Source organism: Mesoplodon densirostris, chromosome 14 (assembly GCF_025265405.1).
Source record: "Mesoplodon densirostris isolate mMesDen1 chromosome 14, mMesDen1 primary haplotype, whole genome shotgun sequence".
Taxonomy (NCBI): Eukaryota; Metazoa; Chordata; class Mammalia; order Artiodactyla; family Ziphiidae; genus Mesoplodon; species Mesoplodon densirostris.
This window is the reverse complement of record NC_082674.1, coordinates 6,873,262-7,337,000: the sequence shown is the minus strand read 5'-3', so window position 1 is coordinate 7,337,000 and position 463,739 is coordinate 6,873,262. Positions and strand designations below refer to the sequence as shown.

At 46.8% G+C, this 463,739-nt stretch overlaps 6 protein-coding genes, 2 non-coding genes and 1 pseudogene across 13 annotated transcripts; 6 read left to right on the top strand and 3 right to left on the bottom strand.

Annotated features, from left to right (window-relative positions):
- Positions 1 to 100,674: 100,674 nt before the first annotated feature.
- Positions 100,675 to 134,237, top strand: YWHAQ (tyrosine 3-monooxygenase/tryptophan 5-monooxygenase activation protein theta). Its single transcript, XM_060117293.1, has 6 exons — positions 100,675 to 100,784; positions 101,212 to 101,569; positions 128,035 to 128,158; positions 130,430 to 130,593; positions 131,238 to 131,333; positions 133,160 to 134,237. The coding sequence occupies exons 2-6, from the start codon at positions 101,276 to 101,278 to the stop codon at positions 133,217 to 133,219; spliced, it is 738 nt and encodes a 245-aa protein (XP_059973276.1). The 5' UTR covers positions 100,675 to 100,784; positions 101,212 to 101,275; the 3' UTR covers positions 133,220 to 134,237.
- Positions 134,238 to 141,679: 7,442 nt separating this feature from the next.
- Positions 141,680 to 141,786, top strand: LOC132502234 (U6 spliceosomal RNA). The gene has a single exon (XR_009534429.1). It is a non-coding gene; the product is annotated as a U6 spliceosomal RNA (small nuclear RNA).
- A 10,644-nt stretch (positions 141,787 to 152,430) lies between these two features.
- Positions 152,431 to 208,026, top strand: ADAM17 (ADAM metallopeptidase domain 17). The gene is made up of 19 exons (XM_060117107.1): positions 152,431 to 152,709; positions 163,646 to 163,778; positions 172,511 to 172,641; positions 173,413 to 173,501; positions 175,487 to 175,655; positions 176,957 to 177,090; positions 179,088 to 179,177; positions 181,109 to 181,222; positions 184,498 to 184,642; positions 184,751 to 184,839; positions 187,328 to 187,480; positions 192,234 to 192,433; positions 193,427 to 193,530; positions 198,081 to 198,215; positions 199,574 to 199,704; positions 200,462 to 200,540; positions 201,290 to 201,378; positions 203,046 to 203,096; positions 206,258 to 208,026. The coding sequence occupies exons 1-19, from the start codon at positions 152,610 to 152,612 to the stop codon at positions 206,615 to 206,617; spliced, it is 2,496 nt and encodes an 831-aa protein (XP_059973090.1). The 5' UTR covers positions 152,431 to 152,609; the 3' UTR covers positions 206,618 to 208,026.
- Positions 167,109 to 168,326, top strand: LOC132501507 (ubiquitin-conjugating enzyme E2 Q1-like; annotated as a pseudogene).
- Positions 208,027 to 208,037: 11 nt separating the features above from the next.
- Positions 208,038 to 220,728, bottom strand: IAH1 (isoamyl acetate hydrolyzing esterase 1 (putative)). Of its 2 annotated transcripts, XM_060117108.1 has the most exons (6): positions 220,630 to 220,728; positions 218,675 to 218,727; positions 214,340 to 214,488; positions 211,928 to 212,089; positions 209,896 to 210,017; positions 208,038 to 208,543 (listed from the first exon to the last, which is right to left on the bottom strand). In XM_060117108.1, exons 1-6 carry the CDS (start codon positions 220,708 to 220,710, stop codon positions 208,334 to 208,336), a joined length of 777 nt encoding a protein of 258 aa, XP_059973091.1. In that variant the 5' UTR covers positions 220,711 to 220,728; the 3' UTR covers positions 208,038 to 208,333. The 2 variants fall into 2 exon arrangements, with proteins under 2 accessions (XP_059973091.1, XP_059973092.1); XM_060117109.1 differs by lacking the exon at positions 209,896 to 210,017.
- A 2,880-nt stretch (positions 220,729 to 223,608) lies between these two features.
- On the bottom strand, positions 223,609 to 266,596 carry CPSF3 (cleavage and polyadenylation specific factor 3). 2 transcript variants are annotated; one of them, XM_060117392.1, is made up of 18 exons: positions 266,415 to 266,596; positions 261,351 to 261,414; positions 260,115 to 260,212; positions 259,370 to 259,498; positions 257,935 to 258,112; positions 254,809 to 254,898; positions 253,362 to 253,512; positions 249,486 to 249,661; positions 248,321 to 248,479; positions 247,229 to 247,375; positions 244,357 to 244,509; positions 238,248 to 238,356; positions 236,990 to 237,088; positions 235,363 to 235,457; positions 233,689 to 233,776; positions 227,858 to 227,927; positions 225,559 to 225,655; positions 223,609 to 223,795 (listed from the first exon to the last, which is right to left on the bottom strand). In XM_060117392.1, exons 1-18 carry the CDS (start codon positions 266,462 to 266,464, stop codon positions 223,694 to 223,696), a joined length of 2,055 nt encoding a protein of 684 aa, XP_059973375.1. In that variant the 5' UTR covers positions 266,465 to 266,596; the 3' UTR covers positions 223,609 to 223,693. The 2 variants fall into 2 exon arrangements, with proteins under 2 accessions (XP_059973375.1, XP_059973376.1); XM_060117393.1 differs by lacking the exons at positions 260,115 to 260,212; positions 261,351 to 261,414; positions 266,415 to 266,596 and having other exon boundaries at positions 257,935 to 257,984; positions 259,370 to 259,421.
- A 75-nt stretch (positions 266,597 to 266,671) lies between these two features.
- ITGB1BP1 (integrin subunit beta 1 binding protein 1) lies at positions 266,672 to 279,274 on the top strand. Of its 2 annotated transcripts, none has more exons than XM_060117395.1 (7): positions 266,672 to 266,810; positions 271,487 to 271,591; positions 273,995 to 274,073; positions 275,359 to 275,495; positions 277,268 to 277,360; positions 277,921 to 278,070; positions 278,939 to 279,274. In XM_060117395.1, the coding sequence occupies exons 2-7, from the start codon at positions 271,520 to 271,522 to the stop codon at positions 278,951 to 278,953; spliced, it is 546 nt and encodes a 181-aa protein (XP_059973378.1). In that variant the 5' UTR covers positions 266,672 to 266,810; positions 271,487 to 271,519; the 3' UTR covers positions 278,954 to 279,274. The 2 variants fall into 2 exon arrangements, with proteins under 2 accessions (XP_059973378.1, XP_059973377.1); XM_060117394.1 differs by having other exon boundaries at positions 278,572 to 279,274.
- Positions 279,275 to 279,279: 5 nt separating this feature from the next.
- ASAP2 (ArfGAP with SH3 domain, ankyrin repeat and PH domain 2) lies at positions 279,280 to 436,256 on the bottom strand. 3 transcript variants are annotated; one of them, XM_060117389.1, is made up of 27 exons: positions 436,046 to 436,256; positions 382,514 to 382,586; positions 364,573 to 364,718; positions 348,916 to 348,990; positions 347,145 to 347,194; positions 344,765 to 344,894; positions 340,897 to 340,982; positions 334,765 to 334,840; positions 334,402 to 334,488; positions 325,916 to 326,019; positions 325,750 to 325,819; positions 320,272 to 320,359; positions 315,241 to 315,289; positions 314,997 to 315,163; positions 312,768 to 312,901; positions 304,403 to 304,497; positions 299,051 to 299,240; positions 297,447 to 297,532; positions 295,454 to 295,569; positions 294,381 to 294,448; positions 293,094 to 293,207; positions 290,634 to 290,886; positions 286,159 to 286,327; positions 284,552 to 284,601; positions 283,987 to 284,078; positions 283,423 to 283,545; positions 279,280 to 281,726 (listed from the first exon to the last, which is right to left on the bottom strand). In XM_060117389.1, the coding sequence occupies exons 1-27, from the start codon at positions 436,169 to 436,171 to the stop codon at positions 281,652 to 281,654; spliced, it is 2,892 nt and encodes a 963-aa protein (XP_059973372.1). In that variant the 5' UTR covers positions 436,172 to 436,256; the 3' UTR covers positions 279,280 to 281,651. The 3 variants fall into 3 exon arrangements, with proteins under 3 accessions (XP_059973372.1, XP_059973373.1, XP_059973374.1); XM_060117390.1 differs by having other exon boundaries at positions 283,987 to 284,057; XM_060117391.1 differs by lacking the exon at positions 436,046 to 436,256 and adding an exon at positions 411,993 to 412,074.
- Positions 436,257 to 451,917: 15,661 nt separating this feature from the next.
- On the top strand, positions 451,918 to 451,990 carry TRNAG-UCC (transfer RNA glycine (anticodon UCC)). The gene has a single exon. It is a non-coding gene; the product is annotated as a tRNA-Gly (tRNA).
- Positions 451,991 to 463,739: the final 11,749 nt, after the last annotated feature.

Here is a 463,739-nt window from a genome sequence, read left to right as displayed (position 1 = left end):
ACCAGACATGTGTGTGCCCAGGTGAAGGGCAAAGCAGTTGGGCCTCGTAGACCCGGCTTCAGGGCTCCTTTCTGCTAAGATCTGCTTATTTATAACCCAAAGGAAATTTGTCCTAAAAACAGGATTTCCGTGCTCGCTTGGCTAATTTTCTTTTTATACTCTATAAGGACTTCATGGGGAGAACCTTGCCATTGGAAGAGGTTATTTTTAACAGCAGTATTAGGCTGACACCCTAAAAATGGGATGTTACAGATCAGTAGGAAAACCCACGGACCTCACTGTCCAGAGGAGAAAAGGAAAGCCTCTCCAGGAGAGCCAATTGCCCAAAGTCTGTGTAATTTATTGGCAATGCAGGACTTGAACTTGGCTGGAGTCCTGGTTGCCTTTTAGGGGCTTGGCATTACTGCAGGTCTGGCTTGCTGACAGCGACGCTCTGTGGGTGCTGTCGTCCCAGGGGGTGGGCACAGGTTTGTTCGTGGCCTTTATTAGAGATGGAGGTATGTTCTGGGGGGTAGATCCTGAGTCATCTTCTGGGGACCCTATTGTCTTCCTCCCAACTCTCCCTCCCCTTGTCTCCCAACTGTCCACCACAGGCTGGAGGCCTGGAATCTCTAGGGTTTGGGCAGGGGACGGACTGAGTGAGGTGGGCAGGGTGGGGCTGGTGAACTGGCCATCTGTCCCCACTCGGCCTGCATGACATCTGGGGCTGGAGCTTTGTATCTGTTCCTTCTCCCCTCAGTCAGGATCCGAGGTCCGTTCTGCTCCCAAGGCCCCTCCTGGCCTTCCACAGTCTCCATATGCGCCCCTGGCGTCTGGCTGCACCCCTAGGTGGGAGGGGGAAGGCTTGACCTCTCCCCTCTGAGGTCTCCAGCTGGGCCTGAGGATTCAACTGACCTCAGACAGATTAACAGGAGAAAAGCATGCAGATTTTTACCTGTACATGGGGGCCCTACAGGAAAACAAAGGCCCAAAGACGTGGCAGAGCCTAAGTGCTTATATACTAGGTTGGATGAAGAAAGGAAACTGTGGACAAGGAACGAAAACATCTGGGGAGGCTACAGGAGAGAGTTAGTTCCACAAGGCCCGTCTGTACGGCATCCCCCCTGGCTTGACTCCCTGTCTCTGATGATGAGTGTTTCTTCCCCCTGAAACAGGGACCCCATTTTGATCTGCCGGCAACAGGGACGCCTTCTGCGGTTGGGGACGTGTGACGACCCACAAAGACCCCTTCCTGGGGGACACCTATTAGAATAGGCAGGAAAGTAGATTTCCCAACCGCCATCATGGTCTGCACCCCCGGGGAGAGCTGTGGACCCCGCTGTGGACCAAGGACAGGTGCTTGCTCCTGGTCACCCAGGCTACCAGCTGGGTTCCTCGATTTACTAAAATGCTCACCTGTTCGCTGTACTGACTCCCCGCCCCCCCCACCAGAGTGACCTTATGTGCGTGGTTGACTTTTCCATGACTTTCAGGATGCAACTCAGGCAGCATCCCCCCTGCAGGCAGCCTTGCTCTGAGCTAAGAGGAGATGTGCTACAGGGGAGGGGTGGGTGCAGAGAGCTGGGCTGAGGTTACTCCAAAGTCACACTTCAGATCCCATCCAACCCTTCATTGGGACTGTTTGGAGGGTCTCACTCTCACCACTTTCCAAGGCTGTCCTGCTCAGAACACCTTCCCCCTGCTTGTCCTGGAAAAATTCTGGTCTTTCTTCCAGAACCAGTAGCTGAGGAGCCATTTCCACGAAGTTGAGTTAGGTTCCAGTACTAGACAGAGGTCCTATTTTGGCTTTCCATCATGAGTCCTCCTTTCATGTAGAGTGGTCCCCAGTTCCTGCCTGCCTCCCACTGTGGGAGCAGGGAGACAGAGTTCCCCCTCTTCTGCCCCTGGCTGCAGGGCTCGCGCTGTGGTCCAGACCGTGACATCAGTGGTGGAGGTAACCATGCTGGGGCCCAGAGCCGGAGACCCAGGCTGTGACAGCAGCAGGGTCTGGCTAGGTGGTCACCACTACCTTTGGCTGATCTCACTGGGGCTCATTTGATTTCTGCCTCTGACTTTTAGCTTCCTATCTATTCTGTGAGCCTGCTACATCCTTAAAAAAGTAACAACAACAAAACAAAAAGCAAAAGCAAAAACAAAACAAAAGCCCTTGTTTGCTGAAGGCAGTCAGAACTGATTTCTGGTTTTGCAGCCAAGAGCCCTGATGGGTGGAGAATCCTGCCCGGAACTCTGGGATCCCGTGTGCTTCTCTGAGGTGGTTCATACATGCAATGCTTCAACAATAATAATGGCTGATTCCTCGAGCCCTTTCTGGGAACTGGGACCTTGACAAGAGTTCTCGCATCAGGTCTCGGGGGCCTAAGATCTACAGTGATGTCCGCGGGCTCTGATGGAGCAAGTGGAAACAGACCAGAATTACTGGAGGATTTCCCAGCACGACAGTGTGTAGTGACGCGCTGCCTGGGTGCCTAGATCCCCCCGTCTGAGTCCCAGGGCGAGAGTGCTCAGTCCCCAGCGGCCAGCAGGTCCAGTCCTGTCCCCAGGGCAGCCTGCATCTGTGGTGCCGAAGCAACGGCCAGGCATCCTTTGACATTTCTTCCATCGAGGAGTGGAGTCTGCATCCCCTCCTTGAATCTGGGCATGTGCTGGGACTGCTTGGCCATGGATCGCAGCAGGAGGAAAGTTGCCCAGGTGTCTGCGCTGAGCCTGGAGAAACCAGTGGCTTCTGTATGGCTCTCGTGGTGCCCTCTCTCCGGGAGCCCTGACCGCCCCATGAGAAGACCAGTCATCCTGGGTCAGCGTGGATGTGCTCAAAATAAGCAGTAGATATGGCTCAGGGCTGCGTCCTCTGTTTTTGTTTATGTCGCACTAAGTGTGTTGGCCCCTCCGGGGGAGCAGGGGGAGATAGGATGGGGTGTGTCAGGTGTCACAAAGGGCCTCAGCAGCCAGGCTCAGGCTTGGGGACTTATCCTATTGACAAGAATGAACCTGAGCAGTTTCTGAGCGGCGGGTTGGGAGTGATCCCCGTGGCTCTGAGTGGGAAGGTCACGGGGACGGGGCAGCAGGGGCCAGAAGGCAGGTGAGGCTGGTGGCCAGGAAGCCAGTTGGGGCTACTGGAGATTTGGGGACACCTCTGCGGATGAGACCGGGAAAGAGGCACCTCTTCCCCGAGCCGTGACGGGCTCAGCCATTCTCTTAGCCTGAAATCCTTCATCCTAGTGATTCCTGAAGTCCCCGATTCAGTGATTCTGAGAATTCATGATTCCTTGATCCCACGACATGAAATGCTCGTGTTTCCCCAGTTGTGTGATCTGGTGATTCACAGAACCTCTCCCCCGGCAACTCTAAAATTCTCTGATTCACACACTCTGCTGAATCAGCCCTTGCAGTTCCTGCCAACCCCTGGCCCATGGCTTCTCCTGGGAATTGAGGAAAGGCTGTTTGTTTCTGTCTTTTCTATTCAGACAGGTGTCGCTGGGGGGCCTCTACCTTCCTCTGAGGTGGCTGAGATGGGAATCGTGCAGGTGGGGAAGATCCCAGAGTCAGCTGGAATAATGCGGATTGTGTGACCCCCGTGTGCCCCGGGTACCTGAGTGCTGAGGCAGGAGCACAGCCCCACCTTCGGGGGGAACTGAGAGGTGCTCCTGACCCAGGGCCCGTCACCCACTCTGCTCATGCCCACCTGCTGGAGCAGCACCCCCAGGACTGTGGTCTCCCTGCAGAGCCCTCCAGAGACAAGCACCTGGGGTGGGGTCGCACCTTTTCTTAAGCCACAAGCTGGAGTCACCCACTGGCATCCATAATCACTGCAGTTGACAGTAGACTTGAGGACATGGGAGACAAGCAGAGTGGCCTGTGGATTTGGGTGACAGGGATTATGGGGGACAGGTGAGGGGTGCTAGTGGCAGGGCCACAGAAACGAGAAGCCTGGATCAGGGGACTCGGATAGGCCTGCTGGCCCTCAGGGCCCCCAGTGCCATGAGGTGGTCTTTATTCTTCTCCCCCTCCGCCAGCCTCTCGACATCAAATCCTGGAGATGAGGCCTCCATGCCAGGTTGTCGTGAGGCCCAGTCAGGGAAACAGGGAAAGCTGTTGCCGCTGCGTCTGGGACTCTTGCTGTCAGTTTCTAGTGGCTCTTTTCAGGGCCGTGCGTGGCCCTCTCTGCCAGCCAGGCCTCCCTGGCCCTCCGTGTGCACGAGTCTCCCTGCAAGTGGAGGCTGCTCTGAGATGGTATCAAGAGAAGGAGGTAGGGCCTCCCTGGTGGCGCAGTGGTTGAGAGTCCGCCTGCCGATGCAGGGGATACGGGTTCGTGCCCCGGTCTGGGAGGATCCCATATGCCGCGGAGCGGCTGGGCCCGTGAGCCATGGCCGCTGGGCCTGCGCGTCCGGAGCCTGTGCTCCGCAACGGGAGAGGCCACAGCAGTGAGAGGCCCGCATACCGCAAAAAGAAAAAAAAAAAAAAAAAAGAGAAGGAGGCAGTGTGGGAGGGAAGCCAGGCCACCTTTAATCCACATGCCCCTTCTGGTCCCTCCTTGGCCAGCCTTGGGGTTTGGGGAGATGCTCTGAGTTGGAGATGAAATGGGCCACAACCATGGTCACTGTTGGTTATGAAAAGGGGGGGAGACATGATCCAGCATGCATGCACGCATGTATCCATCCGTTCATCTGTCCATCCATTCATCCATTCATCTATCCATCCATTCTTCTATCCATTCAGTGATCCATTGATCCATTGATCCATCCATCCATCCATCCATCCATCCATCCATCCATCCACAATTTATTAAGTGCCTACCGTGTCTGAAAGAGTGCACCCCACCCCCATGGATGACTTTCTATGCCCCTATCCTGCTCTGTTAGTATTTATGCCTTTGTTCATCTGTTCACTGTCTTTCTCCCCCACTAGAATTTTAATTCCATGAAGACTTTGTCTTATTCACTGCATCCACACATCTAAAATCAAGCCTGGCACGTAATAGGCGCTTGAAAGCATTTCTTCAATGTATGAATTTAACCCCCATCCTGCGGCAACCCTGGGAATAGGTGTTATTATCCTTCATTTATAGATAAGGAAACAGGCCCAGAGAGGCCAAGTGACTTGCCCACGGTTTCATTACTAGTAAGTCGTGACCTGGGAGATGAAGCCAGGTTTCCAGAGCTGGGTCTAACCCTTCATACTGCTCCACGCTTCGTGAGGAGGGAGAGAAGGGCACAATGACTTCTCACCGGGCCACCGAGGGAGGCTCCCTGGAGCAGGGGGCCACGGGCAATGGAGGGTGGGACGTCCCCAGGCAGGGGAGTAGGTAAGGACAGCCAGCTGAGGAGACTTCTTTGGCCAAGGCCTGGGGGATAGGAGTGTGGAACTGGCCTCTGGGGTGAGGAGGGAGGCCTTGCAAGATCCAGCCAAAAGCCTGCCAGACGTCTCAGGAGCTAGAAGCAACCCTCCATCCCTGCTGGGGGCTCTCATTAGGTCATCGGTGCTGAGTCTGGCCTGTCCTTGTCAATCAACTGACAGCAAGACATGTCTCCAAACACCTCTCGCTGAAGGGGCCTTTCTCCCAGGTTGTGGGCTCAGGGGCACCTCTGCCATGCAAAGTGGGCTCCCCCTGGGCCCAGGAAAAGGGTCAGCTTAGCCAGGCCTGGGCAGACAGACAGCCGGCCTGGGAGCCCTGCTTACACTCTCCCTACCTGCTGGACAACACCTTCCCCGCCCTGGACCTCAGCATCCCCATCTGTAATCGAAATGGTTACTGCAGCCCTTTGTCACCTGTGATGCCGGTAACCTCACCCAAAGCTGACTCTCCTGTGCATCTTGCTGCAGGCGAGGTATCTTCTCATGTTAGGCCCCTCCTTTGATCATCAGTAACCCCATGAAAGAGGCAGGGCGGGGTCAGTTATCTCCATTTTCTCAGATGAAGGAACTAAGATCTGAGAGAGAGAAAGTCGTCGGCCCAAAGTCGCTGAGTCAGTGAGTGGCGTGTCCTGGTCTGGAATCCCAGCTCACCCCTCTACGACCACGAGGCCGGAGACTGCAGTCAGAATGGTGTCATGTTCTGATTCCGCTGGGGTCCCTGGCCAGGGTGTCCCTTTTTGAGTTCTCCTGTCACGCCACCCTCTGCCCACCCCCAGGGAAGAGGCAAAAGCCCCCCTAAGTACACCAGCAGTGACTCCCCTCCTCTGATCTAAACCCCACAGCCGCGTTTGGGCCGCCACACTGGAGGCTTCTGAACTGCCCAGTCACTGGGGCTGTCCTGCTGTTCCCACACTGCCCATCCCAGGGAGGAAAGCTCGGGCGAACTTACAACCTGACCTCATTTCCGGGAGAGATTTCTTTAACCCAGAGAAGCTAAGCCTAGCTGGCGCTGGGCATGGGGGCGTTCTCAGGTGGGGAAAGCAGCTTCTTGGGGCCAGACTGACTGCATCAGCAGTGGATTCTCGGGGTAGATGCAGGGGGACCACAACTCTGGCCCCTGGTGGACAAACACCAAGCCCTCGTGGAGGCCAAAGCCTTTGTTCCAGAACTCTGGGCTCATTACTTCCCTTTGCTAGGCCTCCCTGCCTACCAAGCGGGGTAATAACCCTTCCCCAGGCTGTCCAGATCCAACAGGACAGACGAGGCAGGGAGAGGGGGGAAGGGTGCGGGGTTCTAGGTGGCGACGCAGACCTAGATTTCCGCCCTGGTTTTGCCACTTACTAGCCTAGTGGCCTCGTGCAGGTTACTTAATAATAAATACTATTCACCTGCTAGGATTGTTTGGGGTCAGGGGGGTTAATTTGATAGAAAGCACTTGGAAGACTGCTGAGCTCCCCAGGGGGCTGCTGTGTTAGGGGTTATTGTGACAAGGTCCCAGCTGCCGAACAAGCAGAGAGATTAAGGCTCTGAACAGCGTGATGGTTCAGGGCTGGACAAAGGCTCAGGGCATGAAGCCCTTCGGAGATGCAGATGCTAAGGACGGGCTCTGGGTTGTAGGGGAGCAGAAGGAGCCAGGGCCAGATGGGGATGGCTTCTGGTTTGGGAGTTGACCTTGAGCTGTGGGTACCCTTTTGGGTAAGCTCCAGGGAGGGGACCAGACGTGACGGTCGTTGGATGAGCAGGGAAAATGCACAGTGACGGTAGCTGAGAGCCTCTGCAAGGCTGCCTGGGCCTGTGCGGAGGGCTGTATTCTGAGACATCGCCTTGGCTGGCTTCCCTGCAGGACGCTGGTCCTGGGGGAGCTGTGCTTTGTGAGGTAACAGAGGAACGAGGTGGGGGCTGTCGTGGGGCGGGGAGAGCCCCCCAAGTCTCTGAGACTCGAGAAGCCCCGAGATCCCCCAGGAGGAGAGTAGGCCTCCCCTCACCTGGTGCTCCCTCCCTCTGTGCCTCTCGGCCACCTGGTTCCCTGCCTTTTCTCTAAGGCCTGTCCCAGAGGGACAAACATGTCTGTAGGTTGTGGGCCCACTGTGTGTCAGGTCTGGACACGGAGACTGGACCACCGAGGACACAGACTTGCTGAATTCTCTCAACAGCTCTGAGAGGAGGTGTCATGACCCCCGTGTGCCCACGAGGAAGGGGAGCATTTGGGGGATGGGCATCTGGCCGTCGCCCGCTCTCCATGTCGCCCAGGGCCCTGGGGCTCTGGCCCAGCTCTCCCAGCAGGTCCTGTCCCCTCATGCAGCAGATCTGAGGACAGGTGGGGATGCTCAGGGTTTGTGGCCTGTCCAGGGGGTGGCTCCCACAGAACCCTTCAAAGGCCCTTGCTCTGGCCCCTGCTCCCGTGTGCTACTTTAAAAAAAAAATCTAGAATGAAAAAGAAGAAAGTTTCTATTTTTGATAAGACACCAACGAAATGAAGGCTTTTAAATTATTGAAATCCAGAAATAAATTATTTATTCAGGTCAGCCTTTCATTTCACGCACATTAACCCCACCAGCACACTGTCACGAATTTGCTGAGTGTCCTGGTAAGTCATTTACCCTCCAAGGACCTCGGTGTTCTCTTCTGTAGGATGGGTCAGGGGCCGGCAGGGGGCTGGGTTTCCCAGGTGCTGGAGGAGCCTGCCAGGAGCCAGAGCAGGCCTGTCTGTTCCCTTCACCTCTCTTCATCCTGCACCCTTGGCCTTCACGGTCAGACCTTCCCTGAGCAGCTCAGGTGGGTGGGAAGGGGAGGAGCTATTATTAATAATAATAGTACTGCGTGCCAGCTCTGCACAGTGGTTTACACATCCAACTTATTTATCCCACAACAACCCTCTAAGGTGGATAATATTACCATCTCCAGGTTACAGATGAGGAAATTGGGCACCGAGTAGTGAAGTGCCTTGCCCGATATCACCCAGCTTGGAAGTGGCACAGCTGGAGATCAAGGGCAGGCAGCCTGGTTTCCGCACTGACTGCTTCAGCACACGACCTCGCCTTGGGTGTGAGTGAGGCCCTCGGGAACCTCCTGAGATGACTCTTCTTGCAGGTGCCGTGCCTGTTCTCTCTGCCTTTGCACTTGCTGTTCCCTCTGCCTGGGGTGCCCTCCCTGCCCCAGGCCAGCAAAAATGTCGCCTCCTCCAGGAAGCCCTCCCAGCCTCCCTCTGTGCTTCCACAGCATTCTCCCACTTCCCTGTGAAAGCTCTTACCTGCCGAATCGTCCTCATTTACACACCTGTCTCCCCACCAGACTGTGGCCTTCTTGAGTTCAGGGACCGTGTTGGATGAATTTCCACAACCCCAGCACAGTGCCTGATGTAGACCAGTTGGTGGTGGTTGAATGAACGAGCGAGTGAGTGTCTGAAGGGATGTGACTCCCTTGCCCGTGGGGGAGGGTTGGGTGTTGCCTTACGGCCTGGCCCTGGGAAGACCCCAAAGTTTGCCATCCCCGGCATCCCTGAGATTGTTCTCCCACCGAGACTCAGCTTGGCGGAGAAGACATTGGGTTTCCATGACAACGGAGTTTTTTCTGCCCGAGCAAACATTTCCACAGAAATCCCAATAGATGCCAGTGGGTGCAGTGGGCACTGCCCCTCCTCCCACATCCTGCACCCCTCCTGCCTCCGCAGGGCTCGGAGCCCAGAGCCAGCCCTTCTCCTTCTGTGGGTTTCCACTGGGTTTCTCACAGCTGCCCTATTTGAAGCTGCTTGCCGCCGTGCCAGCTTCGCCCCACAGCCTCTCTGGGTGAGGAGGGGGAGCCCTGGCCCCAGGCTGTCAGCCCCACCACCCTCAGATGGGAAACCTCGGCCCAGGGCGGGGAAGCAGAGGGCTGCCACCCCCTGCCCTGGCTTTGCGCTGCCATCTGCAAGCCCCTCCTCCCCTCAGACATGGGCGCCTGCACCTCCCCCTCCCCCAGGGCCCTGGGGTCAGGGGGCCTCACAGGGCTCACCTGGCAGAAGCTGAGAGGCCTGAGAATTACGGGGTGTCCGGCCTCAGACCCTGCTGAGCACCAGACCCACTGCCCTGCGATCCCGGTTGAGCCTCTGCGGGTGGGGAGGAGGAATGGGGCAAGGGCACTTGGTGGTAGGAGCTCAGAGAGGCCCGTGGCTTTCCTGAGGACACGTGGCAGAGTGGCAGAGGCAGGATCCGAGCTCCGGTCTCTCTGGTGATGAGCCAGCCTCTGCCCACTCTCCGGCCAGGAGGGAGCCCACTTTCCCACCTGGAAACGGGGTAGACGCCTGGTGTGCATGTGGGGCAGCGGCTGGTCAGTGGAGGGTCCAGCCCGAGGACTGAGAGCTCGCTTGGCCCTGGAGACCACCAGGCCAGCAGAGGGGTGAAGTGACTTCGCCCAAGCTCACAAGTGGTGGCCCAGGGGACGGATATGGGACCTGTCAGACCCTGACCGCTTCCGTCTGTCCACGTCCCCCCCTGCACGGCTGTTTTCCCAAAGCCAGTGATTACCTCTCACTGCCAAGTCCCAGCTCTGCTCTCCCTGTGGGCTTTGCCTCAGCTGTGGACTCGGCACAACTGCTGGTGAGGGAAGAGGGCCAGGGGTGCGTGGCCCCGAGGCAGGGACCGAGGCCCCGTGGTCTGGCTTTGTGCAGCCAGCCGGAGGCCAGCTAACAAGTTCATCGTTTCGTGCCCAGGCCTGCCACGCGGGCAGCTGGTCCTACCATCCTGGATCACCTCAGCCCCCCACCGGACCCCAGGAGTCTGCCTCCCAGCCCTGACCCTCAGACGCCCGCCCTCCCTCCCTCCTGTAGTTGATGGATCTGTGCTTGGGCCTACGGTGTCCCGCCACCCACATGGAGCCGGCCTCCCAGCCTGGCATGTCCAGCTCTCATCACCATGGCGACACTCACCACCCCCACGCAGGACCACTGTGCTCAGCTAACCCGTGGCCTGTCCCCTGCCACTGGCCACCCATTTGGGTCGGGAGACACCCACACACCCGCTCAGGCCAAGACTCGGAGCTCACTCGTGTTCCTGCCTCCCCCACAGGCCAGAGTGACGGTGTGTGTGGGTGTGCACGTCCGACCTGGCAGGGGTGTGCACAGGCATATGTGTGCACACGTATAGGCGCAGGTGTGGAAAACACTGACAGCTCATCCGACTCTGGTCTGTGGGACTCGGGGGCCGCCGGCAACGCCTAATTGTGTGTCGTGGGTCCTCTGGGGGGGTAATCTCTGTCTGTGTGCCTGCACCTCATCAGGTTTGCGTGTCTGTCTGTCTGTCTGTGTTTGTGTCTCAGCCAGGGAGGGGAAGGGAATGTGTCAGAGATTCTGGACAACAGCTCCTTTCACTACATTTCTCCAACCGCTGGAGAAGGACACCCTCTCCTCTGGCCCGTTCTCCTAGGACGTTCAGGACCCAGCAGTGGCTGATGGGGGCGACCCACTTACCATCTTTGCTGGGTTCTCCCCTGGGGCCAACAGTTACACTGGACTTTGGCCCTTGGAATCCACATAATCTTCTCTAGAGGCACCACCTGATTCCATTTTCCTATGCAAAACACAGAAGCTGTAGAGAGGGGACCGGGCAGGACATTGGGAGAAGGGGCACGGAGTCTTGGTTCTGTGGACAGCTGGCCCCGTGACCTTGCGCAGGACACCGTGCCTCTGGGCCTGTTTCCCTGTCTGTTAATGAATTCTTGTGGACTTTCTATCTGGACCATCCAGAATTCCATCAGATGGCAACTGTCCCAATACATCTTTCTCTCGTCTTCATGACAGCCCTTGTGGGTCGCCTGTTATTAACCCTGGACGATAAGGAGGAAACTAAGCACAGAGGATGCTGGTGGGATGGGGGCCCAGCCGCATCACCCTGACCAGAGTCTTTGCGCTTTCTCTCACCCACTGCCCCCTGTGCTCTGCCCGCAGGTTCTAGGGCCAGGATGGGCCCTCTGTGCCACCTGCCACAGCACAGCCAGCCCCTCACGGGCACCAGGGCAAGGGGCTGCCACTGACAAAGGGCACCCACTGGCCCTGCTGGGAGACTCCACCTCACCCTCACTGTGGACAGGGCCAGATATCAAAGAGGGGAGTGTGGGAAGGCAAAGGAAAAAGGCAAAGGAAAAAGACAAAGCCGTCAGGCTGCCCTGCGCTGGTGAGTAATGACGCATCGAGTTCCGAGATCAACAGGCAGGGCTCGGCTCCAGGGCCGTGTGGGGATGAGCCTCAGAGCTGGAGCCGGCAGGCGGGAAGGGCTGGCGGGCACTGGGTCAGGTGGTGGAAGAAGGCCCCGGGCTCCGTGCAGGGCAGTAGGGCAAAGCGGTCACCGGACACTTGTTTAAATGTGAGTCCTGGTCCAGCCCGTCTGGGGTGGGGTCTGAGTTTCTGCATTTCTAACGAGGTTCCAGGTAATGCTGCTGCTGCTACCCATGGTCTGGGACCGCCTTTTGAGTGCCTGAGTGTGGGCTGAGAGGTCACACGAGCCGGGTTTGAACTTGGATCTGGCCCTAATTAGTTGTATGAGTGGACATGTGAGTTCCCAACTCAGCAGGCCTCCGTTTCCTCACCTATAACGTGGGGATCATAATAGTACCTGCTTCAGGGAGGGGGTGGTGAGGGTTCAGAAGTTAATCTGTGTTAATCTGTGTCAAAGCCCGCCAATGGTGCTTGGTGAGTGTGTATTATTCTACAAGGCCAGGCTGGAGAATGTGTGCTTTTCTGCTGTGGAGAGTGGGTCGCTGTTAAGTGTTAAGTGGGGAGTGACGTGACTGAAGTCTCACTGGAAAGACTTCCTCTGGGCGCTGCTGGGAGCTGAGCTGGAGGTGGCGGCCGGGCCTGGGGGAGCCGCGTGGGGCTCTCTCAGGAGGGGTGTGGGTGAGAGAGGAAACGGAGTCTGGAAATGGTGGATGGGAGGGACGGAAGGAGAGAAGGGGCAGGAAGGATGGACATTCCCGAGGCAGATCTAACCGGAGGTGGCCTGGTAGTTGGTGTTGCGGTGCTTGGGTTCTGCTGTGGCCGCTCACCACTTCCACTCCTCAGCCCGGCCCAGCTGACTATATTGACTATATATATATATATTTTTTTTTTCTTTTTTTGCGGTACGCGGGCCTCGCACTGCTGTGGCCTCTCCTGTTGCAGAGCACAGGCTCCGGATGCGCAGGCTCAGTGGCCATGGCTAACGGGCCCAGCCACTCCGCGGCATGTGGGATCTTCCCAGACCGGGGCACGAACCCATGTCCCCTGAATTGGCAGGCGGACTCTCAACCACTGTGCCACCAGGGAAGCCCTATATTTACTATATTGAGTATATTTGGGAGCACAGCAGGCAGAATTCTGAAAGAGGCCTGCCTGCTGGTTTTAGCCAGTCTGGACACTGTAACCTTGACTCCAGCTCTCGAGAAGAACGCCCCTGTGCAGAGGACTATCTGTAACAACACATTCGGGGGATTCTAGGGAATGACTGAACCAAGCTCCAGAAGGAAACATAAGAGTTTGTGCATGTGAGTATGAATATGTACACACATCAAGAGTATAACAGAGTGGGCCTTCCCTGGTGGCGCAGTGGTTAAGAATCCGCCTGCCAATGCAGGGGACACGGGTTTGAGCCCTGGTCCGGGAAGATCCCACATGCCACGGAACAACTGAGCCCGTGCACCACAACGACTGAGACTGCGCTCTAGAGCCCATGAGCCACAATTACTGGGCTTGCGTGCCATAACTACTGAAGCCTGTGCACCTAGAACCTGTGCTCCACAACAAGAGAAGCCACTGCAGTGAGAAGCCAGAGCACCGCAAGCAGGAGTAGCCCCCACTCGCCACAACTAGAGAAAGCCTGTGTGCAGCAACAAAGACCCAACACAGCCTAAATAAATAAATAAATAAATAAATTTAATTAAAAAAAAAAAAAGAGTACAACAGAGTGAATTTTGTTAGCAATTCCTGCTTTTTCCCTTCAAAAGAATTGAAGGCAACTGTAGCCAGTGTGGTGAAACAGGTGTTTTCTCTTCTACATGCAGCCCTGTTCTGATGTCCCACATTTTGTTGGTCCTGTCCTGGGGGTGTTTCATTCTCCATAAGTCTTGCGCCCCAGCTAGCCCACAGGGGCCTTTTGTGTGAATTAGGGAAGGGTGTCCCCTCTGGACAGATGCAGCCCCATGGGCACATAGTGTGGTGAGTGGAAGGCAGACTGGATTCTAGTCCCCAGTTGTCCCTCAGGTGGGCGCCCTTGTGCAGTGGACAACCTGCACAACTGTATGTGCCGTCTCTGCACACGGACCACACAAGCTGTTCAGGAAACGGACACTGTAGAACATTCTTTAGCTGTAGAAAATGCTTTATCTGGGCATCAAGCTCAGCCCTTTAGCCCAGGTTCTTTCTTCGGGTGATTTCTTCTGGGCCTAGGTCTCCCCTTGTTATTCTCTGCACCCTGCATCTGCTGGCTTTAGGCTTTAACTCAGGGAAAGGCTGCCTATTGCTGCAGCTCCCTGGGCTGCTCTTTGGGGTGAGGGCCCTGTGTCCACATTTTCTTTGTTGATGGTATTATCTCCCTAAGACAGGTGTTTAAAATTGCTTCGGGCTGGACCAATGATTCTTATGGGGGGGTCTACGCCGAAATGGCATTATTCTGCTGTGCAAGGCTGTGACTGCCTATTGTAACACCAGTACACATCCCCACCATTCAGAAGGGTTAGTCTGCACCTCATGCCAACGTCATGCCAGCCACAAAGGGAAACCTTTATTCTTTTCTCTAAACTTTCTATAATACCACAGAGCTTTTACAACATGAATTATTTTGACTAAACCAAACAAAACATAAAGAAATACCCTTTTGGGGTATGGTTGTTTAACCAGACGAGATCTACCTAACTGCACCAGAGTTGTCTAGAGCCAGACTGCCTGGGACCAAATCCTACTCTGCCACTTATTAGCGGTCACCTTGGAGAAGTCATTTAACCTCTCGGTGCCTCAGTTTCCTCATCCATAAAATGGGGATAATAATAGTACCTACTTCAAAGGCTTGTTGTGGGGACAAAGTGAGTATACGTAAAGCTCTTGAAACCACTCCAGGAACATGGTCAATGCTGTGGGCATGTTAGCTCTTGCTCTGGTGACCAGACCAAGAGGAGAAATTGGTCAAATGCCTTGTTGAAATCCTGATTCCGCCTCTCTCCAGCCTTCTCTGGTTTCCACACTCAGAATCAATTCCAGCGTCTTCTGGGTTTGTTTTACATTTTTTCTAGTGTCTCTATCAAAGCTCCCAGGACAGTGTCCATCACTCGGTGGTGCTAATGGTAGCCCACGTCCATTTGCCCAAATAGAAGCGCTCCCGGCAGTCAGGGACCCCCTCCTTCATTTTTGCATCCCTCATGGCAACAGAAAGCCTGGTACGAAGCCAATGCTTGATCAAGGACTGTCGGCGAGTCGGTGGCTTCATGACCAAGGGCATCCTTTCTCGTCTTCACCCCCCACTTCCCTCCTGGCACCAGCAGGTCCTCAACAATTTTGTTTGAATCGAACTGAATTTATTCTGGAAGCTTGAGACCACACATCCTCACTGAATGGGTGTCTTGGAAGCCCCGGAAGGTTATGGGATTTTTCCCCAAAGGGTGCAGTAAAATCCTGAAGGCGAAGTGGTCCTTCTGCCTTTCCAGATGGACCGAATGCGAGGTAGAGATGTGTCCAGGTGTCTTCCACCCACCGTAAGATGTTCCCAAGTAGTTGGCAGAGACGTTTCACATTTAGATTACCCTGCCGAGATACCCACTGCCCACCTTTCTGGAAGCATCTAGAGTTTCTCTCTGGTGCACTCTTCTTCTAAGTGATAATTCTAGAAACCCATTCCTTTGTCTTTGGCAATAACAACCCAATTCCCAGGACTCCAAATGGAAAATAACAGCCTTAATTTCCAGACTCCTGGGGGGAGGAAAAGCCAGACAGAATCCTCCCAGCTGTTAAGGTTCTGTCTGCATCAGGCCAAATGCATCAAGCCCAAATGACTACTTGAAGTGTTATTAGAATTCAGGTTGCTCCATCATCACAGTTCTCTCTGAGCTGGGAGGCTGGGAAAAAAATAAGGCAGATTGTGTGCCATGTGCAAAAGCTGGACCAGGGAGCCTCTGAGATTAATTACACCTGGTGAATCCAATGTCTGGGAGCCCCAGGGAAGTGCTATCTGGGGGAAGCATAAACCAGGCTCCCCAAAAGGAAGTAGAGATGAGCTCCATTCCACTGTGCAGACAGAATTAATGCTGCTTATCAAAGCCCTTCCTCATCAATATAAAGTTGGATTTCTATTCGTCACCAAGGGCCATCTGCCTAGATACAAATGGCCTTACCGAGCTGGATGATTTTAGTGCAACGTCTGATGGAGGTTGTGGGGAGCAGACAGCCCATGCCAGTAGATTTAACAAGCACTGGGGCTTTTTCCTTTGGCTCTGAGGCTAAGTTCATTATCCAAGGAACAAATGGAATATGAAGGCTGCATCAGCGCTGCCAGAGACCATAAGAAATTTGCTATGAAACAGAGTTGGTGCATTGTTCAGCTGTGCAGAGAAGAAACTTGGAAGCAGAGAAGGTAAAAACAAGGGTGGGAACCCAGTTACACGGCTCGCTCTGTGATTTTCTGCAAGCTCATGTTCACGTCTCTCACCACCTGGTGCTCAGCCAGAACACAGACTTCCTCAGTTTGCAAAGAGCCCTCTCTGACCCCCATTGCACAAAACCATCCGAATTAAGAAGCAACTCCCAACCAAAATGTCCAATTGTTTATTCTCACCTTCACTCTTTAAGCAACAAACAAGAACCACCTGACTTCTTCCTTTCTTAATTCATATGCCTCAAACTCAGTCAACTCAGTACCTTCTGAACTGCTTCTCTCTCCCGACTCTCCCAAACTCGCTGTCCCTCCTGTGTTCTCTCTTCCAAAGCCGGGACCCTCGGAGCCCTCATAAAACCCTCACTCACTCGGTCACTGCTTATCCATCCTGCCTGCACGGGAGGGTCACCTGGGTCCTTTCAGGAATTACCCGCGTCTCCTACACCACCCAGACCAATTCACTGAGACTGATTGCCGGGCCCAGGCGTCCAAACCCCTCCAGCTGACTCTCTACTTCTCTTTACTCGCCCATCCGGGCACCAGGTCATGTAGACCTTACCTCCTGGGCTTTTCTCCTCTCTACGTCCCCTCCCTCCCACCTCTGCCGTTCCTGTAGACAGTTTGCACTTTTCACCTGGATTATGACAATAGCATTCTAATCAGTCCCTCCCAACCCCAAGTCACACCTCTCTGCCGTCTCTCCTCTATTTGCTGCCAGAATGATTTTTCTCCAGTGCACAACAGATCTTGTCACTGCCTTTCTCTCCCTCCCTCCCTTCCCCCCATTTTCTAACCATCCACTATGATCAGGACCTCTTCTAGGTCTAGAGAATTATAGGGTGGAGCAAAAAGACATCTTAGTCTCTGCTTTCTTAGAGATTATATTAATATTTGCTCGGAGGAAATGCTAAGTATCAAACTATATCAGTAGGTTTTTTGTTTTTGTTTTTGTTTATTTTTGCTGTGCTGCGCAGCTTGCAGGATCTTAGTTCCTGGACCAGGGATCGAACCTGGGCCATGGCAGTGAAAGCACCGTGTCCTAACCACTGGACAGCCAGGGAATTCCCAGTAGTTGTTTAATAACAACTGTGTTGTTATAAAGCAGAAACTAACACACCATTGTAAAGCAATTATACTCCAATAAAGATGTTAAAAAAAAAAAACAAACCTGTGGTTCATACCTGGAAGAAGTAAGGGGTAATATGAGAATGTTTTCCCTGCTTAAAATCTCCCAGCAGCTCACATACAAGACTCCTGGCTGAGGGTTAAAGCTCAGCTGTTCCCATTCTTATGTGCTACTTAAGGGCCGTCTCACCAAACAGCCCCTTCTCTGAGTACACAGCGCTCTCGTGCCTGAGCCTCTCTCTGCTGCCTGGATTTCTTTCCTCCACTTCTCTTGTCCAACTCAGATGTCACCGCCTCCGGGAAGACTTCCCTGATACTCCCAGCATGGATTAGTCGTCCTTACTCTGTGCTTCCAGACCTCCTTCTGCCTTCCATTGTCCTTACACTTTCCCTATCACATTGGAGAGGTCTGTTACGTGTTATGTATCTGTCAGGGCCCCTGAACCACCATTGGACTGGGAGTGCCCCAGAACAGGACAGTCTTTTAACCGTGCTCCTAGCACAGGGCCTGAAACACATTCAGTGAATGAATGAATGCAAAATAAAGCTAACAGTATCTGATTAGCAGGAACACTGAGAAAATTCTAAGGAAAGGGGGAAATTTCTGTTTATTTATGTATTTATCTATCTATCTTTGAAACTTTACTGAAGCTCTGGAGATTGGGAGAGTGAGTCTCCTGGCCCCCTCTGCCTCTAACAGGAATGCTATAGTTGAACCCTGACAAGCTCTTAACCAGGATGTGAACTTAACATAACAGAAGGAAGTAGAAGTATCAGGCTGGAAAAACCCGAATGAACTTTTTGGCCAACCCAATAATACTCTAGTAATATTTGTGTCTTGGATCTCATATTACTACAAGTCATATTTATGATAAGTAAATAGAGTTATTAAAAATCAAATCCAATGTAAATACTTCAGAAGCCTTGCTCCCTGGTTTCAAAGCCCTGTTGATGTAAAGAAACCCCTAGAATAGGAGCCACACAGTCCCTTTATACTCACAGTCCCTGACACGAGGTTACCACGTTTGTGGGAGCAGTTTGTAAACCATGGGCACTAAACAAATGTCATTCATGAAATGCAATCCTAAAGCAAATAAGTAAGCACACCTCTTTTGCGTAATTACCCATGTTTAACCTTAGGAGTTGCTCACGGCCAGGAACACCCGTTGCCCTAACCCGCTGGCTAAGTCACCCAACCCCAGGTTCTGCCACGTGCAGCTACACCCCACCTCTGCAGCCGGTGGGCCTGACCTCAAAGAATTCTGATCAGGGGCTTCCCTGGTGGCGCGGTGGTTGGGAGTCCGCCTGCTGATGCAGGGGACGCGGGTTCGTGCCCCGGTCCGGGAAGATCCCACATGCCGTGGAGTGGCTGGGCCCGTGAGCCGTGGCCGCTGAGCCTGCGCGTCCGGAGACTGTGCTCCACAACGGGAGAGGCCACAACAGTGAGAAGCCTGCGTACCACAAAAAATAATAATAATAATAATAATAATAATAATAATTCTGATCAGGTCGCAGTGACACAATGTCCGTGAGAGGTAAATTGAGGATTATTTAACCAAACTAATATCTAGAGGTCAAGAGGGATAGGAGCCCAGTGGCCCAGCTGGTGTCACAGAGGCTGCTGAAGGGACACGGGACGTCAAAGGCGGGCCACCGAGGGAAGTGCTTCAGGTCTCCGTCTGTGTCTGGCTGGAGAACCTCAAATGTGGTCACGATGGACAAGGCACAGTCGTGCGGACCAGGCCAACCTGAGCGTGAGCCCCAGCTCCATCCCTCCGTCATGGACCAGCTCCATGGCCATGAGCAAGCCCTTGGGACTGGGCCTCCCTTTCCTCACCTGTGATAGGAGAGACTAATACCACCTACTTCCTGGGGCTACCTCGACAGGGAACAAGAGAATGGCCTGGAGGCCGGCCTCTCTGCGGGACCACGTCAAAGGTCCAGTCTTTCTGTCTGGTCCCTGAGAGATGAGGGCAGGGGAGGGCACTGGAAGGACAGCCACGGCTGAGGTGGGCGCTTTAATCACAGCTCTGCTTCTCACAGCCCGTTGAAACGAATCTGTGCTTATGGCCTTGGAGATTTCAGCTGCCCTCCCAGGTGGATGCTCCAAATCTATTTCTCATTGGACTGATTTAGGAGATGCTGCTAATGGGTCGCTATGGTTTCTTTATTTTCTTGTGACCGAGAACAAATTAACCCGGCTCAGGAAGAGTTCTTTCAATTATGTCCCAGCGAGAGAAAAAGTATGAGAAGGAGCCAGTGCTTGAAACGCGGAGGAGCTGGCCGACCTCAGAGGCAGCCTCGTGTCTTCAGGAGGATGGCCGGAAGAGCTATCGAACCCACTGCCAAACCCACGGATGCTGATGCAGCCCCTCCAGCCAGCCCGGTGTGGACCCACTTCCTGCACACCCCTCCCCAGGCCTCCCAGCCTCCCTTTCACGCATTCATTCAGGACCAGATACTGACTTAACGCTACTGTACCAAGAAAATAAATAGGGCGGGCTGGCCAGGGAATATGGGTGGGGGTGAAATCTTCAGTAGAGCTGTGAGGGAAGGCTGAGTTAGGAAGCGACAGCTGAGTGAAGGCCGGAGGGAGTGGGGACAGAGACAGGAACGGCTGTCTTTGATGAGGCCAAGTCCCTGGGAATGGCCTGGTGGAAGGGCCGCCCTTTCCTCCCTGACTGCTGAGGACTTAACATGTATTATCTCATTAAACCTGAGATCCTGTTGAAATCTCCATACCAAGGGGGAAGGGTGGGGGAAGGGATAAATTGGGAGATTGGGACTGACAAATACACACCACTCTATAGAAAAGAGCTAACTAATAAGAACCCACTGTATAGCACAGGGGACTCTACTCAATACTCCGTAATGACCTATATGGGAAAAGAATCTAAAAAAAGAGTGGCTATCTGTGTACGTATAACTGAAGCACTTTGCTGTACAGCAGAAATGAATACAACCTTGTAAATCAACCATACTCCAATAAAAATTAATTTTAAAAAGTAAAATCAATAAAATCTCCATTTCACAGGGGACGGTGATGGGGGACTAAAGCCCAGACAGAAGAGGAACCTGCTCAAGGTCGCCTACCCAGTACGGAGCAGGGCTGGGATTTGTCCACTTATACCCTTGGCACCGCACTGCCCCCGGAGCCTGGGGAAGACACACCTCCTGACTCCCCATGCCCGGATGCCGCACTTGGCAAAGACAGGAGCGGAAACCTCTTCTGGTTGAGGTTATCAGGGAAAGCTTGCTAGAGAAAGAGGCATGTGGGACAGGCCTTGCAGGCTGTGTAGGATTTCAGTGGTCAGGGATAAATGAGGTACAGGGAGAAGCGGACAAATGCACGAGAAAGGCCTGTGCGGGGCAGTGAATAAGCCCAGTAACGGGAGTCACAGGGGAGCTGAGCAGGGAAGCGGTGGGCCAGAGTGGGATGGGCTTGAGCGATGCAGACACGGCAGATCCGCTGTCGGTTCCGGTTCCGCATCTGGGTTTCGCTCACACGGCTGCCTGAGATATCTCGTGTCTGTGAACGGTGACAGCTCCCAAATTTCCACAGGAGGGTTGCCCTGGCCTCCACCTGCCCCTCAGCGCTGCCACTGTCTGCGGGGAGGGCTCTGTGCCCAGACTCTCCCTAAACAAGGGCGGGTTCCTCGCAGCATTCAGCGCCAGGCAGGCCGGGTTCAGAGGGGTCTGAGCGCCTGCGTGGGGTCCAGTTCCCCTCCTCTGCCTTCCTTCCCTCACTCCTTGTTGGGAGCTGGGGTGTGGACAGGTGTGTCGTGGCGCAGGTAACAGCAAAGGTAAAAAATAAAAGCCAGCTCTGTGTGGGCAAGTTGGGAAAAACGAGGAAGGTTAGAAAACGTGGTGTCCGGGGTCTGCACGGGGACCTGCTGAGGGCTGGGCGCAGCCTGGGTCCAGATTTCCTGAAGACGGAATTTTGGGGAGCAGGTGTGATCCTAGACTGATACCGTGGCGGGCAGTTCTGGGGGTGGATGGGGCTCAGGAGCAGCCCTGAGAAATGTAACTCATCTGTCTGTGCTTGAGGGGCGGTAGCAGACGAGAACCAGGAGTGGAAGAGAAGAGGGCCCTGGAAGCTCATCTCCAGTCGTCTGGCGTCGACACCATAGCCTTGTGCTGCCGTGGGCAGAAAACCTCTCGCTTTGATGAACGTGTCATGAAGTAATATTTTTTTTGTCTCCCATCCTGTATTAGTTTTCTAACACTGTGGTAACAAAGTACCACAAACTGGATGGCTTAGAACAACAGAAATTTATCATCTCATTTCCCCTTCTCATAAGGACACCAGTCATATTGGAATAGGGCCCATCCTACTGACCTCATCTTAACTAGTTACAGCTGTAATGACCCTGTCTCCAAATAAGGTCACATTCTGAGGAGCTAGGGGTTAGGACTTTGTATTCGTTTTCCAGAGCTGCCATAACAAAATACCACGACTGAAACAACAGACATTCATTTTCTCACAGTACCTGAGGCTGGAAATCTAAGATCAGGGTGTCGGCAGGTCCCGTTTCTCCAGAGGCCTCTCTCCTTGGCTTGCAGACAGCCGTCTTCTCCCTGTGTCCTCAAGTGGACTTTCTTCTGTCTTTGCATTCCTGGTGCCTCTGTGTGTCCTCATCTCCTCTTCTTATAAGGACACTGGATTGGATAAGGACCCACAGAAACAGCCTCATTTTAACTGAATCACCTCTTTAAAGGCCCTGTCTCCAAGTACAGTCACATTCTGGGGTACCAGGATTAGAGCTTCAGCATGAATTTTGGGGCACAATTCAGCTCATATCAGGCTTTAACGTATCTTTTGGGAAGGACACAGTTCAACCCATGACATATATCATGTAGCACGGTCTCTTTTTTCCTTCGAGCCTCCAACATTTTCTCAGCTCCCATTCTGTGCCAGGTCCTGTGCTAGATGCTGGGGATACACAGAGAGAAGCCAAGAACCAAAGTGCTGTCCTTCAGGAGCCCCCAGTTTGCAGGGGGAGGCAGACCGGTCATGATGGTGGCACGGGTGATAACCCCAAACTAGAGGACCAAAAGTAAGGGGCTATGAGAGCCCAGAGGGCCAAGCTAGCTCTACCTGGGTCAGGGAAGGGCTGGCTGGGAGTCAGGGCTGTGCCTGCAGATGCTCTGAAGCACCAGGGAGCCTGGTGCATTCCGGAAACTGCAGGTGGTGACATGATAGAGCACAGGGCGGGGAGCGTGGGGAGAGGAGTCCAAGCAGGTCCAGCTGTTGGGGTTTAATGGGTGACCGTAGGCCTGGGAGTGAGCTGGTCTGATCTGACAGGTGATCAGAGTGTTTGTTTGAATGAGGGAATGAACAGATGAATAAAGAAATGAAACCATTAGGCTCACAGACCGTGCTAGATATTACAGATAATTCAGAACAAATGAACACAACAGCCAGTCTCCCAGAGGCCAGGAAGGTTAAGTACTGTGCCCAAAGTCACCGTGCTAGGAGCGGGCAGAGCCGAACTATGAAACCCCACGGATGGGACCCTGCAGGCGGCCCTCTACGCGGTGCTACGTACACAGCCTTATTCTCCACCCAGATTCGTTTAAGACCAGCGCTTCACAAAAAGAGCCTGTGAAGCCTTGGTCCCCGCGCAGGGGTAAGGGCAGGGGGTCAGGAGGGGAGCGGGAATGCCTCTCTCCCGAGACAGTGCCACTCTGTGTGCTCGTGGCCTTGGGCTGGCCTCAGCTACCACTCTGACTCACAGCTGCTTCCTCGCTGTTGTTTCTAAATTGTGAGTCAAAGGCTTTTCTCTGGGGCCTTTTCAGGCTCCTGTGTGACCATCCATACTCAGCTTTCCTTCTTCCCCGCCTGGCACTCCTGCAGGAGCCCCTCCCGCCTGCCCTGAGCTCCCACAGTCCTCCTGGCAGAGCAGCGTGGCCCAGAGCTGCGGCTGCCGTGACCCCGTCAGCCTGGATGGCATCTCTGACAGGTTCTCCTGGCTAAAGCGTCTCTTCTGGCTCAGAAGGCTGCTTCTCTCCCTGCAGGAGTCTGCTCTGGTCTCCATGCCCACACCGTCTTTCTCTGAGCAGGGGATGCCCGGCATGACCTCCCACCCTGGCTCCCGGTCCCTCTAGATGGACATGCTCCTGTCTTTCCTGGGATCCGTTCTTCCATCCTGTGCCCACGTATCTTCATCACTCCCCAGCGGTCCTCCCCTATCCTCCAGCTTATAACTGGATCTAGCAAAGGAAAGGGGTTAGTATTTGTGGTAATTACACCTCACGTAGGCACGTGCTCTGGAGTTCATACATCTCAGGTGAGACTCACCGCAGTCCTGTTAGATTCATGGGCTCAGAGCGTCGTGCTCTGTGTGTGTGCACATGCGCCGAGCTCTGTGCGTGTGCACATGCACCGTGCTCTGTGTGTGTGCACACGTGAGCGGTAAAGAGTACTGATGTTCACTGAGCACCTACTGTGTACCAGGTGCCGTGCTAAGCCCTTTCCTCCAGGCATGTGTGTACATGGGGGCAGGTTCTAGCCTGAGCCAAGAGTGCCCTTGCTACTCAGAGCACACTTCAGAGACTAGAGAGGCAGCTCCAAGACGCACCTGTTTGGCAGGAGGGATTGAGGAACCCCTGGATCCTGAGGGAACCCCAACTAGGCGGGCAGGCTTGGCCCGGAACAGAACCCGGCCTTTGGGAAGGACTGACTCCAAGCCGGGGTGCAGTACAGCTGCACAGCATGGCCTCCAGCCCAGGCTTTGGGGGCTCAGGTGTGAACCCCGTGGACATAGTGACCTTGAGGAAGACCCAAACGTGCCATGGTCACTAACAGTTCTTCAGAGCCAGAGCCCATATTGCTTTGGTCCCCAGTAGAATGCCACAGAGGGCAGGGACACTGGCCACAGTGTGCCGACCACCCCAGAGGATGAGGCGCCGTCTGCCTCAGCACTGGGACCTCCCACCAGCAGCCCCAGATGGTGTCCAGAGGGGGCGGAGCCTCTGGGGGACGGGGAGGGGAGGAAAGGGTCCGAATGTGAGCCTCAGAGACAGGGGCTGGGAGACAGAGGAAGACTGGGCACCCAACATCACTGCGGGCAGCCCGAGTGGGCGCTGACAGATCTCCTCAAAGGGTCTTGAACGGTGTAGGGTGCGGGGGCTCTTACAAGCGTCAGGCAGCTGTGGTTTAGCACGCGGGGCCTGGCCCAACTGCCAGCTGGCTCATTTCCACAGCGGACCCAGGACACGGGCATCTTCCCTTCCACTAAGGCTGGGAGAGGCTCGGTCCCCTGTACAAGGTCACTGGTCTGACAGGTGGGCAAGCTGGGATTTGAACCATTTGGAGCCTTAAAGAGAAAGAGGAAATTCTTCTTTTTTTATTTTATTGGTGTATAGTTGATTTACAGTGTTGTATTAGTTGCTGCTGCACAGCAGAGTGCTTCAGTTATACACATACATATATCCACTCTTTTTTTGGATTCTTTTCCCATATAGGTCATTACAGAGTATTGAGTTCCCTGTGCTATACAGTAGGTCCTTATTAGTTATGTATTTTCTATAGAGTAGTGTGTCTATGTCAGTCCCAATCTCCCAGTTTATCCCTTCCCCCCGTTTTCCCCCCTCATAACCATAAGTTTGTTTTCTACATCAGTGACTCCAGCAATCCCACTCCTGGTCATGTATCAGGAGAAAACCATAATTCAAAAAGATACATGCATCCCAATGTTCACTGCAGCACTATTTACAATAGCCAGGACATGGAAGCCACCTAAATGTCCATCAACTGATGAATGGATAAAGAAGATGTGGTACATATACACAATGGAATATTACTCAGCCATAAAAAGGGAACAAAATAATGCCATCTGCAGCAATAAGGATGGACCCAGAGGCTGTCATACTGAGTGAAGTAAGTCAGACAAGGACAAATATCATATGATGTCGCTTATATGTGGAATCTAAAAAAAAATGGTACAAATGAACTTATTTACAAAACAGGAAGAAGAAATTCTTGAATAAACCGTCCTAGGCAAGGCTGAGGAGCAGGCAGACAGTCAGAGAGGAGAGAGGTCATCTCTCAGGGTCTGGCGTGTAAGCTGGGCCAGCCTTAGCAGCAAGTCCCCTCCGTCCTGAAGGGGAGCCCGCCGTGGTGTGCAGATTCCACGCTGCCATAGCTCCATCTGGGGTTGGACCTGTGAGAATCACGACGAGTGAATGAACAGACTTAGTGAGAATCCAGGCCCGTGCCAACTAAGCAGCATTTACTAAACAACCGTGTATCCCAGATGCTTCCCTTTTTTGTCTGTCTGCTTTTTTCACTGTGAAGTATCCGCTTCGTTGTCTCTTAAGACTTTTTTTCCGATACGTCCTTGTGGAGGTATAACTGACATCCACTGACCTGCACACATTCCGAGTGCACAATTGGACGAGTCTGACATATAAACACCCATGAAGCCATGAGCACCAAAATGTGCCTGTGCCTCTCCATCACCGGTCCCTCTCGTCCCTCCCCACCCCTCCATTTCCAGGTGGCCACTGGTCTTCTTTCTGCCACTAGACATTAGTTTGCATTTTCCAGAATTTCAAACAAATGGAATCGTGCAGCATATGCTCTTCTCTGGCGCTGACCAGGTGATGTCTGACTTTTTAAGGAACCGCCAAGCCGTTTTCCAAAGTGGCGGCACCATTTTCCTTTCCCGCCTGCGGTGTGGGAGGCTTCCAGATGCTCCACGTCCTCGTCAGCCCTCAGTCTTGTCCATCTCGGCGCCCCCGCAATGGGCATGAGGTGCACCGCCCGCATTTCTCCGGTGACCCGGGGGTCGGGGAAGATGCTCCGCTGTCATGGTCCGGCTTGACCCCGCGGCTGCCCTGTGGGCTGGGCGGGCTGACCCCGTCAGGCACAGAGGCACCTCCGGCTCCGCACCCGTGGTTGCCACAGCGGTTACGCGGCAGAGCCCCCTTCCTCCCTCTCGCTCAGCTTCTGTGCACGTCGTCCTGCGCCGGCACGTCGTCCTGCGCCGGCACGTCGTCCTGCGCCGGCACGTCGTCCTGCGCCGGCACGTCGTCCTGCGCCGGCACGTCGTCCTGCGCCGGCACGTCGTCCTGCGCCGGCACGTCGTCCTGCGCCGGCACGTCGTCCTGCGCCGGCACGTCGTCCTGCGCCGGCACGTCGTCCTGCGCCGGCACGTCGTCCTGCGCCGGCACGTCGTCCTGCGCCGGCACGTCCTCCGTGACCCCATGAACTCTGAGCCGCGCTAGGCCTCCAGTCAGGGCCGGAGCGAACGAGCTTCTGGAAGGGGTCCGTCTGCGGGGACGAGTCAGACAGGCTCCCCGCGACCCCGTCTGCAGGAGCAGCACACACGTCAGCACTTAGCACAGAGCCCGGCCGGCCGCCTCCCTCCGCGGAGAAGGGCTCCCTCGCCTCTGCGTTTCCGCACACTCCGCCGCTGGGCTCGCGAGCCAGGCCTCCTGGAGCTCAGGCAGCTGGGACATCTCCGAAGGCCGCGGGTCCGCAGGCGCGCGCGGCCCAGGCATCCTCGGGGTGTAGACAGGCCTCCTCAGACCCAGCTGGTGTCGGAGAAGGAACAGCCGTCAGCTGGGCCAAAGGCCCCTGAAGGTCTGAGGGAGATGCAGACAGTGGCTCGGGGAGGTGGGAGGAGAAGGCGCACGGCGCCTCTCCCCAGCCAGTGGCCTCCTACCTGCGGCGAGGGCTCAAGACGAAAGGCGAGAGGTGCCCATTTTAAATCAAATTCAGGCCTGGACCTTTGAAATTCCTGGACTGAGCCCATTTTATCAACTAAGAGCCACCAGAAAGGCCACAGGACTGGAGTGTTCAGAGGGGACCAGGGAGAAGGGGACTTAGGGAGGAGACGCTGCCTGGTGGTTTCGTCCCACGAGTCCAGCTCATGCGGCGCGTTGGTCAGCTTTGGTCTGAAGGAACAAGGCCAATCGAAGAGCTCCTGACAGGTGTGCCTTGGTCTCTTACCTGTGCGACTCGCCTGGCTGGTAAGTGGTGGAAGGATGTGACCCAGACCTGTCCACCTCAAAGCTCCCACGTGTGTCTGTCTGCCTCGGAGGGAAGCTTCCTGTCCAGTAAGAGGAGAAGGCCATGAATGCAGCTAAAATAAAGCAGGATTAAGTAAGTGCTACCATAAAACCCAGCCACCTGGAAGCTGCCCGAGGATAGAAGAGGAAGCCATGTCTGAGGGTGCTGGGGAAGAGTAGAAACCAGGGAAGGCTCCCCTGAGGAGGTGGCGTTTACACTGGGTCTGGAAGGGAGAACGTCAATAAGCAGAGAAAGGAAATAATTTTTCATGGGTTTTTTAAAAACTGTTTATTGATTGACTGATTGATTTTGGGCTGTGTTGGGTCTTTGTTGCTGTGCATGGGCTTTCTCTAGTTGCAGCGAGCGGGGGCTACTCTTCGTTGCGGTGTGTGGGCTTATTGCTGTGGCTTTTCTTGTTGTGGAGCACGAGCTCTAGGTGCACGGGCTTCAGTAGTTGCAGCCCGCGGGCTCAGTAGTTGTGGCTTGCGGGCTGTAGAGCACAGGCTCAGTATTTGTGGTGCACGGGCTTAGTTGCTCTGCAGCATGTGGGAATCTTCCCGGACCAGGGATTGAACCCGTGTCCCCTGCGTTGGCAGGCGGATTCTTATTTATTTGTTTGTTTGTTTATTTGTTTATGGCTGTGTTGGGTCTTCGTTTCTGTGCGAGGGCTTTCTCTAGTTGCGGCCAGCGGGGGCCACTCTTCATCACGGTGCGCGGGCCTCTGACTATCGCGGCCTCTCTTGTTGCGGAGCACAGGCTCCAGACGTGCAGGCTCAGTAGTTGTAGCTCACGGGCCTAGTTGCTCTGCGGCATGTGGGATCTTCCCAGACCAGGGTTCGAACCCGTGTCTCCTGCACTGGCAGGTAGATTCTCAACCACTGCACCACCAGGGAAATCCTTTCATGGGTTTTTAATTTACTTCTTCCAGTAACTCTCCCCTCATCCCCCTTTGATGGACTGTATTGGGAAGGAGCTCGAACAAAGCCGGGCCTTTTTCCTTATCTAGATTTTGCCATTTCACATGAAAAAACAAATCACCTCTAATTTTCCTCCCTGGGAAGCTTTCTTCTAAAACACTCATCCGTTCAACGGCTATTTATTAAGCACCAGCTACATACCAGGCACTAGTAACACTTCATGGTTTGGCCCACTTAACCTCGACAATCCTGTGAAGTGGGTACCAGTATTATTCCCATTTTACAGATGAGGAAGCTCAGGGACACAGAGATTAATTGCCCAAGGCTCCTGGTGAGTAACTGGCAGAGCTGGGATTTGGGCCCAGGTAGTTGGGCCCCTGAGTCTAAAAGCTGGACCATCACCCTCTATTGCCCTTTCTTTAATAGAAAACTCCGGGTGACTGGTCATCTGGAAAGGGGGAGAAAATGTGCCGCCACTATTCGGCTGGTCTCCCATAAGCTGACGCAACACTTCCCCATGTCTGAGGCGGCTCCTTCTGTGCAGCCACAATTAGCTTCATGGCTCCAGCCTGTGGTCAGAGCATCTGCTCCCACCACTTATGGGCCTAAATTGTCAGAAGAGGGAAAAACCATACCACAGGCGTGGGGCAAGGAAGGGCTGGTCTCTCCCTAGGCCCCAGGAGCCGCCTGCGGAGCTTGGGCTCCAGAAAGGCCTCTAGCACAGGCCAGCCTGACTTCCCCTGAGGGACCTGCAGGACCCAAGGGATGAATGAACCAAGACTCCCCATGGCCATCCTAACATGAGTGTAGCTGGTCATCTCAGCCTCCCGTGACCTCTCCCTGGCCTAGGTGCTCCACGGGGTCCTCCCAGCCCTAACCCCACATGCGCAATCAGTCGTCTGGCTTCTGCCACGCCCCCTGTGTGCTAACCTTCTGGCTCGCACCCCATCACCTGAGGCCCTCAGCATGTCTTACCTGAACAGCTGCAATAACTTACTAACCAGTTTTCCTGTCTCCAGGCCTGCGACCCCTTAAATCATCTTCCAGCTCCCAATTCACTTGTTAAAGTGAAACTCATTGTATTGCTTCCCCACCTCAAGAGCCTTTGGTGGCTCCCCAGTAACCTACTGAAATAAGCATTAACTGCTCAAGTTGGCAGTCAGGCTGGCACGCATCCATCCCAGGCCACCAGCTTTCACCAGCACAGAGGAAGTGAGAACAGCGTGCTGCAGGCTTAGGGGTCAAGTCCTAGCTCTAGCCCTTGCAAACAGGGCTACCTGGAGTAAGTCCCGTAAAGTCTTGGAACCTCACTTTCTTCATCTGTTAAGGGGAGATAGGAAACAACCTCCCAGACTTGCTAGGAGGAGTAAATGGGGAGATGCATGTAAGTGCTCAACACATGTTCCCTCCTTCCCTCTGTAGAGAGGTGTCCATCGGCTGAGCTGCCTCTGAAGCAGGGTGAGGACAAGGCAGGTGGATTTGGCCGGGGGAGATGAGTTCCGCTCTGCGCTTTCATATTTACGTAAAGAATTTCACAGGTTTTTTCCACAGTGAAATTAGATCCTGACACATATTCAGGGAACTCCCAGCAGGTGTTTCTCCAAGAACAGAGAGTGGCGCGGCGGGGGGGGGGGGGGGGGGGGGACACCTCCAGTCCATCAAGGCCGCAGGCGCTGAGTCACCAGCCCGGCCCAGACACAACCGGCACCATCAGGAAAAGCAAACAGTATCAAATCCATGAGAAGGCCATTTACTGAATTAGCGGGGGCAGGGAGCCCAAGCCTGTTCCTCTCCCAGCTTGGAAGGTCTGATTTGCCCAGGAAGACATGAATCGTGGAGGAGCCAGTGCAGATCCCCTGGCCTCAGCAGTCCTGCCCTTTCTGTGCCACGGGCCCCTTTAGTAGTCTGGTGACTGCCAGTATTATTTTTGAATGAATGAAATAAAATAAATAGGATTTAAAAGGAAACCAATTATATGGAAAGACAGTTGACAGAGAATGCGCAGTATGGTAGCATAGGAGTGTCATTAGGGAAACATTATATAACAGGATAGCAGCAGACGTCAGCCTTGGTTTGACTGTGTGATGATGCAGGTACCCTAGATTTGGAGCCGTCCATAACAGCTGTCATGCTATCTGAACATATCTGTGACTGCACTGGTGATAAAGACTAATCACTATTAAGTGCTTTGGTTTGTTGCCCACATGTATGATTGAAAGAAATGCCAGATTTCAGTTTGAGGTTAGGGAAATTACAGATGCATTTTTTCTGAGTAAGATTATAGAAAATACTGTGGCCTCTGTTCTCCTCTCTCTCCCCGTCTCGTGCACCTATACATACACAGATGTCTCACTCTGGGGGAGCCAGTTGTCCTGAGAGACTCTACGTGGAGTCTGGAGGTGCTCAGGAAGGAACTGAGGACTCCAGCCAATAGCCACTTGAGTGACCCTCTTGGAGGTGGGTCCTTGAACCCTTTCAAGGCTTTCGATGATGGCGGTCTGGCCAACAGCTTGACTGCAGCCTTGTGAGAGACCCTGAGCCAGAACCACCCAGCTCAGCCACTACCGGATTCCTGACCCTCAGAAACGGTGGGAGAGAATAAACTGTGGATCAATAGATAGTACATCAGCCTCTGATTTCTCACTACGCCGCCCGCAGCAGCCCTGAGCACTCAGGAGTGCCGGGCCACCATCCCTGTGTGCACCCAGCACATCCAGGCACAGGCAGACATTGCTAAGGACCTCTGGAAGTAACCGAGGACGAGCATCTTTGAGGGATGCTCGGGGGCCTCCAGGTGAAGGCAGACCAAAGAATACGATTTGCTACAGAACGGTGCTAGTGATCGTTTTTGGCAGGTGCTCTCTGGCCAGGGAGAATACGAATCTCACATCTGCTAAGTGCACTTCTCAGTGTAAATTCTCCCAAAGTTAAATATTATGAACTTCTAATAGGATCCAGGTTTATCTAATATTTATGGAGCACTTACTAAGTACCATGTACCTAATCCTTACAAAAGCCCTGTGAGGGATGGCTATTCATCTCACTTTTGGATGAAGAAACTGAGGGTCAGAGGTAAAGGAATTTGCCCAGTTTCAAAGCTAGTGAGTGATAGAAAAGGAATTCAACCCAAAGTCTTTGGATTCTAAGTGGCCTTTCCACCATACCACGCTGCTTCCCACAGGGCAGGAGGGGTCAGAGAGAGGGTGGGGACGTAGCATAGCTCTCCCCAAGGTGCGGGTAGAAGGACTCAGTTCTGGATTCATTAGGATCTCTACTGGCTCCCTCTTGAATCCTCTCTTCTGCTGCAGGAAAGAAGACAGGAAACTCACAGGTGCGTGGAGGCCCGTCCACAGTAGGCTGAGGGAGTGGTCCTGGAGATCACAGCAGGGGATCCCCAAACATTCAAAACATTTTTATTTATGTTAAAATAATACGTTCACATAGTTAAAAAATTCATACTGTATACCTTTTCCACTCCTGTCCTTCAACTAACTATTCCCCTTTCCCAGAGGCAACTAAGCAACCCAAGGTTTCTTGGGTGCTTGTATTAGTGTCCTCTTGCTGCTGTAACAAATTGCCACACATTTAGTGGCTCAAAATAACACAAATGTATTACCTTTTAGTTCTGTAGGTTGGAAGTCTGACACAGGTCTTACTGGCTAAAATCGAGATGTCATGCATTTTAATTTAAAACTTAAAAAGCAGTGTTGCACGTTCGAATGTGGTATATACCTAATTTTAACCTACTGAAAATGTGCAACCTATTAATTGCCCTGCTTCACGACCATCATTTATTTTTAAGGAAATAGGGTGCATAGCATATAACAAAAGTAACTATTGCTTTGTGAAAAAAAAAATCACAGCAGGGGGAAGGGTGGGATCCAGGAGGGAGCGTGGGATGCTGGTGTAGTGACGGGGATACAGTCAGATCCAGTGTGACTTCAGGCTTTCCAAGAGCCAGAGCTGACAGCACAGGGGCTGCCTTGGAGGAGGGGCTTCTGCCGGGGTGGGGAAAGGGAGGTGAGGGTCGCAGGGGGCGTCACCCTCCAGTGGGACAGGCTCCCCACATTTTGAGTATGGAGACCCTTTTGAGACATTTTATAACACTGTTTTACATCAAAGCCCCTCGTGATGATGATTGTGCGTTTAGTATCCATCATCTGAGAAAATGTGCAAGCATGAAAAGCCATTATAAATTTAGTAATGCCTTTAAAAAACTATCTTTTATTAAACACGACAGCTTCGACAGATGTGTTTAAAATAATAAGTACAGAGCCAGGCTTGGAAATACGCCAATCCCTCAAACGTGTCGTTCTCTCCCCTTGGGAAGAGACCCTGGTGGCAAACACATCTCCCACCGCTGGGTACCACCAGACCAGGAGCCACGCGTCTCGGTGCTGAAGTGCTGCCCCTTCCCTGGGTGGTCCAAGCCCGCCTCAGTTGCTCTGCAGTGCCGGACGCTCCTCCACGAGGGAGGTTGCCCCGGGAGAGCAGCTATTCCTGCAGCACATTTAAGGCTCCCAGGCAGCCCTCGACTAACTCAGGCCCCTGTGGATACCCTGCTCAGCCTGCCCAGCGGGAGAGGAAGCCCAGAGCCAGCTGGACTGGCCACCCGCTGCCATCTCCCTGACCCCCTCTTTCAGTGCTCGGTAGTGACTTCCCTGAGGCCCCTTTCAAGGCTGGCATCACTAACCTCTCCTGAGGTCCGCAGCTCAGAAGCACGTGTTCAAGGCCCCCAGGAAGAGGGGTGATCTGACTGACTGGAGAGATTTTAAAAATACTGGAAAGGCGGAGCCCCTTCTTTCTTTTTTAAATTTATTTATTATTTATTTTATTTATTTTTGGCTGCACTGGGTCTTCGTTGCTGCACGCGGGCTTTCTCTAGGTGCGGCAAGCGGGCGCTACTCTTCGTTGCAGTGCGTGGGCTTCTCACTGCGGTGACTTCTCTTGTTGCGGAGCACAGGCTCTAGGCACGCAGGCTTCAGTAGTTGTGGCTCACGGGCTCTAGAGCGCAGACTCAGTACTTGTGGTGCACGGGCTTAGTTGCTTCGCGGCATGTGGGATCTTCCCGGACCAGGGCTCGAACCCGTGTCCCCTGCATGGGCAGGCTTCTTCTTAACCACTACGCCACCAGTGAAATCCCAGAGCCCCTTCTTAAAAAGAATGCCCTGGCTTCACTTTGGCTCGATCCTAGAGAGACCACCATTAAATTGTCCATATTTGTGTATTCATTTTGCGGAAACCCAAATGCAAACACAGATGCCCACAGGGGAATTAAAACCTTAAATACTCACGGGTTGTGGAGCGTATCACCCTGGAATGCAAGGTTCCTGCTGGGGCAGGAACCATGTGTGAGTTGTCTTTGTATTTCCATGCCTGCCCCACAGCAAGGGCTCCGGACCTGTTGGATGGATGGATGGATGGATGGATGGATGGATGGATGGATGGATGGATGATGATGGTTGATGGATGGATGGATGGATGAACGAACAAGGAGTGAAAAATATACAAATAGAGGGGGGAGGAAAATCAAAGAAGTCTGTGTCCTTGCTTGTTTCTGGGAAAGAAGCACGCTGCTCCGGACCTCCCACCACGTTTGTGCCTGGACAGTGGGTCCCAGGACCTCCTCAATGGCGTCGGCCATCTGTGCAGAGAAACAGCTGCCTGGGCCCACAGGCCCGAATAGAGGTCAGGCTGCCTCCGCTTCCGGAGCACGCACCTCGCCTGGGGAGTGGTCCCAGAGGGCGTCTACAAATAGCAGAGCCGTGCAGGACAGGGAGAGGGAGCCCTGGGGTGAGATCAGGCCCCCCCTCCTTGGGAGGAAGGGACCTACGGGTCAGTGAGAGGGCTGGTCCCTTCCTGGGGCTGGGAGAGTCAAAGGTGCTGGCATTCCTAAGAGAATCAGAAAGCAGAAGAGCCGGTCTGTAAAAGCAGGGCCTGGGGCCACCGCTCCACAGCGGCTTTCTGGAATGGGAGCCGAGAGCCAGCGCAGGCTTATCTCTAATCTGCAGAACCAGGCTTGCAGATAAGGGAAACCTCACGCCAGGAGATGCCGCCCTCCCTGGCTGCACAGCCCCAGGAGGGAGCTGGGAGAGCCTCTCTTCCCCCTGCTGCTCCCCTGGGGCCTCCACCTACAAGCAGAGCGAACGTCATGTGAGGATTCCTCTGATTGTTCAACTGATGCAGTCGCTGCAAAGGGACAGCGAGAGCCGTCTGACAGGACCATGAATCTTTCAGTGCGGTCCGTCTACGACAGGAAAGGAGGCTTTCACTCCCAGGCCTGCCAGCCTGCCTGAGGATGCGCTGAGGATGCAGACCTGTTGGTCACCAAGGCCAACCAACTGGTTCCCTCTGAGTCTTAGTTTCCTTACTTGTAAAATGATAATAACCCCTTTCTCGTAAGATTATGATGAGAACAAGAAATAAGGTGGGTGTGTCCGGCCCACACGCCTCTGGCTCGCCGTCCCTGCCCACAAACCAGAAGCCAGCTTCATCCAGGTATCCCTGTGCTTCAGGAGAGGCGGTGCCCCTTCCCAGCTCAACAGCGTGGGTCCTGATGGGTCTAAGCCAGTTATGGCAAGCCCATTTCATCTCAGTGGGTAGTTTATGAATAGGCGTGTAATTTTATTCTGGCTAAGGGGCCAGGAGGGGAAGCATCTCGGGAAATTTGCGGATGTTTCCTTCATCTTAAAAAGAACCATAAGGAAGGGACTTGCTCTTTTGATGGCCTTTGGGTGTTGTTAAGTAAGGATGTGATACTGGGAGATGCTGCAGCCCTGTTGTAACGTAAAGGGATAATACTGAACAAAAAAGCCAAGAGGTTAAAGATGGCAGAGCACAAAGGTGAAAAGAACCCCGGGCCTTGGTGGCAAAGTTGAGCTGTTGAATTAACTGCCCTTGGCATGTTCCCACCCTGGGACATCTTGTTAAGTGAAAGAATCCTATCCTATGGTTCAATGCACAGTATAGTGGTGGTCCAGAGTGTAGGCTCGGAGCTAGACTGCCAAATCCAGGCTCTACCACTTATGACTTTTAGCATGCTTATCTCTCTCAGTCTTCTCATCTGTAAAATGGGCACGGAGATAATAACTATATCTACTTTACAAGATGGTTGCAGGATTAAAAGGGTTCATATGTTGGCCATTATTATTACAAGCCATTTGGAGTCTTTTCTGCTTTTTATAGCTGAAAGCATCCTGATATAGTCAGCGCCGAGCACTGAGTAGGTATCCAATCAGTAGAAGCTGTGTCCACTACTTACTAGATTGAAGGAATGTGTGCTTGTGTGTTTGTGTAAAAATGGCAAAAATGAACAAATGAGCTTCTCAAGGCACAAAGGCTGGCACTGGAGAGGCAGGGGGTTGAGTAAGGGGCAGCTCAGGAGCGACCTGTGAGGAGTAGCAGAGGACAGTCCTGTGCCTGCACCATGAGCAGGTGCTGCTGGCCAGGACTTGTTCCCTGTGCGTGAAGGCCAGGCAAGCTCAGACGGGAGCAGAGACCATCCCATAAGCAGATCCAGGCCTCTGTGGAACTGGGCTGGGGGGCAGGGATAGCCAGTGCTGAGCTGGAGCCAGAATAGGGAGTGAAGGCCCAAACAAAAAAGCCTTGGTTTCCAGTGAGAGAAATACTCTAGCATTGAAGTATGAGAAGGGATGTAAGGTGGACTAGAAGGGAAGCTGGGAGCAAAGAGGAAAGCTTCTGATTATGGGGGACACCCACCACCCCTGAATCAGAAGGAACTGAATACTGAAAAACTCCCCCAGTGACAGGAGCCACTGCGGTTGAGTCCCCAGTGGCCAGAAAGCCAGCAGGGGGGCCGTTATCTTGGACTTGGAGGAGGCTCCGCAGGACCACAGGAGAAGACAGTGCAACGCAAAAGACCTGTGCAGCGGCAGCCCGGGCCAGTCCTCAGCCCAGCGTGCGATTCAGGCCAGCCCTGGACTCAAGACTCACCCGCGTCCAAAGTCGCAGAGAGGTTTCTGGCAGACTCTTGGCTGTTCAAGGAGTCCCAGAGGTTCATATCTCTTCAAGGAGAAGGAGGAAAAATGTGACCCCGTCCCTGCTCTGCACCCTACGTTCCCCCACAGATCAATCGCTTTATAATGCACAAATACAGTAAACAGTGACCGACTCTGAAAGAGAAAAATGAAATTTCTTTAAATCCTTCTTTATTTCTGGCATTGGAAAGACTCAACCCAAGTGTGGTTAGTTAAGGAAACACTCTACTAACCTCTCTGGGAAGGACATAAAGAAGGTGGCGGCCCAGCAAGGCCTCCTGTGGACTGGGACTCATCCAGTGACAATCAGAAAATTTCAGAGAGTATGGAATTTAGGACCAGACTGTTCCTGAGTCATCCAGTTCAGCACCTTTGGCTGCCATGTGGGAAGAGGAGCCCCAGAGAAGTAAGCACCCCAGGAGCCCAAGCCACCTCGGGGGCATCTAGCCCAAGCGGCTCATTTTCCTAGCGGAGGTAACTGAAGCCCAGCAAGCTTCAAAGATTGACCTCAAGCAGCTCAGCAGCCTGGGGCAGAGGGTGACCAGGTCTCTGAGTCTGAGGCCCTTTCTTCTTTACATTCCTCCTCCCCAGTTCCTCACCTTCCTGTATTATTGAGAAATCAACCCACAAATGCCTGTCTCCTTCCCCATCCTATGCAGACAGTATTCCAGACTGTTACAACCTCGAATAACCACCCCTTCAGTTCCCCGAGTGAACATTTCCATTTTTTCAAAACTCTGCATTGAAGCAATGGTTTCACAACATCAGAATTATATGTTTTCAAGAGCAACTCCTGCAAAACATGCAATTTCGCGAAGAACATTGTTTGGCGCTTTAGCAATGACTCCCCTACCCGATTAGAAAAGCAGAGTTTGGCTCCAGGGCAAGTTGAGATTTTTAAACCTTCATGACAAATTTGCATAAACACTCTCTTTTAAAATGAAAATTGCAAAGGAAAGCCCAGGCTTCAGATGACAGGCTCTGCTGTAACGCAAGGTTCACTGAAACTCAGCTCTAATTTAAATGTTTCTCTTTCCAGAAGACGGGTTTGGAAGAGCCTTCCGGCTATACCAGACCCTGGCAGAGAAAAGGAGGCAGATTTTTGGAGCCAAAGCTGGTTCTTGACCAGCCGCAAGTCTCAGATTCAGTCTTAGACCCCCGACGGGCCTTGTGGGCCCCTGGAGCACAACCCAGCCAGTGATTTCTGGGCAAGGAAGAGCCCGAGGACTCACCTGGAGGGCTGCCTGGGGTGAAATGGGGGACATGGTGGCCGCTGACAAAGTAGCTCATGGTTTGAGCCTGTCCAGGAATGAACAGAGTTGGCAAAAGACAGGAGAAAGAGCACGTTCTTGGATTTTTGTGAACCTAAGTTCAAATTATTGGCTAAGGCCACCTTATTGATCTGTGACCCTGGAAAAGTCACTCGTCTTCCCTGAGGCCTCATTTAGCACCTCTTTCCAGTGGCACTAACAATACATGCTGTGGGCATGTTGTAATAACAGAGATCACAGAGACTTTGCCGTTGCGGGGAGTGGACAGCGTGATTCGGGGGAAAGTGGGGTGGCGAAAACTCTCAAAGACTAGAAATTAGTGAATTCAGCTATGGGGACACCAGAATTCCCAACCTGCTCATTATTTGACCTGAATTCTGTTCCAAACGTATATGAGTGTGATGTATTCCTCACTGGGCTTCGTAGCACCGTGATGAGGACCAGATGTTAGACTCTTTTTAGAGGGTCTCTGGAGGCAGGAGGGTAGCAGTGTCCTGAATTAGAAAGAGCGCTGAGCCGCGGGTCCAAAGAGCAGGTGTGACATCCACTCTGGTCTTAACAACTATGGCCTAGACCTTTCCCATCTCTGGGCTTCACGCCTACCTCTGGGGCTAGAACAGTGGTCCTCTATCCTGGCTGCACATTAGAACCACTTGGGGGGCTTTAAAAGAATATCAGTGCCCAGGCCTCATCCCCAGAGGCTCTGATTTATCTGGTCCAGGGTGGGGTGCAGGCAAGGGCATTCCCAGCTGATTCTAATGGGCAACCTGGATGGAGAACCCCGAGACCTCCATGCCTTCGAGGCCTCACTTTCTCTGATGCCCAGGAAAGATAAGATGTGGAGCACAGTGGAACAGGCCCCCCTGGGAGTAGACTTCAATACCATTGTCTTGCTGTGTGGCCTTGGGAAAATCACCCTCCCTCACTGGGCATCAGCTTGTCCCACCTGCAAAGTGGGGAGAGGGAAAAATTCAGTGCCAGTTTTAAATGATGTGAGGCTATGCGTCTGGCAGCTCTGTGATCCTGAGACCCAGACCCTCCACCACAATAGAGACTGTCGGGCCCCAGCTCAGTTTCCCTGGAAACCCAGGCCCAGAGGTTCCGAAGACCTGTGCTCTGTGAACTCCCGTTGATCTTTCCCTGAGCCTGGGAGAGACTCGAAGGGAAATTATGGATAGTGCCGCTGTAAACATTCTTGTGCCTGTCTTTTCATGAACATAGGAACGCATTTCTATCCATGAGTGGAACACCTAGGACGCAGGATATGCGTGGACGCAGCTTCAGAGGGAAAAGCCTCCTGAGAAGGCAGCATGTGAGTCAAGGAGGGGAGGGAGCTGCCCCTGTGATGTACGCGGAGGATGGTTCGGGGAGGAGCCGCCAGGGCAAGACCTGGGTCCTGGGAGCCTGGCCATGTGCCCAGGAACCACAAGATGGCCAGCGCCTGGAGGGAAGTGAAGGCAGAGGGCTGAGACGGAGGAGGGGCCCGGGTGACTCCAGGCTGCCAGCTGAGGTTAGCCTGGGGAGGAGACGGTGAGAGTGAGCTCAGCAGTGCTGCTCTGGGCAGGATATGCTGAGATGCCCATTAGACAGTCCAGTGCGGCGTCTGCGTACACTGCGGAAATAAGTCTGGAGTTTGTGAAAGGGGCTGGATCAAACAGTGCAGCACACGTACATGCTAATGGGAATAAAGCACTAGAGAGGAAAGGTTGATGCAGGTGACAGAGGAGAGGCTGGGATCTGGTGCACATCTGTACCTGAGAAGGAGCGTGGACAGGTCGTGGAATATGGCTGGCGGAGGAACTGATGGAGATTTGGAGGGAGGAGAGGGCTGAATTCATCACCAAGAGAGTGGAGGAGTGACTGGGTGGGGGAAACAGTGGGTTGCCAGGTAACTCAAGGATTTAGTGGTTGTGAATGGGGTTGTGTGTGATTCAAGTTTGGCGGTTGTAGATTACAGCTGTGATGACCGAGAGGTCATCATCACTGGTGACAAGGCTAGATTTTTTTTTTTTTTTTTTTTTGTGGTACGTGGCCCTCTCACTGTTGCGGCCTCTCCCGTTGTGGAGCACAGGCTCCGGATGTGCAGGCCCAGCGGCCATGGCTCATGGGCCCAGCCGCTCTGCGGCATGTGGGATCTTCCCGGACCGGGGCACGAACCCGTGTCCCCTGCATCGGCAGGCGGACTCTCAACCACTGCCCCACCAGGGAAGCCCCGACAAGGCTAGATTTTGACCATGGAAACGGGCTAAGGTAGGGTTCTTTCATTCAGCAAACATAGATTAAGCACCTTCTACAGGTGTAGACCCTGTGTAGACCTGTGCAGATTAAGCACCTGTGGAGCCCCTCGGTACTGAGTGGTGACTAAAATAGACACATCTATTTCCAAGTCCAGAATTTTCTGTCACATGAGTTTCCATTAATCACAGCCTGGCATTGTACTAACAACTACCATTTACTGAATGATTACCTCAAGCCAGGATCTAAGCTAAGAAAATGTCCATACTTTATCCAACTTAATTTTTACCCCAAAGAGTTTTCACTTCCAAAATGTTACGACTTGGGCATTTGACCTGGACTACTTAAAGCTGTTTCTAGTTTGCCCGTTTTTTGAAATAGAAGTGGGGTTGGATTAAAAAGTTGGTGGAGAAACCAACCACTTTCTACAGGTGGCCCCGGAGTGGAAGGACCTTTCACTGCAACGAGTTCTCATCCTGGAAGCTCCAGGCCCTTCATGATGCTGAACCAAGCTGGTCTCCCCACTTGCAAATTATTTTTTCTCTAGGAGTTTTTCACTGCAATGTCTTATTTCTGTTTCAACTCATAAACTTTGGGAAATGTCCTATATTTGAACCTGAAAAAGAAACCCAACTTTCTATTCTTCCTCTCTACTGAAGAGGAAAAAATAGGGGACACTAGTGAGCTGTGTGACTTTGGACAACCTCCCTACCGTCTCTGAATCGATTTTCTCTCACCTTTTCCCGGACTTGGCCTGGCCCTCTTTGCCCTTCTCCTATGCATAACTCTTCTACGCTTCCTGTTAGATCATCCCCATCAGCACACAGCATGTGCCGTCACCTCCCATATTATAATTTTAAACCCTATAAACAACAAAGACTGACTGTATAGCACAGGGAAATATATTCAATATCTTGTAATAACATATAATGGAAAAGAATCTGAAAAGGTATATATATATACACCGAATCACTTTGCTGCATACCTGAAACTAACACAAGATTGTAAATCAACTTTAATTTTAAAAAAAATCTCTCTGTAGCTTCCTTCTCACTCTCTAGTCCCCTTCAAGGCAAATGTCCAGAAGGTGTTGTCTAGGCAGGTGTTTCCACTTCCTAATCCTCTAATTCACTCTTTGGAGACCTTGCTTCCACACCAAGCCTGCTCTTGTTGAGGTCACCAGTGACCTTCACATTGACCCACCCAGTGGACAAGCCTCAGTCCTCTCCCACCTGAACACTCAGCCCCACTCGGCACAGTTGACTGACTTCCGGGGTGCCGCCCGCTTGGAGTTTCCCTCCTGCTCCTCGGGTCCAGGCCCCGTTTATTGGCTGGATCCTCCCCTCTCCTCTTCCTCTAGATATTGGGGTTCTTCAGATCTGGTCCCAGGCTCTCTTCTTTTATTCCTTTTCAACTCTCACCCTAGGTAACCTCATCAATTCTCATGTCTCAATTGTCATTTTTAGTTTTAATTTATTTTTTGGACTAGGTGATACACACAGTACGACATCTTTAAAGTACACAAGGCTTACAATGGAAAGAATGTGTCTCTCCCTTTCCTGCTGGCCACTTCCCAGAGGCGGCCACCACTCCTAATTTCCTGTGCATCCTTCCAGAGATGTCCTGTACTTTACAGACAAGTGTATATATTTCTCCCCATAAATAGTCCATGTTACACAAAGGTCCTGCGTGTGGTGGCCAGGAAAACGTGCCCACCAGTCTCCTGCTGCAGGGAGTATAGTTGGCTGACAGCCCAGCTGCTGCCCTCTGGATCCACTGCCTTTCTTCCCTGAGGCCTGGCTTCCTTCAGGGTATTTTCAGCTGGTGACTGCCAGCAGGGGCACCTAGGCAGGCCTGCTCCGTCCATGAGACAGGAAACTTCCCTGGACAGGCCGCTTCGACGTGGGAACTCCCCATTAGCCTGGTGGAGACTTTCTTGCCCTGAGCTGACATCAAGATGCTTCCTAACTTCTCACCCTCCTTCCTTCCTACTCTTCTCCCACAGGTGTGAGACCTGCACCCAGTCTGATGGCTGCCACCACCCCTACCTTCCCCTGATCCCTCCCCCAGTAAGTGTTTTGTGCTCTAATCCCATCTTGGAACTGGCTTCTAGTGGGACCAGAACTATCACATTGCTGAACTATCATATTTCTCCCTTAAAAATATTTTTAGAGAAATTTCCTTTTTTAGTATATATAGAGATTTCTCATTGTTTTCTCTGCTCCATCTTATTCTGTAACTTATTTAACCAGCCCCCTACCAATGGACACTGAAGTCGTTTCCAGTCATTTGCTAGCAGACAGTGCTGTGGTGAGCACCCTTGCGCACACATCACCTCCCCAGGTGCGAGTTCAGCTGGAGGATAAACATGCAGCGACAGTGGCAGGTCACACCCCAAGTGTGACAGGGGTGGCCAACTGACCTCCTTAGACGTGGGAACAAGTCACACTCTCAGAAATACAGGAGCTCGAAAACTTGGCCGCTCCCTCTGTGTCCTGGCATTCTCAAACGCTTTGATCTTTACCAACCTGAGAGATGAGAAATGGTATCCCTTGTAGTTTATTTTCCATTTCTCTTATCACAATGAAGGGACCTCTTTTCATATTTTTAAGGGCCATTTGTGTTTCCCTCTTGTGCAGCTGGTTGTTAGTAGCCCTTCCCTAATATCCTGTAGTTCGTTAGTCATTTTCTGAATGATCTGTAGACGTTTTTGTTGATTTATATTAGCATTTGCTCATTATGCCACTTGTTTAGCTATTTCTTTAACTGAAGTATAGTTGATTTACAATATTGTGGTGGTTTCAGGTGCACACTTGCTTACTTATTTGTTGTTTTGGGTGGGGTTTTTTTGCTATAACTAATAAAAACAGTGTCAATTTTACTGAAAGGTTCTTCCTTGATTTGCTCATGTGCATGATGAGGATGGGAGCGTGACTCGTTACCCACGTGGGCTCACGGGCCCCAGTCCAGGGGCACAAGCACCTCACCAGCCTCTGGGAAAAAATCCTTTTCTTTCTTTTGCTCCTCTAACCCCCACCCCCTTTGTTTTTTTTTTTTTTGTTCTTCTAACCCTCCCAACAGCTGGAAGCCAATTCCCTTTATTAAACTCCCTCTGAAGTGCCTAGAATGGTTTCTGCTAACCTGGGACTGGACTGGACGCCGACTGTCTTTGTCAGCTAGAGCTGCTGTAACAAAACATCTCAGAGACCAAGTGGCTTAAACAACAGAAAATTATTTCTCACAGTTCTGGAGCCTGGGAAGTCTGAGTTCAAGGTGCCATCCCAGGCAGGTTCTGGTGAGATCCCTCTTCCCGGCTTGCAGACAGTCACCTTCTCACTGTGTCCTCAGACGGTGGCGAGCCAGCGAGCTCCAGGCTTTCTCTTCCTATTGGAGCACTAATGCCATCCGAGGGCTCCACCCCCATGACCCCCGTCTATACCTAATTACCCCACCTCCATATATTATCACTTGGGGATTAAGGGTTCGACATACGAATTTGGGGATGGAGGCAAAAACATTCAGTCCATAGCGTTGACTGATACACTTAACTGAGAACAAAACGTGCTTTGTGATTTCCCCCGACTTCATCTACTTTGCACATGCTAGTCATACGGCCTAAGGTGCCCTTTCCCCTATTCTTTCCCAAGTGACTCATTCTAACCATTCAGCCCTTTAGCTGAAACGTCACCTCCTTTGAATGACCCGCCCTTATCCTACTATCTAGATAGATTTACCCCACAGACACATTCATCTGTACTCTTTATCCTGTGTTCTCCCTTCACTGTGCTTGTCACGATTTGTAATTATTTTGTTTCTTTATTTCCATGGCTCCCCACAACCCTACTAAACCATAAGGTGCTTGAGGGCAGAGTCTGCTTCATCATTGAAACTCCAAGGCCTAGAACAGTTCCTGACACAGGGTAGGTGCTAAATGAATAAATGACTAGAGGAAACGCTAAGGATGGTAGACATAAATTGAGATTGTGGATGTGGAGTGCTGTACGAACACAATATAATTTTGATATTGTTTTTAGCATAATTATTATTGGCCTTGTATTATTTCTTTCCACTCCTTCCACGGTTCCCTGGGCCCGATGACTGCTCTAAAGATTGGTGAAATTGGTCGGTTTTTTCCAGGAACTTCATTTTCTCGCATGCACACCTCTCAGGGCTGAGCTGGAGACGCAGCTTCCAGAGGTTACCATGACAATGGCTTGACAAGAGAGTCTGGTAGTTGCAGCCTCATGTCTGTGCTGGTGGAAAGGGCAGCTTTGGGTGACAAGGGCCTTGTCCATGGACTTTGGGGTAAGGGGGCAAGGGTGCTGCAATCTCCTCGGGGGAGCCTGTCCCCAAGCCTGTGGTCTCCACAGCTGGGTGTGTGTTTTTTTGAGAAATGGGAACAGAATACCTTTGCTTTAGCAATTGCTTTAGCAATTAGTGACTGATGAGAAAATACAGAAGGAAGCTAGAGACCTAGAATCAAATCACTTGACAGGCAAATAGTTACCGGGAGGGCAGGAGTCAGCCAGCTCCCTCAGCTAAATCTACCCCTACCTGTTTTTTTAAATTCAGTTAAAGATTATTTCAATTCTATAGTGCTTTACAATTTTCAAAAGCTTCACACACATGATTTCACATAATCCCATAATAATCCTTTTCCCCACTACCTCTATATTGCCCTTCCCCCCTCGGTAACCATTAGTTTGTTCTCTATATCTGTGATTCTGCTTCCTTTTTTTTAAAATTTATTTTTAGCTGTGTTGGGTCTTTGTTGCTGTGTGCAGGCTTTCTCTAGTTGGCGGCGAGCGGGGGCTACACTTCGTTGCGGTGCACAGGCATCTCATTGTGGTGGCTTCTCTTTGTTTCGGAGCACGGGCTCTAGGCACGCGGGCTTCAGTAGTTGTGGCACACAAGCTCAGTAGTTGTGGCTCACGGGCTCCAGAGCGCAGGCTCAGTAGTTGTGGCGCATGGGCTTAGCTGCTCCGCGGCATGTGGGATCTTCCCGGACCAGGGCTCGAACCTGTGTCCCCTGCATTGGCAGGCGGATTCTTAATCACTGCGGCACCAGGAAAGCCCTCTACTTCTTTCTTCTTTTATTCACTAGTTTGTTGTATTTTTTAGGTTCCACATAGCTGAGTAGTATTCCATTCTATATATATGTACCATATCTTCTTTATCCATTCATCTATGGTGGACACTTAGGTTGCTTCCGTACCTTAGCAATTATAAATAATGCTGCTGTGAACATTGGGGTGTATTATCTTTTCATACCTCTGCCTGTTTTTGTAAATAAAGTGTTATTGGAACTCAGCCACAACCATTTATTACATATGGTCTCTTTGCTGTTTTTATGCTACATGGAAGAGCTGAGTATTTGCAACAGAGACTTAATGGCCCACAAAGCCTAAAATATTTACTAACTGGCCATTTACAGGAAAAGTTTACCAACTCCTGGGTATGAAGTTTTTGAAGGTCGGGGGAGGAGAGAACCAGAGATAGTTTATATGGCCTTCTACAGGTGCTTGTGTTTTCTTTCTGAATGCTATTTTGCGGTGGATTCTTTAATACATTATCAAAGTTACTCTTCACAGCAGTTCCCTTTTACCTTTTAAAATTAGAGGAATAATTAGAGTTGCCAGGTGTCTTAGTTTGTTCTGGCTACTGTAATAAAATACCAAAGACTGAGTGGCTTACAAACAACAGAAATTTATTTCTCATAGTTCTGGAAGCTGGAAGTCCAAGATCAAGGTGTCAGCAGGTTTGATGTCCGATGAGGACTCACTTCTTGGTGCACAGATGGTTCCCTTTTGCCGTGTCCTCACTTGGCAGAAAGGGCAAGGAAGTCTCTTTCATAAGAGCACTAATGCCATTCACAAGGCTTCACCCTTATGATCTAATCCTCCCAAAGACCTCACCTAATACCGTCATCCTGAGGGTTAGGATTTCAACATACCAATATGGGGAGAGACACCAACATATAATCTACAGCACCAGAGTTAGCAAATATTGCATGGAACATACTTATTCTAAAAACACCTATTCATTGTTTACCTGAAATTCAAACTTAACTGGACGTCCCTTATTTTAGCTGGCTATTGATAACACACTCAAGATGACACAACCAGTAAGTGGAAAAGCCATTATTTCACCCAGGGCTTAAAGCTTTAAAAAATATGGATATGGGCAGACTGTGCTTAGAAGGCAGAACCAGAACTCCTGGGCCCACCACGAACAAGCTCTGACCAGGGGAGAGCCGTTTAACTCTCCAAGCCTCAGTGTGTCATACTCATAAAATGGGATAATAAACCCATCTTCCGTATCTCCCTGGTTAAGAATAATAGTAAACTTCTCTAGTCCTCTGAAGGATGACAGTGTAAGAGGGAAAACATCTGGGGGCCCCCAGAGGGGAAGTCTCTTGTCTTTCAGAAATACCTCCAATTCTCCAAAAACATCTGGAAAAAATTTCCCCAGAAACGTTCCCCAGAGCATTCTCCGTCTTCCAGATCTGCAGGGCTCAGCAAGGCATCTGCTAACCACGGAGGTGTGGACCTCATTGTTCCCTGATCGCTGTAGGATTCCTAAGTCGAGGTGCCCCTTGTGCGGGGGAGGTTGAAGTGACCCCTGACCTCAAGGTCGTCACAGCACTGACCCAGGGCCAGAGAGGAGTCAGATGCCAAGCCTCCCCCTGCGCCCCTCCCTCTGAGGGGGGAATGCGCTCTCTAGGGTGGAAATCCCTCAAGCTTGGCCTTGCCCGCTGCAGCTGAGCGCAGGGAACCCCGGTAGTGGTCGCTAGCGGGAACGAGTCCCTTGGGATTCTTCCTGGCAGAATCACCTGTGGAGTTTTCTTCCATTGGAATAAACCTGAGTCCCTTCGTGTGGCCTTCAAGGCCTCCATGGGATAGAAAATGTTATCCCCATTTTGAAGCTGGAGAAACGGATGCTCCGAGAGGCAAACGGACTTGCCCAATGTTTCCCGCTCGTGATGGGCACAGACAGGGCAGGCCGAGGTCCCCACACCCAGAGCTCAGCCTCCCAGAGGATCTAGGGCCCGGAAAACTCACATGTGCCAAACTGGTTCCCAGGGGGCCAGGGTGGGCTGCTTCGGACCTCCGGGAGCTGCAGAGCTCCTGGCGGCAGGACCATGTGTGATGGGTTCTAATGAGGCTGGTTTATTATTTTTTAAGTTTATTTTGGCCACGAGGCTTGTGGGGTCTTAGCTCCCCAACCAGGAATCGAACCTGTGCCCCCTCAGTGGACACGTGGAGTCCTAACCACTGGAGCACCAGGGAAGCCCCAAGGCTGGTTGAAATAGAGCGCCAGAGGGGTCCCACAGTCACCTCCCACACCTGGCAGGGAAGCATCTGGAAGCGCCCATTGCTGGTGAATCAGAGAGATGGCCCCTTTACCAAGTGCACATTGAGGGCGCACGTTGAGCTCAGGGGACACCAGCTTTGGAAGCAGGTGAACCCGAGTCCTTCCCCAGCTCCTCTGTTGCTGTGTCCAGCTGTTCCACCTTTGTGGCCACCTGACTGCTCCATGCTTCTAGTTAGGATCTAAGACAACGTGGAGGGAAACCACTCCGCCGACCAGGGACTCACAAACGCTTCTTTATTATAGAGATTTTACATGTTCGCTGCAGATAAACTACAAAAATAAGGATAACCAAAAAAAAAAACCACATAAAAGTCACACATAATCTCACACCGAGAGATTAACCATGTAACATGTTTGTGTATACCCGCTAGAATTGTGTGTGTGTGTGAGTGTGTACACTCTGGAATATCACTTTGGCTGGCACTTAAGTAACCCATCAAAAGAACATGAATCCCCCACCATTAGTTCTGTGGGTTATATCCAATCATTTACTCCAATAGCCAATGCTATTAGGGGTGAGCATTCTTGTAAATAAATCTTTGAGCATATTCTTAATTATTTAGTATATTCTCTTAGAAGTAAAGTTTCTGTGGCGAAATGTCCTTTTATGACTTTAATGTATATTTCCATATTTCTTACTTTTGGTTTTATATGCAAAACTGTATTTTCTTGTTATTTTTAATTTGCATTTCTTTTATCTCTAATGTGGTTAAGGTTTTATTTGAGTGCTCACTGGCCATTTACATTTCTTAGCCTGGACATTTTGTCCATTTTTCTATTAGAATATTTTTCCTGATTTATTTCTTTTTTAAGTGTTTTTTTTTTTTTTTTTTTTTTTGCGGTACACGGACCTCTCACTGTTGTGGCCTCTCCCGTTGCAGAGCACAGGCTCCGGACGCGCAGGCTCAGCAGCCATGGCTCACGGTCCCAGCCGCTCCGCGGCATGTGAGATCTTCCCGGACCGGGGCACGAACCCGTGTCCCCTGCATCGGCAGGCAGAGTCTCAACCACTGCGCCACCAGGGAAGGCCCGTTGTTGTTTATTAAAGGCTTCCAGGCAGGAAAGACAGGAGCGGAGCCGTGCATGAGGCAGGTTCAGACGACACTGACTGTTCCTGCAGACGCTCCTCACAGGCCTCTGGGAATATCATTAAGCACTTTCAAAAATAAATCCCCCTCCTCTTTCTGAAATGACCAAGATGACTTGCCAAGAAGGGCCCAGGCAGCAAGATGAAGAAAGCAGAACTGGAAATAGCAGGCGCAGAAGCACGTGCTCTGGGCAGCCAGGCTCCTGGCCGTGTCCCCATGTCCCTGTGGCTCTGTGGTCCTGAGCAGCGTCCTGGCCTCCCCAGTGTCACCTCCCACTTCGGGCTGGGTAGGAGGGTCACGCGTTTCTGGGGGACCAGTTCTCTTTCCAAAACTGCTGACTAATAAGGAGCATTTAAAATAAGAAGCCTGCTGCTTAAAACAAAGCTACAGCTGAATTTATTGAGCCCCTGCACCAGTCCCTGGATGTCCCCTGGGGAATCAGAGGGAGCAAAATAGAGCCCCTGCCCTTGAGAGGCCCCCAGGCAAGACGAGAGTCAATAACAAATACCGGACACCAGTGCCTGTGATGGGTCTAAGAGGAAGGGACACGTGGGAAGGAGCATCCGGAGCTGGGCAGTCAGAGGGCTAATAGCAGGCAGTAGACAAAGGGAGTAGGATGCAAGAACGCAGGTGTACCCCAGAGGTGCAGTCCTGCTGGAGGCTGCAGGGCAAGGCGGAAACAGGGGGCAGGATGTGGGTCTGGTGGGGCCGGTGGGACCAGAGGTCCAGGGCCTGAGCTCAGCAAGGACTTAGGCACCAGGGAACAACTTGAATGTAAAGCAGGGTCAGGTTTGCATTTCAGGACTATTGCACCAAGGGGCAGCGTGGGCTGGACCCAGGGGGCTGGGCAGGAGATGCTCACTCATCTTGCCCTCTCCATAGGCCTGGAGCTCCCCCAAAGGTAGGACAAGGCCTTTCCTGTTTCCTTGATACCAGGTCATACCCAATCACGGAGCAGGTGATGGATAAATATTTACTGAATAGACACATGAGTGACATGAGTGAATGCATCAAGTACACATTTAGACCAATATTTTCTAAAATAAATTCCCAAACCAGAAGATTAATTGCTCAAGGAGGGACAAACTTGCTAGTTATTTACTTAACTGCTAGTCTGGGCCGAGTCCTCACATACGGGATCTTGTCCAGTTTCACACAAGAACCCTCCCATCCCCACTTGACAAATGCAAAAACCGAGACTCAGAGAGTTTACTGTTTTGTCAGAGACCTTAAATGTCATGGCAGAGACAAAATTTGAAACCAGGTATTTTTATTATCAGGTCCACTGTTCTTTCTAACACAGAACGCACACCTGCATGTAGAAACATGTGTTCTGCATCTCCATTGTGTGGGCGGGAATGTGTGTGTTCACCAGCCATCCTCTGAGAGTTTCCGTTGAACCGCTGTGTAAATGGAGGTGGCTCAGCCCTGAGGGATTCACGGGAAGCCCCCGCCCGAGGTATCATCAGAGATAAAGCCAAACGCACATCCAGAGAACCCGGGCCGGCTTGGTTTGCTAGGAGCAGAGGCTGCTCGGCTGAGGGGAGCATGGATGCTCCAACGGTTGTCTGCAACTGCTTTTCAGCTGGAATGTTTTTAAATAAAGTGATTTGCCCTCTAAACATGCGTGTTTCCAACTAATCTCCTTTCTAAGCAGGACGTGTCATCACCGGGGATGACAAACCACAGCAACGTCCAAATGGAAGGGGTCACTCGGGCCCCTCTGGGCCACGCTGCAGGGCTGTCACGGCAGGAAGGTGGAGGCACTGCAGTGACAGGGTGGTGGCCGGAGTGGCCTCTGTGACGGGAACAAGCTTTTGTCTCTTAGGGACACAAAGCTCCTGCGAGCTTGAGGACAGACTTGAAGCCTTGCACGCTATCTGCCCTGGGTTCTCGGAGGCTTTCCAGAGAGCACCCTGTGGTGACATTGTCAGGGCCCCAAGTGGGGAAACTGAGGTAAGCTGTCACCCGGCACCTGGCCCAGAGCAGGCTCTGGCTCCTGAGAATCCTCCCCACGGCCCTGAAGTGGCTTTGGCCCCCTCATGCTACACAGGGGGGAGCTGAGACGCAGCAGGACCTGGTCACTCGCCCAAGGTCGTGCAAGAAGAAAGTGGCAGAGTCAGGACTCCAACAGGCTTAGCTGGGTCCCAGGTCCTGGCTTCTGGGCGTCGAGTTAAGAGGGCTAGGTCCATGCAATCCTGTGCCGAGTTCACCTGCAATATACTCACACTCCGTGGAGGGCCACAGTCTTATATCTCTTTTGCTCTCTGCTGTGTCTCAGTTTTCTAGAAACATTCCTGGCATATAGTAGGTGCTCAATAAGTCTTTATTGAATAAGTAACTGGTGGTTATCATTTTTCTTGTTCTTGTCATTTGGTGAAGAGTGTGGGAAGAGAGCTGATGAGGAAGGTGCTTGGTCTTTCAGAATTCCCAGAAGCGTGGGAAGAGGTGGACGCTGGGGGAGAAGGGGAGGCGGGGAGCATGAGCCTGGGCTTCCCGTTATCACATCACCCAAGCTGGAGTCACAGGCAGCAAGTCTGATCATGGTTCTCCTGCTGAAACCCCTTCGATGACTTCCTGTGGGCTCAGTGACGGCCCTTAGCACGGCACTCAAGGCCTCTGCAAATGCAGCTTTGCTGCCTCTCTACTCACACGTGAGCAGGAGCCACACGAGGTTACTCTCCTGTCTTCCAAACACAGGCACGCTCTTCTGGCTTTGCTCACTCTGTTCTCTACTTTGTGTCTGTCGGGTGAGCTCCTACTCATCCCTCAAGGCCCAGCTCAAATGTCCCCTTCTCTGCCACCTTTTCTGTCCTATCATGTACTGGTGCCTCCATGTCCCTCTGTTCCAGCCCCCATCCTACTATGTAGTAGCTATTTGCCTCTTTTGTCTCCCCATCACAGCCTCATTCATCCTCGTGATCACAGAGTATGGGTTCAGTGAGCGCCTCTTGAATAACTGGGTGGATAATGTTGTGATGGGAATGCCTGCGTGGCTGGGAGGGGGTGAGAAGGAGAGGAAGAAGGGGCCCCTTCCCAGTGGGAAGTGCTGTGATACACGTTGCTCAGATATTAGAAAATTTCGTGCACACCCTTTCCACTGCAGCTGCCAGCTGCCAAAGCCAACTCTTCAAGGTTTGAGTTATCGGATGGACCAGGCAAACCCAGGAGCAGAAATAGATGTTAAAGTGATTTACAGGCTGCAGAGACAGAGCCTGGGGGGAAAAGTTAAAGGATCCAGGATTGATTAGCCCAGGAAGGGGGAGCAGACGGGGTTCATCCTGCAGATAAGGAGCCTCCTTCACAGACGAGCTCGGCCCCTGGGGATGCAGCATTAAGGCTCCCCGGCAGACCAGCCTTCTCCCAGGGGCTGTGCCTTCTGCTGTACAGCTTCTCACCCTTCCCTCCTCCGCCCTCTGGGCCCTTCTAGCCTCTAAACGGGGCTGTGGAGGAAAGCATGAGGACACACTTTACACCCCGGCCACCACGTACCAACAGGACAAGCCACTTCACGTGCTGGCTCAGACACGTGCTCAGTAATGGTCAGTTTCTCCCTGTCTCCTCCCTCCTCACGACTCCACCCCCAGCCCACCTCTCCCTGCAGCTGAAGAGGCACGAGGGCAGCCTGTCTCCCCTCAGGCCAAGCCCCAGAGGCCATCGTTTCAGAGAAGAGGCGGAGAGGGCCAGGGCAGAGCGCACCGCAACACCCTCCTGGGCCCCCAGGCACCCAACACGCACCCACCTTCTCTCCATACACACACGTGCACACACACGCAGCATACGCACACGCGTGTGCACACGCACACACGTGCACACATGTACGCACACGTACGCGCATGTGCACATGTACGCACACATGTGCGCACGTACACACGCGCCCCTGCTGCTCCTCAACTCACCGAGCTCCCCCGTGACTCTCCTGTCTCCCATCTAGACCAGGAGCTCCCTGAGGGTAGGGACCATGTCTCGCTTTCTGTTTTCCCCATGCCTGGCATCCGACAGGCACCAGTACATGTTTGGTGAACAAATTAATGAGTGTGAGGGACGAGCATCTTTCTCCGTGGTGGTTGCGGTATTTGATGTGTTCTGTGGGATGAAAGATACATTAAAAACTTTTAGAAAAGAGCTGGAGAGTTCAGGAGGCAAGTGGAGGTCTCTGAATCTCATGGCCTTAGGGGTGGCGTCACGGAAAGAGGCTCTGGGTTTCTGGGGATGGAAATAAGGGTTTTTCTGCCTGCGTTATCCCCCTCCCCCCTCCCCAGCAGAAGAGCCAGCAGCCTAGGTCCCAAGCTTTGGAGGCCTTTGTTACAGGCCCCAGAGTTCTCTCCTCCCTGTCCTTTGTTTCCTAGTCTGCTGGAGGAGGGTGGAGAAAAGGGGGCCCCAGGGGCCAGGGAGGGGTGGGAGCCAGCGGGGGTCATAGGACTATAGGGTCCTGAACCTGCTTGAAGACCCTCGCCCTCAGAAGGGGGCACACAGGGAGGCTGGGCTCAGGGCCCAGGACGCCAGGCTGCAGGCTCAGAAGCAGTGGGGCCTCGGGCTGTGCTGTGCAGCTGGGCCAGTGGACATCTCAGCAGGAGCAGTGGGGATTTTGCACATTGCAGGGTAGGGGTGAGGGCCCAGGAGTAACTGACAGCGCATTTCTCCCAGCGTGGCAGGTGGGTTGAATTTGGTTTAGGAATACACACGCTCATAATCAAGCCTCACACAGGTCACCCACGATCCCCTCTCTTGAACAGACGGGAGGCTGGGTGTGGAACAGGACCCTCGCCTGGATGACAGCTAGAGAGAAGCAGGGTTTGTGTTTCTCCTCACTTTGCAGGCACATCCTCCCTGGCAGCAGGGCAAGCCCACATTCCCAACCTGATTCTGTCCAAACTTGAGACTTTCTCCTAGAAATGTCACCAAACTCCCCCTAGGATCACCCTCCCTGTCCTGCTCCAGGAGCCCAGGGCATCCCTGGAGGAGGTTTCCTGCCCACTCTTCTCTGATCCTCACCTGCTCCTGGAGCCCAGAGGTGGCAGGGGGTGGGTGGCATTCAGAAGAGCCCCTCCGGGCTTCCCTGGTGGCACAGTGGTTGGGAGTCTGCCTGCTAATGCAGGGGACACAGGTTCGGACCCTGGTCTGGGAGGATCCCACGTGCCGCGGAGCGACTGGGCCCGTGGGCCACGACTGCTGAGCCTGCGCGTCTGGAGCCTGTGCTCCGCAACAAGAGGCCGCGATAGTGAGAGGCCCGCGCACCACGATGAAGAGTGGCCCCCGCTTGCCACAACTAGAGAAAGCCCTCGCACAGAAACGAAGATGCAACACAGCAAAAATAAATAAATAATAAATTAATAAAAAACTCCTACCCCCAACATCTTAAAAAAGAAAAAAAAAAAAAAGAAGAGCCCTTCCACTTGTCTGAGGCTATGCAGGCTCTCAGCAGTGGGCCAGGACCTGACCCAGGTCTCCAGACTCCGAGGTCTGGCCCATCCTGCTGCCCTGGCCTCGACTGCTGGGCAGCTCAGGTTGCCCCAGAGAGACCAGTGAGCTGAGACATGGGATGGGGAGACTGGGGGACACTTGGCTTCCCAGCTCTGGGCGTCAACTGCTAGTTACACTTCCCACTGGTCTTTCCACTCCAGGCAGGCTGTCTGTGTCTGTGTCCCTGGTGGGAGAGGGTGTCAGTCAAAACGGGACGGTAAGCGGGGCTATGGGACCTTAACACATGGGTGTTGACAGTCAACCACCCAAATCCTCCCTGGAACTAGCTGCTCAGAACTCAGTGCCAAGAGCCATGGGTGGGTGGCACTCAGGAACCAGAGGTAATGGCCTCACCCCAGGCAGCTCCCTCACCCCAGTGAGCAAACCCACAGTATAAGAGCTTGTGTACATGTGACTCTGGCAGAAAGAGGCCAACCACAGCCTCTGAACTGGGTGTGGTGGGTGTTGGCGGCCCAGTGGTGGTGAGCGGTGGTGACAGGATGCCTCGTTTCCCTGGCAACCTAGTGGAGGCTGTTCCACAAATACCAGCCAGTGGCTGCTGCCGCTGGGCGGCCGGCCAGGAGGACTGAGATCTGAGATCCGAGTCTGCCCGGCTGCCACCAGGTGCAGGGGGGCCCTGGCCCCCTCCTCAGTGGCCGTCCTCTGTGGTTGGTTCTGCGTGTATTTATTTTGTCATTCAGCAAATCCCTTACATCTCTGCGTACCCATCTGCGCATCTTGGTACAGCCTCTGCCGGGAGTGTCCTTTCTCCTTTGACTGGTGAACTCCTCCTCCAGCCTCAATGTCCACTTCAAATAGCCCCTCGTATGGTCACATGACCACCCCGAGGTAAGCTCAGGACAGTCAGTGGAAAAGATAAGCTTTATTCAAAAGGCCTCAAGGAGGGTCTAGGCGATCAGATCAGGACAGAGGGAACAGGTCAGGTCAAGGACAGGACTTCGGGGTGAATAAACCGTTAAGACTCTACATCAACTGTCTTTAGAGGCATCGCAGAAGGAACACTACCTTGCCCTGACTGGGTGGCCTGGGACAAGCCCCTTTCCCTCTCCAAGCCCCAGGATCCCCTTTCCTAAAATGGGGACATCAGAGAAGGTAATGCTTAAAGGCACTCCCAGCGCTGACAACTTCATGAATCTGTGATTCTGGGGTGCCCTTTCCTCTCTCTCTGACGGTTACCTGTCTTCCTGGGGAGCTTACATCCTACGTGTCTGTCTCCCAGGCCGGCCTCTGTCCCTCTGGCCTCAGCCTGAGGCAGGGCTGTCTTTGCTAGGTTTTCTAGCGTGGGATCCACCGGCCGCTGTCCCCGGAGAGTCCCACAAGTCTCCCCAGTCTACCTGGGGTCTCTGCCACTTCCACCCTCACTCTTGCCAGGATTTTCTCAAGGATCTACAACAGCTCCTCACTTCCTTTTTTTCTCAGATTCTCTCCAAACTCTTTCCCCGGCCTCAAAAGGATCTTACTACTTGTGGGGTGGGAAAACCACCGTGTGGTTTAATGGTGTGAACTCCACGCTCTGAGGCCTCTGGACTTTGCTCACGTTACTGAAACCAGGCTTCCGGGAAAAGACGGCAGAAAGAACATCTAGTCTGACTCTCTCCCGAAACCTCACTAGGGCTGTGGTAAAGAGATCCATGTATGCACGCGCACGTACACACACGCACGCATGCACACGCCAGGAGAGCAGACCACAGCAACGTTTGAGAAGCTGGGAAGCAGGTGGAAGAATGGAACTGGCTTAGCAGATCCCAGAAAGTGAAGTGTCAAACCCACAGGGAAGAAAACTAAGAACTAGAGTTGTGCGTCTCGGAATTCTCAAGGAACTAGGAGTATCAGGAAACTTTAGAACTCGGAGTAAAGGCGTGGCTGAAATGAGAAGGATTAATCTAAAGGAGCCAAAGAAGGAGGTGGGTCCTGAGGTCCCCTCCATTCCTCACTAATGGGCAACTGCCCATTCCCACCCCAAGGGAAGACTGGAGATTTACACCCTGGAAAAGGGTAAAAAGTGACCCTTTGGATTGGAGGATATGGGGTCTCACCACAAACAGCGGGGTTAAGTTAATGTGGGAATTCTGAATGCTAAGGTCATACCCCCAGGCCCCCTGCCTGAAGCCTGGGGGCTAAGTCTTCACTCTGGGGGTGGAAGGGGGCCGCTGGAAATATCCTCTCTGGAGAAAGGAGCCCTGGTGAGCGTCTGTTCTCACTCGTGCATTCAGACCACACCACGACCCATCACCATGACATTTCAGATTACTGTGGCCCAAGAGAAGATCCTACCAGCTTCCAGAGAGGGGAAACAAGTCACATTGAAAAATCGAGGCACGATTTTGGGTTCTTACAGAGACCCTGGAAGCTAGACGACCTTTCAAACTTCAAGGGATAGTGACTTATGATCTAGAATCCTATAAACAGTGAAACACTTTGTCAGGTGAGAAGTTAGAACAAGGACGTTTCCAGACACGCAAGAACTCAAAATACTTGCCTTCAATAACTCTTCTCAGAAACCTCTAGAGAATGTGGTCCCTCAAAAGGAGTAACCCAAGAAAGAAGAGGCCACCGGACCCAGGAAACAGGTGTCCCGACACAGAAGAGCAGCAGAGGAAGCTCCTCTGCAGAAGCCAAGACAGAGGCCGGGCAACAGCTGAGCTTGGGACACGGGGTGGCAGGTCCTGATCAGGGCGGTGAGGAAGCGCTGGAGAGACGGGCTTCTCCAGGAAGATGAAACCGAGAGAGCCCCAGACACAACTGGATGTCTCGGGAAGACCCTTTGACAACTGGCAAAAAGCCTGGAGTGGGGGCTTCCCTGGTGGCGCAGTGGTTGAAGGTCCACCTGCCGATGCAGGGGATGTGGGTTCGTGCCCCGGTCCGGGAAGATCCCACGTGCCACGGAGCGGCTGGGCCTGTGAGCCATGGCCGCTGAGCCTGCGCGTCCGGAGCCTGTGCTCCGCAACGGGAGAGGCCACAGCGGTGAGAGGCCCGCGTACCGCAAAAAAAAAAAAAAAAAAGCCTGCAGTGGAATTGGTGATAAATACACGGAAAATCAGCCTATGAAACAACACGGTGATTAATTTCAGGGATACCAACACACTGTACAGAGAAGGAAAAGGAGTCATAGTTCACCACACTTTTTAACTATAGAAAGTGTTTCCATGGCTTAATAATATAAAGAGTGGCTGGATCTAAGCAAAATTGCATCACAGTTGAACAGGGACCAAGGGGTATGGGAAGGGCTCACACATCCCTGAGGAGCAGCGGGTGGGAAGTCAGGAGACAGTGTCCACGTGGAAAAATTAAACAGTGAGTATGCACGCGTGTATCTGAGACACAGAGGCCAGCCCAGATCCTCGGGGAACAAGATTGGGAGTGACCGCTTCAGGGCGGGAAACATGGGCAGGAGGGTCCGGGACTCCTGTCGTGTTTTCACAACCCACCATCTGGAGCACTGTGCCCCTTTAGTAGATGCAGCGCGTAAAACTGAAAGCACAGGGGAGCGCGCGGTGGCTGAGGCTCTTGGCTCTGGTGAGGTGAGCCCTGGACAGCGCGGAGGGGCACGTGCCGGTGCACTGGAATCTACTTTTGGAGCCTGAGTTGCCAAATCACAGGCTTCCTGAGGCAACCTACAGCGCAGAGGCCCAGAACCAGTGAGAATCCCAAAGCTTTTCAAGTCCCACCCTCAAGGACAATGACGGGAACGCAGCAGCAAGCAGTGGCAACTTTCCATCCTGGCCTCACCGTGGATGGTGGTCACCCACACCTGATGCAGCCCCAGGTCCCAACCCGCCCGGGCCTGGCACCCCTTGGGTGCTCTGAACGTTTGTTTGAATTCATGTCATGGACAAAATGTTGAGCTAAATTTGATCTCAAACCTGGTGTGTTGGGGGGAGGGTAGGGGGATGGCGTAAGTCTTTTTAAGGCCATCTTCAGGCTGTAAATAACAAAATAAATACACATGTGTGCTCTGGCCCCGGACTTACCGCTTCTGATCCTCACGTCCTCTAAGGTTGTATAAGGGAGGCTTTTTAATTTTTCTCTTTGCCCAGAAGGCAAAACTCAGAGTCTGGGAGGTTCAAGCATGAGCCCAAGACCACAGGGCTCCTTGTGGAGCCTGAGAAGATATTCTCAAACCCCCCCAGCTGTGCACGGGGCATTTTATTTATTTATTGCCTTTTCTTTCACCTTTAATTTCTGTTTCCATCGGGCCTCCCAGAACCCACAACAGGAAGGAGGGAGGCTGAGGCGTCCAGGCACTGGAGACGGTGCGTACAGACCCCAGTGGAGCCATCAGCTGGCCTGCCCAACTGCACCGTCTCTCCTCACACAATTCACCTGAGACGGGCTCAGGAAGCAGCTGAGGGAGGGGCTTCCTTTACACAGCCAGCCGGCATCAGATCTGGAGGGAGAGCAAGGGGATCCCATCCCGGGATCTGAACCCTCCAGGAGGGACGGAGCAGAGAGGAGGGTCAGGGGAAGCGGGAGCCGACGTGGATCAAGCCCTGGGTCTGGGTTAAGCTCTCCACCCAGGCTCTTGTTTAATTGTCACAACAATGTTATACATAGGAAACATTACCCCCATCTTCCAGATGAGGAAACCGAGGCCCAGAGGCTCCCGACAGGCCAAGCTCACCCAACTGGGAAGCGGGAGGTGGCACAGCAGGGCCCTTCCCACCTGCCCACACTGACAGACCAGACTGAGGTTGCCGGGAGTCAAAACTGCCACGTGGGGCCTGTCCTGGGTGTCGCGAGGCACACCTCAAACTGAAGAGGGATTGACTCAAGAGAGGGCGTTAGCTGGTGGCGGACCTGTGGGAGCTCGGTATTTTTAGTCATTTTGTCATACAGACCAGGATGGATAGATGGGAAACCACAGGGGCTGGCACAGGCCTCGGGGTGAAATCATGAGCCCAAAATAGGTGGAGCCGAAGCCCTCTGACGCCTGTCGTGGAGCCTCTGCACTGACAGGCCACACACACACTGGGTTCTTTTTTTATTTTTGTTTTTGTTTTTTGTGGAGGGCCCCAGACCTCTTTTAGAAGGTATTAACTCAAAGGATGTTTGAGCTGGCAGGAACCTTAGAGATTGCAGAGTCTGATCCCTCTCTCTGTGATTGGGGTCACTGAGGCTGGAGAACAGGGAAGTTTCATCTAACTGAGCGGCAGCATGGGGACCCATCCAGGCCCCTGGGCTGCATCCTCTCCCCCATGCCCCGCTGCCTCCGCACCAGCCTCCTGCCCTGGCTGCAACCCCATCTCAGGGGCGGGATGAGGCAGAGTGTGGAGCCTACAGCTGCCACACACGGAGTTAGAAGGCCCTGGGCTTGGGGACTGTGGACCCACCGCTTTCCGTTTTTTGTGATGCCCATTTCTCAGATCAGGATGTTGTGGTTTTTCATGAGATTCCAAGCATACAGCATGTAAACACGACTTCTGCTCCACCGACCTGGGGGTGTTTCTGGAAGGAAGGTGGTGTACAAGGTGGCGTAGGCATCCCTGCTGGAAGCCCCCAGTCCCTCCTTCCCCCGTCCTAGCAGAACCAGATGGTGTCAGGTACCCGCTCTCACGAGTGGTCAGCCCCCAGCACCATGGGCCTCAGGACAATGGTAGTGACCTCATTCCCCTGGCTGGTCACTGTTCAGCGTGGGCTTGTGACATAGTTCTGGCCAATAAAAGATGAAAGGAAGTCTGCAGGGGGCTTCCGGGGAAGGCTCCTCCATGATTAAAAGGGATAAAAAAGCACATGGGAAGGAACAGTCCCTGGACACTGTCATGAAAACGTGACAACTGAGTCCATTATAGCTTTACCGTGAGGGGCTCAACTTGAGGGCAAAAGACAGCAAAGTAGAGAGAGGAAATGAACTTGGGTCCTTGTGGCGGATCTTGCCTCTGACTGCTTGCCATGTGAGATCACAGACGCGTTTACCTTGGGGGCTTTTAACATTTGAAGCCCAGATCATACCAGGTGCTACCGATGAGTCCGAATAGAAGTACACGGTAATTTTATTTTTAATGCCAAGGCTGACTCAGGATTGGGATCTCCTTGTGACCCTTTCAAATGATGGTGCAACCTCATTAATCCAGCAGCTTCCCTCTTTTATTTGAACTTCCTGATGCAGCCTTTTAGCGTCTCACCTGCTCCCAGGGCCTACGTGTCGTGTTCAAGGTGTATCACTCTTAGATCATGAGGTCAGGCGTCATGACGATGCCAGAAGACATGGTGAGTGCGCTTTGCATAACCCAGCATTGCTGCTAGTCCTTGGCAGTGCTGGGCACCAGACTGGGGAAACCTGTTATCTGGTCCGTCCTGTGTGATCTCCTCTCCCCACCTCATGGTTCCAGCATCTTCCTCGTGTTCTCTCGCCATTCCTCACCTGGTACCTGCCCTCAGATGGTGGGCGGGATCGAATTCCGTGCAGGGGCTCAGAAGGCTCAATTCTGACTCTGCCACAAATTCTCTGGGGAGGAGCCATGTCTCCAGTCCGAGCCTCAGTTTCCTCACCTAAACCATGATGGGGTTGGGTTATAGCAAGTCCTGCTTCAACCAGGACAGCTCTGTTTATGCCTCTGGGTTTGATCTTATATCTGCCCCAAAAGATTTAAATTCACTGGATGAGATTACCTTTAAGGGTCCATCCAGATCTAATGTCATTTTCTACCCCACGTGGGAACAATCTAACGCAAAGGGTGCACCACAAGTATCCACAAGGCAGGGCAGGGGATGTGAACAAGTGAAGAGGGCCCAGTGCAGGCAATAGGGAACGGTGAGGACTGAGGTAAACGTATGAGCACAGACAGCTAAATGGACCGGCTGTATTTTAGTTGTTGCCTTGAGGGGGTTCATAATCAGGGCTCCCAGAGTTTGTGATTTTTCGAGAGAAACCAGAAATCTGAACTTCTATGGGAAATATTGGGGCTCAAGCCAAATGAAGGAAATCCAGCGTGTGGGCTACCAATTAGCGATCCTTCGTGTGCAGGGCGACTCCCAAGCAGGACTGTTGAGTCGAGGGATGAAATCGAAGTGTAATTGGAGTGACTGTTTACTCAGTGTCCCTTGAGTGCAAAGCCCTGGGCTCTGAGCTTCACGGGCAGCATCTCATTCCCTCCGCGCCACGACCTGCGACCTCTGGGGATGTTGCCAGAGTCTGCCTCCCACCCTGCCCCCTCCTCGTGAGTCAGTTTTGGCCCCTGTGAAGCCCTGCAGTTTGTCTGTCCCTCCCAGAGGCAGCCAGCTCTGAGCTTGTCCCTCAAACTGAACCCCGGAGTTTAATCTGGGAGAGGGCTGGAGTGGGGGCCTGTGAACATGGGGTGGAGGTGGTGCAGCAGTGGTAGGAGGGAAAGAGCGGTGACAACGCTGTCGGCGCCTGTATCGTCAAAGCAGGGGCCCAGCTGTCAATGGCCTTGACTGCACTCTTTGCCTGAAAGGCCCAGGTGAGTAGGTGTAGTTTGAAGGCAAGAAACTGGGAAGGGAAAAAAAAATCAACAGTTACTGAGCACCTCCTGTGTCCCAGGCCCTGTGCTTTATGTATGTTACTTCATTTAATCCTCACAACAGCTGATGAAGGTGATATCCCCATTTTACAGATGAGGAGACTGGGGCTCAGCGGGTGGAAAACATCAAATCCAGGCCAGAGGTCTGGTCCATTTAGCTCCAAAGCCTGTGCTTTCCACAGCACGAGCTGCCCTTCCACATCCCATCGCGGACGGGCGGTACGGTTAACTGGACTAACTACAGCGCCTGTCAAGACAGATCTTACTGTGCTTGGCTCTTCAGGGGCGCAGAACAGTGTGGCCTATTCCATGTGTCTGCCCACCAGGAGCAGCGAGGCCGCAGCGTACAGCCGCCCGCTTTCCTGGACAGTGTGTTTCTTCCTCCTGTTCTCGGCGACGACTGGCCCCAGCCCTGTTTGCTCCTGTCCTTCCTGGCTGGTCCCCCATGATCAAGCCGGGAAAGGCAGGTGGTTGGAACAGCAGCATGTGTGTGTGTTGAGCTTGTGACTGTAACTCTGGGTGAGTGTGTCTGTCTGTCTGTCTGTCTGTGTGTAGTTAAACCTGATGGGGAGGGGGTGAGATTAAAATGTGTATGTGTATTTATGTGGCTAGGTGCCAACTCTGCGTGTGTGTGTGTGTGTGTGTGTGTGAGAGAGAGAGAGAGAGAGAGAGCAAGAGAGAGAGAAACCTAAATTTGTGTGCATGTTTCTGTCTTTCTGTCCTTCTGTGTGGCAGTACGGCTGAATTTCAGCTCAGACCCCTGTCGCTGGAGCAGCAGCTCCCTCGAGCCAGCGTGAGAAGGTTGGCAGCCCTACCAGGCTCCTCATAGGACTCCTCCAAGATTAGCTGTCCATCTCCACTGCTCTCCTCCCAGATGGGTCCGGACAGGTCTGGATGAACATAAATGCTGAATCTCCTGTGGGCCACGTTTCTTCCATAAGATTCCCCTCTTGTCTGCTTTAATGAGCAGAGTGAGATCAGACTGAGGCCTCATTCAGGGGGCTCCCCTCTAAAACACAGTGCCCCGAGGCCGCCTGAGAGCCCCGTGCTCCTGGGACATCAGGGTCTTGGGAAGTCAGCAACACACTTCCTGGCAGGGATGGAGGTGCTCCTTAGGCCCTCCCCACTGTGGCCCCAGCCTGGAAAGACCCCCGTGCTCCATGGGCACGGATCCCAAGGGCCAGACATGACATTCCCCTCTGTCTCTCTCCCAGGTGTCACTAACTAAGGGACCCTGGAGCCAGTGCCTTTCCTGCTTTTGCCCTCATTTCTAACGACCCTCAAGTTGTACCTGTGACAGGGGCCCAGAGGCCCACCTTCTCAGTAGATTTCAAGCCCATTCCTTCCCAGGAAGCCCCTCAGGCCTGGGGAAGCATCTGGGGTGTGGAAGGAGTACTTGCCTTCACCTCCAGACCTGCCTCTGCACTCACTGGCTGGGGGTCTTTGGCCAGTGGGCTCCCCGAGCCCCTCTCCTCCCCTGAAGCAGAGGTTAGGTTCACGTCCACCTCAGCTGAGACAAACAGCTGAATTCTGTGCAGTGTAAACTCTTGGTGAAAGAACTTTGCCCAACTTTTTCTCTATCGTGTATGTGAAATACCTTTTGCTTTTTGTTGTCTGCACAAATTTCTTCTGGTTAAAGGTAATATATCCTTTTTCAGTGTTTACTTTCAACATTTCTGAACTCTTACGTTGTAGATGTAAATAGGATAGAGTGGAATTTTGTCTTTTATCCAGTCTCACAATCTTTAACAAGATTATTCAATCCCCTTTAACATAGTTTCTGATTTATTTCCGGTTAAATATAACATTTTTGTCATAATGGTATTGTAGTGCTATATTTTTAAGTCCTTCTCTGGTAAAGATACATCCTAAAATATTTATGAATAAAATGATGTGATGTCTGGGATCTGTTTTAAGAAGAAAAATGAGGGAGAGAAATGAAACTGGATTATTAAGTGTCGAGGATGATGGGTACATGAGGTCCATTACACTGTTATGTCTATTTTTGTACATTATTTAAATTTTTTATAATAAACTATTTTATTTAATCTGCCATCTTATTTTATAGTTTCTAACTGTCCTGCCTATTCTGTTTCCTTTTCTCTCATATCATGCCTTCCTTTAGATTGATTATTGTTTAGCATTCTACTTCTTTCCCCTTACTCATTTGGAAATTACACATTCTGTTTGAATCCATTGAGCGTTTACCTTTAAAATTACGACCTGCATTCCTAGCTTAGCCATATTTTTACTCTGATCCCTTCTCTTTTTTTTTTTTTTTTTTGCGGTACGCGGGCCTCTCACTGCTGTGGCCTCTCCCGTTGCGGAGCACAGGCTCCGGACGCGCAGGCTCAGCGGCCATGGCTCACGGGCCCAGTCGCTCCGCGGCGTGTGGGATCCTCCCGGACCGGGGCTTGAACCCATGTCCCCTGCATCGGCAGGCGGACTCTCAACCACTGCGCCACCAGGGAAGCCCTCTGCCCCCTCCTTTTAACTCCATTTACTTCTCTGTCGATTTACATGCAATTGTTGTCATGTATTTAAAACCCTACAGGACATTGTTTTCATTGCCAGATGCAGTCCGTGTTCCTTTAAGTTTATCCACATATTTACTAGTTTGTTCCTAGTATCTTCTTGCACTTCAGTCTTTCCAACTGGAGTTATCTTTCTCCTACCTGAAGTAGATTCTTTGGAATTTCCTGTAGTGTAGGGCTTTGTGTGACAGACTCTCTTAACTGTCCTTGCATGAAAACAATTTTATTCTTGAAAGATAGTTTGTTGAGTGTAAGATTTGAAGTTGGCAGTTATTTTCAGCATATTGAATTCCATTGTCTTCTGGCTTCTATTGTTGCTTCGAGAAGTCAGCCCTCAGTCCTAGTGTTGCTCATGTGAGTTTTCCCTCCCGCTGCGTTTCAGATGATCGCTCTTGGTGGTTTTTCTGAAGTTTCACAACGATATAGCTAAGTGTAGATTTCATTCTATTTTTCCAACATGAGATTCATTGTGATTCTAAAGTTTGTGGATTAATGTCTTTCTTTTATCAGTCGTGGAGATTTCTCAACCATTAGGTCTTCAAATATCACCTCTGCCACATTCTTTTTCTAGGATTCCAATTTTACATGTATGAGACTTTTCCACTCTTTCTCTTGCCTTTTCACCCTGAATTTTCCATCTTTCTGCTCTTTCGTGTTGCTCTCTGGAAAGCTTCTTCTAGCCTGTCTTAACAATTCATGAATATTCTCTTCAGTCATGTGCATTCTGCTACGGAACCCATTCTTATAGTTTTGTTTTGTTTTTTTAACCTGCGTTGGGTCTTCATTGCTGTGCACGGGCTTTCTCTCGTTGCGGCGAGCGGGGGCTGCTCTTCGTTGTGGTGCGCAGGCTTCTCATTGCAGTGGCTTTTGCATGGGCTCTAGGCATGCGGGCTTCAGTAGTTGTGGCTCGTGGGCTCTAGACCTCAGGCTCAGTAGTTGTGGCCCATGGGCTTAGTGGCTCCACGGCATGTGGGATCTTCCCGGACCAGGGCTTGAACTGTGTCCCCTGCATTGGCAGGCGGATTGTTAACCACTGTGCCACCAGGGAAGTCCCCATTCTTATAGTTTTAATTTCAATTACTGAATATATTTATTTCTATTTGGTTCTTTATCAAATTGGCTCCATGACTTTTGATAGTTTCCTATTCCCTGAAGATATTTTCAGGCCTGCCTTTATTTTGTTAAACATAGTCGGCATAGTTGCCTTGTAGTCCGGTTCTTGCACATGGAGCCTAGTTTCCTTGAAAGCCTGGTTCTCTAGGACTCTTCTAGTCATCGTATTTTAAAAATTACTTGTGGGAATAATTTGCCAACCATGATAAAGATACCTTCCCCCAGAGAGGATTTCCATTTGCTTTTCCCATACCTGGAAACATTACCAAGTTCAAGGCTTGAGAGTTTATGACCCAGGGGCTTTTCCACTTCCAGATTTTAACTCTGTGTCTCTCACCTCAAGAATCTGTCAAACTTGGGTTTTAAATTTCTGGGTTTAGCAAATGACCTTGGTGCAAAAACATCTTCAATTCAGGCTTAGCTCTCCAAATGAATGTTCCTTTCATTTTGGATATGGTTGTTCCTAGCTGTCTTGAAATCTCTTTAATGCTTTTATGAAGATGAATCTTAACCATATTTTTTTGGTTCCTTTCAGTAACAGAATTAACCCAGATAAGCTGCCAACCGTTCTGGAAATTAGAAGTGCTTTTGAATTTTAGACTCTAGATTCTAAATATTTATCCTAGAGCAGTGCTTCACAGACATTAATGTGCATACAAATTACCTGGAGATCTTCTTAAAATGTATACTTTGACCTAGTAGTCTGGGGTAGGGGATCTTGGACTGGCTTTTTTTTTTCTTTTTTTTTTTTTTGCGGTACGCAGGCCTCTCACTGCTGTGGCCTCTCCTGTTGCGGAGCACAGGCTCCGGATGCGCAGGCCCAGCGGCCATGGCTCACGGGCCCAGCCACTCCGCGGTATGTGGGATCCTCCTGGACCGGGGAACGAACCCGCATCCCCTGCATTGGCAGGCGGACTCTCAACCACTGCACCACCAGGGAAGCCCTGGACTGGCATTTTTAACAAGCTACAGAAAATGCTGATGCTGCTGGCCCATGGACCGCTACTCTGAGTAGCAAGGCTATAGAAAACGCTTTCCCAGAAAACACTGGGAATCTGTAAGTTCGTAAAGCAGAGCTTCTGAGTTTCCTAAATGCGTGTTATAAAATCAAGTGTCTCTACTCTCCTTCCTCCTTATCTGGAACTTATGGACTTAAATTTATACTTAATGTTAACAAACCTTTATCTGGTTTCTCAGGAGAGAGAAAATCAGGAGTATGTGTGTGTGTTGGATATTGAGGAGGGTCTGTCAGACATGGAGATAATTTGGATCTTTGGTCCTTGAATGACCTTGAGCTGCCTCTTCTGGCCAAAGCAGGGTCAAGTATAACAAGTAGCCTCCAGGTTTAAAAGCTCATTATCTACAGCAATAGTCTTCAAATTTTTTGGTCTCAAGACATCTTACTCTCTTAAAAATCATCAAAGAACCCATAGAGCTTTAAATTATGGAGGTTATATTTATCAATATTAATTCAATTGGAAATTAAAACTGATAAAGTTTTAAAATATCTCTTAATAAATTTTAAGTAATAGTTACCCATTACTGTGAAGGTAAATATGTTTTTAATGAAAAGTAATTGTGTATTTCAAACGAAAAAAATTTAGCGAGAAGAGTGACACTGTTTTATATTTATAGCTGGAGTTTTACACCATTCTGCATTCAATCAATTGTGATATATTGGTTTGGTTGAAGTATTTAAAGAATAGCTGGCTTCACAGTTACGTAGTTTGAAAAGAGGAAGATTTTAATGATCTTTTCCAGATAATTGTGGATATTCTTCTTCAACATTACATAAATTCTCAACAAGTGGTAGTTTCTTTTTTTTTTTTTACATCTTTATTGGAGTATAATTGCTTTACAATGGTGTGTTAGTTTCTGCTTTATAACAAAGTGAATCAGTTATACATATACATAGGTTCCCATGTCTCTTCCCTCTTGCATCTCCCTCCCTCCCACCCTCCCTATCCCACCCCCTAGGTGGTCACAAAGCACCAAGCTGATCTCCCTGTGCTATGCAGCTTCTTCCCACTAGCTAGCTATTTTACGTTTGGTAGTGTATGTATGTCCATGCCACTCTCTCACTTAGTTTCTTTTTTTTTTTTTAAGATGTTGGGGGTAGGAGTTTATTAATTAATTTATTTATTTTGGCTGTGTTGGGTCTTCGTTTCTGTGTGAGGGCTTTCTCTAATTGTGACAAGCGGGGGCCACTCTTCATCGCAGCGCGCGGGCCTCTCACTATCGCAGCCTCTCTTGTTGTGGAGCACAGGCTCCAGACGCGCAGGCTCAGTAGCTGTGGCTCACGGGCCCAGCCGCTCCGCGGCATGTGGGATCCTCCCAGACCAGGGCTCGAACCCGTGTCCCCTGCATTAGCAGGCAGATTCTCAACCACTGCGCCACCAGGGAAGCCCCTCTCACTTAGTTTCTTAAAGATAGCAACGTGGAATCTAAATCCATATCAATACAGTTTTTATACTCTGTTACATTAAAATCCATTATTCTGTCTTGTACTTCGAATGGATCTTTTATCTATGCGTGGTTTTGTAACAATGCATTTGTTGTTTGGAAAATATTGGTTTGTTGAGTTATACAGAGCTTCCAAATGTTGACACATTTCATCATATAATATTTAAAAAAAAAACCCACGTTAATCTTTAACCATATCTCATCAGTCTTTAAGTCCTGGGAGGCTGTCAGCTTAAGGCGGCAGATACAAATTTTCCAAATTCTAATTTCACTGGAAAACTTGAATCTTCTCATTGGCAACAAATACTGTCAGTTGCTTTCCTTGAAGTGACAGGCCACTTTGTTCATTTTTGTGGAAATGTTTGCCAAACATCCAAGTCAGAATAATCAATCATCCCTTGCCTATCAGTTGTTCTTTTCAAGTAAAAATGATGTTCCATGGAAAAGGCAGCCCATTCATCTTGCAGCTCCATCACACAAGTGCTTTTCTCCAGACGACCACCGCATTTCAGTATGCATAAAACTGCCTTACGATTATTTCCCTGTTCTTCCCACAGAATGCTAAAAGACCGTGTCTTTAAAGAGAGAGATTTAACAAAATGAATAATTTCTACTGCCACTTCAGGGACATTCTTAAGTGCAACTGGCTGCTTTTTTCCACTGGGAGTGCAAGGTGGTGAACAATGGCCACTAGAACAGTTTGGGGTCTCTGTCTGCTTTGATTCGTGCACCAGCAGATCACCCAGCATTGCTTTTGCATCCTCAGGGCAACTGTCAGCACAGAGAAAAAGGCAGAACATCTTAGTATTGGTATGACAAGACTTTTGATTTCAAGGACTCCCTGAAGGGTTTCAGATTTCCCTAGAGATTCAAGGACCACAATTTGAGAACCACTGATCTAAGATTTTTGTAAAAGATGGTTAATCCTACTGTAAAATATGCCATTAACAACATAGAAACAATGAAGTAGAACTGTATATTCTCACATGGAATTTTTTCCAAGTCAAATTTAATATGTAAAAATTAAAATTTAAAAAGCCATGGGATAATAGTATTTTATATACTACAGCATTATCGCATTATGTTAAAAAATATATACGTGGTCTATATGACACATATACCATACTGTTCGTAATTATAATTTGAAATTAGTAAATGATAAATAGTAATTAGTTATAGATGTATGATACATACCATACTGTTAGTCATATCTTCTGGGAAGCTTCAAGCTTTCATTGATATGCCTGTATTTGAATCTATTATAGTCACGTATTCACATGTTGCTTCTTTCCATGACTAAACAATTTTTTAAGATGAAAGGGGGGAAAAGAGCTCATTATCTCAGCTTAACACCTCCTCCCTTCAAGCCTTGAGTCTGGCAGGCCTCAGGAGGCAAACCAGCCCGATTCTCTGCTACAGCAGCTCTTTCCCAGGAAATCTTCCCACATTTGTTCCTTCAGGAGGATGAGGTGGCCCGGGGGTTGGGTGGCAGGTGCAGAGCTGGTCCCCCGGTAGTGTGATCCTGCCTGGAGGGCCTCTAAGAGGCCAGAGGGATGCAGCACTTTCTCTTTCAAGGTTTACAAACAGCCTGGCTTTTCTCACTTTGGAGAAGAAGGGAGCCATAGGGAGAGAACTGGGTGCTTTTTCCCCTTGTTGTTTAAAACATTTGCAGAATCTGTAGGGACAGAGGCAAGGTAACTCTCCAACCTTGACCTCCGACCTCTGACCTCCGACCTCCGGATGGCAGCAGGTGGCTCAGGGGTTGGCGGGAAAAGGCTGGACTGAACTATCTCCCTGGGGGTGGAGCCATGGGAGGCCCTGGAAGGAAATTTGCTCTACAGGTGGAGCCTGATGTCTGAAGGGGCCTCAGAGACCCCAGGTGCAGAGACAGACTGGGTCGAGGTCCTGACCCCACCCCTTCAAGATGGTGAGATCTCAGACCACTGACTTCATCTCCCTGACTCTCAGCTTCCTGATTGCTAAATGAGGATACAGTACTCTCAAACTCTGTTGGTGAATATAAAGGAGGTACTGTGTGGACAGCATCAAGCAGAGTCTGGCACATGGCAGACAGCCATTAACACATGAAGAATATGCACTAACATAACGTGGGGAGAGTCTCACTGGGGTCTTGTCGTAGACGGGCCACTTTGGGGGGAAGAGGCCGGAGGCTGGCAGGCAGGAGCAGGGCGATGCTGGCAGGCGCTGGGGCTCTCGGCGCAAGTCTGGGGTTGGGACACTGAGGAGCCCCCGTAGAGATGGAAAGACGAGTGGCTAGAGGGAACCAGAGCAGGAGGAAAGTCACCAGGAAAGAACCCGACGCAGGAAACCAGAGAGCTCGGCGGGCAGCCTGTCCTGGAAGTGGGCAGGCAGGGCTGCCCAGACTCTCCGAGTGCTGCCCTGGCCTCAGCATCTCCAGTGTGGCCATGAAGGCAGCAACGCAGCGTCCTTCCCCGTTCCCAGCCCTGAGCCCGGGGGCTGTAAGGAAGGCCAGAAGGAGGTGTCAGTGAAGGTCCACCTTGTGTCCACCCTGTGATGTCCCAGTCCCCACGTGCTGAGGCCTGGCTGTTGGGCCACAGCTCCCCAGACTCTCCCAGCCTCTGACCCAGACCGGCCCTAAGGCCTGGGCTGGCTTCTCCTTCCTGCTCAGGACCCTCACTGTATGTGGAGGGTATAAGTAATGAGTGCCACGGATGTTTGTTTATTCTTTCATTTATTCACTTTTTTGCTTTTTTTGGCCGTGCCGCACGGCATGTGGGATCTTAGCTCCCCAACCAGGGCTCGAACCCATGCCCCCTGCGTGGAAGCCCAGAGTCTCAACCACTGGACCTCCAGGGAAGTCCCTTATTCACTTCTTTTTAAGAAGTATATATTCTCAGAAGCTGGAAAAGATGAATAGATTTGACTACTGTATTTAGAAATTTGTGTGGCAAAGATAAACAATAAAGGAAGAAAGGAATAAAATACAATAATAAGAGATCTCAGAAAAAGGAAGGAAGAAAAATTAAACAACAAACTGAGGAAATTTTATAATATATATGAAAACAGACTAATTTCCTTAAAATATAAAAGACTTCTACAAATCAAGGTGAAAGTGAAAAATAAACAAATATGAAAATGGGCAAAGGACAGTGTAACTAAGCAGTTCATTACAAAAAAATTAAAATAATCAAACTACAAAAAAATACAACTTTACTCATAATTAAATTAGTGCCAGTCAGAACAGTGAATTATATTTTCCAGACCGATAAAAATCACAAAGGTTGATTATATTGTATGTCATGATGGTAAGAGTTTCTAGAAAAAGACACACACTGTACCTAGGAATTTAATACGTTGCCATCTTTTTGGAGAGCATTTGACAAATTCCAAATGCTTTTTCTATGTCCTAGCAGTTTCATTTCTAGAAATTTATCTTATAACTATCCCTGCACAAGAGCAGAAGAGTGCGTATTAAAAGGAAGACTATTCATGCTGCATCCTTTTAAATATCAAGGGAAAAAATTAACTTAAATATTCATGAACACAGGATTGTGTATACACTTTTCTACACTTACATTATGGTATGTTATGCTGCCGATAGAAAGACTGAGGTGGATCTATACACACTGACGTGGAAAGTTGTCTAAGATACATCAGTAAAGAGTGAGAAGCAAAGCCAGGGACGGAGTGCATCACATGACCGGCGGTGTACGCATCCGCTCACAGACTGTGCACCTTCACACCGTAAATACCCAGAAAGGCCTCTGAGGAGTAGGACTGAGAAGTGACAGGGAGCATTATTTATTTTTTGCTTTAGACCCTTCTGCAATGTTGGAATTATTTTAAAAACCAGTTTGAAATTGTTGCTGAGCACCAGTTCTGGACTTAGCACCATGTTAGACCCTGAAAAAACAGAGATGAAGGTCACACATGCTCACCTTGAGCAGCCCCACAGTTAGGACAGGAATGCAAACAGACAGGTTGGGTACAACGTTTTGAGAGTGACAGAGTGGGCACAGCCTTCTGTGGGGAGGAGAAGGGGTAACCCCGTTTTGGAGGAGCTGGTGTGTGGGCTGAGATCTGAAGGTCAGTGAGGGCAGGTGGACCCAGGCTGAAAGAAGAGCGCACACGGAAGCATGGAGCCCCGTGGGCAGGGTGCTGTGGCCGTGGGTGTGGTGAGAGGCATGGTTGTACAAGGGACCAGAGCACGTGGGGCTGGGGGACGTCGGCCCAGGGTGGGTAGCTGCCCACCTGCTTCACCAGGAGTTCTGAGGAAGGAGTCATTGAGGCTGCTCAAAGTGGAGGCCTCTTGGGGGAAGAAGTTTCTGGCTGCTTCTGGCACCTTCTAGGATTGTTGGAGCAAGATCCCAAACTCCATCTCTTTCTTGGTTGGGTTTTTTAAAGTCTTACTGTGATGGGGAGTGTGTGAAGGGCTGAGGAGAGAGAAGCCAGAAGTGGGGATCGGGTCATCTGAATTACTCCTTGAAGAGGACGTGTTTTCCCAGCTGACCTGGTGCTGCTGTAAAGTGAAAATTGCTGAGAGAGTGGGCTCCTGGGTGTGCTCATAACAGCTCCCGCAGGGGCCTAGCTGTGAAGGCTGATGAGCTCCTTCTTCTCCGCTGTCCAGGAGGCCCAGGGCCGTGTGGACCAGCCCCGTGACCGCTCGGACACGGAGGAAGGATCGGGGGCAGAAGAGCAGGTGACACGTTTGCAAACGCGTGATTCCTTTTCGTTAATCTCTGCCCGTGTTTCTGTCCAGGCTCACTGAGGGAATAAATCATGGGTGATGTCAGCAAGCCCAGGGATTCTGACTCCTGAGTCATCCTCAAGGGAATGGGGCATCTGGTTAATTGAATTCTGTGGCTGCATTTGAGTTACCACAGTAACATAGGATGGATGTTCCAGGGCTGAGAGCATTAAGACATTAAAAGAATGCACTTAACACTCCCGCTCCACAATGGGGAATCGGAGAACCCAAGGAAACCTGATAGCTGGCAAAGCCTGACTCATTGTAATGGGCATTGGTTTTCATTGCCCTGGATTCTGGGCCCCAGACCTAAGAGGTGCTGGAGTTTGGGCTGAATCAACCGCTTCACGCATGTCTTGGTTCGAAACCCTTCATTGACTCCCGAGTTATGATCGCCAGATTTAGCAAATAAAAATGCAGCATGCCCAGTTAAATTTGAATTTCAGATACCCAATTAATACTTTTTTAGTATAAGTATATCCATGCAAATATTATTTGCTGTTTATCTGAAATTCAAATTTAACTGGGCATCTTGTATTTTATCTGGCAAACCCTATCTCTCCATGGCTACAACTTCCAGCCCAAATTCTGGCATCCAGTTCTCAAGGATTTAGCCCCTTTCTAACTTTGCAACATCGCCTCCTACTCACCGTTCCCTTTCTTGCATCCAGTTTAGTTTGCGGACGAACTTAACTACCTTCTATGTGTGGCTTTGCCTTTTGCTTTCTTGCTCCTGGGCCTCTGTGAACGTAACCCCCTTCCCCCTCCATCTGAAATGCCATGTCTAGTGCGCCATCGCTGATCCCCGGTGGGGCAGAAACTCTCTCCTCTTTAAACGTCTTCGGTGTCTTTTTGAACGGGCTTCTGCAGGTGAGGAGGATGGCTTCTGGCTTTGTCTGTCTGCCTCCTCCTCCTTCTTCTGGGAAAGCACCCTTCCTTTTGAGAACTGCTCCGCCAGCTCCAACCCCTTGATTCCAGCAGGAATTTCCATGCTCTTAGTGACTTGATGGCCATAGATGATTAGGCCAAAAGTGGACACCTGATGTGAGCTGAGCCTATGAAATCCTTCCCTAGGCATTTTTATGCCTCATCTTTTCTGGCCCCCAGCCCAGGTCACACCTCAACACCTGTGCTCAACATTGAGCCAAGATCACCAGGGCTGTCAAGGATCTCATCAATTCACCTATAAGGATCTACCGTGCTAATTGGCCTACCGTGTAAGATCACCCACTTCCATGGGACCGTGGTGATAGAAGAGGCCCCAGTAGAATGGGATAAGCACTGCCCTGGGAATCCAGAGAGAGACCTGGGCTTTATTTGGAGCTCGGCTGCTAACTCCCTGCAAGACCAATCATCTCAACAGACTGCAAACTCCTTGAGAGTGAGACCTCGTCGTATTCTTCTCTGTAACCTCAGATGCACACACTTGGCAAGTGTTAGATAAATGGTAGACGGTGGTGGTGGTGATGCAGATGGCGACAATAACACAGCAAGTCGCTGCCTCTCCCTGGGCCTCAGGTTTCTTTACGAGGAAATTGGGGGATTGAATTTGATGGGCTTTAAGAGCACTTCCAGTCCAAGTAGTCTGTCACCACCAATGCCAATCCTAAACGACTCCGAGAAGTGCCTTACAACAGCGACCGAGCATTAAGCCAACGTCACAACTGCTGTCAAAGACAGAACCAGTTTACCTGTTAGGGCCCATACGCAAAGGGTCAACGTGTGCTCCAAGGTTTTATAAAAATGTGTGCAATCAGAAAAATGATGCTGACTCATGAAGATGACAAAATCAAAAATGCTGAACATTTCATTAAAGAATTATACCAACTGGTCATCCACCACTCGAGTTACAGAGTGATATAATTTTATTAAGTTTAAATTACAAGAATTAAATATCTTTAACACAACTCAAAATTAAATATTTAATGTGGTTCTGTGAAAGGCACCATCAAGAGAATGAGAACACAAGCCAGACTAGGAGAAATTATTGGCAAAAGACATATCTGATAAAGGGCTATTATCCAAAATATACAAAGAACGCTTAGAACTCAACAGTAAGAAAATGAACAATCCCATTAAAAAATTAGCAAAAGATCTGAACAGACATCTCACCAAAGAAGATGTCCAAATGGCAAATATTAGCATATGAAAAGATGCTCCACATCATGCATCATTAGGGAATTGCAAGTAAAAACAATGGTGAGGGACTTCCCTGGTGGCACAGGGTGGTCCCAATGCAGGGGGCCCGGGTTCGATCCCTGGTCAGGGAACCACATGCATGCTGTGACTAAGAGTTTGCATGCCACAATTAAGGAGCCCACTTGCTGCAGTTAAGACCCGGTGCAACCAAATAAATAAAACAATGGTGAGCTATCACAACACATTAAATAGAATGGCTAAAATCCAAAACACTGACAACACCAAATGTTGGCAAGGATATGAAACCACAAGAACTCTCATTCATTGCTGGTAGGAATGGAAAAACGGTATAGTCACTTTGGAAGACAGTTTGGTGGTTTCTTACAAAACTAAATATCCTTCTATCATATGATCCAGCAATCATGCTCTCATGCCCCTTGGTATTTACTCAAATGAGCTGAAAACTTACGTCCACACAAAAACATGCACACAGATGTTTATAGCAGCTTTATTCATAATTGCCAAAACTTGGAAGCAACCAAGATGTCTTTCAGTGGGTAAGTGGATAAATACACTGTGGTCCATCCAGACAATGGAATATTACTCAGCACTAAGAAGAAATGAGCTGTCAAGTCATGAAAAGACACGGAGGGAGACAAAATGCATATTCCTAAGTGAAAAAAGCCAATCTGAAAAGGCTACATACTGCATAATTTTCTATCTATATAACATACTGGGAAAGGCAAAACTGTGGAGACCGTAAAAAAAAAAAAAAGAAAATCAGGCCTTCCCTGGTGGCGCAGTGGTTGAGAGTCCACCTGCCGATGCAGGGGACGCGGGTTCGTGTTCCGGTCCGGGAAGATCCCACATGCCGCGGAGCAGCTGGGCCCGTGAGCCATGGCCGCTGAGCCTGCGCGTCCAGAGCCTGTGCTCCGCAACGGGAGAGGCCACGGCAGTGAGAAATCTGACATCGGGGAGTGGAAGGTGAAGTGGGAGCCAAAGTGTGGCTGGGGGGCTGCCTGTAGGAGGGGGTGTTATACAAAGCGGGGTGCCGCAGAAGCTGAGAGGAGGCTCAGAAGCCTTAGAAGGGGCTCAGAATACACTTTATTCATTCATTCATCCATTCATGAGCCTTGCAGCTCCTTCTGTAAAATAACAGCGTTCAACTTGAGAGTCTTCAGGACCATCCAAAGAGTCTGTGAAATATTCTGTTGGTGTTTTCTCGGCTGAATGAAACTCTACTTTTTAGGTAGAGTTAATATCTCCTTTTGTATTCATGAGTAAACAAAACCTTAGAGCGTTGAAGCCAGCAGGGCATAGCGTGCAAATTTGCTGATTGTAGTGTCAAATCTACACATTCTAAATCAGCACCTGCACCCAGGCCTCAGCTTCTGCCAACGGCCCCCAAGAAGGAACTGCCAGTCAGCAAACCAAATGCTCTGACGTGGGCTGGCATCAGCCCAAGGAGAGCAGATGCATGTCAGTCTTGAGCAGGGGCGGGGTGTGGCCCGTCCCAACAGACTTCACCTTCCCAGGCTCCCCTCCAGGAAAGGAAATAGCAGCCACAATATACCTTTGCCAGAACAATTTATACAGAGGTTTCTTGCACTTTAGACTTGGCGCTGGGATCTGAGAGTTCAGCTGCAGAAAACTGTGCCCACGCTATGGAATGAACTGTTCAGGTTCACCCCTTTACACGTGTCTCAGGACTCAGAAACATACATAAAAATAAAAACATCACTCCAGATATAAACTTACATCTACGTACACATGTAAAATAAAAACATCACTCCGGAGGGAGTCTGGAGTTACCGGCTCATTTCGCCCCACCAGATAGCACTTAAATCCCCACATGGGAGCATCTGTAGTCTGCCCTGGTTTTGGCCCAGAGAGCTTTTCTCATCACTCTCTTTGTGCTTGATCCATTCCAGCCCCACCAAGTCCATGCGGTTACAGTGCTCATTGGTGTCGACAGTGTTAACTGCGGAGGGGTCTCATTCTCTGTCCACCAAGTTTTACCCACCATCCCCTGATTCTGGATATTTCCATTTTTGTTCATTACTGTGGGACCCACGTGAGGCTGAAGTGCTGGTGGGGTCTGTCTCCAGGCACGCTCTCCTAATGGGAACAATCCTGAAAATCTTCCTCTAAAAATGGCTGTCACAGCTGCAGGGCTTGGGCAATGTTTCATTGACCTCTTTGTCACTAAGCAGGGAAAAGATTCATTCCAGAGCTGAATGGAAGACCTCCCTCATCCTTGGATTCTTCTTGTGTTCTGTTACCAAATGATCTCTTAGTTGGAACAGAGTTAAGCACTGTCCCCATTCTACTTCTTGCTCCCTAGGGTTTTGCAGTGTGGCGGTTTCACACCTGGATCACCTGGGGTATCCTCTCTGCAGTGACCCATGTGGTCCCAGCAAGAAACTCAAGACCCTGATTCAAATCTTCCCATGGAAGTCTCCTCCAGACCCCCAAACCCCACAATGACATATTTGGAGTCTTTTCTTTTTCACTCAGATGGGCATCTTATCCAAATGAAAAACAATTTCCTAAAGGGGCCAGTTAAATGAACAGATCAGACCATGTTTAAATAAGATTGGAGAATAAATTAGTTTTTGTCACTCATCAGTGGGTGGGGAGTGGAGGGTGGAGGGACTTCGGGAGAAAGACCGTATTCATTATGGAAAACATAAAAATTGCACTCACTTTGCACATTCAAGTGGTAGTGAGTTACGTTCTGTCCTACTCAAGTTGTGGACTAGATATCAGTCAAACAGAAGAGACAGAAAGCTATGGGACCGAATGAAATCTTGGAAATGGACATAGAGAGTTTGCATAGATCAGTAGAAGACTGAGACAACATCTTGAAAATGCCCTTGAATTGTATCAAGCAAACCCAATAATCCTGCAGAATTTGGTATCCTGTGCATATATCCTGTTACTGCTAAAGCCACAGTTAATTGAAACATCTGCCTTTCCATCTTACACAAAGCAGGGTACCTGTGCACATTTCCAACAGTGACTGGCACTTTGCAGTAATCAGCTCGCCATCACTAGAGCCAACAGTACCGATTGTGTGCCTCCACTGTCAGAGACCAGCCAGTAAGCTGAGGACAGGCCAGTACTTCACAACCTGTATCATTTCGCACCTTGAAGTTCCTGTGTCAAAAAGGCAGCATTTGGGGCTTCCCTGGTGGTGCAGTGGTTAAGAACCTGCCCGCCAGTACAGGGGACACAGGTGCGAGCCCTGGTCTGGGAAGATCCCACATGCCGCAGAGCAACTAAGCCCATGCGCCACAACTACTGAGCCTGCACTCTAGAGCGAAAACCCAACGTAGCCAAAAAAAAAAAAGATTCCGGGCTTTCACTGCTGTGGCCCAGGTTCAGTCCCCGGTCGGGGAATTGAGATCCTGCAAGCCACACGGCATGGACAAAAATTTTAAAAAAATAAAATAAAATAAAAATCACCCACAATTCTACCCTAGCCCAAAACAGCCCTTTTCCATTTTGCACACGACCTTACACACACACACACACACACACACACACTTATATACCCTTGTAATCAAATGTGCATACAATTTGGTATTCTCTTTTGTTTCATTAAGAGCGTATCAAAAGCATTTTCCCACATTTTCATAATGATTGTTAATACTGGCTACGAACAATTTCATCATGTGGCATACCATAATTTACACAATTTATGTTTTGGATTCAAAGCAGAAGCTGTGTCTTACCTACCCTGTAGCTACCGTGACACTCGGCCACAGTAGATCCTCAACAAATGTCTGTCAGAAAGCCTTGTGTCTGATCAATAATCAATAGTAGGACAACATCAGTGTTTATCTTGGCCTTTGTCAGCCTCCGGCATCATCCCATTGCTGCTCTGCTTACTGACACTGGGTCTCCTCCCTCAGCCCGCTTCTCACTGCTGAGGGGGGCTCAGAGGGGCACAGGCGGTGACTGGGCTTGCCTCAAATGCCCACCCAGATGCTGGCCAAAAGCAAGCCCAGGAGCAGGGACCACTGAGAGCCACCTGAAGTGGGAGGCGCCAGCTGCCACAGGGCTGTGGAATGTTCTGGGCCGTGCTGTTCTATGTTTAAAAGCAGCTGTACCAGTGACCCAGTTCCATGGTGTGGTCTCAGCCATGACTGTGGTCATTTCCCAGAGCTCTTCACTCCTGAGCATTTTCCACACCTGGTTCTGTGACCTCCTGGCAAATCTAAAAACTACTCAATATACTGTCAGTAAGTCTCTCTTCTACATCATTAGCCTGAGTCTGTTTCTGTTGTTTGCAGCTAAGCACCCTGTCTGGTTCAAGCCTCATTTTCTATTCCTACTGAAACCTGTCCAAGAAAGAATTAAAAATCTATTCCTACTGAGGCATAAAAATACTGGCTCTTGTTCATCCAAGGCTTTACTGCTTACGATATTCTTCTTTCGTTATGCACTCTCTCACTTGATTTAAGTCAAAGCATTCTAACATATGTTTTTATTATATCCAACTTAAAGATAAGAAAAACAGGTGGCTCAGTGACTGGCCCAGGGTCACACAGTGATTCATCAGGTCTTCTAACTCGAAACTCCACGTCTCTTCACTCATCAAGCCACTTCCCACCTGAACATCCTCCGCTTCAGGTATCTCAGACAGGAGAGAATAACGGGGGACCAGGAGAGGCAATACAGAAGGGGGAAGGCTTCTCAGAAGGAGAAATCATACCAAGCAGGTAGCGATTTGTGCCACCGAAGGGAAAGCGGTCCTGTGTGTCCACACTCTTCCGCACGCGCACACACGCACCCGCCCAGTGGACGGCTCCCCCCTGCTTTCCATTACAAGGTGCTAAGCCTCACAGGAATTGGTTAGCAGCCACCCAGCTGAGCAACGCACACCTCTGATGACCTTCTATTTTTGTGATACCAAGCGCTCCATCCATGAGGACTTTAAAAGGTACACACGCAGCAGAAATGACTCACACGTGGAGACTCTAGTGAGGTGAAGTGAGCCAAGCTCTGCTGCTTTGAGAGCTCTGTGCGAGGGGCAGCCAGACACGTCTCCTCCCACTAAATGAATAGTGTGCTACCTGCAGGCGGAGATATCGTCAGCTTTGGAAGGGCTTAGATACAAATCCAGGGAGGGTAGCTCCAAAATGGGTTACGGGAAACATGCGAGTAAGGCTCCTGAGTCTCTGAGGTGGAGTCCTAATGTTTTGAGGCACAAAATACTAGCAGGTCCCCCGCCTACACAATGCCAGTGACAGATGTGGTGCAACAAAGCACACAGCACCTCCTAAGAAGCTGACTCGCCAAAAAGAAGAAGATAAGGAACCTGAATCTAGCCAAGCCTGTAGAGGTAACCATCCCCTACAGGACATAAGGAGGTGTCTTAGTTCGGGACCCACCAGGAAAAGGGCCTGAGACAAGGATTTGGGTGGAGGTGGCTTGTTTGGCAGATGGTCTCAGGAAGAAGTGAAGGAATGAAGAACGTAAAACCTGGGAGAAAAGACAATGAAGTCTGTGTGTTACTAATAAAGGGTGGTTACCTTCCATTAATAAATTAATAACAAAGAACCAATGAAAGATGGATAACTGGGGACCCTCTGAGGAATTATCTAGAACATGCCTCAAAATAATCCCACCAGAGGGTGGGGAATTTATCTGTCACTGGTTAAGGGTTCCCAGAAATGTTAATTCTCCTCCTTGACCTCCCCTCCTCCACACGATGTTTGGGAGAAACCCAAGAGGCAGATAAGCAGAGTAACGGCTGCAGTGTTTCGTGTGGGACCACAATTATCATCATTTAAGCTTCACTGAAACCAGGCGGGTCCAAGCCACATGGCCCAGTGCATCACAAGCATCTGCTACCCCGGGATAAGGGAAAGTGCCAAGTGTCATGAGGTGCATGCAAAGCCACACCCAAAACGTGGGAGATGTCTGCAGGACCCATGACCTGGCTTCTACAAATAAACAGTCTTTTAAAAATAAATAAAAAGAGAGCCACTTAGAGATTAAAACAGACATAGGGACGTACCAATCCAATGCCACACATACTCTTTTAAGAATCCTTGAATTCCCTGGCGGTCCAGAGGTTAGGTCTCGGCGCTTTCATTGCCGACAGCGTGGGTTCAATCCCTGGTTGGGGAACTAAAATCTCGCCAGCCATGCGGCACAGTCAAAAAAAAAAAAAAAAAAAAAAGAATCCTCCTTTGAACAAAGCAACTCAAAAAACCTCTTTTGATACAAGGAAAATTGAGTCCGGTGTCAGTGTTAAGGTTATATTAAGAGATTATTGCTAATTTTGTTAGTTGCAAAAATGGCATGTAGGGCTTCCCTGGTGGCGCAGTGGTTGAGAGTCCGCCTGCCGATGCAGGGGACACGGGTTCGTGACCCGGTCCGGGAAGATCCCACATGCCGCGGAGCGGCTGGGCCCGTGAGCCATGGCCGCTGAGCCTGCGCGTCCGGAGCCTGTGCTCCGCAACGGGAGAGGCCACAACAGTGAGAGGCCTGCGTACCGCAAAAAAAAAAAAAAAAAAAAAGGCATGTAGTTGAATTTTTTTTTCTCTTAAAAAGTCCTTTCCTTTTCAAAATCTATACTAAAGTCTCTGTGGTTGAAATTACATGATGACTGAGGTTTGCTGTAAAATACTCTAGCAAAAAGTGTTGGTGGGAGTGTGGATGAAACAAGAATAGCAACATGATAATTGTTGAAGCTGGGTGATCGGTATATAGTGGTTAATATGCAATTTTCTCGTGTTTTGTGTAAAGAAAATGTCTATAAACTAGTGTTAAATTTGGAAAGAAAGAAAGCGGTAATAGGCTCAGGGAAGCATTGATCTATCCACTGCTCATTTACGGAGTAGCTTTTCTGCATGTCCAAAGTGACTGGAACAATCTCTACCCTGTATGAGTTCAAGAAAGCAAAGTGCTCAAACAGTGCATAATGCACATTCCGTAGTTCAGTGACAACACTGGACAACTGTAGGTGGTCACTTCACAGCAGTGATTAATTCACTTCCACAAAAGTAATTGTGAAATAATAATCAATATATGTATTAGTCTCTGTTCCCAGTTCCTGACATAGAGCTCCTAAGTCCCTTAGAATTTCCTGGAGCATCTTTTGTTCTAATGCGATGGCTCCGGGATAGCTTCAGGAAAGGGGTGCTCACCAGAAAGACCCAGCCATGGTTAGAAGCTTTCAGCCCTACCCCCTATCCTCCAGGGAGGGGAAAGGGACCAGGACTGAGCTAATAAATGATCATTCCTACATGGGGAGCGTCCATAAAAATCCCTAAACTATGGGATTCAGAGAGCTTCCAGGTTGGTGAACGCATCTATGTGTTGAGGGGGTGATGCACCCCAGCTCCACAGGGACAGAAGCTCCTGCACTTGGCACCCTTCCAGACCTTGCCGTATGTACCGCTCCTTCTATCTGTTCATCTGTATCCTTTATTATATAATAAATCACGTAAGTAAGTGTCTCTCTGAGTTCTGTGAGCTGTTAGAGCACATTATGGAACCTGAAGGGGGCTTATGGGGACCCCCAGCTTGTAGCAAAGTCACACGGAAGTGGGGCTACCTTGCTGTTGACCTCTGAAGTGGGAGCAGTCTTGTGATATTGAGCCCTTAACTTCTGGGGTCAGCGCTCCCTGCAGGAAGTTAGTGTCAGAACTGAACTGCATGACCCCGACTTGGTGTTCAGAAAGGTGGAGAATTTGTTGGTGACACATTTGGGGTCAGAAGTGTGGGTGTGAGTGTGGGTAGAGGGAAGAAGGGTTTCTTCTTTTAGTAATATTAACAGGAAGTCCTTGAGCAACTCTGGATTGAGTTGCTTTTCCCGCCACCGGGAAAAGACAGACAAGTTATGGGACGCCACCGCTTCCCCCAACTGGGATCCCATAACTGCCTGCAGTAAAACTTTCCTTCTAAAGCCCTGTTTGAAAAAAATCCTATCTGATTTCTGATTTTTAAGGTATCTGTACATTCTATTAGCTAATAAACTCAAACAGTATTATTTAGTGTTTTGAGAACTCCTAGAAAAAGTAGAACTGGGTGGTTAGAGGTTGAACAGAGAAAGAGCAGGTGGTGTTTTGGAAAAGCTTCACCAAGGAGGGGCTGTCACAAGCATGCTTAGTGGCACCTCAGTAAAAAAGCTTTTAAAAAGGGAAGTCACTGAGCACCCACTATGGATCTGACGGCCTTGTTAGCCTCTCTGGGTTCTGTCTAGGAACAGAAGGAGAAGGGGAAGTGAGGAGGAAGTGCGAGTTCAGGGGAAGGGGCTGGGGTGTGTGTGAGGGGTCCCCGCCCCTTTTCATAATCTGTATGAAAAGTCTGTTCTGTTCTGTTCTTGGGTGAACTCCTTAGTCCATAGAACTCTGAAAAACAAAGCATTTCACAGACACCCAATACAAGCAAGGAAAACATCTCCCATTGTCTTTTCAGTGATGTGCTCTTAAAAGGAAAACTGATATCCAACAAAGATTGGCCCCAAGCGCTGAATCTATGTGAAAGAACAAATGCTTAAAAAAAAAAAAAAAGGCTTTGTAAGCAGAATACAAACTTGTATGTTCACTGTGATGACCCGTGAGTATAAAATATGCTGCATATAGACAAAGGCTGGAAGGCAAATGTGAAAATTAAATCAGTCCTGTGGCCAAGGGGTGGTTTATTCTTCTTAAAATGTATTTAATATTTTTATCATATGTGCAATAACAAAAGACTTTGCTATTGTGTAAAGAAGTTCATAATGTGAAATACAAAAGCTGTTCACACAATAGTATAACCCAAGATGCAGCCGCTGGAGTCCCTGGGAGTATTGCTGCTTGGTTGACCATGTTTGACCTTGACCAGTCCTAGTGATGGTCACCATAGAGATAGACAGGAAGAGAGAGGGGAGGGAGAAGCCTCTTCACTGGGCAGTTTTGCCCATTGCTTGTTATTGTAACATTTTGAATGTAGACTGTTCCCTACGTCTCCATTTTTGCAGGGATTCCTCTTCAGAGCAGAATCAATTAAATTCTACAGAGTTCACTGAGCACCAACTAAGTGCTGGGCCCCAGGGGCACAAAGAATAGTAGGACAGGGTCTCTGCCCTGTGAGACCTCACACCCAGTTCAATCCTTGGCAGTTTCTGGAGGCTGTGGAGTGCAAAGTCACATGGTCTTCGTACACTCCTCTCCTCCCACAGCCTTCCCCTTTTGCCCCCCTAAAGGGAAGACTTCCAGAATTAGAGGCCCTCTCTCTGCATCTTGTCCATTGCACCTAGCAACCAGGCAATGCCAGGCACATGGTAGGCGCTCATTATATATTGGGTTGGCCAAAAAGTTCATTTGGGTTTTCCCATAAGATCTTACTTTCCCAAACAAACCCAAACAAACTTTCCAACCAACCCAATATTTATTGAACAACTTTCACCCCTGCCTCAAAGCTAACACCCGCTGACTGGCTGCGTGACCTTTGGGGAGTCTCTTGGACCCCGACGTGCATCACTCATTACAGCTCAATGATGAGATTGTGGGATCTGGGGTCTTATCCTTGTATTGCCAAGCCTGGAAAGATGAATTGCTGTTCCAGGGACTCAGCTGAGGCCTGCTGAATTGACTCACCTTGACTCATCCTTGGAGGAGGCTCAGCTCCTTGGTGGGCTTCTGTGGCACTGTCTCACCTACTCAGCCCCTTACAGATTACACGGGGACTGTTCAAAGAAGCCACTGCAGGAGCTTCGCCATGAATCCAAACTGCTCTGGCCGCCTCCCTTCCCTTGTTCCCTGTGTTTGTTCTCAGAATGTGCCTCCCTCCTGGGTGGACCAGAGAATGAAAAGAAGGCTGTCTCAGGGGCCCGAGGGAGAGCTGTCTTCCCAGGACATGGCCAGAGGGCAGCTGGTCATCAGGAAGCCTCTTTCAGAGAGAGATATTGATGATCAGCTCTAGTCTCTCTGTCTCTTAGAAGACAAACAGAAAATTTCAGACCTAAGCTACTCCAGAATTTAAAAACCACAGAGCCCAGAATGTACCTCCTAACTTGTCTCCAAATCTTGCTGAGTAATTCTCCAGGCATTTTTCCCCCCACTAGATGCAGAGAACTATTAGGAAATAAGGCTTGTATATTTTATTCTTATCCCTGGACTGTATCATCAGCTTCTGGAGAACAGGCACTGTGTTTTACTTACAACATTCCTGGCACTGGCCATAGCACTAATGCTCAGCGTTTGCTGCATATACTGAGCGCCCACAATGAACTGTGTACTGTGCAGAAAGGAAGAGTGGGTGGATGGACAGGAGGATGGGAGGATGGATGAGTGGGTGGATGGATGGGTGGACGGATATTTGAGTGGATGGATGGATGGATGGGTGGATGGATGGGTGGATGGGTGGATGGGTGGGTGGGTGGGTGGATGGGTGGATGGATATTTGGGTGGATGGATGGATGGATGGTTGGATGGATGGGTGGATGGGTGGATGGGTGGGTGGATGGGTGGATGGGTGGATGGGTGGGTGGATGGGTGGATGGGTGGATGGATGGGTGGATGGGTGGATGGGTGGTGGATGGCTAGTAAGGCACCATGTCGGGAAACAGATGCACAAATTAGGAAATCAAAGGACAGTTTAATTAACTATTTACAAAGTGGTGGGTAAGGGTTTAGGGCAATCAACAAAAGATGGATGCAGTTCCAGGGCAAAGGGAAAAAATGATTACCAGAACCTAGAGAGAGTAGCTGACAGGAGAGGAAGATGTGGTTTCCAGTAGAGGGAAGTAGCCAAACAAGGGAGCAGGCCAGAGACCTTGATCTCAGCTCCTCCTGATATGTTCTGGGTTGAATTATGTCCCCCTAAAAGATGTGTTGAAATCCTATCCCCCAGCACCTCAGAATGTGAACTTATTTGGAAATAAGGTCATTGCAGATGTAATTAATTAAGATGATGCCATACTGGATTAGGATGAGCCCTTAATCCAGTGTGACTGGTGTCTTTATAAGAGAGGAGAATGCCATGTGAAGACAAAGACACACAGGGAGAAGGTGGCCATGTGACAACAGAGGCAGAGACTGGAATGATGCACGTACAAGCCAAGGAACATCTAGCAGAAAGAAAGAAGGAGGGAAGGAAAGAGACAAGGCCTGGAGAATTACTCAGCAGCAGGCCTAGTCAGTTTTAGAGATGAGGAAGTTTAGGTTTGCAAGGAGTACCTATGCAAGGTCCCCCAGACAGTAGGTGGCAGAGCCAGAGCCAGAAACTCCTCTTGGCACAATCTACACCCCATTGCTCCCCAGTGTGGCACCCTGGGCCCAGGCTGAGTATGGGAAGATAGAATGTTCTCTCCCACGCATGTCACTGGCATGCTGGGTACAAGTGAGGCCAGCACCAAGAGGATGCCATCCACAGCATGTACTTGGCCTCCCAGATGTCTGGTGTCCCCATAAGTGTGATGGGTAGAGAGGAGGGCCTTCCGTAAAGCCCTCTCCAGAGCTCTGCAGGCCTCCAGCCCAGGACTCCTTGGGGCGAGGAAACTAGCCCTCCAGACAGCACCTCCAGTCACCGTTGGACCTGGCAGGGGAGGAAAGCCAGTGTGTATTTTACACTCTCAACACATCTCAATTCGAGCCATCCACATCTCAAGTGTTCATGTGGTTAGCGGGAACCATACTGGACATTGCCCCTCCATACCCCTTTCAAAAGTAAGGCTCAGAGGGCCTCCCTGGTGGCGCAGTGGTTGAGAGTCCGCCTGCCGATGCAGGGGATACAGGTTCGTGCCCCGGTCTGGGAGGATCCCATATGCCGCGGAGCGGCTGGGCCCGTGAGCCATGGCCACTGAGCCTGCGCATCCGGAGCCCGTGCTCCGCAACGGGAGAGGCCACAGCAGTGAGAGGCCCACACACCGCAAAAAAAAAAAAAAAAGTAAGGCTCAGAAAAGCAGGTAGCTTTCTCAAAGTCACACAGCTAGTAACTGGTAGAGTTGAGATTTGCATTTTGTCTGTCTGACACCAAACCTGGGCATTGCCTACTGCCCCACACAACTAGGATGCCTAAAAGTCAACATCTGAGACCAGTGCCAAGCGTCCCACATAGACTGGGCAGAGGTGCCCACTGACTTCTAGTTAAAAAGATGGCTCCTGGACTTCCCTGGTGACACAGTGGTTAAGAATCCACCTGCCAATGCAGGGGACACAGGTTCAAGCCCTGGTCTGGGAAGGTCCCACATGCTGCTGAGCTACTGATCCTGCGCTCTAGAGCCCATGAGCCACAACTACTGAGCCCACGTGCCACAACTACTGAAGCATGCGAGCCTAGAGCCTATGCTCTGCAACAAGAGAAGCCACTGCAATGAGAAGCCCATGCACCGCAACGAAGAGTAGCCCCTGCTCGCCTCAACTGGAGAAAGCCTGCATGCAGCAACGAAGACCCAACACAGCGAAAAATAAATAAATAAAATAAAATTATAGGAAAAAAAGAATTTCTGAGTTTAATTGTCTGCAATGAATACTTTTTGCTATAAAAAATTCCTGACATTAATATTTATTGAATACCTGCTATGTGCTGGGAGAGAGACAAACACTGTCCCTGCCCTTAAGTTAGGGAAATATCAAAGCATGTAGTGAACAGCGAACCTCTTCTTCAAGACACTAAAAGATGTAAGGACCTGAAAAGTAAGCTATATAGGGTGATATAGAACCTCAAGCCTCAGCCAAAGGACCTTCAGATCTGTGATGTTTAACCTCAGCAATTTTTTTTAAAGCACCTTAAAGATTTTTCCATCAACAAATATTTGATTCTGTAATCAATTGGTCAATTAGGTACATGTCCAGCCCTGTGGATCTTGCCAACAAAGCAAGTGATCTAAAACTAGACACCGTGAAAAGGAAGGCACGTGCCTCCCTCAGGCAGAGACAGCCTAGCCCGGTGGGAACAGACAAGGCTAAAGCCATTTCCTACTGGTGTGAGTTTCAAAGCTGCCTCCGACTCACGTCTTATCCACTGTCTCACCTGACAGTCTCTTCTCAATCAGCAGAGTTCACACTGGCCCCTGCTTTGTCCTGGATGCAGCCCCGCACCTACTCATGCACCGGCTATGCAGCCAGCACAGAGCTCAGGGTGTCCCGCAGTCCCTGTGGCCTGGCCACCCAGGGGAAAGCCTCATCACCCAAGGCTCTAGATAAGATTCTGTGCTCAGAACACACCTTTCAAAAGGGCACCAGGGGCTTCCCTGGTGGCACAGTGGTTGAGAGTCCTCCTGCCGATGCAGGGGACATGGGTTTGTGCCCCGGTCCGGGAAGATCCCACATGCCGTGGAGCGGCTGGGCCCGTGAACCATGGCCGCAGAGCCTGCGCGTCCGGAGCCTGTGCTCCGCAACAGGAGATTCCACAACAGTGAGAGGCCCGCGTAACGCAAAAAAAAAAAAAAAAAAAAAAAAAAAAAAGGCACCAGAAGGGGAGCTCCAAGAGCCGAGGAAGGCAGAGAGAGGCTGGCGTGCAGGCTCTGAGAAAGAACGGGAGATAGACGGCTGTGGTCCAAGAGACGGTAGAGCGAAGAGGGCTTGACTCCTGCACCTCCGGCGCTCCCACACCCGGCAGGAGATGAAACGTCTCAGCTGCTAAGGCAGACTTGGGCAGGGTGCCTGGAACCAGAGCAAGCTGGGAGAAGAAATGAGAAGCAGGGAGGATGAGGCGGGCAGAAGCATCACGTGCAATGTTTTTCCCGCAGAAAAGCTGAGGCTGAGCCTTCACAGAGGGACAAAGACCATGCAGGGAGCACACAAGTCCTTCCTTTCAGAACCACAAGGAATGGACAATTCCATCTCCCTCTAAGAGCTCCTGCAAAGCGCAGGGTTTCAGCCCTGAAAGAGGCCTCGGAGGAGATGCTGCTGACCATCATCATCACCATCAAGACCACAACAATAGCCGCGGAAACCCAGCACTTACTGTGGGGCAGACACTGCTGTGCTTTGTACAAATCAGCTCATTTAATCAACAACCACTTTACTGAAGAGGACACAGAGACGCAAAGAGGTTAAGTAAATTGCCCAGGGCCACACTGCTGGTGAATGGCAGAACTGGGCTGCAATCCAGGTTTTCTGAGATCCACTCCAGACCCTGTGTGTAGTCAGCTGTCCTTTGAAGGCAAGCTTCAGATCATTTTTCCTAGCACAGCAACTGTTCTGAATTGCCACTGCACATGTAATGACCACAAACTCCTCTCGTAAATTATTTCTCTTTAAGAAAATCGATCATAGCATGCAATGATCAAATCCATCCCAAAGTCACCTCACACATCCTACAGTAATGATATGGGGCTGTACTTTGCCATCTACATAGGCTGTAATTTTGAAATATTTGTGAGCCAATAGGATCAGAGGGTTATTTAAAAATCAGTTTTATAGGATTGTAAATCCTCTCTCTCTTCCTCACACAGGAAGGGGCGTGGAGGTCAACATAGAGAAAATAAAATAGAAAAAGGTGCCTAGGAGTAATCGACTCCACCATCTAATCAATATCTCTGAAATGTCTTCCCTGTCCGTCCACCACTATCGCCGTTGCCCCGGTTCAGCCTTCTCAGTTCTTCTGGAGTTTTCTGCCACCGCTTCCTACCTTAAGTCTTCTAAGCCATCCTTCATACTGTAGGCAGAGGGATCCTTCTAATTCCATTAGGTCATTCTCTTGCTTAAAAGTATCTGATGAGGGCCTCCCTGGTGGCGCAGTGGTTGAGAGTCCGCCTGCCGATGCAGGGGATACGGGTTCGTGCCCCGGTCCGGGAGGATCCCACATGCCGCGGAGCGGCTGGGCCCGTGAGCCATGGCCGCTGAGCCTGCGCGTCCGGAGCCTGTGCTCCGCAATGGGAGGGGCCACAACAGTGAGAGGCCCGCGTACCGCAAAAAAAAAAAAAAAGTATCTGATGATACAGACAGAAAGCAGATGGTGGTTGCCAGGGCGGGGGGAGGGGGAGGGGGAATGTGTAGTTGTAGTTTAACAGGCACAGAGTTTCAGTCTGGGAAGATCAGAAAGTTCTGGAGGGCTTCCCTGGTGGTGCAGTGGTTGAGAATCCGCCTGCCCATGCAGGGGACACGAGTTTGATCCCTGGTCCGGGAAGACCCACATACCTCAGAGCAAGCCTGTGCGCCACAACTACTGAGCCTACGTGCTGCAACTACTGAAGCCCATGAGCCTAGAGCCCGTACTCCTCAACAAGAGAAGCCACCGCAATGAGAAGCCCGTGCACCACAACAAAGAGTAGCCCCCGCTCGCCACAACTAGAGAAAGCCCACTGCAACAACGAAGACCCAATGCAGCCAAAAATAAATAAATAAAATAAATTTATGGAAAAAAAAAGAAGTCCAAAAGTTCTGGAGATGGATAGTGGCAACTGGTGCACAATGATGTGAATGTGCTTGATGCCATTGAAACTTACGTTGCAAAATGGTTAAAGTGGTCAATTTTATGTTACATATATAAATTACCAGAAAAATAAATAAATAAAAATAAAGATGATTCCTGGTGTCTCAGGATACAATACCCCTTCCTCAGAAAGATATTCAAGGATCCTCAGAATGTGGCTCCACTCTTCATTAGAAACCATATCCCCCCGCTTTCCGTGCCTGGGCCACACACACACCACGTCCCACCCATTCTGGTTCCCAGACACATCACAGCTTTTCACGATTCCTTGCCCCTGTCTATGCCTCTCTCTGGAGGACACTACTTCCTCCCACCCCCCGACGGCTGAGAACATCTTAATCTTTAAGACCCATTTAAACCAGGTCAGAAGGCTTCACACCCCCGCACCTGCACCAGCAATTACCTTCTTCCCTAAGGCACAGGCCCTGTCTTTGTCCCCTCGGTCTCCGCAGGGCCTCACAGACACTCAATAAATGTTTGTTAACTATTAAATGAATGAGATTTTTGTCTCCATCCTGGGGGAGATTTACAAGACATACATAAATGAAGCAATTCATTTCTAAAAAGTATGATGCAATCTAGAGGTGAAATAACATCTTGGACCAGAGAGGGATCTTTGTGGATCTGGGAGGAGGTCCAGTTTGAATGGAGACAAGCCTTCCAGGTAGGGGTGTCAATGACAGCAAAGCACCCTCCCTCTTTTTTCCAGAGAGAGTAAGATGAGAGCCAGGTTAAGGCTTTCCTCAGGCTCCAACTTTCACATGCCCCTTTCCCCCACCATAATGGCTTTTGCTTTTTTCCACCATGCAGACCCGAAGTTCAAGTATAATTGCAAGGGACATGGGCTATTTTGGGGCCGCCCAGCATCTGAAGCCCCTCCCTTTGAGGAATTCCTCACTTTATGAATCTTATTTGGGGGGGGTGGAGGATTATACACCTTTTTGGAAGGTGTATATTCCAGATACCTACCTCCTAGCTTGTCTTGTAGCAAGATATGGCACTTAACTCAGGCCTGGCCAGACACCCCTGACTCGGATTTTGAATCTAGAGCAAGTGACCCAAAGAAGCAGGGGTTGTTGTGGAGAATTCTTTCTGGGGGAAGTGGCAAAGCTTCTTTGGATTTCCATGAGGGTGGAGCCAATGCAGGCTCCAGGGTCCAGGGTCCAGTGCCCATGGAGTCAGAGCAGTAGGGACTCGTGTCTGGGGTGCAATGGAGGAAGCAACAGGAATCCCTCTGGTCGAGGTCTGCAGTGGGATTTTGGCCATGTTTCGGACTGCACGCTCTCTCCAGTGCCCACCCATCTTGGAGGCCTGGTTCGCCAGCCTTCCTCACAATTGGTAAGAAGTAGTGGTCTTATATTTAAGTCAATTAGAGTCAGTGTCTGTTACTTACAAATAAGGACTCATGTAGAAACTAACCTTGACCAAGCTGGTCTTCAGGAAGGGGAAAGGAAGCACACATTTTCTGAGCACCTACTAGCTAACGTGGCTAAACATGCTTTTATGTGTGGATCCTCTGAGGACCCTGAGGACCCCTGAGAGTGCAATGGGGCTGCCAAATCCCCGCCCCTTCATCATCATGTCCAGGCTGAGTTTCAGCATCAGCCCCCTAATCCCTGACCCTTCAGGGGCTGCCTGTGTGGCTAAAACTTTCGAAGACTCCAGACTGCCTACTTTGGTCCGGAGAGCTAAGTTCTTATTTCACCGACTTCCTGTATGTTTTTTCATCTCTCTTGTTCTAAATCCATTGGCTCAAGAGCGACAGGCTGCTGCCTTTTCCCCTTTATTTCAGGAAGCTTGCCCGACAGCTGTAGCAGCTGCTGCTACTGCATTCTGTTTGAACACATTTTGGCAATTCGGCTGCTGTACGATCCTTCAAAGGGGTCCTGGGCTCATCAGTCTGACTGGCATGTCTCTGAGTTTCAGAACTGGGAGCAGGGAGAGTGGCTGGGGATCATTTGCTCATTAACATTGATTAGAGCCCTGGCAAACCGTCCAGGCACCTCGCGGTGTATTAAAAGCCGAGCAGGGCAGCATCCGCTCCTTCCTTCCAGGGAGGGCTTTTGATGGAACAAGGTTTTATGTATTTTGTTTAGACGTAGGATGCCCCCAAATTTCTAACCTGGGCTTATCCTGGTTTAAGGAAATCCGGAAGAGAAATTGTCCAAATGAATCAGGGGGTTATTCATATTCAAAAGGGTCTTTCCTCTGCAAAGTTTCCTTCACTGGTTTCTCTTTATCAGCAGGTCTTCTGGTGCCACTGGGAGTTTGTTTACAGAGCTGGACAGGACTGAAGGGAAGGAGGACCATCAGAGGCTGCCTGGGGCTTCCAGCCCCTCCCAACTAGAGTGATGGGTGCCTCCAGCTGGGGCCGGACTCCAGCCAGAGCCTGTGCTGTAGCCTCCGTTCACCCTGTCCAGTGGCCAATGTGCACTTGCCCGTGACTCCTCCTTCCCTCCCTTGTTAATTTGTCCATTCGGTTGTCCACTTCTTGGTACCCAGTGTACGCACCAAGCACTCTGCTAGGCACTGGGGCTACCTGGGCAAGTCACAGAGACATAGCCCCGCCTTCCTGGTGCTTCAGCCCAGTGGGAAAGTGAGGTGCCATGCTTCCTGCTTGCGGAGTGCAGGGCAGGGGGAGCTCACCTAGCTGGGAGGGGAGGGGAGCCCAAGGACAGCCCCGAGAAGCTGTCATTCCTGCAGGCTCAGGACCTGAGAAGTTAGCCAGCTGAAGCTGTGAGGAAAGAGGGGGTGGCGGGGGCAAAGCTCCGAAGAGGCTGGAGCACAGGAGGAGGAGAGGGCCAACAGATCAGACAGGGGAGGCGCTGGGGTGAGATCACGGGGGGCTTATGGGTCACCTGAAGGATTTTGAGTTGATTCTATTTATCTAACAAACACATATATAGCACTGTTCAAAGCACCTTCCCAATATTAACTCACTGAATCCTCATAACAACCTACGAGGTAGGTAGTATTATTGTCATCATCCCCATTTTACTAGTGGAGAAAGTCAGGCACCGTGCACTTAGCTAACCTACCAGATCACCTACCTAGTGGGTACTGGGGCCAGGCCATCTGGCTTCTGAGTCCAGCCACTGTATTGAGCTTCAGTTAAATGAAGCTGAAGGGCTTTAAGCAGGAAAGTAAAGCAAAGGTGAGACTTGCGTTTTTTACAGGATCAGCCCTGCCGAAGGGGCCAGGAGGTTCATATAACCAGTCTCCCCAGCGCGGCCTGCGCTTGCTAAGCTGCCCGTCGGGCTGCGCTGGTTCTGAGGGGGTGGGGTAAAGAGGCACACAAGGGTCCACCTCCGAACTACAGATGCTGAGGCCCCCTCGGGGGGTCTGCATCCCGGCATTCTGTCCAGAGCCCCCTTCTCGGGGTTCAGCCCTGTCCAAAGCTGACTTGCGCACAGAGGGGAGCAGCTATGGCCTTTCTGCGCTTCCAGAGGCCTCCACTGGGGCGGCAGAAAGGTGGGTGCGCAGACCATCGTCCTCTCGGTGGCTCTCCCCTTCTACCACGATCCCTTTCTCCCTGTAGCCCTCTGACGCCTGACGTCTTCTGCAGCGGCCCTGGCCAACACTCACATCTCCCTGCTGTCCACTCCCATAGCACTTATTGTGAGAGCCACACAATCAGTCCTGTGTGCATTGTTCTCCGACTGTTTTGTGTTCATTCATCCATTCAACTGTCCTGAATTGTCTGCAGATGAGTCATAATTTGAGAGATGGCTAAAGATTTGTTGCTTTCTGTACCAAAACTTTAAAAAAAATCCAATCACTCTGGATATATGTGCATATATATATGCACACATACACATGTAGTATATAACAGACTTCAGCGACAGCAACAAAAAAATGAGAACAGAATGAACATTTTTTGTGGTAATCGAGGCACCTTTCTACGTACCTAGCCCTGCCTGAGACGTACGGGTCGTGTGCCCTTCCACTAAAAGAGGCCAGCCTCTTGGGCTTTCTCATTCACTTCTTGTAGGTTTGTCGTCTCCACCTGTCAACTGATTGCCTTGCACAGACCTTCCACGTAGACTAGATCCCAGGTCAGGCCATGGGGACAGGCCCGGGCTGGCCCCAGAGCCCCCTGCACTTCCTCTCCTCTGAATCATCTGGTGAGAAGGTGGAGTGGATTTCAGAGGGACTCCTAGGAGAAATTCTACTCCCGTTTTCTGAAGAGTTACTTCTAAACCGCTGTGGCTGAGAAGTCAGGTTGCTGAGCATCTGAGAACTGAAAAGCCAGGGAGACGTTCCCACCTCTCCCCTGAGCTGCAGGTTAGGTGCCCCACCTCCATGCTCTCCATCAGGCTCCTCGTAGGCACTGTGTCTTAATCATTTTTGGAATCCCCTAGGGCAGTGTCTGGCACATGGCAGACCCTTCAATATTTTGTTGAATGAACGAATAGGAAATTGAGCTGAGTCAGGGGTTGGGAGCTCGTTAGAGGGCCTCACACAGTCCTCCACGTGTGCGCATCAGTGCTGGACTTTAGGACGTTTTTCTGATGCTCAGAGACCTTCAGGGCCAACTTCAAGGTTCTTAGTGTGCTCGTCACAGCAGATGCAATTCTGTGTTAAGGGAATACCTGCGAAATATACAGCTCCGCTTTGTATGCTTTCCTCTATGAATTTACTATGATTCTAGTGATTTTATATATGGTTGGATACAAAGTAAGCACCCAGTGCAAATAATTGCTGGTATTGGAAATGTCCCCCCTTGATGGCCCAGATTCACTCTCAACACGAACCCTCACTGAATGTCTTCTATGAGTCAGAGTCACTAGGGACATGGAAAGCAGATGAAACTCTGCCCCCTGGAAGGTCACAGTCTAATGGGGGAGCTGGGAGAGGAGAGGAGAGACAGACATGTAATTAATAAAAGGGAACAGATAAAAGATGAGAAGGTACCCTCTCCCTGCAGAGACGCTGAGAGTAAAACAGAGACTTCCATATGAAAATAAAATCAGCAGCTGATTCACCAGCAGATATATACTTAGCCACCCATGAACCTCAGATAACTAAACACTGTTCCCAGACCAGCAGACACTGGAGTTTTCATCCTCCATTGCAGGTAGTGTAGAGTCTTGTTTATTGTTGTAGAAGAAGATTGAAATTAGACAGACTTGTTTTTGAATCTTAACTCCGTAACTTACCAATTTAGACTGGTAATTTAACCTCCCTGGGCATCAGTTTATTCACCCGTACACCTTTGTTGAGAGGACAGTAAGGATACAGATGAAGGAAGAAAACCCTAACCCTCAGGAAGCTCACAGTCTGGCAAAGGAGAGAGGTGAAACATATGTCACGGACACACACTTAAAGCTAGTAAAAGATACCAGATTTTTTGTTGAATGACAATATTAGTCAAGATTCTCCAGAGAAACAGAATAAGATATGTACATATAGGTATATATTATAAGATAATAATAAGATAGATATATAGAGAGATTTATTATAAGGAATTAGCAAGTCCAAAATTTGCAGAGTGGGCTTGCAGGGTGGGGATCTAGGAGAAACTATATTTCTGTTTGAGTCTGAAGGCTAACTGTTATAGACCCAGGGAGCGTTGATGTTGCAGATGAAGTCCGAGGCCGTCTGCTGGAGAATTGTCTCTTGCTCCAGGGAGACAATTCTTCTTGTTCTATTCAGGCCTTCAACTAATTGGAGGTGGCCCACCCACATTATAGAGGGCAATCTGCTTACTCAAAGTCCACCAATTTGGGCTTCCCTGGTGGCACAGTGGTTGAGAGTCCGCCTGTCGATGCAGGGGACGTGGGTTCGTGCCCCAGTCTGGGAAGATCCCACGTGCTGCAGAGCGGCTGGGCCCGCGAGCCATGGCTGCTGAGCCTGTGCGTCCGGAGCCTGTGCTCCGCAACGAGAGAGGCCACAACGGTGAGAAGCCCGCGTACAGCAAAAACAAAAGAAAAAAAAAAGTCCACCAATTTAACTGTTAATCTCTTCCCAGAACACCCTCACAGAAACATCTGGAATAATGTTTGATCACCAAGTTGACATGTAAAAGTAACCGTTGCGCTGAACAAAGCGAAGAATGTAATCTCATGCATGCAAAACCACATGCATACGTCCAAATGAAAAGCGCTATATCTAGAAGGAGGTCACCAAAATGCCAGCAGTGGTCCCCTTGCAGAGGCAGCCTCTCAGGTTCTTTTTTACTCTCCTGTTGTATATTTATGTATTGTTTCATTGTTTTAATATAATGTGCACTGTTACATTTTTATTCAACATTATCATCATCACCATTATCATTACAAAAGCAATCAAGCTTTTAAAAAAATACCCTACGGGGCTTCCCTGGTGGCATAGTGGTTGAGAATCCAGTTCGATCCCTGATCTGGGAAGATCCCACATGCCACGGAGCAACTAAGCCCATGCACCACAACTACTGAGCCCTCATGCTGCAACTACTGAAGCCTGCGCTCCTAGAGCCCATGCTCCGCAACAAGAGAAGCCACCACAATGAGAAGCCCATACACCACAACGAAGACCCAATGCAGCAAAATAAATAAATAAATAAATAAATATATATATATAAAAATACCCTACTAGCATAGAGGAAATGCTGGAGAAATGTCAGAATGCTTAAGCCTTTCCCCAGAAGCCCGGTGGACCAAAAGCTGGTTCACAATGCCTGAAATTCTACCAGTGAACTTTTTTTTGTTATTGTTTTTGGCCAGGCCTCATGGCTTGTGGGATCTTAGTTCCCCCACCAGGGATTGAATCCGGGCCCACAGCAGTGAAAGCGCTGAGTCCTAACCACTGGACTGCCAGGGAATTCCCCTACCAGTGAACTTTTATTCTTTCAATGTAAGAGCTTTCTTTCTCTTAAAATGCAAATCGTGGCAGAAGAAATATTGCTGGAAGACTTATCTGTTTTTTAATGATGGAATGATTTGATTAGATTTTTTTCCTGAGAACACACAGTGAGAGTTGGAAAACATTGTGTAGCCGACGGGTGTCCAGGAGGTGCCAGAAATGGGACACCCACGAGCACAGAGGGATGCCTCCAGATGGCAAGAATGAACCTCGCCAGCTGCAGGTCTGATGGGAGACTGAGTTCTACAGGCCTGACCCCGGCCCTAAGCCAGGAAATGTGTAGGAAGACCTTGCCTGACCAGACTCCTTTGATTTCCCCACCTGTCCTGGCTCTACCTGAGTCTCATTTAGCCCCTCCAGGTGGAGTGGAGAATGGGGGCAACTCTTCAACTACCCCTTCAACAGAAGTATTGATAATGATTATATGGAAATTTGCAGTGAAAAGTCCCACTCAAATGTTTGTTTGTCAATGAAATATCTGCCATATGGCAAGAGAGGAAGAAGTTCCTTTCCGATGACCCACTGCTCTTGGCAAATAAACCACTGAAACAATTTATCAGAGTAAACTCAACCAGAAGGACTCATTCATTCTGAAATATACACTGAATGTAGCCATTCTGCAGACCATTAACTCTGCTAATTACAACAGTGATTCAAGAGATAAACCTTCACTAACTTTTTTTTTTTTTTTTTTTTTTTTGCGGTATATGGGCCTCTCACTGTTGTGGGCTCTCCCGCTGCGGAGCACAGGCTCCAGAAGCGCAGGCTCAGAGGCCATGGCTCATGGGCCTAGCCGCTCCACGGCATGTGGGATCTTCCCGGACCGGGGCACGAACCCGCGTCCCCTGCATCGTCAGGCGGACTCTCAAGCACTGCGCCACCAGGGAAGCCCTTCACTAACTTTTTATGAGGCTCTGAGGCTCCTTGCAGCTGACAGGCATCTCCTTCCCTCCCCCTGCACTCTACCACCAAGCAGAGGGAAAAAGGGAGAAAAGAACCCTAATATTTATTGAATATATGCCCAGCATTTTCCTATGGGATAGCTCCACAATCCCTTTGGGGTAGGGATTATTTTTACAGGTTAGGAAACTGAGGTTCAGAGAAGATCACGGTGTTCAAGGTCAAACTGCAAATAAATAGCAGAGCTGGGACTGAGGATCTCCTGGCTTCAAGCTCAGTGTGCTCCCTCCTGCTCTTCTCTGGAAGCTTCTTCTCACCAAGTAATTTAGAAAAAATAACAAGAACATCAAACAAATAAAGTAAGAACTCAGTGCTTTCTTTCTTAGCTGTCTGTTCCCTAGAGTTCTTCCCAGCACGTTGAATGTGGATGTTTAACACATTTCATATTTACTGGGATGAAACTCCTAGAGAACAGAGACTAGTGTGATCTTTCCTGGAGTCCCTACAGCATCAAGCAAAGGTCTGGCAGAGCCGTTATACGGATGGGCTTTGGCACCCAGACTGCGTGCATCGGTGTACATCGAGGCTCTGCCACTCACTAGCTGTTTCACTCTGTGCACAATCCAAGGACTGTGCCTCAATTTCCTTATCTGTGAAATGGAGAAGGTGATCAGAATAGTACCTACTTCATAATGGCATTAAGCAGAATAAATGAGTTAATACTTGCAAGAGACTTAAAATGGTGTTTGACACACGTAATCACTTAGTAAGTGTTAGCTCTTTGTGTGTCCAGGGGCTTCAAGTCCCCAGAGCTTTTTAAAAAAGTTTTTAAAATAAATTTATTTATTTATTATTTATTTTTGGCTGTGTTGGGTCTTCGTTGCTGCATGCCAGCTTTCTCTAGTTGTGGCGAGCGGGGGCTACTCTTCGTTGCAGTGTGCAGCTTCTCATTGCTGTGGCTTCTCTTGCTGCGGAGCATGGGCTCTAGGCGCTTGGGCTTCAGTAGTTGTGGCACGTGGGCTCAGTAGTTGTGGCTCGAGGGCTCTAGAGCTCAGGCTCAGTAGCTGTGGCGCATGGGCTTAGTTGTTCCGCGGCATGTGGGATCGTCCCAGACCAAGGCTCGAACCCGTGTCCCCCGCATTGGCAGGCGGATTCTTAACCACTGCACCACCAGGGAAGTCCCAGTCCCCAGAGCTTTAATTTTCTCCAACTGAGTTCTTTCAGGTGCCGAGGACTTTAGATTTAACTAATCCCTCTAGTCCCTCATAAAATATAATTTCATAGTGTGCCATCGCTTCCGAGAAGTTTTTACCCATGATTCCAGATGTAACTATATGAGTTGGTGCTCCATAAATATCTGATGATTGGATGAAAGCAGAAGTTATAGAGACTGAGTTACAGGCAGCAGCAAAAACTTGCCCAAGGTCACCTGGGGAGATGGCAGTACAGCCCAGACTTTCTGACAAAGAATTAGTGTTCTTGCCCCTACCCTCCCTCCCTACCACAAAGGTTCTGTCCCCTGACCGTTCTGCTCAGGGGTCTCCATCCCCCACCCACCTGCACTGGTTTCTCCTCTTGCCTGAGCTGTCTCTAATTTCAGTAAGCTTGAAATTCACTGGTCATACAGAAAGCATTTTATCTGTCCTTGCACATGCAAATTCTTTCCATTGGGATTTCTTAGTGTCCAGCTCCACCCCAGCCCACACGGCCATAAACACTCATGTGTCTACAGCCTGGCCCCAGGGATTCCAGAAATAACAGCAGGGCCCTCCATTAGAACGCTGGAACATAGTAAGGCATTTCTGCATTAAGACACAAGCCCTTTCCAGTCCAGGCCTCTCCTGTCCGTCAAAGCACAAAGCAACCTTTACAAGTCAGGACAGGGAGGGGCAGCTGGGAGGGAGTGTAGATTTCTGGAGGGTCCGCACCTTCTCCTGCCGTCTCTCTGCTCTCAGATCTTCCATTCTAGAGAGTCTCCAGATCTGCTCCAGGCTCCACTTAGAATCTGAAATTCTTTCTTGGCTGTGTCATTCTTTGCCTTCAATGATCTATTCTCCCTTGGACATGCTGGAACTGGAATCATGGCAGTGTGAGCCCATATGGCACAAAGGCCACTTTCCAGACACCCAAGACAGCCACCTGATTTGGAGTCAGGCACTGGGGAAGTGCCAGGAAAGAAGGGAGTGGCTGGAGGGGAGTGCCCAGTTTAAGGAGAAAGGAAAAGGCTAGCAATGACCCTCAATAAAAGGCATGTAGGGCGATCATTCCCATTTCAGAAGGATGTTCACGAGTAGAAAGTCAGAAGTCAACATCTAGGGAGAGAAGTTTAGCTTTCCAAGTGTCCTCTCAAAAATAATATCAGAAGGGACTTACCTGGTGGTGCAGTGGTTAAGAATCCGCCTGTCAATGCAGGGGACACGGGTTGGAGCCCTGGTCTGGGAAGATCCCACATGCCACGAGGCAACTATGCCTGTGCACCACAATTACTGAGCCTGCGCTCTAGAGTCTGTGAGCCACAACTACTGAGTCCGTGTGCCACAACTACTGAAGCCCACGAGCCTAGAGCCCGTGCTCTGCCACAAGAGAAGCCACCGCAATGAGAAGCCCGCACACCGCAATGAAGAATAGCCCCTGCTCTCTGCAACTAGAGAAAGCCCGCGCACAGCAACGAAGACCCAACGCAGCCAAAAATAAATAAATAAATTTATTAAAAATATATATATACCAGAAGATTAAAAAAGCGTGTACGCATAAGACGACAATGATGTAAAAAATACGTATTTAGATGCATGACCTAGAAAGGCTGGAAAGAAATATAAAAACAGTTGCTTTTTCGGGGGTCGGGGGGAGGATTAAATGGGTGTTTTTCTCCAAATTATCCTTAAGGTCATTTCCCATTTTAAAGAAAATCATAATATCTGGCATTGCCAGAGACACCTGCCTGGACTTTTTTGGGTATTTTCCAAGGGAATTTCAGGTTTTAGGTGCCCGTCCGAAACCGAATTTATCTTGTAAAACGCATGCTTATGCCACTTTCTCCAGGAACTAATTCCTCTTTAATGGGGATGGGATTATTTCTAATTCGCGGTCCCCATCGCAACGTCATTAAAGGCTGAGTTCAGTGTATTGAGCTCCAGACCTTTGTCACGAATAGGAAGGTGGAGGAAAGGCAGGCGCTTGTGCAACAAAACAGCCGATGGTGTCACCCTCCCAGGCCGGACCTCACCAGGGCCGACGAGAGACGCAGCTGCATTAGCCCACAGGATGCAATGCACCATCAGCAACGGTGCTGCAGCAGGAGACCCGGCCACAGCAGGGGAGGTCATGGGAGCCTCCTGCTCCCGTGCCGCGCCCACGAGTGCCGGGGGTGGCAGGGAGGTTGAGGGGAGTTGGTAACAGCATCGCCATGGCAACAGTGACGTCCTTGTACCCTGGATCTAATTGGAGGAAACCCCGTGGCCGAAGCCGCAGCCTGCCGGCCAACCGAACTTGCCCAAGCCGACCCACCCTCCTAGCCTCCGCTTCCTCTCCTGCCCCGCCCCCTTCGCCCCCTTCCGCGCGCTCAGTCCTCATTGGCCAGAGGCGGGGAGGAAGGCGGGACTCTCGGGGACAGCTCAGCGCGCCATTGGGCGGGGGGAGCGAGGGCCGCCGCGCTGCGGCCCGCCTCCCGGCTCGGAGGTAGGCTGAGACGGGAGGGTCCTCGGCTAAAGCCAAAGGCGGATCAAAGTGGTGGGACTCGCGCCGCGGCCGCGGAGACGTGAAGGTGAGCGCTAGGGTCGCCCCCGGCCCTCCTCGGGTCGGGCCGGGCCCGAGAGTCCGGCGGGAGGCCAGCCCCGGGGAGCGGCTGGCCTCGACGCCGCTCTCCTCAGGGACGGCTCCGGCGGGAAGGAAGGTGGGGGCCAACGGCCGCTTCCATCTTGGGCCGGGCGGGCGCGGGAGCGGCCCTTCCTCCTCCTCCCCTTCCTCCTCCTCCTCCTCCTCCCCCCCGCCGCGGGCCGCTTCGGCTGGCGCCCCCGGGCCTCCCGGGCACCCCGCGAGGAGGATGGGCGGGGGAGGGAAATTCAACGGGGCCGCGCGTGCGGACACAGACAAAGGGGGCGGCGGGCGGGCGGGCGGGCTGCCGGGGCGGCGGGCGCATTGTCTGACGGCGCCGCCCCCGCCTTCTGCCCGCGACCCCGCCCCGCCCGCAGGCCCTCCGCACTCCTCCTCGGCATCCGGGTCGGTGCTCGCCCTCGCTGTCCTGTCCCCGGCCCCATGGAGAAGACGGAGCTGATCCAGAAGGCCAAGCTGGCCGAGCAGGCCGAGCGCTACGACGACATGGCCACCTGCATGAAGGCCGTGACGGAGCAGGGCGCCGAGCTGTCCAACGAGGAGCGCAACCTGCTCTCGGTGGCCTACAAGAACGTGGTCGGCGGCCGCAGGTCCGCCTGGAGGGTCATCTCGAGCATCGAGCAGAAGACCGACACCTCCGACAAGAAGCTGCAGCTGATTAAGGACTATCGGGAGAAAGTGGAGTCCGAACTGCGGTCCATCTGCACCACGGTCCTGGTGAGTCCGCGACCGTCCGGGCGGCGGGCGTCGAGGCGCCTTTGTGTGAGGCTCTCCGTGGGGAGTTCCCCGGGAACGGGAACGAAGTGGGGGCCGGGGCCTGCCTGACGCCCTGCCGACGCGTAGAGGGCTTGAGGAGGTCAGCCTTGGCTTCCTTAACGCGTTATTTCAGTTCTTGAGATGAAGAAGCTCCTTTTTCTTTTTTTTTTTTTCCTTTCTTTTTTTTTTCCGGTGGTAAGTATGTCTTTCCTAGGTGCTGCGTTGCTCCTCCACCAGATAAGTTTAAACATGAGAGTAGTTTTGTAGAAGGCTGACAATCGTTTTGCAGCGTCCTGAGGCGATCTGGGAACCCTTTAAACGTATTGAATCAGTTCGTAGGCTTCAGGCTTCCGTTGAAAGAAGGGGCGGGCGCCTTTTCCATAAAGATCACGTATGTAAGTCGGTTTTCCTCCCACATCCAGCAATGGAAATTTACTTCGAAAATCTGAATAGGTACCTCGTTTTTCAAGTAAGAGTATCTGTTGAGTTTTTCCTTGTTAAAAGCGGGGAAGGGGGAGAGTTTGGTAAATGTGAAAAAGGCACAGCTACATCAAAGGAATAAAATGTCCTGGGAAATTTCGGTGCTTGATACCATTTCTTCGCTGTTACATAGCTACACGTGAACCCCGAGGTGTTGAAATGGATTCAGGTCTGGTGTGGAGTAAGCGAGGAAAGCTTTCCAGGTTTTGAGCTGCCGGTCTTAGTTAGCTAGGGTGGCTTTGGGTGGAGTAGGGTGACCGCTGTATTCACGCTTATTGGTGAGAGAGAGCATTTTTAGCTTCGTCATTGTATGGATCTTTTGATCACTAAGATAAGTTTTTAAAATGTCAATACCAGCATTATATCCTGAGGTATTTTAAAGTGTTTTAATACTGCAAAGAGTCATTTCTACTAATAAAATATGAAATAGCCGCTGCGGTTGCCTCTTTTAAGTGCCACTTTTCCAAGGGGCCTACTGATTTTTGATGTGTTTGTTCCATGTTATGTTTTAGGTGGGCTTTGAAAGACAAACATGCTAGATTGGTGATTTTTCAAGAGGGAATAGAGGGGGAAATGCCTCTTGCTCTCCCAACCTTTGCTTCCTTGCCCTTGAGATTCGTGGGGCAGGAAAGTTTTTTCCTTTCACCTATTTTTCCAGTATAAATAACAAGTGACCTGAACGAAATCATGGCTGATGGAGATAACTGGTAAAGGGGCGAAGGAAGCAGTGCAGAGCATGTCTTAGAGGTGGAGAAAACTTCGAGATTATTTGCTTTATGTAGGCGAGATTTTATGTTCATCCATGTCTTAGGTTCCACTCCCTGCCTAGCATAGAGGAGACACTTAGGCTTTTGGAACTGAATTGCTTGTATTCAAAAAATTTGCCAGCTTGAAAGTGATGGTAGACTTCAGTGGCATATGGTAATGGTTATTGACAACATCCACTCTGTCATCGAGGAAGACTGTAAGAACTCCATATGTTAACGAGAAGCTTTTTTTTCTATGCATGTTTTACTTTGGGACACTCTCACAGCATATTTCAATCTCTTTGTTCTGTTATTGTTTTGCAGTGTTACTTACCCTGCAGCAATTCAGAATTACCACAGAATTTTTCCTGTTCTCTAGCAAGTTAGCTGGGAATATTTGTTTTATTTTGTGGCTCCTATAAATTTTAGTTTCTCTAATGGCATAAGTAGAGGAGACTTTGCTTAGTTGATAAGTGACTTGAAATAGAGACCAAATAGATCATTTCAGTAGGAGAGAACCCCTGAAATTAGGACAGGTTTTGTTTGTTTGTTTGTTCTGTTTTCTTCATATATACTAAGTGAAATAGAAGAGTTGATTCATCAGACACCAAGGAATAAATAAAATATTTTTATTAGTAGTGAAATGGCTTAAAAGACTAATTGTGACTTAACGGCCAACCTCCGAAAAAAGTCCTGAGGAAAGCCCATTGTCAAGTTGGCCGCTGTATTTGAGAGCTTAGCATGTGCAAGGCACTGTGCTAAAGCAGCATGGGGAAGAGCAATGCTGAAAACGGTAGATTTTGTCCTCCAGTAATTTATAATAAGGAGTGCATATGAGAAATCCCCAAATGTAAATAATATATAATTCCCGTAAGATGGTTATGAATAAAATGCTATGTAGTTTAAAGGAAACAGAAACCTCAGGAAAAGCTTTACAAAGAGGGGCTTTTGGAATGAGCATTGAGGGAGGGGGACCAAGGGGGCGGTGTCAATATTCCAAGCAGAAGAAGTATACAGGATGGGCCTTATTCATGGAAAAAGTTTTCTGTATGAGGATCAGAATATGTGCAGAGCTGGTGCAGGAGAAAAGCCTGTGAAAGAAGATAGGAACTATATAAGAGAATGTCAGAGGGAATTTTTCTCATTTGATTGACAGTGGGAAGACTGAAGATTTTCGAATGAGATGCAGGTGGCAGTATCTAGAATTCATGGTTTGGGTGCTAATTTCCGGTTTGTAATCTGAACTGATAGATAAGGAAGTGATAGACAAGTGAACAAGAATTTGAGAATTGGTAAATTAGTGATTTAATCAGGAGTCTATCAAATAATGGGGGAAGAAGAATGAAATCTAAAGTTGCTGAACATGAGCCAAAATTAGGTTTTCTCTCTTTTTTTCCCCTTTTTGGTGAACAAGAAGGAGAATTTAGTGTGGAGGAAGTGGATGACACTGACTTGTTATAGAAGGCTAATAAAAGAGTAACGTGGAGGGCTAGGCAAAATTTTGGTTTTAAATAGCAGAGATTCTCAGCTTCATCTTTCTATTTCATAGAGTAGGTTCAGGGTGGAATTATTTGGACTGTTTACTCGAAATGAACATGGCAGACAACTCTCAACCCTGTTGATAATCACTGTACTGAGAGAGGTTATTGAATTGCAGAGGCAGTAAAAAATGTTGAAATCCAAATATGTAATCTAAAGAGCAAAAGGAATTAACAAGACCCAAACAGCCAAGACCAGACTCTTCGTAGAATCTAAGAGAAGTTAAAGAGGAAGATATTACCAACTTATCTCTGTCTCTCAGTGTCATTTGTGAAACCAGAGGTTGGGCTAAAATTTCTAAGTCTGTTCCAATTCTGATACTCGGGGACTATAGAGTTATATGGTCCCAGTCATTCCACCTGTGCTCTGACTTCCAACTCTAAAATGACTAGTTTTTTATAGTCCAGGTTGAAGAAGAACATGTCCTTAATCATTTAAGAAATGTTGAAAAACTAACGACTTCAGTGAAATGTCTTTAGGAAGAGGGGATGCAGAAGTCATTGGTGATCCTAGTAAGCAGTGTTGAAAATAGCAAAGTTTAAGTGAAAAAGGTTAATACTGTAAGTTGTATGACAACCGGGCAGTGGTTAAAAACTTGAACAAGGTGTTTACGAGTCATTAAGAACTGGGGTGTGAGGTAAGGGTAATTGAAGAAATCAGAGGGCTCCACAAAGCACTTCTGGGACCTGAGAACAAATATCATGTACAAAGTTCATGACCTTGGAGTAAGAACAGGACACTTAGAGAATGTAGTTACAAGATAACCTCTGTCTCAGGCAACCCCATGTTATCCTTCTGTGTTAATGGTCTTTTTATTAGACTGTTTTCAGTAGGTTGCTTTAGTATAATGTATAAACGGTTTCAGGAGTTAAGGTCTATGTTGTGATTTTTTTTTTAAAGTAAGAATCATTTAAAATATATAGAAACTGAAATTTGTCTCTGGTGTGTAAAAGCCCTGTAATCTTAATTCCATAATGTGCTTGAATTTAGTTGTGTTCTGAATTAATCTCTTAATGAAAATATGTCTAGTGCTAGTTGTTATTTTGAAGTAAGACCAATATGTTGTTCTTGATAGTTAATGAGTCTTAATGTAATCTTTTTGACGTGATGGAAAAAGTATGGGCTCTGGAATCAAGACTGACTGTTTTTGGGTCATTGCTCCATAACCTTATAATTTTGTGACTGCAGGCAAGTTTCTCTCAGCCTCTGTTTCTTTATCTATAAACTGGTGATGATGGTTCTTGCCTTTATAGGCTTGTAGTTAAAATAATAGGTAATAACGGACATTTAATGGGCATTTACTATTATATACTAAGTACTGTTTTAAGCACTTGATATACTCACTGTGTTCCCATTAGTTAGGTTGATAGTATTATTTATGTTTTAAAGTTGAGAAAACGGGGGCATAAGGAAGTTAAGTAACCTGGTCAGTATCACAGAACTAGTGAGTGGTAGAGCAAGGATTTGAACCCAGGTAGTGTGACTCCAGATGAAAGTGTATGAAACACATTTGGCCCTAAATAACATAGTAGCTGACTAAAGATCACATTGTTTTGGGGAATTTGTACAGTTTAATAAATGTTTGTAAGTTCGGAGGGAGGGAGGATAGATCTGCGGTGGACGAAACTCACTTAGTCTATAATTTTGAAGCCCTCCTTATATCCAGGATATTGCAGTAAAATTTTTAAACTTGACTTTTGGATTTTTTGCATTTAGAGTGTAAGCTCCTTGAAGCTAAGAGTTGTTTCTGAAGAGTGAAATGGAATGGAATATTGTACATACAGGCATAGAAGTATAAGGTTTGATCAGTGGTTCTCAGCCAGGGTGAATTTACCCGCCATGGGACATTTGGCAAGTTCTGGAGATAGTTTTTGCTTGTCAAGGCTGGGGTGGGAGTGGGGAGGTGCTACTGATACACTGTGAGTAGAAACCTAAATGCTGCTAAGCATCACATAACGCATAGGAAAATCCCCCACCACAAAGAATTACCCAGCACAAATGTCAGTAATGACTGAGGTTGAGAAACTCTGGGTTAGGTTATAAATAAAACAAGCAGTATTAAGTTGTATTGAATTGTATCACACCTGTCCTTTAGATTCTTATTAATATATTGGCATCTTGTCAGAACCCTTTGTCTAGACTTCAGCTATTTTTTTTTCTTTGACACTCTTGTGTGTATGCTATTTAACTCTGCAGTTCACCTTTCTGGCACTTACTCACTTACTCAGTGGGTTCTGCATTTTCAAAGTTCCACCTCAGAGTTTACCTCCAAGGCCCTGAGCTTTTTTCTTTTAAAAAAAACTTGGGGGGCTTCCCTGGTGGCGCAGTGGTTGGGAGTCTGCCTGCCGATGCAGGGGACACGGGTTCGTGCCCCGGTCCGGGCCCCCCATGCCACGGAGCGGCTGGGCCCGTGAGCTATGGTCGCTGAGCCTGCGCGTCCAGAGCCTGTGCTTCTCAACGGGAGAGGCCACAACAATGAGAGGCCCGTGTACCGCAAAAAAAAAAAAAATTGGCACAGAGAAAAACGATCCAACTGAAATTATAGTGAAATCTGTTTAGGAAGAGGCAGTTAAAATTGATGAACAGGGCTTCCCTGGTGGCGCAGTGGTTGAGAGTCCGCCTGCCGATGCAGGGGACACAGGTTCGTGCCCCGGTCTGGGAAGATCCCACATGCCACGGAGCGGCTGGGCCCGTGAGCCATGGCCGCTGAGCCTGCGCGTCCGGAGCCTGTGCTCCACAGCGGGAGAGGCCACAACAGTGAGAGGCCCGCGTAACGCAAAAAAAATGGATGAACAGCAAATATTCCCCTCTCCTTCATAACTGCCATTAATAGTTTGGCATATGTGGTTCCAGACTTTCAAGCCTGTACTGTGTGTTTATTTGGATGTTGCATAATTATACTAATGCCCCACTGAACATTTAGGTTGTAAGCAAATTTTTCTCTTTTATAAACAACACTGGGAAGGACATCCTTGTTGCATGCTTTATGCTAGGATTTACTTAGGTTAAGTTTTGGGAAATGAAATTTCCAATCAGAAGATAACACATTTTTTTCCCCCCAGATAGCCCTCTGAAAAGATTTTATGTGTTTATACTGTCATCAGCTGTTGTTGAGAAAGGCCATTTCCCCTTACCCTCTCCAGCACAGACAGTTGTTTGAGGTTAACAAAAATCTAGTGACTGGAAGGGTTGAAATTTTACCTCCTTGTTCAGTTTTGGGTGTAATGAGGACTACCTTTGTTCTCATAAAGGGCCTGTTACCAGACTTTTTTTTTTTTTTTGAGTCTCATATACAGTTCCACTTATAAAATGATGCCATAGCATGGGATTAGTTAATTCAGGGTGCTTGACAGTTGGGAAATCTGCTTGATCATATTGATGTTTATTTATTCCTTTTTGATATTTATCAATACCAATTTTTGTATTTAGCACTAGTTCTTTCAGAGTAACAACGGAAAATATCTTTGTACCACTGACTTTCTAGGTATCAAGGAGGGATGTTAGAGAGGCATCATTTGAAAAGATGAGAAAAGAATAAAAACTATAGTTCATCCATTTCTACTTTAATTAAACTCTTAATCCATGGGTAAATCAACAATGAAGGTTCCTGAAATACTTCATGATAAATAATTTGACCAGATTCGAAAACATTGTTTGCATATTGAAGTGTTTAAAGACAAAATGATGCTGATACCTAGAACTTCAAAATAATGGGTGAGGGTTATAGATGAAACAAGTGTGTCTGTGAATTAATATAGTTGCAACTGGCTTTAATGGGAATTCATTATACTACTCTCTCTTCTCTTGTATATGTTTGCAGTTTTCCATAATTAAAGGGTTTTCACCCCTAGAAATTTTCCACTCTTACGTACTTACACAAGAGGAAAGACCTGTACAAGAATGACCATAGGGCCTCCCTGGTGGCGCAGTGGTTAAGAGTCCGCCTGCCGATGCAGGGGATACGGGTTCGTGCCCCGGTCTGGGAGGATCCCATATGCCGCAGAGCGGCTGGGCCCGTGAGCCATGGCCGCTGGGCCTGCGCATCCGGAGCCTGTGCTCCGCAACGGGAGAGGCCACAACAGTGAGAGGCCCGCATACCGCAAAAAAAAGAAAAAAAAGAAAAAAAAAAAAAAAAAAGAATGACCATAGCAGCTTTGTTCTAAGAGCAGAAAACTGAAAACAATCCATTAGTAGGAAAAAGGGTAAACTGAGGCATATTCATACAGTGGGGTACTATTCAGCTGTAAAAAGGAATGGACTACTGACGCATACTATAATGTAGATGAATTTCAAATACACGCTAAGTGTAAGAAGCTTTGCACAAAATAGTACATAATGTCATTCTATTTATATGAAATTCTAGAACAAGCAGAAGTAAGTAGTCTGTGGGTGAAAAATCAGAAGAGTGGTGACCTCTGGGGATGGAGGCAGGGACTGGCTCAAAGGGGCAGGAGAGAACTTTCTGTGGTGATTGTAATGTTCTTTGTGTTGATATGGATTTGCATTACACATGTATATGCATTTGTGGAAACTCAGCAAATATGCGCTTAACATTTGTTCATTTCATTGTATGTAAATTTTTGCTTCAAAACAAAATAAACTCTAGTTAGTGATATTCGTGTACTAATGTCTCAGTTTACACTAGAACTAGTAGAAATGGATGGATATTTGATAAAGCAGTTTGGTAAAAGGTTAATGGTAGGATCTGGGTGGTGGGTATATGGGTGCTCACTGTAATTGTTGGTTGCTGTATATTAGGGGTATAATATTCTACACGCTATGGTTGAATGCCTTTAATACCTATAGCAAAAAAAAAAAATAGTGAAACCCATGTCTTGTTGACCTCAAGATATGAGAACATGTCTCCTATCCACCTAGGAGATGGTCCTGATGGACTTGGCAACATAGCTTTTGTTTGCATTTGGAGGTGGATGCTTACTAGATTAATGGGGGTAAAGAATGCAGTGGAAGACTTACAGAACTGACCGGACTCTGGGGCAGTGGTTCTCAAGCTTCTCGGTCTTAGGATCCCCTTGCACATACTTGAAAATACTGTGGAACCTAAAAGGTTTTGGTTGTGTAGATTATATCTACAGATATTTACATTATTAGAAATTTAAACAGGATTTTATAATCCATTTTAGGATAATAAGTCCATTAGAAATTAACATTACTTGTGTTCTTTTTCAATTGTAGTAAAATATACATGATGCAGAATTTACCACTTTAAGCACATGCACGTCTATGGCACTAAGTAGATTCACACTGTTGTGCGGTTGTCACCACCTTTCCAGATATTTTTCATCTTCCCTAACTGAAGCTCTGTACCCATCAAACACTAACTCCCCATTCTCCCATCTCAGCAACCACCGTTTTGCTTTCTGTCTCTGAAATTGACAACTCTGGATACTTCGTGTAAGTATAATAACTTTTTTTTTTTTTTTTTTTTTGTGGTACGCGGGCCTCTCACCGCCGTGGCCTCTCCCGTTGCGGAGCACAGGCTCCGGACGCTCAGGCTCAGCGGCCATGGCTCACGGGCCCAGCCGCTCCGCGGCATGTGGGATCTTCCCGGACCAGGGCACGAACCCGCGTCCCCTGCATCAGCAGGCGGACCCTCAACCACTGCGCCACCAGGGAAGCCCTAACATTTTTTTAATAAAAAAATTGAATGAGAAAAGTGGCATTGCTTTATAATCTGTTGTAGTATCACGTCTCTTTTAGCTCTTGGAAAACTCCACTCATGAGAGAATGGCAGTGAAAAAGCAAATAGTACCTTAATACGTATTATGAAAATGGTTTGAGTTTGTGCCCTTCCCCATCCAGAAAGTTGGGGGGAGGGGTAGAAGTTCTGTGAACACATTTCAAAAATTGCTGCTCTGGGGGCATTCTGTGTGATTGAGCAGTTTCTGAGTAGTGGTCGTCATGTAGTGATGATTAAATTTGTAAAACCTTCCCCTCCCTTCCCATTGCCCAGTCCCTTTACCCCCCAAATTATTCTAGGAATATAGTTTTGGAGACCAGAAAAATCACAGACTTGATAATAAAGAAAAGTTTATTTTAGATATTGGGTAAGAAAGAGTCTCTGTTCATTCCTGAAAAACTAACTTGAGAACTAGTATGTTGGAATGGCTTCTGCTTCCTTATGTTGAGAATGGTAAAGTAAGGTTAATATGATGTCTCACTCCCCAGTACCCAACCCAAAGGCAGAGGTGGCATGAATGAAATACGTAGATAATGGGCTTTTGGATCTGGTTGCATTTAGGCTTGAAAGTTAGCTCTTGAAGATAGGAAGTCAGGTTAGTTGTTAGCCAGCATTGGTTGAAGCATTTCAGTGAAACTCGTCTTTCACGAAGATCTTGACTATCCATTTACATTTTTTCTATCCAGCTGAACAGTATTCCATGATTTCTTTGTCAGCTGGGCCTTTTGCTCTGGATGGATTTGGCGTGGGGTGGTGCTGAATACATGTTGTAAAATATTCTCAGTTTACTGACTGCCTTTGACCATTCTCGTGTATGTTTGCTGCAGGCTTTACTTAGAGAAATGGAGAAACAGTGGTGCAGGTGGTGAGACCATGACTATAAGGACTTCTGTAAATTTAATCTAAATGCTTATTCTTTTGTAAAAAATATTTTATTATTATTATTTTTTTTTTAATTTAGTTTTGGCTGCGCTGTGTCATTGTTGCTGCACGCGGGCTTTCTCGTTGCGGTGAGCGGGAGCTACTCTTTGTTGCGGTGTGCGGGCTTCTCATTGCGGTGGCTTCTCTTGTTGCGGAGCACGGGCTCCAGAGCGCAGGCTCAGTAGTTGTGGCGCAAGGGCTTAGCTGCTGCGCGGCATGTGGGATCTTCCAGACCAGGGCTCGAACCCGTGTCCCCTGCATTGGCAGGCGGATTCTTAACCACTGCACCACCAGGGAAGCCCTAAATGCTTTATTCTTAAAGGACAGCCTTAGATTGCTCTTTGTAAGTGCCGAGGTGACTGTGGGAGATAAGTGGGAAAGTACGTGAAACTACTTTAAAACCATAATGATACTAAATCAGACTTTCTGCTGTTACTCATCTAGAGTATTTAGTACTCCCATTTTCCTTCTTATTTTGCTCATTCCGCCAGACATGACTTGAACACAGCTCAGAAAGGTTTTGCTCTTTTAAAACTATAGTATTAGATAAATGTAACTAAACATATATCAATACATATTAGGTGTTCTAATCTTTCAGCCTGGTACTATTTCCAAGTATTTGGCAGTACACTTCTATACCTTCAGTGATTGTGTTGCTCTCTCAGGATTCTGCTGAACTAGTAAAGAGGTTAGAAAGATTATAGTAAGGGTTTACGCATCCTTTAATCAGAGAATACTCTAGATTATTTGGGGACTGATTGCAGAGACCAGGTATTTGATTCTTAAGGATGTCAGAAACTTAAAAAAGAGTTTGGAAGGATTGACTATCCCGTTAATATAGTTGTGCTATATGTAAGTTAATTTTTATGTAATTTAGCTTTTAATATATTTGAAAAAAATTATGCAGTATTTAAACATCGAGGGACTGACATTTGAAATGGGGAATGGTATATATTGAGGTGACTTTATGTTCCTGGACAAATTGAGATGGGAGTCTTTATCAAACTACCAATGGTCCCCTGGAAATTTTTATTTCCTCCTGACCTTTCCCACATCTACCAAGATACTTGGAGTAGAAAAAAACCTGAGAACCATATAATTAGAGAAGGGATCAAGAGAGTAGCAACTTCAAAAGATTAGGGGGCTTCCCTGGTGGCGCAGTGGTTGAGAGTCCGCCTGCCGATTCAGGGGACACGGGTTCGTGCCCCGGTCCGGGAAGATCCCACATGCCGCGGAGCGGCTGGGCCCGTGAGCCATGGCCGCTGAGCCTGCGCGTCAGGAGCCTGTGCTCCGCAACGGGAGAGGCCACAACAGTGAGAGGGCCGCGTACCGCAAAACAAAACAACAACAAAAAAAAGATTAGGGAAGGAGGTAGGGGAGAGTGCATTGGCCAGGCTCAATGACAAAATTTGTTAATTTTGATGAAATATGACTTATTTTTTTTTCTTAGGCTGCTTGTGCTTTTGTTGTAATATTTAGGAAACCATTACCTAATCCAAGGTTGTAAAGATTTATACCTGTGCTCTTATCTAAGACTTCTACCATTTTAGGTCTTACATTCAGACTTTCGGTCCATTTGGAGTTAATTTTTGCATGTGGTGTGAAGTGGGGCCCAACCGTCATTCTTTTCATGTGGCTACTCAAGTTGTCCCAGCACCATTTGTTGAAATATTCATGTATGCTTGATCAGAAATTCTCAACTTATGGGGAAAATAACAAGTGGCTTGGCATAAAAGCTCACTTAAGGAAAACTTGTGATTGCTCCATTCTTCATGCTCTAGCCAAATTGTTCACCCAAAGCCCTGCATATTTTGTTTCTGTCCCTCTACTCACTGCTTTTCTTGGTTGGAAGCCCTTCCTTCTCCCATTTCTATATGTTGAAATCACACCTATCCTACCAGATATAATTTAGGTGCCACTACACTTGTTATTATAGTCAGTTACAAATTACAGCCTATTAATACTTTCAGATCTGTTTCCTTCTACCCTCCTATGTGCAATTATGGGTGGATGAGACATGTGTTTACCTGCAAGGAAACTGAGCCATATTGATTTACTTAGTTACATAGCCAGTTAGCTGTGACCTCAAATTCAACTCTTCTAGAATAGTGTTCTTTCTGTTCCCTCTGCCTTTCATAGTAAAGCCTTCCTTTATAGACCCTATTCTTCTGAGATCATCTCATCTTTCTCTGGGTTCTCTCTTGTGTGTAAGTCGGGGAGAGTCAAGGCTTTATAAGTCTGTGCTCTTCAACTAGAGCAGCTTCCTTTTATCTCTTTTACTGTTTACTGGTATTGCTTAAAAAAGACTTAGGGCAGCAGGGAGAGAAAATAAACACTTCAAAAAAATTTGAAACCATTACCCTGTCAGATGGAGTCCAAGTTCCTTAACAGGACTTAGAAGACCTTCAAGCCTTTCCCTTTAGCTTCCTTTCTCACTAGTCACTCCTTCCCTCTGTGTTCCAGCCACATGGAATTATATGTTTCTCTCCTATATTCTGTACTTTCTTAGCTCTGCTCTTATTCTTTCCCCTATGTAAGCACGGGTTGTTATATTAATACAGTGTTTTGTTTTCCACCGTATAGTAATGAGACCCAATTCTGTATTGTCTGGAGTTTACAAGTGTCCTGAGTTCCTCTTGCGGCTGCATCTAAGTCAGATCAATATTGGTAAGCTGTAAGGGTATGTAAGAATAAAGACTTCGTCTATATTTTTTCTTCTGTATGCTCTTAAGCACTGCTTTATTTTTCAAGGTTATTTTTTGTGCTGTACCCAGTAGTTCAGTTGAATATAATCAGTAACCCATGTAAATTTAGGTGCAAATGCAGATAAATTTTTTTTTCTTTCTTTTTAAATTTTCTTCTCTTTATGCTCTGTAATAGATCTGGTAGACGAAAGGCTCAACTACAGGGTTGTATATAATTCAGCTGCAGAGGTAAATGTATGTGGCATGGGTTAGCCACAAATGGAAAAATTAGTCTGCAAATAATTGTGTAATTCCTATAATGTAGAAATGGCTTAATTCAATTTGTCATAGACTTACAAAAGACAAAGCTCATCTGAAAGTACACTGGTATCTTTGCTATTATCTATTTTTGGTAGTTTTCCTAGGATATAGCAAAACTTGACCCATATACTAAGCTAGCAAGGCAATTTTGACCTATTTTTAATTACTTGAACATATTTTCTTTTAGGTATCAGGATATCTGTCCAGTTGGATTACTTATGACCAAGCTAAGATTTGACTTCCTGTTCTGTTTGTTTTGTTTTCTTTTCCTTTTAGGGAACACTGTTGTTTTCTCACTATCATTTGTCATGTTTTACTTTGCAAATTGCAGTGGCTAACATAGTTTCTGGATACTAGTAAATTGCAAGTTCTCCAAGGGGAAGGAAGTATAGACATTGATGCTTGCCTTGGTTCTTCTGGTAGCACTGATCTGTAAGTGTTGGTAAATTGTGGTTGTTCATGTGTAATTGGTTTTAATGCAGATTTGACAGGTTTGGAAATCGGTATTAGTGTTGCCAGTGTGTGTATTAAACTGTCCTTCCAAACTTTTATATCCTGGCCAGAGGGTTGGGAACTTTGAACAGAAGGGATAACATTCGTATCTTGCTGTTGTGGCCACTCAGTATCTAGCTGCTAAAATGTGGAGATACAGCAGGTCAGACAAAGGACTGGACATTACATTTGTCTCTAAGAATATCTGAACTTGGCTCGGCTGCCTTGGGTGAAGTAAGGGGACAAAGACCGTGATTCTCTTTAATACTGACACATTGCAATTTGCACAAACCGTATTATTTGTCAGAGGCTAAACTCTTTCTGTTATGTGTCTTCACCGCTGCAGTCATAACAGCTCTGTAGCTGCGTTGGAAGATGGGACGAACATTCTTATACAAGAGAGCATTTTTATTGTTTTTAAGTGCTAATTGTTTAGGAGAGGAGAGGGGGGTGTACTGTGCTCACAAAAGGGCCCCTAAAAGGCACCACCGTGCCACAGTAGATGTTGATAGCAATAGTACTGTCATTGGTGATCATTTTGCCTGGGTCATGGTTGGTGGTGGCTAGACATCTTCTAGACCAGGAGAAAGAGTTTGGAAATAATTGGGGACAGGGACATAGATCAGAGCTTTTTCTCTTTTTGTTGAGAACTTTGAATTCTTTTTATCTGTTTCCTCCCCTTCCCCTTTGCCTGTTTATCTTCTGGGTTTTAGCTCCTTATTTCTTTTTGCCCACAGAAGTAATTAACCACTTGATTGCATGGACTACTCTGGCTTATTTTACTTTCACTGAAACTACAGTAGCACATATATCCCCTTGGATCTGAGGAATCCATATTAATTTCTTTGACCACGGTGGCAGTTCATCGTGTCACATTAGTTCCTATTAATTTTATTTTATTAATTTGACATGTATTTCAGGCAATGTTGGATTTTAGGTCTTTTGTTACTTTTAGAATCATATCTCAAAAGTTTTAACACTTTTTGTACAAGGTGGTTTTTAGTCTACACCCTTTCTCCCAGGAAGGCATGTTCACATTCATGAATGCTCCAGAGCTGTTTAAATTTTAGTAAATAGAAATTGGAGATGTGAGGAACTTGGTAACACTTTTTCACAGATTTCTGTCCCTCAGATCACGGTAAGGCAGAATTGTCTGTCTGTCTGTCAGGGTGCCAGATGAGTAACACAGTAGTGTACACTTATGGTCTAGGGTTTGTCTCCTTGGATTTAGGGCCTCCAAATCCACTTCGCTGGCACACTGAGGGGGAACTACAAGAGTTACAAGTCAGGCAGTCGTTGTCTAGCCGTGTTTATTGCTTGAAGGCAGATTTACTGGAGGAACCAAATGAGCATTAGAAGGTTGTTTGGTGAGCATAGAAACCAGCAAGAAGAGGCAGCAGTTGGATGATCTTAATGACTAGTTACTATCAGCACTGCTGCATCCAGCCTCGCTGTTGGAAGACTGTTCACAGACCCAAGTACCATCTTCTCTGAATAGTGCTGTAGATGCTAGCAGTGTTTGCTTTTTCATTAACCCCCCCCCCCATACTTGCTGTATTCCCATCACCTAGCAATGAGTGTTTTGCTTCTTGGCGCGCCACTTTAAGTATTGATATTCGGGAGGCACACCGTTGTTACTCCATGCTCTTCCTGCCGGTGCAGGAGTGGTAACAGTAGAAACAAGTGTGGATGTCAGTCGGTTGAGACAGTGCTTCCCAGCTCCTTTTGTCTTGTGGCACACAGAATAACCTTTTTTTTTAAATTTAATTTTATTTTTTTTGTGGTACGCGGGCCTCTCACTGCTGTGGCCTCTCCCGTTGCAGAGCACAGGCTCCAGATGCGCAGGCTCAGTGGCCATGGCTCACGGGCCCAGCCGCTCCGCGGCATGTGGGATCTTCCCGGACCGGGTCACAAACCCATGTCCCCTGCATCGGCAGGCAGACTCTCAACCACTGCGCCACCAGGGAAGCCCCAGGATAACCATATTTGTGTAACACACTCTGGGGCAAATGGATTTCTTCTCCAGCTTCATGCTGCTGGATGGCTGAGGGGATCAGTACCTCTTTATCACTTATATTAGTTGAAAGCTCTAGGTTTAGAGTCTAATCCTGAAGGACCATGAGTGCTAGGCTTTAAATTTATTCTTTAACAGCCATGGGGATTTTTTGAGCAGGGGATTAACGTGTCCAGAATTTATGGTTAATCTTGTAGTAGGATATAGAATGGATTAGAGAAAGAAGAAAGCCTAAAACCTGGTAGATCAGTTAGGTTATTGGATTAGTTGAAGTGAAATGATATGGTTAATTCTGGGTAATAGAAATAGAAATGAGACTGAAAGGATAGATCAGAATACTAGTACAGAGGTACAATCAGTCTTAACAACTGGTGGTAGGATGGGAAATGGGGAGTGAAAAGTCAAAGGTTGTGGTGATGAGGCTGGGTGGCTAGGAGGTAGGAGGATGGTGGGATAGTTAGTAGAAATAAGCAATATAAATATAGAAACAGGTTTGGAAATAAATTTGTTCCTGTTTAAGGCATATTGAGGTCTAGTGGCTATTCATATTTCAAAATGTATACGAATACTTAGCCGTGTCACACTATGGAGAAGTTGGGATTGTGGATGGGGTAGTGGCAGGGGTTGCATTACCTCCGTGAGTTTGTTGCAATTTATAGTATGACCTTTAGCCTTTTTGACTCAAACACACCAGAATTGAGCTATTTTTCGGGGATAGATCCACAATAATCAAGCTCGTGTGACTGATACATAAAACCAAGAATATTAGTTTCTTCATTTACAGTGAGGAATAACTAGCACAGAGATTGAAGTACGTGTGTTGGCGTCACCAGTAAGGTCTCACTCAGGAGGCAGGTAGACTCACATAGGAATCAAGTCATAATGCGGGAGTTGCTTAGTCAGTGTGGCATTATGACAAGAGAAGTGGATGGCTTTTCAGGTGTTTAATGGCCATCATCTCCAGGGTAGGGCATGGATGGATCAGTGGTTGTTTGACTGTGATTCACACTCCCCTAGACTATGCAGTTATCCCTTAGTATCCAAGGGGGAGTGATTCCAGAAGTCCCCAAGGATACCAAAATCTGCAAATGCTCAAGTCCCTTCCATAAAATGATGTAGTACAATGAATAGGGTTGGCCCTCCATGTAAGCAACTTCCTGATTATGACTGTATATTGGATCCTTTTCCTTCAGTGTCTGTAACCCTTTTCTGTTTCCATGCCTCTGAGCACTGTTCTTTCTGATTGACTCATCCTTATTTGTAAAGTAGATTTACTTTACATACTGTAGGATTAGAGTCAAGTCTTGCATTCCTATTAATTTGCTATACAAATATGTATATATATATGTATTATAGACAAAATAAAGTCTTTTCCTTCAGTGGTTTATAGTTAAGAGCAGGGAGATGTGTGTTCCCAAAGTATACTCTGTTTCTTCGAGAAGGTTTCCAAAGCCTTGACTTGGAAAAAATTACATCCACAGGCTTCGGTGACTATAAATATGGGGGACCAGGGGAGTGAGGCCAAAGAAGCATTAGGATAACACCCAGGTTTCTAACTAGGGCAACTGAGGGCTTTTCTTTCCCAAGACAGAAAATTGTGTAGGGGAGGAGAATCAACAGCAGATTGTATTAGGAAGGCAAATTTAATATGTTTTAGATGAGTAAAGTTTAAAGAGCCAGTGGCCCATCCAGCTGTCAATAAATATAAATAGGAGCACCTTGCCTGGTGCTTAAGAGAAAGACTTGTGTTGTGGTGCGTGGTGATGGAGGTTTGTGTACCAGGCAGTGTTCTGAGTAATTTGTATTGAGTCATTAAGTCTTCACATCAGGCTGCTGAGAAGTAGAGATTGTCATTGACTCTTTTTAATAGTAAACTGAGGTATGAGCTGCAAAAGTAAATTGCCCAGCCAGGTAAAGGGCAGATTTGTGAGTAATCAGCATGTAGATAATTGGCTGAAGTCCTGCCAATAAATATCTAAAATGAACCCACGTCTTGTCAGTTACCTTAAAAATGGATAGTGAGCTGTAGAGGTAGTTGAGATCCATGATTATTCTAATGAAACATTTCCTCCTAGTAGCAGATTGTATTTTCATAGTTAATTGTCAGATTTTTAGAAAGTATAGTCTCAAAAGCAGACACTTGTTGGATTAAAGAAGGGAGGAAAGGAGCACATTAACTATCCTTAAAAATTTAGTTAATCCTCTAAAAGAGGGTAGGAAAACACGTGTCCTTTACTAGCCAACTCAATCCTTTGCACATACTTAATATGAAAGAACTTTTGTCCTTTTAAATAATCTGAAATACTATGCTCTGCAAACATGAAGTATCACACATGTATTGTTATTCAGCATCTTGTAATACTTCTGTGTTGTTACAGTTTCGGAAGAGTTGTTTTCATAGATTATGACCAGAAATTTTCCAGTTACTCAGTATTGTAGTTGCTGTAAGTATTCTACTTGGTGACTTCTCTTTTATTCCATTACTTCTTCCTTTGCAACTCTAAAAAGGCTCTTCCAGTAAAGGTCTGAGTGGGAACTTCTGTCATTGTCTGGAAATGTCTTTGTTTTGCGCCTGCTTTTATGTGGTACTTTAATTGGTTTTGGAATTTTAGCTGACAGTTGTTTTTCTCCTCACTTTGAAGATACTTGATTGTTTTCTGTTGAAAAATCAACTGTCAGTCATACTGTTGTTTCTTCCTTTATAGGTAACGTGTCATTTCTCTGGTTGCTTTTAAGAATTTTCTTGTCTTTGACATTCTGCAATTTTGCCATGATGGTCTAGGTATGAATTTATTTTTATTTTATTTTGCTTGGGATTTAGTGTGCTTTTCCACTTTGAAGGTTATTTATATTCGTAACTGGGAGACTCTCAGCCATTCTCTCTACATAACATCTCTTCCTCATTCTTTCTTTTCTCCTGGAATTCCTGTTGCATATTACCTTAGACATCTCTTTCTATTTGCATCTTTTGACTGATCCACACTTGTTTCATCGTGTTAGTTCTGTGTTCTGTGGCGTTTCCTCATATATGCCTTCTGTTTCCTTTTTTTTTTTTTCTTTTAATTCTAAAAGCTCTCTCCCCCACCTCCAAGCTACTTTTTCTTAATTCATTGTATCCTGTTCTTTATCTGGACTTCTGTTTTGGGTTGTTTTAATCAAGAAAATTTTCAAACTTAACAAAAATAAAGAGAATGCTATAATAACCCCCCATGTACCGATTACCCTGCTCTAGCAATTGTGAATTTTGTTTTGTTTATATCCCCAACACACACACACCCATTATTTTGAAGCCAGTCCTGGGCATCATCCATTTAATCCATAAATATTAAAATATATATCTTTAAAGGATTCTTTAAAAGAGTCTTCAGACATTTTTAATATACTTGTGTTTTATTACACGGTGTTTCATTTTTTAAGCTCTTGGGTACTAACCATCTGTTTGTCTGCTGATCCCTCATTATGGTGGATCTGTCCTTTGATTAGTTTTGTTATTTTTAAAAATTCAGGTGTAGTTTTTCCTGTGGAACTTGTGTGTGTGTGCCTTGGATTATGGAAGTGGTTTTGATGATTTGTTGCTGCTGGGCACACTAAGCCTCGACCCACTTTTACACAGATTTTCAGCTCGTGGACTCACACATCATGTATGAAATAAAAATTGGAAGAGCACCTGCACAGAACATGCGTTTGGGTTTCAGTGTTTCATGGGAGATGACACCCACATCCACCCACACCCCCAAAAGCCCAGGAAATAGTTTTCTTGCTACTTCTCAGCAGTGATAGACACAGTTTTTCTAGGATCCTTTCCCCTTACACGTCATTGTGTTGTAAATTTTTACTTTTTTGCTCTAACTTCATTTCCTCTTCCTATCTAGCACTTGAATATCTCCCTTCCTTCCTTTGGGGCTTTGCTGTAATTTTTTCTTCTATTCTGTTTAGCATTTTGATTATTTTTAGAAGGGAAAGTCTGCTTGGTCTTACTGTATTGCCACAACCAGAAATCATGTTTCAACCCATCTATTTTAAGGTGAAGAGTCATGAATTTCTTAAATACTCCATACAAGAGTGAGTTAGAGGGGTGTGTGTGTGTGAGTGTGTGTGTGTGTTTTAATCTGATACACTGCTATTCAAGTAACATTTAATATGTGTTACTATTTCATCTGGTGAGGTAGACAATACCTAAAAACACATTCAGACTTGTATTTCAATTAAAAGTCTTCTGTTCGTGTGTTTGTGCTAAAATCGAAGAGTTACATTAACTTGTGCTTCTCACATTTGTCAGAAATGTTGGTAATATTAGATCTGATTTAATGTAACAGAAAAATATTAATAAATGCAGTTTTACTGCCAGAGTCTTTATTGTTTAATATTTATTTATTTAATTTACTTATTTACTTGGCTGCACCGGGTCTTAGTTGCAGCACGCGGGATCTTTAGTTGTGGCATGCACATGGGATCTAGTTCCCTGACCAGTGATCGAACCTGGGCCCCCCCCCCATTGGGAGCTCGGAGTCTTAACCACTGTGCCACCAGGGAAGTCCCAGACAGAATCTTTAAGTACATGAAGTTATATGAGATACATCTGGAAAATGGACTAATATCATTAACATATATCCGTACATATCAGTAAGGGAAAAAACTCACTGGGAAAATGGCAAAGGATATAAACATACTGTTTAAAGAAAACTGCAAATAAAACCATAGTAAGATGTTTTTCCTTATTAAATTGGAAAAGATAAAAAATGATAATACCTTGGGTTCAGAAGGATGTTGAGAAATTGGAACACTTACACATTGTTAATGGGGATGTAAATTGAAATTGCCCCGAGGAAGGACAGTTAAACATCTGTCTTCCAAGGATCAAATGTACATTTGGCACATTGTTGGAAATATCAACAGATTTGAAGCAACTTAAATGTTCACCAGAGGAAACTAAATAATTATGGCATGCCCATACAGTGGACATACATAATACTGTTCAGTGTTCTGTAGCATGAGGCAGTTATAAACATATGAATATGGAATGATCTCAGAGGGATTATTACATGGAAAAGGCAAGGTGTAGAACAATGAATGTAGTACGCTAACACGAGGGAGGGGGAACGTACGTGGATTTTAAATGTTTAAAATATCTGGAAGAACATACAAGAAACTGGTGATGATGGTTACCTTGGGAGGGGAAGAACTGGCTGGCTCAGGATCCAAGGAACGGAGAGAAACTTTATTTTTCACTTTTGAGTTTTAGGTGATAGACAGTATTACATATTATTTTAATGGAAACCAGAGTCTTATTGTGTGTGAAAAGAAGATACAAGTAGGGCCTCCCTGGTGGCGCAAGTGGTTGAGAGTCCGCCTGCCGATGCAGGGGATACGGGTTCGTGCCCCGGTCTGGGAGGATCCCATATGCCGCGGAGCGGCTGGGCCCTTGAGCCATGGCCGCTGAGCCTACGCGTCCAGAGCCTGTGCGTCCGGAGCCTGTGCTCCACAACGGGGGAGGCCACAACAGTGAGAGGCCCGCATACCGCAAAAAAAAAAAAAAAAAAAAAAGAAGATACAAGTAAGGGAAGAAGAATCCTGTGAGGTTGAATTTGAATTCTGGATATATCAGTATGAGATCATGATTTTTCAAAAAAAAAAAAGATTTGCTGAAGGAGTGAAACAGTGAGAACAATGGGGGAGATTTCTTTTTTCCTTTTTTAGAAATTTTAGAGTGGCAGTTAATTAACTATTGTACATTATTACTTTGATAAAAATAAAGAATTACAAAAACAATTCAAGAAAAGCCCTGTGCCATCTTAAACCCTATAATACATGTGAAATTCTCTTGCTGTTGCATCCATTTCAGTATGTTGCCGTGTCATGGTTAATGTTCATTTGACAAATAACGAATCTTACTCTGTGGTAGGCACTGTGCTAAATACTTAACATACGATATACAGAGTTTTGTGAATGAAAAATATTAAGGAAACATTTTCATCTAGAAGTTGCTCTGCTTAACAGGTTGTTCTTTTGATTTAATAACTTAGAATTAGCATAGATTATTAAAACTAGAAAAAGCATAGATTATTAAAACTAGAAAATATTTTGATTATTTTATAGAAGAAATTAAACTAAGGAACTTGCTCTAGATGGAGACTCTAGAACCAGATGTTTGGTCCAGCATTCATTCCACTGAGGTCCAATTGTGAAATTTGGTTCCTTTTTCTTTCTTTTTTTTTTTTTTTTTTTTTTGCGGTACGCGGACCTCCCTCTGTTGTGGCCTCTCCCGTTGCGGGGCACAGGCTCCAGACGCACAGGCTCAGCGGCCATGGCTCACGGACCCAGCCGCTCCGCAACATGTGGGATCTTCCCGGACCGGGGCACGAACCCGTGTCCCCTGCATCGGCAGGCGGACTCTCAACCACTGCGCCATCAGGGAAGCCCATGGTTCCTTTTTAAAATGTACTTTTGCTAGTTTGGAAAGTTTTTTTTCTACTTATTTCTTTTTGTTTTAAAAAGATTTTACTGTCTTCAGTGACTTTCTACCTGTTTGTGCAATTGTGCCTTTTCCTATGCCATGGGCTCTGTGCCTTGGAATGTTTTTTTCCTCCATGCTTTCTGCCTGTTTGTAAAATGCAATAAAATTTTCTGGATGAAATATGACTTCCTTCTTGAGTATTGAATTTTTCTTTGATTTTGGTCTCTTGGAGTTAAAACCTAATTAAGAGTTAGTTATTGTCTAGAGACTTTATTCTTCCTACATGTCAGTGGTTCTTTGTACTATATATAATACTTGAAGTTGGGATGTTAGAAAAATTTAGCTCTTAACCATTAGATAAATGTTCCATTTGTTGAATAGTTTATGTTACCCTATATACTATATTAATTCTTTTTTTCAATATAAATTTATGTATGTATGTATGTATGTCTGCGTTGGGTCCTCGTTGCTGCGCGCAGGCTTTCTCTAGTTGTCGTGAGCGGGGACTGTTCTTTGTTGAGGTGCGCAGGCTTCTCAATGCGGTGGCTTCTCTTGTTGCGGAGCATGGGCTCTAGGCACCTGGGCTTCAGTAGTTGTGGCACACGGGCTCAGTAGTTGTGGCTCACGGGCTCTAGAGCACAGGCTCAATAGTTGTGGCGCACAGGCTTAGTTGCTCCGCGGCATGTGGGATCTTCTGGGACCAGGGCTTGAATCCGTGTCCCCTGCATTGGCAGGCAGATTGTCAACCACTGCGCCACCAGGGAGGTCCCTATATTAATTCTTTTGTTTGCTTTACTAATTAAATAACTTAAGGCCAAAGCCTTATCTCTCATAGATATGCTCCATTATTTTATAGGGTAATGCTAAGAATACTAGCTTTATTTTCAGATTCTAGCCCCATTTAATTAATAATATGACTTTGTGTAAGTTTCTTGATGCCTGATGCCTAAGTGATTTTATTCACTTGTAAAATTATCATAATGGTTCTTATATGTAAATAATACATGCAAGAGCAGTTAGAGTAGGGCGTGGCACATATTGAACACTTAAGTATTTGTTGAATGAATAATCTTTTATGGTAACGTGTGCTGATTAAACAGATAAAAATATACAGATAGTGACTAGTATATGTGCCATAAAGTTAGAGATTGAACATGTTAATAGTTTTATTTAATGAATTTCAATAAGCTGATAGAGAGGAAATTGAAAATCCTTAGAACATTTTTTGTTTCCTGTTGATTATTTTGTTTGTATTTCAAGGCTCTTCATCAGTTACCTGCTCTCTTAAAAAGATCAGTTTGGAAAAAAAAATCAGTTTGGTATACAAAGAATAAGCTATATAATGAGGAAGAAGAGCAGCTTACTTTGTCTATAAAACAAATCACTTATAAATGAATTTAAGATAAAAGTATTAGTTTGTTGAATACAACACACGGACTATTACCACTGAAGGTAAATTAATTGTTTTGGAAAAGCTATGGAAGTGATGGTAGGATTATTGTATGTAAACATAATTCACTCCTAGAGATAGAGTTAGTACTGGAGTTGTGTTATTCTTCCTAACCTTTTCTCTAAGGTTTGGGGTTGAAGAGGAATAATTACTATACTAAATTTACATCACTGTTATTTCTCACAGTTTCATTTCTTGCATAGATCTTTACTGCTTTTATGATGTAATCCTTTTCATTGTTATTCCCATCCCATTTTTCTGAGATTAAGCTTATTCTCAGGTCCTTTAGCATCTCCTAAAACGACCTGTATAATAATAACTTGTATTTTTTCCTCTGACTTTGCTTGTATTTCAGTTTCTTTCATCTAGAATGTTTTGTTACTAGTGCATCTTGTAATTTTGGGTAGTAAGTGCACTGACTTCTTCACAGATCTCTCAGATTCTCAAAAAGGAATGTACTTCTTGCATTCTGCTTCTCAATCGGGTAACACTGAACACTGAAGGGAGCCCCAATCTTAGTTCTCCAAGCCTCCCAGGATCATAAAATTTGCTGGTTGAAGCGTTACAAAGGGGATCTCCTGCTTAATTGACAAGAATAATGTAAAGGGGGAATTAGTGGAGGAACTTTTAACTACATTAATGTTAAAAATTGATTCCCTTCCTCTCTCCTGACTTCTTATCAATGACCTTATCTGGGAAGATGTTCTTATTCCAGGGAGCCACTTGGCATTTTGGTTTTTACTCTCTGACCTGTATTGAGTCTTTTTTTTTTTTTTTTTTTTTTGGTACGCGGGCCTCTCACTGCTGTGGCCTCTCCCGTTGCGGAGCACAGGCTCCGGACGCGCAGGCTCAGCGGCCATGGCTCACGGGCCCAGCCACTCTGTGGCATGTGGGATCTTTCCGGACCGGGGCACGAAGCCGTGTTCCCTGCATCGGCAGGCGGGCTCTCAACCACTGCGCCACCAGGGAAGCCCAGAGTCTTTTTCATAATTTAATTTTTTTTAACAAAAAATTGTGCACCTAGGCTCTGTATACCTTAAGTATTTATAGCCTTTATTCTATGTGGTATTAATAATTAATAACTGGTATTGATATAATACCTGATACAGCCGTAAATCGTTTTGGTAAGACATGAAGCAGAATCCATTGTCTTTTAATTGGGCTAAAATCTACATCGCTACTACTGATAGCACATGGAAAGACAGAATTATTCTGTACCTGTTGTTTCCTTCACAGAGAGCTAGTGGCATCTGACAAAGAACCATGATACCTGGCTGAAACTCCAGGATGGAAGTAATGCACAAGTCACTTTATAAAAACCAACACTGTAAATCGTACGTAATGGCTATATGCAAACTAGTGATCAAAGTTAATAATTTTAGAAGGGAAAAGTTTACAGTTAGCTTATAAGTGGCTGTGTAAACTGATGCAATAGCTGTTTAGCAGCTTTCCAAATCCTTGGAAGACCAGTGTGCCAATAAGAGAGTCCTCATGGGCATTCCCACATCTGGCTCAAGTGACTAAGGGGGGGTGAGAGCTAGGATCACGTTCCTCTCCTCTCCCCAAGTCCTCGTTCTAGTCAGTCAGACTTTCCTCAGCCCCTGCTACCACATTTCTGCCACATTTTAATCATAAAGTACTAGGTCTTAAATGTTCCAAGTAGCTTTTTTTTTTTTTAAATTGTAAATACTGTCTTTACCAGAGCTGGCGCTGGCACTGTTCTGGAGATCCTCTGTGGGATCTCATCTTAACTGCCTGACTTACTTGCGAGAAAAAGAAAAGTGAGGGGCTCTTCATTTTACATTGTAGTTCGTTAGTTTGGATATAAGCCAGGGGTGTTGGTTCCCACAGTGTAAATACTGTGTTTGCATTATTTGATACTGCTTCTCAGAATCTACTCTTGTTTAAATTTTTTTTTTTAAGATAGAGATGACTGAGTCAGTTTGACGTTTAGAAGCTTAGTGAACATTTTTGTGGCTGTCTCACCATTGCCCCCCACTTCCTCCCCAAAAACCCCCTAAATTCAGGTGTTCCATAGAAATAGTTTTAAAATTGGAAGTCATCCATGATATGCAAAAATGGTATTAGAGGAAAAATTTAAAGTAGTATGATTTTGTAAGATTCTGGGAAAGAGTTTTTCTCAAGTTTATTTTAATAAATAACCATTAAAATTGTATTGGTGATGTTGAGCAGGAGAAATTCTTACAACATGATCCTTCAGTTCTTTTCCCACTTAAGAGTATGATGGTGCAGAAGCAGCATTTATTTTCATTTGACTTTAGTGTTTGGGTGTAGCCCAACTATTTCTTCCCTTCTTGGCCCAGCAGCTTTGCAGATGTAAGCCACACTTTTGATACTTGCCGCTTTTATAACGTATAAATTTCTGGGGCTTCATTAGGTAATTTTAGTGTAATACTAAGTTTAACTTCCCCTGAGCTTCAGACCCTTTTAAAATATATTTTTTTAACCTAAACATATTTTTCATTAAATTTAAGAATTTAAAATGCTTCTCTGTTTATTTTCTTTAAAATAATAAGCATATAATCATTGCATTTTGTTTAAGTTCTTTTTATTCAGATAAACAGCAAGAAAGCTCTTGAGTTAAAACTACATCTTCTAAACCATATTTTACTTCTTTAGCATCTATTTGTTGATTTTGCTCCCCCCAAATTTTATTCACCCTATTTCTTATTACAAAAAGATTTTTTAAATTACTTAGCATCAAGTAAAATTGATAATCCATGAAGGTGTCTATCATACTCATTTTTTTGTGACTTTTTAATACTCCTAGGCACACCTTGTACAAATACCTCAGTTTGAGAGGCACTAGCTCATTGGATCAAGTGGACATTTCTTGGTATGAAATGAAGGATAAAAGACATACTTAAATACTAACCCAATTTTTAAAAATAGTTGTCTTTGATAGACATGACTGTCACATTGCTAGGTAAGTTTTTAGACCACTTGCTCTCAACCCCTAGACTCACCCTTTTTTTGGATGAGCGCTGGTCGGCAGAGGACACTGAGTAGCCCTACCCTGGGACATAATGACTTACTTATTCTGTGATTATACTCTTCTTCATATTTGATGTCTTGAACATTTTATTTCCCCTCCCTAAAATGATTGCACATCCTCGTTTTCTAACTGCTGCATTCCTTCTGTTACTTCTTGACAAGGCAAATATCCCTTCCCCAGGGAAGCCTGTCTTTACAGTGATCATCACCAACAAAGCTAGACATTCCCTCTCTGTGCTTCCATAGCCCCTTATTCACATATCTGTACTGTTAACGGTATACTTACCTCTTATTAGACTGTGAACTCTTTGAGGGCAAGGACCTTATTTCCCCTCTGGTCAGATACAGTGCCTAGCACCTAGCAGGTATCAGGAAATGCTTGCTTCATTGAGTGGACGAGTGGACAGACAGGCTCTTTCTAATTAGTGTTTGATGTAATATAGCTCTACCATTAGAAATTATGACTTGCTATGACCCCAGAACATTCAACTAATGGCAACCACCTGACCCCTGGTCTCTAGCCATGCTTCCAGTCCAGGGTGGTATGGTGTGGAGTTACTATGGCAGTTATTTTTGCTAGTACCTAATGTTTTAACTTATTTCTTTCAGGAATTGTTGGATAAGTATTTAATAGCCAATGCAACTAATCCAGAGAGTAAGGTCTTCTATCTGAAGATGAAGGGAGATTACTTCCGGTACCTTGCTGAAGTTGCTTGTGGTGATGATCGGAAACGTAAGTGTATTTGGTTTATGGGTAAAGCTAAAGTATAAAAGAGAGGGAGGATAAATTTATAATGTTACCGTACGTTCTCAAAAATGAAAACATAGTTATGACTTTACATTATGTGCTCTTTATAAAAAATTAAACTCATAAACTCTCTGATTATAACCTGATAAGATAGTATTAAAAACAGGCTTAATCTTTTAGGCTTTAGAATTTGGTTCACCATATTTTCAGCCCCAGAGTTCTTTGCATATGCTTTGGGTGATTCTGTTGTGTCACATGGTCTTCAGCATCTTGTATCTTGAAACTTAAGATAACTGGAAATTACATATAGAGTAGAAACAGGACATTGTACTTTTTCTACTTGACGTATTAATTTATTAATTACTACCTATTTTGAGGGATCATAACACTGACGACTAATTACACAGAACCACATTTCTGAGGAGGAGAGGTGAGATGAGAGTGTTATTGCTGGTATATAATTTATCACAGAAAACACAGCTATGGGGAAAAGAGTAACCTGATTTCCCAACTTGATTGTAAAACAGTCAAAGTAAATTTATTAGCAGTGAACTCGGTCTCCTGGAGTATTGGTAGCTGAGTGTACAGTAGTATATTGTGCATGTGCCTGCTAGTCTGGGTAGAAGTATCACTTAAGGTCCATATTTTTTTTCCAATAAGTTTATTTTGTTCGTCATTTTTCCCTATCCAAAAAGGGCATGCCCCACAAACGGTTATTACAGCCTTCTCTTCCGCTCTCTCAGAGAGTTACTAAAAGTGAGTTTTAGCATCCCCAAAATTAGTGTAATTGAAGATAAAAAGAGAAAACTTTCGTGCCTTGCTGTAATAGAATCTGTATACTGGACTGTTGTGTTATCAATATATAATTTCTGTTGCCATAATGATAAGCAAAATTGAATGTGACAGATATTTGCACAGAACTGAACATTTAAACGTCAACTAGTCAAAGGGATATCTTTGGGAGATTGGGCCATAGCCCCAGCATTAATCTGATCTGACCCTTTCTGGCTCATTGGGATTTTCTCGTACTATACGTAGAACACTCCAGTAGTCTGGGATTTGTAAATAGTCTGTATTTACAAAGTCTAGATGCTGAGACGCTTTAGAACTCTCATTGGAATGCCTCCTTATGTGCAGGACACCAAGAGCTCCTTAGTTAAATGTGAGGGCCATACTAGCTATGTTTAGATCAGTGAATGTGCCACTGGAGAAGAAGAGGGAAAGGCACGTATTCGGGCTTTAAAGGGATAACTTGATTTCTGTTAGGTCAGTCCTTCGAGAGCTGTAATGGGCCCAATGGCCTCATTCAGAAAACCTAACCTCTTCAAAACATGATATAATCAGATTAGTGTTGGTAGTTCTTCCTGAACATTTTGTTCAGGAAGGTGACATTTTTATTAAGCCAGTAATCAAACTCTGGTCAGAGCAGATTTTGACCTATATACTACTGCTTTTATATTGCCTTTCACATAATACATCTTGATACCGAGGGTCAGTGTTATTTCTACAGATAAGTCACAAAAATAGAGATTTTGGTGGTGATGATCTTTGTAAAATGTTTCCACTATTGTGGGAAGGGATATTGCAGCTGATTTTTTTCAAGTTTTATTGAGATATTATTGACATATATCAAATTGTTTTTAATTGCTACATTTTCAGGTAATAAAATTAAAAGACATGAAAGAAGAAAAGTGTTTTAGCCCCAGAGATGGAAAAACCTGATATATTGTCTCATGGTTTTTTTATTAAGCTGATTATAAACAAGCAACATTATAAACTAGTTTTTTAATAGCCCAGTACAGGATAATGGTTTTGGTTTGCTACTGTGGTTTTATCTTTATTTTATTTATTTATTTATTTTTTGGCTGCGTTGGGTCTTTGTTGCTGCATGTGGGCTTTCTCTGGTGGCAGCAAAGGGGGGCTACTCTTCATTGCTGTGCGCAGCACAGTGGCTTCTCGTTGCGGAGATAGGGCTCTAGGCACCTGGGCTTCAGTAGCTGTGGCTTGCAGGCTTAGTTGGTCCCCGGCATGTGGGATCTTCCCTAACCAGGGCTCAAACCTGTGTCCCCTGCATTGGCAGGCGGATTCTTAACTACTGCGCCACCAGGGAAGTCCCCTGCTACTGTGGTTTTAAACGAAGGCTACAGAGAGAAGTCTGGCTCTACTGAGTTAGTAGCATATGTTAAAGGTATTACTGTATACTGTACGGATATTTTCAGTATCGTGCTTTTTTATTTCATTTTTTCCCCTTCACAGAAACGATAGATAATTCCCAAGGAGCTTACCAAGAGGCTTTTGATATAAGCAAGAAGGAGATGCAACCCACACACCCAATCCGCCTGGGGCTGGCTCTTAACTTTTCTGTATTTTACTATGAGATCCTTAATAACCCAGAACTTGCCTGCACACTGGCTAAAACGGTAAGATGTGTGTCCCAAAATACCCTCTTTAGGTTATTTGAGATAGCAAGCATGTTAATTTCTAGGTATTTTACTTGGATATCCAGGGATGATTTTTACATTTATTTGGATATCTCCTTTTTCTTACCATCATGACCACCTACCACTGTCCTTCTCAAGATCTTACTCTCCCAGCTATGGTTGTAAGCAGTAAGATCTGTCTAAAGAGCATATTGGTCAGAGTAATCAAAAAAGTATGAAAGAAATGTAAAGGATTGGAAAGTAATGCCTGCCAGGTCTGATCAGTAGAATCTCTGCATTCCTCAAAGTGTTTCAAAATGGAAGTGTTCCAAGGGGTTTTTGCAAATAAATACTAGTTCTTATTTGTAAAAAAATATATTGGGCATAGCTACTGTGCTGTCTGTCCTGTGAAAGAACTAAGAAATGCTTGTTTACTGATTAAGTACGTATAACTTTATAAGTTTTAGTCATCCTCAGAAATTCTTAAGCTGAGAATCCGAGGAAGTGATTTCATTGAGTTTTGTTTTAAGTGATAATAGAACATAAGTGGATGTTCATCTATTTTATAAAAATGGTTTGTGACTATAGAGTATCAGTTTGTGTCGATGTAAATATTATTTACTATGGATATTAATATTTGTCAGGCTTTTGATGAGGCCATTGCAGAACTTGATACACTGAATGAAGACTCATACAAAGACAGCACCCTCATCATGCAGTTGCTTAGAGACAACCTAACAGTGAGTTTTTCATTCTTTTAATTTTATTTCCTTTTCAGGAACAAAAGTATTAATATTTTATTCAGGCTCCCTGTGTTTTGGGGCAGCTATATTAGAGCTACACTTGCTCTTAGAACATGATTATATAAAAATTACATAAAAATATTAAATATGTATTAGTATTTTGTATAGGACAACTGTTCTTCGTAGGCATATTTTCAATTTGAACAGGCATTTTATCAGACCTTCCTGAGAAAGTACTAAGATTTTAGGAACTCATAATATTAACATTATTGACTCTATATTTGACTGGTATGAAGATGTTGATAAATTATGTTAATATAGAGAGTTTGTCTTTTTTCATTTGTTTTTTCTTTTGTTTTTCTCCCTACCTCTTGTATAGACAGGGGATGGAGGAAAAAGTAATGGTGAAAAAAATACAGGTTGAGCTTTACTTAGCTTCTTTTGTAGGTTCAAGTAAATTGGATATGTCAAAATCTTAGACAAAATGTGGAAGAAATATACCTTTTAATATAAATGTAGTTCTCCCCCCCACCCCAGTTTTGATGCTTTATCTTCTGCTAGATTAAAATAATTTTTTTTTATTTTTTATTTTTTTGCGGTATGCGGGCCTCTCACTGCTGTGGCCTCTCCCGTTGCAGAGCACAGGCTCCGGCCGCGCAGGCTTAGCGGCCATGGCTCACGGGCCCAGCCGTTCCGCGGCACGTGGGATCCTCCCAGACCGGGGCACGAACCCGTGTCCCCTGCATCAGCAGGCAGACTCTCAACCAATGCGCCACCAGGGAAGCCCATGTGGAGCTATCTTTTAACTAGTTCTGTTTTCTCTCTCCCAGAGACAGTTCTTTGGGGATATTTGTTTGTTTGTTTTTCTTTTAGTATCTTAATAATGACTTAAAGGTTAAGACTTCAGCTTTGCTAAAATTGCCACTAGTATCTTGGTGCTGGTCTAATAGAAATCCATTTTGTGAACTATTATTATGCATAGTCGACAAGTATTGACTATTCCCTTTTTCACTTCATTGTTCCATCCTAAAATTAGAGAGACTATAACATCCTACCTAATTCAAGAACCGTATCTACATATCTTCATGCACACATGCTGCTTCCCTGTAACTTAACATCGTTCACTCCTGTTTAACTCTTTGCAGCATACAAAGTAAGCCTGCTTCTTTTTCTATATGATAGCCCTTCAGGTACTTGGCAATGGGGACTTTGACCATGGTCCCTGCCCACCCCCCAAAAAAATTGTTTTGGCCTTATTAATCTCATAAATTATATTTTAGTAGTGCTTTTTTTTTTTTTTCCTTTTTGCGGTATGTGGGCCTCTCACTGCTGCGGCCTCTCCCGTTGCGGAGCACAGGCTCCGGATGCGCAGGCCCAGCGGCCATGGCTCACGGGCCCAGCCGCTCCGCGGCATATAGGATCCTCCCAGACCGGGGCACGAACCCGTATCCCCTGCATCGGCAGGCAGACTCTCAACCACTGCGCCACCAGGGAGGCCCAGTAGTGCTTTTAAAAAGAGCATTGGGCTGCCAGAAATTGAGAGAGCATTAAATTCTAAGGATGTTAGTTACCTTGTTCTTTTCTGAGATTATAGTAAGCTTTGAAAATGTACTCAAATAGCGTATATGTGTTTGTCATTTTGTAAATGCACAGTGAAAGGAATACAGGGGTACACTTTGGGAGGAGTTGATGAAATATAACTTCCAGTCTTAGTCATAATCTCTATTGTTTAATTTACTGCTCTAAGAATTACATTTTGATGCAATAATAAGACTTGAAATAATTGATCTAGAACTAGTAACTTAATATGATTTTTTTTCTAGTTATGGACCTCAGACAGTGCGGGAGAAGAATGTGACGCGGCAGAAGGTGCAGAGAACTAAGTGCACACAGGTGTCCTCCTCCTTCCCCACGAGAAACCTTGTTACTCATCTCCATTCCTTACTCCATTTGGATTTCCTATAGCAAAGAAACCCATTCATGTGTATGGAATCAACTGTTTATAGTCTTTTCACACCGCAGCTTTGGGAAAACTCCATTCCTTGATTTGTGTTTGTCTTGGCCTTTCTGGTGTGCAGTTACTGCTGTAGAAAAGTATTAATAGCTTCATTTCATATAAACATAAGTCACTTCCAAACACTTATGTAGAGGACTAAAAATGTATCTGGTATTGAAGTAATCTGAACCAGTTCTGCAAGTGACTGTGTTTTGTATTACTGTGAAGATCTGAAAATGTAGTTAATTACAATTTAAAGAGTGTTCTACATAACTTCTTAATTTCTACATTCCCTCCCTTACTCTTCTTCGGGGATTTTCTTTCAGTAAGCAACTTTTCCATCCTCTTCATATATTCCTTTTTGGTAGGAATCCAGAAGTATTAGATTGAATGGAAAAGCAGTTGACATTTTGAGGCTGGAGGTCACAAATTAAAATGCCTCCTGTATCATATATGATGGAGGTCTTGTGTATCTGTGACAACAGGGGGTTTCCTCATTCATTCTTCATTTGCTGCTGTTTAAGTTGACAACTTCCCTTCCCAATAAAAATTCACTCACACCTCCTGCCTTTGTAGTTGGTATTCACTTTACTATGTAATAGAAGTAGCATGTTGCTGCCAGAATACGAGCATTGCTTTTGGCAAATGAAAGTGCATGTCATTTCTTAATACACTAGAAAGGGGAAATAAAGTACACAAGTCCAAGTCTAAAACTTTAGTACTTTTCCATGCAGATTTGTGCACATGTGAGAGGGTGTCCAGTTTGTCTAGTGATTGTTAGAGAGTTGGACCACTATTGTATGTTGCTAATAATCATCGACTGTAGTCCCAAAAAGGCCTTGTGAAAATGTTATGCCCTATGTAACAACAGAGTAACATAAAATAAAATTACATTTTATAAACCATTTACTATGGCTTTGTAACAATTACATGCTCATATTTTAAGGAACAGGTGAATTTACTACTTTCTGAAGTTTATTGATACTTCCCTTTTATCTCATGTAAAATGGAGTAGTGGTACCCATTTTTCTGCATTGTGATACACTTGTCTAGGGATGCCTGGACCTGTATAAAATTGGACTACATTTCTTAAGAGTTAGTGTTTTACCTTAGATCAGTTTTGTGGACCCTCTCTTCCTTAGATGTAAATGATATTAGTTAACTGTTAAATGAAATAAAGTGGACATTTTAAAACTAGAAAAGTTAAAATTATGTGATTGTGAGTGCTTTGGCTGGTGTTAGAATTACGTTTCACTGGATATTCAAACAGAATGTCAGAGTTTAAGAGTACCTTGTTTTGTTTTCAGATAATTCTCTTTGTAAACACTCAGTTGTACCATTGGTGAGTTCAGAATAATTTTGGTTTTATAATATTGCCATGGCTGTTATACTAGCCTGTCTTAGTATTGGCCTGAGAATTTATTTTAAAGTCAGAAAATTATCTGAAAAATTAAGCTGTGTAGGATTATCCTTTTTCTCCTAAAAGTGTAACTATGAAACAGGGTTTTGTTTGCACTTGATTTGTTTTCTGAGGGGAAATGAAAAGACAGAATTGAATGGGACTTGCAGAAATTATCCTTTTAAATAAGATTAATAGAACTCTGGTCCGCCAAAATCTAAATCAGTAAGACAGTGCTTTTTAAATAAAAATTTCAATAAACATTGAAAGAACATTTTGAATTAGGAGAAAAAATTATCAGTCCTAACAAAGTTGTAAGTACTGAATAAAGTAATGACTACACTACTTTGGTGAGTTATGAAAGTAGCCTTCTTTCTTAAAGAGCAGATTAGTCCCAGGTTATCTCCTTGCTTTAGGAGAGGTGAGCATCTTTAAAAGCGGGCCCAGCCTGTGGTATTACCTCTTTTTGACTCTCATTTTGGGGCCTCCTTGTACTAGATGTAGAGGATATTTATAGAATACTGCTAAGAACTCAGTCGGGGTAGAGGGAGGGTTTAAACCCAGGTTTGAGCTTTCTAACTTTTGTAATTACTTTCTGAGATAGTTTAGAAATTTTAAATGTTACACCTATTTTGTAGTTAGAACTTTTTAATTGGCAGTTTTCCCCTTAAAATGTCATTTAGGTTTTAATAACTGAAAATAACAGGAGGGTGGATTGCATCCTAACACTGATTATCCAAAGTAGAAACATTAGGGATTTCTCTTGCAACATACAGTACATTCAGCCATGATTATTTGATCCGAGATTGGGAAAGAACAGTACCTTTTTTTGGACAGGATTGGTAGACTACAGTCATGTGTATAACTTTAAATATTTATTAGTAGAGACTCTGAGTTTTTTAAAAATCATGAAAAACACTAGGAAGCCCATTTAAAGTGTGTAAAAATTCTAATAGAGTAAAATATTTTGAGATCAGAATTCTAGTCACTTATATTTAAGTGGACTGATTTTTTTGTTTTGTTTTTGTGGAGTTGAGCCAAACATTCAAAAATATTTGAGGGCCTATTTTAAGCACAAACGTGACAATTTTTGTTAAATTATGAGCCTGAGTTTATTTGGACTGGTTATAGATAGGTGTCATCTGATACGTTTAGGAAGACTCACTTTAAACTGATTAAGACAGTTATGTTGTATGTTTTATTCTGCCGTATATCATCTTCCCTTGTATAATTTGTATTTCATCAGCTTTGCAAGAGGAGAGTTATCATTGTATATCATCTATATTACCATTGAATTTTGAGGCCATCACAATTAAGTACCAGTATAAACCACCTGCCACAATAACGTTTTTTTTTTTAACAGAAACCACTAATTTTTAAAAATTAATTAATTTATTTTTTGGCTGTGTTGGATCTTTGTTGCTGTGCGTGGGCTTTCTCTAGTTGCGGCGAGCAGGGGCTACTCTTTGTTGCGGTGTGCGGGCTTCTCATTGCGGTGGCTTCTCTTGTGGAGCACGGGCTCTAGGTGCGTGGGCTTCAGTAGTTGTGGCTCGCGGGCTCTAGAGCGCAGGCTCAGTAGTTGCAGCGCACGGGCTTAGTTGCTCCACGGCATGTGGGATCTTCCCGGACCAGGGATCGAACCCATGACCCCTGCATTGGCAGGCGGATTCTTAACCACTGCACCACCAGGGAAGTCCCCACAATAACGTTTTTGATGCATTCAGCAGGTGCTTAAGAAACCTGTGGTATGAATACCGGAAGATGAGTCCCAGACCATCACGAAATTCAGTTCACAGCAGACTTGCCATTTACTGGTTAGCCACAATTCACTTACAAAAGCCTTTAGACTTGATGCTTTAAAGGGAGTAATAATAAATAGTAAGTAATAATAAATACCCAGGGGGAGAAGCTGGAGACTGAACCATCTTCAGTTTAAAATTGGAACACCTTGAGCATGTCCATAAATGGTCTGGCCCTTCTGTTTTAGTTACAGGGAACCAGCATTGATTGAATTCATTTTGGTGCCTGGTCATGTATTAGGCACACACATTCATATTTAGTCATATTTAATCCTGTCAACTGCCCTGCCAAGTTAATTTCCCCTTGACTGATAGGACATCTGGTCAGAAAAACAATGAAGTTATTTGTCCAAAATGAATGTGTGTTAAGCGGCAGACCTGTAGTTTGAAATCAGATGCCAAAACCAAATTCATGTCTGGCACTGTTGCCAGCTGTGGGTGCTTCAGCTTGTTTACTATGGCTAGTAAATAGAATTATTTATCTTTTATTTTCTGTCATATTTGGAGGGTTGGTTTGTTTTTTTAACTCTTCCTCTACTTACCCTTAATCTGTCATTTTTGCCCTTGAGGAAAACCTTAAAAGCAGCTCGAGGTATATTAGGACATGCTGGACCTAACCCATGGTTACGGAGGCAAGTCCAAAAAAAATCAACTGAATTTCCCAAGGTCCCAGCTAATGTTTGACCTGCTAGACAAAATTAGACCAAAAAAAAAAAAAAAAAAAAACAGATGAAAATAGCTCCAGATTCTCAGTAATTCTCTGCTGCCTAAGTTGAAAAGAATTTTCAATGAAAATTATGTGTTCTTGCCACTCAGACTTAGAAAATGAAGGCTTTAATTTACATTTCTCTAGGAGCGTTTTTTAAAAGGTGTTAGCCCTCTAATGATTTTCAGAAAGTAAGGAAATAATGTTCATTACCAAGCATTTGTCAAATTTATGGTTCAGATACGTTCTTCATTTTGTATGTTTCACACTGAAGGCCCTTGTATTGTCAATGCTCATCGCATACCCAATACTTCAGTGTAGTGATAAGGCCATCGGCCAGGGTTCTAGCCCAAGTGCCCCACTGATAGCTGCATGTGATCTTGGGTCACCATATCGGGGGCCTGACTTACCCATCTTCACAGGTTCTCTTTTTAAGCATCTTCACAAATAAAACTCAGCGTCATAAAATTTTTGAGGTAGATTTTTTTCCTGATTTATGAATGAGAAAACTGAGGCACAGATGCTAATGATGTGTCCTAGGACTTGGGTCCTCATAGCTAAGTGAGTGGCGGTATCAGGATTCAAACCTGGGTAATCTACTTGAAAGTTGGTACTCTTGCTGCTGTGCTATGTTGCCTTTTTTTGGAGATTAAAGCAGTGACAGATCAGTGCTTTTTAAAAATTTCATTATGACCCATTAGTGGATAATGGAAACCTAATGGGTCACAGCCAGCTCTTTTATAATAGAAGTATATGGCATGGGAATTCCCTGGCGGTCCAGTGGTTAGGACTTGGTGCTTTCACTGCTGGGGCCCGGGTTCAGTCCCTGGTCGGGGAACTAAGATCCCACAAGCCGCACGGCATGGCCAAAAAAAAAAAATATGGCATGTTAATAGGGATAATAGTTTGTGAAATCATTTTCACTTTATGTGAACAGTGGCTTGTGATGTAAAATTGATTTCAAATGAGTTTAAGAGCCATTTGTTCTAGATGGACTTAGAGGTTTCTTTGCAGTTCATGTTCTAGGACTTAAGTTTCTAATTTCACTGTTGTGAATAGTATCAGAGTTGTGTTTTGTTTTGTTTTGCGTTACGCGGGCGTCTCACTGTTGTGGCCTCTCCCGTTGTGGAGCACAGGCTCTGGACGCGCAGGCTCAGCGGCCATGGCTCACGGGCCCAGCCGCTTCGCGGCATGTGGGATCCTCCCGTACTGGGGCACGAACCCGTGTCCCCTGCATCGACAGGCGGACTCTCAACCCCTGTGCCACCAGGGAAGCCCAGTATCAGAGTTTTTAATGGTGACAACGTTGAGTCCCTTCCACTTACAGCATTGTGTTAATGGCAACACTTTCTACTTTAGAATGTGCTGAGCAGTGAGTCCCTTAATGCCCTTTAGAAAAAAAGGAGACTCCCTCTTTTGAGGGCAATACTTTTATTCCACATTGCTTGAAGGATTATGTGAAGATTAATTCTTGTATCTTTTCTTTGTCCTCAGACACTGTTTTCTGCAGCATATCACAGCCTTTGGCCTAAGACCATCAAGGAAGTACTTAAATCTTAGAAGTATGGCAGAGTTAGGATTTACTCGGCTAGCAAAGAGGATTATTAAGGGCTTTCATGGGATATGAATTACTCAGTGGGTTTGAAACTGGGTTGAGTCCCAAGTAAAAATCAGTACAATAGGCCTTACTACTCTAGGCTCCTAAATTCTTTTATTTGAGCTGGAATACAGCTCTTTGAGGAGTATCTAAGGTTCTTACCCAAATGCCTATCAAAAGAGTCGTATTACTGTAATTTGAACTAAAGATTTAGGAATTTCGTTGCTAATTTAGACAAATGAAATTATATACTGTAGACTTACTTGTTTGAGATGAGATTTATTTGCCTATATACAAAAATCACCATTTTTCTTTCTGTGACAGCAGTTGACATTGTTGAAAACTAGAAAAGGTCTGCTTAAAAGTCAATTAAAATGTGACTTAGAGTGCAGCCTGGTTTTCTTTCCGCTACGGAAATGTAGGGGAACTAAACCCACTTAATGAGGCTCAGGTTAACCTCATTTCTGAGGACGTGTGTATGTGTGTACTAGAAGCTGGCATTTATTGAAAAAAACTCCTGCCCCTCACTCATCTCATGAGCGCCACTCCACAGCATCTGACTTGAATAACTCTGGACCCTGGAGGAGACCAGACTACTTGTTTTTAATCTTCTGCTGGCGTCACTCTGTTTTTTGCCCATTTGGAATTAGTGCTGAGCACTGTCTCCATCCTAGAGCCGTGGGTCTTCAGACACGGCCCTGCATTTCAGCCATTCTCCTTAACAGGTGGTGTTCTTTCAGCTGTTCTGGAACTTAGAACCTTGGAGCATTCAGTGGAAAGATTTCAGAAGACTCTTGTGTCCTGAGACTGGGGCAACACCACTCCTTTGGAGCTAGGAACGTAAATGGGACAAGATTACTTGTCTGTTCCTACAGCTGCGTGATGTGAGAGGCATGTGACCTAGCAGAGAAAGATCTAGCTTACACGATCATTCATGGATTCACTTACTCACTTGTTAAATATATTGAGTGCCTGTTATGAGCCAAGGACTATACTAGGTACTAGTACTTGCAGCTTTGCCACTTTTTTAGTTGTAGGCCTAATCTCTCTCAGCTTCAGTTTTCTTACCTATGAAAGAGACACCTGCCCGGCCTGTGAGCCAATATGTGGAAGTATTTCCAAGTGTAAATGGGTTGTGAGATATACGCATGTGGAATACTCAGTGAGTAGCAGGACAGAAACTTGGTAGGCCACCATGTGAGCTGACTAATGGCTCTGTGGGTCACCAGGGTCAAACTCGAGGCCCACTATTCCTGTTACAAGGTGGAGCACTTGAGTTCCTTCTGTTGTTCGTCTATCCTAGATGGTTGGTTCAGGGCAAAATAAAATGCAAATGAGCTTTCTTTCTTAAAGATAAGCTAGAGGGCTTCCCTGGTGGCGCAGTGGTTGAGAATCCACCTGCCAATGCAGGGGACGTGGGTTCAAGCCCTGGTCTGGGAAGATCCCACATGCCGTGGAGCAACTAAGCCCGTGCGCCACAACGACTGAGCCTGTGTGCCCTACAGCCGGTGCTCCGCAAGAAGAGAAGCCACCGCAGTGAGAAGCCCACACACCACAACAAAGAGTGGGCCCCACTCGCAGCAACTAGAGAAAGCCTGCGCTCAGCAACAAAGACCCAACACAGCCAAAAAAATAAGTAAGTGATGAAAACTCCTGATGGCTCTGGGGAGATAGTACTTCTTAGATAGAAATGAGTATACTAGTCTCTTTCTCCTTAGTTCTTTACAGGCTAAACTATTGGGTTGGCCAAACAGTTCATTCGAGTTTTTCTGTATGTTGTTACAGAAAAACCCAGATAAATTTTTGGCCAACCCAATAGAATAAGAGGTTGCAAACCCAAATTAGGCTGCCCTCCCTGTGTTTCTCTTCTTAAGAAGACTCTCAAGGGCAAATATCCCTGTACCTCTCCAGGAGCTAAGAGCTCTTAACTGTAAAAAGAGCACTGTACCCTCTCATTCTCTCACAATAGATGTCTCTTGAATTTTGCATTCTGTGCTCAACTTGACTACCCTGTTGTGGAGGCATTGGAGGTGACAACTGGTGAACGACGGGCCTTCCAGCTGTTCTCTTTGTGTATATTCTGCTGGGTGGATGGTCCTGTTGCTACCAACTGTTGGATTGCACACTCCTCTGTCAGATGATAGTCAGAAACTAGCCGGTCTCAGCCAGGGCCCATTTTCAGGAGTTGTCTAAAGAGTTACCGCCGTTTAGGCAGCAAAGCCATGGACTGGAGATCTGAGTCCTGGCCTATCATTCCTGCTATTAACTTGCTGTGGGACTTTGGGAAAATCAATGAACTTCTTTCTGTAAACTTCAGGAAGGCCTAGGGATTCTATGAAGATGGTTCAGGAGTACTTCACACCCAGTGCTCTCCTTTGATCTATTTTATACATTAAGTTTCTGCAAAAGATTTCTTTTGGAGCTAGAGTGCTACAGCTAAAAACAATAACAACCAAAAAAAGACTTGAAAACATCACCAAACTGGATGAAACACACATTCCCTTGTTTATTTAAAATTCACATCTTTGGGCCTCCCTGGTGGCGCAAGTGGTTGAGAGTCCGCCTGCCGATGCAGGGGATACGGGTTCGTGCCCCGGTCTGGGAGGATCCCATATGCCGCGGAGCGGCTGGGCCCGTGAGCCATGGCCGCTGAGCCTGCGCGTCCGGAGCCTGTGCTCCGCAACGGGGGAGGCCACAACAGTGAGAGGCCCGCATACCGGAAAAAAAATAAAATAAAATAAAATAAAATAAAATAAAATTCACATCTTTGACACTAACTGGAGTTTTTAATGGATGTCTACTTCGAAATTATTTCCAGAACAAGGCAGAATGTCAATAAATCTACAGTGCTCACTTCAGCCGCACATAGACTAAAATTGGAACGATACAGAGAAGTTTAGCATGGCCCCTGCGCAAGGATGACATGCAAATTCATGAAACATTCCATATTTTTGAGAGGGGGAAGGGTAAGCTGGGACGAAGTGGGAGAGTGGCATGGACATATATACACTACCAAATGTAAAATAGATAGCTAGTGGGAAGCAGCCGTATAGCACAGAGAGATCAGCTTGGTGCTTTGTGGCCACCTAGAGGGGCAGGATAGGGAGGGTGGGAGGGAGGGAGACGCAAGAGGGAAGAGAGATGGGGATGTATGTGTATGTATAGCTGATTCGCTTTGTTGTACAGCAGAAACTAACACACCATTGTAAAGCAATTATACTCCAATAAAGATGTTTAAAAAAATCATTACATAACCAGATAGTTGTAGTGATGAAATATCGAGGGCTGTACACGATACTAAAAATAAGCCAGCGTTGTAATTCTGCATCGACTTGTTTGATCTGTACTGCTTCAGAGTAAGCCAGTAAATAAATGGTAATGTCCCCCCAGGCAACTCTGTTACATTCAGGCTCTTCAGTGTGACTGGTCCCTCAGAAGCAGAGCACAGGACTGCACAGTGGCCACGCGGATCAGAATTAGGGAACCTCTGCTCTGGAGAGAGGCACCGCGGCATGGGGAGTTCTCCCTGATTTTCATGTATAATCTGAACAGCGTGGAAGCAAGAGTGCTTCTTTCTGTTGTCTAGATTCTAAGATGTTTTTATAAGTAGATCTCATTGATTGGGATCCTAGACCCTGACCTCTTAGCTCCCTGCAGGGATGTCATGGTCAGCTTGGAGACCACCCACTGCCCAACTCTGAGGACACCATTCGCATCAACTACAATGTAAGTGAGTGCTGTTCCCTTAAGGAGTCTGCAGACACCCCACACCTGATTGTACCTCCTTTTCCTAAGCCACAATGTGGGTAAACTGCGCTTTTATAGAAGAAGGACAAGCTCATTCCTAATCAGCTAGGACTCTCTAAGCCTAAGTTTGCTTATTTATGTAATAAATTTTTATTGAGCACCAACCCCCTCTGGCCCCAAGCCAACATCCCTCTGGAAAATTAACTGGCTATTTCAAAGGCATAAAAAGCACTCCACTAAGATTCTAACACTTTTCTTTCAGGGCCTGTCTACCCATGGCTTTGCTGCTGCTTTCAATCTCCTGTCTGATCTCTTGATCATCTTAAAATTCACAAGAGGCTCTCTGCCAGTGGGCAGGATAGGGGGAGAGGAGAGAGGGAAAGGAAGCCAGGCACACAGCTACTTGATAGTAGCTTTGGCAAGTAAACAAGGAGGTTAAATTGCTGGGTTAGGTCAAAAATGTGGGAGTTAACTTGTGGATTTTATTGTTCACCCTCAAGCAAGAATAAACTAGAATTTGCCAAAAAGCGAAGAGTGAATCATTCAAGACTGTTAACCAGTTATTTTATTTTCTGGGGACAGATTCATGAAATAAGATTCCTTGATTGGAGTCAGTCCCCATTCCCTATAGCAAGTTTTCTCCAAACAGTGCATCAGCCCAGGATGAGAAGAGCTTTCCCCCAACTAAGAACAGAAACAAAGAGCTTGGGGAGGGAGGAGCTGGAGTCCATACCTACCATGACCTGGCCTCAAGAATTCTTGGAGAAAATGGGAACAGCTGAAGAATAATGATTAAATCATGAGAGCTTTAATATTAAAAATTAGAATTAGGCAGGGAGAAGTAAAATAAACTGTAAATTTATTCTCTTCCCTGCTGGCGACCCTCTGGCAGACTGGCTTTGAAAGACCAAATGTATGCATAATGTATAGCTTTTCTGTTTTTTTCTTTCATCATTCAGTTGCCCCAACAAATTGCTTTAAAATGCTACAGTTATTTCCCTACATCTCTACCAGATAAAGACCAGCCTCTCTCATTTAACCCTATGAGGTAGGTACTTTACATTCCCTATTTTAAACGTAAGGGTAGGAGAGTTTCAGTGATGTGTCAAACAGATGGTACATTGTTCACATCCAGGCTGTTTTGGCTCCAAAGCCCATGCCCTTAGCATCTAAGCCATAGTGAGATCCTCAAAGAACAAAGCAGGATTGAGTGGTGAAAGTATAGATTACGGAATCACAAAAGATGAGACCTGGGTCCTGAACTAGATAACATTAGTCTTGTCCCCTCTCTGAGGAGGGCTGTCACGGCTGGAGATGACACAGTGCTTGGCAGAACCTGGGGTAATATTGACTATGTTGTTGAAACTTATCAAATCTACACGGAAGCTTCTCTGAGTTGGGCTTGTGTTAGGGGGTTGCCTGATTCTCAGGGCTTAGGACATGCTTTGTGTCCAATAAAAAAAAAAAAGTCTCCTAAAAGTCTATTGGTTAACAGGTCTCTGCCTACTCTTTATCAGTTACCACGGGATCTTCAAAAGGCGACAACTACAAAAAAACTGTGAAGGAGACCTGGAACCCACAAAGTCTCTTAAGATGGCCACTGAAGGATAGGTAGGTTTTTTGTTTTGTTTTGCTTTTTTTTTGCGGTACGCGGGCCTCTCACTGTTGTGGCCTCTCCCGCTGCGGAGCACAGGCTCCGGACGCGCAGGCTCAGCGGCCATGGCTCATGGGCCTAGCCGCTCCGCGGCATGTGGGATCCTCCCGGACCGGGGCATGAACCCGCGTCCCCTGCATCGGCAGGCAGACTCTCAACCACTGCGCCATCAGGGAAGCCCCGCTAGGTAGGTTTTTGATAGCTAGTAATATGTTCTGGGCAAGAGGAATTTCAGAAGAAAAGGTAGAAGGGGAGGAGATCTCAGGGTGTGTTCCATGAGCATGTATTAGTTTCTTAGGGCTGCTATAACAAATGATCACAGACTAGGTGGCTTAAAACAAGAGAATTTTAATATATTTATTTATTTTTTGCTGCGCCATGGGGCTTTTGAGGTTCGTTCCCCAACCAGGGAATCAAACCCTGGCCCCCTGCAGTGGAAGTGTGAGTCCTAACCACTGGACCACCAGGGAATTCCCCAAACAAGAGACATTTATTCTCTCACAGATCTGTAGGCTGGAAATCCAAAATCAAGGTGTCCGCAGAGCCGTTCTCCCTCTGAAGGCTCTCGGGAATAATCCTCCTTTGCGTCTTTTTGGCTCTGGTGGTCATGAGCAACCTTTGGCTTTTCCTCGGCTTGTGGCTGCATCACTCCAACTTCTGCCCGTGTCATCACATGGTGTCTCCCTGTGTGTGTACCTGTGTCACTTCTCCTCATAAGGACACTCACTGGTCATCGGATTTAGGGCCCACCCTAATCCAGTAGGACCTCACCTTAGCTTGATTATATCTACAAAGACTTTATTTCCTAATATGATCACATTCATGAATACACAGGGTTAGGACTTGAACATATCTTTTTTATGGGACACATCCACCCATTACAAGCTTTAAATTGTCTAATTTGTTTGGTTAATGAGAACAGCCTTCTGCACAGGACTGTGTTACTTGCTGTGGAAGGTAGCATAGTCCTTGCCTCAGGAACTTATGCTCTGGTGGAGAAAAACAAGATAGCATCAGTAGACAACAATGTGGGACAAACAGAGGATAGACTATAAAAGAAGCAAGAAACATGCCATGAGGAAGAGACATTTAGGCTGTGTTATCCAAGACAAGAAGAGATGTTGGTGGAGAGAAAACCAGAAGCAAGAAAGTCACTTCAGAGGCTGTTAGACTAGTACAGAGGAGAGATGAGTGAGGGACTGAGCTGGATAGTTTCCTTCAACACCAGTTAAGCATATTAACTGGTACTTCTCTACAGAGTAAAATATTTAGGAATAGTTTTATATGTCCTAAAGCGTAAAAAGCCAACGTGACTAAATGCAATATGGTATCCTGGGTTGACTCCTGGAACAGAAACTGTGCAGTCCTATTAGTGGTTATCAAGGGCCAGGAAAAAGGGGTAATGGAGAATGACTGCTTAATGTGTATGGGGTTTCCTTTTGGGGTGATTAAAACCTCCTGGAACTAGATAGTGGTGATGATTGTACAACACTGTGAATGTACTGAATGTCACTAACGATAAATTTTATGTTATATGTATTTTGTCACAATTTTTTAAAGACTACAAAAAGGCACATGCTGGGCTTCCCTGGTGGTGCAGTGGTTGGGGGTCCGCCTGCCGATGCAGGGGACGTAGGTTCGTGCCCCGGTCCCGGAGGATCCCACATGCCGCGGAGCGGCTGGGCCCGCGAGCCATGGCCGCGGAGCCTGTGTGTCCGGAGCCTGTGCTCCGCAACGGGAGAGGCCACAGCAGTGAGAGGCCCGCGTACAGCAAAAAAAAAAAAAAAAAAAGGCACATGCTTTAAAAAATTGTGAAATCTGATGTTATTTTTTTAGTTTTGACAAACATACCTTGATTATGTAAGATATTAACATTAGGGGAAGCTGTGAGTATTTGGGAACTCTGTACTATCTTGCAACTTTCCTGTACATCTAAAATTATTCCAAAATGAAAATTTTATTTTAAAAAATTAATAGGAAAAAATGCATGACACCAGCTTTTTTTAGACCAATACACATTGTATGTGTTTTTGTGTTTCTATGTACCTTTCATCTTTTAGGATATAAGTCCTTTGACATCAAAGGTATGATGTGGGTCTATTTGGTATTACTTTATTTCCAGCCTTATTGAGGTATAATTGACAAAAAATGTGTGTATATATATATATTTTTAATTGTGTATATTTAAGGTATACAATGTGTTGATGTTATATACCTATTCACTGTGAGATGATTATCACAATCAAGCTAGTTAACACATTCATAGTTACCATTTTTGTGTGTGTGGTGAGAACACTTAAGAAATACTGTCTGGGACTTCCCTGGTGGCACAGTGGTTAGGAATCTGCCTACCAGTGCAGGGGACATGGATTCGAGACGTAGTCTGGGAAGATCCCACATGCCATGTAGCAGCTAAGCCCGTGAGCCACAACTACTGAGCCTGCGCTCTAGAGCCCACGAGCCACAACTAATGAAGCCCGCATGCCTAGAGCCCGTGCTCCACAACAAGAGGAGCCAGCGCAATGAGAAGCCCACACACAGCAGTGAAGACCCAATGCAACCAAAAATAAATAAATAAATAAATAAATTTAAGAGAAAACGAATACTGTCTGAGCAAAGTTCAAGTATACAAAACAGTGTTCTTTTTTTTGTTGTTGTTGCGGTATGCAGGCCTCTCACTGTTGTGGCCTCACCTATCGTGGAGCACAGTCTCTGGACACACAGGCCCAGCGGCCACGGCTCACGGGCCTAGCCGCTCCGTGGCATGTGGGATCTTCCCGGACTGGGGCACGAACCCGTGTCCCCTGCATCGGCAGGCGGACTCTCAACCACTGCGCCACCAGGGAAGCCCCAAAACAGTGTTCTTTTTTTTTTCTTTTTTTTTTCTTTTTTTTGCGGTATGCGGGCCTCTCACTGTTGTGGCCTCCCCCGTTGCGGAGCACAGGCTCCGGATGCGCATGCCCAGCGGCCATGGCTCACGGGCCCAGCCGCTCCGCGGCATATGGGATCCTCCCAGACCGGGGCACGAACCCGTATCCCCTGCATCGGCAGGCGGACTCTCAACCACTGCGCCACCAGGGAGGCCCCAAAACAGTGTTCTTAAGTATAGTCACCATAGTGTACATTAGATCCGCACATTTTATAACTGAAAGTTTGTACCTTTGACCGATATCTCCCCATTCCCACCCCTCCCACCCCCAGATTCTGTCAACCACTGTTCTACTCTCTGCTTCTTTGAGTTTAACCTTTATAAGATTCTACATGTAAGTGAGATCATACTGTATTTACCTTTTTGTGTCTGACATATTTAGCATAATGTCCTTCAGTTTCATCCATGTTGTTGCAAATGGTAAGATGTCCTTCCTTTTTACGGCTGAGTAATCTCCCATTGTATGTACACACCACGTCTTCTCTATCCATTTATCTGCCAGTGGACACTTCAGTTGTTTCCACGTCTTGGCTATTGTGAATAACACTGCAGTGAACATGGGAGTGCAGTTATCTCTTTGAGATTCTGATTTCATTCACTTTGGAGGTATTAATCTTAAAATGCTAGTAGAGTTACCAGATTTTAAACATTCAACAACTGAGTTCTGTTTTTCTAAATAGGACGAAATGGAACAGGTTTTCAATTAAGGCCTCTGGCCACTGCAGAACTGGAGAGTAATTGGCTATTGCTTCCTCTCTGGGGCCTGTCAACCCAAGAGTAATGACTTTTGGCCATTTCAGACCTGAGGTAATTTCAAACCGGCACAAGTTTCCATTTTTTTCTCTTGATCCAATCTCTTCTCTGGGTTCAGTTATTCCTGTGGTTCAATTACTCTGAGATCTCTAGGGAGAGAGAAAGGGATTTAAGAAGGAAAAGAACACAGCTCCATGTTTTGTATGGCATACAGTATATAGGAGGTATGCTACCTCTGCTCACAACAGACAGATTAGCCGCTGCAAATATTGATAACTCTGTGATAAAGACAAAGATGCCTGATAAGAAAGAGACATAAAAAAGTGTGTGTGTATGTGAGAGAGAGAGAGAAAGAAACTGTTACTAAAATTTTAGAAAGGAACCTTCTTGAAATAACATTTTGAATGAAATGGCTGGTTTCCTTCTCTTTTTGAACTTGAGGGGAAATACTATTCCAGTTTCAAGAGGGCTGGTTATTTTTTTGCCTATTAAAAAATTCCCAAAGAATCATCTGTTTACCAGTGAGGATCCTCAAATATTCTGCTTTGCTCCGTGTGTGATGTATTTTTCATTTTTCTTTCTAAAAGGATCTGAAATACATTAAAATTTCTGAACTAAAATCCTGGAAGCTATAGTTCTTGGTACATGACTTTGTATATAGTCACATTCCAGTAAGAGCGGTCTATCGTCTAATGGAGATTTGTGGATTGACTCATACTTTTTAAGTTTTTTTTATTGAATTTGTTACAATATTGCTTCTTCTGTTTTATGTTTTGGTTTTTTGGCCGCAAGGCACGTGGGATCTTAGCTTCCGAACCAGAGATCGAACCCGCACCCCCTGCATTGGAAGTCTTAACCACTGGACCACCAGGGAAGTTTCGACTCATACTTTTTGAAGTGCTAACTTCACATAGATTTGTTTACTGGCAAAAAAGGATACAGATGTAGGAATAATTAGCATTTTAGAAATAGAGTGATGAAGAATCTATACATCTATAAGGACTGGTGGGATTGGTATAGGACAAATAGTGGATAATAAGAGAAACAGAGCTGGGACGACAAAAGAAAAAGCCCCCAAACTCAGCCAGAACTAGACAGCCATGTTGCTGATCATTTAGATGAAAGGTCTTACCAATGCGTATGTGGATCTGGTAGTTAACTCCAGAACCATAGGTGGCAACAGGTGTTTAATGATTGTAAATATTTTACTCTTTTTTTTTTTTTTTTTTTGCGGTACGCGGGCCTCTCACTGTTGTGGCCTCTCCCATTGCGGAGCACAGGTTCTGGACGCGCAGGCTCAGCGGCCACGGCTCACGGGCCCAGCCACTCCGCGGCATGTGGGATCCTCCCGGACAGGGGCACGAACCTATGTCCCCTGAATCGGCAGGCGGACTCTCAACCACTGTGCCACCAGGGAAGCCTATAAATATTTTACTCTTACATTCACTTGCAGTAAGTGAACTGTAAGTAATTCATTCTATAGCCTGGGATCAGCAAATCTCAAGTAATCTTTTACTTATCTTTATTAAATCCTAAATTAAAAGAACCACTTCTATTGTTAAGGAGAGGAACCCAGGATCCAGTTAACTTGTTCATGTGTTTTTCAAACAGACAATAGTGGCTGTATAACAAACTACCCTTAATTTCGGAGCTTGAAATAACCAGTATTTATTATCTCCCAGTTTCTGATGGTCAAAAACCAGGGAATGGCTTGGGTGGGCAGTTCTGGCTCAGGGTCTCTCCTGAGGCTGAAGTCAAGCTGTTGGGTTGGGGGACTGCATTTGTCTTAAAGGTTGCCCGGGGCTGGAGGATTCACTTCCAAGCTCAGGCATATAGTCTTTGGCAGGTCTCAGTTACTTGCTGGCTGTGGGCTGGTGACCTCTCTTCCTATGAAGCACTCCATAGTCTTCCTGAATGTTCTCATGACACAGAAGCTGGCTTTGACTAGTGAGTGATCCAAGAGAGAGCAAGCAAGTAAGAGAACACCCGAGATGGAAGACACAGTCTCTTACAACCTAACCTTGGAAGTGAAATACCATCGCTTCCTCTTTGCGCTACTGGCCACAGAGACCAACCTTGGACCAGTGTGGAAGGGGACGGACTCTACTAGGGAGTGAATATCAGGAAGCAGGGATCATTGGGGGGCCATCGGGGAGGCTGGCTACCACAGTGGCTATCAAATCTGTCAGGTATTTATATTCCATTGGGAAAATTTAAACCTAAGAGTTTTAATTTTGAATGTCAGTGTTGGGACTTCCCTGGTAGTGCAGTGGTTAAGAATCCCCCTGCCAACGTGGGTACACGGGTTCGAACCCTGGTCCGGGAAGATCCCACATGCCACAGAGCAACTAAGCCCGTGCGCCACAACTACTGAACCTGTGCTCTGGAGCCCGCGAGCCACAACTACTGAGCCTGCGTGCCGCAACTACTGAAGCCCGCACGCCTAGAGCCTGTGCTCCACAACAAGAGAAGCCACCGCAGTGAGAAGCCCGCACACCGCAATTAAGAGTAGCCCCCGCTTGCCACAATTAGAGACAGTCCGCGCGCAGCAATGAAGACCCAACGCAGCCAAAAATAAATAAGTAAAATTAAAAATAAATAAATGTCAGTGTTTACATTATGCTGGAAATTTCATCCTTTGCAACTACTTACATTTATGATGAAAAATGTTAAATGTATACAGGGAGTACATATTTTTTAAAAATTCTTTTGGGGATAAGAGTATAAAAGTTTGAAGACAGCTGGCTCAGACTACTAGTTCTATCCAATGTGTCCCTCTTATTATGTTCCTCTGGCTCTATATCTCCCCCACGTGGTGCTCTTATATCTTAAAGGCATGGACAATTTATAAATGAAAGATAAACCTCAAACTGGAAATCATCATTTGGGTCCTGATTTGTGAATGGGAAAAATTACTTGAAACCTTGACTGTCTCTGAAAATCTAGGACTTCTGGATATGAATAAGCAAATGAATCAGGAACTTTACTTTTTTAAAATGGCTTTTATTAAACAGATAGTGAAGGGCCGTCTACGAGCAAGGGACTATAGAAGAGCTGTGGGTGGAACACAGAAAGAGTATAATCTAGGATCTACTAAAGGTAGAAGCTGGAGAGCATGGTGTCTGGGTGCTCAGAAAGTAAGATGATATTCTCACTGTACAAAAAAAAATTGTCCACAACTGTCACGTTTTATGGGATACATCTTTTAAAAATTATGTACAATTTGCAGAGGTGAACCTCTGCTTACTTTTTGATTAGGAATGCCATCAATGTATATGTTTAATGAAGGCATTTTATACCTCAGATGAACACAACAGGTTCAGTTAAGCCCAAAATGCACAAAACCAGTAACTCTGGATAATAACTGTTGGGAAAAGATGCTGAGATTTTACTGAGGCATGCCACAGTGAACCTAAATTCAAACCATAGTTTGAGTATTTTATTAGGAGTAGCCGTAAAACTTGACCAGACAGGACTAATATTCTATCCCTAAGAGTTTTCGATTTCATAATGGAGACAAGGCTGTCCCGCTCACTCACGCTTAAGTGGAAAATGTGTTCTGTCGTACTTGCATAAACTTTAGTTGAACCAAAATAGCAATTCACGTCCAACGTTATTAGAATGTTTTATTCAGTACCATAAACACTCACTGGAGCTAAAATTATGCAAAGGATTGCAAAACAAAACACAAAGTGTCTTGGTAAATTTCCAGTCTAAGCTAAAGTGACCAAGCACAGAGTTGAGTTTCAAGAAGTTGGCTGGACCTCTCTAGAACCGGTACGGGCAGACGAGGAGTTAGGTTTGGGATTTAGTTTCTGGAAATGCTTGCAGACCCTCTACATACAGCGGGGCCAACAAGAAAATGGGCACCAAGGAAGCGCCTATTTATTTCCCCCCACAAAGCCTCTTCCGTTACAACGGACGGAGGCCTGAGACGCCCGGGTGGTACGACGCTGGGCCCCGAAAGCCAAGCTGCACCCCATTTGCGACTAGGAGGTTGGTCTCGCAGAAGCTGGCGCATGGACGCGGGGCCTCTGCTCCCGGGAGCCCGTCCTTCGTCCCAGGCACTCCGCTGCTGGGTCAGCACCCCGAGCCCACCGGCCCGGCGCTCCTCCTCGCCCACTCTGGACCCCACGGTGGTTTCCACAGCTAGGTAGTAAAAAGGGTAACAGGGATCCTGTCCAGACGTGGGTCGGACCGAGGCGAGGGAGGTGGCCGGGCGCGCGTTTGAGGGCCTCCTCGCGAGCTCCCGCTTCCCTCGCGGCGGTCACCCAGGGACAGAGGCGTGGCCCGAGGGGGTCGAGTCAGGACGTCGCGGGGCGCGTTAGAGGCTGCGCCGGCCGAGCCCCCGTGGGATGCAAGGGGGCGGGCGGAGAGGCGGCAAAATGGCGGCGCGCCGGCGCGGGCCGGCGGAGGCGAGGGACTCCCGGCATGCCGCGCGGCGCCCGGCTGTGGGCGGTGCGGGGGCTGGCGGCGGCCGGAAGCAGGCTGAGCCAGCCTCTCCGAGCGCTGCCTGCGCTTCCGGGAACCTGGAGCCCGGCTCTAGAGTTTTCCGGTAGGCGGCGCGGTAAGAGTAAGAGGCTGCAGGCGCCGGGCCGGGCGGATCCCCTTTTCTCCCAATGTGAGCAGCGTCCTGAGCTCCCGTCAGGCGAAGGCTGCCCAGAGAGGTGGAGCCGCTGGCCGGGCCGGGAACATGAGGCAGTGTGTCCTCTTCCTGAGCAGCTTGGTTCCTTTCGTGCTGGCGCCGCGACCGCCGGACGAGCCGGCGGGCTTCGGCTCCCCCCAGCGACTCGGTAAAGACCCTGCGGATCTGGCTTCGGCCGGCACCGGGTGCCTGGAGCGCGCAGCTTTCGGGGAAGAGCAGGGGAGCAGGATCTATCAGGTGTTTGGGGGCGGGGTATTGGACGACGGTGGCGCGTCCCTAAGTTTGCAGCGTAGCAAGGGGGTGTGGCTCTCAGAGTTCAGGAAAGAATGGAGATGGGCTTGTCTCGGGATGGGCAGGGATCCTGGAGGGGGCCTCCGGGAGTGACTGAGAGCCTGGGAGGGGTCTGCCCGCTGAGTTCGTGTTTGGGCGTGTGTTCCGGACAGAGGTGAGGCGGGGTGGTAGTGGCTCGTGTTCGGAGAGGGAGATGTGGTCCAGGTCCCTGCCCTTCTCGGGAGCAAATCTGTATTGTGTCCTTACCAAAGGCAGGGTTCTGGAGGAGGATAGGAAGGCCCCAGGCTGCACGGCTCTTCCTGGCTCTCCAAGGAAGCGAGCTAGGTTTTCTTCTGTAGGAGGTACTTAGGCGGTAATCTGGTTGGAAGGCGGTGCCTGGGGAACTCGTCTTGGAGTTGCTTTTTGCGAACATCTTAAGCGTGTTATTTAAATTGTAGCTTATGAGAGGTACTTAAACTTGCCGGGCCAGCTCGTAATGCCGCTACTGTGAATGCCTTCCTTGCCATTTGAAACAAAAATTATCAGGGACGACCAATTTGGTCAGTTTTGAAGCCAGAAAGTAGAGGGTCATGTGGATTTTCTAAAGAGCTTGGATTTGAAGGATGGACTAACATTGAGAGATGTGAAATTTGGTGGGAGTTAGTTTGTGTAAACGTATATGACCCCTGTTAGGGTCCTTTATCTGTTAAAAGTTAGCATGTAAGAGAGCTTGATTAATTAGTAACAAAGTATGAAACAGTATATTTTCCCAGTGTGAGAAGTTGTAGCCTCATTTTTCATGGTTGTTTTGGCCCCCACATTTCACCATGAATCCATATAGTATAGTATCGTGCAGATTGAGACACTGTGTAGATTTTCTTTATGGCCAATAAAAATTTTGCATTAGTTTACCTGGCAATTCTTTTTCCTTATTTAATGGACAAAAATTGTAATTGGTGGAGGGTATTAAAGGTGTTGTGTTCTCACCTGAACAACTGCTTTGTGGTTATCTCAAATTGCAATGGATTGCAGGTGATTAGTTTAAAGAAAGGCCAGGAAGAACCTGGTAGGAAGTGCTGAGATGTGATAAGTTAATACAAATTGAAGGAAAATGGTGAGTCAGGGGTGGTGAGGATGGAGGCATAGGGTAAGGATCCACTTCGTAAGGATAAACGTTAATGAAAAGAATAAACGTATTTTGAAATATTAAAGTTATATTTTTACCACTCTAACACAACTGTTTCACTTTTGTTATCATTCTCTTGTTCACAAGTGGAAAAATAAGTAGAACGAATCCTAGGAATGCACATAGTTTAGAAGAAAACCTTACTTTCTAGGTCAATTCTCAGCAGCATTCACAAATCGTAAGGGTTTTTTTTTTTCTTTGACCGTGTGTTTTCATTTGCAAAGTGCAGACCACTGGTGCCAGAAAAATGCATAGACTTACCATTTATTCACTGCATGTTTGAAGAACACATACTGTATGCAACTTTTATGTGTGGCATTGGAAATATAAAGATCAGACTATATTCATCTTCAAAAAGCTTTTGGTGTAGTAGAATAGAGACATCTAAACAGATAATTCTAGAACAATAGGAAGGAGAGTGAGAGAAGACATTATGGTGGGTATTATTTTCATCAGGGGTCACTGAACCTCTCCAGGGAAGGTTAGTGAAGGCTCCCTGAAGGAGGTGATGATATTGAGCCCAGGCTGTAAGGTTAAGTAGCTGAAGAGAGAAAATAAGGACAGTCCTGATGGAGGCACTTAGAGATTGTTAAAATTGAAATGAACCTTGGAGATCGTGTCTAGGTTTTTAAATAAAGCGGCAGGTGAGATGAGTCTCTGAAAGGTGTAGTGACTTGTCAGGTTCATTCAGTTATTGATAAATATATGGCTTGAGGGTATTTTTTCTTTTGAGGAATGACTTTTTTGTGTGTTTGTTTGATAGCTTTGGATGTAGCTTGTTGCTTAACTCTACCCTACCGTTTAGATTGAATTGGTCGAGGCCAATGAATAATTTCATAGTTAAAGAGCATGGTTTATTGTTTAATAGCCTTCTTGTCCTATAAATGTTACCATAACCCCATAACTGCAGTTCTAAATATTGATTAGGGATTTGACAACATTTTCTGAAGAATAAAAATGTATAATAGAATCTGGCTTTTGGAGTACTCCACAGGTCACCCAAAATGATTTCAGTTGAACTGTCGTGAATTGCATCATTTAGGAAATTTACAAGTCATTTGAGCTTAGTCATAGTGATATCTTGTTGCAGTTACAGCTGGGGCATATAAGTGTCACTGTGATTTCAAAAGAGTTTTCTCTGTGTTACTTTTAATAAAAGAATATAGTGGGTGGAAGGAAAAAAATGTAGGTCACAGATGAGGGATGAAAATTTGTATCTGAAACATATTTGAAATGTACCTTTAGGTAATTGGCATGGGGATTCTCCACATTGCCCTGCTCATTTCTCATTATTGAGGGCATCATTTTGCTCAGTATTTTGACATCTGACTTCATCTTTTGATGTTAATTTTGCTTACAGGCTGGATTCTTTTGAAACTAAAACACTTACCCACCCCACCTGCTTCAAGAGGAATTTAATGCAGTTCTCCTTTGTACTAGTCAGAGAGAGAAACTGTATTTCTAGAGTAGAACAAAGAGAAGAGTTAAGCAGAAAGTCATGGTGGGGAAACTGGAGAATTCCATTTGGCCTTCATGGGGTTTTCTAGAACATTAAGTGTAGGTGTCCTTCAAGGCCAAGTGTGGTTGAATTTTAGATCCTTCACCATTTTGTATTTGTGAGAGATGGTGAGTGTTTTCAGTTGGAAGTATACTTTGAGGAAAGTCAGAAAAAGATGGGTAGGGAGGGAGGGACAGGAAGAGGCTTCACAGAGGTTGGGAGGTGAAATGAAGTGCTTTTTCACTTTCATATCCCTTAACTTAGTCCTAAAATGAACCAAAGAGATGGGTATCTCCCTCCGCACATACCTCTTTTTCTTTTTTTCTCTCTTTTAATAAGAGTTGTAGGCTTTGACAAGTCTCACCTGTTGCCCTGGTTTCACTTACCATTTGACTGTTTGGATAACTAACAAATATGTGTCTCTGACCTAGACTTGTTCTCTGAAGCTCCACTCTCATGTATCCACCTCAGTGTTCACAGGTACCTCAAACATATGTCCAAAATTACTTACCTCTTTGTTTGATTAGAAGAATGTGTATAGGAGACAAGGTTTAATCTAGGAAAAGGCAGCAGCGCTGGAAAGTGTGGAAGTAATCTCATTGCTTTTGAGACCCGAATTTGCATCCATTTCAAGCTACAGAGCCTTATGGATCAATCCAGGGTTCTTTGGAGGTTCCCTTGGGCTGTGCTCACTTTCATTTTTGGCTCAGAGTTTCCATGTGACTGGTCTTGCTGGAAAGTCTTGGCCCAGGTTTAGTCCCAGCCCAGGTGAAGGGCTCTTGATGAGGAATTATTTGAGGCAGCTCACCCTCCAGCTTCCCTAACTGGTATAAACCCATAAAATTAGGTTTTTAGTTCCCAGGTTCTGGGGTCCACTGCCTAGCAAACAGCACTGTTCTTTTCTTATCCCTTAATCCCAAGGAGGGATTCACCCATACTTAGGGCTTGTTGCAGAGTGACCCGACCAGGCCTCCCCCTTGTCCTGCGTATTTTGGGGAGTATTGAAGAGCAGTCAGGTCTCACGTGCCTTCTGCACAAGCAGAATAAACACTTGACAGCAGCCCTGGCTTTATCTTTTCCACTTCTGACACCAGAAATGGGCGCATGACACTGTCATTTTGGGGGAACTCTTCATACTCTGTGCAGCAGAGCCGTGGAGAGTGAGCAGAGTGCTACAGGGATTCTGCATGACAACTGCAAGTTGAATTCCAGAAAGATGCAATTTATTGCAAAAAGAAAAGAGAAATTAAGTAAAAAGTTCACAGGTGTTCCCAGACTCTTCTAACACCTCATTATTTAAAAATCAGTTTTATCTTAAAAACTTGCCTTGGCTTGATGAATGAAGTAAGGGTATATTTTGTGTCGTTGTACCAAAAGTCAGTGGCCATATAAGCATATCCTGGAGACAGAACAGTTCAGGTATGAGAGAAGTGTAGAGTAAGAAGGTTTATCAGATCTATAGGCCACTCCATATCTGTATCCAGAAAGCCGGTTTGTTGCAGGCCTGAAGGTCCAGCTTCCTCTTTATTCTGTTTTTTTTAAAAGGGAACTTTATTTTATTTCTTTCTTTCTTTTTGGCTGCGTTGGGTCTTCGTTGCCGCACAGGCTTTCTCTCGCTGCAAGCGAGGGGCTACTCTTCGTTGTGGTGTGCGGGCTTCTCATTGTGGGGGCTTCTCATTGTGGTGGCTTCTCGTTGTGGAGCACGGGCTCTAGGCGTGCGGGTTTCAGTAGTTGTGGCTCGCAGGCTCAGTAGTTGTGGCGCACGGGCTTAGTTTCTCCGTGGCCTGTGGGATCTTCCCAGACCAGGGCGCGAACCTGTGTCCCCTGCATTGGCAGGCGGATTCTTAACCACTGCGCCACCAGGGAAGCCCTCTGTTTATTCTTTGAGAACATAAAAAAAGGAACAAAGTATCAGCAGCTTTTTAACCACTGATCTTACTCTTTCCCTGCTTAAAATCATTACGTGATTTATCAGTGACATAACTGCAAACATATGATGACTAAATGCAGAGAAGTTGTATGTAAATGAATAATTGCAAACTGTATATAAAGGAACAAGATACAGTGTAGAACTTCAGAATCTTTCAGCATCCACTTGTCCCCTTGTATCAACCTGCTAAAAAACCAAAATTCAACCGAGTAAATCTAAAGATCTAATTGGCTTTATTAGGTGATTTATGAATTGGGCAGCATCCCTTCTAGCAACTAGAGGGGCCCTCTGAGGGTTTGTACCAAATAGAAGGTTTTTATAGGAGTAAGGGTGGGGCAAGGGATCTGTTAGCGAAAGAAAAGAAAAGGATTGTTTTTAGGCCAGGACATCATCTTTTTTGGGGGAAGGGAACTGGCAGGGATTTTATCATATGGATAACCTCTTCTTCCTCTGGGGGATGGGGGGCCCCTACGACAGATTACCTCAGTAGTAGACAATTCCAAACTTGTTGGTTAAGATTACTTTTCTGGTGAAGGTCGAAACTACAGTTAGGTATTAAACCTAGGTTTGGTATCGTGGGCTTTAGCAAAAGTGGGCTTATGGTTTTTCTCTTCAACACATCCCTCCCCCAGACCTCCTCTTAGTTGTGTATTTTTTTAAATCTCAGTGAATGTGGTGCCACTGCCTACCCAGGTATCCAAGCCAGAAACCTGGGGTCTTCTAGTGATCTCCACCTGGATTGCTCAGCAGCTGACTAGCTGGTTTCCCAGACTCCAGTTTTGTCCTCCTCCAGCCCGTTCTGCACACTGCAGTTGTTGTTGAACCCAAGCTCATGTGCCTGACGCCCACTGAGGCCCAACAGATGGAAGTGTGCGAGTTTGGAGCAGAAGGTTTATTGGTTGGGAGGGCGCCGATGGAGAAGATGGGAGATGTAGGCTTGTCTCAGCTCCATCTTCCTGGCTGGCCATGGTTTTTAAAGGCAACGTTTGGGGTGAGGGTTGCAGGAGCATAGCTTTCTTCTGATTGGTTGGTGGTGAAGTAACAGGGTGGTTTTTCATGAGTCTTAATCATCAACTTTCTGGTTCCAACCGGTCTGGATTCTGTGTGCCTGTGGTCAGCTTGTAGTCACTATTCTCCAGTTGGGAGGAGGGGGCTGTCTTAGTTCCTGCAGAACAACTCAAAGATTTGTGTCAGATTGTTCTGTATATCCCTGGAGGAGGAATTAGGACTCTCTATTGTTTTTTGACCGTTTTCCCTTTGTTTCAGCCTTCCATCACTTCTCTAATTAGTAATTGCTTGAAGCTGCTCTTTGGTACTCAGGGAAGGTCTAAGAGACTAAAGCCTTTTCTACAAACCAGAAACGGGGGACAGAAGGGCTTTTGTAGGGACTTCCCTCGTGGACCAGTGGTTAAGAATCCGCCTTCCAATGCCGGGGACACGGGTTCGAGCCCTGGTCCGGGAAGATCCCACATGCTGCAGAGCAACTAAGCCCGTGCGCCACAACTACTCAGCCTGTGCTCTAGAGCCCGCGAGCCACAACTACTGAAGCCCGTGCGCCTAGAGCTCGTGCTCCGCAACAAGAGAAGCCACAGCAATGAGAAGCCCGCGCACCGCAACGAAGAGTAGCCCCCGCTCGCCGCAACTAGAGAAAGCCCGCGCGCAGCAACGAAGACCCAACGCAGCCTAAATAAATAAATAATATTTTTTTTTTTAATGAAAGGTTTTTTTTTAATCTGGGAGGGCCCTGAAGGGTCCTGCTTGGTTTCAGTCCCGCCTTTTCTTTGATACGCTTCAATCCTGAGGGCAACAGAGGTACGTCAAGAAAGAGAATAAAGTTTCAGATAGAGAGGCTAATCATAAACTTGGCAGGGGAACTTGGTTTTAGGGGCATTTGGTTTCACAGTCACGATGAAATTTCTAATTTATAGCTCTTGCCCTTATCCAAAGTCAAAAATCCTTAATTTAGTTCCACGACCCTCCATGACCAGACCTCCTCCTGCCTCTGCAGCCTCACAACCTCTTCATGTCCGCGGTGCCGTTCTGCACTCCAGCCTCACTGACTTGCTTTCAATTCTTTGAGTGTATTGTGTTCTGGATTTCTTGTGGACCTCAGCATAGGTATGCCCTCTGCTTAGAACCCTGTCCTTTCTTTTCGTTCTCTGGGCTGCTTCCTCATCCTTCCGGTAACTTCAGTGCTGTTTCCCTGGGAAAGCATCCTTGGCTTGCCAGGCAGGGGTCATGCTCCTGCTGTGTCCTGTAAATTCTTTCCACTTGCTCTCCCTTGGCTTGTGACACACTTTATAATGATTTTTTGTGTGATGCTCTTTCCCCCAAAGTCGCAATATTGGAAATGTATCTCTCCTTCTCTCCATTAATATCCCTAGTGCTTGGAAGGTAGGAGGTTTTCAATAACTTTTTGTTGAATAAGTGAATCGGTGGGGTCTGGTGGAAAGGGGAAAAGTATGTGCAGAATGTGTTTGCAAGAGAGGAGGGATGGGAGTGGGGGTGGAAGAGATTAAAAAAGCAGTGAATAAGGGTAGGGTCCCTAAGGAGGACCAGACAGAGGAGGCCAAGTGAGGGAAACTAACACGTGGCAGAGAAGAGCGGATAGCTTTGGGGAGGGGATCTTAACTAATACAGTACTCTAGTCTGACCTTTTGAATAGCGTCTGTTTTCTAATACGTGTTTGTAGCAGCCGAAATGAGAAAAGCTCAGTTGTTTAGGGTGATCGCTGGAGCAACTTGTAGGAAGCAAGGAAAGTGTCCTCATTGTAGAGCATGCTGGGCAGCCACTATGGCATTTCTAAACTGGAGAATGTGACCATACACTGAGCTGCTAAGGAAGGTAGTTTTTGTAGCATTGTCTAGTATCAACTGTCATAAACTCTACTGTAAGAAGTTAAGTGGTTTATACTTAAGATTTTTGGATATGGATAGGGGGGCAATATAAATTCTGTTGAAAAGGCTATAGAAAATTGGATTACCGATGGTTGGAATTTTGGAAGTAAAGTGCAGTGAAATACCGCGCACCTGAGAGGTTACCTGCAAGAGCAGGCACTCAGGGTGCTGGACAAAGAGCGCGTTTCCCATGCTGTTTGTAATGGCTCCCGGACGTCCAGTCTGAGACCTCTCGTTATTAACAGGGGTAAATTACCATTGAAACATATTAAGTATTTTAAAGTGCTTTAGCAAGCTGCATTTAAAAAGTGCTTATTAAAGAAAAATACCTAAAGATAACCAATGATGTTACTATCTTGCTCTTATTTTTTTTTCTAGCCCTATTTGTATACATAGTTAAGGTCATGCAGTATGAACAGTTTTTAAAATCTACCTTTGTTTATTTAATATTATAAGTGTTTCCTCATGTTCTTAAAACCTGTTGTTAACAGCATTTTAAATGATTGCAGGTTTTTTTTGGTCATTTGGGAATGCTATAACTTCTCTATCTGCCAGGTATTAATTTACTTCGTTTCCAGTTTTCTTAAAACTAATACAAGGCTGAACAGTGAACATCTTTGTGCTTAAAGGTTTTTTTCTTCACTTTATTTCCTTAGTTTAGCCTAGTTCAGTGGTTCTCAAACTGGAGTAGTGTGCATCAGCCTCACCTGGAAGGCATGTTAAGCACAGACGGCTGGCCCCTGCCCCTGGCATTTCCCACCGAGGAGCACTGGGGTGGGGAAACAAGTTCCAGGCGGTGATGGTTGTAGCGAGCGCTCTTCGAGAACAGCTGGCCTCCGTTGTTGGCGGTGAAACTGTAGAATTGAGGTTAAGTTTCTCAGTCAGTGGGAGTGATTACGATCTTGAATGAAACTGAGTCTGTGCACCAGCCTGTATCAGGGAAGTCCAAGAGCTAAAGGGTTGTATCAGCACTGAGAATTCGAGCAAACGAGTGCTGTTCTGTGCAAGGTTCTGTGCCAGGTGTTGTGAGGTAAGAATACCGTGATTTTAAAACAGAGCTCATTTTTGGCCATTTTACAGTCTTTTTGTGAGATAAGACAAATACAACTAAAAAATGCCAGAAGAAAGGTGTAAACAAAAAGCTTCAGAATTCAGAGGGAGGCATGGTCATGTTTGATTGACATGTCAAAAAGTTAGGAGGCCAAGAAGTGGAAGGTCCAGGAAGAGGTAGGCTATTTTTAAGCAGTTTCAAAAGTTGAAATCAATAAAGCTTGGGGTTTTCAGCCAGGCAGACCCCAGTTCAAATCCTAGTACTGTGCTTCATTAGCTTTGTGATATTATTCTCTCCGAGTCTGTTTCTTCATTTGTAAAATGGGGAAAATACCCCAAGATGTTTGTGTAGATAACATAGAACACCTAGTATGGTGTCTTGTGGGAAACAAAATACTCAAAAATTGTTGAATAAATGATGAGCTTCTTGAAGGTTTTTCATTGGTGCCTCAAAGCATTGTGATTAGCAAGGCCAAATCACCAATAAACGTCCATTGGCATAAAAGAGATTGATGCCTTCTGAAACAGCTTTCCTCTGGATTAAAATTAAAAGGAAATTTTTGTTAACAGAAAATGGGTGGTACCCAGCAAGTGTGAAATTTGCTACCACTTTAATCTTATCTTGAGTTAGAGCCTTGAAAGGACTTTGATTAAATTGCTTTAACCGTATAGTAGTGTGCCTCTTCACATTTGCTTGAGTATTACGTGACAGTGCGGCATCTTTCCTTCTTTGACCACTCTGTATAAATTGGCCCTTCCCACTGCCTCTCTGCTGTCCTGTTTTCATACCATGGCACTGACGTGGATTTTCTTGTGCATTGTCCGTCTCTCCCACTAAAATGAGTGCTGCTTTAGGCAAGGACTTGACTGTGTTGAGTGCTGTATCTCAGTACTTAGACCAGGGCCTGGCACACAGCAGTGAATGAACGGATGAAAGAGCCAATTGAGGATATTCAGGGGAAGAGGACGGAGAAAAGTATTGGGTGGATTCTTTCTTTTAAAAATGGTTTTGTGAGCATATTTAACTGCAGTAGTAACACACTTGTATTTTAAGCTCCTGCTGCTATATTTTGAGGACATTCTAAGTCCAGTGGAATGATTTTGAATACCATTGCTTCTCCAGTGATATTTGTTGAGAGAAAAGGAAAGCATCAGCTCAAATATTTTTAGACAGTTTTTACAGAGACTTAAGTCACCAAAATTGTCTTCCAAAAATCCTCCTGATTGTGGGAGAGACAGCTGAGTTGCTGTTGATAAAAAGTGACTTATGGGGGAAGCATATACTCTATAGTGTTTACTCTTGCTCTATACCAAATAGAAACTGATTCGTGCTTGTTCTATCTTTGGGGCAGTCCATCTTTGCTTTTCTTGGGTTCCAAGTCAGCCTGGTAAAATAATTAATGTTTTTCTTTTCCTAGGGATTGATTTGGTCTTACCACTTACACTTCCTGCTGTCTGGTGGATTGATATTCTGCTGTGTCTGTTGAGGGCAACAATGATAGGGATATTACCACTGCTTTGCTCTCTAATTTGGAATATGTGGTTTTTGTATAAAAGATTTTCTGCAAAAGATTTACTTTCCCAGTTTGGTTTCCTCAGGCCATTAATACATTTGTTGCTCTTTGTTACTGTACATTAACTGATAAGGAATTGCTGTAGCCCAAGTGGGCAGTGGGCAGGTCAAGTTGGCAGGCTTGATCTTAAAAATTCTAAACATACAAGCCAGAAATGCCTTGAATTTAGAAGTAAGTTCACTGCATACTGTGATACTCTGAGATATCAAAATTATTAGTATCTAACATGAACATGGACTCATGTTCACATTCCCCTGATTGTCACAGATATCTTTCCACAACTGATTTGCTTGACCTAGGATCCAAAATGGCTCACACACTGTGGCTTGCTTGCTGTATTCTTAAGTCCCTTCTGTCTCCACCCCTCCCTTCTTTCTCATGCCATTTGTTTCCTGGAGAAATTGGGTCATTTGTTTTGCAGGAATGCAACATTTTGGGTGTGGCTGATTACTTCCTAAAGTTGTTATTTAATTTGGCAACCTCTAATCCCTTTTTGTCTTAAAAATTGGTGTGTGTGTATGTGTGTGTGTGTGTTTATGTGTATGTGTGTTTGGTAAGAGTATTTCGTAGGTCGTGCTGGGGCATTACATCAGGAAGAGTTTGTTGTCTGACTCATTTTAATGATATTACAATTGATTAGTAGGTTTAGGTGTTAATAACCTTTTTACCTTTATTTCAGAAAAGCTGGATTCTTTGCTCTCAGACTACGATATCCTCTCTTTATCCAATATCCAACAGCACTCTGTAAGAAAAAGAGATCTACAGGCTTCAACACACTTAGAAACACTACTAACTTTTTCAGCCTTGAAAAGGTAATTTCAATTATTCATAGAATAATGTTGGAGCAATGAGGGACTTGGTTTGGTAAAAGCAGAAAAATTGGAGTGTCTAATTAAGTCTTAGAAAGTTACATTTTAAAGATTTGTAATACAATTATAGTCTGTCATGATTCTTATAATAGTGTATTGCTTATTCTAAAATTCATATAATGACTGTTTTTAAAAAAGTAAATATGTATTCCAAAGGAATTAATGATGGTATATTTATTTAGTTTTTGGAATTCTAACAAAGAATTTTAATTAATTGAATGATTATCATACTTTTGTGCTACTTTAGAATTGTCCACCTTATACTAAGTACTGTCTTAATTTTATATATGAAGACACTGAGGTTTAGAGATAAAGGATTTGTTTAGGACTCCACAACCTAGTGGTGAGCTGGATCTCTTTCCACATTGAATTGCTCTTATGTCATAGCACAAACTGATAGATGTGGTCTATTTGGGCATTAATTTTAATATCTCATGTTTTGCAGATGTAAGTGTGTTAGATAATAACAGGCCTCTTCCTAAAGTCTTTTTAGGGAGCTTTACTAATATCAAATAACAAACACTGGGAGCATATAAATGGGCTGACTTTTTCTTTATATATAGGGTAGACCTTCTCCAACACATATATAAAAGTAATATATGCACCTGATTTAAAAAACCACAGAGGGACTTCCCTTGTGGTCCAGTGGTTAAGACTCCACGCTTCCACTGCAGGAGGCACAGGTTTGATCCCTGGTCAGGGAACTAAGATCCCGCATGCTGTGCGGCGTGGCAAAAAAAAACCCCAAAAAACTCTAGAGGGTATGAGAAGTTTTTACTTCCCAGACCCAGCAAGTTTCCTGTATAAACTTCCAAAAGATTTTAATGCATATTTTTTGCATATAGATCTATATATATGTAGGTGATATAGATAACATAGATTTACCTCATTTTTAACAGCTGCATAAATATTCCTGTTGCGTAAAATTATGACAGTTTGTTGACTAGTACCGTACAGATGGATACTGTCTAATCAAAGTGATTTTTTTTCCTGTAACAAACAGTGCTCCAGTGAATATCTTTATAAATATACCCTATCCAGGTATTTTTATAGGATACATTCCTAAAAGGTGAATTACTGTACTGGATCAAGTGTATACATATTATAAATGTTTATTGATGTTGACATGTTTCCTCCTAAAGACATTAGACCAATTTCTTCTTCTGGCAACAGTGTGTGAGTTTACCTCTTTCTTTCTTTCTTTTTTTTTTTTTAAATGTCCTAGTAGAGGAGAACACTCTTTTTTTTTTTTTTTTTTTTTTAATGTTGAGCCTTCTTTTAATTTATTTATTTTTATTTTTGGCTGTGTTGGGTCTTTGTTTCTGTGCAAGGGCTTTCTCTAGTTGTGGCAAGCGGGGGCCACTCTTCATCGCGGTGCGCGGGCCTCTCACTGTCGCGGCCCCTCTTGTTGCAGAGCACAGGCTCCAGACGCGCAGGCTCAGTAGTTGTGGCTCATGGGCCTAGTTGCTCCGCGGCATGTGGGATCTTCCCAGACCAGGGCTCGAACCCGTGTCCCCTGCATTAGCAGGCAGATTCTCAACCACTGCGCCACCAGGGAAGCCCCTACCTTTTGTTATCCGTGCTAATACTAGGTTTTATCCACTTTTGACTTCTCTTGCTCTGAAAGGGGATGGTACCTCACAAATGTTTTGATTTTAATTTTGTGTAAAATTGATCATCTTTTCATGCGTTTATAAGGTATTTTTCTGTCTGCCTTTTCGTATCCATTTACCATTTTTCTATTGGGTTTATCCTTTGGGTTACTGAATTGTAGTCGTGCTTGGTATTAAGGAAATGACTCCATCATCACACGTGTTACTGATATTTTATGCAAATATTTTTACTGTATCTTTATTTTTCCTAGTTATTGCCATCATCCTTAGATGATTTTTGAATGATTTCTTTTTGTTGGATTTTATGCCAGAATATTGCAGTATAGGTTATCTAGCTTCACCTATAGCAAATTTGAGCAGAGTGGTGATATTAATAATAGCTATAGTTTATCAGGTATTTACTTCAGTAGGCACTTTACATATATTATCTCTAATTCTCACCATACTTTGCATAGAAGTCTTTGTTACTCCCTTTTTGAAGGCAAAGAAAAATTGAGGCTCAGAGAGGTTAGGTAAGTTGCCCAAAGTCACTCAGCTAGAAGGTGGAAGATAAAGGATTTGAACACAAGTCTGACTTCCAGACTTACTGTGTTATTTCTGCTATGCTGGTGAAGAGTTTGACGAAGGAGTGGAGACCTAGCAGCGAGAAACGAGTAGGAGCAAAGGAGGCCTGGAGAAGGCTTTAAAACGACAAGAACTCAAAGTTCAGTTTTCTGGGTTTCTTTTGAAGTTAGACTTGAGGTAGCCTGTAGGATCCTTACTCTAGGGTCAGACACTGCCATAGCCCAACATACTTCTCTTTCATGTTTCATAGATGCCATTGATTCGTTAAGGAAATGCTAAACAACATCTCCTTATCTTCCCTCTGTGTAAGGAAGCAGAGAAATTTATAATTTAAATTTTCATCTTAAATGTTTAACAGGAAATGTGTCTAACAATATATGAGAATTTTGTCCCGGGTACTTTAAAGTAGTTTATTTCACTTAACCCTCAAAACCATTCAGTTAGTAGTTGGCATTACTTCCACTTATAGATGAAGATAAATTAGGTTCAGAAGAGATCAAACAGCCAGTCGGTGGTGGAGGCGGGATTTGAGTCGGGTGTGTCAGAATCCAAAGCCTATACCCTTTCTTTTCTGTTATACTGTGTTATAGAAGCTTAAAAGAAAAAAAAAAAAAGGGATACTTGAAATGATCGAATTGTAGAGGGCTGAACTGCCTATATGAAGCCACTCATTATTGGATGGTGATGGTAAATGAGATGTTCTGTTTTTAGATGGTGGAGGAAAGCAGAATAATTTAAGATAACATTAAATTTTGATGTGATTATTAGTGGTTGAAAAAGCATGGAAACACTGAGAGATTGTATGATGAGTTAAAGACTAATCTTATGGGGAAAAAAAAGTTTGAAATTTACCCAGAAGTTACATTCCCTCTTTTTTATAAATCAAGAAATAGTATTACTATTAAAGTAATGAGGGCGGTGGCGGCGGAGGCCGGAGGCTCCCTGCTCGCCGACCCCAGAGCGGAGCGGAGGATGCAGCAACCGCAGCCGCAGGGGCAGCAGCCGGGGGGCCAGGGAGTGGCACCGGGGGCGGCCCGTGGGGGTGGGTCCGGGGCGGGGGCCCTGCCGAGTCCACCTTTCACCGCGGCCACGAGCGCTTCCGCCTTGCCAGCGCCTGCCTGGACGAGCTGAGCTGCGAGTTCCTGCTGGCTGGGGCCGGAGGGGCCGGGGTGAGGGGGCCGCGCCTGCACCGCATCTCCCCCCACGGGGCTTGGTGCCTGGGGATCCCGTCTGCATCCACTGCAACATCCCGGAGTTATACCCTGCTGTGCCCCCGTCTGGTCAGTGGAGTCCGATGACCCTAACTTGGCTGCTGATTACTATGAAATGGAAGAAAAAGAGCCAGCTGAGGGCAAGAAATCTGAAGATGACGGCATCGGAAAAGAAAACTTGGCTATACTAGAGAAAATTTAAAAGAACCTGAGGCAAGATTACTTAAATGGCTCGGTGCAGGCTACTGACCGGCTGACGAAGGAGCTCAGGGATATATACCCATCACAGAGTTTCAGAGGTGGAAACTATGCAGTCGAACTCGTGAATGACAGTCTGGATGATTGGAATGTCAGACTCCTCAAAGTTGACCAGTACAGCGCTTTGCACAACGATCTCCAGATCTTCAAGAGAAGAAAGGAGCTGACTTCTTTCTACTTAACGTTTCTTTTAAAGATAACTTTCCCTTTGACGCACCGTTTGTCAGGGTTGTGTCTCCAGTCCTCTCCTGGGGGTATGTTCTGGGCAGAGGTGCCATCTGCATGGAACTTCTCACCAAGGAGGGCTGGAGCAGTGCCTACTCAGTAGAGTCAGTGATCATGCAGATCAGTGCCACACTGGTGAAGGGAAAAGCACGAGTGCAGTTTGGAGCCAGCAAATCTCAATACAGCCTGACAAGAGTACAGGAGTCCTACAAGTCCTTGGTGCAGATCCACGAAGAAGACGGCTAGTACACACCCCCGAAGGAAGATGGCTAACCCGGGAGTGCCATCCCCTTCCTCCTTCCCTAGGCACCACTGGACCAATTACCTTTGAATGCTGTATTTGGATCTCACACTGCCTCTGTGGTTCCCTCCCTCATTTTTCCTGGACGTGATAGCTCTGCCTATTGCAGGACAATGATGACTATTCTAAATGCTAAGAAAACAAACAAACAAACAAACACAGAACTGAAACTCAAGACTGACTTACAGACCAACCAGCCACCTGGCTAGAGCCCTTGCTAGCAGGCATTCTTAAAAGAAACTTTTGAGCCTCATTATATTGCTGGAAACTCAGCTGTGCTCCAGCCTAGGGCCTCCCTACCTATGCTATGGTAAGGATTTTTAATTTATTTTCTCTTATTTCATGTACACTGCTTTTTTTGGTTACCGTGTGTGATGGGTGTGTATGAAAAAAAAGTATCTTTGGGAAAACAATTACAGTTAATTTGAAAAAAAATAATACAAATATTTTAATACTTTTTTGATAATGTTATAATTTTTTTGGAAAAAGTTATACATATATATCACTTATATGTGGAATCTAAAAATTAGTACAAACGAACTCACTTGCAAAACAGAAACAGACTCACAGACGTAGAAAACAAACTTATGGTTACCAAAGGGGAAGGGGGTGGATAAATTGGGATTATGGGATTTACAGAATGCACACTACTGTATATAAAATAAAAGATTTATGTGTATCACAGGGAACTATATTCAATATCTTATAATAAACTATAATGAAAAAGAATCGGGAAAAAAATATAGATGTATACATATATATATAGATATATAACTGAACCACTTTGCTGTGTACCTGAAACTAACACAATATTGTAAATAAACTATACTTCAATAAAAAAAGAAAAGAAATATACACAGGAACCTAGGAAGAGATGAATTCCCAGGCCTCAGGAGAAACAGAAACTGGAGGGTGTTTATGCCCCTTTGACCTGGTGGTCCACTGTGAAAATGACTGCTGTAGACTGTGTGTGTCCCCACAAATGCATCTGTTGAAATCTTAACCCCCAATGCAATGGTGTTAGGAGGCGGGGCCTCTGGGAGGTGATTAGGTCATGAGGGTGGAACCCTCATGAATGAGATTAGTGCCTTTTTAAAAGAGCCCACAGGGACTCTCCTGGTGGTCCAGTGGTTAAGATTCCACACTTCTACTGCAGGGGGTGTGGGTTCGATCCCCAGTCAGGGAGCTAAAATCCCATATGCCATGTGGCCAAAAAATAAAATAAAATAAAACATGAAATAAAAGAGGCCCCAGAGAGCTCCTTCATCCCTTCTGCCATGTGAGGACACAGTGAGAAGGTAGCTGTCTCTGAACAAGGAAGTGGGTTCTCACCAGACACTGAATCTGCCAGTACCCTGATCCTGGCCTTCCCAGCCTCCAGAACCACGTGAAATGAAATTCCGTTGTTACAAAACAAATAAACAAGCAAACAAAAAGTGAAATATCTCAAAATATTTGAAGAGGGCTAGAACTGATAAAGAAATGAAAGCAGGGACTTCCCTGGTGGCACAGTGGTTAAGAATCCATCTGCCAGTGCAGGGGACATGGGTTCAAGCCCTGGTCTGGGAAGATCCCATGTGCCGCAGAGCAATTAAGCCCGAGCACCACAACTACTGAGCCTGCGCTCTAGAGCCCATGAGCCACAACTATTGAAGCCCGCGCGCGCCCAGAGCCAATGCTCTGCAACAAGAGAAGCCACCGCAATGAGAAGCCTGTGCCCTGCAACGAAGAGTAGCCCCAGCTCGCCACAACTAGAGAAAGCCTGCATGTAGCCATGAAGACCCAATGTAGCCACAAAGAAAGGAGGGGGAAGGAAGGAGAGAGATATATACCCAGCTAAATGGACCATTAAAAATAGATATGATGGGGACTTCCCTGGTGGTCCAGTGGTTCAGAATCCACTTTCCAATTCAGGGGACACAGGTTTGATCCCTGGTCGGGGAACTAAGATCCCACATGCTGCGGGGCACCTGAGCCTGTGCACCACAACTACTGAGCCTGCGTGCTGCAACTAAGACCCAACGCAGCCAAAAATAAATAAATAAAACACTATAAAAAAAATAGATACGAGGTACAGACTTCCAGTTATAAAATACATGTTATGAGGATGTAATGATGTATAGCATGGTGACTATAGTTAATAATACTGTACTACACATTTGAAAGTTAGACCTTAAAAGAGTAGATCTTAAAAGTTCTCATCACAAGAAAAAAACCTGTAACTATGTGCGGTGATGGATGTTAACTAGACTTATTGTGGTGATCATTTTACAGTATATATCCAAAAAAAAAGATACGAAAATAATGTTAATTCAGACTGATTAACACCAGTTTGTAGTCACTGTAAATCCTTAAAAGTCAGAAAGATAGGGGCCTCCCTGGTGGCGCAGTGGTTGAGAGTCCGCCTGCCGATGCAGGGGACACGGGTTCGTGCCCCGATCCCGGAGGATCCCACATGCCGCGGAGCGGCTGGGCCCGCGAGCCATGGCCGCGGAGCCTGTGTGTCCGGAGCCTGTGCTCCGCAACGGGAGGGGCCACAGCAGTGAGAGGCCCGCGTACAGCAAAAAAAAAAAAAAAAAAAAAAAAGTCAGAAAGATAAATTGCTAAAGGAAGTCTGTAAGTACACGATTTCACATAATTTGGGAAGGATAAAGTAAAATATAAGTTCTGACTGACATATCCTTTTGGAGGTTTTATAGCTCAAAGGTGAAGATTGGAAACTCAAAAAACAGGAATTTTACCAACACTTTTCCTTACGACATAGAAGATTAATGTAGAAAATGAAGAGTGCAATTCTAGTGATTTTCCTGGAAAGAACATTAAGTAAAAATAGTATTGAGACTCCTAGAGAGTCTAAAACTAACTAATAAGGCATTTATAAGAGGGATGCTCTTTTTGGTTGTTGTTGTTGTTCTGTTTTTTTGCTTTTTTGTGTTTGTTTTTGGCCGTGCCACCCGGTTCGCAGGATCTTGGTTCCCCAACCAGGGATCGAAACCGCGCCCTCGGCAGCGAAAGCACAGAGTCCTAACCACTGGACCGCCAGGGAATTCCCAGGAGGGATGCTTTTCTTTTCAAAGTTCTCAGCGTAGCTGACGGGGAAAAAAATCATAACTGTGTTTGGGAAGGTGCGTTTTAAGGTAGCAGGAGAAAATGTTCCAAGGTTTTCTGAGATTATGTTCTATTGTGTTTCCTTCCCAATGACCATTAAAAAAAACCCACAAACAAACTGAAGTTACCTTGTTATGCTCAACAAGTTTAAAAAAAAAAAGTGTTGCCATGGAGATAGTCCCACTCTGGATTCTTCCTGGCAATTTCGATTCACCAAACCTGTAACATTTTATATTTTCAACACCATAGCTGACAAAATTAGTTCCTGTGGCTGAGATAAAAACCATACCTTTATCTTTGGTGTTCTTGGGTACATTGAAAGAATTTTGTAAATGATCATTGAAAATTCTTGCTCACCACGTCCAGTTTTTATGTCAGGAATGAAACTTGTACAAGAGAGTATTAAGCCAACTAAAGAACTGGAGTGTGTATTTTGCTATCTTTGTTGGATACCTGATACTTATTTTCCTCATGGTAATTGTGGATTACTTTTTTCAGGGTAAGTTCTCTTTAGAAGGAGAAAAGAAGCATGCTGCTTTTAAACATGGAAAGTAGCATATTTATTAATTTTGTGCAGCAGTAAGAGCAGCTGATTGCTGGAGGCACCGGAATGCAGGCGTTTGAAGTAAAAGCCAGGTTCAGTGTTCGGTTCCTCTGTTTACCAGCTGTGGAACCTCGAGCATGTTGATTAATCTCCAAGTCTCAGTTTTTACTGTGTGAGGTGGAGACAGCGTACAGAGCAGCTAGCACTGAGTAGGTGTTCAATGAAAGGTATCCAGTAATATCAGTCTTCCCTAAATTTTTTTTTTTTTTTTTTTTTTTTTTCCTTTTGCGGTATGCGGGCCTCTCACTGCTGTGGCCTCCCCCGTCGCGGAGCACAGGCTCCGGACGCGCAGGCTCCGGACGCGCAGGCTCAGAGGCCATGGCTCACGGGCCCAGCCGCTCCGCGGCACATGGGATCCTCCCAGACCGGGGCACGAACCCGCATCCCCTGCATCGGCAGGCGGACTCCCAACCACTTGCGCCACCAGGGAGGCCCTTCCCTAAATTTTTAAGATAAGCAGAACTCCAGCTTAAACTATCCATTTGTGTTTCTTTATTTTCCCGAGTCTCCAGAAAAGATGAATATATGAGCTCTTTGAATCTTTTTTCCTCCCACTTTTAGTTTCTTTTGGTCTGCCAAGTTCTTACAACTAAAGAAACTAGTCTGTTTTGTCTTTACTGGAGATAACAACACTCTAAGTACCTTATAACTAAGTAAAACAGTAGTTATAACTTGCATAGTACTTTGTTAATGTAAACTCAAGTGTCAACTTTTTTCTTAAGTAAGTTTAATTAAATGAAAATTAGGCCTCTGTTTTACGTGCTTAAAGTTCAGATACATTCTTTCTTTAGGTATTTTAAATTATACCTGACATCAAGTACTGAACGCTTTTCCCAAAATTTCAAAGTCGTGGTGGTAGATGGGAAAGATGAAAGCGAGTACCCCGTCAAATGGCAGGACTTCTTCAGTGGACATGTGGTTGGTTAGTAGGTGCTCATTTGTTTCCTTTGTGCTTGGGGGGTTAGGTGTCCACATTGAACTAGATTGTGTATTCTTTTTTGAGGGGAGGAAAAAGGGGCGTCAAAGAAGTGCTAAATCTGGAAGCAGAAACATTAAAACAGGAGGAAATGGGTATTATCCAGCATGTCATACTAACTGGCTGTTTTCATGATTACAACAGATTTCCTCTTAAGTCATACAAATTTAACCTCCTTTTGTCTTCAGGGAGGGATTGTCGACTTCCCTTATGAGATTGTAAACAGGGAAGATAGGAGATAAAATAATTGACTCTGTGATCCTATCATGTATTTATTTAAGAAAATATATTAAACAAGCAATTGCAGTTTACTTCTGGAAAATTTTCTGCAATATGAAAAAAATGGCACTAAAATACCCAAGTAGTACATTTCAAGACCTGTATATTCTGAATCATGCTTTCTGCCTCCTCTTTCTTACCCCAAAGTAGGTAAAGTTATTCCAGAAGAAAATCTACACTTTGTTTGTTTTGTTCTATAACACACTAGATAATTCTCATAAGAGGCTTCAGGGAAAGAGGCCGATTTCAAATGACTAGAGTTGTGGCTCCTCCTTAAGTGAGAAAACCCAGCTGCTATCTGGGCCTGTGTTTTTTACATCTCCACAGTGCCTGGGCACATTCCAGTCTGTAGAAGGGCTTGCTTGATTTTTATTGATAGTGCATAGTTTATTTTTTGATTTAAATATTTTTTAATAATGACTTTTTTTTTCTCTTAAGGTGAGCCTGACTCTAGGGTTCTAGCCCACATAGGAGATGATGATATTACAATAAGAATCAACACAGATGGGGCGGAATATAATATAGAGGTAAGTCTACATGTGCATTTTTTTTATCAGGAGCATATATCTCTGATGTTTAGAAAGCCATTATGCAGTTGTTTTAAGAAGAAAAGGGTCTTTATACTGAACTTCTCCTTGTATTTAAATTTTTTTTTAAACCAGAAAAATAGATGAGTAAAAATATATATATATATATATTTTATATATCTAAGATGCTGTCATAGGATGCACTCTGTATTTTTAAGTACAATAATTGAAAGTCACATGTGAGATGGATAATGGGAAGAGGAAACTCACTCATTTTTTCTTTATTCTTTCTCTAATAATCCTTCTCAAAGATGAAGGTGAAATCTTCTTTCCTAGATGCCCTGGAAATGCAAGATCTATAAAAGGTGATAGTTCATAGTCTTGAGAAGTTAAAAGAGGAAACTGTAGGAAACTCAGGCTCTGGCCATTCTTCCATTGAAATCCTAGCAGTAGAAACCAAGAGCAAACTGGCCACATTTGTGCGAGACACATGGCTGTATGTCAGATACTAGTCCAGAAAACAAAACGTTTGCTACAGATCTGTGGGTTGAAGTGTTTCTGCGTCTCTAGGAAAATGAGAATACTATGGAACATGGACACATATTCTCTGAGGTTGCCACAGAGGGAAACAGCTGGAGGATCCCACAGGGGATTTTTATGGCCAGGCTTGGAAGTGGCCTACATCACTTCCACCCACGTTCCAGAAACTCTTGTCTCTGACCTGCCTACAAAGGAGGCTGGGAAAGATAATCTGTTGTGCTCAGAAAGATAAAACTGTGTGGGGAATGCACAGCGTTGTTTCTGCCACAGTGCACAGGATTGCTTATTTCCTTAGGATCATCTATTAATTCTTAATCCAAAAGGGGTGCATTTAGGATCCAAGTTAATTTTGCTCAGATGCCTCACTTTTCCAAATATTTCCCTTTGGGACAGTTAGGAATTCTGTTTCCATCTGTATCTCTCGGTTTCACTGAGTACAAAAATGACCATAATTAACATTTCCCTGTGAGATGTTCACTTAAAAGTAAACTCATCAGGTTTATTGAAGTACTTTTGCATGAGATTAATAATTTTTAAATTGAAAAAGTGGTTTATTACTTAGAAGCCCACTCTCCCCCCACGCCCCAACCCTCCCAGCTCTAGGAAACCACTAATCTACTCTCCGTCTCTTCAGGTTTGTCTTTTGTGTCTCTTTAGATTTGCTTGGTCATTTCCATAAAAATGCAGTCACACAACATGTGGTCTTTTGTGTCTGGCTCCTTTCATTTCGAATGTTTTCAGTGTTCATTCATGTTATAGCACATGTCCGGTACACCATTTCTTTTTATTGCCAAATACTATTCCATTGTTTAGATATACCACATTTTGCTTATTCATTCATCAGTTGGACATTAGTGTTATTTCTACTTATGTTATGAATAATGCTGCTATGAACATTTTTGAAGAGGTTTTTATGTGAGCATATATTTTCATTGACTTGGGTGTATAATATACTAGGAATGGAATTGTTGGGTCATGTGGTAGCTCTGTTTTTAACCTTTTGAGGAGCTGCCAGACTGTTTTCCATAGTGGCTGCTCTTTACATTCTCACCATGTTACATTGACTGCATTTTATGTTCCGTATTCCATTCTCACCAGCAGTAGATGAGGGTTTCTCCACATCCTTGCCAATACTTGTTGTTATATGTCTTTTTGATTACAGCCATCCTAGTGGGTGTGAAGTGGTCTCCTTGAGGTTTTGATGTTAGTTTCTGTGGCGGATATGGAGATACATACACACATATACAGACACAGAATCTTTTCTGTATGAGCTCTCTGGTTCCGATGAGACCATTGTCCTTACAGAGAAGATCTTTGTTTTGACTAGTCAGTTTACTTAACCTGGAAATGAATGTTATCTAAAAATAGGGAAAGGATGTTGTAAGACTTGAATATTTAGGAATTTTTATATTTTCCATCTCAGTTATATTTGTTTTCTATTTTAGCCACTTTGGAGACTAATTAATGATACTAAAGACAAAAGAGTGTTAGTTTATAAATCTGAAGATATCAAGAATGTTTCACGTTTGCAGTCTCCAAAAGTGTGTGGTTATATAAAGGCGGATGATGAAGAGTTGCTTCCAAAAGGGCTGGTAGGCAGAGAGCCACCTGATGGTAAGACTAAAAAAAATATATTTCAAATAAGAAGCAAGCGTAACAGTTGTCTTCAGTAGGGGTGGTTGTTAATTGATAAAGAAAGAACATGATTATCAAGTAACTATAGTATTTGGCTTGAAAATAGTTTTGTTCAGAAATTTCTTGATTTTTTTGTCTGTAAGGATTGAAAACACTAGAAAATAATGATGGCAATAAAGATTGGACTTTAAAAAAGATTGGGGAAAGGGGAAATTGAATAATCTGAGGGAAAATATTTTCATTTGTAGGTATTTAGAAATGACAGAATAGTACTGTGAAAAAACAATCTTCAGATAAGTTTATAAGAAATTAGTTGGGGGCCTCCCTGGTGGCGCAAGTGGTTGAGAGTCCGCCTGCCGATGCAGGGGATACGGGTTCGTGCCCCGGTCTGGGAGGATCCCATATGCCGCGGAGCGGCTGGGCCCGTGGGCCATGGCCGCTGAGCCTGCGCGTCCGGAGCCTGCGCGTCCGGAGCCTGTGCTCCGCAGCGGGGGAGGCCACAGCAGTGAGAGGCCCGCATACCGCAAAAAAAAAAAAAAAAAAAAAAAAAAAAAAAAAAAAAAGAAATTAGTTGGTAGCAAGAGAGGTCTGTCCTGTTTAGAAAGAAGCAAATTATCAGTCTTGGGACAGATGAATTTAGAGTCATTTAAAGACCATCTACCCATCTCGGAGAAATTCTCTGTCCTCATTTTTGAAAACTTTAGAAAAATATGACTAGCATTTTAGTATATTACTCAATTCTTAAACAGTGTGATTATTTGATAAGAACAAATGACCTGTTGACACAAAATAATTTTTCAAAAAAAATTTTTTTTTTTTTGGCTGCCCTGCATGGCTTGTGGGATCTCAGTTCCCCGACCAGGGATTGAACCTGCACCCTCAGCAGTGAAAGTGCAGAGTCCTAACCACTGGACCGCCAGGGAATCCCCACTAATTTTTTAATGTTTGATTATCTGGATATTTTTACTGTTATTTGTGTTAATTTGTAGACTTCTTCTAGAAGAAAATGACACCTCATAGCCCAGCAATAGATAGGTGATTGTTTTATTCTGTTAAGTACTTTTGCACTTTTCCTTGGTTTTGAATTCTACAATTTGAAAACCTCATATTACTTTTCACTTTTTATCTTTCTCCAAATTGTTTTCCTGTTCAACATACCATTAAGGATACTGAGCTCAAATAATATTTGTTTCAAAAATACGGTAGATTTAAAATGTTACTATAAAAAACTCCTTGTTTTGATGAATTTTGATTTAATAGTGCATCCAAATTCATATTAGAGCTTGTTCATCGGGTGAAGAGAAGAGCTGACCCTAATCCCCTGAAGAACACGTGTAAATTATTGGTGGTAGCAGATCATCGCTTTTACAGATACATGGGCAGAGGGGAAGAGAGTACAACTACAAACTACTTGGTAAGTGTTTGATACTGGATGAGGTAATGGACAAAAAAGCTCACATAGGTAGGCAAATTCCATTTAAGAGAAGACTGCTATAATTTGAACGTAGTGAAATGAGATCTGTTTCAGATGCTCTGTGATTTCCTAGAATATTTGAGGGCTGTCACCTGAGGTTCTCACATTATTGTATAGAGATTCTAGTTTCAAATTTTTGAAACCCCATTTTGCCTTTCAACTAAGATTTTCTGCACATCAGAATTTTTATGCATATTATGTTTAGGGAAAGTTCATAACGTAGGCCTTCCTTCTTTATAGAACTGAACTCTGAAAACATCTCTGCTATAATGGCAGTGATCGTGTTGGTGACATGTATGGATGGGGGAAGAAAGTATTGATATTTGTATGAACTTGTGTGTATTATTTTTGCTTATATGTATATATCAGAGGAGTTGGTCAGTTTGGTTTATGTTGTACTGGTATAAAATAGCTAATTGTTGGACTGTAACTGGATGAACTAGATGGGACTTTTGTGGTCATAACTAACTACAGGGCGAAGATTTGAAGGCAGGATTACAGAAGTGTTGATGCTGGATTTTTAAGCATTTACTATTGTAATTTTAAAAGTCAAGGGAATCATATTTCATTGACATTTTTTTTGTCAGTATGACCTCATTCCTCGTGATAACTTGGCACTGACAGAAATGATGTTGAGGGAATAGAAGAGAATGCAGCTATTCATTCGTAGTGCAGAGCCCGGTGCAGCAAAGACGTCTTTCTCCTTGCCTTTCCCTTCCCTTCCCTGTCAAGTGAATTTATTACGAGGGTAGTGGGAGTCGTGTGTGAAGTCACTATAGTTCTGGTTCCTAAGTAAGAGAGTCCTTCTTGAAAAGCTTCTTTCTTAGTGTGGGTTTTGTATTAGGGGCTCTTAGTTTGCTTCTTTGTTCATTACACCAAGAATATGAATATAATGAGAGGTCTGGTGTTAAAAATTGCATTTCTTGGGCTTCCCTGGTGGTGCAGTGGTTGGGAGTCCGCCTGCCAGTGCAGGGGACACGGGTTCGTGCCCCAGTCCGGGAAGATCCCACAGGCCGCGGAGCGACTGGGCCTGTGAGCCATGGCCGCTGAGCCTGTGCGTCCAGAGCCTGTGCTCCGCAACGGGAGAGGCCACAACAGTGAGAGGCCCGTGTACCGCAAAAAAAAAAAAAAAAAAAAAAAAAAAATTGCATTTCTTGGTTTACAGTTAGTATAAGCAAAGAACAATTTCTTAGATGTATAATGTGCTTCACAGCTGCCAGAACAAACCTCATTTACCCAGTTTTTGAACAATAAAATCTTCTCTTTGAGGAGCAGATTGGTAATGAGTATTCTGTTCCTAATATATTCAGTAGTTTGAATTGTCCTTGGCTATTGTACTGTGGCTCCTCCCTCAGTAATCTCTACCTACCTTCCCAAATCAGAGGACAGGAGAAAGGAGGTGTGGTGAGACCTCATTCCTCTCTCTCTGTTTCTACCTGGTCCTTGGTGCTGAACTTTGCCCAGGGAGTGTCTGGTGTAGGGTTAGCAGTATCTGTCACTGTTCCTTACCTCTTTCTGAAGAAGATGTTTTTCTGAGGTACGTGGCAAGAGATAGAATGAACAGAGTACTTATTTTTTGGAATATTTTAGGTAAATTGATTGACTTTAACTTTCATTTCCGTAGTTGACTGGAATGGCAGTTTTTAAAAAGCTTGTTACTTGATATTTTGGTTCCCTGTGCAGTTGATTACCTGAAATTTGGGATGAACTGTACCACTGCTCTATTCTGGTAGCAACATTTTAAGTTTGAGGCTAGGAATAATTTCTTTATTAGCACTGTCACCGTAAAGCATTAACATCTTAATGCTAGTTTTTGTAATTGGTGCAACTTTCACAATGGTATTTTATCTGAACTGATTTTTTTTTTACTTATATTACATTGCAAAGAGTGGTAAAGATATACATAATGTCTTTCTCTCGCTTTTTTATACACACAGATAGAGCTAATTGACAGAGTTGATGACATCTATCGGAACACTTCATGGGACAATGCAGGTTTTAAAGGTTATGGAATACAGATAGAGCAGGTATTTATCAATGGATGTGGGTTATAATACTCAGCTAAGTTATGTGTTGTAAGTATTTGTCACTTGTTTTCACAACCCAGAAACTTATCTTCTACTTTACTGGTAGTTAAATATTCTGAAATGCCAGTGATTTTTATCTGATAAACTTAACAGTGTTTTGATATTATTTATAGATTATGAAATATTCTTTTCTTAGGCTTATTTTAGGCAGAAAGCCGCCGTATGCTGCTATGATCTCTCTTTTTTCTGAATTCATGGCCTTTTTATCCCCTGCCTTGCTTTAGTTTTCTATGATTATGCTTAATGTCTTTAGTTAGAATTCTAGCACGTATTGTTGAATGCTTAGAACATTTACTTAAAAATACTGTGTACATTTGCAAGGCATTTATACATACAGAACCATTAGATCTCTTTTCCCAAATATCTCCTGAGTTCTTATCTGTCAATAGAGTATGTCCAGCAATGATGTATTAATGTCATCCTAATTATATCACATAGTAAAAATTGTTCCAAATTGATAAGACTGATGAACAAGACTTCTGAAATCGGGTGTTGCTTCGGACAGACATTTTGACATGTAAATTCAGGAAATTATTTTCTCTATTTTTTCCAGGCTCTTTGTACTAAACTAGACATATTCTTACAGGTTCTGTAGTTTAGAATTTCGAGAATAAAAAGAAAAAAGCTTTTGAAATCATACTTATAAATGCTAAACTTTTATAGTACTTGTAGAAAACTAAGAGAATTATTTTCCCCTTTTCCATTCTTTTACTGTTTTGCATTTTCTTTTTTAAGTTATTATTTGAATAGGTAATATATACACGGTACAAAAGCCAGTGAAAAGTAAGTCTCCTCAACCTCTACCCATTGTCAAACCAGTTCCTTTCCCCAGAGACATCCGTGTCACTAGTTTCATCCATATCTTTCCAGAGATATCTTATGCATGTATAGCATGTGTTTGTATATGTGTGTATTTGACATATCCGTGGTATGTTGTACTCTTTTGCACCTTGCTTTTTCATTTCATGAATATGTTGGTGATTATTCCATTATGGTACAATAAAGGTGTCTCACTTGTTTAAAATAGCTGCATCATGTTTGAGTTTTAGGAGACCAATAAATAAAGCTCCTTTTTGCTTTAAAATTTGGAAACCATTGAAAAAATTAGGTGTGATAGGAGATTAAAAACCCCGTTTCTTTGAAGATGATAGGTGGGCTGGAGGCTGCGGTTTAGATATGCTGTCACAGTGGGCCCTCACCTAGTTCATCGCAGAATTGATCTTGATCACCCACCGCCAAAGCTGCAGAGCCGCCCCAGTGAGCTTACCACATGGTGGCGGAGCAGACCCCAGCATCCCCTCTGTAGGCAGATCTGGAAGAGATACCGGAAACAGTGAGCTGAGCATGGCTCTGTTCCTTTGCCACATTTTCCAACCTATATGTTTCATCTCCTTTGGAGAGAAACCTTTGTTTCTTTTTTAAAAAATTAGGATTAATATGGATTTGTACTGTGCGTGTAAGGAAAAGCCCTTATTTTCTGTGCTCTTACTCCTGTGGTGTGCGGCGCTGTACATCTTACTGTTCCGTATCTCTGAATCAGTGACTATAGTTGGAATAAATTATTTTAGGCTCATGGAACCTAGGTTTTCATTTTTTCCAACTAAATATAGAGGCAATAAACTTTCAGGAGTACATTTATAAATGTATGTCATTCTTTGACATATGTGTTTTCCATACCATTTGCTTCTCAGTTTGTTTTTAAATTAAACAGATACTAGAGCTGAAGAATTTTATGGAATTTTGACTCTAAAACTTTTTTTTTTAAAGAATGGTAGATGGTCTTTTTTTGAATAGCTGAAACAATGCAGTATTATTTCAGTCTTGTGACTTTCTTCTGAAGTGTTCTAAGTATTTTATCTCTTTAAGTATAGATTCGCATTCTCAAGTCTCCACAAGAGGTAAGACCTGGTGAAAGGCACTTCAATATGGCAAAAAATTACCCAAGTGAAGAAAAGGATGCTTGGGATGTGAAGATGCTGCTAGAGGTAGGTCGTGGAAACCTGAAAGTGATACTATTTAACACCATTTTCTGATTCCTAAAAACGTGGGTCATGTCTGTATTAATGAAGGGGCATCTTAGGAAAGGTGACTGAAAACCAGGGGCAGCCCACCCCAGCTGATCCAACAGTGACCTTATCCCCTGCAGCAGGGCAGACAGCAAGGTGGGCAGAACTGAAAGCGAAAAATGCTACAAAGCAATGCTTCTTAACCGTAATGTCTCTGCGAATCTAGTGAAGTAATAGGCCTGTAGAAAATAGAGGGATACCCAACTTACAGATTTTTTACACACCATTTTGTTAGTTCAGGTCTCTTTGAAACTTATCAGTAGATCTTTTAGGTCAGTAATTACCAAATGGTATGAAAATGTATTAGATGGTAGAAGTATAACTCGGAGATCTGAAAGTTCTCTATGGAAATTTAAAATTTCTGAGTTTTTATTCTGGTAACAAATTTAAAGATAACATAAACATTCTGTGTCATATGGATTCTTGCCTTGACAAGATATGATTTATCCTTTTTGTCACATGATCTCAGTTTCTGTCTGTGTGTCCTATTGCTTTGTTGTAAGATGACCGCCTGTGAAGTGATAGTGTTTATCTTTTACTGTGTTATTAATGTGTTAGTTTCCTGTGGCTGCTGTATCAAATCACTGCAAATTTGGCAGCTTAAAACAACATCTTTATTTATCTGATAGTTTCTAGGGTTGGACCAGGCACAGTGTGGCTTATCTGGGTTCTCTGGTTAGAGTCTCAACAAGGCCAAAGCGAAATCAAGTTTTCAAAGCTTGAATGGAATTAAAGGATATTATTAGGTTGAGATCCATAGAGTGCTGTATCTGTATAATACTCTGACATACCTTATCTAACGTAGGCCACTAGCCACTGGCGAGGTTGTTTGAGATAACACCATTACTCTTCTAAAGAGACTCAGCAAAGTGTATTAGTCTATTAGGGCTGCCAATAATAAAGCACCACAGAGTGGGCAGCTTAAACAATAGAATTTATCTTCTCACAGTTCTGGAGGCTGAAAGTCTGAGATCAAGGTGTTGGCAAGTTTAGCTTCTTCTGAGTTCTGTCTCCTTGGCTTGTAGGTGGCCGTCTTCTCTCTGTGTCCTCACATGGTCTTCCCTTTGTGTGTGTAAGGGCACCAGACATTTTGGATTCGGCCTATCTGCATGACCTCATTTTACCTCCATCACCTCTTTAAAGGAAGGCTCTGTCTCCAGATACAGTCACATTGTGAGCTGCTAGGACTTAGGACTTCGACCTATGAATTTTGGAGGCAGACACAATTCAGCCCATTAACAGCAAGGTTAAATGACTTGTCTGCGTTTAGTTACACAACTAGTGATGACAAAGCCAAAAGCAGGTGGCCAGATCTCCAGACACCTAGGACAGCTGAACGATCCCACCTCTGCTTTTCTGTGGGCCTCCAGACAACTCACACCAGGGGAGGAACAAAAGGGGATGACTTGCCTCTGCAGATGCTCCTCTCCAGTTCTCTTCCCTAAGGCTCCTAGGAGTGTCCCAGAGCCTAAGCCTATTATCATGGAACTTATCAAAATCCCTATGCGGCTAGGGAGACAGCTCCCGGGAACACCTCATTCCTTATACGGGGCTTTCCGACCACTCATTTTAAGCATTAAAAAAATCAGTCTTTTTAAGTTGGAGTCTCTGACTGTTATGGTAGAGGTTTTAAAAGTAACATGTGGACCCGTTCTGGGGAATTCCCTGGCGGTCCAGTGGTTCAGACTTGGCACTTTCACTGCCGGGACCCGCGTTCAGTCCCTGGTCTGGAACTGGCATCCTGCAGGCCGTGTGGTGTGGCCAAAAAATTAAAAAATGAAAAAAATAAAGTAATATGTGGACCCCTTTTAAGAAAAAAAAAAACCCAAAGCACCAGTGCTGACTTGAATGAATTTTTATCTTAATTTTAGTAACATAAAACTAGGTATATATGTTTTCCTATAAGTTTATAACTCCTATACATTGTAAAACCAAAGCAAACTTTAAAACCCCTACAAAACCAATAGAATCCTTGAAGTCCTTTAGAGGGATTTGTTTTGGTATGAGGTGCTGAGATCCCCTGGAAGAAGCATCAAAGCCCTGCGCCTTGCAGAATCAGAGCGTTCCTGGTGCTGAACTGCACATGTTCACATCAACCCTCCTAGTTCCGAAACGCTATAAAAAGCTCCAGGCTCTTTCCTTTTTGCACCCTCCCCATTGACAGTGTGCTTCTCATCTGTGTAGGTGAGTGAGAACCATAGGTAAGGAGCACTGTACCGCACGATTTTGTGATTGCTGGTGAAAAACTTCAATCCATCAAAGAAACAAATACTAATTTGAAAAGATACAGGCATCTCAATGTTCATAGCATTTTTTACAGTTACCAAGATATGGAAGCAGCCTGAGTGTCCATCAGTAGATGAATGGATAAAGAAGATGTGGCGTGTATACACACACACACACACACACACACACACACACACACACACACACACACACACACACACACACACACACACACACACACACACACACACACACACACACACACACACACACACACACACACACACACACACACACTGGAATACTACTCAGCCATAAAAAAGAATGAAACTTTGCCATCTGCAGCAACATGGATGGACTTGGAGGGTGTTATGCTAAGTGAAATAGTCAGAGAAAGACAAATACTATATGATATCACTTATATATTGAATCTAAAAAGTACAACAAGGGACTTCCCTGGCGATCCAGTGGTTAGGACTTGGCGCTCCCACTGCAGGGGTCACAGGTTCCATCCCTGATCGGGGAACTAACATCCCACATGCCGCCCAGTGCGGCCAAAAACCAAACAAACAAATAAATAAAAAATGCAACAAACTAGTGAATGTGGCAGAAAAGAAACAGACTCACAGAACAAATTAGTGGTTACCAGTTGGGGAGGTGGGAGGGGCAAATAGGGGTAGGGGATAAGAGGTGCAAACTGTTATGTGTAAGATAAGCTACAAGGATATATTGTACAGCATGGTGAATATAGTCTATTTTATAGTAACTATAAATGGAGTATAACCTTTAAAAATTGTGAATGACTATATCTGTAACTTATATAATATTGTCTGTCAACTACACTTCAATTAAAAAAATGTAAAAAAAATTGCAATCATAAAGTATGGTAGTATTCTGGAATATTAAGTTGACATATCTTTTAGTCTGATGTAACTTAATCTAATTAAGAGTACTTTGTTTTTTAAAAGCAATTTAGCTTTGATATAGCTGAAGAAGCATCTAAAGTCTGCCTAGCACATCTTTTCACCTACCAAGATTTTGATATGGGAACTCTTGGATTAGCTTATGTTGGTTCTCCCAGAGCAAACAGTCATGGAGGTGTTTGCCCAAAGGGTAAGTTTTCCATTTGTTGTATGAATATGTGGGGATAGCAAGGTGATTGGATTATGTTATAATTCTGTATTGAACAAGCCGTTTGTTTCTGTTTTCTTTTTCCTGTAGCTTATTATAGTCCAACTGGAAAGAAATATATCTATTTGAATAGTGGTTTGACCAGCACAAAAAATTATGGTAAAACCATCCTTACAAAGGTATGTTCTTTAATTTTTAAAAGTGTAGAATTTGACTTTATTGTAGTAGGACCTGAGCTATTACATATTTATTTAGGTATCTTTTTAAAAAGCTATACATACTATTTTTGTTTCTGCCTAAAAAGATGTATGCTTTTAGTGGGAAATATGAAAATAAAAAGTATAAAGAAGAAAATAATTGTTAGCTGTCAAATTTCTTTTGAGACAAGTCGGGATTATTGTTTTCCCTAAAGACATCCCTTCTGGAGCCCTTCATCTACAGCTCCTGTTAAAGGACTGCTATCCAAAATATATAAGGAATATACTAAAAACTCAGCAATAAAGAACTGAACAGCCCAACTTAAAAATTGGCCAGAGATCTTAATATACACCTCACCTCATCAAAGAAGATATACAGATGGCAAATAAGCATATGAAAAGATGCTCAACATTATATGCTGTTAGGGAATTGCAAATCAAAACAACAAGCAGATACCATTACACAACTATTAGAATGGCTAAAATCCAAAATACTGGTAACACCAAATGCTAGCGAGGATGTGGAGCAACATGAATTCTCAGACGTTGCTGGTGGGAATGCAGAATGGTGCAGCCACTTAGGAAGATGGTTTGGCAGTTTCTCATAAAAGTGAACTTACTCTGGTGTTACCATGGGATCCAGCAACCATATTCCTTAGCGTTCACTCAAAGGAGCCCTCACAAACACCTGCACACGGATGTTTATAACAGCTTTATTAGTAATTGCCAAGACTTGGAAGCAGCCAAGATGCCTTTCAGTAGGTGAATGGATAAACAAACTGTTATATCCGGACAATGCAATACTATTCAGCACTTAAAAAAAAGACAAAGAAAAAGAGCTATCAAGCCATAAAAAGACATGGAGGAACTGTAAATGTATATTACTAAGTAAAATAAACCAATCTGTTTGATTCCATCTATATGATATTCTGCAAAAGGCAAAACCACGGAGGCAGGAAAGGGATGAGTGGTTGCCAGTGGTTGCTTCCCCAGGTGGGGAGGGATGAATAGGTGGAGCACAGAGGATTTTTTCAGGTGTTGAAACTATTCTGTATACTTTAATGATGGAAATAAGACACCTGTTTGTCAAAACCCATAGAAAGTGCAACACAAAGAGTGAACCCTAATATAAATTATGGACTTGGGTTGATATAAAAAAAGTGAAATGGGATGAGAGAAGAAAAATATACTAAGCAGTTTTTGGAAACTTTTTAATTTCCAAAATTGTTTCTTATGGTACTCCTTTACCTTTTTGGTATCACAGCATCATCAGTGGTTTGATTTCATGACATGTTTTCCTTGGTCTTCCAGAATTTTTCTATTATAAGACACACAGAACAAAAAATAAATTGCTTCGATGTTTTTAAAGTGTCAGTCTGTTAGAGAATCCACTAATGAATTTTTCCAAAGCACAGTTTGGAATCACTTCTCCATATTGCACCTTTGGGATTTGAGTACTTTTTTGCTAAAAATGCAAAGTTTTCTTTACTACCATTTTAATATAAACACTTGGTAATCTTCAACACACTGGTTTCAGAATTGGGACTCTGTCTTTAAAAAAATTCCCATGTCTTGCAAAATACATACAAATTTTTTCAGATTCTATGGAGTGATTTTTTCCCCCCTCTTAGGAAAAAAATCAGTAAATAAATTTGTTATTTTTTTTTTTTTTTTTTTTTTGCGGTATGCGGGCCTCTCACTGCTGTGGCCTCCCCCGTTGCGGAGCACAGGCTCCGGACGCGCAGGCTCAGCGGCCATGGCTCACGGGCCCAGCCGCTCCGCGGCATATGGGATCCTCCCAGACCAGGGCACGAACCCGTATCCCCTGCATCGGCAGGCGGACTCTCAACCACTTGCGCCACCAGGGAGGCCCAAATTTGTTATTTTTTGCAGTTAAATACGGGAACATTTTTAGCTTTACTGGCCAAATTCATTGTAACATTCAGGTAGAAGTCCTCTGGTGATCTCATCAGTTCAGTGCAGCCCTTTAATTGGATTCTGAGAAATAAAATCCTCTAGGTCATTAAGATTGTCATTGGACATGAATTCAGTCACTGGAATAAGGGACATTGTTTTGTTGTTCTTCAGTTGTCTTATTTTCACCCCCCACCCCCACCCCGCAATAGTTAGATCTCAACAGGAGTGTGATTGGGGTGAGGGGCAGGAGGCTTGGATGATTGACTGTTAGCAATTTGGTTTACTGGTGCCAGGCAGTTTTTGGAATGGCCAATGTTTGGTGCCTCAGTAAGAGTGTTCCAGTATATCTTTTAAGTTATATTTTCTTACATTGATTTAAATTCATCCTTATACTACTACTTACAATATTAAATAAAATCCCATGAATCCTGTTTAATTTCTATAATTGTTAGAAGAAGTCATAGTCCAACATCTAAGACAGCAGGGCCCAACTGGCCAAAGCACTTGATGGTTAGGTATTAGGAAATAATGTTTTCTCTGCATGATCCTTCAGGAAGCTGACCTCGTTACAACTCATGAACTGGGGCACAATTTTGGAGCAGAACACGATCCAGATGGTCTAGCAGAATGTGCCCCAAATGAGGACCACGGAGGAAAGTATGTTATGTATCCCATAGCTGTGAGTGGTGACCATGAGAACAATAAGGTACGTATCTTTTGGAGCTTTTTTAATGTGGTTAGGAAAGAAAGAGGCTATGTTTAATTATAATGAGAGCTCAGAAGAGCTTTCCATTCTAGGGATGGAACTGCAGATTACAAAGTACCTTGAAACTTGGTTGTGTGTGTTAAGAGTGAAACATGGTCCATCTAAATCTGCTCGTCTGGACTGCTTGTTGTCAAAGATGATCATGTGTTGGTTTGGGCTGTGTGGAAAATTAATTATTTAATATAATGGCTTGCACTGGAGTCCTAGTTTGCAGGATCTGGTGGGCTCAGGCTTTCCATTAAAAATTTCCTTTCATTTCATTTACAGGTTTGTCATTCATATTAACCCTACACTGCTTCACAATTTGCACGTTTTAATAAACCTTTGCAAAAAAAATATGTAATTTGCCAGATGTCAGCGTCCTGTGGGTAGGGCCCTTCCTTGCCTCTCTGGTTACCGGCTGTCTCCAGTGCCTATTCAGGGTAGCTGGTACATAATAAATACTTGTCAGGTAAACAGAGGAACGATTTTTGAGGGTGTCTGGTGGGGTACACAGTACTCATTGACTTGGGACATGGTAAACAGCTTCAGAGACTCTCCTAAGAGTGGCTGTGACTAACTCGTAGAGCCTGAACTGCAGGTGTTCATAGATGTCTGTCTGGTCCTTCTTCCTTATACTTGAAGTTGAGCAGCAGGAGGCATCAAATACTGTGGTTTTGTGCTGACTTCAAGTGGGCTGGGGGCTGGGCTAACCATCTGCATCTCATCAGGAAGGAAGGTCAAGTTCTTTGTCCTGACTCCCCTTTTAAATAAAGCCTGACTAGGAGCTAGAGGGAAGGATTACTTTTGTGTTTCCCTGGCCCTGACCCTGCCTTTTAAAATTCTGGTCTCATGTTTTTTTGGTCATGTTTTTTGTTTGTTGCATCTTGTTTTCTTTGGCTGTTAGGTGTAAAGTCCATTCCTCTCTTTCTTTGCTTGTTATGCTTTATTTTTCCTTCACTGGACAACTTGTGCCTGAGGGACTACCTGTTTTGCCTGTTCTTCCATTGTATCACACACCCTATTGAATTTTTCTCCTTTTTTCAGAGGTTGTCTCTCTCTTTCTAGTGATGTACATTATAGTTCAGCCCTGTTCACTGGAAGGTTCTGTGATGGGGGAAACACTATCTGCTGTACCCAATATAGTAGTCACTAGCGCCATGTGGCCAGTAAGCACTTGAAATGTGGCTGGAGAGACCAAGGAACTGAATTTTAAATTCTGTTTTGTTTAAATTCAGTAGTGGTTGCCTGGGGCTGGAGGTGGGAATGGGCATTACCTGTAAAAGGATCTGAGGGACCTTACTGAGGTGATGAAATGTTCTAAAACTGATTTATGGTGATGGTTTCATCGCTTGGTAAAATTACTAGAAATCACTGAATTGTACAATTGAAACCGGTAAATGTTGTGATATGTAAAATATGCCTTAATAAAGCTGCAAAAAACCCAAACAACAACAACAAAAAACAGTGTGGGAACAGAGGGAAAGTGGTGAGGATATAGGTGAGTCACGAAGCCATGAGTTGATAATTGCTGAAGCTGGTGAAGGGCCATGTGAGCATTCATGAATCCGTTCTGTCCACTTTATAGATGCTTGAACGTTTCTGTAATAAAAAATGTGAAATATGTGGTGAGGAAAAAGAAATTTAAATAATCACGTATGGCTAGTGGCTGCCGTATTAGACAGTGCAGGTCTAGCTGTTAGTCACTGCTTCTTGGTCACGAGGATGGCGTCAGTACTTTGGGGTAAAATGTTTTACTTTGCAGACTGTTCAAGTGAGCATGCATGGTGCTAACTCATCCTGTTACAAGTTCTTTCTAAGTGAGACTTCTCCCATGGGCTCTTGGAACAGCCCTGTAAGAACTCGCTAATGAGAATGGAGGCTGGGCAGAGCCATTTATTTCTGGAGCTGCTAGTCTATCAGCGAAGAACACTTTATCCATTTATTTATTTTGTCCCAAGTGTATTTTCTTTAATAGTTTGGTTTACCCAAGTAGCAATCTCCTTGTAAAAAGATACTGAGCATCTTCTAGTCCACATTTTAATTCCTTAATTAAAATTAATTCCTTAAAATGTTTTTAATTAGGTAAAAAAGGCTCCAGGACAAAAATAAGGTGGTTCCTCGACCTAGAAAGACAGGACCTGGCACCTTACACCAGACAAGCCACTGAGAAGTATCAAGCCACGGGCTCTGCTGTGAGCAGACGGCATCAGGGATTGTAACCTCTTAGAGTTTATTGGTGGGAGGAGAAGGGGGTGTGGTAAGGATACAGAGAGAGGGCTCAGAGGTCTTCGGGGAGCGTGGAGGCAGCCAAAGCGAGAGTGAAGTGGTCACTTTTCCCTCAGCTCTGTCTGGGGGTCCAGCTGCTTGGGGGTGTGACTCTGATAAATTAGCAAAGAGATCTTCTTATTGGTTCCGTGTGAATTTGAATTCATAAGGACCTGGCCTCCCATAATGAACTGGTAGAATTGAGCTCATGAGTCCGCAGTGCTGGTGAATAAACGCAGCAAAATACTAACTGCCTGAGGTTTAGACTGAAATAACCAGGCCCCTTAAAAATGTCTTTACTATAAAAATTCATTGGAAGGGCCTTTAAAAAAAATCCAGTTAGTGTTTCTGTTTAGGGAGATGGGGTCTTCAGTGTCTTTCGGAGAGTAATCCTTTTGTATCTGCTTCAGTGGTCACAGTCACCTTTGGAGGGTTAAAAAGGAACATCAGGGCCTCCCTGGTGGCGCAAGTGGTTGAGAGTCCGCCTGCCGGTGCAGGGGATACGGGTTCGTGCCCTGGTCTGGGAGGATCCCATATGCCGCGGAGCGGCTGGGCCCGTGAGCCATGGCCGCTGGGCCTGCGCGTCCGGAGCCTGTGCTCCGCAGCGGGAGAGACCACAACAGTGAGAGGCCCGCGTACCGCAAAAAGAAAAAAAAAAAAAAAAAAAGGAACATCAATTCAGTTTTTTCTTCCCGTGTAGGGAAAACCCAGTTCTTCCCTTTTGTGTGTTTCTTCCTGTGTGTCTACTTTACTATTCTTAGAGCCCACTTCACTTCTGACCCTTCTGGTCACCAAATGTGGAGGTTTTTCTTTACACCAAGCTGTTTCCTGCAACGCCAGCTGGGTTTAACTCAGTTCTGACCCTCTCTTCCTGGAGATAGCATCAGATCCCAAAGGTTAAGGGCTCAGTCCCGTAAGAGTGCCCTGATGCTGCGTGCCCCGCCCCCCCATCCCCAGATGCCACTCACAAGCCCAGGTCATCGCCTGTGCTTCTAAGCAACTGGCTATAGATTGGAGGTTCCAATGACCCCCTCCTTGGGTTCAGTTAATTTCCTAGAGTGGCTCATAGAACTCAGGGAAACACGTTTGCCTGTTTATGATAAAAGGCTATGATCAAGGATACAGATGAGTATCCAGATGGAAGAGATGCACAGGGCGAGGTGTGTGGGAAGGGGCGTGGAGCTTCCCTGCCTCTGAGTGCACCCCTCTCCCAGCACCCCCATGTGTCCACCAACCCCTAAGCTCTCTGAACCCTGTACTTTTGGGATTTTATGGAGGCTTCCTCACATAGGCACGATCGGCCATTAGCTCCGTTTTAAGCGCTTGTCCCTTCGAGAGAGAATGGAAGGCGGGGCTGAAAATTCCAAGCTTCTCATGGTGGCTTGGTCATTTTGCTGACCAGCCCCCATCCAGGAGCCACCAAGGAGCCCACTCCAAGTCGGCTCATTACAACAAAAGACACTCCCATTTTGACCCAGGAAATTACAGAGGCTTCGGGAGCTCTGTGCCAGGAACTGGGGCCACAGACCAGTGTATATTTTATACTATTTCATAAGCGTCCTGTGCTCTCTGCTCCTCAGGGTCTCATGGCCCTTGTCTGGGTTGAAAGTGAAGCCATTTTAGCCATTTGCAAACTGTGGCGGCCCTACCTCTAGAAGTACCCACGCTGAGTTTTACCCGAGTCTTGTTCCGCTTTTCTTGATAATTTCAGATGGTTTGGGAAATGGACTCCGTTTTAGAGCTCCAGGTAAAAATGCCCAGATTTAGAAGGTCATTTTCATGTTTCTGTACACCAGGTGGGCAAGCTAGGGTTCAGGCTTCCTTTGAGATGCTGGTCAACCGGAGAAACTCAAAGAAACTTAAGATCTTGGGGACTCATGACAACGTTTAGGTAATAAATTGGAATTTAATTTTTAAATAGACTATATGTAATAACATGCCTCTTACTAAGCTCAACTATTTAAGCACTTTAAACATGGATCATTGATGTAAATATTCAGGGAAAGATGAAGAGGTAAACCAGAGCAGACCCTCTTTTGCAGGCCTGGATCGTTACATCTAGGAAGACGGCCGCCTGTGCCCCGTTTGCAGTGTCCCTGCAGCGGGGCCTGTGCCTGAGCCTGGGGTGGCTTAGAGTCTGGTGACTCTCTGCTCGTGCTGGACTGGCTGGGGTGTTTGGTCTCAGCATTCGTGTAGCTTACTTTCCTGTGAAGAATTTTATAGGCTCTTAACCACGTTCACATCACCTTTTTAGCATCTTGCAGAGGGCCATGACTCAATTCCATACAAATGACATTTAGAGGTGACAGGGAACCTGATATACCTTCAAGGTGGTTCTGATTGTGGCTTTTGTGTTGAAGTTTGTCCCTGGAAAAGAAGCACAAACACCACCTGGGAATGAATTTTTATGTTATTTTGGGTCCTATGTGGCCTCTTTTCTCTTAAGATGTTTTCAAACTGCAGTAAACAGTCCATCTATAAGACCATTGAAAGTAAGGCCCAGGAGTGTTTTCAAGAACGCAGCAACAAAGTGTGCGGGAACTCCAGGGTGGACGAGGGGGAGGAGTGTGACCCCGGCATCATGTACCTGAACAACGACACCTGCTGCAACAGTGACTGCACGCTGAGGCCGGGCGTCCAGTGCAGGTGAGGAGCGTGGCGTGGGGTGGAGCTGGGCACCTGACAAGGGTCCTCACAACAGTGGGCTGAAAGCGCGGGGCTCTAGACTCATCAGAGGGCCTGGCAAGCGTGTGTTTACCCCTTCTGCACGTTACAGCGAGAAAAATGTTTTCTGGAAAGCAGTGTGACATTGTATCACAAATCCTCCATCTCGCATCCTCTCTGCTGTAGTGATGCCATAGTACAAAGAATCTTTTCTAAGGAAACAGAGATGTACAAAGATGATCTGGCAGGGATGTTCATGGCTACATTCTTTTATAATAACAAAATATGGGAAACAATCAAAATGACAGTCCTGGGACATTAATTAATTATTGTGTATCTATACTGTAAATAGTGTTGAAGAATACTGTTTAATCCCAGAAACTGTGGAGGAAGCAGGTTACAAGTTAGAAGGTACTTATATTTCCATTTTTAACATCCAGTGCCTGGCTTAGAAGTAGGGGGGAAAACTTTAGTTTATGGTAACAGATTTAACGGTATACAGTGCATATTAACATTGTAAGTACTGATAGGGCTGACTAGTTGCTTGGCCACTGTTGCCTTGTGGGCTTCTTGTTTTTTGTTTTTTTAATTTTTTGGCTGTGCCACGTGGCATGTAGGATCTTAGTTCCCTGACCAGGGATCGAACCCATGTCCCCCTGTGTTGGGAGTGTGGAGTCTTAACCACTGGACCACCAGGGAAGTCCTTTTTTTTTTTAAATTACTGTATTAAGTTAATGAAAACCAAGGACACCAAGATGTTTTAAAGATAGGTCACCTTGGACCACTGTGCGGCGTGAGTCTGCGTCAAGAAGGGTAGATGGACCACGTGCAGGTGGTGCGAGCGCTAACCTGGGAGTCTGTGCAGGAGTGGGTGACCCAGCCAGGAGCCCCTGCGCTGCCACTTCAGGGCCCTGTGGCGTGACCGTAGTCTGTGCTGTTGACCTTTGACCTGGACTGTCTGCTCTTCCTCTGTAGTGATAGGAACAGTCCTTGCTGTAAAAACTGTCAGTTCGAGACGGCCCAGAAGAAGTGCCAAGAGGCTATTAATGCTACTTGCAAAGGCGTGTCTTACTGCACAGGTATGTCCTCCCGTTGGTTCTCTTGGAAGAATTTGCTCAAACGGGTATGTGTGTGTTGGAAAGCAAGATTGTGTTTCATTCAGATGAATATAGCCACCCCCCCTTTTTTTTTAACCTCATGTGCAGAGTTGAGTTGATCTCAGCACACTTGTCATTGGTCTGTGCAAGGCCCGTGATTATTTCTCTTCATTGTTTATTCCCTTTCATTCACTTCCATTCTCCTTCCCCTCATAGGCATCTGCTTTAACGTGTCTAATATTTGCCTAGATAGGTGTATATCCTTGAAAGATAGTGTGTTTATTTTCTGTATACGTGTGTTTTTAACGTGCCAAAATGATACTCTACCTTAGATCATTTTTTTAAAAACTCAATACCATGTTTTTACAACTCTGTTTTCTATTGCCCTGTATTTCTGTCTGTATCTGTATCTTTGTATCTAGTTCATTGTTTTGGGCACTTGCTGAGTGTTTAGTTTTGTGATTTACTATATTTTACTTACCTGTTCGCCAAGCAGTAGCTGCTTGGATTGCCTTTATCTCCTAATGCTGCAGATAGGACTACACCGAACACCCTTACACATCTACTTTGGGAGCTCTGAGAACTTGCTGAGTGCATATGGAGGAGTGGAATTGCTTAGTCGTGGAGGGAGGCTCTCCAGCGTTCTCTAGAGCAGCAGTAACGGGTTTTGTCAGTGCCACCGTCAGTGGTCCAGGTTCCTGTATTCTGATGTCCTTGCTGACACGCTGTATTATCTGGCTGTCTTATAGTTTTTGCTGGTCTGATGAGTATGAAGTGATTTCTTCTTATTTACATTTTTCTTGAACATCTCTTTACATTTGTTAGCTATTTAGACTTCTCCTTTTGTGAATAACTAGTTCATTTATTTGGTCCATTTTTAAAAATTGAATTTCATTTTTGCTATTATTGATTTGGAGGAGTTCTTTTATGATAATCCATTTGGTTTAAACATTGCATATGCCTTCCTCCTATCTGTTGTCCTTTTTGGAACTGAAATCTTTCACTTGAATCAAATCTGTCATTTTGTTTGTGTGTTTATTTTTTTGAGTTGTGGATAGTTATAAAGATATTTTCCACAGCTGCTTCTGTAGCTTCATAATTTTACCTTTTACATTTAGGACTTTATCTGGAGCTAATTTTGAGATTGTATTGATTATCAATATTACCTGTAGTTCTGTTAGTTGTTCCTTTAAAAAATCTCCAAGCTATATTATTAGGTACATGATTGGACATATTCTCTACATCTTCTTGATCTGCTTTTCCTTCATCAGTATGTAATGCTCCTTTTTGACCCTTGTGATTTCTTTTAACTTTTTAAAAAAATTTTTATTGGAGTATAGTTGATTTACAATGTTGTGTTAGTTACAGATGTACAGCAAAGTGAATCTGTTACACATATACTGTTTTAACTTAAATTGTTTAATATTCAGTCTGCTACCTGTTTGCTGTTGTTCTTGTTCCTGTTTGTCTGGTGTATCTATCCCATCTTGTATTTTTCTAATTTCTGTACCCTTTGGTTGCTTGGTTTGATTTTTGTAGCAGCTTCATTGAGATACAATTAACATATAATACCACCTGCCCATTTAAAGTGTAAGTTCAGTGGTTTCTAGTATACTCACATTTGTACATCCACCTACCAGTCAGTTTTCATCACCTCAAAAAGAAATCTGCACCCTTTAGCCACCATTTCGAGTCCCCTCATCATCCCACCTCCAGACAGCCACTAATCTACTTTCTGTCTCCATGGATTTGCCTAATCTGGATGTTTCATATAAATGGAATCATACAATATGTGGGCTTCTTTCCCTCAGAATAATGTTTTCAAGGTTTATCCATGTTGTAGCATGAATCAGTCCTTCATTTATTTTAATTGCTGAATAATATTCCATTGTATGGATATATCACATTTTTTTATTCATTCATCAATTGATGAATTTTGGATTGTTGCTGCTTTTTGGCTGCTGTGAATAACGATACTATGCAGATTTGTGTGCAAGTTTTTTTTTTTTTAATGAACCCACCCAATTTTTAATTAATTAATTAATTAAATTTTTGACTGCATTGGGTCTTTGTTGCTGTGCGTGGGCTTTCTCTAGTTGTGGTGAGCGGGGGCTACTCTTCGTTGTGGTGCGTGGGCTTCTCATTGTGGTGGCTTCTCTTGTTGCAGAGCACAGGCTCTAGGTGCACAGGCTTCAGTAGTTGTGGCACGTGGGCTCAGTAGTTGTGGCTTGTGGGCTCTGGAGCGCAGGCTCAGTAGTTGTGACGCACGGACTTAGTTGCTCCGCGGCATGTGGGATTCTTCCGGACCAGGGCTCGAACCCGTGTCCCCTGCACTGGCAGGCAGATAATTGACCACTGTGCCACCAGGGAAGTCCCCGTGTGCAAGTTTTTGTGTGGACTTATGTTTTTATTTCTCCTATATATATATCCTTTTGTTGAATTGCTGGGTCATTCGGTAACTCTGTTTAATCCTTTGAAGAACTGCCAGGCTGTTTTCCAAGTGGCTGTACCGTTTTACGTTCCCACCAGCATGTGTGAAGGTTCCAGTTTCTCCACATCCTCACCAACACTTGTTATTGTCTGTCTTTTTTTTTTTTGGCCGCACCACACGGCATGTGGGATCTCAGTTCCCCAACCAGGGATCAAACCCGTGCACTCTGCAGTGGAAGCGTGGAGTCCTAACCACTGTACTGTCAGGGAATTCCCCTGTCTTTTTGATTGTAGCCATCCTAGTGGATGCAAAGTTTTATCTCATTTTGATTTTTCCTTCGGCTTTTACACGTGCATTTCATAAGAAGATGTTACTCATGATTGTTAACATTCTGAGATCTGTCAGCATCACATTAGTTTGGCAAATGTCAAGAGCCTGAATATCTCAATCAGTCTTTAAAAAACACTTTCTAGCTGTGCTCAGTGTTTGTCTTTATTGTAATAATAGAAAGATGTTTTCTTTAAATAAGTGTAAGTAGAACAATTTGAAAAAAAGATATTCCTTTTCAAACAGCCTTTTTTGTTCCCTTGGTATTTTATACAAAGTAGCAGCAGCATCACCTGGGCTCTTGTTAGAAATGGAAATGCTTGGTCCGCTCCCGGGCCTCCTGCAACTGGCAGCTCTGGGGGCGGGGCCCAGCACGCTGCTGCAGCATCCACTGGCGGATCTTGACGCGTGCTCCACTTTGAGTACCGTGTTAAATAGGTGAGGCTGTGTTGTTAATTATTTTCCTGTGCGTTTCATACTCTGATTTTAATCTTTTAAGAACAGATATTCTAAAGCATTTTTTATGTCTCTGCTGAGGGCAGTATAACATACTAAAAATACGGTGACAATACAGAATATAAAACCTTCACTGAACTTGCTGTACTTTTTCCAGAGCTTGCTTTCAGTGGCAGTGAGTTTGCTCTAAGACAGTCTTGTTGGCACTCTGAATGCCCAGCACCCGTAACGGGTTTTATAAAACCAGAGGCAGAGGTAGCAGCCTAAGCAAGTGTCTCATATGTGTTAGGTAGTTAATGAAAGGCTGCTTTTGTAGGAAACAGGGCAGATTCCTTTAAGTTCACAGACCTTTGAGGCCGAATCTTTGGATTGGTTCCATTCCTCAGTTGGAAGGCCAGGCCCGTGGTGTTTCCATGCAGTAGTTTTTCGCTTCCCTTTTAGTGACTTTCAACTGCTTGTGCTTCTCATTTTCCAGAGTGAGTCATTCGTTCCGCCCTTTCTCTCGAATTTAACATCCTTGGTTGGCTTTTTTTTGTCCTTAAGAATCATTGACTCATTTAAGAAGTATTTGTGGCTTACCTACAGTGTGACAGGGATTGGACGTCACTGATTCATTAATAGTTTCGGTCCCTGCTCTTCTGGAGCTTACCAGTCTGGTGGTAAGAAACAGAAAATAACCACAGGTAATCGAATAGGTGTAAATTGTAAACCTCGTGCTGTGAAGGGGAGGACCCCGTGTGGTGATAGAGCACGGCGGGGGTGAGGGGCAGCCAGCTCGGGCAGGGTCCTCGGGGATGGCTGAGAACGGCTGAGAGAGGAGGTCTAGGAGAGGAAATCTGAAGGGTGAGAAGGAACCAGCCAGTCCTCCTGAAAGAGTGGAGACAAGAACATTGTGGGTACTGAGCGGCATACAGTCAGGTTCTGAGGTGAGAGAGAAATGGAGTACATGGGAGGGAGGCCGTTGGAGCGGGCGTGTGGCTTGGGGATTGTCGTGTGCCTTCCTAGGGAGTTTGCGTCTTAGTCAAGGGAGGGCACACAGGTGTCTTTTATTGGTGATAGTAGTAGAGATCTCTTTTGTATATACATTCTTTTGTATGTATGTTATGTTTCACAATATAAAGGTAAAAGCAGAATGCTTGGCACGTGTAAGTAGTGACGGAGGCGAGGCCGCAGGGGCCGAGTGGACACTGGGCGGGGCTCGGTGCTCGGTGCTCGGCGTGGCCAGGCCTTGGTGCTCCCCGGCTGCTGGGACACGGGCCGCCCTGTGGAACTGGGCCACGTGACTCAGGGCGGCCCGCGTGCCCTTTGCGTGCTGCAGGTAACAGCAGTGAGTGCCCCCCTCCCGGCGATGCTGCCGACGACACGGTGTGCTTGGATCTCGGCAAGTGTAAAGATGGCAAGTGCGTGCCCTTCTGCGAGCGGGAGCAGAGGCTGGAGTCCTGCGCGTGTAACGGTGAGCACGTGGCCCTGCCCATCCTTGCAGTGGGGCGAGGGCGGGAGCAGCGGGTGGTGTGCGCAGACGGACCGCTGCCTCCGGGTCCTGCTCCTTCCACGGTCGTCTCCGGGAGCCGTCCTGTCCGTCTGCCTCGTGGCTGCGTTTTCAGACCGTGAGGCCACTCGGCGGCGAGGCCAGAGGGGACTCCGGGAGGGCGGGCGGCTGGAGGTCCGTCCTCACTCCTGCTGGCCTCGAGCTCTGGTGCCGCTCAGGACCCACCCGGCACGGCCCAGGCCCGGGTCCCCCCTCTGTTGGGACGTCTGCTGGGCCAGCCGCCGCCGCCCCCTGCCAGACGCCTGGGGCAGGGGCCTCTTGGCCACGGCCTCTGGGACCCTTGTCCTCAGATTTCCACACTGTTTTTGGAACCCTTGGGTCTGAGGAAGGGTCTGAGGGACTGGCTGGGCTCTGAGCTCCCCGCCCTCCCTCAGAGTTCTGCTGCTTTCACAACAAAAATCCCAGAAGTCAGAACCCCTGGGATGGGCACTTACCATCCACACAGTGGAGCAAGCGGCTCTTCCAGGTGGAATAACGTGTAAATAAAGATAACACACAGTAAACGCCAGGTGATTTATTCAGTGAGCGGCAAGAGGCTTGGGGTGCCCTGGAAATACACATAGTAAATGCCCAGGAAATGCTTGATATATGAATGAATGAGGAAAAGGTTTTTGTTTTCCCTTTAAAGTGGTTTTGCTTGTTTTTGTGTTCTGGTTGATTTCAATTTTTCCTAAGAGGTCAAGTAAAGGTTGTCCCGAGTTATACGGCCCGTTGACCTTTTGGACATTCCTACACGTTTGTATGTGTGCCAAATACCCGCTGTGCTATCGGAGGTTGGTGTCCACAGAGGGGAGAGGTCGTGCTTAGGCTGCGGTGCCCCCGTCGCTGGTGGGTCACTCAGATCTGCACCCGAGGCCGGCAGTTCTGTCACAGTGGCTTGGCTCTCGCTGGAGCCTTGGCTTTCCAGAGTGTGCTGGAAACAGAAGCCAAGGATTGAAACCCGCAGTGTAATAACGTTGGGACGAAGGGAATCATTTAGCATTATGAAGGGTTTGAAGTAGAGAGAATAATCTGCCTTTTAATCTCTTAAAGGAAGCTTTTCCAGGTAAATCGTTTTTACCTTGCTTTACCTCTCTGAGGGCTGAGGAGCCTGAACTCAGGAGTTACTCTTTGGCGGGGGGAGGGGAGGGGAGGGGTGCGAAACCTGGATCATATTCGCTGTTGGAATAAAAACTGAGTGCGATTCCTTCCCTGCGGGAGCGGGGTCGGAGGGGGACAGGCAGGAGGAGAGCGCGTGTCTAAGAGGCTCTGCTCTGTTTCAGAAACCGACAACTCGTGCAAGGTGTGCTGCAGGGACCCCTCAGGCCGCTGCCTGCCCTACGTCGACGCCGAACAGAAGAACTTATTTTTGAGGAAGGGAAAGCCCTGTACAGTAGGATTTTGTGACATGAATGTGAGTATTTATTTATCTACAGCTTTTTCTCTAACAGCCAGATGTGGAGTTTTTATTTTGTAAATGCTGGGTTTTGCAAATGGAAGGGAATCAGAGCACGGATGCTGGCATGTCTACCCGTTGTCCTTGTGTGAGTCTAGTTACGTACTGTGCGTGTGACCTCGGAGGAGAGGACCAGGGGCTCTCAGGACACTGGGCAGGACCTGGGGGACTTTGTGGTAAAGTTGAGTTTGAGGCAGGGAGTCCTACTTACTTGGTTTTCAGGGCTAATTATAAAAGTCACTAATGCTGCAGGATTGCAAACTCTGATTTTGAAATGGGTGCCGAGTGGGCAGGAAAGACCTACGGGCAGCTTGACTCGCCTAAGTCAGACCCTTCTGCTGTCCACAGAAACACGATTTTATTCCTGCACTGTCACGGGGAGGGCTTAAGGGGCTCGAGAGGCTTCTCTGGCAGTGTGTGTGTGAGATCAGTGCAGTCCTTACTGGAATTGGCCCATCTTTAACAAACTGGTTTTCTTGAGTTTTGTCTTCTGGTAACTCTAAGTTCACTTATAAAAATGGACTGACGGTGGAGTGTCAGTGACAGAGAATGCTGCCTTCTTAGGTACCCATCCCAGTGCGTCAGAGATGGCTCTCCTGGCCGTTTGGTTTCAGTGGAGCCCTTTTCGTGTTAATTACGTGTTTGACTTGAAGGAAGCCATGTTCCTTCTAAATGCATGGCCGCTGGGGTAATGCCGGGTGCTTTCTGTTCATAGGGCAAATGTGAGAAGCGAGTGCAGGATGTCATTGAGCGGTTCTGGGAGTTCATTGACAAGCTGAGCATCAATACTTTCGGTACGTGGTTTCCCCAGGTGGGTGGTTGCTTGGAACTGAGCTGATTTCACTGATGACGTTAGAAAAGTGTGGTTTCAGACTGACAGGCCCTAATCGTGCAATAGAAGATGGAAATAGTTACTGCTTTTGTTCTGAAACGACTTTGTTGGCTAAAAAAAAAGTGGACACATTATAGGTCTGCCCCTGTGTAGCGTGAATGCACAAATTTTCAGACAAGGGAAGTAAAAATACTGGCTTCTTTACTAAAAAATGAACATGTGACAGCATAAGTGTCCTTCAGTCCTATAGATTGTAAAGCTGAATCCTGCTTGATATGAGTCATTTATTTAAAAGTGGGCCTCAGACTTTGCAGAAGCAAGGATGCTCTGTGTCTCATAATTTAGGGTTTAGTCACAAAAACAATAGTACCCAGACAGCATCAGCGTTGTCTTCGCAAGCATCGTTGCTAGTAGGAGCCTCCTCCAGGATGAGTCCCCTGCACTGTCCCTCCGGGGACTGTGTGGGCCCTCCTGTGATGTGATCTGTTCTCCACAAGCACATGGGGCCATTCTGGGGAGAGCTCCCGTGTAGGGGGGGGGACGGCTGGGTGTAGAGCAGGTGGCACAGAAACGCTTCTCGGTACCAGCCCAGTTGTTATATCCCGCCAGCAGTCTGTGCTGTTTGACACGTGACAATACTCTAAGAATGTTGCGTTTTCAATTTCTAAAGTACTTGGTCAAGACAAATTCACTGTTTGGAATTGTTCACAGGGAAGTTTTTAGCAGACAACATCGTAGGTTCCGTCCTGGTTTTCTCCTTGATATTTTGGATTCCTTTCAGCATTCTGGTCCATTGTGTGGTAAGTCACCAGTTTTTAAGTAATAACATTTTATTAAAATTTTGAGCAACTCGAACCATGTTAGCTTTGGAAAAGATAAAAATTTGTTCTTAGAAAAATCTGACCTGCTGTTTCCATTGACATTTTTGGTGCTATCCCTGGGAAAGCATTTTTTGTAAAATTAACTAATGGTCTCTTAAAAAATTACACTTTTTGTGCGCGGATGTTTTGATCTCATGTATAATTTCTGAGGAGTTTTATACTTCTAAGCACAGGAGACTGGTTAACTGGGCTTGTCCAGGACCTCTGACGAGTGAAGCTTCTAAACGAGCGCATCCAGGCTGACTTTGCTGTGGCAGAGCAGGTGCCAAACAGCAGCATTCCAGACGTGCTGCCCCGTCTGGTCTGCTGTCTTGGCATCGTCGTCTGGGGTGCTCCCTCAGATGCTTCCACGTGAGGAGAGGGAGCCGTCTTCTTTATTGTTCAAAATGAGTAACAGTTAACAGTTGAATAGGGCTTTGAGAAACTCCAGGCACTTTATAAAGTTTGATTTTGAAACGGGTGCCGAGTGGGCAGGGAAGACCTAGGGGCAGCCTGACTCGCCTAAGTCAGACCCTCCTGCTGTCCACAGAAACATGATTTTATTCCTGCAGTGTCACGGGGAGGGCTTAAGGGGCTCGAGAGGCTTCTCTGGGAGGCCTGGTCCTGTTCTTCGCGAAAACTTCCTGCTCCAGAAAATTTCTCATAGATCCGTTCTCCTTGCTTCTGTGGGAAAAGGAGGATTTGTCTGCTGTGTAGAGACGAGGACGTCAGAGCCAGGCTTCCAGGCCTGTGCCCTGAAAGCCCTGCGCGGGGCCCTCTCGGGTCTTCACGCCCCGTGCCTTCCCTCGGCTGCGTGCTTTCCCTGAACGGCCCTTCTCTCGGCTCTTCTCTCGGGCGGCTTCTCTCAGGCGGCGAGGCTGCCGGACACGAGGAAAAGCCCTGCGAAAGCGGAGCGGTGTTAAAGGGGACGCGGTGGTGGCTTTGACAGATGGGCGACGGTGCCGTCCATTACGGTGGCTTTTAGTCAGACCTGCGTGGTTTACGGCGAGAGTTACGACTGTGGACCGAGAGGCCTGATGCTCGATTTCTGTGCAGGGAGGCGGGCAGGGGCTTGTCTCTGACCTCGGCGGCCGTTCAGGGCGGCTGGGCTGGAAGCCAGGCCCCGGGCAGGGACCGAGGGCGGAGGGCAGACCGCGTGTCCAGCCTTGTGCAGGGTGTGCTGTCGGGACTCGAGGCCTGGTGCCGCCAAGAGCTTGGGCCACAGCGACCCTGGACGCGGCCGGGAGGAGTGACGAGGCTCCGGCGGGCTGGGGCGCGGCCTCCGGGAGCGGCCCTCAGGGCCTGCGCACCGCACGGAGCCACCCTCCTCGTTCCTGCCCGGGGCGGGGCCTCAGACACCAGTGCTTAGACTTCGCCTGTTTCCTTACTTAACGCCAAAAAACACATTTCCTTGATGTGCAGAGCAAACACTTGGGCAGAGCCCTTAAAGCTTGGCTGCGAAGTTCCTCCTCCTCTGTGCAACCTGCTCCCACTTTGTACACCTGCAGCTCTGAGTTCTTTCTTCCCCGGACAGTAGGAGGGGCTCATGAGGAAGGGGCGCTGACGCACTGTTCGCAGGAGTGACGCCGCTCTGCTCTTCTTTCTAGGATAAGAAACTGGACAAGCAGTTTGAATCGCTGTCTCTGTTCCACCCCAGTGTAAGTATCTCTCACGAGTCGTTCTCAGTTGTGGGTTTTTTTTTTTTTTTTTAGTTCCTGCTTTATAACAGAGTGCATCAGTTATACATATACATCTGTTCCCACATCCCTTCCCTTTTGCGTCTCCCTCCCTCCCACCCTCCCTACCCCACCCGTCTAGGTGGTCACAAAGCACCGAGCTGATATCCCTGTGCTATGCGGCTGCTTCCCACTAGCTATCTACCTTACGTTTGGTAGTGTATATATGTCCATGCCTCTCTCTCACTTTGTCACAGCTTACCCTTCCCCCTCCCCATATCCTCAAGTCCATTCTCTAGTAGGTCTGTGCCTTTATTCCTGTTTTACCCCTACGTTCTTCATGACATTTTTTTTTCTTAAATTCCATATATATGTGTTAGCATACGGTATTTCTTTCTCTTTCTGACTTATTCACTCTGTATGACAGACTCTAGGTCTATCCACCTCATTACAAATAGCTCAATTTCGCTTCTTTTTATGGCTGAGTAATATTCCATTGTATATATGTGCCACATCTTCTTTATCCATTCATCCGATGATGGACACTTAGGTTGTTTCCAGCTCCGGGCTATTGTGAATAGAGCTGCAATGAACATTTTGGTATATGTCTCTTTTTGAATTATGGTTTTCTCAGGGTATATGCCTAGGAGTGGGATTTCTGGGTCATATGGTAGTTCTATTTTTAGTTTTTTAAGGAACCTCCATACTGTTCTCCATAGCGGCTGTACCAATTCACATTCCCACCAGCAGTGCAAGAGTGTTCCCTTTTCTCCACACCCTCTCCAGCAATTATTGTTTCTAGATTTCTTGATGGTGGCCATTCTGACTGGTGTGAGATGATATCTCATTGTAGTTTTGATTTGCATTTATCTAATGAGTAAAGATGTTGAGCATCCTTTCATGTGTTTGTTGACAATCTATATCTTCTTGGGAGAAATGTCTACTTAGGTCGTTGTTTTTTTGCTATGGAGCTGCATGAGCTGCTTATACATTTTGGAGATGAATCCTTTGTCAGTGGCTTCATTTGCAAATATTTTCTCCCATTCCGAGGGTTGTCTTTTGGTCTTGTTTACGGTTTCCTTTGCTGTGCAAAAGCTTTGAAGTTTCATCAGGTCCCATTTGTTTATCTTTGTTTTTATTTCCATTTCTCTAGGAGGTGGGTCAAAAAGGATCTTGCTGTGATTTATGTCATAGAGTGTTCTGCCTATGTTTTCCTCTAAGAGTTTGATAGTGTCTGGCCTTACATTTAGGTCTTTAATCCATTTTGAGCTTATTTTTGTGTATGGTGTTAGGGAGTGATCTAATCTCATACTTTTACATGTCCCTGTCCAGTTTTCCCAGCACCACTTATTGAAGAGGCTGTCCTTTCTCCACTGTACATTCCTGCCACTTTATCAAAGATAAGGTGACCATATGTGCGTGGGTTTATCTCTGGGCTTTCTATCATGTTCCATTGCTCTATCTCTGTTTTTTTTGTGCCAGTACCACACTGTCTTGATTACTGTAGCTTTGTAGTATAGTCTGAAGTCAGGGAGCCTGATTCCTCCAGCTCTGTTTTTCGTTCTCAAGATTGCTTTGGCTATTCGGGGTCTTTTGTTTTTCCAAACAAATTTTGAAATTTTTTGTTCTAGTTCTGTGAAAAATGCCAGTGGTAGTTTGATAGGGATTGCATTGAATCTGTAGCTTGCTTTGGGTAGTAGAGTCATTTTCACAATATTGATTCTTCCAATCCAGGAACATGGTGTATCTCCATCTATTTGTATCATCTTTAATTTCTTTCATCAGTGTCTTATAATTTTCTGCATACAGATCTTTCGTCTCCTTAGGTAGGTTTAGTCCTAGATATATTATTCTTTTTGTTGCAGTGGTAAATGGGAGTGTTTTCTTGATTTCACTTTCAGATTTTTCATCATTAGTGTACAGGAATGCCAGAGATTTCTGTGCATTAATTTTGTATCCTGCTACTTTACCAAATTCATTGATTAGCTCTAGTAGTTTTCTGGTAGCATCTTCAGGATTCTCTATGTATAGTATCATGTCATCTGCAAACAGTGACAGCTTTACTACTTCTTTTCCAATTTGGATTCCTTTTATTTCCTTTTCTTCTCTGATTGCTGTGGCTAAAACTTCCAAAACTAGGTTGAATAAGAGTGGTGAGAGTGGGCAACCTGTTTTGTTCCTGATCTTAGTGGAAATGGTTTCAGTTTTTCACCATTGAGAACGATGTTGGCTGTGGGTTTGTCATATATGGCCTTTATTATGTTGAGGAAAGTTCCCTCTATGCCTATTTTCTGCAGGGTTTTTATCATAAATGGGTGTTGAATTTTGTCAAAAGCTTTCTCTGCATCTATTGAGATGATCATATGGTTTTTCTCCTTCAACGTGTTAATATGGTGTATCACATTGATTGTGTATATTGAAGAATCCTTGCATTCCTGGAATAAACCCCAGTTGATCATGGTGTATGATCCTTTTAATGTGCTGTTGGATTCTGTTTGCTAGTATTTTGTCAAAGATTTTTGCATCTATGTTCATCAGTGATATTGGCCTGTAGTTTTCTCTCTTTGTGACATCCTTGTCTGGTTTTGGTATCAAGGTGATGGTGGCCTCGTAGAATGAGTTTGGGAGTGTTCCTCCCTCTGCTCTATTTTGGAAGAGTTTGATCAGTTGTGTTTTGAGGCCTGCTGAGGAGAGACCTGCACTGGCCTCCCCAGCAAGAGCCACCAGCCTTTCCAGGGGCACCTTCTCTGGCTGGAAGGCCCTGTTGTAGCGGGAGGGATCTAGGTTGGATGCTAAAGGTCACTTCTCATGACAGTGACAGTGAATGTTTGCTAGTCGCTTGGATGGAGACCGAAAGCAGCACCAGTGCCCTCCCCGCAGCCCTGAGTGGTCAGCTGTTCAGCACGGGCTTAGTTTAACACTGAGAGAGCTTTTCCTGTCTTGGGATCCTGACAGCGTTGTTTCTCATGAGTCTCCTTTGGGTCTTCAAATGGTGGCGTGTCAGGACTTGAATGCCAACAGCTCGACTCGCTTCTCGGGGTGCCTTCCCCAGCGTGGGGATCAGGGTGCTGACGGGCGCAGCTGTCTGTCGGGTGAGGCTGGGACTGTGGGACCTGGGGTGCACCTACTGTGTGTCTTTTCAGAACGTTGAGATGCTGAGCAGCATGGATTCCGCGTCAGTTCGCGTCATCAAGCCCTTTCCTGCACCCCTGACCCCGGGCCGCCTACAGCCCCCACAGCCCGCCCCTGCGGTGCCCCCCGCACCTTCGGTGCCCGTGGCCCCAAAGCTAGACCACCAGCGGATGGACACCATCCAGGAGGACCCCAGCACGGACTCGCACGCTGACGAGGATGGCTTCGAGAAGGACCCCTTCCCAAATAGCAGCGCGGCCGCCAAATCGTTCGAGGATCTCACGGACCATCCGGTCACCAGAAGCGAAAAGGCCTCGTCCTTTAAGCTGCAGCGTCAGAACCGCATTGACAGCAAGGAAACTGAGTGCTAGTTCAGGACCGCATCCCGAGCTCTCCGACTTCCGTGTGCAGAATATTTTTATAGATTTGACCTCAAATCACTGCATAGTTTTTGTGAAGATTTGGGAGAAAAAAGGAAGTGACTTCACAGCAGATGCTGGTCATGTGTTTGGACTTCCTTCGCATACGTAATACTTGTGTGGTCAGGCCCTTTTCCTTCTGAAGAGGTAAGGTGAATCTAGCTTATTTTGAGGCTTTCAGGTTTTAGTTTTTTTGATCTTTTAGATATCCTTCAACCTCTGATGCAAAAGCAGAAACTACAGCTGGATTAGGTTATGAATATTTATTTTTGTAAATTAACTTTTTATATTGAGAACGGCACTGATTAGGGAGATGATCGGTTTTTTTTAAACACTGTAATGATCCAGTGAACATAACGAGGCATTCAGCCGTTTCTTGTGAGGATAACTGGAACACAGGATAGACTGATTTATTCTTTTGCCTTCAAGACAAAGGGAGATAAAACCAGTGTATACACTGTCTCCAAAATGTGGGTTCTGTTTCTAGGTATTACCTAGAACTTGTAGCAGAAGAAGGGAATTACACTGCTAAATTTAGGGATAAATTGGGTTAATGTTTCTTAATTCTAAATTAAGAATTTCTAAATGTCTAGAATTAAAACAATCTAGCTTATAGTGAGGGTTACAAATTGTAGCCCAATGAATCTACAGAATTCTGCCATTTTAGGACCTTAGATAGCGGGCAGTTTTTGTGTGTTTCTGAAGTATCTTCATGTATCAATCAATACTGTCACCATCCTCTTAAAACATTCGCCATTCAGAAAGCCTGAACTACTTCAGAATAAGAGAGTTATGGTCGCCTCTTCTCAAACACTCGTGGCCAGGAGCGCACAGGAGATGGTTTCTGCCAAAAGAACCGGGTGTGATGTGCTGGCCTGGGGCTTTCTCCCCACACAGCTGATTGCTAGAAACCCTTGGTACTGACCCACGTTACTTCTTGATCTAGTGCTTCAGTATGGTCTGCATCTACTGTGTGAAGGATAGAAACCATCAGGCTGAATTCTGATTTCCTTTTAAAAGCTTCTTTCCCCTGCTAAGTACTGAAATGTGCTCACCAGTGAACACATTTTAACTGAGATAACTTGTAAGCTTTGAGAGCAATCAACCAAACCTGTGACAAATCCTATCTTTTTTTCTAAGGATATTCGTTATGCAGATACCTGTCACACTAATACTTGAACTTGTACCTTGTGGTATTTGCTGTCTTTTAACTAGTCATAATATTCTTATATTGTAGATAACACTTTTGCAATCTGATATAAGGTGAGTGGGGTGTGTGGGTGTATGTACGAGAGTGAAATGGTTCCCAGCTGAATGTAAGAAACCATTTTTTATAAAAGTGTGACGTTTTAAAAAACCGACACCGTCTTTACCTTTTTTCCATTTATAAAACTCACAGGCCGCTCAGGGTGTATCAGGCCGCTCAGGGTGTATCTTGTAGCTGTAGCTCTGGTGACACCTGCATCAATCAATCAACACTTATGATCAACCACGATGTACCTCCAGGTACAAAGCTGTCCTGAAAAGCTCCAATGCTTTTACTAATCTTGGTGGCAGGTGTTTGTGATGTTTATTGCAGGGTCATGAGCAAAGGTTTAAACTGGAGAAAAGAATCTCTGACCACTTATCTTGGGGTCTTTGTGCACTGGCGACTTCCTGTTCTGTAGATTAACAGCTGGACTTGGTTTTCTGTGACTGGTCGTCCCCATCTCCCAGAAGACTCAGTTCCGGTTTTGCTTCTGCTATGTCTCGCCAGTAAGGGAGCAGCAAAGGCAGGGAAGAGACTTTCTTCTCTATCAAAGGCCAAAGATGGGAGAACAAAAACGCATTTCCTTTTGGTGATAAATGTAGTCCGTCTGACAAATAGGAAGAAAAGTCCTGTAAGGGGAAGAGAACGCAGTTAAAGGGGTGGCTGGTCTCCCAGCTGTGGCCCCAGGCAGCGAGTCCCCGGCCTGAATAGCAGCCTCTGAAATGCTCCCACGCCCTTTGTGGAGGGACAGTGCCTGCATATGACACACAGAGCGTCACAGAACCTCACACCATTAATAAGCGCCTGAGCCGAAGTGTCTTTCCAGGTCAGCAGACGGTAGAAGATCAATGAGTGAGTATAGCACATTGATTTAGCCAACAAAGTGAAAAATTTGTTACAAGAGCTCAGCGCCCAGTGTGTCAAATTGTTTGACTCTTCTCAGTCTAGGAATTAAATTGACAGGCACAGTATTAGATGAAAAGACTGTGTACCGTCCAGAGTCCAGACGCTCCACCCCTGGAGCCCCTTCTCCTCTGGGAAAGAATCCTTTCCCTACGCAGGAGCTCCGCCCATCCCCCATCCCCGTTAGAACCTGGAGCTGGTTCATGACTGACTTGCAGACCAGGGATTCGGATTAGCAGCACTCCTCTCGGGCTTCAGTCTTCTCATCTCTGCTGTGTTTCTTAGGTCAGATGATCGCTGAGGAAGACCTTCCCAGCTCTGGACTCCTAATACACTAAGTCAGTCTAAAAGGACTTTCAAAGAGCCCCTAGCCCAGCAGTCTGCAGTCTCCTTTTCTCTAGCAGCGTTACTTTTCCAAACCATCTCAGGTGGGAGCGTGGTGCTGACTCAGCGGTCAAGTGGCCAAGCCTGCTCCCGACCTGGGAACGCACAAGGTGGGTCAGGTCCAGTCAGGGTGCAGAGGAACAGACACGGCCTTCTCGTCTGCGGTGGGATTGCAGGGTCCCACATAAGCGCACGTGTACGTAACTGTACAGGAGGCTGTCATTCTGCACGGGGACTGGCTTTTTTACCTTTTACATTTGTAAGTGGGCTTTCTGGCTTTAAACCAATTAGAACTCCGTACCTCAAAATATGAATTTTAGTTAATACCATATTCTACTTAAAGCCATTGTTTTGCCTCTTTTAACTTTTCCCCTCTCCATATTACAAAACTTGGCCTGGATGTTCTTAAATATGAACCATTTATTGCTCATTCATTTCACTACATGCCAACTCCTATTAAAGGGGTTCCCAGAGCACGGTGCCAACTGCTGGGTGCCGGTACAGAACCGGGCCAAGCAAGGTGCTGGGTCTGCAGGCGGTCCTGGAGCCTCTCCACTCCAGCCAATGTTTTCATTCCCTTTGGTGAAAAGGACAACTGTCTGACCCACTCGGAGCTGCTCCAGGCAGACGGTGCACAGCGTGGTCACTTCTGTGGGATCCTACTCACCCAACAGGACCGAGCATGCCACTCTACCTGACTGTCCTTCTGCATCAGGGTCCACAGGTCAAGTGCATCAATCCCACAGTCTTGGGCTACTTGTAAACACGCCCTGGCATATTCACCAACGACCGAGTTGAGGCGATTTAATTTGCACCCTATTGAGAAGAGAAAATCCACTGTGCAACTGATAAACCCAAGTGCTGGTCTTTGTGCAAGTTCTACTACCTGGAGGGTTCCTCAGTTCAAGTGAATGGGCGTGTGCTTAGAGACCCGAAGTGGGCCAGCCACGGGGCTTGGGGGACACAAGGACGGGCCTCACGGGTCACTAGTGTGCTGCTCTCCCCAGCACAGGACCAAGGATGACGGGGATGAGGGGCCACGGAGGGCACTTAGAGGACACCGAACAGACACAGAAAAGGCGGGGGGAGCTGAGCGGCTTGGCTAGAGGGCAGGCCAGAGGCGAATGGAGTTGGGCAGGTGACTGCTATGGGGTACGGTGGGGAGGACCGCTGGGCTCAGGCCCCTGAGTTGTTATGTGTAATGAGAAGCCACAGCCACGTAGTGGAAAAGTTCACTTGTAGACTTTGGACCAGAGAAGGCGAGAGCTGGAAGGGAGCACAGAGGTCACTCAGGCCAGCCTGGGGGTCAGCAACCTTTCTCTGCCACGGGCTGGACAGGAGACACGCTTTACAGGCAACTATTCAGCCCTGCCGTCACAGCTCCAAAGTAGCCACAGACAACATGTAAACCATGGGCCTGGCTGTCATCCAGTGAAACTGTATTTGTGGTAGGCGACGGGGCCACTGCAGTGCAGGGATTCTCGCACTCAGTTACAACAGGATCACCGGGAGGGTGCACTGGGCTGCTCCCCTAGACTTCTGCTTCCACAGGTCTGGGATGAATCCAAGAATCTGCACTTCTACCAAGTTCCCAGATGACGCTGATCTGCTAACCTGGGACCACGGGAGAACCACGCGTGGTCCGAAGTCATAAACCTGGCTAAAACTAGAGTGATACAGCAGGACTCATTACACGCACGTCTACAAGAGTGCAGCAGTCTCGTGAGACGTGCCCACCGCATTCTAGATACAGATTTTTCTATTCTATTATAGTCCATTAAAAAAATGTCACAACTCACTTGGTTTCACGATCCACGCGTGGGCTGTGACCTGCCACGTGAGCAGCACTGAGCTCCGGCTGCGCTCCTGTGCCCATCCAGGCTTAGCGTGAATGTTTCCTGGAGCGGCTTTCTACCTCACAAGCGATCATTATGACCTAAAATCGCCCTTGATGATGCCCACGGGGGTCCTCCCTTTGCCCTCTGGAGCTAACAGCACGGCGTTCCGTCCTCTTTACGTGACGGCACCCTGCAAATATGTGATGACAGCTGCCCTAGCTCCCCTGCTAGCCCAACAGCAGGAACTGGGTTCTAGTCATCTCTGTATCCTGCGCACCTAGCCAGGTCCCGGTATAGCACATAAAGGTGCCAAGATGCATAGCTGGTGGGGACAGGACGGGAGCCAGAACCCTGGCGCGGGCGAGCCCTGGAGCAGCCTCCCGTCACTCGACCACCAGTGACGCTGGCAGCACCCCTGCGCTTGACCGTGCGTGCCGGTGAGCCTGCAGAGGAGCCTTGGATCTGGGTGAAAGGTCCCACTGCCGAAGGCAGGCTCTCAGGTGAGGCAAGGCAGTGGAGAAAGGGCCACGTGCAGGCGAAGATGGGCAAAGCGACCTCCCCCTGCTGTTCAGAAGTCAGGAAAACCCCGAGTGAGGATGGCAGCGTCAAAGCACGGCCAGCCCGAGCCTCAGCGCCACGCGGGAGCTGCAGCCCCTGGCTGCTCAGCACGCTCCCCGGTGGCCTCCTGTGCACCCCGGAGTCGGGCAGATACCAGGCCCGGGGCCTGACTCACGCACGCCCAGAATCCTTTTCTGTGTCACGCTACGACATGCCGGAAGCTCTGCTCTAACGTCTGTGACTAAAGCAGACAGACGGGAACCCACAGGCCCCCAAGGAGCCGAGGCCCCAGGCTGGAGACCAGGTCCCACCTGCTGCGCCCGCGCTCACCTTGCCCGAGGCACTCCTGTCCCCACGCGGCCTCACAGAGCGGTGGCGGCGTGATGAAGATGAGCCTGCTCTCGGGCACGTCCACAGACTGCAGGTAGCGCACCATGGCCGTCAGGTTCGCCGCGTACTCCTCCAGGGGGACGTGCTGCTTGGGGTTCTCACCTGTTCGGGAGGAACGCGGACACTTCAGCCCAAATGCAGATGTGCTGTAAGTGATGGCAGTTAAGGTTAACGCACATTCACAAGTGGGCCTAACTTGTGACGTCACTGGGGAACCGTTTAGCGCCAAGCACAGAAAGGGAAGAGGGAAGAGTTCAAGTACAGAGTTCTACATAAAACAGACTTCAAAGGCTCCGGCTCGGGGCCTTGTAAGCACTCTCGTCTTTCCTCCGTTACTGGGCATGTGGTTCTTAGTCAATTAGGCTGAATTTGTTAAGAAGTAAGACCTGCGCTGGGCGGTGAGCCTGCCCAGGTTCTGGCCCGGCTTTGTCACTGGCCAGCCACGTGCCCTCGGACAAACGATCAGCCTTTCTATACCTCCGTTTCCTTGCTGGTAAAACGAGGATGACAATAGGGTCCACCTCACAGGGTGGCTGTGAAAATTACATCAGCAGAGTGTGAAAGGCACTTAGAGCAAGTGCCTGCCGGGAAGGAAGCCCTCAATAAATAAACTAAGCAACGGCTAACGTCACTGCAAAGGATTCCTTCTAGACAGGCTCACACACGGCTCCCTGCAGGCCATGTGCAAACCACACGTAAGTATAATCTGGGAGGAAAGTAACAGCACTCATTATGCTGCCACCCAGAAGGCCCCTGCTGGCTGGCACTTGGTCATATACTTCTTTCCAGTCTTTTCCAGGCAGATATGGAGACTTAAAAAAAAAAAAAAAAAAAAAAAAGGAGGGATCACACTGAAGATAAACGACCATATTGTGCTTTTTTCACATAACATTATGAGCATTTCTGTACCTACAAACAGTCCTCAAAAACATGGTGTTTAGTTGTCGGGTGACCACAACAGATGCTTCTGTTACCTTATTGTGCAGCATTCTAATGTTTTGCTATTATAAATAACAGTGCATAGAAACCTTTACACATATACCCGGCTGCATTACATACTAGGTGTTTCCTTAGGCTGGGTTTCTAGATGAGGGAAGTCTCTAGGGAAGCTTTCCAGAAAGGTTTCAAGTTTTCCCACCAGTACCATAAGAGTGCCTGTTTTCCACACTTGTCAGCTGTAAGTATTACTGCTTGAAACCATGGATTTGAGAGTCAAAAAACCAAAACTCCTTGTTTCAGTTTTCATTTTGTGGATAACAGACATTTTTACACATTTTCAAACGTGTACTGGCTACTAAGTTTCTCCTGTTGCGATTACCTGTTCCTGCCTTTGCCTATTTTTTAAACTGGAGTTAATATTTTTCTTAATTGATTTCTACATTAAAGACATTAACCTTTTGTCTCATGCTTTTGCAAACATTTTCCTTAATGTGTCATTTTCTTTTTTTAAGAGTGTTTCTGACATAGCTAATTTATTTCACAAATCTCTTTCTTCCTTTGCAGTTTCCTCCATTGCAAGTTCCTCTAAGTTTTTATACTTAGGAAGTATTCCTCCTTGTCCTAAATTGGATAGAAATTCACCTGTTTGAAAACTTCTGGGGTTTTTTTGGAGAGCTTAGTCTCCACCGACACCTGTGGTCTATGATCTCACAGGCGCCAGACTTCCCTGCATCACAGTCGGCAGCTGTCGCTTCCTTCCCTCCTCTCCAGCCTCACCTGAGAGGCCCGGCCGTGTGCCTGTTAATAGCAGACGTCACGTGACGGGGGTGGGGCACGGGAGAAGCCTCTGGAAGCTGACTACTCTTCTCCTGTATGCCGAGGGCTCTCCTTTCACGAGTAGGAAAGGAAGAGAGGCCTGTGCCTCTAGTCACAGCAGCAGTTCTTCCAAAAATACGGAGACACGTCTCCTGTTCAGACCTGCTTCCCACTGCCCAGGAGTCAAGCCTGTGCTGGGTCAGGGCTGCTGCTGCCCTGAGCTGCCCTTGCTCCATCAGTGTGAGTCACACGGCAAGGTGTCCAGTTTGACCTCTGCTGCCAACTACATCAACTACAGAGAAAGAAACATTAGAAATTGAGCACAGCACTACTGGACTCTAAAAAACATCCAAGTGCTTGAAATTTTAGGTCTGCTGACGACCCAGGCATGTAGAAAATAAGTCGGGAATAAAATTCACTGACATTAAAGAAAGCCAGAAGAAACACAAGGAGGTAAACTCAGGGAACTCATTATAAATTTGGCAAAACTGTACCTACTGGGAGACAGGTAAACAGATGAAAAAAGTATATAAATTTAAGTTTGCTGTAACGAAAAAAACAATTAAAACTGAACTAGGAAAACAAGAATGCCTTTACCTTTTAGCGCACTGTCATTGGCACCAAAGAAAATTGTAACTGCTACTGGGCTGTCCAAACTGTTCCCCTTCCGGATTAGCCTCGGGAGGATAATTTTCGCCCATCTGGTATTGTAACCTGAAAATCCACGATTCAGAACATCGCATTTTCTGAAATGAAAAAATTTTTAAGATGAATTGTAGGGACTTGCCTGGTGGCGCAGTGGTTAAGAATCCGCCTGCCAATGCAGGAGACACGAGTTCGAGCCCTGGCCTGGGAAGATCCCACGTGCGGCGGAGCAATTAAGCCCTTGCGCCGCAACTACTAAGCCTGTGCCCTAGGGCCCGAGGGCCACAACTACTGAGCCCACGTGCCACAACTACTGAAGCCCACACGCCTAGGGCCCGTGCTCCGCAACGAGAGAAGCCACCACAACGTGAAGCCCACACACCACAATGAAGAGCAGCCCCTGCTCGCCGCAACTAGAGAAAGCCCACACGTAATGAAGACCCAACGCAGCCAAAAAAGTAAATTAATTAAAAAATAAATTTAAAAAAAAGATGATGAATTGTGAGCAAAGAACTATTTCTGGTCGCCTGTAGCCAACCTTCCGTGTGGGAGGGTATGCTTGGGCTCACAGTGCCTGCTCTGTGCCACGGCCCTGCCGCTGCCCAGGTGTCACTTTGGTAAGATCAGAGCAGCAGCAGAGTTGAGGCACGTTCGTTCCCTTCATGGTCCCAAGATGTAGCAAGTCCATCCCATTCCTCAATGAGAGAGGTTACGAATAATAATGAACAGAGGGGCTATGCAGACTAGCTGATTTCATGCATGGTCAGGGGGGTACTTTTGAAATGGAGTTTACAGCAGGCAGGTATTAAAGGTAGAAAGGCACTAAAAAGCTGGAACTCTAATGGGATAAGCATACATGGACTTCCTGAGACTTATTTTACAGACCGTTTTTTAAGGGGAGGTTTAGGTTTACGGAAAGACTGAGCAGAGGTACAGACTTCCCCTAACCCCCAGCCCCCCTCCCCGATGACCTACACCACCCACCAGTGGGTGCATTTGTTACAGGTGACAAACTACACTGACACGGTTCTCATTATTACCCGGTGGTTTTGATTCAGTAGTTTTAGTAAATATGTATTAGTTGTGTTTCAGTTTAAACCAGTTTAACGGGCATTTTATTCCTTCTTAAAAATATATGATTTGATTCACAGTACTGTAGGCTATACTGAAAAAAACAAACTATGGAAATTGAGCTGGCTGCCTGCATTAGAATCCCAGCTCCAACACTGAGTAGCTGTGACTTCGGGTAGGTTTGTAGATGTTTCAAGTTGTCCACTAAAAACAATTTTTTTCCCAATGAATCTCCGAGTTCAATTGATGGTTAGCAAACTGTTAAAGCCTCCACCTAGAATACTTTAAAATGGAACACTCTAGAATTTTGACAAGTCTGTCTTACATCCATCCAGTGGTTCAGTCACGCACGGCAGCACTTTAAAAAGCAAGAGGCAGGTGGAGTGGCTGGGCCCGTGAGCCGTGGCCGCTGAGCCTGCGCGTCCGGAGCCTGTGCTCTGCAACCGGAGAAGCCATAACAGTGAGAGGCCCGCGTACCGCAAAAAAAAAAAAAAAAAAAAAGCAAGAGGCAGAACAGCTCCCTCCCTGAGGCCTGTGTGCTGTGGCAGTGACGCAGAGCAGCCAGTGCCTGGATCTCGCTGCCCTCGACTGGCAAGGAGGCCTCGACAACTTACTTAATTTCTCCGTGCCTCAGTCTTCCCAGCTGTGAGAGATGAACACTAATACCCAATCTGCTAGGATACGTGAAGATTAAAAGTAGTGTAGTGGCCAGATACGTACAAGGAGCTCGATAAATGCCAGCCATTATAGATTTAAAAAAAAATATATATATATATATCATTATTATAAGGCTGTGAACCAAAAAAACTGCTAGTGAGGCCCATGGTTGAAAGTGTTAAAGTTCCCTTCTGAAAGGGGAAGAATATCTGAATTTCTCTGGACTGAATAACATAATCAATAGTGCCCAAGTTATTCAAAAGGTTGGAAGAAACTGGAGAATTAAGAAAGTTTTTTTTTTTTTTTGCTGTACGCGGGCCTCTCACTGCTGTGGCCTCTCCCGTTGCGGAGCACAGGCTCCGGACACACAGGCTCCTGCAGCCATGGCTCGCGGGCCCAGCCGCTCCGCGGCATGTGGGATCCTCCGGGATCGGGGCACGAACCTGTGTCCCCTGCATCGGCAGGCGGACTCTCAACCACTGTGCCACCAGGGAGGCCCAAGAAAGGTTTTTACATTAATTCTTGGCTAATAACAGGTATTTAAGTCCAGATGAAGTTGGGAAAAGGACAGGAATTAACTAAAAGATTCCTTCCAAAACATCCAGGCTCTGTAAGATTGATTGCCTTCCAGAAAAAATGTAAATTATGTTTTTATAAATGACAACAGGCAACAGCATATCTTTAAAAGCAAACAGAAGCTTTTCAAAACTGAAGAAGGTGAGTTTTTTCTAACCTTTCAAACCAAGTATTTCTGGTTAAAGAAATACTTGGATAAGGCTAAAAAAAGATTGATGAAACTATATCAGTAAACTAAAAGCATTTAAGTGGATTTAAGAATGGTTAAAATGCTTTTTGTACTGAGTATACAAAGATCTTATTTAAAGCTAAAACTTAAGGACGTCACTATGGGACACAATTACATATTTTAAATTTATTGCTCTCCACGGAGGCAGTAAAGGGCAGTCACAGTAAGGTGACTCTTAATAACCCTCAAACTTGGAAGTTAGGTGAAATTAAAACACTGAATCAAGTCAGTTCTGGGCCTTGCACGTGGCTGAAGCAGACAGTCGGGGCCTGGGTCTGCAGAAGATTCACCCCAGCGTCAACGTGGCTAAAGACCACGTTCCTCCGAGGGGCAGCTGTCGGTGTGGGACAAAGGGCGGCGCTGCCGGCACAGAAAGGGCGGCTGGGCTGGAGCTGCGGCCCCTCTGCCGCGCGCCCCTCCCGACACGGCCTCCTGCTTTCTCCCGTGGGCCTGCCTGGTGGAAGGTGGGCGCGCCCGCCCGCCCACGGGAGGCGCCGCGGTGCCACTCTGGTTCACAACGGGCTCTCGCGGGCTTGGCGGAGGGCAGTGAGCCCAGGAGAGGGGAGGCGGGACTCACCCAGCTGAGGTCTCCCGGTGGCCGCTGAGTTTTGTGCCTGCTGTCACAAGATGCTTTTAAGAGTGACATAGATAAAGCCTAACAGACCACACACTGTCTACAGCTTCATCTTTTCCTATAATTACTCTCAATTCTGAAAAATAACCACTTGCTAATTAAATGGTCTTCTAGCAATCACACCTGTAAACAATCAATTCTGACAAGATTTTAGTATTAACATCATTATGTACTGCAGAAATATTTGCGATGCCTGCAGTTTTTCAGGCCATTTGAATAATTATTTAGCTTTTCCATATCTTCTATTTGATCAGAAAAGGTTAATGGACTAATTAAACAGGTAAGGAATTATTAAAAAAAAAAAAGAGCCCGCACTTATGGAGCACTTCTCACGGGCCAGGCGCTGGACTAAGCAGCGCACAGCAGCCGACTCACCCTCTGACAGGAGAGCAGGGCCCTTGTCGTCCCCAGAGCCGGAGGATCCTGGGCTCTGGGGCCAGGCCACCTGACACTTCTTAGTTGTGTGACTGTGTTATCCACCTCTCTCCACCTTATTTTTCTCAGCTATAAGATGGACAGGAGGATGATAAATCACTGTATTACTGGGCAGTTGTAGAGATTAAATGAGACTATAAACATGAAGTATTTTAAAGTCGCTGGCACCTGAACTGGAACATTGTTTCCCTTTTAATGATTTCCATTTGGCAAATGGAATACCAAAATCATCACTATTTTTTTATTAATCTGATATATTTTAAAATATTTTTTATATATCTGATACCTTTTATAAAGAGAATCTGGGGGGGAAAATCTCTATCCAAAAATGAATCCAACTTTGGTTTTAGAATATACTTTGTATTCTTTCAATTGAACTCCTTGCTAATTATTTAAATCGTACCCACCATAACTGAAAAAGAACTTGTCTAGTTTAGAGAGTGAACAGCTGTATTTTTGGATCCAAGCCCCTAATACATTTTACAACTTTTAGGGTTTGGTTTCATGAGGCGGCAAAGTTTTAACTGAACCTCAGTGCTGCGCTTCTCTCCCCCAACCCCTTATATACACTAACTAGGAAAGGCCTGCAAAGACAAAAACGGAGGAACTTACTGTTTCAAGCTGCATCATTCACTCTCTTCTCCATCAATAAACACTCAAGTAGGAATCTAGAAACTATTCTCACCTGACCAGCCTGTCAGCCAGTGATGCTCCCCAGCCACCCTGCTGGAAAGAAAACTGAAGAAAGAAAAGCCCATTACTCTTTATCAATGTAATTAGGACACATTGCTCAGCTACGCCCCTCTTGTTTTCTCTCTGTACTCCCTGACTTCTTGGCCTTCACCATTTGCTTTGCTCCGAGGTCGTTTTAGGGATTACTATAGCAACACCTCAGCAGCACGCTGGAAGCAAGAGGTAGTTTTCTTCCGTGTCAATTGGATTTGAGCCAATCACCTGCATTTTATTGAGACCTATATTAGACTCACTGTTATCTAGAAAAGCTACTTAAATCTAGGTACAAGAGATGAAATCAACTGTATGTTCAGTTAGGAAGTGAAATCCACACTACACTACCTCTTCGTAGTTGAAAGACTTAATAAAGAAATTAATTACAGAACTCAGGGTGACTATTTTTTGATATACATTCCCATGGAACTTGGAGAGTCCTTACTGCCCTAGATGCCTAAAAATAATGCTACCAATTGTTGGCATGCACACAGAAAACTGGTTTAGGAAGTCATGTCTGAATGTGAGAAGAATAAAACAAAACAAAATGAAAAACACCATGGGAAGGTAATTTTTAAAATGTACTCCCCCTCCCTGAAGTAAGAACACCTGTTTTTCCTTGAATGAGAGTTGAAATAATCTTGGCTGAAAAGGTGATCTGGGACCTGGGGCCCTCGGCTGCAGAGCTTGCCCCGGACCTACGTCTCCTCCTTCAGCAACAGAATACAAAGAAACGCTAAGGGACTAAACATAACTGCGTCCCTGCGCAGCTGGGGCAAATTATGGACAAGACACAAAAAAGGCCAAAAACCCCAACTGCTACTTCTGAAGAGCAGAGAGCCAAAGCAGGGTCCTGCGCGCGCCCCCTGCGCTCAACACCGCCAGGGGGTGGGCGAAACACCTCAGCCGCCCCTCCGCCTGACCCCTGGACAAACCCCCACCCTCACCCCATGTAAGGGACGAGCTCGCCCCCCTCCGCTCGGGTCCCTTGGGGGGCGCGGAGCAAGGGAACCTGTTACTTGTTTTCGCTCCCCTCCTGCAGCGCAGTCAAGCCCTGCCTGAATTTCTGGACTGGCCTCTTATCCATTTCTACTGATTGGGAAGGCCAAGAACCCTGGTCGGTATCACTTGGCCGCATCTCATTCAGGAGAGCGGCGAGATGTTCCATCAGAGGAAGCACGGGGGGTGAGTGTTTTCCGCATGGAATGGGAGGTACGAAACTGCGGGAAGTGCTTCAGGCGCCGCCGGGATCTGTGCAAGGTGACGCCCCAGGAAGCTCCGCGTGGCACACAAAGCACTGTTCCCGCTGTGAGCAAATTCAAAGTACCTTTCAGGGAAAAGGACAACAGCCACTGACCGGGAAGACACTACGATGAAAACCACGTGCCAGGTCTTCCCAAAATCCCTATGAAAATTGGCACAGAAAGGAAAGCGCGGCCAGCCCAGGCCCTGTCACTCCCAGCGCGTGGCGTGGACAAGTCCCTGAACTTCCTTGCACTTCGTCTCATCCGTCAAACAGGCCCCCTAAGACTAAACGGAACGTGTGTCCAGTACTGCGAAGCCGCGCTGCCCTCCTGAAGATGTCACCCTCCCTGAAGCGACCAACACCGAGAAATGAACCACTGCCAGGGTGTCACGAAGGGGCCCTGGAGGCGGCGGGGACACGACGCTCTGTGAGCGTCCAGGCCTTGGGGAAGCGGGGTGCAGGGAGGCGGCCCCGACAACCTCCTAACAGTCGGGAGGAATGGGCCCCTCCCGCGCGGAGAGGAGAGCCAGGAATCACCGAAGAAGCCTGGCCCGCGGCTCTCGGCCAGGGTGCCGCCCCCCCGAGGGCGCGGCGAGGACGCCCAAGAGACCGGGCCACGTGGGGGCCGAGCCGGGTTCCGCGGAATGGACGGCGCCGAGCGGCGGTACCTGGGTGATGGAGTCGCCGAAGAGCAACACCCGAGGCCAGAGCAGAGAGCTTCCGCACACGGCCGCCTCGCACAGCGCCATTGTCCCGGTAGCTGGGAGGCGGGGCCACGCCGGATATCCGGGCGAGGCGAGTAGCGGGGGGGCGGGGAAAGGCCGGATATCCGGGCGGGGCGAGCGGCCGGGAGGAGGGGCTTCCCGGGGGCGGGGAGGCAGAGGCGCCTGCGGAGTCCGACGCCTTCGTTCGTTGGCTGTCTTCGCCCGCTGGCTCTCTTTCCCGGGTCGCCCCATAGGGGCTGCACTAGCCGGGCTCCTTCGGCGAGCAACCGGCCACTTTTAAGACGTGCGATAGCTGTTGCTTCTTGGAAAGCTCATTTTTGTCCGTTTACAAAAGCTTGGCCTCCTGCATGCATTCGGTTTTTGTTCACTTATCCGAGTCGTTAGATGCGGGGCGCGCGTGGCTACCCTGCCCTCGGGGAGCCCACCCGCCCTCTGGCCATCGTCGCCTGTCAGTTCCCCAGGTGGAAACCAACCCCGAAAGGAGAGCGATTTGGCGCTGCCACCAGATCCAGCATCACCCACCCCGCGAAGGTGGGTTCAGTTGTTTGAGCGAGTCGCAGGCACTTCCAGGGGGCTCGTTCATCACGCAGCCCTCTCTTGTTAAGTAAAATTAGGCAAGCATTTGTCCAGCGTTTTGACCTCAGTTAAAGAGAAGCTGACGACATTTGCTAAAGACAGTAAGGCCGACTATCCAGGAAGGACAGCGATGGTGGGCTTCCGCAGTAGGGGAGATTAGGCTAAACCCTAAATACAAGAAAAGGGATTTTATAGCCAAGGAGCAGGGTGAGGGGCCAGGGGAATGTAAAAGTACTAAGAGGCAGGGGAAATCTTTGCTAAACTGCCCTGACAGGGTTCTTGCTGAAGGCAGGGCAGGGTGACATCAGGATGAGGAATTGGAGCCGCGACCCAGGGGGATCAGACCAAGAGGGAGGGAGTTTTGCTAAACCGCCTCAGCGGGATTCTTGCTACAACTGGGCTGAAGGGGCCAAGGACAGGACCCAAGGTGGGGGGGCTTAGAGAGAAGACAAGAACCTGGCTCAGGTTTGCTCAAGCACGCAATTAAGTGTGACAGCTGTGATAAAACCGAGCCGGAAGGGTGTCTTGAAACAACTGAGCTTAAGGTGAAAACCAGAAGGGGAGCAGTGTGTGTTAGAATAGCTGCCGTTTCCGTGGCTTGGACGTAGGGTGTTGGGGGGAGAATGGCTGGAGCTGGAGAGGCAGGTAGGGTGATACAGAGCGGGACCCCGTCTTCAGGCTTCAACTATACTCAACTGGGAGCTTTAAGAATGTGCTGATTGGGCCTCCCTGGTGGCGCAGTGGTTAAGAGTCCGCCTGCCGATGCAGGGGATACGGGTTCGTGCCCCGGTCTGGGAGGATCCCATGTGCCGCGGAGCGGCTGGGCCCGTGAGCCATGGCCGCTGGGCCTGCGCGTCCGGAGCCTGTGCTCCGCAACGGGAGAGGCCACAACAGTGAGAGGCCCGCATACCGCAAAAAGAAAAAAAAAAAAAAAAAAAAAAAAAAAGAATGTGCTGATAAAGGACCACCACTCTAGACCAACTAACAACACTTCTGATGGTAGGTCGTGGGCATCAGTACATTGTTAATGCTCCCCAGGTGATTCCAATATGCAGCCCGGGTAGAGAACCCCTGTTAGGCCAAGTTAAGGTGTTTGGATTTCATCCTAATTAATCACAGTAAAGACCCTGAAGGATTTTCAGCAGGGAGGCTTTCAGCAGATCTGTTATTTTAGGAATCAGCTATAGGGAGAGGAGGAAGGGAGGCTGGGGCAGGAACCAGAGGGGAAAAGATGACTTGGACTCCGAGCCCCAGTGGAGATAAGACGAGGACAGATTCAAGAGCAGATTCAGAATCCTTAACTGGACTCACCACCTCAGGGGGAGGGACCGGGAGAAAGGGCTTGGCCACTTCTGCTGTGTATAACCTGCGCGGTAAAGACATCCCAAGTGTGTAGTTTTTGTAACTTAAAAATGTTTTAACGTCTATCATAACACACTCTTATATGACGCTTATAAAAGGTGACCCTTAGGCCTTTGGTTTGGGCCAAAGACAAAGTAGGGTATCTTATAGAAATAAATGTATTTGGTTTCAAGTAAAAATTCAGATTCAGGCACCGAAGTGTGTCACCAAAGCACAGGGAAGGACGAAGCAGTGTCAGTGCCCGTTAGTGACCGGGGCTGACCGATGGCTTTAGCTTGACGGTGAGTGTAAGAGCTCTCCAGCGGCCCCTTCCCATGCTTGTTCCCACCCCCTCTGCGGAGGGAGCAGCCAGACCCTTCACTGAAGTAGAGGCCAAAGCCGCCCCGGGCAGGCGACCTGCTCCCTCAGCACCCGGCACCCGACACTCCTGTGTCCAGTTACTTGCAAGTCTGAACTGCTCGTACTTGGAAGAAAATGGATTAATGATTAAGTTATACATGAAACGATTCAACACACATGACGAGCCTTTGAACCTGAGTCATAAAAATTATATTTTGAATATCTCTGAATTGAATGTAGACATTATACAAAGAAAATATTATTGAATCTCAAAAGCCCCAATTTTACAGACATATAAATTAAGGAATTTGTCAAGAATAATGGGAGGGAAGAAATAGAAAAAGGGCTTAAAACTTGAAGTGATAATATGTAATTATTAATTCAAATTCAGAAAATGGATATGAAAATTCAAACCATCACTCATTTCCTTCCTGAAAACGGACAATAGGACATTCTGTTTCAGCTGCTGTGAGCAGGCCTTAAAGGTTTCAGTGGGAGCTGCATACAACCCTAGAAGCAGGATCAGTAATGGCAGTTTATTTAGCAGTGCTAGAATAATGGACAAATTAGTTGGTAATTTAGCAGTATTCAAATAGGTGCTGGAATAAAGGCCATCTGCCATCAAAAGTAAATAGGCTGCCCCAGAGAAATTAATGTATTTTATTTTAAGTAACAGAAGTAGAGTCAAGCATTACAAAAAAGTTTTAACATCTACAGAGACGTACGGTTACTAGTGAACGGGCGTGAGGGCCTCGTACAGTCTCTGGGCCGCCAGCTCCACCATCTCTCGGAGGCACTCGTCATCTTCACTCCCTTCTTCACACTCTGCAGTCTGAAAGTGAGAGCACAGACAGGCCTTTCAGCGGAAGCGTCTAGAATTATTATGTGGAAGATAAACTAATGCTCCTTAAGAACAATCGTTTCCCATGGCGGGGGTCTTGATTATTTAGAGCCAGAGTCACTGCACACCTGTGGGTCTGCACCTGGATGCAGACACGTTCCCGAGAGCACGATGGCTTTGTTAGAGATTAACTTTGGGAAAAAAAGAATAAAGGGAAAGTGAAGTGAACTATGTTTACTTCAAAGCCCATGTTTGGATCTAGTAAATAATACTCCAAGGAATCTAGTCTGTGCAACACAAATTACTTAGCAAGCAATGGATGTGGTCATCTAATCAACATTTGGTATTAAATTTGGTTTAGATGCACTAATCATCTTCCAGTTACTCCTTAACTACAAAACACTATGCTGTTTAAAACAATTTTTATCACACAATAAATATCCCTCATGTAAAAATTTAGGAAAGAAAAAAAATACCCTTAATTCTATAACCTAATGATAAATCACTGTTAACATTTCAGTGCATAACCTTCTAGACTTCTGGCTATACATGTGTATTTCTTTAAAACAAAAATGGGATAATTCAGCACATTGACGATCTTGTAACTGCCCCCCACTCAATAATGTAGGTGGACAACTCTGCACCTGAATAAATCATTTCTAGTGACTGTATACGTAGTATTCCATGTATAAGGGTACACCATACACATGATTTATTCAGTGATTTTATTAGATCCTACTCTTAGACATTTAGGTCTCTTGCAGTTTTGCTAATCAATACTAAAACAGACATCCTTGTATATATATATATCTTTGCTCACTTGCCTAATTATTTTCTTCGTTAAATCCAGCAAGTGGAATTGTGGATAAAGGTATTTACTTTTTTAAGGCTTTTGATGCAGATCACCAAACCGCCCTGCAGAAAGAACACACCACCTAACGTACAACCTTCTCCCTGTCCTATGTGGCACTTGAAAATAACTGGTTCCCTCTTCTTTCACCATCACTGGCTCATATCACTGTTTTTAATCTGTGCCAGTATAAGCTCAGAAACAGTGATATTTCATACTTTCAATTTGTATTTCCTTTAATTATTAGTGGATCTGATCTGAACATTTGTTTCATATGTTTACTGGCTCTCTATATTTCTTCTCTAGTGAATTGTTTATGTTCTTAGCTTATTTTTCTATCGAGGTAAAATAAATCTAGTGTTTTCTCAAAAGAATATACAGTAGAAACCCCAAACATGTTATTTGTTTAGTAGAACTGTTGTAATCTTCAAAAACAACCCCACAAGGAAGATTATACTTATTCATTTATGCTTGTGAAATAATTATGAGAGGTCTGCAGGGTGCGGTGGGCGTGGGCCTCACACTCTCAAGTTCTATTGTTTGGAAAAACCACTTGGAACTTGCTGCAAACAGAAGAGCAGCTTCTCTGAAAGTCTGGAATCAACTGGATGCCAAAGTAGAGAAATGCTGAGGTGGATTAAAGCATAGTATGAAAATGGAAAACAGTGGAGTAATAAAGACAAGGGAAATGTGTACTATGCAGCACATGGAAAAACGCTTATGACAGAGAAATAAAAAGGATGTAAAACCTGACATATGATAGCGTAAACACAATCTATTAAGAAAATGTAGGGAAAAAACTGGAAGAAAATGCCAAATGCAAAAGTAAACTGCAAAACAGATTATTTTTGCTTTCACTTTATCTCCCAAGTGTCTTAAAATGTAGGAACCAACAGCTACGTACCCGTGTCTCCAAGTTTATGTTCGCAGTTTTTCCGTCCACTGTGACGCTAAGAATAGAACCATCTTTTACACTAACACAGTCTTCTCCAAATATGTCCCTTAAGATAAACAAAGATGCAGTATTAGTGGAAAATGCTTTACAAATATATAAAGTACAATTTTATATATTTGGGGAGAAATAATATAATATTGAAGATAGGCCCTAGTTCTGAAGTAGAATACTGACTGTATCTACCCCTGAGATGTACTTCTTAATTATTTACTTTCACATACTTTGTTCATTTTATAATACAGGTGAAATACACAGCTATCGTTCATTAAGAATGCTCCATTCAGCAGGTATTGCACTTTATATACATTATCTTAACCTACATTAATTTTGGTAATGAGCCCTTTTTACCCAGACCTGGGACTGCTATAGCCACAGGGTTGGAAACCAACAAACACAGAACCCGCTGCCTTTTAACCAGCAATGCAAATCAGCGCTCCTGCACCGTTGCCTGCTTTTTAGTTTGTATGACAGGGATGCTTTTTAAAATCAAAATGACAACACCAAGAACACTTCTGAAGATGTGAGACGGCTTCTGTAGGCAAAGTCACCATTTAAAGCCTAGCATCCATTTTTTAAAAGACACTAAGTGGCTGCTTTAAAAGATTATCAGTGTGGAATTTTGAGGAAAGGAAGGAACAGAAGTGTTAACATAAAAATCTCCAAACATGCACAGCACCTCAAAACGTCTAGTTAAGTAACTTTCAATTTAAAAATAGAAGCATTGGTACTTCCTGGGTGGTGCAGTGATTAAGAATCTGCCTGCCAATGCAGGGGACACGGGTTCAAACCCTGTTCTGGGAAGATCCCACATGCCGTGGAGCAACTAAGCCCATGCACCACAACTATTGAGCCTGTGCTCTAGAGCCCACGAGCCACAACTACTGAGCCTGTGCTCTAGAGCCCGCATGCCACAATTACTGAGGCACATGTGCCTAGAGCCCGTGCTCCACAACAAGAGAAGCCACTGCAATGAGAAGCCTGTGTGCTGCAATGAAGAGTAGCCCCCGTTCGCTGCAACTAGAGAAAAGCCCGCACGCAGCAACAAAGACCCAATGCAGCCAAAAATAAATAAAAAATAAAAAATTTAAAAATGGAAGCGTTTATTCAACAAGTATTTGAGAGATCTGCTATATGTTCAAGGCACTGTGCTAGATGCTGAAATTATAAAACTAAATTCAACCTTTTTATTTTTCCTTTTTTTTTTTTTTTTTTGCCGTACGCGGGCCTCTCACTGTTGTGGCCTCTCCCGTTGCGGAGCACAGGCTCCGGACGCGCAGGCCCAGCGGCCATGGCTCACGGGCCCAGCCGCTCCGCGGCATGTGGGATCTTCCCGGACCGGGGCACGAACCCGTATCCCCTGCATCGGCAGGCGGACTCTCAACCACTGCGCCACCAGGGAGGCCCTATTTTTCCTTTTTGGGGTACAATACATAAGCTTAAGTTGTAGTTGTCCACTAAGAAACAGTTTTTTTTTAAAATGAATTTATTATTTTTGGCTGCGTTGGGTCTTCGTTGCTGTGCGCGGGCTTTCTCTAGTTGCGGCGAGCAGGCTTCTCATTGCAATGGCTTCTCTTGTTGAAGAGCACAGGCTCTAGGCACCTGGGCTTCAGTAGTTGTGGCACATGGGCTTAGTTGCTCCATGGCAAGGGGGATCTTCCCGGACCAGGGCTCGAACCCATGTACCCTGCATTGGCAGGCGTATTCTTAACCACTGTGCCACCAGGGAAGTCCCAAGAAACAGTTTTATATGATTATTTTATTTGGAAAAAAACATTCTGAAATCAGGCTTAACAAGTACTGGAGGAAAGGGGAAAAACCTAGTATCTGGCATGTAAGAAAAACATGAGTTTAAAGGTAATTCATAGTTTACAGATTTACTGACAAGAGTCTAAAAAAACATTCTTAACGTGGAATTCACATTTAAGGGGAAGTAAGTACGTATAATAATTCTTAAAGGTATAGTAACACTAGGTTAAGATTTTAGCACATGTCCTTGATAACAATGCTTTATTCAGCTACTCCAGCCACGGAAAAGCATCCTGAGGCTCTATATTAAGTGAAACGTATTTCACAGGGAAGTGGCTGACCAAGCAGGTCACATGTTCTCAGAACTGGCTAGAGTGTATAGCTAGAAGGAAGTGGTTCAAACTGCTTCACTGATAGAAACAGAGGCACCCAGACCAGTTAAGTGACCTTGTCTGACCCCACCCCTGGCACCCTGTTGAGCCGTAACACATGCAACACTTACTGGAGCATGATCTCCAACCTCTTGCTATAAACGTGCATTTCTAATTTTTTAGAAACCTTCTGTACTGCACCTGGGGAAAAAAAGCAACAGAGGGTTCAATTTCCAAATTCCTGTTCAGAATAATTTCCAAATCAATAATTAGAATGTAGTTGCTGAGAAACCAAAGTGGAAAATTGTAGAATCCTTCAAGTGACAAATGTATACAGAGCATCTACCTGCTGAGGCAAATTGATATTTTCATCACTTTATTTCATGTTCTTGTTAAGGAACCACAAGTGACAATAAAGATTATTTAAAAATTTATTTCCAATGTTTCTCCGTCTTTTCCATATTTATGAGCAGAAGTGAGTGAAATTAGAACTCCAAGAGGTCTAGGAGCACATCCATCCTCAGAGAGCTCTGAAGTTTTTGTTTTATCTAAAATATTAAGTAAATTTAGCAATTCTACTACATATAATGCACTTACAGTAGTTTAAATAAAATATTTAAAATCACTTGCCAGTTAGATTACTTAGCTCTTCCCCTAAAACAAAGTAATCTGACAGTTCAGGAAGATGAGCCATACTTGATCTGAAGTTTCAATATTGCCCGGGGAATATCACTAAGTACCTCTCAGTTCATCACCAGCAACAAAACAGTGAATTAACTGGTAGTTTCTCAAAAAGTTAAAAAGTGAGTTAACATATGACCCAATAATTTTACTCCATAGACCCAGGAGAAGTGAAAACATGTCTGTACAGAAACTTGTACATGAAGGTTTATAGCAAGATTATTCACAATAGCCAAACAGTAGAAACAATCCAAATGTTCATCATCAAATGAATGGATAAACCAAATGTGCTATATCTACACAATGGAAGATTATTTGGCCATAAAAAGGAACGAAGTACTGATTCATGCTACGACATGGATGAACCTTTTTTTTTTTTAAAGTCTTTATGCTTGTTGTTTATGTAGTTGAATTCAGCCACACAATTCTATATTTTTACAATCCCCCAGGCATGAAAAGCTCACTGGCTGTTCATTAGTAAATTCAAACATCATAGTTTCAGGTTTTAACCTTAGAGTGTCAATAAAAACACAACACATGGCCAGGAGAGGTTGTTTATGAAAGACATGGATGAACCTTGAAAACATTACGCTAACTCAAAGAAACCAGACGCAAAAGACTACCTTTTGTAGGATTCCATTTATATGAAATGTCCAGAATAGGTAAATCCAGAGAGACAGAAGTAGATTAGTGGTTGCCTTGAGTTGGCGAGAGTGGGGAGTGTGGGGAATTATAGCTAAAAGATACACAATGTTTCTTTTTGGAGTAATGTGTATGTTCTCAAGTTGACTGTGGTGAATCTACTCTGTGGAAAAGAGCCAAGTTGTCATTTCTCCTAAATTGTTCTATAGTTCAGACCATAGTCACTCTAATTTTAAATTCATCGGTTTTAATTGAATATACAAGTAACTAAATGCCAGCCAAGAAAACTATACAATAAAACTTTTATACTTTAATTATAATCAATTCTGTTAAGTATTAAGCACTTAGCTGACATGTAAAAACAATCTCATAAAACACATTATTAAAAAGCAAACATCTAAGCTATGAAATTGTCTATTAAAAGAAATTTTCCAGGGCTTCCCTGGTGGCGCAGTGGTTGAGAGTCCGCCTGCCGATGCAGGGGACATGGGTTCGTGCCCCAGTCCGGGAAGATCCCATATGCCGCGGAGAGGCTAGGCCCATGAGCCATGGCCACTGAGCCTGCGCGTCTGGAGCACCACAACGGGAGAGGCCACAACAGTGAGAGGCCCGCGTACCGCAAAAAAAAAAAAAAAAAAAAAAAAAAATCCAAAGTGTGTGTATATATTTATTACTAATGTTTATGACAAACTCCTCAGATACGTGAGATTATACTAAATGTGAAGTCATACACTCATACACATACATCTATCTGCCCTTAGGTCTATGTGTCAAAACAGGGCACAAACATGCTGAAAACAGGTACAGTGTGAAACAGAAGAATGTAAAGGAATATAAGGACATTAAAGAATACACTTTGAAAATGTATAAGATTTCTCATGTGTCCTCAGTGAGAATAGGGGGACTATATATAAATGGAAGTTGGAGCTAAACACATACACAGATACAGATATAATTGTATTTCCAGAATCTGGACCAAAGTGTCAGCAGGCTAAGAAATGAAAAGGGAGCAAATGCTATCAAAGAAGAATCAGTGTTTCACAGAAGTGAGTGTTTCTAGAATAGAGCTGGCCAACTTTTTCCGTACATGGCCAGATCGTATCTTAAGCTTTGTGGACCACATGGTCTCTGCTGCAACTACTCAACCCTGCGGTGGTAGCTCAGACAGCAGCATTAGATGGCATATAAACAAATGGGCCTGGCTGTTTCTTTCTTTTCTTTTTTAAAAACATTTTGGCCATGCCATGAGGCATGTGGGATCTTAGTTTCTTTTTTTTTTTTTTTTTTTTTTTGCGGTACGCGGGCCTCTCACTGTTGTGGCCTCTCCCATTGCGGAGCACAGGCTCCAGACGCGCAGGCTCAGCGGCCATGGATCACGGGCCCAGCCGCTCCACAGCATGTGGGATCCTCCCGGACCGGGGCACGAACCCGTGTCCCCTGCATCGGTAGGTGGACTCTCAACCACTGCGCCACCAGGGAAGCCCCTAGGATCTTAGTTTCTTGACCAGGGATCGAACCTGCGCCCCCTGCGGGTGGAAGCATGGAGGCTTAACCACTGGACTGCCAGGGAAGTCCTGTAGCTGTGTTTCAATAAAACTTTATTTACAAAAATCAGGTGGAGGACTGGATTTGGCTCAGGAGCCATAGCTGCTGACTATGCTCTAAAATGTTAAAATATCAAATTTGGATAGGATAAAGCCAATTAGTTTAAATGATAAATATATAGAATGAACACCCTCAACTTTGAAGAGAGGGTATGTGCTAGTCCTTGTGATACTTTTTCATCTTCTGAAGGAGCAAGTACTACTTATTAAACCCCTGCTTAATAACTTAGCCCCACAGGGGACAACTTTCCATATTGATGTATCATATACACGCCTCGGGTCACTGTCTTATCTCTTTAAAACTCATCTTGTCTGTTTCCTTTCTCACACTCCACATTTAATCCATCAGGAAATACTCTGCTGGCTTTACTTTCTCCAGAATCCAACCACTTTCTGCTTCCTCCAGCACTTCCACCCAGGCCTGAGCCTCTATCTCCCACCTCATGACCACGAAAGCTCCTCACTGGAACCTGTCAGCTTTCATACCTTCCCTCCTCACAGTCTCCTCTCAATAAACACCAGAGTAATGAAAAACCCTACAACGTAACCCATTTCACTCCGACGACAAGTCCAGAGCCTTAAAATGGCCGACAAAGCCCTACGCATCTGTGCCCACTCCAAACCCGATCAAGCTGCCCAGCCCTCATTAGAGCATCAGCTCCTACAAGGCCAGCATCTGTTTGCTTTGTTCATGGATGTACCCTAAGCACCTAGAATAATACCCACTAAATAGCAGGTGCTCAGTAAGCATCTGTCAAGTGACTGTTAAAAGAAAGTAAGGAAGCACCTCATTACCCAGAAGAGTATAAAATCCCACTCTCGATACACCACAAAGTGGGGACAAACCAGGAAATATGAGGCAGCCAGTTAGCTTTTACAGTCACTCATGGAAAATGCCTGTTCTGACTTCTCAGCAATGAACCTCTTCCAAAATGCCCAGAGGCTTAACTTAGTGAACGAATGTTTTTATAATTAGTTTCAGATGCATCACTAAGAGTAGGATGATTATGTTTAGTTCCACTAGTGCAGATCAGAGTAAAGGTGTATTTTCACTTTGGACCAGAGCGCTAAGAGAAATACCCAAGATAAAGTCAAACCAAGCAACGATAGCTCATGTATTCCTTCCTGTACAACAGACATTAAATATTTGGTGATTATCTGTTAAACCACAGCATCTTTTCGGTTCTTCAGCACAATCATTAGGTGGAGTCTTCACTGGAACAGCACATGACATCCTGACAACATAGCTGACAATCTCACACCAACACGCGCTGGGTCCCCTCTTCTGCCACCCAGTGTGGAAATGGGCTTAGAGGAGCTCAGGTACTTAACATCCCCGAAGACCACACAACATCCTAACTGGCCTTGGAAAAGTGTCATTTTTGCATATAAATTTCATTTTTCAGTAAAGTATAAATATCTGACTTCATTTTACAAAAGAGTTATCAGAATTTAACGAACAGAAAGCAACCTTGGAGGATAAAACACAATTCAGTTCAGAAGTGTTTGACTCCAAGTGACCAAGGCCATGCTACGAGGCGAAGGGGCCATGCTCCTGGCGAGCTGGGCGTCAGCAGGGGGAGGTGGGCCGGCTCACGCGCTCCAGCCTTGATCTCACTCCTGATGTCTGCACTTAATCCTGTCTCTCACTTCGCTGCTCCTAACTTTGCACCACGAATTAGTTATGACCTTGGTAAAAGGTCCTCTTTCCCACATAGCCCCCCCCATTTTTATATTTTTACCACCTAAGATATGAAAAATGTAAAATAATAAGAGAAAAACCGACAACCGCCTTTAAAACTGTTCTGGCATGAATGTATTTGTACCCCCAGGCAAAGACTGTGATACTGAACATCATGTGAGAATCCAAGGTGTGATGTTCTTCTGTGGCTTGTATGAATGCACAGCGCCATCTCTTATGTTACAGGCACACAGGGGTATCCATTACCCACTAATTAATTCAACTAAAACAAATTATCAAATAGTGTCCAAATGGTAATTTTACAATGACTATTATTCAAATTCAAAAACTTACCAGTAACTTAGATGAATAATTTAGATTTGTCTAGGCATTTATTAGTTTCATGTTATAGATGTGACCAATTACAAGCAGATGGATTATGAAGTGGTTACCCAAGCTTTTTTCTCCTGAAATCAAAGAACTAACTATTTGCTTACTTTTTAAAAAAATTGTAAGAAACAAAAATATTCTATCAGAGATCTGTTGCCATGTGAGGCTTCCCGGAATATTTCAAGGGTGGCTTCCTCCCACAGGAACACAAAGGGCTACCGTATATGTGCACCGTAATGTGTTATACTGAATTATGTATAAAACAGAATCAAACTATAAAGAAATGACACAGGGCTTCCCTGGTGGCGCAGTGGTTGAGAGTCCGCCTGCTGATGCAGGTGACACGGGTTCGTGCCCCGGTCCGGGAGGATCCCACATGCCGCGGAGCGCCTGGGGCCGTGAGCCATGGCCGCTGAGCCTGCGCGTCCGGAGCCTGTGCTCCGCAACGGGAGAGGCCGCAGCAGTGAGAGGCCCGCGTACCACAAAAAAAAAAAAAAAAAAAAGAAATGACACAAAAATATTTTCATTGGTGTTTTCTTTGCTTGAAAATTGCTTCTTAGAAAAGGAAAGAAAGTTACTGCAAAATTGTCCCATGTGGAAATTCCATTCTATTCGACAAGTTTTATTCAACACAAATATAGCAGCATATTTTCCTATTAGACATTCCGGCTCAATTCAGCAATATTTTGGAATTTCCAATTAAATTGTTTTTAAGAGGACTGTTACTAAGAGATTTTTATCTTCGTGTTAACTGCAGCCACGTTTTTACAGCATGAATGAAGACTCAGGACAAAAAGCAAAATATTAGTAATACACATTGTTATGCATATATCATATCTTAAAAGTTACAGGAATGAAAAAATCAGGATATTTTAAGTTCTTTAGGACTCTTTGTTTTCTGCTTTTTATTTCAAAGAACCATGGGAGAAATGAAAGAAGTGATAAAAATGAAGTAATTCTGTACCTTTCCTTATTTTCGGGTTTGACTGGACTTCTAATATCACGGTTGTTACTGTATCTGCATACATATCATTGGAAGGGTTTGCCAGCCACTGAAAACAAGAGGCAGAATTAGGGAGGTACAACCCAGCCAACCCCCAGAGCTGCAATCACTACCACCCATCCACGGACTATATGTGTGGGACTATTGCTTCTAGCATTTCACTGAAATCAATTGTTTTCTGAAATTGATTAGCATTACTAATTAATTTCAGTAAACCCATTGTTTACTGAAATTAATTAGTAATGCTGGAATTCTCTAATTTTTTTTTTAAACAACACTAAAATGCACGGAGCATGTCCTTTGTGGCAAGTGCCTTATATGCATCATCTCATTGAACTCTCACATCATCATAAAGGAGTAAACTGACTCAAAAGTAACTTGCGCAAGATTACATAAGCAGTAATTAATTGCTGGTTCTGTGACTCAAACTCAAATTCCTAGTCACTATATTTTAGTAGCATAGACAGTAATATTTTTAAAGATTTACTTTTGTTTCTCACATAAAGCCTAAGATCCCCTGACACTGTACCACGTGCCCGCTGCTCTAAGAAAGTTTTCCATGTCTACCAGTTTAGGGTGAGACCAGATGAATTACTTCAGGAATGAGTAACCCCCTTCTTTTAATTCTCTCTCCAAAGAGTACTTTTACGAGCAACACGAGTCACTTGAAAAACTTCCTCTAAGATCTTCTTTGATCTGTTAATTCTAGGGAATAAAAAATGCATTCTCTAATTGTATTTGGTAGCAAGAACCAAACTAATGTCTCTAACAACTTTTCCCCTTTCACAGATAACACTTTATATATTATTGTATGTAACTTTATGTTATAGATAACTATTCCTCTTGATAATTTCTCCAGTTACCTTTAGCCTTATAAATCAAATTCAGACTTAAATCAGTGAACTGCAGTGGAACCAGAGCTGACAGATCTTTCTCTGTTTAAAAAAATAATATGTATGACAGAATAGCCGACCATATAACTGGGAAATTTACATTCAACCTTGAGGCAGAGTAACAAAGTATCTCCCTGTATCATCCGGTTCCAGGATTCACTTTGAAAGTCCTTCTTTAAACTTAACTGATGCTAATCTATTAAAATCAACCATCAAAGTCATTTGGTGTCTGGGTTCTAAATTCTAGCAGTATGGATTTAAAATTCTAACAGTGGCAACCACATTTACCTAAATTAATGATTTCTAGCCTTAGTGGATTTGGGTCATTTTAATATTGCTTATTTGAATCTTCAGAATTCCACTCTCTTAAGAAGTGTTGCATGACAAGTTTGTTTGCTTTAAAGTAACAGAATTATATTTTTATCTTGATAATTTTAAGACCTTTTGATATAACTGAAGACACCTGTGGTACCACAAAATCTGTTAAGACTCACTCAGATGAGAGACCTCTGCTCATTTCACATACTAAATATTGTCTTAATTTATTATTAGTTTCTATGCTACTGTAACTATATAGAAAATGCTTAGTTATGTTATATCTAATGTTGATCTTGGAAAGAAAAATATATACATATATATTTTCCAAAAATTTTTTTCCTGATTGGGAAGAACCCAATTTTCTCTACATTTACATGTGAACTCAAAACTTTTTTCCCCTCCTTGTTTAGGTAAATGATCTTACTTCTAATACCACCATTCCTGGTTCCTGTATTACAGTAATATTTTTGAACACTTTCAAAGCGGGTTTTTCTTGAATTTCTAATTCTTCTACATCACCTGAAAAAAAGAAGTTGTAAGATGTATATAATTTTTTGGGTGGGTGGCAATATAAGGGGGGGAGTGGGAGGTACAAACTACTAGGTGTAAGGCTAAGGATGTACTGTACAACACAGGGAATACAGCCAATATTTTGTGATAACTGTAAATGGAAAGTAACCTTTCAAAATTGTATATAAATAAAAAAACTTTTTGAGAAAGCCAGCATAAAAAATTTTTTAAATAATCTTCTAGAATATAATTATTCATTTGTTTATAGAGATAGCTGAAATAAGGTGATACACAATGAAAAAAATTTAATAACTTGTGTATAGGCAGATTTTAAGTGGCAAAGTTGTATTTTTTTTTGGTGGTACATGGGCCTCTCACTGTTGTGGCCTCTCCCGTTGCGGAGCACAGGCTCCAGACGCGCAGGCTCAGCCAGCGGCCATGGCTCACGGGCCCAGCCGCTCCGCGGCATGTGGGATCTTCCCAGACAGGGACACGAACCCGTGTCCCCTGCATTGGCAGGCGGACTCTCAACCACTGCGCCACCAGGGAAGCCCAAGTAGCGAAGTTTTATATTAATTGCTTATAGCAACTAAAAGATCTCAACATGTATTATAAATATTCATATAACTAGATAAGATTTACCTTGGACATTAAACATCTTATCAGTTGCAAACTTTGGTGACTGTCAAACACCTATGTTTGTACAAGGGATTCAGTGACCAGAATCTTAAAATTTAACACGAACCTCATCAACTACGTCACTTCTACCGTCTGTCTTCATGAGGTTAAAGGTTCTACAGGGAAATTCCATTGTCTAAGACAAGGCTTTTCTGGTCTTCCCAGTAGTAACTTCTTAGTTAAGGATTAATTCAGATGTATTTTATTAACTTCTTGTGTTATAACCTGTAATTCTAACATGAGGTCTGAAGTAAAAAAAGATATATTCTACTGGTTTATTTTATGGCAGTACTTCACTGTATGAATTACAAAGAGCATATTCATAGAAAGCGTAACTCTGTGATCTGAAGTGTTCCTGCTTATCAGAGCGCCCACGCCTTTTACCTTAACTCTTCACCTCTCATGATGTTAATACACAAAAATCTCTAATTCAAAATGGTCTAATATAAACTGAATAGGTTTACTTTTTACTGGCCTTTGGCCAGGGGTCATGCACTCTTATATAACTTGCTGTAAAGGTTTGTACTGATGGAACCAGAAAAATTATTTTCACTGAACAAAGAAATTATGATAAAATCTAGGTGTAGTAGCTAAAGTAGATTTTAAACACAAGAAGCAAAGACTACTGACAATTTTAGAATTTTAAGTGCATCATAATAAGAGGTATTATGAGATTTAAAAATTGCTTATCAGTGTATTTTCAAAATTTTCACCTAAAGGTGGTAGTAACATGACCAAGTAAAGTACAAAGAAAATTTGTGCAATTCTGACATAAATACCAAAATTAACATCCTTTCCTAGATATATAATTATCTTACTCAAAACTAGAAAACAGTTAAGTGAATGTCAATAAATATACACACCTGTCAATTTCTGTAGCTGGTAATAAAGCAAATTAAAAGGACCAGTATATGGAATGGCTTGGGTCTGCTTTACAGTGCTCATGGCCAAGTCAGTATAATCTGGAGAGGAAATTCGAATAAATATACTTTAGGAAACAATACTAGTCTCACAAAATACAATTTGCAAACACATACCAGGAGTAAAGAAAAGAGAAGTAAAAGCACAGTATGTGAGAATATGCTTGTCAAGCTAACAAAGTGCTCCACAGTTGGTTCCCATCCTACACTCCTCTCCCCCACCCCTACCCTGGCCAATAGTTAACTTGTGCTTCAGCCATAAGAAGGCACTCTCATTCTCCAAGACACATCTGGTCCCTAACATCTCAAAGCCAGTAAGCCAGCTGTCCTCTGCCATCTCTTCTGGTTAGCTATCCTTCACCACCTGGCATGAGAGCTACCTGGTATGCAATGCTTTTCCCAACCCTTCTAGGCCCATTCTCTCCTTACATGTTATCCTGCACTTCTGTATGTCCCAGGAAAATACTGTGATTAGCTCTTCACAGGATGGTTTCTCTCAACAGACAGTTTTTCAAGGGCTGGGACTGTGCTTCTTAGTACCTCTCTAGTCCTCCAGCACCTAGCACAGTGCCTGGCATACAGTAAGACCTCAACAACTGTTAATGGAACAAGTTATATTCTACTGTGTGATAGTCTGAAAGCTGACAGTTGGCTTATCTCATAGTTGAACAACTGAACACTGCTGCTATTTCTTATTCCTTGATAAAGCACTTTTAATTTATTAGTGCCATATAAATAAAATTGAGCACAGTTATCTACTTAAAGATAATATCGTAGTTACTGCAAAAGTAATGACAGCTTAGCATTTACACGTGCATAAAACACAAGGCCCAGCAAACAACTTAACACTACAGGTCATAAAAATCAAAAAGCTTGTGTGGGGAGTTCAAAATTACTTCAGGAAATAAAAGTAGCAGTAGTCCATGGTGAAAGGTAGAAGACAGGCTTCAGAAGGCAGTAGTCAATCTGTCTTACAGGGGAACTTATGTTTCCAATTAAGAAAAAAGTTATTTAAATATTGTAATAGTTCAAGGAAGATTTTTTTTTTTCAAATAAAGCTAACTAGATTATTAAGTTTCAACTATTTATGCTTTGTTATTTGGCTGTTACTTAAGATTTGGCCACTGGGTAAGAGAAGTTTTTGAACATTTTCTTTAAATGCTAAAATCAAATTACATTTGACATTTAATAGTATACTTACTAGAGAGGTCACAAGGAGAAAGTATGTGATAATTAAAGTTTCTTTTAACAAGTATTCCTGAGACCCGCTGGCCCTGTTCTGGTTTTTTGTCTGCTAAAAAGCCCATGACCTATTAAAAAGAAAAAAAAAAACCCAAAACAATGTGAAGACAACAGACTCTTGTAAAATGAAATTAATTATTCAGGGACTCAATCGTGATGACCATTTGAACCATGAAAACAACCCATGAATCTAAACGTGAAAAGTATAAAATGTTATATACCTCTATGACCAGGGCAGTTAACAAGGTTACCAAGAGACCAAAGGCAAGACGCACGGGGGCAGATCTGGCAAGAATGGTTAGGTTCCGTCAGTTCCAATCAGCTCAGCAACCAAGTAAACCTACTGGGTGCTGGGGCTTAAAAAAGCTCTCAACAGAGACAGCATGGTGGGAAGGACAGCAACCGAGGGCCAGACGTGCGTGGCTCCCTCAGGCTGGCTCTCAACCCTGTACATGGAGGAGCCCCAACATACAAAGATGCACGGCCATGCCAGATCCAAAAAGCAGCAGCATCTCTGAATAAAAAGGTCTGTAAAGACAGGTATGGATGAGCTCATACAACTGAGGGGGAACATTTTTTAAGAGAAGAGAGTACTGAGTGACTGTTCAAAAACTAACAATAACACCAAACAAACAAACAAACAAAAACTCTTACAAACACAAAATCCAACATTGTTAAATATAACTTTTCTCAGCTACAAATAAATGAACTCCAAGGGGACCAAGACCCTGTATTTCATATTTGTCTGCCTTCCATCAGGTAAGGGCAGATGGCAGTGAGGCACCGGTACCACTTGCTCTTGTAACTATAATGGGACCCAGCTCTGTTTCACATGGTTTCTTGGCATTATCTTCTCCTTAAATGCTGGTGACCTAAGGAGGCTGATTTCGGTGCAGTGACATCCCGGATGCTGATGAGGTGTCTGCCGGGAGAACCAAGTACCTTGGAGACCAAGACTGAGTGGTTCTTCCGGCTTCACCCTCTGCTGCCAGCCTAGGTTTCTTTCTTTATTCAGCTGTGTGCTAGTTCCCAACATGCTGATTTCTTACCACGCACACAACTGCTTGGCCTGACAATTCTCGACGGTAAACTGCATGGGTTTTTTGATAGTTTTTGCGGATCTGAGTTCTTTACCTCCTTCTTAGTTTCTGTTTTACATGCCTGAGGATGGCTGCCATAAATCTGACTTCTCCCGAAGTAAGGTTATTACACGTGAGGGGAAAAAATAACTAAAGCTAATGATTTTAAATAAAATTATGGCTAAAATTACAGAACAACACTCTAATACAAAACTACATTTGGGGAAACAGATATTGACAACAGTTTCTCTATGCCTGTATAAAGTTAAATATAAAAATGACACATATACCTAAAGTGTGTTTTCAGTTCTAGAGTCAAAAAAAATTTTTTTACAGCAAAAGCAGTTCTAAGAGGGAAGTTCATAGCAATTTAAGCTCACCTCAAGAAACAAGAAAAATCTCAAATAAACAATCTAACCTTACACCTAAAGAAACTAGATACAGAAAACCCAAAGTTAGTAGAAGGAAAGAAATCACAAAGATCAGAGCAAAAATAAATGAAATAGAAACAAAGAAAACAACAGCCAAGATCAATAGAACTAAAAGCTGGTTCTTACATAAACAAAATTGATAAACCTTTAGCCAGACTCATCAAGAAAAATAGGGAGAGGACTCAAATCAATAAAATTAGAAATGTAAAAGGAGAGATTACAACTGACACTGCAGAAATATAAAAGATCATAAGAGACTACTACAAGCAACTATAGGCCAATAAAATGGACAACCTGGAAGAAATAGACAAATTCTTGGAAAAGTACAACCTTCCAGGATTGAACCAGGAAGAATTAGAAAATATAAATAGACCAGTCACAGGTAATGAAACTGAAACTGTAATTTAAAATCTTCCAACAAAAAAAAGTGCAGGACCAGATGGCTTCACAGGCGAATCCTATCAAACATTTAGAGAAGAGTTAACACCTATCCTTCTCAAACTCTTCCAAAAAATTGCGGAGAGAGGAACACCCCCAAACTCATTCTGAGAGGCCACTATCACCCTGATACCAAAACCAGACAAAGATATCACAAAAAAAGAAAATGACAGGCCAATATCACTGATGAACATAGACACAAAATTCCTCAACAAACTACTAGCAAACAGAATCCAACAGCACACTAAAAGGATCATACACCATGATCAAGTGGGATTTATCCCAGGAATGCAAGGATTCTTCAATATACGCAAAACAATCAATGTGATACACCATGGTAACAAATTGAAGGAGAAAAACCATATGATCATCTCAACAGATGCACAAAAAGCTTTTGACAAAATTCAACACCCATTTATAATAAAAACTCTCCAGAAAGTGTGCAAAGAGGGAACCTACCTCAACATAATAAAAGCCATATATGACAAACCCACAGCAAACATCGTTCTCAATGGTGAAAAACTGAAAACATTTCCTCTAGCTCAGGAACAAGACAAGGATGTCCACTCTTGCCACTATTATTCAACATAGTATTGGAAGTCCTAGCCACAGCAATCAGAGAAGAAAAAGAAATAAAAGGAATCCAAATTGGAAAAGAAGAAGTAAAACTGTCACCGTTTGCCGAAGACACGATATTATACATAGAAAGTCCTAAAGATACCACCAGAAAACTACTAGAACTAATCAAGGAATTTGGTAAGGTGGCAGGATACAAAATTAATGCATAGAAATCTCTTGCATTCCTATACACTAACAACAAAAGATCAGAAAGAGAAATTAAGGAAACAATCCCATTTACCATCACAACAGAAAGAATAAAATACCTGGGAATAAAGCTACCTAAGGACGCAAAAGACCTGTACTCAGAAAACTATAAAACACTGATGAAAGAAATCAAAGAGAATATAAACAGATGGAGAGATATACCATGCTCCTGGATTGGAAAAATCAATATTGTGAAAATGACTATATTACCCAAAGCAATCTACAGGTTCAATGCAATCCCTATCAAATTACCAATGGCATTTTTCATAGAACTAGAACAAGAAATTTTACAATTTGTATGGAAACACAAAAGATCCCAAATAGCCAAAGCAATCTTAAGAAAGAAAAATGGAGCTGGAGGAATCAGGCTCCCTGACTTCAGACTATACAACAAAGCTACAGTAATCCAGACAGCATGGTACTGGCACAAAAACAGAAATATAGATCTATGGAACAGGATACAAAGCCCAGAGATAAACCCACGCATATATGGTTGCCTTATCTTTGACAAAGGAGGCAAGAATATACAATGGAGAAAAGACAGTCTCTTCAATAAGTGGTGCTGGGAAAAATGGACAGCTACATGTAAAAGAATGAAATTAGAACACACCCTAATTCCATACACAAAAATAAATTCAAAATGGATTAAAGACCTAAGGCCAGGCACTATAAAACTCTTAGAGAAAAACATAGGCAGAACACTCTATGACGTAAATCATAGCAAGATCCTTTTTGACCCACCTCCTAGAGTAAAGGAAATAAAAGCAAAAATAAACACATGGGACCTAATGAAACTTAAAAGCTTTTGCACAGCAAAGGAAACCATAAACAAGACGAAAAGACAACCCTCAGAATGGGAAAAATATCTGCAACGAAGCAACTGACAAACGATTAATCTCCAAAATGTACAAGCACTTCATACACCTCAATATCACAAAAACAAACAACCCAATCCAAAAATGGGCAGAAGACCTAAATAGACATTTCTCCAAAGAAGATATACAGATGGCCAACAAATACATGAAAAGATGCTCAACATCCTAATCATTAGAGAAATGCAAATCAAAACCACAATGAGGTATCACCTCACACTGGTCCAAATGGCCATCATCAAAAAATCTACAAACAATAAATGCTGGAGAGGGTGTGGAGAAAAGGGAACCCTCCTGCACTGTTGGTGGGAATGTAAATTGATAAAGCCACTATGGAGAACAGTATGGAGGTACCTTAAAAAAATAAAAATAGAACTACCAAATGATCCAGCAATCCCACTATTGGACATATACCCTGAGAAAGCCATAATTCAAAAACATATATGTACCACAATGTTCACTGCAGCACTATTTACAACAGCCAGGACATGGAAGCAACCTAAGTGTCCATTGACAGATGAACGGATAAGGAAGATGTGGCACATATATACAATGAAATATTGCTCAGGCATAAAAAGGAAAGAAATTGAATTATTTGTAGTGAGGTAGATGGACCTAGAATCTGTCATACAGAGTGAAGTAAGTCAGAAAGAGAAAAACAAACACCATATGCTAATGCATATATATGGCATTTAAAAAAGGGGCACTGATGAACCTAGTGGCAGGGCAGGAATGAAGACAAAGATGTAGAGAACGGACTTGAGACAATGGGGCGGGGGAAGGGGAAGCTGGGATTAAGTGAGAGGGTAGCATGGACATAGATACACGACCAAATGTATAATACATAGCTAGTTGGAAGCAGCCACATAGCACAGGGAGAGCAGCTGGGTGCTTTGTGATCACCTAGAGAGGTGTGGGATAGGGAGGGTGGGAGGAAGACGCAGGAGGGAGGGGATATGGGGATATATGTATACATATAGTTGATTCACTTTGTTATACAGCAGAAACTAACACAACATTGTAAAGCATTTATACGCCAATAAAGATGTGAAAAAAAATTTTTTTTAATGCTGTACACTGTATTTCTTGAGGATTTACAATGCACAATGGCCTAATAAAAACTCTGAAAAGTCTCGCTATAAACTCAGCTTAATTTTGTTCAACTCGGCTTCTCCTCAATTGACCGAAAAACTTTCTTTTTCTCCCCACACTGCAACCCAGTAGAGTTTGGGAAGTACCATTCTAGATTCCCAACTGTAAATGTTCTTATACCTATAGAATATATTTTTCTACAGGTATAAGATCTCTTCCATTAAACTGGCCCCTGGAAAGTTTTGTGAACAGTAAGATTCAGGTGTAAATACAACCATTTGCTCTTCTTGGGCAAGAAGAGCCTCACATCCTAATTTTTGCAAATTTTCCTCAAATTCAACTGCAAGAAATGATATTCATCCATTAGCTTCCTCATATTTGGCTCATTATGTACTAAAAGAATTCTGTAAAGTTGCTCATTAACACGTTTGATATTTAAAACTTCAGACAGGACTTCCCTGGTGGTCCAGTGGTTAAGAATCTGCCTTTCAATGCAGGGGACGCGGTTTGATCCCTGGTAGGGGAACTAAGATCCCACATGCTGCAGGACAACTAACCCTGTGTGCTGCAACTACTGAGCCTGTGCACCACAACTAGAGAGAAGCCCGTGCGCCACAACAAAGAGCCCGCGTGCCGCAACTAAGACCCAACGTAGCCAAATAAATATTTAAAAAATAATAAATAAATAAAACTTCAGACAGATAATTTAAAAGTTTCCTTTCGAGGTATCTTAAAAAGATGTTTGATGAACAGGAGGTAAAAATGCAGACTTCTTATAGCATCCCTCTAAAATCCCAGGTAAGGTTTTTTTCCCATAACCATTTCTTTTTTAAATTCTGAAAACCTTATATTTCATCATCAAATATGATTAACTCTTGAAAAGACAAATCTATAAATTCCATCATATCCACAGACATTATGTTTAGATATGGGCCTACTTTTAGGTTCTGAGGGAGAATGCCAAGAGGTGGACAGAATACTGTATTGGATGTAGTGAAAAACAGTAATGGAAAAAAACAAAACAGTAATGGACATTTGTTTACTCTCTAACATGGGTATGAAAAGTAAGTGGGAATGTGGATTAAAAGCCATCAGACTGAAGATCTAATTTATCTGAAAATTTTCCATGTGAAAAACAAATTAGTGGAACCAGAAAAAGCCTAAAAGCACAAGGATCAAGGTCTTACAGCATATTGAGTAAACTGACAGAAATCATCGTTGAGCACATTATTTGATTAATTAAAAGCTGGATATTCTTAAGAAGTATACATTTCCCTAAAGGGATTAGGAACTATTTGGAATGGATAGGATTAAAAACCATAACCTTTTACCTTGGCTAGTTTTTCCCCCCTGAAGTTCAAGGTCACTGCTTCTGTATTCCGAGGATTATGAACCTCTATGTGAACTTCATCATTATCTTCATATTCTCGAATCAGGGCTGCTTTCAATCTGGCCATTTCATTTTGTTCTCCATGGACTAAAATCTACGAAGTGTAAATTGTAAAAGAGCACAGGGAAGCATCCTTAGTTCAGATTAATGATGGCTGTTATCTGAATTAGTTAATTATATGAAATGGAGATATACTTGAAGTTATTAAACTTTACTACTTTTAAGGATCTCCAGTCAATCAAACTTGTGTGACGTTTTCATTCTATTTGGCTTTAAAAGATCCTTAAGTGGAACTATTTCAAGAAAGAGTAAAGAAACTTCTTTTCTGTTCCAGTTTTTGCCACTATCGAGATACACAACTTTATGAAAGCCGTACTTTTTCTAGGCTTCTGCGCTCACACTAGAAACAGGCTGGACAAGGTGACTTCTGTAGTCTCTACCAGCTTTAAATGCATATGGTTCTTGTACGCAACTACTGCTACTCCTACTATCTCAGAAAACGCCCACGGTTTTCTTTAGGTTTCTTAATATAAGACTAACAAAATAAGCTTTTTATGTGAAAAAAATGACTTCTGATACTTTGTTAAAGTAATATCATATAAAATATTCCAGAACCAAATGAAACCATGTTTTAGAGAGGTGTTTACAAACGATTGCATTAGCTACCAGTCTTTCTAATTCACTTTCATAACTTATTTTTTACAAGACAGATCATTCTTAACCTACAGACTACTGGTAGATGATTTCCTGCCTGGACTGACAGAAGCTTGTCCAGTGTCACCACCAGGCAGAGGCATATGGCCTAGAGATGATGAGCCCCAGCTCTGGGGCCTGGTTGCTGTAACACAAATCTTGGCGTTGCCACTTACTAGCTGGGTAACTCTAGGCAAGTTATTTAACATCTCTGTTTTCTCATCTACAAAACAGTTGTTGGTTGTGAGGAGTAAGTGACTTGATACATGTAAAACACCAGTACGGTGCCTGGCGCACAGTAAAAACTCGATAAATGCTAGCTATTATTTACCACTACCACCAACACTACTATTATTTCATCATGTGGACAGACTTGCTGACTTGGTTATTGGAGGAAGGTAAGCATCAAATTCAATCCAGGAATTTAAACTGACGGCAGAAACAGAGTCTGGAGAGCAACAGAATGGGACTGAGGATGAGGTGGTGATTCCAGAGAGAAAGAGCAGTACAGCTTTAAAATCTGGGAGGATATCCATAAACCACACGCACCAGAAGGCACCCACGAACTGCCTACACTGTAACTAAACTTGACGTGCTATAAAGCCAAGTAGGTGAGGGATTTTCTCCACCAAAGAATCTGCTCATTAAGGGCCAATGGTAACCATCTGTGAGGACTATATGCTAGAAAAAACTAAAAAACGAACAAAAGGGCACACAGAATGCTCAGCATCGTTCATCACCAGGGAAATGAAAATCAAAACTACAAAGAGGGGGCTTCCCTGGTGGCGCAGTGGTTGAGAGTCCGCCTGCTGATGCAGGGGACGCGGGTTCGTGCCCCGGTCTGGGAAGATCCCACATGCCGCGGAGCGGCTGGGCCCGTGAGCCATGGCCGCTGAGCCTGTGCGTCCGGAGCCTGTGCTCCGCAACAGGAGAGGCCACAACAGTGAGAGGCCTGCGTACTGCAAAAAACAAAACAAAACAAAAAAACTACAAAGAGGTACTACTTCACCCTTACTGGCATGGTGACAATTTTAAAAAGGGAAAATAACAAGCTGACAAGTATATGGAGAACTGGGACCCTTGTGCATTGCTGGTGGGAATGTAAAATGGTGTAACTGCTATGGAAAACAGTTTGGTGATTCCTCAAACAGTTAAACACAGAATTAGCCCATGATCCAGCAACTCCACTCCTAGGTATATACTCAAAAGAACTGAAAATGGACTCAAACAGATAGTCACATGCCAATGTGCATGGCAGCATTATTTACAATGGCCAAAAGGTGGAAACTACCCAAGTGTCCATCAACAGATGAATAAACAAAACTTGGTCTATACAGACAATGGAATATTATTCAGCCATAAAAAGGAATGAAGTTTTGATACATGCTACAATCAGAAAGGGTACTTCATTGCTTCATCTGTTTTCTAGACTCGTGTTCCATAAGTGTTCCTCTAATTTAAGATACTTTTGTTTTTAGCTTAACTCTCTCCAGTCCCCCCAAAATATAACTGTTACTGTAATAATTATGTAAAACTTAAAAATATAAACAAATCACATTAGTAAGGAGCTATGTAATGTATTTCACATCTAACTGCATCTTTAGCTTTTACTATTATGACTTGCCTTTCTCCTCTCTCCACATTAACAGGTATTTCCCATTTGCCAGGCACCCTATTACGTGCTTTAGATATATGTGCTCTCATCTGGTCCTCACAATAACTTTATGAGGTATTATCATCCCTATTTACACATGAGCTAAGGAGAGGTTAAGGAACTTGCCCAAGGCTACAGAGCAAGTAAGGGATGGAGCTGGGACTCAAAACAGTCACATTGCAAAGCCAGGGCTCTTAAGTTATTGGGGAGGCAGCAGAAAAGAACAGAAAGAACACTGGAGCTGGTAGATCTGAGTAAGAGATGCCATGTAAAATGGAGAAGACTGAAGTGCACAGCTTGCCTAACTCAAAGGGGAGTGGTAAAGGTCAGATGCAAGTGCACGTGAAGGCACTGCTGAGAGCGCTACCGGCTGCTGTAAGGAAGGCAGTGTCTGCTCTGAGAACCAGCTGCTGCTGGGCATGGCTCTTCCAGCCTTTAATGCTGAAAATCAAATTCACAGACTAACCACATGAGGCGGTTTCAAAGCACGAATAAATTCACTGGTTTGCTGGTAATCCGTGTGAGCAGAGAAAGAAATGTAATCAACCGACATTTTCAGTGGTAGCTTCTGTCCGGACATGGTAGTGATTTCTTCAGGTTCAGACATGATATGCTGTTAAAAAACAAAGAAAAGTAAACAAAACAAAACACATAAACTCTCTAATTAGAAAAGAAAAGGTACATTTTCTACTTTTTCACCCAGCCATAAAGTCTTACACTAATTTAGGACCTTTAACACAAAAAGCATTCTAACACTATTGACGTAGCAAATATCAAATACTTCTTTTCTCGATCAAGCATTTAATCAGGAAAGTAAGCAGATTAACAAAAATTCAATATACCTGGGGTCCTCGAAGTGAAAATTATAACTTATGATTAGAAAGGTACACTTGTGTCCTGAACTATCTGCTCTAAAAAGTCACTTTCCAGGTAAGAGGATTTGTATAAAGGACAGATGTATTTCTATTCTGGAAATCTATTTTAGATACACAGCCAACACTGTCTAAGTGACTTACAGAGTAAGGTAATGTAATAAAAATGATTAAAGTAGGGAATCCTAATATATTTTAAAAAATAAAATTGAAGTTATCGATAAAAGATAAGAGAATGTGATGCAGGAATATTCATAAACTTTCTCTAAAGTTTTGCACATCAATGTCTATATACCTCAGAGTTAATATCAACCATCTTATATCAAGAGTACGATGGGCAATCAACCCAAACACATTCTCTAGCTTTTCAAGAGAACAGTTACTAGTAAACCTCTTTCTCATCAGATGAGGGTATCCATGTGTTTGTCTCAAATAGATTCCCTTCCATTTTTTCTTTCTTACTGCAACCAGATGAGTGCGTCTCCAACTTTCATGTGCCAGCCACTCACCTGAGGACCTCATTCTTCAACCATAAGAACACCTCCAGCTGCCTACTGCCATTCTCATTTTTAAAAATCAAAACCTGCACTATTTAAAGAACTGCTTCAATGGAAAAACCTGGGAGGATACTGCCACCTCTGCAGCCTTGACTAGGAAGAACACGATGGTCTCAGGCTCTGACTGACCTTGGCAAGCGTCCCTTCTACACAGTATCCCGCTATAATGACGCCATTCCTCTTATCAGTACACCAGCTTTCAAAGAGCTCTCTGGATAAGCCACTCTGCATCATGCCTGGGGAGGCCATTACAACGCTGGGACCAATGTCATCAAAATGATCCATGCTCTGAGAAAGAAAAGGGAATGGTAAAAGCATGTTAAATACCAAGGTTTGACAAAGCATTCCTTATTTGTAAAGAATACCGAAGAGTGAGGTAAAAAGGTTAATCACACGACTGGAAGGGCCTTGACAAGACTAGTAAACATTTTAAGTCTAATTTCCAAGTCCCTAAACAGTTGATTTAGGCTGGGAATGAAATGAAAACAAAATGATAAAAAGCAATTAGTTCACAATGACTTCTACAGTAGCTAAAAGACAATTAGGACCATTTTCAGTGCCTAGCAGGCAGGCAGGCAGAAAGTAAAAGGAAGAGTCAAATGGGTTTCTATCCACCCAAGAGAGAACTCTGAAAGAATTTCCAAAAGACTCACAATGGCTTTGCACACTTCATCAATATTTTGAGCTGGCCAGAAAATCTAACTAAAAAGTTTAACATTGTTTCGAGGGAAAACTTGGCTCTAATTCCTAAGCAATTAACTTAAAAAATAATACTTTATGAACAGAGCCTATTGATAACTGGAAGACCACTTATTACTTGAATTATTTGGGGTATTATGTTTATTAGGATTAGAGCATTAGTTCGAATCAAACGTCTTTTAAATTAAAGGAAATCAGATTTTACTGAATGCTCTAGAAATATAAACGTGAAAATTTTCATATATGGAATCTGCAGTGCTAATGAAAAAGATAATTAGGTTTCAGTAGGAACAGAAGAAATATGTAACAGATATTTTTCTCATCAGGGCCTCTTATTTCTACAGCAGAGAAATCCAAGTTCTTTAGCAACAGTAAATATTGAGAACATGCAGAGACTTGGAACAAGTGGCAATATATGTTTAAGCAAAAAAGAATGCCAGTTGCTAAATTTTTGATTTCCCTCAGAAAAGTGATGCCTGCTTCAGAAAAGGTAAGACTTCAGCAAGGATTCAGCCACAGAATCAACGTCAGGCATCTCCTACTACTAACGACTTACTTGAGTATTATCTGTCCTTCTTTCTTCACAAGCACTCACCTTAAGGTTACTAATATGTTTGAAAACAAAGGGATTGTTGATGTTGATCTGTTTGCGGATTTTGTCATTCATGGCGTTTACATATGTCTGGTACACTGCCATACACTTCTTGGCCAAAGACGATGCATAGTATATTGGAATATCATGGAGTTCTGGGTGATTCTGCCAGTACTCATCTAGAGAGATTTGACAAGAAACAAATATTTTGTTAGGTGGAGTAAATAGTTCAAATAATAAATGACATGTACAATTAGTTTTTTAAAATTCAGACAAGAAATAAAGCACATAACTATATTTTAAAGAGGTTAAGAAAAATTAGCCTGGTCTTAACTCAAACTTATAAAACAAGAACTTCTTTCTTTCCTTCTGTTTTTTTTAATTGGAGTATAGTTAATTTAGAATGTTGTGTTAGTTTCTGGTGTACAGCAAAGTGCTTCAGTTATACATATATATACATATTATTTTCCATTCTAGTTTATCACAAGATATTGAATACAGTTCCCTATGCTATACAGTAGAACCTTGTTGTTTATCTAGTTTACATATAGTAGTTTGTATCTGCTAGTCCCAAACTCCCAAGTTATCCCCCCGCCCCACTCTTCCCCTTTGGTAACCATAAGTCTGTTTTCTGTTTGTTTCTGTTTTGGAAATAAGTTCATTTGTATATTTCAGATTCCACATATAAGTGATATCATATGATATTTGTCTTTGTCTGACTGCACTTAGTATGATAATCTCTAGGTCCATCCATGTTGCTGCAAATGGCAATATTTCATTCTTTTTTTATGGCTGTGTGTATACACGACATCTTCTTTATCCATTCATCTGTCAATGGACATTTAGGTTGCTTCCATGTCTTGCCTATTATAAATAGTGCTGCTATGAACACTGGGGCGCATGTATCTTTTAGAATTAGAGTTTTCTCCAGACATATGTCCAGAAGTGGGATTGCTGGATCATATGGTAACTCCATTTTTAGTTTTTTAAGGAACTTCCATACTGTTCTCCATAGTGGCTGCATCAATTTACATTCCCACCAACAGTGAAGCAGGGTTCCCTTTTCTCCACACTGTCTCCAGCATTTATTTGTAGACTTTTTGATGATGGCCATTCTGACCTGTGTGAGTTGATACCTCATTGTAGTTTTGATTTGCATTTCTCTAATAATTTAGCAATGTTGGGCATCTTTTCATATGCCTATTGGCCATCTGTATGTCTTCTTTGGAGGAATTATTTAGGTCTTCTGCCCATTTTTTGATCGGGTTGGGTTGTTGGTTTTTTTGATATTGATTTGCATGAGCTGTCTGTATATTTTGGAAATTAAGCCCTTGTCGGTCGCATCATTTGCAAATATTTTCTCCCAGTCCGTAGGTAGTCCTCTCACAAAACCTATTTCTAAGTATTAACGCATGACCTAAAAAGAATGTTGTGATCATAGTCCCAAACGTGGAGGCTTTTAAAAATAATTCGGTAGGAGTTTATGCTGAATAACAGACCATAACTTACTACTCCAGAGAGACACTAAATTCTGTGATGGTTTTAAATAAAAATGTTTGATTAATATTTCATATAGACTTACTGATATTAGACACTTTGTAATTAGACTTTACTAATTACAAGACAGGACCACCAAAGGAGTTAGAACCGATTTTGAACACAAAAATGTCACATTACTGTGTGTCTATATTTTTAGAAAACTGTTAACCAGTTTCTGATAATTACTGAAAACAGTGGGCAACATACCTTCAAAAGAAGGCTTGTTTTCATTGAAAATCCTCATTAAATCCCAAAATATTATGCAGGTAGTATGGCCAAGACATCATTCATTCTACTAGGTACACCTGCATTTAGGAAATTTATTAAATGTCTAGTATGCAATTTACATATATTATTCCTATTTTCAAAACAAATTTATGAAGACTTATTTCCATCTTATAGATTAGGAAGCTGAGGCTAATAAAGGTTGAAAAGTGTGGGAATGTTCTTTTTCCACTTGATTTATAAGTGAAAACTCTATATAAGCACAGGGACTTTTCCTGTCATGCATATTACAAATACATTTCCTGCGTTGCCCTCTGGTTTAATTGGTCATGTTCTTTTAGATGTAATTAAAATTTTTAATGGTATTGATGTTTTCATATATACTCTCATGATTTCTCAAATACCTTGCAAAGTATGTTACATCCCATGATCACATCACCGTCTCCTATTTTTTTGGTGTATTTTTAAGAAAAAAATTTAAACGTTAAAAAAAGTTGAATAACTTGCCCAGGGTCATATGGTTAGATCATAGGTGAGATCTGAAACCAGTGGCTCGCACAGTTATCCTCCTCCTATTATAGCACATTACAAGGAGAATTTAAGGGACAAGGAGCAACCAAGTGCATAGAGCAGTCCTGGTTCATAAAAGGAATCATACTATATTTGATAGTAGGGTTGTCAGACAAAAACAGCAAACGCCCAATTAAACTTGAATTTCAGACAAAAGATTTTTAGTATAATAATATATATTAAATATTTGACATACCTAGGCTAAAATATTATTATTTATCTGAAATTAAAATTCAACTGGTGTCCTGTATGTTTATTTGCTAGATCTGGCAACCCAATTTGATGGTGACAACATGGTTTCACTCTCTTAATTTCTTCTGCTCCTCAGATTACTTTGTTATGGAGACTTTTCATTTCAAGACTTCTATAAGGACAAATGTGACCTGCAGTTTAAAAGAACCAAGAGAAAACGGACTGGCTTAGGCTTTAGAAAATTTAGCTTCTACTAAGTCCTGTCTCTCTCAGATTTGCTTTTGATCTGAGGTCATTTATTCTTTTTCCCTTGTTTCCCTTTTCAGTGTAACAGGGATAGTATTTATCCCTGTCATCGTACAGATAGAAGAACTGAGAGTAAGAGCTCAAGATCATTTCTAGTTCTTCACATTGAAGCTATATACGTACGAGGCACTTATCAGTTATTCTTTAAGAGTGTATTCCCCAGAAAATAATCACAGAATGTTAAAAAGGGTCATTAAATACAAATATACGCAAAAAGTGACACCCACTGTTCCTCTTATTACAAAAAGTTACACATGCTCATTGAAGTATTTGGAAAGCAGAGAAAAGCAGAAAATGAAAAAGAAATCATCCACTTTCTCACTATCCAGATTTAACATCTGGGTATCTTTAAATGTCTTTCCAGTTGTTTGTGTGTTTTTTACCTAGCTAGGATCAGCGTTCACAGTTTTGGACCCTATTTTTTTGGTCCACTTAATATATTATGTAAAAATACGTAATGACTCATTTGAAACATGATTTTTTCCTACAACGTATTTACTAACATAATATTTACTTAAAAATGTTTAGAATTATGAATTGTCTTACTTACAAAATTTTCTGTGTATTTATTTCCCAGAAGTTGAACTGCTGGGTCAAAGGGTAGCATATTTTTAAGACTTCTGATGCTGATGGTACACGATTCATATCCCAGTAGCACTGTATAAGACTCACCATTGCTCTGGGCTCTTTCTGGCACCAAGTCCTTATTCTTAAATACAGAAACTGCAGCCCCAAAGGGTAGAATGACCTATCCAAGGACATGCAACTATCTTGATATAACTGCACTGTAAGATTTTTTTTTTTTTTGCGGTATGCGGGCCTCTCACTGTTGTGGCCTCTCCCGTTGCAGAGCACAGGCTCCGGACGCGCAGGCTCAGTGGGCATGGCTCACGGGCCCAGCCGCTCCGCGGCATGTGGGATCTTCCCGGACCGGGGCACGAACCCGCGTCCCCTGCATTGGCAGGCGGGCTCTCAACCACAGCGCCACCAGGGAAGCCCGCACTGTAAGAGTTTGAGACTCTCCCACATAAAAAGGAAAAGGCGTACCTAAAATCAAGAGGAGCTCCTGAGCCCTTCCCAGAGCGAAGACAGGAATGAGGCCTCTGCCCCCTCGGTTCACAATATCGTGAACAGTGTTACAGAACCTTGCCTCTCGCTCTTCTCGCTTCTCGTGGATATGGGTTCCGTAAGTGGATTCCTAAAGAACATATCAGAGGTGTTGAGACCAAGGTTGATAACTCTCAAAGAATACACAAGTTAAACATCAATGAAATGCAGAACCAAAGTGACCTATTTCTCTATTAACATGCCATTTACTTGAACATGTATTGTTAGAACACCAGCTGGAAAGAAGAACAGATACAGAAGTTAGAATTCACATCTAAGTAATAAGAACTTGTTAGAAAATGGAATCAGGAAATAGGCCAGAAATGTATGCTCCCTGCTCAAGATAATTTTGCGATGCCTTTTTTTTCTTTTAAAGCGTTTTCCTTTCCATGGCTGGGGAAAAGGATATGTCTCCCACCCCTGGTAAGTCAAAGCTTATAAATCAGAAATAGATTCTGTTTCTTATAGTTTTGTTTAAGAATATCCCCTAAACCTTACTCTGTGTGGTGCACTGACCAGCAGCGCTGGCATCCCCAAGAGCTTATTGGAAGTGCTGAATCTCAGGCCCCAGCCCAGCCACAATCAGAATCTGTATTTTAACAGCATCACCAGATGATTCATAAGCACATTAAAATTTGAGAAGCACTGCTCTACAGTACCAGAGATAATGAAAATAACTCTTATTCCTGAGGGTTTAAAAAAAACTTCCTTTAATTTAAGGTCAGTTTATATGCCAAGTATACCGTGAGCTGAGCCAACTGAATTTGCTCATGACACACTGCACATGGACAGCAACACGCACCAGTCCCTCACTCTTGGGCAGCTGGGGGATGCCATAGGTGGTGAGGGAGAAACAGACAGCTCTTCTACCTTGAACTAACTATCCTTGATATTCTTATATAAACCATAGGCCCAATGCCCACTTATTAATTTGCCCCTCACCAATCACCCCCTCTCCACCAAAGCTTCCGTGTACAGTTAATATTTTTAAAATTTTTCTGAGACTCGTAACCTAGTAGGCAGGTAGAGCATACACATAAAGTTAGCAGGTGCTACAGGCCAAAAGACAGTTACCATGGCAAACACAGCGGGGCCGTGCCATTCTACACAACCTTTAAGATACTCAAGAAATTTGAGGTAATCAACCTAGACAAGAATATTCAGGGGACAGCATATCATCTCTGATATTAGACTAGAGTTAATGTATTTAACAGCAAGAAAGTGGAGCTGCACTACAAAGAGAGGCCCCAAAATGAATTTTTATACTAAAAAACCAGACACATTTATATCTGATCACATATTATGAAAATGAGATCATGATATTTTTCCCCATTAGAAGAATTCTGCTTACATTACACTAATTACAATACAGGGCACTAATACTTACAATGATAAGAATATCAGGTTTAATATTAGGAATTTCAGCTGCCATTAAGTGTCTATCTTCTTGCCTTGAGAAATCACCTGTGTACAAAAGCTGTGAAAAAGATAAAGCCAGAAAGTTAGGATTTTGGAAGGCTTCGTTTTCCTACTATCTTTAGCTCATAAATTCTTTTATTTATTTTTGGCTGTGTTGGGTCTTTGTTGCTGCACGCGGGCTTTCTCTAGTTGCAGCGAGCGGGGGCTACTCTTCTTTGCGGTGCGCAGCAGGCTTCTCACTGCGGTGGCTTCTCTTGTTGCGGAGCATGGGCTCTAGGCGTGCAGGCTTCAGTAGTCGCAGCATGTGGGCTCAGTAGTTGTGGCTTATGGGCTCCAGAGCACAGGCTCAGTAGTTGTGGCACACGGGCTTAGTTGCTCCACAGCATGTGGGATCTTCCCGGACCAGGGCTCAAACCCGTGTCCCCTGCATTGTAAGGCAGATTCTTTACCACTGGACCACCAGGGAGGTCCCAAACTGATATCTTTTAAAAGCAATTGCTAAGTACTTCTTGAGTAGCTTCAATCCACTGAACAGGAAAGTAGAGATCATCCAATTCAGAGACCTATTTATTTAGGTCTTCTTTAATTTCTCTCAGCAGTATTTCTTCTTTTTATTGGTCAAAAGACTTTATACTCCATTAATATCTAAAAGGACAATTACTGAGTTCCATTTTACTTTCAATATCTTCAGATCCTCTCCGTGTTACACTTCTACAACTAGTCTTCACATTCTGAAAGTAATGGGAGTTTCATGCCATTTCTAACAGATCATTCAAGTAAAACCAATTATAAAATTACTCATAAGTCTACCAGCTTCCCTGATCACTTTGTTTTTATTTTTTTGCCACTTCTTGCCAAAGTTTATTTTTTTAACCTCTTTATTGGAGTATAATTGCTTTACAATGGTGTGTTAGTTTCTGCTGTATAACAAAGTGAATCAGCTATACATACACATATATCCCCATATCCCTTCCCTCTTGCGTCTCCCTCCCACCCTCCCTATCCTACCCCTCTAGGTGGTCACAAAGTACCGAGCTGATCTCCCTGTGCTTTGCGGCTGCTTCCCACTAGCTATCTATTTTACATTTGGTAGTGTATATATGTCCATGCCACTCTCTCACTTCGCCCCAGCTTACTGTTCCCCCTCCCCATGTCCTCAAGTCCATTCCCTATGTCTGTGTCTGTATTCCTGTCCTGTCCCTAGGTTCATCGGAGCAATTTTTTTTTTTAAGATTCCATATATATGTGTTAGCATACGGTTTTTGTTTTTCTCTTACTTCACTCTGTATGACAGACTCTAGATCCATCCACCTCACTAGAGATAACTCAATTTCGCTTCTTTTTATGGCTGAGTAATATTCCATTGTATATATGTGCCACATCTTCTTTATTCATTCATCTGTCGATGGGACACTTAGGTTGCTTCCATGTCCTGCCTATTGTAAATAGTTCAGCTCATAAATTCTTGAAAGTGAGGTTCAATAGAAAAAAATGGCCTATAACTGATGAATTTAGATGCAGTGCTTGTGTCTAATTCAAAATGTGTAAAGTAATTCAGTCATAAACCATCCAGTGTTTCAATTATTAAATCTAACTAATGGGAATAATGTATTCCAAGAATCAGCCCACAAAGATAACCTCTATATTAATGAACTTGAGACATATTCTCAGTATCTTAGAGAAAAAGGTCATGATGATGAGGAAAGAAATCTACTGAGGTATATGGAAAACCTATCTAGATAGAAGATAAAATCCTATCTCCAACAAATTTCATCAAATTTGAAATGCGACTTTAGATTTGCATTTGTGCTATTTTCTGCTTATTTTATGTGTTTCTGAGCAAGCAGCAAGAATAAATGGTTTAGCAGTACGCAGTACAAGTCATTGTGTAAAAATTTCAAACAATGAGCAGCTACAAAAAATTTAGAACACTATTACACTATAGCACTGGTTCCCGACTCTGGCTGCACATAAGAATCACCTAGAGGGAATTCCCTGGCAGTCCAGTGGTTAGAAACTCCACGCTTTCACTGCCGAGGGCCCGGGTTCAATCCCTGGTCGGGGAACTAAGATCCCACAAGCCTTGCCATGCGGCCAAAAAGAAAAATCACCTAGAGAACTTAAAAATAAAAGGCCAAGGTTATTCTCTCAGATTCACTGGTATTTTTTTTAAATTTTATTTCTGTAGAATTTTATTTATTTTTGGCTGCGATGGATCTTCGATGCTGCACGTGGCTTTCTCTAATTGCAGTGAGCAGGGCCTACTCTTCATTGCGGTGCACGGGCTTCTCATTGCGGTGGCTTCTCTTGTTGTGGAGCACGGGCTCTAGGCAGACAGGCTTCAGTAGTTATGGCACGTGGACTCAGTAGTTGTAGCTCACGGGCTTTAGAGCGCAGGCTCAGCAGTTGTGGCACATGGGCTTAGTTGCTCCGTGGCACGTGGGATCTTCACGGACCAGGGATGGAACCCGTGTCCCCTGCACTGGCAGGCGGATTGTTAACCACTGTGCCACCAGGGAAGTCCTTCACTGGTATTTTAGAAAGCTCCCTAAGTGATTCTAATGTGCAGCCAGAGTTGAGAAATGGTGCACAAGTGAGTCCTGAAATCCATTAGTCCACCTACATTTTTCTCAAGTTTTTCAAGACTTCCATCAATCTTTTTCATCAAAGATGGCTGGGAAGATCCTTTCTGATTAACCTCTTTCACTCACGCAGTCTACCCTCTTTAGGGGTTTATATGTGAATCCCAGAACATCAAGAGGACATGAATGCCAAAACGTATTTCAATGTTAAATGGATGCAGCCACAAAGAAGGCTCTTCCCTAAAGAGCTTTCAGTTTTCTAAGGGACACTGAAAAGGAATTAATCCTACGGTAACATGAGGGGACTTTATTGAGATGCTTATCATTCTCTTTTCTTAATCATGATTAGAGAAATATTATCATGGGGGTATGAACTATATTTACAAGGAAAAAGTATCAACTTAATTTTATCTTATGTTTCAGTGTTTTGACACTTTGCTAGTCTTAGGGAATATTCTTTGAAGCCCTGCACTGACTTCTTGTGAGCAGGAAATTCCCGAGCTAGAGCGTACCTTCACGCCCGCGATCTCAATCATGAACATGGCAGCTCCCAGGACATGGCCTGCGTGGTAACACCAAAACTTGATTCCTGCAACTTCCTTCACTTCATGAAAGTTGATGGTTTCAATTTTGTCCATGCTCTCTTCCAAATCTGTCTCAGTATACAGCATGTCGTCTGCTGATATATTACTAAATTTTTAAAGATGCCAACAACAACAAAAATTAACAGTAAGATTTTATGTCTTTGAACTCAAAGAAATTATCTGTGGATGACATATCCACGTATTTCTTAAAATTATATTGTACATATTATGCTATTTAGAATCTCTTGGACCTTTTGTGTATTTTTTTACTCTGCTATGATAATAAAAATGTTCAGTGTCTGTAGCTATAAAGCATGATTTTAAGCAAAGCACAAACAGTAAATTAAGGCAAAGTACCCTTTAGGCTAGTACTTCTCAACCTTTCTTCCTGCCCCAACACTCTGGCGAGATAAATCACTCACATACATTGAACCAGAGTTTTTCACTCTGGGATGTGAAAAGATTTCTCTAGAAAGTCTAACATAAGTGTTCTCCTGAAAATTATGCTAACGTACTTCCAAAAAAGCAAGAGAGAGTAGGGGACACACACTCTGGAGCCAGACTGCTTGGGTCCAAATCCCAGCTTTGTCTCTTACTGTGACCATCAAAGGCAAATTACCTAACCTCTCTGTGCCTCAGTCTCATCACCTATAAAATGGGATTCACGACAGAACCTACAGCATGAGGTTGATATGAAGATTAAATGAGTTAACATATATTAAGAACTGAGGGCTGTGCCTGGCACATGGTAAGCATTCTTTAAGTGTTAACCAGTGTAATTATTACTAAGGATAACTGTTCCATTCTTCTGTATTTATATAGAAGAATAACAAATCGCATCTTAGCTACCCTTGGAATATACATATTAAACAGTAAACTTCTGAAGGCTAATCATTTGTGCTACAGGTATCATAAAAATGCTTCAAACTTTCTGGTAAAGGAGTAGATTTTCCTCTTGCAACTGGAAAAAACTTCCCCAGAGAACTTTTTCACTTAAGATAGTCAATTTGCTTAGATCAAATCATCCAGAAAAAGATTTCAGTATACAGCATTGTAAAATGTATCGTTTTAAATTTTAATAAAATTATGAAATTCTATTTATAGAATATTGCTATCATACCTTATAACTCACCTACATTACAAAGATTTAAAACGATGCAAAAACTACATAAAGACTTTAAGGCCAAGGAGGTGTTGGGGACACAACAGGTATTTGATGAGCTGTTATGATGAATGACTAAGTTAATGACAGCCTTGTGAACAGAGAGAAAACATCTCATTTCAAACACAAAATGGTCTATATCTTGAACCGTATGTACTGTGTAGAACCAAGGGCATGTATAAATCTAAAAAAGTAATTTACCTAACTTTGACATAATCTGAAAGAAGCCATCTATAAATAGCTTTTGTGGCATGAGTCATAAATGTTCTTCCTTTGAAACTTGTCTTCTGTAGAAACCAGGGCAAAGCTCCACAGTGATCCAAATGGAAACTTAAAAAGAAACAAAGGACTTCTGTTAGTTCTTAAAATATTATCCATCATGTATTTTATGTAATAAAACTCACTGTACAGAAAAGTTCTATGCAACAATTACATACTGATACTTTCAGAACACCAAGGATAGGTATGTGCAGAAGGAAGGAATAATGCATCTAGTTCTAGTGTAAGAAAAGGATATTAAAAGTATATTTTAAACATCAAAATATAGCCAAACCTATTCTCAACAGCTAAAATTATAACAAGCGCTTTAGTGGTATAAAGTTGAAACATGTCACTGTTTATATGTGAAGTTCCCACAGAACAATGTGACAACACAGTGGCCTCAGGAGATATTCTGCAAAAGAGCTTTCTTGGTCTTAAGTTTCACAAGGATCCAAGGCATATGTTACCTTCTTCTCACTCTAGAGATGGGAAAGTAAGTTTTTCATAGTAACCTTCTCTCACCTGCGAGGATGATATGGTGTGTTGTCTTAGACTTAGGTGTCTGCAATATAATTCCTAGTAGAAAATACTCTTAAAACACCAGAATCTTAAAATCTGGCAAAGAATGATCTTTACAGTAAAAGTCCTTGAAAAACAGTGTCCTTAATAAAGAAAAAAACCTTACTGACTAATTAGTAGGAGATCAATCTCAGCTGGGTCAATTAAATCGATGTAAGGAAGAGCATCCATTCCTTCTAGGCCTGGGTGGATCCCACAGTCCAACTGAAAGAAACAGAAAAAAAGATCATAATCTCCTCCACATTATATTAAAATCATTCAACAAACAGCCAATAATTATAACTGATCCATCACACCATACATAATCAGGATGGACTCTATACATGTGGGAAGCATTTGGAATGCAATTCTTATTAAATGGGCAAATACGCCATTAACTCTAACTTTCCAAACAAATTTAACTGTAGCTCACATTTAGAGTCACAGGACACAAACTCAAGACATCTTCTTTCCAGCTACTTTATGTAGGCACTGTAACAACATATGAACTCTTTTTCAAGAACTTTAATATCAGAAATGGTGAACATTTTTAAAGTTTATAGATTTGCTACTACCAGATGCGACTATTGTGAGAAGACAATGATTAGAAACTGGAAACTTCCCTGATCAGGGCAATTTAAGTATTAGAAGGCAAAATCTGAAGAGTCAGTCATTAATGGGTTATATCCTCATTTTGGTCATATCCTATCAATTAATACAATAAATGACTAAAGAGACGACTGTGTCTGCCATACGCCCATTCTTTTAAGAGTGGGAGAAACAGAGGAATGGGACCAAAAGACCACGATAAGCCACTGCACCGCCTTCCTAACGAGGACCACAGAGACCATCTCTTCTAGTCCCTCCACCTCTCAGTCAAGGAAATGGGCTGAGAGGAGAGACTGACTTGTCCAAGGCCAGGTGTCCTAGTGCTAACTTGGGTACCTAAGCTGCCAGACCAGGGCCCTACTGTCACACTGCACAGGGTGGCTGGAGCTCTGCATGTGTTCAGGTGGCCAGTTTCTTGGGGTCTCCCACTGGGGGTGGGGCAGTTAGGTTGGCCACACCTTCAGGAATGGAAGAGGGACTTTGAAGATACAAAAGATCAGGAGATCCAGTTGACAATTTTACAATCTTAGAATATATTTTCTCAGTTTACTTAATGTTTTGTCAAAGTACTAAGTGGAAGGTGCACTAGTTTTCCACATTAACATTTTACACAGATGACCTATACCAACTATGACATTATTCTGGGAGCTAAACAGATAACTACTGAACTAGAAAAAACTACCAAACTAGAAAAGACCTAGCACCCAAGGCAGACAGGAACATACTGTTAACCGGACTACAAAATAATAATTACCATTATTTTTCTTCCTTTGAACTCCAGAATAATACATGATCTTCCCACTTCTTGCCCAGCTCCACTGTAAACATTCAAAGGAAGAAATCAAAATGATTGAAAAACAATCAAAATAAAGCCCAATAAATTCAAACTTTTTTTACAACTTTAACTATGTTCCATCTGATGCCAGCACTCACTTGAGGCAGATAGAAGTTCCTCAAAGTTACAAAGATAGCAAAGAACAGCGCCAATGTGGGAAAAGATGAAAAGTGACCTTTGGGAGTTCAGGGATCTTTCAGTTGTTAAAATTGTGAGAGAAGCTGGTATAGATCTGAGAAGCCCAAAGGTTAAATCCAACCTTCTGAATGTTACGGTTAAACTGTGATGTACTCAACATGTAAACCAGCAGTGATTCATATTATTTAATAAGACTTTTGAATTAGCACTTAAGTAAAAATCCATCAGCACTTACAAATTCTTTCATTTTCTTTAAGATGAAAATATGCATTTACCAAACAGCTTAAATTTAAATAGAGGGCCTCCCTGGTGGCGCAAGTGGTTGAGAGTCCGCCTGCCGATGCAGGGGATACGGGTTCGTGCCCCGGTCTGGGAGGATCCCATATGCCGCGGAGCGGCTGGGCCCGTGAGCCATGGCCGCTGAGCCTGCGCGTCCGGAGCCTGTGCTCCGCAACGGGAGAGGCCACAGCAGTGAGAGGCCCGCATACCGCAAAAAAAAAAAAAAAAAAAAAAAAAAAAAAAAAAAAATTTAAATAGACTTATCTTATTCATACTTATGAATCTCATTCCCTTTTCTTTCTACTTTGTTGTTTCAGTATATTTTATACCAAGTACTTCAAACTAATTTCCTTTCTTCTTAAATTAATGAAACAGCCTTACTTTCCAATTCCCGCAAGACTTTAAGTTAACCTTCGCCTGCTTTTCCAACCCCTCCCCTTCTCTGACTGCCTCTCCCCAACCATTCTAGCTCATGATTCACCCACTCATTCAAGATCAAGCAGCTTTGTGTGTGTGTGTGTGTGGCTGCACTGTGAGGCTTTCAGGATCTTAGTTCCCTGACCAGGGATTGAACCCGGGGCCACGGCAGTGGAAGCACAGAGTCCTAACCACTGGCAGCTTCTATTTGCCAAGCACTGTATTAAGTGCCTAGAATATGGAAAGGCCTAATACCAAGACCCTGAGCTCAAGGAACGCATAGGCTACTAGGAGACAGACATGAGATGGATGCATCCTCAAACTGAGATCCTACTTCAGAGCAGGACAAAGACAATCAGACCACCACAGAGCTACTGTGACTTCCTGGCCTTCCACGTTAACTGGCCCCCTGCACTCCCTCTTAAGTGTCCCTAGCTCAGTTTTCTCCTACAGTTAGTGTGGCAACTATTTCAACCTTTCTCCTGTTCCTAAATTTTCCAACCCTCTATGCTAACTCTTCACTCGAGGCACGGCTTTCTCTGCATCAAAAAATTGTACAGTTCAGCTGTCAATTTCCTCAACTTACCAACCCACCCGCATCTTTCTCTCCTTCCATTTCTCCTGTAATGGAGACCAGACCTCTCTCTCTAAGGCTAATCCTTTCACCATGGTTCTACACTGTGCACACTCTCTCCTTCTGAGGAACTGACCCCTGCCTGCTACATCATTGGCTTTTCCCTCACCAACCACATTTAAACATGCCACAGTCACGCTCATCCACAAATGAAAATCCCTTCATTCTAATCTCCTTTAGTCTCCCTGCCCGCCTCCTAAAAGCTGCGTACACTCTCTGCCTCTATTTCCTCACCTCCCCTCACTCAGTTCACTGCAATCTGGCTTCTTACCAACCGCTCTTCAGAAACTCTCCCTGCAGAACAGCTCTTTGTTGCTAAGTGCAAACAGCCCCTCTTTCAGTTCTCATCTCACTGTTCTCCCGGCAGCACGTCGTCCCTCCTGCTCCGTCCCTCTCTGAGCTTGGTTTCACTGACTTCACGCTTTCATCCTGTCCTACTGGCTTTCCGCCTTAGTTTCCTTTGCTCAGCTGCCTCTGCCCATCCGTCAAATGCTGTTATTCCAAGGGTTCTCTCCTTGGTCGTCTTCTCAGTCTTCCTGATCTTCACTCTCACATTTTTAACATGCTGAGGACTTCCAAATTAGTATTTGTAGCCAGATTGTCCTCCTGAATTCCAGACCTCTAACAGTCAGTCACCTGGCGTGGGTATCTCTCCTGGGACATCCACAGGCACCTTATATTCAAATATGCCAAACAAGTTTGTACCTCAGGTCCGTTGCCCTTGCTCTTCTTTCTTTCTGGAATGCTCTGCCCTCAGATATGGACATAATTGGCTCCTGTGTATCATCTGGGTCTCAGTTCAACTGTCACCCCCTCATCTGCCCTTCACAACATTCTATAATAACACTTAAAACTACATGAAGTTATTGTATCTACTTCTTTATGGCTTTTCTAACTATTAAAATGAGAGTTCCATAACAGCAGAGGCGTTGTCTATTTCATTCACCGATGTATAGCTAGCTACACTGCCTGACACGCAGTAAACCTCAAGAAATACCTATTGTGGGAATTCCCTTGTGGTCCAGTGGTTAGGACTCTGTGCTTTCACTACTGAGGGCATGGATGCAATCTCTGGTCGGGGAACTAAGATCCCACAAGCCGCAGCGCGGCCAGGAAAAAAAAAAAAAAAGAATTAAAGAAATACCTATTGAATGAGTAAAAACTCCCAAATTATGAACCTTGGAAACATTATGCTAAGTGAAAGAAGCCGGTAACAAAAGGTTACATATTGTAACCCATTTATATGAAATGTCCAAAAGAAGATAATCTGTAGAAATGGAAAGTAGATTAGTGGTGGCCTAGGGCTGGGGAAGTTGGAGGTAAATGGATATATAAGGGCTTCTTTTCGGAATGATGAAAATGTTCTGGAATTAGACAGTGGGGATAGTTGTAAAACTCTGTATATATTAAAACCCATTGAACTGTACACTTTAAATGAGTGTGCTGATGTGAATTCAATCTCAATAAGGCTGTTATAAAACAATAAAACTCCCAAATTTACTCCAGACCTGCCCCATCTCCTGTACTCCTGGAGTGAATAACACAACCATTTACCAGCTGTCCTACCTAGGAGTCCGTGTCGTCCTAACACTCCTCTCTACACTGCCTTTCCCCCCACAACGGCCCCTTACAATACATCTGATAGGTTACAAAGTTCTAAAGATTTCACTTCTTTACTCTCTGTCCAATCCATTCCTGCTCATTTCACTCATTCCAAGCTCTCACGGCTTCATCACTTGGTTTACTTCAATATCTTCCCACTGGATTCTCTCCACTTAATACACCCCCCCCCCTTTTTTTTTGGCCGTACCACGTGGCATGCGGGATCTTAGCTCCTCCAACCAGGGTTGGAGCCTGTGTCCCCTGCCGTGGAAGCTCAGAGTCTTAACCGCTGGACAGCCAGGGAAGTCCCTTGATCCACTCTTTTATTCATTTGCTACACTGCTGCCAGGAGCATCTTCGATCTTCCTAAAACATAATTTCCACCACATCCTATCCTTGCTTAAGATCCTTCCTTGGCTTTCTATAACTGGCGATAAAGACCCCAAATCCTTACACAATGTCCTTCATAAGCTGGACCCTGACAGCCTCTACCATCTCATCTGCTAATCTTCTAGCCGCAGCCATGGGGAGACTGGCCACAAACAGAGCCCTCTCATTTTCACACGTGCCACTTCCTCGGCCTGGAGCGTCCTTGCCCACACTTCAGCTGTCTTTAATTCCTACTCATTCTTTAGGCCTCAGCTCGTATCATAATTTCCAGGATGCATGAGGTGGCATTCTCCTCTCTGCTGGAAATCCCTTTTGCACGCTCACGGCCTTCGTGTACTCACGGCCTATCTGTACTCTTACAGTAGTCACCATTGACTGAGCACCTACTGTGAGCTTTACTCGCTTTCCTCTGCAGTTAAGTACTGCTATACTATTTCCACATGAGGAAATGGGTTCAGTGAGGTTGCTGTCCTGGCAATCGACAGCACACAGATAGGACTTCAGGTCTGACCCCAAAGGGACGGTCTGCTATTCCTCCAAACAATCTTTCCAGTACTTTTCATGCAGCGCTGCAGCTCCCTCCAAAAGGGTGAATCCAGTTAACTCAGCCCTCTGTCTTATTTGTATCCCTAGGGCCCAGTGTGGCCTTGACACTTGCTCAGTGTTTGCTGAGCTCAGGAAGAGAGGACAGGTGTGAACTGAGCAGCGGCAAACTTGGGGTACGTCCCCAGTAGGTGCTCAAGGAGTCCTTACTAAGTGAACATGTAAAGGAAATACTTTGCCTTTTGAAAAAGGCACGTGTTCATGTGGTGCTGACTCATTTCTAACAGTGAGCATGTTTGTGGATTCTAGCTGCTCACTTACAGAATAAGTTCCTCCACATTTATATTTCCCTTTCTAAGCAGCATTCCAGATCTGTAAGGTGCTTCTCTGACAGAAGGCCATTTCCAGTGAAAGGCCTGCCCTCTCCTGGTCAGTCAGGGGCTGCGATTTTGTCCTTAACACCTCGGCTTTTCCTTCCCTCCCACTTTCTACCCTCCTTACTCTCCCAGAGTTGGAGCTCTGAATGGAGCTCACAGCGAGTCCCTAATTTACTTCCTTTCCCATCTTGGCAAATACCAAGTTCTGGAGGTAGCAGGTTAGTTCTTCCTCGCACTGCCACAGTCTTATCCAGGTCCTCCTCTCATCCTGCCATCCTCGGCGTCACCGGTTCCCTCAGAGCTTGTCACTCTTTGGCGAACAAGAAAGCGCCCAGCGGCCCCACAGACCTTCTTTCCCCGCCCCCCAACTCCACATACTCTCCTCCCTTGGAAAAAGCAAAATCCCATGAAACCGAGCAGGCCCCTTCCGATCCACAGTTCTCCAAAGCCCTGCATCCGAAGGCCTGGCCCGCAACTGCGGACCAAGGGACCAAGGGCCGACTGCAGAGGCGCGCCGGCTGCGGCCGACTGAGGAGCCCAACCACCCGGGTACCCTCCTCGCCTCACAACCCGTGGCTTCCTTCCCTCTCGCTGGTCCCTTACAGGGGTCGAATCAGCAGCTGGTCACTCTCCTCTGCGGGAATCGCAGACATCTGCAAACGGGGACGAGGAACAGGTTGCGGGAGGCTTTCTAAATTGGAAGAGCAGCCACAGGGAACCCACAAGGAAAGTCGCCGTCCACCGAGAGCACAACTTCCGGCGCCCGGGCGTCCGCCAGACTAGGCTCCTCCCTCTGACTTCCGGTCGTAGAACAAGGGGTCGGTCCGGGCACCGGGGGCGGGGTCAGGGCTGCGCCTGCGCGAGGCTTCGGAGGCGGGGCCCGGCGGGCGGTGCCACGGGGCTTGAAAAGCGGGCTCTGGGGCTTTGATCCGGAGTGGCTGCCGCGGCTCTGGCTGTCCAGGCTGTGGGTGTCTGATCCCGGCCGCAGTCGGCGTTCAGGTGAGGCCCGGCCCTCGCCGCGCTCGGGCTGAGCCTGGCCAGGAACGCGGGTCCCGAGGGCAGCGCCGACGGGGAGGCCCGCGGCGGGGCGGATGGGTGGGGCCGCTGGGCCCGCGGTCTCCACCGGGACCCGCCTTCCCTGGGTGGGGGACCCAGGCCCCGAGGCGGCGCGGGGCCGGCGGTGGGAGCCGAGGAGCGGGCCCGGGCCTGCGGGAGGAGGCAGTGCTCCGATGCCGATTCCTGTCTGGGGTAGGACTGCAGCTCCGGTGACGACGGGTGTGGCGTGTGGCGTGTGTCCGGGTCCAGTCGGAAGGGTGATGGAGTGAGAGCATCCGCGGGGCTGTTTCCCACGTTCCTCACGTCAGGCTCTGATTTGAGGGGCGATGGAGAGCGTTCACTTTTTGTGCGGGATCCTGTTGGTTCCTCCACGCGTCGTGGCTGTTTCCCCGCAGCGCGGGGCCGGGGTTGCGTCTGTTTTGTTTACTGAGCACCGGCACGTGGCAGGCGCTCCCGACAGGAGCTGGGCGGGGTCTGGAAAGAGCTTTGGAGCCAACTCTACCAAGGTTCCAAACTTGGCCCCATGCATTACCAGCCTGGTGGCCTTGGGCAAGCTGCTTCATCAACTTTGCGCTTTGCTGCCTCATTGGAAAGGGGCTGTGATACTGCAACCTTGATGGTCAGTGGAGAGGGTCAGAGGTATACACAGATGGCATAAGGGTGTGTGTGTGTGTGAGTGTATAAAACATATCACCTAGCTGGGTGGCAGATGGTAGGTGCTCAGGACGTGGGAGTTGTCATCTGGATGTTATCTCACAAGAAGTTTCTCCGGTTCATTAAGCATGGCCTCTGCCAGGCTGTAGCAGGCATCGGATATGCACAGCTGACCTAGCCCTGGTGTTTGATGAGCTCACAGTTCTGAGTGAGATAGTTACAAGTAGACAGTAGCCGACTAATGCTGAGATCAAGGTATAAACTCAAGCTGTGGAATACCCATCCCGTAGCCCAACCTGGAGGCTTTCTAGAAGAGAAGGCTGAACTGAGTCTTGGAAGGTGACCGGTTAGCCAAATAAATAGAAGGTGGAAGGGCATTCTAGGCAGAGGGAATGGCAGGAGCAAAGCGTGGAAACAGGGAGCTGAGTGCATGCTGAGAACCGCAAGCCAGTTTGCATTCCTTACAGATTAATTGAGTGTGAAACTGGTTGTGGACGATAAGACTAGAGGTCCACACGAGCCCGGTCATGGAGGACCTTGCGTGTCCTGGCAAAGAGCCTGACTTCAGTCTCTAACTTTGAGGAGCCATCAAAAGATTTTAAGCAGGTTAAATGGCATCTGACTTGAGTTTTAAAGAAATCATTTCAGCTGGAGCTTGGTGACAGAATTGAGGCGGCAAGGAGTCCAGCTGGGACTGATACCGACCAGGGTTCTTGGCTTTCCCAATCAGTAGAAATGGATAAGAGGCCAGTCCAGAAATTCAGGCAGGGCTTGACCGGGCTCCTGCAGCTTCAGGAGGGGAGCGAAAACAAGTAACAGGTTCCCTTGCTCGCTACCCGCCCCCCCCCCACCAAAAGGGGCCCGAGCGGTGGGGGGCGAGCTGGTCCCTTACATGGGATGAGGGTAGGGGTGTGTCCAGGGGTCGGGTGGAGGGGCGGCTGAGGTGTTTCGCCCACCCCCTGGCGGTGTTGAGCACAGGGGGCTCGCGCAGGACCCTGCTTTGGCTCTCTGCTCTTCAGAAGTGGCAGTTGGGTTTTTGGCCTTTTTTGTGTCTTGTCCATAATTTGCCCCAACTGCACGTGCATGCACGCAGTTATTTTTAGTTCCTTTATAGTTTCTTTGTATCTGTTACTCGAGAAGACATTTGTCCACTTGCAATCACTGCAGCAAAGGGTCCCACGTCCCAGCCTGTCTCAGGACAAGGTCCCTCATCCTTGAAATATCTCCTGATGGCTTGTGAATTCCTTAAATTGCATTCCAAACTTTGTGCATTTTTATGGGTTAAGGGTCCATTGCTTTCATCACATAATGAAAAAGTATTTCTGTGTAGCCATAGTCTAGGATGATGCAGGCCCTGTTTAGAGACATGGATGAGGGACCTCTTCAGTGGTATAATCAGTGCATCTCGGACTTGGCTGGATGTGAGGGCTGGAGGACACAGAGGAGTCGGTGATTTCCTGGTTTCTACCAGAAATAATGGAACTTACTGAAAGGGAGAGGAGAGGGGCAGCTGTGGAGGGGAAGAGGATGGGTTCTGCTTTAGGCCTTTTGGCCTTTGATGAGTCTGGAACATCCAAGTGACAGTATCTTCGGTCTCATTTTTATGCACGAATAACTTAGAGACAAGAATGATTTGCTTAATTAAGAACATGCATCAAAATAGTGCCAGATGTCAAAGGTTTTCATAAATGCATTTCCCCTTCAGCTCCTAGATTGATGATGGATAGAAAGTCTTAAGGAGTTGCAAAGGCCTTTTTATGTAGTGATTTTCGAATCGTTCTAGTATTCCAGGGGTTTGAAGAGGTGCTTCAGGATTTCATAACAATACTATCAAATTTTAAAAAATCATATTTAAAATTGTTTTATATATATATATATATAGTACTTATATATACTTAAAATATAATGTGCTTAAATATGCTATACACCGACGTTCTAGCCCATCAGATTATGGTATTTTCTGCTGCCAGGTTAGCCCAGTTTTGTGCAGACCTTGGAGTAAGGCCCTCTTGCCCTCTCTTTCTAACTGAGAAGTATCCTGTGATGGCAGGGCTATCGTTTGCAACGAATTATCCACGGAAGCCTTCTAAGTAGGCCCCCTCTTTTTACTCTTATCCTGTGCAACTAGTTCCCTACCCAGCAGCCAGTCATCTTTCTAAAACAGAAATCTGACCATATCACCTGACTGCTTTTTTAAAACCCTCTGAGTCTTCCTGTGAAACCCAGAACAGAACCCCAGCTTTCGCTGTGGCCTGCAAGGTCTCCTGTGGCTCTTTCCCTCCTGCCACTCACCCTCCTCCTCCTATTCTCAGTCATATTGGCCTCTCACCGGTCTGTGCGCCAGAGGACGTCCCTCAGGACCTCGGCGCTTGCTGTGCCCTCCACTCTGGGCGCTGCTCCTCCAAGTTCATGGCTGCCCCCCCTTCCCTCGGGGCTTAACTCCCGCTTCCCTCAGAACATCTTTTTCTGTCTAAAATCGTCTCCCCTTCCTTTGATCACTATCTCCTTACGTTGCTTTAGTTCCCCTCGTAGCAATGATTGTTTCCAAATAATGTGTTTTGTATTTGGTTTTCCTGTTGGTCTGTCTACTCCCTCTAAAAGTGAGCTCCCTGAGGTCAGGGGCTTTTTCTGTCTTGTTCACTGGTGTATCCCCAGCACCTGGTAGGTGCTCACTGCCTACTCAGGAACGAATGAATGAATCACATGTTCTCATTACGCCGCAAATGAAGCAGAAATATAGAAACAAGTTGGCTGATGGGGCTGATTTAAAAGCCTGGGCTCAGGAGTCAAGTTTTGGGTCAGTGGCCTAAGGTCAGATGGTAGTGAGTGGACTTGGCGGGGGGCCCTCCACATTCAATGGGAGAAACTGTGTGTTGGAGCGGGGCATGCATTGACCAGCCCGTGGTCTACTCATTCTCTTCCTTCCTCAGACTCCTTGTTTTTCTGACAAGAATTGACCATGTCGGAATGAAAGGAAGCTATCTGTGCAGACTGCTGTCTGTTGAACGTTTGAAGACGATAAGATAGTGTTGGATTCTGTAGTGAGCAGGTTCCCTTGTTCCCTCTGTGGAACCAACCTTTAGGAGGCATTTGTTAGGTTCTCGTATTCATAAATCCTCCTGAAAGATGGGTCACAGTTCCCTTGTCTACAGAATGCAGATTCTAAGCTATCTTCTGTAAGCCCCCTGGCGGGGGGCCTAGAGCTCCAGCACAGACCCTCAGAGAACATCTGTGTCACCAGGTTGCTGTGAGGATAAAGTGAGACAGTGCGTTTAGAAGTACTTGAACTATGAAACATTATGCAGGCTAGTTTGTAATTTTCCAAGTATAATATATGTGCTCCTGTGAAATGTGCAAGGAGAAATCGAAAATTTTTAAAAAGAGATACATAAGCCTGACTCTGGGAAACTTAAGGTCACCTCCTTCCCTGGCCCTACTGGAACGAGATGAGAGGTAGCACCTGGCAGTGTTTTCGTGTCAGCCTTTACTTAAAGATAGTTGGAGACTTTAAGAAAAATGCACGTTTCCGAGATGTATCAGTGCCTTCAGTTCTTAGCCCTGCCATTTACAGAACAGGAACCAGAGACAGTGACTTGGTTGATAAACTGATGTGTCACATATTTTACTAACGTCTTGACTTGATTAAAGAGAAGGAAGACACTTGAATATATTGAGAACTAGATGTTACTTCTGAACAGTGCTTTTCACACCTCCAGAGATGACAAGAAGGTTCCTACCTTTTTGGTTTATTGGGTTAGAATTTTGTGATTCAAAAAGAGAATAAGAATGAAAGAGACTAATACCCACATTTTGTGGTCAATGGAAAATATTTATGTTTTAAGTAAAAGGAATACACCATGGTACTGGGAGGAATTGATGGTTTTTACTTATTTTTATTCCTATTATGTGTAAAGGGATTTAAAGTTGCTTTTCTCAATGTATCTAACCAACGCTTGTTCTTCCAGGGGGCGTGCCTCTGGATCGAGCTATGGTGGAAGATGTTTCGGAAAGGGAAAAAGCGACACAGCAGTAGCAGCTCCCAGAGTAGTGAAATCAGTACTAAGAGCAAGGTAGGGGTGATGGCGTGGAGGCCGCAGTCATTAAGCGGTGAGAATTTTGTTTCTTCTGACCGATGCTGCGTGAAGGGTACTAACCCCGGCAGACCTGCTGATGTTCTTCAGACTAGAGGTTTTCACATTCATTGCTTTGCACTCGAGACACATTGTGCGCTCGATTTAATTTTATTTTGTTTTGGTAGATTTTCTGGAGTTCTTAACTCCGCTAACCTAGAGGGGTCAGGACTTACGAATGGTCTCATTGAAACGCTGATTTTTAAATTGTTTATATGACAGGAATTGCAGGCAATCAGGGAGCTGGATGTCTTGAATTCTAGGGTTTGAGGTGTGTGCGCAAATTATAATTCTGTTTTGTCACGGTGAGTTAGTTGGATAGTGAGGCAAATGCCCTGATTTGAGTGTGCGGGGCCCTTCGAGTCCCAAGTCCTGGTCCACTGGGTCCACTGGACTAGGACTGGAGAGCCTTTCTAAGTCATCCTCCACCCGTGTGAGCTCTCGGTGCCCAGTGCCAGGACTGGGTGGGGCAGGAGAGGAGCCCTCGGCCCACACGCACGGGTGCCCACCTCCAGGGCGCCTCTCACCAGCCTGTGGGCAGCGCCCTGGGTGACGACGGCCACGCTCAGGGACGGACACACTCACCACTGCCCCTCAGGAGTTTCCAGCAGGCGAGGGGAGCGGTGTTGTCACTGAGCTGTCAGCACATAACCAAAAGCACCAAAACCTGACGTTTTAGGAGTCCCGTGCAGTCTTAAATGGGAAAATGGACCGTTTTCCTGTCAGGTTTCGGAACTCCTGAAGCAGCTGAGACCCACCCCGCTGTCACCTGAGCGTCAGGACCTCAGCCTGGGAATCAGGCCCAGCTTCCTGTTTTCTAGATCAGAAAGTGGATAAAGGGAGACGTACTGACCTGCGGCTCGCAGAGTAGGACCAGAGCGCGGTTTCTGACTCCTGAAGGACCAGCTGCCCCGGGCAGGTGGCGGAGGCAGGGCCAGAGAGGTGCAGGAGGGCCGCGGGCCCGGAGGGAGGTCCTACCCCGAAGTGATGGCGAGCCTCGTGCGGTTCCTAAGCAGGGTGCTGTGACTCAGATTTGTGTTCTAGGATGATGTAAGCTTCTGCCGTTATAATTTGGAACCTCAGAAAAATAGGCCGGTTTCTCCCTTCCTGTTCTTCTGTTCTGAGGGTTGTTAGGTTCTGACAACCTGTTAGCTTTTCCTGTGCGGGGGGGGTAATTTGACGCACAGAGCCTCACTCTGTTCCACACTCCCCAGAAGCCAGCCTGACTTTGTGACAGCATCTTAATTCCAACCCCCCTTCCCTCACCCTTTGAATATTTAGGTTTATTTCCAATTTGTCAGTACCACACAAATTGATGTGGAACTTCTGCGTGCATACAGCTCTGCTCTTATTTTATATCCCAAGAAGTGCCATTATTAAGAAAGGGAAGAAATAAGGCTTGATACATTTTTTGACTCACTTCTTAAACGTCTAAAAATTTGAGTGTACTTTTAAAATTTAATTTTGATTTGAAGTGTAAAAAAGTGATTTTTTTTTTTTTTCCTTTTTTGGTCGAGCTGTGCAGCTTGCGGGATCTTAGTACCCCGACCGGGGATTGAATCTGGGCCCCGTCAGTAAAAGTGCCAAGTTCAAACTACTGGACCGCCAGAGAATTCCCAATAAGTGATTTGTTTAATCAAAAGTTTTTACTGTTATTTCTAAAAAATGAGAGTATGATGCTGTAGAACAAACTATATTAACATGTATGATTCTTTGAATTTTGCTTAACGGATTTGTTGGTTTTTCTTTGTAATTCACATTGCAGTTATGCTCTGGTCCGCCAGTCGGCCTGTGTTTACCTGTTGTAGGCCAGGTAGTAGTTGGAGTCATTGCAGATGCTGGGGTGAGAATTAGGAGACATAGATTAGAGATCTGGGGTGTTTACTAGATGTAACCTTGGGTAAATCACTTCACCTCTCTGGTCTCTCTGCTCATTTACAAAACAGGATAATATTAACTCCCTGCCTGCTTTCTGCACAGGGTTCTTTTGGGGTTCTTTGGAAATATTACAAAAGCAAGGTGTAGGTTTTCACATATGACATAAATATCAGGTATCTTATAAGGAGATACAGGTAGTGGCTCTGATTTAAACTGGGAGTGTTGACCTCACGTTTATCCAATATTGTGTGATGGGAAGAGCAGTTGGGACGTTTTTTTTGGAAGTTTGCTAAGGAATTTGTCTTTAGAAAAATCTGTCACAGTCGATCTACCTGAATAATTGACCTGATTTTATATGTGTTAATTCAACTATAATAAGTCATTTGAACATTTGGTAGAGAACTTGAGAGAAGTTAGTGCTTCTAATTGCGTTTACAATTTTTCTGTTGGTTTGTTATTTCTCAGTCTGTAGACTCCAGCCTTGGGGGGCTTTCTCGATCCAGCACCGTGGCAAGCCTCGATACCGATTCCACCAAGAGCTCAGGTACGGAGGGCGGATCATTTGGGCAAAGGCTGCTAACGGATGCTTGTGCAGTTTTGCCAGAGTAGCACAAGGAGTCCTTGAGTATTTGGGGTTTTCTTCCTCTGCTCTGCCAGAAATGGTCCCAGATCTGGTGGAACGCGGGTTGAGGTGGGTGTGAAAGCCGCTGCCTTGGAGCAAACTGCTCTTAATGGTCGTGGAGCAAAAACTTGTGGAAAACTTCGTGGTGGCAGTTTAGGAGTGTCAAAACGGCTTTGTAAGAAATGGGCTGGCCGATGGTGAATGATTTTGGAATTACATTCTTCGTGGGGGGTAAGACAACGTCCTGCTGATTAAAAAAAGTTAACACCAGGAGCGTGTAGTCGTGAGGGGAGCATCTGTCACAGGCCCTTGAAAACATTGATGCAGCCTCCCCAGAGGAGCAGCTCTTCAGAAATCAAAAGGTGGTTTTGGGCCAACTGCTAGCCGGTGTCTAATTGGAAACCTACTACATTCATTTTCTTGTATAACATCCTTCCACTTTTCCTTTCGGGATCATAGGCGACTCGATCCATAAAAGGTGGTAGGAGTGGGAGAGAAGACGTAAAAGGGAATATAGTAGCATAAGGTCTATTGTCTTTACTTCCAGATGCTTTAAAACATTAAAAACATGGGCATCTTTTTATTACATACACATAATCTAAAAGTGACCACAGAGTATTCCTTTACTATTGCAGACGTTGTAAAATCCTTTGTGGTACTTTTGTACTGGCTGGATTTTACGGCACACACAGTTCTTCACCTGTTACCATCTGTTTTGTAAGAGACTTCCTGTCTGGCATTATTCCATCTACATTGAAAAAAAAAAATTTCTGGTCTTTTCTGACTGAATGGGAGAGGTAGATCAGGTTTCCTGAATCAGGAAAGAAAGCTAAAAGTGAAAGGTAAAAAGGGAGAAGAAACCAAAAAATAATTAAATGTCATATGCATTACAAAGGTACTCAGCCATTGTCAAGTTGACAATTTAGTTTTCTTCTTTCTGAAGAAGAAATGAAGCATAGTAATAATTTATTCCTTTTGAGATTTTTATATATTTAGTACATTGTGAGTCACTGAGGAAAAGGTTAGTGAAATTTTTAATTCTTTCCCATGACATCAAAAAGTTTGCATTTAAAAATTTTAAATTTTTATTAAAGGTTAACTTCTGATGACACCATCTGTTTCCTGGCTGGGGAGAGGTTGAGGATACCCCGTAATGCAGCTATTTCTTTTGAAGTCTTACTCTTACAATTTTTCTTTTCACCTTTAGGTCAAAGCAACAGTAATTCGGATACCTGTGCAGAATTTCGAATAAAATATGTTGGCGCCATTGAGAAACTGAAACTCTCCGAGGGAAAAAGTCTCGAAGGGCCACTAGACCTGATAAATTATATAGATGTTGCCCAGGTAAAAAAAAAAAAAAAAAAAGTTCAATTTTCTCAGATTCCAGAGTGAACTCATGGCTTTGGAGAAAGACAACACTCTTCCAGGTCTCCTCACTGCTTCTCCTGAAGCCGTGCTTTTATCGCTGTTACGTTGTTACTGAGCGCTGGGGTCAGAGGAGGTACAGGGCACCTTGGATACCAAGTGGAAGAGGAACACAGGGACACAGTCCCTTCCTTCGCACAGTGCTTTTCACTTTTTCTGGGGCTGACTGTTTAAATGGGGAGCCGAGTACGGTGGCTGGGTACACACCACAAGCTTATCTCTAAAACAGTCTGGCAAGTCTTACTGTATCTCCGTTGAACTAGGTTCAGCTCTTTGAATAATCTAATTCATAGTGGTGTTAACCTACCGTATCTATTTATTCATACCCTGTTTCCTTCACCACGAAGGAAAATTCAGTGTGAAAATTAAGACAGATCAAGGTGTGAGGTTTGTGCCTCAAGTATTTTAAGGTCCGTACCCTTGCCAGAGATGGGAGTGGATGAGCCAGACTTAATAGTGTCAACAGTTAGTAACTTGCTTCCCAAGTTTCTAGAAGATGCTTGTCTTTGTGTTCATTAACAAAGGGATATTACTGCAATGGGAAGAGTCCCTTATCAATGTATAGAGTGCTGGTTACTGCTAAGAGTATATAGTCTCTTCACTCATGGAGATGGGATCCTTAAATACACCGTTTCATGTCCTCATGAAAGTGAAGGAAGTCTCTGGTGTCTCAGGGGAAATCAGCTGATCTAATCTGCCATTTAACATAAAGTCATTCCAACATGCAAGCAGCAACTAATCTAAGTATTCTACTGAAAGATTGCTAATAACGTTTTCTCCCAAAAGTACACTAGGATTTTCATTCTGACAAGGACTGCTCAATTTCTCACATCACTAGAAATGGGGCTTATCAGAATTCCATTATTGACGATAGCATTGCTATTCTCCCACCTGTTGGTTCTCGGAATTGATTTAACCTGCTGTGAGAAATGATTGGCAAGAGTTCACTCTTGCATGTGAGGACCCAAGAATTAAGGTCAGTGGACGTGGCTCATTTACCATAACCTCTTTAGTGCAGGCAAATGGTTCCACATAAACACTGACTGTATGGAATATCTACTGATTGCCAGCAATATCATATTTATTTTAGAGAAGGCAAGTTAGGCGTACTTAACAGATAAAACTGGACCATCTGCTAGGGAAACCATCAGGCATTATCTGCTGTTTTAGTTGTTTCTGAATAGCTCAAAATACTGATATTTTTGAGAGCCGGGTAACCATTCTTCAAGCAGCGTTTACTTGTCCAAAGCCCTGGGGCGCTGGGAATAGCAGACGTATCCAACCCCCAGGTCAGATGTTAAGCGGCTGAAAAAATGGCTCCTGTGGCATGTTACCTATCATTTAATGTGCTGACATGAGTGTAAACTTTGAGTAAAGGGCCTTAATGTTTCTAATGTAAATATTTAAGCCTCGCTGGGATCTGTGAGGAGTATCCGTTTGTAACTGGGGTTAACAGTAAGCACGGGGTACATGGATCTGAGTTTTGGTCAAATTTGCAGACTGTAAAACAGGTGGGAGGCTATTTCTTCTGCCTCTTTGTGGAGAGAAATTCCTGCTGGGCTGTTGTATGCCCCACATTCTTTAAAGGGTTTGGGTTTGTGATGGCCAGATGCTAAAAGTGACTAATCAGAATTAGGAATGAAACATAATTTTTTAAAATGTATATTATGTAATTTATTTTTACTTTAAAGCAAGATGGAAAGTTGCCTTTTGTTCCTCTGGAGGAAGAATTTATTATGGGAGTTTCCAAGTATGGTATAAAAGTATCCACGTCAGATCAGTATGTAAGTAATTTAATTAAGGGGGAAATGTGTTTTAGGTGTTGGGGAGTTCAGGCCGGGAAGGGCCCTCTTGTAGTTAGGTCTGCTTCTGCTTGCAGAGTGGTTGGTTTGTAAACATTTCTGGCACCTGGTCTTAAAACTGACCAATTTCCTAGGGTAAATGAATAGGGGCTTTTGCTTCTGTGTGTGTAGGGCCCAAGCCAATCCCCTCCCGTCCCCCGGCTGGTCCCCTAATGCATTTTCAGCTTAGGACCCCATGCCAATTCAGAGCAGGCATCAGCTTGGAAGCTGGGCATAGAGGACGGGATCGTGAACTTAGATCATCTCACTCCATCTTCCTAGAACTTAAGTAGGAAGGTATGATCCTAAAGGCAAATTGGCCCATAACTGATCATCCTAGAATGTCCCTTTGGGTGAAAAATCTGTGAAACTACTTTCTGCCCGATCCATGGATGGATATGCTCAGTTTAAAACCTCATGATAAATTCTGCACAGGAAAATGCATTATAAGAATGGAGAAACATGTAAAATAGCGCGGTCTTTCTTTCCCCTGATTTCTGCAGGATGTTTTGCATCGGCATGCTCTATATTTAATCATCCGGATGGTGTGTTACGATGATGGTCTGGGGGCAGGAAAAAGCTTATTGGCTCTGAAGACCACAGATGCGAGCAATGAAGAATACAACCTGTGGGTTTACCAGTGCCACAGCCTGGTGAGGTTTTCAGTCTCCTTGGTCATTAGTCTAATAATTCAGCAAACAAAGTGGCAAAACCAGAGGCTGTTTAGTCTTCTCAAAGGCTGAAGAGATGTTCTCCGCCATGTGCCTAGCAAACACCTGGCGTAACAAGAGAAATGAGTATATCAATCAGGCCCCAGGTCAGCCGGGCCAGACCTCCTGCAGGCTGTGAGCTCTTTGTTAGGCCAGGAGCAGATGTAAAGCTGGTGAGGGAAAGCGGTATGTCCTCCAGGGCAGAGCCACGCCTTTCCGTACCTTGTTGTTCTGACTCGTGAGGGTCCCTCCCAAGGCCACGGGGTCCTGTGTTACCACCGCGTGCACTTCCTGCAGGGGCAGGGGAACACGGTGACCCAGGCAGGCCATGTCCGGGGCTTTCCAAACCTGGTGACGTGTAGGTTCAGGAGAGGCGTTAGGAGGGTCACGTTTACTTTGGGAAGAGATTTATGAACTCTTACTGTATCTTTTCACTTAACGTAGGAACAGGCACAAGCAATCTGCAAAGTTTTATCCACTGCATTTGACTCTGTATTGACATCTGAGAAACCCTGAATTCTGCAATCAAGGGGAAGTAGACTTCATGTGCAAGTTCAGCTGTTTTCTCAATAGTTCTGTTTTCAGTCTGCGGTGGTGTTGAACTATTTTGGAAATATGAGCGATCCTTTGCTCTAGATTTTCTGAAGAAACGCAATATATAAAATATCAGTCGTTTGTTTTTCTATTAAAATGTGTCTTATTTAACAGCGAGTTAACTCTCAATGAAGTTACCTACTTACTAGGACTAAAAGAGCAACGTCCCTTGTCGCTTTTAAACACAAATGAGCTTAATAACCTTTATGTGTCTCAGAAGTGCCCTCGGTGATGAATGAACATGGAGAACTTTCTGAGGACGACCAAGGCCGTCTGTCCTGCAGCACTGGCTGGGACGCGCTGGTTTCAAACGGTGACACTGCCAGCTCAAGTCACAAAGAGGAAAACTTAAGAAGTGTACTGTCAGGATGACATGCTGGTAAACCACAATAATCATCTTCAGGGTAATTGGAAGTAGTAAAACCTTCAAAGATTACTGCTCATGTTAAAAGTCACACACTGTAAAGAATCTCATGTTCAGTAGGCTAGTGTATTTTTTAAAGGACTGTTTTTATATATAGTGCTTTACTAAAGATTAAAAACATGAAAAACACCATGTCCATTTAAAAGTATTTTATTTTTTTCCAGTCAAAGGACTAGCTAACAAGAAGAGTAGACTTATTAAACATGCTCTAATTATAGGACAATGAAAATAAGAACTGATTTAGGTTATACAATATATACAGTTGCGCTGCAACTAGACCGAAGTAATCAAGTGAATGAACTGAATATCATACATCTCAGACAGTATCCACGCTGTGGACCATGGTACCCGCCCACCCCTTCACAGATCACACAGTAACCATTAGTCTGTGGACAGATTTCTGAGTCGCCATCCCTAGAAGTCAGATCTGATGGAGAATGGCATGCCAAATGCCAGAATCCTGCAGCTAAGTTCATGACATGTAAACTTTAAATATAAATAGATATCTACAATGTTTTCCTTTCTCTCAGTTGCTTTTTTTTTTTTAATTTGCAAAGAGCAAATAACTAGGAAAGGATATTAGTAGGGAAGTTAATATAATTTCTCCTCTGGCAAGAGTAGTGTTAATTACTGCACAACAGCACCACCAGATTGTAGACTGGAAAAATATTTCCTAGATATTTATGTACCAGTGAACCTGATATATTAGTTTGGGACTGGTGTTCAAATGTTGATAGGAGTCAACTTTAATTCCTTATACAGCTGGCACCAAGTAGTCAAAAGGCTGATTATAAGACACAGATGCGGGAGCGTTGTATTAAAATATACATATGAAGTGCACTGTGCAAAACATCTGTTTACTTTCTTAAATCTATGAGAGAATTAACTAAATGAAGGGTTCAAAAACAGAAATTAACAATTAGTGAAAACAGATGTAGTGCTTTTTAAAAAGACTTTAATTACAGATCTAACACATTTTTCCCCAGAACTTTGAAAGGCAAATTGCCATACAACATCATAAAACATTCCAGTTTATTCTGTCTCCCTTTATAATAACAATGAAAAAACACAATGCAATTAAAAAAAAAAAAGCTCTATACTTACAAGAGTCTTGCATAATAAAGACAGGCTGCTTCAATCAAATGTACCATCGTAACAAATGCACTAACAGCATCGTCTCCTTGCTTTCCAAGCCTCTTCTTAAATTTACTCCTTCGCTTTGGGTAAAAATCTAAGTGGTCATCATATGCCTATTTATTCTCTAAGAGTGCCAAAATTTCCAATATACCTACCATGAATCTTACACAATTACTAAAGAGAGGTATGATAGTCAAGTTCATTAAACTAATGAATTTTGATTTTATCATATACAACCTAATCCCCCCACCCCCAGTAGCTTAAGAATGATACGATGGACTTCAATAGTAAAACCGGGATGTCTTAAGAGTCTTCTGTTACCTGGGACCTACAGGTTTCTGATATGCTCTTGATTACAAACAAATGGACAGATTAAATTTCAAGACAGTGTAACTACCATTCCTGTTGGTATATTATATAAATACAAGACACTAAACTGAGTGGACATTCTCTTGGGCTAGAAAGGGAAGGCAGTGGTACACTCGATAGGAAACAGCAGGTCTGTGGTAATATGGGGGGTCGGTCTGCACCACGGTGCTCTAGCTGTGTGACGAGGGAGGTCCAGGAAGGCAAATCCCAAACAACTAAAGCGTAGACACTCGTTTAAAGAACGGTTCTGCAGTCCATCATCCTTAGTTTTTAACCAGATTCAGGGAATGCAGTTAATATAATCTGGAGCTGAATTAACTGCTGTGACATACGCCATAATAAACCATCTATAGTCGGGTCAAGTAGGCTTGTTCACAACAGGTTACACACACATGCAGGATACACTGATAGTTGCAACCTCACACACCAGGGCTGGAAAGTACAACGCTTATGTATACATTTCCAGTAAACACTGGGTGGATTTCAAAGGAAATCTTTAACGGTATCTTTAAAGAAAAAAAAGTCTTTAAAGGTGAACTGAAGCATTTTATGCAGAAAGTGCGGGCTGGCTATGGACTCTGAAAGCAACAATTTCCTGGCTTCCTAAAAAGAATAATTGTGCTAAAGGTCACCAACCCCAGACGTGGGCCAAGAAAAACAGGACGAGTTTCTTTCCCACACTCAAAACATTTTTAGGTTCAACTAATGCTGTAGATTCAGAATCTTCATTATTTAGTTAAAATAACTTTTCAGTTCACCTTTTGGAAATTCAGTTTTTCCTAATAAAAGTATAGCAATGTTTCATGAAAAACACGAATTATAAAAACAATTCACTGATATATATAAATTGCCTTTGAGTTTTTAAAGCAGAACAGTGGCCTTAGAGAGAGTGGGCTACCGTACGATACAATTCATAAAACAGGTTATCTGGCAAGAGCTCTGGTACCAATAATGAGACGAGACGTAACGTTAAACAGAAGTGGTTTTGTTCAGTAGCAGTTTAGTCAGCAATAAAGTGCACAAATGACACGGGAAACGCTCCTTTGCGACTGGGATCGCCATCGATGTGGCCGATCTGAAATGAATAAAAGGTTATGTTGTTACACAAATTCCAAATGTTGGAAACTTTGAAGGGCATTACAGCATTTGGAGGAAAAAAAAAAAAGAGATGTGTTTGGAAGAATCTCTTCTGGGAAAGAATTACTTGGGTCCAACATCTAAACTGCTTTTCCTTTCGCTCCCGTCTCAAATAGTGCCGGCCTACTACCCGCAGGGACTCCTGTGCGCGCGGGGAGTCGGTGTCTGCACACACGCCCCACCGCGGTCCTGGTGGTCTCGGGGGGCAGGCAGCACAGGATCAGACCACCACCCCGACCTCCGTTTTTGTTTTTTTTTTTTTTAATGGATGAAGAAACTGAACGTCAAGTCTGTGCGCTGCCAAGTCACAGAAAGTGGCAAATGTGAGTTGGCCCTATTTAAATGTAGTCAAAGCATTTAAGACTTCAGTAAATCCATTTACTTTTCCTCTGGGAAAATTATATAAATTACACCTCAAGTCTGATCTCAACGATGTAAATTAAGTCGTTAAATAAACATCTAAAACGAAATCACCAAAATTTAAATTACTATTTTTGTGTGTGTGAGGGGGGATGCCCTGAGGTTATAGACAGCATTTACTTTGTTTATAGCTTTCTGATTTTGCCACCGTTTTTGAAACGAACAGGTGTTTTCCAGACGCCTAAGCCTGGTGTCAGGCTGGAGCCCCGTCCTTGCGGTGGGTTGTACGCAAGTGTGAAGCCCAGACCTGCCTCAGGTCTCAGGGCCGTGTGGGCAGCGGGCGGGCAGAGCCCTGGACGGGCACCAAGGGGCACCAGGAGCTGCCGCCCCCCCCCTGCCGCCCGCGGCGTCGACCGCGCCGCGTGGAGCAAGGCTGACAGGCGGGGGCTCTGGACCCACAGGCACCTGAACCCCTCGAGGGGAGAGGCCACGAGAAGACCCCTGAACCAGCCACGCCAGAGGTGGTGCCAGGCCCTGAGCTGGCTCACAAAGGCCCTGGAGAGAGGACACACAGCTCACCCAGGAGGGTGCCTGGCTGGGGACTCTGACCAACACCCCTAGCCCTCGAGAGCGCGGAGCTGTGTCTCCGTGAGTCCTGGCTCCGTCCTGATGGCAACCATGACCCACCTGATATCTGAGCTCAAGCCCCAGAGCTGGGCCGTTAGCGGCCCCCAGGCGGCCAACGCTGCCAGGCGTGCAGGAGCTGTCTGCGTGACCGCCCAGTTTACGACAGCCACCTCTCCCTGGGGGCCGCCGTGCCGTCGCTGCAACAGTGCTGTCACCGGCCTTTCTCAGGCGAGGTGGCCGTGGCTTAGCAGCATAACCACCTTGCCCAAGGTCACCCAGCCTGACCCTGGCCGGCGCTGGACACTCAGGGTCATCAGGGGAAGCGCCACGCTCATCCCATTCCAGCTCCCCCCCGGATGCCACAGCTGGTTTCAGGACGAGCCCGACACCCAGCGTCTCTGCCTCCGGGTCAGCTCTCCCTCTGCGCCCCGCTCCACCAAGCCTGCAACGCCGAGCAGAGGCACTACCGAGAAAGCCAAGGCCTCATCTCAAACCCTCAGGTGCGCTCCGCAAACTGCAGCCCACGTGGCCTGTCCGCCCTGACGAGGGAGGACCCCACTCACAAGTGGGTGCACGGAAGGGGCAGCTGAGGTGCGTCGGGCACAGCGGGCGCCACCTGGGAACAGACCCCCCAGGCCCCGACTCACCCACCACTCCTGGTCCTCCTCCCCGTCCACGACGATCACGTCCCCCTCGGAGAACGTCAGCTCGTCGGGATTGTCGGCCACGCAGTTGTACAGGGCTTTGACCCGCTTGGGCTTCAGCTTGGTCTGCGTCAAGAAGAGGGCTCACAGCTTAGTGTGTGGGGAAGCGTCTGCTCCAGGGCAGAGAACTGGGCCACCCTGCTTCCAACTGGTCCCGAGGGCCGCTCGCAGGCCTGGGAGCCCACGGGTGTCAAGATGGGCGGCTCAGTGCGCTCGGGGCAGGGGGACTTCCAGGAGGAGGCCAGCCGAGGGAAAAGAGCAGGGAGCGGGGCGGCCCGGTGCCTGGTGGGCACGTGGGGGCCTGTCCTGGAGCCGCGAAGGGCCCAGCCCACTGGCTGTGGGCTCTGGATTGCATCCTGCTCCGATCCGAAGGACCAGGTACCCAGGAAGAAGCCTCCCCCACCCCAACCAGGGGAAGAGGGAGAGTCTCCTCTGAGCCCTTGGATGATAACCCACCCGCTCCTGGCCAGGGCAAAGAGGCAGAAAGGAAGGGGCTCGTCCGCTTACCGCTTGTGACTTCCTGGGCATGGGCGCCGGGGGCTGCGTGACCACGGCGTTGGACAGAGGACCCAGAGTTTCTGTCCCAGAGAGATCCACTGCTTTAGGGCCAAAATGAACGGACTTCACAATATGCCCCTCAGTCAACACCATGAGATAGAAACGACATAAACGCCGTCTGTCACAGCCACAAGGCAACTTGCCTGAGATTTCCTAACTGTTGAGGGAAAGTCCCCTAAAGGCCAAAGAACCTTGTGACTTCCATGCAACCTCCCTAGAGTGTGCCGGTCTGCAGGTGTCACAGAGTGAGGCAGACGCCATAACCTCCTCCACTGACTCCCAGACCCCGCCAGGGCTCCCCCACACCCCCGTCCCCATCGGCAGAGGGGGACAAGAATGTGTGGCATGGGACAGAGCAGCCCAGGAGCAGGGGCGCCAGACGTTCTGCGAGGGCAGGGTGGCTGCCAGGGCAGGACAGTGGGCCTGACCCAGGGGTTCACCACAGCAGGAAACACCCTCCACTTTGCCCCCGAGACCCAGCAGAAAGTAACTCAGTTTCACATGGAATAATTACCAGGTCCTCTTGGCTGGCTTTTGTTGATCAGTGGGCTTGACTTGTCAGGCCTACAAAGAAGGGGAAAATAGATTCACTGGTACCCAAGGCCTGCAAAGCACGTTACCGCTCCACCTCAGTCCCTTTTCTAAAGGACCTGTGTCCAAGTTGAAAACGGTTGAGCTGATTTCATCAACTGCCATCCAACTACCTTTTTTTTTTCCTTGGAAAAAGGAAGAATGAGAGAGGTCCAGAGGGCAGTGCTAGATCGAAGGTTCCCGATTCCCAAACCAGGCTCCTCCTGCAGCTCTCCTGTCCCATGTGAGCCCATTGCCGATGCCCCGGGTCTGGGCTGGAAACTGGGCACCACTAACCAGCTCTAGCCGCGACGTGCCCCATCTCCTCCCCGCGCGGCCTGGGTCTCCTCCTGTGTCAGGTGGGGCAGTATCAACCCCAGAGTCCTGGCGGCTCTGCCAGGACCCGTCCGAGCACCGCTGGCCCGCGTTATCCATGCCTCTGGACTCTGTGACCCCTGCTGCCTGTTAACCGCCGTGACTGACATGGCTCAGCACCCCCTGCCCCATGCAGCCCGGGCCCGGCACGTCCCAGCACCACTGGGAGGGACACGCAGGTACGGGGCTCCCAGGGCTGGCAGACAGCAGTCTGTTGACTCAGGCTTGCCGGGTGGGCCTGGATAAATGCGTTTCCACCTGCAAAAGGCGTGACAGCAGTGCTGCCGACTCTCAAAGTGAGGACAAGTGACAAGAGTGTCTGTGATGGGCCGGGAGAGGAACCCTATTCCACTTCTCTGCACGGAGCCGGGCACACGACTGGGGCCTGACATGTGATGGGAGAGGCTGGGGGGCAGAAGAGGCGGATGGGGACAAGCAAGGGACAAATGGCTCTCCGCACACACACACGTGTGTGTGTGTCCCTAGTTCTGACCACTCAGAGGGCCTGCCTGAGTGCAGTGACACTCCAACAGCAAAGGAGACACTAAGCACCCAGATCTTGGCTTCTAAATATCATTTCCACTAAAAAGGAACCAGTTTCCACCATAAAGATCCAGACTGAGAGCCACGAACTGGAATCCTCTGTAGTAAAGGACGGTATTTAGGTATCATGTGTGTCTAAATAAACTTGGAGTCTGAGTTTTGGAAGGTAGCATCCACGTTCATTTCCTGATTTTGCTGGTTGTATTGTGTTTATGTAGGAGAATGTCCTTGTTTGTAGGAAATACATGCCCCGCACTACAGAGGGTCCATGTAGTCGAGATAATCCTGTGAGTGACCAACAAATAAGACCTAGAGGCCTCGTGTCTTGAGGACTTTAACTCCCCAAATCCCAGTGTCTGTACTGAACAGAAATCTAAATTCATCATGTGGATATAAGATGTACATCGGTATGAAATGTTTGCAGTTTAAACATTCTTGATTATTTTTTAGACTCCTGAAGCATAACCACTTAGTTATGTAACACCTGACCTTAGGGGTCACAGTAGTAGAGACATGGAAGATTTCAAACGTTCAGAGAAATCTCAGCAGGTGAAGTTACGGGGCTGGTGCCCCTGGGAAGCAAGGACGGCCGGGCCGGCCCGGCCCGAAGGGGACGCAGAGGAGTGGCCTTACCCGGGAGCAGGCCTCTTCTGGGGCAGGCGGCTGGGCAGCTGCGGCGGCAGCGGCGGCGGGGCTTTGCTGGGCGGGAGCCCGGGCTGCGTCGGCTTGCTCTGCTGGCTCAAGGCCTCCAGCACACTCGGTGTTTTTGCTACCGGAGGGGGCGGCGTGGGAGCCAGGGGGTCTGCGGAGAGAGGAAAGGACACAAACGCGGAGGGTCACACTTCAGGCGCCCCCCTCCCAGCCTTCTCACCCGAGGCTCTTGCGATAAGGGCTTCCTTTTTCCTTCCCCTACCTCATAAGGAAAAAACCTACTTTCATTGATGATTTTCAGAAAACAGTGCTGGCGGGGAGTCTTTCTGAGCCTCAAGTTGGGACTAAAATGCCTCTATGAGCCTGGGAGTATTTTCTCAGCTAGAACCTCCCGTGGGTTTCCGCCCTCCACGGGGACCAGCAGGAGGCCCGGCCTGGGTTGGCGCCGGTCCTGCCCCGGGGCGCCACCCATGCCGCTGGCCGGTCAGACTGAGGAAACGCTGCGAAGAACTAGCTGGAAAGGCTCCCGGTCCGCGAGGGGGCAGCGGGACGAGCTGTATCCTTCTCTACGTTTCACAGGTGAGGAGGCCGCTGCTTTCCCCAAGCGCGGGCAGGTGAGGCAGGGAGCCCGGTCTCGAGCCCACGCCTCCTCCCCGTTTCCCCGGCCAACAGCAGCCCTCCCCTCAACGTCCAGCGTTGGTGTCCCGCGGTCGCTGTGGGGGGCGGTGACCTGCCCCGGGCCTGGACGCCGATCCCCAAGGACCTGGCAGCCCCCCTCTCCCAGGACAGCGGGCGCTGGGAGCCGGCTGACCAGGGAGGGATCGGTTTAATCCTTCTTTTGTCATTCTTCTCTCCTTTTTCTGCTTTAAAAGGAAAGTCAAAAGGCAGACTCTAGCATGCAGATCTACAGCCCCCGGGACGCCAGACTGCGAGTGTGAAAGTGGGCTTCTGAGACCCGCTGGGTGGCCCCCAGGACCCGGCCCATGCCATCTGACTCGGGTGTGCCGGAGCTGGGTGCCCCCCGCCCCAGCGTCCCGAAGACCCCGTGCCCGCTCCGCCTCCAGTGCACGTATGACACCGACCACAGCCAGGGCTGGGCTTCTCCCCCCTTAACTCCGGGTAAGGAAACCGGGGGAACCAGGGTAAACCCTCAGCGCCCTCAAAGCACCCCTGACCCCGCGATGCCAGAGCCCCTCCCTCCTACAGCGTCCAGGCCTTGCCCCCGCCCCCCCACCACCCCGGTCCAGTCGACCCCCCACCAACCTCGAAGCTGGAAAAAAGCCCCTCCCCTCCCCCGGGTGCGGAGACTGGCACGGACATGTGACACTGAAGGGCAGGGCACAGACCAGATTATAATCCACAGGAACACTCCCCAGCGTCGAGAGCCACCCAATGGCCAAAGGCAGCCCCGGGGCCAATGTGTGAGAGACAGAAATGTTGCTGAAGTGCTCGGGAGACAGAGCAGGAGAGTGAAGGGCCCCCGTGGGGTGTGAGGCAGACGGGAGTCTGCTGCTGGGGGGCAGCGGCCGCAGGGCTGGGGCCACAAAAGAGCCCCAGGCCCCCAGGCAGCGCCGGGCAGCCGGCAGCGAGCGGCTGCCGAGAGACCCCCCAGCCATCCAGCTGCACAAAGCCCAAGAGCGAGAAAGGAAAAAGGAAAAAAACGTACTGGTAGATGTCACGCGGAGAGGGGGCAGCGGTGGATGGACAGCTGGCGGATCTGACGAAGATCGCTGCCGGCTTACACTGTCCACACTTACAGAGTTTGTCTTCCACAGGGCGTTAGCTGAGAAGGCTGGCTGAACTGCACACGCACGCACATGCACACACACGCACGTGCACACACAGGCATGCACACGCACGCACGCACACGCACGAGCACAGAACAAAAACAGAAACAGAACACTGCATTATTGATCCTCTCCCCTATAAAATGGTACACATGACCCTTCTAGAATAGCATTAAGGCCACAAACAGGACGTTGATTTTAAAAAAATTCTTGTTTCTGGTTTCTGGAAGACAGGTACCAATACACAGCGAACCAACGATGCTCCGGGGAAAACTCCCAGTTGGTCTTCTCAGTCTTACCAATTTTATTTCTCAAATTTAAACACTGCTTGAAGAGGGAAATGATGACCACAGTGACCCTCCTGAGCACTGCACTCGGGGACAGGACGTCTGCTTGTCTCTCTACCCATCTCAGTCCTCCCTGTGGGGTCACCACCTCACACAAGGGGGGCACCTGTCCTCAGACAGAGCACGTGGAGAGAAGGCTGCAAATCAGAGACATCTGGTGAAGGGCAAACTTATTTCTGGCTGAAAGTCAGCTCAGGTGACACACCAGGGAGATGGCACCGCCCTGGTCACACCCTTCCTCCGCCCACAAAGCTCGTCCTCACGGAGCGGCATCTGCTCAGGGCACAGGCATGGCCGTGTGTGAGGCTGGGCCTGGAGGTGAAAGCAGGCCACACCCTTACGGGGCCCACCCGGGGTCAGAGGGAGCCGTCACACGCCTGCCGTGGACAACGTCCTCCTGGATGCAGGGCCCGAGAACATCAATCCCGTCCTACTTGCTGCGTGGTGATTCCTCGTGGATCGAGTGTGGAACAGACGGAGAACAAAGGTACCCTTTGGGGGGCTGGCAGGGATGAAGGGCAATCTCCGTCGCCAAAGGAAGAGACGGAGCTAACGGTGGGAGTGGCCAAAAGAAATGGGGGAAAAAACCTCCAAACTTTCTCATCCTAAGATTTTAAGCAAGCAAGAAATAGAGGTGAACAGCTTTCTATTCCTCTTATATGACCCAACAGAGCAAACTAAAATCTTTCCTAACATGGCACACACAGTCAGTAAAAGGCACCAGTGGGATGGAGACAAACACAGGCACCGGGATCTGGGGTTGGGGGCAACGAGACACACCCACACGGCCCCTCCCCCCGGCCCGCCCGAGCCCCTCGCAGCTGGGGGACGTGACCTCCTTCCTTGCCGAGGGACCTCCTGGTCAGGCCTGGGTGCCGTGGAGGAACGGGCTCTGCGGGCGGTGAGCGGGCGGGTTTCAGGGGTCTGCCCCGTGCGGCGTGGGTCCGCTCCTAAGGCGTGTGGCTCGGTGACCCAGACAGGAGGCTCATCAGCCTTCTCTGCTTCCCTGAGCGCTGGGGGCAGAGCTGTGTGGGAGGGTCCGTAATACACTCAGGGCAGCTGGGGGGGCGGCGGTGGGCACAGCCACGCCACACCGTGAGCACAGACGCCACAGGAAGGCAGACGTGCGCACTCCTCCCTCCCGGGGCTCGCAGCGCCACTGTCACGCGCCTACACGCCCCTGCCGGAGGGCAGCTCCTGCACAAATGTAACTTGGGATTTACTTTCGGGACCACCATTGGCCTGCAGCAGCCGTGGGCCCAGACATCACGCCCCATGGAGGCTCCTGCCCCCGGTCCCCTGGGAAGCCCTCTGGAGGCCCCAGCCCAGAGCTGGCCTGGCTACTCGCGGGAGGGACCTGCCTTCAGGGAGTATCATGGCCAGTGGGCCTTCAGTGCTGGGCAAATCACTAAACCTCTGGGGGCTTAAGTTTCCATTTTTATAAAAACAAAAAACAGGGGCTTCCCTGGTGGCGCAGTGGTTGAGAGTCTGCCTGCCGATGCAGGGGACACGGGTTCGTGCCCCAGTCTGGGAGGATCTCACGTGCCGCGGAGTGGCTGGGCCGTGAGCCATGGCCGCTGGGCCTGTGCGTCCAGAGCCTGTGCTCCGCAACGGGAGAGGCCACAACAGGGAGAGGCCCGTGTATCACAAAAAACAAACAAACAAACAAACAAAACAAAAAACAGCATCTGTTGAGTCAAACTCGCTGTGCTGTGGCAGAGCGACTGAGGTTAGCACAGGAAGCTTTGGCACTTAAGGCGCTGGTAGGGCCCTCGGGGACTATTCCGTATTTTTACAGTTAGGCTGAGCACCGTTTCCCAAATTAGCATCTCTTTATCCTTCATTTCATGGGGATCACAGAGATGGGAAGTAACCGGATGCCACAAGCTGGCCGAGTACAGGTAGGAGACAGATACACAGGGACTGAATGAAGGCGAAGGGAGGGGCAGTGAGGGGCGGACCGCAGAGAGAAGAGGACCAGGAAGGAGGTCTGCAGGGAAGCACCCAGGCACCAGTAGCAGGGGCTGACCCCTCCGCCTCAGGCCCACCCCGGTGGCGTCCCTGCATCCCTTGAGTCACACGTGCCACACCCCTGCCCAGAACGAGAATTACGTCAAGACACTCTACCACCAACCCCAGAATGACGGAGTTCTTTTAGGAAGCAAACAACGTTAAGTACAAACCAAAGGACCCCACATGGAAAAACATGTCCTGAAGCTGGCCCACACGTTAGCTAGCCGGGGGGCAAAGCAACTACAGCTTCCCCAAAGCAAAACCCCAACGACAACGCTCGTGCATCCAGGGGCTACCAACTGCTCAGTACCTTTGGCAACGTTCCGCGGGGGCAGCGGGGGAGCACTGGCGGTGCTGGGGGCCGCGGGCTGCGTGGGCGGAGGGCTGCTGCTCAGGATGGCTCCGTACGTCTCGTTCTGCAAGATGCTGGGCACGAAGCTCCTCTGCTTGTCCTTGGCCAGGCTGGCGGCGTCTCTGGCCAGAGATGCGGCGTTGGACTGCAGCTGGCTGGAGCCCAGCTGGTAGAAGCTGACGGGCCGGTCTTCTCGCCGACTGGGACTGGGCTGCGGCGGGTAGTGGGCAGAGGTGTGTGAAATACAGACGCGCTGACCTCTTGGTCACAGCAACTGACGTACTGGGTACAGCCTCAGGTACACCAGTCTAATACCTGGGCACGGTGCATTTTTACTGTTACGCGACAGCCACAAAACCTAAAACTCACTCTTACCATGTCCCTTAACGGAAACACACCCACGAAAAAAAGCGATGATTTACAAAAACTTCAAAACAATTCTTCATTCTGTGAAGAATTTAAAATATAAGCTATTTCACCTTTATCATCCAGAGTTACCTCGGCCTAGCTCTGTATCTCACTGCGTGTCCCCTCCCCTCCATAAACACCCTTCTCTGACGGCAGAACAGTGCAGCTGCTCCAGGCACGCACAGCCACAGCGGATCCCCAACAGCCATATGGCTAATTCGGGGGAGATCGACGTCTTCTTCCCGTAGGAACTGGAACTCTTAAGAGTCCTCTAACTCAGGGGTCAGCAAATCACGGCCCATGGGGCCACAACCTGTTTTTATAAAGTTTTATTAGAAAGCAGCCATGCCCATCATTTGTATATTGTCTGTGGCTGCCGTCAAGCCACCCTGGCAGAGCTGAGGAGTTGCAACAAAGCCTAAAACATTTATTATCTGGCCCTTTACGAGTCTGCTGACCCCTGCTCCACCTGAAAGCCATGTGCATGGAACCACGGACTTCATTAGATGGATCTCGTATTTCAAAGTCAGCATCATTATAATAGCTGTGATCTTGAGCAAATTAACCTTCCAGATCCTATTTCTCATCTGATAAGTGGGTCTAACTTTATTTTTTTATTTTTATTTTTTGGTCTCGCCACGCGGCACGCGGGATCTCAGTTCCCCGACCATGGATTGAACCTGGGCCCTTGGCAATGAGGGTGCAGAGTCCTACCCACTGGACCGCCAGGGAATTCCCTAGCAGGTCTGACTTTAACCGCCGGCACAGTGCCTGGAGCTCAGCAGGTCTCAGTATCGGCAGTCACCCCTCCTCCCCTCACGGGACCGCCTGCCCAGCCAAGGCTCTGGCCAACCAACGGCTCACGCCCAGATCCAGTACGAGGACTCAGTGGCCAGTGGCTCTTCATGCACAGTTTAAATTCCAACAAAGCCCATGGCCGTGCGAACCACCACCCGCCGCTCTCTGCCGAAGGGGTGGGGACGAGTGTCAGCGCCGCTGACGGGCTTTCACTGGGTCCACGGCACCTGCCAAGTCACTGCACAACCCCAGGAATGTGACGTGTGCCTGACCAAGAGGCACTCGCTCCAGGGCAGGTGTTTCAAACCTTCTCCCCTTTTAAAGGCAAATCTAAGTGTGAAATAGCCAGCTCCCCTCACTTTGATACCGTTTTACAGATAACTTGGAAATTTCTTATTCCAAGAAACCATAAGTACAGATACTAACTGCTCCATAAACCGGGATAGTCCAATAGGTTTCGGAAATGCCATATATACATAATCAGACATCAGTACACATCAGGACATTAAAATCCTACAGTAAAAATTAAAACGTTACACCCGGCTTTCCCACTAATTTCACAGCAGCTAGGCGTATGGGCTTTGGAGTCAGTCTTCCTGGGTCTGACTCTGAGCCTCGTGTGAAGGTGGCAACCTTCCAGGGGTGCCCTCAAGTGCACAAGACAGACCATCATGAGGAGAGGCTGGACCAGGAGGCAAGAGCCCCAGGTTAGTCTCCAAATACTGGCTTCACTGTGGCCAAGACATCCCCTCTCTTGAGGCTTGAATGACCCCATCTAATAAAGGGATGAGTTGGACCCAATGATCTCTGAGGGTCAGTGATTTCAGTGAAGGTTTTAAAGATCAGCTAGGTGAACATGGCCACTGCTCCTGGGGGAACCTGGCTCTTTATCACATTATCCAGAGAGAGAGCTCCCTCTAAAATCCCCGAGAATCCAAGGCTCTCTGTATCCTTCCTTCATATCAGAAGGTGAGAAGCAGCCTCTGATTACACAATTCTCATTCGTTTACAGTCACGTCTATAGGAGCTGGGAGACAGGGGGCAGTTATGGGAAGGGTAAAACCACAAACCTACTGAGAGCCCTGGAAGCAAAAAGTAAACGGCATTTCCTTTTCTACAAACAGCTCTCTACCCTGATTACAGGCCAGGACCCACACCGCTCTGAAGGACACTGACCCTAACGCCCTTAGAGTTCCACAAGCCGGCACAGACCTGCAGCTTCTCATCCACATCGTCATCGCTCTCATCCAGGTCTTCATGGAGCAGTCGCCATTCGTACTCGACATGAACGTGAGAATTAAACCTTCCGGATAAGGCTTGGGTCAGCTGAGAACAACAAAGCACTGTCGGTGACGCTGCTCATATACTCGGCCCTGTCAAGCAGGTGTCCACCAAGACGGCCGAGAGGTAGCGGGGCAGGGAGCCTGCACCCCAGTATGAGGCTGGCTTATCCAATTCGCTGCGTCTCAGGTTAAGCCCCCACTCCCTAATCCACAGATAACCTCGAAGCTCAAACCCGACAACTCCCATTTAGTGTTTTGTAAGCTGCAGAGTTGCAGCACGCAGCCAAGGGGTGTTTGAGATCTGAAGGGCAACGGTCAGCCTGCAGGTACCCACGACTGCACATGGGAGCATCTCAATCTGAGGAGAAGGAACGTGTCCACTAACTGTTAACCCCACTTTTCCTGACCAGCACGAGAGAGTGAAGCCCTGTGGAAAATGACGTGAATGGCCAGCTTCTCAATTCTCTCCAGGAAGGTAGATAGCTGGTTCCATTCTAGGTGCACAGGAGAGAAGTTAATCCATTAGATAAATCGGTGTCTTAGCACATTAGGGTCTGACTTTTCTCCAAAGCCAGACAGTCGCCATGTGGTCCTGGGCGAGTTACTTAACCCTTCCGTACCTATCTCCTCATCTGTAAAATGGGGTAACAGTAGGTACCTATTAATTAATGCTTTACGGTAATTATCAAGATTAAATGAGTTACTGGACACGAAGTGCTTAGGATAATACCTGTTAGCAGCCCTACAGCTCTGCAGCGCCGACTGTTAATGGCGCCATGGACTGAGCACTTACTCTGTGCCCACTGCTCTGCAGAGTTCAGCAACGATTCCCACAAAAAAGCTGCGAACTGGTATGCCTGACCCCCCTTCACACACAAGGCAACGGCGAAGAGAGCTGGCATGACCTTCCCAAGTCGCAGCGGTGGAGCCCCCTGTAAACCCGGCCTGACTCAGAGGGGCCTTGGCTCCACTCACCCCAGACAAGCCAGGGCCGCCGTCAACATGCGCCACCAGCACATACTGACTCGTGTTCTGAGTGTCACCATAGGGGGGATGGTCACCTCCTCTCTAAGGGGCCCCAGGACACTTTCTCCGAGCCGTCCCCTCTAGGCCACTGGGATCTACTCAGGACGCTCCTGCAGGCTCCGAGAGAGCCCTCCCCAAGGAGCGGCGCCCCTGACCCCACCCTGTCCGTCCAGGGTGGCGGGACACTCACCAGCTCCTCACAGCGCTCGTGCCTGAGGCGCCTGGCAATGTCCAGCGGCGTCTCTCCTGACTCGTTAGCTAAGAGGCGGGGGAACGAACAGGCGTGTTACGGCAAAAGCAGGCAGAGGTCTGACACTGAGAGGCAATTAAAAAGAGACCCAGCAAAGCAGCACCAGACGGAACTGAGCACGACGAATGAAATCCAGCTAGTTTGCCCCAGTCGGTGCTCAACTGTGCTGAAGTCGTACAGAGCTGCAGCAGCGTGCAGTCGGTAAGGTTTTCTAAGACAAGGTTTGAGCTAATCTAATGAAGATAAAACCACTGAAGTAGCCAACTAATGGAAATAAATATCCAAGGTATAAGCTGTTGAATAAAGCAGTTCATGGTAATTCTCTAACCAAAAGCACTGCTAATCTAGTTCCAGGCATCTGACTGTAGAAGACTTTACACCTCCTTTTAAGCAGTCTGAAGATTTGGAATTGTGTATTTTCTTCTAAATGAGCCTCAGTCAATGAGATTTGATGATTAGTTAAAAAAGAAAAAAACCCAACTTGGCTCGCAAGCAGGCACGTGCCTTCTTTCTGCTCTTTGCTCTCTGCTTAACAGTTCTTCAAGAGCTCCACTCAGGACACCATCACAGCCGGACACCCTCGGGCTAGACTGTGCCTGGATGGCTACAGGTCAGGGTCCCACAGGGGAGGGAGGGATGAAGGCCAAGCAGACGTGGGTCCCTCGTGGAGGAGGCTTGGTGCCAGTGAACGGAGGGGCAGTGAACAGTGACTCTCACCAGTAAACATGCCCACCCAGAGCCAGTGAGGGGCTCAGCATGATCCCAGGTGGGGGTCAGGAACAGGAGGGCGAGATGCCCAAACCTGGTCCAGGTCACCTGGGTACCAGCGACAGCTGCAGGGCCATCCTCTGCCTCTCAGAAAATGCCTGCACATGACGGCAAGCCTACAAGACAGCAGAGGGAGACTGCTGATGAACACGAGACCACAGCAGGCTTGCAGGGCGGGACTGACTCCGCAGCTCTGCCCAGAGCCCCGTACCAGGAGCTGCGCGGGGCGGTGGGGGGAGGCTCACCGATGCCGATGGAGGCCTTGCCCCGCAGCAGCAGCTTGAGGCACTCGGCGCTGTCGGTCAGGCAGCAGTAATGCAGGGCCGTGCTGCCCTTGCCCGTCTGCTTGTCCAGGTTCCCACTGGCAAGGACGGGAACAGAGAGAACAGTGAGGCACAGGCCAGAGGACTGGGGCTGCCTGGGCAGGGACGCTCAGCTCCGCCAGGGTGGCCTGAAAGCAGCCATAGACAATATGCGAACGACGGGCATGGCTGCTTTCCTTCCCCGGGAGAGGCAGCCAGAACTCAGGTTCACGGAGGGCAGGGTTTCTCTCAATCCTCCTCCAGGGTCGGGGGCCCACAGCACCAGCCCTGCCTGTGGGCAGGAGGAGGCCTTGGCTTAAGGCCACCGGGGAATAAACAACAATGGCAGAGCCCTCCAGAAAGCGAGCAAGGCACCTGTGCGCACCTGAGCAGGGGCACGGGCAGGTGAACCTGGCGTCCCTCCCGCTTCACTGGCAGTGCCCGTCTGGGCCTTAGGAAGCCTGCGTGACTTGCCCAGTGTGCCCCACACAGAAGGACGGGGTGAGCTTTTCTCATCTTACTAACAACACTCTTGCCAGAAAGGGGAAAAGCCGCTCTTCCAAAGTTCGGAGTCCCCAGGCTCCTCTGAGCTGCCCTGAAAACAGGCTGCGGGGGAACCGTGAGGAGACCACAAAGATTTTTCCAACACAAAACAAACCCAGGAGATCCCAGGACAAGCCACTCGACCCACTGGTGGAGGTGGCCCTGGGCCTGTTCAGAGCTGGACAGACATGTGGGAACAGGAGCGTATCCACTGGGAGGTGATGCCCGCAGCTCCCATCGGGAGGAAACCAGCCACACTCACTCCGTCCTCCCGCCCGCCCTTTCTGTTTTAAAGCAGCTACGTTTTCAGTGTGAAAAAGGAGCCTCGCTTCTGATCTCCCCTCCACTCCTGCTGTCCTCCTCCCATTCTGGAAGAAAAGAAACCAGGATTCCCCTCCTCCTGCCCCTGAGGATCTGCACTGGGGGGGATGGCACCGCTCAGCTGCTCACGGAGCTGGGCCCTGCCACGCTCCTGGCACCGGGACAGCATTCGGGCTCCATCAGAGGATAGGGCGGTCCGAGCAGCTTCCCCCAGGCATCCAGAGAACTCGCGGCTCCTGGGGAAGGAGCTGCCTCCCAAGCTCCTCTACCTCTGGCCATTTCTTCTTCTGAAGACAGCCGGGAACGGCAGAAAATACAAAATGCAAAGTCTCTCCTTGCTTCTGCACTTTGGAATCTTCTGTTCCATCTGAAGCCAATTCCTGTGGCTTTTAACCAGCACCGTCCCCTCCAGCACCCACCCACCCAAGCCAGGATCAGGCAGTCAGGATGCTCCTTGACGGGGCTTCCCCACTGGCCTGCAGCTGCCAGGCGGTCCCCGCACCAAGCGAGGCACAACGTACCAAATGGGACTAGTGGGGCCGGGGAAGCCGTCCGTGCATGTCCTCTCTCAGGTCAACTTCTAATGAGAAATAACAGCTTTTCCAACCACGCAGAACGCCCACCACCCCGAGCTGCGGTTTACAACATCAGCTCGGCCAGTGGCTGGAGGAGGAGCTCTGCTTCCTGCTTCCCTCTCGCTCTGCTCAGGGTGCCCCGCCTGGACCTCGTGGGACCCACACCTCACGGCACAAGCAAAGGGGTGGTCGTGGGGGCCACAGACGGAGGCTGCTTTCCTGGGGCTCGGAATTCAGCAGGCCTATCGACGGGGCGTCTCCCTGAGTCCCAGACACTAGAGGCGGGACCTCGCAGACCCCGGGAGGGGGCTTCATTAGGATTGCGTCCGAACACCCCACACCTGGCAGCACTGTCCCTGCCCCAGGATTGCTATTCAGACCCAGGGAAATTCCAGCATCTTGGCCGCACAACTAAAGCAACGGGGCGACCCCTGGCTCCATTCTCAGCAACACCAAGGAACGAAATCAAACACCTTCCCTGATTTTAGAACACCTACCTGTTCTGAACTAGAAAGTCTACAATGTGAAGAGAAGTCCGGTCCACGGATCTGACGGCCAGGTGGAGGGCAGTTTCATCCGGCTCCTGAAGACCAAGCAGAAACATTCCAGAATTCCAAGGGGAGCATTCAATTCTGTGTCCCACTTGAGAAAAATTGTGTATTTCTCTTCCAAAAGCCTCTAAATCTTTCCTTTGAAAAACGTTACCTCTAAGACACCAAAGGCCCCTTTAATCTCCATGGCAAACTCTGCCCCTGGGAACCTGAAATTTAGAGACTGGTCCTATTCCTCCTTACTCCACGGGAAATAATGAGGAATTCAGGGGTTTCATGGCAAAGTCCTCTCGATCTTTCTGCCCTCATCCCTGCATGTCAACATGAGGTGCTGCCTGTAAGAGGGGTCTCCGTTCAGGCTCCAGGAAGGTTCCCCGGGCTCTTATACCTGCTCCCTGGGTAAATATAAATGTATGTCTTAAATGCCGGGTTAAGTTTTTATATTCTATACTTACAGATAACACCATCAGTGCTAATACCCGGACTGCCTTCAGTGCTACTAAATGGCACGTGGCTACCCCTGCCTCTTCTGAAGGAAGTTCTGGCCGGTGGGAGAGAAGAATCACGAATAAAGGCTGTTTCAGGTAGGTGAGTGGGAGGGAGCTGGAGGCCAAGGGAAGATCCAGGTAGCGGGGAACGTGGGGCAGAGGGAGACAATGGGCCACCCGCTCCTCCTCGGCTGCAGCACAGCTCTGAGCTGAGCACACGCAGCCCAGGGCAGCCTGGCTGCAGTTCCCTATCTCACTCTCGAACACTGAACGTTATGGTTCCATACAACGTGCTCAGCTGCTAAGGGTGACCCAGTCCCGTGCGCCTTCATTCTGAGGGTAAGGAGGGTCCAGGGGGCTGTGAGTGTGCGTCCACGAGGGTAAGGAGGGTCCAGGGGGCTGTGAGGGTGCATCCACGAGGGTAAGGAGGGTCCAGGGGGGCTGTGAGTGTGCGTCCACGAGGGTAAGGAGGGTCCAGGGGGCTGTGAGTGTGCGTCCACGAGGGTAAGGAGGGTCCAGGGGGCTGTGAGTGTGCGTCCACGAGGGTAAGGAGAGTCCACGGGGCTGTGAGTGTGCGTCCACGAGGGTAAGGAGGGTCCAGGGGGCTGAGTGTGCATCCAAGAGCACACCCACGGAAGAGAATTAGGACACACCGGCCATAACACTGGTGGTTCCTGCAGACAGATCCCGATGGTGAGACCCCACCCTCTTGGCTCAGTTCCCCCAGGGAGGAGGGCAAGGGGAGCAGGCTGGACAGCGGTGCACCAGGCCTGGTCCAGGCCCTCCTTCCCGGTGTGGCCTCGGGAGGTGCAGCCGAGGCTTGGCTGAGGTGCTAATGCGGCTCTCGGAAGACAGAAGGAGGCGCTTAGGCCCAGGGATGGACCTTCCTTCTAGAGGGGCCATTACAGTTCTGGTTTAAGAATCAACCACTAATTTCCTCCCCCAGGACTCACTGCCTCTTCTTTCAGAGTCACACGACTTTGTCAGCATTTCTGATGACAGTGCCTTGCCACTCCCCGCCCTCTCACCCTTTCTTTTCTGTTTTTACAGGTCTTTTCTTACATGTCCATTGGCCAGTGGGATTTTTTCTGTAAGATCCACACCATCAGCGTATGCTTGGAGTAATCCAAAAATATCTCTTGCTTTGACAGCCTCACAAAGGCTGTGAAGTTTTGCCGCATTATCCGCGTGTCTTTTCCTTGCGTACTTCCTCTCTATGTACTTGGCAGTAATGTAGTCCTTTCTTGCATTCCTGAAGTCAAACATAATTGCCTCGTGAATGATTAAGGGCCTCTATTCAAACAGATCCCAACATCCATTCATCTATAACTACTTTAAAAAAAAGTCCCGTCCCACCCTCCTTGTGATAAGCAGCATTGGCAGAAAGACACGAAGCGGGAAGCACGTGCCGTGTGGCTCCCCCACGGCACCTGCGTTCACTCAGCCTCCAGGCACTTTCAAGAGGCCGGAAACCCTCCAGCTGCCAAGACAAGTGGCATCAAGGCCCAGGTCTAAGGGTTAAGCGGCCAGGTCGCGGGGCTGGCAGCCCTCATGGGAAGCCTGTCTTCCTGTTTGCGGGCTCCGTGCCTGGCATGCAGGCTCACCGCACACCTGACGAACCAAATGAACTGTCCATCTCCGTGGTCTGTTTCCCGGCCTTCACGCGGCCCTGTGTGTGCAGACCCCGCCTCTCAAAGGAGCTCGGAGGGGCAGCGACTCCAGGGCAGCCAAAGAAGCCCGGGCTCAGATCCTGCCCCACCACAGACTGACGTGCGACCCTGGGCACGTACGTGGCCTCGAGTCTTCTTATCTGTGCAAATGCACGCGGCCTGTGAGAATGGAATGAGCTGACACGCTTGCTGCGCTCACGGCAGGTCCTTAGGGCCTTGGAAAAGCACCGATGAACTTGAAAGACAGAGAGCAAGAAAAACAGCAGCTCCCGGTCCAGAGGACTCAGCATTTTGCTCCAAGGACTTTAACGAACAGCAGCAGCAGCAATAATAAAAATGTAGACACGAGTTTTGAGGGACAGTAAACACTAATTACTTCAAGTGACAATCAAGTCAGAAGTGCCAAGAAACGACCCAGTGTCCATCAGCTGAGAAACAGGTAAACACAGTGTGGTGTCCATACCATGGAACACGATTCAGCCACAAAAGGAAGGAAGCACCGACACAGCCCACGATGTGGATGAACCTGAAAACGTTCAGTTACATGAAAGAAGCCAAACACTGAAGACCACACCCCGTGGGATCCCATTTCCTGAAATGCCCACAACAGGCCAATCTGCAAACAGGTAAGCAGTTGCCCAGGGCTGGGAGAGTGAGGGCACAGAGTCGGGGACGGCTAACTGGTATGGGGGTTCATTCTGGGGTGATAAAAATGTTCGAAAATTGCTTGTGGTGATGGATGCACAGCTGTGAATATACTGAAAGCCAGTACATTGTACATTAAATGGGTGAATTGTATGGTATGTGAGTTACATTTCAACAAAGCTCTTAAGAAAAAAAGAATGTCAGGGAGAACCAAATTCCAAATACAAAGACCTAACTTTAGCCAACAAAGCTACCAGGGATATAGGAAGAATGACACGAGAGGACTGAGCCCCCTGCTTCTTTTGTGCCCTCTTTCTGGAAAGTGCGAGGTACACTGAAATGTCACGAGGTCAGGCAGGGGAGGCTGAACTAGAAGAAAGGGCCTGGGTTCCTCCCCCCACCCCAGGCTGGTGGTCAGCTCTGAGAGCGCACAGTCACTCGGGCCTGGCTCTCAGTCACACGGCCGGATCTCAGCCCGGCTCCACTCACCCCCCCTCAGCCACCAGTGACTTTGGGCTGGCTACTCAACCTCTGTATCGTGAGCACAGCTGCTTGCAGGGCCTTGCAGGATTAGATGAGACGGCACACTGAGGCCTTTAGCCCAGGGTTTCGGATGTCATTACTGTGGCAGCACGGAATGAAGAGGGGCTGGTGGTGGCCCGGGCGGGTGGGACCCACCAGCTCTTCTCGGCTGGGACACCGCTCACTCCCACCCTGCCACCAGGGCTGCACCCACCACACCTGCTTCTACTACTGGCAGGGGCCCAGCCCCCCATGTCAACCCACCAGGCTTTGGGAGTGGGCAGGTCAACTCCAGGCTCCCAGGGTGGCAAACACCACTCCGACTGCCTCACCCAATAAATCCACTGCCTGGGTGTTTATAAACGCAGCCTTGTGTGAACCGTGCTGGTGGACTTCACACGTCACCCCACACGTGGACAGCTGCTGCGGGCTTACAGGTCACATTGAGATGTGCTGTCCATCTGACCCTCACAACAATGCTGTGAGTGTGAGCCTGTTCCCTCCAGCAGCCAGACAGCTCTGGGGGCTGCCCTGCTTTGCTGGACTGAGCTCTCCTTCCAGGGGCTCCCAGCCAGCGTGACGCTCAGGCTGCTGCCTGGTTCCCGTCTGGGGTTGACAACTGACAACCTGTCTGATGAAACTCTATGGGTCCCTTCTGATGGGCAGTGGGGCTGGACATGTGTCAAGGTTTAGGCAGCTCCAGTAATCACTGTGGGACAGTCAGGAAGGGGCTAGAGATGAACTGGACCCTTTACTTTTTAAACGTATTATCCACTTGTCCAGGGCTCTGGGTCTCGTCCCCTGAAGGTCGTCCCTCCACAAGCTCAGGTACAGGTCTGTTCTGGGCAACACCACATCCCACGGTTTCCTGGAAGGAGTTCACTCTGCCGGAGCGATTCCCCCACCCCCTCTTTTTTTGGGAAAGGCTAAGGCTTTTGGAGAAAAGGCAATGAACTTAATATAAGAATGCATTTGGCATTCGTGTTCAGAGAGAGGGGCTTCTTATACTCCCGGAGGACAGGGCGTGCATGAGGGCCCTAAGTCACAGGAGAGAAAGAGTTCTGGACTCTGGAAGCAGACGCAGACCTGGCTGCTCCCCGCTTCCCGCCCATGTATATCTCTCAACACCCCCCATATCCATCTGAGGATTCACAGGCCACGAGATGGTCTTTGGCTTCCCTTTCAACAAATTCATCTGCAGATGGTGTGTTGCTCTGAGATAAAGCCAGATTTAATCTGGAAGTAAAATATTAGCTTATTTAAGTAGCCACAAAGCTAGGACTTCACCTCTGACTCGTTGATTCATTATATATGTATTTCCCACCACAAGCAACATATTGTGGTGGGAAATACAAAAACGAGTAAGATGCAATTCATTAGAAAAATATGTGTAAATACCTCGGTACAATGTAAAGTGGGATGAACTGCTTTAAAACAGAACTAAGTGCTACAGGAGCACAAGAGCCCAGTGACCAATTTCAGCTGAGGAGGGATCCAAGTAGGTGGCATTTTGCCATCACGTTGGTCACCTGCTCTCATTTTGGAAAAACAAGAGGGGGAGGAATAAACGTCCTTTTCATTTGTGCCAAGGCTGGGGGGCGGGGAGGGGCCCCAGTGCAGATGGAACGTTTACATCCAAGAGTCTCAAGCAGATGGTATTCATTTTTTCAGAATCATCTTGCCCCACAGTAAACAAATTACCTGCTTTTATAAAATGCCCCTGGTACTTGGAAGAAATTAGTTACCATATACTGTGTTCAAAGTTGATCAGTATTACAGCATTTCGGGAGACCAGTCCCTTCAGCGCGAGAGCAGGCGTCCGTTAGACAGTAAGTAACGTGCCGCAGTGGGCCATGATGTTTCCTGTCCTAAGCAGATCTTCTCGTATCCCAGGAAGAGTCAGCTCTCCTTGGGGTAACTCTCCCACTGACACCTGCCCCGAGAGGACCCTCACTTTTCAGGGCAGGTGGAGTCAGCTCCTGGCACGTGTGCTGCCCCATGGCCCATGCCCACGGCGGGCAAGCAGGGCTGCCGACACCCGCCCGGTGCAGGATGTGTGACCGCTTCACCCCTTCGCATGTCCCAGCGACTCTGCGAGGTGGGGACGGCTGCACCTCTGTTTCTCGTAGAGGAAAAGGGCTCAGAGAGGTGGACGAACCTGCCCAGGTCCCACGACCGGGAAGGATGCAGCTGTCTGTGTCCCGTGCTCCCTCTCCAGGTCTGGGTAAGGACACAGATTCGGAACTCGGATCTTCATCAAGAGAGGACGATCCCTTTATAAGCCCTGTGCCTGGAATCTAACCTCGCACCTCGTCCAATCTCAAGGAGACGCTTCCCCACTGACATGTGCTCCAGGGCCCGGACGTGAACTGACTCTCACCCAGCACCAGCGCACGTGCGCTCACCTCAGACGCCGACACCTGCGAGGGTGTGGAAGGCACACGGGACCTGCCCGCCCTTTAGTCTCTCTAAGCTCCCTCACCGCGTGAAGTCACCTCACCCAAGCACAGAAGAACACAGATCCTGTGACCTCAGCTTCCAAAGACCGGCCCCCCACAAAATGTCTCTGCCAAGGGCCGGGAACTGCACCTGTCTGCAACGCTCTCCCAGCCACCGGTCCTCCCTGTCCCCGCCGAGCCCCAGGGGGAGCCCTGCCAGCACTCCTGTCTCGGGCTGCTCCCAGGGAAAGGCTGTCTGGGTGAAGGAACTTCCTCCTCCCCCTCATCACCTGCTTCTCACGTGGCTTCCCCGGCCCAAACCCTCTGACCCGGGCTCGCCACTCGAATGCTGCTCCTCTGGACCGGGCTGCTCCCTCCGGCCCCGTCTGCCTCACCTGCACGGCACTACAGCGGGTAAATCATCCCAGCCCTCCTGCAGCAGACAGGCACCGGGCAGGCCTGCAGTCTAAGGGGGCAGGCCGGGCACTGCCCTGACCAGCTCGCTGGTCTCCCACCCGCCTCCCTTGCAAGGACCAGTGTGATCTGGGTGATTTATGATTTGGTTAGACTGGCGGGAAGTACCCTCGTGGTCAACTCTGGCTCAGCGGGCCAGCTGGACGCGTGATGAGGCACGAAAGCTTCTTGATCAGGATTTGTGTCCACAGTAAAACAGAAACAAAGAAAAGCTTTTTGAAGGAAACAACACCCTCGACATTTGCACTGGGAAACAGAACGGGACATAATCATGTTGTCTAGGACAACCGACCCTCCCTGCGGCTCAGAATTCACACTGAGAGAAGGCAGGTGGGAGAGCGACTCCCCTGCCCTGAGGCAGAAGCGAGGTGGTGCCCACACACCACCAGCAGAGGGCGCCACTGAGGACTCCCTCCGCCCCCGCCCCCTGGCAAATCCACTTTCCTCTGGCTCCTAAGAAAAGCTGCCAAACCAAGTTTCTACTTGGACATCCAAAAAGGTTAAAGTGACTTTATAAACAACATAGGCTGATTTCTTCCCTAAACAAGCAACAATCTATGCACCCAAGCTTGTTTATCCCCCTGCCTCGGGCGGGGTGGGGGTGGGGAGCCGGGGACAAGGCCAACCTTTGCTCAGAAAGCGAGAACAGCCAGCCCCACACTTACATGTCACTGCTCGGGTTGGGTTTGATCGAGTCCTCAGCTGGAAGGCAACACTCCATAATCTCATTGAAGCCTGCATTCCCAATATTCTTGGCAAGCTGCAAAAACAAAAGTCTATTTCAGGGTACTCAATTATTAATACCTTCCACTGCTACACACGACTCACACAGTTGATGGTTTATTTAATGGCCACTAAGAAACAAAGCAATAAAGTGGTTTGCCTTTAATGAAGCTGGACAAAACCCAAACCCCAAAGGTACCCATAAAACTAGAGATAAGAAACAGCATGCCTCTTACAGAGGAGTGTTCTCATAAAACGTGCCCTAGATAGAATGCCTCCATGGACAGGGAGAAGCAGTAACTCCGCCCAGCTCGAGTTTCTTTCCTTTCTCCCCACCCCCCAAAAAGAACCTGTGCTCCAACTGAAACAGATCTAACAGCCTTTACTTACACCAACGAGGGGGTGGCTCATACAGCAGAGAGGCCGCTGGGCCAGGAAGCCAAGATTTGGGTTCAAATTGTGGTCCTATTTCCTGGCTTTGTGACCACAGGCAAGGCAGTTTACCCGAGCTTCAATTTTTTTTTAAATTAATTTATTTATTTTTGGCTGTGTTGGGTCTTCGTTTCTGCGCGAGGGCTTTCTCCAGTTGCAGCGAGTGGGGGCCACTCTTCATCGCGGTGCGCGGGCCTCTCACTGTCGTGGCCTCCCGTTGCAGAGCACAGGCTCCAGATGCGCAGGCTCAGCGGCCATGGCTCACGGACCCACTTGCTCCGCGGCATGTGGGATCCTCCCAGACCAGGGCTCGAACCCATGTACCCCACGTTAGCAGGCGGACTCTCAACCACTGCGCCACCAGGGAAGCCCCGAGCTTCCGTTTTTTAATAATAAAATGAAGATACCTACCTACCTACCTTGCCAGGTTGTAATAATGATAAAACGGGATAATTTCTGTAAAAGCATTCAATAAACTAGAGCACTAAAAGTGTATCTGTTCCAACATAAGGTCCTTACTTGCCGATCAACCTTCTGACTTGTCAGAAATGAGCAGGTTTTCACCAGTGCTCACGGATACAGGCACTATGCTGGGTGCAGAAGGCACGAGATAAACGCCAGGCCGCCCTGGCACGCTCCTGAACGGATGTGCGGATCTGGAGTGACCAGGATCCTTATCAGCACCCAGCTCAGCACCTGACCGAGACAGGACTCTTCAATATCTAATGAAACAAAGAAACCGAATGGAAGCACTGGGCCCAATGCTTTGGAGAGAACAGTTTCATTTCCACATAGAAAACGATGCTGTGGGAGCAGCAACACTGCTGGTGCTTCTGCCCTCGGTGAGTCACGTGGACACAGGCTGAATGGGACTCTCTGCGAGGAAAGGCGGAGACCCGGTGGCCTCCTGTCGCTCCAGGGGGACCGGCTGGAGCAACAGCCAAAGGGGTCTGGGCCAGATAGGGCCGAACTTCCTGGTGGCGAGTAAGAGGGGACCTTGAGGGAGGCCGAAGGACAAGGGAAACGCGCAGCCACAGCCTGACAAGCGGGTGGGAGCCTTCCTAAGTCTCCCCTGGGCTCAACGAGTGGACAGAGCTTCTGGAAGCCCCGAGCTCTCAGCAGCCCTGCCTTGGGTCCTCGGTCCTCAGCCCTGGCCCCGGGGCCTCAAGGCGATGTCAGGTGGCAAAGCCCCAGGCTGCCTCACTGCACTTTCCTGGAGACGGGGCTGCCCGTCAGGGTGGTGCAGAGCAGGGGGCCCGGCGTACCGTGGAGCCAACGCCCCGACGATTTCGGGGGCACCTGGTGCCGGATCCAGGCTGCACCTCAGCGTCGGGGCCCCGGTTTAGAGCCAGGCCCACGCTAAGGCCCCACCGTTCAGTGCAACGTGGACACCATCCCGCACCCCAACCTAACTATCTGCAGGGCAGTGACAGGACAAGCCACAGCACCTGCCCCCGGGAGCCCCCCGGTCTGCAAGCAGATGGGAGGGGGCGCGAGGAGGAGGAGGATTCCCTGGAATCCGAAAGCTGCTCCCCTTCTGCTTGAGCTTGGCTGGCTTACTAGGGGACAGCTGGACTGGGGAGCCACCACGGCCGTGCATCACACTCGTCCAACATGGAGAAATATGCCGCCTCACAGCGTCACCAGGCTCCAGAGGATAGTTCAGCCTGCAGAGAACCCTCTGGAACCATCAACAAAAGCAAAGCACCTGCAGATGGAGGCTGCAGGGTCACGTCAAGAAAATGTGCGGTCCAGCAGGCCGCGCGGGCAGGAGCCCAGGCAGCAGGAGGGCTGGTTCAACAGCCCGGACACACACGCCCTCCGCTCTCAGAGCCCATCCCCGGCACGTGGGGCTGCACTGAGGCTGACAGGGGGCCCTGGGGTGTTCAGGGGCCGCGTCCTCAGGGAAGCGAGCCCCAGGACACGCGCGGAGCCCTCGGGCAGGCTGGGCTCCGGGCCTGGCACATGGGCCTGCTCCAAGGGGCTCGGTCTAACGAGACAGAGGTGAACGAAAATGAAAAAGAAGGGCACCGTGATGCGGGCTGGACTGAGTGCTATGGAGACGGCCAGGGGCCGGCAGCAGAGCAGGGACCTGGTCTAGACACCTGCTCCCCCACACCCCGAATCTGAACGAAACCCTGTGTGCGTCTCCCTCACCGCACAAGGCGCCCTGAGGACGGGGACCAGGAGTCACACATGCCTGGAGACCTGCAGCACCAACCCTTGAGGGGCCCCCTGAGCCAGAAAGAGGCCATAGGTTTTCTCTAGAAATTGTTTCCAGAGTTTGGGGTGAAGATGGGGAACCTCCTGTGCCCTGTTTTCATGTTTCCAGATGGAGGGTGACCAGTTCCTGTGACATTCTGTCTTCCTCTGTTTTCACGCACCCGGAGGAAAGAAGCGGACAGCGAGAGAGACGACTTCCCTGCCCGAGAGGCTCAGAAGAACGGGCGCCCCCAGGAGGCAGCATCTGGTGGGTGTGCCGCCCTGCAGGCGCCTGGGGCTCGGCTGCCTCCACACGTGTGGACCAGGTCGCCGATTCCGCTGTTTTCAACCATAAATCAGACCTTCGCTCTCTCAAGCGGTTCCAAATGCATGCAGGGAAACGGGGTGTTAGCTACTGGGCCCCCTCAGGTCCCAGGCGGCTGGAAGGCTTGGAGCACAGGGCACATCTTTAATATACAGGTGGATAAAAAGGCCCGGGTCAGTGAAGGAACCTGACCCTGGTAGGCGAGCTAAGAGACAGCAGTGAGCCCCCAGCTGCTTCCTCCAAAGACCGGAGCACGAAAAAATATCCTGTGGTGCGCAAAAAGAGTCGCGTGTCGTGCTTCACCTGCGCCTCTAGGCATTCTGCTTTTGGTATATTTGACAAAGTATATAATATACTCCTTAGTAAGTAGTACAAGTAGTGCAAGTATAACTATACATCACATACATGTATATGTTTTGGTGCTCAATTTCGTGATTTAAGAAAAAAGAACAGAACACAGGCTCTGGCCTCCCCTTTAAAATGGGGTTCTTGTTTAGGTTAGAGAAGACAAAGGACCGGGTACAATGCCTGAAGCATAACAGTCACTCAATAAATGGTAGCTGGTTCTACATTTCTTGCTGCTCTTTGCAGCCTGAGTGGCTTCATTCTGGACCCAGGTGAAACCACAGAATGATCTGTGAGGAAGCTCTTGGTTTCTGAGGGCTTTCCTCTCCACTCCCTCTCTCAGATCCAGCTGTCGGCTGGTCTGTTTTTTATTTAACAGCTTGTTAACGACTTCATGAGGAGGCAGGAGAAAGTCATAAAACAGGCCCGAGTCAGTAACATGTGCTCCTGGGGGTTTCGGACCCTATTCTTTGACGGAAGAAGGTTTTTAAATGACTGACTCAGATTCAGTTCCATAATACTGGAACTTCCTTTACTAATTTCACTTACGATGTGAGACTGATCATATGATACAAGGACCCTCGTACCAACAATACTGTTTTATGTAAGACCTGAAAATCAGAACTGAAATAGTAATCTTCTATGTTAAGGAGGAACTTTATCTTTTTAAAATTTATGCTTATCAGGAGGTTTTCTGAAAGCAGATTTGCTTTAAAATCTAAGGATCTTAGGCTGGTGCATGCTAGAGTAGTTAAAATGGCACAGCTTCCCTGAACTCTAATCAAATTAATACTTCAATTACCCCAGTTTCTTTCCACTGACTAAGAAGTGATTCTAGAAGCAGGAGGCAAAGGGAAGGAAAGATGACTGCTGACCAGCCACCTTCACGGATGCTGCTGAAACCCACTCGGTTGACATGGGAATCAAGCATGCTCTGAAACAAAAACAAATTAAGAAGGAAATGGTGAAACCGCCACGACGTACCATCAGGGGAAATTGTTTACAAACCTCAGGCCAGAAAATACTTTATGGAATTAAGCAAAAGACTTCTGTCACGAGGACCACGGTGAGACCATATGGGGGGACAGGAGCTGCACTTTACGGGGTGAGCATCTGTCTATTTAGAACACAGTGCCAGCCAGGAAATGAAAATCCCTGCTCGTGTATCTGCTGCCTCCAGCGGGCCGTGCAAAACCCCCTCTCCTGTCGCAGCACATCCATGTGTGTGGCTCTGTGACTCTGCTCTGGAAAGCAGCCCTGTCCGGGCTGCAGCCTCGGACGCGACAGCAAGTTATCTTCCAATTCACCCTCTTACCTCTTTGATAGGGTACAAGGGGTCTAATTAACATGTGCTGCCCAAGAAAACGTATTCTGATGAACACACCAGCCCAAGACCCTGGTGTGTTTGTGAACCTGAAAGGTTCACAAACAGAGCAGTCACCCCGGTGGGGCCTCCCTGAGGATTCACACATTAGGACACGCAGATGATTTTTCTGGAAGGATTTTGTTCAAATCATCTTGGAGGAGAAGGTAACAACGATAATAATAATAGCTAATACTTTATAGTTCTCACTATGTGCTGGATGTAATTCTGAACACACACACACACAGTGTGTGTGTCAAGCCTTCAGGAGATCTTTTGTTCAGGCATCTGACTAAGCAAAATAAAAGAACCAGGTGCTCTAAAAAGGCTTGAAATTCTCATGCTTTACAAATGGTACTAACAACACCTGACAACACCCTCCACCTGTTGCTTAACAAACGGCTGAGGAATAAGGGTCTGGAGGTGGTGTCATGCCCGCAGTAACAGGGTTGGGGTGAGAGGGGGAGACGTCTGCCTCCTGTGAGTGGCCAGACAGGTGAGTTCAGGGGCAAAGAGAGGGTGGGAATAAATCCCACGTGATTCAGGCCTCTGCCCTTTGTTTTTCTGATAACCACTCAGAAAAAGTCTTAGATAAGGGAGAGTTTAAAGCTATGGCAGAGATTAGACATCAGAAATATCTGCAGATCTTACTTAAGCAGCCTCTTCCTGATTTCTCCATAATGGCTGAGAGGTGGTCAAACTTTGAACGCCTAGGAGAATATACAGACAGAGATACAGACGGGAGGCTCCAGGAGAAGAAACAAAGATCTGAGCCTGGCATCAGAAGCCAGCTCATCTTTTCATCGAAATGGAAACATTCTCCTTCCAACCGTCTCTGGTGTTTCTCTGTGCAGTAGGCAGTAGTCTCAGGCAGATCATCAGTTAAGTTTCTGAGACACATTTAAGCAGGTATAACAGATGTGTCAGGATCAGGCTCCTACCAGCTTACACAAGCCAGCTGTTAAACAGCCGTTATTAAAAATTACATTATGTAGGGCCTCCCTGGTGGCGCAGTGGTTGAGAGTCCGCCTGCCGATGCAGGGGATACGGGTTCGTGCCCCGGTCCGGGAGGATCCCACATGCCGCAGAGCTGGGCCCGTGAGCCATGGCCGCTGAGCCTGCGCGTCCGGAGCCTGTGCTCCGTAAAGGGAGAGGCCACAACAGTGAGAGGCCCGCGTACCGCAAAAAAAAAAAAAAAAATTACATTATGTAAACTCATGATCAAATAAACTATACTAGGGAAGTGCCTGGTGGTCCAGTGGTTAGGACTCCCCGCTTCCACTGCCGGGGCCCAGGGGCCGATCCCTGATCGGGGAACTGAGATCCCATAAGCTGCGTGGTGCAGCCTCAGAAAAAACAAACAAAAAGACTGTACTAAAAACAAAGTAATACTCAAAACTCATCCCTTCCTATTTTACTATGCTGTTTCGGAAGTTGTATTTGTGCAGCAACCTTACTACATAATGTGTGCGGTCTTCCCCACCGCACACCCAGCTGTCCCCACGATGGCCTGCAAATGGTCACGGTGGCAGCATTTACGTCACGTGACGGCGACTACGAAGCCGGGCTTTCTTCCCCCCCAGAGAGCTGGCGGCTAGACATCTGTCAGGCATGAGGATGGGGAATGAGGGGGGACGGCCGTGATGTTTAAATGCTCTCCACAGGGAGAGTCCTCAAGGGTTAAGAGTGTGAGCTCTGGAATCAGATTAGAGAGGCCTCCACCCCAGACCTGGTGCTTTGATAACTACATAACCTTGGGCTTGTTAAAACATTCTAAGCCTCAGTGCCTCTTTTGTAAAATGGGGATAATACACCAGGGCCACAGGGAGTGAAGAGCAAAATGAGCTAAGACACCACAAAGTGCTCCGCTAAGTGCCTTGAGAAGGGCCTCGTACAAAATCAACAATTATTACCTTCAGCATAAGCCACTTCACACTTCCAATTGTTTTTTAAAAACCCACCAGGGCAGTACAGCAACTGCGGTAGTTTACCAGTGCTCACTGAGAAGTAATTTATGTTTCTCTGAAAATATACTGTGAGAATTTCAAATCCATGCCATCACCAATTACCCAGGATACCGCCCCCACACACACAGCTCTATGATGGAGGCTGTATGCGTTATGACATTAACGATAACTGCAGTGTGTAACCAAGAATACACTGCTTGGGTCCCGACAAGGCTAGCTTAGCTGTAAACTTGAAGTACTTCATCAGTGATGCTACTAAAACTGGGCTACCAGAATCCACTCTAGTTTCTCCCAGCTTTGTCTCTCAAGACCGTAAACGAACTCCTTGGAAAGACAGGAAGGATTTGACAAGATAGTTCTAAATGCATTACAAGTTTAGGCACGTTGGATCCAGAATAGTCATCGGTACGACTTACGGCCCCCTGAGAGATCTACTGACCACAGTAATTGATTTTCTGCCAAGACTATTGCTCTTGACATTAAAATCAATGGCAATCAATATCCACTTAATAGTCACTGTCCAATGCTCAGCCACCTCAAGAAACAATTTTGAATACTACCTTCTAATCGGCAGTTATAGACTTTGAAAAGTCCGAAGAGCTCATGTTTTAGGCGCCCCAAAGCACTGCCCATGTGTGATATGCTTGTTCCTCAGTGGGGCCAGTCTCAACGCTCTGAAAGTCACTTTACAGGAAATGCTTCAACCCCCTAATACACTGCATGGCTTATGTGTTATCACCCAACCAACAATGAAACACTTTTTTCTTTAGAAACAAAGGCAGTAGAAGCAAATACCAGTATCTCTCCCAAAAGGCAACAATAAGAGACAGAGGACAAGTCCACCGGAGGCTTAAGCCACGTAGTGACCGCACCGCAGACTCGGCAGACGACTCAGGAAGAATGAGTCCTTTACTGTCTCTGGGCTATGGGTTCTGCACCTGCTTAATGACTGGGGTGAACTGGACTCTGCCACCATCCTATTCCAGAATCTCATACCAGTCTCAACGCTCCTTTATAAGTTCAATTCATTTTATTCATTTAAGGGTAAACCTTTGGGGCTTCCCTGGTGGCTCAGTGGTTAAGAGCCCGCCTGCCGATGCAGGGGACACGGGTTTGTGCCCCGGTCCAGGAAGATCCCACATGCCGCGGAGCGGCTAGGCCCGTGAGCCATGGCCGCTGAGCCTGCGCGCCCGGAGCCTGTGCTCCACAACGGGAGAGGCCACAGCAGTGAGAGGCCCGCGTACCGCAAAAAAAATAAAGGCTAAACCTTTGTAGGACTTCTTGGCGGGCCAGTGGGTAAGACTCCGCACTCCCAACGCAGGGGGCCTGGGTCCGATCCCCAGTCAGGGAACTAGATCCCGCATGCATGCCGCAACTAAGAGTCCGAGTGCCATAACTAAGAAGTCCGCATGCTGCAACTAAAGATCCTGCAGGCCACAACTAAGACCCGGCGCAGCCAAAAAAAAAAAGAATAAAGTTTTGCAACCCTCAGCTGTAATACTAGTAGCTGAGGAGGAGGAACTACCAATGAGTTTCTAATTGCCCAAATCCACTTGGCAATATCAACAGCTACCAGCCCAGCGGAATTTTAAGAAACGGATTCGAGTACCAAAATGAAAACCTAGCTTTCAGATCATTTGTTTTCCCTCCAAAATCAAGGCTTTGAAACGTACCAGCAGCTCAGACGTTCCCAACACGTCTAGCGTCAGGGACTGCATCCTGGAGTAGTGGACCCCCAGCTCGCGGTGGATCCCAGAGCACTCGATGCAGGTCAGAATGCCCAGGTTGGTGGAGAGCCACGTAGGATCTGCCGAAGAGAATGGGGAAAATGGGAGCTCGTAAGGGGAGGGCAGGGGTCAGTACTTTTTTCTTGCGTAGTTACTGAACATGGAGTTCTGTTGCATCATCAGCATTTTTTTTTGGATCCTACATGCAGCTGGAACCCTCGTTCACCATTAGTTACCACCAATTTACACACGATACACACACGTGCACGTATCTAGTCTCCCTCCTCTTCCTAGGGCTCCACCTCCCCATCCTTCCATTCATTTGTTAAGCACTCCCCAGGGGCAGGGCTGTCCGTACAAGAATAAATAGGACACGGCGCCCTCTAGTGGCCGAAGGTCCCTGGATACAGACCACCCCCATCACCAACCTGATGGTACCAGCAAAGGGGACAAAGCCTAGCACCACACGAGGGACGGTCTTAATACACGTCTGTATGTCAAACATGCTAATAACCGGCAGAGAACACCCACTATGTGCTGATGCCATGCTCTGTTCAGCACAGAGTTGAAGCAATTATAGTAGCAATAATAGCTCAAAGCGTGAGAGCTTCAGAAATTACAGGTGTTTTGCCTTAATTTCTCATTTAACACATACAAGAGCGCCTGGAGGCACACAGGGCAGGTGTCTTCACCATCTTGCTCAGAGAGGTGAAGGGCCTTCCTTGCTTGAGGCTGCAGAGCCCGACCGCAGCCCTGCCTTCATCTGGGCTCAAACCCACACCCGCACCGCATGTTTACTTGCCCAGCGAAGCCTCCTAGCCAAGTGCCAGAGTAGGCACTCAAGAAATGCTTAACGGATGATGCTGAATTTACTGAAAACACGGAATTCAAAATAAAACATTCTTGAGGACATGATCACAGCCCAGAAGTACAATTCTCTTTAGAATTGCTTGCTGCCCTCAGAAACTCATAGGAGGCAAATATTGCAACCTTGGTCACTAGTTGATTGCAAAGTTATTTTTTAAATGTTCAAATTATAAACATTTTATCTGAGTTCGGAAATGCTCCTGGGCACTGGTGTTTCCACTTCACTAGACCTATTCTACCGAATCGGCTGTGTCACGCTTTTGGTGGGTATGAGTGTACATTTAGACTGCTTTATATCACTCAGACTGTCTTTTAGCATTTTAAAACAAAAATGTCATAGCTTTGATTCCTTATAAGTGTTTCTGAAGTCCAAGTACTACACTGTCCTCATCTAGGAAAAAGCACAATTCGCTACCTTCACTCCCTGCAGCATCTCCTGCCAAAGGTATGTTTTTAACAGTCCGAGACCCCATGAGGTAATTCCTCAAATTACCCCCAAATACAGCCTCCAGGGTAACAGGAACCCACGGCACATCTCAACTGTCCACTCTATTTTCGTTGGGCCTTTTTAAAAATGGAAGTTGTCACAGAACGAGGGGAACGAAAAGGCACACAGCCACCCTAAGCAGCTCACAGCTCCCCTAACACCGGCCCATCTGAGTTACCGGAATAAGTCAGCTCATTAAACGCTTAAAATACTGGTTGTTAAAATCTACAATAGTTTATGTCCATTGAAAATGAAACCCCAGTAGGCCTGATCAAAACACAGAAATAAACACCTCATTTCACGGAATGTGGCAGCTGGCTGGGGCTCACAGACAATCTCCACTGGTCCCTTCATCTTCCAAAAAGGGAAACTGACATCTAACAAAATAAGTGGCTCTTCCAGGGTCACAGACTAGACAGCGCCATAAAGTTGCTGCAGAAGTTCTACAAAGCGGTACAAAGGGAGGACGGACTGAATCCCGGAAAAAGCCGCAGTTTGGAGCCAATACAATGACCGGATGACCCTGGTTCCACCCTCGCTGTGTGCTTCTGTTTTCATTTCTCAAAAAGCATTTAAACCGTTTCAGCTCTATGGGGCTCTCTCCCCGCAGGCCTGCTCTGAGGGCCCGGAGGCAGGCCTCTTCCCACCCTTTCCCCCACTTAAGTCTTCGCACAGTTCAGTAAGCATCTGTGTGACAGCGTGAGCTCAGGCTGGGCTGTGCTGAACTTGGTGTTTGAAATGAAAGGGAAAATCAGTGACTGGCTTCTGTGAATCGGAACAGGATTTAAACGTCCTAGAGCTGGAGGGGGTGGCTGGGTCACCTGGCGCCCCGCAGTCGCAACACACGTCATTGCCTGTCATCCTCTGGACCTCGGAGATGATCTCCTTTGTCAGTTCTTGGACTATGTTATTTTCTCCCGTATTGTCATCTCCCTTAAATGCATTGTTCAGCGCTTCTTCTTTGCTGTTTTGCAGCACAGACATCCATCTAGAAAAATAACAGTGACGCTGTGTTAAATCCCAAGGACAACTGCCCTTCCAAGGTCCCACCCCCAAACAACTTACATTTGACATTCCTGTTCGTCCTCTGCTTGAAAGTGGTATGTCCTGTCATCTGCACGGCAAGAGGGGTTTCATCAGTTGTGAGCCCGGACAGTAATCCATACACAATTCCAAAAGAAAGTGGTTTGTAATTAACCTCAGGAAGAGTCTAAACTCTGCCACGAAGTCAATGATTTGTATACAACCAAGCACTCCCTCCTGCCCTTTACAAGCCCTGGCCTGGGAGCTGTGGCTTTCTGATGCAAATTATCGAGCCAGCTCCGTTCCTCCATTCAAGTCTGAAGAGAAGCAACTTCCAAAACTGAAGCTCTTCAATGAAAACCATCACTATCCTTTCAAAAGCTTTTTTTTTTTTTTTTTAACTTGCTACAGAGTTGGCCCCCAACTGTTATGGCCCTTTGAATAGTAAAAGCCTTATCTAAAGCGAGTATCTTACAAGCTTTCTGGCCTTCTTAGCCCAAAGTGTATGGCCTCCATCCAATTGTGGGAAAGCATCAGAGAAACCCAAACTGAGGGACGTATGACCAAAAAACTGATCAATAATTTTCAAAGTATCAAAGTAATGAAAGTCAAGGAAAGATACAGAACTGATATAGACTGTACGTGACTAGGGCAAAATAACAGCAGCAATGTGGAATCCTGGGGAGAACCCTGGAACAGAAGGAGGACACTAGTGGAAAAAACGGTAAAATCTGAATAAGATTCTTAGTTAATAGCATCACACCAATGTAAATTTCCTGGTTTTGACAGTTGCAGATATGGCTGATATTATGTACTAAATAGTAACTGACAACCTGTACTATGCTGTCAGTATTAGGGGGAGTTGGGTAAGGGATATACAGAAATTCTTTGCCTACAATCAGTCCAAAAACGAAGTAAAAAAGAATTAAATTTAAAAAACAAAAAAGGAAAAAAAAAAGGGAGGAGATCCAACTTCTGCAGATGGCAGAGCAGTGACAGGCAGGGACTGTCCTTGGGGTTCACAATAAACACCTGTGCCCCTCAAAGTGAGCGAACATTGCGGCTTTTACACTCCTGAAAGCACTTTAGTTCTTAGGATGATTCTTGGTGAGCTGACTGGGAGGAGGCTGAGGCCCAGAGAGGTTCAGAGGCAGGAAAAAGCGCACCCAGCGGCCGAGGGGTCAGGTTCTGACCCCAGCTCTGATCCTCTTCCTTCCTGTTTTCCTGACACAGAGGGGACACCCCGCACCCTCTATCCCCAGCCTGTTACTGAGGAAAGGAACAGGGTTTCCGAGAACTGTGCCAAGGGACTCCCCTGGTGGTCCAGGGGTTGAGAATCCGCCTTCCAATGCAGGGGACGCGGGTTCCATTCCCGGTCCAGGAACTAAGATCCCACGTGCCACGGAGCAACTAAGCCCGAGCGCGCAGGGACTACTGAGCCCACGCCCTCTGGAGCCTGCGCCACAACTAGAGAAGGCCACATGCCACAATGAAAGATCCCACATGCCACAACTAAGACCCGACACAGCCAAAAATAAAATAATTACTTAAAAAAAAAAAAAGAGACCCGTGTCAAGTTCAGAAAAATAAACTTAATCCTGTGATCCAAATGTTAGTGGTCGGGTGCTAGGAAGAGAGGCCGCTTTCCCTGCCCCCACTCTACCTGGTGTGCAGAGCCTTACCTGCGGGAGGGCTGGAGGGGGCAGGTCCACATCCACCCTAAGTGGATCTCAGAGTCCTCGGGAAGCCATGACCATGGCAGGTTGCACCAGAGGACCAGGTCTAACATCAGGCCTAAGACCCTGAAGCCACTTCATGGTCAGACCAGACACAGATGCCACAGGAAAATCAAGGAGACGGGGGAGCAACCCATTTCTGTGGCCAATTCTGCATTTTAACACGTGAATGGTGGAGAAGCAGGGGAAATTCTCTGTGAAAATTTCCAAATAAGAATTCCCTTGTATGGAACCCTCTTGCGCTGTTGGTGGAAACATAAACTGATACAGCCACTAGGGAGAACAGTATGGAGGTTCCTTAAAAAACTAAAAATAGAATTACCATATGACCCAGCAATCCCACTACTGGGCATATACCCAAAGAAAACCATAATTCAAAAAGACACATGCACCCCAATGTTCACTGCAGCACTATTTACAATAGCCAGGTCATAGAAGCAACCAACATGCCCGTCAACAGACAAAAGGATAAAGAAGATGTGGTACATATATACAATGGAATATTACTCAGCCATCAAAAGGAACGAATTTGGGTCATTTGTAGAGATGTGGATGGATCTAGAGACTGTCATACAGAGTGAAGTAAGTCAGAAAGAGAAAAACAAGTATCGTATACTAATGCATATATGTGGAATCTAGAAAAATGGTACAGCTCCAGCCAACCACGAACCCTCCATGTGGACCTGGAGAGGTACCCTGCGGGTCCATCCCACTCAGGGGACTGACCTAGATCATGTGCACCTTCTCCTACACCTCTCACCCCACCTGGCATGACTGCATGATCTGAGGATAATGGCTCAGGACTTGAATTCGTAAACAGTGGGGTCAATCTGAGGGCAAGAGGACTGGACAAGCTCCAGAAGGGCTGGCCTTGCCACAGGGATGTCCTCCTTGAGAAGCCAGGCCCACTGATGGCTTGATCTGGGCGGGGAGTCCCTGTCTGAGGGAAAGATAGGTAAAGGAGGATCCTGCAGGGAAACAGCTGAAGCCAGTAGTCAGCCTGTTCCTCCCGGGCTCTCTGGGTGATTCCAAGCTGGCTTTGCAGGTTGAGGGACAGGAGGAAGGGGCGGCTCCTCAGGGCCTGGTAGACTCACACCTGAAAGAGCATCCTTGCTGCCCATCTAGAGCCTGACTTTTATTTCTCCAGCCACCCAGATGTTTCACAAGCACAAAGGTGTCTCGGGGATACGTGTGTGTCCCAGCAGCCCAGTGTGCAGGTGGAGTCAGACCCGAAGCCAGGCCCCCACCTCTCAGGACGCTCATCAGGTCACGGTTTTCTCGCTCTGCAGTGTCTCCCCTGACGGTTCCTGGGGTGGGGGTGGGGAGTCTGACCAGTTTCGACGTTTCTCTGTAACGACCCAAACCCACATAGCGCTGCAACAAAGCACTGCCACTACACACGCTCCCAGGGCAGCATCACCTCTTGAAAACTAGCTGAGGATGACAAGTGTGGAGGACCGGGATTCATTCTACCCACTGGAAGACAGTGGCAAGAAGAGATGAGAGCATTTTTCAAAGACGACAGTGGACTCAGCGCCTAGGACCAGACTCAGTAAGCCCTTCCGGGTACCGGAGGCTGGAAGCTCTTGTCCGAAGGTATTTATCACGTCAGGCAACAGAGCAAAGACACTGATGGAATCTTGCAAATGTCAGGTGGCCAGAGCGTGAGCACAGAACCAGATGCCCGCAGTAACTCACGCCTGTAGCAACAAGGCACGCTCACACCTACCGATCCTCCTCGGGGCCTGGCCAACTGTTCAAATGTGTATGCTGGGAGGCTGCAGAGTCATCTACATGCCTGAAAGAAATGCTTCTGACACGTGGTCTCTGACGGGGGCCCCACAGGGGTGCTGGAGCAACCGGGGCAAGCGAGGGTGTGTGGGCCCACCTCCCCGTGCGCAGAACTCACACTCCGTGACTAACCGCCAATCAGCTACTGGAGGGGAATGCGCCACTTCTCGTGAGTTAGTGCTTCAGAAGATGGAAAGGCCACAGCCCTCCAAGTGTCCCCTAGACACTAGCTGACGTCACATACGACCCCCAAGCTGTCTCCCTTTAACTGTCACTTTTTATTGCCATCCAGGGGCACATTTTAAAGCATGGGCAATTCTCCACATTCCACACCGTCCTGAGAGAGTGAAGGATCTGAGAGTGAGGAGGGTACGTGCACCTGCGGGCCTAACGAAACTGAGCAGGGACACAGGCCTGGAAGCTGGGCCTGACGAAACTGAGCAGGGACACAGGCCTGGAAGCCAGAGAGAGTCGATTTTTATTTTGAAAATCGGTCTGGAAGCTGAAGATCAGAACAAACAGCACCCAACCACATATCACACTGCTCAACGTGCTCCTGCAGCTCTGGACTGGGCATATGAGAAGAGGAAACCGGCCCGGGCCTCTGGACCAGGTGCATGAGAACAGGCACCAGCCCGGGCCTCTGTCTCCCCCACAAGCACAGAGGAGCTGGTAATCATTTCCTCTAAGTTTGCTGTGAGCATTAACTTACATAATAACTTCCTACCCTCAATAATACAACCCAACACACAGGTTAGAAAGCAGCCACCTCATGCTCGCGATACCGGGGCAAATAAGACAGCACTCATCTTCCCAAAGGCAAGGTCTGGAGTTTTCCTAAATCCCCAGTGGCTGCCTTTTGAAAGGGGAGCTGGCCCTTTCCTTCCCCCAGAGTAACCCTGCCACCGAAAACTGCCAAGACCAAAGGGCCATCACATTTCTTTAAGACATCGCTCGCCCTTTCCCTCTTCCTTAGGCGATGCTGAGAGGCCACTTGCCACAATGGATGGTTCTCTGGTGGTTCTTCTGGGTCTGCCACAAAGACGAGCAGCACAGGAGCAGAAACACTAATTCTGGGGCGGGAAGACAAGTAGATTTCAACCCGAGAGTTTCAGGAGCTCTGCCAGGGGCCTCATCACATCAGTGGCGCAGCAGTTCTAACAGTGCCCAAGTTAGGGGAGCTCTGATGACAGAACTGTCCTTTTTTATAGTGAAGTGAAGGGATCTTTAGGCTTGAGGGCTGATCTAGTATAATCTCCTTGTTTACGAATAGGGAACCCGAGGCTTGGGAAGCTGAGAGGACGTGCCCAGGTTTACAGGGCCCGCGAGTGGAGCAAGGCCGTCCGCAGGTTCAAGCCCCGGATCGAGAGACCGGCGAGCAGACCATCACCAGCGGAGATAAAAAGCGCGCAGTCACCAGAAATAAAGGGCTTTCTCTTTGAAAATCAATTCTTTAAATACATGCACTGCCCGAAAGGGGGTTGATGCCCTAGGTGAGAGTGTAAAATAATTTCTCTGCAGCACAGCGGCTGAGAAATAAACTTACGTGAAATTAGGTCAAAACACTTCTTCTCCTCAGGGTTGGTTTTCACTTGGCAGGTTAATAGGTTAAGCTTTGCGGGAGGCCGGTTAGCCTGTTGAAAGACAAAAAACAGAGATGGGTGGAAAGGAATGGGAAACCACAGTCTCATTCCTAATTAAACTATAGCAAGAATAGTTTCTCACTGGCTTGCAAAGACAGCGATCAGAAGGCAGGTTTTTATGTGGGAGGCATGACAGAGGCACATCACAGGGCGTCCCTGGACCTCGGCTCCCAGGGGGCAGCTGCCCCTCCCTGCAAGGGACACAGGGGGCCCACACACCCACCCAGACAGGGGTAACAAGTGATGCCAGCCCAGCTTTGAGGTCAAGGGCAGTGGGCTCCCCGGGATCAAAATGTTCCCCGTCTAAAGCTCAGAGACATTGTCCTGATCAGCTGGGCACATGGGCACCCAGATCAATTTCTGGTGATCTTAAAAGCGTTTTCCTGAGTATAAACACTCACTTTCAGGGAAAGTAACCTCACAGCACAAAAATGACAGAGAAATTATGTATATATATATACGTATATATGTATATATATATATACGTATATATATATGAAATGACAGATGACAGATTCATAATCCTTAATGCCAGCCATCTGTCACTTAAATTTCAACAAAACCCACCTCGTTCACATACATGTCCCCCACCTTCTGCCCTCCACACAATGGTAACAAGAGATTACAATACGTTTTTGTCAGAGATGTGTCAAAAATGACTATTTTGTTACCATTTCAGAAACTATCATAACTAGTCCAAAAAAGCAAAGGGCAGAAGATAATTTCAGAAAAAAAAAAAAAGAATTCTGAATGGCAAAACGCCTCTCAGAAATCTTGGAGAAATATTCAAGTATGCAAGGCTTATCTTACCCACCCACCAAGCTGCTAAAGGAAAGACCAAATAAAATGTCTTAAGAGTTCAATTGTTCTTGTTTACCCCTTCCCGTGGCCACCAGCCATGTCAAGAAATTGTAAAAGCTTGGATTTGGGATTAATCGAGATACACACTCACATGCGTCTACATCTGGGCAGACCTGCATTTATAGACCCCTCTCCACTGAGCTCAGAGTCAGGGGTGAGGCAGCGTGGCCTCCATTAAAACAGGACTGATTCTTGCAGTGTGAACAACTGGGTTTGAGGACAGCAATCTGGGACAAGCAGAAGCTGGATAAACAGGGTTGGACTAGACTCTCCTGGTTCACGGCTGTGCTGACATCTCTTATGTGGAAATCGCTGCATGTTCTGCAGTCTGCCGATGCCTAACAGATGCCCTTGGGTCATCAGAAACCAGTATTCAAAGACTCCAAGCTCTGCCTGATCTTGCAAACCTTGACCATTCCAAGTAGAAGTACCATCAATCCTATTCTTGATCTTTATTAATACAATTAACTGGCTTGTCCAGGAACCAATACACCAAACGATACGTTTCTACAGTAGGAGACCACAGCACAAATGCAACCAAGCACTCTACCAAGGTGTTCAGCCCATAAAAAGTATGTGCCTATTCCATTACCTCATATGGTCACACAACTATACAGGTGCATTTAGGTGATGTTCCTGGACTACTTCCAAATGCTGGTGCCCACTAAGTCTTAGAAGCAGGAGCACTAAAGGGGGTGATGCACTTTGGTAAATACAGAAAACTTCCATGGACAAGAGGATGATTTTGAATAATAATAGCTACCTTTACTCAGTTGCTGCTGGTGCTATTGTTATTATCCTATTATGTGCTTACCTGAGGCGGGCACTGTTGTAAGCATTTTTAATGAATTAACTCATTTAATTTTCCCAGCTGCACTCTGAGGCAGAAACTACTCCACATTTATAGATAAAGATACTGTCCACGACAGACTTTTTTTTTTTTTTTTTTTTTTTGCAGTACGCGGGCCTCTCACTGTTGTGGCCTCTCCCATTGCGGAGCACAGGCTCCGGACGTGCAGGCTCAGCGGCCATGGCTCACGGGCCCAGCTGCTCCACGGCATGTGGGATCCTCCCGGACCGGGGCACGAACCCGTGTCCCCTGCATCGGCAGGCGGGCTCTCAACCACTGCGCCACCAGGGAGGCCCCAGACTAAATAATTTGATGGAGCTTATACAGCTTGGGAGCAGTGGTGTCAATGTTCTAACAAGGCAGCCCGGCCCCAGAGCCCAGGCTCTTAACGGCCACTCTCTCCTGCCCTTGCCATGGCTTCCTGGGAAGCAGAGCCTCTTCCCAGGATTACCTCTAAGTATCTCAAGTGCTGCAAAGAGCCACACTGGAGTGAGTACTCCCCCTGCCCCCCAACCTGCCTTCTTCCATGTTCCCTGTGCTACTAGGAAAGTTGTCCATTCTTACTGAGACACAACTACCCTCAAAGGTAGATTTCTTACTTCACAGTGTATATGCACCACAAAGTATGGAAAAATATCCAGTGCCTATATGTGAAGTAGGAATAACGATAAAGGTATAAATGTGGCTACTATTCAAAAAGGACCACCGTGAGAATGGTCCACAAAACCTAGAAGCTGACCATCTTAAGCTGTTCCCAGTTTTACACTAATAATTGCTTGCTACTGGCCCATTCAGATGAACGATTAGCTGACAGCAAGGCTGTAAGAAAAATTCATGGAAGAAAAATTTTAAATAGAGAACATTCTATCCATTAAATCCCCTCCCTGCTACAATTTGGGGAAAATGCTGTCTTCATTGAAATTCAGCTATAGAACAGGTCTATCTAATTCATCAGATACCAGTGTTCCTTGAGAGCCTGATTTGAGAAGCCCTGATTAAGTAGAAAGCTCAGGAAGGAGCAGGAAGCAGACCCTACAGCCCTAAGTGTTTGCCATGAAGACACGGATTATTAGTGAAGCTCCCATTTTAGTCAGGCCATTCCATTCTCCTCCAAGTTGTCAGGCTTTTAAAAGGAAGTTTCTAGTCTCCCTTCTGCATGACTGATGATCATTTAAAAATTTTTTTTAGATTTTGTAAGAAACAACAGACATTTCTTCCAGCTTAATACAGTCTCCAGCCTTTGGCGGTGTGGCAAAGAGACGAATTTGGCAAAGAGGATATCTAATTAGAGTCATTTTGTCCCAAGGATAACTTCTTTCCAGGGCCAGAAAACACAATTAGCCTTGTCTAACGGGGAATACCAACTATGCAATCACTGTCCCTCTGCTAAAATACAGAATACAAGAATCTCATGTCCTAAACTGTCCCTTTTTTCCTGACGGTAAATTAACAAACATACCCAGGGAGATGCTGGCTGAACAGGTAAGCCACGAAAGGAGCCAAATCCAAACCAAACCAAACCAAACCAAACCAAACCGGCATCTCTCCACTCTCTTTCTCGGTGGAAGTTATTCACATCACAGTGTGTGAACGCTCTGTAGGTGCAGCAGCACTGGGGTGTCGGGATCCGGCGCCCCAGGGCATGCAGGGCGCCCCGCAGCAGAGGCAGCTGCCACAGGGACCCACTCCTTTCCCAGGAGAGGCAGCGGGACGGAGCCTCCATCTGCCACCCCTCTGGGCTGGAAGGAAGCTAAGGCAGGAGGCGGCGTTCAGAGAGCGGGACTCCCTAGAGAAGGATCCCCCCAAGGGCGAAGCACTAACACAACATGCGAGTGGCGTGACAAGCTGAGCTCTCCGCATGCTAGTAAAGCTAGTTATAACCCTACTATCTGCCAAAAACTGGGGCAACCCATCAACGTTTAAAGAAAACTAAGCCTCCATGTCTTTTGAGAGGAAGCTCAAGCAACAGAAATGAAGAGACCCAAAGTTTATGCTGTCAGCAAAGGATTACCAGACCTGCTGTCATTTCTGTGGTCGGGGGGAGAACCACTCTTTGGCTTAAGCCGAGGCCCTGGGTCTAGTGGACACGCCAATGAAGCAAATATCCCAACTGGCTTTAGAGCTGTAAACAAATATGAAATGAAACCCAGTCTTATTTTATGAGATTTTCCACACTGAGGCAGTAAACCTGACTCACGACAGAGTAGAATACAATTCGAAAGCAAATCACAGAATCGCAGGTGTTAGAGCAGGAAGGGAACCTGGCCTTCATCCAGTCTAACGTTCTCCATTTTAAACAGGAGTGGTGACTAAATCAATTTGCCTCTCTTAGTCTACAGCACTTATACCCAGTCACACACACACACACACACACACACACACACACACACACACACGTCCAAACAGAAAAAAATTACATCAGGATCCAAACTGCATGGCCCCAGGAGGGACGTGATGAGCATAAAGAAGGCCAGTGAAGGCTGGATTTTGGAAAAGAGAAACGACCTTTATTTGCCCAGGCAGGAGCCATGTTCAGTCCCCCAGGCCAGAGGTCCCCAGAGGTGCCTCCAGACACTTGGTATCTGCTAGTTCTGTGGTCTCTCTCCCTTCTCATACAGAGTCGGTGAAAAGGAAGGGACCCCACCCCCACCCCGTGGAACACAGTCCACGCTGCCGGCCACCCTTCAGGCGGGGCTTTACTCTGTCTCCTCACTCCTAAATACTGACAAGGGCAGGGTTTCTCTGGAACCACACTGAGCCATGACCTCTGTCCAGGGCCCTGAAAAGGCTGTCTGTGCTCCCGCCCAGCTGTGCCTTTCACAGGGGAGCTGGTGGGGACAGGGGAAGAAAGACAAAGGCTGAGGCTCATCTCCACTATGGGACTGAGGTCAGGGCCAGGCCTCCTGCCTGGGGTGCAGGAACCTAGGTCACCACCAGCGTCCTCGTTCTCAGCAAAACAGCAACCAACTCTGCCTTCAGACATTTAAAAAATATCTACCAGCCTCCACGGCTTTCACCAGATCCCGTCACACCAGGTAAGGTGATAATATGCCTAAAGCCCACCGTGGAAAAGGGCTATGTTTGTAACTGTGGTTACACAATCCCTCGTCTCCGAAAGCCAGATTAAGTAAATCATTTTATTCCAACTGGTATTCCAACTGGCTCAGCATATGTTGGCTCAGTTTCCTGCATGGGCAATTATACACAGGGTCGTAGAAAAAGAACCTGATGGAGGCTGGGTGCAGTATGTCTACAATAAAATTACTGAAGTCTCTCTTCCCTTGGATTTCTGATGCCCAGACTCCGGACTACCTAAACTCTTTTCCCTTGATGGAAAAGGAGAACTCTTTCCAAGTGTGATGTTCAATTTCCACAGACAAAGAAAGCCGGGGAGCGGTTTGCTGCTTGTTTCTGGGAGTCACAGGCCTCTGAATACAGACCGCCTGGCTCCTCAGGTGTTCCTGACCCTGAGGCAGCAAGGGCCCCTGCTAGGGGAGCATCAACAAGGGCACCAAACCGAGGCGGCACCCAAACAAGCTCTTCTCAGCAGGGACCTTGTTTACAATGCACGCCGCGTGCCGCAGCGCAGGCCTCGGTCCCCTTACCAGGCCTCCAGCCCACATCCCCTCATCCCGCTACAGCGGAGCCCGTGATGACAGAGGATACTTACGGTGCCATGGGATATGGTCAGAAAACCATTTTTCACTGAACATTTCCTTTTCTGCCACACTTTTCGGATCCTTACAGATAAATGGGGGGAAAAAAAAGAGTTCAGAAATTTTGGACACAGGAGATTACAAACACACACTGAAACTCTAGCAACGCCGTCTACGTACCCATCACTTTTCTTGTAGAGGTTGCCATTCCGCTCGGTGCCGTGCTCTTTGTTTCCCTGAGGCTGGTGTAAACTATAGGCTGTGCTCTGGCGAAGCTGTGAATCCTGAAAACAGTTAAGATGTTAGTGGTTTTTAATCCTGTCCAGATTTCAATTTTTAAAAAGCAGTACACAGAGACACTTACACCCTTAAAAATTTTTTTTTCTTTTTAAATTAGAGAATTTCCCCTCTTAAACACACCAAAAAAGGGACATAAAATTCTTATCTTGGAACTCATAAATGCCACCTACCAGGCTGGAGAAGGAAATGACAAATGCCAGTATCCCCAAACTGGCTGAAAGAATGAGCCATTTGGAAATTACGAGATTTTACTTATTTACTAGCCTTAAGTTCCTGACAGTGGCAAGAAGCTCCTGGTGTGGCAAAAGCAGTCCTCGAGAAGGAAGGCAGTAACGCTACATGTTGGAAGAGGCGGGGCTTTCAAGCAAAAAAACACAAAAACAATATTTTGCCTCTTACTTTGGGCAAGTTACTTAAGCTCCCTGTCTCAGTTTCCTCCTGGGAAAACAGGAAAACAATTTCTAGTAAGGGCAGCAAATATAGGAAGGCTTGAGTGAGACCACGTGTGTGAATACCTGCTATGTAACACACATGAACATTTGCTTCCTGACCCCATCAATCCCAGCAGAGGGGCCATGGCCCTACACCTAACTGCTCCAGCCTGAGGGCAGACTGTCCACCTGGACAGCTGAGAACACGGCCAAGCCCACCACCGCTGGGAAACTCCAGCCTTCAGCTTTTTGAGGGCAAAGACCATTAATGAATCCCCTGAGCCTAAGTCCAGGGTCTGGGGTCCAAAACGTGCTCAACTGGGGTTTCACAGATGCTACCAGAAGTGCTAACCCTGGAAATTCTGGCGAAGGAAACAAGGGGAGCAAAAGATGAACAAGGAGTTCACGGGTCAAGCGGGCGGGACTGAAAGCTGCCTCCATCTGTTGTGAGAGCTCCCTATCCAGTTCACTTCGTCACAGAAGAAACAGAAACGATGAAAATAAGAGACTTGCTCAAGATGCAGGGCTCGCTGGAGCCAGAGCGGAGGGTGGAAGGGAACTCGGCCTCGCACTCTGAGGCCCCTTCCACTGCGCCTCGTGCCCTCACCAGAGGACGCCCAAGGATCCAGAGCTAGCCTCACTCCACTGTCGAGCAGCTGACCATCCCCCAGGACCCTCGGTGCTGCCCAAACAATGAAAGAACTGGTGCACGACAGTCAACATGATCCGAACTGAGGATACACGGGCTCCAGAAGTGACCTGTCAAACGGAGAAAACCACGGGAGCGTCTGGAAGAAGTGAGTTTTAAAGATGAAGGTGAGAACCGCCAGAGGCTAAGGGGAGGGACACACGCGGAGGCCTGCAGAGGAAAGTGGTGGCCGTGGCCATCCTCCAGGGAGGGAACTGAGGACAAATACTGCAGCCAAGATAAGGGGGCCCATCAGCCGAAGGGACTGGCGGGCTGGAGTCAGAGCCTAGACTTCATCCGAAAGCCACAGCCAGCCCCCCGAATTCTTGACCGTTTTTAAATAAATCTTGAAACGCAAATTTTTTATTTGGATGAAGTCCAGTTTATCTACTATTTCTTTTGTCGTCTGTACTTTAGATGTCACATCTAAGAAGTCACTGCCTAATCTAAGGTCATGAAGATTTACATCTGTGTTTTCTTCTAAGTTTTATAGTTGTAGTTCTTACATTTAGGTCTCTGACCCATCTTGAATTAACTTTTTATTATGGTGTGAGGTAGGGGTCTAAATGCATTCTTTTGCTTTGGCTATCAACTGCCCCAGAATCATTTATTGAAAAGACGGTTCTTTCCTCATTGAATTGTCTTAACACCTTTGTTGAAAATCAACTGACCATAAATGTAAGGGTTCAATTCTATTTCATTGATCTATATGCTCATCCTCACGCCAGTGCCACACTATCTTGATTATTATAGCTTTGTGGAAAGTTCTGAAATCAGAAAGAATGAGTCCTCCAACTTTGTTCTTCTTTTTCAAGATTGCTTTTGGCTCTTCTGGGTCCCTTGCATTTTCGTCTGAATTTTGATATCAGCCTGTCAGTTTTTGCAAATAGGCAGCTAGAATTTTATTTTGATGGGGATCACACTGAATGTGTAGATCAGTTTGGGAAGTATTGCCAACCTAACAATATTAAGTTTTCCAATCCATGAACATGGCCTGTCTAGCACTGACTTTTTAAACTCCGAAATATATATGGGATAACTCAGGGAAAAAAAAAAAAAAAAACCCTTCATCTGAGAAATCAATAATGTGCTCAAGCATTCCATTACTGAACTGACAACAGACCCTGAACAAGCAGACCCCCTAACAGGAGAAATGTCCTTTTCCACAGGGAGTTCATGCCTCGAAACAACTAGGGCAAACAGCTCATTCATTGGATAAGGATGGTCCCAGTTTCTACATTTTCTCAAAGGGGCAGTATATACTAGCACTAGACATTTAGAGCAAACCCAGCTTTAAACATCACTGGAAATGTATGCAGCAGAGGGGAAATGGAGAAATACTGTTCACCTATCAAAAGACTAAATTGCACAACCAAGAAATACGTCTATTGATTTGGGGAGAAAAAAAAATCCTGCACAAAATAAGTGATGAAACCACATGATAACACTGCTAAAAGTGTTCATGCCGAGCATATTCATCAGAACTCTTCACAGGTCTTATGAACAGGATAAAGGACATTTTTCTTTTCAACAGAATCAGACCCTATGCCAGAGGTTAGGAATGAAATCACTGTTTTATTCTTGAGACAAGGCATTTCTTGAATCAATTTTAAAATGTAAGCAAATCTGAAACTATGGAATTTAAAATCTGTAAGGAATATAATCTGTGTAACATAAAATTGAACCTGCTTTAGAACTAATTATTTCAGCATCTTCCAGGTGACTTCTACGTGACCCAACAAGAATAGCCTTTCTTCACCTGTTTATATAAGTGTTTCATACAACACTTGATCAAGGGAAGGGGTGACAAATGAAGTCGGCCCTTTCACATACTGAGATTTCAACTGAATGGAATATAGTTCAAGGGAAAAGAGCCTCCCTTTCTGAGGAGAACCATCATCTAACAATACAGCAGGCAACTGGCCGGGGCATCCACGTTGCCCGGATTCTTGGAGACTCTCCCACGTACTCTGTGCTTCTCCAGGAGAGCCAAGGACACCCTAAGACTCGACTGAGTGAGCCTCCACGTGGAGACTGTTATGTGTCTGAAGCACGTAAGTTAAGCAGGTGTTTTATGGGCCTTCAGAAAGCTCTCATAAGACTCCATCAGTATCCACAAATCCTCTGTCCTATGACGTCCAGACAAGTTCTCCGATCCCAGGCACTGTCCATGATCTTAAGTTTTGTGTGGCCTTATGAGGTGTTAGCCACTGGGTCCTGCTGAAGCTGAAACCGCCCAGATGAGCGGCAGACTCAATATCTGAAATCTTCAGGAACGGGGCTGTGGGGCCGGGGAAGGGTGACTCTGCATACTTTATATACACGTATATGCGCGCGCACACACACGTCTACTCATAACATCAGAAGTATCCCCGAGCTCCCTAAGACTCTAGAACATTGCACACACTTTTTCAATTCACCTGTCCACCTCTCAGAAAGTCTGCGTTCGGTCAATTCTCGTGATGAATGGATTGCCGAGGAGTCACCTCATGAGGCTTAAAGTTTCTCTGCCAAGGGAGGGCTGTGATGTCCAGTTGCTCCCCATTTTCCCACGGCGTGTCAGGTGTGTCCATGGACACGTGTGTGTGTGTGTGGACACACTGGGAACTGGGGGCTCTGCTAAGCAAGCACTAAGCTGTGGTCAAAGAACAGTGTTCTAACATCTCTTACCACCTATTCCCCATTATTTCTGGGTAGCTTTTTTTTGGCCACACTGCATGGCTTGAGGGATCTAAGTTCCCCAACCATGGGCCCCTGCAGTGAAAGTGCCAAGTCCTAACCACTGGACCACCAGGGAAGTTCCTCTGGGTAGCTTTTTAAAAGATTCTGACACAAGATATTAAAGTCACATAATATAGCTGACAGAGAACAGCCTTGTGGTGGAACACAGCAGGGCTCAAACCCTGGCCCCAAAACTCCAGCAAATGCATTTCTCCTCTCAGACTCAAGTTGTAAATGCGGGCTAATACTACCTGCCCAGCCATGCTGTTGTAATAAGGACTGATTACGGGTCACGCTTATCACGTGCCTGGAAAAACCTGAGACGTGAAGCAAGCAGGAGACGCTATGACAACAGACAGCAGGGGAGAGGACGGGGGGAGCGATGACGAAGGCCTGGGAACGGGGCAGTGCGACAGTCGGGGGGACCTGACAGGCCGGGGTCGGGAGCAAGGGCATCAGCCTAGGCTGGAGCGCGAGTCAGAGTCGGGAGGGGGGCAACGGTCGGGGCCAGAGTCACGAAGACAAGGTGCCAGACGACCAGCCAACAGAGGAGGGTCAAGTGGGCAGAAGGACCCCTCAGAGATACCACCACCGCCACCCACCACCGTTCAACTACCAAGGCCGGGGAAGGAACTGGGTCTTTTTTGTTCACTCCTGTATCGTCGGCATCAGGAACCCAGTATCTGTGGAATGAATGAACGAACCAGTATCCGTTTATCAAGACAATGTGTTAAGTGCTTTACAGAACTTGTCCCTTAGATCTCGTAACAACTCTCGGGTAGGCAACATCACTCCTGTTTTACAGATGAAGCAACCGAGGCATGGAGAAGTCAAGTAACTTGCTCAAGGTCACCCTGGCAGGAAGTGGAAGACCTAGAGTTCAAACGGTGCACGCGCTGCTGGACAGCCAGCTACCAGGCAAGCTTTCTGTCCTGGTCAGAAGCTGGCTCACCTGTCTCAGCTGCTGGGCCTCTCCTAACTCTGAATCATCCTCCAAACCCTCCTTCCTGACACACACCTGCCCACCCCACACTGGGGTGACACCCTCCTTGGAGGTGACCTCCAGTAGAGCTCTCATCACACTGTGCTCAACTCCTTTCCTGTCCCCACCCCAGACCGTGAGCCCTTTAAGAGGGAAGAACCGTATCTATCCTGCTCCGGTGTGTGTCTGTGCAGCTCCTCCTTAGAGTAACTGCTGAGGAAATGGCAGTCGAATGTGCCAAGTCTTGCATGGCGTCAGCACTCAAGGCCAGTTCTAGGCTACCCAGCAGCCTGGCACGAGGGGTGGGAAGTGGACACCTAGCCAGAGGGTTCTGATTAAGGCCAGATTTGAGCATGATAAGATATGCAAACCCCCCCCCAAAAAAAAAAAAAAAAAAAGATATGCAACCCCAGACCAAAAGGCCGGAGTTGGAAGAAAATCATGGCTGTTATGGACCTCTGTTCCTTGGACAGCACACACTATTCGACCACATCCTACCACACAGGGACACTTTAAAAAGGGGAAGCAAAACTGGCACGAAGAGAGATCTCCAAAGTGGAAAAATCACTGTGGTTTCAGCGCTTAGACCTACCAAGACCATCCCCCAGAACCTGAGTCCTCCCCAGCACAGCACACGTCTTCGTTCCCAACAAATAGCAGAGAATCCTCCAGCACCGCAGCGGGACCTGTCCCAGCAGAATGCAGCTGAAATGGACATTTGCGGGACGGGGAAGGCGGGAGAAGGTAAGGCACACAGGGAGGAAGTTCATGCAAAGATTAGCAGTGTTGAAGAGTTTTAACTTTGTAGACGGGGTCTTTTCCAAATGTTAAAATATGATGCATATATAGGTGTTCACTGTATAGTTTTTCAACTTCTCTGTAAGTCTGAAAAATTTCATAATAAAATAATGGAAAAATCAAACTGTAGCATCCTATTTACAGGGAACAGAAATATCAGGAACAGAATAGGAACGCCGGTGGTTTGGAGGTGTGGGGGTGCTGGAATTGTGACGGCACAGTCTTTTCTCCAAAGTACAGCCACGGGTGACAGAGAAGCAGCCCAAAGCCCCTGTATGTGACGGCCACGTCCTCCACTTAGACCACACGATTGATGCTGAAGGTTCGCAGGGAGAACTAGGAGAGTAACGCCTACCAACCATCACTACCGTCTCCTTGGGGCACGTTACCTAGTTCTTATGAAGTATAATTATGTAGAATTAGAATGTTTATAACACTGACAAAAATCCATCAACACCTTCACTCTTCTGCCTCACAGAAGAGAATCCAGAAACAAGGGATGAGAGCTAAACAACAATAACGCCCAAATGTTCGATTCTTGTGATTGGAGGGACCCCAGTTATAAAAATTATTTTAAAACAGATAAAATTTAACGTATCCATATTTGCTTATTACTTGCAATTGCATTCACAGACTGTCCAATTTATGGAATACCATCATCAAAAAGCAACGCAGAATGTGATACACAGAAAAGACAAGACATTCACAGCCAGGAGATTGGTGGGTTCGATCTTTGGGCATAAAGCCAGAGAAGAGCAGTGAAGACGGTTCATTCGACCCCGCTGTGCATCTGGGGCAGAACGGCTGGTCAACATAAAACACAGAAACAATAAACCGTGAAAGACTTCTGGTCTGTGCTGGTAAATCTGCTACACTTTTCTGCAAAGCTGTAAATAACCGGCTTTCTGACAAGAGCCAGTTTTCCCAAACCTCCTCCTCCTGCACAGCCAAAGCAAACATGGCCCTCGCTCTGTGCCCAGAGGGCTCCAGCACCTGCTCTCCTGTACTTTAAATCTGAGCTTTGCTTCACAGGTTTGATCCTCCTTCTCGGATCCTTCTTGCTTCCAACCGTTCCCACCAGCTCTCCGGTGCTCGATGGCATCCTGGTTCCTGCATGAGTGCTACCTCTTCTGGTTACAGTCAGGCCACTAGACTCTCCATACTCCAAGTTCTTTTCTTCTTTTTCTGCTTATATTCCATGTTTAGGAATATCAAAGTGTCAGGACCTAGATTCTCTAGACGGGGAGGAAGTCACCATGCTGTGGGTAATTTCCAGCACTACGTGGGGCCTCAATGGGCCAGTCTCTCACTTAGCTGACCCCTGTTTACCAAGAACCAGTGAAATGAGCAATATATGGTGCTATGATGTGACGGCCAGATGGGCCCAGAAGGCAGGAGGGCAGCCTCAATCTGCTCGAGGTCCAGCTGGAGAAAAAGCACCTGTGCACTTGAGCACATGGCCATCAAGCCCCCAAAGATATATGTTGCCACTGAAAAAACTCTCAAACAAAATGTGCGACACAGATCACTGCGGGGGCGGGGGGCAGAGGCAGCCCTCCAGAGGGAGGGATTAAGGTACATCAGAAAGAGGGGCAGAATTCAGCGACGCAGCGGAAGGGGGGCCGGTGAGCGGCTTCACCTTCACAAAGGAGTGACGCCAAAGGCTAAACTGTAAACTTGGAAAATTTCCATTTCGCTAACATTTATGCTTTCAAATTCTTAAGTCTTTAATAAAGTCCACAGCTACTGAAAGAAAAGTAAAAATAAAAAATGCTACTAGCTATTAGTATATACACGGAGGAAATATCTATTTTTTGAAGTTCATGAAAAAAGCATGCAGAGTTCTATAATTTATTAAAATACTGAACTACTTACTCTCCTAGACTTCGGTCACAAAAGGTAAATGCATTTGGGAGAAAAACAACAATATTCAGTTATAGTACAAGAACTTAAAACAAAATAGAGCATGCCAAACTGCCAACAGGGAACTTTATGCTCTGCTAAGTAGTTTAATAGAGGTATTGATCTAAAATCTACTAGCTATACACTTAAACACGTTCCTTTATTGACAAGGAAGTGGATTTATGTTAAATTTCACATTATAATATCCACACTGTAGCAAACATATGCAATTACCTCAAAATTTACTTTTTAATGGTTTTCTAACAAGCCCCCCCAAATACAAATCATCACTGCGAATGTGCTGGCCCGCAGAGAAGTGATTATATGAAAGAGATGACGCAAGAAAACTAAGGTTTCTGCCCATCAGAAAGCAGCTCCAAGAAAATCAAGCTCCTCCCATTTTATGGAACATAATCTCCAGGCTGGAAGATTCAGATGGTCACCAGTCACCCGCTGATGCCACACGGGCAAAGTCCGTGTATATCTGTGGGCAGGGAAACCACAGAGCTCCAGGGAGAGAACCAACGGCATGAATAACGAGTGTCTATGTGACGGAGACCCTAAGAGCTACTCATCCAGCAACGGACGGAGCAGAAGAGGTTTAAGTACTGCCATTAAGGCCATGCCTAGGGTAATGCTTCCCCATGAAATAAGCATATTTTTAAAAAGATGGTTTTATAAAACCAACTTGAAGAACAGACTACATGTTTGCATGTTGCCCGATACAGCCCCGCAGTGAACCGAGCACCCAGAGACCTGGATCTCACCTCCTCAGTCCCGAAGCCCCCGAGACTGAGGGATGAAAACATAGAATAGCAAATCTTTCAAAATTAAATCCCCTCACCTCTTTCTGTTCAACCTGTAATGCTGACTTCAAAATATCTCGAAGCTGTATCAACTGCCTTCTCTCTTCATCCTGGGCCTGTTTGATCTTTAAAAAACAAAACAAAGCAGAGAAAAGTACGGCGGAGGTACAGTGAGATGGTGGAGTTCGCGGGGCATTTCTCCATAAACGCAACCTTCTCCCAACCAAGACCGAGGACGGAGTGGGAACCCCATTCTCCACACTCCCGCGTGGCGCTTCAGGGCTGTCACTTTCTGGGTATCCCAGCACGCAAACACGAGATTACACGGAAGCAACATTTAAATCAAAGTGTTTGTTGCATAAAAACCCTTTCAACACTCATGTGGGAGGGAAACTACTTACTGTGTGAAGATCCGTTGAAAGTGTTTCAATGGAAGGTTTGAGGCTTTCAACTGCTTTCAGTCCATCCTGGAAAAAACTAGGAGGAAAAAAACAAGAAACATAGATTGTGTTTCATAAAAGAGAAAACAATATTGTTAGATGGAGAAAAAACTTCTTTAAAGGAAATGGCTGAGATCACTATGTAATTCCTGGGGGAAAAGACTAGGACCCAAACCTTGAAATATTAGGCAAACCAAGAATAAAGTGACACTCAAAACTAATATTAGGCAAACCAAGAATAAAGTGACACTCAAAGCTAAGAGAAAAGGCACTGCAATAAGCCTCGTATTTGTGATTTTTCTTGACCCATATAAAATGAGCCCTAAATTTTCAGTTTGTAACAGGAAACAGGACTCTACTGACAAATGGCAGCAAAGGCTTCGGTTCAGGAACGGAAGCGTCTGAGGCCAGGAAAGCACGGGGTGAACACAGAATAAGACGCTAAAATATTTTCCTTGACAGGCTACAGCTAAGTGGAAAAGAGAAAGAATGCAGGAAAAAAGCAAGGGAGCCTGAAGCACATGAATGGCCACGCCCCGTGGGCAGAGCAGGGAGATGTGGGTGGAGAACTTGAGATCGAATATCAAAAGGAACTTTATATTTTTAACGCTCAGAACCCAGTGCTTGTGAAGTCATCTTTAACCAGTGATTCAGGAAGTACAGCAGAGGCTGGACGAGTTTTTCTGCAGCAACAGCAGGCTGACGGGCAGCACGTGCCTTTGAACCCTTTTCAGAGGAAGAAGAGGCTTCCCAGGGAGCTCAGGAGAGAGTTCAAAACCTGTAACAAGGCCTAAAATGCCCGTGGACTTGGCCCCTGCCTACGTCTCCAGGCTTCCACCCACACCACTTGCCCCTTTATTCACGTCTCTCTACTCCTCTATGGAGCCAAGTCCTCCCTGCCTCAGGCCCTTTGCACTTGCTGTTTCTTTCCTCTAAAGAGTTCTCCCTGCAGCCTGCCTTCTGCTTCGCCTGGTTCATTCCCACTCACTCTTCAAGTTTTAAGTTAGATACGGCCTCACCCTTGAGGTGTGCCACAACCCCCATCCCTTCCAAGAGGTCTCCTTGCCAGATTCTCTCAGAGCATTGTGTCTCTGGCTTCAAAACACTCACCACAACTGCCATTACGTGTTCACTGGTGTAATTGTTTAAAATGAAATTCCCCCATTAGATCTGAAGTTCCAGGAGGGTGAGGACACAGCATCCACAAAACCTGACACATTTCAGGCACACAATATTTGTTGAATGAAGAAATTAATGAGGAAAGGAAGGAGAATTTCTAACTTCTGCCAGTTTACTGGGTACCAAGGAGGCTATCTTCAAAAAAAAAAAAGTGATCTGGGGTTCACGTGTTTCTTTCTTTTAAACTCAGCAATGGTCCTGTGGGAATTTCCCATATGAAGTATGCAATTAGCAGGAGGGGTTGTAAAAACAATGCTGCATGACACTTAGTACAATAACTCCAAGGAGGAAGGGAGGAAGGAAGAGGAAAGCATACACACAGGATGTGGGTTACAAACCACGATTAGCTAGTTATTAGGAATCAGAGGCTGGGCTATTAGAATTTCTTACCTTAAAAATCTTTAGATATATGCATAATTTTAACTTTACATTCTCATTCCTGTATTTTGCCTAATTCATTTTTTTCTAAATGTAAAATATGCTTCTGGTGTAGCAACTGCATCCGTGTTATAATGACCTTTCCACATGGTCTGTTTCCACTGATAGGGCAGAAATGCCATGCCATATACGTCTCTGTGTTTCCACTCTGAGCACAATGGCCGACACAGAGCAGCAATTTTAAATTGAAAAGGCAACTGGGAAGAACAAACACAAGGATGAGAAACTGAGCTTTTCCCTCTTGTCATGAACTCATTCGGTTCTTATGTTTTGTTTCAGCTCTATTTTTTTTGTATAACTGTTTTATTAATCAATTCAAATTCTTATAAAATAGGTGGGGTTGGGAGGGAGGGGGAGAGAGAGAGAGAAGCTGAACACACACTAGTTCAGGGAGTAGGAAAATTATCCCAGGAGATCAGCACAGAAACGGTCCTGCTCTCGGGGAAAGGGAGCGGGTGCACAGCTCCAGCATCTCTGTGCCTGGCAGCTGTCCCCACAGTGAGAGCACCTCGCGGTGGAGTCAAGGGCTCGGAGAGGTATTTCTCATCACAGACGCTGTTTCCGTCGTGACACTGCACAGTGTCACACTTGGAATAACGATACAGATTTAGAGTTCATCTTTGTAAAAGCATAGCCAGTCTTGACCATCTACCCAGAAAACTTCCTGCCTGTGATGTTCAAAACTCCTATCTTTCTGTACCGTCCTTACTGAGGCATGTTTGTATACTTTCTCTGGCCTCAGGGAAAGCTTCAAAAAAGGGGCCCCTTTGCTGACTGCTGTCGCTGCAACATTCCTAAGTACAAACCCCCCGACATTGTTTTTAGCTTGAGCCTGTTAACACGTTCCCAAGCTTCAGTCAAAACAACATTTACCATCGGTATTACCAAATGTCGACTTTTGTTTTTTATCTAACGTTTTCTAGCCTACCTGATCAAATTCGCCAGCCTTTAAAATACACCCACTGAGATCCAACGTTCAGGCGCCCACAAGCGGGGCGGACTCTCCCTTCTCCAGCCTTCACAACTGCAGCCTCACGGCCGGCAGCCTCCGCCCTCCCCCCCACCCCCCGGAGTGCACTTGTCCAGGGCACCGGACTGGGTCTCACTGCATCTGCAACCCAGGTTCATCAAGCCGCAACTGGTCACAGTGGTTCTCAGCAGGTATCTGCTCAGAGAACAAGTCACTTCAATGCTCATCACTACTGCTTAGAACATGACCGTTTTTGTTTATTTCTGTTTTAAAGACTGCCCTATTTCTAGGTTCACAATAGAGAAAAGGATCCTCAATCTTTAGCAGCAAAGGCTAGTAAGACACGTTTTCCAGGCTCTTCTAGGAACTAGAGATGCTAAATCTTTCCTTAAATGAAATAAAAGACAAAGAACATACTCTTCAAGAATGCTTCCAGAGAAAAGCAAAAAGGAGTAAAAAGCAAAATAATGTCTGTCTAAGCAGTTCTAAGGGTGAACACCTGAACATGGTTCCACAGAATCTAGTTTCCACCAAGAGGCCTCTTGGTACCTGCAGAGACCAGCAGCTTCAGCTGAGCAGGCTGCCTCTGCCCGCCGGGCACAGCTGTGCTCCCCGGTGAGCAGTGGAGACTGGGAATGTTCAATGGGGACACGAAGGAACTGCCCAGAGGACAGAGACACGTGTGGCCACGGGCTCCTTTGTCCAATGGCTGAGTCACTCAGGCTCCACATTTTATGCCCCAAAATATGCATTTGAAAAGTCAAAGCTTTCCAAATGTTTTTAAGAGCGTGCAGTATGTATGTACACGTACACGTACACAGACACACACCCACCCACCCACCCACACACACACACACTCATCCAGAAAGGAAGTAATGGAAGATTCATCATTTTTAAAGGTTACTGAGCTCATGCCCATAAAAGGCCAATTGGTTCAATTTTCCACAACTGGTCTGTTGCTACCCAACTGATTAGTTTGGGCAAAATAAAGAAAAAAAAGGAAATCCCAGAATAACTTCTTTTTAAAAATAAAATATCAGCAAGGAAACAACCCACTTCCTAAACAGCCTCACATAAGGTTACAAGGATAAGACTGAAGAAGTAATTTATATGTTAATCACACAGGATTCTGAGTCTCCGTAAAATAATTCATCTTAAAAACTCTACACATTAGGGGTCTTTCTATTTTCTAAGCTCCACGCTTGCAGCTCTTCTGTTAACCCAGGCTGAATCACACAGCACACCTTCCTTTGCTGTTGCACCTCCACTGCTTTAGAAATGCAGTGTCGCCAGAGATGTAGTAAGAATTCCAAAGCACAGCTCCATCCAAGTCAGTGCAGTTCACCACTGCAAATCGTTCCAGGTAAACGCGCTACAGGTCAAAAAATTAAAATCATGGAGGACACCCTTAAAGAGCATACCGTTCAGCGGGAGACACCACGAAAGGTGCCATCGGGGGAATGTGCAGAGAGCACAGTGGTAACAGGAAGGAAGAGGAGTGTTCAGGTAAGCGGGAGAGCAGACGACTTCTAGGCAGCCAGGTACACCTGAGCTGGGCCTCGTGGAGCAACAGAGGCTGGGGAAGGCACAGGGAGCATCGTGTGTAAGGGGGCATCAGCGTGGGGCACAGCCCGTTAAGGGAAAAGCAAGTGGATGCGTGTGGCAGTGACACCCTCAAAGATGTCCCCGTCGCTGCGCACCCCTCCCTGTACCGTCGCAGTCTGCGCCCAGGCGCTGCGGCTCCGAGCACCCTCGGACGCAACCTGCAGGCCTAAGTGGTCACACACCCACTCGTCCCCATCTGGGTCCTTCTCAACACACACAGTAACCTGCTGGAACAGAAACGGAACGGAAGGAGCTACCCTGGCATCCCCAGCCAGCACACCCTCTTCTCGTCACACTGCTGCCTCCGCACAGCCACAGCCAGGCCCCGAATCTGTCACGTACCTGCCCATGCGCTTGCGGTCTCCCCACCCCACCTGAAGGTCCATGCACGTAAGAGGCTGGTCTCCTTCATGCTGCACCACCTGGCACACAGTAGGAGCTCAATCGCTACTTGCTGAATGAATCCTCTGCTTGAAACTTTGAGAGCTTCCCAGCACGTCTGGGATAGAATCGGACACCGTTAACCAGACCTCCAAGCCGTCCCCACCCCAGGCTTTCCTACGCAGCTTCATTTCCTTCACTATGCTTAAGTCACACTGGCCCTCCTACTGCCTCAAGACATTGACTTTGCCTGGAATGTTCTTCCCCCGTTCCTTACCTGCTGGCTCCCAATCACCCTTCAGACCTCAGAACACATGAATACATGTCCCTCAAAGAGGCCTGCAGCGAATTCAAGAAGAATTTGAACACCTACTGTGGGCCAAGTACTGTGTTCTGGCTGCTGGAACACACAGCAAAGAACAAAACAGAAAAAAGACAAAACATCTCTGCCCGCAACCTTAATCTGAATTATATTCTTGTATACTATTCTATTCTTTCTTAGACTCCCGTACTTCAGAACACTTTGTTAAACGTGCAGTTAGAAGTGTGCTTGCCTAGTCCAACTCCCCTACCTGATCCAGCGGGAGCTGTGCCTGAGACGTACATTACTCTGCCTCCAGCGTCTCGGACGGTGCCCAAGGCACGGCACACACTCAACAAAGGCAGTGAAGGAGCCCGCGGCCTGTTTAGAGCAGCGATGGGGGTCAGGGAGGAGGAGCAGGATGAGGACAGGGGAAGACAGCGAGGCCACGAGGTGAGGCCCAGGTTGTGAAGGGCTGACGGACACGGTGAAGTTGAGCACACGAGCGGCTCCCAGACCTGCAAGGTCCTGCTCCGCTTCCACACACAGCCTCCTCTGCTCAGTCCTGTCATTTGTTTTATGTGATAAGTAATACATAAAAGTATTCTTTTAATTTAAGACACTGCATGAACACCATCTCATTTCTCTTTTAACAAATAAAGAACATCCGAGAATCAAACTAGTTTGCCACTTTACAAAAAAAGCAAAAATAAGTATATTTGATAATGTAGATTTTTACATTACTTTTAGTTTTTGAGATATAAACCTCAAACCATAAAATCCACCCTTTTAAAGTGTACAATTCAGTGGTTTTGAGTACATTTATTCACAAAGTTGCATACTCATCAGCCCTATCTAATTCCAGAATGTTTTCGTGACCCCAAAACGAGACCCTGTGCCCGCTGGCAGTAATTCCCCCCGCCCCCCGCCCTCAAGCCCGGCAGTCACCAATCTGCTTTCCGCCTCTGTGGATCTGCCTGTTTCTGACCTTTCAAATAAATGCAACCGTCCAGGATGTGGTCTTTTATTTCTGGCTTCTTTCACTTTACGTGTTTTCAAGGTTCATCTGGGTTGTAGCCTGCATCACTGTTTCATTCCTTTTACTACAGGGTTTTAAATAAGTGTTTACTTTCCTCAACACAATACTACAGATCTCCCAGAAGTTGCCATAAAGAAAGAAACATCTGAAATACCATCATAACAAAGAAAAAGAACTTACTTGCATTGGGCATGAAAATACTTGATCAGATTCTGAAGTAAATCCACTCCCTTTTTAATCTTAATTTCATTGACCTTCAGCAGATACTGTTAAAAAACAAAACAGGAAATGTCATAGATAGAAGCAGAATATGAGCTGAACGGGAGCCTCTGAGGACAGATGACCTCTTCTACTTCTCTGACATTTGTACGACGGGTAGGGCTCATGGTAGATGCTTAATATTTTTTGAATGCCATAACTAAATGTTTCTTTCAGTTTGGTGCCACATGAATGATCTGACATACAGGTAAGTAAATGCTTAATATGAAGTGCCAAGAACGCCCAGTAATAAAACATTCTGTCTTAAGCAGCTAGGAGAAATTTTTGCCCTAGTTGTGTGGAAGAATGAGATCAGTGTGAATGAAAGGGATTCTACGCATCTCAAACACTGCTGTCCACATACCCTGTCCCGGGTCCCTTTCTTTAGGCAGGTCATCGTCTACACACTAACTGCTAGTCTTCTGTAGTTGAGACTTTGTCTCCATGTCTCTAATACTAAAACGCTTCCCTGACACTTTTTAAAAAACAGTCGTGATTGTTTAAAAAAAAAAAAGAATTTTAAATTCAAATAAATTAAAGCCATTTTTAACTTGGAGACTTCATTAACAACCACGAAGACACCAGGAAGCCCCAGGGATCTACAAAACAAGCATCCGAAATACACTTGTTCTTTGCTAAAAGTTTATAGAAGACTCCATAAATCCCCTGTCCCTTCCACTGCTGAAATAGGGTGTCAACAACTCTGAGAACGCAGCCCCTCTAAGACCGAATGCCCCAGAAAGAGCTGCTGACCCCTGCTGACCACAGGCATCTCAGCTGTAACCTGGGAAACTTGCGTTCAAGTGGCCTCCCAGGTCAGCCGGCAGCCCAGCTGGGAGAGGGAAGCTGAAACGGTAACTACGTCAACTGCCACTGCCTTTGCCCTTACGTCCTCATCTCCCTCCTTTCTGATACTTATTCTCTGTTAATTAAATAAGATGTCTGACAATGTATCAAAATGGTTAAATGGTTAATAAGATGCTTGGCCATGCATCAAATGTTAAAATGCACGTACCCTTTGACCCAGAAATTCTACTTACGGGAACTTATTCTAAGAAGATAATCATAAGAGTTTACAAAGATGAATAGAAAAGAAGGTTCGTTGCAGACTTGTTTGTAAAAGTGAAAAATGGCAACAACCTAAATGTAATGAATGGGGAATTAAAGTGTGGTACATCCACAGAAAGAAGGGCTATGTAGCCATTAAGCCAATAAAGCAGAGACTTCCTGACATGGAAAGATGTCCGTAGCACACTAGTGAGTGAAAATAATCAGGTTACAAAGCAGCAGTGGAAAATGATCCTGTTTATACAAATTGTCTTTATGTATGTATAATAGGGATATCTGAAAGATGTTTAGCTAAATGTCAAAGCAGTAATCTTTTGGTAAGTAAAACCTGTGGTGATTTTTAATTTCTTTTATATATATACACATATATACATACACACACACACATATATACTGGCCAATTTTTTAAAGCACATATTTTTATAATCATAAAAAAGTGAGAGTGGATCTCTCATACGTTCCCAATTCACGGAAGCTCTGAATTATCTATCTGGCATACTGACTGTCTTTATAAGATTCATTTTGAAGAAAAAGTTCCACAGCTTTAAAACAAACACCTGGAAGTCACTTTTCTACATCAGATCCCACGCAACTAAAACTTTAAACACCTAAACAACGTCAAACGTTTCCAAAACTTGAGAACTTCAGTTTGAGGAAATGGTTGAACAATTTTGAAATGACTTTAACTGCAGCAATCTGTTCCCTCTGAGGGGCTGGGCTCTCAGGGACTGCTTTTCGGATGCTCTTTCCTTCCAGCCCAGGTCTGTCTGGTCAGTGTGTGCAGGCTTCGTCAGATGTGTGCTCCTCTGTAAACTCCAACCTCACTGCCCGGTCAGCCCACCTCTGCTTTTGTGCCTGCACAGAGCGCCAGACCCCACCAACCGCCCGCTCTGCAGCTCAGGGACCCCGCGATGCTCGGCACGGACTGGGGCCCGACGGCCACTCGGGGACCCGGCCAACAGAGGACTCACGTGTGTGACTTAGAGGCGTCGGGTAGATAGCGTTTTTCCAATAAAATAACCTATTTGACCAGTCCACACAACCCATTCACCCAGACAAGGGAAAGAGCCCAGTGCTGGGTGCACGTCCCAGAAAGCAATCACAGAGCTGAGGATGGAACCCACACCCTCACCTCAAGGGTGTGACACTCACACGCTGGCTGAGTCTCTCAGTCACTAAACATACTTTAACAAGCAGTCCAGCAGAGTTTACGTCAATAGCTTTCCTCCTCACTAGCCAAAAAGAGAGCTCATCCTGAACTCACACACACACCCTTCCCAAATCCACTCTGTGTGACACACTACTACTTAATTTTACCCCGAGTCAATAAGAGCAATACCGTGTCGGTATAACACACAGCGGTTTCTTCGTCCCTGTCTCTATCGCCCGGGATGATCTCTCCGACACTGTGTGAAACGGGTCAGGCAGGTATTATTATATGTGATGTCTGTCTATAAAACAGCACGTGTATAAAAGCATTCACTCTCCTATCTACAATAACACTTGGAGCTTAGTTAACTTTCTGAAAAGTCACGTAATGAAAAACAAAGCAGCAAAGGACGGAGAGAGGAACAAAAAAGACATGAGACCTAAGAAACAGAAAAGTGAGAGAGCAGATGTAAACCCAACCACATCAATAGTAACGTCAAATGCGAAGGACTAAACAATCCCATCAGAAGGCAGAGACTGTCAGACTGGATAAAAAAAACATGATCCGAATATAGACTGTCTACAGGAAACACACTGTAGATCCAAAGATACACATAAGTTGAAAGTAAAAGGCTGGAGAAAGAAATCCCATGCAAATAGAAACCAAAAGAGAGCTGGAGTGGCTGTGCCCATACCAGACAAATATCCCTGATCCCTGGGACTGATTCCCCTCTGCTGACCACTTAAGAGTTTGCTCTGGGAATAGAAGCGCATTTTAATATACTCCTAAGGCATACATCTATAAAGACTAGGCTCCTACTGTAATTAACGAATTAACAAACATTCTAAAATCAAAAAGTGCCTTTGGATGAGCTCCGCTGTTGACTGCTTACAGGGAATCGAGAGCTGGCTGAACCTAGTTTCAACACCTGTCACAAACATCACCCCTGCACCGTGTACACTCAAAACGTAAGTCTGCCTGGCTACAGGAGGGAGGCTTCCCTGCCACCGCCCCGAGGAGCGAACCCTCAGGCCGAGGGGTAAGCTGTTTCCACAAACAGACCCTCAAGCAAGGAATAAAAAAGGCTGGAAGCAAAGGCCGGCATGCTTGGTCTTGGATATTTTCCACCCCTGAGCCTCCAGCAGAGAAATGTTCCAAGTGTTAGTCCTGCCATTCTCCCCTCCCCGAGGCGAGGACTTGGGCTGCCGGTGGAGCAGGACAGAGGACCTCCCCAGGGTGCCTGGGCCTCTGGCCTCGGGGACCGTCCCCACCCGAGCAGGCGGAGCCTGGGGGCACGCACCTGCAGACGCTCTCACACTCACAGAGGGGACCACGGCTGGGGTCTCACCGCCCCGCCCTCGGCACCTCCTTAAGAACACCACAGCGGGGGCGAGTGTGCCCATGTGGAGGCAGAAGGAACCCGCTTCCAAGTGAGTCGCTCCTTCAGAAAGGCTGGAGCTGGGCTAGTCTAGCCCCACCCTCCAGGAGCCCCAGGCCCCCCGAACAACAGAAACTGGGTGGCAGGGTCCAGCAGTGCATCTGGCGTTTCCCTGAAGCGTCTGGCGGACGTACCTCGCACATCTGCAGCTGGAAGAACCGCCGCTCCTTCTCCATCTCCTCTGCGATCTCAGCCCCGCTGATTTCCGTGCGGATCATCCCGTGCAGCTTGGCATGCTCCTTCTTCTCCTTTTCTATCTTGGTTCTACGTGTGGAAAAAGCGAGATGCAATCAAGACACCTCCAGACTGGACAGCCCCGCTGCGATCCCGACACCCACCCTGGACACAAATGCTCTCCGAGCCTTTCCAGAACAGGACGGCCTCGAACTCACTGGAAAGGAAAGAGCGTTTCATCATAAACACGTCAACCGTGGCCCTTTCTGTTGAGTGTCGACCCAACAAATGCTTCCAAAGCAACTCGACTAGGACAGTGCTCATCATCACAGAGGAAAACAAGTGACCTTTCCCGTTTTTAAGCTTCGTTCCCCTTTCCACGTCTATCTCATGCTCGCCTGTGCTCGAGTCCAGTGTGCGGGTCAGGGTACCAGCTGACCCCTGGAGCGCATCCCGAGACAGGTGACCAGGGTGAGGCAGCCACGCGTCACATCGGTTAGGAAGGGCTTGGACTAGTAACTGGATTTTTATCCTGGAGAAAAGGAGGCTAAACAAAAGCCACAGAAAGCACTCAAAAATATGAAGGGTGCCATGAAGAGGAGGGCGCAGACGTTTCCTGCAGGGCCCCAAGGCAGACACTACACAACGCAGGCAGCGTGTCTTAGAAAGTTGTTCAACACGAAATGGGTTCCTCTGGGTCCAGAGGCCCCATCATTTGGGGAGGGGTTATTTAGGAAGAGGCGAGAAATACAGTTTCTAATCCTTGTTCTTTATCTTGAAGCACAGCACTGGGCACACAGTAGACCCTCAGTGACTCGACTGGGTGAGTAAGAACGTAAAGAAAAGGTGACCGTTTGGTGAGGATGTTGTTAAAGGGGCTCGTGCACCAGGGAGGCAGTGTGACTGGAGGGCCCCGGGGACAATCACACAACTCCAAGCCTCCCCTGACGCCACCGCAAAGGGATCAAGACATGGTCCAGCTGTCGGTCACTCTTGTAACGATCAGGTATGGAACGACAGGCCAGGAATTGTAAAGACGTCGTAAAGCTGTTTGTTGCATATCACAGGGCCCCTCAGGATACATCAATCTTGCATGTAAAGGGGGAGAGCTAATTTTTAAATTTATCCCAGAATTACTCTGAGTTTTAAAGGGTGCTGCTCCTTCGTTCTCCAATTCTGGGATTGTGTGAGTACCTCTGTCCTCACCTTATCTATGTGTGTCTTGATTTTACAGAATTTGATCTCATTCCTCTTTCAAACCTTTTCCTTTCAGAAGGAGAAGACTCTCTCAGGCAACCCTCTTCAGAGACCCTCTCCTGTCCCTGGTTCAGAAATGCACAGAAGCATTTCCTCTGAGGCCCTCGAGGGCAGCAGCGACGGCAGCTCAATGAAGTCGGCAAATCCATGTCCTGCCCTGGGCTCAACTAGCTTCTCGTGGTTGACCAGCAGCAAATACCAAGCCCAGGTTTCCCACCTGTAAAGCAGGAATGTGGACCCTTTCCTTATTCACTGCACTGAACTGACACACAGAGGCAGGATGCTAATGAGCCAGGGATAGTGAGTCTGGAGCCTATCTGGGTTGAGCCGACCTTCAAAGCATTCCGGTTTAATACTGTATCTGTGCTTACAAACGAATGTGTGCCATCAGTGAGACTCCGGAATTTGGAGCATGGGAACTTAAGATTTCCAGGATGGGATGAGTACCAAAGGTTTGGGATTCCTTGGTGTGAGCTTTGTGATCCTTCAGCTCTGAACAGAGACCCAAGGCTGGTAAAAACGAACAAACCCAATTAAATACGTGGAGTTACATCTGAAAAGGCTTTCTTCTTATCGCGTCCCACTTTACCAGATGGCTTCATATAAAAGTTTCTATTTCCACTGAGAAAACTCTATTGCCCAATGCACAGCAATTACAAAGCAAGCATGAGGCATTTTAAAATATTTTCTATTTCTCAAGTATTTAAAATAATTGAAATCGTCACTCCCACAATCGCTCAATCCTCTCCACTCCAGGAAGTGAGAAACTGTGATCAGAAATGTTACAAGTGCCTGAAGTCAACCAGTAGAAGTCAATTAACGTTCCTGAAAATAACATTCTGTAGCCATTAGGACATAGGAGGAGGGATGAGGAAAAAACAGTTTAAAGAGGCTTACATCATGAATGTGGACACCCGGTATGAAAGCATCTGGTGTCACAACAAACCACAGCAACATAGTTTTGGGTGAATTCTTTCCTGGATTAAGGTTTATTTAGACAATACACCTTTAAGCAATAAAGGCTCGATTTAAAATTAAAATCTCAAATTACCTATGCTTACTTTTTAAAGTGAAAATACTCACATTTTTGTTTCGTAGTCCTTCCAAGCTTTATCAAAAGGCTTTTTCAGATCCTGTAAACAGAGAGGCATAAATTAAACAGGACTAATCATTAATTTCTGGGCAAAATAAACTTGTCCCTAGACTAGCCCTGAAAAGAGTATTAATTTCTGCAATAAATGACATATGTGATCCCAGGAAAAATGGAGAGCTTAGAGCACAGGCTTTTAATCCGACTAGTGGTAGCATTTAGTTTTTTTCTTTCTCTTTAAGAAATTTTTATTATAGAATATACCAAATGCACACAGACAAAAGTGGAAAGAATTATATAACGTACCTGTCAGCTAGCTATAGCAAGTATCAACTCACAGCCCATCCTGTTTCACTTACACCCTGCCCTCTGCCCTGAGATTATCCTGAAATTAAACCTGGAAAGATATAACATTTAATCTGCAAGTATTTTAGTATCTCTCTCTAAAAGAAAGGGACTCTGATTTTCTTCTATTAATATAGGAATCTCCTCAACACATGTACCCCTGATCTGGGTCCCAAAACAAGAATATAAAAGCCATTCACCTTCTCCTGAGGTCTCCCGATTCCACAATTCTGTCTGGAACTCAGGACCTCATATTCTCTGATAAAGCCTGACTCTGAGCCACTAGAAATTCTATCAAATTTGGTTCCCACCTATTTATGCCCCCTTTAACAGGGGTCTTTTAGAAGAGAAAACCCTTTTGTTGTGGGGATTTTTTTTCTTTTTTTGACTCTTCTTTGGCCTTCTGACAAGGCCTAAGCTCCACAGCCTGGCACCTAAAGCCTCCAGGAAGGCGTCTGCCCACCCCGTAAGCCTCATCTCCCGCTCTGCAGCCCGCCGACCCAGGGCCCCTTGTGCGGGGCTGCGTCATGCCGCTGCAGACTGGCACGGTTTGCCCTCTGCTCTGTGTGCCCTTCCCTCCCGCTTTTCTGGTTCGCGCCGGACGTGTTCTCCGGGCCCCCAGGGTATGCTGAGCAGTGTTCCTCAGTGTCCTAACGGCTCCCCGGGCCCAGACTCCTTGCCCCAACAGCTCTCCTGGCACTTCTGCCTCTGCAGAGGCCCCCGTAATCGGCTGGGCTTCCAGATGTGCCAGAGGCCGCCGGGGATCACGTGTGGATCCCGTCAGAGCACTCGGTCGCCTAAGAACCGGGGCACGATTGCCTCCCTTTCACTTCACACACCTGTCTAGGCCAATGACACGTGAAAGCAACTTTCTGCTCGGTGCCTGGTGCCCACACAGCACTCGAGCCCTGACTGTCCCTACGCACGTGCCCGGGAAAACAGTTCACGGCTCAAGTGTCTGTACGAGGCAAGGCGAGGCCTCAACAATGAGCACCCTTCGGAGGACAGAAAAATAAAGGCGGCCCAGGCCTTGCTGGTCATTCTCCCTCCAGGAAACCACCCTGCAAGGATCCTTTCCCAGGGCTCAATCAGGGACACGCCAGCTGGAAAAACCAGGCTTCACACAGGGTTCCCTGCTCAACCAGCAGAACCCAAAAGTCGTTGGCAGTTTCCAGAAGAGCTGTTTCTTTCCCTTCCACATCAGGAGCACCAGCAGGACAGCCAGAAAGGCCACGGGTCACCACTGTTAGGGCCAAAAGGTGGTGCCACGATGGCCAGTCAAGGGAGCCCGAGGCAGCATGGCGCCACCCCGCCGTCCCAGGAAGAAGGCTCGAGGCCGTGGCGGCCCTGACTGGCCAGCGTGACGTGATTCCACGCCCTATGAAAGCCGCCCCCGTGACAGGACTCTTCGTGTCATACCCCTTTCACTCCTTTTAGGTCCCCCTTCAGCAAACTGTCCAGAGGGAAGGAGATTATGTTGTTCATATTCTGAATCTAAAAAACAAAAACAGAAAAAAATATCCTTATTCCATTTCCTTTTTAATCTAAAGTAAGGACAGCAAGGAGGTTAGAGAACACACGGTGATAATTAAACTTCCCTAAAACCTGACCAGCACAAGTACGACAGCCTTACTCATTCTTACATTCCCTGTAACGATTTTACCTTACAAATGAATATATAACTGACGAAAAGTCTACATCTGTCTGTATTTCACAACAGTAATAACCTTCTATTACTGGGCTATGAAGTCTGTGGAAAGATAATCATTACAACAAAGAAAAAAAATCAATGACAGCATGACTTTACAGATACAGGAACAGAAGCCCAAACACTTCCTATTCTCACTCACGGCTCCATCTGATGCCCTGGGGCTGGGCTTTGGTCAGTTCTGGGGGCCCAGAGCCCCCAATCTCCCTAGCACAGCCTCCAACAGGGGAGACTAAAAGGAAAGACAGAACGAAGGGGGCTTCTGTCTCCTGAGAACGTGTATGAGTGGATGTTGAGAGAGAACTAGAAAAGAACCGAGAGAGAGAGAGAGAGAGAGAGAGAGAGAGAGAGAGAGAGGAAAGCAGATAAATGAGAAAGGGAAAAGGAGGGACAAGTAGTCTTAAGGTCCCCTATTCTCCCTGAAGCAAGAAGGCAAAAGATGGTGGCTTAGCGAGTTGTCACCACAGATTACATGCGGAGAACCAGACCCTCCTGACACACTTGGGCATGCTCACGCCGAGCAAGCCCGTCCCCGCCGGCCGTTCAGCTGTGAGCCTACTTAAAGACACAAAGCTTCAGTCAGCAAGAACCTCGACGCACAGACCCCCCCCCACCCCGGTTCTGAACCCGACAAGAGTCCCTCCCCAGTGAGGAAATAAGCCGAGGCTCTACTTTCTCACCTCCCCAGGCTCTCTCTCCCTAAGTCAGCACAAGTGGCTCGCAGCCTTCTGGGGCTGCGTGCATGTGTCACTTTGGTGACACGTACCGAAATTACGGGAACACAAAAGGACAGAGACAAGAGTAAGGACTTTGGAACCCTGTGCATTCCTTCTTACAATCGAGCAAAGGAGAATTTTATTTTTAGTAGAATTACCTTGACTGGGAAGACCCACCACAGGCACAATTTTTAGGGCAATATGGGATCTGATTTCCATGTACTATTCAGCACATGAAATCTCAGAACGGAGCAAGAAATTTACTTGAAAAATACTGGTAAGGTGTGTAGGAACGCCTGCACCAACCACCTTTCCTGCCAAGTAAATGATCAGTTAATGACCGTCAGTGATGTCAGAAATGCCTTCTGGGGTAACTTCTGTCTGGCGCTTACACAGCTCAGCATGTGTCATGCACCCGGCAGAGGCACGGTGCCATCAGCTGTGATGTGCTAGGATTAGCCTCGAGAGTTAAGCTGTAAATACTGAAAAGCTGAGTTTAAGGTGAGGTCCCGTGGGTGACGGGAAGGGATGGAGATAAGGCCGTGCAGGTGACTCATCCCTGGCCCGAGCACACCTGGGCTTCCGCTGAGCCGTGGGGGGCTCCGTCCCCACACACACCCCTCGTTCCCAACAGCTGCGAGAACGCACCCACCCTGCCTCCTCGGGCCCCTTGTCCCGCCGCCGCCGCCCCCCAACCCCTGCTCATGGCACTCTCCTCCTCCTGGGCTCCAGCCCTTCTGACCCGCTGCTCGCCCACAAGCTCCCTCTGGCCTTCTCACCGCCCTGCCCCTCAGTGGCCTCACTGCCCCTCGTCTGGACTGAGGCACCGCTTCCCCTGCTCCTGGCCACCATCTCCCAGTCTCTGCCTGACCCAACCCCTCCTATGCAGTTGTCGGATTTCTCTGGCGTTGTGCCCCTGATAAAGACCAAACCTACTCCCGCACTCACAGTCCAACCTCATCTGCCACGTTTCATCTCAGTATCGGCTGTTCAAAGCCCTCCCATCCACCAGGATTTACTCAGATGCTACCTTTTCCAACAACATCCCAACCTCTCAGCAGGAAGTGACCCCTCCCTCCCCAAATCCTCCGATATTTTCTTTTTAAAAAAATTTCTTAAAGGACTTGACAGGTTCTACCCTACATTTGTCTTATCAAGCTCACGCCACGAATCCTAAGGGGTGGCTTCAAGTTTTTCTATTCTCTACAGCACTCAACACAGAGCGTGGCAGTGGCTGAGTGAATCAAGTTACCTAAGTATTTTTCTGAGCATCTAATACATAAGAGACAGAATCTAGAGATACATTAATAGCTTTAAACATCATATAACTAATGTGTGAATTCACGAATTCATTCATCATGTATTTACTGAGTACCTATTTTATAGACAGCAGTAAGCTGGCTACAAATGTAAACAAAACATGATGCTTGTCACCTCAGAGGAAGAATAAATATATACACAAGAATTAAACAGAAATTCTAAGGCACACCACATGCAGCATGTTTCACTCTGTACAGATACCAGCAGCTCCTGGGGGAAAGAAACGACGACTACAGCTTTAAGCAGTCAGGCGGGCTGACCCGGGCTTGGGAAGGTGGTCAGTTCCGGAGCCACAAGACTCTGCCCTTTCATCCACGCGATCGCAGAGCCATGGCTGGAGTCAGAGCACAGGTCCGTTCAGTCCTCAACGCTGCCCAGAGGGGAGCCAAGGCAGTGCCATCCTGGACAAGTCACGTGCAGGACAGCAGGGACAGCCCAAGGCGGGAGGGGCGGTGGTCAGAGCTGCTCAGGGTGGGAGGCTGAGCTAACGGCACCAGAGCAACCCAGATCTACGGCAGGTTGGAGGAAAAAAGAATAAGATGCTTGCAGATTCAAAACTGTGTTCCTAGGAAGAACTCTAGTATGCTTTTATGAGAGGTGTACTACGTGTGAGCGTATGCGTGAATAAGCGAGAAAAACAAAATCCTCTGTAGCAGGGGAGGAGAACATCACCCGGAACTTGGTTTACATGTCTATTTAAGACTACTTGTTATCGGGACATCCCTAGCGGTCCAGTGGTTAAGACTCTGCACTCTCACTGCCGAGGGGCTGGGTTCAACCCCGGTCGGAGAGCTAAAATCTCACAAGCTGTGTGGCAAGGCCAAAAAAAAAGAAACGTTTTGTTACTTAATTCAAATAAGAACTCAGGTAGTGACGACAGGTATTAGGTAAGAGAAGGTAAACTAAGCTCTGGGATCCAGAAGAGTGAAAAGCTAAGGACATCCGAACATTGGGCCAGCTTGCTTTCATTCTGGACACTGGACACAGGGTGAGCGCGACATTAAACAGCCATCGAAACTGTGATGACTGGGGCTTCCCTGGTAGCGCAGTGGCTGAGAGTCTGCCTGCCGATGCAGGGGGCACGGGTTCATGCCCCGGTCCGGGAAGATCCCACATGCCGTGGAGTGGCTGGGCCCGTGAGCCATGGCCACTGAGCCTGTGCGTCCGGAGCCTATGCTCTGCAGCAGGAGAGGCCGCAATAGTGAGAGGCCCGCGCACTGCAAAAAAAAAAAAAAAAAAACCAAAAAACTGTGATGACTGCCACAAAGGAGGCACACGGGGCCCTCAGGGAGCGACAGGAGATGAAACTGGGTGGGTAAGAGGGCTCAGGAGACAAAGATGCATTAGACAGAACCTCAGTTCTCACGAACTCACCGTTTAATAAGGCAGATAAAGCACATATTTAAGCAAGTATAAAGTGCCATGTGGAAACTCTACGAGCCAGAAATAAAACACCACTGAGAAGAGAAAATTATTTCCAGCCTGGACACCAGGGAAATGTTTGCTGATTGGGGTTATGTGAGATAGACCTTCAATGACAGGGAGAATTACGTCTTGCAAGATGGGGAGGAGGGTGTCCAGGCACAGGAGCAGTGGAGAAGCGGGAGCACATCAGCCAGGGGAGCGGCGGGGGCAGCAGAAGATAAGAGCTGAAGAGGGCAGCTGGAAGAGAATCCCACCAAGGGGATTCTGGCCTCCATTCCATCCATTTCTCTTTCCGGGGGTTACTCAAATGATCTAAAATAAGAAACTACTCCTCCTCTAATCAGAAACTAATTAGCTAAATTATTGCAAAAGAGACAGAAAGTAGATCGGCAGTTGCCTGGGGCTGGGGGTGGGAAGGGGGATTAACTGTGAGGGGACAGGAGGGACCTTACTGGGGGGAAGAAAACGTCCCCAAACTGATTTAAGGTGATGGTTGCATCACTTGGTAAAGTTACTAGAAATCAATGACTTGTAGAATTGAAATGGGCAAGTTTTATGATATATAAAATATACCTCATAAAGCTTTTTTTTTTTAAAGAAATTATTACAAACATACACAGAATCCCCATCAGTGGGCTTCCTAACAAAGCTCCTCCGCTCCTGGCACCAGCCTCTGCCTGCCCTCTGCATTCACCTGCTCTTGTACGGAACCCACGCAGCACACAAGCATTCTGACTCAGGGTGAGCGTCCAGGAAATGACTGGCCCCCGTCTCTGCCTGGGCCCTGAACCATGGGCTGGTGCCCAGATGTCCTGTCTCAGCAAGAGCGCCCTGCAGCAGGAAGGATGGGCTCGCTCTGGGTCTCCCTCTGCCTGCCTGTACTGGGGCCGCCCAGCAGCCTCAGGCCCACAGCTGAACGAACCATCTCCATTCTGGCCGTGAGAGATGAAAACCACAGCCAGGACATCACTGCACACACGTTGTGCTCAGCAGCTCCAGCCTCGATTTACGAGCAATAAAACTGTTATGATCGCTGGGAAGAATTAAATTACCCCTGGGTCACCTAACTAGAGTATTTCCCTTAGCGCCAAGCAAGCATGGGGCTTTCTGTTATCCTCTGACTTGCTTTTAACAAGTATATGAAGTGAAATGGCTTTTTGAAACCCAAGCATGATCTGAATACAAATTATTACTCTTAATTGCTGCTAGTCAGTATGGATCTAATACCAATAGCACACAGACAATCTTTAGAGTCACAGTCCTCCCTGCTCTGTCTTCCCTTTTCCTGGGTTCACCTGGGTATGTCTGACAAGATGAGTTGACAAGTAGTCCAGTGTGTGTAGTCTCAGAAGGAGAAGGAGAATGATTCAGTCGTGGGGAGACAGGCAGACAGGGCTATCAGAGATCGCAAGCAGCCTGCGTAATGTCATAGCTGATTAGCAAACAAAGACAGACCAGGAGATGGGGCAGGGGTGGGGGAATATAGCCAAACGATAGCCATCTTTCCACATGGGTCTTCCTAATTATTATTATACTTTTTGGGGGGGAGAGGGGGGTCTTAAAACTCCTTGACTCGTGAGCTTTGCCACTGCCATACCCTCTAAAAATCTTTCCCCCCTTCCCCGTAACGCTTCCCCTGCCCACAGGGTCAGTGTGTCGGCTGCTCCTTCGGCTCTGTCACTGGTCACCAGCAGCTGCTGGTCCAGCCAAAGCTCCGCCCCTGGTTCCAGCCTGACCCCTGGGAACCCCAGCGCTGCCTTCTCCTTGGCTGGGGATCTGTTGAGAAGCCTGAACCTAGACAGCATTTTTGTATCATAGCCCTCTATTTTTAAGGAGCAGCAGAGAGAAGATACTCAAAACAGAAAAGTTGCTGGGCAGAATCTTCCTAGCTCCAGGCTCATGAGTCTAGAAAAGACCAGGTCTTCCCAGGGCTCTCCTCAAAAACCCTTAATAGTGTCCAACCCTCTTTGGGGATAATCAGCTTTTCCTAAAAGACCATATATACAACATGGCCAAAGAGCCTTACCTGAAATGTACCTGTGTCATTAAGTTTATTTTAATATGCCTAATTTATGAGAAGCCAGAGACAGAACGCTGGGATCTGCAGGGTTTTTTTCTTTTTAACTTGGGCAAATGCTGCTCAGTCACAGAGTTAGAGGTGAAATCAAGACCTCAAAGAAGGGCAAACACCTTTTCGTGTGGGCAAAGGCGCTGGCAGCACCTCCGTGCCAGAGGGCGGAGAGCTGCGAAAAGACCTCAGACCTCATCATTTCAATTAAGGGCATCCTTAGCGGAGGCTTCGGCATTAGCCAAGGGTATGTACCTGGGAAACAGCCAGCACCTGCGGAAGCTTCAAGTCTTCTCCAGGAGCTGGAGCCTGAGACCCAGGACTGTGCTTGTGGGTGGCACTGCCGGGGGTGTTATAGTAGCAGGGGAAGGCTTTACACCTGTGCAGTCCTGTATGACAGACACTAGCTACATGTGCCCATTCAAATGTAAATGGATTACAATGAAATCAAGTTAGAAACGGAACTCCTCAGTTGCGCTAGCATATTTCAAGTGCTCAAGAGCCATGTGTGGTGAGCGGCTTCGCATACTGGATACAGCAGATGCAGACCATTTCCATCAAAGCAAAAAGTTCTGGTGGACAGCAATGCTTCAGACGAGTAGCCTAAAAAAAATTTTAAGCATCTCTGAAGGTGTAACTGATGTACAATAACCTGCCCATATTTAAAGTGCACAATTTGATAAGTCATAGCACATACATACACCCACAAAACCATCACCCAAACCCAGACAGTGAATGTACCATCACCCCCAGAAGCTTCTTTGCACCCTTTTGCAATTCCTGCCTCCCAGCTGCTCACTCCCCAATCTCCGGTCCCCAGGCAACCACTGATCTGCGTCCATCACCACAGAATAATCTGCATTTTCTAGGACTTTCTATACATGGAATCCTACAGCACGCACTGCTCTTTGTCGGCTTCTCTCACACTCGCTTGGAGATCCATCCGCGCTGTTGCATCAACGGCTCATTCCCGTTTCTTGCTGAACAGTTGTCCATCACCTGGCTTATCCAGACAACTGCTAACAGGTTTTTGTGTTCTTTCCAGTTTGGGGGCTACTACAAATCTTATACATAAGGCTGCTCTGATTACTTGTGGGATGGGACTCTCCGATGGTGACCAGGAAGGCCTCTTCAGAAGGTGACGTGGAGTGTGAAGGAAGCAAGGCAGCTATAGCCCCATGAAAGCCGGGTGGAAGAGCATTCCTGGAAGAGGGAATTCCTAACACAAAGGCCCGAGGCAGGCGCCTGGCAGGGTCAAAGCACAGTTTTCTATGTTCTTTCTGAAGGCTGCTTATCTGAAAGAATGAACATCCGGACAGAAAATCTTTTGGAGAAGCAGAAGGTCCTAGGTAAAGTGGCTTGAATAAATCACTAAATGGCACAGGACCACTTAATCGCATGTAAGGCTTACAAGTGCTCTGAGAAGTCGGTGTTACCCCCATTTTACAGAAATGGAAACAGAGGGAGAGTTAAGCCACCCACTTTGCCCCCAGATCCCACAACTAAGCAGCAGCTGAGCTGAGAATGAGGTCAGAGCCCTTCCCATCATTTCGCTGCCATAGGCAACCAGCCTCCAGGGCGGTCAGCGCTCCTCACACCTGACCACGGCTGGAGCGGGACAGGCCGTGAGACCGGAGGTGCCATCTACATCAGGACGTACAGGGAAACACTTTACAAAGGAAAACCATCTAGGTCACTTTCATTTTTAGTGAGTTGTCCCCGGGGGCCGGCGACAACACCGCCCAAGGCTGACCGCGCGCACACACGGTCTCGCTCGCTCTCACACGGGGCCCTCACGAACACATGCTCCCAGGCCTGGTTCTTCGGCAGCAGGGCCATGCTGATGGTTTGTTTAATCAAAAAAGGAGACGGGGGAGCGCACGCAGATCTTGAGTGTTTAACACAAACTGAAAGATCAAAACCGGGCAGCTGCCAAAAACACTGGCAACTTTCACACCACAAGAAAGAGGGGAAACAGCTGACCTGGTTTCTGCCTTTAACGCTGCGTCTCTGGCAGTCACACAGCTTTGATCTTTCAGGTTCTAAGTGGAGAGAAAATAGTGACCCTCTTCCACTGCAGAACGGATGATGAAACCACACACCGCAGCCTACTTGCAACCATCTGGAAAACCCGCGTTTTCGGGAGCGGCTGGGCCCGTGAGCCATGGCCACTGAGCCTGCGCGTCCGGAGCCTGTGCTCCGCAACGGGAGAGGCCACAACAGTGAGAGGCCCGCGTACCGCAAAACAAACAAACAAAAAAACCCTGCGTTTTCCGCGGGCCAGCACAGAAGGGCCCAGGATTCATCAATCCACAGCTTCTTCTAAAACCCACATGTTAAAATGCTTAGTTAAGCCACCCACCGAAAACAAAAGCAGCTTTTCGAATCTATTACCTCCGAGAATTCGAGGTTGGATACTTGCGTCCTCAGCTAGGCCCTGGCGCCCCAGCCTCAGTCTCCCCAGGGGAGGAGTCGGAAGCGGTTGCTGGTTCCTGACCAACGAGGTCAGGGTCACCAGGGAACTGATTAGACATGCGAATGGATCAGCAACTCTGGGAAACGGCTCCCAACAGGGAGGGTTCTAGCAACCGTCCCAGCGCTGCTGCTGAGCGAAGCTGGAGAACCGCCATTAAGTAGGTGTGGGTGTGGCCTTTTAACAAGTTGCAGGTCCTGCTGGGGCTCCTGGTCCACAGAGGGCACCGTGAGGACCTCTGCTCTAGGGCAACACTTCTTAGACTTTAATGGGCTGACTCGTGCCCTGGGGAAATGGCGATTCTGCTTGAGCAGGCCTAGGGGACAAGGGCCCGGGAGCCTGCATTTCTACGAGGCCCCAGATGACTCCACCGGAGGGCAAGGCGAGACTAGGAGCCTAGGGATGCAAATGAAACAAACTACGTCCAAGTGCTCCGTAAACCAGAGTCGGGACTATACAGGGATTGATGTTATTTGTCAAGTTTTAGATTTTAAGGAATGACTAACAAACAGTGGAAATTCCCAAAGGCAAATGCACCCAGAGAGGCTGGACCTGGAATTTATCTCCAAGTCCCAGGGAGGCAGGGGCCTGAGTCCTGGCTGAGCCAATGACCAACAGGAGGAGACCCAGGACGCCCAGCCCCCCAGCTCACAGCCCCCTCTCTTCGGGGCCATCAACCTCCTCCAGCCCCCAGCCCCTTCCCCCGGGGCCTAGAAGTAGGCGCCAGTGTCTCCCATCACAGAACCCTTCCCTTGCTCACCTCCTTCCATCAGCGGCCTGCGCCTGGAGCAGCGAACTCCCGCCGTCTCTCCTTCTGCTACTGTACTGTCCCCTGCCTGCACGGCAGTCACTGTGGCGTCCCCGGCACCGAGGCCAACGGCACTGGTCAGCCGCCCCCCTCCGGCTCCTCTGCCTTCCGGGTGCGGCTGACCCTCCGCCTTCACTCACACCCCCTACTCCAGCCTGTCCACACAGCATCCCTCGGGTTTGGCAAAAGATTTTAAAGTTTGAGGTGCCCTACTTCGTGGCAGTTGTTCTTTTAACAGCCAGCAAGTGAGAGAATACACGGTGACAGAAGAAAACAAACACAAACCCTGGTTTGGATTCACGAATGCTTTCAAATGATTATCCTATAACAGCACGTCCTCCGTGCACCTGACAAGCTGCTAAAGGCAAGTGCAAGGAATGTGTTCGCAAACTTTGCCAGGGGCTTAGATGCAGACGGACCCTGTGGTGGCCCCCAGGCCCCCAACCCACCCCTACCCAGGACCCAAGCACCCAAGGCCGCGAGAGTCACCGCCCCGGGGCCGCGCCCTCAGGACTCCGTGGCGTTTGTCCCGGGGCCTTCCCAGCACACACAGCATCCTAATAAAAGTGGCCCAGACGGGAGCAATGAGCGCTTACTGCCATGCTGCCCAGAGAGCCGGGCCACCCCCAGCAGGTGATCAGCCACTCTTCTCAGCTGAGCTCTCCTCCTGGGCCCAAGGCCTTGCTCCCACCCTGTCCTCTCCCCCATGGCTTTTCCCACTTTCTCTGACCTCAAGGAGTCAGTGTACCGCAGTGGTTACAACGAGGTGGCACTGCCTTTCCAAAAAAAAAAATAGTATCAAAGTACAATTTACACACGGTCGTGGCTGTGCTACAACCAAACACAGGGCTCTGACAGTAGTAGCCTTACTGCTTTTGTCGTTTTGGTCAAACTAAGGACATGCTTTCATTTTGGTCAAGGATCTCTGAGTGTAGGAAGCAGCTTGCAGTGTTGAAGCCTTGTGAGTCTCAGAGCATTTCCAGCCATGCATTAGGCCAGATTAAACAACTGGTGGCAGAGATCTCCAGGTGTCCACAGTAACTGTCAGCAGGTCCATCCAGGAACTCTGTTCCCCTAGAGGAGGCCCAGCCCTCAAGCGCTCCTCACACAAAGCTTACAGACTCCTGTTCTGCGTGCAAGCCTAGCAAGCGGGTCGTCGCGCTCTCCAGCTCACAGCAGCGCTGTGGAACAAGGCACCAAGAGCGGGAGAAGCCAGCAATCAGCAGGGAGAAGGGTGTCAGAATATTAAAAAGTAAGTGTTGAAACTGGGAAAGCCGACGGTCTGGCACTGATCTAGGGGCAGGTACCCCCACACCGCAGGTACTGGGCACCGAGTTTCTCTAGATCTCAGCACTGCCCCTTAATTTATGCCCCAAACAACAGTGAGCCTTCCTCCCCAGAAGATAAAATATGACCAGTGTCCATGCTGAATAAGAAAGAATGTAAGACATTTTAAAACAGAAACAGACTCACAGACATAGAAAACAAACTTACAGAGGGGACAGCGACAGGGGCTAGGGGTCGGGGAATAGATTAGGAGTTGGGGGTTAACAGATACGCACTGCTATACGTAAGAGTAACAAGGACCTACTGTATAGCACAGGGAACTCTACTCATGGCAAAGAATCTGAAAAAGAACAGATACATGTAGAACTGAATCACTTTGCTATAACTGAAGTTAACACAGCATTGTAAGTTAACTCTACTTCAATTAAAAAATGCTTTAAAAGAAAGAATGTAATACATTTTAAAATATAGGACATTTTCAATAGAAGAAGTGAAGAGAAGAAAGTTTACGGGAGCACCGAGGGTGAGGACCTCTGCTAGAGAGAGCTCTATGCTAAACAACGCGATGATGAGCTTTATTAACGTGGGGAATCAGCTCCTGTCGACCAATGGCCGACGGTGCTGGGAAGACAGTGCCACCATATTGCCAGCCAGCAGGTGGGCGGGCCTCCCCGCCGGGCCCTGCGCACAGCATAGGGACAAAGCCACACTCTCCTCAACAACCTGACTAGCTCTTCACTCTCTGGCTATAATGTCTTCTAACTCCAATCACTTGTGTAAAGGAAAAACAAACAAACGAAAAAAACATGACTTCTGTGCACGCTGGTCAGTGGGACTTTCAGGTTCTTCTTTCCGGGTGAGTGCAGTGAAATTCCTCAACCCCAGGGCCACTCTCGGCTCTCGCCCTGGAACTCCGTCTGGGCTGAGCCTCCGCCAGCCCCTGCCCTCACTTGGAGCAAGTTCTGTGGACCAAGAGTACATATCCCACAAGCGATTCTCTGAAACCAGAGACGGAGATGTCATACCTCTAAGTGACCTTTCAGGAATGTGCTTTCATGCAACCGTTCATTAAAAGGCCACTTCTTAACACAGAAGGGGCCCTGGAAAATCTTTCCAGGATTCTCACATCCATCTGGTAAGAGGAAAAGAACCGAGGAGACTGGCCTGACTTTATAACCAGCCTAATTTCACACATGTTACATTTCTGGAGCTGCCTTGTTTTTCCCTTTATCCTGCATTACTGCAGAGGAATTCAGACTCTCTGAAGGTGAGAATCTCACCCTTGAGTAACAAAATCTCACTTTATATTAAGTTGGCCTTTCTTTGGAGACGTTCCAACTGCTTTATAAACATTCTTTCATGCTGAAGAGCAGGTAGGTGGTAATTATTATTCTTTCTAGGCAAGAGGTAGGATTGAGAGTCCTGGCCATGCGGAACTGAAATGTTTTTTGATCGCCTGAGGAAAAGCAAAAGCAAGGCTTTAAAAATAAGAGATAGGACAGATGTGACCAAAAATAGGAGTAAGAATGGTATACAAAATACCAAAAAAGGAGAATTCTCCTATCATCAGCTCACTCTCGGAGACAGCTTCTTAGAAGCAGCCACTTGGCGTCCTTACGGCTGCAGACCTTCAACACCAGCCCTGGCAAACCCGGCCTGGTGAACATGAATTTGGGCACAGATAAGGTATTTGCTAGGAAACAGGATCAAAAACCCTAACTCCATAAAGTAAAAGCAGAAACTACAGTCATGCACGTGGACTCAGAGCTACTGCCTTCCGGGCTTTAGTAAGTTACCCAACCATAACGATACTGAAATGTCACCTGTGGGGTGGTTTCTAATTTCCGCTTATCCCTGTCACCCTGATGCTGGCCGGTGAGGCGGGAATGGTTTTCTCACACTGTTTTAAGGTGAGGAAACTGAGGTGTCTGGCTGCTCGTGGCTGCAGCAGTTCGGCCCGCTGGGTGTCTCTCTTCATGCTGCACTTTACCCGGCATTGCCTTCCCTTCCGTTCTGCCCCCTTTTTCCCCCAAGGAGTTGACAAGGGGCCTTAAATCTTTTAAATACCACAGTGGAAAGAGCATGGGATTGGAGTTTTAAGACCCAGATGTGACCCCTAACCTGTCCCTTGCCGGCTAGGGGCCCCATCTGGGACGGAGGTAACGTGAGGGATCCCGTGCAGCGGACAGGAGGACTCAGTGAACGAGGAAGGACCAGTACACGGGGCTGACAGCGCCGCGGGGGCTCAGGAAGTGACGGCCGTGGGCAAGCCACTCACTGTAGGAAGGGGGAGGACAGCGAGGCCTGGAGGGGATTTCTGATGTGCCCAATTTCTGATGTACCCAGCCGCATGCCCTAGCTTCTCCTTTCAACACCGGAAAGGCCACAGTCCTCGGAGCACAGGCCACAGGCCAGGGCGCCTCTGCCCATGACACGTCCTCTGCCTCTGCAGAGCCATGGAGTAGTGGCCAACGTGACAATGTGCCCATCACAATGTCCAGGTCCTGCTCTGCTTTTAGTTTTGTGGAAAATCAAGAAATGAAGGGGCTGCTTTTGTCAAACTGTGCAGCTGCTCATGTTAAAACTGAGGACAAGCTACTTCGAGTAGGATCCCACCACGCGGAGCGACGCAGGCGGGGCCCTTCCACACCCAGAGGCGCACGTCCAAAAGCTGGCAAGGACTCAGACCTGTCCCGAGAGAGGTTAGCCCTTTAAACCACAGGGGCCTCAGTTACCTAATCTACAAAGTGGGGACAACGCTGATTCACCTCATGGGATCGTCACAAGGGTTAAATAAGCTAAGGTGTGTAAAAGCAACTGGCTGTACTTCTTACAAACCCAGGCGTGGCGTTATCATCTCCATCTTACAGCTGAGAAAACCTGAGTGGAGATCAGCGGATACAAGAGCTGGCTGGCTGGGGAGGGGCGACCCTGGCCTCCCGTGCTTCTGTCTCCAGGCTGCCTGCTCAGCCGCCCTGCTAGGGCTTCCCTCTGCCATCCCCTTGGGACCCCTTTCACTGCTTTCCTTCTGGCTGGATCCTGTTCCCTGACTCACACGTCTTCCTCTTTCTTGGCTTCCCTCTTCATGCTGCTAAAGCACAACCTTTAGGACTTTCAGAGGAATGACGCTTGGGGGCATCTGAAACATCTCTACTTCGAATTTCACGCTCAGGTGGTGGGTCTCATTCCAGGTTAGAATTACGTTCCTCAGGATCTGAGTGGCAAGGCTCCGGGCCTTCAAGTTTCCATGGTCACTGCTGAGACACCGCGGCATTGTGATGCGTAACCCTCTGTGTGCTCTCTGTGTGCTTTCCGAAAGCGGTGAAGATCTTTTGCAATTTCACAGGGGGGTGCCCTGGGGCAGGTCCTTTTCCCTTACTGTCCTGGGCCCTCCCATCTGGAGAGGAAAATCCTTCGGTCTCAGGAATCATCCTTTGTTCTGTTGCATTCACGGCATCCTCCTCTGTTTCCTGTTCTCTCTTTCTGAACACGCCTGTCAGTTGGATACTGGACCTTGAGAATTAATCCCTGACTCGTCTTTCATCTATTTCCCACTCTTTTGTCTTTTTTGGTCCTTTTGATCTATTTTCTGAGAGATTTCTTTTACTCTAACCCTTCTCATAGGATTTACAATTTTACATTTTCTTATATTGATTGTCTCTCCCTTTTTATAACGACAAGCTTCATCCCATTCTCTCTTCTGATTTCTCTGAGGAATTAAGTATAGTTTCTTTAAAGTTTTCTTCTGCTCTCTGCATTGTCTCTGTTTTTCCCAAGTTCTTTCTTCTGTTTATTTTGGTCTCTTTCTTTCTGGAGGCCATTCATTCATATTTAAGAGGGAGGCATGAAGCAGCTGGCTGGCAGCTCAAGGGGCGAGGAAGGAGCTTACCACCCCCACCCCGAGAGTCTGGGAGATGAGGCGACAGGCTGATTTTACACTAGACGACCCCCGACACGTCAGCATCTATAGGTCTTCCCCAGGACCATGCAGCTTCCCCAATTTAAAAAAAAAAAAAAAAAAAAAAGCTCCACTGTGACTCAGTGGTGAGGCCCTAACAAGACGTGTGCCAGTGTCCGGGCAGTGGGGCTGGAAAGGGGCTGGGCTCCACTGTGTGCTCTGCGTGCTGTCAGCCTGTTTGGGCAGTGATAAATGGGCGACAAACTTGACAAAGGCCCCAAGAGATTCCAAATTAACCCGAGTAAAAAACTTAAGCACAGCAACGGCTTTTTATATTTACCACTTCCAAATGAAACAGTTTACAAGTGAAGACAGGGAGGGAGACCGAGAGCCTTCATGATCCGGTTCTTTCCCTTCCTCCTTATTAACTCATATGTGTGTCCCGTGCCTCTGCCCTTCTACGAGCAGACTGATGGACCCGCCATCATCACCGCTTCAAGAATGATGAGCTATTTTTTCACTTGTTATGAGCTTGCTGACAGGAGAAATGAAAAAGACACTGTTGTTTGCGACCTACACAGAAAGTATTATTGAGTTCTTGACCTGGTCTGCTTGTCCATGACCTTTGGGAGAAGCTGGGGGAGAAAAACAGGAAAGACATGCCGGGACCATCCCGACGTACATTCCCCTTGTGGAAGAAACCGCTCAGCAGGGTCCCAAACCCCCTCTCTGCTCAATTCTTCATAATTCTGCTCCCACAGTGAGGACGGCACAGCGCTGCCAAGTGCAAGGAAGAGTCCCTTCACCCACGTTACCAAGCACCTACCGCAGGCAAGAAGTACTCAGTCCGCATCTCCACTCACTTCAAAAGTGAGACTTTTCTTAGGCTCTGCGTGTGAGAGCATAAAAGGCCTTTAAATATTCACGGTAATTTCTGTGCTCTGATTATAGGTTACCTTGCTGTGTAAGACGGGTCTGAAACATATTTATGAAATATTGTTACGTTTAAATACCTACTATAATTACCAGCAACAGACTATTCTACACAGTTTAGGAACTATTGAAAATTGAAGTCAGAGGCCCTTAGGAAGACGAATGCATTGATCCATTTTGTGCCTCAGATGTGCAGCTTTAAAATGCCGAGTTAAATTTGAAAGTCTTGTGAGAGTAAACATCACAATTCTAAAAGTTATTCCATAGTGACCTCGCGTGTATAGGAAATACAATTCTTTTAGGTACCACAGGAGCCATGAGACGTATTCCTCGTGTATCAAACAAACCCTAATTACTGTCTAGGGAGCTACCTTCCCAACGAGAGCAACTTCGGGCCCCTCCCATGCTGCCCGCTGGCTGCACGCGATCATGACACTTACCAGGTTTTTGAAAAGCGCCGTCAGCTCCTTCGTAAACACGGAGAACTTGAGGAACGCGCTTCCCAGGTCCGGGTCATCTCTGCACACGCAGTTGCCCCCGAACTTCTCCAGGGCCTGGGTGTACTGCTCTTCGTTTTCCACATGCGCTGCAACAGCAACGGGAGAGGTGCTGTTAAGGCCTCAACTGCTCCAGCCCCGCCCCCCACCAGGTTCTTACTTGTGGATAAAATCGAACACAGTTACAGCCTGAAAATCTGAGCAAAGCCAAGTCACACGGCGAACAGAAGTAACTCCGCTGTCCTGACAACCACCCGTGGTGCCAGCGACAGATCCCAAAGGACAAGCGCGAGGACCAGGAGGGAGAGGGCCGCGCACGCGTGCCACAGCCCCCAGCTCATGGGGTGAGGCCCCCGGGGACGCCCGTGCTGCCCCAACTCCTAGGACTCCTCCGTAGCCCACACGCTGGCGGGAGACACAGAACAGACCCAGGCCCCTGCTGGAACCCAGCAGCTGGCGGAACGCTCACCCAGCCGCATGCCCTAGCTTCTCCTTTCAACACCGGAAAGGCCACAGTCCTCGGAGCACAGGCCACAGGCCAGGGCGCCTCTGCCCATGACACGTCCCCTGCCTGGGGGCCTTTCCGTGCCTCTGCCCCATGTCCCTGGCACCTTCCTGGACTTGCACTCAGAGTGTTACATTCCAAATGTCCAACTGGTAAGTGTGGTTCCCAGCACACTGGAAGTGCTTCCAGGGTAGGGACTAAGTTTTATTCATCTTGGTGCTTGAAATATAAGACAAGACGCATGTCGTTTGATCAGAAAAAGCAAAAGCTGGTCATCCATCTGAAGGTATTTTATCATCATTAGGCTTCAAAGCAGCACCTTAAAGAGTGAAAACCCGGATTCTGGGTCTCCAGCTCTGTGGTTCTCAGGCCCTGTTGGACATCAAAATCATACACGGATCTCTGTCAAACTGTAGAAGCTGGAGTCCCGTCTCTGAGTCAGAAGCTGGGGTGGGAAGGGGACACAGGTAATTCTGGTAAGCCAATGTGGCTGGACATGATTCCCTCACTTCTGGGTCAAGCATTTTTACATGAATCCAGCCAGTCTGTAATAAAACAACTTCCTGGCATGGACATTTGATTTCTGTTCCCTCATCACTCCAATCAGAAATGTAACACAACGACTGTACAGGCACATTGGTGCGGGCGGGTGGGCGTGCGTGTCGCCTTGCATGGGGACTCCACTGGGCAGGGTCACACACCCCCCATCAGGCTGCCCACGTCTTCAGAATTCTGCTCCCACAAGGAGGACGGCACAGGGCTGCCAGGAGGCCACAGAAAGCCTTAGTGCTGCAGCTTCTTCGCCAAAGAACAGATCCTGAAAAGCCCCTGGCAGTGCCCCAAACAACTCCTCAGGGCAACAAAACCACTGTCGGCAGTGCTGGTGCCTGGGCCTGACAACTGGAGCACACAGGGGACACGTGCTTGCGGAAGGCAGCCCTGGGGCTGAGCCGGATCCCAGGATCCATGGACCATGTGTCCACCGACCCTACCAGGCAAGCACTTTGCCCTCGACTTCCGGGGGCATTTGGGTGCCTTAGGGGAAGCCCGTGTGGATCTAACAAACACAAGAGAACGTTAATTTCACTGTTTAGGCCCTTTTCCTTTTCCTCCTTTCTATTATTATTATCATCATCTTTCACATCCCAGAAAAGGGCCTGAGAGTTCTGGATACATTAAGTGTATTTCTGAAACTATACTCAGCAAACGACTTGAGGCAGACCCACACACACACACACACACAGGGCGTGACGAAGGGGCGGCAGAGCAGGAGGAGCCCTCAGAAGGTCTGGGCTTCAAGCCTATGCCTCCCAGTAAACGTGGACGACATGGTAACACACGCATTTACTCTCTCTGGCACTGTCTCAGCCACGTGAAGGACAAAGACCCCGCTGGGAGATACTCAGAGGGTTAAGGTAAGAATCAAAGACCGTGGGTGAGGACAGGCCGTCCAACCACACCTAACACATAACATGCCCGCCAGAACTGACAACAGTTAACAGCAGCACAGATGTCATCTCTACTGAGCACAAATGGTTTCCATATGTTTTTTTCTAGACTTCACAGCAACTTATATATGACATGCATTACTTCTCACAATGCTGAAAGGAAACTGGGACTCAAGGAGATCAAATAACCTGTCCTAGGAAACAGGGCCAGAAAGTGGCAGAGCTGTGGTGCAAACCCAAGTCTGTCTGATCCCAAGGCCCATGTGTCCCCCACTCTACTACACTGATGTGTGTTTCCTTCTAAAAATAGCTTACCTTGCCAAAACCAAAAGCACCCAAGTTTTAGATTTTTAAAATTCCATTTCAGAGGCGGATCAGTTGCACCTATTTTGCTCGACTTATAATTCTAGAACATGTGGTCAACAGTGAAGGGTAGTTCCTTTCCAACCACACGCTGTTTTGTAACTATTTCAAAATTGGTCGTCGAGATGTGGGCAATTCCAGTGTGGTTTTGGAAGGGCGCGGCAGCCACAAGCAGACATCTGGTGCTGATGTCACTCCCCTGGGAGAGAGAAACAGGAATGCGGAGGCTAAAGTCCCCTCGGGAGCCAAGTGCTGCCTTCAGAATGATCCTGGCCCCTCACAGCTGCTCTAGATGAGCACCCAGAGGGAAGAGGGAGAGAATCAGCTTCAGTAAAGGCTGTGAGGTGGCCTACAAGCCTTTCGTTCAATTAAACTTAATCAGACTATAAGGTGTCAGAAGCATCATCCTTACTACCTGTTGAGTAAAGTGGGGTTCAGAGGGGTTTAATGATTTGCCCAAGATCACACCGCTGGAAGAAGGTGGGGAAGGGTCAAATCCATCCCGTGTTCACGCAGGCTGCCCCCAGCCTGTGACAACCTTGGAGAGAGGAACTTGCCTTCTCTCCACGGGCAGTCCACCAAACCAGCACGGAGGAGAAACACCAGCCAGCGAGGCTTCGGGTTCTGGCACCAGGAAGGAGAGATGCACTTCCTTTCATCCCTTCTTCTGGGCCTTTCAACTGACCGCCTGGTATCGGTCACGTTTTCTAATAAAAATTCTTTCCCTTTTAAATCTTCAAAGTAATGTGTCGATCCCAGCAACCCCAGTGGTGATCAATGAGTGTTCTGGATCATCATTCTCACCATCATCTCACCTATTTATATTTAAATCATCTTGATCCACTGGGATCATTGTTTTCTGATGCTCAAACCGTCCCAGCTTAGGTCAGTGGGAACCTCTTTACGCTGATCTAGTTGGAGTTTCTAAGACAAATTTCTCTTCTTGCAAACGACTTTGAAGCTTCCTGATAGTGACCACAGCCCCGTGTCTCTCCGTGTCTCCCTGTAACAGCTTGCCTGGTGTCCACTGTCAGGACAGTAAACACCCCGTAACTACATAGTATCCGACTGTCCTACTGCTCCATGTCCCCCAAAATGTCCCCCAAAGTCTGAGATGTTCCTACGAGAAAGTCCTTGAGTGTCTTTATTTTCCTTTAGCCAAAACTAAATTTAAAATAGGAACCTAAAATAAATGGCTGGGGAATAAACTTTCTGGAAAGAACCCAATCTGGCTCTATCATCTCTTATTTACAGAACTGTCAAAACTGTTCTTCTAAAAAGAGCTCCCTCTCCCACCTCCCCCTTATTCAACTGTATCTTTATCTCTGGTTCTTATTAATGAACCAGACCCAAGAATCTTTGATGTGGGAGGGACTTGGGAAAATAAGAACCTGAGCTGCTGAGACCACAGCAGACGAGACCCCGTTTCTTCCCAGTTCTAATCCCACAGCCCTCCCATTTCCCACACCTCACTACACAAAGGTCAGACCTTCCACCAATCCGTGCAAGGGGATGAAATGAAAGACTAACAGAAAAATCTGCTATGGAGCCAGCGAGCATGTGCACACACTGCATTTAGAGGTAAGGGTTGGGCCTTGTTGTCTGCCTTCTAGTTTACTTGATTATGTCATTTTAAAAAACTGATACTGGGCTTCCCTGGTGGCGCAGTGGTTGAGAGTCCGCCTGCCGATGCAGGGGACACGGGTTCGTGCCCCGGTCCGGGAGGATCCCACATGCCGCGGAGCGGCTGGGCCCGTGAGCCATGGCCGCTGGGCCTGCATGTCCGGAGCCTGTGCTCCGCAACGGGAGAGGCCACAACAGTGAGAGGCCCGTGTACCGCAAAAAAAAAAAAAAAAAAAAACTGATACCAAGAAGAAGGCCCAGTGCATATAGTTCAAGCAAAACTGTTGGATCCAAATGGGGAAAAGGCAGCCTTTTTACTCCTGCTCAATGGGCCACAGCACGGCGGGGGAGCCAGCCACCTGCCCAGCGCTGCCAAAGGACAAGAAGGGTCCCACCGCCAACTCACCTCCACCAGCTTCAAGTCCAGCTGAACGTCTGCTCCTTGCTGCCAGCCCTGCAGCGGGCTGTGACGGTGCGCTGGGTGCACACAAGATGAGTGCGACCCATGTCTCAGGACAGATGCACCAACCCGTGCATGATGGCCTGCGACGTGCTGGGGCTGAGGATTCAGAGATGCCAAGAAGGGGACGTTGGAGCTGGGGCTCCAAGGTCAGCTGGGAATTTCCAGACAGAGACGAGCAGGAACAGGAAGGTATTCACCCCAGGGGAACGGCAAGGAGTCCTGTGTGTTCAGAGGCCGTGAACACTTTCTCAGTCTTTGAGCCCCGCCTGCACCCAGCTCCCAACGCAAAGCCATCTCAGGGCAGCACCAGTCTCACTGTCCTACCCACTCGGGGCCACTCCTGGGTCTTTACAGCCCAAAGGATCCTGAAAAGAAACCCGGCCCAGAGACCCCTCTTTACAGACAAGGACGCCAAAGTTCAGAGAGGGCGCTGACTTGCTCAAGTTCACACAGCTAGTCTGCAGCAGTTCGAGAACTAGAACTCAGCTTTCCAGGCTCCCAGTCCGCACAAGTCCTCCCAACCAGGCGAGGAAGCGTTTCTTCATTTGCTCGTCACACAGTCACTATTCTCGGCTCTAGGCTAACACAAATGTGCTACAATCCTCCAGCCAAGCACACGCACTGGTAACCCGAAGTCCAAGTGCCCTAACCAGAGACAAATGGGGGTACATGTCGGCGGGGGGGGGCAGCCTGACGGTGCTCGCCTTGACCAGGACCCTTCAACCCCCCGCTCCTGGCCACGCAGGGGTCAGGCTGAGGCAAACTCATCCACAGACACTGCACACACCAACCATCCACACAGACAGCTCCGCCAAGGGCGCAGTTTAGGAGAGACATATGTCCTCTGCAGTAGAGCTTTATAAAGACCCTCCCTAGACGAGGATTAATATTCAAATGTGAGCCACAATTGTAATGTCAGGATAATGTGCATGACTCAGTGTCAAGGAGGCCAGGCCACTTCCCCTCAAGCTGTCAGCCCCGCACATCACCTGGTTTCAGATCTAACTCTCGGTAAACAGCTCCTGGGAAAGCAATTTCCTGCAGTCAAAGATAATCCCCACTTCTTAACAGGATCTCTACCCCGTGAACACCTCATGGGAGAAAACCATTTTTAGAACTTTATTTCTAGACTCATCCCAGATAAAAATCTTTCCATTCACAATTTGGTAATCTGCATTAAAAGTTTTAAAAACATTTTTTGCCATCCCCTCCCACTTCTAGAAATCTATCCTAAAGAAAAACTCAAGTGATCAGAGATGTATGTACAGAACAACTGATAAACTGAAAAATGTGTTAAGCTTCAACAAAATGGAAACGGTTAAATAACTGTCCCTACAAAATGGAATATGATGTAAGCTTTTAAAATCATGAACTAGGAATATGGTCAGGATAGAATGCCAAGTGAAAAAAAGGCAGGACACAGAACTATCTATTTCATCTCAATTTTGTAAAAGGTAAAAATGTAGAGAAAGGCCGAAAGGAAAGGACATCAACATGCTAAGGTGGCGATAGAAGAGCAGGCGCGCGGCACCCGGCGGCTGATGCAGGCCAGGTGCTTCCCGTGCATCGCTGTACCCTCCTTGAGGGGCACTTCGCACAGGAGGGGACAGACTGTGGTGGCGCAGATACCTAGGCCAGGCGGAAGCTCCGAATGGCCAGGGTCACAGCCCGGGGGACCTCAGACCAAGAATGCAGCTCGGCCCCTCCAACCTCACAGAGGGTGGCATCTGGCCGGGCTGTGACTTCGTTCTAATGCTTTTCTGAAATTTTTAAATGTTCTAAACTAAGCTCATATTATCTTTATAATCAGAAAACAACAACACAAGGAATAAACAACAGAGAGAAACCTGAAATGTCAGCCCCAACGGCTCAGTTACCTTGGTTCTCCATGCCTACTAAAGATATCCGAATCTGTCTTTCTCCACCAGTTTCTCCTGCACAAGTTGACATGATAGAGACAGCCTTTGCAACCTAACCTGAGCACCTGCATCGTCTCCGGTAAGACACGAGCAACCACCACCAAGGGTCTGATGAGAACGCCCGTCCGATTTCACAAGCCCTCAGGGTCCTGCTCAAGCCGGGCACATGGAAAGATGGCCTTGCCCCTGGGGCTTCACCATCACCATTCCACCACTCTCTCCAACACTCTGCACTCCCCCTTTCTTTTTTCTTTTTTTTTAATAAATTATTTATTTTTGGCTGCGCTGGGTCTTCGTTGCTGTGTGCGAGGGCTTTCTCTAGTTGCGGCGAGCGGGGGCTACTCTTTGTCGCGGTGCGTGGGCTTCTCATTGCGGTGGCTTCTCTTGTTGCAGAGCACGGGCTCTGGGCGCGTGGGCTTCAGTAGTTGTGGCTCGCGGGCTCTAGAGCTCAGGCTCAGTAGTTGTGGTGCACGGGCCTAGTTGCTCCGCAGCATTTGGCATCTTCCCGGACCAGGGCTCGAACCCGTGTCCCCTGCATTGGCAGGCGGATTCTTAACCACTGCGCCACCAGGGAAGTCCCCCTGCGACTTTCAAAACTTCATGCAAAACTCATGTCCATCAAGACTCTCCTGGGGCGTCCCCTCTGACCTTATGGAGACCTCATGATTGCTAACACAGGATGTACCTGGACTGGTGATGTCGGGCACAGGCAGCCAGCAATGGAGTTAAGAAGGTCAAGGTGTGGGCTGACTATTAAAATGTGTAAACTGTTGTCTGTGATCACCTGATATCCTTTGATCCTGCCCTATATGAAGGACAACAAAATGACACTTGGAGTCTGTGTGAATAACTGAACACAACCCCAGTTACTTCTCGATAAAACTCCTGCAGCAGCACACCTGGGGGGACGGGGAGCGGTAAGGAATCAAGACTGACCTACTGGATGATGTACTGTTTACGCTGGTTCTTTCTGTCCCTCTTTAGCTATGCTGTAGGCTCAGATGACAGAAACCTATCAACGTTCAACGTTATTGATCCATCCTGTATTTCCTGAATACCCCATCGGTCGAGAACTTCCCTGGATGCCAGGATAGAATCCAATCGTGGTGAAAGCCTACTGCACCGCAAGCACTAACACATGCAAAGATTCAGGACGTGGAGCCCATGCATCCAAGGAGCAGCTTCCAATGAGAGAGACGCACACACCAATCAATTTGGCGCAAAGACAGGTTGTAACGAGGATGACCCTGGAGGAATTCGGGGTGCCTGGTATGGCCAGAGCACGGGGAGAGTCCACAGATGACGTGGCTGGAGAGGCAGGATGGGGGACAGGGGAAGGACTTCATCCCAGGCGCCCCCAAAAGGTTGCAAACTGACAAGATAAGACTTGCATTTAAGAAAAGTGAAATTGGAGGGGACAAAGATGAACCAGGCTTGGTACCAGCCAACACACAATTTAGCAAGACAAAGACAAATTAGCAAGACAAAGATAAACATGCAATAACAATCCATGTGGTATACATTACAGGAGGGGGAAAAGAGGACATTTTCTGGGGCCTGCTGACAGGAAAGGCTTCTCAGAGGAGAAGCTTACAGGAATTTTCCTTCAGAATCCAACAGAGGATGAGTTTAAAACTGGGCTGCCAGCTGCTTGCCTCACCCAACTCGCCTTATCCTAGGAGCTCCTTCAAGTCAGAGGAGACAGGGGCTCCTGCTAATGAACTGGCAGGGCCCCCTGTGAGCTGGGAGTCCCCAGAGGCCGGGCAGGCACAACAGGGAGGTGAGTCAACACCTGCTGGATGTGGACCACCAGCGATTAGAAACTTTACATCGATCACACTGACGCCCTTTGTTGGCAAAGCCATCTGATGAGCTACGTTACAGGACGTGCATGTGGCCACTGCATGTTGTGCTCAGCCTTTTCCCCTCTGTTTCTACCTCACTGTACCTGAGGGATACAATTCCCATCACTTACAGCAGACGCCCCCAGCCCACCTCCACAGAGAGCACAGCAGACCAGGAGAGAAGTGACTCCTGTGGCCGCAGGGACAAGTAGCCCCCAGAAAATCAGTGTTCTCAAAGCCCATGTAACAACAGCCATTCACGGAGGGGAGACTTCACCCATTTACAGAGTCTCCTTCATCGTCACCACAACTCCACAGGATTTTACAGATGAGGGTTCAAACATATTTGCTAAATAACATAGTCAGTGTTTTACAGTAAGTAAGGCAAACAGCCAACTCTGTGATGGCATCCCCATCCACAAACCATGGGGGTTTGGCTACAGCAGTGGTTCTTTAATCTTCTCATTATCACAGACAACAATAAAAATGAGAAGAATGCTGTGGATTATCTTTTCAGGAAAAGGTATCCTTACATAATTTTTTGTACAAGTTTTGGGATACAAGGACCCTTTAGGCTTGTCCATAGACCCAACACACCAGGTAAAGAGCCCTAGCCTAGATGAGCATAAATCCCCTACCAAAAAATAGGATGACCATATTAATCACATTTAATGAAGTATGATCAAATGTGATTATGTACGAACCACGTATAATCCAAGTTAATACTTGGGACATTAAGTCACAGATCTCAGCATTCCTTCGGATGAGCTAGCCTTCCATGATTAATACGTTGATCACAGCTGCCGGGATTCCACAAATTAGTCTCCTAAGTTCCAATCATTCATTATCCTTAGCCATCACAGAAGAGCCAAGGAGAATCTCAGAGCCTCATCACTGGAAGACATCTCAAGGTCCCGAGTCCACATTCCCACCTCCCCCTGCAACTTCCCTAGAGACAGAGGGCCACCAACCAGCCCTCTGCCGGGACCCTTCCGACACCCAGCTCACCGCTGGGGCTGCTGCCCCAGCTAACTTCCCCCTCAGATTTGAGTCAAAACCTACTCTCATGAAACTACCCAGGAGAGAGGAACAGATTACATGTCTCACTTCCTCATGCCAGAGGCAAGCCTACAGACACGTCTTCTCCCACCCTCCCCAAGCAAAGACATCCTAGGACCTTCCAACACCCCTCCTACCACAAGGTTTCCAGCTCTAACACGAGCTTCCTCCTAAAATGTTGCTCTTACAACACAAGAGTGGGACAACTAACTACCTTTTTTAGCAGCACTACACACTTCCCTAAGGTCACCTGTGCTCACCTTTGGCACACCTGTCATCTACTGGCTCCCACTGAACTTGTGACCAAGCAAAACCACCTGGAGGTTTTTCATCAGCCATATGACATCTAAGACACTCCTATGGCATTACTGCTCGGTATTTCTCCCCCGTGCACCCTCGCTCACATCCAAGCAGTGTGGTGCCGTGGTCATAAGCAGAGACTGGGAAGCACATCTGGTTTTGAATCTCAGCTCCTCTAACTGCCAGCTAGACAGCCCTGGGTCAATCACTCCTCTGGGCCTCACTGACCTCACCTGTAAATGGAGTCACTGATAGTACCTAGCTCACAGAGCTGGTGTGAGGATTAAACTTATGTATTTATTTATTAGCACAGTGCTTGGCCTATAATGAATACCTTATATGAGTGTCAGATTTTTATTATTGTTATGTTTCCACTCAAATTTATGAAAGTACAACAATACAGATGTACTCTCTTTGCTTTATCACCACTTGTTACAATCTATTCTTTTTTTAAATCACAGATATGGTATACACACATGCTTTGTATCCTCAGTTTTATTGTCTGAAGACTTCATCATAAGAATTTTTCTTCATGTTGCTACATAACCATAATTCCATCAAGTAGCTACATTCTAATTTAGTTATAGGAGGCTTTCAGTTTTTCACTTTGATAAGCAATGCAACAACGCAACGAGCATCCCCAATAAAGATTTTATTTTTCTTGATGTGCACGGCCAAACTACTTTCTAAAAACTCCATGCACCAGCTTTCAAGGCCACAGCAATGTAGCAGAATACCAGTTTCACTTTATTCTTGACAAACACTGAGGATTATAATTTAGTTATTTTCTTATGTAACAGGTGGGAAATCATGCCAGATATAGTACCTTCTTAACGCACAATGAAATTTCACTTCCTAAACAATTACATGTATTTCTTCTGAACTGCTCTATCCTAATTATGATATGGTAATAGAAACAATTCTGTGTTAATTTAATAGCCACATTCTAATTAGCATTGCAAACAACAGGGAGAAACACACACAAAAATTCTCATTTTCTTTTGTAGGTAGAAGATGGTATGGGTTTGAGGGAAAATTAGCATTTCTTTCTTTGTATTTTTCATTTCCAGGATATGCCAATTTCTCTAAAAAAGGGTAAAGAAGGGATATCCCACTCTCGGTAAGAATAGCTCCACCAAGTCTTTAAGATACAGTAATTCTAGAGAAGTGAAAATCAAAGTCTTCTGTGGCTTCCTTCTTGATAAAGATGAATTTTTCCACCCACTGATATGTCAAATAGCTGAAAAATGTTAGCATCAACTTCTTGGGGGGAAAAAAAAACACCTATGAGCTGAGACAGAGATTGGGAAAGTTCAGACTCAGAACAGTATTAGAATAAATATGAACTGGGGTTTTTGTTTTTTTTTTTTAAGAGGTCAGATAGCAGTCTATTATAAGTGGGAAAAAATACTGTAGAAACAGTTTCTCGACAAATCATCATAACTGCTTTTGCAAACCTGTACATAAGACACTCTAGAAAATACATCTAGCTGTGTTGTTATCCTTTTGAAAACTGGGAGCAAACATAGTATACTTGCTATTGTGTAAAAGTATTGTTTTGCATATATTGGGAACATACTGATAACCTTTTGGCTCAGTCCAATGTTTAAAGTTGGGGCGGGGGGAGGGGCAGGGGTGTCTAAGGTGGTATTTTCAAGACCAGCAGCTTCAGCATCACCTGGGAACTTATTCAACTAGCAAATACTCAGGCTCCATCCTGCACCTACTGAGCTGGAAACTCTGAGGGTAGAGACCAGCAATCTGTGTTTTAACAAGATCTCCAAGGGACTCTGGGGCACTCTCAAGTTTCAGAACCGCAACTCTAAAACTCTAAAACTCTAAAACGGGGTTGGCAAACTTTTCCTAAAAGCAAGAGAGAGAGATTAAAGGCTTCTGTAGGCGCCTAGAGGCAATACTGAGGTTATTGGGTATATATGTGCTAAGATGCTAAAAACCAGGCTTAGCTCACAGGCTGTAAACAACACAGCTGGCTGCTCCAAGGCATCTCAACGACTCCCCTGCCCCTTCTACATACATAAATCTGTATAAACCCTGTTTACCCCTAAAATTTTAAGTCGATATCTCCTACACTAAGAGGAGAGTGTAAGAACTTACAGCAGAAACGTAATAACATACAAATGAATATTACTGACACCTACTATGTGTCTGTCGGCCTCTGTGCTGACCACTGCAGGGACACACAGAAGGTACATTTGCAGCTGTCATGCTGTTCATGTGTCCAGAACCACATCTGTCCCTTTTTCATGTTATCTCAGTTACTCATCACTAACAAGCCTATGAAATATTAATACTCTCCTTTTACATATGAGGAAATTGAGGCTCAGAAAGATAAACAACTTTCCCAGTGTCACAGACTTTCTGAGCGGCACCACCAGCTTTTGACTCCAGGGTTCCTGGACCTTAATGCCCATGTGTTCTTTATCCTAAACCACATCGCCTTTCAGAACAGGTCACGGACCTCAGGGACTGTCATCTAACTGGGGGGCAGAGATCAACAGACATAAAACTATTTATAAAGAGCAAGATTTAAAGAGAGAACAGAGTCTGCATATTAGATACTCTTTCAGTTTTGGCTGAAAGAAAAATCAAAACTGATTCAACCTCAAAACTCACAATTCAGAGGGGAACTGTGTTCAGAATACTGTCCCCTCCCTGACAAAGATATCCACTCCTAATCCGTGCAGGCAGGGATATTATGCCATCTGAGGTTGCAGATGGAATTCAAGTTGTTAATCAGCTCAACTGGAGATGGGAAGATTATCCTGGATCACTGGGTGGGTCCAATGTAATCACAGGTCCTTAGATGTGGAAGAGGGAAGCAGAAGTCAGTGTCTGCTAGGGACTGAACTGAGGGTCATTCCCCTCCTCTCGCCAACCAGATTCATACGCTGAAGCCTTAACCCCCAGTATGATGGTATTTGGGGGGTGGGCCTTTGGGAGATAATAAAGTTTAGATGTGCTTAAGAGGGTAGGGCCCTCAAGATAGGATCAGTGTCCAGAGCCCGCTCACTCTGGCATGCCTACGCTCTCTGTCTCTGTCTCTTTCTCCACCACGTGGGGACACAGTGAGAAGGTGGCTCTCTGCAGGCCCGGGGGAGAGCCTTCACCAGAACAAGAGCATGCCTGATGGCACCCTGATCTCGGACTTGCAGCCTCCAGCACTGGGAGACAAATGTCTGTGGTTTAAGCCCCCCAGGCTGTGGTACTGTTACGGCAGCCCATGCAGATTAAGACAGCGTCAGAGTGACGGAGCCTGAGAAAGACTCGACCAGCCATTGCTGGCTTTGAAGATGGAAGGAGGCCCCTATCCGAGGAACTCAGGGGCCTCTAGAAGCTGGAAGGGGCAGGGAAACCTTCTTGCTTCCAGGAAGGAAGCCAGCCAGCACCTTGATTTCAGCCCAGTGAGGCCAGTTTGGACTTCTGACCTCCAGAGTTGTAGGTGAATCGGTGTCATCTGAAGGCACTCCATTTGTGGTAACCTGTTACAGCAGTCACAGAAAACTAATAATACCGAGAGTTAAAGGAGGCTGACACCACGTCAAGTCTCAGCTTGATGGAGATGGCTGGGCAGGCCTTCAACAGGTGCCTGGGACCAGAGCGCGTGCGTACAGACCAGGAGCAGGGCCAGATGGGAGACTGTGTGAAAGACACACATACGGCTGTGACACGCTCGTGCAGCACGGAGCCACCGGTCAGCCTGGAGCAGAGAGAGACCACGGAGGGCAGGGAATCACTTAGAGATCAGCTGGGGCCAGCCCACGACCAATCAGGACACTCGGCAGAAAAGTCCTGCTGGCACATAAATTAAGGAACAGGAGACAGGAAAAAGTACACAGCAGTGTGAGGCATAAATACTAAATTATTTTCACTGTTCTTTTAATAATGCATAAAACGAGTGTTCTTCCTATGCAAGCAGTTGCCTAAGGATGTTGAACACTCTAATGATGGAGCCACTTCAGGGACTTCTCCTGGAACTAACGGCAGTCAGAGCCAGAAGGACGGTAGTCACAGCGCTCCTCACCGAGGTGGTCGCCAGCAGCTCAATCCCTTACTGAATATGCCTGGCTCATTTCCGACATCTAGTTCTAAAAAAGTTTAATCTATCCTTAAATTCCCCCACTAAATATATCCAAAAGAATGTGCTACTAAAAGCAGTCCTAGAGAAGAGATCCAAAATGCTGTGAACGATGTCAGGAGCTCGCAGAAGGTACGGGGCTTCCTCAGGTGACTGCTCGGAAGGAGACAACCCTTGTTCTGAAATAAAGACTCCAGGGTCAGGATTCTGGCTTAAAAAAGAAACTTCAGATTCACAGCCTTATAATAACTCAAACTTGGCATGATAGAAAGATGGGTAAAAGAGGGCCCCTGCAAGGTCAGGTTGACGGTCAGCCTGCTGGGTGTGGTACCCCGAAAGGACACAGGCTGGTGTCCAAAATGCCATGTTAAAATTCCAGAGCAAACGTCTCAACTTCCTGAAGCCTCAGTTTCCTCCGATCAAGCAGCAAAATGTCACTTCAAGCAGACAGAAAAGCATGTGCAGAGGGAAGAGGACACGAAACGTGGCACATTGGGGCAAAAGGCAAGTCGTAACAAAGAAGGGCGCAGAGGGCCTCCCTGGTGGCGCAGTGGTTGAGAGTCCGCCTGCCAATGCAGGGGACACGGGTTCAAGCCCTGGTCTGGGAAGATCCCACATGCCGCGGAGCGGCTGGGCCCGTGAGCCATGGTCGCTGAGCCTGCGCGTCCGGAGCCTGTGCTCTGCAATGGGAGAGGCCACAACAGTGAGAGGCCCGCGTACCGCAAAAAAAAAAAAAAAAGGGTTTCATTTTCAAGGAATTCATGGAAAACACTCTGACAAGTACGGGTTTCTGGTAACTGACTATACTGCTGAAATGAATGAATAAGCATTTTCAGAACTCTAATGGAAAACTGATGAACTCATAAAAGTGCTAACAAAAGATCAAGATGAAAAAAAATCAATTACATGGGACTGGCTGAACTGATGAGGATGATTATAATTTTTGTGACTTTCTGTTTGAATTTAAAAAAAAAATCCCACAAGGACCCAGAGGCAAAAAATATACAAATCAATTTTCACTGCAAAGTAAAGGAGCTGTTCCAGTGGAGGATTACTGGACTGAATGTCAATATTATGACATAGTATGAGTGTGTTCCGTGTGGTAACTGCAATCATTGTTGCTTTTGTTGTGGTCATCCATTTACAACGCTTGGTGTCAGTTTATTTATCTCTTGTAAAAATAAAATACAGTGTGTATGCGTGAAAAAAAAAGAATAGTTTTGGAGATTTTTGAAATCTATATGTATTTCTATATCTGTATCTATTCAAACACACAGTGTGTATCCTTTTGCTCAATATTTTATCTGTGACATTCATCTATGTGGTTGCATATACTTATAGTTAATTCATCTTCATTCTATACAGTATTCCATTGCACAAGTATGACATTTTTTAATCCATTTAAACAAAAAAAAGTAACTTCTAAGTAACTTCTTAGAAGTTACTTTAGTCACGCTAAGTCACGCTACTTTAGTTACGCTAAATAACTTCTTCCAGGGTATGACAGCCAGCACCACCAACTCCAGGTCCAGAAAGCTTTCACACTTAGTCGGGAACTAGCTCAGTCAAGAACAAATTAAGTCCCTGCTCTTCTTTGCCTTCCCAAACTTATTTCACATTCATTTGGTACTTGTCATAAACAAATTAATACCTGTCTAATCATATTAATGTCAATGTAATTGCCATATATAAAATATGCAAAATAAAGGGAGGAAAAATATCTATAAAGTCAAAACTCTGAAACAATCATTTTTTAGCATATTTTCCCCCAATATTTTTTCCTACAGATATGCTTTTCTCCCCATCTTGGGTAATTCTTTAATTTTCTCTTTATACCTGATGTCAAGACAGTAGGACATGTCTTGAGATATGCACACATACCCACCCATACATAAATATACATACACATGGACATAGGACACACACACATGTGCACACACACACATATATAAAATTCGTTTTGCTTAGAATTCAGTGGACTCTCTAAATCTGAGATCTGAAATCTTTCTTTAGTTCCAGGGATTTTTTTCAGCTATCATTAAAAAAAACAAAAAAATTCCCCCCTTTCCACTCTCTTTTCCCTCTTCTGGAACTCCTTTTAGGTGGATGCTAATATTGACCCCTCTGAATCTATTCTCATTGGCTCTTAATTTTTATTTTACACGGTCCACCCATTTAACTCCTTGAGTTCAGGCAACATGGGGCCTAATTCCTTCTTCCTATGTGTGTAGCCTGCCGTTTAGCAAATTTTAGTTTTCAGTCTTGCTCTGATTGCCTTATTAAATCTGTTTCCTCAAGTATGAGTTCTTCAGTTTCTTGATTTGGGGGTTCTTCAAATGTTAGGCTATTCTTGATACTATCTCTGAGTGAGATTTTCATTTTGATGAGGTCTATCCATTTTTTTCTTCTAAGTTTATCGTTTTCTTTGTCCTACCCAAGAAACCTTTGCCTACTCCAGGTTGCAAAGATATTCTCCTAATTGTTCTTCAAGAAGTTTCATAGGTTTAGCTTTTACATTTAAATCTGTGATCCATTTCAAATTAATTTTTGTGTAAGGAATGAGAGAGGGTCGTGGCTCATTTGTTCTCACATAGATATTCAGCTGTTCCAACAGCATTTGTTAAATTTTAGAATCAGCTTGTCAGTGCCCCTGCTGACATTTTGATTAGGATTGTGGTGAATCTTGACATCAATCTGGGGAGAAATGACCTCTTATCAATACTGTCTTCCAACCCACATATACCATATACCTCTCCGTTTATTTAGGTCTTCTTTAGTTCCTGTCAGCAGTAGTTTTGTATGTTTTCAATGTCGGGTTCTTGCATATCTTTTGCCAAATCTGTTCCTAAATATACTTGGCAATTCTTGATTGTAATATCATCTTTGTAGCTGAAATCTCTTCCTAGACCCTTCACTATCTTGCTTTGCACAGCCCTCCCTGGAGGAGAGGCAAAGCAGCTACTGGAGTTGTGCTCACACTACAGGTGAGTCTTAAACAAGGCGGGGATTAATCAGGGTATAATTCATAGTCAGCCCTCTATATCCGCGGTTCCTCCACATCCACGGGTTCAACCAACCATGGACCATGTTAGTATTTGCTATTGAGAAATATCCACGTATAGGTGGACTCGTGCAATTCAAACCAGCCCTGTTCAAGGGTGAACTGCGCTTTAGTTGGGGGACGGGGGTGTCAGGTGGGACATGTCCTCCAGAAGGTCTCACTCACATGCCCCCTGACATCACAACCACCTGACACATTCCCAGTCCTTCGGCTCCAATTCCTACTTTCACTGAAGGGAGACACCACGAGGGTGAAGGGGACAATGTACAGTTATCAAGCACCTGGGCCCCTCCTCCTCCCAGGCCACCACCCACAGGCAGCCCCCAGTGTACCTGCCACCCTCAGCAGTGGAGTGTCTCCCACCAGGCAGCCCTCTATCTGCAAGCCCTGCTCCAATCTCTCCAAGATTCCTCACCACTGCTAGTCCCCTAAGGCTGCCACTTCCTTATTTCTGAGTGAAACTTTATAGTCACGTAATGACTTTTAAAAAGTATCTTCTAGGGCTTCCCTGGTGGCACAGTGGTTGAGAGTCCGCCTGCCAATACAGGGGACACGGGTTCGTGCCCCGGTCTGGGAAGATCCCACATGCCGTGGAGCGGCTGGGCCCGTGAGCCATGGCTGCTGAGCCTGCGCGTCCGGAGCCTGTGCTCCGCAACGGGAGAGGCCCCATACCACAAAAAAAGAAAAAAAAAAAAAAAAAGTATCTTCTATCATCAGTAACGTTTTGTGCAGGGAGGTGCAGCCTGTCATCTCTGGGTCAGAAGTTGCAGTGTTTTTTGTTTTTAATCTATTTATATAAGTCTAGATCAAATATTGCTTTGAATAGTTGATCGTGTTTTTATACTTGTTAATTTTCCTCCCAGACAAGAAAGGCAAGAATTGGATAAGAGAGAAATGGAAGGGGCATCTGGCATAATTAACAGCACAAACCAAATAACAGAGGCAGAAGTGAGTCCACCGTTCTTAGCCAGCCTGACAAAGCTGGTCCATGCAGGGTCATCACGCGAGACTCAGCTGCACTTCAGAGAACCGGAAGCACCCATGCTTCTAAAACTTACACGTCCCAACTCACCTCTCTAATTTGTATGCCCAGGAAAAGGAGTTTGGTTGATTATTCATTAATGGTTGATTAACATTATGATATCAGGACTGAAAACACAAAATTTTCCACAAAGAAACCCCCAGGAAAGGATGCACACTCACCCAGCCCAGAGATGTTTATTGCTTTCACGGATTTCTTCATTTTGTAAAGAACCATCCGGTCCACGTCCAAAGCCTAAAATACAGAGAATGTAGTCATTAAAACATGTTTGAGCTTAGATCACAGCTTCAGAGAGCAGCCACAGGAGCGCCACGTGGAGGCCCCTCTGGGGTTGCCTCCGTCGGACCAGTGCTCAGTGTGGTGGGAAGGAAGATGGAGCGGGTGGTCCCTAAAAGCCACCACCTTGTCACGTGCCTCATCCACCCGAAGCCCCCGAGCCGCCTCTGCCCTCACTGCCTGCTGGACACCAGCCTTCTGCGGTGAAGCGAGTTAACCTGGACCACCTCTGCTTCCGCCAGTCCGCAGGGGCCCATCCCCCACATAATCAAACAGACACACTTCCTAATGTTCTCCTCTAAAGGCACACACCTGTTCGCCACTGTATCCTCAGCACCCAGCAGAGAGTCTGGCAGAGAATAGGACTCAAAACACAGCTCAGAAAATGACCATGAGACTAGCAAGACCGGCAGGACCCCAATCCAGACAATGGCTGTCCCTGCTGAGCCCAGAAACAAGGGGCAGCCACTGAAAGCTTCTTACTCTTAGCAGGGGGGAGGTGAAGGTCATGCAGGCCCTAGCGAGAACAACGGGGCAGGCAGGAAGTGGATTCGGGGAAAGGCTACCCAAAGGTGAGGGCCCGGCCGGGACCCACGGACGGAAGCTCGACGCAGGGCAGCAGACATGCTGGAAAAGTCAGGGAGTTGCCTTTGAGATCGACTCTGCCACTCTCAACCAGGTTTTAATACTCCAGCTGCCGGCCCTCCCACAGATGACAGAGTAATTCTGTCCACAGGGGTCTAGCTCAGTTGTGCTGAGAGAAATGGGAACTGGAGGTAGTCAGATGCCTCAGTGTGGAAGGCGGTCAGCAGAGGAAATGCCCTTTATCACACAGCTGAACTCTGACAAATTCCCTCCCATGTTACACTGTGGGGCACACCCCTCCCTGATCATTCACTGCAGGAAGCCTTGTAAAAATGCCACCAGATGGAAACTGTACCCTTGTCATTAAAGGCACACACTGTTTCCTGAACTCAGGAAAGAGGAGATGAACAGTAACTGTTGCTTTTCTAGTCGGTTATGAGGAGCTTAGAAGTACAGGTGAGGTGGGCGGTAGAGGTGATTTTTAATTAAAATTACAAGAGAGAAAAGCAATTACCTCACCACTCAAAAACACACCCCTCATTACAGTACATATTTACAGATAATTAAGGTTGAACTTGGTCAGGAGAAGTTAAAATGATTAAGACTGAACGCTGGAAAAGGTCTCTGTCAATTATATATAAAAACAGCATGGGAATTTTAGAACAAAAATAATAAAACTCGAGAGTCTCAAGGAACCAAAAGTTTCTACCAATCAGGCTGAGATTTCCAACCAGATCATGCACTCACCCACACCCTGCCCTCTCCAAAATCTACCTAAACTTAGGAGAAGGAAAAAAAAAGCTGCAACTGTAACCAGAAAGCTTAGGAGAAGGGAAAAAAAAGCTGCAGCTACAACCAGAATTTGTGTGTAAAAACTATAAACAAGCAAAAATCTAATAGACAATAAGGCCCTAAGTAGGAACTACGCAAAACCCTAAGTCTGGCCAAAAACCTCATTAATTCTGAGGACCTAGACCACAGCTGATCTTTAGTTTACAAAGCAAATTTCAGAGAGTAAATTCATCACATAAACAAGACTGTAGGGATGTTTCACAGATATTTCAGAGGAAAATAAACAACTGTCTTTAACCACTTTAAAAGCATCTCTTTTGATCCCCTAAACTGTTATATTAATAGCCAAGGCTCTTATTTATTCATGGAAGCAGCTCTCCTCCAAGTCCACGGCTGGTCTGGGATCCTATGCAGCGTGGGAAAGGACGGCCTGCCTGGGAGGACGCTCACACTTTTCCTTTTCAGACCCGTGCTGTCCAGGATGGTAGCCACTGGCCACAGAGGAATATTTAGAGTAAAATTAAAATGTAATAAAATTTATTAGCCAGCTCCCCAGTCTGGCTACCTTTCTCAAGAGCTCCAGCCACGTCCCATGTACTGTTTCTAAGCACACCCCGCTTCATGCTTCTCCTCTGTACCTGCATCCCTCTGTGTGCCATCCCCCAGGGCTACCCCGGAAAGCACTGGGAGCACCTAGGGGGTCCGTTCCCTCTTCCCTCCGTGCGACACGCCTGTCTCCCTTTGGACGGCTGCCTTCGTCTTTGTTCTCAGGGCCCTACAGGGACCTACATCTGGCACGGAGGCACTTATGTCCTGATGCTGGCCCAAGGGGCCAAAACTGCAGTCTGTCTGAGATGAATCTTGAGCATCCAGGTCCACAAGCCACTTCTGTCCCTCGGCCTGTTTTCATGCAGCCATGCACTAAGGATCTGTACAGATGAATATTTCCAATCCATGTGATGCCGGGGTGAGGGAGAATACTAACTCTGAACAACCAATTAAGAGAAAGGTTCGTAAATCAACTATACTTCAAATTAACAAATAAATAATGAAAAAAGAGAGAGAAATGTTATCCCCCCAGAAAGAATTCCACTCTTCTATGGACCTAGAGTCTGTCACATAGAGTGAAGTAAGTCAGAAGGAGAAAAACAAATACCGTATGCTAACACATATATATGGAATCTAAAAAAAGAAAAAAAAAGGTTCTGAAGAACCTAGGGGCAGGACAGGAATAAAGACGCAGACGTACAGAATGGACTTGAGGACACAGGGAAGGGGAAGGGTAAGCTGGGACGAAGTGAGAGAGTGGCATGGACTTATATACACTACTAAATGTAAAACAGATAGCTAGTGGGAAGCAGCTGCATAGCGCAGGGCGATCAGCTACGTGCTTTGCGACCACCTAGAGGGGAGGGAGGGGATATGGGGATATACCTATGCATATGGGTGATTCACTTTGTTTTACAGCAGAAACTAACACAATATTGTAAAGCAACTATACTCCAATACAGATATTTTTTTAAAAATTCCACTCTTCTTAGTAGACCTGCATTACCAAAAAAATTATATTCCATTACTATCATTATTATTATATTTTAATTTTCATTTAAAAAGTTCTGTGGAAATTTCTTTTCTCTCTTATTATGTAAGGATGTAACATAATTTTGCCTCAATTTTGCCTCTAGGCCTGAAAATCCTAAATATTTTAGGCCCACAAAGCCTAAAACATTTACTATCTGGCCCTTTGCAGACAGAGTCTGCTGACCCCTGACCTGAGGATCCACACAAACGTTTCTCCTGCACCGTCAGCCGGCCCTGCTGCTCCTGCCCTGAACTAGAAGCGACAACACAGGGCCAGCTTGGTCCCTAGCACCCTAAGGTCACAATTCGAGCCAGCAAGGGTGGGAAGGGCCTGGCTTTTTCTTGGAACCCAGAGATTCTGCCCTGGAGGGGACAAGAGGACAGCAGACCACAGGCCTCCCCATTTGGGCCATGACCCATGCCTGTCCCATCTCCTCTCCCCTCGTTCCTCTCATGAAAGGCCAACTGGAGAAGAAATGACATATCTGAAGGACAGAAAACCAAATAACAAAACAAAACAATGCCCAGACCTGTGCCCCAAGGACAGCTTTGCCAAGAAAGAGTCATACAGATATTTAGATGGTGGCTTTGCCTCAGCGCACATTTGACTTAACTTTTGAAGTAACAGAGATGTTAACGACAGTGTCAAATATTTCCAGGCCACTTCTGGGAAGCACAGAAATGCAATGTGGCCTGCAGGCTTGGTTTAAAGTGAGGGCAATAATGGATCGACCTCCTCCTGGGAATAAAGCAGAGGCCCGGAGAACAGCAGGTGTCATGAAGAATTAAGATCAAATAAATAGCCAGGCTAGATCACAGCTGTGCTAAACGTGTGCCTAAGGACAAACATGGACACACTTTGGTATTACCTAATAATATTGAAGTTACTCATAGTATGTGAATGTTTGCACCAGAAGATACATACAAGGATGCTCATGACACGCTTCTAAGTAGCTGAAAACTGGACAAACCCAAATGCCTGTCAATGGGAAAATAGATGAACTGTTGTGTATTCACATAACAGAATGCTACATAGCAATGGAGATGAACAATTTTTACCCACCCAGAACACAAATGAAACTTCACAAAAATATTAAAGATGCAAGTTGCAAAAGTAAACATGCACCATAATACCATAAAGTTTTTTTAAATAAATAGACAAAATTATGGGACTTCCCTGGTGGCGCAGTGGTTAAGAATCTGCCTGCCAATGCAGGGGACGAGGGTTCCATCCCTGGTTCGGGAAGATCCCACATGCCGCAGAGCAACTAAGCCCGCGAGTCACAACTACTGAAGCCCACGCACCTAGAGCCCGTGCTCCACAACAGGAGAAGCCACCGCAATGAGAAGCCCGTGCACCTCAACGAAGAGTAGGCCCCACTCACCACAACTAGAGAAAGCCTGCGTGCAGCAACGGAGACCCAATGCGGCCATAAATTAATTAATTAATTAATTAAAAAAATAAAAATAGACAAAATTAGATTATGTTTATGTTTAAGGATGTAGATATTGCTGAGAAAAAATGGGAAAGAGTCCCAAATGCCTAACCTAAGAGAATAACCAAACTACAGTGCACTCCTACGATTCAAGTCTAGACAGCTGTTAGTATCACTGACACCCACTGGGTCACACTACGTGAAAACATGGAGTGCAGAAAGAACGCAGACTATGCACAAATGCCCATGTTAACAAAGGAGATCCCTGAGGTAAGTAAAGTTGAAGAACCAAGTACCCACAGGCACCCCACGGACCCTCTGCCTGGAGAGGCCAGCCCCTAACACAGCCCCCGCTAGATCACTAATGTAGAGAAACGTAGGAAACAGATGATGTGAATGCCAGCTTTATAAAAATGCTTCACATCCTGATTTTTACTGGGGGGGAAAGCTACTGGGAGATCTGGGGGAGCTGAAAAGGGAAAGGCCAATTTTGGCAAAACAGCTGCAACCCACCAGGAGCAAAGAAAGGCACCCCCAGTCTCCCCGGCCCTGGTGCCCCGTTCCCGGGGAGACGAGGGGCAGGGGGAGGGCCTGGCCTGGGTCCCCCGACCCTCCCATAGTGCTCCTCCCTGGGGCTGACAAGAGAGCTCGGATGCAAGCAGGAAACGGGCGGTCTCAGGAGACTAATCACAAACAGAATGGACCTTATCCCCGAAGGTGCTAACACAGCCCTGGCAGGAAGTGGGAGGGAGGCGGTGCGAGCACTGCGCCAGAGCCGGCAACGCAGGCCTGGTGACGCAGGAGAGGCTGGGAAGGCGACCCTCAGCTGAGAGCGAGGCCAGGCTTCCACATCTGTCCCGGTCCCAGAGGACGACGTAATCGCAAGCCAGGCTGATGTCCCCAGGAAACGAGGATCAAGCCACGTGAACTCCACTTTGGTAACATCAACAGGGGAGAGAAGGCTGGAGATGGCCGTTTTCTCTCCAAGCCCCCCACGCAGACGAGGAGAGCGAAGTGAGCCTTCCGCCAACCACGCCCACTCTGTGGGCAACGTCCCTACCCTCACTCCACCTAGCACACGGAGCCCCACCATCCCCACTGGGCCCTCGACAGGGGCCTGTCTGAGGTCAACTGGCTGCCACAGGTGTGTCTTATATATTCTTTCAAAAAGTGCATCTTGTAACTGACCAGAGACTTGAAGCAACGTGTGCAGTGAAAATGGGAAATCCCATCATTCCATTCAGTCTCCTAATCCCCTCCTGACACCCACGTCTCTAAGTCCACGATGTCACCTACAGGAAGACACCAGAAAGAAAAGAATCCAACAGAATGGGATCTTAGTTCTGGCCCCTCAGTGCTGTCCTGTTGGAGAATTGTGCAGAAGTTAGAAATCACTGGCTTTAGAATTGGACAGCCAGGCTCCACTTACTAACAGCACAGTCTCAGAAAACTACTTCACCTCCCTGACTCGGTTTCTTCATCGATAAGTTGGGAATAATAATATCTGCCTCCTAGGATAAGGTCATCAACATATACAGGATCTGGCATATTGCAGGCACTCAATAATCAGTGGCCGTTGTCAGTGTCTTCCGGTTCTCAGAGGGTCTAAAACTATACCACACTTATGACCAAGTAAGGTAGCTGCTCAGAAACACCATCACCCCAGTACTGTCCCAATCAATAGGATAAATATTTTCAGGTCTGATAATGGTTATGATAACAAGCGGAAATAACTCAGAAAAAAACACTTTTGTAGCTCTTGCCAGCCTTTCACTTCCACGTGCATCCGTTTTTTTCCATCACTTTAAATTCTCCAAAACTTTTCCTGGTGCGTTTCTGACTCTCTAAATGGGTATCCCGACAAAGGCAGGGCCACACGACTAGTGGTAGCACAGGGTGCCCTGGGCCACATCAGCTTTAACATTTAGGGAGAGGAGTGTGGAATCCCAGGTCTGAAGTGCAAGGGGGTGGTGGGCACCTGGTATCAGTCTGGTCCCCACCCCCCGCACAGACCCCCAGGCATCAGGAACCCCACTCACAAGGCAAGGCCTCCAGGCGGGCTTGCCACTCTCACACCTGCAGGGGCCACACCAAGCTCTGCCCACCCTCTGCTCACAAAGGGCCGCACTGTGAAGTTGGAGGACGCCTGAAGCTCTACAGGTGTATCCAGGGAATGAAAGCCACAGTGTTACTCAGATAAGGTCATCAGCATTTGAGAGAAACACCTTTTAGTTCCAAAGACAGCAGGAGACGGGAGTCTAAAAAGGCATCTGCAGTCCAGCGTATCATACATCAATTTAAATTCCACAAAGCACTTTAACATCCGTTATCTTGGGCAACATTTACAACACCCTGTGAAATCATCAGTTCCCCTAATTTAAAGTAGAAGAAACTGACTCAGAGTTTAAGTGACTTGCCCAAGGTCATTTATTTGGCTTTGAACTAAAGAAAGGCTAGGAGAGCTCCCACAAGCTAAGGGGCAAGCTTCCCGAACTGTGCCCCCCACCCCGTTTGCTGACAGCCTGGCTTCCAGAGGCCGGAGGGGCGCCAGGGAGCTCAGTGGGCTTCTGCAGCTGCCTTCCCTAACGTTCGGGAAAATCATCCCCCTTACACCCGACTCCCTGTGCTTCCTTGAAGCCCCTTTCCACTAAGCTCATCCAGGCGCACCAGCACACCTGCCCAGACTACCTGTGTAACCAGCCTGGGGCTTCAGAATCTTCCCAGGGGGTGGGTAGTGCATGAAGGCAGGTGGCGGATTTGCCACCATCTGCATTCCACTGGGTTACACAACCTACTCCTGGGCTTTTCAAGAGGAAGATTAGATAAGACATGGCTAGCCTGCCGTGTGTTGATCTTCCACTTCTTGGTTCCTGCTTCCCATCCCAAAGACCTGGCACCCTGACCTGTGATGGCGTGGAAAGTAGGGAGGAGGGAAACCCAGAACGAGGGAGACCAGAGGAAAGAAGGAGCTAGCAGGCTTGCTGAGGCCCCAGAGCTGCCTGCCACACACAAAGCCACCCTCTAAACACAGCAGAGGGAAGTTTCTGAAAGAAGGAGGTGAAAATGCAAGTAAGGCCAACGTGCTACCTGGATCCCACGGTGCCCCTCCTGCTTTACCCCCAGAGTCTCGGCGCCTGTCCTCCATCCACATGCCCCGCCGATCCCCAAGGCTGCACGTCTAGGAACTAACCTTTTATTTTTCTGCAATTCAAGTAGTGCAGTAATGGGGGAAGAGAAAGATAAACTGGGGAGGCCAGGCGCGCATGGGAACCACCCAGGCATCTTCCTGCCCCAGACCACCCACGCTGCACCCCACTTCATCCTCCTGAGCCCAGCTTATTGTGAGAGCACCACTGGAGTAGAGAGCATGGCTGAGCACACAGAGCTGGGCTTTAATTCCCACATCTCCACACACGAGTGACTCCATCCCTGGGCCTCAGCTTCCACATCTCTAGAATGGGGAGATAACGTCTACTCGATATGGCGACTGTGAAGATTACACCACACGGGTGAGCACTGCCCAGCAGCTGGAGAGCATCCGCGTCGACCTGAGGACCCTTTCCCTCCCGCCGCCCCGGCAGCTGGCACAGCACGGTACAGCAGGCAGTAGCGCGGCTGGTCACTGACTGGCACAGACCCATGGCTGTTGCTGGACCTGGCGGCTACCCTGGAGTGTCCTGCTCCAGCTCTCCTGCGGCCGCGCCCTGTCCACATACGGTGAGAACAACAGGGGCCAAGGGGGCTCACCTACCGGGAGCCCACGCCAACCCCCAGACCGCACTGCGGATACCCAGCCCCCCAGGACCCTGCATCCACAGCCTTGGTCTGAGTGGGCTTCTCCCCCAGGGTGCCCCACCCTAGACACAAAGGGTGGCCATCTGAGGGGAGAGATGGACAGAGCTTGGACGTACACTAGACACACGTGCTGGGAGCGAAGCTGGAGGTGCCCAGAGGTGCCAAAGCATCAAGCCTGCCCCGAGCCCTGGCGTTGTACGTGGGGCTCCCGGCACCAGGGAGCCTGGAGTGGTCTACACCAGGTGCCCACCGCTCCCGTGCCCTGCAGAACCGGGCCCCACACTCCTGCTCCGTTTAACCCAGGCTGCACAGAATGCTTCAGGGGTGCGAGAGCCAAGAAGATGGTGTGGGGAAGCTCAGCATCAGCAGCTGCAGCCTGGAACATGGCAGGGCCACTTCACATGCCGGGCATCAGAGAGTTCATTCAAAGAGAAGAAACCTCCGCTAAACACACGCACAGAAGACTGCTTCCACGGCGTCGGAAGGCCGGGCATCCACAAACTGCGCCCAGCTGGGAGCAAAGCGGGAACCAGAGAGGAGGAGCCGCCGGGGGACAGACGGCCTCACTCTTTCTTCTTCCCTCCGGATAACCCCACCCCCAAACAGGGGAGAAAGTGCGGAGTTGAGGCCGTGGTATGGACGGAAGTGGGGGACTGGCCAGGTCAGGGAAGCGAGACAGGGTGACATTCCAGAGGAGCGAGCAGCCCGGCAGGAAGAGCAGGCCACAGGGCCAGGCCAGGCGGCAGGATGAGGCTGGACGTGGGGGCGGGGAGGGGGTGTGCGGGGCAGGTCCCTGTCACTGAGGGGCAGCAGGGGAGGGTGGGACGGGCAGCCAAAGGCAAGAGCAGCTCTCAGCTGGCTGACGCGGCTCCTGAGGGTCATTAAAGGCTGTCTATTTTCAGCATCTGGGGATGTGAGTGTTTCTCCCCGAGGAAGGGCTCTTGACCATTCGTTTTATTCTCTTTGTTTTCCATCCAAAGAAAAGAAAACTCTAAACCCCAGGAACAGAACAAGAGGGAGAGCAGGGGGCTGGTTCCGTCCGCCTAGGGGAGAGGCCCCCTCCAGCCCGCACCAGGGGGCCACATGGCAGACCCCGCCCCTCTGACAGGACACGTGCCCGCTGCGTGCTGCAATCCCCAGGGAACTCCGAATGCTGAGTCCTAAAAACAGACACTGCATGTAGTGGTGCAGTGTGTCACACCCAGACATGGTTTCTACGTTTCTCAGACCAGAACGCTATCTGCTTTAAAGCTAATACGCAAAGTATTTACTATCTTTCAAAAAAAGCAGAGATACAAATTTACTGTTTCTTTCTCTTTTTTTTTTGCAGTACGTGGGCCTCTCACTGTTGTGGCCTCTCCCGTTGTGGAGCACAGGCTCCAGACGCGCAGGCTCAGCGGCCATAGCTCACGGGCCCAGCCGCTCCGCGGCATGTGGGATCTTCCCGGACCGGGGCACGATCCCGTGTCCCCTGCATCGGCAGGCGGGCTCTCAACCACTGCGCCACCAGGGAAGCCCACAAATTTACTGTTTCTTAAGAAACCTGAGGAAGCTCCAAGAGTACACAGATGTTCTGCTGGTCCAAGCCATGCAGCCCAGGCATCTGGGAAGGTCTACATTTATCACAGTGATTGGAATGATGGATTGTGCAAAACAAGGGGTGAGCATGGTGGCCGGCAAAAGGCACCATCCAAGCTCTGTCACCTACTCATACTGTAGCCCTAGATGAGTCACTTCTCCTCCGAGGTTCCAGACATAAAATTCTGTGAAACTATTGCCTTTAAGACAGTTTGCATTTCAGCTATCTTTCCAAGCAGGGACTACAATTGTATTCAAATACACGTGGTGTAATAGATTAATTTCCAGGGTAACTAAGAATCCTGCCCAGGACTCTCAACAGAATCAATTAATGACTAGCTATTAACACTGTGAATAATCAGTCCTATTCCAAATGTAAAAACAAATATTTGGTAATGGCAAAAGGTAATTTTTAACTAAAAATTTCGTATTTCCCTGGCTTGGACTTCTCACAATAGGAAGAAATGTAAAGTGTGTGTCAGTACAACTTACCAGAAGGTCAAAACACCAACGTGGAGATACCAGCAGTTGTGTTGCTGGTGGGAGTGCTACTAAATGTCTCACATCCGTACAGCACTTTCAACACAAAGTGCTTTTTCATATACTATGGCTGGTGGTCCTCAAACACAGGTAATATTATCATAACAAAGCAGAGACTAAGTGAAGTTATTTTTCCAAGGCCACAGAAGTAATGATAAAACCGAGATGCCACCTTTGTAATTTTTTTAGTTCAAAAAAAAAACTTTCACGGTATCTTAGCCTGTTATTCTTTCTGACATCATGTGCTGTTTCCTTAGTCTCTTCAAGGTAAACAACTGTTAAAAAGTCAAGAAACAACAAACCAAGAAAATAAAGCTATTTTCATTTGAGGGCAAAGTTTTTTTTTAAACTTGCAGTCATTGCATAAAGCTTATTAAGCAGCTATTCTGTTCACATCGTTGTGTGAGATTTGGTTCATACCACTGTGTATGAAACAGTCACTGCTTTCAAGGCCTTAAAATTTCCTGAGGCAACTGAGATCTCTCAGAAACGAAGCCCCAGGGAATAAATCCAGGCCTAGCAGCTCCTCCAGGACAGGACCCCTGACTTCTCATCTCTGAATCTCCACACCCAGCACAGTGTCTGACACCTGTAAACACTCCATGAACATGGACTAAAACCACACTCATGTCTTTTGTTTACACCAAACAACATGGAGCCCAGCTAACAGGGGAAGGTTTCCTGCGGAAGGTAAACACAGTCACACCCTGGAGACAGTGGCAGTTGTGAGAAGGTGGAGGAGCCCCTGGCAGGCAGATGACACAGTCAAACAAGCAGGGCTGGGCAGGACAGGACAATCACCAAGGGACAGTCACTATGTGTCCCACTCACCCGTTCGATGGCTATTTAAACAGAGTAGATTTAAAAGGTATCTTATTAGAATACAAATTGTTCAAATATATAACATCACATCCTATAAACGGGATCAAGGAAACCATGAGGCTGTTTCCATTCATTTGAAATCGGTGTGTGGACGCCAGCGGCCTGTACTTGCACTTCAGTACTCTTTCAGTTACAAGATGGAGAAAACTCTGAATTGCACATATAAATAGAAACAGATGGTCAGAAACATCTTTTAAAAACAGCCCAAGATTGGGCCTCCCTGGTGGCGCAGTGGTTGAGAGTCCGCCTGCCGATGCAGGGGATACGGGTTCGTGCCCCGGTCTGGGAGGATCCCATATGCCGCGGAGCGGCTGGGCCCGTGAGCCATGGCCGCTGGGCCTGCGCGTCCGGAGCCTGTGCTCCGCAACGGGAGGGGCCACAACAGTGAGAGGCCCGCATACCGCAAAAAAAAAAAAAAGAAAAGAAAAAAAAAAAAAAAAACAGCCCAAGATATTCTTTATTTAAACTAATTCAAAAGCTCTGAAATAGTACGGAGTTTGTTTCAACTCTCTATCACTGACAGCATCTAATATCTTCTTGCCCTCCTTATCTCAAATATGTTAGACAACAAGCACCTGAAACTTACAGTAACATTAAACCCATGTCAATATTATCATAGCATCATGGGTGGAACACTAATTTCTTCTTGCACGACCGCCAGCTGCTTTGCCTGACATTCAACTAAAGGTGGCCCAGGCACGTGCGCGCACGTGGACACACACACACACACACACACACACACACACACACACACACACACACCCACCAACTTTTAACATCCTGGTGCCTGTGCTGCTGTGCTATTTTTTTCTAGCTTGATCACCACAGAGCCATGCTTAGCACATAGCTAGCACTCGATAAATATTCACTAAATGAATTAATTGTGCTGCCAGGACAATCGCTTCTCCGGGGACCCTGAAACAGCTCTTCTCCTCCTGCCTTCTCTGCGAACCTGTCTGACCTGTAAACGTGTCGTCGATTAGGAAGGCTGCCTGCAATGGTCATTCCATGAATCCGGGTCCACACGAGTTCCTTCATCTAAACGGCACTAAAAACAGTATCACCGTAGAGCTCTGTCACTGGAGCACCGCCAGCCTATGAGTCTCTTCCTCAACACCTGCCGGGCTCCCTACCGACAGGCACACAAATAAATAAGTGAATTTGCACCCCTCAGTCCATTCTCATCAAGAGTTCAAAATGTCCCAGGTATATCCCCACACTGCTAGGAGATGCAAACATTATAGTGTAAATCTTGGCTTTTGAAAACTTTTTAACAAGAGTAAACATTGAAGATAACCAGCTTACATGGTCTAAGTACCCACATATTGATCAAAGAAGTTATACAGTAGCCAACAGGACGTGAGAAGATGCTGAACATCATTATCAGAGAAATACAAACCAAAACCTCAGGGAGAGGGACCTCCCTGGTGATCCAGTGGTAAAGAATCCGCCTTCCAGTGCAGGGGACGCGGGTTCGATACCTGGCCAGAGAACTAAGATCCCACATGCCACGGGACAACTAAGCCTGAGCCACAATCACTGAGCTGGCACACCTCAACAAGAGAGCCAACGTGCCGCCAACTACAGAGCCCACGCGCTCTGGAGCCTGTGCGCCACAACTAGAGAGCCTGCGTGCCGCAACGAAGATCCCACAACTAAGACCCAATGCAGCCAAAAATTAAATAAATAAATATGTACACACACACACACACACACACACACACACATATACAAAGCCAGACACAAAAGGCTACATGCCGTATGATTCCGTTTTGTTTTCAAAATTATATGAAATTCTACCAAAGACAAAGCTATAGTGACATAAAGCACATCGGTGACTGCGCAGGGCCAGGAGAGGAGGAACTGGAGGGGTGACCTCAGAGGGGCACGAGGTGACAGGTCTCCTATTATGATTGTAGTGGCGGTTATATGACTGATACATGTGACAAAACTCATTGAACTGCACGCTTAAAACTGGTGAATTTTACTCTATGTGGATTATACCTCAGTTAAGCTGATTTTTAAAACTAAAACAATAACACAAAAACTTGACTATGTTTCTTTCCTAACTTTCCATCCCATTTATTTCTTTCAAATGGCTGTTCTCATTCCCTTAACTTGAAAAAAAAAGTTCAAGTCCCTAGATGTCTGGCCTCTGGATTCCCTCGTGACTGTTCCTTCACTCTCAGGACACTATTAAACACCACGGTTTACCTGAGGACAGACGGAGGCCGAGCGGAGCACAGGATCCTGTTGAGGGCTGGAGTGAACTACGGAAGCTCGGGGCAGCTGGTGCGGGACTGCATGATGCCTCAATTCATCTAGTACCTTCCAAAGGCCACTAAGATAGATGTCTCTGTATTCACTGGTTCCTCAATCACTTAAACTCGAATGCAGGTCCAGCATCATGGCCTCGGGCATCTGTCTGCCCCACCTGCCCCAATGCCCCAACAGCGCTCGTCAGCGTCTATGCAGGGGGCGTCACTGGCTGTCTGACACTGAGGATGGCTCTGCTTCCAGCCCTTCCCTGAGGGATGTGTTCTGCAGGCCACACTCAAGCGTCTCCCTGTCAGTATGTCCCAAGCACGTGGTCTGGCTCGTTACAAAAAACTGATGAAAGAAACTCGATGAACTACATATGTTAATTTTTGGAAAAAAAATTTTTTTAAGGAAAGGAAAAAGTGAGAGATGCTGCCTCTCGCACCTCCTGTTCCTAAAGTCCTTCAGCTCAGCCCAGGCCTGTCCGCGGTCCTCTTAGGTGCAGGCTTCCTCCCTGCCAGTTCCCTCGCTGGACAGGCAGTGGCTAATCTCCCAGCCACCCTACTCTCCGTCACAAAGCTGAAGGTCCCCAGGAGAGACGTCCGTCCCTACGAATTCAACAAGGTTGGCGCCCCCCCTGTTCCCTTCACCTCCTCCCACCGGTCACCAGCACTCACCAGCTGGGATGGAGGAAAAGGGAAAATCAGGTGAGGTGTCAAGGACAAAATGCACATGTTACCTACCTCTAATCATTAAACAGACGAAACCCCCTCGGCGGACACTGAGGATGAGCGGTTCTTCTGAGAACTTCTCAACCCCTGCCCAGGGCCCTGCAGCACCGTGCTTTCAGCACCCACCAGGAGGACAGCGTCCCCCTGCCTGCCCCCTGCAGAGCGCCCCGAGCACAGAAGGTGGGAGTCAGGTCCCCTCTCACCCTCGGCCTAGTTCTCAGGACCTCGGCTCCTTTCTCTTCAAAGTAAGTGACTTGGTGAAAAGCCACAGGGCTCACATCCCTTCACAGAATAAAACTCTGTGATGACAAAGAGAGCTGCTTCCCACCATCTGACCACCTTCCTCTTTTGCCTCTATCTCCACAATCCCTTTATCAACCCTCCACACCCTGTTCCTATAGGAAAACTGAAGAGCCGTGGGTGTTCCTGCCTTCCCCACTCCCACCCTGTCCTCTTATTAAAATCCTTCAGGGCCTCCCTGGTGGCGCAGTGGTTGAGAGTCCGCCTGCCGATGCAGGGGATACGGGTTCGTGCCCCGGTCTGGGAGGATCCCATATGCCGCGGAGCGGCTGGGCCCGTGAGCCATGGCCGCTGGGCCTGCGCATCCGGAGCCTGTGCTCCGCAACGGGAGAGGCCACAACAGTGAGAGGCCCACATACCGCAAAAAGAAAAAATAAATAAATAAATAAATAAAATAAAATAAAATCCTTCAGAGCCCTCAGGATCCACCAAGATGCCACCCTCTCTGAGAAGCCTTTCCATCCCGCCCCATTCTCCCCAAATCCCTGATCCTACCTCTTGGAGAAAGCCTACTTTCACCCTGCCTTGTTTTATCGTTCACTGGTGAAAAATTGTCTTCCCCACTAGATGCCAGGTTTCTTGAGGGTAAGGCATGTGTCTTACCTACTTCTGACCCCTACAATGCTGGGCTCGGTGCTTTGCTCATAGATGGCCCAAGATGGCTGCATTTGATTTAATCTCTATGGCCCCTTTCACCTCCAGCAGTTACTGTTTGATCCTATGAGCCAGGTTAACAGGAAGAGATGCAACATCTCAGGGGCAGAGAGACGGCCCCTCCATCCTGGCTCTGATTTATAGCCCCTGAGCACCACAGCCCCACCACCCCTGTTCCTCTCTTAGGCGCTGGCTGCTTTCAACTGTGTCTGATGGCTATCTGTGGACTCAGTTTAAACAAAAACCCACCACACTGTATTCTTCTTGGGGGCCAGGCAACGTGTCCCCCATCCTTTTATACCAACTGTGGAATGGGAAACCACTTTACGCATTCCAAAGCTTGTTACGTGATTAAGACCGAGGCCTTGATCGCTGCACGGGGGGGCCCCGGGTCTGACATCCCCACAGTTGTGCATGGCTCTGGGCATTGCCAGAACTCCGAGGTTCTAAAAAGAACGGCGCAATGAGCCTGCTTTGGATTTCTTGTTCCTTCCCCCTGCCCGTGAAGTCTGCAGTCAAACACCACCAGCTGAATTGTTAGTAACAACTACCATGTGTGTAGCATACCTCACAGATTACAGAATGCTATTCAACAAACCTTAAATGCGCACTGTGTCAGGCAGCATGCTAAATGCTAAAAATGATGAGGAAGGAGTTCCAGCCCCAAGAAGACCACGTGTACCATTTCAACTTCAATAACAACCCTAGAAGGCAGTTAGCATAGGTGCCATTTCCCTCATTTTACAGACGGTGAAACTGAGGCTCAACAGATGAAGTAAAATTTCTAAGTAAGAAAAACAGTACAGACGGGAAGAGATGTAAACTCGGATGTGACCCCCCGACTCCTGCCTTCCCCCCACCGTGGTGCGCAGCCTAACGTGCCTGCGCTCTCGTCACAGACCACAAGCACAACCAGCCCAAACGAGAACCCAGAAGGTGGGCAGAGTGGTTTCCAGGGCACCGCTCTGTGACCAGGGCCCTCGGGCATCCCCTGCAGAGAAGCAGAACGGCCAGCTCGACTCAGCCCACGCGGGCTCCACCTTCTGGGCTCCGCGGCACCACTTGTGCTGCTCCATCCCGCGAAGGCCCGACGTGCAGTCCACGTAACACCTGTCATTTCCTTCCCAGGAACTCTCCACATGATCTCGGCAAGGTCCTTCCAGAGGACACTCCTGGCAGGGCCCTAGGGGAGTGCATGCGGCAGACACGGCCTTATGACATGCCCTCAAATCACTCCCCATCTGAGTACAAGGAGGGTCTACGTGTGTGGTTCCAGTTTATAAGTATAAAACCCTTTAGACACCATAATCACCACGGAAATGAAAATTGCTACATGAGGAAAGCTCTGCCACCCACTTTGGAGACAGGAGGGCAGACGGGGCAGACAGAGAGAGGGTTCAGGGACAGGGATAAGCCACAGACCCCGGCGTACAGACCAAGTTCACTCTACATTTAAGGTCCTCTCCGGGCAGGATTTTGAGACCAAAGCCTCACAGCCAAAGAACAAGGCATTAGGCCCCATCGGCTGTAAAGAGGGAAGAAACCTGGGTCACTCAGACACCCAAGGGCCAGCCTGGCTCCACCACTAACTGCCTGTGTGGCCCTGGCCCAGTGACAGCTTCTGAGCCCCTGCCTGGGTGGGCTGACCCATCACAGAACTCGCCACTGTCCACAGGAATGCTGAAGCGAAATTTCTTCTAGACCTAAATTCTAGGAGTCTAAGCTTCTATGCACATGGGGGTGGGGCGATTACAGAAGTCCAAGGACAGCATTCTTGAACACAAACCTCCTCCTCTGGATTCAGGGGCAGGAAGAACTCTCAGTGACAGATGAACGCAAGAGCCAGTCTTACTCGACACCGATGCTGAGCCCCTGGAGGAGTGGACCACAGCAGCCGTGACCACTCCGGTAAGGAGACACTATCAATAAAATCCCTGGTCGAAAACAGGCTGCCTGTCCGTAAGGAGCTTATAACCTAATTGAAGTACACAACTTACATATCGAACGGTCTAGGAAAATTCACCAAGTAACTGACTAGTAGACACAAGGGGACGTTATTGCTAGAAACAGAGTGAACAGCAGGGAAACAGCAAATTCCCACACCCAACGAGCACCCGCATCTGATGCCTTCCGCTCAGTGTCTCACGAATTCTCCTGGTGACCCTCTGAGCCAGGGGGTATTACCTTTATTTTACAAAAGAAGAAACTGAGGCTCAAACAGTTAACGCTCATTGGGTCACCTAGCAAGTAGGTGTTCACACCCTGGACTGTGACCCCATAGCTCACCGTCTAACATTTTCATCAAACTTGAAAAATTAAGACTTCTACATAAAGTGATTATCTGGGGGGAAAAAATGACACCAAAATAGCAAAGGTTTTCTTTTTTTTAAACTATCTTGGTTGGAAATCCCAGAGAAACACAGTTTATATTGTCCTGTTTTCTTAAACAGAGAAGGGAGTGCACTTCTGCCTTCATTCTCAGGATCGCTGGGAGCACCAAGGACTGTAACAGCCTGGACGGGCAGCGTGGGAGCAGGACTGCTGGCGCCCGCACCTCGCGGCCCCGCCCTGGCGCTGTATTCTCCCCCTCCCCGTCAGCTGCCGTCCTTGGCACTTACCCTCTGGCCTGGACCCTAGGGCAGCTGAGAGAGGCCTCTGCCGTTGACCTCCGGTTCCTGGATATGTTCCAGATGCTAAGTGTCTGACCTCTAGATAAGTGGGGCATAATTATGCCTAAGAGCTGGGGGACGCGCCATAAAAAGGTTATCAGAGTGTGCGTGTGTGGAGGAGAGTGGGGAATGGAGCCAGAGAGGGACAGTTTCCTGGACCAGAGAGACTATGTAAGGAGGGGCACTGTTTGCATGTGCAAAAAATAACAGTGACAGTGCCCACTCACTGAACACCCACTCTGTGCCTGGCACTGACCCACGTGCTCTAGGAACACGGTTTCCTTTAACCAGTGACTTAGTGTCATTCACAAATTTCAGAATGAGGAAGTTGAGGACCAGACTGAGCTTTCAGAGCCAAAAACACATGAGCCAGTAAGCAGCGGCGGTGAGATTTGAACCCTGCAACGCCAACACCAACGCCCATCCACGTTCCTTCCACTGTCTCATGCCCCCTTAAAAACCCTCTGACAGAAGCAGCCAGCAAAGCCATAGAAGCACTCGAATCAAAAAGCCCAAGTAGCACATGAGGTAATAATGTCGATGAGGCCAATATCCCATCAGGCAGGCAAACTGCGAAACCATCACCTGGTGCGGGCGAGGACAGTGGACCGTCTTGAGGCCCCCCCGTCGGAGGCGTCTGGTGACCTGGAACCCTGCCGAGGTGGCGCCTCTCCGGCAAAGGGCAGGGGAGTCTCCCTAACTGAGGGCAGAGAGCTCAGCCTCATCCAGACGCCCAGCGGCTGCTGCCTCAACACCAGATCCGTGCAGCTTGTGAACAGACAAACCGCTGTCCCACAGAAGAGCCTTCTCCTCAGTTAAAAACACTACTGGCCGCTGGTCCTGCACACACGCACGCAGGCTCGTGCGGAAGCCACGAACCTCCCGGGGACGAGCCTTTCCCACGCAGAGGGGCCACCGCAGCTAAATGATGGGATGTAAAGAAGACAAGGATCGGGAGCGCGGAGGACGGAGAAGTGAGGAAGGCGCATCGTACTAAGAGGTACCGAGGTGAAGGCGTTTTCGTTTTTTTTAAAAATTCTGGGCCCAGGATGAAACCTTATATACAGTTGAAGGATTCAACGTTTCACACAGTTCACCTGCTCAGTAGCATCCGGGTTACGGAAAAGATACATGCACATCAAAAGGTGGTTGAGTCTGCCTATTTTAAACGGGTAGCGAGTATGGGTCTGAAGAGACTTAGAGAATCTCATCCAATTTTTTACTCACAAATGTAAAGAGTTGCCCAAAGTCAAGTAGTTTATCAGGAGCAGATCCAAGACCCCCAAACCAGAGCTCCTTCCCGGCCCGGGACATGACCCTCCTGTCCCTTACTGCACTTGAATAGCTTCCTCCTCTATCCACTAGCTTTGAGCTGCGACTCTCAGGAATCAAAGGTGGGCTCGCTCTTCCTGCGTCTGGGTCTCAACAACGGCAACAAAATATTCCTTAAGAGCCAGTCACGTGCCGGGCTCCGCTTAGGGCACCGGGGAGCTGGTGGCAGACAAAACAAAGCCTCTGACCCCACAGAGTGTCCAGTGTCGTTCCAGCGGAGACAGAAAACAAAGCGGCACGCGCAGGGCACAGCACGCCAGACGGCGACGACTGCAGAGCGAGAGCGTCATGGCGCTCCCCAAGGCAGGGCTTCTGTATCCTCTGCTCACTGCCGTACCTCCAGCTTCTCCCAGGTGCTCCATAAAGATTTTCTGACTGAAGGAACACAGAGACAGTGACGAGTGGTGCTAGTTCCGACAGGGAAGTCAGGAAGATGGGATATTCGAGCAACATGTGCAAAAAAGACGTAACAACTGCGTTACAGGTGGTGATTGCCGCTACTTCAAGAAACGACCAAAAATAAATGAATGGCTAATCTCTCGGGGCTTGTTTTTACAGAACGCTCCACACTCAGCACGGTGAGTGTCTGAGCTGGCACTGAATAAAGTGACTGGCCCTACAGGCCGGCTGCGCTTCAGCTGCCCCCCACACCCCGCCAGGTGTCGAGGAGGAGCAACGCGGCATCCACACCACAGTCATCAAAGGGTCTAGAAAAAAACGGCTTCCCCAGCAAAGGCAGTGCTAGTCTTTCTCAGGCCCCAAGCTCTCATCTGGGAGGATTCCTGCTCTTTGTACGAAAATCAAGCACAGCACCCACAATCTCTATTAACAACGAGAATAGGGCTTCCCTGGTGGCGCAGTGGTTGGGAGTCCGCCTGCCGATGCAGGGGACACGGGTTCGTGTCCCGGTCCGGGAGGATCCCACGTGCTGCAGAGCGGCTAGGCCCGTGAGCCATGGCTGCTGAGCCTGCGCATCCGGAGCCTGTGCTCCGCAACGGGAGAGGCCGCAACAGTGAGAGGCCCGTGTACTGCAAAAAAAAAATAAAATAAAAAAATAACGATAATATTATCACCACCACCCAGCACTGACCCCTGACCATGGCTGCACACTGTAGGAGGCATTTAACTGCACTATTACATTCGAAACGCCCAACAATCTGCAGAGTGCGAAGCAAAGCGAACTTGCCCCAGGCCACACTACCAATAAGAGGTAAAAGTTGACACCCGTTCCCCGGTCTGTATGACTTATGCCTTGACCTTCTATATCACGGTTAGGTGCTCACTTAATGCTGGCGAAACGCAAACAAACTCAAGCACCATCAAAACCAGCAGTTCATTTCTGCAGGAAAAAAAAGCCTAAATACCCGAGTCTAAGCCATGCTATTCATGATGCTTTACAAAGGACCCAGTGAACTTGTCCTTCCTTCATGTCACACGTTCTAATTAAACGGTAAATGAGAACACGTTAAATCCACCCCCTGCTCTTTGTATAAACACTGATGGGTGCCTGGTAAAGATTCAGGACACGGTCATGAAGCATCATCTACACTGTGGCACCACCTGAGAGCCCGTTCCACAGAGTGGTTCTGTCCTCCAACCAAGCAAAGATCAGAGCCACTAAGGCAAAGAGCTTAACAGGAAACGTGCCTCAATTCAGCGTGCTGTCACGTCCTTCCCACGAGCGTCAACCACAGAAACCCTGCTGGGAGCTAGAAATGCGTTCTCACAAAGGGTTCTCTCTGTTCTAGCCCCATCATAAAACCCTAGAACTTTATTTCAGGAGCTTACCGAACCCCCTCTGCCTATGTAGATCAACAGGCCCTTGATATTCCAAAAGCAAGCATTTTGACTTAATCGTAATGGCTTGTTGAAGCCTCAATAGCTTCAAATTCTTTAATGATGAGTTTATGTAAAAGCAATTTTCCCACTAATCCCCAAAAGGAAACTTCATATACACATTTCCTAAAAACTAACACACGTGCACCACCACTTATTTTGGGGAACAAATTTTGCTGGCTATTTTTACCACATTATTTCTTAATTACATCTATTTGTCCCTTACAACTAGACTGTGAGCCTTGGAAGGTCCATATTTATACAATTCTCAGCAACTAGCAGAGTATACAGTCAAACTGCCTGATGAGTAAGTGAACAAGTGAATGAATGAATACACACCAGAGTGACCTAGATATCCATTCATTCTGCCTCAAATTAGTCCAGGTACAAACAAAACAAGCTTTTTAGCTCCTCTAAGTGGACCCTAACTCCCTGAAAAATATACTATATCTTTGATTATCCACCTAACTAGATCTTGAAAATATTTTAATTAAAATTCATCTGTATGACACAGTAAGCAGATGCTTTTTTAAAAAAATATCATTTTAACAGTTCCTTCTCTGATTTAGTCACATTTTCCATCTGAGTTCCTATACCAACTATGATTATAATTTATGGAAAAAAATGTGCATTATAAAATTTTTTCAAGGCTCACTGGGGCAAATCATTCCTGTTGTTGGAAGCCGAAGTACAAACCTTTGTTAATCCATATGCCTTCTCTCCATAATACCTGAAACCGTTATTCAGGGTAAGCCAAAAGAAAGAAAATACACAAGGTTGCTTGTGTATCTTTTATGAGCAAAACTTTGTTTTTCATGTTGCTGTGCCCAGTTATATCCAAGCAGCCAGTGCTCACCAAGGTCTCATACCTAATGGTCTAAACATACATAACAGTCTTACCTGACAATCATTACACAATCGAAAGCTGCTTCCCCAACAACACGCTGCCCCATAGAGGGCAATTTTCCTCCACAAAGGAGGGAGGAAAAGAAAAAGTTGTCACAGAAAAAAATAATTAAAAAAAAAAAGATAAAACTGTGACCGACTGTGGATTTCCTCCTTGAATCGATCCTGGAACTACAAGGAGGCACAGGCCTTCGGATCCCCTCCGTCTAACAGTGATCTAGCCACCAGCTATTCTCCCCAAAGGCTTCAGAAAGAAGGCTCAGAAGACAGAAGCCACACTCCATTCCAACACAAGATGTTCATTCCAGGCCAGGCTGAAAGCACATCAAGCACCCATCGCCACCAGGCTGAACACAGCGGCTACAGTGCTGGGACCAGTCCCCGTTTGCAGCATCCAATCTCCCAAGGGCTGATCCTCCCAGAAGAAAAGACTTAGAAAAGCAGATCTCCAAAGGTTACTGTAAAACCTTAGTGCACTGATTCAACAAACATTTACCTTGCACGACCCATGTGCTGGAAGAACAACTGACAGTCTCAGCAAGGGACTGAGCCTGCACTTCCCATGGTCCAGGCCAGATTAGATTTTATCTGTAAACCACCAAAACATGCTCCCATGAGATCACAGTCCAAACAGAACGCTTATCACTACTGTCTGGCCAAAAAAATAAAGTTTCATTCCAGCCCAGAACACAGACCTCTGGCCTCACTTCCAAGACAAGAAACACACACACACACTGAACACCTGTGAAATATACCTTGTACCTCATCCTCATTTTTTTCATATGAGGAAACAAGAGCTAAAACAGATGAACCACCTGGCCCAGAAGTACAAAGCTACCAAACAGCAGAATCAGGGCTGAAATTCACACGTGCCTATCCAATTACAAAGTGCTTAATCTGTCTAATAAGCTACTCTAAACATTAAACTTACTTGGATCCTAACACATGCAACCAGGGAATCCTCTGTCTGCTGGCCCTTAGTCCTTTTTTTGCTTGTTGAATTCATCCTTTAAGGCCTAGGTCATTTCTTTCTCTCTTCTCCCTTTCCTTGATCTAGCACAGTGTCTGGAATGACGCAGGGGCTTAATACATGTGGGCTGTGTCCACAATAGGAAAATTATGGGACACATTTTTGCTGAGGCATGAGCATTTACTTAAACCAACTCCAGCTATGCGTAAGAAACTCATAATCACACTGTGGTTTAGCATACACAGTGGCAATAGGAGATGGCTTACCAGAAAACATCTCACTGAAAACTATTAGGCAAATAAAGAGTTAATGTTTTACATGCATAACAGTTCAACCCAAATTCTACAATATCAGCATCATTGCTTAATCCTGATAAAATATCTTCCTGGATATATGCTGAATTAAGAAAGAAGATTGTTGTTCATTAAATAAATATGTGAGCTAATAATATTTAGTTTTGGAATGTATTCTTATATTCATCCTGATATTCAGACAGGTTTGTGAAGACAAACTATGAAAATCTTGGCTACATTGCTCTAGAAAATAGTCTAGTTTCACACTGACTTAATTCCTTTCCATAAACCACCCCCAGAGTAGTAATACTACAGGGAAAAGAACTCAACTTGGAAATGAAAGACCTGGATTCAAATCTAGCCCTGCTTCTCATCAGCTATGTGACCTTGGGAAAGTTACTTCAACCTCTCCATCAGTATCCTCTGTAAAAAACGAGGATGCTGCCTATGTAAAAGCTTTGTACCAGTTATATGGGTCCAAATGGTTGGCATATAAATAAATGTTGCTCAGTTAAAGTCAGGTGAAATGGAATTACTTCTCTTACCTTCCAAGAAGCAGGACCTCAATTTCATTTGTAAAATGAAGGAAATGGTACCTATGCCTTTGGGTTGTCATGGCAATTAAGAGGTCATATTAGACTAGTATCTGGCATAGAATAAAGGTTACGGAAAGGTATGTTGTTATTCTTTCCCACACACACGGCTTCATGTGACTCAAAATACAATGAGATAGTAAAAAGGTTAACTGAGTTAGACCCTAAACAGATGTGACCCCACAGGCGAGACTATTTATGTAGTCATTGCTGTCAAGAACTCTGAATGTACTATAATACAATTAGGAAGTGCGGCTAGGAGGAGGTGTGGAGAAAAGAGAGCCCTCCTACAATGTTGGCGGGAATATAAATTGGTGCAGCCACGATGGCAAACAGTCTGGAGGGTCCTGAAAATAATAAAAACAGAGTTGCCATATGACCCAGCAATCCCACTCCTGGGCATACATTTGGAGAAAACTCTAATTCAAAAAGACACATGCACCCCAATGTTCATAGCAGCACTATTTACACTAGCCAAGACATGGAAGCCACCTAAATGTCCATTGACAGATGCATGGATAAAGAAGATGTGGTGTACACACACACACACACACACACACACACACACACACAAATGGAATACTACTCAGCCATAAAAATGAATGAAATAATGCCATTTGCGGCAACATGGATGGACCTAGGGCTTCCCTGGTGGCGTAGTGGTTGAGAGTCTGCCTGCCGATGCAGGGGACACGGGTTCGTGCCCCGGTCTGGGAAGATCCCACATGCCGCGGAGCGGCTGGGCCTGTGAGCCATGGCCGCTGAGCCTGCGCGTCCGGAGCCTGTGCTCCGCAACAGGAGAGGCCCCAACAGTGAGAGGCCCACGTACCGCAAAAAAACCCAAAAAAACAAGAATAAAAACAAAACAAAACAAAAAAATACATGGATGGACCTAGAGGTTATCATACTAAGTGAAGTTTACGTCAGATTGAGAAAAACAGATATCATATGATATCACTTATATGTAGAATCTAAAATATGATACAAATGAACTTACAAAACAGACTCACAGATATAGAAAACAAACATGTTTACCAAAGGGGAAAGGGGGTGTGGGGAGGGGTAAAGTAGGAGTTTGGGACTAGCAGATACAAACTACTATATACATAAAATAGATAAACAACAAGGTCCTACTGTATAGCACAGGGAACTATATTCAATATCTTGTAATAAACCATAATGGAAAAGAAAAAAAAATGAAGTACAGCTAATCCTCAAATCCCAACACGATGACACAAAATCTGTGCTTACCCTACAGATAAGGCTTCTGTACCAAAGGGTAGTTGCGGCATTAAAAATATAATGTAACTTACCACATTAACAAGCTAAAAAAGGAAAACCATATGGTCATTTCAATAGAAGCAGAAAAAGCATGTGACAAAATTAACCACCCATTCATGTCGGAAAATTCTCAGCTAACTAGAAGAGAACCTGATAAAGGGCTTACAGAAAATACCTACAGCTATGTCATATTTTATAATGAAAGACTGAATGCTTCCCCTTAAGATCAGGAACCAAGCAAGGATGTTCGCTCCCCGCTGTGACTGCTTGACATTGTACTGGAGCCCCCAGGAGTGCAATAAAGCAGGAAAAATAAGGCAAACAGGAAAGGAAGGAGGTAACATTTGTTATTCACAGACGACATGATCATCTGCATAGAAGATGCCAAGAAATCTACAAAAAAGCTACAAGAACCACCAATAAGTCAGTTTAAAGCAGGAGGAAACTTTTGGGGGTGATAGTAGTGTTTTGGTGACAGTAGTGGTGATGATTAAATGACTATTTGTCAGAGTTCATTGAATCGTACTCTTAAAATCCGTACATTTTATTACACGTAAATTACACCACAATGACGCCGACTGCAGCAGGAGACACTGGGCCCCTCCTCACTCGCAGGCCGCAGACCTGCACCCTCCTCCCGACATGAACACAACACTGTACTCAGAAGACCTGAAACGCTTCAAGCGTTGTGGTTTCCCCGCCTTGAGGAGGAATTTCTGACTTGTAAATCAGGAAACGCTCTGGAGAAAGACATTTTAAGTAATTCAGGGATAAAACAACTTCCACACAAGGTCCAAGTGATCAAGATTCCACACAGCTTGATGAGACACAGCTTTGTTAGGGTGAACGTGGCTGCAGCCAACAACGCTGTGCACGGAGTCCGCGTGTTTACAAAGACCTGGGACGTTAGAACCCCAACTGTCACATCTCAAGGGGCCCCAGTCTAGCTCTCCGGTGTTACGGATAAGGAAACTGAGGTTCCATAAAGAAGGAGTGACTAACTAGCCCAAGAGAACACAGAAGTCTCTACCGAAGACCAGGAGATGAATGTTTTTAAAGATTGGGACAAACAGCACAAAACAGCACTGTGTAACCCGAACCTGTAGTTTATGTGCACAGTTAATAAACAGCACACGTGAAAGGTCACTAAGTAGCCTGCTGGGGAGCAATACCAGGGGTGCTGGAAACTGGATTCAAACCCAGTATCAGAGGCAAGAGCCACCCACTCCCCGCCTCACTGAACCACCTCCCAGTTGCGGAAGAGGGAAAACCGCAGAAAGCACACACAAGACACCCACGCGAGACATCGCCTGAGCTACACACCTGCCCATAGAACCGCACACGTGGGACCACAAGGTAGACACAGAAGGCCGCTCACCTTGAACTTGTCTGCCGTACTGCTAGCTTTTAGTTTGGAATAGGTGTAAGACTACTATCTGACCGACCATTGGTTTTTCTCAGGACGACCACTCCCCAAATCAAAGGCAGAATACTGAGAGCCTCCGGCGTGCTACGTGCTTTTTACCAGAGGAGCAAGACCGGTTCCCATCCTTCCTGGTGGCTCAGAACCCAGCCTTTCAATCACACAGTTGACAAACCAAACAGATACTTCCTAAACGCTTGGAGAAGGAAAAAGAATCATCCTAATCTTCCCAAACATGTCAAGTGTGTTTTTATCAAAAATTCACAGTATTAAGTGAGAAAGGTTTCAATCCAGCCTCAAGACTTGAGGCACTGTTAAAACTTCTCCATTTTCACTTACTTTTGAAAAGCAAAACCAGAAAGCAACATTAACAAACAAAGCATGTACAAAACAGGGATTTACCCCCCCCACACACACTTTTTTTGAAGGCTTCTACCCACGCAAGCCAGAAACTTGGGTGTTTTCCTGACTTCCCAGCCCTTCCTCAGCCCCCGCGGCCAAGAGGTCACCGAGACCTGTCCGTCCCTCCTGCCTATTTCCTCCCTGTCCCCTGGCTCCTGCCCAGGCGCAGAACTCGTCCTCTCGTATCGGCACTAGCCTCCCCTGGTCTGTCTGCCTGTCTCCCCGCTTTCAGCCTCAGAGGGATCTTTCTGACTCAGACCTTGCCCCGTCCCTGCCCTTTCGCTCAAAACCCTGCCACACCTCCCCAACAAGAACAGGATAAAGTCTAAGCTCTTCAGCTTATGGCAGAACTTTAATTAAGAGATAAACCAGAAGTCAACACATTCTCAGAAGCAAATGAACACCTTTTATCCGACCCAGGAAAGGAGAAAGAAAAGCAAGAGAAAATTATAGTTCCAAATTTTAAAGGCAGGGCATTTCAAAGAAAAAGAAAAAAAGTAAAATGTGTCATGTATCTCTCATACATACTGGGTTGGCCAAAAAGTTTGTTCAGGTTTTTTGTAAGATGGAAACATCTGCAACATCTTGGGGCAAAACCCGAACGAACATTTTGGCCAACCAATACATACACATACATAATAATGGGGTAATAGGCTGCCTTTTCATTTTTTTTTAATTCTATCAATCTTTATATTTCCCTTCACCTTTCCAGTGAAAAGTCTTCCTATTTTTATAGATACCGAATTAAGATTTTTAAGGGCAGATAATTATAAAAGTAAATTACTTTCAAGCTCTTTACATCAGTACTAAGGCAGTTTTAACTTTATTAATCTTCATATCATAAAAGTAAGCTATCAAACTATACCCCAACCCTTTGGCATTCTGCACGGCACAAGGTTTAAAGGGTAGAAAAAATAATACAGGCAGAGGTGAGAACATGTCAGGAGTTTCAGAGGATCGGCATTTTAAGGCCACCCTTTGAAGGTCTCAACTGACTTAATACACCTGAGTTCCCTGAAATCACAATCTTCACTTCACGGCACTTGATGAAGCTTCGGCTTATGAAAATTTCTAAATCATCTTCATCCTGTCCAACTTAAAAAGAAACTCAGGCCCACCAAGACCCTCCCCGTCCCTTCCCGAGGGAACCGGAGCCAAGAGCAGCTGGGGTGCAGAGGACCGTCCCCCCTTTGCCCTCCAAGCCCCCAAGTACTTGACAACCTTCCAGCCCAAGGGCTCCCCGCGCCGCACTAGCAACACCCGGGGCCTCCCCGTGCACGGGAGGGTGTTCAGCAGCATCCCTGACCTCCGCCCACTGATGAAACAATCAAGCACACCCCTGGACCTTGCCCGACGTCCCCAAGAGGCAAAACCGCCCAGGCCGAGCAGCTCTGTCCTAGCCTCCTCCGACCGCCTCCGCCGTTCGAGGGAGGGCACCATCGGTCTCATGCTCCAACCAAGTTCTCCGGGTACCACCACCACGGCCGCCCTCAGGGTTCAGGCTCTGGCAAAACGGCCTGACTTGCTTCTTAAACGTTCCCATCACTCTGCCGCTGGGCCCAACCCCACGTCACAGCGGCCGGCCCCTCCCACACCAGCGCCCACTCCCCCTCCCACACCAGCACCCACTCCCCCGGGAAGCCTCACCGCAGCCTCACCTGCCCTCTCCACGGCTCAAGTTCAGCTTCTCCTATTTTTCTATTATTTCACTGCCTGATGTATCAAGCTTTCCAATCAGCCTGCCAAAAGGCCTCGGGCCATACAAAAGAGAGCCACTGCGTGATGATTTAAAACATCCGGGCTCTGTTAGAAGGAGGACGGCCTATAATAAAAACTGAAATCACAGTAGTTCATGGTAAAACCAGACCATCCAAGGAAAGGGCCAGCGGATTCCACACTGTGTGTGCTCCGTCTGCGCTCAGAGCCTTTGCTGCTTCTCGTAACAACGCTCTGAAAGCTACTCTGTCCAGGGCACCTGGCGCATAATCCATCACGGCCACCCGGCGCATAATCCATCACCATCACGGCCACCCTGGTGCATATGAATGAAGTCAGGCCATCCGTTTGGTTCAAAAGGTCATCTAACTCAGTCAGGTTCAAAACCCCAGGCCCCACCTCTAATCTGATTAATTCCACCATCAGTCACTCTGTAGCCACAGACAGATCCCTGCTTACAACACAAGAGGGAAACTTCCAGTTGGCACACACCAGGTCAAGGCACTGAAACACCGCATCTGGAGAAATCCAGCTCATCGGGAGAGACGGGTATGAGGCAGGGTGAGGGTTGTGGGTTTTGTGGGGGAAGCAGAAAAGCAGAGTCACCCCCCGCCTGCACCACCCATCACCAGGCGCACACTTCACACCGCCCTCCAATTCCTCCTCAACACTTCCCCAAACAGGATGTGTCCCAGCAGTGAGTCACGAAAAATAGGGTATTTCTAGAAATCCACAGGAAAGAAGGTGTGGGAGAAAATTTCTAAAGAGAGGGAACAAAAAGACAATATGCAAAGCGAATTAAGCACTCACAAGGCCGGAAGCGGGCTCTGCTGGGCCAGCGGCGACCTGGCCACACCGTGCTGGCCAGCCCTTCATCTCATTCCTCCCGCTCTGCTCCGCTCAGGGTCCAGCCCACTGGACCCCCAACAAACCCACCTTCCCGTACCCTGTCACATCTCCCATCTAGTCACACCCTGGGGCTTTGTAACCGGGGAGAAACCCAGCCTCCGGATCTATCAAATGGGACGGTGACTGCTTCCCAGACGGTGAATCAGTGCCCGGGGGTGTCACGCCTGTCCTCCCCGCCCCCTTCCCGAAGGCCTCCTAGGCCTCACAGGAAGCAACTTCTGTTATCAGTGCTCTGTAAGACACCTAGCACACGTTACTCTGTAGTAGTATAATTTGTGTACCATCTTATCTCCCTCCGCCAGGCTGGAGGAGCGGCGCCAGCTGCCATGCGCCCTCACCACGTGACAGGCACTACGCTAAATGTTCTACCTGGGCTTTCTCACTTAATTCTCACACCAGTCCTGTACCTAGGCAGTATTATGATCAGTTCTCCCATTTTATGGATTTAGGAAGCTCAAGCTTTGAAAGCTGAGAGGCAGCATAGAGAGTGTCACGATGAAAAGCATGAACTCAAGAGCCACAGTATCTGGGGTTGAAATTCCGGCTTTATGCCTGCCTAGCTCAGTGACCTGGGAAAGTTACTGAATCTCTCTGCGTCCCAGTTTCCTCTTCTTTAAACGCAGGGATGACAACAGTACCTACCCACAGGGTTGTCCTAAGGACTAAACACATTTAACATTTGTTAAGCACTTGGTGCCCGGCACGCAGTAAGCGTTATGTGTTTGTTAAATACACATAAGTCAATGAGCCCATCTGCCTGTGGTCATACAGGCATTAACTGGTGAAATCAGTAGTTGAGTCCAGGTCCAAGTGGCTTCAAAGCAGAGGCTTTGATCACTGCACGGGCTCAGGAGTAACGTAAGTCCTCACGGGAATGAGCCATTTCATCTCTGTATTCCTGCAAAGCTACGGGTGCCAGGCCACCATGCAAGTTTTCAAAGTGTCGTGTTACTAAAGGAGGGAAATCTGAAGAATTCATGAAAAGGTGTCTCTGAAAAGAGATGATCAACACTAAAGAACGACCAGGCCTGAAAAAGAAAAAAGTACAAAGAAGATAGAAGCCTCTCATCATGGTAACCGTATATATAATTTGGATAACCATTCCGAGTATGTTTATTTTGGAGGCCTTAACAAATAAATAAATTTCCACACGGCAATAGTACAAACCAGAAAACAGGGTGACGGGGCAGGTGGTAACCGCTGCTTCTCAAATAACCTTCCAGCCGTCTTGGACAATAATTAATTGACTCACACAGTTTTAAAGCCATGTCTGTGAACGGCTCTAACTCCAAACTGCTTTGGTCCCTGTAGGTAAAAGAAATGAGGAGGAGCATTCTCCACTCCTACTAAGCAGCAGTTTGGAAACATACAAGGAATCCTCTGAGCCGGGTGACATGGATACAGAACAAGGCTGGGCACACGTCTAACCCCGGAACCCCGTCATCCACAGGCAAGAGGCAGCCTCAACCCCTGCCACACAAGTTCCTATGGGACTGAGCCACTCCAACATGCTCTTACTTTTTTAGGATCTATATTCACTCATTCAACTTTTCAAACACTACTCTACCCTCTAAGAATCAAGTCTCTCCTCTACAGCCAGAGAAACAAGACTTCTGTGAACCGAGAGCACCAGCACTCCTGGATCATGTGTTTCACTCTCTGCGATCTAAGCTGTGTTTGCTGGCCACTTTTACTCATTCAACAGACATGCATTATTCATGTATTACGTGCCAGGCACAATTCTGGGCCCTGGGGATGCTTCATCAACTAAGAGAGTCAGGAATCCCTGCCCCATGAAGCTTAGGATCTAATGGAGAGAAGAGAGAATTAGAAAACAAAACTATAACAAGTAAGTAAATTCTGGACTAGGTTAGGCGGTGATGAGACCTGTGGGGAAAAGAGAGGCCAGGGAGCTGGCTTAAGCGGTGGTCAGTGCAGGACTCACGAGAAGGTGACACACAAAAGGGACCAGGGAGGGAGCCGTGTGGATGAGCAGCAAGGAAAGAAGATGGTCTGGACAGAATGAAGGGCGGGAAAGGCTCTAAAGTAGAAACCCCTGCGCCTGCAAAGCGGCCAGGAGGGAATGCGGCCACAGCAGAGCAAGGCAGCCGAGTCGGGCCACGCCAAGACAGCGTAGGGTCCCACACAGGGACTTTCACTCTGAGACAAAGGAGGGAGATGCTGACGGAGCACCAGCAACATCAACTCCTCCACCAAGTAACACCCGGCGACTGGCATGGACCCAGCAGGTGGCAGGTCTGCTGTGTGACTCAAACCCACGTCTATATAAAGCCCAGGCCGTGACCACCACACCAGACGCCCCTTAAATGCGGGCTCAAATTAGACGTGACATCACACATATCCCAGGAGCAAGAGTCAGTGAGGGAGAGGAGATGGCAGAACAAGACGCAGAGCCTGAAAGCCCAGTCAGGAGTCCAAAGGCGAGGGTCACCTGCCTCCTAGAGGTGACAAGCCCTGGCTGGAGGGATGGGAGGGGCGGAACCACACCAGAGAACCCTTCCAGCACACAGAAATGCCGCCCACCTATCCTGCTGGTGCAAGAGGGATTCCTCTCTCCAGACTGGTATGAGAAGAAAAAGGAAGTCAATGGCTCAGGGAAAGTGACACACAACCACAGACCAACCCGAGCCTGGGCAGTGATCTCCCCTCCGGAAACGGGCAGGTCTTTGTACCGTCGGGAGGCAAGAAGCCGACCTGTCACCTGCCATTCGGAACTAGGTCTCCCTCACGCACGGCAACCTGGTCCCACAAAACCCCGCGGCCCCGTGTCTGCAGCACAGCCAGCCAGGCTCTGCACAGAGATCGCTGCTGCCTTCTCCACCGTTCTCGTCAAAACCCTCACAGATCCTGTCTCATCTGATTGAAAGGGCTTTTCCGGGGATTATGAAATACAGATGTTTTCCTGACAATCTTCCCTCAAATAGGGGGAAAAAAAACCTACTCTCCTTTTCCCACACCTGCCCTTGTTCCCAGCCCAGATGGGAAACAAGAAACATCCTCTTCACCCAGCAGCTCAGGAGACGTGGGGACTGTATTTATAAGCATCTCGGTTCCTGGCAGATCCCAGGTCCACATGCAGAAGCTGCTCTCCGTCCCAGCCACCCCTCCCCTGCGTGAGGCTGCACCCACCCAGAGACACAGCTCCTCACAATCTGGTTGTAGAACCGCCCTCTGCGGCATCAGTCCCAGCCTGGATTTTTCTTGCTAGTTCCAGAGAAGTCACAGGCCTACAGCTGCTGTAAGACTGGTGCGTGGTAAAGCCACTCGCTGGGGTTGGGGCTGACCCAGGCACACAGTGGCAGGCTCATCCCTACCGCGTCACCATCACTTGCCTGCTGGGTCCCATTCAAGACCCTGAGCAAGCAAGCCTGTTGGCTCTGGCAGGATGTTATGAGTGACTTGGCATCGCCATAGCAACTGCCTCTGTATCTTACGGCATTTATCAAACCATAGTGTAACTGTTTGTTTACGCCTCTGTTTACACTGTGAAAGCCTAGAAATCCGGATGCTCTTTACCCACATTAGTAAACTCCCGGTGCCTGAACAGGACAGGCAGACCTTCAATGAATGATGTGGAAAAAGCAAACACAAGAATCTCCCCTTGCAGACATCATAAAGCTGCTCCCAACCACTGCCTTCCTGTCCTCTAACAGCAGGGCTAGGACCCCTCTTCACCCCACCCATGGTCACTTCTATCCCAGCCCACAGAACAAAGAGCCCAACACTGCCCTGCCCCCCAATCCAGAGAGAAACCCAGTGGGCACAGCCCTCCAGAACCCTGCATTTTCTTAGCTTTCTCCATGCAACCCATCTCCCCACCTTTGGGCTCAGGTACTTTGTCCTCATCCTAGAAGGCTCTCATCTCCTTCTGCTATCATTTATTCTGTCATTTACTCAACAAATACCCCAGAAGAGTCTTTTGTGCATCAGGCCTTGTTCCAGGCTACCTAACGCCTGATTACCGTTCCAGATCCAGCAAAGGCTCAGGCTCCTGCAGGAAACACACCAACCACCGGCCCTTTCCACCAGGCTTGCGGCACAGCCAGGAGAGCAGTCACATCGACCTGCTGTGCAGGTGTCCCCAGTGCCCAGCAAGGGCGGGACACACAGTCCTCAGGCTGGTTAATCACCAGATGGGGAGACACCATTGTCAAGGCTCAAGGGAGTGCAAAGGTGAAGGCAGCAGGAGTGCGGCTAATACTCCCCTCTGTCATGGCCGCTGAGTGAAGTACGGCCCAGTGACAACGTCCCCAGAGCAAGAGCAAAGCAAGCGTGGAACACGCACCACCAAGGCTGAGCGGTTCCCTCCAGCACATGCAGGCTGCCCCCGCCACCAACTCTGCTGATGGAACCCTTCTATCTTGGAACCTGCTTGGATTCTCTGTCCCTGAATTTGAGATGTAATGATCGGGGGCGGGGGTGGGGGTGGGGGCGGGCGGTGAAGAAGGACCCAATTTTGAAAAGGAAAAGATAACTTTCTTTCCAAAGTGCTGCCCTGTCTCAACCCCCCCCAAAATCTGTACTGAAACTCCTCTTCTCTGCTGAGTCACTGCACTATCCTGACTGTCCACTTTCCACCCTGCCCTCAATCAGGGCATTTCTACATGGGGAGAAGACAGTCAAGGCCTTTAGCAGACAGTCAGGCAAGCACTCGCTCCAGAAGACGCACGCCGAATCTTCCAACTCTGGGGCCGTAGCCCCATAACAGGCTTTGGAACTGCTGGAAATGTCACAGAAATTCAGCAGGAACTGTACTTCACTACTGTGACGATAAAATGAAAATTTCAGTTATATAACACTATTGAGAAAGAGGATCATTCATAATGCCTTTGTCAACCAAGCAGCATAAATTTACATACATTAGGTATCAACAGAAATAATTTGCATTTGGGTGTGCCAGCTCATATACACATTCTGTTGTCCCTTGGGAGTCTGAGAATTTCAACGTTCAAATGGCACCATCATTTTCACCTATCTGTGTGACAGCCAGATGGACAGAGACCATTCGTTTGTCGATCACAGATCAACTCTACTCAGGAGGAAAGGGCACAGTTTACTTTGTCAAGCATAACAAAAATACTTCATCTACCAGCCCCTAAATGGGCTCAATTCTGCTGCAGCCACCCAATGGACCTTCCCAAAGAAAGAGATCTGAAATCAAATATCAAAACAGCAACCAGAAGGATTGAGAAAATTGTAAAAATGTGGAATATGCTTATAGATCCAAAGACTGGGTACCACTTAGCTACCACCTAAAATCCCTCTCTCTTCTCAAGGATAACCAAGTGAGTGGGCAGGATATAAAAAAAGAAATATGCAATGTAACTAGAATACTCACTATGACACATGACAGAAACACATTTTTAACACTGAAGGAAGATATGCTTCTCTCAAAAGATACTTCATTCCAATGATAAATAATTCAAGACTGACGACTTCTCCAAGGTTACAGGGCCAAAGAGCACCTCCTATTACAGACAAGACAGGACTTACGCCTTACACGACAACCCAGCTCTTAAAACCTTATATTTAAAGATTCTCCCCCCAACCATGGCATTTAATTTATAATTACACCTACACTCACTGTTATCTGGGCTTTCCTCTCCAGTCTTGCTGCTATTACCTGGTTATTATGAATAAACAGTACCTTTTCCCAGAACAGCTAATACCACTAGTATTAATAGTAACAGGTACTATTAACTCTCTTCTGACATCAGGTGCAAATATTTCTAAATTATCTGTCCTCTCTAGTCAAAGACAGTAACTCATAGCAAACAATACAGGTACAACATTTTGAATCTCTTTTAAAGTTGAGAGACTAAACAAAGAAGCTTCTAAGCATAAAGAATCTGTGCATAAATACGATACCCACACATTTTTTTTAACTCAATAAAATGATTAGTGAGCAGCTCCCAGGTCCTCTGACACTCCGGGAAATAGAAAGATCCCTCACTGAAGAGGTGTAAGATCCTCGTTCAAGTCTTCAGAGCTACCACTGACCACCTATCGTCTTCTTTTTTAAACTTTTTTTTTTTTTTAGTGGTTTGAAAGACAGCAATTTTATTTATTTGGTTAGTTAGTTGCTGCACGCGGGCTTTCTCTAGTTGTGGCGAGCGGGGGCTACTCTTCGTCGCGGTGCGCAGGCTTCTCGTTGCTGTGGCTTCTCTTGTTGCGGAGCACAGGCTCTAGGCGCACAGGCTTCAGTAGTTGTGGCTCATGGGCTCAGTAGTTGAAGCTCATGGGTTCCAGAGCTCAGGCTCAGTAGCTGTGGCGCACGGGCTTAGTTGCTCCGCGGCATCTGGCATCTTCCTGGACCAGGGTTCGAACCCGTGTCCCCTGCATTGGCAGGCGGATTCTTAATCACTGAGCCACAAGGGAAGTCTGCTGCCTATCTTCTTTTGTGAAGCCATGAAACGTCTGGGAGGCTGTTTCCTCAGCTCAGTGTATAAAATCTGTCCGGCCCAATGTTTTGAACAGTCAAGTTTAAATAAAAATACAAGCATATTATTTTAAAAAGAGCTCCTGCTCTCGGGAGTTTACAGTTTGATTTCAGGAAACAAGAACACAAAAGCAGGAAGCAGGTCCCCGGTGGGAATGTGCACTTGCTCCAGGACAGTCATCCCTGACCGCTCCTGTGGGAGGGCCTGGGGGGTCGGACACCGCTGGACACAGGCTGCAGAACACCAGGCCCCCTTCTGAGTGCCCCCATAACAAAGGGCTGAAGGCTACAGCACAGGCCAGGTGCCCTAAAATTGCAGGAGATGCAGCTAATGGAGGCTACTAGTGGTAAGTGGAAACTCCTCAGGCACAGGAGGGCTGGAGAAGACCCCAGAAGCTAAATGGGTGGGATCACAGGTCCACAGGGGGAGGAAGGCCTCTGCCATCTGGAGTCCCCAGCACCCGACTCTCTCCCCAGGGAGCAGAAGTGAGCACCCTGCCTCGGCCTGCACACCAACCCTCCCCACCGTCCCCTGGCGCCCAGGCTGGGCTCCGCCGACAACCGCCCTGTCCCAGCCCACCCTGCAGGCCTCCGAGGTGTGTATGGATCCCTCCCCTGGGCCAGGCAGGAGAAGGGCCCGGCTCCCTGACCAAGAGTGCCCGTCTGCAATCTGTCTCCAGACCACCGGGCAATTTTCGCCCCTGGGGTGAGAGCTGAGCCAGGCGGCCTCCGGAAAGGCCAGGCCGGTGATGTCAGGCAAGGGAAGAGCAGGTTTCTAGGTGGCTGACATTGCAGTGGACTGGGCAGCAGGTTCCTTTGTTTTCCTCCAGGCTCCTGGAGTCCTCCCTCCCACTCAGATTCGTCCCTGGGGCCAGGAGGCCAGTCTGAAGAGGGAAAGGAGAGGGGAGAGCGATCCTCCTGTGGCAGCCAAGGAAGATGTTCTGGCAGAGGCCGGAGGTCAGAACAGGACAATGCGAGCGCTGCTTCCCCTGCCACCTCCCCTCTACGCTGAAGCCACGCAGCAGGCAGGCTGGAAGGTGCCTTCGAAGTCATAAATGGACATCCTCGGATCAAGAAAGAAGGCAAAAGGCATTTAGAGGAAAAAGGCTCAAGCGGGGTGGCAGGCAGACGTGTGCTGAGTCCTGCATGGCCTAAGAGAGAGGACCCTGCCCACTTCATACACATCTGAGTGGTTACTATGCACGTGCGCATGCAGGTATATAATGTGCTTCCGATCAAATAAATACTGAATAAATTAACTAGTGGTTGGTCTTTTATTTTTAAATGGTAGGTTCCTTAAGGGTAGAGACAAAATTATGTTTTTAATACTTTAGTATAATGCTCGCAGCATTATCATTCTCTGCATGTGTGGCCAGCTGCCAAAGGTCAAATACTCAACCTCGGAGGCCCTACTACCGGCCAGGCACTGGGGGTGAGACACCCTCTCAAGCAAGCACACGCCGAACAACCCTGCCGTCAAGGAGCTCCTCCGCCGCTCGTCCCTGATGCCTTCCCCCGCCCTCTCCCTGGTGGAGTCCCTGTTCCTCCTTCCCCCCCACTCATGAGCACCTCTGAGGCAGGAACTCTGCAGTCCAGGGCCTGGGACAGAGCCCGGTGCTCTACAAGTGTAATGAAGGAAGGAGTTAAAGCCTGAACCAACCAACCACCAACCAACCAACCTTAGGAGGTGGCCGAAACCAGAAGAGGAGCCCCCATCTGACTACCCTGTGATGTACCTTCCTTTGTACTCCCAAAGCCCTAATCCAGGCCACAGTGACTGCTTCCCGGGGCAGTGGCCGACGCTTCGCTACTGGGCTCCCTGCACTGGGTCCTTCTCCCCTTTGACCCTCTCACCGCTGTCCCCCGTCCCCGCCATGCCAAGTCAGTCTGCCTTAAACCCAGCTTCTGCTCATTTCACTCCCCTACTCAAAAGCCTTGGGTATTTCCCTACAACCTTGGGCAGAAAAGGCTACTTCCACAGGTAGCGAGTACAGGGATGTTTCAGGCAGGGGCTGTGTGACACGTGGACCACTGTTCCAAGCAACCCGAAGGCTCTACACCCCCTAACCTTCTGTCGGTTCAGTCCAGACAGACTCTCTACAGTCACACCCTACCTTCTCCCCTAGGGGTAGGAACACTTTTTCTATAAAGGGCCCAACAGTAAATATTTTAGGCTTCGCAGGCCACATACACACAGTCTCTGTTGTATATTCTTCAGATTTGGGGTTTTTTTTCTTTATAACTCTTTTTAAACCGCAAATACCACCTTTATTTCAGTTTACTTTGTTTTTTGTTTTTGTTTTTTTGCATACAAAAACAGGGTGGGCTGTAGTTTGCCAACCTCTGCCCTGACCAAACAGGGACAACCCTGAGAGCCCTGAACCCAACTTGCATTGTTTCAACTTACCCACCTCAGTAGAGCTACAGCCTCCTTTGTCCCGCTCCCTGATGAGACCCCTGCTCTACAGAAGCAAGCAGGCACTGAGGAGGAAGCCAGGGCCGCCCCCGGCACCAGGGAGGACCTACAGCTGTTGCAGACCACCACACTGCACAGCTGCAGCACGCTTTACTCCAAGCATCAGACAGCCCAGGTCTGCCCCAGTGATGGGTGGGTGGGTGGATGGTCAGATGGATGCATCGATCCATAGACGGATCAACCAATTCATGGATCAATGGATGGACAGGTGGACCAAAAACTGCTTTAGAGGAACTGCTTTAAGAATTCAGAGAAGAAAGTGGTTCTGATGGACTGGGGAATGCCAGGGAAGCCTTTACAGAATAAAAAAGACATAATGTATTTTTCAGTGAAGAAACTAGATATTAGGGTGCTTTACAGAGTGGAGATTTTGGTAATTCTTAAAGAGATTTTCCTGTTTCAAAGGATAAACATGACAATCTTGATTTTTCAAATCAAAACGAATTTACTGCTAAACATGCAGCAAGTGTTTTGAAGGTTAAGATATAAAATCACAGAAACAGAAAGATTACCTAGGCCTTCAACATTCGACAGACATTTTCTGAGAACTGTGTGCTGGGAACCATGTTGGGCTCTGAGGATTCAAAGAGAAGCAACACTTAATCCGAGGCACACTCAGTCTGGCGTGAGGGTCCAACAGGAAAACTAACTGCAAACAGGCGTAACTTTGGATTGTGAGGCTCCCTCACCCCAAAAAGGAAATGCCAAGATACTCTGAAGCCAGCCAGTAAGCCTCGCGCCCCTGAACAGCAGACACATAGGAGCCAAGGGCTGTCCTCACTTAAGTCTACGTGTCCCGGAAAGAGGTTTCCACATCATTCTGCTAGAGCCCAAACCCCATCCTGAAAGATGCCCTAAATGCCGCATTTGGGCCAACACCAAAGGAAAGAGTTGTTTCCACATAATTTAATTTTCTCAGTGAACTAAAAGTAATCAAAATTACACAGCGAAACTCAAAACCTATTTTCATGCAAACTCTCCTCAATGGATTACATGCTTCCCTCTGCCCGACACAGCAGAGTACTGATTCGAACTCTTCTTAAACTTGCTGCTGTGTGAAGACCCTCGGGGATGCCTAGAGCAGGGGCAGCTCCACACTTCTGAGTCCAATTTTCTCTTTTCCTCCCTTTCACTGGCCTCAGCTGTTGAGCGCTGGTCCCTGCCATTTCTATTTCACTACATGGTCTTTTCCAGAACCCCGAGGATGACCATGACCTACAGAGAAACAAGATGGGCTTTAGAGCAGCTACTTACACAGGGTTTTTTTTTCTGTTTACCACCAAGTTCTAACACATGCCTACCACCGGCTTCAACCACCCAACCTAACAGTACCTTTTTCTTTGGAAAAACAGTAACAAATTTCTGAAACACACATCAGCTGACACTGCTACTCCCTAATTCAAACCAAAATCTAACCAACTGTCAGAACGCCTATACCAGCTCATGGTTTATCAGGGACAGGAATCAAGCCCTGAACCTGATACACCAGGCCTCACTGGCTTTGTGCACAGACGCTCAGGGATCCAAGGAGGTTCATAAATTAAAAGAGCAAGTAAAACCGAAGCCCTCAAGGGAGTTCACATTAGCTGTGACTAAAGCAATTCTGTCATAAGATCAATCAAACCTCCTCTACTTTGCTCTGACCATAAAGAAGGAAACTGTACACTTCAAAAATTAAGCTCCTTCCACACTGTTACAGAAGACAATAAATCATTTTTAAAAGAACAATAAACCCAGTTCTGGAAAACTGAGGGGAGGCAGTGTGGTAGGAAAGGAAGCCAACTTTAAATGTCATCACCAAAGCAGCAGCTTACCGGGAAGGAAGGCCTCAGCCTGAAATCCCAGAGTAGAGCTTCCCTCCTGAGTCCCCTCTGGCTGGAATCTCCATTTTGAAAAGAAAGTACAGGGCCCCGAGGTTCTGAAAATACACTAAGGGAGTGAAGGTAAGAGAATGCAGGGGGAAAAAGAGGGGAGATGAGAATTTTAAGCTTTGGACACTGCCTAGACAGCAAACCCGTCCCCAAGGAAAAGGAACAGGAGCGTGGAGGAGGGAAGGGAGATGAAAAAGGTGCAGACCCGCCTGCCTACCGTGCTCCACCCCTGCTGGTACCTCTTCTGAATGAGAAGCCTGCGGCTGGCAAGCTACAACCAAGGCAAACAAAAGCTACAGGTTCTGACAGCCCAACAGCCTGAGTAGTAAACACACCTCATTCCTATTGGCCACAAAAGAAAAACCAACAAGAGAATTTACAAGGCGAGAAGAAAACCAGGAAGCTCAACAATTACCTCTTGTCAAGAAGAAAACCAGGAAGCTCAACAATTACCTCTTGTCAAGAAGAAAACCAGGAAGCTCAACAATTACCTCTTGTCAAGAAGCGAGCGGTCTCCACAGTGAACAAATCAAGGTGATGCTTACAGAAAGAGGCAAACAAAGAGCTGCTAACCGGAAAAAACAATGTGTTGTTCTGAGTTTGCTGTTGCAGAGACAGACAAGGCCTGGCCCTGGACTGGAAACCTCCCAGGTACCACCTTGGCCAGATGAGGCAAATGTCTGCAACCCAGTTATCCACGCAGGTGACATTTCCACTAATGGACTTTGCAACCAGAGACCAAGCCTCCAAGTGTTCCAATTTTCTCAGTATATTCAGAGCCCAAATGGGAACAAACAAAATAAATTAAATTTATTGCACCCCAATTCTGTGCAACCCATTGGCATTTAAAGATGATCAAGAACCGATCCAGCAATGAGGCAAAGAAAAGAAATAAAAAGTACTCAGACTGTTAGGGAAGAAGTAAAACTACCTCTATTTGAAGATGACATGATCTTGTATACAGAAAATCCTAATACATACATACACACACGGCCCATTAGAGCTAATAAACAAGTTCACTAATATTGCAGGATATAAGATCAATACACAAAAATTAATTGTATTTCTATATCCTAGCAATGAATAATCCAGAAATGAAATTAAGAAAACAGTTCCATTTACAACAGCATCAAGAAGAATAAAATACTTGGGATTAGCAGATGCAAACTATTATATATAGAATGCATAAACAATAAGGTCCTACTGTATAGCACAGGGAAAACTATAGTCAATATCCTGTAATAAACCATAATGGAAAAGAAAAAAAAAGAAGAAAATACTAAGGAATAAATTTAATAAAACTTGTACACTGAAAACTACAAAATATCATTAAAAGAAATTAAACACTTAGTAAGTGGAAAAACATCCTACCATCATAGATTGGATGATATTAAGATACCCACAGTCCCCAAGTTAATCTACAGATTCAAAGCAATCCCCATCAAAAGCCCAGCTGGCTTTTTTTTTTTTTTTTTTTTGCAATAATTGACAAGTTGATCCTGAAATTCATATGGTAACAGGGACCCTGAATGGCCAAAACAATTCTGGAAAAGAAAACAAAGTTGGAGGACTCACACTTCCTGATTTCAACACTTACCATAAGCCCAGCATAAGGATAAAATCAGTGGATAGAACTGAGAGTGCAGAAATAAACCCATACATCAAACTTCAACTGATTTTCGAAAAGGGTGCCAAAAGTATTCAATGGGGAAGGAATACTCTTTTCAACAAATGGTGTTGGGACAATTAGATATTCACGTGCAAAAGAATAAAGCTGGAATCCTACCTCATATCATATCCCTACCTACCTCACAAAACAAACTCAAAATGGATCAAGGACTTCAATGTAAGGGCTAAAACTTTAAAACTCTTAGAAGAATATGTAGGTGTGTACCTTTGTGACCTTATATTAGTAACAGTTTCTTAGGTATGACTACAAAAGCACAAGCAACCAAAGGAAAAACAGATATTCTGGACTTCATCAAATTAAAAACTTCTGTGCTTCAAAGGACACCATCAAGGGGGTGAAAATAGGAGAAAGTGTCTGCAAATCATGTATTTGTTAAGACTCTAATTTCTAGAATATATAAAGAGCTCTTACAATTTAATAGTAAAAAAAAAAAACAACAAATAATCCAATTCTAAAATGGGCAAAGGATTTAAATAGGTATTTCTCCAAAGAAGATATACAAATGGCCACAGGCACATGAAACAATGCTCAACACCACTAGTAATCAATCAGGGAAATGCAAGTCAATCCAGGAGAGATCACTGCATATCCACTAGGATGGCTACAATCAAAAAGACAGACAGTAACAAGTGCTGAAAAGGATGTGAAGAAAATGGCACCCTATACACTGCTGCTGCTGCTGCTGGGAATGTAAAGTGGTGCAGCTTCTTTACATCATATTCTGACAGTTCCTCAAAAAGTTAAACACAGAGTTACCATATGCCCCAGCAATCCCACACCTAGATATATACCCAGAGAACTGAAAACATATGTCCACCCCAAAACTTGTACAAGAATAATCACAGCAGCATTTTTCATAATAGACAAAAACAACCCAGACATAACAGACATAAACATAATAGACAAAAACATCTGGAAACAACCCAGATGTCTATCAGCTGATGAATGGATAAACAAAATGTCATATATACATACAATGGAATATTATTCAGCCAGAAAAAAAGGAGTAAAGTACAGAATCATACCACAACTTGGATGAGCCTTGAAAACATGATGCTAAGTGAAAGAAGCCAGACACGCAAGGCCACAAACTGTATGATTCCGTTACATGAATTCCATTACACGAAATGTCCAGAATAGGCAAATCTATAGAGGAGGAAAGTCGATTAGTGGTTGTCAGGGATTGAGGGAGAGGGAAATGGGGAGTGACTGCTAATGGGCATGGGATTTTCTAGCAGGGTGATGAAAATGTTCTGGAATTGGGGACTTCCCTGGTGGCGCAGTGGTTAAGAATCCGCCTGCCAATGCAGGGGACACAGGTTTGAGCCCTGGTCCGGGAAGACCCCACATGCCACAGAGCAGCTAAGCCCGTGCACCACAACTACTGAGCCTGTGCTCTAGAGCCCATGAGCCACAACTACTGAGCCTGCGAGCCACAACTACTGAAGCCCAGGCGCCTAGAGCCAGTGCTCCGCAACAAGAGAAGCCACCACAATGAGAAGCCTGCGCACCACAACGAACAGCAGCCCCCGCTCGCCGCAACTAGAGAAAGCCCGTGCGCAGCAACGAAGACCCAACGCAGCCAAAAATAAATAAATTAACTAATTTTTTAAAATGTTCTGGAATTGGATACAGGTGATAGCTGAACAATTCTGTGAATATACTAAAAAAAATCACGAATTAGACACTTTAAAATGGTATATTTTATGGTATGTGAATTGTATCTCAATTTTTTAAAAAAGCAACAACAAAAATAAGCACCTGAGGAAACCACAGAAAGGTTCTTTTTTTAATCAACTTGATTAACTCATAACCTATACGTTTTTTCAGGACTAAGAACCAGCCATTCGTTGCCGATTTTTATTCCCACCATTTATTCTAGTGTCTTTTCAAACTGAATGTATGTGATACAAAGAACCAGGAGATTTTCAGGCTGGAGAGAGTAGTCGGAGATCAACTAGTCCAAACACCTCATTTAAGAGATACTACATCCAGGGCAGTGACTTGCTCAAGGTCATACAGCAAGGTGGAGACCACATCGGAACTGGAATCGACTCTTCTAACCCCTTGGCTAGTGCTTTTCCCACGCCACCATATTAACACAACCAAATCCACAGGGCTTCATAATAGCACGTCTTCCAGTGATGAAATACTGGCTCCCCCTAAGCCTAGGGAAAAGCTCTTGGAACCCTGATGTCAGAAAATCAGTATTTACTTAAAATTCAACAGTCCAAATTATTTAGTGATCGCAAAACCCTGTGATCGTTAACACAATCTTTTCACCAGAGAAGCAAAGCAGAACAGAGCTGTGATCAAGAGACCAAGGCACGCACCTGGAAAGACAGCTCAAGGTGAGACGGGTAGCGCACTTCAGAGCCCCATTTGTCCCAAACTTAAACTAGCGATGCACCCAATGAAATTCCAGCTCATGGGCCAACCACCATATCGACTCCAGTGGTATTTTGTGGGAGGGAATCTTTAAAGGGGGAGTAGAGAAGGAAAGGGTTGTTTTCACCTCTAGTCTCTTGAAAAGTATAAATACGAATGGCCAGCAGAAAGTGGAGGAGGTGGTCAGAAAAAGTAAAGGGTGGCACGAGGCAGGTGAACTGTGCTGCAGACACAGAATGTTAGGAAATGTCTCATCTACCCTCCACTTTACAAGTGAGGCCACTGAGCCTGGACCCGTGAAATCAGCTGCCCAAGGCCCAGCACCTAGGTAGCTAACAGGTCAGGGCTATCAGAGGAATAAATACAGCACAAAGACTTAACATGTCCCTTCCTCTCAGAATCTCCCCAAAGTTCCCTAACTGGCAGCAGGGTGCCAACACCTCACGGAGACTGCCTAGACAAGCCACACCTGTGATTCCCCCTTCAGCGGTCGCCTCTCCAAACACAGATCTGCTGACACGGAGGGAACAGTGCATGGACCTGATCCCTGGCTACGTGGCTCTGGAGTCCTTTACAAGCAGCTTTGATGGTGTCCTCAGTCCCTCAGCTCTGAGGGGGAGGGTGGGGAGGCAGATGTACCTTTCTAACTCACTCCAAAACAGTTAAGGCCACTTAATAAACACCTCTGAGGCTAAGTACCTCCCCAGGAGTTAGAGTCTGATGACCTAAGTCGACAACTATCAACCTGCACTAAAGAAGCCCAGAGAAACACCTAAAGAGGGAACTTCACGGGCAATAGAGATCCCAGCAGGAGACCGTCAGGTGAGGCATTAAAGGGCCAGCAGGAGGAACACCCCTATGCACACAGGCGAATCTCAGCTAGGACTAGGACTAGCTAGAACTCCTGGTTCTATCAACCGCTAATTCCGGGGCGGGCTGGCTACCTGCAGTCATGGAACTTGTCTGAGCCTCGGTTTCTTCAACTATAAAATAGAGATAACAGGATCTACAGCAGATAGGATAGGGGAAAGGATTCAGCAATCAAAACAAGCAATTTAAAACACAGCACAGCCCTTAACCCAGAAGTAGGGCTGGTGTTAAAAACAAACACAAAACCTCTATTAAGATTTCTTCTGGGAAACTAGGGAAAGAGGCCCCCAAATCCGGGTCACCTGGCTAGAATCCTAGACGCCGAGGGAATTCACCATTAGAGGGAACCGTCTTCACCAGCCAGCCGACTTGACTGCGAGCATCTGTGTATAAAATCACCCTGACAAAGCCATCTTCAGCACCGCGTGGAGATATGATGTCATTAATAATCCCGTTAGTAGGGCAGGCCTCCTGCCAGGGTGTGCGCAATGCCCGGGGCCACTCGGCACTGCAGGGCTGGGCATGTCGGCAGAGCGGTGAAGAGAGTAACGAGGAACCATTTCTGCAGCAACACGGACAGAGGAGGCAGAGAGGAAACAGTGGCAGCAAGGGTTCTTCAGAAGCATCCACTCAGGAAACGCAGTAGATGCATCACAGCGCAAGGCAGCAAGAGAGGGGTCGTGCTGGTCACAGAGCCATCAACGTGGAGGGCCTTTTCCGGTCCAGGCTCTACAGAGGCAGTTGGCGGCTACAGGAGCAGACTCTCTCGTGTCCAAACGCTTGAGTTTGAATCCTGGCTCTGCCACGTCCCAGCTCTGTGATCCTGGTAAAGTGGCTCAGGTTCTCTGAGCCTTACAGGGTTTTTGTAATCATCAAGCAAGTTAGGAGTTAATACGTGTAAAGAACTTAAAGCATGCCTGGCACACAGGAAGCGCCCAATAAGTGCTAAAAGAAGAGGCAAGGAAAAAACAACAACAGGGACTGACAGGAACGCTTCAGTCATGCTGCAGATACCCCAAACACACTCATGCAACAACAGCATCGTTTCAAACATGTAACCTCACCGAAAACACGACAGAACGCAAAGTCTGCCTTAGAGCTCTGGGCGGAAGGTACCTGTAAATCTATCACTTCACACCCAAGCTTGCCCTACAGAGTCAAGGACAGCATATGACAAACCAGAAAAACGAGAAAGGTAAAAGTAGGAGAATTGGCGGCCCAGCTCAGGGTCCTAACTACAGGACTCATCAGATGCAGTTCACAGTTTTGCTGAACGCCAAGGCATGCATGAAGGTATGAACTAAACCAGGACCACATGAGAAACTGCCAAGCCCTGACCTTGAAAAAATGCAGAGAGCACCATGGCTGTCAAAGCACAACTGACAGCTTTACCCTCCACCCCTAGTTCCTCTAAGCACCTTTACTACTGGATAACTATAACACTGGCTTCAGGTGTCACCCCTCTCTGCTCAACTCGAAGAACCAATTCATCACAATGACGGTATCATTATGAAGCTTGTTTAAGGAGCACTGTTGCAGAGTCACTCACTCACTCACTCACTGCAAAATACAATTAACTAAAGCAGTCTTACCAATAAGCCTGGAATTCTTAGCCTGAATTCAGGGGGGTCCATAAACTTGGGTTGGAAAAAAGAATTACATCTGGATTTCATGAGCCCCCAAATGAAATTTAGCGTTTCCCTCAATTATGAATGTAAGCAATACACCGTGGTAGTATTAGCAGTACCTGCGACACCAACAAAAGATATACTTATAGGGCTTCCCTGGTGGCGCGGTGGTTGAGAGTCCGCCTGCCGATGCAGGGGACGCGGGTTCGTGCCCTGGTCCGGGAAGATCCCACATGCCGCGGAGCGGCTGGGCCCGTGAGCCATGGCCGCTGAGGTCCGGAGCCTGTGCTCCGCAACGGGAGAGGCCAAAGCGGTGAGAGGCCTGCATACCGCAAAAAAAAAAAAGGGGGGGGGGCTAAAAGGATAAACACTAACTGCACACAAAAGATGAGAAAATAAGTGCTTTATAGGGAAGGAGCTCGTCCCACCCACTTTTCCATCACTGGCCCCTGGTGGTAACAAAATACTGGTAGATGCCCATGCACATTTACAAATCAAGAAACCCAACACAACCAAATACAAATAAAAATACAGCCCAAGCATTTCAGCTCTGGTTGATAGTCCATATATTCCACATCGTCCACATGATAAAACGATAATGGTACAAAAGTACCTGGAAGGGCCCTGGCAACCACTTGAAGGCCACGTGACACAGAAAGTACAGGCAAAGAAGGCAGTTTCCTATGGTGGTAGGACTAGGTGAACTCACCACCTCTTTGTAGTGGGAAAGAGGAGTGTTTAGGGAGCTGAATGGGGACAGTATCCCAGGCATCGACACAGCTAAGAAAGCGTCACCTGCTATCGTCTGCCTACAGCAGACGAGAGAAGCAGACATACCCCGCCGGCTCTGTCTACACAACTCTGCTTAATCTCTCCCTTCCCTTGTTGGTGTCTGCAGAAAACAAAATGAATATCCAGCACTGGCCCCAACACAAGTTCTACAGCCAGTCATGCTGAGCAGCACACAGCCGGCCTTGATACCAACACTAAGTAGCTCCAGAGAGTGTCAGCTTTGCTGCAGGGACACCAGGAGCCCCGTTCTTCAAGTGCCCGAGTGAACCGAGCCTGGCCTCTGCCTTTGCTGGGACGGGAGCCCTGCTCTGTCCCTCTCGCCCCACAGCACAGACAACACAGAGGGTCTCCATCGGACCTCTCGTCACCCCCACTGCTACCACCTAGGCCACGACGTTCTTGCCTGGATGACCCCCGGGCCCCAACTGGTCCCCCTCTTTTCTCTCATGCGCTGCCCATCTATTCTCTCTGGAGCAACCACCGGGAAAGGTTTAAAATGTAAATCAGATCAAGCCCTCCAATGGCTTCCCACCATGCTAGAACAAACTCCAATTCCCTCCCAAGACCCAGAAGGCCTCCTGTGACCTGGCCCTGCCTGGCCCTCACCCTCTCCCACGCCCACTTCTCTCCTCCAACAGGGCCTGAGCCAGGCACATCTTAGGGCCTTTGCACGTGCTGCTCTCCCCTGGCTACTTCCTCACTGCCTTCTGGGCTCTGCTCTAATGCCACCTCTTCGGAGAGGCCTTTCCTGATTTCAGTTTCCTGCCTCCAGAGTCACATTCTATTCCTGTATTCTGTGTAACTTTTCTTCAGAGCACTTATCACTACCTGACATTACGTTACTGCAGTGATTATCAACTCCATTTAGGGAGTGGCCTTAAAAACTGCCAATGCTTCAGGCCCCACCCAAACTAATTAAGTCAGAATTTCATGGAGTGGGCCAAGCATCTCTATTCTACAAGCCCCCAGCAAGTGATTCTAATGTGCCGCCAGGATTAGAACAGTGCTTCTCAAACGTTAATGTGCATATAATGCACCTGGAGATGTTATTAAACCGTCAAAAGGTGGGATTTGACAGTCTGCGTTTCTAACAAGCTTCCAGGTGATGCCAATGCAGCTGGTCAGTGGACCCTTCTCTGAGTTGCAAGCGTCTAAAAAGCACTGTCTAGCAGAACTTTCTGCAATGAGGAAAATGTTCTAAACCTAAGCTGTCCAATGCACATGTGCTTTATTAGCACTTGAAATGTGGCTAGGGCAGCTGAGAAACTGAATGGTTAATTTTTAGGCTACCACATTGGACAGTGCAAGTCTAGAATGTATGTGCTCCACAAAGAAAGGCATCAGGGCCTGGCCATGTAGAGGGTAAGAATCAAGGATTATTCCAAATTCGTGGCCTGAGCAGCCCTCTGTGGATTGGCTATGAAAATCCAACCAGAGGCCTAGACGGCCACCGCCTCAGGAGTGGATCAATACTTACCTAAGGCTGGGAGGCAGATACAAGAGACTACACTGAGATACCTTAGTAATTAAAGCATGTGGTAAGCCACAGATGACTACCTTGACTTCAAGACTCAACTGCACATCATCATGCAAGGCCCTCCTCCTAACCATGGCCCCAGGCACACCTGACCACTCCCATCCCTAGGCATCCATGATTCTGGACAGTCTTGTGGTTACGGCCTCACCACGTTTTACTGCATTGATTTGTTTATAGGATATCTGTCTCTTCCACTAAGCTTCAGGTTGCTTCAAAGACAATGCATGCCTCTTGGGAATTCTACTCCCATCACCTAGCACACAGCAGCACTTAATAAATACTGAATGAATGACAGGGCCTGGAACCCACCACGAACAGCATTAGTACTTTTACTGTTAATCACAAGAAAGAGAGAAATTGAATGGGGGGGGGCGGAGAATGGGGATCACATAAGAAGAGATCATTCCCTCCTTGAATGACTCGAACATTTCCAGACACCTATATCCAGATTACAGGACACAGCGTAACAAGGTGGCCCTGTCTGATCCATAGAGGCTCATTTCCGAAAATAAGAAGGGACCGGGCAAGCAGATGATGTCCTTCTGACAATAAATCTAAAATCTGTTAGTCTGGGATGTGGAAGCGCTGTTTTTCAAACAAGTCACAAAGGGCTAAGATTCAGAATCACACTCTTGCCTAAAAAGTACGTAGGCCGTAGGCTGGGTTCCCACCAATGACTGCTGGGAGGGGCTTCTGGCCCAAGGACAGCAAGGCCCCTGGGAGTCTGTGCAGCCCAGATGCTCTCTCTACCCCGCAGTTAGAACCCTGTGCTTGTGACAGCAATGAGATCTCCAAGGCAACCAAGGACAACAGAGTGGAGAATTATGGCCCGGAAGGACGTAGATTAAATTTTAATACTCACGAGTCAACATCAAATTTATTTTTAAAACTACATATCTGACAAAGCCAAATAAGCAAGACAGAATGGATGATGCTCTAAAGGAGGGTCTAACTATGAATATCCCACACATGCATACAATTCTTCCCTATTTTGAGAATATTTCAAAGAGCTCAGAGACTCAAAGAAACTGAGACCGCAATAAAACACCCCAAAAGGGGGGAGAGGAGGGTTTTCAGATTCAGCCACAACTACTTATTTTGTTCCATTATTTCCAAAAACACAGGGCAGATTCCAGTTGATGCACCAGACTTTGCTAAAATTGTGCAAAACAATCACTTCACCAAGAGAAAGTGATCATCACAAAGTGAAAATTTTAAAACACAGCTATATGCTGACCTGCTGCCAAGACAACAAACTGGTTAAAAAACAAGCAACAGTGAACAGACATATAGTAGTTTTCCATTCACTTAATCATTCAACCATTCCTTTCCCTTACTCCCCCACCCCCACCCCATGTAAATCCCCCCGGGGGGGGGCAAACACCCTCATCAGGTTCTATCGATTAACTATCATGTAATCTGTAAAAGCAGTTAGCATTTAGTAAACCGGTTTTCTACCAGGTATTGTGCTGTGTATTATCTCATTAAACCCTCACAACCCTCTGAAGTAGACAGGTATTGTGATCAAGACTTTAAAGCCAAGGAAAATGAGAAAACATTAGGTAGCCCATCCAAGTTCACACAATTGCCCAGTGGTGGAGTGTGAACTTGAACCCAGGTCCATCTGACAAAGGAGTAATTTAGAGAATTCAGCATTATTAAAAGTAACAGAAAGCAGCATCATTTCGGAAAACAGCATGAAACCAAGTTCAAACTCTAGCTCTTCAACTTACTAGCTCTATAACCTTGAGCCAATTAACCTCGCTAAGCCTCAATTTCCTCATGTGTAAAGCAGGGATGAGGAATAAATACAACAGATGTGAGGTTCATAGTACAGGGTAGGGATCCACTAGCTACCCATACTCCAGCTACAGGTGTACATATCAAAAAAAAAAAAAACTTACACTTCAGTAGTAGGACGATTTTTAGCAGACATAACCTATCTTGGAAATAATAGGTTCACAAACATTAACCAGTTTAAAATTAGTTTACTAATTCTATGACACGTTTGTTTAAACACAGGACCAAGGACTTGAAAATTTTAAATTTATTTATATTTAAATTTATTTGTCACAATACCCACCCTCATGTCTCATTTCAGTATGAAGAGTAGATGCTTGTTTAAAATCAAAACATGAGGGCATCACTGGTTAAATAAAACTGTTTCAAATTTAGTTCTCTCATAAATGTAAGCTCACATGCACCATTATCTTAGTATGTATACTGAATTTGCTTAAAGTGAGACAGACCTGTAATGATGTTTTTTTTCATTTTTGAGACTTTAACCAATTCTTGTTCTTAGATGGCAACGTGGAGCAAGCTTGCAGTTTAGTAACATGACCAAATCCAGTCTCTCTTTAATCTGCTCAGTAACTGAGCTCTAGGGTAATCTCCTGCACAGCATACAAAAAGAGCTCTGGAATTACACAGTGCAAACTAAAATTAATCAGGGAAGGATATGCCAATTTTAATAGCAACTCCTATTTGCCTAGCTTTCCAGCACCTGCCAGTGTTAGTAATATTTAACTGACAAACTTCAGTAGGGAAAAGAAACAGAACTGTAAACACAATTAAGCTTTCTTTTTAAGGCACTGTGTACAAAGCTTCCTTCCCTTAAAAGAGATTCAGCTACCTCTTGGGCCGCAATCATTCCATAAACATTGTTAATGGTGTATTTTCAAAACATCGTGAAAATGTCTTTTTGCTTTTCAAGCAGCACTTCTGAAAAAACTTACTACGCTCATCCCCATCTGCCTCATTTGAAGGCATCATCTTGAAGCCTTGCTAATACAGGTAGAATTGAGTGATGTGGGATCACAGAGCTCACTACAAAAGGTTTACATTCAGCTCTCCTCTACAAAAAAAAGCGGGGGGGAGGAAGGAAGTGGGGAAGGAAGCCCTATACTATACTTAAAACACTCCAAATGTTGAATCTGCTACTTTTGATTTAGCCCATTATTGACTGTTTATGTCTACAAAGAAAAAAATTTCCATTAAGGGAAAACATTCTGTATTTTTTCTTCCCCAAGCAATTCCTAACAGCAGCTGCTTTGTTCAAGTGGGCAAAAACCTGAATGCCATCGCTTAATTTAAAGCTCTCTGGTGACCTCTCCTCACTCACTCTAGCCCAGTCATCTCCTTCTAAAATACCTACAATACCCCATTTTAAGAACGTAACTTGACATTCTGGCCAAGAGGAATTTAATCATCGCTTCGACACTGGCACACGTGTGGCTGGTAAACCAGTTCCCCATTATGAACCAAGCACCTGACACAGTGTCTCTGACCCTCATAACCACCCTGGAAAGGATGCATTGCTAGTCTCGTTTGATAGGTAAGGAAAATGAGGGCAGAAAGGCGAGGAGCTGCCCCGAACCACAGTCGGCGGTGGCCCTGGACTCACGAACTCTGTCTGCCCTTCGGTCCCAGGCTGCTCTGACTGTCGCCTAAGCTTGCGGGTCCTAAGCGCTCTCTCCGCAGGATGTGCAGGGCTTACTAGTTAGCACTAGACGATGACTTTGCACCTTGACTAAAAGCAGGCCTTTTCCAGGCTGATGGGGAAGGGAGGCGTCCAGGGCTGCGAGCAGGTAAGACACACGTCCCCGGGGGTCAGCAAAGACCTTTGGATCGGAAGCCCGGCTCTCCCACTCCTCCCCGGGCGCCGCGCCGCGCGGCACGGCGCGGGTCAGGCCTTCCTGGCTAAGGTGTGCACACCTTTCCTGGGCAGCCGGGGTCCCCCGAACCGACCCAAGAGTCGTGCAGAGCGGGTCCCGGGCACACGGGCACCGCGCCGGGGAGGCTGGGGACAGGGGCACTCCACGCGCTGAGAGGGGGACGCTGGGGGGGGGGGCGCGGGCAAGCCGACGACCCCGGCCACAGCGGCCGAGGGGTCCCCGCTCACCGCCGGCCCCGACTCTCAGGCCAAAGTTGGAGGCGCGGGGAGCGGGGGGGACGGCGGGGGTGGGTACCGCCCGGCCCGGGGCCCCGCGAGGGGATGAGGGGCGGAGAGGGGGGTCTTAAAAAGGCCCAAGGTAGGCAGCCGGCAGCCGTCTCCTCCGAGCCACCTCCACGGAACAAAGGGCTTCTTTCAGGCAGGGTTCGCCCAGCCACGTCCGGATCCTGAGGAAAAGAAACTTTTCCCGGGATGCGAGAGCCGGGCCCGGGGCGGGGGCGGGTTAGCGGGGCGCGGCGCTACCTGCGGCCGGAGCCGCCCGCCCGGCGAGGCCCGCCGGCGCCGCTCACCTCCTCGATGGCCGCCACCGTGTTCCGGCACTGCGCCGTGCGCGTGGTGAAGCTCGAGGCCGTGGGCGCCTTGTAGTCCTCATGGGTCTCGGCCACGAATTCCGACACGGAGATCTGGTCCGGCATCGCCTCAGAGCGCGGGCGGCCGGCCGCGGGGGAGCCGCCGCCTCAGCCGCCGCGAGGGCTCCGACCGGCCACTCGGACGCCGACGCCGCCGCCCTCGCCGCGCCCGCAGCTCGCCCGGCCGGCGGACAAAGGGAAGCGCCGCGGCGCGGGCCGCCGCCGCGGGAGCCGCACGAGCCGCCGCAGGGCGCGGGTCGGCAGCCCGCGGGGCCCGGCGGCGGGAGCAGGGGCCGCGCGCGCAGCCCCGCGCAGCTCGGGCCCGGCCCGTCCGCCTGCCGCGCCGAGGGCTCCGCTGCCTCCTGCCCTCCCGAGCGAGCCCCGAGGCGGACGCGCACAGCCGGCGGGAACTACCCGCCACCCAGCCGCGGGCCCCGAGCGCCTCCCGCGGAGAGGGGCGGGTCCGGGCCGGGGGCGGTGGCCGGCCGGGCGCGGGGCGGGGCGGGGCGGCGCGGAGGGCCGGGCCGCCAATCCGCGCGCTCGCCGCCGCCGCAGCCGCCGGGAAGCTGAGCCTGCAGGAAGGAAGGCGGCGCGCGCTCCGGCTCGCCGAGCCGCTCACCCTCCGCTGCCGCGCGCCGCATTGTCTCGGTGTTCGGGCCCCCGCCGCGCGCCGGGGTTCCAGGGCGCGCCCTGCCGGGCCGGCGGGTCAGACGGGGCCGCGTCCCAGCTCCCGTCACTCACTCCCACCCCGGGTCCGCGAGCGCGCGCGCAGGGTGCGCTTGACACCTCCCGGGCCGAGCCACCGTCCCCTCATCTCGTCCCCGCCCCACCCCCGGTCGTGGAACCCTTCTTGGTATCCCCCATAAACCGCCGGGAATGCCCGTCTGGGCGCGGGAGGAGGTGTGAGGAGCTCGCCCCCTGCAGGACCATGCGCGCCGCCTGGCAGATGCCTCCCGCGCCCCGCCCGGCAGCACCCGCCCGCCAGCTTGGGATTCGGTGACAGCCACGAGAAATGACCATAGAGTGAGTGCTTTTGTGCCATCCAATCCTCACGACCTTGTGAGGCAAGTAAAGACATGGTTACGTATTTTACATAGAAGGGAGGCAAACGATGCTCCCGAGAGTAACTGAGTGGTCCAGTGGGCTTCATATCCAAGTTGGAGCGCTTCCGAGGGCTTAACAGGACCCCTGGTCAGTGTCCCAGTCGTGTTTCCTATGCTTTTTCCCTAAAATCCTCGGTCGTTCTTGGTTGGTTGGAAACGGTTTCAGGGTACTAGGCCAGGATCCACTCTGATAAGAATACGCTGAAATGGTACTCCTGTAGGAAGTGGAAGGGACCCAGGGAGTGTGTGAGAGAACCAGGAAAACGTGCAACAAGAGAGGGCAAGGTTCATATATAACTGGCCCAGTAAAGAGTTTGAGTTAAAACAGATTTTCATTGAACGTCTTAAGGAAACTCTCATAATTATTTTTAAAAATCCAGCTTGCCAGGGGGAAAGGCGGGGAGGGATAAATTGGGAGACTGGGGTTAACGTAAACACACTACTCTATAGAAAATAGGTAACTAACAAGGACCTACTGTGGAGCACAGGGAACTCTTCTCACCACTCTGTAATGACCTATGTGGGAAAATATTCTAAAACAGAGTGGATATATATATATATATATATATATGTATAACGGATTCACTTTGCTGTACAGCAGAAACTAACACAACATTGTAAATCAACTATACTCTAATAAAAAATTTTTTTTAAATCCAGAAGTTCTGAAGACACTGGTCCAATATAATCACACCCCATAACTCTACACCAGGCATGTGGCATGGTTTCTGTAGCTGCCAGCAATAAACCCAAGAGAAACTTCACAAAAACCTTTTGTGCATCTGAAAAGGAGGAAGTGTGAGAGACGTTGGAAACTCAATATGTGAGACAAAGCAGTCTCCTGACACTGAAGGACAGTGGACCAGTCAATCTTTTTTAAGCTCCCTTGTAAGAATTTGCTATATGAGGTAGCAGCATGGATCAGACATTATGTATGGCCTTTGGTATTTTAGTAACACTGCATATGAAATTTCGCTTTCTGAAATAACTGTATTAGTGGATAGCTTTTATAACTGCACTAGGCGATAAGTTACCGTTGTTAAAACTGTAGCATCTCTGCTTCTATCTTCCCTTTATGTTTTTTCACCCTTTCGGTGTCTTTGGTGGTTTCCTCTATTTGCAACTTTCTACAATTCAAGTCCTATAGATAATACTTATATTAATGCACCCTTTCGTACACCAGGCAGATTCTGTTCCCTCCTAGGTAGTTTTCTAGCTACGGTTTTGTTGTTCTTCTTATCTTGGGTAAGTTTTCAAGTCTTGATATTTAGAGGACTAGTATCTATCAGGCTATGGATTTAAGGATTGAAGAAGAGAAAGTAGTGTTTCTCCTTGACATCTAGTACAGCATTAACCAGACTGATCCAGACTTCTTCTTCTACAAGGACCAAGTTAAGCTTCGTGTTCTTCTTTATTCTCTTTATGTGCAGTTACTGTCTTTTTTTTTTTTGTAGTTTAATAGTATTTTTACAGAAACCTTTAGTAGCCACAAAAATAAAATTGGAAAGCTGCACTGCGTTATACAAGTAGATGCAAAGGTTAGTGGAAAACAAGTCATCACCAAGTCCACTGCAAAGAGAACGTCTGTGATAGAACACCAAAGCAATTTATTCATCCAACCATCACTGTGAATCTCAAAAAACCTTGCATAGCACAAAAGCCTGGAATTAAAGCAAGATCAGAATAAAACGTAGCTAACGGGTCTCTGAGATTAATATAATGAGAATGAGTAGTTTCCAACAAATAATAATAAAAAGAAAGTTGAATGCGGATCAAGAAAACATTATAAACACACTTTTTTTTTTTGGATTCATGAAGAAAAGAAGAACATGATGGGAAAACCATTATAGGTCTATACCCCCTTACCTAGAACTTTAAAATCTAAATAGCTCTGAAAAATCTAAAGTTAAAAAAAAAAAACTATTTTGGTGGTAAAATGATCTGAAATGAATTGACATGTGACTATTTACAGTCTTGCTTATCCCACTTCATATGAATATTTATGTTTTAGTGCAAACTATAAATGTGCTTGCTTATGGACACCCCACTGGGGGTGACTCAAAATATCTAGTGTATGTGCTGTATTAACACTCTAGAATCTGAAAAATTCTGAATTCTATACACATCTGGCCTCAGGGGTTTCAGATAAGAGGTTGTAGACTTGTATTATTTTAAAAAAAGAAATGAAACATCGTGTTGCAGACTTGTCATTTCTAGGAAAGAGGTAAGAAATCCTCTTCTCAAAAATGGGATTTTCAGCAGCCCACTGAGATTGGCCAACAGCCCATTTTCCAAAGGAATTTTCTGCCCCCAGTAGTTCTCAAGAACCTGAGATTTTTCACTCTCAAATCAAGTTTTAAAATATGTTCTTAACTCTGAAATTTGCTTGAGGGTTGGTTGGTTTAACTCAAGACTTATCCAGTTCACTTGCTATTAATTTGTAAATGATTACTCTTGGAATGGAGAGATCTGTGTCTTAAAAGAACTATGGTAAACACTGTAATTAAATAGAAGAACAACAAGAAGAAACAGGCCAGTGATGTGAACATGTAATCATAATCAGAAGTTTCATTTCCATACTTAACAAGATTCACCCTCAGACAGTGTTGCTGAAGGGACCAATTTATCCCCAAAGTGAGAGAAGTTTAAATACACTTAGCACAGTGATCTCACCTTAGTACTCTAGGGGAAAAAAATTAGCATGCAGAAAGTATTTTACAAATGAAAACTTTGTTGTTGTTGTTGTTTTTTGCGGTACACAGGCCTCTCACCGCCGTGGCCTCTCCCGTTGCGGAGCACAGGCTCCAGACGCGCAGGCTCAGCGGCCATGGCTCACGGGCCCAGCCGCTCCACGGCATGTGGGATCTTCCCAGACCAAGGCACGAACCCGTGTCCCCTGCATCGGCAAGCGGACTCTCAACCACTGCGCCACCAGGGAAGCCCCAAAACTTTGGTTTTGATGTCAGCTTTGCTTCTCTGTGACTTTGAATAAGTTAATTAACCTCCCTGGACTCAGCTCATTTGTAAAATGAAAGCAGCTGGACTAGCTAATTTTGAAGACTCCTTCCCTGTGCAGGCATCTCATCATTCCATGATCCACGTTTTATGTTCGTTTGGTCACAAGAGGGAATTGCTACAAGGGCCATATTCCTACTGAGAAAATCTAATCATTGGTCCTAGACACTTGAGAGTAAGCATGTTTTGTTTTTTTTTTGAATTTATTTATTTTTAATTAATTTGTTTTTGGCTGCGTTGGGTCTTCATTGCTACGCGTGGGCTTTCTCTAGTTGCCACAAGCCAGGGCTACTCTTCGTTGTGGTGCATGGGCTTCTCATTGCTGTGGCTTCTCTTGTTGCAGAGCATGGGCTCTTGGCACGTGGGCTTCAGTAGTTGTGGCTCATGGGCTCAGTAGTTGTAGCTTGTGGACTCTAGAGCGCAGGCTGGGTAGTTGTGGTGCACGGGCTCAGTTGCTCCGTGGCATGTGGGATCATCCCAGACCAGGGCTCAAACCCATGTCCCCTGTATTGGCAGGGGGATTCTTAACCACTGCACCATCAGAGAAGCCCAAGAATAGGAATGTTTTAGATGACATTGAGGGCTAATTTCCGAGAATGTTACCATTTTGTTAAGCTGGTAGATTTAGATGACAAACTGATTTATTCATAGCTAACTTCATAGTAAGATATCAGTACTTGAGGTCTGTTCATTTTGTTTGTTTGCTTGTTTGTTTGAACAAAGCTCTTTCTATTGGAGATATTCTGATTACTGAACTGCAAAAGTCAGTTCTAGATGAACGAGGTATAATCTACTGCACTGGAGGCAGTTCATGCTGACTCCAGAGAGCTGACTGCTAAATTTCCAGAGTTTTGCAAACTGTAGTTTGAATCTGTACGGTAGAAATACCACTATAATGGTGTGCTGCTACACATCTCTTCCTAACTCTACGTTCTGGCAGCTTGAAATCGTCCACAGTGGGAGTATTTACACCAGCGCAACTGGCAAATATAAAAAATCAAGACTTTATTTATTGTTTTGTTGATTGTCTAAGCTTAATAAAGGGATCAAGAAAATGTTAAAAATTCAGATTTCAAAGCTCAGAAGTAGGGGGTTCTAAATCAGAACATACTGTACAGCACAGGGAAAAAAACCAAAGAAACTAACAAACAAAAAAAGAAATAGGGGGTTCTGCGGAGAGGAATGAGCACAATTGTCACTCCCTTTATTTACACCTTTCAGTGGCATCACCTTGCCCCCTCCCAAAAAAAATGGAGATTAAACTTAAAAGTGTGTCATGTCTGTAGCCTTTACATTGTGAGTAGTGAAAATATTGGAGGTAATATTCTTCCGGTATTTGCAAACTGTCATATGATTCAGCAAAGAGGGCACTCATGTCATTGACAGCTGAGTGAAGTTACAGCAGACATCTTCATGGCTTCACTTTTTGTCTTACTCATTAACATAAAAATGTTAACCAGCATTCATGTTGGAACTACACTCATTTGTCAATGACATGAGGAACTTCTCTGCCGAACTGGATAATAATCAAGCATTTATTTGTAGTCTTATTTTGTCAAGTCGTGGTTGAATTGCAAACACTGATTGGCTATGAATACAAGAGTTGGGCAAAAATCAACAGAAGCGTTCTGTGAAAATCAATGAGCTCTATGGAATTTATAATAAACAGTGTTGTATAATTTGTTATTACTTGCAAATTGGGTGCTATACATCCTTTATAGGATTAAATGGAAATAAACTTACGTATGTATGTACACAGACATTTTTCGCAGAGCAGGTTGTTAAACATTTACCAGCCCACTGCTGAGTATAATTGTATCTTCCCTGCCAAGAGGCAGAACATTAGACCTTCCCACTCTGAGTCATGCTGATGGGATAAAGCCCACATAGGACAAAACCTCAATAAACTGGACTGTACGTACAAAGGCAACTTGTGTTAATAAAAATTCTTAGAGTAATTAAGAAAATGCCATTTGTTGTTTTCAAGTACTTAGAACAACACAAACCAGGGCCAACAGAGGGTGTGGACTGTTTTAATGAAAAAAACAAAAAAAGTTTAATTAGCACTCTGTATGCAAATAAATTTTGCTAAAGTTTTTAAAGAGTGCTTGCAATACTTTATTTTCTTGAGTCAAATCGCTCTCTTCCCCTCCATTTAGACCCATTCTTAGGTTTTGTAGGATACCTTCTTAGGTGGCCCAGCAGGCCACTTGTACATGGGCCCTGCACTGAAGACCTCCAGTGGTTCCCTATTGGCCACAGGATTAAGTTTAAACTCACAATGTGTCCCAGGCTTCTTCCAAACTCCCTTAACTATTACCTTCTCCCAGCCAGGTTGGCAAACCATGGCCCAGGGACCAAAGATGGCCTGCAGCGTGATTTTGTACTGCCCCTGAGGAAAGAGTGGTTTTGACATTTTTTAGTGGTTGAAAAACATCAGGAGAAAAACAATATTTTGTGACACATGAAAATGATATGAAACTCAAATCTGAGTGTTCATAAAGTTTTATTGGCACCCAGCCACACCTATGCATTTACATATTATCCGCAGTGGTGGTGGAGGTGAGTAGTTGCAACCCACATACCTAAAATGTTTAAGTACTATCTGGGCCTTCACAGAGAAAGTTTGCTTACTGCGCTCTAACCTCACCAAGCTTCTCATTTTTCCCAGCTCACAGAGCCCTTTTGTGCTGGGCATTAACACGGTTCTCTGCCTTTAATCTGCTTCCTAGGGGTCAAGTCCTCACTCAGTACCGAAGGCCTCTCAAGCTTTCCCACCGCTCCAGCCTCATCCCCAGGCACCCACCGCCCAGCAACCCTAACCACGCCAGGCCACGCCTAACTCTCGCTCTTCTCTTAACCCTAAGTATTTCCTCCTCCGCAAGCCCCTTGGCCTGGAGCATGCATCCTCTTGCCCATCTGACAGACTTCTGGCCACCTTTCAGGGTCAAAACCAGACCTCTCCTCCATGAAGTCTCTTCTGAATATTCTAGGCAGAGTCAGCCGTCTCCTCCTCTCTGCTTCCACAGTGCTTTAGACATATGTCCAGGGCTTTTGCTAGGATACGAAGTGCCCGGTTCCACATCCTAACATGCTGGAAAAGGTCTCCTGCCCTTCCTCCGTCCTGTGCCCCGCAGCACCCTCTCTCTTCTCATTGGGGTGTGGAGCAATCACGTTAGCCAAACAATGAGTCAGATGAGATGGGAGCTTTCGTTTCACTGAACTGATAAGCCTTACCTTCACTCTGGAAAGAAAATGCTTCAGCTCTCCCAAAGCACTGGATGCTTCTGTTACAGAAAGTCTCACATTATATCCTGACCAGAGCATTTGTTTTCTCATCTCACTGACATCATAGACTAGGCTTCTGGGGGAGAGGGGCCCGTGTTTTATTTATCTTTGCACCTCCAGCTCCAAAACACAGGGCGCACACACGGTAGGTGCCCAACAAATGTGGATTGAATTGCTTGGAGGTGCTTCTCTTCCAACACACAAAATGGGAGAAGACATATCCATTCAATATAAGGAAAATCCGTAGGTTTGAGAGATGCAGGGGTGGCACACTCGGCTATTCCTTCTCTGTCAGCTTGAGTAAAGATGTGCTTGTAGAGGGAAGTCAAGCCTTGGGGATGGGGGGCAGGTTGCTTGATGACCTGACCTCTTCAGAGATTGAAATGTTCAGCCTTCCTCCCTTGATATCAGTACTGGAAGCCTTACTGCGTGGCTGGTTTCCACCTGGTGGTGGAGTGACTTCGCCCCATGTGAACTGAGGCACTGTGTCCCCTCAGGCCTTGCTACTCAAACTGTGGTCCCTAGACCAGCAGCAGCAGCATCACTGATGCTGGGAGCTTGGGAGAAGTGCAGAGTCCTAGACCTACTGAATCAGAGTCTGAACTTTCACAAGACCCCCAGGTAATTTGCACTTTAAAATTTGAGAAGAAAATTTTGAGAGAAATTTTTTCTAGAGTACGTGAAGGAAACATACACCACAAGCAGGAACTTAGCTTTCCCATCCTGTCAGAAGCCCAAAATATGTCAACTATACTGTACTAATGGGACTTGATAAAACCTAAAGGGTTAAGGTTCTTTCTAATGCTGAGATTCATGGAGGTTCCTTTCGGTTCTGAAGTACCAGGCTGTCATCCATTCTGTCTAGTTGCTGCTGTACTCCATTGCTCGGTAGTTCAACCGTCATTTACTAACGACCTACTGTATGTCAAACACTGTCCCCCAAACTAGGATGTAGCTGTGGACAAGCCAGAAAAGGCCACTGCTGTTATCAAACTTAGATTCTAGCAGGGAAAGGCAGATAGTAAGTAAATACGTAAATAAATTAATTTCACGTGAGTCCCATCGACAGGCATGGAACAGGTGATGTAATAAAGAGTATCTGGGGTGGGTGAGGAGAAGCAGCATTAGGGCAATCAGGAAAGACTTCCTGGAGAAAGTAACATTTGGGCTGAGTCCAGGAGGAAAAGAAGGAGCGGGTGAGTATATTACAAAAGCACAGTGAGTGCAAAGTCCCATAGCAGGAACTGGGTAGACATTTACAGAAAAAAGTTCAGAGCAGCTGGGATGTTGCGAGAGAAACATCAACATCAAAAAAAAAAGGGGGGCTTCCCTGGTGGCGCAGTGGTTGAGAGCCTGCCTGCCGATGCAGGGGACACGGGTTCTGGGTGCATTTCAGTGCCCCAGTCCTGGGAGATCCCACATGCCACGGAGTGGCTGGGCCCGTGAGCTATGGCCGCTGAGCCTGCGCGTCTGGAGCCTGTGCTCCGCAATGGGAGAGGCCACAACAGTGAGAGGCCCGCGTACCGCAAAAAAAAAAAAAAAGATGAAGTAAGGTGAGGATGGAGGTGCATGGGGACAGATCACATAGAGCCTCAGAATCTTCGTGATTTTCCTGCACAAGAAGGATGGGCAGAGTTTGCTTTATACTTAAAAATGAAAAAGATCACTGACGGCTTTTGGAAAAATGATTGCAGGCAAGGGTGGAGCCAAAGAAGTTGGCTAAAACACTATTTAGCAATGGATAAATTGGACTTCATCAAAATTAAAAACTTCTGTGCTTGAAAGGCACATCAAGAAAGTGAAAAAAAATCCACAGGTTGTGGGAAAGTATTTGCAAGTAAGATATCTGGTAAGGGACTTGTATCTAGAATATAGAACATAAAACTCTTAAAACTCAATAATGAAAAGACAGCCCAATGAAAATAATGAGCAAAGGGTCTGAATAGACAGTTCTCCAAGAAAGATCTGCAAATGGCCAAGAAGCACATGAAAAGATGCTCAACGTTATAGTTATGAGAGAAATGCAAACCAAAACCACATCGTGCTACTACTTCAAACCCACTAGGATAGCTATAATAAAAAAGATAATAACAAGTGATCTGAAGATATGGAGAAACTAGAACTCTCATAACGCTGCTGGTGGGAATGTAAAATGGTGCAGCCACTAAGGAAAACAGTCTGGCAGCTCCTCAAAAGTTTAGACATAGAGTTACCATGTGACCCAGCAATTCCACGAGGGCACGTGTTCACACAAAAACTTGTTCACAAGTGTTTATTGCAGCATTATTCATAATAACAAGAAAGTAGAAATAACTCAAATGTCCAACAACTGATGAATGGGTAAACAAAATGTGGTAAATTCATATAACGTGTACTAGTTTGCTAGGGCTGTTGTAGCAAAGAACCACAAACTGCATGGCTTAAACAGAAACCTATCATCTCATACTTCTGGAGGCTAGAAATCCAAGATCAAAGTTGTGGCAAAGTTGATACCTTCTGAGGTCTGGGAGGGAGGATCTATCTCATCCGTCTCTCGTAGCTTCTGGTGGATTGCTGTCAGTCTTCAGTGTTCCCTGGGGTGTAGAAACAGAACTCTTATCTCTCTCTTCATGTTCACATGGTATTCATCCTGTGTGCATATCTCTGTGTTCAAATGTCCCCTTTTTATAAGGACATTGGTCATACTGGAGTAGGGACCCACCTACTCCATATGACCTCATCTTAACTAATTATATCTGCTATGATTCTATTGATATTTCCAAATAAAGTCACATTTTGAGGTATTAGGGGTTAGGATTTCATCACAGGAATTTGGGAGGAACACAAATCCCTAAAATAGTGGAATAGTCTTCAGCTATAAAAAGGAATGGAAGTAGACTGATACAGTCTATTACATGGGTGAGCCTTGAAAACATTATGCTAGTGAAAGATGCCAGACACAAAAGGCCACATATTGTGTGATTCCACTTATAGGAAATATCCAGAATATAGAAATCTGTAAAGACAGAAAATAGATTACTGGTTGCTTGGGGGCAGTGGAGGGGCTGGGGGAACAGGAGGGTGATAGTTAAAGGGTACATGTTTCTTTTTTGGATGATGGGAAAGTTCTAAAATTGCTCGTGGTGATCGTTGTACAACTCTGTGCATATGCTAAACGCCATTGAATTGTACACTTAAAATGATTGAATTGTATGGTATGTGAATTATATGTCAGTAAAGCTGTAACCAAAACAAAACACAGATTAGTGTCATAAAAAGTGTTAAAGACTAAAAAAAAAAAAAGTGTGACTTCTAGAGTTCATGTCCAAAATTCAAATCCTCCAACCTTCTGTAACCTTGAGCAAATTGCTCTGGGAGCCTTAAGTTCTCCACTGGAAAGACGGGGATATGTGAAAGGAGTCACTACTACTCGTCTAGCAGGACTGTTCAAGAATTAGAGATGATCTAGGTAAAAACACCTGGCGCACAGTAGTTGCTCCCTAAAAGCTATTATTAGTGATACATTTCACCCTTGAAAACATAGTGTGATTCTATCGCAGATAAATCTTTCTTTGGCTCATTTAGTTTTCTAAATTGTCAAACAAGGCCTTTTTAATGCCCCTTCAGGAAGCAAACTCCCCAAATGGAGCTACAACTTAGGAGAAAAACATATTCCGTCACATTATTCATGATACAGGAGGACCCAATTCTGTGCTGCTTTTCTGCCTCTGACACCTCTTCCTGACTTTTGTTTTTATTCCTTGAGCTGATAATTGAAGCTGTCAGAGAAGGCTTCCACTGCTCAGTGTTTCAGTGACACATTCCAGCTGGGACTACAGAGCACGTTGCTGAGTTGAAGAAAGAGAGCGAAGCTTCCTCAGGAAGGAGCTCACCCTCGAGGCAGTGGGGGATTTGAGCATCCGGGCTGTTGGGTTATTAATTTTGTGTCCAGGAGGGTTTCCTAGCGCATCCGTTTGAAGGGACGGACCTGAGTCAGCGTGAGTCTGAAGAGCGGAATGAATACAGAAAGACTTGAGAATAAATCTCTGAAATGCCCCCATTCTTAAGCATTTCCTGAGGCTTTATAGAGAAAAGCAGAATCAAATCTTGCACTGGCTGTGAGTCAGATGTCTCCTTCACAGTGCCCGGAGCCCTAAGTTCAAAAAATATAAAAGATGCCACTTAAAGCCATTAAGCGCCACTCATGGATGGTGTACCATGTCCCAGGCCCTGTCTGTGCTGGACCCTGGGAATACAGAGATGATGGTGAAATGGTGTCTGCAGAGGCACCTGGTTTCATGCCCAGAAGCAAACAAACACCCTTCAGAGAGGCATTCTTCAGTCAGTGGAAGAGGAGCTCAAGGTCACACCAGAGAACCTCTGACTTGCTGCCATGCGATCTGGTGTCAAGTCCCAGGGAAACCTCCCCGATAATTACATTTTCTCCCAACTCTCTAGACAGTCAATTTATTCCATCCTGTCACTATGTTCCAAACATGTCCTTTCTAAACAATCCTACAGTTATGATTCATAATCCCAGCAGATGCAGCCTTATTTAGAACATCTCATTAAGAGATGATCTTCTCTTAAACTTTGAGGAAATGGAGAATGGCTGACAAGATCCCCTACCTCTGCACCCTGTCCTGGTGCAGCTTCCTTCCCCCAGGGCATTCCTGCCTATTGTCCCCATGTCACCCTGTGGTCACCCAGGTCAGCGTGGTCTCCTCCTCGTTGTGGTCACTGCTTACCTGTCAGGGGTGCAGGGGGAATGACCATGGGCCGGCCTTCCCCTCTACCAGTACCCCGTGACTGAAAAGCACTGCTGTTATTTGCCTCATCACAAGAATTTCCAGGGACCCTTTTAAAAAATCCAGATTCCAAAATAATAATAATAAATCAAAATTAAAAGGAGAACATTCTCAAAAAAAAAAATCCAGATTCCAGAAGGCCCTACTCTAGACCCACTGAATCAGTCTTCAGGAGAGAGGCCTGGAAATTTAGATTTTTAATACGTGCTCTGGGAGATTTTAGATAAAGCAAGTTTGGGAAGCTTTATCTAGCATTTTAGAGGAGAAACCCCGAACAAAGACTTTGGGACTTCTTTTCAAATGCATGCATGCGTCAGGGCAAATCCTAGAGGGGAGGTTTTAAGTCAGCAAGCCCCCTTCACAGACCATTAATTTCAGCCCTCTGGGCAACCCCTGACACGATTCTAATCTGACAGCAAAACCATTCCCACGGGATCTGAAAATGCCCAGTATACATTCTGAAAGTGCTTGCTTAACTGGCACTCAGGGAGGGCTTGGTTTGCCTGTAGGATTTGGAGCTGTGGATATTTCCTGCCTCTAAGCAGAAGCAATAACCCTTAGTCATATAAGAGGCCTAGCCATGGCTTTAAACAGAGACTTCATTTTCTCAGCTCTGTGGAATTCCCAGTGTCTGCGAGGCTGTGTGTATGACTCTCTTTGGAAGGGGGTTGTGAGTTGTTTTCTAAGGCCTTTTAACTTGACCGGGAGGCAGCGTTGAACGAACTGCTCAGGGCAGCCCTGGTCAGACATCAGATGAGCCACGGCCAGTGCCTCTGGGTCTGGAGGCAAGGACCTTTCCTCCAAGGGTTCCTTTCTCTGTGGTTGTTTTTAAACGAGGGCTACACCCTGGCAACGTGCTCACCAGCGTCCCTTCCTTCCTCCCCTGGACGCTCCCGCTCTGTTCGAGGTTCGCAGCCAAAGCTGACCTCACCGACTGCATCGCGTTTTGGTGAGGCCCTCTTGCAGATGCCAAGAAGTGGGCTGTGCTGTTTGCACAGGCCCTGCTCAGATTTTCCATCAGGCTCTGAGCACAGCAGCTCTGGGCCTGGGCTTCCAGGCTCCACCAGAGTCCTGTCCTGAACTGGGTAGAGCCCCAAACGTGGTCAGAAGGCCCGCACAGGGCCAGACCTCTGGAAACGGGGTCAGGCACGCTGGGTCAGTTGGAGTCGTTACACCGGAGACAGGACCCGGCAGAGGAATGACTGAGGGGCTTGATGGGAGCAAAGGCAGCTGATCAATGCCTCCTTTGTGCCCCGCTCCATAAAATGACACCGCAGTCCAGCCCGGAGTCCTTAGAAGCAAAGAGCACATCTTATAGACCTTGAGTCGGATAGAAGGGTGGCCATGCTGAACAGGATAGGACTGACTCAGATGGGTTGAGTAGGGCCTCAGAGCCCACCTGGCTTACAGACTGAACAAGGGGTCCTTACACTTCTTGAGTGTAAGGGTCCCTCACAGAATAAAAGACACCTCACTTCCTTGCTCAGAAAGGCTAATCCGAAGCCGTAGAAAAGATGGTTTTCTTTGACCAAGGCCCCAGGGAATGACAACCCAAATAAAAGGATAATTCACTTCACGGTTCTATTCATCTAATTCGCTCTTCTTTCTCATCTAGCTATCGAAACAGAAACGGCGTCACCATCCTAAATCCTTCCCCTTCCTCATCTCACACGTCCAGTCAGTCACCAGATCCTGATGATTCCACCTGTTTAATATACACATAGTTGTCCCCTTCCCCTCAATTCACTCCTCATCCCTCATTCATTCAGGTCCTTAGCCCTTTTGTGCATGAAGAACGGGCTTTATAACAAATCCTCCCATTTCCAGTCCAGACACCTCTCTAACCCCTCCTGTTTGCACGGGTACAGGGATTATCTTTCCCAGAACGACCTTTCAAAAATGCAGATCCAGGACTTCCCTGGTGGCGCAGTGGTTAGGAATCTGCCTGCCAATGCAGGGTACATGGGTTCGATCCCTGGTCCGGGAAGATCCCACATGCTGCAGAGCAACTAAGCCCGTGCACCACAACTACTGAGTGCGCGCGCCTAGAGCCCATGCTCCGCAACAAGAGAAGCCACCGCAATGAGAAGCCCACGCACCGCAACGAGGAGTAGCCCCCGCTCGCCACAACTAGAGAAAGCCCACGCGCAGCAACAAAGACCCAACACAGCCAAAAATTAATTAATTAATTACTTAATTATTAAAAATTGCCAATCCAGGAAATTCCTGGCGGTCCAGTGGTTAGGACTCGGTGCTTTCACTGCCGGGGGCCTGGGTTCGATCCCTGGTAGGGGAACTAAGATCCTAAGATCCTGCAAGCCTTGCGGTGAGGCCAAAAAAATAGAAAAAAAAAAGAAATCCAGTAATGGCTTCCCACAGTCTGCGAATAAAATCCAAATTCCTTAGTGTGCTGTATAAGGTCAGTCACAGTCTAGACTGTGTAACTGTTCAACCTAATTTCTCATCAAACCTCACATATATCCAGAGATGCAATCACACTTGACTCATTTGTTCATTCGAATTCCTATTGTGTATCAGATCCTGTGCTGGGCTCTGATAATCCAGTGGTGAGAGTGAGGTACCCACAGTCCCTGATCCCCTAGAGCAGACAATCGAAGGTGGAAGACAGACTTTGAACAAGAACGTCCAAACAAGTTCAATGGGTGCTTTGCTAGAGCAGAGCAGACGGACATCACCTGGCCTAGGATGCAGGGTGGGCCCCTGATCCAAAGGAATGAGTAAGAAACTAATGTAAGTTGGAAGTTGGTGGTGAGAGCCAGTGTGTGCAGAGAGTCACAGGTGAGAGCTCTGCGTGTTTGCAAGCAGCTGAAGGGAAGAGTGGCCTACGAGTGCTGAGAGAGAAAGCTGGAGAGGCCAGCGGGCTTCTTGGTCATGGAAGGGCTCAGAAGATTCCATGGTAAGGACTTTGTGACTTTACCTAGGGGAATGGAAAGCCACAGAACCATTTTTTTTTTTTTTTGCAGTACGCGGGCCTCTCACTGTTGTGGCCTCTCCCGTTGCGGAGCACAGGCTCGGGACGCGCAGGCTTAGCGGCCATGGCTCACGAGCCCAGCGGCTCCGCGGCATGTGGGATCTTCCCAGACCGGGGCACGAACCCGTGTCCCCTGCATCGGCAGGCGGACTCTCAACCACTGCGCCACCAGGGAAGCCCCCACAGAACCATTTTAAGCAGACTTCATGTTTGAAAGGTCTCTCTGGCTGAGTTTGGGGAATGGGTCCCACCATCTATAGTGCCCCAAAGTGCTGTGCGTTTCTGCACAGTTGCATCTTAGCGTGAGCCTTTTCATTTCTCTAGGATGCCCATTGGCTCTTGTCTACTCAGTGAGTTCTATCTTTCAAAACTCAGCTCACGGGCCTCCCTGGTGGCGCAGTGGTTGAGAGTCCGCCTGCCGATGCAGGGGATACGGGTTCGTGCCCCGGTCTGGGAGGATCCCATATGCCGCGGAGCGGCTGGGCCCGTGAGCCATGGCCGCTGAGCCTGCGCGTCCGGAGCCTGCGCGTCCGGAGCCTGTGCTCCGCAACGGGAGAGGCCACAACAGTGAGAGGCCCGCATAACGAAAAAAAAAAAAAAAAAAAAAAAAACTCAGCTCAAGGGACTTCCCTGGTGGTCCAGTGGTTAGGACTCTGCACTTCCAATGCAGGGGGCCCGGGTTTGATCCCTGGTTGGGGAACTAAGATCCCACATGCCCTATAGTGTAGCCAAATAATAATAAAAAATTTAAAAACTCAACTCAAAATCCTTAAAATTCACAGACCATCCTTCACCCTCTCCCCAGGCAGAGCTGGGCATATCTCCATCTCTGCTCTCAAGGTGTGTTGTTCATTATTCTATTATAGTATTTTTCACATCATATGTCAGTCCCCATTACTAGGCTGTGTGTTTATAAAGGGAATCCAGGCTGTTTTCCTGTTTTCCTGTTTTCCTTTCAGCTTTACATCCCTAAGGCCTAGCACGTAGTAGTTGCTTTAAACATGTTCTTTGAATAGTCTTTCAATGGGTGAATTTACACCAGGGGCAAAAAGTACAGAAAAGTTGAGATTCAAGACTTCCATGACTCCCTCCATATTACCTCCTTCTCTCCCCACTGGAGGTCCCATTTGTCCCAAATCCAGAAATCTCGCAGGGTTTGCCCTTCCCTGGATGTTTCTCTCTTTTCCATGCAGTGCATTTCAGCAAACAGGCTCCTGAAGGAAAGGAGAACTCTGCAGGTTCCTCACAGCCTTCTGCGATGTGGGAACCCTTGACTTTGAACCTAACTTTGGGCAAAGGCCTGGTCAGGAAGTCAAACTTAAAATTGGCTTCATTGAAGGGGCCCAGGGCAGGTTGTGCAGTCTGTAACTCAGGGGGGCCCCTTCCTGGCAGTCACCACCATGCTGCATATTTATTAGGCTTTTTGAGGGGCGGGGGCAGGGGGCAGTAGTATCTTCAGAAGGGGTACCTTTTCCAACCACACAATGGCTCTGTGTGGGCTTCATAAACTAGGAGTAGGTCTGTGGTGAAGAGGCTAGAAACTTGGTTTGGTTGAGTATTTGTTTATTATTTGTAAGTAGCTTCTAGCAGTCTGTAGTCAGGATTGATTGATGTAAGAAGAAGGTTTGCTCTATTGGAAAGGGCCTTAACATGAGTCGGGCAGAGGTGTTTGATTCGCATCACCTGCCTCGCAATGGGGCCTGGGGCTCTGGAGTCTTGCAAGCAGTAAACACCTTTGCTGAGGTTACAAGTGAAACCTCACTGGTGAAAACTGAGATACAGTCACGAATTCAATTCTTTATTCATTCACTCAACATAATTATGGAGCATGTTTGTGGGGCCTGGCCCTTTGCCATTTACTTTACACGTGTTATGTCCTCACCAAGCCCTTGTCATACAGGTATCGCCATTCCCCTTGCCCAGCTTATACTCTAAACGGGAAAGGTCATGAGAATTCCCTGGCGGTCCAGTGGCTGGGACTCTGCACTTTCACTGCCAAGGGCCCAGGTTTGATCCCTGGTCCGGGAGCTAAGATCCCGCAAGCTGCGCAGTGTGGCCAAAAAAAAAAAAAAAAAAAAAAGGGAAACGTCATGACATGTACTTAGATAGAGCCACACGTTTAGGACACTATGGAACTGGGATTCCAGCCTGGGCCCTCTCCCTCCAGGGACTTAAACTCTCCCAGGGGAGACAGAACATATAGAGAAATACCCATGATCTGCGAGAGAATGTAACACTTGGTCTCCAAAGGGGTGCCTACGATGTTTCTGGGAAGTTAGAGGTGGGAGAGACCCTTTTTGGTCACCAAGATGTGAGATGGCTTTCTGGAGGAAGTGGCATTGGAAATAGACTCGGTAGGATTTGGATATGCAGAAAGGGGATGAGACCCCTTCTCTCTACCATCCTGAGATGACGGTCCTAAAAACTGCTCTGGAGCTTTAAGCCTTAAAAGGATGCAAACATCAGGAGGTGGTAAAAATGAAGGGATAAGCCCAAGACTTAATTATCGAGCATCTCTCTTGGTACAGGCCCATGAGGAAGCACACAAAAAGTCATGGCCCTGGGACTTCCCTGGTGGTCCAGTGGGTCAGACTCCACGCTCCCAGTGCAGGGGGTCCGGGTTTGATCCCTGGCTGGGGAACTAGATCCCACATACGTGCCGCAACTAAGAGTCTGCATGCCGCAAGGAAGATCCCGTGTGCTGCAACTAAGACCTGGCGCAGCCAAAATAAATAAATAAAAATAAATAAAATAAATATTTTTTTAAAAGTCATGGTCCCTGGGGCTTCCCTGGTGGCACAGTGGTTAAGAATCCGCCTGCCAATTCAGGGGACACGGGTTCAAGCCCTGGTCTGGGAAGATCCCACATGCCATGGAGCAACTAAGCCCGTGAGCCACAACTACTGAGCCTGCGTGATGTAACTAATGAAGCCCGTGCACCTAGAGCCCGTGCTCCGCAACAAGAGAAGCCACTGCAATGAGAAGCCTGAGCACCGCAGCAAAGAGTAGTCCCTGCTTGCTGCAACTAGAGAAAGCCTGCGCGCAGCAACAAAGACCCAACGCAGCCAAATAAATAAATAAACAAACAAACAACTAAATAAAATAAGTTAAAAAAAATTTAAAAAGTCATGGTCCCTGCCCCAGTGGCCAGCAATTTAAGAGGCAGACAAATGGCCACAAACCATACGAGCACGCTCAAGGTAGGGGGGCATCAGATTAGCAGAGGAGCACGTGCAGGACCCGAAGTGATGTTTGATTTTATCTTCAGAGGCAATAAAATGTGAAGCGCATTCTTTGGCAGCAACCGGAAAGGCAGATTGCTGGCTTTTCGTAATTCTTCGGAGTTTCATAGCATGTCAGTTATCACAGCAGTGTTTGCAGCAGAGACCGTGCGTTGGGGCCGGGGGGTGGGCAAAGGGAACTGTGGTTGGAGCATCAGAGCTTGTGACACAGCGCTTGGCGGTCCAGCTGTTCTACTGCTTCCAAGAAGTGTTTAATTAAAAAGCCCGCCTGGCCTATATTCCAGGGCTCTCGTGGGAAACGATCGCTCATCTTTAGGTATCTGTTTCACATGAAACCAATTACAGGAATGTTTCTAATGCGGAGACGATATTGTTATGAGCGCTATTTTACTGTCCAGTGTATTTATGTGCCTGAGGTTAGTTCCCTGCAAGTCACATCTATTATGCTTTCAAAAATACTTCTCACAGAGGATCCCTTTATGTTTTATTTCATAGCCATCTAGCGAGTCGGGTTTAATGTGTGAGTCATATGGATCGTGATGATTATCCCTTCCTGGTAAATAACCTCATACAGTTGATAGATCTTCTAAAAAGTAATAACTTCATACTCATTAGGAGGTTGGATGTGTGTTCTTTTTTTATTTAGTGAGTCTACAATCCGTGAGGCAGGTTTTTTTTTTTTTTTTTTCTTTTTGCGGTATGCGGGCCTCTCACTGTTGTGGCCTCTCCCGCTGCGGAGCACAGGCTCCGGACGCGCAGGCCCAGCGGCCATGGCTCACGGGCCCAGCCGCTCCGCGGCATATGGGATCCTCCCAGACCGGGGCACGAACCCGTATCCCCTGCATCGGCAGGCGGACTCTCAACCACTGCGCCACCAGGGAGGCCCGAGGCAGGGTTTTTATTCCTGTGTGAGAGAGAAGGAAATTGGCTCAGTGAAATAAAGTTATTTCCAACGTCCCCAACTAGCGAGGGACACAGCGGGGACAATGAACTTGGGTTTGCCCATCTCCAACACCCGTGCTCTCCTAGGACAGTGGGTGCCTTTCTGTGAACAGTCTTCTCTGTCAGACTCTGGCCACCCGGGGCCACCGTCAACCTTCCACCTTCCACGCCGACTGGTGCTAAAGAAATTGTCCCTTTACATTTCTAGGAATAGGAGGCATATCGTTAAAACTAAGCCAACTCCAAATCACACCTTTCCTGCCACAAAAGGAAAGAAACAAAACCCCGCAAATCAGAAGAGAGAGCAGCCAGCGTCTTTCATTTATCCACGGAAGGAACGTGCCAGGATGCGCCCAGGGAGCTTACCCTGGAGGGAGGCACTTCTGAGTCCTCCCCACCCTCCGAGTCACCCACCACGGCCCCTGCCGGGACGGGCATTGGCCCCTGGAGCTGCGTCTCCCGGGAAAGGAGCCCATGAGGTTGCGGGCAGGGCAGCGCTTGGCAGACGCCTTCCTCCCTCTCCTCACCAGTGTCTGGTCCCACGATGCATCTTTGTGGAAGGTCAAAGGTTAGTCAAACAGAGTCTGAATGTCTGGGACCTCCCTGGTGGTCCAGTGGGTGAGACTCCGCGCTCCCAATGCAGGGGGCTTGGGTTCGATCCCTGGTCGGGGAACTAGTTCCCGCATGCATGTTGCAACTAAGAAGCCCGCGTGCCGCAACTAAGACCCGGTGCAGCCACAATAAATAAAAAATAAATATTTCAAAAAATAAATAAATATCAAATATCTGCTTTTCTGAACTGTCTGAAAAGCTGTGTGACCTACAGTGGGCCTGGCATGCCTGTTCCGGCCCTTAGATGCCACACCTGTTCCCAGGGGCTGGGCAGAGATGGGACCATCAGAGAAGCTGCTCTTAGCTGGTCTCAGGGACAGATATTGGACCCCGTTTTGCTTCCCCTGCTGTGAAAGTTTTCATTTTAACTCTTCTGTGCTGAGCCCAGATTACTTAACAAGTCACAGACTAGAGAACATAGCCTCCTACAGGGCCCAGAGGTGGCTCATAGGCTTGTGGCAGAGCCATCCTGGGCACGCGAGACCTTGGGAAACTCCACGCCGAGGGGCAGGCTGGTCTCAGACCTGGGCCACCGGGAAGGGTCAGGCCACTGCTGTAGGACCACATGGCCCAGAGGCAACATCAGAGCCTGCCAAGGACCTGCTAATAGCTCCATCTATCATCCCAGGAAGCAATTTCTGGTGCTATATAATTGACTTCTGTTCGTTGTGACAGATGAAGTTTTGAAATGCCCGAGTCCACGCCTGTCTCTTTCATTAGTGACAGGCTCTGCCTTGGAGGGCAGTTCAGTGGGTGAGGGAAAGGTCTGTATTCAAGCTTTCATTCCAGTGTGGGGGTCAGACTGAGACCCGAAGTCATTATTTCCACCATTTAGGTCCCAAGCCGTACTGTCTCTATCTTTACAGTTATCTGGGAATATCTGCTGATCCCAACATTCTAATCCAAAGAGTTAATGTTACTTATATTTGTACACAGGTTTTTTTAATGCTTTTTCACACTTTATCCATTTTCATTCTTTTTTCTTTTTTTCCCACGCCACAAGGCTTGCAGGATCTTAGTTCCCCGAGCAGGGATTGAACCTGGGCCCACGGCAGTGGAAATGCAGGGTCCTAACCACTGGACCACCAGGGAATTCCCTTATCAATTTTTTCTTTTTTTTTTTTTGCGGTACGCGGGCCTCTCACTGCTGTGGCCTCTCCCCTTGTGGAGCACAGGCTCCGGACGCGCAGGCTCAGCGGCCATGGCTCATGGGCCCAGCCGCTCCGCGGCATGTGGGATGTTCCCAGACCAGGGCACGAACCCGTGTCCCCTGCATCAGCAGGTGGACTCTCAACCACTGCGCCACCAGGGAAGCCCCCCCCCTTATCAATTTTTATAATAACACTAATAACCAAGCTGTATATGGTGTGATACGGTTGACATCATGTCACTTGATCTCCTTGTGCGGCAGGCAAAGTAAGGAGGGTACCATTATCCCCTCTGAAATTCAGAAAGGTTAAGCGAGGGGCTCAGTGTCATGCCACAGAGCAAAGAGAGAGCAGGGCTGGGACTCGAATCCAGGTCTTCCAGGTCTGAGGTGCTGCTTCAGACTTCGCTACTCCTCAGCCTGCAACTTGTGGACACACAGTGGCCTTTCCCACTGCTGTTGAACAAATGTTCGAACTCCGCCCGTCTAACTGAACTCACATCTTCTCGCCACGCCCTGAAGCCAGCTTCTGCTCCCAACGCCCTGCGACCGTCCCGCTCAGCCCGCCTCAAGCCCGTCTTCTCCTTTTCCTTTTCTCTGCTTCCACATACAGTTACTCAGCTCGTCCTCCATCTCCCTTCCCGGTCAGATGGTTTCAAGTCTGCCCCTGCTTTCCCGTCCTCTTGGCCCTGCTCAGGAACCACCCCCCCAACCTCACAGCTGGGCACTCGAAGCAGCCCCCATTGGCATCCCCACCCAGTCCAGTCCAGCCAGACACCTGCCCACTGGTACCAACTATTCATCCTTCCATCAGCACCAGTTTGCCACCATTGTGAACCAAGTGTGTTAGGTCAACGAGCACTTATCACTCCCGGTCAAACATCATTTCCTGGATGAAATTAAGAGTGTGTTCCTCGGGGCGGGGATTACGTGTACTTACCAGTGGAGGGGCCGGCACAGGGTACCTGGTAGCGCTCAAATGTTTCTTGAGTGTTAGTGTAAACCAGAGGATGCCCTTGTAGCCTCGCAAATCTTCGGAGGCTCCCTCCCAGCAAGACACTGTTCAAGCTGCTTAGTGTGACATTCTACACATCTTATAGGACATATCTGTATTAGGGCTCTTTCTGTTTGAGAGATTAAAAATCCAGTTCTAAAGAACTTAAGCCTAAAAAAGAGAATTCATCAGCCTGTACAACTAGAAAGTCTAAAGATCAAGAATGGGATCAATTAAGCCAGTGGGTTCAGAGGGGCTGTTGTAGCCCAGGGTGCTTGAGACAAGAGCTGGAAGGTGAGCACTGAGGCTGAAGCAGCAGAGAGGTTGGGAGGGTTCAGACTACCTGTTTGTGCCCCAGCTGTGCCACTTACTAGCTCTGTGACCTTGGGCAAGTGACTTACTATCTCTGAGCCTTAGTTCTCCATCTGGAAGGCTATGAGAATTAAAGGAACGACTGCATGTAGCCCATGCTCATCACACAGGAAGTGTCATATAAATGCGCTCTGAGTTTCTTACGGTTATTACATCACCTGGCTACCGAACATGATTTGCACCCAGAAAAACAACATTCTAGAAAACAGGGAGCCTCCTTTCAAATGGAACCCCGGGAACACTCATATCCCTGGGGAAGCCTGCCTTCCCTTTCCCACCCAGGCCAGTCTGTCCTTCATCTGTGGGCCCAGGCCAGGACGAGGCCCTTACGGGGAAGGTCAGCCTGAGAGCTTCAGTGAGTTTGCTCTTATTGGCCTAAATTAGATGCTCTGACGGCTGTTTGGAAAAATGTTCTGCATTCTTTATGTATTTTCCCCACCAAAACACGTCTGTTTCATCCTCTTTTAAAGGGCATTCATGAGTCATTCAGCAGGAACAAAGAAGCTTCAGTCTGGAACTTCCATGGGGAAACAGTTTAAACAGTGTGGCTCACATGGATTTTTGAAATCTGCAAACATGTCTTAGAGGTGCCCTAAAGCACCTGCTCGCAGCTGTTCTCAGTCGACAGCTGGATTCCAAATGTAAATAATATTTGCCGGAACGTGTAGAATCACTTGCACACAGAGGTAGACGGCTCTGTGACAGGCGTGCTGGAAAGCAGCTCTAACACACTTCCTGCTGGCTCTGCCTGGTAGAGCCCAGAGTGTGTCCCTAGATTTCATCGCCATGTTGCATAAGGAGCTGGAGCGTCAGGCCAACACCATTTCTCTTCTTAGGGGCAACTCTCCAACCTTCGAGCTCCATCCCAAGTCTTCAATGTGCAGCAAAGACACCAGAAGGCAAAGGGAGTGAGAGGAGGGGGCAGTGATGTCCCTCAAAACCCCCAGCCTGAGATTCAAACATCCGGCGCCTGGAACCTTCACCCCACGCCCCCCAGACCCGGCCCGTCTGGAGGCAGATGCCCCCTCAGCCCCCTGCGTACCTGGGCCCACCTGTGCACACCCAGGCACATGTGGGCAGGTAGAGCATGGCTGTCTCTGATTTAGGCACTTGCCTCTCTTATCGAGTGACCTGGCAAGTTATTTGGCATCTCTGCTCCTGTTTCATCAGCCGTTTTTGCAGGGGACGGTAATAGTAATTCCACGTCCTTGGGTTGTAGCGAGGGTTAGATGATGTGCACGTAAAGCGCCAGCCCAGAGCCTGGATCATGCTACGTGCTCGCCCGTGTCGCCCTGTGGTTCAGTCAGCCCACAGGTCCCCACGGCTCTTCTGGGTTATCACCTATAACCTCCAAGGAATATCCTCGTTCCCGTCCTCACCCCATTCCAACCCATCCTCCACGCGGCTGTAAGAGTCAGCTCCCTAAGTCTCTCACTCCCCTTGAGACCATCCGTGGTTTCCCACGGCTTCAGGGTACGCACACCAGCTCCCCACGTGGCTCACAACACCCGCGATGATCTGTGTCCTCTCTCACTCACTCAACGCACACACACCCTAAGCCTGGTATCTCCCAGCCTCCGTGCCAGCCCCAAGCAGCAGGGTAGTGAGCACACAGCCCAGTTTCTGCTCCTGTGACCTCTGAGGAAGTGACCTCTGAGCTGAAATCTCAGGATGCGCCGCAATTCATGGGCTGGGAGGAGATGGAGGGCACAGAGCACTGCCAGCAGCGTGTCACCCTCCAGGACCTGCTCTAGAGCATCGGGCAGGTGTGCAGGCCTGACCCCCCTTCTCCCACCCTCCCTCATCCCCTCCACACTGTGTCTGCCCCACGTCCCGAGGCACCGTCTCACACCCAGCTCCTCTGACCCAGCTCCAGTCTGCTCTCTCTGTCACAGCCCCATTCCCTTCATCCTCGCCTTCCAGCTGACCCCTTCTGGCCCCTCCAGGCTCTCAGCTGGGCACCCTCGTCCCTTCACCCAGACAGTGGGATGCTGTCCTTACTTGGTGCTCTGACAGCCCCTTGGGCTCTCCTCTGCCTGACTGCTTCCTGCCCTCTATTTTCGCTGCCCACCTGTCTGTCTCCCCAGACTGTGAAGTCCTTGGCGGCAGGGCCTGCTGGCCCCAGGGCAGCCAGCGAGAGGCTTATTCTGTGCTGGGTGAGCACTGGCGGAAGAAGCGAAGGGCCTGGGTGACTCATGCTTGCTTGATAAGGGTCTCCCAGAAACACTCTGCAAGGGCAGTTGAGTTCAGCCTTGGACTCAGCTTCTTGGACTTCTATTAATCTCTCTGGAGCCCACTTGGGGAGTGTGTTTTGCTGGGGGTTGGTGTTAGGGGTGGCCGGCAGTGATATTCAAAATATTTAACTGCTGGTGAGGCCCAGGCACTGGTCAATCGGGTTGCCCTGCACGACCACGCCTGACCAAGAGGCTGTTTTTGATGAAGAATGATGCCAGGTGCCCAGTTGTGGGTGCCTATGAATTGGCAGTTTTAGGAAGATCTTGTGCTTTCAGTATGGAATTCTCTGTATCTTCTCCCACACTCTGTTAACTTTGGTTGCCAGCTATTATAAGACAAAACACCAAGAATCTTTTATCATTGACCCTATGCTGAATCAACTCTGTGGGATGAAACTTCTTTCTTTCCTGTGTCAAGAGAGCTGAAGTTTTGGAACCAGGCAAATGAGCGTTGAAGTCTCTGCCACTGGGGCAACGTACTTCAGATCCTTGACCCTCAGTTCCTTTTCTGTTAAACAGAGGTAATAAGTTGTATCTAACCTAGCAGCTGTGAATTTTAGAGCAGAAAACATATGTACAGTGCTTGGCATCAAATAATATTCATTTCCTCTTTCTCTTACGGTAAGTAGAACTCGTTTACTTGACGGATTAATGGACACTCACTCACTCTAAAAACCACATGGACCCCGTCCACTGCAGGCTGAAAGTTCTTGGTCAGCAGGCTACCCCCGAGAGTGCTCACACCACAGTCATTGATCCTGACAGCAGGGCTACATGCTTACCAAGAGGCAGCTGCTTGTTCCCAAACCTGTTTCTACCAGTCATGCCTGCTATTTTAATTACATCGTTTAATTATATGTAATGCAACCAATAAAATATGCGGGTGTAAATAGAGTCATCTAGAAAGAGCAACTTTCTTTTAGAGAACAGACTTAATAAGCGTGCGTTACTACATGTAGAAGTCTAATCAGGTGTAACTACTCAAAATATGAGTGAATAAGTGTACTTTTTAGTTAAAACGAGATGTTTAAGAATATGTAAACATTTTTTATGATTCTCTAGTTTATCCCACCCTTTTGGTAGACTGACCAACCCCTGGTCCTGGTCCCATCAGAAATGCAGGTACTTTATTAGAGGCTTTATGTGTATATCTCATCATCCTCACCCCAAGCTAAGATTTAAGTTGAACTGTGTATGACCAAAAAACTTAAAATAAAATGAACTTAACCAAGACAGTTTATTTCTTTTTCATGTAGAGGAATTCTAGAGGTCGGGAGCTCTCCACGAGAGTGGAGCCAGACCCCTATCTTTTTACTATTTTGCTTCCTCAACACATGGCTCCTGTTCTCAAGGTTTCCTCTTGGGTCCAGGATGGCTGCCAGAACTCCTCCAGTTATCATATCCTTGTTTCAAGCACCAGGAAGAAGAAAGGAAAGGGGTGGTAGTAGGGAAGGCCATTCCTCTATCTTTGTAAAGCTGGGAACTGTAGTCTTTTCTTCCTGGTGGCAATATGGCCACCAAAATTCAGGGTCCTGTTAATAAAGAGAAAGGTGAAAATAGATAACAGAAAGCAATTAGCTGTCTTTCTCATCTGTTTTTATCCCCATGTTACAGTGAGGAAACAGGCCGAGAGAGGAAAGATCACACAGCTAGTAAGTGGCAGAGCTGGGATTCAAACGCAGATCAGCTGAAATGTCTAACAGGGTGAAAACATTTTCCTGCCGTTGAGCGTATGCTAAGACAGCACTTAACCATTGTTCTGAGTCGCATGTCTCTTAGGAATTCTGTAAACTTAAGATTCTGAAGTCTGCCCACTTCAGCTCTCATTTAAGAGCTCTGAGATGACTCCTGGTGGCATTGGCCCATGGCAGGTGTTTAACTGGTTTCCATTTTTGAAAAATAGCCATAGCAGCTTTGGTCATTACTGTGACGTGATTCTTCAATGCAGTTTCTTGTTACAGGAAGGTAGAATTGTCAGAGGAAAGTCTTGGTGGAGTTAGAACATCATCGACAAGGGGGATTGCCCTGTGGGGTCTGAATCAGTGGTTCACAGCTGGGGCGGCCTGGCAATGGCTGGAGATATTTTGGGGTGTCACACTAGGAGGGGTGCTGCTGGCATCTAGTGGGGGAGAGGCCGAGGCTGCTGCAACGTGCAGGACAGACTGCCACGACAAATAATGTCAGTAACACCAAGGTAGAGGTACCCTGATCTGGACCATTTGAACTGATCGAGCTTACATAACGTGGCATCTTCCGTTTTGTGTAGACTTCCCAGTGAGAACCTTGGGCTATGCATCCTCTCCTTGTTCTGAATGTCTCCACCTTTGGCTACAGGAAAAAGGGATACTGCAAAAGTCTACTCAGTGGATGTTCAGTTGATGTTCATTATTTGATAATAAACCTTAAACTGATATCTTTTTAAAAATATTTATTTATTTTATTTTTGGCTGCACCAGGTCTTAGCTGAGGCATGCGGGATCTTCACTGGGATCTTCGTTGTGGCGTGTGGGCTCCTTGTTGCGATGTGCGGGCTTCTCTCTAGTTGTGGCCTGTGGGCTCAGTACTTGCGGTGTGGTGCTGGCTTAGTTCCTCCGTGGCATGTGGGATCTTAGTTCCCCGACCAGGGATTGAACCACATCCCCTGCATTAGAAGGCAGATTTTTTTTTTTTTTTTTTTTTCCTTTTTGCGTTATGTGGGCCTCTCACTGTTGTGGCCTCTCCCGTTGCGGAGCACAGGCTCCGGATGCGCAGGCCCAGCGGCCATGGCTCACGGGCCCAGCCGCTCCGCGGCATATGGGATCCTCCCAGACCGGGGCACGAACCCGTATCCCCTGCATCGGCAGGCGGACTCTCAACCACTGCGCCACCAGGGAGGCCCAGAAGGCAGATTTTTATTTATTTATTAT

Coding starts and splice junctions, on each gene's coding strand:
- YWHAQ (XM_060117293.1), top strand. CDS start 101,276: ATGGAGAAGACGGAGCTGATCCAGAAGGCCAAGCTGGCCGAGCAGGCC. Junction 101,570..128,034: donor CCATCTGCACCACGGTCCTG/GTGAGTCCGCGA, acceptor TATTTCTTTCAG/GAATTGTTGGATAAGTATTT. Junction 131,334..133,159: donor TGCTTAGAGACAACCTAACA/GTGAGTTTTTCA, acceptor TTTTTTTTCTAG/TTATGGACCTCAGACAGTGC.
- ADAM17 (XM_060117107.1), top strand. CDS start 152,610: ATGAGGCAGTGTGTCCTCTTCCTGAGCAGCTTGGTTCCTTTCGTGCTG. Junction 193,531..198,080: donor AGGCGTGTCTTACTGCACAG/GTATGTCCTCCC, acceptor TGCGTGCTGCAG/GTAACAGCAGTGAGTGCCCC. Junction 198,216..199,573: donor GGAGTCCTGCGCGTGTAACG/GTGAGCACGTGG, acceptor GCTCTGTTTCAG/AAACCGACAACTCGTGCAAG.
- IAH1 (XM_060117108.1), bottom strand. CDS start 220,710: ATGGCGCTGTGCGAGGCGGCCGTGTGCGGAAGCTCTCTGCTCTGGCCT. Junction 214,489..218,674: donor CTGGCTGACAGGCTGGTCAG/GTGAGAATAGTT, acceptor TTTTCATTTCAG/AAAATGCGATGTTCTGAATC. Junction 210,018..211,927: donor ACAGGAGTGCCTCGGGCAAG/GTGAGCGCGGGC, acceptor TCTTCTCAATAG/GGTGCAAATTAAATCGCCTC.
- CPSF3 (XM_060117392.1), bottom strand. CDS start 266,464: ATGTCTGCGATTCCCGCAGAGGAGAGTGACCAGCTGCTGATTCGACCC. Junction 235,458..236,989: donor CCAGCTACAGAAATTGACAG/GTGTGTATATTT, acceptor TCTTTTTTTCAG/GTGATGTAGAAGAATTAGAA. Junction 227,928..233,688: donor AAACCCGAAAATAAGGAAAG/GTACAGAATTAC, acceptor TTTTTTCCCCAG/GTGCAGTACAGAAGGTTTCT.
- ITGB1BP1 (XM_060117394.1), top strand. CDS start 271,520: ATGTTTCGGAAAGGGAAAAAGCGACACAGCAGTAGCAGCTCCCAGAGT. Junction 271,592..273,994: donor AAATCAGTACTAAGAGCAAG/GTAGGGGTGATG, acceptor GTTATTTCTCAG/TCTGTAGACTCCAGCCTTGG. Junction 277,361..277,920: donor TATCCACGTCAGATCAGTAT/GTAAGTAATTTA, acceptor TGATTTCTGCAG/GATGTTTTGCATCGGCATGC.
- ASAP2 (XM_060117389.1), bottom strand. CDS start 436,171: ATGCCGGACCAGATCTCCGTGTCGGAATTCGTGGCCGAGACCCATGAG. Junction 347,195..348,915: donor ACCTAAAAGGAGTGAAAGGG/GTATGACACGAA, acceptor CTCTGTTTACAG/GATCTGAAAAAGCCTTTTGA. Junction 312,902..314,996: donor TTGCGACTGCGGGGCGCCAG/GTGACCCAGCCA, acceptor TCTCTTCGGCAG/ATCCTACGTGGCTCTCCACC.